We start from the raw sequence: 502,501 nt of genomic DNA on the forward strand, positions 1-502,501 counted from the left end.
ATTATTTTTTAAATAATAAATTGACAAATACACATCAAGTTCATTACTTAAAAGTTATTCACCCTGTATTATGAACTATTCGAAAAAAGGTACACTAGAATCTGGAAAAGAGCTGTGTCAGAAGAATAATAAATTCAACCATTACTTTATAGTCGCACTATATATATATATATATATATATATATATATATATATATATATATATATATATATATATATATATATATATGTATGTATAATGAAGGATGCCATCTTTATTTTTACTTTTGTGTAATAATATTTCTTTTCAACATTGAAATATTAGTAGAATTTTAAACTTTTCAAAAATTCTAAGCAATTAAAAATTTTTGTACAAAAACAGAAACATTTTCACACTTCTTATGCATGAAAATTTTATTTTTCTATTAATTACATCAAGGTTAAATTCCAGTCTATTCATTTCAAAAAGCAGCTCACATTCAGAATATGGAATTTCAATCCAAACAAGTAGTCGCTATGCCTAGTTGCAAAAAACTCTACATTCCTAAAAGGTACCGAATACAGTACAAAAACAGTTTTTTTTTTTATATTTTTATCAATTTTTAAAACTATCCTCTCATTCTCATTTTGTAAGCGCGTCGGCGTTGTATCCTTAGCAACAGGAAATCGGAGGGGATTGTATTCCAGCACGGACCTTTTGATAAAATAATTTTAGTTTGCGACGAAATTACCGGGAGAAAGTGTTTGTATTTTATGTAGCGACATCGTGTATTTGTTTCGTAAACTAGAACTATCACTCTAACAGAGCACAACGAACGCAATTAATTTGGCGGAAAGCTGACAAAAACTAGAATAGTTGGCTTTGAGCTTTATTGGCAGGAGTTAAATTGTGAATATTGTGTATTAACTGAAAAGTTTAGTGTATATTACGTTATCATAATTTTATCCATTAAGTGACTCGACTAAAAAGACCTGTGTGCTGCCAGAAGATACTCATTAACTTGGTATGTACTTATAACTTTTAAAATTAGTTTTTTATGAATTTCAGAAACGCCAATAAGCTTTTGTGAGGTTAGGTGATACTTATTCACAGGTTTTACAAATTAATTATGTATTTTCATTATCAATTGTTACTGATATAAACTTATTAAGCCATATAATTTGATGTGTGACATCACAATATATTTATTATTCTTTTGGTTAATTTATATAATGAAGCCAAAATTTTTGGATACATCCTTAATGGCAGACTTTTTATATAAAATAATATGAAAACAACAGTACTTAGATGCGTGTTGATGGTTTCTTTTGGTTCAAATTGGTATACGTATCTCATATTTACAAGTATTTTCACTTGGTAAGCTTCTAGGTAACATGGATAACAAGGTGGTGAATACAATCTTATGTGAAATTGTATTATTTAGTAGTGTAATTAATCTCTCCCAAATAAATTTAAATTATACATTTTTAATTGTGGTGAAGTATTAAGTCATTGTTATTTTTGACAAGTCATATATTTAAATAAGTCAAACTTCAAAAAGCACGAAATACTCAAATACATATACAAGGTGATTTAGAAATTTACATACATATATACATCAGGATAATTTCAATTTCATATGAATAGAAAGTAGTTTATACAAAGTTCCGGAAATAAAATTAGATTACTCATTCAATGAAAGGAACATTTTGCAAATTACCTATAAAATATTAATTTCTCTGTTAATTGAATGGGAAGTATTTTATGAAGTTAACCATTATGTAATTTGTGGGTAGTATTATTCATTTGCAGATGTCTTAATAAGGTTTTCAATGAACATCTCCAAAAGTTTGCATTTCACTTATACAGTGTACAGAAAAAGTTAATTTTGCAAATTGTGCATGGTGCAGAATCATATATATCAAAATTTTATTCATAAAAAATCGAAATACTAAAATTTTCAATAATGTTTTCATAATTTTGTTTATTTTTATGGCGTATTTCAGATAAAAATGAGGCTTAAGTTTGAAAACTAGAATTTAAATACGATTAATAATTTTGGGTGAACGTTTGGGTGGGGTCCACCCTATACATGGTCATAAAAAGTTAAGAAATTGATATTTTTTAGATTAGCTAGGTTTTTTTCAACGCTTTCTTTTATGTTTTGCGTGATTAAGGTTGGTAGTGGAGGTGGGCGTAGTGTTGCATTTTTTGTAAGAGCAGAGAACAGGGAAGTGATCATTGAATCTGGATTCTTGGATTGTTCTCCACGTACACTCCAGAGCTAAAGAAGGTGAGGTCATTGTAATATCCGGACAGCTTTTTTATAGATGTTTGGAGTCGGAATGCGAGTTGGTCAGCCATCATTAAGAATTGTGGGTCGTTCTTACAAATGAATTTGGAGGCAAAGCGAATTGGTGATCAAAAAGCTTGCAGCGGATCGAGACCGTAGCTATAGTGTCGATCATTACTGAAACAACTAAAGCTTTTCATTAGGGTAGGCTTTCCTAAAGCTAGCCAGACTTTATTTAGAAGTACATTATTAACATATCTTATAAAAGGACTTCTTTGTTAACGCTAAAACTACGAATATTCCATTGAATAAAGTTGTATTTGAAGAAGTTCATTAATTCTCGTAAATTAAAACAGTCGATAGTTTTGGGAGCTAGATATAAGTATGTGATTATCAGACGTGAACTGAGTAATAGAAGATGTAAAATCCATATTATTATCTTCTGTAAGTGAAGTTTTTCGAGTATGTATTATTTTTTGGTACTGGAGATTGACATCGATCGTTGACTCAGGGAGAAATTAGGGCCGCATTATGAGCGTCTTTATCAAATCCAGTTATTTTTTGTAATACCGTAAGACGTTGGAAGTGCTTGCGTTGGAAGAAGATGGAAAGTGAAGGATGATCTATGTGGAGTTTTTGTGTTTGGTTTTGAAGGGGGAAAGAGTTGGAACGCTTCGTAGTATGTGGACAGTCTAGAAGATTTGTACATAGTTCAGGATGAAGAGTTCCACATGTGATACATCTTTTAGTGCTACGGCAGGAATTCGCAGAATTTTTGCAATGAATGACTGGACTTGTATATTTTTCAACTGTAACTAGAACGGATTAAATTTCAAAATCCCTGGGACGTGGACGTCCCTCAAATGTAATAAGAACTGTAGTTGACGAGACATATTCGAAGGAGTCATCAGGTTTTACGCTACTGACTTTTTTTTATTTAGGAGATGTCATTTTTGTATAATGTACTCTGATGTGATGGAACCGCCCATGTTTTCAACAATTCCTAAAGGCTTGGTTTATCATTAAGATATTATTGGCATCCAGAGAGGTTTCGATGTTAATTCCGATTTTATTTTTACCCTTCTTTTGTATATTTTTGATATTCTGAATGTTCAGTTAAGTGTGTCTTGGAGTATTGCAGTCTGCGAACTTTAGAGGCTTCGATCCTATGTTCCAGTATTAGGATTTCGGAAGTTTTTCAGGATCGTTTTGGAAGCATTCCTTGGAGGATGTTGTCATGTTCCAATATTATGAAATCTTTTTCTTTTAAAGGAGAGAGCTGATGTAAGGAATTTATAAGTTTGGTGAGGGAGGGAGGAAGTTGAGGATATCTTTCGGAAAACACTTGCCTATAAAAGATCAATTTTCACTATGAACACTACATGTTTTGACAAATAAACACTTCACTTATAACTCATTACACCGATAAGAATGAAGCTAAATAACTTATTACAATTTCTAAATTTGAATAATTCGGAGAAGTTCCGACTGACAATCGCTCTCGAATTCACGATTCAAGTCTCTTCACGGAACTGATAATATATTCCACAGTTTATTTTATGCCGCGTCTTTTCATACACTTTCATATAACTTGTTCTAATTTTTTATAATATTTTTCTTCAACTAACTTTGAACAAACTTTATGACAGCTGTCTTCATCTGCAATTCTGAACAAATTCTGAAATTAGATGTCACTAAAGTTAGCATAACAATATGAGCAGACAGATAAAACAATAAGCGGAACATGCATGTTTTTGGCTGTTCTGCTAACTTTAGAAAACAGTATAGCAGTGTAATGTGCAAAATAAAAAGATTATTGAAATAGAATTTTTCCATAATCCAATACTAATTAAATGTTCTGGTGTGGCCTCTTTACGGTCGGTATAATTAAATGCCTGCCACACAAGTCTATAATTCTTCACCAATGATAGTGTTCTGCTGAAAAAACTGGAGAAAAGTCATTTGTTTTCGTGACGTTTCCGAAAAATTCATTTTTTCAGCAATATTTAATTAGCATTAGTCCAGCACTTAATTATACAGGCCCTAACGAGACCATACGAGTCTATAATTATTCACTATTCTTCTTTTTCCTCTTCCGTGTATTAGACGTAGTCGCCTGTTTTATCCTTGCCTCCTATCCTGCTTTCAGGGTTGTCGCTCCACCTTTTTCTGGTCGGCCGGTACTACTTCGGCCCAATGGGGATTTAACGCGCGCTATCTTGACCACTCTGTTGTTATCCATACGACTTAGGTGCTCGTTCCATTCTTTCTTTCTTGATAGAACCCATTTTGCACAATCTTCTGATATTCTCACTACTTTCCCTGTCCAGTAGGGTTTTTCCGGCTATCCTGCGTAGTACTTTCATCTCTGCTATTTCCATCATTCTTTTGGTTTTCGCCGTTTCTGGATGTGTCTCTGCAGTGTAGGTCATTATGGGTTTTACCGTGACCTTGTATAATCTCGATTTGGCTTGTATTCCGATATGTTTATTTTGCCATATAGTTTCGTTCAAACATGCTGCTATTCTTAAGGCTTTAGTTGTTTGCTCTCTTACTTCGTTTTCTATGTGTTCAAATCCTGAAATCTCGATTCCTAGGCATTTGAATTCCATTACTTGGTGAATTATCTGGTCGTCTATGACTAGCTTACATCTTATCGGAGTTTTGGATGTGGTTATACACTTTGTATTGGACGTAGATAATATCTTATTGAAAGATTTAGCTGTGCAGTTAAACACATGTAAAAGCCTTTGAAGATCATCCTCATTTTTTGCGACTAGAACAGCATCATCAGCGTAACATAATATTGTGATATTTCGATCCCCATCTTGTAGCCCCTTAGATTTCTTACTTTTTTGATTATTTCGTTCATAATTATATTGAAAAGCAAGAAGCTTAAGGTGATTCCCTGGCGAATCCCTTTGTGTACTGCTATTTGCTTCGTTAGCACTTCGTTCACTTTGGCTTGGATTTTGTTGTCCATGTTTATATTTCCAATGGTTTTTATCAAGGGATTTGTTTATCATATAGTGAATATACTACGTCTTTTAGTTGTACTCAATCGAAAGCTTTTTGTAGATCTATAAAGCACATAAATGCTGGTCAGTTGTACTTAATCGATTTTCTGTGATCTGCCTGCTGACGAAGATCGCATATGTGCACGACTTTCCCGATCTAAATCCCTGTTGCTTATCTGTTAACGTGATAAGACTGTTTATTTTATTTGTGATGACTTTTGTTGTAAGTTCTACCCAGCAAATTGATTCCTCTATAGTTAGATAGTATTTTTTATTTTCTTTTATGAACATGAGAATCATAGTACTCGTTCTCTAATCGTCTGGGATTTTTTGATGTGACATGATCTTGTTAATGAAAGTTGTTCGTTGCTTGGCTAGGCTTTCTCCCCCGTATTTGAGTAATTCGTTAATTATGCCATCTTGACCTTGGCTTTTTCAGTTTTTGAGCTGTTTTATAGCCGATTGCACCTCTGTCAACTCAAACTGTATATCATCTATTTTCATCTTCATTTTCGTACAGTTCTTGGGGGTACTTGACCCATGTTTCCTTTTGTATTTGGTTTGTCTCAAAGAGCTTATTGACTTCTTTTCTTTACCCCTTTATCATTCGATATATCTGTTTCTGGAGGCCATAAAAATCATTATTCATCTGTTTGGAAAATTGTTCCCAATATTTGTTCTCTTATCGATGTCTCTTACTAATGTTGTTATTTCATTACGTACTCTTCTGTATTTCAGGTAGGCTCCTTTCTTTTCTTGACATTTACAAGGATGTATTGATATCTAGTTAGCCTAGACCAGTCCCTTGCATAAACAAAATATTGCGTTACTATAGCAACGAACAATAACTTATTAGAAGTGTCAGTGTAAAGTTTGACGTCAAAATAGTAAACTAGAGTTACGCGTTAAATTAAAAGAAAAAAGATGTCCACCGAAATTGTGGAAATCCAAAAATTCGAGTATCGAGCCATCATCATGTATCTGTATTTGAAACGGTAAAGGGGTAAGCAGATTTACGAAGATATGCTTAATACCCTTGGTGATCAATGTCCTTTTCCATTGAAGATGATGACCGATCAGGAAGGCCAGATTCTATGTGAGTCCTCGAAAATATCGATGTAGTTCCTGACATGATTTTATCAGACCGTCGAATTGGGCTAAAACGGATATCCGAAGCACTGAATATTTCATACGAACGCGTTCATCATATAGTTCACGTCAATTTGGATTGCTGCAAAATGGATCCCCAAATGTTTGAATGTCGACCAAAACTGTGCAAGGGTAGAAGCATCGCGTTCGATCTGTGCTCGATTTGAAAACGATGTAGAGTTCTTAAACCGAATTGTTACTAAGGATGAGACTTGAGTACATTTCTACGATCCAGAAAGAAAGCAACAAGCGATGGAATGGCGACACTCTGGTTCTCTAAGACCTAAGAAGTTTCGTGTCCAAAAATCTGCTGGAAAAGTTCTTGCTTCAGTTTTTTGGGATTGCCATGGAGTAATCATGATTGATTTTTTGGATAAGGGTAGAACAATATCTGGAGATTCCTATTCGACATTACTGACCACTTTTCGGGAAAAAATTGAAAAGAAAAGACGCGAAAGGCTATCCAAAGTTGTTTTGTTTTTGCAGGACAATGCCCCCGCACACAAATTTCATGTTACCATAAAAAATTCGTGATTTAGGATTTGAATTACTAGAACATCCCCCTTATTCACCAGATTTGGTTCCGTCCGACTATAATCTCTTTCCTCAACTGAAAAAAGTTTTTTTTCCAACGAGGAGATAATAAATGCTGTCGAGGTCTGGTTTGCAGAGCAAGAAGAAACATTTTTTTTGAAAGATCTAGAGAAGTTGCAGGTTCGCTGTAATAAATCGATCCAGTTAAGAGGAGAATATGTTGAGTAATAAAATATTTTGACATTGAAATTTTGTTTGGTCCTATAGTAGGCTAAGAATTTTTCAATATATCCTCGTAGCTCTCACTTCCTTACAGAACCATGGTGTTTTAGTTCTTTTCTTATTTGTGTAGTTTACTGTCCTGGATCCAAGTGCCTTTTATTTGATGTTTGTTTCTATCTTTTTCCAACTGGTGTTCACGATTTCCTCTGGCTCGATTGGGTTAATGTTGTTTTTATCTTTTAGGGTTCCCCTAAGTTTCCCGTAGGAGTTCAATATTAGTTTTTTCTACTTTTTTTTCTATTTTCCTTTCTTTAAGTTTGTTTATTTTCATTCTTATGTTTCCCAGTAACAGACTGAGTCATTGTTTTCATGAAGTCTCCTCAAAATTCATTTTTTTCGCAGCATTTAATTAGCATTAGTCGATCACATAATTATATATGCCCCTTAATGATGCCACACGAATCTATAATTCTTCACCAATGATAGTGTTCTGCAAAGAAATCTGAGTAAGTAAGCAAAACAGCCAATTTTTCAAAATTTCACACAGCGGAAAATTTCGTAATGTGGCACTTAAGTAGCATTTAAATAGCACTTAATTTTCCTCTTATTGTTTTTTCTGTCGGCCCATTTTGCTCTAATAACTTCAGTGACATTGAAATTAGTACTTATCGCAAGTATGGAGTGTAAAAACCTTGGTCACTCCATATCGCAACTGAACGAAATTAATAACATTAATTGTAACTGATGAAGAGATTATGTACGGTTAGTAAAACGAACGCAACTCTGAACTAGTTTTGACTCCAATAATTGAATATACTTCTAGTACCTATTTCATTTAAATGTTGAGTTTGAACAATAATTTTTGAATAAATAAAGTTAACTTTACCAGATAGGAGCAAATGAGGCAGTAAGATTTTTTTACTCACAAAATTATCGACATTGTTATAAACAATTTATGGTATGGCAATTTATTTAAAAGACAAGCTTGGTGTCCATAATATGACCATAAAAAATTCAATAAAAGTGTCTCGAACAATAACAATTTTATGAATACACCGGTATACAGAAATTTCAACGAATTAATTTGAGTTTACAATACATGTTGTTCCAAAGGAAATTTCAACTCCCAGAAACTCCATAACTATTCAAAATTTAAGCAAATACGTCAAATTTCATTGGAAGAGGAAAGAATTCCATTTTTTGGTATGCATTAAAGTTTATCATTTTTTTACATTTCCATTTTCTGGGGGATGTCAAGTTTTCGTTGGAACGCCCTATATATCCCGTTTCATTGGATCATGTACTTGCAAATTCATATTCAATCACTTTCTGATATTAGAGAGCACATTATCAATTTATCCTGCGAAGTGAGGTACATTTTAATTGAATGGATGATAATAGTTTTTGAGTTAATAAATGTATTTCAACTCATTAAAGTATAGAGTACTTTTATGTCAATATCTCAGTGTTTGGATAATTGTATAATAATTATGTGTTTGATCTAAATTCTCCGAAATTATTCCAGCTGAAGAACAAATACAAGAGCTCACATTAAGGTTTTGTTAAATTTCGCCCGCATTCATACTCAACTCAAGTTGTATGTCAATTATTAATTTCTAGTTTTCGAAAGCGCCCGCTTCTCAGTACTCGAGAATTAAGTTTTTTTCGAGTGCGGCAAACTTGCAGTGGCGTCCATTTCAATATGTGTCATTTTAATCTTTCATGATCGTATACTGAAAGACATCGAACACAAATTGATTGGATGATTGGAAATTATTCAATTAAATAGATTCAGTTGCAAATATCATTGCCAAATCAACAGTACAATACTAAATTATCCGAGGTAATTGCACAATTGCATCAAATTTAGCTTAGTTCGACGAAGTAGAACTTTGTTTGTGAAAATATGAAAACAAACGATTGCAATTTGGGAAAAAATCACGTTGGTGGAAAAAATTATCTACTCATATTGATGCACGATTGTCATTTATTTGAATACTTCCCAAATTGAGAGAGAGCTCGAATCAAGTTGATACTTTACTGATTAAAAAATACTAACAGAATGAAATTAAAAGTGAAAACAACAGGGTACTTGGATTTTTTTATTTTATTTATTTTTTTGGTTATTTTATAAGTTCTAGATGTGAAATAATGTTGGAAAGTACAATATTGACTTGAAAGTGAAAAAATAATATCCAAATATTTAATTGAAAATCGCAAAAATTTCAAATTTTCAACTACATAAGAAAACGATTCTCTTTGGTTTTCAGTTGTGACGTTATAGGTTTAACAAAAACTTGCAGTTGTCTCCTTGATGATCACGAGGTTATCGTTGCCGGCAACATAGCGTGTGCTGTTATATTACAGTTCTTATTAATTGGTTACGTTTAAAGAAAACATTTTTCAATATATACGGAAAAAGTGAATAAACCTTCTATAGGTTAAGTTCTCACATTGTTACATAATCACGTTAAAAATTAAAAGCATAATAAATTTAGTTACTATAAAATATGAAGATAATCTTGAATCTTACTTACATTAAAATAATCCAGGCAACAAAAATAATTACATCCCGCAGGTTTGTCAAAACGAACAACACTTTCAAACTCAAAACTTTCAAAGTGTTGGTCATTTTGACGATCCGGAGAGTTGTAATTATTTTTGTTGCCTGGGTTATTTTAATATTTTATAGTAACTAAATTTATTATGCTTTTAATTTTTAATGTGATTATGTAATAATGTAAGAACTTAATCTATAAAATATTTATCCACTTTATTCTTATGTATAGAAAAATGTTTTCCTTTATACGTAAATAATAAATAAAAACTATATTATAACAGCACATGCTACATTGCCAGTAACGATAACCTCGTGATCATCAAGCAGAAAACTGCCTAATGTTTTTATTGAGCCTATGACGTCACATCTGAAAACCGATAAAATTTTTGCGATTTCCAATTCCTAAATATTTAAATTATTTTTTCAATTTTAATTAAAAATTCTATTTTCTGACATCATTTCATATCAAGAACTTATGAAATAAACAAAAAAAATAAATAATTGTTAAAAAATGCAACTACCGGTGCGATTTTGCTAAAATTGCACTCTCTTTACAAGAACTCGATTCCAATCTTTTGAAATTTATCGCTGCTTAACAAAAGTTTAATTTCTAATATAATATGCCTCGAAAATTTTCCAACAAACCTTCTTTTAAGTGAGCTGTCTTTTATGTGGCAAATATGAAAAAAAGTTATTGAGAAAAGTTCCATCTAAGCCCATATATCAAATTTCGAAATTAGTTGTCCACAATAATTTAAAATTTTCATCATTAGAAAACATTCATACTTTGCTTATTACAATAGCATTAACACTAGTTCGTGGTAATTGAATCGAAGGACGTTGGAAACCTCGCTTTAAATGTTAGACTACACGAATCTCTCTCCTGTATATGCGCATTTTTCAATACGTATTCAACGTGATCTTCTGTTTCGATTTCCTAGTGAAATTTTGGGATCTTCATACATTTAATTCCTAGCAACTAAAGGACCTGCATCAAATTCCATCATAAGTTTTTGTATCTTTCATCTTATAATAAATGCCTCCTGTTGTAAGAAATCTATTGATTAAACGCTACGAAGTACTTAAGTATTTGGATATATTTTACTGAACAGAGCAATCACCAGATTTATTGATCCCCAATACCAAATCACCTAACTTTTTCTCTGATGTTAATATTGTGTTCAAAATCAATCTAAGTCTTATAAAATAGTAAATGAGAGCTTCTTTTTAACAGATTAATAATTTTATGGATACAACTTTGTGTTTCGATGGCAGTCTTTGCTTCAAATATTAGTTTTTGATTTGTAAAACTTATATCAATAACTTTTACAAATACTTCGTTTATCAAAACAAAACTTATTTTGGAAATTAGTCTTTAAACAAGCAGTGCTGGGCTCTAAAAATGTAAATTTTTTACAATAGTCGTTTCACCCATCCTGGCACACAGTATACAATGCGGTCCATATTTATTGAATGAATTCAATTTTAGCGTTATGTACTATGTGAAAAAAACCTGAAACAGCTCGATTTTTATTCTTAAATTGACAATTTACAGTATGAAAATATTATCCCACTCCAGCACTCCCTTGAAATTATAAGCATCCCCTCGAAAAATTTACATAAGAAAGGGGGTCGTGTGGCACCTTGTTGGAATGTCATATATTCAGCAATACAAAGTTTTTCAATTTTGTGTATCATAACTAAGAAAATTAATTTTTCAGATGTAAAATTTTAATAATGTTTCTTTGAAAACTTTACGTAGAATGAAGATAATAATGTCGCAAAATATTTAGAATGCATTTTTCAATGTGATTTAAAATTAAATTAAATGTTCAAAATGGACACCATTCATTCACTCCTTTACAATAACCGAGGCGATTTTGGAATTCTCGTACAGTTTGTATGACCTCAGTGGTTATTTTGTTAATTTCTTCCGTTATCCCAACTTCTAAATCAGCAATATTGTCTGGACTATTGAGCCTCGCGCTCGCTTCTATATCTACCATGCATGCTTGTCAAACAAGGGGTTGGAACTATTAAAAATGACTGGTTAATGAAGAAATATGATCTAATTATTACCCAACTATTATATATAAAAATCAGCTTTTATACTATAACTTAAGTAGAATTATAATTTAATAATCATTACGGGTGTCTGGAAAGGGGTTGTCACTATGTTAAGTGTCTGGCAATGAATAATGTGATCTTTAATAATATTATGAAGGCAATACCGAGAAATCACACTTATTGATGAATTTATATCAGTATTTTACAAACCTTTAGTACAATTCACCTGCCAAAATCACGGTAACCCATACGTTCGTTGGAATCATGCGCTAACAAATTTTTGGCATTTATAAAATAACAAAGGTCTGGGGTTCACGGATTATTGCTGTATAAGTCGAATAAGAAGTCCTAAAGACCATTTTTGATATTTCCTGGATAAACAGTATCTTCTGTGTTTGGGTGATGAACTATATCTGTCCCGAGCATCAAACGTTCCAACTTGCACGTTTACTTAGGTTAAACCATTTGCTCCGCCCTTGATTCATGTATAAATCAATACAATTATTATATAATCACGCTAGAAACTGAAAGTGAACCTACTGAACCATGTTTATGATGGAGATCTGAAATCGAGCCAGTCGCAACGTACGTTAAGTAAATATTTTCAAAAAAGTTGATCCGAACGCAAATTCACAAGGATTTGGTGGATGCATTAAGGGAAACTGTAGTATCACATGATGTAGTGAAAAGATAGTAGATACACAGTAGTGTAGAGACGAACATACAGGTGGAGTTCCAGCACACGAAAATGTTCTTGTTTTTGACTATCCGGTATATTGGGAGAAGCCCTGTCAAAACATCTTGAATGCAAATATTAAGAAGAAAAATTACCATATCTTTCAAGTTACCATCTGAATCCACTGAAAAAAATTTATTATTAAGAAGCAAGATCCGTCTCATATAATCCCTCTTTTAGAAACCACCCTCTCTTCTACGTTGAGTGTATTTGCGAACGTAATTATCTACCCAATTATCTCGAAAAGTAAATTCATTATAATATTTTGTCAGAGTAAATTACGAAGTTTCGAATCAATTATAAAAAGACAAGAAGATTAAGTTTCTGTTTGTTTAACTTGATAAAATAAATTTCATCGCTAGTTAATGGAAAAAAGGGGGATTACTTAAAACAAAAGCTTTGGCATCGAGTGTTTTTTGTGACACGCAGAAAATGGAAAAAAAATAACGCAGTGTCATAGAAACAAGAAATTAATATATTGTATACAAAAAGATGTTCATTACAAAAATCTTGAAACATATTTAGAATTTTTGCACTAGCATTACAACTATTTCGGCTTCATTTCTTCGTTTGTCGTAAAAAGCTGTCCATCAAATAACAATATACACACAATTTCTATCTCCAAGAGTATATTACACCTAGAATGAGAAAATAAAACTTAGATTATCAGCAACCAATTAGCCAGTTAGATACTGGTAGAGTTTTTGGCCTTCAGATAGCTGGAATTTCTTTTCAATAAATTTCTAGGATAATATGGATCTGTTGTGAGATGTTATCTTATATAACAACAAGAAAGCAACACAGAAAGAACAGAAGACCTGAGAATATTAGATTTGAGAGAAACAGTTTATTATCGACAATAATTTCAAAATAATACACTTTAACAAATTTCTTTTTCATATTGTCAAGGAAGGTCGGAACTGTGTCTCAGAAAACTTGAAAAAATTTGTTTACATTATACAAGCGCATGTTTATATTTTGTCGGCGAGTACGATAAGTTAAAACTTGCAAGTACCTACTGACTTGTTTATTATTCTTTAACTGAGGATTACTTCTTCGGTGTTCATGATTGTAGTTTAATCCCAGTTAACCCTGTGAGACGCAAGAACGTGCTGTGATTTATACTTTGTGCACCAAGACATCTTGGTATGCATCCTCTAGGAGATTTGGAAATAGAAAACGTTCAGGGCGGCCTTGAAAAACCACAATCGCTGAAGATAAACGTATTGTATTAATAAGTAAACGTGATTGATGACTTCCGGGCCCAGAGGTAGCAGTTCAGATCCATGAATGTAGCGATTGAGAGGAGTGGGCCTTTTTGACAGGTTGGCAGTGAACAAACATCTTTTAAGACGTTAAAATAAAATTAAGAGGTTGCGGTAGGTTCATATTGTCTCTATTTCTTGTGTATCATGCACACTCTAGGATGGGTAAATTTTTTTAACCGGTAGTATATGTGCCTGAGTTAAGAAATGAAACCCAGAGGAAAGCCCTCAACTGTGGTCTAAGTGGTGGTGGTGGTCTAAGTAGATGAAAATGTTGCCGTTAACAGAGGTGTAGTGTTGAAAGTTTATTTTGATTTTTTGTTATTGATATCTGGCAGCTGTAGAGCTGCGGATAAAAAACATGAGATCAGCTGAATATATGTATGGAAACGACTGAGGAGAAAATTGAGTAGGTAGAACAGATCTGGATAAAAGAAGCTTATGATCTCACACATACGAAAACCAAATGTATATTTTCAAAATATTGTATGTTTTTCGTATTTATTTACACTCTTTCTATTCGTTTGGTGAACTAATAAACACTGTCTCTTAGGTTCTTAATTTATTTACATACTATACAGTACACCTAACTCATAATAATGTATTTATAAATATCAATTAAATAATTTCTACAATTACTTTTACTAATTCGTTTTTTTCACTACGACTATTTATTTAAAACTAACTAACTGCGTTTACACAAATCATTTATATACCTAAATAAAATTCTACAAAGTTCTGGAACAAAAAGAAATAAATAAAAAGACATTCCTAGAAATTATTTAGAAGAAATACTGTACCTAAATAAACCGCCTGCACGAAGAGAAAAAATTATATACAAATAAACATCAAACGAGTTCCGCCATTTATAGAAAAAATTTAAAATTTCATAGTAGCTGGACAGGGCCGGCCTAGAGAACCATTTTGCGAATTTGTTCGTAACAATATAACCACAAAGAAATCGGTTCTATTCTATCCATTATTTTCACGAAATCACGAGTGCAATTCACAAATTTCTCTTTAAATAATTTTTTATAGAAAATCTAGAAAAGAATATAAGTTAGAAAGATATTAGAGAAAAACTCACCAGCGAGTATAAAAAATAATATCACATCAAATTTAATTAAATATACTGTGATTTCTTCCTGGGGGGCCTTCTTAAGGACCGCGTTTTTATATCAAGACAATGCACCCTTTCCGACCTCCGAACTGCAATGGAGGAAGAATTTGAAATTCTCCGTTTCTCCGTTGAGAAACGTTGCCGTAAATGCATTGATCAAGATGGGTATCAATTTGAATCTCTTCTTTAATTTCGTTTAATGGAGTCATTTTGACACTACTTTTTTCTTTTAAATCATATTTATCACCTGACTTATGCCGACCTCTGTATAATAAAATGTATCTACGCAGCAAGTTGCAACTTTCCGTAAAGCTTGTTGACACTTTTCAATGTATGCATGAATACATGTGCAAATGCTTCTTGCAAATTACAAAATCCCTTAATAGAAACCAACAATGCCCTTCGATTTGTCTGAATTCCGGTTAGCATTTCATACACACGGTTGTATAATTAATCCTTTTGCTTAATGTAGGAATAACTCTTTTTAGTCGAGAGAAAATCCGACGAATTCTCGAATAAAAGGGTAATTAAAAGTTCGTAAGCCCAACGGCGGTAACGCAATCAGTTGTTTTTCCTTTTTTTATTGTGTGACAAAAAAAATCTCTCCGAAAGAGATTAATGTGTATTCTATTCCCATTTGAATGAAAACCGTCTACCCTATGTATACCATTTATCTATATATTTATCCATTTCATAATTAAACAGAAATTGATTATACGAGGGCTCTTTGCTTTTTGACGGGGGGGAGGCGGCTTTATAATAAAAAAGTTATACATATTACTGTGAAAAATAATCAACTTTTAAATATAATATGGTTTTTAACTTCGTACACTCAGTCCTAGGAGTTCCTCATTTCCACAAACCATACAAAAAATAATCTGTTGGAAGTTCCACAAAATACGAGTTTGTCTCTGACATCACCTCTTTGTTTGACTGGAAACGCTTTCCACCAAGCCAATGGTATAAGTGAGGGAACAATATATGATTATTCTTCATCAAATGCTATCGAAGTTTGTCAATAATTGTTAGTAGAGTAAAATAATATTTTGTTACTAAAATTTCATCTACCGTGAAATATCGATTGACAAATCCCCGTGAATTCACTATATTCAAAGATATCCTAATAATCGTTCGAAGTTTTAACCCGAGTAAGCGAAACTATTAACAACGTCTGACAAGTGACCCTTCTGTGAAACCGTCCCTGTATACGATCGAAACTATATCCATTTCACAGTATGTTCACGGAATGTTCTCGATATATTCAGGTGCTTTCAATTTTTCCACAAAAGAATCTAAAGCCAAAAGTTACAACAAATGAAAATGACGCAAACAATATAAAACTTCCAGTCAAATTGAAGTGAAAGTTTTATTCATCAAACAATAGTTTTTGTGACGTATCAATTATTTTTTATTTTTAATCTGGCAATAGGTACATACTGGTGTAATATACATACATACCACATCTACATTACCTCGGGCAAAGTAGTTTTACATTATTGTTCACCGATACATTTTTAAATTATTCATTATATCAATCACAGGATATGATATTTTTTGGTCTACGTATTATAGAAATATTTTGGAAATCACAAAGTAAGCCTGCTCAATATATTTTTAACCAAGCCTGTCTGGAGGTTAGGTTAGGTTAGGTGCCAGAAATAGAATTTCGACACTTAGATATGGCAAAATTTCTCAAAGGCTTGGACGTCAATAAAGCTACTGGCCTCGATTCACATTGAAGAAATGCGCATTTGAACTAACAAGTCCGCTATGCATCTATCATATAAATACCAATTGGAAAGTTGCTTCGATTCAATCCACATCAAAAGAGGGAAAAAGACGGTTCCCAACAACTACCTAGATAAATATGGGAAATCGAGAGCAACCACACTGGGCATATTGAAGACTTTGGCATGACAACCTTCTGAATAAATTAAGATCGTACGGTTTGTGGTCCTGACATATCGATTAGCTTGGTAGCTATCTCAAAGACCGATCCATCCAGATCACTATCGATAGATACACCTCAAAAAAGTTTGAAGTCAACGCTGGTGTTGCCCAGGGATGCATTTTGTCGCCTATTCTCTTCTGAAAATTAACGATCTACTTAATAAAATTGCATATACGATCTATAGCTTCGCCGACGATAGCACACTGGTATCGCCATTCAACTGATCCGCCCCAATAAACTCGACTAACATCCAAATCCAAAGCTACAGATCACCACCATCTATACCGATCTTGAATACATTCTGCAATATGATTGAGTTTAATGCAGCAAATAAGGCTATCACTGCAGATCATGGTTTGGTCTTGTCTGGACATAAAATATCAGCATCACCGCAAATTTTCTTGTTGGCTGATGAAGTTGGGAGCAATATTTCCTGGCATACTCACGTGGCCTAATTAGCGCTAAGGCAGCTTCATAGAAACTTTGATTCCTCTTAAAGACCAAAAAGCTATAATCCGCAATAGCTTCGGACAGGCAGACGGTGCTCATGAATACCGAGCTCACCAGCAGACGTCCAGATCCTCAGAATATATCGAGACTCCTTTCTTTGGAAAAGTGCAAACCTGTGGAATCAATTACCAAGGCAGGACTTCTTCGAACATTACAACCTATAGAAGTTCGGAACATAGGCAACTCTTCAACTAGTCGAATGTGATTGGGGATAAAAGACTCCAACTTTACCGGAAAGTACTGGGTTGCTCTGGCAGTTCTCCTTGTCTACCCATACTTTATTTACAGTATGGCCTGTGGTAATCTCATTTGAATAAAAAATCTTATAGTTCATATTTATTTCGTTCCTAAATTCAAGCAGATATTTAGATCTTCAAACTAGAATGACAATTGTTCTATTCTTGCAGATATCCATAGTTTTTACCAAAAATTTAATTTCTTCATCAACAAGTCCTTTGGTTGTTGTTTGAATAGGATTTTGTTCAATGTTGGTGTGTTGTTCATAAAAACGTTTTAAGATCCTCCTTACTTACTAGAAGCTTTTGCAACAAATTGTACACATTTGGTTTTATTATCTCTTGGATGATGATTTTTGCAAGTAAATTCAAGAAAAATGATTCATTTATCTTTATGGGAGGGGATTCACAATTCGCCATTTCAACAGGTAACTCTCTTTTTTCATATTGAAAACATAATATGCAAAACTTCAAAATGTAACTGGATTTAACTTTAGAAACCAGTAGGTACACGCTAGTGAATTAAATATGCTTTTTGACTGAGTAATTTCAATATTACCCCATCTATAGTCTTCCTTGTAACTCCTCGCCGTTAATTTAAAAATTAACTAATAAAAAATGTTCTGCTCCAAATATCCCTTTAATATTTCTTTTAGTACTCCACTCACTTTACATATTCAGTATATATCTCTAATAAACATGTGCTAATTAAAGATAACAGTTATCGATTCTTGTTCTTGTTAACCGTATACCGTCATCAATCAGCAGTGACAAAAAAAAAACGAAATCAAGCCTTCCAACCTTCAACATTTTTATCGGATTTCCTTTTTTTTACTGTTGGTTAACCAATTTGTATTTGTTTTTGTAGCATCAAACAGTCCCCGTTGCATGTAAAGTGAAATACACACATGGGTGTTTGGAGGTTTCCATCGGAATTTTTGGAACGGAGAAATACAAAGAGCCCTTTGTTACACGATCACGCCCGTACAAGTATGTACGAATAGAAGGAGGATTGAGTTCGATGTCGAGAAACATATATGTGGGATTAAACCGATCAAGTTGGAGGACCTTAACTTAAAAAGGAATCCTTAGATATTTGAACCCTACGTATTTAAAAATCAACGGGAGCCTATAAAAATATTTCAAAAAAATATACTATTCTGTTGAGGTTATAGGGAGAAATAGAATATTGTAACTGAAGATTTTGTTACCCATATATACGATAATTGTCTGAAAAGTTGCCGTGATTTTTCTATTTCTACTTTTCAACATTCATTGTCTCCTTCTGTACACTTACTGATTACACTGTTCACACTAACACTCACAATTTCACTGTCTTATGTGCGTTTCGATAACCAAGCTACCATCTTCAGAGGCTGGAACTTAAACCTAACTATAAACTTCACCTACCTACTTATACTAAATTTTCCCACCAATGAACTTCCTCCTGCGAAAAATAATTCCAGTGGGAAAAATCTCTTCCGCGGAAAATTTCATTTCGTCCCTTAACTACCAAACTTTAAAGTGGGCTGTGTAACCTGTGTAAACTATTTTTTCATTTTACAATTTCAATGATTCCAAAAGCATTTTACATTATTTTACACATTCATTTCATGATTATAACTGGCAACTTTCTCAGCAATATCCAATTTAAGGTCCGTCTGTATTTTGATTGAGCTTTGTGCTCTATAAACCGGCCTTTAAAGGGTCTATTAGACTGCCCAAAATACTTTCTATCACAATCATTACAGCTTACTCCATAGATACCATTTTTTACGAAATTTGGTGTTTTATCCTTGGGGTTATCCTTTCGCGATTATAACCGTTGATCTGAGTTGTTGCAACAAGTTTGTTGTAGAATTTTGATTCCAAAAAAATTATTTTTTAGGAATTTTAAGAAAAAGGATTATATAATTGAACTAGTATCTCATTGCCACAACATTTTCGAGAAATCTCTATTACATGAGTTATTCTATCTTTTTCCTAGAATTTTTCGACTGCTTTTGGTTTTTCTAGGTTTATTCTACTTTTTCCAGAGCGGCATAAGGCTGAGAATAAAACTTTTAAGGAGAATTGAAAAACAAATCTAATTTTCGAGCTGTAGCAGCGCTTTTTCAAATTATTACAATTTTAGCGGTTGGTCTATGTTTGATCTTAATGCTCCGGAATGTTAAAAATTAAATAAGATCCTATTTTTAAGCTACAATCGCATTTTTTTGAAAAGATATTTTGGAAAAATGTAGAACAACCGCTGTGATGTATCGAAAATGTGGTAATAGCCTAACTTTCAATAAATTTCTGAAAAATAGATTGCGAGCTTTTGTAAAAGAGAGTAGGGAATCCTCAATAAATCTAGGAAAAAGCTAGAACAACTCAAAACACCCAATTTAATAAAGATTTCTCGAAATTGGGGTGGTAGTGACATGACATATTAGATGAATAATGTAATCAATTTTCTTGAAATTTTTGAATTATTTTTTTTTCAAGAACAATTGAGAACAAATTTGTAACAATTCAGAACATTGGTTATAATCCAGAAATATCAAAAGTGTGATGCAGGCTTAAAAATTATTTGTCGCGTGAAAAATAATTTTTGAAAGCTATATTTTGGAGCAGGATAGAGCAAACATAGAACAAAACAGAATAACGGTCAGAATCACGTTACCTTGAAAATGCGATACCAGCTTAAAAATCGATTTATTTTTCAATTTGCTCTAAGTTTCATTCTCACCGTATGCCGTTGTGGAAAAAGGAGCGCCAACCTTTAACTTGGAACAACATTTAATATGTTTCATACCGCATTACTCATTTTTATTTTTATTTTTAAAAAAATATTCTCAGTGACTTACTTATACCATTGTCAAACAGAAACTAAACGTCAAAAATTGCTGAAATTTCAGTGCCAATCTCTCAACGCATCCTTAGATATATCTCTCAACTTTTAGGTTTTGAATAAAGACCAATATGTATATATGGATTTAGCTGAAGCGTTTTTGAAAATATTCTCCATTAAGACAAATATACTTTTGCATAAGTTCGAAGCAATTATCGAAGCATTTTTTCCATTCCGATTGAGGTACCTCCAAAACCTGTGATTGGAACCCACTTCTTCGGGTGTAGAAAAACGTTGACTTATTTTTGATATGCGGGAATAAGAAGGAATCGTTGGGTGCCAAACGGGGACTGAACGATGTATGATCTATCAATTCAATGTTTTGACTGATCAAAAACGTTTTCATTTGCATTGATGTACGGATCTCGCATTGTCGTGGTGGAGGATGATTCGTCTTCTGCAACTTGTTTCCCCTGGTTTTCCGAACACTTTTGGCGTACAAATGATGGTGTACTATCCAGAATTGATCGTTGCGCTAATGAAACAGTGGCGACATTTCCAGTTATTCTGAAAAAACACTTGACCATTTTGCTTCGAAGTCGTATGTCCATGTCACGATCTTATAGACGTCTTTGAAGTACCACGATTGAATTTTTTCAGAATTTCTTTGCACCAATCGACGCGAAATTTTTTGAACGATTGTCAAATTATGCGTTAACCAACGCGAACAAATATTTTTGACAGCCAAATGCTCATGCAATATTGAATGTATGCGAGTGGACCTAATGCCCAAGTGTATCTCGATCTAAAGCCAATTTTGAATGACTTTTACGAAATTCATTCTCTAGGAAAGTCCGACCACATATATAAAGGCTTTAATGTTCAAATACTTCTGTGAATAACCTTTTTCCATTGTGGATATGGAGAAAAATTTTTCACGTGGAAAAACTTGAATATGGAAATTTGGAAAAGAACAATTGAGTAAACCGGAAAAAGTTATGTGAATGTTATGCATTGAAGGTTTCATAGTTATATGGAAGGTGGATTCCGCAGTTACTTATTGCTGGTCAATAGATCGCTCGTATTAAAAATTCGAACAAAATAATTTTTTCTTTGGATATGTCACAGAACATGAAACTTGGGTGTATCATTATACCTTAGAAACTTAGATACAGTCGAAACAATGAACTTCGTCTGGGAAATGTACTCCAATGAAAGTAAAAATCGTGTATTTTGGCCAATAATGACATAATGGTATGACAAAGATGTATTTGTTTAGAATAAGGGGTCAATGTTTTGCTAATTTACTATCATGAACTAACATTGAGAACATTAAAAAAAAACGAACACGAAATAATCGGATCGTGTTACGTGTAACTTGAATACTATAACTTTATCTGTGGAACTGAATTATGCAAATTTATTGTTTTTGGTTTTGTTGCTTATATATTTGTTGATGTACTAACTGATTAGGGTGGTGTAGAGCTGTATATTTTATTTACTGTATCTGCTTGTCTTGTCGGTGCAGTTATATAGAGCATCTATTAATTCCGACGAACAACCCTGCAGATTAATTACGGTAAAAATATTGAAATGTCTTTCCTCGTTGTTCTGAATTTATTTTGTAATGTTAATGTTCATTCTTTGTGAGGTATATTTTCCATTTTAAAATTTAGAGAGCAACATTCCTTGTGATAATATCGGTGGAATGTAGGTGTCCTTATTATGGTACAAAAATTATTATCCGTAATAGTGAATTATTTGAAATTTTTTCTTACATTTGGTACACTTACCAAAAAATGAACCTGTAATTTGCATCGAGTGTTATTCTGTTGCCTAACAAGCGTGCATAATTTCCATTGTTAAGATAACCTAAAATAAATTATGTAGTTGACTAGATTATAAAAACGGCTGAATTCTTGTGAGATCGATATCGAAAGCCTCCATCATAACATTATCAAGCTTCTCTCTTTAATTATATATTCGTCTGACTGACGTTTAAGAAACGCATGTTGTTTCAATTAGTTCTCTATATTGGTACCATTATTTATGTTGAGTGAGTGTTTTATGTGTCGATGAGGAGGCAAATAATCATGCATGAACTTGTCTAACTTTGTACATTGAACACTTCTTCAAAAGTACCTTTGTTCCGTTAGGAATTACGTCAGGTAATAGATTACGCCATCATGCTTCCTTTTTGTCCAGTCCTTTACGCTCTTGATTAACCTGTGGGTCTATCCAGCTGCTCTCTCATCTTTGTTGCAATTGTCGATTTCTGCGGCGATAAAATCTCGTTATTTCGTTTGGTGGAATGGATGAAGCCGATACGGTGCAGTAAGTGCTGCGGCACCCCGCCGTTGCTCATACTCAACCTTATGTCTATATTTTTCAAATCACATTGATTCTCTCCAGATTTTAGCCCTATATGGCTTTGATAGTATGCATCATGTGGCCTTTTCCGACCTCTCCTCCTGACGTGTTCTCAAAACTTCTAACGTCACCCCTAAGTAACTTATTTCAAGTGCTGTCATGACAATTAGACCTCAGAAATTCTCTGGGGTGATTCGACCAATAATTTTGGTGTTTAAATGCACTGCCTCATGTATGTCTGCTGTTGAATCCGTCCCTCACAGCTTCTTCAACACAATATCCTGTCCCCAGGGATCATTGTTCACTCACTCCATCACTTCCTACCTATTGCTTGAGATGGCGTTCCTTAGAGGTCTCCTGAAAGTCTTATACTGCTCTAGCTTAGCTTCAAAGTCTAGGGAGGGGCTTCATAGGGGTACGTTAGGCGAATCTTCTTATTCTAAAGCTACTTTTACGAAATTCGAAAATTTTTTCGTTCCACCAGTAATCATGGAGCAGAAAATCCTTAGAGGCGATGCTTTATATTTAGTTCGACAAAAAGTACATATTTTGTTAACGATCCCTTACTGCTCTTACTGATATTCCAAACTAAGAATGTTTTTTGTATAATATGGAAGTCGAGGTAATTGGAGAAATTGCGACTTAATGGTGTGGGTGGTAATGATCAATATAGGAGACAAACTCAAATTTATTGGTCATACATTAAAAAATATAAAATATAATAACGAAAATAGTTTGAAAATCCTATCAAATGTAACAAATGTTTTATCTGATGTTAAAAAACTTAATCCTATGTCAATCTCTAAAGAAGTAAGTAAGAAGTTAGTTCAAAGTCTCCGCTATTGTTGGGCCAATTTAATTACAATCGAAGTTCCATTAAAATAACGTGGCTTTTCGTTGTAAATGACCCATAAACCGAAAGACTCTTAAATATCCAGGATATACGTACAAGGTTAGATGGCGTAAGACGTGTTGCGGCCTAGCACTTGCGGTAAAGGGGATGCCGTTCCCTTAGGACTTGTGGAAAAGCGAACATACCATAAGTCAGAGGATTCGTCGTAGCACATCGCGAGGAAATAAAACCGAGTCGAATGATACGTACATCTGCCGCAGATGCCGCGATTCTACGGCTAACGTTGAACGAAACTAATTATATGCCGCCCTGGGGACATTATCGACCAGTTGCTGTTCATCAACGGAAGTCCCGTTGTGCAATTTTTTTATAAGGACGATATACATCAGGAGAATAACTTCTGAAATATATTTGTTTGGAATTTTTAAAAAGAATATGATTTTGCATGTATGGGACAGATAAAATTGCTTGTATTTGGTGCCCTAGAGCGACTGTTGCTAGAAAGAATGCGAAAATCAGCAGTCAAGAGAGTAGGTCTTGAAATTTTGCTTGCTTTAGTTGGTATTGCTACAAAGGTCTAGTTATACAGTCATGAGGAACTCTTTATACTCTATATGTAGAGTCTCTCAGGGATACCATGTAACTACTAAAAAGTGACAACTCCTCTTCTTTATTAATTTAGAGGGTGATTTGTGGAATTGGCGAAATTGGCTAAATTTCAATTGGCTATAGTGTATACACAGCTCAATTGATTTTTCAAATTTTTTTAAGATGCAGTACAATACTATAAAGTATTCGACTGGTATTTTTTTAAACACAATAAGTGATTTTCTAACTAAATAAATACCCAATGAAAACGACATGTGAGACCAATTGTCGCATTTTTATAGAATTTTGAGTGAACGATCAAACCTTATGAAAAATAAAACAACCATAGTGACGTTTAAAATATTAGGGTGTCAACTTTAACAAACTCTATATATTTCGAGTATTTAAACTGAAATGAGTACCTACAACAAAATCTAATAAGAATGTACGAGGCCATTTTATTTTAATTCTCCGATAGGCTATAAATAAAAGACAAGATCATATAAAAAAAAATTTTATTACCAGAAAATTGGTACACTTAACCAATCCGTCAACTTGTTGAACCAGGTCATCTGGAACGACAGATCTGACTCCTTGGCCCCCTTCATCATAGACATTAAGGCCATCTTTAAACTTTAGACACCATTCACGCATAACACCATCACTCATGAAGTTTTCCCCATACACACGATTCATTCTCCGATGGATTCCTGCAGCACTATGGCCTTTAGTCTGTGGAAAACGAATCACACTTCGCAATTCACACTTGGCGGGAGCATCAATATTGGCAAACATGTTTATGTGACTGTAGCACAACGCTGACTGACGCCTGAATGTCAGCAATGGCGTAGTATATAGTATGAGAGCTTCGCAGTCGCGCATTTTCTTCTGCCCGCGTAACTTCAGCACGGAGCGATCGGAGGTTGAAATAAAAACGGCCCTCGTATAATCTCTAAGGACAGAGTCAATTGTTTTTCAATTTTGAATATTCAGGCAAAACTCGAATTGAGGTATTTTTTCAATAAATAATAAATTAAGTTGATTGAAAAGTTAAACTTCAAGTATGTGTTAATGTGTGTTGATTATCAATAATTGTCAATTTTATGTCAGATAATACGAGTTTGACATGTTTAATGGTGAGCGTACTCATACTCGTTGTACGAGTGCTGTTTGAGTTGTTTACAGCCTACTTGAAACATTCATCTTGGTCTAAAAATGTAAATAAAACGTGAAAATTTTCAAGCTATGATTTTCTTTGACTTTCGACGTGAATTAATCAACAGCAGTGACATTTATCTTGGTCGAAAAATAACAACAATGTCGATCAATTCGCTTCGGCTTTTGGTGGTGAAGCACCGTGTTTCACTGGTTTTTCGAATTTAATCGTGATCGTATTTGGCCACAGCATGAGATTCGTGAAGGGTCGTCCAAAGTGATGTGCCAGAAAACATCGATGCTGTGCGTAAACTGAGGTATACTTGATTGTTAGCTCTTCTCATATACAGTCAATATTGCATGATCATTTGGCTGTTAAAAAGATTTGTTCGCATTTGATACCGCATAATTTAACAATCGATCAATAAAAGCTCGTTTCGAGTGCGGTACTTCAAAAGACGTCTATAAGATCATGACAGGTGACAAATCATAGATCTATAAATATGTACCCAAAAAAAAACAACAATCATCTGTTTGAGTCTTTCAAGTCAAATACAACAAAAGTTGTTCGCACATGAAGCGCTTGTTTTTCTCGGTATAACTAGGGAACCAATCTTAGAAAATGGATAATTATCCACCATCGAGCTCTCGCACCTCAGTTCAAACAAAAACGTGTTTGAACACTCAAAACATCGAATTTCTGTCATGTTTATTTGGCACTCAGTAATTTCTTTGTAATCCCGCAGATCAAAAATTAATTGTGAGATCAACGTTTTTCTACATCCAAAGAAGCGATTTATGCGGTCAAATCACATGTTTTGGAGGTACCTCGATCGGAATGGAAAAAATGCTCCGACAATTGGTTCAAACGCATACAAAAGTGTGTTGATCTTAATGGAGAATATTTTGGAAAACAATAAAGCCATATCCAATTATAAATATTCGTTTTCATTCGTTTATCTCAAAACTTGGTAGCAACCCTCGGAGGGCAGTCAAGTAAAGTAAAATATCGGTTAATCGTGAGGTTAGGTGCATTGTATCTATCATAAAATTGTTGATGAGTAATGTTCAATTAGCATAATGACGTAACATCTAGATTGGTTCAAGCTTTGATTTTTCTTTCAACAAATGAAGATAATCGATTTATGTTCATCAGATCTGTCAATTTGAATGCAAACACTTTCATTATAGCTTATTTTGAAGTTTTTTTCACAAACTTTTATCCCCTATTCACATTTTTAATTCGAATTTACAAAATTAAAAAATATGTAGTCATTATTTTTTAGTTGTAATTCTACACACACTTTGAAGATCTTAACTTGGAAATAAACGTACACGTACATACCAACTCCTATCTCCAAACATAAAATTGAAAGATCATAATTTGAATTTTGAACAAATTCTCTATTTAAACCATTTACGTGCGGTCGTAAAAGTTACCTATTGTTAAAATTTTATGATAGCAACTTAAGTATTTCGGCCATTAGGATGATTAATCAGTTATTCCATCAATACATATAAATTTATATATTTAGAACTATTGCTCAAATAATGAACGTACGGTGTTAAATTATCGTTGTCCAGTCCAGCATCAGTTACTGAAGGATCTAAATCATTGATATTTGACGAATGGAAACATTTGGAAAGTGACTGTTGATTTGAAACTGTCATTATAGTTGCTATTTATTCTAACATGGATAACATCTATTTACTAGAAATCTAAATTTTCTTTTTCCTCTCTTAGATTGTAACTTCATATATTGTAGTTCGAGCAAATGCTCCATTTTAATGTGATAGGGTAGCGCGCCGAGTAGTTAATTTGTGGGCTCCCATTGATACCGCACCTGCAGGTTTTTACATCGACAAAGTATTGAATGTAATTCGTTTGTTGTGAATTGATAGTTGTCATTAATTCGGCTTTAATAGCATTATCGCCGTATCCGATCGTTGTTCACAGATTGCTGCATTTCTGCTTTTCTATTGTTCAAAAGGGAAATAAGTGCGAGTTTGATAGGACTTGATACCTCAAACTGAATCTAACTGTCTATCTAACTAGTCTTTAGCTCTTTAGACTGATCTTGCTACTCTTGAAATCACTTCCTATATGAATTACTTATTGATTCTTCATATACAAGGATGTTTCCAAAAGTACCTGGCCTAACAAAGAAAATACAAAAAATTTTGGAAAAAAATATATTTATTTTTCAATGTAATCCCCTTTTAGCTCCATACACTTTTCCCAGAGATGCTCAATAAGTTCGATACAATTTTTATAATAATAATCGCCAAAATAATAGTCATTATCTGCTGACATCACCTCTTCATTGTTGACAAATCTTTCACCACCGAGCCAGTTTTTTAAGCCTGGGAACAGAAAATAATCCGAGGCAGCTAAGTCTGACGGAATAAGTTGCATACGGCAGCAATGCAAACTTCAATTCATTAATTTTGGCCATTGCAATAACGGATGTGTATGTTGGGATCTATTGTCTTTATAAACAACACTTTCTTTTTAGCCAAATGCGCTAATTTTTGCTTAATTTTGTTTTTGGAGTTCTTTGGAGCCGATCTCCCTTTTCAGTCCATTGTTTTAATTTTTCTTTTATTTCGAGTGTGAAGTGATGGACTCACTTTTCATCGACGGTTATGCATAGGTGCAAAAATTCGGCTCTATTTCTGTAAAACATTGCCAAATACTCGATGGAAATATCTTCACGACGCTGTTTTTATTCCATTGTGAGCAAACGCGGCACCCATCTTGGGCACAGCTTTCTCATGTTCAAATTTTCATTTAATATGTGATACACCTCACTTTTTAAAATGCTTACTATATATGCTAGCTCGCGCACTTTCAGTTGATGATCATCCACTACTGGTTTGTGCATTTTCTCCAACATTTATCACCTCTTTTAAACTCTGCTACCCATTATTTTATTGTTGATAATGAAGGAGCAGTCTCACCCAGAGTAGAATCTAGTTCAGCTTTAATATTGATTGGGCTGAAACCTTTCGAATAAAAGTATTGTATCACATAACTATGAGCATTTTTATCCATGTTCACAAATTCACTAACAACGTTCACTATTATTGGCTGTCAAACAAATACAAACCAACGTGGCGTGTTCAAATACGAAATATTTTCTTTATAGATTGTGTACTTTCTAATATAGTGGTATTTTTCAAGAAAATACCGCCATCTCTACATCGGGCTAGATACTTCTTGAACCATCCTTGTATTCCAAGTATTTTCAATATAATCTGTCGTGTGTATCATTTTGTATTCAACCAAAGCCATTTTTCATATTCGTGGCTTTTATTCCATTTTTCATGTACTACATGAGTTTTTTGAGCAATAATAATTTGACATCTGAACAAATATGTTTTCATTCATATTCATATTCTATCTATTCAGTTGAATTTCATTGAAAATTGGAATGAACCTGGTGCTTTTTCTTAACATTTTTTTTTCAATTTCAATGTCATTTATTAAATGACTTTAATGAAGAACGATTTATCGTGACTAAACATTTCCTTCTTTGAAAATTTCATCTTGATTTAGTATCTCTCGTTTACACTTTTATGTAGGTATTTCAAGAGAAATCAAAAGATTTCAACAACTGTGAGTACACAATGACATATCAAATTCGGAGGATTGAGATTAAGAGATTGAACTATTTTCCTGAAACTCGCAAAGATCTTTTGGCAGCTTTCTCACGTTCTCCATATTAAACGACAGTCGAATGATTTTTCTTAAACGGAATCGATTTATTCAAAACCATGCCTCGAGTAAAGCTGTTTCAGTTTTCAGTCGGTTGGTAATGTTTCATATTAAGTTTGAAATTTAACGAAATGGAAATAGCATATATTATATAGAAAATATCATTAGTGAAATCTACAGAACGAAATAATAAAACTACTACATGCTATGGATGGAAACTCATTTTATTTATTAATGATTTAATGATTCTTCCCATATTTCTATTAAAATTTAGTTTTGACATTGAATGATAGTAATATCTATGTATTTTTGTTCTTTTTCAAAAATCTTTTAACAATTTACTTCCACTTGCTTTAATTTATTTTCCGGTTTTCTAAATCACTTTTTCTGAAGTAATTCGTTTGTTTTCAGCTAACATAAATAATTTTCAATATTTTTTCTCTTTCTTGTTATGTGCATGCGAAGAACATTGTTATGTGTATGTATATTACAGTTAAGTGTCTCACAACTGAGCAAAAAAGTGTGTCGTTAAACATTGTTTTCGTTTGTACGAAATGATAAATAAGGAGGACCAAGTGTGAGTTTGTGACGAAAAAATTATCTGTGAAAAGGTTATGTTAGGTGTATTGTGTTAACAGAAAAGGAGTTCTGGTAGATCAGTAATTGAGAACAATGAGAGCCATGGACGTGTCGTGAATTAGATTTTGCAATTGGAGTTTTTGGATAGAACAATCAATGATAACAGCATGACGAGGCTACCAGCGATACTCCTCGACAATCGGCAATTGACTTATGGAGGTAGTATCATTTCCCAAGTCTCCAATTTCAATTATCCATCAAATTCACCTTATCTTACACCACCAAATATCTACCACCTAGTGTGTATGGTGAAGGAGAAAGACTACAGGCTTCTGCAGAACTACTGTATTCTCTAATTTGACATAAAATTTGCGACACCGTTACGAACAGTGTATACAGTATATTTTGAAGATGTTTCTTATTATAACAGGGTCCATGTGTCCTTGTCTACTGAATCATCCACCTTTCAGCCTTAAGATACCATTCAAATCTATGGTGGCGTCATATAGACTATATTTCCTCAAGGCATTGCAGGTTGGAGCAAATGGCAATGCGGGAATTTGGACACAGCCTATAGTTATTGATGGACAGCGCCCAAATGGCACATGAGGTCGTTAATAATAAGGAGTTGGAGGTCTATACTACTGACAGAGAAAAGTAAACGAGGAACTTTAAGTCTGCAATACTAAGTAAAGGATTGCTTCAGGATGAACGTTTTGGCCGGACTAGGTTTCTGCGTATGACATCCTATTGACGTTAAAACTTCAAGCCAAGGTGCCGGATCAGCTTTCACAAGAAAATGCGATTTTGAAATTAGTCACGACAGATCTATTATTAGGAATATATTCATAACGGTTGTCGAATGTGAAGGTATGAGGGTTGCTACTTAAATTTTGATATATGGCAACGCTTATGTCATTATATTAAAAAAGACTTGGTGACGAATCATGGATCTATGCATATGAGCCCGAAACTAAACAACAATCAACTGTATGGGTATTACAAGACGAACAAAAGTTGTTCGCGCACGAAGCACACTAAGCAAATAGTCGCCTGTTTTTTCGTAAAAACTGGACATATCGTCACCGTTCTATTAGAGCAACGTTTAAAGGTCCATTCTGAATGGTATACCATCATTAGTTGGACGGAAGTGTTCGGAAAAATCATGGAAACCAGAAAACAATAAAAACATTGAATTGATGTATCATCCACCTAAGCGTTTCATGTGATTTTTATTAATTAGAGATTTTTATCAGAAGAATAAGCAGCGTCGAACGATATTCGTTCGAAAATATGAAATATGTTTCAGCCAAAGGGTGAAAAATCGCTAAAACGGGGAGAACTGGTCATGAAAGTGAAAAATAAATTTAAATAAGAGAAAGAAGAAAATAAAAATGTTGATGAACTTCGATACGATGTCAGATTTATGTTTTTAAATGATTGGGCACGCCGTAACATGAATTTTGCAATTTACCGCACGTCTATAGCACTCATTAAAATTAGAATTTTTTTACTCCGCCCCCATAGTTTGCCGACGTCATCAGCACCAAGTTTCGCTCGTCAAGATACAGCAGCATCAACACCACGTTTTGTTTGACCATCCTATCGCTTCGAGCCGTATTAGTCATATTTTTTGTTAGGATGTCGAAGCCTGGATCGGCAAAGGTTCGTTATAAATATTGTATTGTACCAACACAACTATAACTGCACCAAATAAAGTATTTTTAAGTATCCCTAAGGGAAAATAACTTGGGAACCATAAGAGGAACACTGTTTCATGAAAAGGGACTCTATCTTTATCAGCAAATCAACTCTTTGTCGTCAAAATAGCGACAAATCACTCTAGCATTTTCTGAAATAGGCCACTCTCCTACACAATCGGCGCTGATGACGTAGTACCTATATGGAACGGATCTCGGGCGGTATAAAATATATTCAGACTCCTAAACTTTGTAAGTTTATAAATACCAATACAATATGAACTTGAAATAAACACCATTATTAAGAATTCTAAATCAAATGAGAATCAATCTTATTTCAACGGTCCGTAGAGTTGCGGGTTTCAATTCCGATTCAGAACTTTCCGAGTTACTACTTAACTCGTTCACTAAATTGACTGAAAGTTGACAAAACCTTATTATATAATTTCTTGGCATTATGTCCTGAACGTTCAATTTCCTACAAAAAACAATGACAGAATCAAATAATTAACGGAGCAGACAAATGATGATTATATTATAAATTTTTCAGGGATAATAATTTTAGATTTAAGAGATACAATATATCATTTATTAATTCAGCTGAAATGAATTATCAAAATGCCGACTTTCGGTTTCTTGATATACTGGTATATTACGTATAACTTTCGGAATAATTCTATTAAATTCAGTCTCAGAACTTGTCATATTTTGCGGTTTATCCACGTAAAACTTTGATTTCTAATAGAAAAAAATCAGAGGCTTAAGATCTGGACATCTTAGGGAACACTTTATTGATTCCCGTCTACTACAGAAAATACCTAATATCAAACTTATCGACCGTTATTAACTCCTAATTCGAATGGGGAGAAGACAGAAGAATTTTAGTATAAAAATTGTTTACTAGATATTGACCAACTCGGTGAATGGAGATGTCAAGCCTTGCAAAATATTTGGGTTTGATATCAAGAAGGTAAAAATAACCATTCTTTCTTATCGTTTCTGTAAGCTGTAAGCAATTTAATCAAATTTGGAGGAGATACACTGTCCACCAATATTTTCTGATAAAGACTTAAAGAAAAGTGGAAACGTCAAATTTTATCTTTAAATATAAAGCCGATCCTGCTTAAATGTATGGAAATTCTAAAATTTGGCGAAGGCGGACGCGGTGCCTTTGACTTACGTTTTATTAACCGCGGAATCAGTTTGTTTTTATGTCCGTTTTTATAGCAAGCGGTATATTTGTTTTGTTTTTTATTTTTCTAGAATTCTTGAGGATTTCATTTGGATATATTTGCAGGTTCGTTCAGAGCAGTTCAGTTTATACTAAATACTCGTAATGAACAGACCGAAATAGAAAGTAATCGAAGAATTTAAATAAATAATTAGTGAGTTAAGTGATAGTGATAAGTGAATTATCATAATTTATTGTAGTGTATAGTGTTTAAATAATTTAAGAACGTAAGAGACAGTGTCTCAATTCACCCCACGATTATCAATGTGTAAATAAGGAAAAACATTACAATATTATAACTGAATATACATCGTTTAGAAATTCTTTAATAATATAGTATTTGTTCCAGTACGAAGATTCATTATACAAATTTGTAACAAAATCCACTTAATACAAAATTCAATTTTGTTTCTAGCGGTAACGTTATATCTTCATAATACCTGGTCTCATTTCGATTTTGAATCCTCGTTCGGAATAAGTTTGTTAAGGTGATAATTGGAAAACCGGATTAGTCGGTTAATTTATATAATCCACCACAGTCAGGTACTAGGAAGGCTATTTGATCAGCTTTACTCTTTCGACGAAAAGTAATTTGGTTAAGTTAGGAAATTTGATAATTGGCAAGTTTTGGGAGTAAGCCTCATTCATTAATAGATGACATGCATGCTCGAGTTACAGTTAGTGGAATGTTGAAAAATCGATGCTTCGCAAAAGACGACATGTACAGGGCTGCTACATATGGGCATATCTCACTAAAGGAAAATGATATAAACAAGATTTTATCAAATGTCGCATAGTTGCCGTTCTTTAGAGTAAAAACAGAAGTACACGGTGGTCCTGGAAATCTTAGTGACTGCACTTTATTCCTCTCTATAATGGTTGACGACCGGTTTTGTAGTATAAAATAAAACAATTTTTTTACAAAGAATAGTTTTAATCAATTGTATATTTTCCATTTTGCTCAATGACCTTATGCCTGTGTGTGAAATGGCGTTACATGTTACATATAGAGGCAGTACTTACAGTAAAGCTCGCGCGTTCTGGTCTACCCTTAAACTTAAACTTAAATATTTTATGCTCTTCCATATTATTAAACGAGCCTGCGATACTGGATAGACCACGACCCACAGTTGATACACTTAAGCGGCTCATTCATAATAATTGTAAGACCCACGGTCAGTTTGTTGCACCGTGCAGCAAATTGAAACCTGTCGTAGACAATGAAGCCAATGAATTTACAGTCTTGGGATACTTCAGAGCGAAATTTCATTAACCGATGCGGAAAGAGATTTGGGAATATCAGAGATAAGTATTCACAGGATTCTTAAAAAACACAAGTTCCATCTGTGTTCAATCCCGTTGGTACATTTAGAGCCAGGTGACAACCAAAGAAGAATTGCTTTTTGTGGATTTATATTAATTAAAACTCAGGAAGACGAAAACTTTTTACAAAACTTAATTTGGACAGATGAGTGTAAAATTCAGAAGAATGGAATATTTAACCGGCGTAACTCCCATTATTGGAGTGATACTAATCCTCACATGTTGCGTGAAAGACAGTTTCAAGGGTACTGGAATTTCAATGTTTTTACTGCGATAAAAAATGTAAGTATGCTGGTGGTACATACGAAAATTTGAATGGTAATCTTACTATTTAAATTTGAGGATGAATTTTACTTCAAAGTTTTGTTTATTTCATGTTAGAGATATCTGGAAATATTAGAAACTTATTGACACCCACTAAATCTGAATTGAAATCAGCATTGGTTTCAGCACGACGGAGCCCCACCAGACGGTAGTGCGATTGTAAATAACTTTTTACAAACAAATTCGAAACGCCACTCAGCACGGGTTTTTAAGAAGAATCCATAAAAGTTGGGGGTATCCATTTCGAACATTTACTAAATATTTTTTAATTGACTAGAGTATTTTAATTTTTAATACGTTAACTTTTGTTACTCGTTGTTCGCCATCGGCAGGTAACAATTGAAAACCATGAAAATTTCCGTTTTTTCAAGTTTCTACAAAAACCGTTAAATTGAGATATATGAATTTACTAAAGAAGTCCCCTTAATTTAAAACGAAAAATGGGAGTTGCCACTTGAAAAAATTAAGTTTTCGAGGTTTTTAGATAGCGAAATTCGGCACCATTTTCTGAACACCCTATAAAAATTTTTGTCAAGGTTTTCACAGATTTTGAAAGCTGTAAGAGTTATTTGTCCAAATCCCAAAAATATAAGACCTGACTCACTTAAACTTGGAAATATAAGTTTTTAAGTGGAGGGCGGCATGTGTCCAAAATTTTCGCAAATGTGAAATAATTAAAAAATGGTGGACTTTGGCATGCAATGCCTTAAATAAAGTTGAATTGAAATTTTGCGTAGATTCCAAAATTTTAATAAAAACCATTCCGTTAAACATAAGGAAGTTTGGGTCCACTTCTGGTATAACCGGTAGTTTCAGAAAACTGAAATTAATTTAGCTGAAAAGAGCATTTCGAAAAACCCATGCAAGCTAATTTTCGGAACACTAGTCGCAGTAGGTACTTGACCATATGCACATCGATTCAGCTCTTCGTGAAGGACCCTGAACATGCCAAGGAAACCGTTTGCCATAAGCCATTTAAAAGAAAAATATCATAAATTGTAATTATTTATTGAAAATATATTTGATTATACATTTGTTGGAAAAGTACTGTTTATTGATGAAGCTGATTTCACACGAGACGATTTTATTAATTCCGATAACTTAGATTTATGGGCATCGATTTTGTGTTAATGTGTGGGCAGGATTGGTGGATAATAATTTAGTAGGTCCATAATTTTTTGATAAGAACAGTGATACTTGGAATTTCTCCAAAATGATTTCCAACTCATGTTAAGTGATATTCCTCTGAATATTCGCAGACATGTGGTGCATGCCTGAGGGAGCCCCTTCCCACTTCCTAAATGATGTACTTTCGCATGGCCACCACTATTCCCTGATTTAAATAAAATGGCTTAATTTTTTGAGGATATCTTGAAAACTCAGGTATATACAACACCAGTACATACAACGAACGAAATAATCGATAGAATAAACTTCCATTGTGATGCTATAAGGTAGAATCTTGGAATAAAGTTCAAAAAAATATCCTCCGTAGACTCCGAAACTGTGTAGAAGTGCAAGTTGCCCACTTCGAACATTTATTATACTATTTTTGTTATCATACGATAACCAACTAAATTTTTCTATATTTCCATATTAATACGATGTTAAACAATCTCTTTATGGCGAACCATTTCCTTGGCATGTGTATCGATCTAAACGATAATTTTTATCGAGTTGAATAAAGAGTACATTTTGATAAAAATTCGATTAAAAAATTCATTTTTGCTATCATTAGATTGTACAGATTGTTCCTGTAAAAGTTTCGGAGTGTCATGAACCGCCCTGGACTTCAGATAGAGTGTAGAATTATTCCTTAAAATACACTACATGGATTTATGTAATAATCTAGTACAAATTCATAATATAATTTATAATTTAGAAAATATAAATTCTGGTTTCGCATCTTTAGAGGCATTTAACAAAATTTTTTGCCACATCATTATTTTCGCGTCATCTACTCACTCCCGAATTTTTGGCATCAAGTCCTGGAACACCCTGTATTTAATATAGATTATAAAATGTATATAGATTAGTAAAAATTCACCTCGATATGTTTTGTTTGCCTGATCACAATTTGACACTAAAAACGTTTGCACACACTTTTTAAAAATTAAAATCTGTATGTGAATAAATCTAAAACACTTCTGTACGACTGAACAATTGCAACAATGAAGTAAGAAGTTGTTGTAAGTAGACAGTCTGTTCTGTGATTTGCTGGACACTATAGCCCCTAGTGTTACCTAAGTATTAGTTGTGATGATGTACCCAGGAAAAGCGCTACTTTTCATTTTATCTTATCTTATCTTATCCTGGGTAGGCCCAAATGAAACAAATCGTATGCAGTCATTTTATTGCTCCTCGCCACCCTATCTATTTCCGTGAAAACATTTTATCTATTCAATAAGTAGTGCATAGATTCTTTTGAAAAATATTTATTAATGTTTTTGATAATTTCATCAAAGCGATTATGTGATTCGATCATCTACTGCTACTAAGTTAGTTTTGTGGAATTATTATTGTCCAAGTTAGCATAATCTAAAAATTAGTGATGCTGATTCCACAATTTAGCGGCGTACTTCTACGACGTTGTAATATCGGCTGAATCGTATGATGTTGGTCTTTATAGAACAGAACGCTAATAGTAAGTTGGTTCATATCAGTGATTTAATAATTTCGTTTGTTTTTGTTCTAGATTTGATGAGAAACACCCATTAGAACTTAGAAAGTTATACGTTCCATCCAGGAAGTAGGAAGATTTACAGTTCTTATAAGTATGTAGCTATTAAAGTAATATTGATAATCCTCTCCTTGTTTATTGTTAATATAATTCATAGGCAACAATAAAATAGGCCTACGATATAATGTTGGAAATTAAATGAATGATTTTCAATATTTTTAATATGATGATATTAAAAAAGCGTCAAAAAGTCTTTATCAAAATATGATATTGACACTGACAATTTGGGTATTTATATTGATCAATAAATCACTTCGTCATAAATATCAAAATAAGAATAAAATCAAAATAGAAAATGTTCTAATAAGTAAAAATTGATTTTTCCTTATATCTTAAATATGCAGCAGTACTTAATCAATCAAATTATTTGTAGTTTTATTAGAATTTACAATATAAAGCTATAAATTTTACTTAAATTATTTAGGTCTTTATTATTTATAGCTTTTTCGTTTTTATAAATGGAAACCATTTCTGAAAATCCTTTTTTTCGTGTATTAGATTCCGTTTCAAGAATTTTTGAATCTTTATAATTTAATTTATGTTTTTTTGACATTTCATGGTTCGTTAACGCAGTTTTATTTTTTTATCGTATTGATGCCGTCTATTTTCTAAATATTGAGAGGTTTGCCCTATGTAGACAGCGTCACAATTAGTACAAGGCACTTGATGTATAATATTACTTCTTCTGTTTTTTGGTGTTTTAGATTTCAATTTAGTGAAATATTTGGATAACAACAACGTACTTCAAATATGAAAATGAAATATACCAACAAATTGATGGTGGTGCTATGTGTTATAGCACAATTTCAAGTGTTATAGCACAATTAGTGATGGAAGATCTCGAGTAAACTGTCCTTAAAAAACTTGATATAGATATTCTATGTTTTTCCGATATGTAGATGATTGCATTACTGCCGTACGAAAGAATCAAATTGAAAACATAAAGAAAAATTTCAATTCTTATCATAAAATACTTGTGATGTCACATTATATAAAATTAAAAACATAAATACAGAATGGTATACGAAACCAACTTGGTCATAAAGATATTTGATCTTCAATTCATGTCATCCTATGTCACAAAAATATCAGTGACAATAAGTTTGGCCGATAGATCTATCCAACTATCAGATCCTGAATTTAGATGCTTAGCTATTCAAAACTCAAAAACTGCATTTAGAGAAAATAATTATCCGGAAAAAATGATAAATAACATATTCAAGAAAAGGATAAACAGATACTACAATCAATTTAAAAACAAAACAGGAACGAAACATCAAAATATAAAACATTTTTTCTTACCATATGAACAAGGACTATCAAATTATTTTAATAAATATATAAATAAATAAAATATAAATATATAAATAAAAAATTCAATTATAGAGATTCAAAAATTCTGGGAACGGAATCTAATACACGAAAAAGAGAATTTTCAGAAATGGTTTATATTCATAAAAACGAAAAGGCATAAACGATAAAGACCGAAATAATTTAAATAAAATTTATAGTTCTATTTTGATTGATTAAATAAATACTGCTGCATATTTAAGATATAAGGAAAAATTAATTTTTTCTTATTAGAACATTTTCAATTTTGATTTTATTCTTATTTTTATATTTATGATGAAGGTGATCTATTGATCAAATTGTCAGTGTCAATATCATATTTTGATAAAGACTTAAAGAAAAGTCGAAACGACAAATTTTATCTTTCTTCCAAAAATTTTTAAAAAAACTAATTTTAAAGCAGAAGAGACCTAAAATCAAGAATATTCAGAAACATAAGTATATCAAAAGGTCTAAGAAATAAGAAATTAAAGAAATTTCTTCTTGGAGAATTCCAAAATGATTGTAGTTCATCATGACTGATTTAGACTGTTCGAGGAAGTTCTAGAAATTTATAAAAAATGAGTTTATTCATTATAAGCGAAATGTAAAGATAAAGTAAAGTTAATTAGTTCATTCTAGTAGAAATACTCCATATACACCACATGTTTAGTGGCCGAATAAGTCTCTCAATATTGAAAATAGAAATCTTGTATCTATGTGGTAGAAGTTTGTTATGAAATCCACAAAATTTGAAAATAAAAATTTCGATAGAGAAAATCTGGGGGCTGTGTTGAAATCTGTAGCCAAAAATTCACGAAAGTTGAAAAATTGTTTTTTGGCTTCTGTAATATTTAAATGAATAAAGATATAGACGGAAATAGTTAACCTTTACTTTAGCTTAAATTGCCTGTATTGTAGATTCCAATAACAAAATATGTCTGTTAAATTATTTGTTATAGTGAATAACTCGGATCTAGAATGAATATAATTAATATAAGCAACTATGGGAACAATACTCATTTTCTGTAGCATCAAACTTTCCACTATAGAAAACTTCGAATCCCAATAATACGTTTGAATTATTCTAATACGGATTTATTACGTACATGAATATTGCTGAAAGTTTGTTTGAATATTTCAAGAGGATTCAACGTACTTGATGCGATAAATTTCGAAATATATTGAGAACAAAAAGTTAGTTTCTGAAAGGGAAATGGATAAGTATAAAAATTGAAACTCCGGCTTTGCAGGTTTTTTACTGTTTACTCATAATTCGCTGCATACAGTTATCCCATCACAAAGAGTGTTTATATCTCGCTCATATCTCAATCCTTCCTTTGTTGTGAATGTGTTTGACTTTAAGTTTTTGCTTATAACACAATTATTAAGATTGCTTTTGTATATTGTTTCTACTACTTTTATTAGCTTTTCTCCGCCGTAACCTTTCCCAAACTTTTGCTCTTGGAACTCTATCGAACGCCTTTCCCATATCGATAAATGAGAAATACACACTCCTTTTCGCTGTGAAAGCTTTGTTTATTTTTTTTGTTGTAAAAATGTTGTATACTTCGGCCTATTCTAAAACCACAAACCCACTTTCTTCACTATTGTTGGTTCGAGGATGCATGTTAACATCTTTTCTTTTATCTTTTTGCATACTTTCATCACTATACGCGGGTTGATGTGAATATGTCAAATTCCGCATCATACGAGTGTTATTTGAGTTGTTCACAGATTCTTGATCATTCATCTTGGCATGGAATTAATCGTGAAAATTTTTGTGCGATGATTTTCTATGACTTTCGACGTGGATTAAATCAATAGTAGCCACCATGTTTCGCTGGATTTCCGAATTCAATCTTGGTCGCACTTAGCTACAGGATGAATTTCTTTAAGGTTGTCCGAAATCGGCTGTTGTGACTGAAAATATCGATGCTGTGCGTAAACTGATATTGCAAGATCGTCATGTGAAGATCTGTGAGATTGAGGCATTAGTTCCACTCGCATACATTCAATATTGCATAAACATTACGTTGTCGAAATTATTGGTTGTCGATTGGTGCATAGAAATGCTGAAGAAATTGAATCGCGGTGCTTCAAAAGACGTCTTTAAGATTATGACAGGTGACGAATCATGGATTTATGCATATAAATCCCAAACTAAATAACAATAGACTGTATGGGTTTTTCAAGACGAGTCAAATCCAACACGAAGCACTTCGAAGCAAATGGTCGTCGGCTTTTACGAAATAACTGGATATGTCGCCACAGGTCCATTAGAGCAAGATAGATCGGTCAATTCTAAATGGTTTTAGGGTTTCGAAAAAATCAGCGAAAAGTAGAAGAGGAATCATTCTCCACCACGATAATGCGAACTCTCACACATCAGTTGAACAAAAACAATTAAAACATCGAATTGATGGGTCATTCGCCGTTCAGTCCTTGTTTGGCACCCAAAGTTGTCTTCTCATTTCCGCAAATCAAAAATAAATTGCGAGGTCAACGTTTTTCTACACATTTAAAATTATTTTTACTTCCCAAGCTTTGTTATATATTTGAAATAGTGCCTGTACTTCTTGTTCACAAATCTTTTTCAACATTTCAGATGTTATTTTATCCTCGCTGGCTTTTTTCCGTTCTTTAAAGAATGAATTGCTTCTTACTGTTTTTTTTTGTTACCTCCTCATTTTCCTCGTGGTCTTTTTTGCAGTTATCTCTTTGTCCTATAGTTTCCTCCTGCTTTATTATATCTTCTCACCGTTTCATTATACTCTTTTCTTCTGTAATCATGTCTCCATTTTCGTTCTTGGTTGCCATCGTGTGAGTTATTCTATTTACTCGTAAATTTTTCAGCACTCTTTCTCCAAGCATTTTGTTTCGATACATTCACCAGATTTTTCACTTTCCTCTTACAGCCTTTTTAATTATGATTAGCTTTCTATACACCACACGTTCTTCTTGGAGCTGTTAGAATTGTGTTCCTAAAAGATAATCACAGTTCTTCCAGCTCCCTATTACTACCATTCTTCTCGATTTATATCAATTCTTTTTCTACCATGTCGGTAGATTCTCTAGCTACATTTTCATTTTTGAGTCTGTATGATGAGAAAATGAACAAAAAATACAGCGTTCAAGTGGTCAAAAGTATTTACTACAGAATCCACGCAAGCTGCAAACCATATTGAAAGAACTCTTGTATAGTTCACCCCAATTGTTGATGTAATGCTACGAATGCGTTCTTTCAGATCATTCAAATACACAGATTTTGTTTGATAAACGAAATCTCTGAGATCTGGTTAGCAAGGTTGATGCCCCTCAACTATATCTACCTTGTCCTGTTGTCATTGTTTGCTTCTATATCTACCTTGTCCTGTTGTCATTGTTTGCTTTTGTATTAAAAAAATGCTTTCCATTAGTTGAGGTACGTTTCTTAAGTCGACAAACCCTTATAAAAGTACGTTCCAATCAAATAATCAAAAGATCGTCGAATAATTAACACCGCACATTTGTATTTACAACTGTTTGAAGACAAGTTGTACGAATTTATGGAATTGGAACTGACCAACAGTGCATAATGTTTGGAGATGGAAACATTACTTTTGATTTAACAGCAAGTGATTATCGGCAATCGGCAGCGCTTTTGCTTATTGTTAATTAAATGATTAAAAAAAAAGTGAGTGGTTGCTAACACAGGGCTTTTCATACGTCATTAGGCATTTATAGAAATAATGCATTAAAATTTATAAAATCATAGAACTGTACATTCTATTCAAATTGTTCAGTTTTTTGTGATTGGGAGCTTTCTAGTTCCTATGTAAGTGAATCATTTTTGAAATGTTTTTTTCTTGTATTTAATTCGGTTTTTAGGCCTTAGTATGCAACAAACAACAATTTGAGGATCATGTATTACGGTTCTGGGACTCAAACTGTTGTTTGTTTCATATTAAGGCCCCCAATAGCTGAGTACCCATGATGATTCAACTTTGAATTTTACACAGCAATAACATTTTTTCTGAGTTTGCCATTGAAAACTGTCATTAATTGATAGTTATAACGTTGTGTGAATAATAATTACATTTCTGAAAACCTTATTATTTGTTAAATTAGATATTGTTAAATAAATTCCGGTAGGCCAAGACCAACAAGAACCATTTCATACAAAAAATATGATTTTACATTTACTTAATCAAATTCCAACAGTTAGCGTAAGGAATGTGGCAAGACAGACAAATACATCTTCTTCAACTACTTGAAGGATACTTAAGATCAACAGCTACATCCTTATCATTACAGACAACTCCTAGAGCTCTTGCCAGATGATCTACCGGTTAGAGTGGATTTTTTACTGAGCAACCCCCAAATATTTTTTAGTTTTATATCTATCCTAGAGACAAGATCACCTTTTTTGAAACACCATGTATGGGAGTGTTAATAGATTTAACCCATTTACAATCGTAGATTCTGCAGAAAAATTGAGCATTTGGTTCGCAATTATTGCGATAGCTCGGTACTTGTATTCTTACGAAATAAGTGGCTTCCGCTACTGTGTGTACTTTTCTTTTATTACTCTTAACGAGGTTCCTTGCTGCTGTACTGATGAGATCCATAGATTATGAATATCTGTAATTGCCAACCATTAGTTAGGGGATTAAATTCGATATTTGTCGCGCTGTATGGTCAAGAAAGTAGTTGTTTGTATTTTTAAATATATGAGGTGTAATTCTAAACATTCAATATGTTCAATAGAATGAACTAAGAAGAAGATATGGCGTGAAAAATAAACAGACAATCATAATTCAAAACAATAAACTAAGCAGTGATGTAGTGGATTTGAATTGGAAGAACAGCTTCTGATGTTTATTTATGTTCGAAGAAGAAATTTTGGAAACACACCTTTTGATAAACCGAGATTTCTGTTGTTTTGTGCTATCTACATATTCAGATATGCGATCAAGTTTTCCTAAATATTCAATCCATGATACTACATAATTATTGAACGATGAAAATCCATCAAGTTAAACACACAAGTAAAATTATTTCATCTTGTAACAGTCTCCAAGCAATATCAAATTCTCCATTGCTTAGGTAGTTTGTTTGTTGAGGCCAATCGTTTCTCTGATTTGGAAGGTTATCATAGGAAATTCGTTCGAGAGGATTATCTCTTCTTCGCGATCCGATAAAAAGTTGAAAGGACTTTTATATAAAACAAAGATTGTTCGATTGAAATGAGGAAGAAACTGGTAGTGGTGGACGAAGATTCTCAAAGTGACGAAAATGACGTAAGAGATGGAGTCACATAATTTTTATAAATTTCTGGAGGTTGTTTTTGGTATTTAGATCGCTGGTTGGTTTGTTTTTGCAGTTTTTCTCAACACATGTTCAGTTATCAAGACTACGAGAGCAACCATGGAGGAATGGGGAATTCGATTTTCAGAAAATACTAATAATTCCGAAATATAGGGATATTATTGTCAGGGCAGTTATAAAAGGAAATACTCGTAAGAATGGAGAGAAATGGATAATATATATTTATTCCATTTTTTTTGAAGTTTCGCCCAAATAAACTTCGTATTTAAGCGAAGTATCTCATTTAGAACTAACTCTCAGGGGTACCAATATATTGTTACTTCTGAGCAAAAACCAAAAAAGATAAATGATGTTTGTATTTTATTATAAAGAAACCTGTTAAGGAAAAGCTGATTCTGAAGTTGATGAGAATAAAATATTTACTTATAATTTACGCTGCCCCATCACAAATATTTTAACGTTATTTTTCATCGCCACGTATTTGTTGAGAGTGTATCAAGATTTTGATTGTTACCTGGCTAGAAAGGAGGAATTTGAAAATCAATTTTTATTTTTATCATCGTTTTTAACTGTTATTATTTTGTATTCAGGTTAGTTATCGAAAATTCTCTATTGAAATCATGCCACATGAAGTTTTCAACCAGGATTCATCCAAAAAACAGGAATGTTCGACCCAACAAGAAGTTGATCTGTTCAAATTAGATACGGAAGATGGCGAAATTCGGGACAACGGTGATGGTAGGGATCATGGGATATTTTATTAATAACATAAAAAAAATCAATGAATTGTTTGTTATAGATTTGAAATTATGTATCGATGGAAATGTCGGTAATACTGAGCAAACAATAAAATTAGATGAGAATAAAACTGAAGAATCTAAATCTGAACAAACTGATATCAAAAAAGTTATTGCAAATAAAAATTTTAAATCCAACGGAATTTGGGTATCCAACATAACTCGTAGCATAAAGGCAGCTGATCTAAAAAATCTCTTCAATAATTTAGGAAAAGTAGTATCCGCAAAGATTTTAACTAATGGCAAAAGCTTATACGGCTTTGTATTGATGGAGAATTCAGAAGTAGCATCGAAATGCGCATCAGAGTTCAACAACACCGTTTTTCACGATATCAAATTAACTGTTTCTAAAAACAGACCTGATATTATAGCAAAAACCCCAGATTCCGGTAAGAAGAAAACTGATAGATCAAAAAGATCGAAAGTTGAACAATCAATTGAGAACAAAAAAAATGAGAAGGTTAGAAACAAAGCCGATAATAGAAAAGATAATATGCATAAAGATCGAAAAGCAAAAAAATCATCAGAAAAATCACCACCAGCAAGCGAAATCAATTATGAAAAAAAAGTTATTATGCTTCGATCGAAAATAGATTCTTTATATCAATTGAACTGTAAGTTGGAAAGAAAATTAGACAATATGCAACGTCTCTACAATGCCGAATCCAAAAAATATAGCAAACTAAAAACAGAAATGAAAAAAATTCAAGATCAGAATCGTGAAGAACGCAGACGTTTGAATTTGGACAGAGAAAATTTCGAAAAGATGAAAAAAATCGAACAATCCAGATTGGACCTCGATAGAATGACATTGAATAAAGAGTTATCAGACACAAAGAAATTAAAAGATAACCTCAAGTACAAACTAGATGAAATCAGATTCGAAAGAGCTTCAAAACGAACTAGATCTCCGAGTCCAAGACGTCGAAGTCCTATAGGATTAAGAAATGTCGATACATACAAAGAAAAGAAATTCAAACGCGGCGATAATTACAACAGAGACAGAACTCCTTCTCCTCCGAATCTTAGTTCCGAGATATCGAAGAGATCTGGAAATGTGAGTAGTGCGTCAAGTCGTCAAACATATTATTCTGATGGAACGAAAGCTCCTGCTGCAGTTTATCCATTCCGACAAGCCAACGTGTACGGGCAAAACCATTGGGTAGGAGCACATCCGAAGGATCAAAGACGTAATAACGTCATACAAGGTAACAATTTCCATAATTCGAGATACAATGGTCCTTCAGCAGCTCATCCATCATCCTCGGTAGTCGTACCTCCTAGAGCTGGCAATATTTATTATCAGCATTGGTAGTTAGTTTTCGTTTTTTGTAATTTTCATTCAAATCTTCAAGTTACTATTTAAAATTATTTTAGTTTACTTAGAAATTATGGATTTAATTTAATTTGTCTTAATATTAAATTGTTATTCTATAGTTGATGAATTATTTCACTTCCCAAAATTTTTCACTATAATATTGCTTCAAGACTATAGAAGATTTTTTAAACATGATGAAAATGAAAGGAGTTAAATATTAGAAAAAATTCTTTTGAACGAGGGAAATTTCATACAGGAGTGCCTTTTCAATGCGAAATTTATTTTATTATGAACTATTTCATTTTTTATTATAAGATCCTTTTAATGTGTCGAAAGTTACGGATAATACATTGTCTTGGTTATCATCTCTTCATTTGTCTAAAGCCATTTTTTGACAATAGACAGTCGCATGGTCGGGATGGAATATAACTCTTTAAACCAATTATTGGGACAATCTACAGAGTCTATGACAGGCAAATATTCTTTTGGGAAACTATAACCAGAGTAGTTCTGCTGAATGTAAGAACAATCTACGAATACTAACAGGAGTGTTATCGGGGCACTGTCGCTTCAATAAACACCTGAAGACGCTAGACCTAGCAGATAATGCGGCGTGCAGATTTTGTTGCACAGAGGTCAAAACCTCTATCCACATTCTCTCGAAGTGTGAAACACTAAGGAACTCCAGAGCACTATACCTGAGAGGGCTTGCAATAGAAGACGAATAACTATGGCAATTAAACCCATCCCACATTCTAGACTTTCTAAAATAAATGGGATTGAATAATCAGCTGTAAACACGGGGTTCCCCAGTATCGCAGTAAGAAAGGGGAACACATTAGATCCTTTGGGTCGCAGAGTATACGAGACCTCAAATTCATACATACAACATAACTCTTCACCCAAAGAATTTGTACGTCCAATTTCTTGGGAGTACGTTCAACGAATAAGTCCGTCGTATCCATTATTTTTGTTTTCTTGGATATAACTTGGATTAAGTTTGGAGTCTCTAAATATCTGTTTAACCTTTTGACTGTGCAAGGCGTTTTGAGATTGATTCTAGTGGTTGTGTATCTATTCGTGTAGATCAGTTAATAATCATTTTTTAAATTGAAGATTCACAGATTATGTTTTATTCTTCAATAAAAATAGTCACAAATGTGAAGAAAATTTATGCTCTTAACACCTTACATAAAATCCATAATGTTTGTTAGAAAGAAAAACCTTATAGTCTGGTCAATATAGAAATTTAAAATAACAGAAATTCCTGGAAAGCCATTATAAAGTTTTAAAATCCCCATCGATCGTATGTGTGCTATAAGTGTTATTCGGAGTCAAAGGTCAAAATTTGAGGTTTTTTGGATTTTCTTGTTTTCTGTTTTGTTAAAAAAAACCTCAAACTAAAATTTAAGATATTAACATTCTCTACAAAAATGGTCTCTATGCTTTTTTTTCTAAGAGTTACCATTCCTTAAATGTCGCAAGATTTGCTATGCTATGATATGTACAGATTTCCACGCCACGTGAGGTAGTGTACTCAGTGCGCTTTTTTACCGTGGTTTTCCCTGTAGACCTTCTCCACTATCATAACAATTTTAGGATAATTTGACGGAACAATACACGTCAAGTTCTAGATATTTCCTTATTATTGATATTCATATTGCTATTGGGTTAACTATTGTTTTGATTTCTTTAGATATTTTAATCAGATTCATAATCTTGAAAGTCTACTTCAACAGTCATGTCATCTTCGATTTCTTGATGTTCATAAATTGTCCAAATGGTGCTGAGTCATTGGTCTCTTCATTAAAATCACAGGAATCTTCCTCTATTGTACTTAACTGGACATTTGAGCAAGACTGTCCTTGGCAATTGGTACAGGCTGAAGAACACAGCAACTTTTTTACAACCACATTTAGCACTACAACTTTTTTTGCAATTGCACTTGTACTTGTTATTTGTTTCGCGTTTTTTTACAAAAGTGAAGTATCGGTATTTATCAATGCAAGTAATTTTTTTGGAGCTCCATAAAACGCAAGAAGAAAGCGAATTCCTTTGGTAATTATTGCTTGAGGTGTGGAATCCATTTCTGTAAGTACTTTAGCGCAGTCAGTGAAATCTTTTTTTTTTTTTTTTCGAATAATCAAAATACTCACGTTTGCTCCCTCTGTTAATTGCTGACGAAGGTCGCAGCCGGTTATCTCATGTAAAAATAAATTAGTTTTGCCATTTGGGATAAGCAGTTAGACTTTTTGAAGAATATTTTTCTGTTTGTTATTGAGCCCTTTCAGGTTTCAGAAAATAAATAATTTCATCCATTGGAGTCCTTGCAGAAGAAGTACTAAGAAATCAACATCTTCATCAACTACAATTGTTGTTTGTTGCATAAAATTTTTCTATTGCTGTTTTGAGACACAAATAGGTATTTATATTTGTCTTTAAGTGACTGATACGTATATACGTAGACTTATATGTGCATATCATGTATAATGTGACACTTAGAATCGCGATATCTCAGGAATGGTAACTCTATGATCACTATTTTTATGTCTAAATTGACCGGACTATCAAAGCTAGGTACAACACATAAAGAAACATTACGGAGTTCAAATATGTAACAAGATTCCTCATGCTTGTACTTTTTTATGGATACAATACGTTTTGTCGGGTTCGGTTTTGGTACTGTAGACGGGAATGTTGGAAAAAGTTTATCTGTTAAGCGTAGTAGTGAATTGGCACTTTCTGAACGTCTATTAGATTGACTGCGTTTTTGGTGTGTATGGTATGCGTGAAGTAATTGCTTTGTCAAATTTATTTGATTTCTCTTACTTATTGGTTTAGATTTAAGGAAGACTTTGTTCTTGGAATGCTATGTTTCAAGTGTTTACATTTATTTTTTTTTAAGAGAAGAGTAAAGCTTTTTGAATGCTGTTTTCTCCTTAAAATGGCAGCTGCTGGAAAACAGGTTCTCAAATCGCGAAAGGTAAACGGCTGACATCACTGCCCTGATCTGTTGATCTGAAATACAAATTCAAAGCATATTATCAATCTGTTACCCTTTAGTCATAAAATGAGGGATGAGTTTTTCGATAAGTGAAAATTTCGGAAAATGGCAGCAATTTAAAAAAATGGAAACTTTCCGTTTTTTTTCGCATAAAAAGATAAATAATAATCTAAAAATATAGCTATCGAAGACATATTTGCTCTCCAAATATCAGGACGATATGTTAATTACAGCGATCCCGAGAATGTCAACCATCACAAAACATATTTTCGAGGAAGGCGCGTTTAAAGATTTGTAATGTATTTACACAAATATGTTTATAATTATCCATAGTCCCTTCTCTTCTAGATCCATGGCAATTAACAAAGATTCCTCATCTTTTTTGAAGATAATCACTACTAATTCCGAGAATAAAGATGTTTGGACGCAAACATCCAAATCATATTATTAAGTGATTCATCACTGTTTTGAATATAAGCAACCAAACATCCTTCGAGCAAATCGTCCGACGACAAGTTTTTGTAAATTGTCTCGATAGCCTTCAGAACAGTGTCAATAAGAAGAGCATTCCGTTTATATAAAGACAAAGTATCCAACGCTTCAGCTTAACTTCACGTACATCAGCTGTTTTCTCCTGGTTGGCACTCCTGAAACTGTGGTTTTCTATCGCGTCCTTCATGGCTTGCACAGAATGTGAATTTCGGCGGATAGCAAGGTCATAATATTTAGTGAGTTCTCCGATCGTTTTATCTGTGAGATTGCCTGCTCCTTTTCTTTCGAGTCCTCTGGTTCATATTTTTGATACCTCTCAACCTCGTCCCCATTCTTTTTTCGACGTAACCAACGCATCCTTTTTTTTGACAGTAACGTTTTTATAGGGATTGGCTTCAAGCATTCCCTTGAATGGTTGACTGTCACCTAATGAGACTAGTTACGCCAATGAGAGATGAAAATCTCCTTTTTTTCCACGTGCCATCTCCTGAAACGATTAAGTGATCTTCCTGTAGTCCTCAAGAAACGTTATATTTCTTCTCTTCTGCTACAACTCTCTTCAGAACCATGTCGTTAATCGATATCATCGCGATTCGTATATTTTCTACACATGCATAATATATTTTGATCATCCCATAGCAAATGTCCATCATGCCACAAAATCTGCTCAAACCGTTTATTCCGAAGACTAATAAATGCAAAACAAACACGATTCGGCGATTTATTTCATAAGCTTTACCGATAAGTGAATACAAGCAACACTTTTTCCCCCATCTCGCATTTTAAATTCAGTTTGAAACCGATGCCTCATCGGTCATGCATGAAGCAAGCGAATCATCCGTCGCAATCTTTATACAAAACTTATCGAATAAAAAGTTAAAACTAATACGAAGCTCAAAAAGCAGTACTCGGAATCGACACTTAGATCATAATTTACCAATTTGCTACTTTGTAAAATTATCTGCGCTGATGTCTTTATAAATAACTTTCTCTTGAAATTCTCAGCGATTGGGGGGTTACGGATGCGATCTTTTGCGCCCATACTGTGCTTTATCAAATTTATATGAAATTTCCTTACTGGTTGTTAGTTTGAATTAAACTGATTATGGAATATAGAAGCATTCTTCTTCTTAATAAAAAAGTGACAAAAGGTTTTTTTTATACCATTTCACTGTTAGCATCATATCACTCTTGTCAATGGAGTCCATGTGTTTATTGTAATCTAAATGAAGAGTGGAGTGTATTTTTACCGGAATTTCGATCAACTTCATTAGAAGGCGTCATTTCATAAGTGTGCATTGTAGATAACATCCCAATATCTCTCTTCAATCTATTTGATTGCCAAGACTTGCTTTACTTTCAATGTCACCTGATTTTAATTTCTTGTCCATAAGTGGCATATTCTTGCGACTTGCTTTTCTGTGCCACAAATTTGTAGTGCCATAATTTACAATTTTCGTCACCGTGTGAATAATTAAATCTGAAATGTAACTCGTTTTGTAGTTAGACATAACGAGAAGTTATATAACAAAAATTACGCTTGATGATATGTGTTATTATTATTTGAATAACAGAAGATTATAATCAATATATATATTTATATGGAATTTTCTCTAAATTCTCATTCCAAATGGTCAACAATAATTCTGATTTTACCTAAAAATCCACAGAAATTGTCAGTAGAATGAATTAGCCGCTAAGGCAGCAAATATCTGTCTCTTGACATTATTGGTACAAAGGTTGGGGTTAATCGAAACTACTCTTGGTACCAATAATAATTCAATTTCAATTATTTTTACACCCGAGACATTAGAAGATTGGTATTGAGATAACAATACATTTCTTTGAGTTCCTTATCCTTCCAATGCTTGAGACAAGATTGAAGTTTAGTTGGATTTCGCGAGTTAACAAATTTGAAATATTTTGTCACTTTGTCTTCTAAAAAAATTTTTTGCAGCACTATCATTCAGTAGAACCGGCCTTGTAGGGCCAGAATGTCTATCGTTGAAATCATGAATTTTCGGAATCAAATATTTTGCGTCTTTCCATTTATACTTATTCCTTATTACTCGTTCAAAGTCATAACCTGTTTTATTAGATTCACAGGTTTACTTATTAACATCACTGTTTTCCTCTGATGAATAAAATATTATTCCTCTTCGCTATCAGTCTGCATTGATATTTCCTTCAACTCCACATCAGCAGGATTTCTTTTTGCATCCACCTTCGATTAAAGATTTAAAAATATATATAATTATATTAATAATGCTTTAAGTGAACAACTTGCCATAAATTGTAGACAATTAATGTAAATATTTACTTATAACTAGTATTCCGATACCTACTTCACAGAATATTAGAGACAACTATTTGTGTACGTCTCACTAAGTCAATTTTGGTTGGATATACGTCTATAGCAGTTAAAGGGTTAATATGAACGAGATTTTAATCAGCATCGTGGCACCCAATTTTCAAATCGATTTTATTATTATTATTAATATATGAATATTGAAGCTGTCAGATTTATATAAAGTGTTGATAGATGACATAAGAGTCATAGCAATATAATCACAATAACGTAAGTATTATTAACCTCTGAAAAATCCCTCTTTCGGCAAACTATCCTCGAACGTTGTATTACTGTGACATTATCAACGAATCTACGTACAGAAATCCAGAGACTGGCTTTGCTTGGTAGTTAAAAATTCTTAATATTAACAAGAACAATCTATAATATGTACTACCGTTTTCGATAGAATGGATCGTTCAGGAGAAATTTGAATTTTTAGAATGTATTATGGAGAGTCTTTTTCATATTCTATGGAAATAGGCATTTTCAATATTAATGTCTAAATATCCATGATTTTTAATACAATTTGGATTGAGAAAAAAACCATAGCGAGCAAAAAATTGAGGTCACCTTAAAATTATCATGTTCTTTGAAATTTCACGTTTTCAGATAGTATTTGCATACTGTACATCATTGCATGTGCTTTTGTAAGCTGAATGTGATACTCTATATTAGAATATCACATTTTTTTCTTGGATTTTATGATTTATTCTGAAAAAGCAACAAATTAACATTTTGGACGAAATTCAACATTTTGTTGTTAGGGAAGATATGGAACGAACAAAATAAAATAAGTTGATACTAATAACGTGTATTCTCTTCTCTTGTATTGATGTCTGCTTGAAGTCGGCGCGACATACTTTGAATTAAGTTGCGGATCACATTCTGGTCGATGTTATCCCATTCCTGCAACAGGAATCTTCTTAGCTCCTGGACAGTTCTTGGTGCTGGTGTGTGTCTGCGGATCAGTCGTCCCAACTCGTCCCAGACATGTTCTATGAGATTCATGTCTGGGCTGCGGGCTGGCCAGTCAAACTACCTAATTTCTACTTCATCCAGATACTCCCTGACAATTCTAGCTATATGTGGTCTCGCATAATCTACATTCTCATTCCCATAGTCACCATAAAAGGCATAACATGGTCTTCTAGCACCTCCGTAATGTACCTGTGAGAGGTTGGGGAGCCATTTTTTATGAAGACCAACTCTGTACGAGCTTGTGCAGTGATTCCCGCCCAAACCATATCTGACCCACCGCCAAATGGAAGACGTGAGGCAAAAACGCATCTCATCTGAGAACAATACCCAGCTCCAGTCATCATCATTCCAACGAACGTGATCTCTGACAAATGTCAATCTTGCAGTCCGATGCTGGTGTTGCAACGGGGGACCTGTAGCCATTCTTCTGCATGACCGTCCAGCAGCATGAAGTCTTCTTCTAAGGGTCCATTCACTAACTTTGATATTTCTCACTTCTTCCAACTGATTTCGCAGTGAAACCGCAGTAGCTGTCCTATTCCGCAAACTTGTGGACACAAAAACACGGTCATCTCCTTTAGTGGTAACTCTTTTTCGCCCAAATCCTGGTCTTCTAGTGATCAAGCCAGTCTCCAGAAAGCGCAGTTTCACGTTACCCCCCACCATCTAGTAACAGCGCAACAATTATTGCCACAACAATCGGATCTAAAGGCATTATGGGCTTGTTAAATCACTAAACTTTGCAATCGTTGGGTTTTACACAAAGAATCAATAGTAAACTGGAAAACAGACAAGGAAAATGTGAATGTTCAATTAGCGCAAAGACACATTTTTCATCAAAGTCGTACTCTAATACATCGAATGACAGCTGTCAAGTCTCGTAAAAATTTTGCTTCAACGCCTACTAATCCTTATCAATATTGACGCTAAAATTATTCGCAAGAAGTGACCTCAATTTTTTATTTGCCAGTGTATATACCTAACTTAAAATGCTATATTAAAGTTTCTGACCAACTTGCTCTTTTATACAGTTTCTGAATTCATAGAGGATATTTTTCACATTCATATTGAATACATGTTGAAGGATTTTGGATAAGTAGTGTCAATTATTGACTATCTTTTGACTGTACACACACTGAATGTACTACGATCTAAAAGTTCAACTTCAACCAATGAATATTAATATTTCATTAAAACTTAATAATAAGATGTATATCATTGGAATTATAATAATTATCGTAACAGCATCCGTTTTCAAATTACGAAGCATACCAACAAAGAAAAATAAATTAAAATGCTAGTTTTATCTGGAAAAGGAACTCAAAAATGATTTCGAGAAAGATTTGAAAAAGCTATGAAGAACACCTCTTATAACGAAATAAACAACTAAATAAACTTTCTATGAATGCTTGACGAGTATTTGTAACAAGTCTGTTTTACCAAACTTAACAAATTTCCTTCAATTACACTAGACACGTAAACAATTTTTAATTTTTCCTCATAGATAATACTATGTGATTCGTAATTCTTGTAGAAAAAATAAATAAGAACGATGGAAAAAAAATTGAGTCACGTCAAATTTTTGTCTCATATAAATTTGTTTTGAAAAATCTCAAGTATTTATGAAACTCCAGTTTTATTATCAACATGTTTTCTTAAACCATTTCACATGTCTCTTATATTCGTATTTCGGAGTGCCTCTAATCAAAGACCAGTGGTCTGTAAAGAATTGTTGGTTCCCATTTTTCTTGGTAGTGCTTTTCAATTTTGTCGAATCTTGATGAAAGCGCTCGTCACTTAAACTTCCCATAATTTCCGGAAAAACTTAGGTGAGAATGTAAAAAATGTATTTTCAAGGACATATTCCATCCCAATTTATAATGTGCATTGAGCATTTTTTTACGAGGAGATCTATAGATACTCAAAAAATTTTCGGTAACTTAGATAAACGCCATCCAAGCTCCTCATTATTTTCATTTAATGTGGTAATGAGTGCCGGATCTCTAATTAATTTTTGGTCGGGCTCAACAAATACATCTTCCCTTATTTTCACATCACTCAAAGAAGCAAATTTGTTTTCAAAATTTGAATCCAGTTCTATCTTGGCCCATGGCTTTCGGAAAATTTCTTATTAACCCTAATTTGATGTGTTCTATAATGCCATATGTTCCTTTCAAATGATCTCCGTAACCTTAGGGTAGTGATGGAAATTGATTTTCGTCATGGAGCAGTGCAATATTTAGATTTGAGGAATCAATGAAGAATCTCTATTCCTCTGACCTATGTTCACAGCCCAGTTTCAACATCAAGCTATCTCTTTAAAAAACAAAAAACATATAACGAATTGTGACGTTTGCGGTACCCAATAACTCCCGCCTTAACTAGATTCCACTGTTTCAGTCCTCTTAACAGTTCAGATTTTTATTTGGGCAAATCCAAATTTATTATGAGATCATTTATTAAGCTACAATTTGTTGATAAAATTCGGTACTTTAGGACGGACAGGAGCTGTAAATTCTGTTTCAATTGCTTCGTTTTTAGAACAGCTTGAACATCATTCAATACCATAATCTGGAACCAATTGAGGTATTGGTTTTGTTGCAGAAGACATACCTGTGTATTTTACTGTATACTTCGATCTCCTCGAAAAGTCTTTGATATTGGTAAAGCAAAAATAATAGTCGCTTATGTGATGGGTAGATTTATGCCATAACCTTACCAAAAGGCATTGCTAAATATTTTCTATTAAACCAACCGGTCAAATTTCTGTGATATATTAGATCTGTGGCACCAAATACGTATCCTGGTTGCGACTATCCAGGTTGAAATATGCATTTTTTTGGCTTTTAGGTGTATATTCACCGCAAGTATAAAAAAATAAGTTGGTAGAATTAGCACATTTGCCTAAAGTTTTACTTTGAGCGCCAGCCAGTTAAACAATATTTTTATTATATTTAATAGAATCTTCAATTACAATTAAAATATTGATGTGGAATCGACTTGTGTAGAAGAAGCAATTCTTGAAGTATTGTTACTATGTAAGCAAACAACGATTTTTGAAAATAAGTCAAAACAAGTCGGATACCATGTAAATAAATCGGAGATTTTGACGAAGGAAAATGTAGAAAGATTTATAAAAGAGGACACGAAATATTTCTGTTCTACTTAGTTCACGATATGTTTGTTATTTCTTATTAAATAAATCTGTTCTTTCAATCTCAATGGTAATAGGGATTGCGAAAGCCTATAGAAAGGCTGAACTGACGTTCCTACGGAAAGGAGATGTATTTGATGGAGGCATCTTTTTTGAAATTTCTAGAAAGCAACACATACGTTATTCGTGAATTTGTAGTCACTTTTGGAAATATTGCTAGTGTCAATCTTGTTGACCTTCTCAAAAAGTATAGAAATATCTGACCTCCTGCTGTAAAGCACGACAGATTCCTTTTTCCCATCAATCTAAACCCTTTACAAGTGTCATATGCAAAAAATCCTTTCGTCTCTTTAAAAAAAGTAATTAATTATTCTGGTTATTACTCCAGCAACCAGTAACTGAGTGGGAAACTCCAATTTTTTCACTCCAAACGTTATATTGGATTAGAGATAACATTTATTTCAGTTGCTGGTTTTTCTTATAATTTGTTCATCTATTATCTGACTTTATCTATTTGTTCTGATAAGTTTTCTCACGTGTTCTTTTTTTGATTATTTCCATTTCTCTCCTTTTCACATAACTAACTCTCACTTATTTTTTTTTTATCTAATTTCGCTATAAAATGTGAGACTTTAAGACACTCATTGACATTGACATATATCAGTTATGTAAAAACTTCACGTAACTATTTTAAAGAATAATTTATTAAATTTTGTAAATTCTGACAATTAACTCAATATTTCAATCCAATAGTACTTCTTGTCTAGTCTACCAGGAGAGATGCAGACGAGCGTATAAAACAATGTCCTGTGAATCTTTTAGCATTATATAGATCCAGGTACTGAGCAATCTTTGCTGGTGATTTTCCCATGGTATTTATGCCCACAGGTTGTATGCCACATTTTTCATTATATCACACAAAAAATGTATCGTGTTCACAGCCGGAGCAGTGACTACAAATAACGCGAATAACGTGTGTGTTGCCTTCTAGAAATGTAATTTTAAAAAAGGTACCTTCATCAAATACGAATGTCTGATTTTCTATCTGAAGACATTTCATGTAATTACTTACGTAATATGTTATGAAAAGAGCGATATTGTTCAACTCCTGTAATTTGCAAAACTGGCAGGTACTGGTTTCGGCACTTGTTGAAAAATATCGCTCTTTCCATAACTAGTTACGTAAATAACGTAAATTATACAGAGTGTTCCTGGACTTGATGCAAAAAACTCGGGAGTAGATGACATGAAAATAATAATAAAAAACAAAACCCTGTATATTTACTCTTGACTACTTGTACTATATAACTTTATTAGATTTTCTCAATAACAAATTATCCATAAACTTATTATCAAATGTTATTAAAGATCTTTTGGTTGCTTCTTTATATTATCAGAAGTTTCTCTTCAGGTACCTTTTGTAGCATTTGCTGCATATATTTATCGTTGTTCATTTTAACTCAACATATTTACAGGATTTCCTCAAATTTCAAAATACGTTACTGCACCTAGATCATAAATCTGCGGTTTATATAACTTTTTTTTTTGATATTTATAATGTTAAAAGGTGCAAAGCGTAAAGAGGCGTGTAATCGAGGAGATGATTTTAAATTTCATTCCGTTCAATCATATTCTTGCAAGTTATTCACAATTAGATTAGGATCTTCGATATTTGAGATCGCACTTTCATAAACTGATAGAATTTTAAGATTTAAGATGACCGATTTCTTCTTGCAAATAATATGATTACGATAAATTTAAATGGAAATTTATTCTCTAAATTGGAAAAATATGTACTGCATGTGAAGTATCAAACATCCGGACATATTCCGCCTCGTGTCAGTAGCATGGTAGCAGTGGTTCGAGCTTTCATACTTTCTCTAGCCGCTTACGAAGTTCGATCGGTGGAAGTTTTGGAATACCCAAAGGCCCCTTTCACACTAAACGAATCCGAATCAATCTGGATCACTCCGAATCAAGTTGAATCTGATTCGTAATCTCGACTCTTTCACACCAGCTGAATCAACCTGAATCTATAAAAATCCTTTCATCTGATCCTCATCATCATGAGTACAATATAATTCTTACCTGGAATGTTTAATTCTTCGCTAATTTTCCTCCACACAGAAGATATGAGATTTCTGTTGCTGTGATTTTTATCACTGGCGTCATAAATCGCACTATTTTCTTTAACTTTTAAAATTAATAACTCCACGCCCATCTCGTATGGTTGTTGATTCAAGACTGACCGGACGAGGAATCTGACAGGTTGAATCAAGTGCGACCTCGAATCAAACCTGATTGAACCAGATTCGTCCGGTCTGAAGGCGGGAAAAGAGTTCCTTTACATTTAAACAGAGCGCTCGAAGCCGAATCTTGGTCAATCAGATTCAACTTGATTCGGAGTGATTCTGAATGATTCGGATTCGTTTGGTGTGAAAGGGTCCAAAGCGTTGCAAGAAGCACTGTTTTCTTTTTAAACTAAAACATCGTTACACACCCTTTATAATTTTTATTTGGGAAGAATGCGCCTTTAAAAATACAAATCGACATGTCCAAGAGTTTTTATTGACACGTACGCATTCATTTATTTAATGAATTTATTCCATTTGGCTGTTCCACACTGTATGTTTGTTTGGTAATTTTCTTGAATGTTAATTGTGTTTAGTGCGTATCTATTCAAGATAAAATGGAAAATAACTCGAAAAAAACGACTTGCATTCATGTATTGCCCAACATATGAAATAATTTTAAGTAAAATTAGTTGAATTCGTACAACTTTTCCATGAAAAATTCTTTGTATCATTTTGAGGTGAAATAATCTTGGTATCTACTAGGATAACATTGTAATGAAAAAGCCGGTACGTATTATACCTATAACCGAGATTGATACAAAAGCTAGTAATCAAAATGAATTGTTTCTAGTGTAATCGGCTATCATATTTTCCATTAATGTGTCCGTAACGTATTAACGGAGAATGGATGGAAAATATATGACCATTATCAATGATTGATGCTGTGTATTGTTGGCACGAAAATCACCAATTTTCAATCGTGGCAGCTACGAAAAAGAGAGTGGGTCGATGTAATCTGCCTTATAAGAAAATGCGAAATCCATCTCTACTTAAAGAAATGAATTGCAAAAAAAGTTTATCGTTATGGATTCTCTGAAAAATGAGGAAAGTTGAAACGAAGTGTGGGTTTTGATTGTTTTTCGAAATGATTTTAATCAATCACTTCTGAAATATTCTCATATTCCTTTATTGTTTCTTTATGTAAAATTTTCTATTTTATTCATAAAAATTGTATCTTTCAAAAACAAATTAATCATTACAATACTTTTTAAATGTTTCTTGAGAAACAAATTATCTCTAACCTTAAAAAAGGCATTTCTTTCGGTAATCAATTCCTCAGTGCAACAAAAAATTTATCTAACGTGCATTTATTGAGATCTGTTAAAAAGTCACTAAGGGGGTTATGTTTATCATGCCATGTTATGATACGTTTGTTAATTGTTAATTGAACATTATTTTTACTTGGAAAAAAAATTAAACATAGGAAGTTATGTGCTTCGTTCCATTGAATGATTCTCTGCTTATGAAAATGGCCATATGAACACAGACGATACTGAACGTCTGTGACAATCATTTACTGTTAATAGTGTTGCCAGTTCGCCAAATCTAATAGCCGGATAGACCAGACAGTTTCGCCGGACATTTGGGTAGAAAGGCCGGACACCCTACATTAGTGAGTATTTTGTCTCATTATTAATACGGTACGACACGTAAAATCAAGATTTTTGTATTATTATCTTGTTAAATTATAGTGAAACAAAAACGAATGCCAAATCAGTATTTGGTAGGTATTTTGACATTTTTGAATTCTTCTTAAATACTAATAAATGGCCCAAATACTACTTTTTTAACTGAAAAAAAATAATAATCAGAAACCTCTTCACTTTAAGTTAAACAATAAAATAACAAAAACTTCTTCTGTTTGAGTTGAGCTCAGTTGCTTTCAAAATGTTTTTGTAACATGTCAAATGTTAAAATTTTAATTCTACGACCAACATTTTGGCAACAGTGTCAACATGTAAGTAATCTGTTACGTTCTTTCGTCCAATGCTGACTTATCAAGGAAAAAGTAGTGAGATAGCTAATTGAGTAAATAGGGGGTGTCCCGCAAAGAATCAATACTGAAATCTATACCCTGAGGAGTTATAGGGTTTCAAAGTAGGACCCAAAACTTCGAAAAACTAATTTCTTTGCATGAGATTGAGTAATGATAAGGAGAAGGCGATAAAACGATTCTGAGAGATTACTCTAAAATTTCACAGAACTTTTCTATCCGTCAATTGGTGTAAAAAAAATATTTTCATAACATATATAATTCTATTCTAAAACTTAGTCGTGCCATTTTAGTTGATTCGAAAATTTAAGAAAAATATTATTTATACTTAGTGTTGGGTATGAATTTTATTTCAGATTCAACAAATTAATAGATACATTTCAAAAGAACAATTTATTCGAAATACAGATTAAGAATATTGTAAAAACAACATGAACATTGATAATTCAAAGAAATTGATGAATTAAATCACCAAATAAAAGATGTGTTAGGCTAAACTGCAAGCATAAAAGAAATATCGTCCTATTTAAGCAGAATCGAACTGAAATGTAAATAGACAAATTAATTTCTTTTAGATATCAATGAAATAGGGAAAATATCTGACAAAAAACTCGACCGGCATTTTTTTATTAATGTATAATATATTTAATATTCAATTATCTAATATGATATTAGAATAAGTCACACTATCGAAATAATTTATTAAAATAAAACCTAAAACGCCAAAAAAATATAGTATATATTTAAAAGTAATATTATATGAGGTTTAATATGATAATTAACATTTTTACATTGGACAAACATCTCAATATTTAAAAAATAGATTCAGAAGTCATCAATACCATGAAAAAATGAAGATATGATAAAGAATGAGGAAAACAGACATTTTACTATTCATAGATCCTTGGAACAAAGTCAATGACAAGATTTTTTAGCGTCCATCAATGATAAGAACGAAATTTGAACAAAATTTATTATTCTGTTTTATAAATTCCTATGTAACTATGAATTTTTATAAATTCCTAGGTAACTGTGATTAATTTGAATTGTGAGTTCCTTTTTGTTTTGTGACGTGGCAACGAAAAAAAAATTCCATGGTTGAAACAGATTTTATTTGCATCTATAGAGTGACCTAATGATAAGTTTTTAATATGCGGTTATATCTTGATAAAGACCTAAATTAGGTCGAAACTTCTAGAATATTCTATATGAAAACATACATTATTTATTGAGAGAGACCTAAAATCAACATCATCTATCCACGAAGACATAAAAAAAGTTTAGGTTAATTAGACATTGAATCATGACCGCGGACTCCAAAATAATGGTGGAAATATATACCTAGTCATAAATACCAACTAATGAAAAATGAAATAACGAATGACGTGACGATTTCCTGAGTTCAAACTGATTTTTAACTTAGGAAATTATTAGATTTTATTGAGGCCGACTTTACTTGCTTTTACTTTGAATAAAGTCGACTTCAAAAATAGAGTTATCGGGAAATCGTTGCATTCGACACATAGATGGTATTAATAACGTAAAACTCAACTAGCTATCGATAAAAAAACCATTAAACCGATTTTAATGAAAGTAATGCCTTCCTTTATCAAAAGACGACACTAACTTTATTAAAAGCACTTTATTAATGGTGCCTTCTGAGCGTGCGTACCTTTCAGATATGTCATTTCAAATTTCAAATAGAATGAATAGATTCAAATGAATCTATTCATTCTATTTGAAATTTTCTGGTCCAATTTTTCGTGAAGTATAGGTGAGATACGCTCCTCTTGCTTCTTGTATAAACGCCACTAGTTACAACCAGAGGCGTTAGATAAGGGTAAGTGAAAATAGTGTAGAATTAAGGAAAGATCAACTAGTTTCTTGTCCCGTTATACTTATTGTTTATTTAGCTAATAATTAATTTATGCATTACTTTCATAACATTTCAATTTTTTGATCCTTGATTAGCATCATGCCACCATCAAATGTTTTCTCTGAGGTTTTTTCCATTCATTTTATATGATTTTTCATTATTTTGATAATATATTCTTATGATATAAATGAGGGCGTGCTGGGAAAATCGTTTGGATACGTCAGTTTGTATTTTTAAATGCGCATTAAAAAATTATGTCATGTGACATAATTTGACAGGTGTCATGTGACAGTGGATAATACCAACTATCTTATTTAAAATAGAACCCCTTGTATATTATTTATTTTTTGGATTCTCCAGAAAACTCAAGAGGTTGCATATAAAATAAGAACGTTGGTATTGCTCTCATGATACACCCTGTATAATTTTTTTCAAAAAATAGGCGAATATAAAAGTACAAATTGATATTTTCCTCTTACGACCTTATTTATTTTTAACGAATTTATTCCATTTGGCTGTTCCATACCGTATATGTTATCTATTACAATTTTATATGTACGCATATGAACTCTAAATGCATTTTGGATTCCTTTTGCGTTCTATACGAAAATCCCGACTATCTAGATGATTGAGGAGATCTGTCGGAATCACAAGACAAAAGACTATCGGCTAATAGCTTTGACCTCGACGGAAAGTTATCGGAAAACCATTAGGTGCACGGAGAAAATCGTGGAAAATGGGTTAAGTGCAGTTTCTTATTACCCTTTCACAACGTTCTGATCCTCTTTGTTGGCTTTACTCGCTTTGGTTGTTGTGGTTTGTATAGGAACGCTTTTAAGAGAATATGCTGTGTCTCACATAATCTTAAGGAAGTGTATCGGCCTTATTTGAATTTCGAAAAACTTTCCAAATAAATGAGTGTACCAGTAAATTGAAAGAACGATTTACAATTTTTATCAATTTCACCAGCGAGCGTATCGATCTATTTGGACTGAATACAAAAAGAATTGATAGTTACGAGGCCACTTTATTATGAAAGCAATAGTAATATGAAACTTATTCTGTCAAAAGTATCAAAATAACACATAGTGTTCTAGTTCGGAATGCAGCAGCTATTTTTAAGGAATTTTAACCCGACTGAGTTTAATACTGTATGTTGAAGTCACACACCAAATGACGAAACCGACTGTCAGTCAGTCTCTTAGCAGTTTTCCCCTACTAGATAGGCAATTGTTGGTGTTGTTGATCATATTTCTATATACATATGTTCTATATATGTATGAAGTCATGTGTACAAATTTTAGGTGGGATAAGTTAATTTGAAATTCATATTTTTAAACAAGTTAATGCACTCAACTGATGCATGACGTCTGTGGCACGAATGCCGGTTATTTGATAACAATTCCAACTGGGATAAGATAACCTTATAAAACTTTGTGTCTACAGTGCACCGTATTAAATTCAATCGGGATAAAATTCCTTGAAAAAAAAGCCGCTGCCTCCCGTACCATTATTTTAATACTTTTGTAACCTTATATGTATATTCATTAAAATTTCATGCCTTTGGTTTTATCCACAATTTGTTGAATTCAATGTCTTAGAACTATCTTTCCGGTTTTCCTCAAAATGACGATTAATAAGAAAAGTTAAAAGAAACTTTGCATTCACCTTGATGCTAAACTAGTGCTTTTTCCCCGAGTCTGGTGGCTTATATGGTTGAAATACCTGTTACGCCTTAGAATCGACAAGTCTATTATCCGAACAGAAGCAAATAAAAGAAACACAACTTTTCTTTTCCAAATAGTTACGCGTATTCTACTGACAGCGCCAGTTAAAACTTATGAGAATAGAGTTTGGCTTTTAAAAATATTTTTAATATCGAAATATTATATCAAGTACAAATTCTAGACCAAAGTAAAGACAAGACTAAATTCACAATGAATTTTAAAGAATATATAATATTACAAAAATATAAATATAACACTAAATTTCTGGGTACGTGTTTCGTTTTACTGTAACCTTCATGTAAAGGTGGCCCCGTAACTAGCTGAGTAAATGTGATTATAGTTAGTGGTTTACCTAGCACATAGCGTCAATAAAGTAATAAAGCCTGATTATCAATGTACCATAGCCGATGGTATAGTGGTCAACTTGATACTACTAAGCAAGTTGCTATTTGCTAGTAATAGTTATTGTTTTAGAAGCATGAGGTTTTAAAAGATATATGTTGCACACTTTTAGATCAGTGACATCAATGTCTTGTCAGTCGTTTTATTCTTATGTTAAAAATTATTTTGTCTCGTTTATTGTAAATAACGCATTTTGACAATTTTTAAGGACGTAAGTACAAGACGGAGCTTCCAGTGCGCGTAGAGAGTAAGTATTCAGCCAGACTCGGATGGAATTTACCCGAACATCAACGCTTGATAATCACTTACTAGATATTAAAATGTTTACATGTTGTCATTATGTGATTGATCAGAGTAAAATAGGTTTTTTTATAATATTCCATTCCAAATCGCTATCTTATAAAGTGAAGACAAGTTGTTGGGATTATGGATTTGGTAACGTATTTATGGAAAAAACTAAATTCGTTATCAATTGGAAGATTATTTCATTTTTACAAGTTTAGGGGTATGTCCTTACAATGTTAAAGATCGGAGAGAACTAACTACCTACTACCTAAACTTAATATATTATGGTTTTTATTATCGATTTTATATTTAAACTTATACCTGGTTGTGTGACGTGTAGCTCGGAAAACTTTTTTCCTTATTTTAGGAAATACCGAAATATATTCTTTAACAAGTTAAAAATGTATTTAACAGATATTTTAAAAAGGAGAATCTAACCTAACCAAAGTATTGTAAATGTGAGTTGTACTTTTGTAATCTGTCGCTGATGCCGTACATTATGCGATAATGAAGTTTTGTGAGACCTTCATTAGCTTCCTGTTACATATTAGCAATTATTTCTCGATTTTGACTGTCAATAACCCGTCGAGAATTTGCTTATAAACATATACTTATTATTATTTCTGCAGAACTGATGTCAAGTTACTAGCTGATTCAACACTTGATCTAACTTTACTGTGTAAGATGCCGTTCTAGTAGGATTGCGGAAGGTTTTTTAGAAAATTCATTGGCAGATAGAGAGGTTAATGGCTCTTGCATAGATAGCGGTATTTACTGTTGAACCTGTGGCACATGATGATGTCCACAGCCAAATTATTTCAGAAATGTCTGTTGAAGATGAATGTCAAACAGAATTATAGGAACCTCTAGAATACCACAATATAATGAAATTTACTTGTTATATCACATTACGTGAACAATATATTTCAAGAAATACTTATCCGCAACCTTCTCCATTTGATTCTATCATTTGCTTCCTGTTTAGCCTGTCTGCAGTTTGGTCCTCTCTTTTCCAGGTTATTTGCTATTTCTGCATTCAATTTTCTTCTGGGTCTACCTGTTTCGTTCCTTTAGTTGGTTTCCTGTATCAATTAATTCATGTCTAATTGTTTCATTATTTATTTTGCCTAGTTTCTTCATCACTTCTGTTTGTCTCAGTACTTTTCGCGTAATATTTTCTGCTTTAATTTGTCGGTTAGTAACCATAGATCAGCATTGGCAGTAGTATAATTTATAGATTCTCGTTTTTGTACGTTTTGCAATAATTTTTTTGTTAAAAAATACTCTGAAGAGATCTACATATGTGGATATTGCCTTATTCGCCCTTCGTCGATTCTTCCATGAGGTTTTACTATTCTCCCTAGGTACTTTAGTTTGTTAACAGTTCTTGTATTTGCACAATTGTTTTATTTTGTTTATTTGATACTTTCATTATATCTGTCTGTCTTGTATGTTTATCTGTCGTATTTCTTCATTCCATTACTCCACTCCACTCTGTTTTGTAGACCCATACGAGGGTTGCTAATTAACTTTTGAGGTAGACAAATAGAAACAAATATTTATTATTGAATATGATTTTATTGGTCTCCAAAATATTTTCCATACATTAAGTTCCAAACAAGTACTGTATGGCGGATGATGCATCAAATTGATGTATTGACCGTTCAAAAACATTTTTGTTCGGATTTATGTGTGAGAACTTGTATTGTCGTGGTGGAGAAGGATTTGTCTTCTGTGACTCGTTCACCTGATTTTTTTTTTCGAATAAATGCTGGTTTACCAGTAGCACTCGTATGACAACACATTCTGAATGAGTTCACGTCAAATTTAACATATTTACATCAGTGTAACAATATAACAGAAAGGTACTTTTTGTTTAACTCGATAAGATTTATGGTTCGGGAATTATGTAAATTTTTAGATCGTTGTACATGCCAAGGAAACCGTTCGTCATAAAGAGACATTCTAAAAAAAATTTTCATAAATTGTAATTAACATTAAAAATACTTACAGGAGGTATTAAAGTACAATCAAACATTTCTAATTGAACTGCATACTGTCGAACATCGTGTTACTTACATAAGGAAGAAATTGAAATGTAGAAAAATTTAGTTGGTAAGCCTATAACTCATCACATAAAAACAAAAAAAAAACTATAATGAATGTTCGAAGTGAGCACCTCTACACACTTCCGGAGTCTACGGAGGATATTTCTTTGTACTTGGAAGAGCATTCCAAAATTCTGCCTTGAAGCGTCACATTAGAAGTTTATTCTATTGATAATTTTGTTCATTGGGTTTACCATTGTTGCATATGTGTACCACGCTTTCAAGATATCCCCAAAAAAATGTATCCATTGTATTATATTCAGGGAAACGTGGTGGCCATACATGGACCTCCCCGACCAATCCACTTATTAGGAAAAATGTTATTAAGATGATTTAGGATTTGGGGAGGGACACCGTGCATCACCCACATCTTTCTGCGAATGTTTACAGGAATATCACATAACATGTGTGGAAATCATTTTGGAGAAATTTCAAGTATCGCTAACCATCCGGGTTGTTGCAGTTTTTATTTGAATATTCATTTGACAGTAGCCTACTAGATGAAAAATAATCATTAATCTCTTTTTCCTTGTGCCTGTAATATGATCTTCGATAGTATGTAGTACAAATATTTATTTATTTATTCATCAGTTCTCCAAGAAATGTTTGATTGTGTTTTAATACCCTGTTCAATAAATAATTACAATTTATGATAATTTTTTCCAGATTGTCTCTTTATAGGGAACGGTTTCCTTGGCATGTACAACGATCTAAAAATTTACATATCTGCTAAACCATCAATTTTATCATGTTAAAAAATTCTTCAGATGGTAGTTTAGAATTATATAGACATACATGATGATCCATTAAAAATTCATAATGTATAATTTGGAAAATATGCTTAAATATAAGTTCTGATTAAGACTCAGAAACGAGGGATCGTATGAGAAAATTTTTTTAACTTACAGCATAATTTTTACGGCATCTATTCACTACCGAATTGTTTGCATCAAGGACCACCCTGTATATATCGAACAAGTGTGTGCCATTTCAATTTTTTACATACGGCACATATGAAGAGGTTTTCTGAGTTAAGCTCTGAATATGTAGTTAGATTGTACTGGTCGATGAGATGTTTTTATCAAATGCATATTGTTGTAAGAGAAATTTATATGAGAGGTGATAAGTTCTAAGGTAGTATCTTTGAAAGTTTTAATTGTTTCGATTAAGTGTAGTTGATTTTGTGTAATCCCACCGATCGACACTCTTTCATTATTCATTTAATTGAACACCACATTTTATTCTGTTTAACAAAAATTCCCTTGTTGCCTTGTAGAATTCACCGACTTAAATATTTTTGTTTTTTCCGTAGAATCGACAAATCATATATTAAATGATCCTTTCTATTTTTCCTCTCGTTAATAATGTTTGTTTTTGCCGATGTAACTTCAAAAAAAATTATGATAATTTAGAAACTTTTCTTCTTATTCATGTCTCTAGAGCCACATTCGACATATTTATGCCTCTAAATCAACATAAAACTCCGCCGGTTCTAAGAGAAAAACAATATTTCCTTTCGGTTCACTAATGAAATTTGAGTTGGTTCTCAAGAAGCATGTAGATTGTAGACGCAGAAGCGTGTTTGTTGGAATTTCAAAATCTGCCCATTGCTGTTCTGAATTAATATCACAGCAAACATTTGTTCAAAAGCGATTGGTAAAAAAATTTATCAACATAAATTACTAAAACAGACACCATGTTTGAAAAAGACCTCAAATAATTTCTTGGTTGGCTGATTATTTTGTTTGTTTTTAAATCAATATAAATTCTGATTCAGAATTATCGCACTGTTATAAATTTTGTGATTATACGAGGATGGTCCCAGAAGTACCTGGCACAACAAAGAAAACAAAAAATTTTGGAAAAAATATATGTATTTTTAAAAGTAATGTCCCTTTAGGTCCATACAATTTTTCCAGCGATATTCAATAAGTTAGATATCCTTTTTATAATAAGAATCGACAAACTACTCAAAATAGCCAACATAATCTCAACTTTGGAAGTTCTTCTACCACCGAGCCATTTTTCCAAGTCTGGAAACAAAAAATAATCCGAGAGGGCTGTCAAATAGGCTGCACGAGGTAGCAATTCAGACCCTTCATTCATTAATTTTGACATAACGGATGTGTGAGCTGGTGCATTGTCTTGATGAAATAAAACTCTCTTATTAGCTAAATGCAACTGTTTTCGATTGATTTCTTCGCTCAAACGTTACAATAAGTGTTTTTCCTTTTTCAAGATAGTTAATGAAAATTATCTCACGCGCATCCCAAAAAAACCAACGCCACGACCTTGCCTCCCGTTGATGTTTTTGTTTCATTTTTAATATACGCTGCACCCAGCTTTCTCATGTTCAAATTTTCAGTTAATATGCGATGTACCGCACTTTTTGAAATGCCTACTATATCTGTTAGCTCGCGCACTTTCAGTCGACGATCGACCAGTTCCGTTTTTGGATTTCCCTCAATATTTCTGGAGTCGTCACCTCATTTGGTCGACCACTGTGAGGCTGGTCTTCGCAGATCGTACGACCTCGTTTAAAATCAGTTACCCAATAGTTTACTGTTGACAATGAAGGAGCAGTCTCACCCAGAGTAGGATCCAGTCTAGCTTTTATATTGGTTGGAATAAGGCTTTCGAAATAAAAGTATTGTATGACATAATGAAGACCAATTTTTTCCATGTTTACAAATTCACCGAAAATGTTCGAAATCGGTGGCTGTCAAGCAAACACTAAACAACGTGGCGTTTTCAAACTTGAAACACATGCAATTATCGTCATCTCTATGTCAGGCTCCTTGTATCTTTCTTTTTGCAGTCTTCAGATTCATTTAGAGTTAGTACAATACTTTCTCTTGCTTCAACCCTTGTAGTATAAAATTTGCAAGGATATCATTTTTTGCGTCGATTGTCTAATGAGTCCCGTATGAAGATGAACCTCTTCAAACCATTTATTTATCGCCCAATGATCACCGGATGCCAAATCTAAAGCATAAGACGGATACTGATCTAATTCTAAGTAATTACTGTAATTACGCCTTCATTATCCCAAAATACAAGTAGTACGACCTCCCCTGATGAAGGGACTCATGACTCATTTTTACAAGAAAATTTCCTTCGTCTTGTTTAAAAGACAATAGCAAATGTCTTTTAGAATTTATTTGAACTCATCTGTTAATATCGTGGTAACCATCATTCAGAAAACTTTTTCATGTTCACTTATATCATGTACCTCAGGGTATTATGGATTATTTGTTTGATAGTGAGTCACAACATCTTATTGCACGATATCATGTACAGGTATATTAGTATTTACACAACTATCTACAACATTTAAACTCACGATACAATACGACAGATTCCCCTAATGTAGTCACTAAATTTTTGTGATTTTAAACGCAAGTATTTAATCACCACTCGTTACTAGACCTCATCTATTTTGATACTGAAACGGGACTCTCTCGAAATCTGGATTCTATTGTAAGCACGCTTCAATAAGTTCTCGACTCGATGTCGAAGAATTCATTTTAATTTGTATCTAGAAATCAAATTTACGAGGTATATGTCTGCAAATGTCGCTTTGAAGTAAACTCCAAAAAAAAAAGAAGAAAGAAAAACCCACTAAACGTGATAAGGTCATAATTTGTAAAACTGTCCGCTAGTCTTCACATTAAGGAGTAACGGAGCATACGACATAAACGTAAAAAATTCATACAGATGGGCAAAAACGTTAAAATGCAGTGATTGAGCTGTAATATACATTCAACTGGAATAATTTCTGTAACTTAATAAAAAAGTTGCCTAACAGGTGTCCTCAATATATCAAATTCTATGTTCTGCGGAAAAAGAGGTTTGCTCATTTCTCTAATTAATAGTGGGGCCACAGTCTCTCCCAAATGTTCATAATTGAAAAATATTTCAGTTATTTCTTTTCTTACACTAAAAATCGAGGAAGTTTTCCAATACAACTTTAATGCAGCGCATGCTCGAAATTCCCTCCAGCTTAATAATAGAAGTAACCTAATTGATACTAAAAAATGTTTTTTTATTGAAAAATAAGCAGATTAAAGGTAAGTTTATGGACTGTATACCAAAAGTATCTTATGACAATATTTAGTGGAAGTATATTTTACTGCTAAATAGGTACACAACATAAGTAATCGTAAAAGGTAATTCAATTCATGTAAGAGAAATGGGAGAAATTAGTTCATCAAAAAATATAACTACCAAATTGATATTCTACAAAGTATTGCAATTATACCAACATTGAATCCATGATGGGAAGCATTCCTGAAAGGTTCCCTCCAGAATGGCTTCCAAGGCTGATGTGTTTAACAAACAGAGCTTTAGAGAGCAAAAACTAGCGAACTAAATTCTACTTGGGGTACAACGATTACGACTAAAAAAGTAATGAACAGGATAACGCATATATAAACTCTTTTAAAATAATTTGGATGATACTGGCAACTTTGGTTTTTCACACAAAACACGTATCATTCAGGCGCAAGGGGACAAGAATTGTATGTAGTTTACCACTAGTCTTGGTTCCAGCTTCGTCGCAATGTCGGGCATTCATAAAGCCGTAATATGTACCACTTTTTAATATGTTCAAGAACCTATCTTTCCCTGAAATTGTAGAAAGAGTCACACAAATCAATGGAAATTTATTGCCATCTTTGTCAAGATTATGAACATGCCTATGTACAATCCATGTACTGGAAAATGGTAAACAAACTGAAATCCTTTCCTGAGAATGTGTTAATAACTTATTTTGGTGTGCTCTGTACCAAATTAAAATCCAGAACTCCGTGGTCCACACATTCTGAGCTCCGTGAAACGCTACTAGCAAAACATGTTGTCAACATTGCTACTTATTGCAAATTGAGAGCTTTGTTCAGGAAAGAATCAGTTAATTACATCGCAAAAAAATTCAACGTCCTAACCAGGGACAACATTGACATATTTCTATATAATGAATTCTATTTGTTAACAAAGTTTTGTAAACATGACTTCCAACTGAAATTTATATTTTTAGACTGCTTTTATGTTTGCAATTTCTGGATGTATACGGAAAGGTGAACTTTGAACTATCAAAGACGTTAAATCAGTATTAATTGTCTTTATGTGTCTTTAACTAAAACTAAATAACTTCGATAATTTGTTATTACCAACAATTCTTATATGATTTGTGAAAAATATACAATCTAAGGCCTACTTGAATGACTAACAAAGATAAAAAATTCAACTATCAAAAAGGAAAATGCACAAAACGATTTGAAGGCATAGATAAATTTGGGAGATTGGTCCAAGACATCTCTAACTTTTTCTTGCTACCTAGCCCAGAAACTTGCACAGGATCCTCGTACAGAAGAATATCAGCAACAATTCTCGCCAAAAAAACTGGTGATCTTCCGGCTCTAAAACGCCATGGTGGCTCTGAAGCGCTATGGTGGATGGCAATCCAGAGTATATGCTTGCACACCAGAAATGAATTGTCAGTCTGATACGTATAAAATTCAAAATTTTGTATCGAGTAATACAAAATGGTTAACAACCGTCTGCAAGCAGCACCAATTTATTTTTCAAACTGTGCTATTCGGCTTTAGATTGAAGCTAGAATTTTTTGTCTACCAGGATAATGAATTAATTACACCTTGAAGCGTTTCAACGCATATTTCAGGAAAATGGTTGGTTTATAAAAATTGCAGAGGAAAATAATGTAAAAAAGGCACCATCAAAAAAGAAAAATTGGGAAAGACGATCCTGGCCATCAGTACATAATTTCACTCTGTCTTTGTAGGGATAACTCCTACGGTGAATCGATTTTCCTTTTAACATATTTTTTAAAAATATGAGTGTTTCATATAGTACCTCCTTCACGAAAAATCAGATAATTCCACTTCAAGTCACGTTTTAGTTCAGAGTTTAAAAAAAAATAGTCCACATGTTGGATTGAAAAATAAATTGATCTCCAAAAACGATACTGTGTAATGGAGAGTAAGTATTCTCAAAATGAATAACTACGTGATCTTTAATGCTTCAATTCAGTAGAATTACCCAGAAATCTCCTATTTTTTACACGAAATCCAAGTTTATATCGTTGGGAAAGCGTCCACAGTCTATTTTGAATGCTGGCGTTGTTTTGCATTTCAATCAAGCAGTAGTCATGCAGCATTGTACCAGTAAAAACGTGCAGGACATTTTGAGATAGATTTCACGGCGAATTTCTAACGCTGTACTCGTTATAGACATATAAACTGAAATAATTCAATCTCGGGAGGCATTTCTAACATTGATGTACGTTTAATATTTGAAATACGTTCTCTTAATAAGAGACACCGTGCTAGGGGAGTCTATTGGGAGATAAACTCATGCTTCAAAGCTTTTTGTTCATTGTTTAGAAAAAATTAGGCTTATGGATAGTCAGAAGATTCACGTTTTAAAATTACTTTGCAATATACGAGGGTTGATCCCTTTACTCCAATCCTGACCGATTTTAAAATTGGAACAATTGTTAATCATGTCACATTGTAACATATGACGTAAACGCACACAGATTGCAATAATCACAATAACTCAGGCAGGCTTCGAATTATCGGAAAATAAAAATATTACCTTTGCTATTTTGTTATGGTGAGTCAAAGACGTAATAAATGGATCAGTCCTGTACATATAAAGAAATTAATTTCTTAAATAAATCAAATTGCTCTCAGCTGAGAGTTGCTGTAACATCGTTTTCAGTGATTGCTTGTCGTAGCTATATAATTTATAGCTACTTATAAGCTTTTATTAATATTTTGTGATGAAGTATGTTAGTATAATAAAAAGAAACTCTTATTTCAGACACACTGAATTCTATTTTTGCATTTACTATCAAAAGAAAAGTAAATCGTTTATAAAAGGACATTTAAGTGATATATAAGGAATTGGAATGTCTAAATTGAAGTTTTCAAGTTAAGCTAACAGAAGACAGCAATTGTAATTTCATAGCCTTAACCTCGATTCGAATTGAAGAAGATAAAATGTTTTTGATACCGAAGTGTCAGTCCAGTCCACATCTCTTTATAAAGAAATGTGCACTCCAAATAATTTTACAAGAGTGAAAAATACTTTGGATGAGCAAAAATGTTTGGATTATCTCGAGAAAAGATATGAAAAGAACGTATTTTGGCGATATCATCTTTCAATATGAGTATCCGGAGAAAGGATAAGTGAAAAGTACCGATATACGTGTTTGATAGAAAATTTTCAGGTGCTAAAATCAGTAGAAGTATAATACTAAACCCACTATTTACACTACCACTATACCTATACTCACAATTATACTATCTGACGCTAGTTTCAATAGCCAAGTTACCGTCTTCAGAGACAAAAGGTGAACTTAGTCTCTGAAGACAATAACTCAAAAATCACTAATACAACAAAAAATATGATGTAAGTTATAAACAACTCAAGAACAAAATTAATAGAAAAAAAATTAAAACTTTAAAAAACACGAAACAATTTATCAAATCAATTAAGATAATCTGTGACCTCCTTAATTGAACAATACATTGATCAGAGTTCCCTTCTCGCCTTTACATAATGGATATAGAGCATATTTCGTTATATTCATCGTCTTGAATTGCTTTGCCGTATACCAGTTGCTAGTATTCAAACCAATGATTAGCCTTCATCGATTTCTCTTCAGTTGGATGAGTTTGTTCACCAGTACCTTGGTAGACCCTATGAAAAAAAATCTGTGAGTCGCATACCGATGGTTTGAAGCCGCTTGTTCATGAAGCGGTGTCCAACTCTTCTGTTTACTAGACTTCTTGTGAAACCATCGATTACGCTAATTGAGGCACCGGTAACATACTCGTTCATAATTTTTTTTAACACTCAAGCATCCCGGAATCCCATACAAAGTTGGCATTGTTATTCGTCGACACTGCTTGGAGTGACTCGAGACCTGTCATATGGATGTATTTGTTTCTGTGTTTTTGGTTGATTATGTATCCTGCTTGACAGAATGTTGCCAGGGAGCCGAGCCTTTGAGTTTCCACCATTCCAACCCGTCACTACGAAAAGCTGCCCCCAAGTTGTATCTGTGTACCAAATGGGCTATTTTAGACTTAGGACTTTAAGAGAGACATCTTCGCGGTGCCTTTAAATTTGTTTCTGAAGTTGTAGCAGTTGGAACGATGACGATGACGTTTTTGCTGATCTCCAGAGTCCTTGTGATTGCATCCTCATCGCAGTTTTAACCGTTAGCTTTTCTGCACAAACATTCAGGGGCCTCTCGTTCAGGATGGCCCTCATTGATAATGTGAGGGTGAAGAATTTTTAGTAGTCTAAAAGTTCACGAACTAGCTATTCGTAATTTGTATCCATATTCATGTCCAAAAATCTCTGATGATTTCTGAGTTGTTACGTGGCAAGCTGCTTTGTAAAATTAATATCGCCCAAGAACTTTCTAGTTTGTGGTCCAATAAAAATACCGTTACTTAACTGGGAAAATAATGGTCTCATGTATTTAAAGCATTCATCCTCTTTATTTATAGCAACGTTTTTCATTTGTCCAATTCTAATGTGAAGAGAGAAAAGGACTTTTTTTGTCTATTCGGCTAAATTTGTCTCACGCAGTGTTCATTCATTGCACGACTCTTCCACAATCACGAAAAAAAGTAATATCCCGGAGTATCAAAAAAATTTTATTACTATTATTTTATTTGTAACAAGGCGCACATTTCCATAGTTTTCTTTCATTTTTTCTGAATCAGCGAGTGCTATATATAGTTTTAAATTTGCACAGCTTTTAACCTTTCTTTTGATGAATCTATGGACAGGCGCCATTCACAAAAAGATATCGAGTTCCTACATTAAACCATCAGCTTCATTACAGGCCCATAATTAGCCATATAGTAAAATGTGAACAAGTTCAACTCCTTAAGACGGATATTCGATCTTAAGCATGTCTTTTTCGAAATATACTTCAGCATTCGTCATACATAAATAGCAATAATCAAAATTGTTGGTGGGTTCTCGTCATGCAATTCAAATTGTATCGTCCACTGAACTTACAGCTTACAAAGAACACATGGGTCTACTGTTTCTCTTTTTTTCCCAATAACAACTCCAAACTATATGGAATCGGCCTTTTTTTAGAACATTCTCTGACTTGTGACTTTATCATAAATTCTTCATATGACTTCTCATTATTGTCGTTAAATAAATGTCCACCATTCTCTCTAAAACTCAAATGTAAACTGGGTCTAGGACCCTTGAAAATCGGGAAAAAGACGGGAAGTTCGCAGAGTCGGAAAAAACTAGGAATTTTCCAATAAACCAGGAATTTTCTCTGTAATTTTGAGTGCACCCACCAGGCATAGCAAGTTGATGTTGCCGTTGACTGATCTCGAAAATCGCATCATCCAATCGAAATAACCTGTTGAACCTCTCTGTTAACTGCACTCTTACGGGCTATGATTGCCTAACTGAAGAGCATTCGTTCAAAAACACTTCAGACGAGGAATGTTCTTATCCATTACTTGTTGCTCCGAGTTTTCTCCGACATTCCGCTTAGTACGATGGCTAGAAAACATAAACCGGGAAAATGTGAAAACCAACAATGATAAACTGCTAGAAAGACGGGAGTTTGATTTTCAATTTTTACTAGACACCATGATAAATAACCTACTCTATATTCTGCGCATAATTATGGGCTAATTTAATAACTCATCATATAATTTCCTACCTGCGACCAAAAAAGGATCTGAAGAACATATTGAAAAGTACGTTTTTATATTTTACCATTCTTTGGAAGGTATTAGCATTGTGGAAATATTTGTTATCAACATTGTGTAGGCAAGTGTTTATATTTTTTAAACAAAACGTAACAGAAATTAAATTCTTCTAACAAATTAGTAAATAACTCTAATCCTCAAAATAAATATAACGTTTATTTGTATTATCTGCAATTTTGAAATTATCAAAATCTGTATGTAAGATATTGAAATTTACTTGTTTCATGTGAATGTTAAATTGAAATAAAACTTCGAATAGTATCTATCCAAAGGGAATGTTCTATTTTAGGATGTGCTGAAACTATTGAGGATTACAACAAAAAGTATTTCGTTACTGTCCACCCGAGGAAGCTTTCGCAAGATTACACACTCAACTGAATTGAATTACGGAAAATGAACTTACTTTCCGCTTTTTTTATAGGAAGAATGACATCTTTTCCGTAACAATGGCATCAATTATTTTAAATTGAGAGTAATTGCGTTCATATCAAAAAAATTGTGGTAAAAAGAATTCCCCTCCTCGATCCAGAAACATTAGACCCATATTTTGTTTGCCGAATCAAAGATTTTTGCTTAGTCAGCACCCCAAATTTCCCTTTTTTTGTAACTTCACTCTCTGCCTTCTATATAATAAAATAAAGTTTGCACGTATACAGAGTAGAGTGTAGGGGAGCATAACAAGTAAGCAAGAGGGTAGAGGGAAGGCTTCAACTTTTAATAACCAGTTAATGCAACTTTTGCATTACAACAAGTAATTTCAAATGTGAATTGTTTTATATAAATCATTTCGGGAGAATTAGGCATATATTAGACGGAATGCACTTGTATCACCAAATAGTCGAAATTAAAAACATAATTTGTTTATACAGGGCGATTGATTAGTGTGATAAAGCTCAGTCCCTACTTTATCCTTTGAGATATTAATTTGAAAATTTGAGGAATAATAGCGATCATTAGTCTTTACGTTTTAATTATTCACAATCTTATAGGGTGTCCCTATTGCTGTGCCGTATCAAAATAAACCTATACTTTATTGCATATTTGGAATCAGCTTGACTTTCCCATTACAATAATATATATGGTTGTGACGTGCTCTACGGAGTATATAAGATTTTCTCTAACAGTAGTAACAAGTTCAATATCCAGTACAATGTAAAAGAAATTCAAAAATTAGGATCTGTTGCGGCCAAAGCGTTCTGGAAAATTATTTATTTCGTTAATATTCATTAAATATGACACAGAGTGAATCAAAATATTGATACTTTAGGATTCTCGGTTTTTTCGAATGAATCACCCTGTTTTATATGTGAGTATCAAAAAGTACTACCAGTATCCTTTTTTATCAAGCTTTCCTTAAACCTAACATTATTACCTCTTGAAATATTTTCATTTTTCTGTGCAAAACAAGATTATGTACCCATATGATTGGCTATGATCTATTTGTCAAAAACTGACATTTTGTCATTGCTGTTAGTTACTGTATAAGTTGAACTTCAAATACAAAAAAAAACGAATATATTACAGATAAATAACAGGAGAGAAACAATAAAAAACTATCCTATTTACTTGAGTATAGGTACATGTCTTGATAATCGAATAATTGGTAATTGGTTTACTCGGAAATCTAAATGAATCTCAGCATTCAAATATCCTAAAAAAATATGGCTCTACCACATATTCACCAACAATTCCTCCCCACGCATTCATCGACCATCTAGTTTGACTGTGTGTCACTATGGATTACTTAATGAATAATAGTAAAAGTTATACCTGTTGACATACGTGACATACGTGGCTTCATCTCCAAATGAAACGTCTCGAAAAAGTCTCTCTGTTTATTAACTCTTCTTAAAGCCCACCAATTAAATGCTTGCCTTTTTTCAAAGTCAACTTTGGTTAATTCCTGCTGCAGGACTCTTTGAACATTAATTTCCGTTTCTTTGTTGTGCGATTGAACCGTTCCATTAATCTCTCCAAGGTTGCTGCCTTTCAAAAAATTTATAGTAAACTCTTGCTGATCGTCATCCGTTTTAATTGAATTCTCCCAATATACAGATCATATCAGTCATTCAAAATACCAAAAAATGTACCGAATCTCTAAATCTCTAACCAACATTGTCATGTCATTGTCAAATATCAGTTTTTGTCAAATAAATCATAGACAAGTCACTTAATTGTTAAATGATTAGGTTGTTTTGCACATAAAACTCAAAATATCTCATAAACATTTTTAGGTATGAGGAATGATTAATAAAAAAGAAATATGTTGGTAGTAATTTTCTGCTAAGGCTATAAGATTGTGAATAATTTTTAAATATTAAGACTAATATCACTCAAATTTTCAAATTGATATCTCAAAGGACAAAAGAGGCGCTGAACTTTATCACACTAATCAATCACCCCGTATAATTCTCAGTTACTTTATCAATAGATAATCAATAGATATTTATAATAGATTATCTACAAATTATGTGGGTGGTGTTATATCCAGAACCAATATAGTTTAGAGACATTTTTGAGTGATGATTGAATCACGACCTAGTTTTAGAGGGACTGTTTTTGAGGACTTAACTAAAAGCCATTCGTGAGGATTATGGTGATACCAGGTGTAAGAAAAGATGTATCTTTTCATTATTTAGTTAGGGCTATAATTTCTCTCAGTAGTTGTCTGTTAGTCGACAATCATCGATGTAACATTGGCAGATTTTAACTGACAGAATGACTCGAACATCTCGTATGCCCACCCTTATGTTCTCATCCCCATCGCTTAATGAGTTACTTTATGAATGCTTCAAATGAGAATAATAAATTTCTCTCGACTTAATAAAAAAGAGTCTATATTCATCTGATCTAATAGCTTCGAAAGTTGACGACTTAGAACGTACGGCATTAGTTCCCCACGCACACGTATGCTAGGACTCACTACATTTTTAAGGTGTCTGGCAACTCACTTCCGAGATTAATTGTAGAGATTCCTAGCAAGTTACTCGCTCATCGTTGGTCGCTTTCTTGCGTCGCAATAGAAACCTCAAATAATTCAATTGTGAAAACTAAAATCATTAAGTGAATAACTAATATTGGCTTTGTTCGTGGGTCTGATTCCGAATCAGTTTAAGAACCGATCGCATGTGCATTTTCAAAATTGTCGTTCGCGGGGGAAGTTATCAGAGCCGCGAACAAGCTATTATCAGATATCTGTTCGTTATTATCGTTTCTAAGGGGCAGCTTTCTATTAAATTATGGATATCACCGATATCGATTCAAGTGGTGTAGAATTATTATTAGAATGTACGCCGGCAAATCAAATCTAATGATTTCAATTAAGTTTTGGTTTATTCCTCTCTATACGAATATCTTCTGTTGGCCATTTTATTTATAATATCGAGGCTTTTTCAAGATTGATGAAACACATCTATATTCCTGTATTCTCGTATTGCTTTTTTTTCGGTTTATCTCCGTATGAATATCGCATCTTGTGTCCATCTATTGATTCGGAATCCAAACCTTTCTTCTAGTGTTGTTTCTATTTTTTCCGTTAATCTCTTTTCTATCCTTCTGAAAATATTTTCGCCAAGTTACTAAGGAAGGTAAACGTTATGTAGTTGTTACATTCTTGGTTGTCTGCTTATTTAATTATAGGTGATATAATTCCTATTTGCCAGTTTTTGGGAACTGTTCTGTTTTTCATTATAATATTCATTAGATGTCGTAAATACCTAATAGGTACTGTTTTTATCATTTTATCATTTGTGTCCTGACGCCTTGCATTTATTCTAATGTTAATAGTAACAAATTGAAGTTAGTAGTTTGCTCTTTTCGCGTTATTTCATATACAGTAAAAGCTCCTTATTCGCTCTTCCTTCATTCGCGTTTTCACTATTCGTGGATTGAAAAAATGCGACCCAATTCCTATATTCGCGGCTAAAAACTTCTTTCTTTGCGGATCTAATAAGTACGTACATAATGATAGAAGGATTCCAATAGGTATCCAACCCAATATCCTTTGTAAATACCCTCAAATGGACTAATAAAAAAAGTACAATAGATCTTATTACAACTTTACCTAAATGATATTGCCAAGGACTTTGACATAGGCCGCCTTCGCCGTGATCTGTGTTTTTAAGAATGTAAACAAACAGATTGGAAGCAGCTTCTCTACTCAATGAACGAAGTATATTTTTAAATGCTGCTGTTCCGTTCTATGATAAAAGCCGCATTGCGAGTTTTATTGTTTTATCTTTACATTCGTTAAAAAAATTGTGTACGAGTAACACGTTCCTACCGCCCTTTCTCTAATTTATAAAGTCAACTAATAAAAATGAGAAATGATTGTTCGTAATCTAAAAATAGAAAAAATGGATGTGGCGTCATTATGGATCGAATACCGCATCCAAAAAGGGTGCCCTGAGGGGTCCAATGGTCCGGGAATAGGCAAAACGTCTTTGGGCTCATTTTAAATATCCTGATGGTAGTTGTAGTGGTCAATGTACAAATGGAGGATTTCAAGCATCGGAAGGCTGGTTCAATAAATGTAAGGTGAGACAATAATTGCATAAGATTAAAATCGTTGGAGAAGCAGCATCTGCAGATAATTGCTGGAGCAGAACGATATCTTTGACTACGAACAGAGCCGAAATTACGAATGGAATAGCACGAGATGAGCTCGAACAAATCTAATCAAGTGATATTCAGGAATTGCTTGATTAGCAAGAAAATTTGACAGGATTCAACAAGCACTGGAAACGGACATTTGATTTAAAAAATTCATTGCATAAGCTTTAAGATAAGTAATCAAAATGTTCAAAAACTTCAATTAAACTGATTTTTTTATATATTTGATTCTTTTATTTCCTTCCCTAGGAACGCATCCCTTATACGAGTAATCCCATTTAAATTACCATTCCGTACTCACTCAGATTATTTTATAACATTTGAAATAACAATACTTATTATGTGACTTGATCCGGGCTTCTTTTTGTAAACGATATTTCAAATTTGGTTAGTTGATGGAACATTTTCAAAATTACTAGTCAATTGATGTTGATTTAAAATCTGTTAAGGACAAATCTTCATAATGAATTTCTTGTAACAAAGTTAATAACTCAAACTAAATATGCTCCTTAACTAGGTATAATTGTAAATGAATAAAAATTTGAAAACATTAAATCAAATTGAATACCTGGTGTCCAGAGTAGCCGCCATATAGGGTAACGGTACGAAAATATGATATGAATGAATAAATAAGTTTGGAACATACGAGGATGTATTGATATCTAGTTAGCCTAGACCAGTTCCATGTATAAAAAAAATATTGCGTTACCATTGGAACGAACAATAACTTATTTGAAGTGTCAGTGTAAAGTTTGACGTCAAAAAAGTGAATCAGAGTTTCGCAATAAATTAAAAGAAGAATGATTATCATCAAGTACCTCTATTTAAAAGGGTTGCTTAATATGCTTAATACCCTTGGTGATCAATGTCCTTCGTATGCGACCGTGAAAAATTGGACTGCAAGTTTCAAAAGAGGTAAATTTTCCAGATGATTGGGAAGTCCATGACATGATTTTATCACACCGTCGAATTGGGCTAAAACGGATATCTGAAGCACTGAATATTTCATACGAACGCGTTCATCATATTATAGTTGACGTCAATTTGGAAATGAGAAAAATTGCTGCAAAATGGATCCCCAAATTATTGAATGTTGACGAAAAGCGTGCAATGGCAGAAGCATTGCGTTCGATCTGTAATCGATGTAGACTTCTTATACCGAATTGTCACTATGGATGAGACTTGGGTACATTTCTACGATCCAGAAACAAAACAACAATCGATGTTATAGCGACTCTCTGGTTCTCCAAGACCTAAGAAGTTTCTTGTCCAAAAATCTGCTGGAAAAGTTCTTGCTTCAGTTTGGGATTCCCATGGAGTAAACATGATTTAGTTTTTGAATAAGGGTAGAACAATAACTGGAGATTACTATTCTACATTACTGACCACTCTACGGGAAAAAATTGAAGAGAAAAGACGCGGAAAGTTATCCAAAGGAGTTTTGTTTTTGCAGGACAACGCCCCTGCACACAAATCCTATGCTGGTACGCAAAAAATTCGTGATTTAGGGTTTGTTCACTAGATTTTTCTCCGTCCGAATATCATCTCTTTCCTCAAATGAAAAAAAGTTTAAAAGGTCGTAAATTTTCTTCCAACGAGGAGGTAATAAAAGCTTTGGAGGTCTGGTTTGCAGAGCAAGAAGAAATATTTTTTTTGAAAGGTCTAGAAACGTAGTAGGTTCGCTGTAATAAATGTTTCCAGTTAAGAGGAGAATATGTTGAGTAATAAAATATTTTGACATTGAAATTTTGTTTGGTTCTATAGTAGGCTAAGAATTTTTCAACATATCCTCGAATATCCGTTTGACATATATGAAATATTAGAAGGAACAGTATAAAAATCACACAAGTGAATTAAACTGAAAACTAATTGTATTATTAAATGTTCAGCGAGGCACTAGTTAATCTATAATGTATGCTATAGTATATTTAGGTACAAATAGTGACAATAATGTAAGGAAACGTACTTGCAAAACTTAAAATGAACATAAATGTGTTAATAAACAATAGTGAAGTACAATCTAAGGACACACATGTGTATTCACTCATCTATATACCAAATTACTAAGAAATTAAGATAAAACTATGGACAGCTAATAGGTTGGCAGCCCTTTCGACAAGCCCATCCCTATTTATTTTGGTTGTATAATTTCATAAGTTCATTCTTGGTAATAAGAATTTTTTGCATATGTTCGTTGGTTCCTCAAAGTCCTACCGTTAAGAAACATAATGAAATTATTTCAATCAAATACAAATTGCGGGGCAAAACAAAATCTTCAATATAGACTGGAAGTAGTAAAATTTTTATCTGTCTCCCAAACATTATAAAAAAACTAATTTTATAACAGAAAATCTTGGGGATGGAAATTAAAAGAACATCATTCAGTCCCCGTAAAACTGATACAATTCCCTGGCCCATCGAGCATCTTGAATATAATATTTTTCCAAAGTAACTTCAGACGAATGAAATGGTGGACGACGAAAATAAAGAAACAGAATAACAGTGCAGCATAAAAACAATTGAATTAGTTTTTTATTATTTTCTTGTGAAAAACAAATGAAAATGGAAATGAACTGTTACTCGGGGTTAACTCTTTATGTGATAATGTTCATTTTCAGCGACCTTCAAAACCTCAGGACATATAAATTCAGCCAATTTCATAACAAGTTTCCACCGGACCTCAGTAGATGACCTAAATGTTGTTCACCCTGGGCATCAGTACCTTGAATATCCTCCAAGTAGTAAAATTGAACTTTTTTAGGTAATATTTTCAAATTTTGCATTTTTTAAGAATTCGAAATGCAATTTCTGTGAAAAAAATTTCCTAAGGCTCTCCCGAATCAAATGTATTTTGATCCGTCTTTCTGATCAGAAATTCTCAAGTTTTGTTCTGTAGTTCCTGGACTAATACCACATACTACAAATAATGTTTAACAAGCGGTAATGTAGGTTATAATTCACGTACATAGTTGAAGTAGTGGATCGCTAACTGCCATGACGTTTTAGTGCTGATATCCACTCACAGCATCTACTAGTAAAGTTGCCGTCGAGTGACGAAAACAATGCCCTGTTAATTCTGAAAATGTAACGTTGTCCATGATCTACTAAATCTGTGATTTGCAAAGGCTACACTTCTGTTGCATTGCGAGATCTACTTCTTTTGTCGCCAGATGATTATTATATTAAAGAGGTTTTGTCTTCTTATCCACATATTTCTTCACATCAACTACATTAGTAGAAAGGAGCGATGCTTGATATTTGCTGTAAGTTCGCTAAAATATGCCAAAAGTATATTTTCTGTAAACGGTGACGTAATGTGCTACACCAATATTGAAAATTGTTGTATAAACGTTTATATTTGTTTTTGAAACCGTCGGGAAAAAATGTCTGAATGATAAGGTCTTATTTCCGGAGGTGTATATATTAATTTATTTTCATTATATGAGTACATCTTTTTGAGAAAAAAATTACAATAACCAGCCATTAACATGAAACGTATTTATGCTGAATATTCACAACTAATAATACTTCGTTTTTATATAAATATGTATAACAACCTAAATATGACAATTTGAATTTTCCACACGTTAAAATTAATATTTTTAGCAGAAATAACTACTTTTGAGGCTTGATATTGAATGTTTTACATTTGAGTCTTGATGTATATATGTTTAGTACTAGTCTTACTTTAAGGGTAATTTAATCTATTTAATTGACGTATTGAAAGTTTGAAAGCTCATTTTTATATCGTTTTATTTTGTCGGTAAATTCGTACCATTAAAATTCAAATACCTCACAAATATTCAAATATGGAAAAATTCAATTACATCATTTTACTTCATTATTTTCTCCTTAAGATCATAATCTATGGAATCTTTTTTGATTGGACTCAATTAATATCACTACTTAGAACACATTGCGCTAAATGCACATTCTTGTATTATTAATGATGTAATCCCTCTTTGAACGTCGATGCTTTGAAATGAAACAACCTCGAGGAGCTGATGTGCATTCAACGATTCCTACGCCATTCTCCATTCCGGGAGCATCCGACTGTCGTTATTATAATTTAATAGATCGCTTTCCGATTGCGAAATCTAGTGGAATACCCTGAATTGAAAAACCTATTTGTAAGACTCGTAGGTAAAGGAATCAACAACGAACGTAAAAAACGAATTGAATTGCAGAAAAAGCAGGGAGGGACAAATCATGGCGGAAAATTGCCAACTTTCGCTTGATTACTTTCCCCCGTTTTATTCATTTCGTGAAATACCTTCGGAATTCGCATGAAACTTTCAGATTCATTGAAGTCAAAATTACCCTGTAAGATGTTCTTAATGAACGGAATGAAATCGACAAATGAAAAAAATTTTATTTGTAGCGATATCTTAGTTCGAGGAGGAATAAAGATACTAAATATTGTAATCAGTAGAAACTTTAATACGCCATCATCATTGAATTTTTCGAATTATATATACACGATGAATAACAGTTTAGTGGCATAATTTGGTAGAATAAAACGTCCAATTTTAGTAGCAATGGCGCTAAACACTATGCAACATCGAGTGTTTGATGTTATGAATATATTTCAAATCATTTTTTTTTTCTATAAACTCATTTCGTGCGACAGGATCAGTTACAAGAAATACATCGTCGTGTATGGCGTGAACTCCGCAATATGTTGACAAATCGTCAGTCCTCAAACACGACTAGGCGACGTAGCCTTGGAGACAGTACGTCAAAGGCTACAGCTCATCCTATGTCAGTCGAAATTCCATTCTCACGAGATTTGACAATTTAGAAACTTGACGAACGTGATTTCAATCAAAGAAATTTTTTTGAAAGAACGCTTGATAACGTCTTCAACGCCGAAAACGTGGCCAAAAGTTTTTATTTAGGGACGTTTAAGTCATGTAATAGTTGTAGTTGTATGTCTAGAGTCTGAAAATACCTTTACAGAAGGTCGAAGATCTTTTCCTGGACCGGTATTTAATTTATTTGTGAGCTTTTGACGCCATGCACCTGGAGTGAAATACGTGAGAAAAAGTTTCTTTGACGGCGCAGTGCGAACCACCAAATGCAGAAATTTTAACTGTGTGAAATAGATTGTTCTCTCGAAAGTGAGTGCAAATAGGACAATCGGTACAAAATTTATAAATGAATAAGTTAAATTCCCGACGAGTCCCGCAGCTATTTTTTTTTTCAAAGTTTATTTGTTAATATATTATGGAGATCATAAATATATTAAAATTAGCTGCGAATACCTGCGAATTCGGGTTTTGTACTACTTTTGTACGACAAGTTATAAATTCGCCATTTCGAAAAACTGTTGACGGATTCGTAATCAGCTACATCGAAAACCCTCGTATACCGAATGTTGATAAGAATATAATGATTTTTCACCACATTTCGGGCTGCCATTTTCAAGAAGCCATTTAGTTTTTTAAAAAACTGTTGTATTCCTTCTAAACACCGGATAAAAAATCTCAATACTCAATAAATTATCTCGATTTCTTCTACTTATGGCCACGTGTTTGACATTTGGAACCGCTGTGCGTTTGGAATAAAATTGCTGTTCTGATGATAAGTCATGGAATTTACTTCTATTTGATTAGATCTGATAAACTGATTTGGACAGCTAACAACCTACGAGAATTGCATCAAAAACCATTACACATCCTAGTTTAGTGCTAGATCATGAAAATTGGTATTGTTGGTTAAACTATCGCAGTTTCAAATGGAAATGCATATATATTTGTGAATTATACAGTTAGCGAATATTTTGATGATAACGTTTGCGGTCCTTCGTGTTCACAGTTATATTTGGTTGATTTCCAGTTGCCACAAAATTTTGTCCAACGTTTTAGTCACTAGTAGCTTTAATACTGTAGGATGATGATTTGTTGTGAACATGAAGAAAATGATGTTGATAGTTGAGATCTCTCTGAAGAAAACATTTGAGCTACTTCCATTTTTTATTTGATAAAATTGTCATTGTATCCCTCCGTAACAAATGAGGATGTCCAACCTTATTGTAACCAAGTTAGGAGTACTAGTCCTCCGAAAACAGTGACCTGTATAATTATCAGAATCGGGCAATTTCACATATAGAGCGATTAAACCTGGCATTTTTCCAATGGTATTTATGTGTTAAGGTAGTGGGTTTCAGATTACTATATTTTTTTACAATTTCACTCCATAAATCTTCTGTAATTGCAAATAACCTTGACATATTGTTTCCCGTTTTAAATATTATCATCATTATGCCGCTAAATCTATTGAATTATGTTGGTTTAGTCCCTTTGTTCTTTTTGTTATACTTTTTCGTTAGTCCTGACTTCGTTTCTCACTTTTCTGCATTCTTCTCTGTTCCTGAATTTTGCTTTCCAGTCTGCTATTTCTAGGATTCTGGTGTCTTCTTCAATTTGGTTTCACCAGGTATTTCTTGGTCTGTCTCTTGGCCATGATGTATCCCACCCAAGTTAGTCTTTGTATTTTTATAAACATTATTATTATTTTTATTATTATATTATTTTTTCCTCCCAGCTCTTCTTCTATTTCTTTATTTTTTTTAATCTTCTATCTCTATCTCTTGTAATATTTGTCCGGGTAGAGTTGTCAGTATTTTTCTTTCGATTATCTTCTTTTTTATTTATCACCGTTGTTTTAAGTATATATACCATAATAAGCTTTTATTCCAAGATCGTCTAAAGACATCTCTTCGTCAGCTCTTCTTTTCGAGAAGCACCAGCATAACCAATAATGAGAATGAAAGCGAAGTCTTGACTATTTCGGAATATCAACATTTTTATCTACACGCAACAAACCTCCAACTTCAAATATGTAGATGACAAGCTAGATGATTCTTTTGCTACACTCGGAATTTTTGTTTGCGTCGCGCCATAATCGAAATTTCTGATAGTCTTTTCTAAACGGTGCGCGACTTTTTTGGAAGCAAATTATTTAACGGCTACCACACAAAATGTTGCAAAATCAACGCATGACTATTAGACCAATAGTTTTACCCGACAAAACATAAAAAACATGTTCGCTCAGTGGACAACAACGAAAATCAACAGATGAACACCACCATACTCGAAAAGAAATTTTTATTTATTTGTCGTTTAAAGCAGCATAAACAAGACACAGAAAATGCAATATTAATAACAATGTATCAGTTATGGATCTACCAATAAGTTGTAGAGACCAAAATTCAGAAGAAAGAGTGGATATATCGAGATTCATTATTTGTGAAAAAAATTCAATATGCAATCTTTAACCAAGAGAAGTTAATCTAACCGTATTTTAACATGCTAACGGTGTAATTTTGATAGATTACTTCCATGAGTCATAAGTACAGATGCTTATTCTGCCAATTTAATCCCAAAAATATTGTGCTTTCTATTATGAGATCTGTCGCTACAAGCAAAAAAACTAATGGGAATATCAAAGAAATAGGTATTAAATACTTTGATTAAAAAAAAAAGACTTGGCTAAGCTGGATGGAATTAATTTAAAATATAGTAAATGAAAGTCGTCAATCACAAAATAACACACATTTTCTATATTTTTCAAATAATTAAAGTTGTTTTTTGTTGTCGATTCACTTTTATAACGATTAACAAAAACAGTTAGTCTGGTTGGAAATATTCAGATACAAAACCCCTTATTTATGTGTTATATGTAAGGGGGTAGTTCCATATAATGCAAAATGTATAGGTTTAAAACATTTACCTATGTATGATTCGCTCACAGAAATAATATTATTAAATTGATAAATTTCATAATTTTGCTAATCATATTTTGAATGATTTCTTATTCCACGGAGCAGGCAGGAAATTATATTCTTTGTAAACTGCACGCGGCCTTTAGAATGTGAAATTCAACGGATAAATTCAATAACCATATAAGTAATACATTTATAGACATGTCTTTGTTTCAAATATTACTTTTTGAATCAAAATAAACTTTATAACAAGTATACAGCATACATTAAACTTCACATTTTGATTCCAACGTAACGTCACTTTGTGCCAATTAAGTGTAAGTGACCCTGATAAAAGGTTATCTACCTGACTCACCAGTATCAGTTAGTCATCAAACGTAAACTGATACACATCTCCGTTGACAACGAACAAGAATTCTATCTGAAAATGAACCCAACAAGTGATAAAGCTTCTCCAGCGTTACACTATTGCCACAAGGCCAGGTCACTCTGCTGTTTCCATAGCTTAACGTCATTAGTCGAAGATGCGGTTCCGGAAGAAAAAATGTGCATACACCAGAGAGATGATCTATTCATTGCCAAGAGTTCAGAGAAACACGAGGAATGGCTGTACAGTCAGAAGAAGACTTCAGGTAGCTAACCTTGAGCTCAAAAGGCCAGTTACTAGCCGCATTTGCCAGAGAACACGTTAATGGGGTTTTCTTATCAGACGAAAGCAGTTCGTGCCTGCATGGTAGGGATAGAAGAGGATGAGCCTACAGAAGACCTGGAGAAAAATTCGCGTAATGTTTTTGTGGAGGTTCCTGGATGGTTTGGGCGGGCAATTCAGTGGAAGCAAAAATTGAATTGGTTCTTATTGAAACTGGCGGTTGGGCAGGGGGATTAACAGCGAATCAATACAAAGAAGAAATTTCAGTTTTTTTTTCCTATGTCAGTTTTATCAGCGAAAACTTCATCCTAATGTAGGATAATGCCCGTCCACATATTGCAGGTTCCGTACGGCAGTATTTACAGGATGTCTGAATTACCACCATAAATTGGCCAGCGCGTAGCCCGATATCCTATCGAGCATTTATGGTTTGAAATTAAGAGAAAGGTTTCGGCTAGGAATCCTGCTCCAGTCATGAAATTGGACCTCAAAACGGCGCTCACTGAAGAATGGGATAGCATCGAACAAGATAGGATGAAGAAACTTATTCGATCTATGAAAAACAGATTGGAAGCTGTTATTAGGGAGGACGGAACACTAAATATTGATTTCAAGTTGATTTCAAATAAATTATTTGAACGAGTTTAAGCTTGTATTAACCGTTTTTCATTGTTTAAAGTTCCTTTCCATTTCAAATTTTCTCTATACCAAAAAAGTAACTCACTAACAATATACACCCCTCATTATGAAGCTAAGTCTAATGGTTTTGAGATGCTTAAATCAGAAAAAGAATAGAATCCACAGATTTTTTGTTATATGTACATATCTGTATATATCTGACCACCTTTTGCTTGTACTTGTACTTTCACAAGTGTAGAAGTACTTACACTACGTACAGTTTGATTATCTCCAATAGTTTTCCTTTGACCTTAATATAATGTATTTTCATATTATCTTAGTTATCTTTTGACGCCAAATTAATAGTAACGAGGTAAAAAATTCAATAAAAATTCCAACAACTTTTATCTTATTTACAAATTTCCATCTCTCGGTTTTCACATAGACATAGATTATGTCTCGTTAGTATGAAATATTCAACTAGCTAACGGCGGTAATATATTAACGTTTCCTAAACCAAATAAATCTTTCTGGAAATGGAAGGAAGAACTTCGAATTACTAAACTAGTTGCCGACAATTCGCTGACAACGGACGCTCATTGTTATTAAGTGTTAACATCGCTAGTCATGCTACGATTCTGACTAATCGTTGAATTATAATCGCCCGGCTAGCCGGCAAAGTTAGCATTTTACTGAAAATTGTCATGAAAATGGATTGGATGGTTTACATTCACTATGCAGGTACCAGAGAGAATAACAAATCCAGAGAGAACACAATGGACGATCTGTTTTCGATAGATTCAAAAGTAGTAAGAATTGTCGATAAATATGTAAATCAAGCAGATATACAAACAAGCCCTTACATAATATTTTACTCATGTTTATACAGTATTATTATGCCAACATTATTCCAAAAATAGACTTGTTGTCGTTGCCAATTATTGACTGGGATGACAACACAGCGAAAATAACCACATATAATCCGTTTGACATACACACGCACACATACACATGTATATGAAGATCTCTTGTGCGATAGTGGCAAACCCATTGTTTACTGCTGATCCATGTATCCCGATTTGGGGATTCATTCAGAATTTGGGATAACTTTAATTTTCCTTAGTGTTTCACACTGAGAGAAGATGGATAGAGGTTTCCTCCTCTGTGCAACAAAATCTACACGCCGCATTATCTTCTAGATCTAACGTCATCAGGTGTTTGTTGAGGCGACAGTGCCCCATAGAACTCCTGTTAGTATTCGTAGATTATTCTTACTTAGATTGATACATTCAGCAGATCTTATCTGGTTATATTTTTCCAGAAGAGTCTCTGCCTGTCTCAGTTCCTACCTTATTTTCCAGTGCTCTTCCCAATGTTTTGTAGCTGATACCACAGAAGGGTTCAGGTCTCATGAAGGGCTTGTCTGCCCCCGCTTTGGCGAGCTTATCAGCTATTTCATTTCCTTGGCTTCTGTGTGTTCCGGAATAAATTGTCTGATAATTTTATTTTTCTTGTTTAGCTCGTTTAATTTTTGTAGGTAATCCCAAACGAGTTTGGATTTTATGAATAGTGATGTCATAGGGGCGCGAAACGTAAATTTGTAAACAGTTTTTACTTATAGCTCATAAGTGATAATATATAGAATAGCAAGAGGCTCAAGAAAGGAAGAGGAATGTCGAATCAGATATTTACCCTCAATATACTGAGCTACGGAAAAAACCTCAGTACCTTTACAAAATAATGAACATATTAAGTTACTGATGGAGAGACATAATATAAGACAATGGTTTTACAAGAAATAAAACAATTGTGAAGAACGTTGATCCATATCTATATGGACGAAACCTACATCCATTTTTCTGACACTCATCGAAAATTTGATAAAGGAACGTTCCAAAAATATTTTATATTCAGATGAATTGCTAAGAGTTGATTCATATAACGTCTTTCAGATATTTGAGTCAAGGTTTGAGACATGAAATTGGTAAAATTTCTCTTTGAACGGCTTGAGTACTACATTTACATTGTCGGGTGTCGTAGATTTGAAAGTGTTTTGACAATTTTTCAACTTTCGAATAGCAAATTCGATACCAACATGATCTAAAGGGTGAGAAAGATTTTTCCTACGACCTATAGTATCTTAAAGTCATTTTACATAGATCATTATTGCTAAGATAGCTAATATTTTCATTGTCAAGCGGAAACTAGAATGAAAAGAGAAATTCCTGTGTGAAAATGATCGTTCTTTGTAAAAATCATAAATGGTTTTTGTGTTGCTTATTCGTTAGTGAAAAACGTGTGACAAATATTTGATATATTGATATATTGATATTTCAACCGACAGAGCAAAAACATTTCGTGACAACTCTTTAAATACCACAAATATTGGAAGCAATACTGAAGATATTGATATCAGTAATTTCATTCCTTGTTACAAAAATTCTAAAACTTGACATAGTAATGACTAACAACCTGTCATTACATACACTATCACAATTAATATCTATATTATTATAAATACATAGTACATTTATGAAATGAATTACTCAATTAGAGATTGGCTTATTACGCTAATAATATAATATGCAATAATTGGTTCTTTTATTAAATTGTCGTAGACAAAACATTGTGTTGTACTCGTGTGAATAGCTCTTTCCAACACGTGCATAACAAATAACTTTTCTTAAATGGGAAACAACTATAGATGTAGCAATGGATTAAAATATTATCAATTTTGATATGGATAACATTTCCAATAATGAGGGAGTGGAACTAGTGAATTCGATGGTAGTAACTCTTACAAATCGAATGTGCATAACATGCAGCTTAAGATTGAGCCCCAACGAGTAAACAGTTCCAAGAACCCCTTAAATATTTAGCGAAGTTTCGCAAGAAAATTCCTGGGTAGAATTCTTTTGACAAAAAACATTTCAGTAACTACATTTTCAATTATGTAATTTGATTTAACGAGAAGGATTTAATACTTTCCTTATGTTGAAGCATTCTTAGTTACAAATGTCGTTTAATATTTCAAACTTTTGAAATTTTAAGTGTGTGTAAGCTAACTTAATGAAAGACAAAAAATTCACATACTGAACTTATGTGTTTTTTATTTTGAATAATTTATTAGTTATTGATTATTTGATTTGGAAACTCAAATTTTCATTTTATATGTCACAAAAATCGGCTCAAATGTAACATCAAAAATAAATATCCCTTTCCTATCAGTCATATTAATACGTTCGAATCATTTCATTATCCGAGTTGATTGAAGTGCCGCAAATTCGAAGAGCTACACAGATAAAGGCGTTGGTGCATATATGAATTTAATTTACTGTCATTCTCTACATATTTCCTATGATTAGTTTAATCTATCCTCGACATACGGTATCAACAAGCCATAAGCTTAATGAAATAGAGGGATGGGATGGGGTGATAATAAGATAGTAGTAAATTATTATTATCTATTAAGTCCAAAGTGATGAGTTAAATAATAAAATTCCTGATCAAGAAATTAGAATAAGGACGTATTTTGGTTGTAATGGCATTTCTTTATGAAAATTATATAAGATGTTGTGGTAGGTCAGTACTTTGTGAACTGTATGAATATTTGAAAATATTTTGTATAAAAAGAACAATAACTCTACAAATGAAAATATATGAAAATGAAGAAATGATTCGTGCTTCAAGTACGTCACATTGTAGAAAGATTGTTCACAAGTTGGAGCCAATACGCTACCGCCAAAGATGCCACCGTTGGTGCTCGTAACTATCAATTGGCGTAAATTGGGGCTTCAATATCAAAATCACTATTCTATAAAGAAATGGCTGCTAATAAAATAATAAAAATAAATACAAACAACTTCCATAAAAGCTATAACAGCTGATACGATGTGCTCTAGACTTTTGCTAAAGGATACAAAAGTTCTGCAAAGTCTTGTTTGTTTAGGTGCCCGATCATTCAGACAACAAGGTTAACGACGAGGCTGACTCTCTCTTTTCTCTCTCCAAATTTGTATAAAAAAATTCACCAATTGGTCAAAAATAGTTGGCTATCTGAGGATGGATAGAGACACCAGACATCTAGACATCACGAAACAATCGGAATGCCGCTAGTGCATGGATGAGGAAGAAACTGCAGAAGTTCAAACACTTGGACAAGCATCATAGTTTGACTTGTGACGTCAAAATATTCAGTCCAAAATGCTTGTTCGGCAGCTGAAAGCACATAGTTTTGGAAGTTCCCAGCGGGGCACGATGTCTTGAGAAATATCTGTATATTATATACACTACCAGTCAAAAAATGTTGCCTACTCCATAATCCATTCATTAAATTTTAAAATAATAAACTTTATCAAGTTTATTTTTCATTTTGTTAACCAAAAATAACAGTGTCCGTTATTGTTTATTTTATACAAGTACAAATTTATATTTTGTCGATGAGTGCGACAAATTAAAACTTGCAAATACCGGTTGATATGTTTATCATTCTTTATTTTTTCGATGTTTATGATTGTAGTTTTGTTCACGCCGAAATAAGAATATCTCGACGTAATGTTAACTACAACGTGAAAAAATAGGCCTTCACCAGTACTTTTGATAATACAAAACGTTCAGAGCGGCCTCGGAAAACCACAACTGCATGATGAGTGGGGGAGGGGTAGTTATGGAATGATGAGTCAAAGATTGGCGCCTTTGTGTCTAAGAGTAGAGTGTTTGTGCGCAGGTCAAAGGAAGAACGGATGTTAAATGCATGTGTAATTCCGACTATAAAATACGGCGAAGATTCGGTGATGGTTAAGGGATGTTTTGGAGAAATGGTGACTGCAGATCTGGTAGGAATTGAAAAGATTCTGTAATAAAAAAGCTACGAGGATGGTCCCAGAAGTATTCGGCCTGACCTGGAGATGGCGGTAGTTGCTTGAAAAATACCACTATATTAGAAAGTACACAATCTATACAGAACATGTTCCAAGTTTGTTTAATATTTGTTTTACAGCCATCAATAGTAAACGTTTTCAGTGAATTTGTAAACATGGATAAAGATGATCATAGCTACGTGATACAATACTTTTATTTGAAAGGTTTTCGCCTAACCAATATAAAAGCTGAACTAAATTCTACTCTGGGTGAGACTGCTCCTTCGTTATCAACAGTAAAATATTGGGTAGCAGAGTTTAAACGAGGTTATACGACCTGCGAAGACCAACCTCACGGTGGTCGACCAAATGAGGTGACGACTTCATAAATGTTGAAGAAAACCCACAAAACGATACTGGATAATCGTCGACTGAAGCTAGCAGACATAGTAGACATTTAAGAAAGTGCATATTAATTGATCACTTTGACATGAGAAAGCTATTACACAAGATGAGTACCGCGTTTACTTACAATGGAACAAAAATACGAGTGGTGTCGTGAAAATGTTTCCATCGAGTGTTTGGTAAAGTTTCACAGAAATAAAGCCGAATTATTGGGTCGTCCTATAACCATAGATGAACGTGTGTCCATCACTTCATATCCGAAACAAAAGAACAATAAAAACAATGGACTGAAAACGGCGAACAGTTCCATCTGCAGGAAAGGTCACGGTGTCGTTGTTTTTTAATGCACGTGGGATAATTTTCATTGACTATGTTCATAAAATAAAAACTATTAACGGCGAGTATTAAGCGAACTTATTGCAAAGTTAAGCAAAAAAATCAAGCAAAAACGGCCGCATTTGGATAAAGTGTTGTTTCATCAAGACAATGCATCAGGTCACACATCCGTTACCGCAATGACCAAAATTGATGAATTAAAGTTTGAATTGCTACCTGATGCACCCTATTTGCCAGATTTGGATACCTCGAATTATTTTCTGTTTCCAAACTTGGCTCGGTATGTCATAAATTTTGTGATGTCGGTAGTTAATAGTTATTATAAGGAGCTTGACTATCCAACTTATTGAACATCGCAGCTAAAAGTTAATCTGAAATAATAAAAGCAAAAGGGGTTACATAGGTGAATTAAAAACTCAAATGTGTAACAGTTACATACTTTAGGTTTTTTATTACTATACTCTTATCTGTAAATGTTCCTTAAAAATATAAATATCAAAATCGATAGTATTTTTTTTATTACTTATGTAGCATGTAAACTTTAGGGTGGGTAAAAACCTTTGACTGGTATTGTACGTAATGAGAAATTAATTAAAAATAAAGAAGATCTATACAATTTGAGAAAAATCCTTATTCTACTTTATCAATTTCTTGTATGTTTCTATGGATTTTTTTGATAATTGCTTTTTATATTACAAAATTTGAATAAAGCTTCGAAAAATTTCGTATGATAAATTCATATTTGGATTGATAAATTCTTTTATATGAGTTGTTCAAGTCAGCTAATAGTTTGATAAAAAACGAAATAATCGTTATGTTAAAAACCTTATCTCTAATAGAAACATTTTGTGACGTTTTCCACACATCGACACCCTGAAAGTAATTTTTTTCCGTGAACAGTCTACAAAAAGAATGATTTGAAAAATTTTGAACGTCAAGAACGTTTTCTAGCAGAGTTTCAAGTTCATTTCCAGTTATTTATTTCGGCCAAAACAATTTGTGTTGTTGATAATGAACCAAGATACTTTTTTCTTTATTTAAAAAATTTATTGCTTGTTCGACATACATAATTCATTAAAATTTGCTTTTTTGGATAATAAAATTAAAATTCATCCAATTATTTGGTTTTCACGTGATTTCTGAAGCACACGGGGTTCACAATATTAGATTAATAATTTTATAAAGACAAAAGTTAGGCCAGAGCGTTGAAATTATTTTCTTGAAAAGTCGTAATATTTATGAGAATACACCAACATTTATCAAAGAAAATTAATTACAGGTATAACATCATTTTCAAGTGGTTCATTCCGAAATGAATTTAATTTCATTCGTTTTCTGAAATGCCTTTTGTCAGTATAGGACATAAAATATATTTTCTAATAAAATCCCACAAGAAAATTTGATGAAGAAATAAGCATTGAAACGGGTCGTTTTTTTCGGAAATTGAGTGAAGGAAATTAGGTACAGACGATAAACATTAAATTGTGCAGGAAATTTATCCAAAAATTAAAAGGTGTAACGTTACATAAATTCTAATTCAAATTTTCTAATTGATCGGAAAGTTAAGCAGAGAGGAAGATGAAAAAATTCTACTCAAAATATTTTGATAAAAGCTTGAAATTAATCGAAACGTCAATTGTTATCTCTCTTTCAAAAATTAATAAAAAAACTAATTTTGAAAGAGGAGAAACCTAAAATCAAGAACATTTAGAAACACACATGTCAAAAGGTCTAAGAAATGCATTTTTCCTTGCATTTTACATCTTAAATATGTAGCAGTAATCAATTAATAAAACTACAAATAATTTAATTGATTACTGCTACATATTTAAGATGTAAAATGCAAGGAAAAATTCATTTTTCTTATTTTGATATTCATGATGTAAGTAATCTATTGATTAATATAAATATACAAATTGTCAGTGTAAATATCATATTTTGAAAAAGACTGAAATAAGTCGAAACATCATCTTTCTTTAAAAAAACTATTGAAAAAAATTAATTTTAAAACAGAAGAGTCGGCAGTTATTGCAGACACTATTACTGAAATATCTCTCACAATTCATTCAGTTATATCTGCTCACCAGGGTTTCTCCAACTAAATTTGGGCGGATTGGCACAGAAACCTTTTGACGGACTAGTAAAACTCGGGGCACTTAATCTGCTCCGTATCTCCGCTATAGACTGCGTGGTTAACGGCTGTTAGCCTTCGGTCTGCTACCGCTGTTTCAGTTCTACTAATCCGCTGGATCTGCGTGGTTTCCGGTCGGGACTTCTACTTAAACGATATTCCTTGGTTGGCTTCTTGCTTTGTTGAGGTCGGCGGAACGACTTCTTGACAAAAAAAAACAACAAAACGACTTTTATCGCTGTAAGCGCTTCTTTTTCTCTAGCGGCGTGAAAGGTGAAGTTGCTTTGGCTACGGTTTCCTGAGTTTCGAAGCGCGGGACTGAATAAAACTCTTGCAAATATTAATTTCGGGGCCGAGCTATATTTTACATTAAAACCGGGCTATTTTTCTGATTATACTCGAAATGGAATTACATTTTTACGTTGAAAAATAACGGATAAATAAATTTACATTAAAAATCGGTAATGTCATTGCTTTTACGTCTTAGAAAAATAGTAACTTTGTTACAACTTCTAGCAATAATATCCAGTAACGTCCGCTACCACTCGTGCGGATAAGATAGACATTAATGTAACTTACATTAGATAAGATAGCGTGTGGGAAACGTTTTATACTACCACATTGGTAATAATCCTAAATGTCATCATCTTCCTCGACAGTGAAAATATTTAATGTGTTTACCCAAGCGAGTCACGGCGTAAGTGCTGAAACTTACTGAGAAATGACAAATTTGAAAAGTTTGTTGTTGTTGCAATCCATAACTCACACATTCCCAATTCGTTTAGATTGAAATATATCTCTCTATCTACGCGTGTTAAAAATTGCTCTACCCAATTTATTTGGAAATAAAATTAATGAATACTACTAATATTAGCCTTTTGTATATTGTATAAACATGTTTTTATATGCTCACATTAATTTATATATTATTTATTCAACTACTAATAACTCACTATAATGAATTGGAAAAGACTCTTTCAATTATTAACGAACCGAATATTAAGATTTTTCTGTACTTCTGTACAAGCCGATGAAAGAAAATACTCCATTATAGTTTTTCAGGGAAGAACTGGAATATTTTTGACGTTGTTAAATTAATACCTAATTAATGTGAATTCCGTGTTATACTCTATTTGGAAAGAGCGTAGAGTAATAAATGCTCATTATAAATGCAATACCCTGAAATTTTTATTACGGTACTTTACATCCAAAATTTGGAATATTTAAATATTCCAATGATAAATAAGTAACTGGACAGAGATATATTTTTCCCATAATTGACCGTACTAAAATGTAAGCGGTTACCTAGTTAATCCGAATGGCCATCCTTTTCTTTCCACAATTGAAGGATATCTTTATTTCTCTTTCTCTATTTAATACTTTCACACCAACTTCTGAATCTCCCCAAAAGTAAGAAGACCCTTACCATCATAGCCGTTGCAGTGGGTTTTTCGTAATTAATTGAATATTATTACTTTTTAATATATACAGTTATTTTTATTCAATTATTTACAAATTCGAGTATATACATATTAGTATGAAAAATAAAAATACAAAATATACCAAACTACACATTACTATAATATATACACTATATACATACTATATTATATACAACAGTCTACAAATATTTCCTGTAAAATATTTAAAGTATGTACATATTTGCAATATATATACATGTATTTTATTCCTAAGAACTAGTGGGTGAATTGTTTAAATTTTATATAACCTATTTTAAATTAAATTGTTTTTCCCAAAAAAAATTTAGTTCATCTAGAACCTGCCAAAGCTTATTTTTGCTGATTGGTGGTCATCCGTCTTCCAAAAAGGACGCCAAAATTTTATCGATGGTAGGAATTTTCTTTTAAAAGTAAAATGCGGATTGCATATTTGTAATCTTCATCGATGTAAACCTTTGGCCATCCTAACCGAGACTTTGGACCACTTAAACATCCACTGATATTTTAATGCACCATATACATTTAAGGCCATGGCTTTCTCGTTAACAGATTGCATGCGTCTTCACTTTATGTATTGGAGTATAGTTTTCAAAGGTCGACATATTGAATATTCACTGAAGTTTTGTAAACGTTTCTGTGACAAACACTGCGCTAGAAATGCAGGTGTGTATTGGAAATTTTCTTTTATAGGACTTTTTGTTATAAACTGAAACTTGTCAATAACCATTTAAGTATACCTCATATTTTAATATTACATTACCCTCTTGCAAAATAAACCTAATTATCATTTTTCCCAGAAAACATTTTACTAATCGTTTTCAAATTAACCTGTCTGGTATAGGTATATACTATAAAGGGCGTGAAATATTTGCCTGTCGACATCATTCCTCTCTTAAAATACCCCAAAGGAATTGTTTTGGCCGATAAGTAAACATAGTTGGAAATTTGAACTTGATGCAATAAATTTCTTAGAAAATAAATGTTGGATTCATTTGCTAAGGTTCAATAAAATAAAATAATAAATTGTTCTTAAATGTGACTACGGCTATCGCAGCCAGGAGAGGGATTGTTTTTCACTCTACACTCTTTCCAAATGTTAGAAGGGTTAATTCAAATAGTGAAGATGAATTATTAAGTGCATCTCCAGAAATGAGACATGTTATCATGTAAAATTTTTTGCCCAAAAAGTGCAAAAACAAATATTGTTAAGATTGGTGTAGCAGTAAGAACATCGTCGTTTACAAAAATGACCAGGTAAAAACGGCCGTCTGCCATATCTGCCATAGGAACGGATTACATTACAGCTTCAAGGTAAGAAATTATAACAAAAACAACTCCGAAAAACATGTGCCGGGCAACTATCATGTTGTGAGAACATGTCACGACTGGCTAGGTAATTGTCCTCTAAAAGAAGTGGTAATACGTCTCTAAAGTCTAAATACCTTTCTCCTTTAACTGCTTCATTAAAATAATGGCCCAATTATTTGTCCTCCTAGAACCCCACACCACAGATTTACAGACCAACGACCCTGATGTTGGATTTCCGACATCCAACGGGGATTCGTTTCGGACCAGTAGTGCATAAAAAGGCGATTTACTCTACCATTACTGTGAAACGTAGCCTCATTTGTCCATAAAATTCGTGAAAGTAATTCAGGATCATGGTCGTGAATAATAGCCATAATAGCCAGTTGCCATAATTCAGCCTCATATCAAAATCTCGAACATTCAGACTCTGGTGTTGATCATGACACATTACCTAGTTATCATACCACTAAACTAACCTAGTTATCATTTGAACAGCTGTAGTGATGCGTTTTATTAAAATTGACATAAAATACTTTACAACTTTACATTCAGATAATGCACGTCACGTAGTGGCAATAATGATATTATTATGAGAACAGTTTAATTTTCTACAGGTAGGACAATATAAGAACTTTCCATCAAGAATAAATTTCCCATTTCCTCCAACCTTAAGATATCTTAAGATATCCTTGACTGACCTACGTAAACTGCTTAACTGCACAACTAACTAAATATCATGGAATAATAAACGCTCAAAAAACTAACTAAGGTCAAAAGTTCTTGATGATAATGTTTTAAATTTCCTACGAACATTGAATGCGACGTTAGGAAGCTCTAAATCTTGTTTTGGGTTAGAATACGGAATCAACTGATAAGTGGTCTACCCGAAATCTACTTAGCTTCCGAAAAATCCTGAATATTCGCCATTCTTATTCGCGGATATTCAAATATATTTTCATATCCGCATTTGCATTCGCATTCGCAAAATTTCTGCGAATATAAACATCATAATAAAAAACAATTTGAAGAAAATAGTAGGTTAATAAATTTCTTATGTTTTAAATGCAGGGAAAAGTTACTTAATAAAACTCTTGAAAAAAACAAAAATACTTCTCTCCTGAAAAATAACAACCATTAGTAATCATTTTTAAGCATATTTTTAAGCCATAGACTATTGAACAAAAACTGAACATTCGAAAATGCCATTTTTTACATCACTCTCCAACCATTGAGTTTTAAAATTTCAATAAATGTTGATTTATATTAATACTTCTTCTCCTTGGTTTCTGGGTGTACACATCCATTATAACCATGCACCTCCTACTATTTTGTGCTTCTATACAAAATACTGAACATCAATTGTAGATAAATCTGGTACGATATCCCATTTTTTCCATCATCCGATGTCTTAAGACGAGTACATTTACAATGCCATATAGTACCGCAAATTCCTTGCATGTGGCCGTTTGCTACGCTCATTTATTTCATTTTTTTTATCTGAATATCATTCTAAGAACCTTGGCTTGCTACTAGAAGTTTTCTTATTTCCTATTGTTCAAGGTCCAAACCATAGCGTCACTTATAACATTTTTCCGACTACTAGCTATGTCTTTGTCGTTTGAAAATCTAATATATTCAATTTCATATTAGATTCAAAATATTCTAATATAATAATAATTTAATTTTGTTGCTAAATCTTGATTTTAGGTCCCTTATAATCGAAAATCAACTTTTACAACAAGTAAAAAATTGATGCTCCGACCGCGGTCTTTAACAAAGTATGACTTCATATTGACAACTTATATAACATATAACATTTTCTTTTAGAGACTCGAGACCAAAAAAATTTCTGGAGAACTCAGGTCCAACGGTAAAAAAGGGCTTTTCTATGAAATGGTACCCACATCATTATCAAAGAGTATATCAATACTTATATGTTTACTTGTCCTGCAATAGGTCTCGCAACAATGCATACATCTGCTGCGGTTGTCAAGTGTTGACCCACAAGTAGTTTAGTGCCGGCGAATGAGGCCTCCCTGCTCAATTTTCTGTAAAACTCTTTCGGCGCTAGATGCGTATAAACTGTTCACGCAAGATCTTCAAAAATTATGCGAGCTTAGCCGACCAATCAGAATGTCCACCGGACGGTCTTTCGCTTTTTTCCCAGATGTTGAACTTCCTTCGTAAGTGCACCATTTGCTTTTTGTCCAGTTTATTACTCCCACCATGGTTCAGTGACTAAAGAAAAATCTAGCAGCTTCTCAACAACCTCTAAAGCAAGGAAAGTTGAAATTAATGATGAAGGAGGATGGCCAAATAAAGAGCTACGCCGGATCTATTATGCGAAAACTCTGCAAGTAGGTACTCGATTAGTTATAGTGCCCTTAGGAAGTGAAATATCTAAGACTCGTAAGTGCAACAAAAGCTATTTACAAACGGGCTTTATCAATACAAAGGAGGGTAAAACTCGGGGAATATTTCCGAACAGTTCGATGGTTCCAGTTAAATTGCGTTGTCATTTTGAGGTTGAAGTCAAGAATTTTGAAAATACTGTGTGGTAATGCACTCTCTCGTTTATATGAATTACGTTTAGTTAAGTCCTAGCTTTATTGTTAGACTGTAATACCAAAATAGCAGAGATTATTAATGTCGAAAACTGGCAATGTATACTTGCTTATTTGGCAGTTATTTTCTCCAAATTGAACTAAATAAATACTGCAAAGAAGAACTATAACAATGTTTACTGCAAACGACAAATTCGAGCGTTCGAGAGGAAAATTTTTGGGCCGAGAATTTGGAGGAGGGGAAGGTCGAGAGTTTACCTTCTAAACGATTTTTTGAAAGACAAGACATTGGAGCTTAGGAACAATTTGTTCCTTGTAATCAAAGAACACCTTCGAACTTAATGTCATCATTTGGAGCATTGTTTCTGAACAGTTTTCAATTGAAGCTGAATTTTACTAGTTACTGCGCGATTAACTGGATTTTTGCCTGAAAAAGGAGTCCGCCACTTAAAATGTAGGGAAGCCCTGCAGTATACTATTTTGAGGATATGTAAACATCGACTTACCTGATTTTTTATCCTTATTATTGCCTCTGATTTGATTTGACTCATTTCCTCATCTGTCTCTTTTCAGTGTCTTGACTTTTATTGGATTCATGTTTCCTATTTCTTTATTCCATATATTCAATAGCTTATGAATCTTATTTATGGTACTTGCTATAAATACTACATCATCTGTAAATAGTAGTGAACTTGTTATGATTTCCACGGAATTTTATTAGTATGCAAAATCCAAAATCGTAAAAAGCCACTTATTTGCAATTAATATTCCAATAAAACATATTCTAAATATTTAAGATTTTATTCACAAATGGAAAATCTGTAATTTGACAGACAAAATATGTTCAACTTACACAACGTTTGTGATAAAATACGCTGGCCAAACTGTCCTCGTTATGTACATTCATGAATATTAGATTAATGCAGTGTATAGAGAATAGATAATCATGCAAACTTTCCACTATCCATGGCTCATGTTGTTGCAGTTTCATTAAATTATCACTGCGGAAATTAAATGCACATTAAATGTTGCTGTTCGAAAGCCAACTTACACGGTGAAACGTCCGACAGAGAAGACGAATGGGAAATTTTATTTCTTGATAATTTGGAATAGTAAAGAATGCTGCAATTATTCCGAAAAGTAATGTCTGTATCAAAAAAACTGCAGTGATAATTTTCATGTAAAACTGTCATGCTTGAAATCAGAATATTAAAAAAAGCAGCTAACAGTAACGAAAATGAAACAAAGTGGGAATTGCATCTCCCACCCTTAGATATAGAAGAGGATCTCACTAAGTCAGGGTAGTCGTAAAGACGAGAGTCTGTAACCAGTCTTAGTTCGATCGTTAGAAATATATATCAATAAACAAAATATATACTAAATACAGTCCTTATCATTTTAACAAATCGGTCCGTCGAATACAAGCAAAACCATTTGTAAGGATAAGAGAATATTGAAATAAAGAGGTTGAACTCAACTATCAAGTTAAAACTTTTCATTGATCCAAAGTCCCAGGACTAGACATCCGCCTGGCTTCCCGAGGGTAATAAAGAATGTTCTGTCTACATCTTATAGATACATGCATGTTGTATGTTAGGTAGATATTTTAACATAAAAAAAGGTGCTAAAACGGACTTGTTAGAACTTCACATATCGTACCTCCTCGTAAGAATCGCGCTAGTTATTTATATACGCTTCATTTTTTTCCTATAACCCTTTTGATTCTAATTATATGGTGCAAAATATTAAGATAACTGAGGTGAGAATGTGACAGTGCACATTGGGATCAAAGACCGCTGAAAAATGAAGCCACCTAGTACACGGATGGACCCAAGAAGAATGGCTTGGCTCAGGATTCTGCAATGACAACAAACAATAAGCGGTGGAAACACGGTACCGTCTCCCAAGTCGAAGTATTTGTTGTGATGATGAAAACACAGTAATTTCAATCTGCTCAGACAGCAAATGAGATGCTATTGAAACTGAACGTTTGAAATGGTGTATCCTAGGTTTATGCTGTAGTAGAACAACCTTAGTGTTGTCAAAAGTTTCTACGAAGATAGATGGAAACATCTGACATAAGACAGTGAGATCTTCTGTCAATCATACTAACCAATTGCTTTATTTGAATAGGTGCGAAATTCGACTGGTCAGTGGAAGAGCAAACCATGGAAGAGAATGTACTGTTGGCTGTTATTGTTTCGACGTATTTACAGAAAAAGCGAAGGAAAAGAAGATATAGTATTCATCCAGTTAACGGAAAGAGACTTTCACGTCGACAGATTCACATATTATTAGGCCTTCTAAGAAATCACGAAAAGAGGTTTTTATGTTAAAGAAGGTTAATATAATACTGCTTACTTCGATCCATAAGTTTCCCTTGATGTCTCTGTTAGAATACTCCTTTAACTTCACATTCCAAAACGGCGGCCTTGTTTGAATTTCATCTATAAATACCTTAGTATTCAGGATCAAACATTTTTTTACTCTTAACATCTCGCGAACTCGCCTGTTAACAGACTGAGTAAAACGTGGTCAATACGATGCTCTTGAAATGTCGAGTGTCGTTTTGGATCGCTAACATGACCATCGACATAGAAACTGTGGAGAGCGTTTTTGTCACAGCGTCCCAAAAACGCTCATAAAAGCGTTTTCAAAGGCAGTCGCGGTCGCTGGTTGCGAACATGTCCATTTACATAACAATTAATGCAATTATCATTGCGACCTGGGCATGGCCGTAGACTTATATATAACACGGATGATCCTTACCGTCGCTGGTGAACAAAGAGATATAAATTGCATAATACGTCATCGGTGAATATTCAGTACAAACACACTCGAAGTTGAAAGAGACAAGCCTTACAGTGCGCCCAATAAGAGTGCTTCAGCCACTGGCTCAACCATGAACTATGTCAATTTATTTAAAAAATTGCGTGAGGCAATAAAAAAAGTTGGAGAAAGTTGCACAAAGGTGTTCTGTTGCAACAACCAAAGTATCCCAGAGATGCTTCGAATTTGCTGGGAACTTGCTATATGCTCCAGATTAAATACCCAGCGATTACCTACTGTTTTCAAACCAAAATACTCACGTACTAGTCGATTTTTTTCACATAATCAAGTCATATGTTCATGATAAATGAAAAAAATGGTTGAGGAAAATGTCTTAGTTTTAATATAGGCTATATTGAAAAATGAAAATTATATATTTCAAGTTTTTATTTTGAGTGGGTCTGAAGCAGTTCTTCTTTATTAGGACTAAACCAGTAGAGGAGTACATTTATTATTTCTAGGGTGCTAGTTTTTGTAACAAAGATAGTAAAGATGTAGCACAATAAACAAAGTTCGGTAACTTAAACAAAGCTATATACACAAAAATGTATCCAACGAAAGATTAAACTACGTCGTACGAGCTGAATCTCTGGAACGGCGTCGGTTGAGGTCTGATCGCTAATCGACATAAATAATTCCTCCTCGATTCATAACGTCTCACCTGACTTCATGTAAGTATGTAACAATGTGAAGATAGAAGGCAGTTATATTGGTTTTTCCCAAAACGTGTATGAAGTATATCGGGAAGCATTAATTTAAATAGGACATTGAGAAGTTTGCAGGGATCGGATTATCGGTTTATTTAGGAAGATTGTTGGGAGAAATGTGTACCTGTATTAAGTATTTCTAACTGCAAAGTCACATGGTGTGGTCGCCACAATTTTTAGCTAAGATACAGAGTATTTGGCGCATGGACCGTCAGTATTTTTTGAAGTGTTGGGAAATTCGTATACTAGTTTTCTCCGATAGATAGACACTGAACTAGAAATTTTGTCACAAATAAATGTTTTTTTATGTCATGAAGCATATCATTGAAAAGTATAAGAACTTGAGAACTTTTTTTAAATTGAACTGATTTCAAAACAGCTTCAAGTTTTTTTATATGAATTTAGAAGTTGTCACTTTTCATAATATTTAGATAGATTTACGACTTTGTAAACTCAGCTCAGTTTAGCTTGTTTTTAATATGAACAGTATCAAGTCATTATTTATTTAGCATAAGAATATATGGTTCACTAAAAGCATGAGCTATTCCGTTATATAACGATGATTTGAAAGCACTATTTTGCTCATTCCCAACAAAAACTAAAAAAATATTTCTACATCATATTTAAAACGTAAAGTCTATCTGTGTAAATTCATGCATGAGCTACTCAACTTACCAAAAAATCGGTTCATGCACCATACACCCTATATAGCATTTATAAATTAGTTTGAGAAACCCAGTATATAATACTTAAGTTTGTTATAATGCTTGGATCCATTATTTTTTGTCCCAAAAATTATTATTATCAATGTGTACTTTTCTGAGTCGAAAAATACAAAAAACATGTCGGCTATTCTACATTAAAAAGCAGATTCAATTTAATTATTGACAGCTTTGCAACGGAAGTTTTGATTAATAGCGGTTTCCCTAATGATACTGGATAAGCCCACAACAACTGCATAATAACTGTTATCATTAATTACAGCGGTATCAAAATCGCCGTAAAGAGTTTGAAATGACAACAAAACGCAATCATTTATAATTTCATAGGAGCCACTTTTTATATTCATAATCGGAATGTCTCGAAATTTCAATCAATTCATTTCATTTGATGATGGGGCAATAGTCTATAAATTTTTTCCTAAAGTGTATCTCTCATCATAAAGCGGAGGAATTGATATAATGAAGTTGAGCGCTCAGTTATTCAGCTGTTATGTCCGGTCTCTATGGAAGACAATTCATTGGTTGTCGTACAAATCATGGAGACCTAATTCGTGTGCTTATAGAACAAACCTATATACATTTATCCCCTTCATGTGTTCTCTCGCGCTTCTTCATATGATATCCTCTCGAATACCATGGATAGGAACGCAGTTAAACGAGTTTTCTCCTTTGCATCTTCGATATTGAGCATGTTGTGTGATACACATCGTTTTTAGGTGATGAACACACTATTTACTGCACCAACACTCGTACCTATACAGTCTGATGCGCATTTCAATAACCAAGTTATCGTCTTCAGAAACGGAAGCTAATCTGTTCACCTGAATATGGAATACGATCACTTTGTTATAGTAACACGCTTCAGATTGTAATCGGGAGTGTAAGTGCAGTGGTAGCAGTGAACAGTGTGTTATGAATATCAAAAATGGTGTCTGAAAATCCAACTTAACGTATACGAGTCGCCAGATGTCTAATGAAAGCGTCAACAGACAATTTTCGAATTACCTGATCCTTTCTCTCAGTACCTTGGATAGCCCTTTAAAGAGGGTTCTCAACCATTTGTCAAAAAGCTGTCTCCAACTGTTCGATCAGACTTTTGATGAAATGATTGGATACGGAAATTGGGAAGACAGGTTGCGTCCACGTTGCAACATTTTTTGCAAACCCTCCGCCCTTTCATTTCCCTTGACATCCGGATATACAGATACCTACATAAGCTTGACATAGTTATTCATTAGCAATTTCCATTTTTATACCATCCAAGCGGTAATATTGACCGCTATGAGTAACTCAGTTTGTTAGCTATAGCAGCAGGTATATTTGTGTTTTATAAATTGCATATATGTCTGCTTGAAAGATTATAGCTAAGGGGCCGAGCCTTAGAGCCATTCACTCTAGTTTCATCTCCACACAAAGCTACTCTTGCTTCGAGTTGTGTTTTGTACCTCGTGTACAAAACAGCCACTTTTTGGTTTGGGAAAGTCCCTGACCTTTAATATTGCTGTACACCTATACCGTGCTGCACTCCAGATTACTTGAGCCTAATCACAGTTTTGAAGTTTCTGCATAAAGATTCGGGGGCTTCACGTTTAGGATGACACCCATTGGTAGTGTTTTATCATTCTCGTGATACCATGTAACGCTAGTTGGCAGACCTTATTGAGTAATTTAACATTGACTTCGTAGCAAATAAAGAAAATCCGCAGAAAATAAACAGCGAACTGAGCTGTGTAAAGCTAAGATCTCTCATTTTGGACCACAGTAGATGAAACACGTTTGCTTAGATAATCTAGAACCCAACCTAATCTAACTCATTTCTTCGCTATTATAACTATTATAATATATCTAATAATAATATTTTAGACAAGTTGATGATTTTTTTTGTTGATATAATAGTAAGGTAAGTTATTGTTCAATGACATAAAATGGCCAAAAAAGTATCAGAGGGGCACAGAACACCAAAACTGAAACGTAAAATTAATAAAGGACATTTAATTCAAATTTAATTTCACTTTAAACAAATTAATCGTATTTCGAACAAAAAGTATTGAACATACTTTTGGAAATTGGTTTTTTGTCAATCATTCATTGGATTATTCTATCCTCTCAAAAATGTATGAGTTTCATTCATACAAACAATAAAACGCTTTTCGTTTCTATAAAACTGTATTCGTCTTAACAATTGTATTCATCAATGTTTAATGGATTGCCGTTCTATTAAGATTCGACGATTATTTTTGATTTTACGCCAACGAAACACTAACTTATGGATATCTTTCATTAGCGTCTCTTTATTGCCCTGATAGCCGCCATATTTTTTATGGGTTGACTTTATAGCTGATATGCACTTCATTGTAACATAACATTAGGATTATTATTTGGTCACATAAAGGTGGTTTTGTTTTCTTGGACACATGTTAATCAAATTGCTTTCAAATATTACCATTCATTCTTAAAGTATATAGTTGAAACATATAATAATAAACCAAACTATATCGGATGAATTGATAAATATTTATTCATACAAACTACTCATAGAATGATCAGAAACACCACTCAATACGTCGTGTGACTGACACACAGATGGCGCTGCCATTGTCAAGTCCATAGAACGTTTATGAAGTACCAATTTTCAAAAGACTATAGGTAAGATTTCATGACATTAGTCAGAAAAAAGTGACAGCGATTTAAGTTAAGTTGTTATTTTCAAAACAATGGATTCAAAACAATTTCATCATTGCTTCTTGATGAAAAAAAAATGTACAAGCTCAGCAATGGCTTCAAAAGTGTTATCCGAATTCAGCTCCATCGAAAAGAACCATTGGATATCGGTTTGTTGAATTTAAACGTGAACGTACAGACACCGATGATGGTGAACGTTCTGGTCGTCCAATTGAGCTGGTTACTCCAGATAGTCCACAAATTGGTTATATCTAATCGTAAATTGGTGTTGCGTAAGATAGCTGAGGCAGTAAAGATATCAGAGGGCAGTGTGTTTACAATTATGCATGAACATTTGACCACGAGAAAGTTTTTTTCAAAGTGGGTACTCATAGTCGACCAAAAACAAACAAGGTGTTAATGATTCAGAGCAGTGTTTGCCCATGTTTACACGTAATGAATCAGATTTTTTGCGTCGATATGTGACAATGGATCATAGATCTATCACTTCACTCAGGAATCGAAAAGATTATAATCCGAGTGGACTGCAGCCGGTGAACCAGTCAGCTGGGAAGCTTATGACTTCAGTATTTTGAGATATGCATGGAATATGGTTCATCAACTATCTCCAAAAAGGAGAGACCATCAATAGCGAATACTATATGGATTTGTTGGATCGTTTGAGTGCAAAATCAAAGAAAAACGACCTCATATGTCCAAGGAAAAACCACTGGTTCACAAGTTGAGGGCAACGATGGTTAAAATGAACCAATTACACTTCGAATTGCTTCCTCATCCACCCTATAGTCCAGATTTGCCCCCAGTGACTACTGGCTATTTGCTGAAAAAAATTCTCGCAGGTAAGAAATTCAGCTTAAATGAAGAAGCAATTGCTGAAGCAGAAAACAATTCCTTCTACAAACACGGCATCGAGAAGATAGAGTAGCATTGAAATGATTGTATTGCCCTTGAAGAAGATTACATTGATGACTAAAATCAATTTTTGGCAAAAAAATGTTTTTTTGTTAGTTAGTCAGACGATTTATGTTACCTTTAATTTGTGTAGCTTTCCATTATAATTTTCAACTTTTCATAAAATCATCTTACATCTTCCAATACTAAAATATGACGCCACTGAATTCCATTCCAAATTCTACTTCAGAACCGTATTTTTTGTGTGTTAATTTTAGTCTGTGATTTACTAAAATTAATGCACTTCCCTTTTCTAACATATCATTATGAAAAGCAAAATGCACTGGAGTTTACGACTGAAAACAATTGCCATTATCCCGGAAAAACAACATAATGTTCTTTTCAAGTGCAGTATACTAGACTATGTAGCACGAGTTCCGCTAAAAGAGAGGGATTCAAGTGGGTTCCCAACAAAATAATAAAAAGAAAATAAAAAGTCAACCGTGGCTCTATCAACACGCTAACGTTGAAATAAAATTGCTCGAAGCTCTTTCATTAAATTGACCTACATGCATTTCGTTCTCAAATGAGTACGAGGATTGATTTTTATTTAATTTCTGGGCGGCTATAAATAAGAAACGTATCAAAGTAACAATTATTTTCTTATCAATTTTCACAGTCATAGCTACTAGTATTTTCTTAAAAGCAACTATAAAGACATTTATATACCTACGACACACCAGCTATTCTATACCATCCGTTAGGTTTTTATAGCGTCTTCAAGCTCTCCGTATAATATGATTTCACCGGGTGCTAGATCCGGACTTTAAGGTGAATAATCAAGTCTTCTTACTTGAACTTGGCACAACTATGTGTGCAATTATTATAAATCATAACTAATATGAGTTTATGCCTATCTATTTGTCTTGTATCTCTTTTCAGATGTGTCGTAGATACTCAGAGTCAATTGCCTGTTTTACTGTTTTCTCAGTTTCAAATCAACAAGAATTACACCTTTTTCGTCCAAAAAACTATACCTATTCTGTTTTTCTTGACCAAACTTTGTGCGATTTTGTTTTTTCCTTGGGAATATGCTGGAGTTTATCGTACAGAACCTAACTGTAATCCATATTAACAATACTTTGTTTTCCTCCTTTACGAATGTGAGAGTTGTTCTACACTCTATGATAACTTCAAATTACTGATATTTAGATATCTTGAAAATTGCATGATATGATGAATCATTGTTCCATTGTTAAACTATTACTCTACAAGTGATTGGAAGAAACCGTAACATTATAATAATCACAATATTCGGAATATACATTTTGTATGCTCGCACAAACAACAATTCATATTTTGAAAGAACAAGAAAATATGTCAGTTAATCAATACTGCTACAAAAAAATAAAGAATAAAAAATCCCAAAAGTCTTATATAGATTGGCATAAATGATGAGGCACACTACCGTTTTTAAGATACGCGCACGAGAGAACTGCCAAGATAGCATGGGTCGAAGAATTCAGGGCAGAATAAATCCTGGCAGCAGGGAGAAATAATAACAAAGGTCACTTTCAGATGGTATCGTCTACTGTATGGTTGGATCAAGCGAACTGGCTGGAGCAGAATTATATAAACACAAATGGGGTGAAGGACACATTTTATCCAACGAAGATACATTTCTGTTATGCACACCGAAACACCCGCTATACACACTGTGGCTCAGCTTGTTGCACAAGATGATAAATACAATAGTGTGGACATTAGCATACAGTACAGCGGCATTATTGGACCTGAAAAGCATGACCACCGAAACAAAGCTGATTCTTAAATTCTACTAATTCTAGAACTGCTCAGGATTCCTAGACTTAAAGAAATCAGAGGACATGAGATTTTTGAGCTACCCAACAGCTTTTACATATCAAGGAACATTTTAAATTTTGGAAGATGAAACAAACAAAGAGGCATAGCTACAGTGATATCGCTTCAGACAAGTCAAAACTTCATATGTGTGAAAAATCTCTCAGATTAGGTGGCACAAATACTGTTGCTAAGTAGAAGGAAAGCAAAGGCTATGGTAAGGCTACTCTCAGAGTACGCTGATGTTGATTTTCAGAATTGGACTAGAAAATATCACAACTGTTATCTTGGAGACGTTGTGTATTGGTTCACATTCACACGCCGGGAAATTTGCTCGCGGCTCCAACAGCGGTATGAATAGGAAGGAAGGAGGCTCTTTTTCCGTAATATTAACCACAGATGAAGCTTGGATGCACCACTATATTACGGAAAGTAATCGCGCGTCTATGGAGTGGAGGAAAAAATATAAAGTTAGAGCAAAGGTTAATCTGTCATCGAATAAGGTGTTGTATACCGTGTTTTGGAACATGAGAGGAGTAATTGCAGTTAATTTTCTTACTAAACAACGAACTGAATGTGAAGCATTATAGTAATATCCTAAAAAATACGGTGAACCTGACTAGAGATCAAAACGATGCGATATTCCAGTCCGTTGTGCGATATTGCTGCAAGACAATAGACAACAGACCGCATACTGCTTACGATGGAAACTTTGAACGGATTGGGTTGGAAAACACTTGAACACTATCCCCGATTTATCGCATGCTACTATTATTTGGTTTATTGACATAGGCACAGACTACGATTCGAAGACACCGAGAGGTTTTTATGAAAAAGGCATCCGAAAACTTAAGGATAGGTGACAAAAGTGTGTAGAGTGTGACGGAGACAAACTAGAAAAACTAAAAAAAATTCAGTTCTATAACTTGATAAGAAAATAATAAGATCCGGCTGCTGTATTAGTGCGATCATCGGCTTTTCGCTAAAATCCATATTTTTGTGCATATTCATAATCAGGAGAGTTTATATTTACCATTAGTCTATCTCTTCGCTGCCAGGTGTAAACAGGTATGATTTCGATACATTCATACGTTCATAACGTACATTATTTAATTATATATCAAAGTAAAGATAATTGTTTTCTATTTATTATCATATATGATTACCTAATTAAATCCGGCTGCAAACAAAGGTTGCTGGCTATGATGATGAATATTTAACGTAGAGTGAAAGAGAATTAGCGCGTAATATCATTTGTCATACGAAGCAGCGATTGCCCACTGTTTGACGCTTTTAAGCTGTGTTCACCATCTAACGTAAAAAGCAAAGTACTCCACTTTGGTAATGCATCAATCAAAAAGTGCTCGCTAATGTTATTGTTTCGTCTTAAAAAAAAATAAAAATCATGACTAACTAATGTACTTTTTTGGAAAAAATTTGAACCGTTTTTTTAAATTAATGAATTCAAAATTTAATGTTTTTGTTTTTGTAATTTCGAGTATATATTACTCCCTAGTGGTTAAAGACACTTGCATTGGACGCATGCGTAATGGATTAAAAAGCGTCGCACTGCTGGCAATCACTAACCTCGTCTGACAAATGAGACGATGCGCCAACTCTCTGTCACTTTACCTTAACTATTCATCGTCAACAGTCAGCAACCATTATTTGCGGACGGATTTAATTAGGCAACCATATATGATAAATGGAAAAAAATTAGCTTTAATTTTATATATAATTGATAAAAGAACAATATGAACGTATAAATGTATTGAAATCATACCTGTTTACACCTGGCTGCGAAGAGGTGCGGCCAGGTGCCCAACGGCAACCGTAATTTTCTAGAACCCTTATATAAATTGCCGTGATGTAGACGAGATTTTATTTTGTGCTCGGAATTTTTCCCAAATATAGAATAAAAATAATTTAATGAAAAATACTAGTGGACAAATTTTGATATATATACTACTAATTATAAATATTGATGGCTTATTATTTGACAGTACTAGAGTTAATCTTGTAAAACTCCTGACATGACAATTAACGTCTAACAAAACCCGAGGGAGATAACTAAAAATAATCAATGACAAAAACAGTAATGCGATAATTCTCAATGGAAATCTTGTTTTAGAGTGCTTTTTAAATTTGCAAAAGTTCCCTTGAGCAAAAACCGCAGAATTTAGAAAATTCTCTTGTCATTTACACCGAAAGAATAAAGTTGACGCTTTATTTATAAAAGACGAGAAAAGTGATTCTCCCCGTTTTCTATTCACTCAATACTAACAAGGCGTGATAATTTTATCCCAGGAATATCATCCCCATTAGCATGAAGTGTTTTGTTTCTAGCTCCAATTCGAAAACATTATTCACAAATATAGCTCTGGAGATGACGAGGTATAAGCCGCTGTTTTGTATCCGACCAGAGACGTTACTTACAAATATTTCATAAAGGTGTGCCTACTTATTGTGGCTCTGAATGTAAACAAACCATCAAATTTATCTCCATCATCAACCATTATCTCTGAAATGATGAAATGATCTCTATTTTGAGTACATTGTTATCACTTGATTATGTACCAAAGAGACATTAATTGAATTCCATTCATGAAGTTCTGCTCCAGAAGTTCTGTTTTTTTGAATATTGACAGTGCCAAGTTGAGATTTATTATTTGTATAATGTAAGTACGCTAGTCAGATTATCTTGTTTTTCACATAGTTGTGATTTGAGTTATTTAATTGACACAGTCAGATTGGATTTCCAAAATGGTCGCGTATCGAACGTAGCAATTTTGTTCCAAAGATTGATTGGAAATCGAACCCAGTGTCGCCATTCGTGAGTGTGTGGATTAGTTACCTAAGAATCGAGAATCTCATCCATGGAGAACCACTACGACTTTTCACAACGTTTAGCATTTGAAGTTCATTTGAAGTTGCTACAAACAATGCTCAGCCTGACAAGGAATTACTTCACTTTGTCATTCGATGTCTATCGATTCTTTCGGTGATTCAAATATAAATGATGATATAAATATTAAAAAACATAAATATTTAATTCAAATATAATTGAAATAATATAGCAGATTTTAAACCAGATTATTTGAACGGTAAACCTATTGAACTCAATAGATACTTATCTGTAGGCGAATCACTAATTAAGAATTTTTATCATAGAGAACCAAATCATTTCCGAAACTTAGTTTTTATAAATTTCCTAATTTTTAAATGTGGTAATGCTAAACTAGATGTGAATATTGTAATAATTTGTAAATGTAAATATTGTAGTTGTAAATATTTGTATATCAAAGACACGAGGCCTGCTTAAATCGTGATATTGTTATGATGAGAAAAGAAAATAACGAACGACCTCAATATTTCTATGAGAGTATTTTACAAATTTTTAATTTAATTTGCAGTTACGTTGAGTTACATGAAACAACACATCATGATAAATTGTTAAAAAAGGATAATAATTCAGCTTTGAAAACCTTCTTGTCAAGTCTCAGATAGCTGCTTGGAACAACAGTACGCTGTATGAAGCCTGACTCTCTAAACCAAGCCTTACAATATGTTTTAGATGAAGATAATATTCAATATTTTCAAAACCAAATAATAACTTCAACAATAGGAATAATTTTAATTATCGAGGCAATTTTAATAATAGAAATACTTTATTCAATCAAGGTCATGATGTACAAACTACAAACAATAATAATTTTCCAAATAATAATTCCTTTCAAGCCCAAAACTATTTCCCGATGAAACCCGTAAATATTCAACCAAAGCCACCAAGGAACCAAAATTTTATAATCAACTCCCAATCTTTTAATCAAAATAGAAATGTCAACGTTTTTAAACTCAATCAAATACCCAAATTTACGGAATCCAACGCCAATGTCCGTTTCAACACGTAATAAATTTCAAAAAGGTATCAAGAACTGTATAAATTTTACAAATTATATTAACCGAAATCAACATCAAAGAAATTTCATATCCAAATAATTGTTCAATGCAGATTTTTATCCCTATAATACACATTTAGATAATTCTAAAAATGATCTAATTGATTATAACGTTGGGGAAATAATTTTTCAAGGCTAGCATTGTAAGAAATCATAGAACCAAAAATAATATCTTTCAATAATGTATATGGAAGTGAATTGTCCTATATATATCTTCCTAAATACAAATTGAAATTTTTAATAGATTCCGGGTCTTCAAATTCCTTCGTTGACCTAAATGTAGCACGTAAGTTATTTTCTAAGCATATTAAAAACGACCCATTTATCGTATCAACTGTTCTTCAAAAATCTGCTCATAGATATGGTACTTTAATACCTATTTCGAAAATATGTATATTTCGAACATATTTAAGTTATCAGAACCTTTCTTTTTGTTCAAATTTAATGGTACGAGAATGTATTGATATCTAGTTAGCCTAGACCAGTTCCAAGCATAAACAAAATATTGCGTTACCATAGCAACGAACAATAACTTATTAGAAGTGTCAGTGTAAAGTTTGACGTCAAAAAAGTGAACCAGAGTTACGCAATAAAATAAAAGAAGAAAAATGTCCACCGAAATTGTGAAAATCGAAAAATTGGAGTATCGAGGCATCATCAAATACCTGTATTTACAAGGGTTAAGAGGTAAGCAGATTTATGAAAATATGCTTAATACTCTTGGTGATCAATGTCCTTCGTATACGACAAAATTGGACTACAAGCTTCAAAAGAGGTAAATTTTCCATTGAAGATGATGACCGATCGGAAAGGCCAGTTTCTGTGTCAGTTCCCGAAAATATCTATGCAGTTCATGACATGATTTTATTAGACCGTCGAATTGGGCTAAAACGGATATCTGAAGCACTGAATATTTCATACGAACGCGTTCATCATATAGTTCACGTCAATTTGGACGTGAGAAAAATTGCTGCAAAATGGATCCCCAAATGTTTGAATGTGGACCAAAAGCGTGCAAGGGTAGAAGCATCACGTTCGATCTGTGCTCGATTTGAAAACGATGTAGACTTGAACCGAATCGTTACTATGAATGAGACTTGGGTACATTTCTATGATCCAGAAACAAAGCAACAATCGATGGAATGGCGACATTCTGGTTCTCCAATACCTAAGAAGTTTCGTGTCCAAAAATCTGGTGGAAAAGTTCTTGAGCATGAACAGTGCAGATTTTCTATTTTTTAAACTATACAAAAAATATTTCCGCAAAATAAGCGTTTGTCTCTGCCATTATTTCTTTATTCTGATATCGTTTTCCACCAAGCCATTTTATTGAGTATGGGAACAGAAAGTAATGGAAAGCCGTATTGCCTTGTGAAAACAAATATTTTTTTCTTCAGCAATGGAAATGACATTTGGCATTAAAATGTGTCAGAAATTTAACCATCTTGGGCAGTTATTGTTTTCTTTCTGCTCATAATCTTTGAATATTACACGATTGGAATCCCAAAACACTATGGCTATGGTTTTATTAGCTGAATTGGGTAGTTATTGCTTCTTTTGTAGTACATTCCCTAGTTGCATACCATTCTCCCGACTATATTTCTGTTTTCAGGTATAATAATGTACATACATGTGTTTCATTCCCTGCGATATATCGATTGGATCACGTTTGGAGATATCCAAACAGTCGTTTGAATTTTAAATACGTGTAGTGTAGCTTTTTCATATATAATCTTTTATAAAAAATAATGCATATCCGTTCGGTTAAAATGTTTACTTTGTTATCCATCTTCCGAAGTAAGTGGAGTATACCACAATAAAAAACTGGCGTCCGAGGTAATCCTATACCTGAGCAATGGCGTCAAACCGTCACGTAACGACGAAAGAGAGTTCGAATGTATTGATTATTGTCAATTTTCGATCTTCAACGTCCAATTCCATTTTAAGGTGGTATGTTGTCCTTCCCCTGTTTCAGATATGCCGATATGTAACTGAAACAAAAACATTTTCTTTATACTCTGTAAGTATTTTGAGATTTTATTTATCTCTTTCATAAATTCCAGAAAGCAATATCCATCAAAATATCAGACTACAGATATATCGAAAAATGTTTTTGAAAAGCGTATATCTCTATTTTTATTATCGCTCATACGTAGTTCTGCAGAAGAACGAACTCTTTTCAAGCTAAAAGATATTTACACCGAACCGAGCAACTAGAACGGAAAGATTGTGAGTTGTGAAGGATATTCCGGTTTATCGTTCACCTGCTCATTTTATTTTGAAATAAAGAAAGCGCCGAAGAATTATTGGTCGTGTTTTCCGCGTGCTTCCTGCCATTCTTTGAAACGTGTAGTGCTGTTTGGTCCAGATAACAATTTTTACGATCTCTAAAATTTCTGTATACACTTGAAAATTCGAAGGAAAATATGTAAGGGAGCATTTTACGATGTATTTTATATTTTGTGAGTAATTTTTGTTAGATGTATATTTTATTACAAAGGTCTTGTAGTAGTTATTAATCAATAAAACGAGCTGAAATTTTCGCACGATATTACAAAGAATGCTGAAATTATTTAATTCAATTTTTATAGTCAATAATTTATACAATTTGTATGAGAATTGAAGTAGTTTTATTTCGAAATAATTTTCAGGCACTTATTACTTTCATAGACTATCAGAAGGCATTTCAGTCAGTTTCAGGGGCACTATCCAATAAAATCCACCTAAATTAAAAGTTATTTTTACTGTAATTTACAAAAAATCATTAATCAGACAGAAAATTTTATCTGTTTGAAAGTTATAGAGGAAAACAAATTTTTCAAAATGAAATTTTCAATATTAATGTCCCGAGTGCATGTCAAATTGTCGATAATTTAATTTTCTCGAGTGCGCGAATGTGCACGAGAGGAAATTATGAGACAATTTGACATGCACGAGAGGGCATTTTGGCAGACTATTTCCTGAGAAAAATTTAATTTAAAATAAACAATAATTGTTCCTTTTCTTAAAATATAAAATTAAAACCAAATGATGTTTATTAATCCTAGACGAAAATTTGGCACTAGTGTAAATTATCGATAATTTGCACTAGTGCAGTATTATCGCTGAAATTTGATCGTTGCTAGGTAAACATAAAATATTACAGCTTTTTGGTTGGCTTAAATTTTTCGAAGGAAATAGTCTATACAAATGTGGAAAAATAGTGTCGTGAATATTCTATATCCACTTTATTGTTGTCTACTTTTTGTTTCACGAGATTCACACAATGTCAACTACAAAGTGAATGAAAATCACTAAAGCTTCATATAATGGCCGAAATTCTTTATCTAAGCAGTTTGAACATTATCGCTAACACCAATATAAAAACTTAATCGAATCGTCCTAGAAGGACCAATGTTTACGTTTCGCAAAAAAATATGCTATTATTCTAATCAATTTCATTTGAATGTAAAATATTTAATAAAAAAATTCGTCAAAATAGCTTTATTTAATTTTTTGTTTCCAAGTATTTTTGTATTTATAAACAAAATTAGTATTAAAGATTTAATTTTTTATCTACACTACTACTAATTTTTCAAATTTTAATGGTTTTCACATTCTTCTCTCCGTTGTTTCTTGGTGAATTCGGAATCTCACGTCAAAATTTTAATTTTGATATACCTAAACATTTAAATCCTTCTTCAAACTTCAAATACTTATTTCAAATAGATATAAGTTTTTCATTTGCATTTTATAAATTGATGAATCATTCAATCTTTAACCACAATAATCAATTGAAGTAAGTACGTGAAAAAATTTTTTTTTCACAAATACGAGTATATAATTCTCAAACTTCATATTCAACCTATCACATTTGACCCTCAATTGATGTTATATATGAAGAACTGAATTTATTGAGATACCTTCCCTTTCCACTAAAATAAATTAATCTTCCTTTAATTACGGAAAAAAATACTTCACAAGAAACAATAATACCCTCGACTGGTGAATCATATAGTATCCTTCAAGCTTTCAAATTTATCTCTTCACGACATTTATCAAAATGTCATTATTCTTGATTTAACAGTCTCTCTCATCTGGCTTCCATCGCACACTGGAATCGCTGGAAACATATCTGCAGATCGTCATGCCAAAAAAACCGCAAAGAATTTTCCTGAAATTCCAGTTCACCTTGCCAATGATATGAAGACTAACTTCAAAAACCTCATTCAAGAATCTTGGCGCGATTTATGGACCAAGAGTAATACAGAATTACTTAGCACCCATCTACTTCTCACCTGCCCATAAACTTTCTAAGTAGGAGAGAAACTGTGACAATAAGAAGACTCCGCATCAACTACACAAAACTTACTCACGGCTATTTGATGTCGTCAGAAAGTCCCCCTGTCTGCCATAGTTGTCAGATTCCTATGTCTGTTGAGCACATCTTCTATAGAAGAAGAGAATACTCTACTGCTTACCAGTAGTTTGATATAAAAACCATCCTCAAGGAGACACTTCACTGCCCGACGGAAATGAGGAAAATCGTGGAGTTTCTTAAAGCCACCAAGCTGTATGAGAATATACGACTATAATTAATTTATGTATTGTAATAGATTTTGTAACAGTCTTCTATTTAACTTATGTATCATATGATTGCTTTCGTGTGCTAATGACCAGCGCTATCGAGGCACGTTTAACCAAAAATTAAAAAAAAAAATCAAATATTCTTGAGTCGTTATTAAATGTAAATCTAATTTCTCGTAAACAACAATCAGTTTCAAAAATTATGGAGCTGGCTAATGTGAAGAAAATTTCTTATGCACAAATTGATGTACATATATATAATTTTCAATACCTGGCCACAGACATTCCTTATAAAAAGTTGCTCTTCAGATAAGTATCTTCGTTATACAAAAAAAGTTGAGGAAGAATCAATTTCCAGTTGCGATTCTAAGTAAAACGAAGATGTCATTTGCATGAGATTCAGTATGGTCATTTTGTGTATGGAAATATGAAATAAGGTCAAAAAAGAAAGGAAAAATAGTTAAAATTCAGTGAAAATAATAAAAAAAATGCTAAGCTAGATGAGAAAGGAAAAGAGTATTTAGGGTACAAATTAGAATAGAAATGGCAAGGTGGGTCTTCTTTGAGTTGAGATAAAAAGTTTTTTCATTGCTTTCAATATGAAACACCTAAAAAAAAAGAAAACTGTCACGTAGATATCAGACAATTTTTTTGAGCACTTTAGGTCTTTCTGCTGTTCAACAATGGTTAAAACAAATCGTGAATGATGGAAGAAAAAAAAAGAAAATGTAGAAATGACCGCGTTGAACAGTTTAAAGTACAAAGTCGAGTTTTGGATGAAGAATTGCAAGTATTACCTGATCAACCTTTTTTCTAAGTAAGATCTGAATAACATTTATGAAATAGTTCTTTGAACTGAATGGAAATACGTCTACTGAATGATTTTTGCGTTTATATTTCAAAAATAGGGTCGGTGTGAAATCTCTATTCAGTATAAATAGGGTAATTATCTAAAAAAAAAAAGAAGATACTCAATAGATAACCACTGATTTATGACAAATTTGAAATAAACTTATCATATCAAAACCTAACCATTTATAATATTCAAAACTATAAAGCTTGTTACTGGTTCACAGAAATTGATGAAAATTTTTAAATGCTTCCAACTTTGTATCCTGAGTGCTAGATTATATATAACATAAACCTCCGTACCACTTAATCTCACTCACTCACTAATCATAATATATAGTGATGGTTCAATTTCTACAATCGCACTTCTTATTTTCTCAACGATCCATGATAAAGATTAAAGCAAGATTTAAATTTGCCGCTATTTATGCAGTAGAGTGTTGACAACCCTAAAAAACAATCTGCAGCTAACAATTTAGGATTAGTAGAAATGGAGCTTCACACGATAGAACAACGTGTCCTTATCATTGAACAATAATGGAAGCTTGGGGACCGCTGTACGAAAATGTCATCCAAAATATGGTCGGTACAGTGTTTTAACTTCGTCAATTGAGAAAATATTGAAGATAAAATTTCAGGAGACAGGATCCATTCAAAATGCCAAACATACTAGTCGTCCAAAAACCATTCGTTCAAATATCAATATCGGAGCAGTTCGTGGGAGTGTCGATGATAATCAAGGAACCTCAATTCGGCGTATACTCACTGAAGTTCTGCGTGTTAACACATCTGATCTAATTACCACGCACAGCGAAGAGAGTTTGTTGAGTGACCGAAATGTGGTTTCAACAAGACGGTGCCATATGCTATACAGCCCATGAAACTCTTTAATTAGTGCATGAGATATTTCCAGGTTGTGTACTCTCTCGTTTAGGTGATTAGAATTGGCCCTCTAGATCGTGTAATTTACCACCATTAGGTTTCTATTTATGGGGTTACTAAAAACCACATCTACGTCAACAAGCCCACAACGATACGTGTATTAAAGGAGGAGATTTAGTGTTACATCAACGAAATTCAGTCACATTTGAGCAGAATGTTCTTTATGATTCAATGATATAATTACTGTAAAAAGACCAAAAACTGTGTTTTCTATTTGATTCAAATCTTGTATTCATTTTGGGTCACCCATTATATCCATTATACAAAAATATCTAGAAAAGGGGCAGTCTCAAATAGTTGTGAATTCAGTTCACAGCTGCTTGGAAAAGAATCTATGAAAATTCCAAAATTCACTTACCTAGTGATTATTTGAAAGCAACAGGAGAAGCGCGAACATCCAAAACTTCACAAAGCTATAAACTTTTTGATACACTTCTGTAAGACTGCGGAAAAAACTTCAGATCCATCAGTGACGAATATTTTTACGATGAAGTATTGAAATATCAATTTACTATTTAAACTAGATTTTAACGAGGACTGGGAATCGCTTTCTCTTAGAGAAAGAGTTATATATCCAATTTTGTTATAACTTCAAGTTCACACTCCACAATTTCCAACTAAAAAAGAATGTTTATGTTTGCAAAAATCAAAAAGTGTTATTCCACAAGACTTCTTAGTATGTTGAAATTCTTTGTATATTTTTAGTGAATAAAAAAAATATATTGCAGATATTTTTGGTTTATTTTTTAAAAAGATTTTTGTATTAGTATTAAAATTTTATTTTTAATTTTACAATAAATTTGACAGTAAAGGGTCTAAAAGTTTCAATCAAATATCGTAATATGTATTACTTAAAATCAATATTCAAAAACTCACCGATTTTCCAAAGTCCGTTCAGAATCCTGCGTTATTATTATATAAAAAATATGAATCGCTTTTGTCTTCTGAAACAACAGTCTGTGAAAAACTAGAATACCAACAGCAGTATGCCGATCAACTCGCTTCGACTTTTGGTGATGAAGCACTAACTCTAGTCATCGTGCCTCGGTGGTTTTCTGAATTCAATCGTGGTCGCACTTCGCTACAAGATGAATTTCGTGAGGGTCATCCAAAATTGGCTGTTCCACTCGAAAATATCGATGCTGTGCGTAAATTGATATTGCAAGATCATCATATGACATACCGTGAGATTGAGGCATACATATTTGGCTGTTAAAAAGATCTGTTCGCTTTGGATACCGCATATTTCACAACCGCTCAAAAAAAAGTTGAAAGATATTAGTGGCGTATATAAAGACAGGAACACCACAACGCCAAACAAGGAAAGTTACAGAAGCAAAGAGTTATTGGAAAAGAAGAAATGGAGACCCAAGAAAACTTGGCTAAAACAAGTTGCACAGGAAGAATGTAGACAAAGGAAATCAATATAGTAGATGAATGGGGTACCAAACAAACGAAAAGAGTTCTAGAGAAGAAGTAAAAGGAATTTTTTATTTTAGATGATAATCTCGGCGTTCGCGTCTATCATTGTAAAAATGCGTTTTCCGGCCTGCAAAACTTCTTGCGCTATCACACTGCTCATTGTTGAGATCCCAAAAAACTAATAAAAAAGTTTCGCGCGCGCACGTTATGAGGTTTTTCAGATGAGTTTTCCGGTAATTCCGATCACTTCTTACGAGAGTTTTCCGGCCTGCAAAATTTCTTGCACTATTACACCGCTCTTATTTGAGGTTTAAACCGCACGTTACAAAAGGTTTCACGCGCGCCCGTTATGAGGCTTTTCAGTCAATTTTTTCGTTCGGGAAAACCGGCTGGCATTTTCATATCCGACCTGTGTTGACTTGACGTTTGATGATGTACTAAGTTGGGGCCGCCACTACACAAGTTAAAATGGCGCGCACCTTATCGACCCTGTTTTTTGTAGCAAAAATATTGACAAATAGTCGATATCCATGATTATATAAGCATTGAGTATTATAAAGAAATACTAATATTGATATCGCATAATTGCAAAATACGTCTTGTTCCTGAAGACATCTTATAATTCTCTAAGCAACTATCCATACATTGGAGAAAATTATACTTGCACTTTACGAAGACAACTAGAGACACCAAACTGTTGATCAAAAAATCAAGTTCTAGAATTGTAGTTGAAAACTACTCTTTTAATATTGTAACACACTGTTTATCCTCCCACTTCACCTACACTCACAATTACTCTGTTTGATGCGCGTTTCGATCACCAAGTAGTCGTTCTGAGACACTGGATGTAGACTGTAAACAAGTTTGATATATGAAGAAATTCAATCGGTAAAATTGTAATTGTAATGTTCTTTTTATTTAATTAAACAGTTTTAGTCACAAAACGGGTGGTATTAATTTATACATATATGTTAATAACGTTATTTTGTTATATATTATTATATATATGTAGAACTGCGAACAAAATAAAAGGAGGAAGGAGAACTAAACAAGAATCTGTTCTATTCTATTCGTTGTGTTCCCCAAATGAATAGAAAATACGAATTTATATGAAAAGTTTCTTACAAAATTTGTTTAAAACAAAAGGAATCCTTAAACATTTGTGTGAGCACAATAAAAAAAGGAACAAAAACTCACCAGCCAATATAAAGAACAAAATCACCACAAATTTACTAAAATTTACTTTGATGGATGTAGTTTACATAGGTAGAGGAAGAAATCGAATCAATTTCGAGGTTTTATTGAATTTTTCGAATAAAGTGGAAGGTAGATAACAAATTAATTTCTTCAAAAACTCGAATTTTAGAATAAATACATTCGGAGTTACTACTTTGCCACAATACTTGAACAAAGAAATATTCCAAATGTTGAAGTAAAACGTAATAAGCCAAATGGCATGTTACACACTATGATATAAAATTGTACATTAAATCCCTTGCTGCTAGAGATTTATTTTATATCGTATCATCACATCTAGAATCTCCGTTTCTGGTAATTACTAATTTACTGCATACAAACGAAAATATCATCTTAGAAATTGTCTCTAAAAATAATGTAAATATATCACAAATCATAATGTAAATACAAATAGCCAAGCGGGTAAACCAATATATTGGAACAGAAACAGAGTGCTTCATGGTCTATATGCAACACTCACAATTACACTGTCTGCTACTGACAATAACTTGGTTATCTAATCGCGCGTCAGACATTGTAATTATGTGTTGGTGGTAGTGTGTTTCGGTCTAAATATCACTAATAGTTCTAGAAATTCTAACTTAGTACCTACACAGGTTGAGTGCTTAGTTGTTGCTTCAATTGTGCTAGGCTGATATGTTGAATCAATAGATATGTCAACTTACCCAGCTATGAACGAATTTGTTGTCTGATCATTAACTTATCTACAGATACCTAGTTTAGTATATTTTAGACTTAACGGGATTATACTTTGCAGTTACACACATTTCTGGGAAAATTCATGTGTGTTAACGAACTAAAAATAGTTTTCTTCGCTGTTTAAGTACGATTTCATATCATTGCTTTAATTTTATAGCAAAAGTTGATTACATATAAATAATATTTCATCTTATTCTGTTGGAATGAAAACAATTTTGAGTTGAATCCTAAACCTCTGCCTCCGCGACGTCTATGTAGAAAGCGATTTGAGCCTACCTTTAACTTCATAAATTTATTCATGAGCATTCATCTCTTTGAGATACCATCTCATTGTTTAACACTTCTAAGTAAATAGAGGTTATTATCGCCTTATATAAATTTACAAATAACTGCAAATTAATTCACAAATTGAGTTATTCCTCATATTTACATAACATTTGGAATAAATACAAAATGTAAGAAAGAAAACAAATACCAATATCACCTTTTAATTTGTATCTGTTTTATCTCATTTAAATTTGGAGAGATAGCTGTTAAGATATTTGTTTTATAAATATGATGTGTTCGAAATAATGAAAAAAAGCTGTTTATATTATATGCTCATAGCGCCATAGGGTCTCATAAATATTCCAAAAACAATCTGTGCCTTCTTTTGAAGTCTGTTTTATGTAAACTTGGGGTGTTTTTGAAATATCATTGATGATTGTGGAAAGTGATTTCGATTCGCCAAAGGATACTTTATAACTCAAGGTATACCAATCAAAAAGTGTAGTTACACAATTTATTCTATAATGCGTGCTCCAAGTGAGAACCAAACCTATTAGATAGGCAACCAACCTCATGTGCTTTTACATTTATACCTTCTTGAAACAATCTATACGTCTCACCTACTAATAATTAATTTCAGGGTTTTCTCTCTATATAGCCGTATGTTTGCTCTTTCTCAGCTCAATACATGCGTTTCGTTACTCCAAACAATACAGTGATTTAGTTAAGTACTTTCAAGTCCTTTACGCCAGCTTGGAATCATTGAATTTCCTCAAGATATCAGTAGTTGTCCAAACAATATGCGGAAGCGAAACGCTATCCTTAACTATAAATCTTCTTTTATAATCATTTTTTCCGCAGTGCATAACCATCTTCAACAAATCCTGTAAAGTTTATTTTCTTTTTGCTCCCAGTTACTTAATTTTGTAAATTTCCGTTCACAGTTTCTTTCATTGCCTCTACTTTTTTTCTTGTTCATTTCTATCACTTTATTTTACGATTCGGCTTTACTAGATACATGTATTTTAAAGAGCTGTCTTTTGGCCTAATCCACATCGGCGTTTTCATTCTTTGTTCTTGTTATGTACCCTATCAGCCTAGAGACTGAATCTTCCATGTAGTGCCTTATAAATTGTCTTTTCTAAGTCTAGTACTAAACCCACAAGTATGCCAACCTGTTATAATGAAAGTTTACAGATTCCTTTGTCAACCCAATCAATTTTAGATACCTATTGAGTTGGAAATGTTCAAGGTTCTTTTTTCCCTGACAAGATATATCATCTCTAACGGATTTGTAAGTCGTATCCTGGATATAAAAGATGAACATTGGATGTTGTTGAGCTGATCTTTGTTTCTGGTCCTTCTACTGTAGATGTTAGTGTACAGCGCTTATATCCGTGTTAAGACCTCGTATATTACAGATGCCTACCTTGAAAATATTTTTGTCTGATCGACCGGAGATTCGAATAGGTGGCAATTATAACTCAATAACCTTTTGGTGTAGAAGATGCCATCACGTCACCTGGATCCGATGCGGTGGTATCTCACCGGGAAAGGCGATTGGGCCACATCTATCACTCCTAATATAATTGAAGTAAATGCATTGAAATACCTATCTTATATATAATCATCTCTATATAATCATTATTCCTATATAAGTTCAATCGAAATTTTTGAATACATGGCACTATTAGGGTATTATAACTTTTTTCCTGCATTTTCAAAAAAAATACTAACTTGAAGCACAATATCTAGAAATAGTTCTATCTCTCAAAAACGGAGTGCGTCGCGACACACTGTATTACAATCATTCACAAACCCATCAGTTTGAAATTCGCCATTAGAATTCCTCTGTGGACAGGGCGGTCCACCAACGGGTAAATAAGTAATATTGATCAAATTTTTGGCAGATGTTGCTATCAGAGGTTAACATAAGAATTTGCGCCGCACTCAGCAGTATTTGGTGGTCATTTAATGAGAAATTTATAATAAAATAAAATGTTAAAGTATTTTTAGTTTGCATGTATTTCAGGAATGGGACAATTCAATCGGAAGTCGATATTGAAATGAAAGCGTTAAATTTAATTTATATTTTGATTCCGTATATAAATTTCCAACTTCAGTTTTTCAATTTTCATTTATCGTATTTTTTTGAGATTTCACTGAATTCTATTTTATATAACATGGAGAAGATTTTGGTTTAACAGGCTTACATATTGGAGGTGGAGGTAAACAGGTAGGTAAAGGACATGGAGGGCGTGCAGGGCATGCACCTAATAATTGTAGTAGCTCAGACATATCCTTCACAAGCAATTGTCTTTCTTCTTGCAATTTCTTTTTGATATCTTTCATTTTACGTTTCGTTTTCCTTATTTTACGTGTTAAAATTTGTTGGTATTCCTCTTCTTGATTCAGGAATTTAGCTAAGCAGCTATTTTCATCTAACGAATTCATTTCTATTTATGGATTTCTATTACTTATATATTCAGTGATAAATGGTGTAATTGTGATGCATTTTTGATGATACAATTTACGTTTCAACTAAACATCGCGCTGGAATTTTGAAAATGATGTGAATGTCAATTTTATTCTGTCAAAATTGATATTTTTGAAAGTTGTTGAAGACTAGAAGTGAGTAAGATAAGCTAGTTAGACTGACAGTGTTCACTACGGCAAGAAGTATATGATATACCACATGATATGAGAGACCACTATCTTACAACTTGAGATCAACCATTTTTTTAACATTTTCATGTGTGGTAGTGGTTATGAAAGCCTCATCTGCATCTTCTTCTGTACATAACTGTCTGCCAGTTTCTCACTATGTCATGTGTAGTGTATATACTAAATCTTTCTCAATTTGCACTGGAATCAACTTGTCCATCGCTCAAGAATTTAATCACTGCGTGTTATTTGAGTATTATTTTTATAGAGTTAATATTAGAGATAGAGAGAGAGGGATATGGGAGTGCTGATAGAGAGAGAAAGAATATCATTATACCACTTTCTATTTTTGTTTATGGAACGCCATGACATCGAAGTATCGACTGTTGGAAATGGCAAATTCGGAGTTTTAATTTCAAAAGCTTTTCTGAAAATAACAAAAACAAGAACAACATAATTAGTATACTTAGGAATGTCGCAGAGTTTGTATTTTGCAAATGAGGTTGAAGGGTTGAAGAATTTATGTATTACTTGTATTTTTCTCTGTATGGATTCTTCTATGTATCCTACTGCTACGTTGGAAGAACGCCACCTTCTTGCCTTTTTAGAGGGAGTAAATCAGCACCGCTTTCCACCAACATGGTTGTCGCAGAACACTTTAGCCCATGGCTGGTATTTTCTTCGAGATTTTTTAGTTTCAGGTATTTTGCAACAAGCTTCAAATGTACATTCTTCATTGGTAATGATAATGAATTTTCTTGACATACGTTTTTTTCCATCTGGCAAAAACTCAAACGAATGAAATCTCTACGATTTACGCCAAAGATTTCAAACACCAAAATCACTTTTGCCAGAAAATATTGTTCACGTTAGAATATGATCACTTGTTCTACCGTTAGTACCCTGGACTTTTTTGGTATACAGCCAACAGTCAGACGCTTTAAAAAAGCAATAGTTTTTTTGGATATTTTGTGTCGCCAGAAATTTCTTTATAGCTAAACAACTTATGAGCAATGAGAACCAACTTCATAACATGGAAGATTTCATATTCTTGGTTGTTTTAACAAAATAAACTAGAAGAATATCATCACCTACAATTACTTACAGCAGTAATTGACAGAAATGGATTTTTCCGTGCTTGTATGACTTCCCGTCGAAGACGAAGCCGATAATTTAACCCGCGCACACAGAAAAATCCTTTTTTCAAGAATGCTTATGAAATATACTTTCCTATATTCCAACTCTGAAGCCCTTTTACAAAACCGTCTATATACTCAGTTTGTTGTTTTCTTTCCAGTTTTTCAAGCTTTTTCTATTGAAAACTCTAGTTTTATTCGCTACAATTAAAGAACAAAAGGCTATGAATAGAAACCTAATTTCTCAAGTCTTGATATCCTAAAAAGGCCACTTTTCCCTCCTGGTAACACGCCAAAGATAAGAGCTCGATAAAGACTGTAACTAATGAGAGACCTCTATATTCGAAGTATGGGCGAGAATGCTGAGACCATCATCAGATTTTTTTGCGAGAGAATCTTTTTTATTTGTGAAACGATAATTAGAAAAAATATCATCATTATGAACAGTGTGGTCCAACAAGAAACGCAAGTTAATTATTAGGGACAGCTCGTATCGAATTTTTATACTTTTGTGCTAATAATAATAATGTGTGTACTGAATAAATTATTAAATAAATTTATTGAAAAATAATAAACTCTGATTTATTTGTAATAAAGAACAGAGACGTATCGTTGGAAAGCACCCCTCTACTGAGTTCCAAATTGTTAAGTAGAGTTTTGATGTAGTGCTGCAGCGAACTTCCATATTGGCAGCTGTATAACTGCAGAAAAAAAAATAAAATGTGTGAAGAAAAGGGATCACAGCTGGAAATTACTATAGAAGGAACCAGTAAGTAGAACAGATTTGTATTAACGGGAGTCCATGCTCGAAAAATGAATTCATATTTTTTAAAAGATAACCATATAGAAATCTGTTCTATTCGTTCTGGTCCCCAAAATAAATAAAAAATACGAATTTATACGGAAATTAGCATACAAAATATGCTTAAAATGACAGGAAAATATGAAAGATAATTGATCTTTTGTGAGCACTACATATAAAAAACAAAGTTTAATAGATATTTGTAAAACCTAGAAGCGAATGTAAAGAATAGTATCACCACAAATTTACTTTGATTTTAACCCAAAGGAGGCATTGTAAAATGTAGATAGAGAACGTTTTAGATGTTAGAAATAAAATAGAAGTGAATACTGAGCCACAATAAGTGAACAAATGAATAATCAAAATATTTTTAAAAAAAAGTTTCGGTCCGAATGGTATGTTACAAAAGTTACTTGAAAATTCAAATAGTGAGATTGTTGAAGTATACTAAAATGATTGCAGGAAACAGATTTGCAAAAAGGGCCATTGAAAAAAGAAACAGAGGCGAAGAAAGAACAGGTATACAAAATAAAAATAGTTGGAAGATATTAGAGAGGTAGAGCGAATTGGAGAGTGATTGTTCAGAATCGCAACACTTGGAGATGAATTGTGACATCAGTTGACAACCGATGGGAAAAGAAAAATAATTCATATGCCTTAAAGACTTACTATAAATAAATTTCTTTATAGTTTCTTTGCTTCTCCCCACTATAGCTCAAGATCTTTCTGTTTCTATAAATTTTTCATTGGCTGATCTCGTATAATGTATATTCTCATCATATGTTTATCAATTCATCTTTACTTCGATTATTACTACAATCTTTTGTGTTTTCTGCCATTGAAATAATGTTTTAACATAATTGTTTCCATTAATTCTCTATGTTTAGTTCTTCATTTTTAATTCAATATCCGAGACAAAAGAAGAGGAAGACAGGAGAAAATGGTTGGAAGCAGCGTTGTAATATATTAGAGAAATTCAGCGAATTGGAGTGCGAATGTTCAGAATCACAAACTATGGAGATGAATTTAACAGTTGAAAAGCGATGAAAAAATAAAAGTAATGGGCATTTAAGACCTGTATTACTTTAAATAAAGTTCTTACTAGTTTCTTCGCTCCTCTCTATTCCACTATAGCTCAAGATTTCTGCTATTTCTGTTTCTATAAATATTGCTTTGGCTTATTTCTTATTTTGTATGTTCTCTTCTTTTTTATCAATCCTTGATTTACTTCGATTATTACTGCAGTCTATTGTGTTTTCTGCCATTGGATGTTGGAATGTAATTCTTTCCATTAATTCTCTAAGTTTAGCTCTTCATTTTTTTCCAATCCCGGGATTGTTTCCTTCTTTTAATAACTGTATGTTTAACTGTTTCATTTTTAGCGCTTGCCGAATGTCAGATCACTGTTCTGAATGATCCTACCTATGTCTGTCTTCCTCAAAATATTTTTGTTCTCATGTATTTCTTTAGCTTTGTATATTTTCTATTCCTCTTGCTATTTTAGCTTGTTTTTTACTGGCGTCTCCTTATAAATCTTCAGAAATATTTAAATTATTTAACAAGGTATATTATTGCCCAGAATTGTTAATTGTTTTGCTTCTTCTGGTGTATATCCCATATATTCTAGCTCTATTCTGGAAGATTGGTTTCCAACCATCTTGATAGTATTTGTAACTCCCTTATTGCTGTGGCCACCAAAGTCCAGTCATTTGATCGTTAGACATTGGTGATTATTTCGAATATAGCTTCCAATATTCCACAGTCTCGTATTATCTCCTCCTACACTAAACTGAAAAGTACTGTGGATATAAGATTTCGTTATTAGGGTGAAATTAGACATTTACTCTTGTCGATCTCAAACTTGCTTCTGTATAAAAGACATTAATACAAACAAATCTTTTTTCACTTCTAATATCTCTTTTATTTGTTTCTCAGATGTTATTTTCCCACAGGAATTGCGAACGATTAAGGGCAAGCAAGAAGAGAAATGATGGTCGATTGTATAAATACTATGTATTTTTTGTAAGAGATGGAAAATTAGGTAACAGCGTATTTTGAACTGAATATTTAAAACTCCAATGTGATATTTATGGTGTATCAAGAATAAATGAAATGAGTAGAATCTGATCACAACACTAGTTCTATGAACTTCTTTTTTATATGATCACGAAAAGACCTCAACTCATGCACGTGAAAGTCTAGAGAACTAAGGTGTAGAATAAATCTGAATGCTTTAAAATATGAATAAAAAATTTGTATAGAATAAAAAAAAATTTTTTGGCGTAAATCTTGATAGAATTGGAATTAAAGAATAATTTAAATTATAAATGACAAATTTATAAGTATATTGTGACTATATAAGTAGAGAAATGTAAAGGAGAGCTCTAGTAATTAGCTGAAAATCTTAAAAATCCGTCTTGAGTCCTACACTCCTTGAATTAGCCAAAAATGATATGTTCTTCAAGTAATCCTCTATTCAGATCTCTGCATATACAGTGAAAATAATCAAACCCCAATTCAAAAATCTATAAATTCAGCAATGTATAAAGATCTCACATATCTTCCGGTTTGATACGGACAAACATTTGTAGAACCTGGGCTCACTTCAATTGGAAAATAATGAAAAAAATTCCTGCTACAGGTGTACGAATCCCCATTCGTACTAAGCAATTCATAAGTTAGCAAGTCAAACTGATCAAAAACTCTTAATTATATTCACACAATTTTTATTGAAACTTTGGGATCCAGTCCTGCTGAAAGCATCTATAGTAAATTTATTGAACCCTATTGCTGAAAAAACTGTGCAAAAATTTTAGCATTACCTGATAATCCACTTTATACTCTAATAAAGTTAAAACAGTTATTCTGGCTCCAACTAGTTCTGCCAATCCTATCACTATTCATAACCAATCTATCTGAAACTGTCATCGTTCCTATCTCATCTTATTCTATGCTAAGTTAGATAAAACAACAATAAATTCAATACATCTCTAAATATATTCCCTAAGCAGCTTTGAACATGTATGGAATAAATTCAATTTTAGCGTTATTATGTACTATGTGAAAAAAACCCTAAACAGGTCGATTTTTATTCTTTAATCACAGTATGAAAATATTACCCCTCTCCAGCATCCCCTCTGAATTATAAGCACCTCTTTTAAATAAGGGGGATGTGTGGTACATTGTTGGAAAGGGATTTAGTCCTCTGTTCAGCAATATAAAGGTTCCTAAATTTGGTGCTATCATAAGTAATGAAATTAATTTTTAAGATGTAAAATTTTCATAAAGTCTTCACAAAACTTGACATAGAATGAAGATTATAATGTCGTATAATGTTTAGAATGTATTTTTTACTGTACTTGAATTGAATTGAATATTCGAAATTACCACCATTCATTTCTTGACAATGACCGAGGCGATTTTGGAATTCTCGTACAACATTTTGTATGACTTCAGGGATTATTTTGTTAATTTCTTTCGTTATCCTAAGTTTCAAATCAGCAATATTGTTTGGTCTATTAGAATATACTTTAAAAATAATCAGGTATTTTCGTATCTGTTCTGCTAAACAAGAGGAAAAAATCTTTTACGCAAAAGAAGGTATGTAAAATTTTTAATAATAAATACCCTGGTCAACATGTTTCGCAGTCTACAGTTAGCAAACCTGATTAAAACTTTCTTGAAACTAGACATGTAAAAAATATTGAAAATAAAAGAATTCAATTTATTGATGAAAAAAAGTTTGATATACTTCTAGAGATTGAGGAAAATCCGTATAAGACAACTCGAGAGCTAGTCGCCTACAATGATGCAAGTAAATCTTCTATTTTGGGAGTTTTGCATCAATACCACCCTTACAAAGTTCAGTTGGTTCAGGAGTTAAATGAAGATTATCCTGATAGAACGCAAGAATTCTGTGCATTGATGATGGACAGAATGAACGCAGAATCGCAGTTCATAAACAAAATAGTTTTTCTGATGAAGCGACGTTTCATTTAAACGTAACAGTTAACAAACAGAACTGTAGATATTGGAGCAAAGAAAATTCTCACTGGATGAGTGAGGCTCACACTTAAAATCCTAAAAAAGTTGACCTTATTTTTTTGAGGGCATAGTTAATGTTGTGGATTATCTAGATTTTTTTATTAACTTCTCAGTACCTACATTACAAAGACTTTTTCTTGATGTTAATCATCCAAATAAGATAGATCGATCTATTTACTACTAACGAGACGGAACTCCACCGCAAATTGCACGTGGAACTATCGAATGGCCGGCTAGATCCCCCGATTTGACTCCTCTCCATTCTAAAGTATATTTTAATAGACCAGACAATATTGCGCGAAGTTTAAAAATTAAATTGCTCAGTTATGATTTCACCAAATTTAAAAATAAAATTTAATATTGCTGAACAAAAGACTGAAATCCCTTTCTAACAAGGTGCCACACGACCCACTTCCTTACTTAAAATTTTCGAGGGGGTGCTGGAGGAGGATAATATTTTCATACAGTAAATTGTCAATTTAAGAATAAAAATCGAGCTGTTTCATGTTTTTGTCGCATAGTATATAATAACGCTAAAATTGAATTTATTGTATACATATGGACTAGCATTGTATATTGAAACAACGATTTCTTAATGTTATTAATTCAACTGACTATAATAAAATTTTTTATATTGATACACCCTATTCTGAGGCCGGCATAGGCTCCATCAATTAATGAAATAAATTCGTGTACGCTAGCGTCTACACAGGAGAATAGTATTCAATTCTCTAAGCTCTAAACTCTCTATCGCCTGACTATAAATAATGACCTATTTATACAGACTCTTTTACGTTAATAAACTCCACATTCAAAACAAATATAACCCGTACATCCTATTATTAAGAATATTCATTACTTTATGTTCCGTCTTGCAAGCTCTGGTGTAACCATTACTCTAATCTAGGTACTTACACTGGAATACGTGGGAATGAACTTGGGGTCATACTGAAAAAAAGCCTCCACAGGGACCAGATACCTAGGAAAATACGTTCCATACGGGACCGATCATTGAAAAAATTGCGACACTACCATCCAAAAAATTCAACGGTTCATAGGATCAAGACTTTCTATGAGTCGTAGAGATACAGTTGTTGGAACACAGTTTAGGTATCAAGCTTGATTGACTGTCTCACGGATGTTAAATGACCGTTTCTGACTCCCCCAAATGTCATCATTGCAAAATACCAGTCACATACCAACCAGTTGTTGACAATACTTTAATAAACGCCATAATTACTAGCAAGGAAATTCGTTTCCAAGAAATTTCAAACATTCCGGAACAGTTACTACGCCTAATCCATTATTTCAAAAATAATAATCTAGGTAATGGAATATAACTTCTGAATATAATCTTAACAGTTAATTTTATGTGTCGTGGTTAAATTGTAAGTTAATAATTGTATCATAACTGAACTACGAGTGAATTATCTCAGTAATCAAGACACATCAATTCAAATATAAAAATTAATAGCATCATCTTCTTATTTTCCTTTAGTGCCATGTATTAGTGAAATTTCAAAGTTGGTTTTGAAAGCTTTATAAGACTTTTATACATATAAAATTTAAATAATACACGCGACATTATTCAATATTCCATCATTTCATTTAATCAAGAAGGTCAAGTATGCGTCAATCCAACTTAATAGGATGAGAAAAGTAAGTTCAATAAAGTGTGATAAAAAAAAATCACTAGAAATGATACTGAATGTAATACAATTACAGTTAGAAAAAAAAAGGAATAAAATGTCGTAATACCAAGTAATTAAATAATAGTTTTTTGTAAAATTGGGGGCTAAATCTTTTAAAATATGAAATAGCGCCACAGGCATTGAATTTTCACTGAAATGTTCCCGTTTTCATCAGTAAAAACTAATTGTGTGATTCTCTTTTGTAAGAGTATAGTTGTAGGTACATTTTGCAAATAATTAAAGATTTCTCTTTATCCAAGATATTTTTTTACTTTATATATTGTGGAAATTATACCAGTGAAATCCGGTTTCACAAAGAACAGATAATCAGTACTGATTATCAGGCGCAACGGATCGTCGGCAGCAGTTTTGTTTCCACATTATCGTGTATGGTCAGTCGTTAACATGTTCTTGACGAGACCACAGCATGGCGCTGCGGTTACTGTGTGCGTAATAAAGCGATTACTCATAGAGTGACGAAAACTGGAACCGAAGTCCAGAAATATTTGGGTTTAGAAAAGTCAATAAAAACTGATTTGAGAAAACATCCACGCATAGTCCTCGTGTATTTTCGAATGTACGTGGCTTATGTTTAACTATTTTGTATTTCTGTACCATATCGAAATTTCTCATCCGTCATTTTTAATTTTGGAAAGGTTCGGAGCTTCATGCGATTCTTTGGATGTGAAGCTGCGACTCTTTAGTTTCATATGGAAATGTTGTTGATTTTTGCAAAAAAAAATATTTGAAAATCGTTTTGAAAGTATTAACGAGAATTAGGCATCGATTCTATCTCTCAGCAACTTTTTTGGCCTCCTCTACGGTGACGCACACTAAGGATGATTGTTTTATGCGTGCAACTGAAAATTTGTTTCATGATTTCAAAAATAAAACAGAAATCTAATAAAGTTCAAAGATTTGTCATTATCCGCTAAAACAGTAAAACATGGAATATCTAAAATGTGTTCAAATGTAACATATTTACTGGTGGAAGATATTCTACTTTCTTCTGCTTTATCATTTGCTATCGATGAGTTGTTACATAAAAGATACGACACAAGTTGCTGTTATTGTCAGATATATGTCTTCACAAGGTACAAAAGAAGAAATACCGCGCCTTGGACAAACTAGAAGGGAAGATATAGCAATTGCCGTGAAAAAATGCCTTGCAGACAATGGGATCAATTTAAATAAAATCTTTCCAATGGCAATTCATGGAGCGAGAAATATTACAAGAAAAAAAGAAAGGGCGATTCTTCAGGGCAAAATAAACCACGAAATTTAAAAGTATCTCTTCATAATACACCAAGAATCGCTTTGCGGACAAAATAGCTGAGGTTATGAATTTGGTAATTGGAATTGTTGATATTATTTTGTCAAAACCAACACCATCGCCAAACAAATAGTTGCAAAAATTTCACTTTATGGTAGATATCACAGAGAAATTAAATGGACTAAATCTAAAATTGCAAGGAAAGGGGAACCCAGCCCATGTTTTGGTAGAAGAATTCGTTTGTTTTGAAGAAAAAATTCCTTTGGTAGAAGATATTCATATCAGTAAATTACTTCACTTCCAATTTTTAAAGTTATATCGCCGTTGACACGAATTTCTTCAGTATACTTAAAAATTAAAGATTTATTTGCTGACAGATTTGAGCAATTCAAAATGAACAAAACTACACTAGCATTCATAGTAAATCCTCTCAATACAAATAGTAACGAATTCTGTATTGAGACGTTTGTAATTGAAACTAGATATTTAGATATGCAATTGATCGATTTAAGAAGTGAAGAAAAAGTGAAAAGGTCGAGAAATGTATGTACGTAACGCAACAAAAGTAGGCAGCTTTGATAATATGCAGTGAATTAAGGATCTTATATTCAAGGCATTGAATAGTGTTCCAGATTGCTACAGTGACGTAAAGTTGGCATTTGGAATGAACTATCTTCGGATCGATATATTCGTGCATATAATTAAAAGTAATGTAAGAAGCCAACTAACAATTTAAAATTTAGAGTCACGTTTGAAACTTGAAACAAGTTATGAGCCAAATTTATCCAAACTTCTCAAAACCATGCGAAGCCAACGCTTCCTTTGAATTTGTTTGTTCAAGTATATGTTATTGTTTTTTTTTTTATTTTAAGTACAAGTTACATTGTTTACATTGTAAAGCTTGAATTTTCTACTAAAAAACCATGGAAAACCATCGCCTCTATTAGATTTGTTTGTCCAATTATTTTATGTTCAAGTACAAGGGTTGTGAGTAAATGTTCAGTTGTTATATTTCTTTACTTGACTGATAGGTAATTATCTAATGATTCCATATAAATATGTACGTATACTATCCAATCTGTTGTGAAAAACACTACAAATTTATGAATAAATAAATATCTTTTCCTATTAATAAAAGATTAGTTTTTCACTTATGCGAGTATTATCTATTATATTGGCAACAAAAAAATTTGTGTTTGTAATAACTATGTTCATAGAATTTCAGAGTCAAAAAAAAATATTGTTATATCTTCCTATAAAGTCACAATTCATTACACACCATAGAAGATATTGGTTTTAATCTCAGATCATTAATAAAAATATGACATGACCAACCAACTCTTTTTTTCATCGTATATATTTTTCTGTAGCGGAAAAATTCCGCTTTTTGACCAATAAATTTCATCCTTTATGACGCTACGTAGGTACAATAGAATCGAGTATTTATGTTTGATGGGACATTATTTTTTTCCAGAGCGGTCTTTTTGTTTATGGACTTTTCCGTACACTAATAACGTGGATATTTACCGGGTTATGAAACACATAAATAACGTTCCGTGTGCCTCATTTTTCAGGTAAACGTGTCCTAAAAGAAATACCCAACATTCCATAAAACGAATTCGATTTTATCTGTGAACATAAAACGTGAATCAACAAACTATAATGAATTTTTTGCTTTCAATATATTTTGTTGAAATTAAAATTATTTTCAACTTTCTGTCAGAGTTCCTAAGGTTCTAGTCAGCGTTGTTATAGAAAGGATCAGATTTTTATAAGCTCGTTATCAATATAATTTCGTTAATATAGGATCATCTGAAAATTATTTTCCAATTATTAATCAATTTTTCAATAAAATTCTACTTTAATGAACATCAATTCTATTCAAGTACGAATATGCTATTATTCTTATAATAGACAGGTCGATTTTTATTCTTAAACTGACAATTTGCAGTATGAAAATATTATCCACCTCCAGCATCCCCCCTCTGAATTATAAGCATCCCTTCTAAAATTTTAAATAAGAAAGGGAGTCGAGTGGCACCTTGTTGGAAAGAAATTTCAGTCCTCTGTTCAGCAATAAAAAGTTTTTTAAATTTGGTGCAATAATAACTGAGAAAATTAATTTTTAAGGTGTAAAATTATAATATTGTCTCTATCACAAAACTTTATGTAGAATGAAGACAATATACTTTAGATTTCAAATAACCCCATAAGAGTAATGGAGATGAGTCAAATCAGGGTATCTAGCCGGCCATTCGATGGTTCCGCGTCTTCGAATCCACTTATTGGGAAAAACCTCGTACACATAATTCCTTACTGTACGGTGGAGCTTCGTCTTGTTGGTAGTGAATAGATGGATCTATCTTATTTGGATGATTAACATCAGGAAAAAGTTTTTGCAATGTAGGCATTAAAAAGTTAATAAAAAAAATCTAGATAAATCTCACCGTTAACTGGCCCCTTAAAAAAAATAAGGGCCAATAATTCTGTTAATACCAGCCCAAATGTTCACTTTTTTAGAATATTCAGTGTTCGGGCTTTTACTGTGCATATGTCAACAAATCAACACTGTAATTTGCAAATAATTTCGTTCTCGTCAAAATAGTGACTCTAGCCAGTAGAATTTTGTAAAACAGGCCGGTCGTTCTCCTACGCAATCGGCGCTGATGACGTACTATCTATTTGGAACGGTTCTGCGGTATAAAATATATACAGACTTTATAAGTTTGTTAATACTAATCATATAGATTTTAAATAACAACCATTATTTTAATAAAATTAAGTTGTATTTATTTTTGTTGAAGTCGAATTTGAAAGAATAGGATAGACAGAAGTCTAAGCCAAATGTTTTGACCAAAGATTTTTATTCAAGATTGGAATAATATTTGTCATTGGGTGCAAAAAAATGATGAAATAAGAAATCCAAGAATATTTATTCCATTAATTTATAACAATGTTTCCAACTTAAACTTAAAGAAAATTTTTAATGAGCGATAGCAATTTATAAAAATGGCTCGAAATACCGAAAATAGACTTAAAACCATAAGTATTCTGGAGTAATTTTCTTCTTAATTAGTTTTATTTATCGATTTATCAATGCGGATGAAGTTGGAATATCTGGGACTGTTGGTGACATTCATACTAAACATACTATTTACGTTACCGCTACACCAACATTCATAATTACACTGTTTTGTTTTGATAACCAAGTTATCAGCTTCAGAGACGGAAGTTCACCTTTAGTCTTTGAATTAACTGTAAAGGAAGGACTTGCTTATTCACAAACATATGAATGCAAAATGCTTAAACACTAATAAACAGTTTTAATGCTAAATGAAAGTTATGCCAAACGACATAAATAACTTTTGCAGTGAAATATATAGAGAGGGAATTGCAGAACACAGTTCTCCATATTTGTCAATATGAATAAGATTTCAAGGACAAGCTCGTTGGTTTTTGTTCTCAAAAACATTGAAAAATTGTAGTTCACTGAATCCGGAAAGGTGTGCTCCTAAGTACAAAGATCAACTATTTCCTTAATATTACTTTCAACAAATAATGTATTCATGAAAGTGATACATTTTCTAGTTGACAAGTCTTTTATTGAAAAAAGTATAGCAATATTTTTATTACGTTTTTCTTTGTAACATCTATCATTTTTATGTAGTTGTCGTCGTATATCCATAATCTGGAAAAAATTTTGAATATATAAGTTTTGTTTTTGCCATTGGTGAACATAACCAAAGAAAGGCATAAAAACGCCGTAAAGAATATATTGCTTCAATATTTCAGTCTCTTATAAGTCACCAAGAGCAACAAACTGAAAACCCCCACAAGTTTATATGAGGAAAACTGTATCCATAAAACGTTTTATTCAAATTCATAGGTAAGGCAATATAAAATTATATGTTAAAATATGCTCTTTTCGCATTCAACTCCAAAGACTTGGAATCATGGAATCGAGAGTTATGGCTTTAAAATGAAACTCTTGAGATATAAATCATCATTCACTTAACGCCTTTTTATACCAGCTATCAGATTTGCAAGAGGACACTGATGGAATAACGGGTTTCCCTTCAGTGGAATTTTTCAAATTACATTCCGTTCTATCTCCTTATCTTCCATAAATCTTCCGTAAGCTTTATATTTGACACTATTAAATATCTGAAACTAAAAATTCCAGCTTTTTTATTTGTAAACAAATTATAATCTGTTCGTATAAGTGGGCAGAATCTCTCGAAAAACTCATAGTTATAATATTCTCACCATTTGAAAATACTGTGTGTTTGCGAGTTTCGAACCAAACCAATCGGAATATGTTATTTCACGAATATTTATTAGTTGGGTTTTTAATGCATCAAATCACTAGTGTCGTTTGTAAAGGTCTATCCAGGAATTGACTGGAACTTAACAATTATGCGAGTCAGTATCAGAAACAAACATAAAAGAACAAGAATTCTGATTATAAATTTCTTTATGGTGTAAATCGTATGTCTGTCATAGCTACAACAACTCAAAGTCGTCCGTGAAATAAGTCACTTTATTTGAAATACGTTAAAGCTTGTTCACATTGTTTCCAAGTTCTAAAAATTCCAACCAATTACTTGAGATTATTTACTTTGAAATAGGTCAGTGACAGACAGGGGCAAGTAGCAATAAGCATTTTTTTATTGCTAGTATTGGTTCTTGGGAATCAGCAAACTGATGTAAAAGTCTCTCATTAGACTACAGTGAAAATATTCATCTTAATATTTTCATCCCTTGTGTGTATGACATACCTCAAATCAATATGAATTAAGAGACAACATTTAATAGGAGTTTCAACATATCAGTAAATTGTGCATAGTCAATGTTTTTTTGTATTCTGAAAATGAACTATCAGATTTAATAATTGAGCAAAGTACAACAAAAACTTTTGTAGCTCAGGTGTTTCTTTGGTTTAAGGTCTTTCCTGAAAGATAGAAAGGTATACTACGCAGCGGAAAACCTACAACTTCAAAAATCGTTTCAAATGTCGCTGGAATCCGATAACTTTTCCGTTCGGAACGTCAGTTGGTGATCGGGGAACAGTTGATTTCGAGTCACTACTGTTCACCAGGTTTATACTAATGAATTGGACTTGAAAAATTTCTGCACAATGTCATTAAACCAATAAAATCATCTTTATGGCTCCTCAAATACCTCATCACATAACTTGAGTCCTCATGACTTTTATCTTCCCTCAAAAAAAAACTCATCTAAAACGACAGCATTTTGTGATATTAGAAAGTATTCAAACTTTGTATCCGACCAACCGAAACTATTCCAGTGGAAGAATCATAACCAATGTTCCGTGGCTTCATAAGGAAATTACTGTGAAGGAGAAAACACTCAATTTATTGTAAATCTAACAAAATGAAAATAGTTTGAAAAAATAGTTTCATTTCTCAATTTCCACACTTGGTACAACTAGAATTCGATGCCCACCATGGAACTATAATTTCACCAGAAAAAAAATTTTGCCTCATGGACCTGAAATAATTTTATATAATTAATGATTTGGATGGTTATATGACAAGTAGGCACCTTTTTTGTATAATAATGAAAAGATTTCTAAAAAGTTCCATCCCTCCAAACTCTGTGGTAATTGTACCGATGGTGTTTTGATCGACAGTTAAGCTTTTTACTAAGCCATAGCTTCTTTGTGGGCGCTATAATAGCTAGTGTTATTGTTGATGTGTCTATTCCACAAAAGTCTACCATCCGGGGTGGATACCAAATATTTAACTCCCTGTTTTTAATCCCTATACAATTATATTTTTCCTACTGCCGATTTATCAGGGTTTATCAACCAAATTATCAAGCATTTATAGTGTGTCAAACTTACCAAGTTACTTACAATTCAACTTTAAAAGAAAATAAAACATCTCAAATTGAGAACTTCGTAGCTGCAAAACTTGAATAAACTTATAATGGAAAGACCTACGGATTTTGTAATACCGACGGAGCTGTTAACAAACATTCGTTAAAATATCTTAAGATGCTTGAAGATCTTTCCCACACTGTAATGGTGGCAAGTACTTTAATTAAACTAGTTGTATCCGAGTTGAAAGTGTAATAATAATTACGAATTTAAGGAGATGTTTGTGAAGACATTATATTCATGATTACTATAGTTTCCATTATAACGCCATTGCTCTTATTTTATCTTTCTTCGTATTTAATTTGGCCATTCCAATAATGACGAGGATTTATTATCTCACACTCATTCTGACAATTACGCATACGTACGAAATATTTACGTTGTATTAGTATAGATTATTCAGAGACTTTGATAATAATAAAGGGTTCGCACATTTCATCACTAATTGACATTCGATATTCTTTTGGCTCCTCTAAAAGTATTTTCGGAACTTTTCTCATTGCGAAATCTTCAGATAGAATTCGTTGAAATCATTGTGACGCAATTTTTGTTATCACTGTCATCAGTTGTAATAACTATTTTAAAACTTCGTTATCATCAGTGTTACAATTTGTAACCACGGTAATAATTCTTGGATTTGACCCTATATAGCAATCAAACCCTTTCTTCCTGTATAGGTTGGCAGCTGCTGTGACCAGTGCTAGAATGGTACAAGTGAAAGATAATAATCTGTTACCCCATAAGTAAAAAGTGGGCCGTTGGACCGAGCGAAAAGGGAAATCGTTAGGGGATTTCTACGCTCTTAACGAAAAAGTTGTGGGTCGCCAAGGCTTACAAACGCCTTGACGCGATCTCTATGGTTCCTTGACGAAGTTTTTTACTTCGCCCTCACTTACCTCACCCTTGGTAACTGGGCTGTTTTTCCTTGAACGAAAAGTGCGCCTATGCTGGAGGGAAACAACAGATCTAATGATAACAATTATATTGCAACGATAAAAATTAAATAAAAAACAAATGAGGCTAATTGGAAGATACAAAAAAAGAAACAAAATTTACAAAGTTATATATATCTGGGCCGAGTCTAACTGTTGAAATCTTCCTTTGGGTACAAAATTCGTACCTCCCTGTATAATGTTATAACAACTCAAAATAAATTTCTTCGAAGCAACCTTGACCTAAGTCGATTTTTACCTTGAAAGTGAAAAACTCGCATGTACAGATAATAATTTTTCTATATTTCAAACTTATTATTCGATTAATCTACTAAACATTTGAACAACGAAACAATTATATTCAAACACTACCTAAGATGTCCCGCTTGTGTACATTTAATTTTGAATTCTTTCTTTAAATTATTCACTCAATATCTTACAAAAGAATATAGGTATAAATAAACGGTTACTACTTCTCGTAAACATTCAATCTTTAATTCTTTCTTTGAATTAATTACTCAGTAAACGCGACAGAATATGCGAGGATCAATCAATATTTCATAAATACGCACGGCACTTATACCAAATTAAGAGATGAAAAATAACGTTTACTCCCCGTATAAAATTCGGTAAGCATCTAACAAACCGTCAGTCCACGCGGACTCATCTTCTTCACTGTTTACTAATGAAAACATTTAATCGTAAACATAAATGTATTTCTATTGGCCGAAGCTGTATGTACACAATTTCTTTGAAATATTCCTGCTTGACAGCTTGTGATAAGCATTGGCGTTCATAAATTTCTTCAAATAAATAAAAATATGGCGTTCTTTAGACCACGGGCGCATGAAGACAATAACAGTGTAGCACAGTGTAGTGAGAATAAAACAGGTATGAATTTGATAATAAAGATTTAGATATACAAACACATCAAGTTATTTTAAATTCTCCATTTATCGAGTAGTCACGAAAGGGGTTGCAGTGGATCGTTCACAGAACCGAACATGCGAAGAAAATTATACCAGTTCAGAAACATTGCGTCAAGTTTTGTTAGAATGTGGTTTTAAACACAAAAAAAATTAATGAACGGATGGCAATAACCGAATCGTCAAGGTTCGTTCGATGGCGACATGATTATTTGCGTCAGATAAAAGTCTACCGAAGTACTAATACATACATAATTTATCTAGATGAAAAATGGTTTCACAGTCACGATGAGCTAAATTTCCAATAGTAAAATTTGCGGTTTAAATGGGTCAGGTCAGGTCAGGTAAGGTTCTACCTAACATTCCACCACAATCAATAATCGTTAAGGACAACACATTCTACCACTCGCGGCAACTCCTCAAGATACCAAATAGTAGTTTTAACAAAGCTCAAATTTTAGCATTTATGTCTGAAAAGAATATCCTTTTTCCTGTCCGCGATCGTGAAAAAGGCCCAACAAACAAATAATTGCTTACTGGGCGAACGTAAAATAGTATTACGAAAATGTAATCAGTCTACAGAACTGAGTAAAGAGGTTGTTGAACTCGTAAAGAAATTTCTAGCATCAGACAGCCAATAGATTTGGAAAAACTGTATTGAACATGTTATCAAAGAAGAAGATGAGTATGTGGTATCATCCTCTTTACAACCCATCATAATTCAATCAAATGATGACTCTAATTCAGACGATTCTGACTATTATTATTATTTATAAGGATACTTTGGAACTGAAATGTTTTTTTTTCTTTGTTTTATTTGCAACGAATTTATTTTCGTTTATTGTTTTTGCTTTGAAATTCTGTTTTCCAAAAAAAAGAGCTCAGTTCACGTCTGGTACCTTGTTTAAACCAAACTCCCTTACAAGCAGGTACATTTTATTGCTTATTTTCTAAGTTCTAAGTAGGACTACATTCAATTGCATCTGTCTAAATAACGGCGTATGATGCCGTCCAATTTAAAATGATTCGATTGCCTTTCAACGAATACTTTCCCGCCAAAGATACATACATGGGTGATTCCGTTCTAACTGTGATATTCAATGTCCTGTATTGTTTTTTTGTACTAGTCATTAATTAATAATCAATTAATAAAAATTTTGTGTTAATTGAATAATTCTTAAGATATTTAAACATTATTTTTATACAATATAACTTGCCACTTAAAGAAAACTTATACTACATCACTTGAATGTCAGTACCGTGTCATGTCCATTCCTAGAATTTACCGATAAATTATTAATTTTTTTTGTCGTAACAAATGATTTAAACTAATTACCTTATAAATTCTAATGTTTATGATCAAACTGAGGAAAATTGATGCACTTGTTGTTTAATATCTTAAGTTACCATACATCACTTGAATGTCAGTACCGTGTCATGTCCATTCCTAGAATTTACCGATAAATTATTAATTTTTTTTGTCGTAACAAATGATTTAAACTAATTACCTTATAAATTCTAATGTTTATGATCAAACTGAGGAAAATTGATGCACTTGTTGTTTAATATCTTAAGTTACCCTGTCAGTACCGTGGATAAATGAGTCAGTACCGTGGAACTCAAAATCCGACATTTGTGTCTTGCTCGTGATACTTTGAAGTTGTAGTAAATTCCTCTTAGAGTTTTATTTTTACAGTAAAATAGATGAATAATATGCATAAAAAAGTTAGAAAAGTTAAATTTTAAAATCTTGAAATTTTGAATACAAAAAATCACAGTTAGAACGGAATCACCCACATATTTTTAAAAGTAATTTATAAAAATAATAAATTTATAAAATGAGGTATCTTCGCCTATAGTAGATGAAACAAAATTGTCGGCAAGGGTTTTTATATAAGTTTTCATTATCTGCAATTGATATTGATTAGGCTATGATTCTTAAGGTGTACCCGTTCATAAACACGGACATATTTAGTGATATAACTCTGTATGAAAATTAATCTGTCAAAATAAAATCTTGTGCATTCGCCTGTCCAATGAAACTATATCAGCCTAACTAAAAAAATTTCAAATTCAACTTACATGAAATTCCTCCTGTACGCTATTGAACTACTCTCGTATTCGCCCAAAAAACTCATTGTTACATCACCACGAAAACTGACCTCTTCTGGGATCATTTGCAGTCGCGAAAAACTGACTCTCTTGCAGTCGCGGAACCAACCTTTTTTTTCGAAACTTACATTTTATAGAAGAACTTTTTGCTGAATGAGATAACCGTGCCATTTGATTTCTAGGGCAACGTGAAATACATACTTATCGTCAGTTGTTTAATAACAATCCTTACTTTGTTGATATATTTCTCCATATTATGTCTAATATTTGTGGCGAGATGTCGTGTATCGAATACTAGCTCAACGAACGATTGGGTTCGGAACCTCGTTATTAGTCTTTTAGCGAGCGAGAACACAATTGAACAGAGATCCAGGAGATTAACTAATTTAATGGTAAGCTTAGGACACCATACCGAATATTCAGTTTAAGTTTAATAATATTAGTACTATTAAGAATAAAAAATTACAACTAATGAGAAGTAACAAATCTTGGACAAATACCAATTAAGACAAAGCTGTAGGAAATAATTCAAGAAAATTGGGAATGATTCCGGAAAAGGATAAACAAATACGATAACCAATTAAGAAATAAACCGAATCTAAACATTAAAATGTGTAACATCTTTCTCTGCGATATGTACAAGGACTTTGCCAACAATTCTTGTAGTTTACAAAATGTACCTTTAGCCGCGTATTTTGTGGTTGATAATATTAACTTGAGAATTGCTTTTGTCAAATGTTATATAAGCAGAAAATATGTATTTAAAGATAGAAGAGGTAGAAAAAGTATATGAGAGTTTATGAAAAACATCAATTTTGAGTAGGTATTTTGGAATAATCTTGGATAAAAATGAGGAGGAAACAATTTTCTCTTCATATTTCTTATTTCATTTGTTGTTAACAATCCTCTGTTGATTTTTTAGGCAATTTTCTCACTTTCTACTCTATAAATGTGGTATTTGGCCATAAATCAATATATTACAATAATCCTACCTTCTTCTTTAGCGTTATTATATATAATAAAAAATTTCTTATGCTCATTATGATTAAAACATTTAAAAGAGTTATGAGTCCAGCCGTACACACTGACATCGTAAAAACACTGAACAAACAAATGGCGCTGCCATTGTCAAATCCATATGACGTTTATGGAGTACCACCTTTCAAAAGACTGTGTAAAATTCGATTAGTCAGAAAAAAGTGACAGCTATTTAAGTGAAGCTACTTTGGTTATTTACAAAATAGTGGATTCAACACAATTTCGTGTGATAATTTATCATTACTTCTTATTGCTTCCATCTAAAAGAACCATTTGTTATTGGTTTGCTGAATTTAAACGTGGACGTACAGACATCGATGATTGTGAACGTTCTGGTCGTCCAATTGAGGTGTTTATTCCAGAAAGTTCACAATTTAGTTGATGATTCAGAGCAGTGCTGGATCATGTTTACACGTAATAAATCATATTGAATGAAACATGGATCCATCATTTCACTCCGGAATCAAAACCTTTATCATCTGAGTGGACTGCAGCCAAAGCGTCCGAAGGCACTACAGTCAGCTGGGAAGGATATGGCATCAGTATTTTGGGATGCGCATGGAATATTGGAGAGACAATCAATAGCGAATACTATATAGAGTTGTTGGATTGTTTCAATGTAAAAATCAAGGGAAAACGGCCTCATAAATCGAAGAAAAAATCACTGTTTCACCAAGCAATGTACCGATTCACAAGTCGGTAGCAACGATGGTTAAATTGAATGAATTACACTTCATTACAGGCCTCAGATAATTATTAAAAGAAATTAGTAATTCCATTTGACAGTTGTAAAGCTTTCCGAATTTCGTCTACTGTTGGCGCTTCTACTTCTTGGTTAAAAATTTGAATATCATTATACCGTAATTCAAAGTATGTTCTCTTTTCCGTCAGCATTTGTTCGTAATGATCCTTAGATCGAGGATATATTGAAAACTTCTTAGCCTACTGTAGAACCAAACAAAATTTTAATGTCAAAATATTTTATTACTCAACGTATTCTCCTCTTAATTGGAAACATTTATTACAGCGAACCTGCAACGTCCCTAGACCTTTCAAAAAAAATGTTACTTCAACCTCTCCAAAGCAGACCTCCATAACTTTTATTATCTCCTCGTTGGAAGAAAATTTACGAGCTCTTAAACTTTTTTTCAGTTGAGGTGAGAGGTGATAGTCGGACGGAGCCAAATCTGATGAATAAGGAGGGTGTTCTAGTAATTCAAACCATAAATCACGAATTTTTTGCATGGCCACATGAGATTTGTGTGCAGGCGTTGTCCTGCAAAAACCAAACTCCTTTGGATAGCTTTCCGCGTCTTTTCTCTTCAATTTTTTCCCGTAGAGTGGTCAGTAATGTAGAATAGTAATCTCCAGTTATTGTTCTACCCTTATCCAAAAACTAAATCATGTTTACTCCATGGCAATCCCAAACTGAAGCAAGAACTTTTCCAGCAGATTTTTGGACAAGAAACTTCTTAGGTCTTGGAGAACCAGAGTGTCGCCATGCAGCAATTTTTCTCATGTCCAAATTGACGTGAACTGTATTATGAACGCGTTCGTATGAAATATTCAGTGCTTCCGATATCCGCTTTAGCCCAATTCGACGGTCTGATAAAATCATGTCATGAACTGCATCCATATTTTCGAGGACTGACACAGAAACTGGCCCTCCCGATCGGTCATCATCTTCAATGGTAAATTTACCTCTTTTGAAGCTTGCAGTCCAATTTTTCACGGTCGCGTACGAAGAACATTGATCACCAAGGGTATTAAGCATATATTCGTAAATCTGCTTACCTCTTAACCCTTTTAAATACAGGTACTTGATAATGGCTCGATACTCCAATTTTTCGATTTCCACAATTTCGGTGGACATCTCTTTTCTTTTAATTTATTGCGTACCTCCGTTTTACTTTTTTGACGTAAAACTTCTAATAAGTTATTGTTCGTTGCTGGTCTAGGCTAATTAGATATCAGTACATCCTCGTAAATGTAAAAACAAAAATAAAACTTCACCGCTAATATAAATAATAATATCACCACAAACTTTATTACACGGAAGTGAATACTGCACTACAAAAATTGATTAACGATACGAGAAAAATATTTGACTGAAAGTACCTATTCACAAGTTTTTCAAAAACCCAAAACTTAGTGTTTGAAAAAAGAAGACTGGTAGAGTAGCAGTTAAGAGGTTGGAGAGAAAAATTTTTACTGGCACAAATACGTCAAACGTTAAATTAATTCAGGTGGTTCAGCTCTTTTTTTTCTGTATTATTCTATGTTCGATGAACAGTTCTACTAATCATCCTCTCATTATATCTTCACAAGTCAATATTTAAATTTCATACATATTTTCCTCTATTATAGTTTGTGCATTCGCAAACAAACAACTTTAGAATCGTCGGCTTAATTCTGATTTATTGTATTAACCACTCTATTCATAAACTCCGCTTCAACTTCAAAAACTTCACTGGGTCGAATGTTTGGTATTGTTCCGTCAGATTTATAGGTTAAGATTTCTTAGCATAATCCTGTTAAAGGAGAAATTTATTAATATATTAAAGCGAATTTTATGTAAATAAACAGGGATGTTGTGGGTTCTCGCATATATTAATTTGCTTCTTAACTCAAGCGTACAGAATATGAAAACGTTTCCTGCGAACTGTAATTTTTTACCCAGAGCGAAGCAGAAAATAACGCTCGAATTTATCTTAGGGGTTGATTATAATTTAAACTGTCAAAAAAATATCTAAATTCTCATTTTGTGTGAAATATAAATTGAATTTACTTCACGATTACTAATGTATTTTACAAAAAAGTTAAAATATGAAATGCATCAATCACTTGTAAATATACCTGTTACTTCAACGAATTCTTCTCATTTCTGTTATTTGAGTTGGTAGTTCAAGATTTAACATTGTACTGGCTTCAGTCTTCTCTTTTGGTACATTGATTTAAATATTGAGACTCGTTTTGAAAATTTGGTCTTTAAATGCCATAATAATTATTTCCTTTATTCTTAATATGTGTATTTCGTTAGGGACTACACACAAAAATATGCATGTTTCGCGGCGAGAAAAGTTTTAATTTTTTTCTCCAAAAATTCGAGAAATTAAATTCAACTCCAATCACTATTTATAATATAAATATCAACACCATAAACTTGATATAGCCGATAATCTCAAAAAGCAAACATATTTTCTAAATAGAAAACACACCCGTAATTCTTGTAAAGATGTTGGAGTATATCTAAAAGGCACCAAAAATAGTCAATAATCTTCAAATAGTAGTGCCCAATATCAATGAACCAAGCTGTGATTAGAGAAGCTTATTGAATGAAGCAGAGTTACCAAGTATATGTGGCTTTGATAGGGGTGAATAGCTGGAGACCAGCCAAATATAGAGAAATACAGGATAGAATTGGAAGGAAAATGCTATAAAACAACTTCCACGAAAATTCTACAAGTTGTAGTCGACAAATTACCAATATATTTGATAATAAAGGAAAGAACTGTCAATTGTAACGTAGGGAAGAAGACAAATCTCTCAAAACATATGTAAAAACAAGTGGAGCAGATAACCAAGTCACACAATGGGCTAAACATGACTATATATGAATAATCATCGAAATATAAAATACTTTCTTGCTGAATAAGGTACCTGGGTCGAATACGGACACCTTGAGGTTTGACTCTTATTTTTATAAGTTTGAAAAAATTTAAACACGTCAAATTTATGTCATTCTATAATCTATTTAATTAGCTTTAATATTACATTAAAATATTCAGCATACACCTTTTAATTATTTATTCTTTAAGTTTTTTCAAAAAGGGGGAAATTGGACGTATTTTCAATGGGGGCTGTAAATAGGCCCATAGGTGTGGCCATTTTTACAGTACGAATAATTCAAATACACAAAATACCAACACTGTATTTAAATAAAAGAATTCATTACTAGCTTCGACAATTGAATAGTCTAAGTGGCATTTTGCGCCATCGAATACAAGAATGTAAGTTTGAATCCAATCTACTTTGTTCCCCGTGCAGCCAAGACTTGTAGTGCATTGTGTAACTGCCTAACTGGCATCCTTCCTCGACAATATTAAAAATATTGTGCCTTTCGTTTACTGATATTTTTATAACGCGTCAGAAACCCTCTTAGCCAATCGCGACCGATCATCACTTCTTTGCATTCAACGTTTAAATTATTTTGATCGCAGAATTTCTTGACGCATATACGTAATACTTTTTGTGTCCTTTCCTGTTCAACGTTTAGTAAAGGCTTTCTACCCAATTCTTTGTTCTCCTTTAAATATCGTTTCAAAGTTCGAAGTGTTATTTTATGTTTGGCGGCCTTATATACTTTCATCACTCCTCTCTTAACTGCTAGTATAGCAAGGTTCATACCATCTTCCGTCCAATTTCCCCAAATCCCCTTGCACTTATATCGTCCCATGACCTAAAACAAAAATAAACAGATATTGCTTAAGTATCACTTACGAAATTTATTGATAGGCCAGTAAAAAAAATATTCTTGTGGATTTTGAAGTGTGGGTAGAAATCAAAACTATTTAATGTACAATATTTAATAACTTCAAATATAAATAGAGATAGACGGGTAAAGAAACTTTTTATAAAAAGGATACAACTTGTTTTTCAAGTCAATAAATGATTTTCAAATTTTCATACTGAAAAGAACAAGAAAGTAACAAAAAATAGATGTCTGAGAAGAACCATTTTTTTTTGTATAGGGCGTCCCTTTATTCTCTTCTTCCCTCCTTTCTAATTGTTCGTTCACTCTAAAACAGTGCAAATCACACTACCATTCTTCATAAACCCAGCTCCGCAGAGGAGTTATCCTTATATCAGGGTCAAACTTAATAAATTCCATCCCCATGAAAAATTATCTCAGCCTAACCAAAAACACCAACATACCTATATTACCCTCCTGTCCAACATAGCGGTTAATAAAAAGTGGAAAATAAATTGAAAGTGGAAAAAAAATTCAAAAATGTACCAAAAAGAATGAAATGAACATTTGTCGTAAAATTTCTTTAGACAATTTATATGATGCAAAAGTTTTGCGAGTTTAACCTCTGTTGATAAATAAGTAGATTGAATAACTTGATATAATTTTCTTATTTTCCAAACAAAGTGAATATGAGTATCTAGGAAGGTTGTCTGAAAAGTTTTCGACTTCTATAAACTCAGTTAAGTGATGTTCTAAACTCTTTAACCCTCCCAAATAATAATAGCAGTCTTCCTCCTAGTTATTTACGATAAGTCCTCGTTTGATGAAGATCCTTTCCCTAAAAGTGGAACTTTAAGGCTAGGAAATAGGAAACAGTCGTTAGGGACTAGATCTAGTGAATACGTTGGGTGGTCAATCAATTCAAAATACAATTCGTGAACTTTAACCATGGCGATCACCGAAGTGTGAAAAAGTGTTTTGTCCTCCATCGCCATCACTTTTCCGGTCCGTCTTTGCCATTTTAGCTTCACCCTTTGCGTCACAGTTATAAATCGACGCAAAATAACCGATTTATTTTGACAAAAACCGCGTCAATTAGATTTGTGAAATGTTCATTCGAATACGTTTTTGGTCTAAAGTATATCAACATTATTCTTCAGACAGTAAATGGCAAATTGGTTATTTTGTTATACCCATAGCCTTGTCTGACGTTCGTTCAGTAGGTACCATTTGCTGAATTGTTTTGATACTATCGCAAAAGTTGTTGCATTTTTTATCGTTCCGAGTGCTCGTGCTTCGTGAATGATATTTCAAAATCTCCTTTTTTATTTCACAACGACCCATTTACATGATGCATTGTGCATTGTGTTACAACATTATAATTTAAATGAAAAGTTTTTATTTCTAAATTTTTCACATTAAATCTATTTATAACAGATTTTGGTATCAAGTCAAGTTTATCTAATTCTAATTATGTTGCGGATAACCGCTAATGTACCTCCAGATTTTATGAAATGTCAGAATAAGACAATCTTCTCATCCAATTTTTCTGCGTGATGCTACATAACCCTCTATCTGTTTGGGGATTACTCTTTAACCCGCCTTACTCCGGTTTATTTCGGATAAAAACGGCGAACAAATCTGCTCAACGAATTAGGTTAATGCATCACGTCTGCTATAAAATATTTCCAGTGACCTAAAAAGTTCTGAATGAAAAAATCATCATCTCTCTTTCGACTATCACGAAACCAGTGTTTCGTTACATCTCGTGATTATATACTAGAAGAATTGGAAAAAGTCACATATTTTCTCTTTCTTTTGGTAATAAAACGCAAAGTCCTTCGGGCGTATCGGATACGATTGAGTAAAAAAAAATTTACGTCAAACTCTACAGAATTTTTACGCGTGGAGCAAACCGAAATAATCTAGCCTAGTCTAACTATAAATTTCACTCGTTATAAAACACTGCTGTAGAATTTATTCGTACAATATACATGCATTCAGATAAAGATAAAATACCAGCAATAATATAAAACACTAATTCCAAATACTAGAACTTATACGAGAGTTATAATTTATGTATCAAGAGATGGCAATTTTAATTTTGCGTGGTAAAATATGTGATTCTCATTTTAAAGTTATATTTTACAGTATACGAGAGACTTGAGGTTTGAGATAGACGAATAAAAACAAATATTTATAATTTATAATGACTTTATTGTTTTTAAAAATATTCTCCATTAAGAATAATACACTTTTGAATGACTTTGAACCAATTGTCGAGGTATTTCTTCCATTCCGATTGAGGTACCAAAAACGCAATTTATTTTTTATCTGCGAGACTAAAAATAATTCATTGAGTGCACCAAACAAGGTCGGTTGACTCATTAATTTGATATTTTGACTGTTCAAAAAAACATTTTGTCATTGTCGTCGTGGAGAATGATTCGTCTTCTGCGATTGGTTTCCCTGATTTTGTCGAGCACTTCTGACAATCAAATGCTAGTGTACCTCAGAATTGGCCGTTCTACGTTGCTCTAATGGAACTGTGGCGACATGTCCAGTTCTTCCAAAAAAACAGGCGACATTTGCTTCGAAGTGCTTCGTGCGCGAATAACTTTTGTTGGATTTGGCTTGTACTGAAAGACCCATACAGTCGATTGTTGTTTAGTTTCGGATTCATATGCATAAATCGATTATTCGTCGCCTGTCACGATCTTATGTACGTCTTTTCAAGCACTGTGATTGAATTTTTTCAGCACTTCTTGCACAAATCGACAAGAGTTTTTTTGAGCAATTGCTAAATTATTCGGTATCAACGCGAACAAATCTTTATGACAACGAAATGTGCAATATTGAATTAATGTGGGTGAAACTAATGCCAAAGTATGCCTCAATCAAAAATCGAAGCGAGGTGATCGACACACTGCTGATGGTATAAAGTCGAATCGAAAGTCATAGCATGAAAATATTCGCGATTGTTTCAAATATCTGTAAACAACTCAAATAGTACTTGTATGAGAACAGATTCTGAGTACGTGTACCATTAAAAATGTCAAATGATGGCAATTTCAGATTGACGTATCCACATCAGTGTTATCATATCTCAAAACTTAAGTAGGAACCCTCATAATTACTACAAAAGGGAGACTAATAGTAATGTCGAAATGTAGAAATTTTCAACAACTTTTGAAACACAAGACAAGTTACTCTAATAATTACTATCATTAATAATTACTTTCTCGAGAGAAACATGGCCCAGAAACAAGATACGGAGCGGTGAAATTATATATGCAAGAATGATAGACTCTACGAACCAAGAACAGTAGAAATAAAAAGAGAAACCAAGATAATCCTGGACTGTGGAAGTAAAGTCAAGAAAGCGTTGAATAGAATGATTCTTAAGTCTTAAGGTAAATATCGTCGTAAAAGTTTTCCCTTCCATGGAATGATTTAAAAGTGGATATCTGCTTTTAAAAGAGATCGTATGGCTGAACTTCCGGGACCGTCATTTACTATAGCTATTCCAAGAATGATTAATAATATCTGATCCCTTATATTCAGCAATTTCGAATGGAAGTACTTTAGAGAGACATTTCCAACCTGATTACATTGCTCAATGCTGATCAAGAGCTAACTTGCTTTAAAAATTCAAAAGAATTTTTGGATTTCTACAAACTAAATCCAAGTAAACGGTTTCGTCAATATGTTGAAATTAAGGAGATTATGTCGAAAGAAAAATTTTTTTATTCTATTAAGTCGAATTATGTCGAAATTTGTTTTTTCTATTAATTCGTCTCGTACATAAAAATTTAATGTCGTTAATATATTACAAATTTACAAATTATTTATTGCGATAATATTTCAATGTACTAAATTTGATCAAAATGTATAATTCCATTTTGTAAATTTCAATGTTAATATAATTGATCATATCTTCTTTTTCATATACTTCAAACAAAATGCACTTCATTTTCGTGTAGTGAGTAATTTTTAACAGCGATTCACGATCAAACTGAAAGGGATTATGTCGAGCTACAGGCGGTGATTAAATTCTTGCGCTTAAAAGAGTTTACCTCAACGCAAAATCGTTGAGATTTGGTAGATACATTTATGTAATCTGCAGTATCATATGACATAGTGTATTGAAAGTATTGAAAAAGTGTATGTTTTAGTTGATAGTTGTATATACAATGTGTCTCCGTCTCCGAAGAGAAAAAACATTGTCGATTCCAACTTTTATTAGTCCTGCCTGACAAAAAATTAACGTCTTACTCAAGTTTTTAAAAATGAAGGAAATTTCCAAATATTTTACATAGTGCTCTCTTAGCCTAACATTAAAAGAAAGGTCGTAAATAGTGATCATTTTTTAATATATTCTCCCTTTATTTCAACATACTCTGACTAATACTTCTATGCCACTATAAAAATATGATGCATTTTTAGAAACTAAATGTTCGTATACCGCCTGTTAAATTTCATCGTGGTTGCAAACAAAAATTAGTCAGACGGGGTCAGGTCAGAGCTATATGATGGGTGTTCAATCTCTCTGAAGTAACATTTGTGTACAGTAGCCTTGGAAAGCGAAGTAGTAAGGACTGGAGCGTTGTCACGAAGCAAGCAATTGCTTTAGTAAATCAGAGTAATATCAGTCACCTTTGCTTTTTTTGGCACGGGAAATGACAAATACAAGTCACCGTAAACAGTCTCCTTTCTTTATTTGATTTGTGTTAATCCTTCTTCAGTCAAAAATTTTATAATAGCGTGAAAATCAATTTGAGACATTTTTCAAAACAACTTGACTTAGTGATCGTTTGAGTTATAATATCGTCTGCTAAAATAACGATTGTGAAAAATCGCGTTTTTCAAGTTCGATGGTTTCCCGTAGTACTAAAAAAGGGCTACCTGCCTACCAACAGTTTACACAGTTAAACAAATGAAAAAATTTCCCAAACGTTATATTCTCAACTAGCGACAATGCCAGTTTCGTTTAAATTTCGTATAGGAACACATAATATCATTTCCAGCTGTGGAATCACATTACTGTAGGAAATACAGATACTAAGATGCAGATCTAAATATTACATCTATGTATAATTTATATAAGGATAAGTGTCATGCTGAAAATAATATGAAACCTTGTTGTATGGAAACATATCGTAAGGTTTTTAGAACTTTCAAATTAACATTTCATCGACCTAAAAAAGACTTTTGTAAGACATGTGAAATATTCGGTGAAAGTAGCCAGAGTCTCTCATAATGCTCATTTGCATCGTAAGGAATGCGCCAGAATACGTAGGGATGAAGACAAAGCAGCAGCAACTGAGGATTTTAAAGCTTTTTCCTCTAACTTTGACTACCAGTCTGTTTTGTCCACGCCTAAAGGACCAGCTGGGCCGTTTTTTTACGTGCGCAAGCTTGCTATTTATAATTTGACTAGATATATTTTGGGGAACGCAGAAGTCAATTGTTACACCTGGGACGAAACTGAGGGAAAGAGGGGTAGTATTGAAATTTCCATATTCATTTTTGACCACCCTGAAGTAACCAAAGCTCGCATGATGTCTGACAGTTACGGAAGGAAAAAAAAAAAATTTTAACTTTTCGTCTGTATGCGTTACAAGTACACCTTCATTTAGAAACTATTGATCATGTTTATTTTGAGTCAGGCCATTCGCAAATGGAGTGTGACTCGGTCCCTTCTAAGATTGAAGTTAAAGCAAAAAATATACCAGTACACATACCCTCTGACTAGAACCAATTGATCAGATTCGCGCGTACAAAACCCAAACCTTTCAAATTTTAATCCTTATGAAGACAAATTTGTTCCAGAAACCACGGAGAAAAAGGAAAACTCGAAAAGTTTCAATTCTAGTGTTTAATAACGGAAATCTGAACCGAATAAAATTTTTGTCAAACGTAATTTTGATGACATTGATTTCGATGTTTTGATCCGAAAACGGAAACGAGGGAAAAAATTCATTACTCCCAATGATAGCCCTCCAGAACTTTTTATACCATACGATGGTCAGATTTGTATATCAAAGGTGAAAAACAGATTTAAGGCAACTATGCAATCAAAGGGATAGTTCTCAAGGCATCCAAGTCTTTCTATGAGCAGCTTCCGAGTTCCAAATCAGTCCGCGATTCTCTGGCAGAACCCGATAATACCGAAATTGAACAGTAAATTTATTTTTTGTGTATTATGTGTTTTCGATGAATTGTTTGTAAAATGTAACTAATTTACTTAACTTTATTGCCTTATCTTGTGTTCAATAAAAGTTTTTCTTAGTAAAAAACGTTTTTTTATCTTGTTATCCATTATTATTAATTTTTATAGCAATTTTGTATCCTAGATGAATGTAAAGTATCGAAAATGAATACCATGAAACTTCATTGCAAGCTATCGAATATTTTCTATAATTTCATATTCGATACTTTATCTTCAATTCAGTGACTTTCGACCAAAAATGTCCATTTTGGTAAAGTAGCGAATATTTTTAAACAATTATTATTGATAACTTTACAAATAATTAAAATTAAAATGATACCTTCGAACGATAGTTTTACACTTAAAGATATCATTGTATTAAAATTTAAAAATTGGAAATAACCAAATGCGTCAGATGGGAAAACATTATATTCAATGTTTTGGCTCCCCTGAAAAGTGCTAATTTTTACATTCGTAATTTTAGCATGGTGCCGACGATATATGGATCAAAGGGATCGAAGCAGCAAATTAAAAATTTGTGTGAAACTTGTTGGGACATGTCATTAACGCATGGAGTAGAATTTTTGTGACAAAGAACTCATGGAACGCACTATGTATTTGGCGAATATGTAAAAAAGTTATCAGGAAAGGTTGTTGAGGATAAACATTTATATCCATATACCAAATTTCAAAATTTTTTCAATTTTTTATAATAAAACCTTCGCACTTATTACTACTGGTCCTACAAAAATTAGTGATAATCAATTAAAAGGCCCCACTAATCCTCTCTCTATATCTAAGTATTTTTCAAAACGTTTCCGGGGTTGTTCAAAAGCTGTCTTTACTTGTTTTATAGTAATTGATCGCACTGCTTGACTGTTTTTTAATATTTCACTATCATTCGGAATTTGTTCTTACATTTAGTTTACCCTTCGCTATACTGCTTTCTTGCTTTAATCAACTAAGTGGAATTATCATTTCTCCGATATTGATTGAACACCATTTGTGGTAAAATTACTTTCGTCAGAAAAAAATAATAATTTATGAGGATTCCTGCATTCTAAAGTTACCTCCTTTAAAGACAAACAGAACTACAATTCGCCTTGCTTCTTTCTAAAGTGTGACAAATATTTACTCAGTAGTGATAAATTCTGTTTGCATAAGAAGTTCTAGAACACAAACGTGAAAAATGTGTTAACTGTACTGAAAAATAAAAATCATATCTTCACCAATTTTTCATTATGAGTATATCGAAGGTAGAGCAAAAATATAAGCTGCTATGTTAATACGAACTCGAAATTATATTAACCTCAAGAACCCGTCGAGAAACGTATACATCTTATTCTAATTTTTCACTTTACACGATCATAATCTGAATAATAAATTAACTTGCTATCTAATATTGTTATATACCTATAACTAGAATTAGATATTTGGCTACCGGTTCCGATTTCGGTTATGAATAAGAGGAATCTCGATTCAATGTAATCACAATAGTTGATATTCCGAGCATATAAGAGTAGTTTTTAGATCAGGAAAATAAATTTGCCGTATTGTGTGTGTTAAATTTTCTCTTGTACAAAAATTATTCAAATGCTTCATCACACGTCATTGAAGAGAAGTTTTTTAACGAAAATTTCTCTCGCCCAAAATCTAAAAAATTCAATCGTTATGAATTTAGTCCCGATTCGGAGTAGGGGTTTCCACTAAATTACTGTCGTAATCTCCCAACCTAAATTTCGACTAAACAAATGATGTTTTAAATAAAGATGTATATAAAACCTCGCGTAACTTTATAAATGTACAAAAAATTTTTCCAGAAAAACGCCTCCCAGTTCTACAAACTGGGGCGGGAAAATCAACAGATTAAGGTTATATACATGCTTCTGTTAAATTCAATTTTTGAGGGTTATGTGTGCCCCAAGCGTACCTTACATCACGCCTCACAATCCTGAAATCAATTCAACCTACCCTTAGGATGTGCTTTATAATTTTATTCATAACTCTATAACGTTCCTGAAACGACAGGTTCGTATTTTAAGTTAATATACAGGGTTTATCGAGTTAATTCGACATATATGTTCACTGTACTACTATACAATGTTCTCGTTAATACAAGGATATTTCGAATGACTCAATGACTGATGGAAGTACACAGCCAAAGTCTTCAATATACTTCCGTATTATATCCCTCAATTTGATTCCATTGTTTAAAATAGTGCTAGAAATTCTCTTCTGTTAGCTGGGCGAAAATATCAGCCGCTTCTGCTTTAACCTTTTCTGCAGCAAATTTTGTGCTCTTCGCCGTTGACTCAACAGTGTGAAATAGAGAAAAAGTCTCGTGAAAATATAGGTGACTTATCCAATACTATGGTGCTGTACTTTATGAGGAATACCATCACAAAAGAGTTATTGGTAAATGATCTTGAACTTAGTCTTGGACAAGTCAGATATTCGTCTAGTCACGTGCTACCGCAGGCTCCTAGAATCTGAGTCGCTTAACGCCCATTTTTCCAATGTTTTCGTCAATTTTTTCTTTGAACATTCCACATTTAAGTTAATGAGCTATCAGGATCCGTCGTGCACTTCTGCTTTTTGATAGGCCCGTCGTAACCTAGTTAAAACTACCCAAGGCCGATGTCCTTGGAAAATCTGATCATCACATCAGCTTGAACTTTAGTACGTCCCTGGAATAACTATAAAGATTGCTCATGTGTTTGTACTTCGCACGTAAGAGTGTCATAAATGACCGATTAAAATACCAGTCACCAGTCGAATATGGCGCATGTTTAAGAGAAGCAGTTGATTGGTAAGACTGGCAAAAGACCTATGTATTTGTTTGTGTTTATCTTATTTGAAGATGTGAAAGCTGAATTTGTGCTATATCAAAATTGGTTTTGGGCCCATAATAGAGTGTTCCTCAATGATGAAAAATCCGCTTATTTCACATGGGCCTACTCCGGACAAACTTACCCGTCCTATGTGTGAGTGTGTGTGCGTAGTGCGTGTGTGCTCCTCTAAAACTATGTACACAAAAAAGAAACTGTATAAATTCACATTAGCATCAAGGTCATTTTAATCACAATAATCACAATTTCAATCACAATCACAATTTTTCCTTATAGTTTTACTTATTTTGGAGGAAAACATTGTCCGAGAACTTCCCTAAGTCATATAAAGATCTGTAGATATACTGGCACAATAATTCTCAAGACACATATAAGTACACAGCAGCCACTGTTGTTTTATGTTTTCTATAGAACTATGGTATTTGAAATAATTCTTCATTTCAATAAGTTCCAGTTTGTGAATGTAATATGTGGGATTCTTCGTCAAGTAAAGAATAAAATAAAACATTATTGGGATGCAATAAGATATTTCAAATGATCCCACTAATGGTAATTTGACGAGAACACACCCGATAAGTCGCGAAAAAAGGCTTTTTGTTTTATTATACGAGCTGGTCTGGAGCGAAGGAGTAAGCTCAAGATGTGCGAACAACTATGTTGAAGGGAATACGTTGGTGAAGAAAAAGCCCTACCTATCTTCGAAATGCTTGGTTGGACATAGAGCAAACTCAACCATTTGTCTCTATCTGACTTTCAAACGAAATCATTCAGAAAAGGTAAAACATAGATATTATATGCTAGCTACTTTTTCTTTTTATAAATTTTCGAAAAGCAGGAAAATGGTACAAAAATGGACCACGACCACGACGTAAGCAGAAAAGTCAAGCTTCAAGAATACAAAAACATATGGACGAATTATAGTTATATTATAGACAATCATCGAACGTTAGAAGTTTCCCAGACAAAACACCATTTTTACGTCTTTAAAAAATAAATGTACTTTCACAAGGTATCCCAAAAGAGAGTTCACTATTGCTAATTGCCTGACGCAGGGGCGAGGGAGGTATTTGATTCGGTAGCCTGGCTTTTGGTAATTTAGTCGCGTTTCTCAGGAGAGTTGTGTGTGTCTGAGCTTTACCAAAACGATGATTCCGGACGTCGAATGTCTTTTAGAACAGTCGAAAACTTAGACTGCGTTACTTGGTCTGTTCTTGACAAGCCTGACATGTCTATTCGGAAGCGTGCTTTAAGATTTGGGGCTGCACACTTACAAAATTCAGTTGGTGCAAGGATTGAAACCTCAGGATACAGTTCTGTAGATTGATTTCATAAACCAGATGATTGAGCGCTTTTCAACATCTTATTTTCGAATGAGGCTCATTTTCATTTTAATAAATACGTCAAAACACAAAATTGCTGCTACTGCAGTTCCAAAACACAAACATCAGAAACCGGGTGTGACCGTATGGACTGCGATGTCAGCCCGAGAAATTATAGCCTCTACTTTTTTGAAAATGAAAGGGTACATACAGTTACAGTGGTTCAGAGCGTTTTGTGCAGATGTTAGACGACTTCTTTGTGTCTGAACTACAAAACTTCAATGATTATAACCAAAGAACATGGTTCCAGCAAGACAGAGTAACTTTACACACGTCCAATAGATCTCTACCACGAGCTCATGAAATTGTTCACGACAAATTAATCTCCAGAAGAGGTGACTTAAGTTGGCCTCCATGCAGTCTCGATTCAACACCCATGGATTTTTTATTATTGGTTATGTTGAATCTAAAGTTTACGCTGACAAATCGATTTCTGTCGCACAATTAAAAGAAAATATCTGTCACGAAATGGCAACAATCACGGAGAATATCGGCCGAGTCGCCATAGGTAATTCTAGTGTTCGGTTTACGGTTTACATTTGCACATTTGCACATTTCACGTTATTTTAAAGAAATGAATTCCTAAGCAATAAGTATTATAATATGTGATGAATTTTCTTCAAATTCATTACTTTTCTTAAAATTGTTTTTTTAAATGAGAACTTTCTTTTGAGTAATTGTTATTCCTTCTATGCTATTTAAAAGTTATTTACTAAAACAAAACGAACCGTGAAGCTTTTCCCTAAGCAAAAATCTTGCCAAGGGAAATCGAGTGGGTCAGTTAGATTCCAATTCATTAAGTAATTGACTCTGATTTGTTCATCAACGTCAACTTTGAAGGGTATGTATGTAGGAACAGAAAATTGTTGAAGCGAAACACGTCAGATTTTCAATGCCTTAGGGACGAAATCGGGGGCTAAATTCATGTTTTCACGTTCTTCCCTTCCTTTCCTTTCTCATAGAAACGCTGGTTTAAATGAGAAACTGTCTAATGTGGCGTTCCGCATCCTTCGAAGTTCATGCTACGGAAGTTTATATGACACGTTCATAGAGAAATTGTAAAATGTTTACTGAGCATAGGTAATCAGTTTCGGTGATAGTTCGAGCGGCTAGTAAACGGATATACTAAAATTGATATTAAAACTGCTCAACTCGAACTCAAATATAATTAAAAGGAAAAATGTAATTCATTATTCAAAATACAGGGTCATCAGAAAAGCTATCCTGGAATCGAAGTATAATAAAAAGATTTATAAATGGTGGAATATTTATATTCGTTCATCAAAAGATGCCCTTTTTGTTAAACTATTTTAAAATCATATAGTAGGGATACAAAAAAGAGTTCAATAGCATCAAATCAAGATTTCTCATTGGCACAAAACAGAATTTGCTGCAATCCAACAATCAGAAAATGTACTTGCCTTTCTGATCCAGTGTAATGCATTCACGATATCATCTTAATATCTAAACGCACCATGTTATTAGTCTAAGATCCCAATATAAAACGGGGTACGTCGAGTTACGAGTGTAACAGATTATCTTCGATTTTGAATATTTAACGAATTTATATTTTTCGCAGAATGCCGAAAACTGCTTCCAAACCTATTTAATTGTGCTTAGAGGCATTAGAGCTCCAATTACTTAAATTATTTCTAAGCTTGAAGCTTTTTAGAAGCAATTGATAGTGATTTTAAGACGTTTTTTGACTTTTTGAATGATTTTAAAAAGCGAATCCAACGAAAAAACGTAATTCAACCAAGCATATAACCGCTTATCGTTGCGCTGTGATCAATTAATAATTTATAATGACAAATTTTAGTATGAATTTAATCATATAAATTACTCAAGAGTACCAAAATGACAGGATGATATTCTACTTCAACGTAGGAAGTCGGACGCAAAAATATTGAAACATTTCATTGAAAAACTAGCGATTACTCCCTAAATTTTAATTGTAATAATTTTATCATTTCAAATCAATGAATTAATATATTTGAGTACCTCTAAGGGACATAAAATGCGACAAACTAATCTTTCATATTACTTAAATGAAGTTACTGCTTTTGCTTTGGTAAAGGTATTGGAAAGGTATTGCAAGAAACATAGCGTCATTTAATTTCAGTCCGGCGGTTATTTCTAGTTCCTGTTAATTATGATAAACTGCATAATTTTTCTGTGTTTTAATGATTTTGACGCAGTGAAATCTAGATTAAGGCTCTATAACTTAATTGCGTTTACATGATTGAGGAAAAAGTATTCTTACACGTATTGAATAAATAAGTCTCTCCCTATCATAAACATAAGAATGTTATTTTGTTGTATCCTCGTCCCCCTCATTAATTAGTAACAATTTTATTGTTAAAAAAATAGAGCCGACATGATTTTACTATATGAGCAAAATAAATATATAAGACTTAATAACTGATTGTAATAAATAAATAAATATCAATTACAAATTATTCTAATGAGTAAAATATGTAAGTATGTGTGTGATATGTGTATACAAAATGAATTATTGAGAAATTTTTTGAACGATGATACTGAACTTTATAACCTTAGAGCGGTGGACAATTAATATTAAATTGGACGCCACTAGCTTTTCAACGAACGACGTTAAAAGTTAATAAAAAAGGCGGAAAAGCTGGAAACACCTTATTAATTAAATTAAGAATAAAAATTAAACAAACTCAAAATATCTCCGAACACGATTATCCAAAACGAATAAAAGCAGTTATAAATTTGAAACATATATTAAATATAAGACTGGGACTTATCTGAGGAAACCTGGGATGGATGCAGTTCTCAACCCAGATGTTTCTTGTGGTGTATCGGTTGAGTTGAAAGTCCAACCTGGTAGATATAGAATTGCGGGAAAAAAATGAGGAAGGAAACACAGATGGAAATTACTGAAGAAGTAATGAGTAGAAAGAACAGATTTGAATAAAAGGAATCTGTCTATTCTATTCGTTCTGTTATAAAATCACCACAAATACACTAAAATTCATAGGTGTAGTGTAGATAGGTAGAGGAAGAATTCGAACACATTCCGAGGTTTTATTGAATTTCTAGAATGAAGTGGGAGGTCGATAACAAATTAATTTCTTCAAAAACTCAAATTTTAGAATAAACACATTCGAAGTGACTACTTTGCCACAATACTTGAACAAAGTAATATCAAAATGTTTGAAGAAAAACGTAACAAGCCGAATGACAAGTTACAACTTAAAAGCAGTTCTATCTTGCTGGAAAATTAAATATATATATTTGTTTCCTTTCTATTTATTCAACGAAAAGAATACATACATTCTTGCCATGTAAAGATAAACAGTGTTGAAGGTTCATATTCTCTTTGGTGCTTAGGGAGAAGTATAGCTTTTAACCTCATGAGTAAATTAAAAACTAGAAAACCTCCATATAACTTTTCAAAATAACGCAATAAAGAAGACTGCCAACTGTTAAGTAAAAGCGGTGAATCAAGCAGAAACTTAAAAATCTACATAAATAGCCAAGTAGCTTTAAAAACAATATCATCAAAACAAACTCCAAAGCATAGAGGCTTATAAGAATTGGCACAAGGATAGTGGAGGCTGAAGAAACTATTAAAGTTATACTACTAAATTGATGCTATGAGCACAGGAATCAACAAACAGAAGTGATTGCACGATATCCATAGTGATTAAGTCATATATCAAAAGTCAGAAAAAAATCTTCACGAAACACTCAATCTAGATAATTGAAGTGATAACTACAAATTGTACTGTTGCCACAAGACTTCAGAAATGGGGAGTGACAACTGAAACTATTGCAATAATTGTAACGAAGGAGACGATCATACATCTGTTCTGTTGGTACTTTGCCTTGACGGAAAAACGACATCAAATTTTGGAAAACGACGTAATATTTAAAAAAAAATAGTAGAATGAGAAATAGAAAAAAAGCATTATTATGGTTTGAAAATAATAATGAAATAATAAAAGAAAAAGATGGGGGGTTGTTAGGTAATTAACCAAGCTTCCAAATTGCAGAAAATAAAGAGTAATACAATAGTTCTCAAGCATTCTAGTGAATCACGACTAATTTTAATTAAAATACATCTAGAAATCAGGCATGCTGAGAATTTATCATTGCACAGTCTAATAACGATTATGAATTATTTAACTCAAGTATTTCAATATCAAAACAGAACATAGAACCCGAAATAAAAAACTACAGTTTAGTAATAATAATATGAAATATGTTCACATTCTTTTTTCATGTCCTTGCTAAATCAACCTCTATTATTTACAAATTGGGGGAGTTTAGGTTAAAATTGGCGTAGTGCTTAACCTTTAAATACGGCCAGTCCCGCACGAATCCTAAGAGAACGTCCAGAAGGGCAATTCTATTGGGGAATTAAGATAAGTAGTCTACTGAATGCGGATCCACGTCCTTCAGTTCTTTTTCTAAGCATAGGAAACGTGGAATTTAGAATCAAAGAGAATTTAATTTGTAAACATTGATTCATTGAAAGACTACTTTTAGTTGCTTTTACTTATATACCTTAAACATTCAATTTACTGTTACGAGTAAAAATATGTGAAGGAAAAATGGGAGAGTAAGAAGTTATAAGAATTTATAATACATCAAAAATGCCGATATATCGTCTTTTGGTTGATTGTATTTCCGTATATAAAATTTATAGTGATTGAAGAGTTTTTCTAGTCAGACTTTATGAAAACAATAATTTATCTGGTTCTGAAATAATTGTCAAGATTATTAAATCATTAATAATTGTAGGACTAGACGATATTAATTTATGTATTGATTTTATCGGCTGCCGTGGTAAAATATGGAAGAGCAGGTTCGGCACAAGAAATAGAATTATTCAATACATTATTAATCCAGATTTCTGTTAAATTAGTGCAACAATACATAATAATTGATCCTGTGCTACTGTATAAATAATTATCAGTAATTCAAACGATTTAAATTCGTTCTAATAGCATTTCTATTGTTTTCAGATACCCAAATAAATCACTGTCCCAAGAAAATGCTGACAGTTTTTCGCCTGAAAATGTCCCAGAAGTCATTAGTAGCGTCCATCAGGAGAATTACCTCACAAATTCTACTCGCAATTTACATGGAGAATCACTTCCTATAAGACCTCAGGTAATTTCCAGTAATATCCCGTTTTGGGCGTTTCCCATTATACATAAATTTTCCAATGTACCGTTCATGTTAATTGGAAAGATGGAAACTTAATGGAATGCACTGAGAGAATTTCTAAATAGTTTTATTGGCATTGAACGGATTCATTCACTTTGTTCTAGTATCAATAAGTATTTATAAATTGTTCTATAATTAAGAGTATTTCTTATATTATTTATCAACAGTTATTTACTAACTTCAAGAGCCCTACACCATGAAAAAAAAAGTTATACAATCATTAATAAGCAGATCATAATACAGCAGAAGTCAAAATCCGCTGACAGAATAGTATTGGCAGGGTCCGTGACAAAAACATGTTCGGTTAAATGAAGATGGTCCCAGAAGTACCTGGCCCAACAAACAAGACACAAAAATTTTGGAAAAAAATATATTTGTTTTTCAAAGCAATGTCCTCATAACACCATACACTTTTCCCAGCGATGTTCTATAAGTTCAATACCATTTTTATAATAAGAATCGTCAAGCTTCTCAAAATAGTCATTAACTGCCGATATCACCTTTGATCTGCAAGACAATCTTTGACCACCGAGCCACTTTTCCAAGTCTGGAAGCAGAAAATAATCCGAGGGGGCTAAACATGGCGAATAGGGTGCATAAAGTAGCAACCGTCTTTGCTTAATTTCTTTGCTCAAGCGTTGCAGTAAGTTTTCATAATACTCGCCATTGATAGTTTTTCCTTGTTCTAGATAGTTAATGGAAATAATCCCACGCGCATGCCAAAAAACCGACGCCATCACCTTGACCGCAAATGGAGCCGGTTCTCCCTTTTCAGTCCATTGTTCTTTTGTTCCTGGTGTAAAGTAATGGACTACGTTTCATCCATGGTTACATAAATTCGGTTCTATTTCTGTGAAACATTGCCAAACACTCTATCTTCACGACGCTGCTTTTGATCCATTGTGAGCAAACGCGGCGCCCTTCTTGCGCACAGCTTTCTTATGTCCAAATTTGATTTCACGGAGGATTCGTTAGGTTGTTGATTCCATATTTTACGTTGCGATGGCTTGGTCTCCAGTATCTTCCTCCTCCATCCACCATGGATCGCTCGTGATGTCTATACTGTTCAATTGAAGTTGTTGTTGATTGTAAGAGAGGCAAAAGGTTCATCTATGTGTGCCTAAGCTTGTCTCCTACCAGATGCTATCATCTATCTCCCTAAAGCCCATTTTGCAGGCAGATTTCTTAGAGAGTACTTTTGGCTACACCTAAAGCTGGATTTTTTCGCCGTTTCATAACCATGAATGGAACATGGGATCATTACTTCACATCCGAAACAAAATAATAGACTGAAAAGGGATTACCGGATCATTACGTCGTTTTTTTTGGATGCGCGTGGAAAATTTTCATTGACTATCTTGAAAAAAGAGAAGCTATCAACGGCGAAAATTATACGAGCTTATTACAACATTTGACCTAAGAAATCCAACAAAAACGGCTGCTTTTGGCTAAGAAGAAAGTGTTGCTCCATCAAGATAATGCACCAGCTCACACATCCGACCAAAATTAATGAATAAATGTTTTAATTGCTACCTCTTGTTACCTACCCTTACTCTATTGTTGCACCATATTCGCCAAATTTAGCTCTCCCGCATTATTTTCTGTTCCCAGGTTCGACAAAAAGGCTTCTGGGTCAAAGATTCTCCAACAATAATTAAATAATTTCGGCAATTAATAGCTAATTTGAGAAGCTTGACTTTTCTAATTAAAAAAGGTATCGAATTTATTGAACATCGCTGCGAAAATTGTATGGAGCTAAAAGGACATTACGTTGAAATGTATTTTTTGAGTTTTCTCTGTTGGGCCAGGTATTTCTGGGATCAACAAGTGAAGTTAGAAATAGTAATTCCATCAAAATATTTTTTAGGATGATTTTCTTTCACTATGTGGGGATTACTACCCTAGAATTGCATTCTGAATTGTCACATGCACTTTAGGGAACATATTCAGGCTTAGATGCGTGGAAATCACTCAAATCACTTAGAGTTTTACTCGCCTCAGCGGCATATCTAATATACTATAAGTTATTTTAGTCAAGTGAATCACGAAGACATTCATGAGATGAGATCATAGTTCGATCAAATTCCTATACTAGAGAAGAAATTCATATATTATCCAAAATTGAAGTCGTGAGCTTATGCTGCATCAAACTCTTTATTTTTAAATTACCGGAAAGGTTAATGCGCCATACAAAAAGCGTAAATAAGTTCGCTAGTATGGAAAAACAAATGGTATGTTCCTAAAACTTCTGATCCTGAGCTCTCAGTTTACATCCCAGCTGTGAAAAAAACTAAGAGGATGGATATCAACCGCAGTTACTCAAGGTTACATCGACGGCAACATAAACAACAAATTACAACAAGGAAAGAAAATTGGGTAAAAAAGTGATTAACAAATATAACTTAGAGTGCTTAGGCAAAATATTTATCTATATATTGAAAAAAAATATTGTCAAATTTGAGCTCTTTTAATATCAATTTTAAGTACTTACAATTTATATAGTTCTACCATTTAGAATGCATGTAAAACCTTTTTTTCAAATTTCCAATACTTTTTGTGGGGAATTCTATGCTCTTTGGTTCACCAATAGGAGAAAATGTTTTTTTCAAAAACTGTGCTTTAACGACTCCTATTGGTGAATCAGTGCAAGTTTCACAAAAAAACTAAAGCGATTTCGAAGAGAAAAAATAGCCCACAAGGTCCATCAAACTGATTTGCATTATTGTAAAAAGTGAGCTAGAAATTTGGAAAAAGAAATTTTTTACATGTATTTTAAATGGTAAAAATCCATATTCTAATTATAAATATTTAAAATTAATATTAAGAGGTCAAACTTTGTGGGAAGCTTTTTTTTCTAAATGAAGATTAATACTTTGCTTGAGCAAATTTTTTTTTCAGAAATGAACATCCCTCTAAAGTACCATACAAAGTAGTACAAGTACTACACATAACATTTGAAGAACATCCACCTAGAACTTTCAACAACTGTTGTAATATCAATATTAATTATAATTTGTTCGCAAAGATTAATAATATATTGTGTTTTATCTGTAGTATAGTATTCTATTTAGGAGTAATAGCTATTACTCGTTCACTATAATATTTTTATATTTGATGTCGTTATATCTATCATTTATAATATTAATTTTACCATATTTTTTTTCGTTAAGTTTGATGTCTCAACTTTGACAATTAAATTGGTGGATCGTCCGATCCCGTAACGTAAATTATAATACTCATAATAGCACAAATCGTAATTGAATAACAGTTTGATTGAACAAGAAGTTAGTAGAAGGAGTTACACCTACTTTGAATCCCAAATAGAATTTCTCTAACATTTATAGTATTAATTCAGACATTCATCTAAATGGAAACATGTATATTCCTTACCTTTGTAAACTCGCGAAATTCAGATCTTCTATTCCTCCCCTTCTTCCATAAACTAGAAAGTTTCTACAATACGTTGAGCGGTGGTGATGTCGTTAACATCCGAATTAACAAAATCACTTAATGTAATCTAAGAGCTCCGAATTCCACTGGCGGGTAACGGAGCCTTTGATTGTTTTGCTGTCGGACGACTGGAGGTTCCCACAGTGATTTGAAGAAAATATTTTAACAAATTCATAGCGAAGAAAATCGGAAATTATATTTTTCTGTAACAACGAGAGGGAGCAATGCTCGAGCAGGAACTGACAGCTAAAATTCAGGGACGAGGGGGGCAGAGCTCATGTACGAAATGAAAGTTGTAACTCAAGATAGTGCTTCTGAATACACCGATAACAAAGCTACCAACTAAAACCTTAATCTCATCTACTATTTGGGAATGACTGGCTACTCCTGGTTTAGTCTTACTTCGGAGTGGTCTCTTTTTTGTCCTGGTCCTATTCATGCTTTGATTGGTTTCTCTGTTGTAAAGCTTTGACAGGCTTCTCTGTTGTGTATTATTTCGACACATTTTCTTTGGAGTTTTCCAATCTCTTTCCCATTCTCTGTTCCATGTCTTTGAGCTCGAGCAATACAAAGGTGCTTACAGCACCATATATCCTTACTTTCTATCATTTTTCGAATGACTGTCTCAAGGGTAAGTCCCCTCCCAACGTTACTTATATTCGTCATCTCTTGACTTTCCGACCTGTCTCAGAAAGGTATTGCGTCAAAATGTTCCCTTTCTATCCAGTTTTTCGCTCTTCTGATTAGCATCTGAGTCCATTGTCTTCGCTAATCTACTATTCTGCACGCTTAGGAGTATTTTTTCTTCGCCTCCTCTTTTCTTTGTTGCAATACTCGTTCTGCGTCGTTCTTTCTTCTATCAGATGATCTATTGGGACAGTGCTGTTGATTACTTTAATGGCTGGGACCGATACGGAAGAGAAACTGTATAGGAGTGTTGTATTCAGCATAAGTTAACAAATTGTTGCTTGAACATGAAATTATTGTAGTGGAGTTATTCCAAATATTATTGATATTATTAATTCAAATTATATTAATTGTAAAATAATGGGTTATGCTAGAGTAACGAAGAAAATTCATAGAACGTCAAAAAGTTGATTTAATTCCACATCTTTTAATCAAAAAATAAAACTACTATAACGTCATCAAAAAATTTTTCTTTTCAAATGGAAGACAAAACTTTTTCATATGATTTTTGCGTTTTAAAAAAATCATTTAAGTAGGGATAACATCAAAAAAGCCAGAAAATTGATTAGAATAACCAAAACTATTTTATAGAAAATTTTCAAACTGTGTCCTTTTCACTATCTGACATAGACAAGGCGATAATAGATCAGCTTTCCAAAGTTTTCGATCGTCTGCGGAGTTCTACGAGTCATTATACATTGTCTTGTCGTCAATGTCCTAACAGAAAAAAATCAAGGGGGGTAAGTTCAGGTGATCTTAACCACGTCTTCCAATCCACCTTCCGTGGTTATTCAGAAAATTTCGAAAATTAAGACAAAAATGTGGTTGTGAACCATCTTGTTGGAATCTAATACTGAGATTCAAGCTTTCGGGATCTAGAAATTCTACAATGAGACCATACGAAGATATTTCAAATATCGCTCTGCTCTAAACTCATGTAAAAGTAATAAGAGTCAATGATCAATCTTCTCCTGGCGGTTCTTACCCAAACATTCATTTTATGAGGGCGCTGGATGTGTTTTTTCTAAATCCAATGGAGAATTTCAAAAGCACAGTGGTGACAATTGTGTCGATTCACTTCAAAAAAACGTGACCTCATCTGAAAATACTACATTACAAAACTTTACGAAGATTTCACAAAATTCGAAACTTCTGTTCAGATCGTCTGCTAAGAGTTTATTGAACTTTGTATGGGTGCAGTTTTTCTATTTAAAAAAACTGAATTACAAACGACTGATTAACATTTTGTTTGAAGAAATTCCTGTTGTAGTTGCATGAGGGTTGTGTTTTAATGACAATAGAATATCTAACTTTGCATCTTCTGGTCGTCCAAATTTGGGAGCATTCTCCACACTTCTCGTTTCAATAAATTTTCAATAATTCTGCTTACTGTGCTTATAGCAATTGAAAGTCTTTCAAAATATTTGACAGTCCGTCGTCGTAGCTTACTGATCGGAATTTCTATTCTTTCTCTTCAGGTTAAAGGAGCTATAATAATAAAATTGATATGACGCTAATATTAAAACAAACAGTTGTATAAAATAATTTAAAAAATTGATAAAAACAGATGTTCTTACTAGATAACTCATAGGCTTCAACAATAAATTCAAAATAGCTATACTTGGTGAGGAATGCTGGAAGGCGATTGCACCCGTTCAGGCGGAAAGAACTTGGTAGACGGAGTATAAATATAAATACTTTGGGACCAAATTAGTGGCTATCCGAAACGGCCTTACTGGAAACTTCAACGGTATAAGTCATGACTTATATTACTGCTTGTTAAATATATCTACCATTATCCTTATCTATTATAAAAATTATAGAAACCATTAAATTTTTGAGTTCAGTTGCGATCTGAGAGTAATTCATTGTTTTAAAACTTATAAAATTTCAGCCACTAAATTTTTCAATTTAATTCATGACTTGTGCTTAGAGTTTGATATTTATTACAAATATGAACTAGCTGGAACTTAAACAGAATTCCACAACACCGACTTTCATCGTAACGTTTAATACGTACAACGTTTCAACTATCTAAAAGATAATACTTTAAGCAACATCCAAGTTGTTGAAGCTATTTAGATTACCGCTTAAACGTTGTAAAGCACAACTGTTCCACTTTCGAAGTAAAGTCATAAAATTAAATTTTAGATTGACCCATACTTGTACCATATAAAGTTTGACCGATCAATAGATATTTTGTACTTGTGTTGTTAATACGAATGCTTTATTTAAATTTTGGTATTATTTAGAGTGACGCCACATGAAAATGAATTTTTCAACATTTTTTCATTCAATATCTTAGTTAAATAAATTGAATTCACTTAAAGTAAAATTAATCCCAAACATATAATACATGTTATGAGGTTTATTCCAATATAATGGACGACTTGATCACGCAAGATATTAAATCGTGTTCCAACAGAATCAAGTTATTAAGTTCAAATAATGAATGAAAATTTTTACGTTCCATTGCCAATTTCGCGAATTTTTTGAAATATTCTACGTCGAAGTTATTGCTCATTTTCGGCTTCCCAACCGTCAACTGACATTTTTCTGCTCGATCACCCAAAATTCTTCAATATGGCGAACCTGGGGAACATTTGTGGGATTATCTTTTTGTGCACAAATGGTATGTCGTGAGGCACTAACCAATCTCTGGTTATTGTGGCGTAGTAACAAGAAACTAGATCCGGCTAAAATATTATTTCGTCATTGCAATGACCAACCAATTTTGGAAGACATTAAGGGAAATGCCTGCTTCGGATTTGGCACATCAGACCAAAACTTTATCTTAAAAGTTCTTTTTGAATTTATATTTCACGTCATTGGGACAATTTTCTAAATCATGTGTGTAAAATCGATTATAGCTTTTAATATCTGAATGTGATAAGGTGATTAATTTACATCATCCATGATCACAACCTTGTTCTCTTTGAATTAACATCTTCTTAATGCACGGCAGCATATCGGAATTCTGCGCAACTTATTTTCAGTATATGTTGGACATTTCTTTTCTTTTCCAATATTTAAATCCCTTCTATTATTTTGATAAAACGCAACAGTTCGAAACGTCTAATTTTTATCTTTCTTTAGTGGGCCAAAATCAAGACAATTTAGAAACATAAACTTTTCCGGGTATCTAATTTGTGTGCTATAACTAAGTAAAAAATTGACAGAAATTGAAATCACATACGAAAATTGAAAATTGAAACATAACAAATACTGTAACAATTAGTTATTTTTCTTCAATATCTTATTTCTTAGACCTTTTGATATGTTTAAGTATCCAAATCGTCTTGATTTTAGGTATCTTATAATTTAAAATTGAAATTAATTATTAAAAATATATTTTGATAAAGATCGCAACAACTCGAAACATCAAGTTTTTATCTGTAAAAAATTATAAAAAATTCTAATTTTATATCAGAAGAAACGTAGAATCAAAACGATTTAGAAACATAAAAATTAAAAGTTATTTGGAATTAAAATAAGTCAACGCATTTTTTCCTCAAACTTCTGTTACATATTGTTACGAACTCGTCCCTGAAATGAAGCCGGCCCTATCCAGTAATGAAGGAATTCCAAAATTTAGCGAACTCGCGGCATGTTTGAAATACTTTTTATAAACAGCGGAATTCGTTTGAGGTTTGTGTTCATATAACAGGCGGATTGTTGATATTGCTTCTTTTCAATTAATTTCTAGGAAGGTATTTTTATTTATTTGTTTTTGTTTGTTTACTTGCTAAAATTCTTGAAATATCGTTTCTTTTATATATATCGAGCATGTTTAGAGAAAATAGTTAATTTATAATCAAAGTTCATAATGAACGGAAAGACATAGAAAAGTAACCGATGAATTTAAATAAATTATATAAATTAGTTAAGTATTAGTGGTAAGTTAATTATTACAATCAGTTAAGTCTAGTTTAAGTGTTTAAATAAATTAAGTACGTTAAATACAGTGTGTATAAATTTATCCCATCGTTGAAAAACAGTTTAAATAAATTAGAAAATAAAAAAAAACATTACAATACGTTAGTTATTCCCGGCAGATTAAAATATTAAAATAGATTTAAAATCGAATGGTTTGCGTTATCGCTAATTATTATCTGGAGAATAACGTTAACCGAAGTATAACTAGGAGTGGAGAAAACTGCCTCGAATTAATATTAGTCATAGGTGGGTTACCTGAGGGTAACTCACTCCAAACTGTGGAAAATCTAAATAAATCCGTATTTTTGTTTCAAATAAGCAATCAAATGTACTTGATATGACCAAGTCTATAAAAAATCAATTTCAAAGTATTATATTTGATTCTAGTACGACCAAATCCGTTAAAAATGAAATTTCATATGCTTGTTTCAGTTCGGCTTGAACATGGTATGACCGAATCCATAAGAAATCAACTTCAAAGTACTTGGTTAAGTTATATTTGAATGTAGTATGCCTATTGAATAACTCAATCGAACTTATAGTTTCCGATATACCATCATGACCTCCACAACTGTAAAAAGCAGAAGATATTTAACTTTCACATTTTTAAAGAATCAAAGCTCAATATTTGGTTAGGTCTTATAAGTTCTGTTTTATCTTTTATTTATTTATATATTTATTTTTAACCGTCAATTTTAAAATGTTGGGAACATTTAATTCTGTATTATTTGATCTGTTTCTCAAAATCTAATATCAATCATTTCGTATTATTTGCTCAACTCGTGACATTTCTAATTAACCATCGCCAAACTGATATCATTCTTTGTCGTGTTACTTCACTCTCATAGCTGAGTCGGTAATCGGTATACTCTCGAATGAAAAATGAAAGGTTATCGTTACGTCTTTGAAAATTAAACGTTTGCAAACTTTGAACTGCATAAATTACATAGATCACAAGAGATTTTCGAATTAACTGGATTTTCTACTTCTCAGTTTTTGTTTTTCAAGCGTCCTTGATAGTAATAAGCTGAATAGAATTTTAAGTGATGATCGTCTCCAAATAGAAAAATAATTGGAAAGTTTTCGCTACTTCATAGATAAAGGCGACACTAGATTTAGTGAAACCTGCAGATTGTGTGTCTGGAATGAAATTATTCTTATTCAACCAGTAATTGAAAACAACAAAGGTGAAACGCTGGAATTGAACTTGGAACATATCTGTAGTTAGCGAAATGAATTTTTTCCTCCATCTGCTGCAACCCTATCTGACTTTTTCAAATCTATAGGTTCATTGTTCGAAAAGTTAGTCAAAAATGATATCGCCATTACCTTTACCATTACCATTAAATGAGCTAAGGCGTACCTTGCTTCCAATTTGACCTATTCATTTATTGTGTCCCCTTAATATGTACCAGTCAGGAAGAAACGACTTTACAAAATGTCTGAGAACTAGGTGGCTTACCTTTTCTGACCTTAAGGAGCTTGAATGTAATTACATATTCAGCCTCGCACTGACAAAAGAGGTATTCGCCTGTTTTCTTCAGTTCCTTACAGAAACGACAAGAGTTGTCGAGAATTCCTCCGATGTTTATCAGATGGTTATTTTCAGACAGTGTCTGCTGGCCGGTAACTCTTCATAACTCATCTTTACTCACTGAATAGGCTTTTTGGGACTAGTTGGTACAATAAGAAAGAAATCTCCTCGATTGTTTCAGACCTGAGGTCTTACTCCATGCTAATTATTTTTGGAAAAGTCCTTCGACTAACTAGGTGTGTTGATTACGAATGTATATATATATATATATATATATATATATATATATAGGGTCTTTAAAAAAAAGCGGCGCGTGTCCTGAAAGAAAAAGACTTCCTGCACTTTTACGAAGAATGGAAGATTCCCATGGAGCATGGAGCATATAGGAATAGAAGAGGGGTTTTGAAGGTGATAATTTGATATCACCATTCTTGTTATTAAATAGCCACACCTCGTATTACAAAGTGTTTTCATATCTGAAACTCATAAAAAAAGGCCAAGTGCGATATATTCAGAGAAGTAGTTAAACGCTCTTTGAAATAAGGTAACAGTGAATCCCCCTTCCCATTTAAGATTTTAGGGGTGTGCTCGCCCTCGAGGTTTGATGTAATTTAGTTGAAAACCAGCCTACAAACCGTCCCTCTTAAAAATAATTGCGACGTGGCTTTGTATTTATTTGAATTTTCTATAGGGGGTGAAATATAGAGAGTGGTAAATTTTCAAATTAAAGGATTGTTAATGTGGATAAACGGTAATGGAAAATAAATAATCATCAATTAATCTTTTATTTCCATCAAGATGGTATAGTAAAAATCATGTACTAAAAGCAGCCATTTAACTTTGTTTAGTTTTGTCTTTCTGAAGTGGATGTGTGCTAAAATAAAAGTGCTTCTTAACGGAAATATCTCATGGACTGAAGTAAACCTTGTTTTTCGCAATGCTTTCTTTTGTAATCGATCTATGTAACAAACACTTGTGTGGTGTTTGGCACACCAGCATTTTCTCTGAAACCCTCAAAGTGAATAGACACTTAAACGAGGAAAATAGCCATTTTATAATGAAACACGAGTCCGAGTGACTTTATTTTTGTGAATATATTGACAACTACAACTAAACATACAAACGAAGAAATTGAAATGAAATTAATAGCTAATTTACGACTAAATTATAGAATGAAATTATTATTTCGGAGGTGATATATGTTATAAAATACTTAATCATCTTATTTAAATTTTGTAAGTAACCGATGGTATTGTGGTCATGTTATAGTTAGTTTTTTTATAATTTATATTCAATAGAAAGACTTGCAATTCTCCATTCAATTCCATTTAAGTGTAGAAAACTTGTTCCGCTTAGAATAATAGGAACCAAAACAACGGAGTATATTTTAAATAGATCATTAATAGATAGCAGTGAAGAAGGGACTTCAATCCCGTAGTGATTAGCGATACTGGGCTTGATCTTGCGGCCTTGGTCTTGGTCTTGCAGAAAAAACATGACTAATACCGGGACAATCATTTTGCGGTACAAAACTTACCAAGACCGATTATGTAAGTCTCTTTAATTTGCTCAAATATTGTTATTAATTTTAGGGTATAAATATACAAGAAAAGTTTCCTTCAACCGCTTACCAAAAATGTATACATGAAGCATTATTCTGGCATGGGTTTTTCACATAGTATATACTCGAAAAGAATATTTGGGATTTTGTAAACTATAAGAGAGAACAAATTGTTAAATGAAAAACGTTGTAATAATTTTATTTTTATAATAAATTTATAACTCATAATAATGAATTTCGTAGTTAGCTTTTATTTTATCATTTCTAAAAAAAATATTTGGAAAAACTATTGGTTTTAAATAATTTTCAAATAGTTCAACAGTCGTCCTTGACTTGTCTTACGCAGCAAAACATTGTAATTTGGTTGCTGTTTTTCTATTAACAACAGTACTTGAAAGGGTTTTGTTTTTTGACTTAGGCTCCCGTTTCAAATTATACACCGGGTGTTTCGAAAGAAGGTGATCCTGTCTCTAGAATAGATAGAAAACCGAAAAATATTTGGAATTTGCTCAGTAAAAAAATTTCGTATCGCTATCCGTATTCAACATAAAGGGCTTTGAAGAAAAAAAATATGCTACACGTTTTTACGATTTTGCCGCAACTACTGGCAACATTGTATTGAAATTTTATACGAATATGTTTTAGAAGCTGATATATCCAATGAATCTGTCTTACTCTCATAGAGGGCGCTAGATACACGATTCGTTCCAAGTAGTACTGAAAATAACTTTTTCAATACTTGATTTATTAATCAAAATTTCAAGTGAGCATAAACATCATTCAATTTACTCCAAAAAGTTACTTTTGATAAAACTCGATACTGTGTACCGTTTTTGGAAAATATTGAGATTTGAAAATTATGAAGTAATAAGCGATGCTGGTATAATTGATAAAATTATTAATTATTATTATTAATTAGTAAGCAGTATGTGAATTGAAAATTTTTTACCTCTTGCACTCTGGTATCTTCCATGCAACTCGTTTTAAGAGTCTGTCTTCGTCCATTCGTGCTAAATGACCTAGCCATTGTAACCTTCTTGTCTTTATAAACGCTCTGATTGGCGACTTATTGAAAAGTGTGTAAATTTCATTGTTTGATCTTCTCTCACATCTTAACTCTGTCTGCTTTCCTCCCAAATTTTTTTTTAGTATTTGTCTCTCCCAGATTTCTAATTTCTGTTTAGTTTTATTCGTCATTATTTAAGTCTCACAGGCGTATTTCAAAGTGGATCTCAAAATTTGGCTCAAATTATAAAACTGAGTATTCTCAAGGTAGCATTCTCCTCTTTTCAGAACCATAAAAATTAATACGATTCCATAAGTTGGCCTGAAAAATAATCCCACAAACACTGGTCACTGTTAATACAATTTCTTCATTCTATAAAAAAACTCCTAGAATTATCCTATGCACGACAGTTTATTTGCTACTACGCGGATTGTGAATACTTCATATTTCTAGAAGCTTCTCATATTTATCACTCGTAAAACTATTGAATCAATTAAAAACTATATCTAAAATTTCCTTGACAAATTACCTAAACGTGCAAAGCTTGCAAGAGTTTTAGTGTAAGACCAAGAAAAAGACCAAAACTAACTTGGTGTGGTTTTTGTTTTGTATTCACTCATTGCAAGAAGCCCATAATACTCCATATTGAATCCATTTTTCACACAGGTATCTGGTATCTACGAAATTCATATAAGTAAATAAATTATTTCTCTATTTTATAAGAAGCTAAAAATATTCCCATATATACATTAAAACCGTAGAAACTAAATCATAATTGAAATAATATCCACCCAGCAAAAACTTTTTTTCTGATTGGTTCTCTAAAATATTTTTCATCAAATTTTTTTAATGTAATCAGCAAAAATTAGAATATGGAATAATTGAATTAATAAACTGCTTTATTGTATACATCGTATTTAGCTGTGCCCCAAAAACAGGATCAAGTCTTAAAACTTTTCTTAATAAACCTTTGAAAATATCTGTGAATATTTTCTTATTTTGACGCATATTATTACATGTATGGGGGGGATTGAATCCATGTAAATTTTTCTATAAACTAAACTAGTAACTAGCGGCTTCGCTCGCATCGAATCCATTAAATAAGTATCAGAAATCATTAAAATAGAAAAGAACGAACTCTGTAGCTATATTAGAACCTGAGATATAGATCTTTGAATGTAGAAAAATTGCCAAAAACCTATAAAAATCCATAACTCCACATTGAATGTCCGCGCCTAGCTCCTCTCCAACTCGACCGATTTAAGTGTTCAAAAACTCAAAAGAAAGAAGGTGTTTCAGCGAGTGTTCTTAACCAAAACGAAGTCTCTATCTTGAATAGAACCTGAGATATTGAGGATAGAACGAGTGTATGTGTGAGAGAGAGAAATCAATTAATTGATAATTTATATCAAAACAAATGCTGTTCCAAATTTGCAAAGTTGTAACTCAATATCCTTAACAGCTTGTATTCTATAGTAAGTTTCTGACCCGTGACTCTATTTTGTTTTATTATTGGTAAACTATTAGTAATTATGAGAGAGGGAGAAGCTTTACATCATGTAAGTGTTACTATAAGCAGGTGTGCCAAATTAACTAACAAAATTACCGCGCTGCAGGGATTAGAACTTTAACAACGCAAATTGAGGGAATAAAGTTCAGTAACTGTACGTTAAATAAATGTTCCCTGTACTCCGGATTAAAATAGAGAGAAATATTGAGTTTAATATTGTAAACTGTAAATTTACAAGACATCTGCGTTTAATAAGCCGAATGATCATTCTAAAATGAAGTAGCTGTTCTGTAGTTAACTGAAATACGTTATAAGTTTTATATTTAGAACCATATATCACTCAACATCAGCGTACAAGGATTACAACAGTTTTGTTTATATCTTCAGAATTCTTCAGAATTTCTCAGTTAAGTAATTTTATAAGGTTTGCTTAACAATCAGGCTAGGAAGATCCAGCTAAAATGAGTTATTTAGAGCGTTGTTTAATTTCTACAAATAAAAGTTCTGTAAGTAAATTTTTGTTTCGAAAAATATCATTATTAAATAATCACTTATTTTCTGAGGTCTTGAAGTGCAGATAAAAAATCTCTTTCTAAGTATTTATGAACTCAAATGACAAATCTTGGAATACATAAACTTTTGTATATGAGACTACACATTTAATAATTTTGGGTAGTGAATAAAAAAAATTTTCACCACACTCTGCTTAACTTACTCTGTTAATTTTCCTATTCGTATTCAAATTTGCATCAAATTTTAACAGACCTCTTGACTAGAAATCATGCATTTTTTCTCACTCTTGATGGTAATAAATGATTCAATAAAAAATATTGAAATTTTTATTCACATCGCATACGTTGATTCACTAAATTTGAATATGGAACAGAATGATTTAGAATTTCTAAATCATACTTGTAAATTTCACAAATAGATGGTGCTACAGGATAAAAAAGATCAATAATGTTGACAGAATATTATCAATAAAATGATCTTTATTTACAGAATGAGAACTATAGATAAATTTAATTATTTTTATAGTTATGGATCGATTTGTATTCTTCTTGAGTGTCAATTTTTGTATATATCAGCTCTACAGGCCTATCTGGCCCCTTGGTTTCGAAATCTTCCACTCTGTCTTCCCGATTTTTTTTTTCAGTTTTCTTTCCTCTTTTTTTCATCCCCTCAATCCCACTGATCTTGAATCTGTTCACTTACTCCAACTACTTTTTCTTCGGTCTTTTTCTTTTTTTTTCCACCTTCTCCACCATCTAGTACTCTTTCTGTCAGAAGATAGATGGGTATCTTCTGTCATTCTACCTCTAGGTGCCAACCATCTCGCTCTTTGTGCTTTTGTTATATAGGTTATACTTGGTTGCTTGAGTCTGCCAATTCTCTGTTTGTTTTTCTTTTGTATACTCTATCTTCACATGCGGAGGTAACTTATGGTCTTATTATTGTTTGGTATATTCTTATTTTAGTAATTCGTGATATATCTTTTGGTTTCAACATTTTTCATACTATTTCTGCTGTTTTGCTGTTTCTTGCTATTCTTTTTACTATTTCCATCCTTCCGTTTCCTTTATTTGTCATACCGACTCCCAAATATTCGATTTGTTTCTTCATTGTCTCTTCTTACCAGGTATTTTGTTTTTTCTTCATCGATCACTAGAAATATTCTCTCCCAATAGTAGACAATAGACAATCTTGCCAGAGTACTATGACGTCGGCAAATGCCAGTTATTGATGTTCATTTCTATAAATTGAAATTTGTGTTTTTATACCACTTTCTCTTTCCATTAGTCTCCTCAATTTATCTGATGTATTCCAACTTTTCCACTTTTTTCTCTGAATGGGGCCATATTTGTAGGTATCTAAAAATTGAAAAAATTCAAAAACTGAATTGCAAATTGTCTAATTCTAATAAAAGTCATAGCCTATTTCTTGATTTTTTTCTAACTTCTGAACAACACTGTTGAAAATATCTTCTTGGTTATTGGAATTTTCCTTGAAATTGACAAAGTTTTATGGAAAATTACAACAATGAAAAACGTTTTGAAAGCAAATTATCCATGGTATCAAAATATAATTTTTTCTATCAACTGGGATAGTTCGATCGCTTTTTTCGAAATTTTTGGCCCAACTTTGAAGCCTTATAACTCTTCAGGGATGCAACACGGCTCTGTGTCGGCTCTTATGGGAAACACCTTGTTCATCGATAACTAATAAGCAGTAATAATGACTGTATTTTGATTCTGGTCCTTGTTGCCCATTTTAACATGCTCTTTCCATCTTAAATCTAACTTCCGATGTCTAAAGTCATACCTCAATATTTCGTACCCTGTCTACAAGTAAAATTTTAGTCATTTGGTTGCAATTTGGGTACTTTTCATTGAATACGTGAGCTATCTTATTATTAGGCTTAATCACTCGCTATATTCGTGTCAGTCCAATATCCATTCTTGGTATTGCTATTCCAACTTTCAGCAGTCTTCTCGCAAAGCAGGCTATGCGGAGATTAATACCTGGTATGGAAAAAGATAAGGCACACATAGATAGGCCTTTGCTTCTCTTGTCAAACAATTGCTCCACTTAAACAGTTGCAAAACTGCTAGCAGGCCTTTTAGCTAAACACGGTCATCTAAGACTTCATCTCCACACTATGGGAATCACAGAAGATCCGGAACGCCGCGTGTGAAGAGATTCAAGCCACAGTTTTCCTAACGCAATGGTCTCTGGTAGCCTTTTGAACTAAATAACACCACCAATGACGTCGTTGAATCTGTAAAATTCTTAGGGCTTGTTGTAGACAAGTCTTTGAAATGGGAGTTACATATCGCCAATTTTTCTAGAAAATTGATTTCTGTCTGTCTTGAGCAAAAATCAGTTTCAATGGAAATGAACTTATCAACCTCTATAACAATTTATTATTCCCCTTTTGAGTAACATCTCCGATATGTCCTTCCCTTTTGGGTAACTTGTTGTCCGATTCATTTTGAGCGATCTTTAAACTACAAAAAGAGCTATTAGATACTCGTACTTACTCAAAATATTGACCCTTATTTATATTTGAATACGTTTGCTTAAGCACACTTCTCCTATTTTAGAAAGGCCATTGCACAGCTATCTTCCTAGGAACGCGGAGCACGATATTTTTCTATCTACTCCAAGTTCAGAGTTAGCTAAAGGCTCAATACTGTAGAATGTAAAAAATGCACAATAATTTGCCAATTGAAATCAAATCTATTACATGTTTTCCCGCATTTCGCTAGAATTTGAAGGAATATTTACTGGAAAGTCGCTGTGAACAACATGTATTGTAAAACTGATTATACATATTGGTTTTATATTAATATTGATTGTTAATATAAATTATTATACGGATTGCCGTATAATAATTATGAGGTTTATTCACATAATTGAATTTGTTTTGTTGTGACAATGTACGTTTTAAAATGTTTCCAAACGCTTGTCTACAAATTGTAACACTATCATTGTATTGTATTGTAACACATCACCATAACCTCTTATCATATATCGCAGTATCTACAATGAATTTATTAAAATCAACTGATGGTAGAAAATTATAATACTATCAAAATAAAAATTTTCAATAATTTGGCCTGAGTTATTCGAAAAAAAAACAATTTCAAACCTAATAGATATCAAAATATTACGTTACCTAATAAACACTCTTTATTTCCTTTTAGTTGGCAATTGAGTTGATACACTGGCCATCATAAACTGTTCTATAACATCTGCATTACTAATTGCCAGTAATTGTTAGGTCTGGTACCACTCAGTTTTTGTTGGCAATCTTTTTACTTCTGGTGCTTAACATGACAGCGAGTAAGTTATTTTTAAAATGCCGAAACGTTAAAAACCATATCGATAAAACAAAACACGTTATTTATTGAAATGACCGAAAATCAAGAACATATAACTCTTTTTTAAAAAAATTTATTGCAATTTCTCTAACAAGAATTTTAGTGTTACGGTCCTGAATTCATATATTCCCAATGCTCTAAACCATTTAGTCACTGGTTACTTTAGATAGAGGATAACGACTTTATGTCGATTGTGAAAGATCCCTTTTATCCCCATATGCAGGGGGAGAAAAAAGGAAATTTCCTATTTAAAGGATTATTTTGTTTTCCTTTCCAATTTCGTTTCTACACGATCAAGCGTATACTCAAAACGCTCACTTTGATGGAGAATTAGGATGAATTGGGAACGATTATATTGAGAAAATAAGGAATTAACTTTGTCATTATATAAAACCATTTTATGTGCACAGTACTGAATTCATTTGCAAAATTCACAAACATCTAATCCAGAGATGTATTATACATGAATATAACAAAAAAAATTGATAAACAAAATAGCAATGTCGCAGTCTTGCTTGTCTACGTTAGATATCTTTTTACGAATATTTTTCAAGAAGTTGTACTATTTGCAAAACCTTTGAAAACCTACACAACTAGAGAAGCGATTTTAGATATGATCAATGGGTTTTTGAAAAGAATGGAATAAGCGTGTCTTATTGTGTGAGTGTGAGTACAGATAGTGTAAAATAGATGACAAGAAAATTTTCTAGTTTTGTGGCACGGGTGAAGAAGATCAACGAGAAAATTCAATGGACTCAATGTTATACTCATAGATAAGCTTATAAAAGCGCGTACTACAAATTGTCAACTATTCCGTACGCTTTGTAAGGATTTTGGAAGTTCACACGTTTTTTTACTACTTCACACAGAAGTTAGATGGCTTTTCCGTGCAAAAGTTTTAATGCGTTTGTTTGAATTGAAGTCTAAAGTTTCTTATTGATCATCCGTTTTACTTGTCTTCTTGTATATCCAATGTTTTTTGGCTGTAAAAGCTTGCTGACATTTTTTGTGAACTGAATGAATTAAATATGTCTTCACAAGGCGAGAGTGTCACCATTTTCAGTGTACATGATAGAATTGGACTATGTTGAAAAAGATCAATTTTTGGCTTCAATTCCAGCAAATGTGTCGATGTTTCCATTCTGCCAGAACTTTTATATGAGAAAATTCAATTAAACTTGACAAAAATATTAGAGGAAGTATATGTGAACATCTGAAATATCTTCGATTAACTTTCGATTACTATGTTCCCAACAGATGTAATTTATCCATCTCAAACAACTGTTTACGTAATCCATTTCAAGTAAATGTAAGTTCAGAAACCTCTCTATATATACTGGAAAAAAAAAACTCATAGAGTTATCTTGTGACAGTTCTCTAGAAGCAATTTTTAAAGATCAATCTTGGAATAACTTCTGGCTCAGTATACAAAATGAATATCATGTTCTGACAAAAAAGCCATTGAAGTTCTATTACTATTCTGCACAACATATCTATGCGAGAAGGGATTTTCAACATATACTTATCTGAAAGATAAACCCAGAATCTGATCTAAGACTTAAATGTCAGATATTGAGTTTAACTTTGAATTGCTTTGTTCTATCATAAGCCGCAAATAATTTTTCCTAATGTAAAACAGAAGAACCAGTTTCACGATTAATATAAACAATTATTCTGCAATATGAAAAATATATATTCAATCAAATTTTATTCCTTCTTTTTATCTGTCATTAACGACTACATAGTGGGTTCCTGAAATTTTTTAGAACCTTTAGGAATATAATTTCTTGCCTATTCCGTGAAATAAAAAACTATTTAAAAAATGATTAGCAGAATTATGAAATTATTCTATTTAATAATATTTATTTCTTGGAGCGAATAATATTCTTCTTCTTCTTCTTTTCTACTCCATTTTAGGCTGTTCATTTTTCGCAGTATGCTTATTGCCTCAATTGATGGTAAGATTATCACTCCATCTTTTTCGTGGCCTTCCCATACTTCTTCTCCCCAGTGGGGAGTTGTCTCGTGCTATCCTACTATTCTTTCCTCGCTCATTCTACTTATGTGTTCGTCCCATTCGCGCTTTCTGCTCAGTACCCATTCGTTAATATTTTCCACCCTGTATTTTTGCCTTATGTCGTCGCTGCGTTCCCTGTCTAGGAGCGTTTTTCCAGTAATTTTTCGTAGTACTTTCATTTCGCTTGTTTTCAGGAGCCTTTTTGTTTTTGCTGATCAGGCCGAGTTTCTGATGTGTACGTCATTATGGGTCTGATTTCAGTTTTGTAGGTTCTTGACTTGGCCATAATAATATATAAGTGAATAAACAATGTTTTAAACCTAGACACATTATATGGAACTATCCTCTTTGAAATGAATGCAACAAACACGCGCTAAAATAAATAACACATAAATAAAGGGTATCTGAATATTTCCAACCAGAATGAAAACGTTTTTGGTAATAATTCTACGAATGAATCGACAAAAACATAAAATAAGTATAATTATTGGGAAAAAAAAGAATTTTTTTGTTATTTACGACATGGATTTACTATATTTTGAGTTAATTTTATTCTCTCGACCACAGGGTCCTATCCACTGCTTCGTCTTTTTTTTTTTGGAAACCAAAGTATTTAATACCCGTTTCTTTGGTATTTCTATTAGTATTTTTGCATATAGCTCTACGGCATTATGATCTCATAATAAAAAGTACAAAATAATAATAGTTAGTTCAACTCTATAATAGCTGCTAAACATAAGAAATAATTAAGAATACATTAGAACCCAGTAAATACGTACAACTCCAATCTAATCTTAATGGCCAAGAAAACATTGATTCTAGCGTGGCGTGTCAAATTTGAGCCGACAAGTGTATCTGTATCTTGCTAAATTGCTGCTCTTTCTCACAAGTTTGTTTAAGAATTAATTGATTTTTATATTTTGATATCTTGCTCACGAACCATTAAACTATTGAAGCTATTTTAAATATATATAATTTAAATCACAAAATATCGTTATGAAATTTGTTGTTGAGCACAATCTTCATATATTTAATTTAGTTCATAATATTTAACAGCCAACAAAAATTTAAATGGTGCCAATGCTATTAATATACTTAATTTTTTTTTCATCGATTTCATTATTCATTAGAAACATCACTTTAAAATTAGTAACGCTGTATTGAGTTTGTTTCTTATATTACCATCTATTGGAAAAAGTTTGATTTCAAAATTCTTCAACAATCTGTATCATATATTTCACGCGATATTATTAAATATTTCACCAATATTCATATTAAATCATGTATTTTGTCAAAGATATCGAGAAAATATGCGATATTTCATGATATGTTAATTGAATGTTGGGGAAAATCAATACAAATACAAATTACCTAGAAATAATATACAATAAAATGATATAATTAATTATAAATTATGTATAAATTGCCGAAAAATTTTTCATACTGGATAATAAATAACATTTTAATGTGATACATGGCTGTATTATGGGTTGCCTGACCAGAAGGATAGGATATTATTTTTCAAACACCGCTTGGAGAAAAGTAGGATGTGTGTCAATGATCAGAAGCGAGAGTGACGTACAATGATCGTTAAGTCACTTCATTTCAATTTAATATAATAATTGACATTAAATTCAAGTGAATTCTTACCTTACTTAAGACAACAGATCTTTATTTTTGCATATACTTACATCTTATTTGATTCCGTTCAATATTTTTTGATTAGATACATGTGTGTGTTTTTTAATGTATTTATGACTTTCCAATTTATTTTCAAAATATAGAGCTTTAAACACTATCTCGTTTTAATAATGCGACGTATACAAAAATTGTATCAAACGGTTCTGAACTTGCATTTATTATTATTTTTTTTGGCTGCATCTGTAAGGTGCATTTAATACTGAATATATAAGAAAAGTGATATTTTTAAAAAACTAAACCAAACAGTTGTACCCCCCAGGGTGTAAGTACATGGGAGGAATTGAGAAAAAACATAAACAACAAGGATTAATATATTCCAGTCCCTAAGATTAATGAACATTATATTTGTTAATAATAGGATCTAATACATAAATAATAATGTATTTGTTTTCTTATTTATTTGTACGATTTCTGTTTGTGGAGTTAATTAATAAACAGTGTCTTAATTTATTTAAATACTATACACTACACTTAACTAACTAATAATAATTCACTTATCACTATCAATTAAATAAATTAAATAATCTATTCAAATTCTTAGATTACTTTGCTAATTCGTTCTGTTCACTACGACTATTTATTATAAACTGAAACTAAATTGCGCTAAATTGAACGGCTTATATATCCAAACGAATTTCTTGAAAATTCTAGAAAAATGAAGAAACAAAACAAATAAACAGATACTCCTTCCTAGAAATTATCTAAAAGAAACCATGTAAATCAACCGCTTGCTATAAAAACGTATATTAAAAAACAAACATCAAACGGATTCCGTGGTTTATAAAGAGTAAGTCAAATGCAAGCTTTCGCCGAATTTTAGAATTTCAATACATCTAGACAGGAACGGCTCTAGGGCGGAGACACGTTCGTAATTTGGATAGACTTCTGTAGGCTACCCGCTTTAGAATCATAATAGAAACGGTTAGTTAAGCCTTCTTAAGGTCGAAGAATCCATTTATCGAGGTCCGAAATGTCGATAATTACTCCGGTTTTACAAATAATTGGATTGCCTCCGGTTGCGCGCTTTGAACTGGATTTTAAATTAAATAGTAGGTTTTACTTTAGGGAGACTATTTTTAAGAGATGGAGCTTGATTGAAGAGAGGAATATGACAAACAGCAAAAAAAGTCTAAAATAATTTCACCTCACTTTATTTGCTTCAAAATCAATACATGCAGATCCCATCGTATGACTCAGAAATTGCTTCTACTCAGGCCAACTTCACCCACTGTCCAGAATAGACTTGGTATACCCTGTTTCTCGCAAACGAGGCTCTAGCAAACCGAATATAGGCGGTATAACCCTACATCAATGATAGAGGAAATACTATAATGATGCAAACATGTCACCCTATCCAAGCTAGCCTGGTTGGTAGGAATAACTATGTCTCATATATATCCTAGAAATTCATGGGCATCAGACTTCGATGGCCTGATGATTTCCGAATAAGGTAGCAGCCGGATCTGTCAGGGTGAGAAGAATCCCCTGGTTAAACCAGGCTACCATGGACTGCTACTAAAGATTCCTATTTTGAATACCCGAACACCCTCAACTCCAGTGAAGCTATAATAATTGGAAAATAATTTTCTCATATCAAATGGAATATTTTGAACATAAGAGAGCATAATAGAAAAGTAAATGAACGAATCACAATTCACTCAAATGTTTTCTGATGCACAGAAAATACGTTCCAAAAATTACACAGTTCAAGCAGAAAGTCTAACTGCATAGATAGTGGAATAGAAGATTTTCAAGAAGACGTTCACTTTGTTCAATACATGCTCATTACTTATTAAAAATTTGGAATTTAAAAGTAAACTGGGTCATAGAGAGGATACCGCTGAGATATTCATGGGATACCAAGGGTATTGAATAAGAAACGAGAGAATGGGTTTGTTGTTCTGTTTGTCTCTAGCTAATTTTAGAAAAAAGAAAGTTTAATAATATTATTCTTTCTGAGAAAAGAACTTCTACTACAAATGGTGTACCATCTTTACAAAACTGTTGGAGCAAAGGCAATCCCCATTACATAATTAAAACAATAAAGCAAAAAAGTGAATGTTTGTTGTGCTATGTCATACGAGCTAGGAATTATCAGACATTCCTTTATTGAAGAAACATTAAATCAGTTAACTTAGAAATTCTGCAAATCCGTTGACGAACTTAAATATTAAACAGAATCATTTCTTTCAACATTACGGCTCTTTCTATACAAACGATTACTAACTGGTTAACTAATCAATTTGGTGAAAAATGGTTTGGGAAAATGAATGTGACATAGTGGCCTTAATATACCCAGACCTTGAAATAATAGATTTCTTTGTATGAGGAAAAATAAGACAAATAGTTCAATAAGAATATAGTCCAAATGAAAGTGACATTAAAAAAATAATATTTTTCTCATATTTGCTACAATAGATGAAAGAAGATAAATAGGATTTCTGATAAATTTACAGAGGTATACTTGATTTTCCCAAACTCAAATTAATCTTTTGTAGTAGAACTAAACTTCAAAAAATTAAAATTAGAATCAAGAATTTTTTCTCTTTTATCTGGGTACACATTTTACTATGTATGTAGAATTTTCCACAAGCTTGAAAAATATTTTCTGTACTATTCAAAACAATTTCATTGTATTCAGTGAACATTTGGTCTATCCTGAAATTCTAAAAAATACAAAAATAGTATTATACAGAATTCCAACAATAAAACAATAAATATTACAGTGTATTTAATTAAAAAGCGAACACATTTTCATCGACTGACGTGACGCGTTATTAATTATAAATTTAAAATTTATTTTTCATTAAATTTTGACGTGGTTGAATGACTTTGTGAACGCTATTAATTAAATATGTTATAGAGTGAAATTTGGATCAAGCAGACATATTCAGGAGCTGCTCATTTTAATTAAAATGGTTTTCAATACAGTGTCGTAACCTGCGACATTCAACAGATAACGCACACCAACAATTTTAAGAAAGTTCATTATATACATATTCTGACTCTACTAATTGGAAACATGACGTACTCTCTCTATCAAATGAATATCTATATTGAGTGTGAAGTAATCAAAATTTCACTCAAGCACTATTTTTACCACACTTTATTTAACTTATTCAGTTTGTTCGTCTGTTAGATGGAATTTTATAATCAAATGTTCATTCACTTTTAGTCAACCTATTGACTTGAAATTTCGCTCATTTTCTTGCTTTTCATGACACCACATGAGCCGATAATAAGTAGGTGAAATATACGAATGAATTACTTAAAATCTTATAATTTGCATTTTTGTTAATATACAGGTTACTCCGGGACTTGATGTAAAGAATTCGGGAGTGAGTAGATTGCGTGAAAAAAATGCCGTGAGATAAAAACATTTTGTCATACGACCCCTCGTTTCTGAGTTATAGGCATTTAAAGTTGCGAAATCAAAACTTACATTTTCTAAATTATACATTCGAACATTATATATTTTTTATGGATGATTACGTATGGCAATGTACTGTGTTTTTCGGAGTAAATAATTCTACACTACTATCTGAAAGACAAGGGTTTGCACTTGCTCAATGGTTAACAATCTGTAACTACTACAGGGACAACTTGTACAATCTAAAGATAGAGAAAATGAATCTTTCAATTGATTTTTCAACAAAAAGGTACTCTTTGTTCAACTCCATAAAATCTATGGTTTAGGAGATATGTAGATTTATAGATCGATGTACATTCCAAAGAGAGATTCTGAAGGAAATTATCATAAATTGTGATTATTTATTGAAAATACAGGTTGATCGCAGCTTACGGAAAACAGGAGATCAACAACGAACTATACCAGCTTCAGCTGATCCCACAACTAGCGTACGCAAAATATCACTACAATTCAACGCACCAACGACAACTATTCATAGAATTCTCCAAGACAAACTTCTTTGCCCCTTTCACATACCTTTTTATTCGATGTTTATGGCGAATGGTTTCATGGCATGTACAACGATCTAAAAATATACACATCTCCTAAACCAAAATACCTTTTTGTTGAAAAATCTATTGAATATTTCAGTAGAAGTTACGAATTGTTAACCATTGGGCATGAGCTGCCCTTGGCTTTCATATGGTGGTGTAGAATTATTTATTCCGTCGAAACACACTACATGGACATAGTACGTAATCTCCCATTAAAAATTCATAATGTTCGAATGTATAATTTAGAAAATATATTTGAATATAAGTTCTGATTTCGCAGCTTTAAAGGCCCATAACTCCGAAACGAGAGGTCGTATGAGAAAATTTGGTAATTATCTATATTAGGTTACACACACCCCTCCGATTTCGTTAAAATTTTAGTATGTTATAGAGAAAATTATGCTGAAAAATTTGATATATATATGTAGGACGCGGAAATCAATTCTATCTCTCAATGCCGTTTATAGTAAGGCTTGACCATAGCGGCAATCTGTGCTTTGTAGCAAACGACTGATTCTGAAGAAGGAATACTTTCAGATTCAAATACAGTTAAATATTATATTGTTACAAAAGCAGAGCAACTTCTCTGCACACCCTATAAATACAAGGTACATGTTTGGAGAATTTTATCATCTTAAACATAATAAACAATTGAGGGAACACTCTGCAAAATTTATGGAATATATGATGATGGAAATAGAATCCTTGGAAGACATACGTAAATCACAAATGAAGTCGTGTGACTAACTAAGAAAAACACATTTTTTTGCAAAAAATCGATTTTATTCATCAATATAATCTTCAGGAGCAATAAAATCATTGAAACGCTTCTCTGACTTCTCGATAACGTACTTGTAGAAGGATTTGAATTTCGCCTCAAAATAGGCTTCAGTTTCAGCAACTGCTTCTTCATTTGACCTGAAGATCAGTAGACACTGGGGCCAGATCTGGACTATACGGTGAATGAGGAAGCAATTTGAAATTAATTCATTCAATTGAACCATCTATGCCATCGACTTGTGAATCGATGCATTGTCTTGGTGAAACAGGTTTTTTTTCGACATAGATCAAAATAGTAAAGCCATAACCTTCCCAGCTGACTGTTGTGCCTTTGTATGCTTCGGACGTGGTTCACCGGCTGTAGTCCACTCAGATGATGATCGTTTTTATTCTGGAGTGAAGTGATGGATCCATGTTCCATCTATTGTCACATATCGACACAAAAATCTGATTTATTATACACTACAACACTGCTCTGGATCATCAACACGTTGTTGTTTTTGATTGGCTGTGAGTAAACGCTTCGCCCACTTTGTGAAAAGCTTTCTCATGGTCAAATATTCATGCATAATTGTAAATACACTGCCTTCTGATATTTTTACGGCCTCAGCTATATGAACCAATTTCAATTTACGATTAGATATAACGAATTTCTGGACTTTTTTATGTTTTTTGGAGTAACCACCTCAATTGGACGACCAGAGCGCTTTCCATTATCGGTGTCTGTACCACCACGTTTAAATTTTTTCGCTATTAAAACGCTATTATCGTTTATCGCAGCTCTAACATAAACACAGCTTAAAACATGTACCTGCCCATACTAGTAGTTGCATAACTTTTATATAAAGATAATTTTGAATAATATTGCCGAAAATTCCTCGAGGATAAACTTACTTCTGCAAGTTCTTATTATCCCACACTTGATAAAGAACAAATTTCTCTTCATGTTTAACATGCATGATGACCTTTTTTACAGTAAAAAAGCATCACTAGCATATTAAAACGTTAGTAACAGAAATGACTAATAAGATTGTAACCTTGAATGCTACCTGTGAAAACATGCGACAAATTGGCCTAATCGGATTTGTGCTTCTCGATAATGTGCCATTAACATTTACTCTGAAAATAGGAAATTGATTTTTAGATGATTTATTACTATGTATACGGGATTTTGAGAAATTCGAGCATAATTGAATTACCGTTTTTCGTAACCTTCAAGATTAATCGTTAAAAACAATGATGTCTCACTTTTTAACGTTGCTCTAAATTTAAAATCGGAGCTATTCTCTTTCTTCTTCTTCCTTAATAAATTTTTCGAATTTATATCAGAATTCTAATTATTTCGTTTTTGTTTCAGAAATGATCTAATTAATCAAACCTGATGATTAAATGGCAACTTTCAGTCAAACCCCGGAAAAAGGCCGTCCGCCTGATTCCCCAACATCGGCTACGGGTTTAAAACTATTAAACAGGAAATCGAGCTCGAAGTCTACATGGCACAGTAACCCGAACGACAAACATTCACCGTATCTTTGTTCGAACTCGAATCCATTGCCTAGAAACTTCGACGGCAACGAGTTCTTTGAAGTAGAAACGAAATTGACAGAGGATCTCAACAAAAATGTACAGGTCGCCGTCAAAAAGATGGAAAAAACTAGCTTAAAACAAAGTTTACCTAAATTACTTTGTTTGACTAAGTCGCCCGTTCGTTTCAATAAAAGGTAATCGAAGAGATAATTATATAGGAGAATTATTATCACTGATGTCAGAGCTTTGAAAAAATGTAGTAGAAAACACTTTAGAAGTGTGATATCAATTTTTTCACCAATTATTTTATTCGTATATTTCGATTTACTACAGAACGCGGCTGAATCCTATGAAATTGTTGGCCCATGTCAAAAAATAGAAGGCTTTTAGGTGCGCAAATCAAAAAAGGTTTTGAAAAATTAAAAAAAATGTTAACCAGGTTAACTAAAAATAATTTTGTGCCTTTTGTTTCACATAGGAATTAAGTGCTTGTAAAGTGCAACAGATTTTTCTCAGAAAGTATTCCATATTCAACTTTTAACAATTTCTTAACAGACTTTTACTTGGATGACATCACTAGAAGTGGTGGATCTTGATGAGTCGGGTGCTTGTTCCAATGTCAATGATCGTAATTAAAATCATTCCATATTTATTTTGTTCCTTAACTCATAGTATAGGTTAGGTTAGGTTAGGTTAGGTTAGGTTCCACTCCTGGGAGCTGTAAGACCTTGAACTTGGTGGAGTGGCTCAGTAACTTCCTCTCTTCTCGTCTTGACGGACTGGTGGAGAGGAGTGAAGCTAAGAAACAGCTCAAAAATCCAAAGGATTAAGTGTTGTACGCTGATGCAATGATTTGTTGTCCTCCCGGCGTACGACACTCCCAAGGATTGAGGAGGGTGGTTTAGTGGGTGAGAGTCCCACACAAACTCACAGCATTTGCACCCGCCCGTTGTGAGGAAGGCATTAGCTTCCACCCCACCTCTAGGCAAAAAAAAGGTTAGGTTAGGTTAGGTTAGTTTAGTTATCTAGCTTTTGATATTTAATCGAGCATCATCTAATGGTCTAAGCAATAATTCATTCTAACAGGATCAATTGCTCATTAAGTGTTAGAGATTCCTGTCAAGAATAATTTTACATTCAACTTGTAGCCATAAAAGATGACACTGGAACATGTTTCAAAGTCAAATCTTATTTAAAATCGATTTTATATTGGAATAAGCAACCGTCTCATCAAGATCCACCAATTATAGAAAGGTCATCGAAACAAAAGTCATTTAAGAAATTTTCGAAGTTAAAAGTTGAATATAAACTTCTTCTCGCATTTAATGAGCACTTAAAGCTAACCTAACCGAGCCTAAATTATGAGTTGAGGAAAAATCAAGATCCACCACTTCTTGAGAGGTCATCGAAGTAAAAGTCATTCAAGGAAGTTTTGATGGTTAAATGTTGAATATGGAATACTTTTTGAGAAAAATCTGTTGCACTCAATAAGCACTTAATTCTTATGTAAAGCAAAAGGCACAAAATTATTTTTAGTTAATTTTTTTGACTTGACAGTCAATTTTATAAGGGTATGAAACAGATTAATTATTCTGCCACTAATTCATTTTAGATAAAAAAGTGTCGGTAATGAATTCAGCAGTGACATTCTCAAGTGTCTAATGCTTATACAGGGAGAATCAGAAGTACCTAATATAATTTATTCAGAGAATAGTTGTATAATAAAATTATTGAATAATTAATTAATTAGTACATAATACTTCTCCTCTAATATCTACTGATATTACTCCAATTTCGTTCTAAATTTTTTGAGTCTTACGCACTTTTCTGTTATATCTATTGTTGTGAATACCAGTTTTGGTCCCCACTTCTAGAATTGCATTTCCAAAGAGCTTCAGAGTTTGAATATGTTCTTTCATATGGATCAAATTACTAAATTGTTCTAAACATGATTTATTATTCAAATTTGAACTTGTTTTCAATATAAAAGCTCTTATAATAGATTAATGAACTATTTATAATTTAATAAAACGATGGTGTGATTGTAGAGGTCACTATGCTAGTTTGCTGTAGTTATAAAAATAATTTCTCTCATGCTAACAGTTTCTGCTCGACTCTTTCAATATAGGTTAATAGAATAAACCCGATATACACATTTTAATTATAATAATTAACAAAATTGTTTCGCATATTCCACCAATAACTGCTTCATACAAATGAAATATTGAAACAAAAATGAGACATTATATTGACAGAGGAACGTCCCGCAAAGTTGGTGTTGATATCCTAAAATCTCCATTTAATGAGTGAAGATAATGTGTCAATTTAAATTCTGCTTCTGAGAATGCTTTTTTGAAGAAACATTGGTATCTACTTTTCTGAAGTAATAAGGCGACTCAGGATCTACTCTGCTAAAGGAACACGGAGATACTGTGGTCTCCAGAGCGCGATTTGGGAAAAGAGAGAATTTTTCAATTCTCCAGGTTCCATTTCCTCCAGGTTTTTGATGTTATCTATACATTATTTATTAATGCATCTAAATGTTCTTGATTTTAGTTCTCTTCATGATGAAGGTGATCTATAGATCAATAAAAATAAGTAAATTGTCAGTGTCAATATCATATTTTGATAAAGACTTCCTTCGTTCTTTTAAAAACTAAAAAAAAAACTTATTTTGAAACAGAAGAGACCTAAAATCAAGATCATTTAGAAGCATTTATATATCAAAAGGGCTAAGAAATAAGAAATTGAAGAAATTTTTATTATTTATTATACATATATTATCTATAATAGCCATATCATTTTTAATATTTAAAAAAGTGTTTTAATTCTTGGGGGATTTGTATTAAGCGATCGTTGTATAAAAGTGAGATAAATAAGGTTACATATGAAAAATCAATCTTCAAGGTAGGTACCGCGTTTGCTTGATGCTAATTAAGAGTTACTGGTACTACTACTTCTTATCCTCTTTTCTTTTTGCTTTAAAACTTCTGAATGAATTTCACTTAATGTCCTAAAGATTTTTTCTCTACTTTTATAATAATTATTTCAAAAACTTTTTTCTTAATTTTTTAAATGCGCTTACTTCTATCTTTTAGTACCTTGAAATTCTAAGTTTTCCATAAGTTTCTTAACTTATTATTTCATCTTATATTTAGAGTTTTATTTTTACTCACTTCTAGTTTCTTCTAACACTTTTGGATTAACCTCAATATTTTTCAAAAACTGTCATAATTTTTCTTTTTATAATTTGTAGATTCAAATTCCAATTACTTTTTAATGTCTTCTAATATTTGTGGATGAACTAAAATGTTTCACAAAAGTTTTTTGTAGTGGACAAACGTTAAATAACGACAAGAATCACTAAGGGCTCTTCCACTAAACTATTGACTGCGCCAATTAAGGGATACTGCCCCTAAAGTCATTTTTTAACAAGATACTTTATTGAAACAGTTGTACAACACTAATTGGATTACAGTGTGAAATATTGATTATAAATCGAACTTATATACGAAAATAAATGCCACCAAACTAAACTCAAAACACACACAATTCTGCGAAATCATCAGTTCAATGAAATAATCAAGTTTGTTCTATTTTGACTCAGCAACTTATATTTGTTATGGTAGCTTAAAGTTCGATACCTTGTACTTGCCTTAGAAAACACAGATTTGATAATGTTTCAATTTTCATATGTCATTTGAACTTTAACTTAGTTGTGGCGTACAAGTTAGACGGGAGACGTATATACAGTTCAGTTGAACAGTGAAACTGACATTGTGAATATATTTAGAGAGTAGAAAATTGTACTTTCGATCGTTTATAAAACAATAAGTGAATGTAAACAAGAAATACCATGCTTAAACCTTTCAAAAAGTGGGCGGCATAAAGCTTTGACTAATTTTCAGTCAAATAGATTAGTGGAATGTGCAAAAGACAAATTAGGAACATTGAGATGAAGGTTGGCTCGCCGATTTCAGGTTTGTCACATGATCATCAGTCGAGAACCAAAGAGAAAGGGAGTTAAACATCAGAAAAGGAAGGAATGTACAAAATATACCGAAAATGAGTTAACAGAGAACAGAGTTGTGATCATGGATGGCGAAAAATATTTCACCTGATCACATTCAGAAATTGAAGGCAATGAGGGATTTTATAAGGATGACATGATGAAATTTAAGATATAGTTTGGGTCTGATGTTCCATATCCGAAGGCATTACACATCAACCCAATGATGAAATAATATTTTGGCCGGATCCAGTCCCTTGTCATCACGCTAGAATAAGAGGAGATTGGTTAGAGGCTTACGACATACCATTTGTACTGAAAGAAGATTCCCTCAAATGTTCCCCAGGCACAGGAGAAGTTTTGAGCAGAAAAGTGTACGGTAATTGACAATGACACCGTCCCGCAGATGATGCAGCGCGTTAAGCATAAAATTAGGAGCCATTGAAGAAAATGGCCCTTCAAGTATAATTCTAATTGTGTTTATTTTTAACTATATGCCATGAGAAAAAATGATGATTAAATGAATTGTCAATATTATTTCTTTGTTTCAAAATTGCACAAGTTTTTTCCGAAAACGTTTGTTACATACATTATTTAGACATATTTAAACCCAACATAACCTAACCCAAGTGAATGTTTCTGTCAATCTGTTACAGTAGATGAGTCTTAGGTACACCATTCTACCCAAAAAAACAGCAGTTCTGAGAAAGCAAAAATTGTTTATCCGTCAAAAAGTTCATGGTCATTGCGATTTCTAAGGTGTAATCTTAATGATTATTTAGAAAAAACTGAAACGATAATTGTCCAATATTATGTTGATTTGCTAACATATTTTGATGCCGGATGGAAAAAAACGACTAAACTTATAGAAGGAAAAAGTTTTGATGATGACAATGCGCCTCCCTATTGTTCCTCTATCGTTGTAGAAAACTTAGCCAAATTACGTCACGATTTATTGGCTAATTAGCCATAGTCACCTGATATGCCTCCTCCTGCTGGCTATCAAATATTAAAAGGTGGAAAACTATTTCAGAAAAATGAAGAAGTGACACAAACGTAGATATTTAAAAAAAATATTTTTGGAATAGATTTGTAATCAATCTTGCTGGACTTTATGTGTAGATTTGAATTTTTTTTAATATTTCATTGAAAAGTCACTTTCGGTCAAACAGCCCTCGTATGTGGTTTAATTGTTGACTTAGGTATCATTGAGGTTATTAATTTTTTCGTTTATTTACGTATTTTGGATCATTTGGGTAAATTAGTATTTTTTTTTGCAGAGAGACGACCAACATAAATGCAATGAAAACATTGAACGTAAAAACTTTGAGTACGGACAACTACGAATACGACGAGTATATGAAAAAAAGTGCCTCTGGTTATCTGAATAATTCAAATTCGGTGAACGACCAATGTGATAATTCAACAAATACGTCGTCTCAGTTCTGCGATAACAGTAGAATAGAAAATTCGAAGAAAAGTAGAAATAGTTTTCATCAAAACGTTGAAGAAGCTTTAAATTCTCTATTGTGGCAGCCCTATGAATACCAGGGAACTACGAGAAATTCTCCGTCAATTTCTCCGTTTAGGTGAGTTAACCAAATAAGTATTAAAGAACTGGTATTTTTAAAAACAAAAAATAGCTTCTAATTACATAAGCATTTTAAGTAACATTTTATTTTGTGGATGAAAAGGTTGCGAAAAAAACGAAGATATTCAATCTATTTTACTAACAAAATAAAATTTACTCTTAACACAAATATATCACACAAAGTTTTTTGTATAACTTTCGTATTATGATATTGAAGATAAAAGTTATACTATGTTTGTAAATCACTTCAATTGCCAATTAACAGTATTTTTTACAGTTCGCGCATTTTTTAAAAAATTCCTGCTAGTGCTCAATATTAATTTCACATAATTAGGAATAGTAATGAATCGTGTATTCCTGTTGATATTAAAAGGCCTTAAAAGAACTTCATTAGAATTATTACCGAAAAAATCGACTCAGCAGTATGATTATTGAATATTTCAATTTTTTCAAATAGTGTAGAATGAAAAAGTTTTAAGGAAAATTCGCTGAACTCTTTTGTGGTATATGTAGGAGAGACGTCAAAAGTATGGATCTCGTTTTCTTTAAAGGTTGTCTCATAAATAATAACGGTTCAAATTTCATTTTATTTTTTCTCTAAATTATCATATAAAAAAAGCCTCAGTATTCGAAGTTATCTATAGCTCTTACCAAACGTTCAGCGAGCTGTTTGCTACTTTGGTAGAACCATTGTTTCAGCTTGGATGCCAAAAATTGTCCCACAACTTTTGAATTTCAATTTTTCGCACGCAAGAATTTTGCTAAGAATGCAACCACTCCTGAAATTACTTTAGTTATGACATGTAACTTCTAGATCGTACTCCTCTTCTTAATTTTGATTTTTATCCGGTGGTTTGGAATAAGAATTACCCGTCATGGTGATAGAAGTCCACCAAACTGGTCACTTAAGTTGCGAGATATAAATATTAGCTCGTAGGGATTTATGGGTTTTATATTGGTTTACAATTTTTGCTGTATGGGTGACACTTCTGAGATAGGATTACGTTTGTGTGGTTGAGGATATAATTGAGTGCCTTTAGCTGTTACTGGTAATTTGTTTGTGAACTTTTAAGTGGGGAAGGGAAAGACTTTACCCTCCGTTTCTTTTGCATAGACAACTCGAAATAAAAGTAGAAATTTATTGGATATAGTTTGGGTCTTATTATAGACAACCCTCTATACAAGTAAGGACATAGCTCGAACGAAATGTTTATTGTTGGTGGTGGAAATGACAGTTCTCCATCTGAGAAAGTTGCAAAGGACAGTAAAACGTGATCTTTTCCGTCTTAGTAGTGGAAGAAAAATATCAATTTTAAGAAGTAGTTGAAACTGGGCATTGTGGCATCGCTCGTAGGAGTTTTTTTCTTATAAAGGGAGTAGACCAGAAACACATATATAAATTTCCCAAGTTTTGATTTTTTTTGTATAGGGATCCCAATATATCCTAATTTATTAATTTTTTTGTGGGAATTTATTATATTCCGTTCGCAAATTTTACATCTATTTTAAGATCTATTTTTTCTACCATGATTTACAGAGATGTGGAGATGGCGTCTTAGATGACAGAATCCGGTTAAAAGTCTGGTCACTAGTTGGATTTCGTGCCTATTTGGAGCAGTTTTTTGGTTTAATACGCACAAGGTCCATCTATGTGTGCCTTCGCTTGTGTATTGCCAGATATCTCTGTCGATCCCACCTTGCAAGTGGGCCGTTAAGAGAGGCGATAGCAACACTCTTGTGAGTGAGTTCTCCGACCCCAGTCTGATGAGTGAGTTCACCTCGTCATTGCTTTTGTTGTCCGGGTGACCGACCACCCAAACGAGCTGGATCTTGCAGCTATCACTTACAGATTTTGTAGGACTTTCTTGCACACCAGCACTAACCTAGAGCACACCTTTTCGGCCGTTATAGCTTGTATGGAAGCGTGTCCGTGTTCCATCACAGAATACCTCGAGTAAGACGGCAAAATGTTCCCCAACCGAAAAAGATACGCTTATTTTGGGGTGTCCTCCGCAGATGTCTGCTCCGGCCAAGTCATTCCTCCTGAAGCCGTTTATGTACCAGGTACCTTGGCCGCTACTGTCTCGATAACTACGTTGTTTAATTTCGCCAACTCGGCGGATTGAAAGCATTGCCCTTATCCATCTTAAGAAACAGAGTTTGTATTATTTAAGTAAGTGTTGTCGAATGCCCCTTCAATGTCAAAGAATGCCGCCGTTCCGACTTTTCCACAGCTTAATGAGCTCTCCATTTTATTCACCAGAGCCAAGTCCGTGGATTTGCCAGATGGTAGGCATATTGTTGAGCATGTAATGGTCTTACGACCAACATATTTTCCTTCAAATACCGATCCTGCAATATCTCTATTATTTTCAGTAGAAAACTGGCGAGGCTGATTGCTCGATACGCTTTGGGAACGGTGTAGTCGTTCCTTCCTGTTTTTGGAAGTTTCCAATACACGAATTTCATGTTTAACACACTACTCCGTACTATTTATTATGAAAACGTATTGCGTCCTCAATAAACAAAAAGAGAATGATTAGAAGCAAGTAAAGCGATTGTACTACTCTTCATAGAATTAGTAACATGTTTAAATTGAGGAATAGGAAGTTTCACATATGAAAACCGACATTACTTATGAAACGTCCTCTGTAGTATTTTTGAGTGGGCAGCGAATTTTATGTTCACATAAATATGTGGTCCCCGGGTCAAAACAAAATATAGGGTCGAATAATAATTGTCTATTGTTTAAATTTTGTAAATCCACAACGTAACACATTGGTGGTTCTCCAACATATCCGGCACAGAACGTTGTTACTTTTTTTGTTTTATTCTGACCCGCCTTTCTTCCATCTCTTTGTGATATTATAACAGTTGGAACAAAAACGCCTCATTATACATCTCCGACATTACAAGTCAATTGCTCCACAAGATATTTTTTAAAATCAATTATGGATATCTTTGTATATATTAGCTGCTGCTGAGTATGTTGTACTCAGATAATGACATCACTGCTTAGTAAATAAAAGGAACGCGTAATAAAATTCACTATTATCATTGCTGGTCCAACTGTCTGTTACTTGCACCGAAAAAAACGACATAACTAAAATAATATTATTTAAAAGATTATTTACATCAATGACTGTTTGCAATCATACTTGCTTATTTTGATGACAAAATATGACAAGGTGACGTCCTCAACCTCACTTTAAATCTGAGTTCACAAAACTCACTAAAGCACACGGTCTAAAGCTTGTACAGATTGCTGGTAAATCTCAGCTAGGTCTCACTTATGAGACTGGAAAGGAATGTGATTGAACTGAATATGATGCCATAAGTGAGACTAATCTGAGTTTTGATGTAAAGGAAAGCAGCTGCTATGTTCATTTACTACTAAGTGGTAATTCAAAAACTAGTTTTTTTCACCACATTAGATATTCACCTATGCTAAGATTTGTTGCACTGTTTTATTTGATCAGAAATATCAACTTCTTTACCTTTATTATAATCTAAAATAATTTTAAGTTCTAGCTTAGTTGTTTCTCTATATCTACTTCTTGTTGCTCTGTTGAATGTCTTATGCACGTTTGCAATTTGAGATTTTGAAATTAAAATTACTCTACCCTTATTCAGTAGGTCACCTGCATTTTTTCCATCATACCCTTTTAAGTTCTAGGTGTAGCCCATACTACTACGTATTTTTGTATTTTGAACACTTTGATTTCGTATTCATGTTTTAGTTCATTGTACTGTTTCATAATAAGTCATCCTCTAAAGGAAAACACTGTTTCATCCATGCAAGTTAAATGTTGTATACGAACATATCGAATTCAGTTTGTATTTTTATATAATCTGCTTCCTTCGGAACATTCTTCGTTGTTGAAGAAATGAACTATTGTTAAAATGAACTCAAATCGATTTCGGGACATTTTCAATTTACCAAATCTAACTTCGTACGTAGATTGTAGTAGTTAGTAGTCCCTAACAGACTGCAACTGTAGATACCAATCTCATCCATAGTATCAGTCCACAAAATGTCTTCATTTCAGCTCCACTTACCGGATTCCATTCGTGTAGGCGTCATTGCGGAGCGATATCACTATCCATAAGTTGCTGAGGTCATAAAGATTCGTCTGGTTAACGTTACCAATCATGGTTTAAATGCAATCATCAACAATACTATTATGAATATAAATAGTTCTACGGTTTCTTAGTAACCCAGCAACATTTGGATCAATAACTCCACTACCTTCAAATTGTATTAGCTTAAGTTCATTACCTACATTTAGTATAAATTGGACGTGTCAGGGAAATCAGGAAAAATCCTCACTTCTGAAGAAGCTTAAAAGTTTAGACGCCAGATGGAAAACACTCGTTGGTATAAAAGATGCTACTATTTTTGATTCATTGATTTTACAAATTTCAAATACTAAAATGAAAATGAGTATTTTTCGTATTTCTAGAAAACGATCCAAGTATTTCAAGAGTGACTGAGAAGCAAACAAGTCGCGGGGAAGGGAGCGCGTTTTTTAAATTTTCAGTTGCCATCATGACGTACTGGAAACACTATTGGCGAAATTCATTACGACCGTCCAAGGACAGCAAGATCGCCTGGAATCATTCAGTCAGTAGCAGATTATGTAAGCGAGAGCCTTGACTCAACTGGGATTATCGAGAGCGAGAATTCATCCCATACTGCGATTTGATTTACACCTAAAAACCTATAAAATTCAGATTGTGCAAGCTCGACATGAAAATGATTACGTTATAAGATTGAATTTTGTGAATGCAATGTTAGAGAGATTTAACAATTTCAACAATATGTTCTTCAGCGAACAGCCACATTTTCATAACTTTTCAGCTGCATTGCATGAATTGTTCCCAGAAAAGGTAATTTCACGAAGAATTGATATTGAATAGCACTGACTTGCCCCACCTGATTTTTTCTTGTGGCGTTATCTTAAGAGCGTGGTCTACGAGAATAATCCACGAAAGTTGACAAGATTCAAGAAACAATATTGAAGAAAAGATAAGGAGTATTCCTCGAAAATTTCTTCAAAAAGTTTTTGAAAATGTACGCAAACGGTTTGAAGAGTACCTTCAATGTGAGGGCCGTCATTTAAACAATGTTGTATTTAAAAAGTAAAATGTTGTTTCTTATCTTTTCATTTATAATATATAAATACATATAAAAATAAGTATAATGTATTTTTTTTCAACTAAAGTAGTGAAGTAGTTATGAGACACCCTCCTATATATTGACTATTGTAATAAATAAGATGAATTACGTCCTATTTTTATGAATACACTGCAATACGTCCTTTTTTCCTGGAATACTCAAATTATAAATGTACTGTGAATCCAGTTGGTATAAGTACGTCAGGAAAAATGCCCTTCTGGAAACTTTCAGTAACTTTTTCCATTTCTATTGTTTTTATGCTTATTATTGAACCTAAAAATCTGTACATATTTCCAATTTTCTATAAAGTTTGTTAATATACCGTTTAGAATATATTTCTTATCAAGCATAGCCATATTTTTCCTTCTTAGAATTTCTAGATTTTTATCATAATTGTCATGATTTCCCTATAGTTTTCTTTTCAAGGTTCCTTTATTTATTTTATTATTTCTACATCATATCATATCACATACAATATTGCCATTATTTCTAGTATTCTAAAGCGAACTATTGACTTATTGATAAAAAGCTGAAAATTTTGATTCCTCGATGTCTCAAAATCAAAGTTTTCACTAAAATGGTGTCGTGGATTATATTTATATTATTCATAAATAAATTTATCACAGAATTTTGTCGTTAGAACCATAAACTTACTATCTAATACTCATTAAATTATTCCACTATGATTTTATTCATTTTCTAACAACTTACTGAATAATTTAAAATAACCCCGTATAACACATCAATACGCATGTTGTGATTAATGAAAAACATGAATAATTTAAATTTAATAATAAAAAAATTTCTCTTTCAGCTCTTATAGTAGTCCATCTTCATCTTACAACGACCTTGAAGAGCTTACAAAGAATGATGGTACTTCAGAGCCATGCAGTTTTAGAGACCTACATCTACAATCGTCGACTTCGGATTCAGAAATGGTTATTAACCTGCGAGAACCCATCGTGACGCACCAATCACAACGTGCATTTACGTCACATGACCCTCGTACAATTCGTTCAACAACTCGACTAAGCGATGTATTCAGTTTAACGGAGATTGCGAGTCAGCGTGTTTCACGAGTCGACGTCTACGGCGATAGTGATGTAAACTTTTGTGATATGCAAGTTAGTGTTCCGTTAAATTCGTCCTGTGCGCCAGAAACCGACGTTTCACCGGTTCCAATTTGTGACAATGGGGTGAACAATAGTGTTACCACGCAAACTATTTTTCAAAATATTAACGAAACAAATTTAAGTACGGCTAATGTCGTTGGATTACCGAATCACGCGAGATATTCCTCAGTGCCTGTTAGTACTATACAGACCAGAGCTACCAATAGTAGCACTCTAGTACCGAAACACTCAAGGAATATATCGGAACCATCTAATCAATTTTTCAAATGTCAAAACAACGTCTTCGGTTCTCAGACCACAAGTTCGAATATTTATAGACACACTACACAAATTGATCATCCGAACGTACAGCAAATTAATACTTTCAGAAGTACTTCAGTACCCAAAAATGTGCCAGTCATACCGAGACATGAAAGTACAACGGTTACTACTACCACGACGGTACCCAGTACTTTTATAAATAATTCTAGATTTAGTCAAAAAATAAATACGCAAGTGTCAAACGATGTCAGTAACGTCAATGTAAATTTTTATAGAGCAGTACCTGTTAATGTCATTTCTTCGGTACCTACTATTCATTGCTTAAATACTTTAAGTAATGTACAAGGGAATGAAGTATCGAATGTTCAAGTACTTCCACTAGGAAATCCCCCAAGTTTAGTATCTACAAATAGCTCTCTTGTGGTCGGTACTACCCAAGTTATTTTACATAATACTCAAGCTAGTATCGGCAATTTCGATAGATCGAATCTTTCTGGTGTGCAGAATAGTTCTACTTCAACTAACACTGGTACTAATACTAATGCAGTATATAATTTCTATCCTCAAACATCGACAAATCAAGTGATTATTCAAAATAAACCTTCACATTGTACTACCGTTCCTTTTGTTAATAATCAACCCATTTTAAGAACCAATGTTCATGTTGAATCAAATGTTCAAGCTTCTCCCGTAAGGCAGCAGGGAAACGAAAATAGATCCACCACTAGAACATTTACGAGTACTGAAGCACAAACTGATGAAATATCAATACTTCCTCCTACCAACGAACAACCTACAACAAGCAGGGAAAACAGACGAAGAGAACGACGTGAAAGAAGACACCAGAGGAGATTAAACAATAGATACTCAGTGGATAGTAGTACTCAAATTAATAACCAAAATGATAGGCTTCCGGATTTACTTAACAGTCATCTACCACCCCCTTATTCACCTGTTACTGGTAGCTCTGGTCCTAATATTGGCTCGGTCAGTCCAATGTCGCCTCTAATGGCAAATTCTGGAATATTACCGCATCCCCATGGCACAGTTCTACCCACTGTGGTACCTAGTAATATAGTGTCTCCTAGTGGATTTGTATTTCAAGGTCCTCCACCTGTTGGACAAGTGCCTCTTGTCCAAGGACCAGCACCTGTGGCGGTGCCACCTCCGACTGGTTTCAGATTCCCATTTCCTGCTACTGGATTTAGAAGGTAAGATTTTTAATCATTCATTTCCGGGTAACTATCGGAAAAGCCTAAGAAGCAGCAGCTGTTTGAATTACAAGCTCATTACACAAGTATTTATAATAGTATGTGATAATAACAGTGTTGTTATATTCATTAAATTCATTTTCAGGGGAAATGTGATTATCTTTCATCTGTATATATAAGAAGTGGGGTATTTGTTATTAAATTAATCAAGAATTTCGAATTTATTTAAAATTATTACATTAAAAATTCACATCTGTCGTAAAATAGGTTTCTAGATATTGATTTTTAAAGTGGGACTTCACCGGAAGAGATAAAAAATAGTTCTTTCTTTTTTTCTTCAGGATAGTACTATAAATTTACTCCTTTTTAATATTCTTTTTGGTTTCTTTCTGATTTCATTGTTGACGATAGTCCAGATGTTTTCTCGGCCCTGGATCCTTGGCTGTCAGTTGCCTCAACTGGATGTTGTAGTGGAACATCTGCTTTCTTTAGCAGTTTTCTTCATAATTTCTTCTATTTTCTCTTGATCCAACTCTCAGTATAGATTTTTTCACAATCTAAAAAAGTGACAAGCCTCCAGTTGATATATAAAATGCAATAGTATAGACTTTACCCTTACATTTGTACCTGACCCTAACAGGGTCGGATTATGTATGGTCCCAACGTCACTCATTATCCGTGTCAGTTCATTCCGAGACATGTAGTCCGGGAGGCAGCGTAGCAAATCACACAATCATTTCAGGTCGATTAAGTCATGTTAAAGTTGAATGTTTATTATAAGTCATACAGTGTTTTGAAAGTCAGTAAACTCCAGAAGAGTGGGTAGGCTTGATACAAAATTGTGGAATGATTTTCAGCTTAATATTACATTTGATTGCCTGTGCCGGATATTGAATCGCTACTCCCCTGCTCACCACCTTAGCACCTTCAAATAACTGACTGACATTTTTTTTTATGAATTAATTGGTAAAACGAGTCATCTGTATTAATTTCACACGACCTGAAATGAATCGAAGGTAATTTTTTCTTAAATCAGGTGTATAACGACAGCGTATATATAATCTCTTCTATGCTGATGATTATTTCGAAAATTTTTTATACCATCTAAACAATGACTCAGTAAATTATTGAGCGACAAGAAAAAGTTTTTGAACTTTTTATCTCACCCACCCACCTTAGATACGCCTGCTGAATTCTATTCCATTATCAAACTTATATAAACTATCAATAAAATCTAAAATTGATCGCAGTGAAATCATCATGAAAAATGCAACGTTATCTCCCGGACTAATGAAACAGTGTGTGTTATAAAGTTCGATAATGTCTTTTAAATGTCTACCAAATGGTCCAAATGTCTACCCTTTGAGGCAAAAATGATAGTGAAAATACTTTTCATTGAAAGAGGCTTCAGCTTTATCGAGCACCCCTGAAAGTACAGTTCGAAAACTTGTGAATAATTTGATAACTCCTACAAAAACCAAATGAAAAAAGATTTCTTTGAAGAAGACTTAAGTCGCCGCAATCTTCATGGAACGTATGCATAACAAAAAGTGCTGTGATTATCGTCTTCACGGAGATTGTTCCAAGAAATTGATGGTGAAATTAGTTATTCCCCTACAATATTTTGTACTAAAAGAATTGACAAAACAGCAAGTAATAATGAAGTCACAGCGCTTGCAAAAACTCAAAATAGAATAACTCGAAAAAATAAATACAGCTAGATGGGAAAACCGAATGATAATCTACTTAGATGAGACTTGGTACGACATTCATGATACCACCAGTAAAGGATGGATTTTTGGCTCAAAAAATTTTACACGGTAGCTCCGTATAATGAAGGTATATTACATGTGGGGTCATAGAAGAATGGATACCAAAATGTCAGTTTTTAGCAGCCAAAAATATTTCGATTTCCAGACTCAACCATCGCTGCGATACAACCGCGGTAGCTTGCGAATTTTGGTTTCAAAATAAATTAACTCCGAATGTACCACTGAATAGCTGTATTGCTCAAAAAAATTAAGATACCAGGCTCCAGTAATAAAAAAATAGTAATCTTCCACGAAAATTATAATTTTCAACAATTGTTGGAAATTGTGTAAAGTTCTAGAGGAATACGTTTCTGATATAATTACAAAGGAGGCAGGACACGAAGTAATTCGTGTTATTGTATTTTTAATCCGGTGGAGTTGATATGACATAAATTAGTCTAATGTACATGATCACAACAATACACCTTCTTCAAACAGTGGTGTGATCGAGTTGATAAAGAAGGAAGTTAAAAATGTAAAACTGGAGATACTGTATTCAACAGGTGAAAAAAATTGAGTTGGATGTTTATAAATATAAATTGCTTAGAACTCGTAAGAAACTTATTATTGATTTGCACTATAATAGTAATAACGAAATTGAACTAGATAATATCTTGTAATAAATAAAATGTAACATATGTATTTATCTATCAATATAGGGAGTATCATTTGTTAGATTTAAGATTAAATTCAACAGTCCCATCATATTGAAATTTTAAACCCAACAATGTGCACCAAATATACCCTGTATTAAAATCAAATTAATTTAATAGAATTCAAATTGCTCTTTAAACTATGATGACAATGCGAAGTATTATAATATAATAGTGCGACTCTGCACAATGCCCTCCCAATAAATTGCCATAAATTTACGACTTTTGAGTCTTACTGAATTTTACTATACATCTGTTCATATGTAATGTGTTAATTATTCTAAAAATAAAGATATTTTACAAGCTTCGTATTATTACGTCCATTATTTATTTAATTGAATCATCCACAAATGATTCCACAGCTCCATTGACAGAATATTTTCAAAGTATTACTTTGAAAACAGATCTATTAATTTTACGTTTTTTAATAATAATCTTTCCCAGTAATTTTATAACAAACAATAATATTTTCATTAAAATCAAGTCTGTATTTTTCCCATGCTCTAATTGTTTGGGATTCTATTCATTTTGAGTAGATTTCTTCGAACATTTTTCTATGATTCTGCCATCCTAAGCCAACACTAATCATTGAAATATTCGTCCTCTCACTTTCACATAGATTTCCAAAAAAAAACTATTCTAAAATGTGAATTGACTTCGATTTCACTTCAAACTATTTACGAGGTGACTGTGAATTATTTAATTTAGAAGTAACTGAAGAGGTTACTTAAAATTAGAGTCAATCTCCATCTTTCACAACACACATTGCAAAGAAAATCTCACCATTCGACATATTAGATCAAAAAGATGCAGTATTAGTACTTGTTGTTTTGAAAATTAACAATTGTAACAACAAAGAGTTTCAAAACAATAAAAATGTATAAATGTCGTTTATATGTGGTAAACATGTATAGAATTTCCTTGTAGGTAACATTCAAATTTTATTGATTTTAAACAAACCTGATGCTACTTTACAAACATTTTCCAACAAACCAAAAATAAAAGCGTTTCTATTATTGTTTAACCATGAATTATTTCTTCGGTGATTATGATTGTAGTTTAGTCCTAGTTATAGACGAAGACATCTTTTTGTGAAGTATACGTAGAAGACTTGTTATCGTTCTCGCAAATTCAGATTTGTGACTTTCAAAAAGGGTAAACCAAGGAACTATTGTTCGAAACTCGTGCGTTAGGTAATGGTAGTTCAGGCAAAAGTAACCGTACCATTCCAGCCGAATTAAAAATACCGACGTACCTTGGACTGCAACGTGAAAAAATATGCATCCACCAGAAGCTTTGGCGATAGAAAATGTTCAGGACGGCCTCGAAAAACCACAACCGCTGACGATAAACGTATTGTATTGATCAGTAAATGTGATCGACGACTCACGGGCCCAGAGATAGCAGCTTAGATCAATGAATCAAGGGATCTGCCTTTGAGTAATTCTAAAATGAAAAGGAGATTGATAAAAGCTGATCTTTTTGGAAGAGTGGCAGTGCAGTAACCTCTTTTAAGACGTTAAAATGAAATTGAGAAGTTGCAGTGTGCTAAAGAAAATAAATAAAACGTAAACTGCTGATTTTGAAGAAAAAAGCATGACAACGATCCAAGCATTTTTCGAGTTGTGCATTTGTGTATTTGAACGAATGGACCAAATAGACGACGATTATTTGTCGAAATAGTGACACAGAATGCTAAAATTATACACCGAAACAATAAAAAAAGGAGGTTACATTGATGAATCAAAAATTTATATATGTAACAATTACATCTGTTCCTCAAAATATTAATATCAAAATAGATCATATTGTTTTATTTGTGGTGTATCACACAAAATATAGGGTTGGCAAAAACTTTTTACCGGTAGTGTATAAACGCTATTGCAGTAGTTATAATTTTATTGTTGACTCTATGGATTGCTCGAAACTTTTTAACTAACACATCAAGGGAAATTTGAATATGGGGTCATTACTTTAGGGTGACTCACTCTATATGTTTCATTTAAAAAACAAAAAATAGTTTATGTTTAAAAATTGGTTGTGTAGGAATTCCCATATATTTATTTAACTTATAACAAATTTATGGTACTTTGTATAAACAGGAAAAAGAGAATTATTTGATTTAGTACATTTTCGTTTTGTTTGTTGTAATATATAGAAAAATTTTGTATAACATTAGGATGTAATAATAAGTGTATAAAATAGAAATATTTAGTTCCATATAAAAATTATGGAATTTATGAGTCATGAAAAACTGTCCACTGGTATTTTTACTTATAATAATAACATGCATATACTTAATACTTAATATATTGTTGTATAAAAAACAAGGCAATATAAATATTATTCGAAAAAAATGATAAAATAACCGGAAATCTGTTAAGGAAATAAAAATATCTAATATTCATTGATATAAATACATAATAAATTGCCTTTGAATTGACCATCACTTTTTTTTGTTTTCTTAAGAACATGCGGTTCCACCAAGAGAGCCGATGGATATGTTAGTCTCCCGTAGCCTACCCACTAAACCGCTATATTCTGTCATCTCCGTCCAACTAGATACTATTGCGATATTACTTCTGGTTGGTGGGTCTGCTGTGTATGATTTTCCATATGTTACGCTTCTATTATGATATCGTCATACCAGGCAGCCGTCTACATTCTTTTGCCTAAGAATTCTCTCTATATAGTTAGCAATGAGTTGCCAACATTCTACTTTGTGTAGCATCACCTAGACGATATTATTAGAATTTATGCTGCCGACAGTCTCCTCTACCTCCTCTCTTTAATCTCTCCAGTGGTTACACGCGAAGAACGTGTGTTCGGCATGTAGAAGTTCACCTCTCCAAACTCCTTTTCGGTCCACAGTCTAAGGTCTTTTAGTAGTTGTCGCGTCCATTCAGCTGATTTCTCTCTTGTCCATCGTTGTTGCTACATCCGTATTGTTCTACTGCGTGAGATGGTTGCCGCATCCCGTCTGGTTAGATCAGAGCTGCTTCTGTATATCCTCTTACGCTCGAAACCAGGAGGTCTACGGGAATTATACCCGCCACCACTAGGACAGCTTGTGCAGAGACAGTCCGGTAGGAGCTGGCGGTTCTTAGTGCACTTTGTCTCTGCACCATCACCGTCATGTACTGTCATCAATTTACAGAATTTTTTAATTCTCAGGGCGTCTGACCAGACCTCCGCCCCATATAGAAGAATTGATTGAGTTGTCGCCATCAGCAGCCTCCGTTTCTCCAGCCGTGGTCTGTTAATATTTGCCATTAAGCAGCTTAAAAGTGACCATCACACCGAGAAATTCATTTATTAAAGAACTTTTCAAACGCATTTTCAGAAATCGATTCAAGGACTCACTATTTTTTTTTCTATTTTATAACTTCTACCGACTTAAAGCGAACACTTAACATTTGTAATTTGAGTTCTGGGAATATTAAAAAATTGCTAGATCTATATCATGGAAATAATAATACTGTCTCTCTACCTTTTCAGTAGTATGATACTACTTTATAAGGATGATGTTATTAAAATGAGGTTATTAGAAATCAAATTAATTTAAATGAAATTTTAACCAAAATATTTGATTCATATATGCTTACAAGTTGATTCTTGGCAAAATTAAGTGCAGGTTTCTTATAAATTTTGATACAAATATAGTTTCTTATGTGATTATGCTAAAAATGACAGTTATGTGCTCAAAAGTCATCAAGATGAAAAATTTATTATCTTGAACCCGTCATCATATTTCAAAAACGTTTCAAATATTTGTTTCAACAAATTGACTCTAAAAATTTAATCGACTATACTATTTCTCAATCCTACTTGAACCATATAGTCCAGTTATTTTAGGTATTTTAAACCCCAATCTGCAGAACAATTCTTAATGAGTTGAATTTTTGTATACACCTTTACTAAGGTGCTGTAATGAAGATGTAGAAAATCGACATCAATATCGTACCGGCAAAAAAAGTTATAAAGGTCAATAGTTTACGAAAATCAGTTTTTCACAAATATCTCGCGATCTATTGCTCGGAGGTCAATAGAGGTTATTATAAAAATTGTTCTTAGTAAAATTATCTACGACAAATTTCTTTCGCATTTTTATGTAAAATCAACCGTTTTGGATATAGAGCCCTGAGGAAACAACTACAATGCACTTACATACGGTATTGTATACCATATACCAAGGCATAAACTGTATTTTTTTTATATATACTTATCTTAATTTACTTATCTTATAGAGGTTTAGGAACTTAATGAAATCTACTATAACTTATCCAAATGACCTTTTCTGGTAGATGTTGCGATACCCGTCCTTTTATACCTGCTATTGCTTCAGTGCAAATTATTTCTTGAATGTTAAACACGTTCTCATAATGAATGATACATGCACACAAACAATTGATCAACCTATATCCTTTTTTTTATAGAAACAGGAAAAACAATGTTGAAACAAAAATATACTTGACCGATAGCCTCAACAAGTATCCACATTGTAAGAAAAATATTCTATTTCTACATGCCATGACCGGGTGTTATACTTTTTGGCAGAGTAAAATTGTTATGAAGATGTTTGAGAAAAGACCCGGTTTAAACAATTTTGCAGAAATATTGCAACAAGAAAGCTGCTCTCAGGATATCATTGTCAATGCTGATATACAGTGCTACAAATTCAGAACAATCGATAGATAAATATAAATACTATAGCTTTCCTAAACAAACAAGACAAAGTACAGCTGTGAAATTTCAATCATTCGCCTACTTCTTCAGCAGCTCATTTATAGAGTATATTATCAAATACAACCCTGGTTAGGAAAAGAAATTAATCCAGAACAATGAGGTTGGGAGGGGAATAATACACTACAGCCAAGAACGACTTTATTACCACCAGTACACGATTATCTGCTGAACACTATCTTTTGTAATTGTACAAAAGGTTGTGGCGACATTGCCGTGGCCAGTCATGCTTAAACGCAGGTTCAACAAATTACGGAAATGTCGAAGATGTAGATCTTAATTTAGAAATGAATCAACTCTACCTTTTGTCAGCAACTATTACTGATAGAGAAATTGAAGATATCGAATTCCAATTCCAATAAAAATTATTGATTCTTGAATAATGATACCTTTTATTGAATATCATGGGAAACTACGGGGGAAACTATGTAAAAAACGCGGCATGCATTCTACCTCGTAGGCGATGAGGAAACGAGTACATCGTCATGATATAGTCATTTTTTGTTAATATAAATTATTATCAACAGTCGTTTTAATGTAAAAAATATGTTACCAAAATCAATCTTTGCTGCATTTCCACATATTTGTGTTTGCATGGGGAATTGTTGTGGCATTTTGAATTGCATTGAACTTTATGTTTGACGCAGTTAGGTTAGGTTAGTTATATCAACTATTGACTATATGGATATAGAAGATATATAAAAATGTTGTCATTAAACAATTATTCGAATAATGAGTGTTGTACTACTTTGTTACTAAATGATTATTAATAAGTAGCATTATATTACGTGAGCTGACGTCTTCTAAATCTAAAATAATTTCATTTGGGTTCTGGCGATATCAGAACAGCCACAACACATTCTGGCAAACGCATAAGCGCACAGAACGCGTTGTGGCTGGCCACTGGACGTTTTTGGTCTTTGAGCGTAATATATACAAAAATTCGGCTCACTAATAGTGGACTAATATTATAATTTAGGACTGTGGAAATAATAATGATTGTATAAAACGTATGTATTTTCAAAATACCACTGAAAACGTTTTCTACTTTTTTCAACTGTTTATATCTTAAATTGATTTTAGAACCTGTTGTTGTGTACAACTTGTTTGTTGTTTGCTCACTAATATTAGTATTTTGAAACAAACAAATTATTATTTGGAAAATGGATGTACCAGGGTGTTCCAGAACTACTGAAGTTTGAAAAAAATTCATTCATTATTCGTGGATTACTCATTGAAATGATTTAGCTGAGTTGTGTTCTAGATATACTGGTATTTGTGGACCAAATAGATATCTAATTTCGAAAAAGAAATATGCCGTAGAAAAAATTTATAATTAAAAGTAAGAATTTTGAGAAACAGCATAAATCATGGTAGACATTTCATTCAAAAATGGTATTTGCCTTACGTGCCTATTATAAATAAAAAAACAATGTGGAAAATTTTGAAAAGTTCATTTTTAATTATGGTAAGGTGAATGGAGGTTAAAGGCCATATGATATCCAAAAGTTTGGTAAGACGCGAACATTAAAAGTTCTCTTCAAACTTCTATGAAAGGTTGGTGAACATTCATCCCAGTAAAAATGTGCTAAATAACGTGCAGAATGATTCGATTTGTGGCCTTCTGGGATTTGATTCGAAAAATATTAACTGCATTAGAAAAATAATTTGGAAACATTTTGTCACTCTTTTTTCGATTATAGAGATGGAATTTGCACCTTTATCGTCTTCAGACACCTTACCTCGAGGTAAACTTCAGTCTATGAAGATGATAACTTGGTTATCGAAACGTGCATCAAACAATGTAGTTGAGAGTGTTTGTGTAGCGGTAGCGTAAAGATTGTGGTCAGAGTGAATACAACTAACGGTTCCATAAATTCCTACTTCGACTTAGATAATAGATATAGATAAAAGTTAACAATTAAGCGAAGTTGAATAAAAGCTCGCATAAAATACTAATATACGAGGGCGGTTTCAATTTTAAAATACGCTGATTAGGTATATTGTCAGATTCTGACATGTGACAGATAGATTAGTTTTAATATTAATACAAAGAAAACTGTTTTCGTGGTTGTGTAAATTTCGAGTGTTACATAATTGAACATTATTTTGCACATTTGAAAATTAAACGAAGAAATCGTGTTTAAAAAGCTATTTCTAAGGTGGGCGTTGCGATTGTTCAATACTAATCAACATTTGGCTTGAATTAAATATTATGAGAAATGTTTGGATATTTTTAAACGTGAATTTTTTTTCACAGTAGATATGGAAACATAGTAAAATATTTTTTTTTCCATTGAAAATGAAGTCTATTAGTTGTAGATAACTTCATTTAATCACTACTGAATACGAGTAAAAGGAAATTACAAAACGATAAAAAAGTTTTTCTTTATGTTGAAAACAGTGCTGCCAACACCATCCACAGAAGTCTGTGGTCTGATAACTATAGTTACAGCAACTGGAAAATAGAATTCAAAATGAAACCTGGGATTAATTTGAACAAAGCAAGATTTTCTGACATACAAAAATCATTGTGTTTATCATATGGCTTGACAAATAAACATTTATCACTTGAGCTACCTGTTATTGTTAGGTTCTTAAATTTCAATTGATTACTCTATAAAACAAGTTGAGCAATTCTAAATTTAAAAGGAATTTATATTAATAATTTTATTTAATTTTTGTACAGCATTTAATACTAATAAAATAGGATTTTGTATTTCTATTGTTAATTGTAATTTCCAAAGATTTACCATTTTATTCGTAGCGCCTCAAAAATTAACAGAAAAATATCAGTTTTTGTGATAAATAATAGCCAAGAAAAAGGTTATTACACCTTTAATTAAGAAGTGCTATCGTGCATAGTTCAACCTGGATAATCGCAACCAGGATAAATATCGGGGCCACATATCTGCTATATCTCAAGTCACAGAAATTTGACCGGGTGAAGGTCAATATTCAGCTATACCTTTTAGTTAACCAGAGAAATGGCACGAAACTACAAATCACATAAGCGACTGTTATTTTTGCTTCACCAATATCAAAAGTTTTTCGAATAAATCGAAGTTCGTGTGCCGTCTCCATTTTATCTTGTTAAAGAAAGTTCAAGCAGTTCTAAAAACGAAAAAATTGAAACAGGATTTGCTCAAAGAAAAAGCTGGAGTCTCAAGTTCAAAACTGAAACAGTGAAATCTGCTTAAGACGGGAGTTAAAGTTACCGTGTACCATAAACTTCACACTTCACATGTTGCTTTTTTTTCGAAAGAGAATGACTTAGTGTACTGTGATGAATATTGGGTTATGAATATAGGTCAGAGGAATGGAGAGTTTCCTCAAGTCAAGTCTAAAGGCTGTACTGTTTCATAACGGAAATAAATTTCCATCACCACCTTTAGCTTACGGAGCTCTTTCAAAAGAAACATACGACATTATAAAATTAGTGTTAGAAACGATAGAATACTCCAATGGTTAATTTGTGCAGACTTGAAAGTTGTTGCCTTGTTTTACTTTTTATACAAATGGAACAACCAAGAGAGAAATGAACATAATGTACGAGCAATATGACCGCCAAGAATCGTTTCAAAAAAATGTGAAAAATGAACTTTCAGTTAACCCCGAAAAATTTTGTACAAGCCATGGACAAGTTGGAAATGGTTTCAAATTTTTAAAACAAAATTTCCTTCTTCCTTCCTGGTTCTATTCAATTCAAAGAACCGGTATTCATTGGCACATTAAATGGAAAAGAAAGAGAAGCTTGGATGGCGTTTGTCAAAGTTATTGGAAACTTTTTGGGTAACTACAGATCTTCTTTATATCCTAACCTCATCAAAAAAATACTCAATGCATATTATAAAGTGAGATGTAATGTGTTCTTGAAAATACACTTTTCACATTTCTATGTCAATTTTTTTTTCCGGAAAATATGGACGCTTAAAGCAACGAGCATGGAGAGCGCTTTCATCAAGACATCGCCGTAATTGAAAAGCACCAAAGAAAATGGGAACCAACAACGCTTGCAGACTACTGATGGTCTTTAATTAGAGACATTCCGGACATGTTTTTTGGTTCTGATATTTAATCTGGAGTTTCATAAATACTTGATATTTTTCAAAACAATAAATTTAGTTCTCACAAAAATGTGACGTGACTCAAAATTTCTTTTCACCTTTTTTCTATAAGAATTACGAATGACATGATTTTGCCTAGTGTTATCATGAACTATTTGTAAAAATAATTGTTTAATAAATATTTTTGAATTCCTTGTTTGCATAATCAATTGAAGAGTGATGGATAGTTGCAATTATTGAAATATTTACATTTACAATTTAATGTATCGGTTTTATCTCATTCTATACTATTCACATTTAAATCAAATGATACGGTATATAGGCCATTTTTAAAATATAAATATTTAAATTAGTACCAGGTGTTTAATGATCTCCAGTGCTACCGTTGACAGAATATAATGTCAATAAAACTAAACAAACAAAAATATGTGGCCTTATTTATATTAGTTTTGCTTCCTCACTCATTGAGACAGGAAATAAATGTAGTATTAAAACTAAATTGGTGTTATTAAACTTACACAATATCTGTTATCACCGCTAAAATTGTTTCTATAAATATTTTTAAATGGTAATGTATTTTATAAGCTATTTTTCAAACACAAAATATTTTGTTTTTGTAGAGCAATGACCATTGGAAAAAATATTACTCTGTGTGGAAATATTGATTTACTTGCATTCACAATCTATTTCTGAAATAAAAATACCAATTAAAAGTGTTAATAAGCAAATATACACAAGAAAAACTTATTGTATTCTATGCTTATTCAGTCATCCATTTAGGATACTGTGTTTTTTTCAACCTGTTTTTTCTATACATTCCTTTTCCCGAGAAGTACTTCCATTTTCTCGAAAGTTTTCCTTTCATTTCGACGTATTTCCTCTACATGCTCAATTAGAGATATAAAATTCTGGGTAATAATCTTTAGGAGAATATTCGAGAAGATTCTCACAAGCTTTATTTATAATACTAATATCCCTTTGAATATTTTATGTATTCATTACTGACTAAAAAATAAAATACAGGGCGTTTTTAAATTCTGAAACATAGTTCGGGAGGTTATTGCTCTTACCAAGATGGATCTTTTCTATAACAAAATTTCCTTAGCACACCCCTTTTAGATAACACCCTTAAAAGGTTTTAACTAAAATTGAATTTTCTATTTTTTTTTCTAAAATTTCAGTAATTAGTTACCCCTACTATAGTTCATATCAAAAATTATAACTTAAAATCCTTTTTTTATTTAAAAATATTTTTTATTGTTAAATTTTTCTCCAAATCCAAACGCTGCAGATAAAAAAAATAAACACCATAATTTACAATTTTTTCAATCAATAAATTGATTGGAGAAGATGTAAAATATAATACGATTCATAATAAATATTGGAAATGTAACAAGAATATTAAAAAAATACCCGCGGTTAGTCCTTTGCAAGTGTACGATAATTACAGAATTTCAAGTTCGCAGCTTTAACGAAATTCTTTAAAAAAACTCAATTTTAGTCACCAGCTTTTGATGGTAATATCTCGAAAAGGGGTGGGATGAGGAAATCTTGTTATGGGATAGACCCATTTCAATTTCACATGAGCAATCACCTCTTGAATTTTGTCGCATTAATTTAGAAACCCTGTATATGTTGAGAATAAAAGGAATTTTTTAAAAAACAGAATAATAAAATGAGGACTAAACATTTTCTAAACCATTTCATCAGATTGTTTGAAAAAATATATTATAACATATAGGGTGAGTTATATGAAACTTAACATACTTCTACTAGGGGGATATCACGTGGCTATTAAAAAGTGTCTCCTCTCTTCTTCTCTATTAATTTACAGGGTGATTTGTGATATTGATCATAAATTTGAATTGGCTATAGCTCATTTAATTTTTATAAATTTTTCCATGATGTTTGACACTAGTATCAAGCATTAAACCGGTATTAGTTAAATTACAGGACCGGCTTTGGATCATCATATCATATTATAAAAAAAGGGATTTTCAAACTATATAAACAACCTATGAAAATGACATATGCGAAAAAGTTGTCGAATTTTTATCCAACTTTTAGTAAACGATCAAATGTTATCAACCATAAAACAACCATGATGATGTATCAAATAATGAGGTGTTAATTTAAACAATTGTTATAAACTTCGAGTATTTTAACTAAAATATTAAACTGTATCGAATTACAATAACGGCAAATACCAAACAACAAAAAACAGTATCTAATAACAATAACGAACAATAATTTCAAAACAATAACTAAAATTATGTAGTTAAGTCGTATAAATAAGAATAATAATTGCAACGAAATCAAAATCATTCAAAGTAGATTCTCGAAGTAGAACCCTGCAGCCTCAACACATTTTTGTTGCCGAATTATTAATTGCCGTATTGATTTACAGATACTCTTGATATCGTTCCTAATAGTATTACAAAAAAAGTATAATTCTATGAATTAATTGTTGTCATTTATCAATATTCTCTATCGTACCCACGTGTTGTCTAAACATTATTTAAATGCTGTCTTACTCCCAATAAAAAGTGAGGGGATGCCCCATCAAGCTGAAAACACATCCCTCGGATTACTTCTCCAATCTCCCATGATAATCTCTAGCTGCAGTTCTATTACTACCATTACAGTACCCATAAACAAAAATTATGTTGGCATATTCTGTGGTCGAAAGCTCATGTGGCATTTTGAACGAAAGTAACAAAAGCCTCAATTGCCTTAAAACAGATATAATTATACCTCTGCTTAAATGAGGAGATAAAAATGAAGCGACGACTTTTCGTCCAACCGCAACCCTTCCCACGTTATCTAAGATCATGGAAAGGTTGGTCAAAAATAGGCTTCTATCATTTCTGTTTAATATAAAATATTTACTACTAATCACTTTGGGTTTTTAACTAACAAATGCACAAATGATGTTGTAGTTTCCCACCTAAATAATGTCCACTCCAGCCTAAACAGCCATCACTCCATTGCAACAACTTTTTGTAATCAGTGAGGCTCTCGATTGTGCTAATAATATTTTAACAAATTGCCGTACTACGGTTTCAGGGGAACACATCTCGTATGGTTTAGGTCATACCTATTTTTTTTTCTTTTGTTAACAAACGACATTGTCTATCTAGACATCAGTGGTGACATATGTCTTTTTGCAGACGATACTAGTTTCTCTTGGAACAACCCTTACCTCACGGCACCTCATAGGACTAATCTAGTGACCTAATCACCCTTAAATTGTAAAATTCTTAGGACTTATTGTGGACAATTCCTTGAAATGGGAATTACATATTGCCACCTTATCTAAAAAACTAAGTTCCTCCTGTTTTAAGCTGAGATCAGTTCTCAGAGAACTGAACTTATATACCTCTTAACAGTTTATTAAGCTCTTATTGAGTCGCATCTCTGATATGCTTTTCCCTTCTGAGGTACGTGTGGTGCGACTCAATTTGAGCGAATCTCCTAACTACAAAAGACTTTTTTAGAAGATTAGAACTTCTGACTCTTCTTTCCTTATTCATCTTTGAATCCGTTTGTCTAATTCGTAAGCACCCTTCTCCAATTTCAGATAGATCGTTGCACGGCTATCCACTTAGAAACGCCGAGCACGACCTTTACTTACCTACTCCACGTTCAGAATTAGTTGAGTGCTCAATATTTTACAATGCAAAAAAATGTACAATCACTTGCCTATTAAAATCAAATCGATATAATCTTTTCCCGCATTTCGCAATAATTTCAGGGTATATTTACTGAAAGTGCCTTCTACTCTGTAAACGACTAATTATTACGTATCACTATTACCTATAATTTTGTTATTGGTTGTGGTTTTCTTCTGTATATTGAAATTTAATTTTATTTATGTCTTTATTTAGTTTTTTTTATCGTTTTGCAGAATTTACAATCTTTTGTGTACAAATTGTAACAACCCCATTGCAATTTTTCTCTAAAAATTCAAAATTGAAAACATTTGATTCTGTCCTTGGGAATAATACAAAGTGACAATAAAGATGTCGTTGAATTTATGTTGTAGATAACCTTTTCAGTTAAAATACTTTACGTTTTTATTGGTTATTTATCTAGTTGGAAAATCAATTATGGCATCAAAAAAATATTATATAAGGTGTAATATTCAATGCGAATTCCTAAATGGAGTTTTCCAAAGCCGATCCTGAAATTTCAGTTCAGTTTAGTTATTACCAGTGGAATGCTTGATAGTAGTGTTTTGCATTATGAAAAAATTTAAAAAGCCAAATTAGCTGTGTAAACACCATAGACAATTAAAATTCATAGTCATTATCACAAATGACCCTGTAAATTAATAATAATAATAATAATATTTTTTAGTAGCCTCATGATGTCCTCCCTGAGGGGCTCTATATATGGTAAATGTATGTAAAGTTCCTCATGACTCACCCTGTATAACTAGTTGGAAGCCAAACCGTTTGAGTTTAGAAGTTTTTTTTAAATGCTTCTTCAGAATTTATTGAAAATACTTAAATAAGAAACTTAACATAAAACTATTCAACAATCATTGCACCGCTTTAACGTTTGGCTTTAGAATATATAATTTAACTCTGTTAAATTAACTTAACTATTTCTTATGGGCAATTTAGCTAAGGATCGTCAGGTGGTTATCGGCATCATCAAAATAAATGTGGATCTATCTTTCTCCAAGCCTACAAAGCTTGTTTGTTCTCGTGTAGGTATATGAATACCTCTGAAACACTAATGAGCTATTCTTGCTTGTAAATTGTTAGCTCGAAACTCAAACTGTGAAAAATATAGAATGAAAGATCGTTTACATACAATTAAATCATTTGTTATAGAATATTTTTATGGCGTTCTATTCATAGCATTTATTAAAATGAAACGATTCGGAATTGTTTGCAGCGATCATATGAAGGTGAAAAAAACTAGAAGGAAATTGAATATGCTTAAAGTTGAATCACGATATTGATATAATTATTTTCTATTCATCTATATAAATGGTTATTATGAAGTCAAATTATATTTTAATACGACTACATAGATTAATATATAATAACAACGCTCACTAAAAACCACAGTTGATGTACGTGGGCCGTTTGACGAAAAAGTGCATGTACGAATTTTTTTTTCCAACTCAATTTCTTTATTTATAACTCTTTTAAAACTATCCAGTTTCGCCAACATGTTCATTTATTTGGAATCACTTCCCACCAAGATATTTTTTTTAAGTTTAAGAACAAAAAGTAATCGGAGGGATTCAGATCATATGAACAGTAAAAGCAGATGAATGAGCAGACGCATTGTTGTTTACTTTTTCCACTCGTTCCTAAAATACAGTGGTCATGATCTTATTGGCCGAATAAAGGAAACTTGCTTGTTTGGAAGCATTTTCCTCGGATCAACATCATTTTATATCCAAATTTCATCTACTGTAATATATCCGTGGAAAAATTCAGTTTGAAATTATCCATTCTTTTTATCAGCATTAAGTAATTGCGTCACCACACTCAGATAATTTTTTCATATGTAATCTTTCATGCAAAATATTGCATACCCGTTAGGTTTAATCAACGATAGATAAATACATGGTTAAGGATTTTATTAACAATATCTAAAGTAGTTACAGTGAATGACGAAAATAGACGTTCACCATCATCCCTGTTTTTTAAAGAAAGAATCATTCAATTCGATGGACGAGCACATTCAGGATGATATTTGCGTAATTTATATATTTACACAACTAATAAAACAGTTGTCTTTATATGAGTAATAAGAAAACTAATGAGATTAGTTGAGTCATGTAAAATTTTCACAAGGGAAAACACAAGCGCTAGTATTGTCAATCTAAAAAAGTCCCTCTTTCCTCAAACTTCCCTCGTTATTATTGATTTAACTAGCTGACCCGGCAGATTTCGTACTGCCTCAATCGATAAATAAAAGACCTAAACTTTTGTATAAAATAAACTCAAAATAAACAAAAAGAATCCTTTTTTTATTGAAATAAAAAATGCTCGGTATGAATGCAGTTTTATTATTATTTTCGATTAATTACACATGATGTTGCTTACTTACAAAACTGAGTTTTCCTCAAATACTGGCTGTTTATAAGGTTTCAATTTAATATTGTCAGACACACACAGTTATGATACAGTCTGTTAATCAATTTAAAGCTCTCTGATAAACTATATTTTTTTATACCGATAATTCCAACGGATTTACCATTCGATTTTAAACGTTCACAATTTCCGGTACGCCTGGCTTTTGCGACGACTATAAATAAATCGCAAGGCCTGTCGTTGGATGTTTGCGGAATCAACTTGGACAATTATACGTCGCGTGTTCGCGCGTCGAAAAACAAAACAAAAAATATAGTTTATCAAAAACCTCTAAATTGATTAACAGACTGTAGTATCATAACTGTGTGTGTGTCTATCAATATCAAATTGGAACCTTATAAACAGCCAGTATTTCAGGATAACTCTGTTATGTAGGTAAGCAACATCATGTGTAATTAATCGAAAATAATAATAAAACTTCATTAATACCAAGCATTTTTTTAATTTGTTTTAATAAAAAAACTTTGTTTCAAGTTTATTTTACACAAAGGTCTTTTATTTATCGATTGAGGCAGTACGAAGTAAAGAAAGCTGCATCTACTTTCAGTCTAATGATTTTCTAATTTTGAAGATATAATAATGAATTATCTTTGTGTGAACTTGATCCATTGTAAATAATACGTTATTTATACTTTCACTACCACATAGAAACTATCATCAACTAGTTCTCATCACATTTTATTGTTTCAATATAATTTCATATGTCTGGAATCGTATTTACTTCTTGAAAACATGGTTAAGATATTAAGATTACCATTAAAGACCATCTTTTCTGTAGGTTTTCTCCTTAAATGCTAGTTTTCTATCGGAAATGCTTTTTAACGATCATTTCATTCAGAACAATTATATGAAACAGAAAATACGAAATTAGTTGAAGTTGGAAAACGCAATGATGAAAACGAATATTTAAAAATGAAGAAAGGGCTCTAAATGAAGTGTTAGTTAACGAAATCAGGGGAATGAACATTGAAAAAGCCTGTGAAGTGAGGAAAAAAAAACAAATTTGCTGGAATGCTTGGACGAAAAAGGACGATAAGAAAGTCCACAAGGGAATATAAAAGAACTTTGCAAATAGGTATAAAAACACTGTAACAGTATTAGGGAATGTGAATGAGAGAATAGGAAATGAAATGGGAAATTTTCAAGAAGTAACAAGTGAAGAAAATGGTACGAGATATTTGTGAAATTATGGATTCTATATTTATAAATTTGTGTAATTGATATTATTACGAGGGTTGCTACTTAAGCTTTGAGATATGACAACACTGATGTTGAACGTACTCATAACGTGTTGTCATACGAGTGCTGTTTGATTTGTTTACATTTAATTTAATCGCGGTGCTTCAAAAGACGTATACAAGATCGTGACAGGTGACGAATCATGGATCTATGTACATGAATCCGAAACTAAACAACAATCGACTGTATGGGTCTTTCAAGTCGAGCCAAATACAACAAAAGTTGGTTCCCCACGAAGCACTTCGAAGCAAATGGTCGACTGTTTTACCGAAATAAATGGATATGTCGCCACCGTTGCATTAAAGCAACGTAGAACGGTCAATTTTGAATGGTACACCACCATTTGTTTGCCAGAAGTGTTCGAGGGAAATCACTAGCAGAAGACGAATCATCTCCACGACATGCGAGATCTCACACATCTTTTCAAACAAAAACATCAAATTGATGGCTCATCCAGTCCTTGTTTGGCACCCAATGATTTCTTCTTATTCCCGCAGATCAAAAATAAGTCAACGTTTTTCTACACCTGAAGAAGTGGATTCCAATCACAGGTTTTGGAGGTCCCTTCAACAATAAATTCAAACGCATGAAAAAGTATATTTATCTAATAGACAATATTTTGGAAAACATATCCAATTATTAATGTTTGTCTATCTAAAAACTTATGTAGCAATCCTCGTATGTACCTTGTTTAATTGTAAGAAGAGGAATAAAAATGTAACAAAGAAAATCATATAATTTTCTATATTGACTCTATTGATGGAGAGATAAAATCAAAGAAACACGATCTCATTCTGGGAGTTGTTCTTGTCTTTCCTCGTCCGTGAAACACTCACCAATTATAGTATAGATTATCGAAAAAAATGACAATCCCTTCTAAACTTATAGTATCATTCAAAAAATTACATTTTAATGAAATAAAATATTATATTATTCATATATTATTGGATATTACTTTATTGTTGTAACTATTCGGTGTGGGACAGCCAAATATGGAATAAATTCGTTAATAAATAAATGGGGGCGTTGGAAAAAACGCGTGGACACATCCATTTTAATTATTAAAAACACAATTTTTTCCAAAAATGTGATAGTGGTCAATCCCAAATTTCTCATTTTAAATGCAACTCCTGTAGCGAATTTGTGGAATAATAGTTATTTATTATACAAGGAAACATTTTAACGCAGCGGAGGGAAACCAAAATCCGATGTGAAATTTGAATTATAGCGACAATTAGACCTGTGTTGCTAAGGGAACTTTTAAAGTAATCAAATAGCTATCAATTTAATCTTGTGATTTGATTTAAAAATGTTAAGTTATTTTTAATACTATAAAGTAAAAAATGGCTGATTTTGATTTTTTTTGACTCCAGCCGAATTAGTAGAAATACTCAAAGTAGTGTCACAAAAATTATTGACATGAATGAAAACATGATTTGGAAGATGAAAAAAACATGCAGGTATTTTTCGGAGACGGTGTTATTGGCTTATTTTTCGAAATTGACATAACAAAAGCCATCAACAGTATGGTCGGATTATTCAATGATTAAAAATATGTTACGATCCAATAATAATGTAGACATTTCAAAATATTCCAAACTAATTACATTTCTGAAACAAAATAGGAAATGGTACCAGCCCAATATAGCTGCGATTTTTACGAGTACTCAAATTAGTGATTTCTAAAATAAAGGTCAAGGTTGTGGTTGTGGTTGTATTTCGGAATGCAGGAGCTTGTCGAATTTGTGAAATTAGCCAGGTAACATTAGATTAGTGATTCTCAAAGTGGTCCAGGTGCACCCCCAGGGGTCTGCGGGAAACTGTGATTTTTTGACGAGTTGGTAATATGGTGTAAATGTATCAACTAAAACTAATATTTTGAAAGTGTTAACGAGGACAAAAGTTTGGGAACTTCTACATTAGATGATATTGAACATTCGAGAACGTTATTAATTGTGAAACTTGAGGGAACAAAGAATGATGTAAACAGGAAATTCATAGTTACTAAAAATATGTCAAATTTTACCGAATGTGCCAACCCTTCGTCCAGCAACAGCTCCCTCCCGTTTTATGCAAATCACAATGGAGAATGTTTTATAAGATTCTCTAATTTTTTTAAACTTGCTAACTACTATACAGATAATTAATTTCGAAGATCGTCTGCATCACTTGTAGTTGAATCTGATGGAGACTTGATGACAATAAAGAAACATGTCGGTTTGAAATCCTCAAGTCCGAAGGGTATGTTGATGAATCGGTAGCACACATGACAGCAATAGCTAATAGCTAAGTGTTTAGAACGTGTGGTAATGCTGAAGTTACAATGGATTTACGTCCAAGCACATCAACGAGAGTTATGATGGCAGGAAGAAATATAATTTCAACACATGAACACACGTGAACAACACAAGATTCTACTGTTGTACCGAATAGATGCAATACACATTTATTAATTGTACTTTTGATATAAAGGAAATGTAACTTTATTGTATAATAAAATATTCTAAAATTAAATATCTACCTTTGCTTATGTCTTCATACAATATCCAGGATAATAGTTATTTATATACCAAGGCACTAAAGTTATACTTTGTGTCACAAGGCTTGTGATTAGTTGAACGCCTCGGCAACTGACCAGTCGAATGAAAAAAGAGACTTTAGTGTCGTGATATAATTTAAATTTTTTTTTCGAAATTGTTCAGATTCAAAAATACTTGCGATAATATTTGGAATTAAGGCGAGCAGAATAGGTTATGAGTGTCGCGTTTAGTTACATATTTTTTGAAAATCAGCATGTATTTATATATTTCTTTTCATTTATTTATATTAATGGTCAGAGAACAATTTGAATTTTCATTAATGTTAAAAGGCTGACGTGTAATCAACTAATGAAACGGATGACATTTCATTAACTTCAATACCTAGGCACTAAAAAGCGATTACACTGCTGCACTCTTTCGACCAATCAGAATTAATGTTTCACTTTATTGCTGATTTCGGAAAAAATAATTCTCTTATTTTGTATGTTGATTATTGTAATAAATCTGAAAACACTTGAGATAAGTCTAGGACATTGTACATGAATTATATCTATAATTTTCTGAAGAATCAAAATAATGCATAATATACTTAAAGTTTCATTTAAAATAAGGAACTTGGTATTGATTACGATCACATGACACACTCTGTATAATCCGTTTCCGAAACAATACAACACGCCTTCATTTATTTATTAACGAATTTATTCTATTTAACTGTTCCACACTGTATAGGAAAATGAACATCCAACGAATAAGTTATTTTACTGTAGAAAATATTTTATTTTCAACTTTACACAGTTAGTTCAGCAAGCTTATTTTCAATTGTATCAAGTGCTTTCTTTAACAATGGAAACAGAAAGTAATCTGAGAAGGACAGGTCAGGTAAATATAGAGGCTGAGGGGCTACATCTTCTCTAGCGGTTCGGATAAACGTGATGGAACAAACGCGGCAAATTAGCATAATATTGATCAGCTATCGTTTTTCTTTTTATTAAGTAATCTATAAAAACTAACTATAAATAAATGTATACGTATGTTCAGTATATTTTTAAACCCACCCAGTATGCGGAAATGTTTTAGTTGAAACTTTTAACTAGAACGAACGAAACACGATTAAAATAAATGCGGGTTAGCTGCCGGTTTCCATGCTTCTAGACACCCTAGGCCTGCAAAGCATAAATCACACCCTCTTTCTTTGGTGTCAAGCGCACACAGATGCATTTTTTCAAAATGCGGCATTATGTTTTAGGCCAGTTTTTACAAGAAATCGAATAATAACTTTTTGTTGAAAGATTTATTGTGAAATATAGCCTTTATTTGAGCCTATACTGACTCTAAATGTATGTAATATATTATTAGAAAACGGGATACGGTAGTATCAATGAATCCAATTTACGTAACAAATAAACTTTCCTTTAATCAAAAATGCAGTAATCGAACTTTGTTTTGAAAATTATGAATTAAAGATTCTGATTCATGGGAATGATTTGGTTTTAAAGCTAATTTTTGTTTACTTCCCCCTATGTTAGCAGTAGGTAAATATGAGTAAACGTATTTCATCAGTTTCCTAGTCTAAGAATATACACTACCCGTCAAAAGCTCATTAAATTTAAAAAATACACTTTAACAAATTTCTCTTTTATATTAACAATTGAAGGTCGAAACGGTGACTTACAAAACAAAAATAATAGTATCCGTTATTTGTTTACTTTATACGAAGGAATTTTTATAATTTTTCGATGAATGCAACAAGTTAAAACTTGCAAGTACCGGCTGATTTGTTTAGTATTCTTTAACTGTCAATTATTCCTTCGGAGTTTATGTTTGTAGTTTAGTCCCAGTTAGTCCTGCGATACGGAAAACGTGCTGTGATTTATACTTTTTGGTCCAAGAAATGTTTTACTGAAGTATACTTATACGATTTGTTTTCGTTTTTCAGTCTTGTAAACTTGAAAATAGGTAGAACCAAAAATCTATAGGTATAAACTCATGAATTAATATCAAGTCTTCATAATATAAGTAAAAGTAACCGTATAACTGCTGCCGAAAATACCTCAATATACCGTGGACTACATCGTGAAAAAATATGCATCCATCAGCAGCTTTGGCGATAAAAAACGTTTGTAGAGGTCTCGAAAAACCACAATCACTGACGATAAACGTATTGTATTGATCAGTAAATGTGATACAGACTCACGAACCCAGAGTTAGTAGCTCAGATCAATGAATCTAGGAATCTGCCCTGCCTTTAAGTACTTCTACAATTTAAATCACATCGAGATGGCCTTTTCGGAAGGGTGGCAGTGAAGAAAGTTATTTCGACGTTAAAATAAAATTAAGAGGGTGCTAAAGAACCAAACCAAAATTTGATTATTGAATGGAATCCTACAAAACAATTTGAGTGCTACAGTTTAAGCTTGACATAGGTAAAAATGAAATGATTTATTATATGCCGAATACAATAATCTCGTATATATTTTCTAACAGATTCACTCAATTTTTCATTATTTTATGAATTGCTCGTAAACATTTAACTAGGAAAAATCTTTTTAATGGAATTTATAGTTCTAATAAAACATAACGATAAAACAATAATATGGCGACTATAACGAGTTACGGTTATGGTTCACAGTGGTACCGGTGATTACTATAATTAATCAAAACATAATTAAAATGGTTCGGTTATACAAGGATACACAAATATTTTTCAGCATAATCTTTAACTATTTTAACAGTTTCTTGAAATTTCTTTCCAGCAAGGAATTTTTCTCACCTTCTCTTTGTTTTTTATTAGGCAAATCAGCATAATATCGCGTTACCCTTTTTTAACTAATCTATTAAGATTACCTACAGTTTGGGAACCCAAAAACATTTTAGCCATCAACTTATCAGGCGAAAGAAAAACTGTCTGATTCCTCGGGAGCACGTTTTTTGTGTCGAAGTCCATTGTTTCTGGGGTGTAATGGTTAGGTTAAGTTAGAAACACATCAGTAAAAGTAGCAATCAGTTTTTTAGAGTTTTTTGTTTCTTCTTAATGCTCGGTACCTCATTCGAAATGAAAAAAATGTTTCGACAATACACAAATGTGTATGTGTATGTATTTTGTCTATCCCGAAACTTAAGTAGCAACCCTCCTACATTATTTTTTTTGTTTAAAACTATAATTAAAATACATTGTGATTCTTTGAAATGCGTTGTTCTTGTTTATAATTCTCCTTCCTAGCCTTCATGTATCAATCACAAATTTTGCAAGGTGTTAGAATTAAAACGAGTAATCTCAACAGCATCTTCAAATTATTGTACGTTGAGGTTTCAAATGCAAACATAGTTGAGTACCTTTCTAGTATAATGAGTCAAGTGATGTAATTTCAACATTTTATTATTCAGAAAGACAAGTAATTCTTGAAACCATAAGTAATATAATATTAATAAAATGACATAATTTTTTCAACATTTTGATGAAAACTATGGATTTTATTTTACAACTCACTATGAAAATAACAAATACATATACAAGATATGTCATTGAAAAACAAACATCAGGAAAATAGGAAGCTTTCAATCATTAAAAAATGTATAACTCATTTTGAATGAATGAAATGTAAGCCAATCTTTTTTAATGGATCGACATATAGATTAAACAAATTACTTGGATTACGTTTCATGATACATTCGTTCGAATTTTTATTGTGAGTTATTGATAAATATTAAGTAATTGCTGCACCCATCTGACAATTTTTTTCTTATATAATCTTCCACGCAAAATATTGCATCCCCCTCCGGTTAAAATATTCACTTCATTAGCTATCTCACATACTTTTTTTAACTATCACTTAATATAAAGCCATTTCTGGAATACTGGTTGGCAAACGTAGAAAGACACCTGAAATACGCAGAAGATAAACAGAGAGTTCAGCTGTGTAGAGGATAACAAGTCACTATGGGAAAGTTTAGTCCATGAAACAAATTAGGAATTTTCGCCAAAGTCAGATTTCGTTGCTATTCTGAATTTCAATAACAATTGTTTACTTTTTAAAATATGATTATAATTTTTTGGTGATATACTTATAAGGTAAATTATTGAAATCGGCAAAAAAGTATCAGTAGAACATAGACCCAAAACCAAAACTAACGTAAGAATAAAAATCGTTTATAATATTTTTTTATTTAATTTTAATTTTCTTTCAAGCCGCTGTAAAAAGTAAAGTTATTGTATTAAAAAATTAATATTTTCTGGCACAAATTAAAGTGTAGTTTTGTACAATAAAAAAAGTTATTTGATTACAAAAAAGTGAAGCCATAAGAAATTATTTCTTCTCAAAATATATTACTTAAAATGAAGAAAATGAACAAATTGGGGGAAAATAGGAGGAAGAGAATGGAAAAAGTTTCAAACTCAGAAGTATTATTATACAAAAGGGTGATTGAATGGGATTAGAAGTAAACCGTAAATGAAATTGTTTGAAATAATTAATAATTACCTGTCTATTTCAAAATATTCAAAACTTGGATTCATTAACAGAACCCACAAGGGATAAAACCAAACTTCAGTGAAACCTTATGTTTGTCAAATTTCCTCCTTCAATGTGAATAGTTTGTTTTAATCGGAAAGTCATTCAATGATCGATAAATCTGAATATTCACCATTTTCACTGCTATCGTTGGCCTAATGTTCAGGACTTTGACCTGATTTTATTTTTCATCTTACTTACTTAACGACATTTGGTTTGGAAAAATCACTTTTGAACAATATACAAACTAAAATATTTTTTCCGAAACTATACCACCAATACGAAATGCACGAATACAAATTTAAAATGCATTTACAAGATACTGGAGCTGGTTTGTCCACGCGCATCAAAAGCTCAGGTACCTGTGATAATTACCAAGTTATATCACAGTGATGAAGTAGGAAGAAACAGAGACTATTTTGGAATAAACATGTGATAAAATCGAGAACGAAGAGGATTGTGATGAAACTGATAATCTCATTGCGGATTATATGGATGAAATTCCGGACTGTGACTTCGATTGGTTTCACAGACAATTAATTCGCTCTATCAACGGTTGATACATAAATTGTAGGTGACTATTTTTATCGTAAAAATCTGCTTTTAGGCGCCATTTTTTCAATATAGCGGTGCGAGCGGCAGAAAAACGAAGTGGTAAAGTTGAAATTCGGAAAGAGCACCTCAAAATATATGAAATTAACAATTTTCACAACTTTAAGGTAACCAAATGACTGTATTAAATGAATGGAACAATTTTTGATTCCATTGAAACTGAAAAATGAAGATGCAATCGTTCTGATGGAAGAACTCTCTTTCAGTCTTTGGAAGGATAACACTGAGCGAGTAATTATCACTTTGGTAATCTATTGAAATGTTTTTCTAAGATTTAACGTAATTTACAGGGCAAATTCTAATTTATTATTCATATTTTTTCAATACATATAATATTATCAATTTATTCGAATTTGAAGTAGAGGTAAATAGTTTAAATGTAATATTTTAATGTTATTATTATTCTTGTATGTTTACTGTCGTTATTTCATCTTCTCATTATTATAATACGTCATATCCTGTATTCACAGAAGCAGATGAAAGTAAAGGGGAAGCAAAAACGTGCATCTGCATTGGCTTTAACAGGCCTACATACATAACGGTGTATAGAATTTTTTCCATTCGTTGCCTGGTTGGACTAAATCGAAAAAGATACACGTGGAGAAGTGACCGACCGACCCTTCCAGCGACGTAGATGGCAGAATATTCATTGTAAAAATTTAGAATTCCGAAAAGGGTACCATAAATACAAGCCTCATTAAATTTTATTTTTAATTTATTCTGAATGGCTGGTTACAAAAATGCTAATACAGATACGGAATGAGAAAATGTCATAAAACTGCCAAAGGTTGAATAAACAAAATAAATGACAAATATTAATAATGTTAAACAAACAAAAATTTGAGGTGGCGTCGACATCCGCATTTTGGAAAGTGGTGTTACTGTCGAAGACCCTTCAACGTCAATTGTTCGTTAGCGTTCGTGAATTTGCCTGACACTGGATGACGTTAGAGACAAACTGACACCACTTGGTTCAGACGAGGCAATTTTAGAAATTCCAGGGTGACGTATTATTGCCCTGTAAAAACGAAACTTCATATTGGGATACATAACAGGTTAATTACATAAGGTAACTTCAGATCTAGCGAAAGAGTTGAAATATATGTCAGTCAATCACATAGGCAATCATATATTACTCCAAGATTCGGTATTTGAAATAATCAAAATACTAACACATTATTTCAATTAATTTATTACGACCGACCATGTTTCGTAAAAGCGAACAAAAGCCTCGTATATTTTTACAAACAAATCACTGCTAATGTAACATCTTGTTTAGAACGGTTTAATGCTTTTTGTGTCCTACTTTTTCTATCCAAATAAAAATTAGAAGTTGCGTGTTGCATTTGAACAAATGTCTTGTATGTTGACATCACGTATATTTGTTACATTATGTTAACGATTTAAAAAAAAGGCATTAAGGTTATACGATATGTAAACCATTTTTGGTATGCGAGAGAATCGTAATAAGAATTTTTAATTGTTACATAATGGTGTTATAATTAATATAAATATAAAGTTACGTACTTAAATTAGCCGGTTTCTCCCGATAAAGGATCAATATTATCAGTTCTCTGGTATGGTGCAAGGAACATCCACAGTTTGTATTGCATTTAACTAGCTTTAAAGAAATACAATATTATCGGGGTACTATCTGCAATCATTGCCTTGGACGTAATTCTACCACCTTTAGATATTTACAGCCAGATTCAGACCTTGATCAACTATTACATTAGACCAAACAGCTCTGGCGAAGAAGAACTATATGATACTTTCATTGAATTTCGAAAAGTTACAGAACACTAGAAGAATCATTAGAAAAAAAGTATAGAAAGAATGAGTAAATCAATTACTGGAACAACCTATAGAGACTGAGCAGGCAAAGACTCTTCTGGGAAAATATAACCAGAGAAGATCCGCTGAATGTATCAGCTTTAGTAAGAAAGATCTACGAATACTAACTGGAGACCATTCAGGGTACTGTCGTCTCAATGGACATTGAAGACGCTGGACTTAGCAGATCATGCAGCGTGCAGATTCTATTGCGCAGTGGACTCTCTATCCACATTCTCTCGAAGTGAGACACTACGGAAAACTACAACTGGTGGCGTATTAAATAGAAGACGAAGATCTCTTGCATCTCTACAGTCATTCCACATTCTGAACATTCTAGGTGAATAAGGACAAACAGATCAGCTGTGAACACTGAACCTCGCGGTCGCGGTTTATATGATACCACAATATATACACACATACTCTGCCACTTGAAAGTTTCAGGCCACATTAAAACAACATAATTATCTACCAATTTTAATAAAATAAATAAAAGAGATGTACAACTACATATTCAAAAACCTGTGATTATTTTTAAATATATTCTCCTTTTATATCCAAATACTTTCCAAAATGTACGTATAATGATTTAAATGCCACTATAAAAATTTATGCATCTTTTGATCCAAAATATTTAATTCCATGGTCGCTGTTAAATACTTTACCCCTTAACACGGGCTTCATGTTTGCTAACAAAAAATAGTCGGACTGGGCTGGACCATTACTATTTGGTGGGTGTTCAGTCTCTGTGAAGCCACATTAGTGTACAGTAGCCTTAGACAGCAAAGCATTGTGGACTGGAACATTCTCATGAAGCAAGCACAAAACTCGGCTGATTCTGCCACGCCTTTTGTCGATAATTTTTTGACGCAACTGTCTTAGTAAGTCAGAGTAATATACTGCGTTAACGGTTATATTTGATTCCTTGAATTCAAACAAAAGAATACCCTCGCAGTCCCAAAATATTGTGTCCATCACTTTTTTGGTGCTCTTCGTCACCTTTGTTTTTTGGCGAGGGCGCTCTTTTTTAATACCTCTCAATGTAATCTCTTTTAAATGTTGAATCATAGTCAAAGACATAAATTTCATCAATAGTTACAATTGATCGGATTACACTTTCTTGGTCCTTACGGCAAAGCTCGCTCAAAACATTCTACTCGACACTGTTTTTACTTTGCGTTAAGAAGTCGATGCACTCATTTTGCACTAATTTCAATCGTATTTAAATGCTCAGGTAGGATCCTTAGAACACTGTCGTTGGAAACGCCGGTCTGTGCTGTAATTTCTTTCGTTTTAAGGCGCCAGTTGCTTGAAACAATTTGGCAATGATGGCAGTCACCGTAAACTGCCTTTATTCTGTTTTTTATTTGTATTGGTGTTTATACTTCTTTAGTCAAAAATTTCATAACATCGCGAAACTCAAGCTGAGATATGTTTCAAAACAACTTTACTGAGTGATCTTTCGATCCCTACTATAATAAAGTAGTTCGAAGCAACACTATGAAGCTTTGTGTAAAGATTGTTGGGTCTTATCACTGACACGTGCATAAAGATGTTTGTGAACGCACTCTATTTACTGAATGCGTGCATCGAGCGAATATTTTTAGATATAAAAACGGTATCATCAACATTGAATCGAATGAGTTTATGAATTTAGGATGATTTGCGAAAATGGCCCAAAAAAATTTACGAAAAATTATCGATATTTTTAAAATTTGTATCTATTTCCGGATCGAGGGTACTATTTTTCTATTTAACTATTTCCTTGTTAAACAAGTTAATTAAAAAAAGATCATTTTGAAGTAGAAAAACAGCACTTGAACTACTTAATATGTGTCACAATTTCTTTAAATGGACAATTTTTTCGTTTACCATCTCACAGTCATCTTGGCGCCAAGCGTATAAACGTATAAATATATTTTGTATATTTTTAGTACAGCCACATGGAAGATAGATACTAAGTGAAAGTTAATAACATGTTTATTAAGCAGATACAACAAAACTTCAGGTTAAATTAAACTTTCACAATTTTTTTTATATTATAATATGGCGTGAAGAAACCATGTCAACTAATAGACAATGTTCAAGTAAAATAGTAACACTGAAGAATTACAATACTGCGGTTTTGGAATTTCTAATAAAAACTATGGGGAATTTAACATAACGGTCCAACTGGTGTCGATTTTTGAAACGTTTGACATTTTAAAGTTCAAAAAGCAATAGAATTAGTTCATACCAGTTGTAATTCTGAAGTGCTTGCTGAAAATATTTTGACTAATACATGTAATACATCACGAATAAGCGGTTCTTGTAGTTCACGTCATTATAGTTGTGACCCAAGATGATTTATGTGCTCTTAGAGCCATTATTTTCAACGAGGAATTGAATAAACAATTTCATTTCAGAATAATCTAGGATTAAGAAAATTTATAGTAGACGAAGGGCTTGGATAAACTTTATTAAAATGGAAAAACTTGTAACTAGATATATAGAAGCGGGTTTCCTCCTTTTCAACAACTTATGGTATCTATCTGTTCTATCATGGTTTTTTATGAAATCTTTTTATAATTGTTTATCAAATCCGATCGCTAATTTGCTAACAAAAACCTCAAATAATTATTTATTTTTTCTTATATTGGAGTATTTAATAATGATAATGTTTAGAGAAGAAGTCATCGGAAAATAATCAAAAGTGGGACATGCTTAAAACAAAACAATGAAAAAGTTTAGCTTTGAGAACAGATGAACCTCAAAACTAAGTTGTAGGAGTGAATAGGATCGAAATACATCATTAGAAATAAACAGAAATGCCATCATATGTTATAGAAATGGCTATAAAACAGCAGACAGAACTGTAATAGGAGCATGAAGGTTCCAAACTAACCTGGAAGCTTGGAAAGGAATTATCGCAAATTGAAGATTATCATCATGTTGCTATTAAGGCATTGAGCTCCAATTTCATAAGATCAAGGGTGGTTTGTTAATTCTTTGAAAAATTGAATGTCTTGGGATAAAAAGTTACCATACAATTGATTTTATGACACACCGTAGAGAAGGGCAATGAAAATAATGTAATGGAGGAGAAACCAATTGTACGACCGGAACCCCTCTGTAGAATACACTACAGAATAATAGAGAAAATAATAGAAATATAGGTACAGACGAAAAAATCAGGAACTGGAAAAATATATAGGGATTGCGACGGGTAAACATTAAGGGCCTATAACCAAAGATCTATTAAATGTATCAACTTATGTAAGAATAATTCACGAGCATTTACAAAAGTGTTGTCAGGGCATTGCCGCCTCAGTGGACACCTGAGGCGGCATATTCCTTTATCCACATTTTCGATAAGTATGAGAGACAACGGAACTCTAGAGCAATACTTCTGGAAACGTATGAAATAGGAAATTACTATCTTTGGCAGCAATAGCCATCTCATAACTTGAACTGAAATGTGAGGATTAATAGATCATCTGTAAACACTGAGCATTCTCAGCAAAAAAAAGGGGACACAATAGTTCTTGCTTTGGATCGCAGTTTATATGGCACCGTAAACTAACATAACTACCTAAATATGAAACACTACATAAAAAATATATAAAAAGAGTAATTAATCGAAAATAAGTAGTAAAAATTCGAAATAACTTTCGTCACTTTGGCGCTAGCATTTCGATTCACAATTCAGATACAACTTGTATGTATTCTGAGCGTTTCATATAAAATATGCCTAAATTTCTAAAAAAAATTAATATTGCGTAGTTGCCGAATCTTCCTTTTTATATATTATTTGTATAGTATTTTCATTATAATTCATATTAAAGCTCAAAGTATATACCGTAGAACTGGATATGAAACTCTGCTGTCTTCCCCAAATCTAGTTACCTAAAAAGGGAGCGTCCGTTAAAGTAAAGACGCCACGTTGTTTAGAATTTGTTTGATAGCCATTAATAGTGAACATTTGCAGTGAATTTGTAAATATGGTCATCGTTATGTGATACAATACTTTTATTTGAAAGGCGTTAGTCCAACCAATATAAAAGATGAACTAGATTCTACTCTGGGCGAGACTGCTCCTTCGTTATCAACAGTAAAATATTGGGTAGCAGAGTTTAGACCTGCGAAGACCAGCATCGCAGTTATCGACCAAATAAGGTCACGACTCTAGAAATGTTGAAGAACATCTACAAAACGGTACTGGATGCTCGTCGACTGGATGTTCGCGAGTTAGCTGACATATTAAACATTTCAGAAAGTGCGGTATATCGCATATTAACTGAAAATTTGGACATGAGAAAGCTATGCGCAAGATGAGTGCCTCGTTTGCTCACAATAGAACAAAAACGGAGTCCTGAAGGTGTTTCCATCGAGTGTTTGGCAGTGTTTCATAGAAATAAAGCCGTTTCATAACCATTGATGAAAAGTGGGTTCATTATTTCACACCCGAAACAAAAGAACAATAAAATAAATGGTCTGAAAAGAAAGAAACGGTTCCATCTACAGGCAAGGTCAAGGTGTCGGTTTTTTGGGATGCGCGGGGATAATTTAAAATATGGGCTCTACGAAAAGTTAATCAACAGGAAGACTTTTTCGACTATGATCTATTTGAATATGAGGCCATGTTAAAAAAATGGTTGTGTTAACAGGCAAAACTTTCACTATTATTCATCAACCAATCCATATCACATAGTGACACATAGTTGAACTGGATGGTCGTTGAATATGTGGAAAGGTATTTTTGGTGAATATGTAGTAGAACCATATTTTATGACAAACATTCAAATGCTAGTATGAAATAAAGTGTGATTAATTTTGAAAAACCGAGAAAATAAAGTATTAAGTAGAATTTTGATTCATCCTGTATTAGTTTCTCTTACATTGTACAGGGTATTGAAGAATTTTTATAGAGAATTGGTTATAACTTCTCAAATACACCGTAGAACGTATAACAACGTAAGTAATTTAATGTTGGTGATGATTACTTTGACTATTGTAAATGAAGGATCAAAATTAATTTCGATATTTTCTATTGTCAACTTTTCCTAATGTTGGTTTTCTTATTTTTCAGGTGAGCAATCAGTTTATAGTATAACAATATAAAGTAAGTTTTTATAGTTGATAATATTCCATTTTTTTTTTATAAAATTACGAATATTCAGACAGGAAGGATCATTGTAGTTCCATGATGATCATTAATGCAAAAAAATAATAGTGGAGCTCTAATAATAATTTGTGTAAACAGTCAATATGTGGAACACTATGTACGTTGATTCTAGGAGAGCAGGTCAGGTGAAAACGGTATTTACCATCTAGCAGATTGGATTATAATCGTAGTTTGAGAAATAAGTTGTCGATGTATCAGTATGCAGAAGTATATATGCGCTAGATACATGTACCGGGTGGGTAACTAAAACCCGCTTGCAATTATGCAATACAAGATGCAATATTTCTGATCAATAAAATGCGCAGATGAAATTCAGCTAATTCTTTCATACAAGATCTCGCACTTGCAACATTATCGATTTGGTGCCGTTTTTATTGCGTGCAATTCTTCTAGTTACTTTTTGCATAACAACCAACCTGTTCATCGGGCTGAAACCTCAATGTTCATTTTTTGCTTATTCATTTCACTTAGTTTTGTTATTTTCATATTTAAACCGGTAACAACATATTAAAACAAATTTGACGTTAAGAATTTGGTTAGTGTACTTATGAAATATTTGTTAGGCCATGATGCAGTGTAAGAGATGCAACGACGTGCAATGTTAATCTATGAATTATTTTGACCTTTGAAAAAATTATATGCAATTTTTGCACGTTGTCTTGCACCATGTCCAGCTGCCTTGAGAACGGCCGAAGAAAATGCTAAAATTACATTGTTTCAACAAACCCGTAGTTGGGAGCGAGGTCTCCTACTTCCAGATAATGAGATTTTCCTATTTCATTTTTGGTTATGCTATTGTGCTTTGTCCCTTTGGGCGGCTCTGTACTTTAATCGGTTCAAGGTTCTCCAGTATCACAGCAAGAAAGGGGGACACATAGATCCTTTGGGTCGCAATGTATACATACATACATACCTTTATCGGGCTTTAATCATTTTTATTATTGGCAAATATTAATTGATTCTTATATATTCCTTTTTATCCCCTACACGGCTTTTGATGCTTTTAACTTATTTTTATTAAAAATCCATTTTAATGTATAAACATAATTTGCACCTTGAAAACGCCACTCAAACTTTACTGAGGATTTGGTAAAAAATGCGTTCACAATCACGGAATAGAGCATCATATAGTGCCTAATTGAATAAATGTAAACGAAAGTCACTCTTAGGCCGAATACTTAGGGATCAACTCAAAAGAATCTCATTTCTGACGAAAATCTCTAACCAGTTTGCAATGAGTAACAACCTTTGTAATAGAATGGGACAACTGGTTCCAACCAGTCGACAACGCGTTAGCAACCGGCTTAAAGAAACTTGACCTGTTGATTCGCAAGCAACTTGATTTCAAGCTGATCACGACAACGCTATTTTTTGTCTTTAACATGTTATTAATGCGTTCTAATAAAATTACTGTCTTTGCTATTTTTTTATGTAAAAAGCAAGCACAAGAGAGTAGACCCTTTTACACTCGACTGATTCGAGCGGTGCCTGTCGATATTGACCTTGAGCTTCTGTAGATTGTAGTGTTCCTTGGTAGCTGATTCCATAGAATTGTAATCCTCCAAAGAAAGGAGTCTCGATAAATTGACGTTCTAGGCGTCTGGTGCTCATGAGCCACGTCTGTCTATCGAGTAGGTCTTGCAAATACTGCTAAAGGTGGGGTTAAGTTGGACAGCTCAGAAGTGCATCTGCTGTGGTAGTACCGGTAAAACAGGTCAGGTCAGCGACTTTTCTTCTATGCTCCAAGCTGTCCAAGTTTCTGGTCAACTCTGGATCGCCTATAAATCGAATTGCTTTCTTCTGTATTGGTCGAGCATCCTGAGAGTATGATTGGAGGCGAGGAATATTCCAAAGATGGACAAATAGGATAGTTTCTAGATTTGCAAGAGGAGTTTGGAGTGGATTTTCTGGTTTGTCGTAAGGTAATTCTTTTATATAGTTAAACTTGAAAACCGGATGTAGATTAGCTCCAGCCACTTTGTTCAAATTAGACAATATATATGTTGTTCTAATACAAGTATTTATTATTCATTTGAAAAAAAGTCCGGAGAGCTCAAAATTGCTGAAAATTTTAATTACCTCAAGTTGTCATAAAATAAAATGAACTGTTCACTTTTGAGTCAGTCACAATTGAGTGCGGTGTGTGCAGAAATATGTCACTAATCAGTTGACAATCAGTTAGTGACTTCAGTCACTTTTAAGTTCAGTTTATTCTCAGTTGATCCATGTGTATTGGACTTTAAACTTCAACGACAATTTTCAGTCACCAGTTATTTGATTTTAAGTTAGAACGACACAAATCTTCCACCATGTTGTGAACAGAATAAATGACAGATGACTGTGAAACTTCCTATAAGGATGTTATTTAATCGACAATTCCTCTCACTTAGCTTTGTAAATTATCTGTCCCGTTACTTTCGTGACTATCAAATTCATCGTTTATTTTTGGAAAAATTTGAAAAAAGTTACGTGTATTCTATATACACAAAAATATAACGGTTATATCGACATCTGTTATGTCGCAAACAAACATTATTTGGATTTTATTCAGGTCGATAATTTGTAATTTAGTTTCGTGTGCAGAAAACTGTTATGTCCATAGGTAATTGCACTTTTGTTTGCAATTTAAAAAGTTAGGTACCATCTAGTTGCGACAACGCGAATATTTTTTTTATGTTAACCCAGTTGCAGCGTCGGTGATAAATTGAAACTATATGTGACCGTTTTATTGCTTTTTTGGTAATAAATATTAGAGTTTCCATTAAATTTGGCCTAACCAAGAGAATAAAAATTATACGAACATTTAATGTCTATTATAGATCAGCTGGAAAATAATCAAGCAGATTCGGACGAATCTTTATCAAGTTTAAAATACTAAAATATACCAAAAATGTGTTTGTCAAGTTAGCGGGCCAACTTATAGAGAAATAAATTCTGACAAGCTCAACAACTGCCGTTTTTTGTCATGTAATTACAATAATTTGCTGTTAATTACAAGAATTTACCGTTAATTACAAGAATTTGCCGTCTAAATGCAAGAATTTGCCGTCTAATTACAAGAATTTGCCATTAATTACAAGAATTTGCCGCTAATTACTTTTAAAAATAAAGATGTGGACCGCCAACTTGAGCATTAAGATAGCTGGCCATCCCCTAGAATATGGCTACCTTTTTTAGAATAACTAGAACTAATTACATAGATAATTGCCGCTGGGTTTGCCGTTCAAGAAAATATCATTGCTGACATCGGGACATATCGGCATCCGGAGCAAAACGAGAAAAAACTATTTCTACGAAGAATTTTTCAATGGTAAATTGTTTTTTCTCGATTTGCCCCGGATGTCGATGCGCTCCGATGTCGGCCATGTTATTTTCTTGATCGGCAAATTAAAGGGCAATTACCTACGCTATTAGTTTCAGCTATTGTAAAAAGGGGAGCAATATTCGAGGGGGTGGCCGACTATCTTGATACTCAAAGTAACGGGTCAACCCATTTTTTTAAATAATTAACGGCAAAGGCAATTTTTCAGCTAGTGAAAAATTATTTCTAGATTATTTACGAATAGTTGATCGAAAATAACAGGGTTAGGAAAACAGGGCTGTTTCCTAAAGTTCACGTCGTTGGGTCTTGATTTGCAATCATTTGATATTTGTGGGAAAATCTCATAGATAACTCGATCAACGAAGTTCAGAGCTCTTGATGTTTATTATTTGAAAACTCGCCTGTCGCGGAATAGATCCCGCCAAGCAGAGAATATGTAGACCCGTGCCTAAGACATTTCCCAGGCCAGCCAATAATATTTTCGTAAATGGCAAGAAGAGCGGCAATCATTCGATTATTGATAATGCATGGCCGCACGAAGAAAAGCAGCACGGCAGAAAGTAGCATGCCACGCTGATAAGCATGCCCAATGCCTTCAAAACAACCCTAATATCTCTCCCCCTTTTTTCCCCAAATACCATCGTGTCGCGATATCGAGGTTCGTATTTTATTGAATGGCAATTGAAGCGGCAATATCCATGATTTCAGTTTAAATATCATTAAAAAAGGAAGCAATTTTCCAGGGATTGACCAGCTGACTTAACTATGAATGTAGCGAGCCACCCCCTGGAATATGAATTCCCTATAAAACAAACTCTACAAGTATAATAAATCACGAGGATAATTAATGTCTTGATTTATTTTTTATGCGATCATGTACTTAATATCTTCTTTCCGTCGCTTGATTTCTGTTCTACTCTACTTCTTTTCACCACTTTAATCTTCTTATTTTATTTCCTGGACCCCATTCATAAAAGCTACCGTGCCTTCACATGCTCTTCACAGAATCAATCTAATTCATTTTTTTATTTATCATATTATACCTTTCACTTGAGGTTTATCCTTAATCATATAAATCATACGTTGCCTGTATTAATTTTCATAAATCTTGATTGATCCTAATTCTTATTATTTTTCCTTGTTATCTTATCATTGTTTTGTGAATATTCATTTTGGTCTTCTTATTTATTATTGTGCTTCTCAACATCTTATTTACATGATATGGTCTATTAGTTACTAATATTTTTCCTTTTAATCCACTTTTCTCAATAATGTTTGTCATTATCCCAGAAATTTGGAGCTTGGGACTTCTTCAAATTCTAACCTCACATTCAATTACTTGCCATGCTTCATAATTTTTGTTTTATTTTCATTTATTATCAACCCATTTTAACAGTTTCTCCAACATACTTTCCATTATTTTTCTTCTTTTTGTAATCGGAACTATTTTATCTACGTATGCTATTATTCGACTCCAACTGTTTACAAAACTTTCTTCCCTTATATTTCTCAATACGTGCTCTAGCGATAGATTTAATAGCGTTGCAGATAGTGGCTCACTCCTTTTATTAATTGGAAATTCTTCAGTTTTCCTTCCGCTGATCATTACATTTGCTTCTGACTCTTTTATAGTCATCGCGATCAGTGTCAATTTCGTTTCTATCCTTTGGTCTTTCAAAGCTTTCAACATCTTTTGTTATCGATTAAGTTAAAAGATTGTTGTAAATCTACAAACAACATGTCAATATCGATGTGGTTTTATGTGTTTTCTAACTATCCGTTGTGTAATTTATTGCTTTTATTATGGATTCACCTTGCGTTAAGCCACATTGATATTTTCCTACAATATGTTGTGCTTTAATTGTAAAGCGTATTTCTATTATAGTTGACATTATTTTAAAAGCTACATTGAGAAACGTAATTTCTTTGTAGTTTTGGCATGGGTTTTGATCTCTTTTGTATGTATTATAACGATTGGTTCATTTTCCTTTTCTTCTAGCGATTGAATCTTCTAGACTCCGATTCTCCAGTATTGCTAAAATTCATTCTATTTTGTTGAATTCACAATGGTAAGGGGACAAACATACCTTGAGTTATGTAATTGCAGCATTGCTTTCGACATTTCTAATTTCATTTTTATAAGTCTTCTTTATCCGTCGTTTAACTTCGCATGTTCACGTTCCTTTTTCTGATGTGACCCCTACTTGAAATATTTTTCTATAATGCAAAAAACAAGCTTTATCAAATAATGTGAAGAATAAAATAAACTGTTTGATATGCTTTTACATTTTTTTCAAAAACGAACATCGTACTTCTGTGCATTATTTTGTCATATGCCATATCATATAATTTTACTTTGAGACGAATATAAGAATGTTGGAAAATCAATTTTTAATGTTATTTTAAATACAAAAACGTTCAAATGCTTCAACTTATATCTGCAAAAACTGCTCATTTTCAATCATAAAATACTGTAGTCAGAAGATGAATCCTTCAAAAGATAATAAAAAAAGCTTTTAAGTAATTTATTTATTTCAAACATCCTTTGAAGTCTTATTTCATCATTCCAAACGCTAACATTTACGTATCCCTATAAATCAAGATCCCCGATTATTAAAAGCGATCAAACATTGTTTCAATAATATTTGCATATCAAAAGTAATTTGGCCTCAATAACAAGTGATTCGGATTAAATACCTACATTTTACTACTCGCCTGTTCAAAATGCACTAGTTCGTTAATATATAATCTTTAAATTGGTGTGTGCAAAACAAAAAACAGGTTTGAAATAAACAGGGCTCAAGATTCACTTGTACTTACCAGTGATGTTGCCACGTCTATAGAAAAATAATTGTTTTTAACCCAATAATATGAACGTGTAGATACAGATTGAATCTAATTAGAAGGAATATCTGTATAATCAATAATTCTTTTATTGAAAACATAAATATGACTTCCTTATCATGCCTGTGGCGGAAGTGGATGGGGTTTTATATAACTTGCAACCATTCATTGCGGAAATAAAAAAGTGATTCTATAGTTGTAATTGGTGAAAAAAAGTAATTAAAATCGCATAAATGGCAGAGTTTGAACCGATACTAGATTGAGCCCAACCTAACCTATCCTAGCCTAATCTAACCTATCTTTAACCTAACCTTACCAAACCTAATTTGACCAAACCTAATCTTACCTAACCTAACCTAAATAATATTAGTTCCTTTTTAAATTTTAGATTCGAACCCAGAACTTCAGGTTACGCAATGTAAAGCCCCTTTATCAATTTGGCTATGTATGTGTTAAATGATATTTCATGATTAAAAGTTCATAGTAATTTTAATTTTTAGATATTTTTGGAATTTTTTTAAAAAAATCATTGTATTTACGTGTTTGATAAACCCTGAACCCAAAGAAGTTTTTTTTACACGACAGTGGATGGATAAGTACTTAAGCGACAAAATAAAAACGAAGATTTTAGATGCCTATTTCTCTTTTAGCTAGACACCTTTTTCTCAAGTTCTGTGAAACAGACACCGTGGCGATAATCACCTCATTTTACTCAAAGTTGTGACTTTTAAGATTAGAAACACGGGGCTAAATCTGTAGAATACGGTGGATGGGGCACCAATATGGCAAATGCAAAAGCACATGTATGAGCCGTTCGATAACTACATAAAATTACTATATATACAAATATACCAACTAACAATAAACACAGAAATATATACAAAACGTAAAAAATTGCGCATGCTGAATCGTTAGGAACAGCATAGCTCCGGTAAGGTTTATTCATTGTGTCGTCAAGTATATTTGTTGGTTATTACTAAAACGTGCTACCAGGTATATCGTAGAGGAGAACTTGCTATTAGAACATTAAGAAGGTTGTTATAAAAGAAAGGTGACTTAAAATTCCCAAAAGAAGGTAATTTGGAGTACTCGTCGAACTAATTTTTCGTCATTGGAGGAGAACAATTACCATATACAGCATCCAAATGCAATGTGCGGCTTCTCTTCCAAAAACAAGAATTAAATCACCGATCGATACTGATATTTTTTAATTTTTCCAATATCCACAGATTTTCCCGCTTACTCGGTCCACGGTAGTAACAAAACTACGAGTTCGAGAAGTCCGGAATTTCGACACTACTGAAATTTTTGTTTGGTATAAATTTCATTCCCCGAATCACAAAATTTGATGACACGTTTCTCGAAATTTCGCTTCTCCATTATTGTGACGAGCTTACACATGTATAAAACACATAGCTAAGAGAGAATTAATTATCGCAAGTAGTTGATGTATGTATAGAGTGCTAGATGCTACAATTTTCATCTATCCATGTTTACCTCAAGCTCGCAAAAAATTGGTCTTATCATTGAATATTGTCGTAAATAAAAGTTTCTGCAATAGTAGTAGATGAATGTAGTGATACAACAGAACTCCTCCCTCCAACAAATGTGGTTTCTTTTCTTATATTCACCCTACGAGTTTTTGTAAACTCAAGTTTCATCTACTATAACGTATCGACAGACAAACTGCTTTGATATATATCCATTTCATGTATCAAATCACAGTTTTATCAACTAATTCTGGAGTAGTTACAGTAAATGACGTTCGCGGATGATGCAGCACTTTCACAGCACTGTAAAATTTTTACATTTTGGTATCAAAACCTGACGAAAGTAATCTTCTGAAACATCATCTTCTGTCATTCCATATTGCTTTATTTAGAAGCAGATTATTGTTTAGTAACCAATAGATTTTTGGTAGTAACGTATTTTTTACATGTCCGTCCGTCTTTCTATCTGTGTGTAGCAGCATTTTTGGATTACTGTAGATGTGCCGAAACGAAAGAAATGTTAGGAATTATTAGAAAAAAAATTAATTGAATCAACCAAAATGTGATCCCATTAGCCAAATGACCTCAAATCACATGAATTGACGTGAATCAACATCAATAGACATCATAAGACATCGATTAACATGAAATGACAAAAGACGACAATTGGTTTCAATGAGTTTGAAGTTATTTTTCATTTCATAAAAAAATTATTTGGAGTATAGTCATTTTTAAATAGATGAAATTATTTAATTTGTCTTGTTTTATTTTTCACGGAAACTTCGTTTTGTAAATTAAATTTTTTCTTAATATCTACTGATTGCTAACGGTAGATAATGCGCTATAGTCTGTCGCGCCGAGATTGCGACGACTTTTTTACTTATTTATGATTAAAAATCTCAAAAAAAAACTAGGGAGGAAATTTGTTTGCTCGGTAGATAATCTAATTCTTCAGTGAAAATTATAGAAATTCTCAAACCCATTTCAGTTTTTGAATCCAATAACTAAACTTACATTTATTTACATGTTTAGTCGCCAAATAAATATATATTAGCAAAATTGGAGCCGACTATCCAGATCATCGTTGTTTAATTTGTGATCTAATCTTACCTTTTAAGGGTAAAATTTATGGGATCTCACAATCCGATGAACATTAAATGCTAATACACCAGATGCTCGAGATACTTACCTAATGGATTGTCAGTTGACCGTCCCAATTCAATTATAAGATGCAGCACTGGACGTTTAGTTTTATGTTGATAAATGAAACTCGTCATTCCACTTTTATTCAATTTTTGAAACCATAAATTTTCCTAATCGCATAATATGTGAAATGTCCATTGCTCTTTATGTTTTTTGTAGTAAATTACGGTCAAAAATACAGTTAGCTTACAAAACAAATATATATTATTATTTTAAACAATAAAACTTGATAGGAACGCAATATAGTCATTATTACTTTGAAAATATCTTGGTAGAATAAATATCAAAACCTCCTATCAGCTCGATGAACACGTGCTTTCGTTGTTCTTTCAAATATTGGACTTTCTCACGATCGGCAACACTGTAGTGTGGTTAGATTCATTCAAAATAGTTTCGTGAGTCACAGTCGTAATGCATACATAGTAGATGTGGATGTACTGGAGGAACTGGTTTTATGGTTTACTCTATACTTGTTCGTATATATATCGGCAATCTTTTATTTCGATTCTGAATAGCCGTTGAATTTCAGGTTTATATGAATTATATCACGGCAGCAATCAGCGAAATCCTCTTTTATATGCGGAAATGAAAATATTCAATTGTTCTTTTTTACGTTTGTGAAAACTTTATCTTTTTACCAAATTTTATTATTCGCCACTTTTTTCTAGTATTCAATTTTAATTAATTGAATTGTAGCTTCGCATATTTTCTCGCTCTTGATGACAATACGTGATTCAATAAGAAATTATGGAATTTTTTGTAATTTCATTAATTAACATAATTTTTATAGCATTATAGAATTTTAAATTCTAACTTTCAAATATCACTAATAGATGGCGCTACGAGAAACAAAGATTTATAAGTTTACCATAAGGTAATAATACAAATTTCAAAGTGATATTTACTAAGAAAATATCGCTCAACGATTTATAACAAGAAATCGTTGAAGATCGAGTTATTTGGTCGTCGACATTGTACAATTTTGCATTTTTGTCATTTTAGTATTTTCAATAACACTTGACCCAAATCAATAAATAAAAAAACTAAGGAGAATCCTGGGAAATTGTGCTACACACGAATGGTATTCCTAAATGCATACATATTTTTTTATAATGAACATTTTTGCAAAATTGTGATCCAGAAGGTTTTCCGCATTTCATACTTTCATTTTCATTCTTTTTATTTTTTTGGCACATTTATAATAAAAATGTTTAAAAATCAAAATTTCAACATTTTTTTGGTTCATTGGTTTTGGTTGAAAAAAATAAAAATCATTACTAATCGTATTATTACTAAGAAACAAGTTTTCATACACTAATTGAGTTATAGTGAAGATCATGTAATGTCACCAAGAAAGCATGAAGCATGAGGAAAGAGAATCCTATCCTAACATAACTAAAAAAAATTAATAATTTTTGAAAAATGTTTACATTATGATATTCAATTGTTTTTTTAAACCAATGAAAAATACGACATTCTTCAAAAAAAGTACAGTTTTCGAAAACAAATCGGTAACTCTGTGGTTTTTGGATTTTTAATTGGCATCATTTTGTTTAAAGAAAAGAGTACAAGCAAAATCATAGAGTTGCACAGTAGTAAAGAGCAGTACTTGTCAATGCAGTACCGTTAGCATTTTGTAAAAGTACAGTCGCTTATTGCAACCTTTACCGTCACTTTAGGAGAGTGCAGTGTTATCCTAAAGGTTTTCGGAAGACAATTTTGCTTAATCTGAATGAAAATGCGCCTCAATGCCGAATATTTCTAAACTATCTTATCCGATGAAGTAGCTAATACTCAATTTTCAAGATCTCTGGTATAAAAATCTGTAATCAGCATGTCGTTTTCGATAAATTCAAGGCCGCTGCACTTTCTTGGACCGACGAGAATTAAACGTTAGAGGCACTAATACGCTATATATTTTCATAATTTTTCGCAGTGCTGAGCTGATCCTATAGGCTTCGTATCCATAGAGGTACATACATTCCTAATTAAGCTTGTCTAAGTTACCTTATATATGTCGTGGAGGTAATAATAGGCTCGATATACACCTCGAAAAAATGATTATTAACGTAAAATCATGAAACGCTAAATCGTTCGATTGTAACTGATTTTCAAGTCCCTGCTTCGATTTTCTATGTAAACAAACGGTCTCATTCCCACTACTTTCCATAATATTTGTTAAATAAATATGGAAATATTAAATAATTGTATGAGATGGCCAACTACCTAGTCGGGGATGGTTACAGCAGAAAATATACATTTCTGTTATTCCATTATTGTCTATTGGATTTGGAAATTCAGAACGCATAAGAAGTTGAGGCAGGTCATCAACAAATGACAATGAATTTGTCAAAAGAAAAGGTGCGCCCTACGATCTTCTATATACCCAAGGTCGGTTTAAATGAACAACAACGTCTTTAACGGTTGGTGATGAAAGTCCTCACATGATGTATTTAACATCTGTATGAAAAATAATAGTATTGAAAAAATAATTGAAAAATTGCTGTGCATTACAAAACACCGTGATATTTTATTTAAATTGAATATGGGGAGAAAAGTAAATATAGAAAAATGTCTATAAATACCTGTATATAAAAGAATTTGCTTAGAATCCTCAAGGATGACCAGTGAAATGTAAACAAATGTGAAACATGACAACTTTAATAATGAAAATTGCTAAAATAATTGAATATTAAGATGATTATCTAAAATAAAATTGATAATAATCAGATGTCAATCAAATCAGAATTATTTACAACTTCCAATTCTTATTTTTTTCATAATTTTTAGGCACCTATTGATGTAGTTATTCAAACTTATGACATAATTCTACAGGCACGTAGATTTATTATTATGTTAATTTTTCATCCAAATCAACAATAATTTTTAAAATTACAGATCTACCGCTACCGTTTTGTTACATTTATTTTCTGTTCTTGTGTTTACAATTGTAGCGGAAGATGTGAACATGCTTTTTCTAAAACCCAAAGAGTGCAAAAGTCCAATCGTTAATTTCCTTATTCAGTTATATTAATCTTAAGGTAAAACATATACTACAGATACAACATACAGATGGTACAGTACATGATATGGTTAAACACTAATTACTCCCTTTTTTAGCGTCACTGCATTTATCCATTAATTCCTCTTATCCAATTTCCACCCCGTTACTGTTTGCGCTCAACAACGCAACAACTATTATGAACCATTTGTTTCCACGTGTTTATTTATATTAATAGCACGATTTGATGATAATTTGACCACATCGAGTACTGTGATCGATTCAGTAGTCCTCAGTTTATATTTCGCTCCCTGCCGATAGCGAATTCAAAAAATGTTCTTCGTATGATCGAAGAAGATCCAACGTACAATACATCGTGGGATTGAAGCAACTCTTTGTGTTAGATCCGCAACAGTAAATTCATTTTTAAATGATTATCTAATATTGGTGGACATCAAATTCTTATAATAGTAACAGATGTTTGCGTATACCATTTTGTGATCTTCTAACTGCCATAAGAGCCGTGTGTGGATTAGTATTAAGGAAATCAGTCGACCTTGAAGATCAACGTACAGTTAAGGCAAAATGGTACACCACAACATGTTTACGTACAGTCATTGAGCCAGATTATATTTGCAGATATATGTTGCACAACAGACATTTGAATTTTCCACATAACATTCCTTGAATGAGCACCCAATTCGCATGATTTCACCATGTGTGATTTCTGTTTGTTCCTTAAGTTGAATGAACGATTACGTGATCGACGTTTCAAGTCTTAGTATGAGATGGGTGAAGCTAATCATATGTTTTTGAGAGCATTAAAAAACTTGACTGGCTTTTACAAAAGTACATTGATATAGGTGGTGGTTACTTTAAGCATAATTAAAATCATTTTCCTAAAAATAGGGTTACCCTCGTATTAAAAAATATAATAAAAACCGAAAATGTGAATGTCCTATACCTCCTTTTTCATAAGACATTCAATAACTTTCCAGTCTCTAATTTCAAAAATACCATATAACATACCATAACAGTTTCAAAGTACAATAAACAATAACCATTAAACTAATCTCACTCTTTTCATCAGGGCGGCGGATGTGTATGCGTCTTCTAACCAATTAATCAACATTAAAGTTGAGCAGGTATTTGGGTGCGTCTATGGGCATGCATGCGGCTATTAAATGTATAAAAAGAAGGGTGGATAGAAAGAACTGTAGTTTAAACAAGAAGCTCTAACAGTAGAATCACTAGAAAATTAATCGCTTCGTTCGGTTGTGTTGCATAAAAGCACTTAAATATAATTGATAAACCCTTTTTTAGTAGCTACACTTTTAACTGAAATAATGTTTGCTTAAAAATAATTTCTTGGATACAAAATCGTTTTGAATTAAGTCAAGTACTTGAGACTAATATTAATATTTGTAAGTAAACATCTTGAAGAAAAATAGAAAGAAGTTTGTCTATTATCAATTTATTTATAAGTTATACATCTGCTACTGAGCTATGCATAGTATCTTTCATGAAAAATATAATAATTCAGTATTAAAAATATATGCTACTTTTTCTATAACTTTTCATAGAAACCAGACCTAAAATCCTGAAAATATCGGAATAATTTCAACGTTTTCTAATTAAGTTAATACCCAATGATTCTAAATATTCTACTAGAACAGTATAATGCAGATAGCGTGGAGAATGATTATGTCAAATTTCAGAAGACTAGGACGAGTGTTGCCGATCTAAAGAAACAAGACATTTTTGTCCCATGATTATTTTTATTTTTCTACATATTCTCCTTTTGAGTTTATACAATTTTTCCAGCGATGCTGTAAGCTTTTAAACCCTTCCAAATAGTGGTAGACACCTTTCTCCACAACATAGATGTTTACGTATGCAATAACATTCTTGTTTGAAGAAAATATCTCACTTGCAATTGCAACTTTGAGGTTATAATACAAAAAAAAGTGGCCGGGGACCGGATCTCACGAATACGAAGATCAACAGATTCGAAATAGTGTTTGTTGTTCACGATAATCTCGTTTGCGAGAGACTCGTCTCGCTTTCGAGGAAGTGGAAGTGATTGTTTGTATGTTATGATTGATTTTCATTTTTTTTTCTAGTTATATTGTTGGATTACTATGTTTTTGTTCGTTAAAAGAAAAAATTTATCTGTGTACTTTAATTAGATAGGAAAAATATAAAAGAGATCTCTGCTTGATATGAGACGAGACTTACCACAACGAGATTTCATTTCGTCTCGAAGGTAACACTAATTCGAAATGATAAATGGAAAAGCACTTTTTTCTTCAAATGCGGTAGATTTTTCAAAATTTCTTCCTTCAACTTATCAAACGTACAACTGTACTGTTATTGTTATACTTTTTTGAAGATGTTGATTGAGCTCAATCCCATAACTATCCCAAAAAAGCCATCCTTTTCCGGTCGATGAAATTTACTTTGCCTTTTTCGATTCATCCACTGTCTAGACTATCTTCACGTTTCCAGGTCTAATCTATATTTATATACAAAAAATTCCACCAATTTTGCTTAAATCGCGTTAATAAGACCTGGGAAATGTTCATTCGTATGCGTTTTTGATCCAGAGCAATCAAACGCGACATCCAACGCGCGAATAGCTTACGCATTCCTTATTCGTCACTCAGTATGTAGCAAATGCTTTCTTTTAATTCCTTTTTGTTCAATAGGCTGATCTACTTCTCTAACCTTAATGCGATGATTGTCCATTACAATTTGGTGAACTTTTTCAATAACATCGCTTGTTGTCGCAGTATTTGTTCCTTCAAAATAATATATCATAATTATTAAAAACAATTTTTGCAACTAATAAACAATAAAATAATAAAAAATCGTTTTGTCCAAACTATTTAAAAGTGTAAATTATGATTTTTAAGAGCAAAATTATCTCTTAACTAATTATTTAAACAATCGCAATATCAAAAGTTGATTCTAAACAATTAAAATTGAGTAAAATATTTTTTAAATCATAATTTCCTCTGGATAACAAAATAGCAAAAAAAATTTCCAAAATATGGAATTTCTCTATTTGTTTAAAACAATTTTATAAACAAATTACTCAAAAAATTCATAACTTGTTTATTATGGCGATTATTTAATGTGAAAATAGGTATGGCTAAATATTAATTGAAAGACGAATTTTTATCAACATTTTTTAGATTTGTAATTTTGGAATAGGTATGAGAAATCATAATTAACTGTCTCCACGAAGTTTAAAATTTATAGGCCACTTATTTATACCTTTCATCCCAATATTTATGGCTACGAAGATTAAAAGAAAATTTGTTAGTTAACAATTGAATAACTATTTGAAAAATAGTGATTAAACTTTTATTACGAGGCTCGATTCTTTCACGTATCAAGAAGATATAAGAATTTTTTCAAATTTTTAAAATGATATTTTATTATATGAAAAAATTATTTTTTTTTATGAATTCTCTTTAGTAGACGCACGGAGCCCTATTTTGAACTTAAAATTAAACTTAATACATAGTGGAGATAGAGCTCCGGGAGTTAGGACTGTTTTATCTAAAATTTCCTCCACTTTAACAAGCTTTTTTCAAAAGTGCTTAGATATCAATATTTTCCAAGCTATTAACGGAAGACTAAATACAATTTTTTCATCTTATTTTGTTAATAACAATTGCAATTTTTTACCTAAATCTTTCAAAACATTTTTCTATCGGTGATTCTGAATGGAATGAGCTATCGCTCATATCTTTATGACTTTTATCCCTATTTTTCACGTTTTTGAACTTGTTGTCGAAAACTTTCAAGTTAACCCTCGTAATATTCGACTTGTGATAATACAAACTTCATCTGCGTGATTTATAACATCACCACTCTTTAAATAATGTACTTTTACAGACGTTTGAGAGTACCTTCAATAAATAACGTGATTTTATTCAAATAAAAACTATAAATATCAATTTTAATATAGTTTCTCTACTAATTTATCACCTACCAGATGTTACTGTTGTATAGGAAAACTTCAGCACAAAATACGTATATTATGTAACTTAAAATACTTGTAAAGAATATTTCTCCTTCTTGAGTTACAGAGTGTTATATTATAAAAATCAAACTCATGTAATTCATTGTTTTAAAATCTTACTATAGTTTTTGTTTCAATTTATCGAACAGTTCACACATGATACTTTGAAAAATGTTTTTTATCACCAGAGGAGTAGGTACTTCCTTTTTTCCTTTTATGTCCGATTAAGACTATCGCAAGGCGCCTTCTAGAGCATCTCGACACAAGTCATGATGAGCGGAAGTGACAGGAGGGCCAAGATGCGAGGCGAGTGAAGGCGAGAGGAGGCGAAAGCACTGTCCACACACTCGCATTCCTGTAGCCTCGTGAAAAGTGTGGCATTAGAATCTATCGAAATAATAATATCAACATGTTTTCTTGTTCGTAGTTAGATTTCACTAATGTTGTCAACCTCTGAAGTAATTCTTGTGAGAAACCATCCTCGTAGTAAACCCAAAAATACCGACAGCTCTAACTTTATTTTCCATATTCTCAGAGTCACTTTAGAAGTGTAATTGCGAAAAAAACGAAATGTTTAAAGTATTTTTTTGCTTTCGGAAAAGCTCCGATTCAAATCAACTAGATCGTTGATGTAGAAGCAAATTGAAGAAGTATTTACAATACCAATAATTACTGGAGCTATTTGAAAAGGGGCCAGAGGAAAGTGTATAGTTTTGTAAACTGTAAACATACAGGGAATAGATTTTTATACCAGCAATCACTCACGGTAACTAGTATATCTCGAACCCTTATATTATATATATATACAAACAATGACAAGTTTGAACCTATTGCTTGTCAATCTGCTACTATAGCCGATTTTTGCGTTAACATTTTATCCATGAAAAAGCTTTACTAGAAATGATGATGATTCAAGGCGTTGTTTGGATATATTTGAGCAGAATAATCCGTGAGAATGAATGTTAGATAGATTAATTGCTGTACTCTCAAATCAAATAAATCATAAGCAAAGTAAGAAGTAGCTTATAGAAGCCACGAAGCCACCCAAAGCGTACAGAAACCCAAACATCGAATTAAAAGGTTATGACATTCGTACTTTGAGCCTATACCTCAAATTTAACAAATTGCTTGACCACTCAGCGTATCCTCCTGATCTGATTACTACCTGTTCGTAGATCTCCAAAAAAATTGTTTAGGAAAGGAGGTTTGGTTCCATTTAAGAAACGATCATCAAATCCATTTTAAAGGCAAAGCAAAATCGTTCTACAAAAAGCTATTGAAACGTTGGATTACGTGCATCACTCTTTAAGTACAAAGGTGTTTTTACTGATTATGCCCTGATGTACTAAAATTATATAAAATATATACTCCATTCATAATTACTCATTCTTCTTGTGTTTATTTAAGGCTATCCAGGAAGTTTTAATTTAATGAATATAGAAAATCAAGTAATTGCGTGTACATACCCACGTCATTATATAATTTTCTTCAATTTAGGAAAAGTCCTTAATTAAAATGTAGAATTTAATTATGGAGTAATACACGCGGGACTAGTAATTAATAGAAAATTATTTTAAAAAGTAGCATCGACATCGACTTATAGACACTTTCTTAAATTGTACCGGGTGTCTGATTACATTACGCTATATTTGTCTGTCTGTCTATGGACATTATGATTATAAGATTCACAACTGTTTAAAAAAGTATTTCCTTAACCCGCTTTCCAATAACTAACTAGGGATTCTCCATTGATCATACTACTTTCACTTCACCATCTCTAGCAATTACACACCCGCGTTTCGATAATCTAGTTATCTTCTTCAGAAACCGAAGATGATAACTTGGTTATAAAAATGCGTGACAGACTTTGTTTAGTGGAATTAAAATATGGTGACATTTCAATTAATCCAAGTAAAGCACATGGCTAGCAATTCTGAAATCATAACGGAAAGCATTTTTGGAAAGCTTATCTGTTCTATCCGTTAGATTTTTTTAGATTACATTTTCAGTAAGACTCATAAACCATTTTGCTAATTCCGCAGACAATATGGACAAAAATACGTATAAAAGCAACTCGTGGATCGGTGTTATGTAACCATAAAAAGGAAAGCTGTTGATCTATTGTTCATGTCTCATTCTTTAATCATCGTTTTCAAAGACTTTTTAAATAGTTAGGCGTCTAGTTAAACTGACAAATATTTCAACGTATTGCACATTTTCATCTGTTTTTGAAATCGAACAATGTGTCGGTCGTTCTTCGTTTTGAATCTACAAATATCCATTAATAAATCACTCTTGCCATTACTAAACAGTTCTCAAAGTTACTGTATCAATATCATAATATCATAGACAGTTTTTAACATTGAAATGAGCATTAAGTTGACTCAATCAATTGGAATGGCAGGCCACTATTTATAGATGTTTTATATCAAAATTCATTCACTGTATTTTTCACCCCTATAAAATTATCTGACCCACGTAAAAGACTAAAAATTTATCGTAAATAAGGTGCTTTTTGGTGCTATTTAGGTGCGCAAATAAAATATAAGTGCATTTATAGTATTTTATTCAAAAAAAAGTCTGCCCAGTTTTTAAAGTATTGCCATCCGTATTTAAATGAAATTAATTTTCTTCAATTTCTTATTTCTTAGACCTTTGGATATTTTTATGCTTCTAAATGATTTAGGTCTCTTCTGATTTAAAATTAGTATCTTTTATGAAATTTTTTAATTGTTTAAAAAATTATAAAAGAAACTTAAATAAGAAGAGATCTAAAATCAAGAGCATTTAGAAGCATAAAAATAATTTGGTTCCTTTTGTTTCACATAAGAATTAACCGCTTTCCATATGCAACAAATTTTTTTCAAAAAGTATTCCATATTAAACATTTAACCATCAAAATGTTCTTGAATAACTTTTGTTCCAATATCAAATCGATTTTGAATAAGATTTGATCTTGAAGCATGCACACATCAAGATCCACTTCTAGTAAGGTCATTGAAGAATTTTTGATGGTAAAAAGTTGATTGTGAAACTTTTCTCTCTCGCACTTAAATTCCGTTTGATTGGATTGTTGCTGAGACCATTAGACGAGAGATGGTCAATGAAATATCAAAAGCTGAGTGACTAACCTAACGTAACCTACTCTGACCAAATTATGAGAACAAAATAAAAATGGAATCGTTTCAAAATACGATCATTGATATTGGAAAAAGCACGAGTCTCATCACTTCTAGTGAGGTCATCATTTTTTGATTGTTAAATGTTGAATATAGAATACTTTTTGAGTAAAATCTGTTGCAATTAATAAGCCTTTACTTCTTGTGTGAGATAAAAAGCACAAAATAATCTTGGTAGCAGCACTTCAGGGTGCAATTCGCGTTTGTTGAAATACAACACTTTGAATAGGTCAAGAATAACTTTCATCTTTTTATAATATTTTTCTGCTTGTTAAGTTCCCGTTTTGACCGTAGTTTCTTTAAATTCTGTATCATCTTTTCTTCTCATGTTCAGAGCCCAATCCTTTAAACTCAACGCCTATTCTTCCGCCGTTCAATTTTTATTTAATTGATATTTTCTACCATTGCAAAAGTCCATAAATGCTTTCCATGCAAATTTTTTACTTCAAACGGTATTTTTTAATACGTTTGATTCTATAATGTCATTATCATTATCACTTTAACCGACTACTCTGCCATACTTCTTATTTCTGACCTCAACATGATGATTTTAGCACACAACTAGTATGGAGAAGTATATACTTACAGTTTTCTAATTTATTTCTCAATTGTAATTGATTTCTTTGGATTTTTACTGGAGCACAAAATTTTCAATAAAATAAATACTCTTTCCCGCGGCTTATTCATCGTAGTTTTGTCGTATTATCTATAAATAAAATTTAATAGGGTAGTTTCATTGTTTGAGAAAAAATTAGTTTTGGATAGTTTATATACAACGTTTAATAATAATTCTCTTTTTAATTCTTCGATCAATATTTATAGAGAAAAAAAATATTGAAAATTAAAAAATTTGTAGGTAGTTTAAACATTTCAGTAAGGTCGCCATGTGGCGTGACGTCATAGGTATAAAATAAACACTGAACGTATGATACAAAGTAAATACTACACTTATTCTCTCGGTTAAACTTAAATAAGCGTTATTATTAAACTTTGATTAAGCCGAAAAATGGTATATAAAACGTGTTTTGTGCCAGGATGTAAAAATACCAAGACTAAAACACCCGATAAAGTTTTTTATGATACCAAGAAATTTGTATATACAACAAAAATGGTTTGAGTGTTGGTAGTTTTGACGATCCTGCGAGAAGTATTTATTTTTATTGCCAGGATTATTTTAATGTGAGTAAAATTCTAGTTTATTTTGATATTTTATAGTAATTAAGTTTATTATGCTTCTAATTTGTAACGTACTATGTAATAATGTAAGAACTTAACCTATAAAAGATTTATTCATTTTATTCTTATATATAGAAAAATGTTTTATTTAAACGTGAATAATAAATAAAAACTGTATTATAACATCACACAACATCCTATGTCGTTGCCGGTAACGATAAACTCGTGATAATCAAGCAGACAACTCCTCAATGGTTTTATTAAGCCTATGACATCACAACTGAAAACCAATGAGAATAATTTTCTTATGTAGTTGAAAATTTTTGCGATTTTGATTTAAATATTTAGATATTATTTTTTCACATATAATCAAATATTTTACTCTCTGACATTATTTCATATCAAGAACTCATAAAATAAACAAAAAAAATAAATACTTTTTCGAAAATGCAAGTATCCTATTGCTATTGCTATAGATCGTCATATATATCGTCTAATATTCGTTTATTGGGAAAATTAATGGATTTCATATAAACATTTATTAACGTTCTACATTTATACATCAAATACAGATAAATCAATTTTTCCACATCATCCAAATTCAATTAAAACCGCATTCTATTCAGCTACTCTACTAATAATAGTTATAATATCTATTATTATAATAAAATTTAAATATAAAAGCCCTTAGTTCACCCACATTTGCATGTATTATAAGAGGAAATGACATGTCAATAAATAATTTTGATAGAATTGACATCAAAGAATATCTCATTATGAACACGTTTTGAATTTAATTAAAATAATTTAATGTGTCATGTGATTGATATTATTTGTGTTTGTTCATTACAAGGTTTCCTTCTATAAATGATTTCGTTTTATGTAATCAATTTCGTTAAATGAATATTCAAGTTCGTTAACACACATTCGATTACAAACTCGCAATATAAGGAGAAAACGTAATGCTGCCTTGTTTCGATAAGGACGTAAGACTATTTTGGTTGCGTGTCAATAAAAAGTTTGACCTTTGATGACCAGAAATGCGACGAGTACTGAAATTATTCTGTTTCCTAATGGGAGAAAGTGACGATATTCATTTGCAATTACAGGACTTATTAAACACAGACAAAACGTTGTAATGCAAGAATAAAAATTTTGAACTTATCAATGCTATATACTATGTCCCGCTCTGATAGATGAGTTTTTGTTTTTTTCCGGTGAAATTCCGTCGTTGTTTCACGAGTTTTCTTTGCAGCCAGCTATACGTCGTAAAGAGAGTTCATAGTTGTACTTTTTAACGTCATTAGGCAATTTTGTAAATCCTTGTGAAGTTATATATTCTTTTACAAAATAAACTAAACTTTTGCGAAAAAATGTCAGTAAAGGAGACATATAATGATATCATAATACATATTTCACGATTCTGAACCGAAGCTCCAAAATTTATTCAAATTTTATTCAACTATTGGAAAGGTCACTTAATAAGGAAACTATTAACAAAAAATTGTGTTGTAGGTATTTTTAATAACGTCGCAAAAATTTAATTAAGTTTACGTTTGAGCGCTGACGCACATCGTTCGTTTTGGTATCGAATTTTTGCAAATTTCAATTAACTATTACAAAGTACATTAAATAAGGAACATATTAACAAAAAATTATGATGTAATTATTTGTATTTAAATTTAATTATTACCTAATTCACATATATGTGTACACTACGTTACGTCTTTGATATTTGCATATATGTAGAGAAATACAAGAAACGTATTTTATTTTTTCGTTTTATTCACAACAGTATAGGCATTTTTTTGATACAGCATCCGTGCTCAAATGAATGATGTATTTCAAGTATTTCCGTTAGTCATTCGTACTAAAATCCATATCTACAATAATATTTTTAATAATAATTTGAGCGTAATATACTATATCTATATACACTCCACAATTCCAGGCATATTTGTGAATGGGATAATTAAAATGTATTAATTCTGCCGTTTGTTGAACAGGTGCTATTATCCTTTCAAAGTAATATTTTTACTTTTTACAGCAATTGACCAAAGGGTATAAAAAAATTAACTACATTCTCTTCCATATTTATATAAAGCAACATCCAATGAAAACAAATTAGAATTGGGAATAATTCCGTTTCCAGGATTTCATGTCTCAGTATGGAAAAATTTTGGGGCTTCGATATTAAAACGGACGATGCGCATCAGTACTTAAACGTAAACTTCATGAATTTTTGTTGACATTATAAGAAATACTTACATGATAATTTTCTGTTAATAGCTTCCTTATTAACTGTCCTTTGTAATAGTTACAGTAAATTTAAAAAAAATTTGGGGCTTCGATATTAAAACGGACGATGCGCATCAGTACTTAAACGTAAACTTCATGAATTTTTGTTGACATTATAAGAAATACTTACATGATAATTTTCTGTTAATAGCTTCCTTATTAAGTGTCCTTTGTAATAGTTACAGTAAATTTAAAAAAAATTTGGGGCTTCGATATTAAAACGGACGATGCGCATCAGTACTTAAACGTAAACTTCATGAATTTTTCTTGACATTATAAGAAATACTTACATGATAATTTTCTGTTAATAGCTTCCTTATTAAGTGTCCTTTGTAATAGTTACAGTAAATTTAAAAAAAATTTGGGGCTTCGATATTAAAACGGACGATGCGCATCAGTACTTAAACGTAAACTTCATGAATTTTTCTTGACATTATAAGAAATACTTACATGATAATTTTCTGTTAATAGCTTCCTTATTAAGTGTCCTTTGTAATAGTTACAGTAAATTTAAAAAAAATTTGGGGCTTCGATATTAAAACGGACGATGCGCATCAGTACTTAAACGTAAACTTCATGAATTTTTGTTGACATTATAAGAAATACTTACATGATAATTTTCTGTTAATAGCTTCCTTATTAAGTGTCCTTTGTAATAGTTACAGTAAATTTAAAAAAAATTTGGGGCTTCGATATTAAAACGGACGATGCGCATCAGTACTTAAACGTAAACTTCATGAATTTTTGTTGACATTATAAGAAATACTTACATGATAATTTTCTGTTAATAGCTTCCTTATTAAGTGTCCTTTGTAATAGTTACAGTAAATTTAAAAAAAATTTGGGGCTTCGATATTAAAACGGACGATGCGCATCAGTACTTAAACGTAAACTTCATGAATTTTTGTTGACATTATAAGAAATACTTACATGATAATTTTCTGTTAATAGCTTCCTTATTAAGTGTCCTTTGTAATAGTTACAGTAAATTTAAAAAAAATTTGGGGCTTCGATATTAAAACGGACGATGCGCATCAGTACTTAAACGTAAACTTCATGAATTTTTCTTGACATTATAAGAAATACTTACATGATAATTTTCTGTTAATAGCTTCCTTATTAAGTGTCCTTTGTAATAGTTACAGTAAATTTAAAAAAAATTTGGGGCTTCGATATTAAAACGGACGATGCGCATCAGTACTTAAACGTAAACTTCATGAATTTTTGTTGACATTATAAGAAATACTTACATGATAATTTTCTGTTAATAGCTTCCTTATTAAGTGTCCTTTGTAATAGTTACAGTAAATTTAAAAAAAATTTGGGGCTTCGATATTAAAACGGACGATGCGCATCAGTACTTAAACGTAAACTTCATGAATTTTTCTTGACATTATAAGAAATACTTACATGATAATTTTCTGTTAATAGCTTCCTTATTAAGTGTCCTTTGTAATAGTTACAGTAAATTTAAAAAAAATTTGGGGCTTCGATATTAAAACGGACGATGCGCATCAGTACTTAAACGTAAACTTCATGAATTTTTGTTGACATTATAAGAAATACTTACATGATAATTTTCTGTTAATAGCTTCCTTATTAAGTGTCCTTAATAGTAATAGTGAATTTAAAAAAAATTTTGGCGCTTCGATATTAAAACGGACGATGCGCATCAGTACTTAAACGTAAACTTCATGAATTTTTCTTGACATTATAAGAAATACTTACATGATAATTTTCTGTTAATAGCTTCCTTATTAAGTGTCCTTTGTAATAGTTACAGTAAATTTAAAAAAAATTTGGGGCTTCGATATTAAAACGGACGATGCGCATCAGTACTTAAACGTAAACTTCATGAATTTTTGTTGACATTATAAGAAATACTTACATGATAATTTTCTGTTAATAGCTTCCTTATTAAGTGTCCTTAATAGTAATAGTGAATTTAAAAAAAATTTTGGCGCTTCGATATTAAAACGGACGATGCGCATCAGTACTTAAACGTAAACTTCATGAATTTTTGTTGACATTATAAGAAATACTTACATGATAATTTTCTGTTAATAGCTTCCTTATTAAGTGTCCTTAATAGTAATAGTGAATTTAAAAAAAATTTTGGCGCTTCGATATTAAAACGGACGATGCGCATCAGTACTTAAACGTAAACTTCATGAATTTTTGTTGACATTATAAGAAATACTTACATGATAATTTTCTGTTAATAGCTTCCTTATTAAGTGTCCTTAATAGTAATAGTGAATTTAAAAAAAATTTTGGCGCTTCGATATTAAAACGGACGATGCGCATCAGTACTTAAACGTAAACTTCATGAATTTTTGTTGACATTATAAGAAATACTTACATGATAATTTTCTGTTAATAGCTTCCTTATTAAGTGTCCTTTGTAATAGTTACAGTAAATTTAAAAAAAATTTGGGGCTTCGATATTAAAACGGACGATGCGCATCAGTACTTAAACGTAAACTTCATGAATTTTTCTTGACATTATAAGAAATACTTACATGATAATTTTCTGTTAATAGCTTCCTTATTAAGTGTCCTTTGTAATAGTTACAGTAAATTTAAAAAAAATTTGGGGCTTCGATATTAAAACGGACGACGCGCATCAGTACTTAAACGTAAACTTCATGAATTTTTGTTGACATTATAAGAAATACTTACATGATAATTTTCTGTTAATAGCTTCCTTATTAAGTGTCCTTTGTAATAGTTACAGTAAATTTAAAAAAAATTTGGGGCTTCGATATTAAAACGGACGATGCGCATCAGTACTTAAACGTAAACTTCATGAATTTTTCTTGACATTATAAGAAATACTTACATGATAATTTTCTGTTAATAGCTTCCTTATTAAGTGTCCTTTGTAATAGTTACAGTAAATTTAAAAAAAATTTGGGGCTTCGATATTAAAACGGACGATGCGCATCAGTACTTAAACGTAAACTTCATGAATTTTTGTTGACATTATAAGAAATACTTACATGATAATTTTCTGTTAATAGCTTCCTTATTAAGTGTCCTTAATAGTAATAGTGAATTTAAAAAAAATTTTGGCGCTTCGATATTAAAACGGACGATGCGCATCAGTACTTAAACGTAAACTTCATGAATTTTTCTTGACATTATAAGAAATACTTACATGATAATTTTCTGTTAATAGCTTCCTTATTAAGTGTCCTTTGTAATAGTTACAGTAAATTTAAAAAAAATTTGGGGCTTCGATATTAAAACGGACGATGCGCATCAGTACTTAAACGTAAACTTCATGAATTTTTGTTGACATTATAAGAAATACTTACATGATAATTTTCTGTTAATAGCTTCCTTATTAAGTGTCCTTAATAGTAATAGTGAATTTAAAAAAAATTTTGGCGCTTCGATATTAAAACGGACGATGCGCATCAGTACTTAAACGTAAACTTCATGAATTTTTGTTGACATTATAAGAAATACTTACATGATAATTTTCTGTTAATAGCTTCCTTATTAAGTGTCCTTAATAGTAATAGTGAATTTAAAAAAAATTTTGGCGCTTCGATATTAAAACGGACGATGCGCATCAGTACTTAAACGTAAACTTCATGAATTTTTGTTGACATTATAAGAAATACTTACATGATAATTTTCTGTTAATAGCTTCCTTATTAAGTGTCCTTAATAGTAATAGTGAATTTAAAAAAAATTTTGGCGCTTCGATATTAAAACGGACGATGCGCATCAGTACTTAAACGTAAACTTCATGAATTTTTGTTGACATTATAAGAAATACTTACATGATAATTTTCTGTTAATAGCTTCCTTATTAAGTGTCCTTTGTAATAGTTACAGTAAATTTAAAAAAAATTTGGGGCTTCGATATTAAAACGGACGATGCGCATCAGTACTTAAACGTAAACTTCATGAATTTTTGTTGACATTATAAGAAATACTTACATGATAATTTTCTGTTAATAGCTTCCTTATTAAGTGTCCTTAATAGTAATAGTGAATTTAAAAAAAATTTTGGCGCTTCGATATTAAAACGGACGATGCGCATCAGTACTTAAACGTAAACTTCATGAATTTTTGTTGACATTATAAGAAATACTTACATGATAATTTTCTGTTAATAGCTTCCTTATTAAGTGTCCTTAATAGTAATAGTGAATTTAAAAAAAATTTTGGCGCTTCGATATTAAAACGGACGATGCGCATCAGTACTTAAACGTAAACTTCATGAATTTTTGTTGACATTATAAGAAATACTTACATGATAATTTTCTGTTAATAGCTTCCTTATTAAGTGTCCTTTGTAATAGTTACAGTAAATTTAAAAAAAATTTGGGGCTTCGATATTAAAACGGACGATGCGCATCAGTACTTAAACGTAAACTTCATGAATTTTTGTTGACATTATAAGAAATACTTACATGATAATTTTCTGTTAATAGCTTCCTTATTAAGTGTCCTTAATAGTAATAGTGAATTTAAAAAAAATTTTGGCGCTTCGATATTAAAACGGACGATGCGCATCAGTACTTAAACGTAAACTTCATGAATTTTTGTTGACATTATAAGAAATACTTACATGATAATTTTCTGTTAATAGCTTCCTTATTAAGTGTCCTTAATAGTAATAGTGAATTTAAAAAAAATTTTGGCGCTTCGATATTAAAACGGACGATGCGCATCAGTACTTAAACGTAAACTTCATGAATTTTTGTTGACATTATAAGAAATACTTACATGATAATTTTCTGTTAATAGCTTCCTTATTAAGTGTCCTTTGTAATAGTTACAGTAAATTTAAAAAAAATTTGGGGCTTCGATATTAAAACGGACGATGCGCATCAGTACTTAAACGTAAACTTCATGAATTTTTGTTGACATTATAAGAAATACTTACATGATAATTTTCTGTTAATAGCTTCCTTATTAAGTGTCCTTAATAGTAATAGTGAATTTAAAAAAAATTTTGGCGCTTCGATATTAAAACGGACGATGCGCATCAGTACTTAAACGTAAACTTCATGAATTTTTGTTGACATTATAAGAAATACTTACATGATAATTTTCTGTTAATAGCTTCCTTATTAAGTGTCCTTAATAGTAATAGTGAATTTAAAAAAAATTTTGGCGCTTCGATATTAAAACGGACGATGCGCATCAGTACTTAAACGTAAACTTCGAATTGTATCGTTAGGTCCAGTCAATCTTCAAGGGCATTAGTTGGGGTCGTACGCATGAAGATACGCGAAGCGCTAAATTCTGCTGAAACTGTTTGAAAACGGTTCTTCCACCACGTGCAGGCATAGGTATCGCATGGTTACGCTGCTCCACGCACCATTTCTATAGATAAGTACAAAAAATACTTTGAACAATGGGGCAAATTATCAATATCTGGAAGGGGATAACGTTGGGGCATCATTTTTGGAAACCAAAATATATATCGCTAATGCTGAAAGCTTTAATATCTTTCAATTGACCAAATTTACGTGGGTAGATCACCTCAAGACTTACGTAGAGAAAAATTTGTTTACTATTTGATCGAACCAAGTTTTCTTTTCAGAAGAAGTTTTATTATAAAATGTCTCTTGCAAAGAATATGAATAGTGCATTTTTTGTCGTGTTACTAGAATGGGCGAAGAAAAAAAGATTTTTTTCAAATCTTGCCGTAGAAAACTTGCAATAACTAAAAACAAATTTTTAAAATCTTTTGTTGAATTAAAATATGTCCGTATTCTTTGTTTTTGATATTTAATTTAAAAGTTATTGATTTTTCATTCCAACTAGTCATTTCCCAACTAATATCAACAAATTATTTTTATTTGATGACCATCGATACTAGAAATGTTTGTTGACCTATTTTATGTTGGCAATTAGTCAGAATATGCAAACAACACGATTAAATGTTGAGAGTTTGTTTATATTGCTATGAAGAGAAAACAAATAAATTTTGCCTTACAGACATAGACATAAATAACGATTTGATTTGCAAAATGTTGATAATACAATTCGTTCATTTTGCATATTCTTGTTGAAATTGTGAGTAAAATTATCGATATCGTTACATGAAATGAGAAAAAAAATTATATACACTAATAAATACAGACAATCTGAATAAATGATTTTTTTGAGAGCTAGTACTGGTTCCACATCTTTCGAAGCATTGACAAATTGTGATCTATCTAAATTATGCACTTTTTATGTTAATCTGATTATCAGTACGTTTTATCAGCACTGCAAAGTTGAAAGAATTTGACAAATTTATCTAAAACAGACGAAGATCACACAAGAATGTGAAATATGGTTAATCGTAACCTAAATCATTTTAGATATTAAGAAATAATAGACATTTCCTCAATTTTTCACATCTCACACTCTTTTATATGTTTTTCTTAATAAATCGTCTTGATTTTAGATGTGCTATGTTATGTGGTGCAATTTTGAAACAATGAAATATTGTCAACAATCCATTCATTCAGCACTTTTTCCTAACATATAATTAACAAGAACCATTATTCAAATTATACTTGAAGGGCCATTTTTTTGTGCTTAAATTTTGCTTAAAGAATTGCATTATATGCTGAACGATGTGTTTGTCAATTTCGCAAATTTATTGAAATATTCTACATCGAAGATGTTACTTATTTTTGGCTTCCAATTCATTCATTTTTCTACTCAATATTATCAAAAACTCTTCAATAGGGCGAACCTGAGGAACAATCCTGGTTAATCTGGCATGGTGAAGAGAGGCTAGATTACGCCAAAATATTGTCATTAGGATGATGTGTATTAACATAATCAATCGTTTTTGGTAGACATCTCCCTGTATAAATATGTGCATCCATCGCTTCACCTCTCAAATACTCGACAAAGACGTGAAATGCCTCATTCGGATACACCAGATCGAAATTTCAAATATCACGCCATTGGGATCATATTCCATATCATCAGTGTAAAATTAGTCATTGCCTTTAATTTCTGTATTTGATAAAGTGAAATTCTCTATAAAATGATGTCTTCTTAATGCACGGCAGCATATCGGAATTCTGCGCAACTGATCTTTAGTATATCCTGGACATTTCTTCTGGTATTTTTAATTTACCTTCTCTTCACTTCTAGACCGATGGAAGGGACTTTTTGGAAGGTTTAAACATAGTATTCCTTATTGTTTTATACATGGTCGAAAGTGCAATATTCTGCTCTCTAAGTATATTCACAATGTCAGTTTTTGACAACCGTCCAACTAAACTGTATGAAGATGGTCCCAGAAGTACCTGTCATGATCAAATAGGCGGTGAACGTTTTCAGTGAGTTTGTAGTAATGGAAAAAAATTGTAATACAATATTTTTATTTGAAAGGCATTAGCGCAACTAATATAAAAGCTGAACTAGATTCTACTCTGGGTGAGACTGCTCGTAGGTCCATCATTACACATTGACTATATTTAAAAAGGAAACACTATTAACGGCGAGTATTATGCGAATTTATTGCTGCATTTGAGCGAAGATATCAAGCAAAACCGGCCGCATTTGGCTAAGAAGAAAGTGTTATTTCATCAAGATAATACACCAGATCACACATTTGTTATTGCAATGGCCAAAATTAATGAATTAAAGTTTGAATTGCAACCTCATGCACCCTATCCGGCAGATTTAGCCTGGATAATTTTCTGTTACCAAACTTGAAAAAATAGCTCGGTGATCAAAGATTATCCAACATTGAAGTAATGATGTCGGCAGTTAATGGCCATTTTGAGCAGTTTGACGATTCTTATTATAAAAAGGATAACGAATTATTGAGCTAAAAAGAGATTACGTTGAAAAATTAATATATTTAGAAGAGTAGACGTCACTGAGTACAACGACGCGATAATCGGTTAGGGGGGCTATTACTTATGGTAGCCGATCACTAGTGTGTCTATTCAAAGCAATATGAGAATATCTTGTTATGTAGATGATATTCTACAAACCACTTCACTCCATCGTCTAACTTTTGTCAAATTATTGTTTTGCTGTGAGATGAAGAGGGGAATATCTAATTTACACTACCACATACTTTGGCTGGTGTTAATTCAAGTTAAACTTGCCAGGAACGAGATATTACAAGTAAACATCGACTTTTGTTGATACCTAAACGTATTCAGAAATGTATCCAGCTTCGAATTCACCTAACACATTAATTATTATTGTTTCTAAGTATAATTTTGTTCAAAAAAGTTAGTTAATAATTTTCAATCAATAAAATTATTGAATAAAAGAAAAATTTCCGATTTCGAAACTATAACTTCGGTTCGGCATGGACGCCTAAGACCTTTGAAGTTGCTAGTATATCATTGTAAATATTTAATATTTAAATATTTAAGTGGTTATGCATATTTGTCTTCACAATGTTTTTCAAGGTTAAAGATAAAATAAAATACACGAAAGTAGTAAACCGATATTAAGAAAAAGTTGATAAATATTAATTCTGAAACCATCACACTTCATATCTGATTAGGTAATTGATTTTATGATATTTAACGTTTTCCAAATATTACTTCTGGTAAATATATTATTGACTTGTAGATTGTAGATTGTTTGGGGAGTAACCTCAGGCTCTAGACCCCATGTCTTTCCAACAAGCTTGCGACAAGACCAAATAGCTGCAGTGGCTTTTGAGATTTCCTTGTCTATATAATTATTCCAAGTATCTGTTTAATTAATATTATTCCTTTTTTAGAACTATTTAGTAAGAATGTGTAAACTTTTTGGAGGAAAGAGAATATTATGAACAAGCTATCTATGAATGTGTAGGAGTCCAAGAAAAATACTTGTCTATATGATTTAGTAAAATTTCTCGATTTTTAAAAATTTATTTATTTTGTATTTTTGATATTTTTTAGTAATGTAACTTAAAAGATTCACTGCGCGGCGATGCATTTAAATTCTGATACGACCGAGCCGAGTCGATTAAGTGTATGTCGTACTTTAGTACTTATCGAACTGCTCTCGTATTTAGTATCGTCACAAAGTACGCGTAGAGGTGATCAAATTATTTTTAGGTAGAAATAATAATAAACATGTTTGTTAAAAACGAAATTGTACTCTTATTAGCAAACAATATTATACGAATCTCTTTTTATTTAATTCTTGTAAGATCCTCAGCCATTTCATCCTCTCACTCAATTATTTCCAATTTTAGAATATCCAGACTAATTTTTCATTACTAGTACTAACTTTTCTCGTGGTGAAAAATCCCATTGTGATGTGAGCGTTTGTGAGTGAAAAATGAAATAACTTTCAGTGTTTTTTGTATAATCGGCTTATTTTGAAATAAATAGGCAAAATTAGAGAGAAATTAAACTTCAAAATGCATTTTAATATTCAAACAATCACAAGGTTGTTGGGAATGGTAAACGTTGCCTACGCTATGGTTGCTAACAAATGCTTGTTTACAAATAAAAAAGACACTCTCATTTAATAAATTGCTATCTTCTCCAATTTTTATTTTTGGTACGTTACTGCTTAATATATTTGTCGATGAAATAAATAATAAAAGTGTTGATTTGGTTGTTCCTGTGGATATTAAAGAGTCTGCAAAAAGAGCAACTTTGGAACACCTACCTAAAAAATCAGTTCATTACTACGATATTGCGCATTCCAATTTCCTGACTTGTGTATGTTGAAAAATGGAATTTTAGTGAACCTGTTTTCTTAGCATACTTACAAGAAAAATCGAAAATAAGGAGCTCATCAATTTTGTCGAAAAAATTTTTAAATTTAAGCGCCTTTGTTAAAAATGGAACATTTTTCATTATACCCAAATATCAAAAATTCTCATACATGGATAAGTTGAGTATTTTCTAAACGATACCCCATATGAGAAATGAAGATATCGAAATAACAAATAAATTATTGGTCGTTCTTTTTGTTTTATTGTGAAGTTTATTGACTATTTCCGTAAGTACATGGCACTGCGTCCTTTTTTTATCAAACATCGTCGTTTTTTCCTTAAATACATGTATAAAAAATACTCAGACAATCCAGTTGGTATGAATACATTTGGGAAAATACCCTCTATTACTGCCAAATTTTTAAAACTGCCCGAACAAAGCACTAGACAGGTCCCTGTTTTAGTAGATTATCTGCTTATGTGCTAGCAGAACAATAACAGATTTTAGAAAGTAATCATCCTCATCAATTCATCATTCCTAGATATTGATAATAAAAATTTGCAAATTCCTAAAATTATCATAATTTTATCTGATTCCATGAATATTTTTAACACTGTTGACGGACATGAAAAGTATAACTTTTAATGGTAGTTGTACAACAAACTTTTTCTCTATCCAAAATCGTCTGACGGATATAGTATTTATCTGAATTCAATATTTAATAAAAAAAATTAGATTTCATAATGATGAAAAGCAATTTAATGGGTGTTATAAACCAGATTGTGACAAAAGAGTAAAATACGTACCAGAAATTAGAAATCATGTAAATCCTTCTTTTAATTGACTACCCACCGAGAGTACCTTGAACTTTTCATTCTATTTTTGTTGCTGGTTCAATAGATTGGAAAGTGAATGTATAGAACATAGAACCTGATCATACCGCATTCTATTGCATTATTATAACTGGTGAATTAAAGTCGGCGGTACCACGCTAAATCTTATATTATACAGTGGGTCTCGAAAAATATTCCTTATAGTTTTGATTGATAGAACTGAAGATCGCAATTGGTATTAGCCAGTGCACAATGAAAAAGTTATCAAGCAAGACAGAAACTTTGAAAAGGGTAGAGAACATCGTTCCATACAGACAATGAATGCAAAACGTGAAAGAAAATAGATATTTATTTAGAATTGCTCAAAATGGGTTTATGCAAAAAAACAGTTCATACCCTTAGACGCCTACACCTAATGGTTGGTGAGGACTTGGAAATCGTCAGTTTCTACAAAAGAACTAACAGCACGTTACTTAGGGAGCGATTTAACGTTAGAGAGTTAAGGACTATATTTTACGAGGAATAAAAAGTACTGTGAGGAAAATCGACTCATTATATACATGGAAAAAATAACGTACATACTTACATTCTTCTTACTCCAATGAATATTTTGGTCTGATAACAGACAGTGTCGAAAGGATAGCATTTAGTAATAGTTCATGCAGGATGGAACATGTTCGTATCTGTTTCGGTATTCGGTAGAACAACGTTATTCTTGAACGTATTTTCGTGTAAGAATGGACTCCATTCTTAAGGGATTTTTGGTAAGTCTCTGTTGTGGTTGGTGCCCGTGAATAACAGTTTCATTTTGACAGCTGACTGGACGATGCATTATTAGGTCATGTGTGAGGTTATGTCAATTTTAAGATATTATTTACAATAAATTTTAATAAGTTAAGAAATTTCTTGAAAAGATCTAACCTTAAAATGAATGGATGGATTAATATATTGAAATTATTATATATCACTATCTAAAGAGGTAAATTATTTAAGGCGGTAGAGTCCAGGTTCCGCAATTCTGGTGGTGTAAATTGAAGTGTTTCATCCGACATTCCGCTTACAGGATGATTTTTTTTTCCTGACTGCTTGAGTCTTTTTGAATCCAAATAATGTTTCCTAGTCATCTGTCAAATATGAATCAGTGCTACCAACCGACCACCTACGTTACGGTGAATATTTAATATTTCTATGAATAAAAAGTGTGCATATAAACTAAATCAGAGAATATGCTATGAAGAAAACGTAACAGAAGGCTACCCCAGTATTCTTTCTTACCTTTTGTTACTTGTATTTGAATATACTATTCTCATTTTTAATCAAGTAACAAATCTGGTGATTTTCATGATGACATTAACAGAAAATTGTTTCCAAATTTGGAACTCTTGTTGGGATGAAAAGCCTTCTGTTACTTGTTGTATTTTAATGTACTATTCTAATTTTAAGTCAAAAAGCAAGTCTGGTGATTTTTGTCGTTACTTTAACTTTTCGATATTACAAAAACTGGTATACAAAATTCACTACCAACACTACCACCTATCAAAATATGAAAAAACATAAAAAATCTTCGACAATACGTTCCTTAATATTTCATTTTCATATGATATGCTAAAGGTAGATCTATAAAAATTTAAATTCTGAGACATAGCATGTGCATAACATGTTGCAACTCATTGTAACTGATATGCTGATTCAGCCTCAATCTAAAAAGTCAAACAAATCGTTTTTCTTCCAAGGAAGGAACAGGTTTTTTCCTAAAAATTTTAGTATTATTTTGGTGAGGAACATTTTAGCTTTTCATAATCTTAGCTAGAAATGTCAACTAATCTTTCATCCTTCTACATTTTATAAAATTTAGTTATAAAAATATAATAGTATAGATTGAAAACTGAACATATTCATTTATTTTATTCTTAGTATTTTGTATTGAAAATATTGCACTTGATCTCACATTCAAAATGGATTATAATGTAGATAAAAAAATAAGAAAGGATAAGAAACACGTATCAGAGAATCAGATATTCTGAGAGAGAATTGGCGAGAATAGAGACAGCTTTAGCAGTTTTCTAGATCCTTCAAAAAGCACCTGCCCAAAGAGAACGTTAAAATAGAAAAAAATTAGCTAAGTGAAGCATTACCCTAACGAAGACAAGAGGATAGTCATACACTTACCACATGTGGCTGAATATTACAAAAACTGTTCATATTGATGTCCCCAAATAATCTAGTGATAATTGACATAAATATAAATTGATGGTGGATTATTTACAATGAGTAACCCGGTACATTAACTTTATTTCTATTTTTATTCGGTATATCTTGGTAAAAACATATAACATATTTGATAGTGAACATATTACTGGAAGCACTGGTTTTAATAAAGGAATTTTAACTTTTTTTTACTTTCCTTTTATCTCATTGCCTGTTCACTTTTTTTTTAATTGAAAAAGTATTCGATGAAACGAAAGTCTTGTAAAACCGATTCAATTTTAAAAATCAAAGGAGTGGAAGTAACTAAGCGGAACGGAATCGATGATGGCTTGGGATAAAGCTACTCATACACTACAAATCGTATGATTATTCGTATTACGCTGTCGCTGTTATTTAAAAACTAGTATGAAAGTTGAGAGCGATTATAAGTTATATCTTATTTGTTTTTCATTTTCATTTACGCAAAAAAAGTCTTAGAAATTTTAATTCTTGTATATAGTGTGTCCTGTAAAATCTTTATACAAATGGACAACTTTTTAGTGATATATCGTTGATATATCTGCATGATCTAAATTTCAAAATGTAATTATCAGACATCAGATACATGGAGATTTGTGCTTTGACTTCCAAAGTCACCAGAAATTATAGAACTCGCCAACGGGGTAGGAATTGTGCAGATCCTGAAATTCCTCCCGTTTTGCCTATATTTATATGGTTAACACCAATCAAGCCAGAAATTTCAGTAGTGTAGCAAAGGACAAGTATTTAAAATATTATGAGTGGATAAAAAACTGATGGAATGTAAACTGGACACTACATAAAACATATGAAGCAATAGGTAAACGCCTTCTAATATGTATATGCAGTGTAATACATATAGTTCCCGTTTTATGGGAATTTGTTTCATTTCCTCATTTTCATCATTTAATCTCATTTCATCATCAAGCCGTTTGTCAAATTATTTTCTTTCATACTGATAGTGTTATGATGAGTTATGCAATGTTCACGTTCAAATTTGGTATGTTAGGCATTATCAATCAATCAGTGTTCTTCGTTTTTTGAATTTTGTGTATAGTTTTTGAAGGTGTCATGTCTCGATAATATTGGGTAAGGTATTTCTTTGTTTACTTGAAATTAATAATTCTATCTATGGTTAGAATTTAATCAAATATCAAGCACTTGTTTAGAAAGGGACTGTCATTGTGGTCAAGTTTTGGTGTATTTTCGTATGTTTTTAACAAAATTCTTTGATTTTTCCATTATTTTTAATAAAAATTTTGCATCATATACTCAATAATCAGTAATAAATTTACAAAATATTCAATGTTCACTTACTTATTTATCCTTAACCTCTTCTATCATAGGTGTAGAGATAATATGTTTTCAGTTTAGTGTTCAGTTTGGTTCCCTTTTTTGTTCAGGTTAATTGCTATTTCCTTATTAAATTCCCTTCTTGGTCTCTCTCTTTTCTTTTTGCTTATTTTGGTTTCCCATATGAACTGTTTTGGTCTCCTTTATACCGACTATGTGTTCAAATCATCTCAACTGTTCAATTTTTGCACTACACTCACTACGTACAATACATGTTGTCTTATTGTTTGCTATTTTTTGCAGATCAGATAATTTATTTTTCGTTGGAAACTAACCTGTACAGTGTACAATCTTTGTTCACCACATCAATTCTTCTATGTGGTTTTACAATTGTTCCTAGATATTTGAACATGTTAACGCTCTTGTTGTTCTTTTTTTGTATTTGCATAGTTATCTCTTTTGGTATGGTTGATTTTTCCATTATTCCTGTCTTTTGTAAGTTTATGTGCAGTTTATATCGTTTTATTCCATTACTTCACTTCCCTATTCTGTTTTGTAGCTCTTCCTTTGGGTTCTCTTAACTTAGTTCGCTTATATAAATTGTTCTCAGTATATTTTATCCTATGTTTGTTATCTTCCTTTTTTTCTTTGCTAACATATTTAGCATCTTGCACAATTAATGGAATCGGCTTAACGCGCCTCTTTTTCTTACTCCTCTTTCAGTTACAAAACTACTTGCCATCTTTCCTCCAACTCGTACCACAGTTTATTATATACATTATTGACTATGTCTATCAATTGTTTGTTAACTTTTCTATTTCTCATCATGTCTCATATTTCTTTGTGTTTACTGTGTTCACCAGTATGTTAGTTTGTTTGTTTGTAACTTTTCTTTGGACTTTTGACTTATTTAATAAAAATTTAGTTCGACAGAGGATTCGAACCTCCGATCTCAGTGTTGGAAATCAAGTACTTCGACAACCTTACCAACTACACCGATTTGTCTCGATACAAGTTTCGACGAGATGTATATGCCATTATACGATGGTGGTATCAATTAAATAAATATAGTTTAAAAAACCAAAAAACATGCTTTCATAGCATATGAAAATTGAAAAATGGACAACAAGTAAATGTAAAACAAGAAAAAAATCTATAAAACACGCTTTTAAAGCTAAAAGTTGAAACATTTTCTTTAATGAACTTAAAAAAATAATGAATGATAAATACTAGTATTGTGAGAGAGACACTAGGGTCTCGGTAATCCGGAGAGGCAAAAACAAGACCCTTTCTATATTATCTAGGCATTCGGATTATAGTATACTACATTTAATGGTACTGAAACACATGTTTAATCTTAGTTTCTTTAATTAATTTTTACATTGAAGCATATAGACAAAAATATACATGTGTAAAATTACAACCATGTAAGAAAAACAGTAAGTTGATATTAGTTAGAAAACATTTATTAATTCTTCATAAAAAATCTGAAATACTCTTTTGTTTATAATTTTCGCACATCATTTCAAAGCCCTGCCTCTAAGTCGACGGAGAAACATAACTTCGTAGCTATCAAATTTGTTATCTTCGGCCCATTTCAAAGCAATATTTAAAGCTCCTACTGTCTCTGATTTACCAACTTTTTTGGAGGCGAGAACTTCAACGCTATTGTCCTGATCTTACTCATCGTCCACACACAATCTCCTCATCAATTAACACTTCCTATCTTTGTAACTCGCTTTCAGCACCACTACCAGCCCATTCTTGAGCTTCTGCCTCACTTATTTGAAGATCATTGTGTCCCCTCAACCTATTAAAAAAATGGACTAAAGGCACATCATCTTCTGGTTCGTCATTATGAGTGAGAAAGCCAGGGTACAAATTCTTGCATGATTTGTTAATTAGCGATGCCTTAACATTGGCCCAGAATTAGCCAAAAGAAAAACGATGTCTAACCAAAAGTGATTTAACTTTACATGTATAACCTTCTGATCCATTGCTTGTATAGACGCCGTGATATTAGGTGGCAGGAACATTGCAAGATACAAGTTCATCTGGTGATGGATGGACAATTATCCAACAATAACAGTACATGTGGAAGCAAATTAACAGACAAAAGTTGGAACGAATTTTGTTTTAATTCACTGAAGAAACAAGTCTTTCGTAACCCAAGCATGTTTTTGTGCACGATAAACAATAGAAAGATGTGTTAATTTAAATACTTAAATAATTGGAAACTATTCCAACTATTTTTCACCGGCCATTTTTAAACGTCTTATTCCGTGGTGTATAAAAAATTCAAGCTTTCTCACAAATCATATGACCACTTACAGGAACATGCAATCGCTTTTGTCACAAAAACCACGTAAACAAAGCATTTTCTAAAATAGGATTTTCCGATTTCTTCAGTGTTTCATCTGTCAGGCTAACAAACTTTAAGATTTTGTCTTTGTTTTTCTTTATGTCGCCTACAGTTGACCTGCCTATACGAAGCTTCCGAGCAATGACAGAGTAGCTATCACCTGGGTCTAGCATTTCTATAATCGGCAATTTGTCTTCTGATGTTAATGTTGAATGTTTACTTGGCGGCGCCACTATACGTACAATACGAAAGGCACTCCGCACCAACATCCGCCTTTCCCGCGATTACAGCGATCACCGAATAAGCATGAGTCCGAATTACCGAGGCCCTACTGTAATAATATATATTTAATTTTTCACTTTGATGTGCTTTAAGTGTGTGTTTTTTTATTTAGTTTTTTAAACTATATTTATTTTTTTCTGTTATTTGCATCGAATAGTCAATATCTGGTCTTGCGTTGACCTGTTGGATCTAATTACTAATTAATCTGAAAGTAATTGATGAAAGAATGACCTGTTAGATCTAATTACCAATTAATTTGAATGTAGTACAAAGTTACGATATCCATTTATATAATTTGTGCGATCGTTATAACTATTTTTATGAATAGTTGTTATTATCACCATTTTCTACCTCTCTGGAGTTATCATATTTAACGGTATAAACTGTATTAATGTTTTTCATCGGGGCTTTTCTACCTTATAAAAAGATGTCTGGTATAGATGTTCCTACGATCGTTTTTACAAACATTTGAAAGCGTTTTACTTACTCTTTAGCATAAATTAAAATGGGCAAATGGACTTTCATTTCGAGCCATGCAGAGATTGTATATAACTTTTTTCTCAAATTGTTAATGACAAATATATCTTCTTTTATTCACATTTTATTCACATTTCTGGGATAAACTGTCGGCAATGTGTACTTTAGGAGTAGAAGAAAGAAATACATAACATGCAATTCATGATGTTATTGCAAAAACGAAGTTGTTATAAAAATAAAGGTGAAATTAAGTACTAGAAGTTAAATTGGTTCTTAGTTTTTTCTCTCCTGTTTTGATTCAGGTTTTTCGTATTTTTTAAATGAACCTTACTGATTGCTACCTTGATGTGAAACGCATATACTTGAAATAAGTAATAGTCGTTTCCTGACTACATTTAAAAAGTTAACATTTCTCACTTGCCTCGTTCTTAACAATTTGCAAAAGGAGTATATTAATAGTGGATTCGGTAAGGGGTTTTTATTTTGAAATAATATATCATTAATTCAAAGAATCTGCGAATAAACTATGTAATTTATAAAAATATATGAAATAATTACGAGGTGAACCGTATTTTTTAATCGGCAATGTTTATGCTGAATAAATGATATTGATTACATCAACATTTTAATTAGTTCAGGACGGTGACAACGCAAAAAATAAAGATGAAAAAACAACAGATATTGTTGGAAATACATACATACAATGTACAAGAAATTATTACTAACAAACATGTTACTTCTCACTTTTTGAAGCTTCTTTACAGGGTGTTACGAGAGTGAGTAGATAACATGAAAATAACTGTGATATGAACAAAATTTCTAATACGACCCCTCGTTTTTGAGTTATAGGCGTTAAAAATTACGAAATCAGTACTTATATTGAGTATATTTTCTAAACTATACATTCGAATATTATGAATTTTTAATGGATGAATACATATGCCCATGTAGTGTTTTTGACGGAATGAACAATTCTTTACTGCTATTTGAAGGCTAGGAACTGCTCATGCCCAATGATTAACAATCCGTAACTTTTACAGGGACAACATGTACAATCTAAAGATAGCAGAAATGAATTTTTCAATCGATTTTTAACCAAAAGGACTCTTTGTTTAACTCGATAAAATTTATGGTTTAGGAGATATGTAGATTTTTAGATCGTTGTACATGCCAAAGAAACCGTTCGCCTTTAAGGGACATTCTTGAAGGAATTTAAAATCGTAATTATTTATTGAAAATACTTACTGGAGGTTCTAAAACCCAATCAAATATTTCAAATTGAACTGCACGGTTGAAAAATTTGAAATTTAGAAAAATGAAGTTGGGTTAGCCTAAAACTTATCAAATAAAATAAAACTGTAATGAATGTTCGAAGTGGGCACCTACACACACTTCCAGAGTCTACGGAGAGTATTTCTTTGAACTTGGACTAGCATTCCAATATTCTGCCTTATACCGTAACAAAGGAAGTTCATTCTAACGATGATTAGTAATATGATATTCGATAGTATGTAGTACAAATGTTTATTTATTTATTTATTAGTTTTCCAAGAAATGTTTGATTGTGTTTTAATACCTTCGGAAAGTACTTTCAACAAATAATTACAATTAATGATAATTTTCTTCAGAATGTCTCTTAATGGCGAACGGTTTCTTTGGCGATCTAAAAATCTAAATATCTCCTAAACCATAAATTTTATCGAGTTAAGATTGTACAGGTTGTCTTTGTAAGAGTTACGGCTTCTTAACCATTGGGCATGAGAATACATAATATTCGAATGTGAAGAAAATATACTTGAATATAAGTTCTGATTTCGCAAAATTAAAGGCTTATAACTGAATCACCCTATATTGACTCGAAATCAAAAACAAAAATTGTCGGTATTTGAAGAAAACAACAAATTTTTTTATTGAAATATCTTTCAGTTGGGAAATAATAGTTTAATTATTTATTTAATTATTTCCTCGACCTCTAGGGATAATTTTTGAAAAAATATAGATTTTATGTGTCTTGAAATTTCTAATACTAGAGCCTATTGGCGGATTAGGTTAGGTTTGGTTTTAGGTTTTAGGATTAGTGACTTTTCAGAGGTTTATACTACTAAGGGGATTACTTTCTGTCATGTTTCTGATGTCATCTATCAAAATTTTACATAAATCAATACCTATACATATAAACATATACACACTTATACACAAACATATAAACTCGTTATTAGAAAATAAAGAATCTAGAGTGTATATTGAAAACAGTTTTTACGCGAAAATAAAGGAATCGAGGAAAAGGTTCGTAAATATTTCCCTATATCATGGGATGAAGGATCGAAACCGTCATGTATCTACTTTAAAAATGGTTGATAAAATTCGTGCCCTTATACTTAGTTATAGCCGAAAAAAGTAGGTGAGGTAACTAAAGAAGTAATTATTTCAACCAAATAGGTATGCATTAAAGGTTACATATGAAAAAGCTTTCTGTAGGATGGGACTGCGATGCTGATTAAAAGCTTAGTCACATTAAAAATTAACATTAACAGATTAACGAATCTTTGGATTTCTTCAAACACAATCAAAGTCTGTATGTCACACTAGATGCAACTTTGGTACACAATTATACCACAGAAAGGGAAGTACAGTCGATCCAACTAATTTCAAAGTGCTCCCAAGAAAGCAAAAATCAATTTTCGTCTAATTAGGTTATGGATTATTTAGAAAAAGGGAAAACGTCTTTTTGATGCCGTATTCGTTCGCTATTGCTAAGTCACATTTAGAAAAACTGAGTACAAGAGAGTAAACCCTATTAGTAGCTTGAACTGTAGGTGAGGGGGCGACCAGAAATTAGGGAGGGGGTCAAATTAAATCTTTACAAATCTCACTTGGGGGAGAGGGGGGGTTAACAAAAACCATGTAAAATTGTGTGAAAGTAAAGTTTGGAGTGGCGACAACGGTTTGGAGTGGCTCAATCAGAGCGGAGTTGAAGGAGCAGATGATTTCATTGAAAATTATTTGGATATGTTGGTTCCAGTAGTCACTCTTGAGACTGTGCACGAGTCTCCATGGACTGAAATAGAATAATCTTTTATTATTTTACGTTGAAGTATTTATTATTTAATTTCATCACAGTGATTTTAAACTAAGACAATATTCTCAAATTACAATTCTATACTAGTCTTTGCTAGTCTTTAATAAAAGTGATAATAAAAAATCTCACGTGAGATTGGGGGAGGGGGAAGGTAGTGTGGGTGTTCATGAATCACGTCTGCATGTCGAGTAGGTTTTTCAAAAACTGCTCTAGGTGGGATTAAGTTGGGTAGCTCGAAAGAGCATCGCCTAGGTAGAATCGGAGAAACAGGTCAGGTCAGCGACCTTCTTTCTATGCTCTAAGCTGTTCAAGTTTCTGGTCAACTCTGGATCGCCTATAAGTCGAATTACTCTCTTCTGTATTAAGTCGAGCATCCTTTGAATTATGATATTATGCCTCATCCGCAATATTCACTTGATCTGGCAATTTTATGTTCCCAAATTCAAAAATTGCTTGGTAGAGAGCAGTTTCGGACACATGAAGATGGACCAAGTGTGTCGAGTTATTTTTTTTTCATTGAAAACGCCCTTACATTGAAGAAATAGCCACGCCACTGTTCACTTAAAAAATTAGAAAGGAATTGTTTGACGATACAATATTATCCTTTAGATGCACACACCTACTCGCAGATTCTGATATTCTGCATTCGCCATTTACTATTTAGTAATAGCAAATTAGTAAGGTTGGCCGCACACGATATGAAATTTTATTGAAAGAATCTTATGTACACATCAACATTATCTTAAATGAATAAACTTTTGTTCTACTACAATAATGCGCTACATTAACTACACTGATAAAATTCAATAATTTATACCATAGAAAGTAATATTATAAATCATATTTTTGTTTGAAATATGGTTCTAGTTATAGAGCTCAAGAAATAGTTGTTTTTTCTTTAGGAATTTATTGAAATTTGTGTTTAAGCTAGATTCTTCAAATAAGTACAAAGACAAAAATACGCTCGTTACTATTGTTGATACTCAATAAACGATTTTTTCATGTTTCCTTTATATTTTACTGCTAAAATTATGTTCTCCTTTCGTTATGGATCAGATCAATATTTCTTCTTCTTCTCTTACGGAAAGCTTTGCAACACTAGGTATGAGAGAGAGAATGCTTTATTCTAAAAAAATTGTTAACAATTTGTAGACAATATCTTGTAAAAAACTAAGAAACAAACATACAAATAACTAAATAAAGACACTATTAAAATAAAATCTGAAGTATACACAAAAAAACTGCAATGAATAACAAACAAATAACAAAGAATAACAATGAAAAACAAAAATTTTTATATGTAATAAACATTACATGTACGAGGATATATAAAAAAATTCTTAGCCTACTGCAGAACCAAATAAAATTTCAATGTCAAAATATTTTATTACTCAACATATTCTCCTCTTAATTAGATACATTTATAACAGCGACGTCTCTAGACTTGTTTCTTCTTGCTCTACAAACCAGACCTCCACAGCTTTTATTACCTCCTCCTTGGAAGAAAGTTTACGACCTTTTATACCTTTTTTTCAGTTGAGGAAAGAGATGATAGTCGGACGAAGCCAAATTTGGTGAATAAGGGGGATGTTCTAGTAATTCAAATCCTAAATCACAGATAATAAAACTCACTCCTACTTACAATCCTAAAATAAGTAATAATTTATATTAAAAGTCAGTATCAACATTGAACCAGTGCATAGAATAAAAGTCGTTTGTAGAGTAGAAGGTACTTTACAGTAAAAATGCATGTTACAGATTTGATTTCAAGTGGCAAATGATTGTGCATTATTTTTGCATTGTAAAGTATTTAGCCCTTTACTCATTCTGAACGTGGAGTAGGTAGATAAAGGTCGTACTCCGCGTTCCTGAGTGGATAAAACTCACTGCAAAACAGACATGAATTAATTTTTTAGATAAAACAGCAAGATGCAACTACCATTTCTAAGAATTTTCTACAAGAAGCCCTTAGAATTTCACAACAACGTCAATGGTGGTGCTATTTAATACAAAAGGCTGCAAGTATTCTTATATGATAAAACTTTAGTTTTAGAAACGTTGAGACATAGAAGAGTAGAATCGAACCATGGTTTAAAGGGATTAGGTCACTAGATATGATCCCATAGAGTGTTGTGAGTTCAGGGTTGCTACAAGAGAAAATAGTATTCTCTGCAAAATGATATATTTATGTCTAGGTTATTTATATGTGATGAAGTAATGTACAAAATTCTTTTCTCTCTCTTATTCTTGCTGTAAAAATACTTTCCATGTTATTCTGGACCTTCATCTTATTCGTTTTTTGTCCAACTTTGTTTTCCAAATCGTCTTTCCTGTTTTCATTTCATTTCGTCATTTTTCAATGACCAAAGTTATTGTGTTCGATGCTCGGAATAATATTTATTGAAATTCCGTATTACTTTACTTTTCATTTTATCAATTTTAGATGATATTTGGCTGTTTACGTCATAACTCAGAGTTTTACACATTTCTGTTTTCATTTATTTGCATAATTTTCTGTTAATACATAACTATAAATAATTCATAAAGAAAATACAACACCTACAATATAAACATTGAAAATCAAAGAATTTTCATCAAAATTTCGTTGTGTCCCGAGATACAGTCAATATATAGAAGTTTCTTCAAGTCTATTGGATATTTTCCATTTTTTCATCAAAATTAGTAATGTAGTAGCCGCCCGCTACGAAAAGAGTACGAAAGGTGCATGGAAATTTTCTTTTTGCAATTAGCAGATAAAGAATATACCCTGTGTGTACAGAGATCAATGAATTCTACTTAATCTCGATCCAGACGGCTTTCGCCTGGTCTAGTATGTTATATGGTGTAAACGCTTTCTTGATGTTTACTGTCTGTGTTTACTTTCAGGACTATTCTGATATTTTGTGGTATGGACGTGCCTTTTGAACGTCCTGATCGTTAATTATCTTTGGCGTTTGCTCAGCCACGTATAAAATCCTCTTACCATTCAGTAATGATTGGTTTTCCTGGAGAAAAGTAACTATACAACGGCGCTTTGTTTATAAACAATGCTTAATAAACACCCAGAATTGTTTTTTTCCATTTTAAAAGAATCTCAGTTGTTTTAAAAAATCCCGTAATGGGTAAATACAAAAATGTGATTTATAATAACCTATGTACGGCAGACAAGGTACTCATTGCTTCAAAGATTGCTTATGCGTATTTAATATTGTTTTTTGTTATTGGTACCTTCATTCCAAAGTTTGTCTTAAAATGTGTGCTGTTGTATAAATTAATTTAGTGATAAAAGACATTTATTATCTTGTTTGTTGAAGTTGAAGTTTTCCAGTGAACCTTTCAATAATTGATACTATTTCAACTCAACATTCCACATTCTACTGATTTCTATACTGAGGTATATGCATTTTAGGAATTTCTCAGCTTTTTATTGATTGAGGTGGTCTTCCATTTATTCTCTATTACTAGGTACTTATAGTCCTGTGTGTACGTATTGTTATTTCTTTGTTGGCCTTTACTGTTAAATTTATGTATGTATGATATTGTAAAGATATACAGGGTGCTTCTAAATTCATTCGTCAAAATTCAGGAGGTGATTGCTCGTATGAAGTTAAGGTGACTCTTTCCCATAACAGAATTTCCTCAGCTCACCCCTTTCAATAATATCACACTTGAAAGTTGGTAACAAAATTGAGTTTTTATTTTTTTTTCTATAATTTCCGAAACGCTAGAAAATTGAAATTCTGGAATTTTCGCGCACTCGTAAACGACCAACCACGGGTATTTTTTGCAATATTCCTGTTACATTACACGGGAAGGAAATTAGCAACCCTTTATTTAATTCCAAAATTTTGGAATGGAATGCTGAAAATGCAACATGAATATTGAAAAAACCCGTGGTTAGTCCGTTGCGAGTGCACGAAAATTACAGAAATGCAAGAAAAATTAATAAAAACTCAATTTTAGTCACTACCTTTTAAGGATGATATCTCGGAAAGCATTGAGCTGAGGAAATTTTGTTGTAGGAAAGACCCATCTCAATTTCATTCGAGCAATCACCTCCCGAATTGTATCGCATGAACCTGTATTTGTTACACAATTACCAGTGAATAAAAATGCATACTTTTATGTATTCATTTGTGTTTGTCTCCTGATCTGTCCATTTACTAGGCATGGAAATGTAATAGTTTTCGCCTTTAGCTCTTTCTGTTTGGCCTAGAAATTGGTGATGTACCTCTTTTTTATACCATTCCTCATTATCGTTACGATTATTTTTATTTAGATTGGTTTGTTGGTATCTCGCCTTAGTTCTTGCTTTATGGACTCTTAGGTTGGTCTTCTAGTATTTAAGTGTCTCAAGTGATGGTTTTGGTAGTGCTAACTGCGCTAAAATATGCCAAAACTACAATTTTTATAAACGATCTCTTAATGTTCTTAAAGGGATCGTATAAATCTTTGTATATAACTTTATATTTGTTTTTGTATAATACCGGGCAATACATTCTGTATGGTAACATCGGTTACTTATTTTATTTCTAAAGGTTCACATAATAATTCATTATCCTTTCTTAATTCATCTTTTTTAGCATAAAATTTCAATGATTGGGTATTAACATGATTTGAAAACAGAGAGCCACCTTGATATTCGATTCGTAAATAATTCCGATTTATTATAGCGATGCTATTAATTGTTGAAACGCATTTGAATTATTAATATATAAATTAATAGGAGTACAAAGAATATTTTTCACTGTAAAGTTACTTCTTTATTGGAAAGTCGCTCTTCCGTCAAACCGCTCTTGTATTTCCATGCATGTTGATCAAGTCCTCATGGACTATCGCATTCTTGGAATGTATACGGGTAGTAAACATTAATTTTCGTTCTGTTACCTCGCATAATATCCGTTCGTGTTAAATTTCTGATTCACTTTATAAAAACAGCTTCTGCAATTGATAATGAAAGCACTATAAATTTTTTTCCAATTATATTCGTCACCGTTGAATTTCAATATTATCGCTAAATATGGCCCCACCTATGGCGCCTCTGCAAACAACTTTTTGGTCTATTTTCCAAGAACTGTCACCGTGTTTCTCATCCATCCTTAAAATAACACAAAGTGAAAGGGATATTTAAAGTTAAATGAATTATTAGTACGGTCAAAGAAACGTCGGAACTTGATTAGATAGGCAGTTTCGTTTTCAGAAAACGAGTTTAACAAACATTAATATTATCCATTAGGAGAATAATCACTGTTGACTTTTGCAGATACCTCTTTTGAGTTCGACTGTTTGTAATTAACGATCTTCATGGAAAGTAGACTTCAATCGAAAAAAAAAATATCATTTTAGAGAACGCCAGTAGTATTTGAAAGTGCTTTGGAATCACGTTGATACGTATATACAATCCATGCAAATAATCGTCGTCTGTTTGATTCCACTCGATTTTCAGAATATTTTTCAAAGAGTGAAACGGAAGTATGATACTACTTTCTGACTTTCCTGTACAATTTGTCCTACAGTAACTCAATCAGCCAAATCATTACTTTTAGTATATTCTTCCTTTCCAATTCTTTCGAATACTCTTTGCACAACTTCGATGAATGCTTGGGATCCTTATAAGTTGGAAGATTAATTTTCTTCAGAACAGACGCTGACCAGAACATACTACATTCTCCTTCATATCTTTTTATAGCCTCTTCAAAATCCTCCCAATTTTCAATTTATTTTTTTAACATCCGTTTAACATCTCACACAAACACTAAAACCTAAAAGCCTCAATATGACTATGATTTTATTTTTACATATTATAAAAGGGTTCTTCACTGCTACTCTTTCAATAAAACCAACTTCTCTCAATCTCCTTTTCATTGTAGAAGTTCTCAGAGGCAGATCCTTGGAATCGTTAATCTGACCTACTATCTTTGGACCCGTGAGTCGTCGATCATGTTTACTAATCCTACATATTTTTTCACGTTGTAGTCCATGGTTTGTTGAGCTGTTTTTGATTGGGCGGTAATGGTACAGTTACTTTTGTTTGTAGACTAGCGATTAACGCACGTTTGTTAACCGTTAGTTCCTTGATGTTACCCATATTTAAAGCTACAAGCCTTCACAAAAAGATGTCTTGGTCCAAACAGCATAAATCACAGCACGTTATTGCGTCTCACAGGACTATCTGGGACTAAACCACAATCATAAACACCGAAAAAATAATTCACAGTTGAAGAATAATAATCCAATCGGATGGTACGTGTTCGTATAAATAAATAACATACACTTTTATTTTTGATATGTAAGACAACGTTTCGACCTTCGCTTGACAATATGAAAAAAATTTGTTAAAGTATGTTATTTTGAAATTTAATGAATGGATTATGGGGCGAGCAAAAATTTACCCATGTGAAGTTATCCACGGATTTTCGCCACGAATATTTTTTTACAAAATAAACTGAACTTTTTCGAACAAATGTTAATAGAGGAGATATATAATGACATTATCATAGGCTACATAATTTTACTACCAAAAATTGAAGATTAAGTGGATAAAAAGATGTTTAAACATGATTTTTTCTGCATATTTCACGATCCTGGACCGAAGACCAAAAAAAAATTTAACTATTACAAAATTGTGATGTAAGTATTTTTTGACGTTTTAAAAAATACATCACAACATCACAATTTTTTATTAATTGTTTTTTAATAAAGTGAATTTTGTAATAGTGAAATTATGTAGGCAGAAATCCATGGATAACTTCACATGGGTAAAAACTTTTGACCGATAGTGTTCATACCATCAAGGACTTTTTTCCTTCTTACAAAGTTTTTTCTCAGATTTTTATGAATTTAATTAGATACTTCTAGCATAAAATTATGGATAACTTTCCTTTGTTTCTGTAATATCATAAGCATTGTTATTATATCGAGAACTTGAGAAATGATGTGCTCCCGCCTTTTAATAAATGAAGATATTAATTTTATTAATCGGTTTATTGTTCCCTTTTTTTTTAAATCGATGGCTATTTGCCTATATGATATAAAAAAAAATCGGTTTTAATACATAATCAAATGCTCGATGTTTGCTTCACAGTTTATTTGTGTTTTTACATTTTTTATTTGTATACAAAGTTCAAATTTAAAAGATTTTCTTTTCGCTATGAGAACGATATTGTGTTTTTAAAGGAAATCGTGTCTAATAACCATATAGTTAAGTCTCATAATTGAGAGGTAATCCAAAACAATTTGGATGCTCTTTTATTTTAATATTTTTAAGTTACAATAGTCAACTGTTGCCTATTGTCACAAAATAGTTAGACTTGCCTATTAGAAAAAAGGATATTTTGGTTAGGTTAGGTGTTTTACATATATATAGATTTATAGGGTGCATTTTAATGATATCTCAATTTTATTAGTGTCATTTTGTGTATGCTCACCTTTGATATATCAAGTGAAAAAAAATAAACATTAATTTTCACCACTTTATAAAAAAGAAAAAATTTTAGGTTAGAAATACCTACTACGTGTCGAATGCGACTCTATATAACTCTATTTTAGTAAAAAGTAAAAGCATGTGAAGTCGGCTTTAATAAAATTGCCATTATTCCGATAATTATTTAAAGATAATAGCTAGGAAGTCGTTAACTTTCTATTGATGTAATTTATCCTTTATGCCTTAAGTGTTTCCAGTTACGTTTTGAAGATATTTCTGACCATAAAGTCATTAGCAAACGTCAAATTATTCGCAGATAAATGCCCAAATTACGAACATATAATAATAGAAATTGCAGCCATTACTTAGAATGAAATAATATCACGATATTGTATTTTCCTTGTAGTCAATAAAACAAGTACTATATAATTTTTCTAAATAACGCAATAAACAAGAAAATTATATTATTTGCTGGCCTCTACTTCATAATAATCTTTTTCTCGATTTAGCATTAACCACAACTAGTTATTAGCGATGTAAACTACTACAATAAATCGGGATTAAATATCATTAATGATATAGTAATTAGTTAATATTTCGATTTTTATTAAGTTACAAAAAAGTGTTGAATGAAAGGGTTTTGTAGATAATTCAGGCTAAATATATAAATCAATTAGAAGCACCGTCATTCACAGTTCACCTCGTGAATAAATTTTTTGCTTTTCATTTATTAAATTACCAAAAAAAACTACATTCAATAGTGCTAAATATAATGAATTATTCCAGTATTTCACTATGTTTACCAAACAGTAAAAAACTAACGAGGATGATCCCAGAAATACCGGGCCTAACAAAGAAAACATAAAAAATTTGGAAAAAAATATATTTATTCCTCCACGTAATCTCCTTTTAAAACTATCCACTTTTCCCAGAGATGTTCAATGTGTTCGATATTCTTTTTATAATAATAATCGTCAAGCTCCTTAAAATAGCATTAAACTGTCGACTTCACATTTTCATTGCTGGCAAATCTTTGACCACAGAGCCATTTTTTCAAGTTTGGAAATAGAAAATAATGAAATCATTCCAAGCGCATCCCAAAAAACCGATGCCACGACCTTGCTTTCTTTGGAGCCGGTTCTCCTTTTTCAGTCCATTGTTTTGATTGTTTTTTTGTTTCGAGTGTGAAATGATGGCTTCAAGTTTCATCCATGGTTCTGAACGGCGCAAAAATTCGGCTTTATGTCTGTGAAACATTGTCATACACTCGGTGGAAACATCTTCATGTTCCATAGTGAGCAAACGCGGCACCCATTTTGAGCACAGCTTTATTATGTTGAAATTTTCAGTTAATATGCGATGTACCGCTCTTTTTGAAATGCCTACTATGTCTGCTAGCTCGCGCACTTTCAGTCGACGATCATCCATTACCGCATTGTGGATGTTCTCCAACATTACTAGAGTGGTCCACCTCATTTGGTAAACCACTGCGATGCTGCCCTTCGCAGGTCGTACGGCCTCGTTTAAACTTTGCTACCCAATATTTTACTGTTCTTAACGAAGTAGCAGTCTAACCCAGAGTAGAATCGTAGCTCCCAAAGAACATAGCATCTCCAAACTTGAAACATATGCAGTATAGATTGTGTACTTTCTAATACAGAGGTATTTTTCAAGTAACTATCGCCATCTCTAAGTCAGGCCAGGTGCTTCTGGGATCATCCTCGTATAAGAGGTTCCGGTAATCCCGAAAGAACTTAGAACTAGCTGATATTTCTATCATGTGTATCTAAGTCTCTGACATATTACCAAAATCGCAGGAAAAAATAAGTTCAAGTAAACAATCGCCTCTACATTGTAATTAAAAATGAAAAATCCTTGTACGCTTATTTTGAAGAAAACCCTTTTACATCCATTTGAAAAAATGTATTAAACATGATAATATAAAGTGACGCTACTTCAAGAATTATCCGAAGATGCGAAATCGAATTTTGAAAAGGTGAATACGGACCCTCATTTTACAGATAAAATAGCCATTTCTGATGAAGCCACGTTCATATTAAATGTTTTAGTTAATTTCCACAGATATTGAAATGATAATACTCCTAGATAGCTGGAGGAATAAAGTTAAAGTTTGGGTAGGTATTATCACTGTTATTGGTCCTGTACAATAAATAAAATTGGAATTATGCGCTCTTGATAGTTGTATTTGCAATTAAAAAATTGTTAAAAAATTTGTAGCATTTACATCAATAAAATCATAATCGTCTATGAGGGTTATCTGAGAAGTTTCCTACCTATCAAATAAACAAAACTCTGTTTCCAAATAAGTTTTATTTTTCAACATAGCTTATATACTTAGTCAAGTGATGCTCTAACTTTTTTTAATTCTCTTAAATAATAGTTGTCGTGAAACTTTAAGGTTCGGAAACAGGACAAAGTCGCCGAGGGCCATATCTAGTCAATACGGTGGGTGATTAACCATGCCAAATGCAAATTGTGAATTTTAGCGATGGCAATCACCGAGTCAGAGAAGATGCGTTGTTCTTTTGAAAAAGACCTTTCTTTTTCTTCTAATGTGGTCGCTATTTTGAAACTTCTCTTTTCACACTATCAAATAATGATATGTTTATTGTTTTACCTTTTTGATGATAGCATAAAAACACAATCCCATTAATTTCCCAAAAACCGGTCACCCACACTTTTCCGGCTGATGAAACCGTCTGCCTTCTTCAGAGCAAATTTGCACCATGCAATCCACACTCAAATATGTAGTGCTGAATCCAGTTAGAATCGATTTTTTCTGAAACCGCGGTTTTAGTCCAAACTGAGCAAACGCACCCAACGCGCGTTTAGTTTGTGCATACATAATTCTTCACTTAGTATATAGCAAATGCGCTCTTTTGATATGTCTTTCGATATGTCGATAGCTTCTTCGATCTCTCTAACCTTAATCTGACGCTCGTACAATACCATTTGATTAACTACTTCGATAATATAGCTGTTTGTCACTCTTAACGCAAATATAATCGTTGCTATGATTTTCTATGCTCAACGCTTTCATTCCCACTCCATTGCAAAATGTAAGGTTTTTTATTATGCGGACTATTTCTAATGGTGGGGTGAATTTATACACACTGTCTCTCACTTACTTAATTTATTTACTTACTTACACCAGAGTACTCACTATTAACTACTCAATACTTATATAATTTATTTAAATTCACCAGTTATTATTAACTATACCGTTCACTATGATATTCAATTATATACTGACTATTTAGCTCATAAACAAGCTAGTATTTATACCAAAAAAAAGGTTTTTAGAAAGTAAAAAAACAAATAAATAATTAAAAAGGACTTCCTAGAAATTGGTTCTAAAAAAAAACAAATCATCGCTCTGATAAAAACATGTAAACACAAGGGTACATATCAAACAATGCCGCATTCGCCCAACTTAGGCTTATCCATCATAACCGAACGGGACCGGCTTCACGGTCCATGCCTTGGACTAGATCGTAATAATATATTTGACAAATAAATTAGGAAACTATAAGTACATAGTTATCCGTACTTTAGGTAAGCTAAAATCATCATGTTGAGGTCAGAAATAAGAAGTATGGCAGAGTAGTTTGCTAAACTGGTCCAAAATACTATTGAGATTGTTGAAGTAGTGAGTGATTGAATTAAAGACAACGACAGATACCATAGGCTGTTTTCACTGTCACGTTGCCATGGATACATATTAATTTATTTCGATTTTCAATATGTCAAAATTGTAATACTGATGAAATATTAATTACATTATAGAATCAAACGCAACAATACCTTTTGAAGTAAAAAATTTGTATGGAAAGCATTTATGGACTTTTGCAATGATATAAATTAACAATTACATGGAAATTGAACGGCGGAAGAATTGGCGTTGATTTTAAAGGATTGGGCTGTGAACATGAGCAAAAAAGATGGTACAGAAATTAAAGAAATTACGGCCAAACCCATGTGGAACAGCTTAACAATTAAGCTGTTACAAGAAACATATTATGAAAATGATAAATTTTTGGAATGAAAATAGCAAATTTTATTATATAGCTGCGGTAGAATTAGCTTTGCGAGGTGTGGAAGCTGCTGCTGCAAAACTTGCTAAAGTGGCTTAAGAATGTGTACTGAAAGCATATTTTTAATAGAAAACAAGGATAGCAACGTTTGTCTTGTCAGATTATTTAAAAAAATTATGTCAAAAATGGGCCTAAATATTTCTAAAAATAAATCGTCACTGGTAATCCGAAAATGATCACTAGTGTGATAATTGGAAGAAATACGATTCAAAGTTGGACAACATCGTCTGCCGAAGCGATTGACTCGAATAGTAATAAATCGACCGCAGTTAGTGGATTGGCCAAAAGTGGTGTATAAGAGCAAAAGCTTATAAAAATTACGGTTCACAACAATACCAACTCAATTAAACCCTACGGCGTCGGTCTGTTTCCAAGCAACAAGCTTTCGAAATCTATTATAAAAATTTTTCCAACAATTTCAACAATGTCTTTGGGTTATTACTACTGAAAAATAAATGAAAACAGTAACGGGAATATCAGTTTCTTATCGGATTTATAAGAAGCGTTATTTTCTTGATGTACTATGAACCAGAAATTTAATATTTGAGGTATAAAATAAAATTTCTCCAACATAGACCATTATAATAATTTGAGAGGGTAGGAAGAAATACTATTAATTATACCATTATCTCCCAGACAATGGAGGAAAATGAAACTAGAAATCACAAAACAATTTTTAAAAGTAATATAAACATTTGAGTCTAATTTTCATAAGAGATGGTAATTCAAATAATATAAGAAGAATTGATTTTCATAATTTCATGATCTCGTGTATAAAATTTATTGCTTGGATCAATTTCCGCATAATTTAAATTTTTTTTTTTGGTTCATTCGAATTTTTTTGTTAATTTTAGTATAAGAATATGATTATGAACCTCTAACTTGAGAAAAATGTTAATTACAACCCTAATATGAATCCCGGGTATCCTTTTTTATATTTTTGCTTATATATATATATTGGTATTCAAAGAAAAATTATCAAATCCTTCTAGATACTCCTTATATGAGTATATTATTGTCGATTTATACATTGTGTTTAAAAAAAAGACTCTGTCTCTTCAAGATAGGTAGGAAACTGAACAATAAATAGGGGTTGGCTTGGTAGAAAATTTTCGTGACGCAATCCGTATGCAGGGCATCGAAGAAAAAAGTATATGCACATTTTTTTACGATTTTACCGAAACTACTTGTAAGGGAATTCAATACGATTATGCTGATACGTCCCATGAATTTATGTTTAATTACTCAAGATCCAACCCTTGGAGGAATATGAAAAGACCAACGAATACGTACTTGGAGGATACTTGAAGAACAGCAGCTACATCCTCACTTGCACTTGCCAGAAAATCTACTGATTAGATTCAAACATTACAAGAAAAGACAGCTCTCAACAATAATTTTTACGGATAAGCTCACCTTTACCAACACTCATTTAAAGTTTGGGCAGCAATTTTAGGTAACATATTAATAGGATAACACATTCTGGAAATTTAAATGGAATGGAATTTTTTAAACAATTGGGGATAGTAGCAGTAGCTCCACTCCATTTTAATAGAAGATGTCCAGTTGTTGAGTGACCGAATCGATGTAGAGGTGCAGAAGCTATGATTCCTTGATTACCTCGGTCACGGAAATTTAAATCTTTGAACTACACAGTTTGAACTTGTCTTAAGGAAAAAAAATTATCATAATTCAACTTCACTTCAATTGCCTTATAGCTGATCTCCATCGTTGAGAAAATAATAGGATTCTCTAAAACAAAGGAGAAATTTATTTGTGCAAACGGAGGACAATTCCTATACTTGCTTTAAATAAATTTTATTTTATATTCTCAGTCGTTATTGTCGTTGAAACAAAAGAAATTTAACCGATTCAGTATTTCCTCCTCTGGTAGTGATAAGAGCTAGCAATCTACGAGACATGCTTCAGATCAGATTTTAGATCATATATTTTATAAGGATAATTACCATCAAACTTCTGTATTTTGATAAAATTTCCACTAGTAGAAAAAGTATTGTATGCAATTCGTGTGTAATAGCTTTTTTCGACAATAATCGAAAAAACTACTTCACACACTTTTTACATAAATAACTATTTTTTCAAATGAAAACCTCAGTATATTTTTACGAGTCCAGATTACGCATATTTTTTTAAGTTTTTGATGTTAGGTTTTTTAGGTCATATTTAAGAGTTTTGGACTCGTTTATATGTTATAATCATGTGTGAATATATTTTTCTTTTCATGTAAACTAGTACAAATGAGACTTACACTGACGATTTTATTCCAAACTCCACCATGACAAACCATTATACCTGAAAATGCATACCTAAATTATACCACATATTCTTGCATCAATTCATAGTAATTGACATTATTAATATTTACTTTTTCAATAATACGACTGGCCTACAATACCAAAACAAGAACATCTAACCGATCTCACGCTGTAATATTAGAATGTAGTCTCTTAACGTCTCCGTCTTTTTCTAATGCGTTCTAAGTGACGGCATTATCTTTGTTGTCTATTATTGTACCCTTAGGCTATGTTGACCTGACCACATTCGAGAATGAAGTTAAAGAAACTCGAGAAGAATTAACAAGCGAAAAATTTTATGTCTGTAGTTTTATAACTGCCCACTATAACCTGTTATTATCGGGGAAATGTGAATAAATACTGAAGCACTAATTTCTTGCTTGTCTGTCCTATTTATACAAAAATATTTATGTGGGTTATAGAAAACAGTCCGCCCTGATATTTCACATTATTCGTTATAGTTTAATAAAATGGAACGTCGAATTTTAGGGTTTCATCTCTCAAAAGATAAAAACGGTATCTTTATAGCATCACTTAGTTGTCCGACCGTCCGTTCTTCTGACATTCAAGACCCTTTATCTCGGCAACGCGTATAGGTATCAACTTGAAATTATAACCATATACTCTGAAACTATGAAAAATTAAAACTCGCATGTTAACGAAAAAATATATTGACTTTTTATGCCGTAAAAAAATTATTATTTCTACATTATCAAGGAAATCAAAATTTACGACTACCCACTTCCTTTGCTTTCTTCTCCTCGTTCGGCAAAAAATAGTCGACAACTCACTTATCGTTTCCAATGAACATGAGTCTTCTTGACTTATTGTAAATGAAGCTTTTTTAGAAGTTCTTCATAAAAAGTCCTTTGACTTAATCCTTTATGGTGATGCCTCCAAAACTGACTTCGTTGTCACAAACTTATTATTCTTTCCGCTCACCTTCGATGTGTAGGTATTGTTTACATTGGCAAACAATAAGCCATTCTTCATCTATCACACTGGAATCACTGGAAACGAATCTATTTGTGGATAGTTAAGGTTGATTATGAAATCAAGATTTCCTTCAAAAACCTCATCCAGGAATGTTGGCGTGATATATGGAGCTAGAGTACAGCAGCACTAAACAACATATCTACCAACTTCTTACCTTCCCCTGAATTTTCAAGTAGGAGAGAAGTTGTGGCAATTAGAAGACTATGTATTAACCTAACCAAACCAGAGAATCACGTTCCTGTATCCGTCAAGCACCTTCTTATCGATTACGAACAATACGTTACCGCATATAATCAGATCAATCTGAAATCAACTGTCCCACAGGAATCAAGAAAGTATGAAGCAACTATGCGTAATACTCTCCTGTGACTGTTTCACCTTTGATGAATACAATTCCATTACTATCCCGATAAACCGTCTATGAAACAGTCCTCAATTTTTCAGAGCAATTTTTGCCTTTGTAATTCACTCTCTTTACTGTTTTTTTTTTCATACCTGAAGTGTAGTGGTGAATCGAAGTTTCATCTACAGCTAAGAATCGACGCATAAAATCCGACTCATTTTGCTTGAATGGCGTTAATAAGACCTAGTCAAAAAAATCTTCACATCGACTCATGTATACGAATTCAAACAGAAACTAAAAGTACATAATAACGAAAATTTCAACGAGACCACGCCAATATTTTTCCTTATGTGGATAAGTGCTGACATGTTCGGGTTGGTATGGGAAACTTTTCGGACAACCCTTTCGGATAACAGTATAGACTTTGATCCCTGTAGATCCTAGTTTGTTATTAGTTGCAAGTTAATTTGGCGACGGTTTTACATTTTTCAATTCTTAGTAATTTGTACTGAAGAGAAAAATTTGAAAACCTCATATTTTTATCAAATCACAGAGATAACAGGGTTTTTATGCAAAAAAGCAGTTTAAATTTTAAATAACTGAGTTGACCGTGTCATATGAAATATTGTATAAAAGCGTATCATTGGCACAAGCTCAATAGGTTTTTGATTATTTTCCATTTTTCAGTTACGTAAATAGGAATTTGCGTCAATAAACCTGAGGGTCTGTAATTGTGTCATTCATTATTCCTGCCAAGACATCGATTTTCTGATGGTATTGAATATGACCTACAGTCACCAAGAAAGGATTGTGCTTACTCAGGTATTTTGAAATTTTGACGATTGGCAAACCATTTAGGAAAAGTATAGCCTCATCAAAAAACATAAATGCTACAAAATGTCACTTTCTTAACTGTTTTTTCGTTTCTGGAGTGTAGGGATGAATCCAGTTAAGAATCGATGCATAAAATCCGACTCATTCTCCTTAAATCTCATCAATAAGGCCTGGCCCATCTTCAGGTAGGTATCGGAAACTTTTCAGACAACCTTCGTATATGACATAAACTTTAATCCCTGTAGATCCTTCTTTGTTATTACTTACAAGTTAATGGTTCTGTTCAGTGTTTTTTATTTATATATAGTAGTGTTGACAGAATATATACTTCCACTTACAGATATATATCCTGAAATGAAAAGAATTATTTTTTTCCATGAGGCGATGAAACCATATTTATAACTTCTATTCATTCATAAGTAAAAAACGTGCCTGTTATTCGAATCTTATTAAGTGGTTGGTTTTGTTAAATATCAGGAGATATTCTCATAACATCCTTTTCCTGTTAATTTAGCAGCTCATAAAATATCTAAGCACGTCATGTCGGCTTAATAAGTCCATTTTTTACCGCATTCGCTCAAGAACTTTTTTAGGTTCTTCTCTCTACTAAAAGCGTAATTTTCTTAACAAATTCGTTCTTGTAAAATTTAGAAAAGATGGGTATGTTTTATTCATCGTTGCTGAATACAAGATGCAATATTGAAATATTATTGACAGTTTATAAAACATTTTACACACACAAAATTATGCATTCTTGGTACCTTCAAGCCTTCCTCCAACGAAAATCGACTGCTATTACAACCTTTGGATATATGAAACAACTTTTTTTAAAAGCATTTTTGGCATAACGGTTTATACGATGATTTTCTTTATCTCAAAAACCTTTAAGAAATAACACACTTTATTTATCAATCTTACATCTAACAAGATAAAACTGCTAGATTTATGTTTTGATAACTTTCAAACCCCAGAATTTGTTTTTAACAGGTAGTTAACACTTTCACTTCAATTTCGGTCTTCATATTAATATAATTTGGTCAAATCGGTTAATGAAAATTTTTTCCTAACAATGAAATGAAATTAATACCAAAATGAGACTGTAGCAATAATATTGAAACTACAAATTTTGAATGTATGGTAATAATTTGATAATAATACACATATTTAATAATCCAATAAAATCGAATTTATTCCATTTGTTTTAATTTAAATCGCGATTATACTGTTAAATAAAATATTATTAATAATAATGCGGATGTAAATCCTTTTCAACGTTCAGTTGTCTGACATAAAGCAGAAGTGGCTCTTTTCTCATTCTATTCTTTAGGCGTTTAGCTGGAAAAGTCATGAATTATTAAATGTAAAGAGAAATCATAGTAGCAATCCCTGCTAAGGTGACAAATGACGAACGTCTCTAGAGAGATTCTCTGCGCTCATCCATCCCATTCGCTTCAACCGAATCATCTAATTTATCTTTGGGGGCTCTAGACATGGCCATTCACAAATTGTATGAATTTTACAAGGGTTTGGGGAAAGAAAATGGCTTTTCCGTACCTTACGTTCCGTTTTAATATTATATTTGTGATTGTCAAAAAAAATAATCATAAAAAAGTTTTCTTAACTACTATAGTTGTCTTTTATATGTATATTTTTCAAAGATGCTTTTTTATATTCGCTGTACAATCATGGATGACTTGAGAAGAATTTTATTCCAGGAAAGAGAGAGAATACAAGCTTTTATTATTATCAAAAGCGTTGTTTTTTCATTATAAAAAAATGGAAGTTGGTTGTAAGAGAAATATTTCAAATTGAATAAAAATTTTGAAAAACACCAGATATGTTTTCTTTCCAAATAATTAGATTGACAGAACCTTGTCGAGTTACAGATAAAAGTAAGAAATACTGTCCCTATTACAGCACGCAGTAATTTCAGATCATTATGTATATGTATATATAGATTTGGGGTCTCATATACACTGCGACCCAAAGGATCTATTATGTCTCACCTTAATCTCACTCCTTTTAAAAAGTCTAGATTGTGGGATGGCTTTAATTGCCAGAGATCTTCGTCTCATATTTCAAGCGCTCCCAGGTATAGTGCTCTGGAGTTCCTTAGTGTTTCACACTTCGAGAGAATGTGGATAGAGGTTTCGTCCTCTGTGCAACAAATTCTGCACACCACATTATCTGCTATGTCTTAAGGTATTTGTTGAGGCGACAGTGCCCCGAAAGAACTCTTATATTTGTATAGATTTACTTTGGTTATAGTTTACCAAAAAAGTCTTTGCCCCTGTCTCAGCCCCTGTAGGTTGTCCCGATAATTAGTTTTGCTCTTATCTACCTTCTTTTCCAGTGCTTTTCCATTGTTCTGTAGCTGATACCACAGAAGGGTTCGGATCCCATGAAGAGCTTGTCTACCCACGTTGTAGCGAGCTCATCAGCTATTCCATTTCCCTTAATTTCAGATCGTTGAAGCGGTTTCTAGTGTTTAATACAAAGCTTCTTCGCAGTTAAACTCCTTCAATTTTATTCATTCACAGAGTCGGTTACCTTAAAATACTCCCCAATGATACGATACGAAGTCAGTTGAGGTGACGAACATTTAACACTCGATTTGCAAAATTTCGTTGAGGATTGTAATATCATACAAAGAATGGTTCCTTCGGTACATTTCACTCTTTAGAGACCTTAAGGTAGTGTTTTTCAATCTGTCCTATTTGAGGCTCATAATTAATTATCCCCATACCACCTCAAGTGAGCACCATTTGACAAATCATCTGAAAGGATAGAACATTCCAAAGGGGTTAAAACGCGCAATGTGTAATAGTTGTTAATTACCACAGTCTAAAAACCATAGAAATAACAGAAAAGGGCAGAATATCTCAATGTACCATGGAAAGGATTGAACTCGACATCGAAATCACTTAGGACCAGACAAAACAAAGAGATAAAGTTCATACTGAGGAACATTTTGGTGACCTTGACAAACAAAGAGAAGCATAAGAAGACCCAGAAAGAAATAAAGAGAGAATATAATCGCGGTAGTTCAAAAATAAGAAACAAATCATAAGAACAGTTGGAGACATAAGAGCGTGAATAAAACTGGAAAATGTTTATGGTCGATACAGAATATCATGAGGCAAAAGATGAAGGGAATTCTCAATATAAAAATATACCCGCCAACCACCCAGTTATTACTGTGATAACTGTTTATCATTAGTGGCAACCTTTGTTCAAGAAACCATAGCGGTTACAAAAAATATATGAGAAAATTTGGCGACCTCGCCATGTGCACTGACTGACATTTGAAAATACATAATATAGGTACACTTTCATTCATGACCTTTTTTCCTTCGACCATTTTCCCGAACAACTACCTCGATAAAAAAATAATCCCTCTACCCCTGATTCACCAATACCCAGTTTATTTTGGGAATTTCAAGTCACCTTTTTTTATAACTTTGTCAATGTCCTAATAGCATGCAATTGATTTAATCCTCTCCGATATATCTGGTAGCACGCTTTTGTAAAAACCAGCAACTCTTTCTCGGGGCAGCAAAATGAACAGATCTCGACGGAGCTACGCTGCTACTAGAGATACGCCACGCGTTTTTGTTTTATATATATTTTTGTGTATATTGTTTTGATGGTATTTATGTATATATCGTAAATTTATGTAGTTATCGAACTATGATTATTGTCCTACCTATTCGCAATCCTCGACCCTAACACTAGCGCCCATACAATTAAGAGTACTTCAAAGTATGACTATGCTGTCTGAACACCAAAAACCGTAAAACCAGACAAAATATAGTGAAATGGTCATATGAGATAACATTTTGATGACTACGACAAACAAAAAAGAGTCTAGGGAGCCGACCCTAGCGAGTGTACAGCGCGTTTGGCTCACGCAGGCTACCATAACAATGGGCAAGCGGTGGCCGCATCTTGTTTCAACAGTCAAGCAATATTCTTCATGTATTTCTCGAAATGAAATTACTTAGCTACTAAATGGTTATTTAAAAATCAACATACCCTAGTCCTATTTTCCATCAGAATATAGTTTCAAAAAATCTAGAATGTAGTGCGAAAAGAGAAGATCCATTATCATATACTCTTTACACACATCCTGATTTGTTAGAAAAATTCGTGACAGAGGTGGCAATAATTACAATTTTTATTGCTTTTAGCAGTGATAGTGGCGTCGGCTTTTGATGAATCATCATCGATACTTGCTAGAGATTTAGGTATTGATACTAAATTTTTAATCTCGAAGGCCAGTTTTTGTCAGCTTTTTATTTTGCATTTTTTGATCATGCAATTTCCTCGGCAAATGGAAGATTTACCTCATTACCTGATTACTATTCAATATTTGCTGTTTGTACGAGTTTCGTGACATTTCTAATGATAATCTTATAAAATCCTGAAGGAAACATAGGTACAGGAAAAAGAAAGTGTGGTAAAAGATAAAAAACGGTATACAACTTTTCAATGGAATAAGATTAAAGATTTTTTTGCCTGGTGCAAAACAGCCAACTAAACTATAGGATATTATAGTAAAAAAAATATCTAATTCCCTGTTTTCCAAATTTAGCTCTGGCATTAAACATTTTTTCAACCTCACCTGTCTCTGCGGCTTCAGGTAGTAGTACATGAGAAATAATATGATAAAAGTAAGGCTAAAGTTATTTTCTAGTTATAATATTAATAATAATTTATTAGCTATAGAAAGTCTTTATTGAAGGACTGATTTATATACATTTTTTTTGTATTGTATTTTCTAAGTGAATATTTTTATTCAAAAAAGTTATATTTTTTAGTGTATTCACTAATATAACTTGGCTGTCTGAAAAATGGAATTTTTGATTTCCAAATTTTGTTTTGCATTCTTATCAATGTTTTACGAGGATTGTCCCAGAACTACCTGGTCTGACCAGGTAGTTGCTTGAAAAATACCACTGTATTAGAAAGTAAACAATCTATACAGAATATGTTTCAAGTTTGAAGACGCCACGATGATTAGTATTTGTTTGGCAGCCATCAATAGTAAACGTTTTCATTGAACTTGTAAACTTGGAAAAAATTGGTCATCGTTATGTGATACAATACTTTTATTTGAAAGGACTTAGTCCAATCAATATAAAAGCTCAATTAGATTCTACTCTGAGTGAGACTGCTCCTTCGCTATCAATAGTACAATATTAGGTAGCATAGTTTAAATGAAATCGTATGACCTGCGAAGGCCAGCAAATGTTGAAGAAAATCCACAAAGCGGTACTGGAGCGCGAGCTAGTAGACCTGGTAGGCATTTCAAAAAGTACGATATATCGCATATTAACCGAAATTTGGACACGAGAAAGCTGTGCGCAAGATGAGTACTGCGTTTGCTCACAATGGAACAAAATAGATGTTTTCATCGAGTGTTTGCCAATATTACACAGACATAAAGCCGAATTTTTGCGGCGTTTCATAACCATCGTTGAAACGTGGGTCCATCCATCCACACCCGAAACAAAAGAACAATCAAAACAATAGACTGATAAGAAAGATACGCCTCCAAAGAAGACAAAAACCGTTTCATCTGCAGGCAAGGTTATAGCATCATTTGAGCGGAGACAAAGACCGTTCCATCTACAGGGAGGGTCATGGCGCCCGTTTTTTGTGAAGCGCGTGAATAATTTCCATTTATTATCTTGAAGAAGGAAAAATTAACAACGGCGAGTATTATGCGAACTTATGGCAACGTTTGAAAGAAGAAATTACGGAAAAACGGTCGCATTTGGCTAAGAAGAAAGTGTTTTTACATCAAGACAATGCACCAGCTCATACATCCGTTATTGCAATAGCCAAAATTAATCAATCGCTGTTTCATGCACCATATTCGCCAAATTTAGCTCCCTCGGATTATTTGCTGTTCCCAGAATTGAAAAATAGCTCGGTGGTCAAAAATTTTCCAATAATGAAGAGGTGATGTCGACAGTTAATGACTATTTTGAGGAGCTTGACGATTCTCGACGAAAATCACGAATTGACAATAAAGTTGAATCTACCATAGAAAACTAGGAAAGTGGTCCAATATATCAGTCGATATAACTAAAATTTAGTTGATTGTTAAACCAAAAGTAAAAATTTCAGCAATAAAAATGATATTAAACTTAACGGAGCTCAATCTATACATGCTTGTATTCAAGTCATATTGCATCACATGTTGGCTTACCTCATGTCATGAAAAACGTACCACCGTAAAAACAATATCAATAAATGATCTAAATGCTACTGATATTAATGTTGAATATAGTAGGTAATAATACATTTGTTTTAAAATTGTGTTTTGTTTATGCATTCAACAATTTTTTGTACCTTTATCAATTCTCAAATTGTGTTATTGCCAGAAACCGTCTCTTTATGGGATGAGTACATTCGTTTCCAAGCAACAAATCGTATAATAGGATGAATCATATAAAGACCGATATACGGAACAAAAAAAATGTTAAGCTTCAATACATCACAAAGAAATATATCACGTGCATATACCTTATTCGCTTTCAGATTATGTTTGGGGTCGCTATCTTTCCTTTCAAGTTCAAATTTTTGGGGTGGTACGAAATACCCCGTCCTTCGCCAGGTAAAAGGAAAAAATCGTTAATATGTGCGTGGGTCGTCTGTTGACTCGTTTTAACAAAGGATTTTGCTTCAATGGCAATAGTGCTGAGGTATCAAAACTGTTAAACTGTCTGGTTTATTTATTTATGGATTTATATACAGGGCGAGTCTCTAGTGAGCAAATGACATGGCATTTTAAAAATTCCCCATTCCAATCTCTGCCAAATAAAACAAATGAATAGATATCAGTAAAAAAATCAATAGCGACAAACTGATCACAATCTTTCATAATACTACATCCAATTAAAATGCCAGGTATAACAGGTTCCTAATGCGAATTTTAATTTCCTTTGTACTTTGCTCGATGTTTTTCATAAGCTCCATAAAAAAGAAAGTGTTGACAGAGAATAATTTGACAGCAAAAGTCGTAGAAAAAGTGAAACAAGCTTATTTTCTGCATATCAAATCATAATTAGCTTTACATTCACATTAGGCTTTTATCGAAAAAATATTGGTTAATGACGAACAAAGGAAAATATCAAGAATCAAGAAACTCGATATTAAAGTCATTGGGAAGCAGCAATTATCATTGATTTCTACTGATTTCTAAAAAAAATATTATGCTTCACAAAAGAAGAAAGTGACATCATTCCATCGTATTTAATTAATGTTTAATCTTCTACTTTGCTTAAATTATGTATATCATCTCAATTATAAGAATAAAAAAAATGAGTTTGAATTGCTTCTCAGCTTGAATATCAATGCTATTCTACAGTGAGAAATTAAAGACAATTTATCGAACAAAAATAGTAAACCGAAATATATTAACGCATAGTGCACGTGATCAGGGTTGAAAACGTCAAAGCCGAACATTTAACAGGACTGCACTTACGAAATAATTTGTGGTTTCTACAAATATATAAATTATGAATAAGCACGCACAATTATTATTACAAAAATATATAATGTAAACGTCATCAACAGTCTTGTCATCAATTTCTTGCATTCAATTTTTATAAATTCTCGACTTTCACTGCTTCATTGCTTTTTGCCACGCGTTAAAGTAGACTTCTCAAAACATTTTCAACGAATCCGTAGCCGTAATCGATAACAGTTGTTGACAGTGTAACATGCCATTCGACTTGTTACGTTTTTTTTTTTCAAACATTCTGAATTTTTCCATTGTCCACGTACTGTGGCACAGTAGTCACTTTTAGTAGATTTATTTATTCTAACATTCGAGTTTTTGTAGAAATTAATTTGTTATCGACCTCCCACTTCATTGGAAGAATTGAATAAAACACTAGTTTCGTTGCTAAATCATCCTCTATCTATCCTTTATATTCACTATATATAATAATTAAAACTTCTTGAGCTCCTAGGTTGATTTTTATTTTATTTTATCTTGACGTACCGCTTCTGATTATAAGCATTATCAAAAGACTTATAATTGAAAATGATTAAAAATAATGAAGAAATGTTATATAAATTCGATGAAATGTGAAATAAAATTTTTGTTAAAATTATTTTTTCAAAATGTCGAGCTGTATGCGGTCTGAAGTTGTCTTGCAGAAATATCGCAATTCGGATTGGAATATATTGAAAAATTCTTAGCCTACTGAAGAACCAAACAAAATTTCAATGCAACATGCAGCGCACCTGCAACGTCTGTAGTTTTTTCTTACTTTGCAAACCAGACCTCCACAGCACTTATTACGTCCTCGTTGGAAGAAAATTTACGGCCTTTTAAACTTTTTTTCAGTTGAGGATACAGATGATAGTCGGACGGAGGCAAATCTGGTGTTCTAGTAGGTAATTCAAACCCTAAATCACGTATTTTTTGCATGGCAACATGAGATTTGTGTGTAGGGACGTTGTCCTGCAAAAACAAAACACCTTTGGATAGCTTTCCCCGTCTATTTTCTTCAATTTTTTCCCGTAGAGTGGTCAGTAATGTCGAATAGTAGTCTCCAGTTACTGTTCTACCCTTATCCAAAAATCATCAATCATGATTACTCCAAGGCAATCCCAACAAACTGAGGCAAGAACTCTTCCAGCAGATTTTTGGACACGAAACTTCTTAGGTCTTGGAGAAGCAGAGTGTCGTCATTCCATCAATTGTTGCTTTCTTTCAGGATCGTAGAAATGTACCCACGTCTCATCCATAGTAGCAATTCGATTTAAGAAGTCTACATCGTTTTCAAATCGAGCACAGATCGAACGTGATGCTTCTACCCTTGCACGCTTTTGGTCAACATTCAAACATTTGGGGATCCATTTTGCAGCAATTTTTCTCATGTCCAAATTGACGTGAACTATATGATGAACGCGTTCGTATGAAATATTCAGTGCTTCAGATATCCGTTTTAGGCCAATTCGACGGACTGATAAAATCATGTCATGAACAGCATCAATATATTCTGATACAGAAACTGGCCTTCCCGATCGGACATCATCTTTAATTGAAAATTTACCTCTTTTGAAGCTTGCAGCCCAATTTTTCACGGTCGCATACGAAGGACATTGATCACCAAGGGTATTAAACATATATTCGTAAATCTGCTTACCTCTTAAACCTTTTAAATACACGTCCTTTATTTTCCGAAATATAGCGGTGTACCCTAGTCTCGTCTGTGATGAATAAATTCTGCCCTTCCTTTTCATACAGCTGCAGGAGACGGGTGCAAACTTCCCAGCGTATGAATTTCTGCTCAAAATTCAGAAGCCTTGGCACCCATCTAGCTGGAATTTTGCGATTACCGACTCGTTCATGAATTATTTGCTCAATACTATATACGCTGATGCCTGATTCTCCTCCAAAAATGAGTTTTTCTATGACCCTGAAGCTTTCATCGGTAACACTTGTTCTGGGGTGCCGCACAAAATACTCTGGTAGATCCTTCTCGCTCTTGTAATAAAAAGCGAGGTTACGCGGTCCCGGCTGTTCTCTACCATCGCAGCAGACCAGTATAACATGTAGTGCATTCAAAAATTTCGATATATTTGAACCACCCTCGTATGCAACAATAGTACTGTATTAGAAGGAAGAAACTTTTGTGTTTAAATTTATCCTACCTATCAAAAAGTGTAACTTAATAAGAAAACATCACAATATTTTGAAGGTAATAAGGAGAATAAAATAAAAGATTTCTATAAATTAGTACAGTAGAACCCCGATTATCCGTGCCTCGATTATCCGTGTTCGCGAGTATCCGTGGTGCGAGGAGAATAGTAAAAAAAAAAAATCAGGGCGCCCGACTTTTGAGATGGAATACCCATTTCTTTCCTTGCTCAATACCACCCTTTGGAGTAATAAATTATTGAAGATTTGTTGGGTAAAAAATAAACACCTTGAATTTATTCGTATGTACGTAATTATTAAAAATATGCACCCATTCATTACAAGAAGTATCCGTATCGGAGGAGAGAAATTATGTAAAATAAAATATTAAACTTTAAATGTGTACATATGTAATTAAGGTTTCAGACGCCTGACCTATTATTGATTCTGAGAAGCGTTTATGCCTAAGTAGAAAGAGTTGCAAAGCCTGAATTGCTAATTCATTCCAGCAAATGGTTTGTGTTGATTATTATTGATTCTGAGAAGAGTTTATGACCAAGTAGAAAAATTCGCAAAGCCTGAATTGCTAATTCATTCCAGCAAATGGTTTTTGTTGATTTTCCCCCTACTCAAACCTCACTTTTGTTCACTTTCAGTGTTTCAGTAGCTTCTGATTAGTTTTCACCTACTGATCGGTTGGCTAGTTTCTTTGTTTATTGACTATGGCTTCAAAACGTAAGCGTGTCGTGCTTTCTTTGGAACAAAAAGTGTTCATTATTAACCGTGTCTTAGATCGCGGTGAGAGTGTAAGAAAAGTGGCGGGTGAGTTTGGTGTGGGAGAGCAGACAGTGCGTGATTTAATTAAACGAAAGGATGAAATTTTGCGGTTCATATCTTCAGCTGATTCCACATCTCTGCTAGCGTCAGGAAGAAAAACAATGAGGAAGTCAACATTATCTGACATGGAATCAGCTTTGTTTGAATGGTTTAAACAAAAACGTGCTGAAGGGATTCCTATCTCAGGACCGATGGTTTGTGAAAAAGCTAAGTGGTTTCACGAAAGGTTGAATATTGATGAACCATTTGGAGCTTCACAGGGTTGGTTATTTAGATTTAAAAACCGGCATGGGATTAGACAATTAGACATTCAAGGCGAAAGTCTAAGTGGCGATTTAACAGCTGCTACAGTTTTCAATGAGGAATTTGGTTCATTGATGTCAAAATTAAGCTCCTGGACATAAATCTAGTAAGGAAAGGCTCACTGTCATGAAATGTTCAAATGCATCGGGTACACACAAGCTAAAATTAACAGTGATTGGGAAAGCTAAAAAACCACGATCGTTCAAAGGAACAGACGTGAAAAGACTTCCGTGTAACTATTACAGCCATCCAAAAGCTTGGATGAATCAGGCTATTTTCAAAGAATGGGTTTTTCAAGATTTCGTGCCATCTGTGAAGAAATTTCAGGAAGAAAATGGACTTCCAAAGAAAGCTGTTCTCCTACTTGACAACGCTCCTAGTCACCCATCAGAATCTACCCTGAAAACCGAGGATGGGCTAATTTTTGTCACCTACCTTCCTCCTAACGTCACATCATTGATACAACCAATGGACCAGGGCATCATTTCTTCCTTAAAACGGAGGTATAAAAAGATTTTTCTCCGTTTCCTTCTCCAAGAAAATTGTGTCGATTCAATGAAGGACCTCCTCAAAATGTGGACAATAAAAGATGCCATTTTTGCTGTTTGTGATGCATGGGAAAACTTGCCATCGAGTACATTAAGACTTTGCTGGGCAAAAATTTTGGACCAAGAATATGGGGAAGAAGACAACATGGATGAGCACGATGATGTACAAACTTGCCTTGAACTGTCTAGATCTATTCCAGATTTCATCAATGTTGACCGAAACGATATTGTTGATTGGCTGCAAAAAGATGAAAATGAGGAGGGGTTTGAAATCCAAACCGATAGTGACATTGTAGCGCATTATCTTAGTAGTGATACACCATCTACTTCTCAACTGCCTGATTCGGAGGAGATTGATAGTGACACTGACAATTGTTTTGGTCCGACAAAAGAGAAAATTCAACCAACAAAAGCAATGGAAGCAATTGATATTCTTCTGAATTTTTGCGAGCAGGAAAATTTTGATTTAAACGACGTCATCAGTCTCAGAAAAATCAGGACCGAGGTGAGAAAAGTTATTGCCAACCGTAAAAAACAAAAACTGATAACATCTTATTTTCGACCTATGTAAATTCACTCCCCGATGTATTTTTCATTCTTTTTGATTTTTTAATTACTAAGAATGCATTCGATTTATGTTTTCTTTTGTATTTTGTACATAAATATAAACTGTTATAAACCCCGGATAATCGGGGTTCTACTGTATATGAAAGTATTGAAATAAATAATTTATTTTGTATTGATTTTACGTCTACTTTAATTGAAATTTCTTTCGAAAATTGATAAAATCTGGACGTTTCGATCTACTAAAGTGAAGACAACTCATCACAAAATATATATAAAAAGCTCTAAGAAATAAAAAGTTGAAAAAAATGAATGATTTATACAGGGTGTTATCTCTCTTTGAAAACAATATAGTCCAGGAGCTGTCAATCTAAATAATTTACCATCAATTTTATGAAAAGGAATTGAAAACGCGAAGTTTGCATGGATTTGCAAAGCCGGAAAAATTGTATTTCCACTTTTATTCTGGATTATATTCATTAACTATAATTCTATTTATCAAAAATGAGTTTGGAGTCAATGTTGATATTTCAGGCCGTTTCTGAGCCCGTATGAGGTGATTTTGTAGCTTGTAGTTTGATTTCAAGTGATGAGAATTGCTTGTCGTTAATGTGTAATACAGATGATTTAAAAAAATTACCATATATTCATTTTGAAGAAAATTATTTAAAAGACGTATAACTTAGTCTAAGTTTTTTTCCTATTAATTTAATTACATCCCAAAGAGACTATTGTACCTAAAATACTGAACAAAAAACAAGTTTTTTACCTGGCTCGAGAATATCCCACGATACGTCGACTATTAGTTCCACCCACATATATTTCGAGCAGACACCTATGATGAAATTACAAAAATTAAAGAGCAGGTGGTTAAGCTTTTTTCTCAGCTAAAAATAGCGCCTGTAGAATGAGAAAATTTGCGAGATATGTTTGGAAATACATACTTTAATTATACAGTAACGGATAATCTAATTTTCTACCGTTCCATTAAAAAACTGTATAATTTTGAAATAGTTTAGTTGATTTTTTCGATTTGAGGCGTATTATTATAAGAATGGTCGATCGATCATCGCCACGCAACTTGCATTCGTTCTCCATTTTAATATGCCTCGTTGCGGCATTCGCGGTTTCATGGGTAAACAACTTTCGGACAAACTGGCGATGCGATTAAGAAGAAATTTCAACGTCGTACGTACAATGACACTACAAAACATCAACGTTTTGAGGTTGAATTTCTTAAATATTCTGCTCTGGAAGTATATTGCTACTGTTATTTTTTTTTTACTCTTTCTGAATTGACATTTCTTCTGTAAAAATTTTATGGACTGCAACAGTTTCATCTCGCTTGTTTTTCACAGAGAATTTAGATTTCTTTCAAGAATTTGTAGCATACTTCCCCGGCTGGAGACCTCAGGAAGTGGCATTCGGCAGTTAAATATAAATATTATATAAATAAGTGGTACTTAGATGGGGTGAACAATTAATATTAAATTGGAAGTCACCATCTTTTTAACGAACTACTTTAAAAGTTAATTAAAAAAAGGTGGGAAAGCTCGAAACATCTTATGAATTGATGTAATAAAGCTAAATAAACTATTATCTCCAAATAGACCACCAGGGTAGAAGCCTTTAATAAATATAAAAAGTGAAAAAAATTAGAATAGAAAGATGAAACCCATTGGAAAAGGAGGAAAATGTAATAAAAATGAAAGAAAATAATTTATGGGTGATCTGAGATCGGGAAGGGGAACGATTGTGGTTTATCTCGATGTCCGGCAAAACTACAATTCGTATGAAAAAAAGTTAAACAGCTGATGTAGGTAATAAAAAGATCTACCGCTTTTGTATATACTTTTTTTACATAATCTCAAAATTTACATGAAAAACTCAAGCGGTTTTTAAATTTTTGTCTCTTAGAAAAACAATCTTTTTTACGAAATTTGGAGAGAACTCACCTTTTCATTTCAAATATTTGTTTTTCAACTTTATTTTGATTTAATATCGAAAAAGCACCCTAATTTTCAATCGAAAATTCAACCGTCGATATATGTTTTTTCAAAAAAAGAGAGAGATTTTTATTCTTTGTAATTTCCTCTTACTGATCGTGTAAAAAACATTACCATCACCATGGTGAGTTTTCTCAGAAAAGGCAAAAAACGAGAAAAAATCGCATCCAAAAATTTTTTTTAATCATGTACAATTTTTAGATATGGAAATTTTTATTGCTCATGTTTATCAATGTTACATGGAACATGTTTCGTGTAATTATAGTGTAAAATTTTAATAAATAACTATACAAAATAACTGTACAAATGAAAAAAAAATCGGATATGATATTGTTTCGTTTTTCTGCCTTTTCTGAGAAAACATACCATGGTGGTGGTAATATATTTTACACCATCAGAAAGTGAAGATTTCAACAAACATAAATCGTTCTTTTAAAAAACGCATATTTTCACATTAGTGTTTTTTCGATAAATCAAAATAATGTTGAAAAATAAATATTTCAAATTAATTAAATTGCAGTGTATTTGAGACATATAAAGGTGAGTTCTAAGCAAAAGTCGTGAAAACAAAAAAAAATGTTTTTTGTAAAAGATAAAAAGAAAAAACTAAAAACTGTGGTTATGTGAAAAAGGATTAAATAGATAAGTGGTAGATCTTTCTATTACCTACAACTTTGTTATTTAACTTTTTTACATAGGACTCGTAGTTTTGCCAGAAATGAGATAAAATTTTTTTTACCTTTAAAATCTCACCCCTTTCCTTTTCGATCTTATATCGCCCGTAAATTATTTTTCCTTTAATTTTTATAATATTCTTCCCCCTTTTTCAATAGGTTTCATCATATTATTATTTTATTTGGTTTCGAAAATTATCGATCCTGGTCTAGAACCGGATTCTGCAAATTAATATTTGTTGCAGAGAACAATAAAAAAGGTTTCAGCAAATATAAAAAAGTGATAAAATTTGCATTAAGTGCCTATCCATGAAAGCCCAACGAATAACAGCAGTTATAAATTAAAACCAACTCGATTTATATATTATGCTAGAGATAAGAACTTATCTATGGAAAGTCGGTATGGTTAAAGCCCCCACGAGTTCCAAGTTGTTGGTTGTTGGGAGTTGAAGTTGTATTGTAAACCGATTGAGTCTTTGGTGGGAGTCAAACTTCAACCTGGAACCTGTAGAACAGCGGAAATAAAACTTAAATAAGGACGGGAACAGGATGGAAATTATTAAGGAGGGAACGAGTAGGTAGAACAGGTTTGAATAAAGAGGAGCTTATGCTCTAAAAAACTGAATATATACATATTTTAAAAATATAATGTGGGGTGCAAATATTTCCCCTTAAAAAAACAGAGGAACTTTTTTATTTTATTTTTAAATTTCTATAGCTCAGTCGAATTTCATAGTATTGCTTCGACCATAGACGGGTTTCTTTCAGAATTGAATTTTTCTGTGTTTTATCGCATTTATCTCGTGAAGTGCTAGCAAAAATTTGAACAACAAACTCAGCACCAAGTGACTAAAATCAATATTTCCGGAGATATTTGATAACGATAAAGTTTTTGTAATTTCAAACATTTATTGAAAATGGAACGATAATAAAATATAAATAGTCATAAATATGTGAAATATAAAAATTTCATTAATAAGCAATTACATACGTACTTCTTCTTATTTTAGTTTTAGCTAAGATCTTATAAATTACAAAAATTACTAGCCTCTCAACTTATCTATAAGCTTAAAACCTTCTTCTCACAGTCGAAATTAACATATTTCCGACTAGCTATATTTTTTTACCGTTTCAAAAAAAATCTAAGTTTTAAGAGTGTAGTGATGGATTATAAATATGGAATACTTTATCAATAAATATCTCCGGAAATATTGATTTTAGCAACTTATTGTCACAGACCTTTTTTGTAGAAAATTGAATTTTCTACAAGTTTGTTGTTCATATTTTTCTGTTATTCACGAGGTAAGCCTCAAACCTGTTTGAGTTAAGCTTGGCTGCAACGGATACTATTGTAGTTCATTCAAGTCTGGAAAAAATCCGTCCATGGTCGAAGGGTTGCTAGAAATACCACGAAGCTATAGAAATTTAAACATTATGTTCGAGAATTATATTCTCAAACCAATGAATGATCATTCGATTTTAGAATCGATGATCTTTCAAAAATGATTAATAAATTTACGACTACCTGATCTCAAAAAAAAAATGTGAGGGGTTGTCAGTGCATTTTAAAAATGAAAAGTCAAATTAATTTCTCTTGATGAATTAACATAGTTCTTTTATTCAATTTACGTTTCAAGTGTTATTTACTGTATTTGGGCGCAGGACAAGTTTTGTATTTAACATTTTGTGTAGTGTAGTCATATTTTATTATAACTTTTTATCCTGAAAGTGTCTCAATTTATATCGACAGAAGTCAATAGGCACCAACTACTGTAGCTTTACGACCTAAAGTAGTTGCTGAATAAAAGATTATTTATAGTGGCGTATGTCTTTTAGCCTTATACTAAAATACCGTTTTGTGCTACCAAAAATCAGCAACTGCTACAGTCTAAGTGCTGTACAGTTAACAAGTACGTGCAGCGCTCCTCACGCTTAGATATAAATAGGCGTGTGGGTAAAGTGGTTGAAGAACACGGCCATTTTCCAACCACATTAAAAATCGTAGTTTCTGGGTTTTTTTAAGGGTAAATCTCTACAGCCCTTGGTGGAGGAGCTAATATTGATATTAAGGGCCCAAAATTTCAAGGAATTTTTTTTAGGGTACTTGCAACAAAATTTTCCGATGGACGAAATAATAGTTAAAAAAGGAGGCACATAATTTGTTGTATTCTATTCTTTCTTTTCCCCAAATAAATAGGAAATACGAATTTACACGATAATAAGTATATAAAATTTACTTTAAATTATTATATAAAGAGCAAAGTAAATAAGGTATTGGAAAAACTTACCAGCGAATATAAGAAATAGTATCTCTACATATTTACTTAATTTACTTGATTTCAAACTTCATTTAGATACAAGTCGATACATTCATTTCCTCAAAAACTTGAGATTTCAAACTTAACAAATTCATTTCCTCAAAAACTTGAAATCAGAAACGACGACGGTGTTATATAAGTTGGTCGGTGTTGATCCTGCATAACAAATTGAAATTTATTCATTACAAATAGGCTGTAGTGTAATAGTTTAACCTACATGATTTTGTTACTCGGAATTAGATTGAAGCAGTGTATTGACATCTGCTCACGGAATAACAATTACACCTGTATTATTTTTTCTTATAATAAATTCCCAAATAAAGAAGTTGTATCTGCTATCTGTTAATTATAGTAATTAAGTTTACATGAGAAGTTGAATAATTGATAAAGTACAAAATTATTCTATTTATGGAAGACTGAGTTATATAATTATATCATATAATAAGAGGACTTGCTGAAGAAAGCGCTAGAATATGTCGATTATATGTTTTGTTATCCTTTATTTAACATTGTATTTTTCATTTTATAATATATTATCTATATTAATATGATATAATACCATTTTCGTATTCTATATTCAACGCTCTGAATATTATAAAGAAAATGATTTTTACAAATTTATCAATAATAAACTATTGCCTACCGAAAGTATTCAAAAAATATGGTATAAGCGGAAATTTTAAGAAAATAATTTCATTATTGCCAAATATGTAATACTTCTATTTTATATATATTCATCCTTTGAATAAAACAAAACGATCATAGCTACAAATGCAACAGGCAAATCGAGACAGGTGGAGTTTACTAATGTGAGTTGTTGTTACTTCCCAAATATCAATTATAGCTAATAATAAATAAACGTTAACATTATATTCACATTTAAATTGATGTCATTGTCCATTAAAAAAGAGGGCCTCTACCTCCCCTTGTTGTACTGAGCAAGCTTGATGCATATTTCAAAGTAGGTTACATTTTTTTTAATAAAACAGGCCATTTCACCTTCTACCTTAAAGAATATTATTTATATTTTAACCTAATCATAGATCCTCCATTATAATTGTAAACTTTCTATTTCTATTTTCAATTTTCGAACCACATTTTCCTCTTCGGATGGGAGCATTTGTTAGAGGGCTGCTTTCGGAATAACCCTTTCTTGATGTCAGTGCTGAAACATCTCATTTTTAGCACATATTAGGAAAGAACTAGAAATTGCATGCTGCATAATATGGTTTTTATGAAAAAAGATAGATTCCAAAGACAAATGATTATTTATTAGAAAAAAACAGGTTACAGAGGCTTATCGCAATTTATTTTTTTGAAAAGACAGTTACTAAACGCAAATGAGAAATTGTTTTTGAGAAATCCGATTACTGAAAACAAACAACGGTTTTTTGGGAAAACAAATTCCAAAGACAACTGATGATTTAATAAAAAAAACAGTTTACAGAGACTCTTGACGGTTCCTTATTTGAAAAAAAAAGAAATGAATTGCTTTCGAGAAAGACAGTTAACAAAGACAAAGAAAGGTTTGATTTTGATAAAGACTGTTTCTAAAGACAATTGATGATTTATTAAAATAAAAAATTTCCAAAGTCTGTTGACAGTTACTTATTTGAACAAGACAGTTACCATAGACAAACAATCTTCTTTTTTTGACAAAATAAAGACAAAGATTTATTTTTGAAAAAGACAGTTACCAAAAGCAAATGCATTATTATTGAGAAAGACAGTTACCAAAGACAAAGAACGGTTTGTTTTTGGAAAAAAAAGTTTTCGAAGACAACTGATGATTTAATAAAAAACAGTTTACAGAGACTTATGATGGCTTCTTATTTGACAAAAACTGTTACCAAAAGTAAATGAATTGTTTTCGAGAAAGACAGTTACCAAAGACAAAGAACGGTTTGTTTTTGGAAAAAAAAGTTTTCGAAGACAACTGATGATTTAATAAAAAACAGTTTACAGAGACTTATGATGGCTTCTTATTTGACAAAAACTGTTACCAAAAGCAAATGAAATGTTTTCGAGAAAGACAGTTACTAAAGACAAAGAACGATTTGTTTTTGAAAAAACAGTTTTCGAAGACAACTGATGATTTAAAAAACAGTTTACAGAGACTTATGATGGCTTCTTATTTGACAAAAACTGTTACCAAAAGTAAATGAATTGTTTTCGAGAAAGACAGTTACCAAAGACAAAGAACGGTTTGTTTTTGGAAAAAAAAGTTTTCGAAGACAACTGATGATTTAATAAAAAACAGTTTACACAGACTTATGATGGCTTCTTATTTGACAAAAACTGTTACCAAAAGCAAATGAAATGTTTTCGAGAAAGACAGTTACTAAAGACAAAGAACGATTTGTTTTTGAAAAAACAGTTTTCGAAGACAACTGATGATTTAAAAAAACAGTTTACAGAGACTTATGATGGCTTCTTATTTGACAAAAACTGTTACCAAAAGTAAATGAATTGTTTTCGAGAAAGACAGTTACCAAAGACAAAGAACGGTTTGTTTTTGGAAAAAAAAGTTTTCGAAGACAACTGATGATTTAATAAAAAACAGTTTACAGAGACTTATGATGGCTTCTTATTTGACAAAAACAGTTACCAAAAGTAAATGAATTGTTTTCGAGAAAGACAGTTACCAAAGACAAAGAACGGTTTGTTTTTGGAAAAAAAAGTTTTCGAAGACAACTGATGATTTAATAAAAAACAGTTTACACAGACTTATGATGGCTTCTTATTTGACAAAAACTGTTACCAAAAGCAAATGAAATGTTTTCGAGAAAGACAGTTACCAAAGACAAAGAACGGTTTGTTTTTGGAAAAAAAAGTTTTCGAAGACAACTGATGATTTAATAAAAAACAGTTTACAGAGACTTATGATGGCTTCTTATTTGACAAAAACTGTTACCAAAAGCAAATGAAATGTTTTCGAGAAAGATAGTTACCAAAGACAAAGAACGGTTTGTTTTTGGAAAAAAAAGTTTTCGAAGACAACTGATGATTTAATAAAAAACAGTTTACAGAGACTTATGATGGCTTCTTATTTGACAAAAACAGTTACCAAAAGCAAATGAATTGTTTTCGAGAAAGACAGTTACCAAAGACAAAGAACGGTTTGTTTTTGGAAAAAAAAGTTTTCGAAGACAACTGATGATTTAATAAAAAACAGTTTACAGAGACTTATGACTGTTACTTATTTGAAAAAGACAGTTACCAAGAGCAAATGAAGAATTGTTTTCAAGAAATACAGATACCAAAGATTAACAACTGTTATTATTTTTGATAAAACAGTTACCAAAAAAAACGGTTTGTTTTTGTGAAAAGACAATTTGGTTGCTAAAAAGGCAAATGACGGATTGAATTTGAACAACACAGTTTCTAAAGACAAATAAAAGTTTTCTTTGAAAAAGACAGCTGCTAAAGACAAACAATCGCTTGGACTAAATATTTATTAAGGACAAATAATGTTTTTTTTTCACAAAAAGACATATTACTGAGACAAATGAAGGTTAATTTTGTGAAACAACAGTTTCCAAAGACAAATGACAGATTGATTCTAAATAAGAAAACTTGCAAAGACAAATAACAGTTTGTTTTCGAAAAAAATAGTTACTGAAGACAAAAAATGTTTGTTTTTAGACAAAACATTCAGTAAAGACTAACAAAATAGTTTTTTAAGGCAAATGAAGTTATTGATTGATGAAATTTCAATCATTTACATATTACGAACTTGATATGTATGCCTATTATTACAGAAACATAATAATTTTTACGAAAAACACCTGAAATTTCTATGTCAGTATATTTTTATCATCAACCTATGATGTCATAAGTTAGTGACAATAACAATTATGTAACATATATAGGATTAAAATAAAAAAAAAACCAATTTATGTGATTATGCATATTTATTACTGTTCTAAAAAAACAATATTACGTAAAGTTGTCCCATTTGGTACTTCTGTCACTGTATCTAAACAATTATTTAAATTTTTTTATTAGTTGTTTATAATTTCAAACTTAATTAGTGAATAAAGAAGAAAAATCTGTTAAAAATGTTACGTATTAAAACAATTCACTTCAATCTCCTATTTCGATTTTTGTCAACACAATCCTCATCACTCATCACACATTGCTCATCACCACTCCAAAAATCCTCACATTGCCACGACGTGAGAATCCGGCCATTGCATTTCTCATTTGCTATATGGCAATTGACACAGTCCTGTTGTAACCACATATCGTCTAGTTCTATATTTCTGGCTATAGAACCATTATCAACGCGCGATAGCCAACAACTCATTTTGTCAACAGTTACTCTCTGTGGATGTATCGACTTTTCAACAATCAGTTATGGATTCTCCTTTGATCAAATGCAGCTATTCTACACAACGCAATGCATCATACTAAAGACGAAGTCACCATCCACTTATGTCGGTGCAACTAACCATTATGCGTATTGACGACGATTTAAATTGTCAGTGGGCTCCAGCTCCTGAGTCAATGAACCTTGTAATTTGAGTCATTATTCAAAACTCGCATCAGGGATGTTCGTGAAATGTTTAATTGCTTAGTAAGAGAGTGAGTCAAGGTTGACGGCTCATCTGCCACACTATTGCGAACAGCAACGACGTTTAAAGCAGAACGAAATGGACGGGCATGCAGAGACGTTATCACATGGACACATTTGGTTGATATGCCAACCAAAAAATTCAAGCATTAAATGCATTTTGATTGCACTCTCACTTTCATAAAAGACTTTAACAATCTAAACGAGTTGTTCATTGTGTACATTTTCTAGGCTGAATTTGTTGAGTGCAAAATCTTAGGTGTGACGCACTATATATTTTATATTAAATAATAACATTTTAGTTGATTGAGATAATATCAGACAGTTACCAACTCGTCTTGTAGAGTATAATTTAATATCAGTGTCTTGTTTAAATAAGTATAATTATCCCCTCGTATTTTTTGTCAAATTACGTTTGCGTTAACGTCACTTTTAACATCAGTAAATAGCTGTAGGTATGTAAGTATACTTATGTTCAGACCATATTTCCAAACAATTTTTAACGTGAGGACGTGCCAGACAGTATTAAAATTAGCTTTAGTTTAAAAATAATCGGGAAGCTACAAAATAAAATGAGAGACACAACAAACAAACATCCTTGTTAAAATCTCGTTATTTCTTTTATCGTGGCAAATGAAAGATATAACGGCAAAGTTATGAGAAATATTTATTCTCGTCTAAATTTGATACAAGCACCCAAAAACTTATTGAAATTGAAAAGGGCGGTATAAATAGACGATAGGTCAATGATCTCTACATTTAGTATTAAATACATATATTATCGACATAGAATGGGAATAAGAATAAAAGCGATAGCATTATGATTTAGAAAGCTGCTTCTTAACCGGATCTTGCCTGCGAATTCTAGCATTGTTTTTGCCTTTTTGTTATACTTTTATTTGTGAAATAGAAAACGAGGCTGCTAACTTAAACTCACTGGAAATTCAAGTCGAGGAGCAGCTGAACTCGTCCACAGAGTACTTTACTAGCAAGCCACTAGATGAAGTACATCTTATAGATAGCCAACTTGAGTTCTTGTTTCAGCGCCATCTCTTGGTCCATGAGCACTACTAAGCGTACATGAAACAACAGTTTCCTTTCTGCTTTTGGCAACATACTTCAAATTCAAATTTTGAATTTAAATCTTTTGTCCAGTTATTTTTCGAAACAGTTGAATGGTGTTGTATCAACCAAAACATTCACGATCATTTTCATTCATTCACACCTTCACTTTAGTGTTAAAATAAACAAAACACAAGTGGAGTGAACAGGAAAATGAGGAATGTAAAATGTAATGATTATAAAAATAAACATAAGCGAGAAGTTGCACATTACAGATGAGATTCTGCCAAAATTCCGTGCCCAAACTTAATAATTCAAGATGTGAAAAATACAAAAACATTAGATCGACTAATTATCAGGAATTAAAAAAAATAAAGGATTCATAGGGCACTAGCATTAGGGCAGTCGACGTTTATACACCGAATATTAAGTAGTGCGATACATTACATGCAGTTATGCAGATGGTTGTGCCAACAATAAAAAGTATGCTGCGTCAAACACCCCAGAATCATCAACTGTACTCGCATGAGAAAAATTATGACAGTAAACTAGCATGTGTGAATACCAAATCACTTGCTAGTGATTCGCGCACATTTTACTCTGCCGAGTACACTGGCATATATTAGTCTCAGAGCTGGTTACAAAAAACAGGGTTGATAAGGTGCGCGCCATTTCAGTTTGTAAACTGGCGGCCCCAACTTAGTACATCACCAAACGCCACTTCTTAAGGTCAGCACAGGTCGGATATGAAAATGGCTGAAAACTCATATATGAAAAACCTCATAACGTGCGCGCGCGCGAAACTTTTTGTAATGTGCGGTTTAAGCCTCAAATAAGAACGGTGTAATAGCGCAAGAAGTTTTGCAGGCCGGAAAACCCTCGTAAGAAGTCATCAAACGGTGCCGGAAAACTCATCTGAAAAACCTCATAACGTGCGCGCGCGAAAATTATCTATTTTTGGTTTTTGGGGTCTCAACTAATTTGATCAAAATCAGTTGATAATTGGCACAGTAAATGAATTTAAAAAAAATTTGAAGCCAGTTTTTCATGATTATATTTCAGCGAGTTTTCATCGTATCCTGATGTTTTTTTTTTAGTTTCGGGTAGCTCAAACAGATATTTTGAATAGGGACATCAAAAGTAATTTTCCATTAAGCAAAAGTTTCGCGCGCGCACGTTATGAGGTTTTTCAGATGAGTTTTCCGGCACTTTCGATCACTTCTTACGAGAGTTTTCCGGCCTGCAAAACTTCTTGCGCTATTACACCGCTCTTATTTGAGGTTTAAACCCCACGTTACAAAGGGTTTCACACGCGCCCGTTATGGGGTTTTTCAGCCAATTTTTTCATTCGGGAAAACCGGCTAGCATTTTCATATCCGACCTGTGCTGACCTTAAGAAGTGGCGTTTGGTGATGTACTAAGTTGGGGCCGTCAGTTTGCAAGCTAAAATGGCGCGCACCTTATCGACCCTGTTTTTTGTAGCCAGCTCCCCGTCTAATGATGGAGCCTTTAATATAAATATTCAACTATATTTAAAAATTTGCACATCATCCAATTGACCTCGCATTGAACTCAAATAAATACGAGGGCGGATTCACGGAAGTGATACTTTCGCTACGGTGATTATATTTTACAAACATCTGACATATAAGAAAACTGTTTTCGCCTATGGTTAAATATAGGGAACAAAAAATTTTGTGTATTGATAATAGTTTTTAAAAAATATTTATGCACTGTTTTTTGTATAACTGCCCTATTTTGATAATAAAATAGGCGAATTTGGAATGACGTTAAACTTGCATTTTAATATTCGAAAATCACAAAACCGCATTAAAAATACACGAAAAAAATAACTTTTAACATTGTTTGCTGTCATTTAAAGCGTCCTTTTTAATAGCTGTTGTAAAAACAATTTTTACGTTGGAAAAAAATTGAAGAAACTGAATAAATGGATGTCTATTTTTAAAAATTGCTTATGTTGGGGAACATCCAGGATCTTCATTTACCACCAGAAATAGTTAACAATATCGGCGACTGATTGTGATTGTTTCACTAAAGCTTATGGACGCTTTAAGTGAACCGTTGTAAAGATTTCCTTAACAATGGAAATGAGACGAGTATCGAGCTGCCACTTAATATTTATCTTTGAAAGGTTATACGCAAATGAAAGAGGAGTTAGACACCTCGTAAAGAGACTCTGCACTTTTTCGACCGTAATATTTTGAGAAGCCTAATTCCAATCGGGCTGTATCAACTTTATTGACGACGAACGTTAAACACCCTCAAAATCGCGACCACCAGTGTGCTTTCGAAAAAATTCACAATATGGCACTGGGTGACCGTTTGATTAAAGTTGGAGAGATAGAAGAGGCTTTTGCCATATACTGATTGACTAATTATGCGTGTGTAAGCTATCCGTGCTTTAGGGTATCGGGTTTGCACACTTTGGAACAAAAGCGCACTCGATAAACTGTTCCTCACGTCCTATTGACAAGCTTTATGCAAAATGGTTATTTCCATCGATCCATAACTGTGAATGAATCCTGGATGCGCTACTACTTTTTTGTCAGTTAAGATAGTGGGTGGAAACTTCTCCGAAAGAGGCAATGACGGACTGCAATGAAGACCAAAATTCTTTCCCATCAGGACAACGCATCCTCTCACACTTCGGTGATAGCTGGTCTCCAGCGTCTTTCTTGTTTCCTTAAATTTACACTTCCGTGACATAGAGTTTTATCAAACGATGACGATATCACATACTTAAATGCTTATTTTGAGAAGAAAGGCGACTACTATCATTTGGAATTATTCAAAAGTTAGGCATCGCCAGAAAAAGTGTATGACCTGAAAGGATACTATGATTATTTCAACAAATGTTTTATTTCTTCATTAAGTCGGAAACTTTTCAGATGACTTTCGTAGATCGTGAAATATAAACACGAAAAATCGAAGTAGAAATATTACTATCTCGAGTGGTAAGTGCGTACTACAAAAGCTCCATGCTATTCCGGTGTTTAAAGTCTTAGTAGTATACGTACAAATTATCTAATTTAAATATTTAATGTATTTTACAAATCACAAAATTTTTGTATGTTCATTTGTATCTATTTAGTTTCAAAAAATTTCAATATATTCCATTATTGTTTCAGGTAAAATATAATACTGCAAGATATCGTAAGTAAACTTGAAATTATTATTTTTAAACACTCGATAGATTTAGAATTTGATCTAAATTTAGCCATACATAATTTATGGGTGATATTATTTCTTTTACTTGATGGGGGAAATTGTTTACATATTTTTATTGGTTATCCTACTAATAGGAAACAATTTGTCAAATAAGAAGATGAATGTAGTAACAAAAAAATAATAAAATGTGGAATTTTCTTATGGTACAGAACTGATTTTTTATTGACGATGAGGCAAGAAGTGTTCATGCACAAACAGATTGCTAAGCTTTGATTTTTTTACAACATCTTCGCCGGTTCGTTCTTATCCTATATTTCCTTTCACTATTTTTTACTATTCCCATTATTGTTTGTGTCATTGTTTCAACATTGTCTTCATTATAGATCCCTTTTGGTTATAAGTACTATATTATTATCAATAATTGTTGCCGATAGCGAGTCGCCTTGCATTCTTCCTTTGTTCATCACAAACTCATCAGATTCTCCTCTTTTCGTTCAAACTGGATACCCAGAAACTCCCAAATATTAAGAGGGTAATGTAGTGGTGCACCATTTTGTTAGAATCAAATACTGAGTTCCAAGTTTTCCCTAATATTTGGATCCGGAAATGCCGCCATTAGATCCGAAAACACTGCTATATGATTATGTTCCAAATACCGGTCAACTGCTAAATTCCCATGGAAGAAATAAGATCCAATAAATCTTCCCTTGACGATTCCAGCCCAAACATTAATTTTTTGGGGGCACTGGGTGTGTTTTGTTTGGTTCTAGTGGGGATTTTTCCAAGCCGAGTAGCGACAATTGTGCCGATTCACTTTACTACTCTCCTGAGAGTTCGTGAATAAGTTGGACTATGGGTGCAGGTTTTCTTTCTTTAAAACTGTACTACTAGCGACTGACTAACATTTTAATGTAAGGCATTTTCTGTTGTTGTTGTGTGAAGGTTGTCTTCTAATGTCAGCAAAATTTCTAATTTTACATCTTCGATATTTCCAAAATTTTACAACATTTCTGTTTACTGGGATTCTAGAATTTAGTTCAAAAATGCTTCGTTAAAAAATCTGTTTGCCTTGATAGGATAAATATATATTCTTTGAAATCATTTTTGCGTCTATATAGTTACGGAAAAAAATTTTACAGAACATATAATAATTCGAAGATAATTCAAATATTATTTCCGGAAAATTTTTCATCTTGATCGTCAGGAAATTTCCTCTTTAAAGGCCGCAATATTTAGCAAGCAAAAAAGAGACGAAAGGAAACCTGGTTTTATATTATTTCCTCTGGAAACATTCAGCCAGAAAATTGCATTTTTGCTAATGAACTTTCAAGCTCGGGAATATACCTCAAAACCAAGAAAGCTACTTTACTCGTAATTTAAAATAGAAATTGAAGTACATCGTTTTGGAATTTAGAAATTATATATGTTAACGAAATATGAAATGCAAAACGGTACAAATAAAATAATTTTACATAGAGGGTGTATAGAAACCGAAAGGTCAAAATAGTATTGAAATTTTAAATAATGTAGCGAGTAAAAAAATCTAAAAAGAAATTCATATGATGTCTACTGACATATGAAACACTTCATTGTTTAATCTAGTGTGGCCTAACCTTCAATTACCCAAGTGCCAATCAAGCTTTATTATAGAAACGTGAGAGCCAGCGGCATTCCAAAAACATTTATCAAAATTCATATCAAGAGAAGTTTGATTTTACTAGTTTAATATACCACTTCATTCAATTGACACTGCTTTCTTGATACAAGTGTATCAATGTCCCCTGCAAGTTCAATAATGGAAAGTTTCAAGCTCCATAGACGATAACACTGATATAAAGAATTTAAGCAGTTTAGGAAAAAGTTTTATCTATTATCACAATTCCAACTCTAGAAGAAACGATCTGCCTGAAGAAAACAAATTGCTACTCACTCAGGAAAGAAGGAGATGTCTTCGAGCGCACCTGCGACTCGAACGTGGTTGAGAACTTGTAGAAATGACAAGGGGTGGTGAAATATTTTTCTTAGCATCCATCCATGGATTTACCAGGGGGTAGATGCTTAGAGGGATGGGTTGGCCTTAATAGACTTTTGCTTTTTGTCATTATTGGTGTTGGTGACTGGTAAATATATCATGTTTCATCCTAAGTGTAAGTGATTTTTTTTCACATGATCATGTATAATCAATTGAATTTACTATCGCGAAACCGACACCAAGAGTTGCCTCAAACTTTTGATATGCTTCCAACAGTAACCGTAGAACAAGGCCTACCAGCACGTACTTCATCACCATGCGACATTCGTCCTATTATCATACTTGCTTGTGAACGACTTTCTTAAATAAATGAGCGTTTTAACCGTTGATAATTTTGTTGTCACTTAAGTCCTCTGGGCAAATTCATATTTCGATGGCAAATCCAATTTAATGCGTGATAACCGCGACTTTATTGCAATTAGAGTTGAGAATGGTAATACTTTAAAAAGTAGTTTTACCAGCTCTAGCTCGTGTTGTTTCGCTTATCTCAAAATATACAGAGTGGCCCTCGTATAAATATAAATATAGACATACACAAATAGAAACATGAATACAAATCGATGAAATCAAATTAAACGAGACTTGATTTGATCGGGATATTATATAATGATTTTTCATGTCGATGACATGTTCTTGTAATCTCTCAGTATATTCTTTAATGAATTTTGTTTTTAGGTTTCGTTTATAGAGTGGCTTGCTTGCTACATATCCTTCTTGATCCCTAGGTTTCTCTTCATTATCGCTAAATTGACACTTGATATGAGTATGGAAATGATAGAGCTGTCTAAAATAGAGATTAATTCTTTAGACGGACGAAGATCTAGTTTTTCTATTATTGGTCGTGAACATTTTTTTTTGGGAAACTTCCAAAGGGTGTATACGGATTTACAAAACGGAATCCCTTATTGTTCAAATTTATATAATATAAATTGTATTCTAACCTCCCTGGATTCCCTCGTAGATTATAACAATGTCGTCTACATATCCTATAACCACAATAATCTTATATAGACAAATCACTTATAGATTAAATAATAATGGAGGAAGACCCGGTCGGACCCATCTTCTTTTGGGATGAAACATGGGCACAACAGAGAATGGGAAGGAGGAGATTAGAGATGTTACAAGAATTGACGAAACAGAACAAAAATTTCTCAAAGGATTAATAGGACTAAATTAGAAGTATTGGGTAGTTCTCATTGAGCTTATGTTTTGAGTTGTAGTATCTACGAGATCATATCAATGCGGTTTTGCACGCGGTACATGCAGTAAAACAAATAATGGAAGAAGCATAAGAGCACCAAATATACTCGTATATTATATAGAGATGCTCTTCATCGATTTTCAATGGGCGTTGTACTCAATGAAAAGACAGCACTGAAAAAGCAAGGAATGACACAACTAACACTAACACTTAAAGGATTAGAATACGTGGATCAAGTTACGTGATCTTGATAGAACGAATTAGGCATACGTAAAATTCGCAGATGATCAAAAATTCTGTAAATGAGGTCTACCATCGTCTTGACCTTTGTCAAATAGTGAACAGGACAATTTCTGTAAGAAGTAGTGTTGTTCAATAGACTGTTCAGTTAATTTGAAAGTTATTACTAAAATTAAGTTTATTTTCTTCAACTTTTTAATACTAAAACCTTTTTATATATATTTTGTGATGGTTTGTCTTGATTTTAGGTCTACTTGAATTGAAAGTTCTTTTATCTGAATAAGGTCAAGATTTTATCTATTTTGAAAAGTAATTTCAATTGAAGAAGACCTAAAATTTAAGACAAATTATCTCAAAATTAACTTCCTTTATATTTTTATCAATATTTTCTGATGTGACTACTACTTAAATTATTTTTTCATTGGGTAAAAAATCAAGCTTCTTAAAATAATATAAGAAAACCTTCATATTTTGAAAAAATATCGATGACGTCAAAACTTTGATAAATTTAACGTTCTATTTTTTCGACTTATGTCCAAAGACCTGGAATAAAATGAACTGTTCAACGTGTTTTAATGTTTTCTAAAAAAATTAACATTGTACGTGTCTATGAATTTTGCTTATTACTTTATCATAACCCAATATGTATATACCAAACAAAACAATATTTTTTAGTATAATTTCACCATTAAAAACGAAATGGATTAAGACGTTTCTTTTGCTATCAAAATTCTACGAATGGTCGTCGACAAAATATAAAATTGGTTCAGAATGGCTCTAAAGGAATTAGCATTTCTGAGAGTTCTTACTCGATTTGATAATTTTGATTGAGAAAAGTGAGCTAACGTGATCATAACTAATACAAATACATAAATAATTATGTATTTTTATAGATATTTTCCTGTTGCAATGTATGCTGAGAAAGCATTTACTATTTTATATTATATATGCTACGACCAAAGACTGAAAACGCGTTGTGGACAACCACGTCACGCCGGGGCCCTTATAAAAAGCCACGACCGTTTAATATAAAACAAAATTCGATGTAGCTGTTTTGAAAGATTCGCTCGACGAATTATTATATGAATTAAAATTGAAATAAAATATCATAATCTAACCTAACCTAACATAAATTAGGCCGGCAGAATTTAATCGGATTATCGAAAATTAGGTTACATTAGGTTAAATGAGATTAGGTAGTGGCTAATATTTTATTTCAATACAATTTGGGTGGTGCGTTGTTGCTGTTTAAACAGCCACTGGACTTTTTCGATATTCGGTAACATTTATAATTTTTCGTAAATTTGTAATTTTTTTGTAATTTTCCTCATTTGAAACTTCTCCTTTCTCGATGATTGATTCTGTTCTATTTCATGATATGCTAATCATTGATAACTTCCAAATTGTAATAAACAACATCGCAAGTATCCCAAAGATCTTTGTATACGATGTGCACCTTTGTTTTTAGATGTACTAAAATATTTGTTCATATTTACTAAAATAAAATGCAAGGGTAGTTTCAAAATATCAAATTTTTTTGTCATAGTATATTAAGAAAATAATGTTTTGCATTAATTCAATAAGAAATCAATATTCCCCTTTATTTGGACATATAAACACAGGGGAAAAAGCTCCATGGATACTTCAACAATCTCAACAACAATCAATTTCTATATATATGTTATTAGTAGGTATTATAGACCTGTTTAGCAGATTATTCAGCCAACTATTTATTCAAATCTGCAATCGGTTTAATATGGCAAATTTTCCATAAAACTCAACTCATTGTTTTTGTAGATTGTTTTGGGGAGTAGTTTTAGCTTTACAGCCACTTCGCACTTATAGAAAATATTTTGTACAATCTCAACCTAATCTGAAAATAGTATACTAGTGTTGTCTGATGAAGTGGCTATTGGTATATACAAAAAACGCATTTTTCATATACTAATCGAAGAATTATGCATGTGTATGTCTACACGTACATATGTAGGTTTCGAGAAAACTTTTAGAATTTCATCTAGGTATCTCAAATTCCGAGATTCTTATCCAATTTGATTATTACATTTGTTGGTGAAATGAAAAGTTGTTTTTCAAAAGATTGAAGATTGTTTTATTCGTGGTGTACATTCGGAGGATTCTGATTTTTTTTTGTCAACACTTTAATCTTTCGATACAAAAGTTTGATGTGTTCTATTTGTATTTATTTTCATTAATCAAATATTTGATTTCTTTCAAGAATTGTATTTCATACAGTAATTGTGAAAATGTATTACCTTTAACGAAATTAGTGAATTTGAAGAGGCGAACAAAAACTTTGTCGTGATTAAATTCCATGAAGTGTTCGCAAATTACAAACCCATAAAAAATCCAATTTGGATCCCAGCTAGGAAACAAAGAGAAATGTCATTGAAAAGGGAAGTGGAATATAGTCTTTGATTAAAATCCGTTTTTCGAGTGGTTTCCGTTTCACGATTCTGATACTATAGTAATTTTTTATTGAATTGAAATTTCTTACTTCATCTTGTTATTTGAAATTGTTTTTAAAAAGAGTAACAAATTGATTTATCGATAGATTTAAAACAAATTGCTTTTCACCATGGGCTGAATAGAAGGAATGAAATGGATTAATAAACGTTTTCGTTAAGTTTGTTTGATAATACCAATTTTGATGTTACTTTAAAAAAATGAGTCTTTTAAAATTAGAAACTTTACACCCAACTGTGTGTATTAGTTGTTTTTTTTTTCATTTTCTTCATCCTTTTAGCATTAAGATAATTGGTGAAATGTAAATCATAGTTCTATAGAATGGGTCCTAATGGAGGAGAGCTTTTTACTTGTGGACAAAAAATTGAAAACAATGCCAATGAATTGTTTTGTGTTATGGGTACGTATCTTAGGATCTGGGACGATGATGGGGTAACGCAATAATCAAAGTACGTAAAATTCATATATACGATGAAGTTAAAGACATCCGTAAAACTTGACGATATAAAAAGTGGAAAACTAAAAAGCCACTTGCGGGTTGACCATTGATTCTGTGAACCCTTGGATCGGAAGCGTCCCGCTTAGGTTTATCTAAAGAAGTATGTGGATGGGATAGGGTGTCATAAATAGTGTGGAAAGCAGAGGGATGTGGATATACTGTGGTACAGACTTGTGCAATCTACAAGCGTTTAATAATCATAATTTGGATAATGATGATAATAATATTATTACTATGTTGTTAATTATAGTAAGAGTAACATCAAATATAAAAATTTATGTTTGTTTATTTTAAACATCAAAAAAATCATATTGAATTGAAACTAAATAAAGAAATGAAATAAAAATAATGAAGAAAAAGTTATGTAATGAATAAGTCTTGGTATTTAACCTTGGCCCCGTCCTGGCAATTAAGCTTGGCCCAGCCCTGGCATTTAAGCATTGTCCAAGCTTGGCCCATCATTATCATTCCAGAGTTTTACCAAGACTGGGCCAAGCTTGGGCCCTTGGAACTTTCCTCTGTGGGTTTTCAAGTGCACATTGCGCAGTCGCCACAATTTTATGTGAATTCTCCATAATAAGGGGGACATCAATTTAAGCATCAACTGTAGTGAACGTAGCAACTCTGATTTCAACGAAAAAAAAAAACCTTATAAAAATTTGTTTCATGTTTCTAAGTGTTAAAACAATAATGAATGCAAAATACTAGTATTAGTATCATTGTGAAAAAGCGTCGGGCGTTTGATCTACAGGAAAGATGGAAGAAAGCGACCCAGGTTTTTTTCACAATTTTCAACTTTTTAGTTTGATGTTTGTTAAAAGCTCTTTGTTTTCTTAAATTATATTCATTTTCCGCTTTTTAATTCGATTTATGGTCAAAAATAAATTTTTTCCTCAAGTTCTAATCATTAATATTGTGAATCTCCAACAGATGGATGCAAAATTCTTTTCGAACAACATAATCAAATTACTGGTGTTAAATTCTAGAGTAATACTGATGCAGGTAGTTTAGTAAATCTCCAATAGAGGGCAAACAATTGTAAAATCTGTTTCGATGTAAAGAGAAAATGTGCAGTGCTAATTTGTAAAAAATATGCCAAAAAAACATTGAACGGGATTTAAATCCACGACCGGCCAGTCCGGGGTTGACGCCTTAGCGCGCTCGGCTAACGAACGCAATTAAACTTGTTGTATATTCTAACAGTAATAAGCCACAAATGAGAGTTACAAACAAACTCACAAACCCATATACAGGTGAAGCTAATATAAGCGTGTTAAAATAGATATCGCCGAATTACTATAAGAGAAACTTTTATAGCAGTAGATCAACATACAGTTTGTCTTATTAACTTTTCTAAGTAGTTATTTATTTGAATTTGGTTTAATTGGCAAATTTCAATACCTTGGTTCAAATACTTTTGTGATATAAACTGAGCACAATCTCGTGAGTCACCGTGTATATAACCTTCTAAGGTATCTCACATGTAGAGTATTTGTAAATTTTTATTTACCTTGAAATTGTTGTGAAAATTTCATCAATTTAATCAAATTTAGGTTTGTTCTAGTTCCCTCCTAGAAAACTTGTGTGCCCTTAAGTGTTAATTTTTAGAACTTTATCGACTTTACTATGCTGTGTTGGGTAGTTCGTGAATCACAGTAAACCAATCATTAACTGAATAATTGTCTTTCGTTGTATCGTGATTATATTTTCCAAAACTTTTATGAATAGATTTCCCATCCATTTTCCAACACTTTCTATTGTTCAGGTTAGTTTTCATATCTGCGCCGTGTTTTTCTTAGCCCAAAGCTTTTATCAACTTTTATGAACCTGCTAATTATATCCAGTACAATTTATTTCACCGGAAACAGAGTTAATATTTTTAAAAACTGCATTTAAATTAACTCATTTTAATAAAAGTTTTTCCTCAACTTTCCGCATAACATTCATCACATTTTCACAAAATGACCTAAATAAAACGCCTGCCTTTTAGCTCAACACTCACTGCCTTTTCTTTTTGGAAATTATTCTGTCACATTTACGAATAATATTCATTTTAAAAGTTGATAAATTAATTTATTGCGGTAACTGTTTATGTAAACTGTCGGATTTTATTATAAAGTTACTAAAAAAGGGAAATTGGTCCCAGTAAACATACAAATTTCAATTATCATATACATGTCATACCGCATTATATGGAGCTTATTGCCATCATGGGATCAGCGATGTTTCGACTGAGTGGGAATTTTTATTATAAATTTTATAGAGCCAGTCATATCTTACATTCAGTTGGTTATTTTAACATTCATATTATAGAAGAAATAGGCTACTTCACTACGTCATCAGCTAAATTGGAATTTTTGGAACCGTTGGCGATATTCATACTGAAAACATTGTTTACACTACCACTACACCAACACTCACGATGACACGGTCTGACGCGCGTTTCGTCTTCAGAGACTGAAGGTAAAGTCTCTCCATCGAGTCATTTACATTAAAGTTGATTATAGTCTCAGTATTAAGTTCCTTTTAATGCAGTTTTTGCTTTTCGGATAGCTAAGCATCTAAATTCTGGATGTGATAGTTGGATTTATCTATCAACCAAACTTATAAATACGGATCTTTGTTGTTAGGATGACATGAATTAAATATCTTGAGGAAAAAGTATATATAAATGTTCAATTCTTTTTCTGTTATGTTGATGATTTCATTGCTGCTGTACCAAAAAAATGAAATATTATATATACTATCATAAAAAATTTCACAATTGAACATTACGATTATACAAAACTAACTTGGTTCTCAAGACATTTTAAAATCAATTTATGTCACAAAAAATGATTAGAAGTTTGGCTCATAGGTCCTGAATAAAAGAAACTTTCTATCCTGAAAAAATTATAAATAACATATTCTAGTGAAGGAAGAACATACATACTATAATAATTAAGGAACAAAGCAGAAACTAAACATCAAAACATAATAGTTATTATGTGAGTGATAAAATTGATGTTTTAATTTTTAAGTGAGAAAATAAAATCAGTTTTAACAAAAATTTCATACAATGCTTTTTTGTACAACCGCCCTATTTTGATAATAAAATAGACGGAATTGAAGTTTAAAATGGAAATGGAAACAAAATGCATTAATTATTCAAATAATCACAAGTTTGTTGTTAATGGCTAACATGAACAACGCTAGGGTTACTAAAAAATGTTTGTTTATCAATAAATTTAAATTGTGTTATTGTTAAATTTTTGTCTTTCCTATGTTTATTGAAGAGTCTGCAAAAAGAGCAACTTACAGTGTTAAAAATATTTTTAACACGCTTCCACGTAAACAATCACTTTAAACACTGTTGGCTGTCATTGAAAGTGTCACTTTTAATTGCAATTGCACAAACAATATTTTTTCTTATGATATGTGCAACTGCTTCCGACAACAATCGAATTATTTGAATAAATATATATTAGTAAATATATATTAGTAAATATATATTAGTATAAGTTATAAATGACATTATCGAAATATTTCACGAAACTAAAATCCAAAACACCCAACAACAAAAAAAGTAATATTACGTATCAATATGATTTGTCAAGGAAAAAATACTGCAATTACATATTATGTATGTAGAGAATTAATCATCTCTATCTAAATTTTCCCTTTTTTTCCACTTCTTAGTTATAGTTTTTCGTTTTCTCCCATCTCTATTCTTTTCACTTTAACTAAGTACCCAAGTAGTTTTTCATGTCAGCCGACAACATCACGACGAACCCATTGTAAGAGGGGTCATATAATATAATAATTAAATAAAAAGCGCCGGAGAGTTAGTTGCTTAAAAGACCTGAGTGATGGTTGTTTATGATATTCTGTGAATCCGAAAGACGTACGGTTATCGTACGTCGTTCAATTTGTTCTAAAATAAGCATTTAAAACCTATCGAATGGATCATATCAATAATATATAAATAAAGTTAATTGCAAGTGGATTACAATTAATTTCAATTAGGGTGGTAATGGCGAGGGTAACACATTTTTCAAAAACAAGAAACCTTTTTTTTTGTTATAAATCAGTCAACTCTTATGCAAAGGACTTTTGACAGTGCTCATTTTAAAGTTTTTTCTATGTGTTTTGAAAAAGACCTCTTGAGTTTTTAAGAAAAATTTCATCAATTTCAAGTTATTTCTGCTTAAAGGTTTTCAATTTCGGGGTTCCCTAAAAACAGCCATCCTTCAACGAGCATTAACTCAGTTATTATTGAATGTACAGAAGTCTTTAAAAAACTAATCTCTTTGTTTTGTTATCAGCTACATTTTTGTTCATAATGATTTTGCTAATAAAATGAAAACGTTTTAAGTTATTCATGAAAAACGGTAAAAAAATATGTGTTTTTTCAATGAAACATGGAGTTTTAATCGTTAATAACTCTAAAAGTACCAATTTTAGAAAAAAAACTTTGTAGAGTGAAAGTTGCTTAGAATTAGTCAATCTATCAGCCTACGATTATTTGGATGAAATAAATTTTCATCTCCAAGAAGGAGTGGCTTTTACAGCTAGGGCAAAAGCACCCTTCGGCACAGAGTAGATTTTGAAGAAGAGTATGAATAGTACCTTCATACAAATTTTCAAGAAAATCGACCTTTATTTCAAAATTTCACGGGAATTCGGCTGGTACCTGTCCTAAAAAGACGTAAAGACAACAGATCGCTTAAATCTCAGACTTAGACATGTAGATGAACCATTATTTTATTTCGTTACGTTTATATTTCCATTGTCATTTATTTTGTTTTAAACTTTATATCGTTATCGTTTTTGTTGTTATAAACATTATATCTAATCTACTGACTGTTCCATTCTAAATGACACCCTAGGCAATACGAACTAGATTAGAACGCCGCATAAATAATTCGGATCTCTGTGCTACTGGCGCTCGAATTTGAATGTCTTTATGTACTAAATATCAAAAATGCAACTGATTAATTTCGTTTATTGTTTGTTAGACTATAGGCTATCGGCTATGATGACGTAGTGAACACACTACCACTACACCAACACTCACAATTAGTCTGCCTGATGGCGTTTCGATAACCAAATTATCGTCTTCAGATACTGAAAGTAAACTGTTTTGGAGATCGACTACCCAAAATAGAAAAAAAAATCCAACAGTGCCAGACTCTCGTAAAGACGCTTCTGGAGAGCTGATTTTCGATATTAAGAGGATAAGGAATACAGAATCAAGTTGTAAAGTAATAAAGAATAGAAATGATAGACGGTGGCGGTCTTAATTGGTTTCGTCTGAAAGATATTGGACTTTCCATATTTTTAATCATATTTCAAACTTTTTCATATTCAATTATGATGATATTATTTTTCAATATCGCCGTTGTTATCTCTGGGGTATGAATATTTCCATAAAAACCTATATACCATACTTTTGGAAAATTCATGGTTTAATTTTGATAATTATTTCCCAACAATGTTATCTTTTTCAAGAGCTGAAATTCATTAAGTTTACTCAAATGAAAGTAAATTCATTCATTAAATTACTAAAATACAAATGACTTCTTCATCTAAACTATCGAAAAATTTTATAGCCTAGCCTTTCCTCAGTATATTTTACGAGGGTTACAAGCTAAGTTTTGAGATATGTTAACACTAATATGAATATTTGTCAAATCTGACATTGCCAGCATTAAGTTTGACATTTTTTATTGGTGAAGGAACTCATACGAGTGCTATTTGAATTGTTTACAGATACTTGAAAACTCATGGTCGATGCCAGAAAACATCGATGCTGTGCGTAAACTGATTTTGTAAGATGGTCATGTGACATACCGTGAGATTAAGGCGTACTTGTGCATTAGCTTCACTCGCATACATTAAATATTGCATGAACATTTGGTATTCAAAAAGAATTGTTTGCCATAGATGTCACATAATTTAAAAATTGTTTGTGTCTATTAGTGCAAAGAAATGCTGAAAAAATTCAAACGCGGTGCTTCAAAAGACGTCCATAAGATCGTGATACGTGACAAATCATGGATCTATGCATATGAACTCGAAACTAAATAACAATCAACTGTATGAGTCTTCAAACGAGCCAAATCCAACAAAAATTGTTCGAGCACAAGGTACTTCGAAGCAAATGGTTGCATGTTTTTTCGGAATTACTGGACATGTCAACACAGTTCTATTAGAGCAACGTCAATTGTGAATAATTTACACAAGCATTTACACATCAGTTCAAACCAAAACGTTTCTGAACATCGAATTGATGGGTCATCCGCCGAACAGTTCTTTTTTGGCTCCTAACGATTTCTTCTAATTCCCACAGATCAAAAATAAATTGCGAGGTCAACGTTTTTCTACACGCTTAAACAATTGGTTAGGTTAGGTATGGATCTTAATAGAGAATATTTTAAAAAACAATGAAGCTATATACAATTATAAATATTTGTTTTTATTTATTTATCTCAAAAATAAAGTATCAACCCTCGTATTTTATCTTAATTGTTTTTTTAGTAAAGTATTGAAATATATTACGGTATCCTGTATGAGGTTTTATGGTTCGATATTAATAACGATTTCCAGATTGCGCCATATGTTGCACGTCATGAAAAACGTGTTTTTCTCGCTCGAGGGAAATTTTGAATACCTTACGGGTACGCCTCTATTCGCGTATAATTATTAATAAACGACCGTCCAGGGATAGAGGCCGATGTATCCCACAAATTTCGGCGATCTGTTCACTATTCACGGGCCAAACTTGACCTGCATCATGTCATAATTTAGTGAAATGTCCCCCAAGAGACATATGTATCATTCGTCAGAGCAGGGATGTTATACGGTTGACAGCAGATATACCGCCTCCCTGAGGGGCCTGTTAACGCAACCCCGACAACTACAGAGGATCCTGATGAGCTCGAAAATATTCCATATAATGGCAATTTCCATAACAAAAAAATTTCACTAAACTTTAATTGGAAGTCAATAGAATTGTTGGCGACCGATTATATGCTGAGCGTAGCGGGGTTAGTGATGAAAAGTACGTGCTTATCAGCGGCTTAGTTTAAAGGGAGGTAATTTTAAGTGGAAATAATGATATAGATCATAAATGAGACTAAACTTAAATAACTATGGTTTTTGCCATATTTTTTATCTGTTAAAGAGATATTATTACCAAAGTTTGTGTCCACATTCACGACAGTTTTCAAATTCAAGTTTTAAATTTCATTAAAAACTATTAATTGTATTAAAGAGGAAATGAATACACGGAAGGAATTCAGAAAATCACTTCTGCATTTATCATTGATTCAAGTATCCAATTTAGCATTTCCCTCTTTAAAATTATCGGCTACCACATCTTCCGGTTTTTTCAACAAGTTAGTCCTTCGAGAAATCGCTTCAAGAAAAATTGATATAGAAATTTAGATTTAGGATGTGTTCATATCTTCCAGTGGACTCTCAAGTCGGGTTATTTTTAATTCAATGACAACACCACAAAAGGACATTAAAAAGCAGAAAAAACCGTAGGGGAAATGAAAAATAGCTAAAACTGGATACAAAAAGCAAAGAATAGGAGGTAACGTATGAAAATATATCAGTAGTTTTTATTTATTTGTGTTTGTAACCATAAAAGTTGAAAGTGAAGAGTATATCCATCTTATAGGAAGGTAATCTTCTTTTATTCATACCGATGTCCAGATTGCTACTAAAAATAGCAACCGCATTAGTGTAAACATCTGCATAGACAGAGCAGATTCGCAAATGGTATTGACAAGCATAACTACCGATAAAAGCTGAGTTTTGAATGTTAAAAGGTACTCTGGATCCATTGACATAGGGGACTCTTGAAAAAGCTATTGGTGATAAGATGGCCAAGTTTGGAGCTGCTTAACCGCTAACAGGGCCCACATCGCATATGTGGAGAAATACCTTAATCGGAAATAAAGAAACACATAAAGAGGCAAAATCAAAGAAGCATGACTCCACTCATATGGATATTTACAGGCCAAAACCCTCATAAAGAGTGACGGAAATAGCTAAGCAGAGGGAGAGCAAAAACTAATAGGTCTAATCACAGATACAACAACGACAAGGCTACTGACTCAGAGTGCTGGCTGTGTGGAGTAGAAAAGGTAACTACGATAGATATTTTCTGTAATTGACAAGCTTTTATTAAAACAATTAGAAAATTCCTGGGATTTGATCTGGTAGAAGATCCTTACTTCGAAGCTAGAGACTCCCAGATGATTCTAGAGATTTGGAGAATCTCCATGGGTTAGGACGAGGGGGACGAAAAAGACTGCAAAGAAGGTCTCCAGGCAATAAGTACCGATAATGTCTTCTCATTTCTATTATAAGTATTCATCTTAACGAATTGGTTGGAAATTCTTCCTTGGGTACCGATATTTGGCGTCCGTTAAAGTATGTATGAGGGGCACTTAGACGGCGCCGCGGCGTAAACAGATTTTTGAAAAAACGGAGTTTACAAATTCTGGGAAAAGTTAAATAATCGAAATTCATTCTTAAATTTCACCGTTACTTACTATACTCAAACAATATTTTGGTCATTATTATCAATTGCTGAAAACCAAAAAAAGGTTTCAGCATTATGTATTCACATATATACTAGCGAATCCGACGTTGTTCTGCATGATATTTTATGGGATTAGGATATTAAACAAGGTATAAAATGAAAGAAATAATATAATAATTTCAGTATTCTTTATTTTGAAAAATATTTTTGTAGTAACAATTTTTGGCCAATTTTATCTCAATGTGAGCTGTTGAACAATATATTTAGTCAATTTCTGAGAAGTATAAATGAATATACTTGACAGTTTTCCAACGCGAGAACACGTCGCATATAATTAGCTATATAAAAAGACGGTACAAAAAAATTAGAATGTCGTAATAACGAAACAAATTTCAATATAATACACTACAATTAAATTGTCGAAGAATAAACGAACTAAATTCAATATACACAAAACTTGAAATAGTAAAACAATGCCAATCTATTGACGTATACGTCGAATACAATAGTATTCAATATTAACTGGTAGTAGTATACATAAACAATCCAAAAATCGATCCACTGGTATGCACACAAAAATGCCTCGCTATCTACTTACCGTGCTGATTTAAGAATAAAAATTTTTCAAGCCCCCGCATACACAAAAATTCAGTCAAGTCGATCCAGCCGTTTAGTTGCAGTTTAGATAAATGACCTAGATACTGACTGCAGCGCCATCTACTTGGCTGAGTTGTGAATCTAAATCATCCTGAGCGATACCCAAACGCATACAATAAAAAAATTCATTCAAATCAATCCAGCCGTTCTCAGCCTGAGCTCAGTCACATACACACGTACAGTATATATATATATACACTTTGACTCAATAATAAGAAATGTGTAGTGATTTTGAATGATTATTAATGAGTAAAAAAATAAAATTAAAAACATTGCAATAAAACCAAATTTTCCGCCTCTGGATGTAATTGTTGTTAACATTCTCCTGGGCATGCTTTCAATTTGGTGCTAGATCACTTCTTGAGGTGTGTTCTCCCATTCCTCTAATGCCGCTCAAACTCATTCAAATTTTGAGGAGATGGATTTCGACGACGAATGCGGCGTTTAAAATGTCCTAGACATGATCGATGGGATTCATATCTGGACTTCTTGGTGGCCAGTCCAGGGTATGAATTCCTACTTCGTTTCAGAACATCTGCCGCAACGTGTGGTCTAGCATTATCATGCATTAAACGAACATCATCATCAATAAATGGCCCAAACGGAACGACGTGATTTTCAAGAATGTTAGCTATGTATCTTGCTGCAATAAGGGCGGGTCTAGGAAGAACCACTAATTTTGTGCGGGTATCAAAACAAATTCCTCCCCAAAACATGATAGACCCTTCTTGGAACGGCTCCCTGGCAATGATACAAAACTATATATATATATATATATATATATATATATATATATATATATATATATATATATTGGGCTGTTTACAGCTCTCATTAACTGTGTTCCAGAATTTGCGGTTTTTAACCGTTGATCCAGCAGTACTGTTTTTTCTACCTCGCTCTGGCAGCTACAGGCTGCAGGCTACAGAGCAACAAGTACAATAATAAATATCACCATATGTGTAGAGAAACCTTTTAGAACTCGATAATACTATTTCAAATTAAATGAACTGAGTAGAGGTAACGGCGATGAATGTTTATATTAACAAAGGATAAAAGAAATAATCAATAGAGGGAGCATTAAATTGCACCATACTGGGTTATGGGAGAAAAAATGGATATTCTCAAATACTATAATAAATATGTAGAGATAAAAAGATAAAACAAATAAAAAAACTAAAGCCAAAAATAAGAAAAATAATGAGAATGAATGATATATATAAACAGACATAATCCCTAGAAGAGTGTTAGAAACATACTATAAAGAGAAGAAAAGGTATGACGAATTTCCTTTAAATATTCGATAGCTTACCTTCAGTCTCTGAAGACGATAACTTGGTTATCGAAATGCGCGTCAGACAGTGTAATCGTGAGTGTTGTGTTGTAGTGTTAGTGTAAACAGTGTATGCAGTATTAATATCGCCAACGGTTCCAGAAATTCCAGCTTAATTCGATAGCTTAATTTCTTTCGACACGACAATTACCCTGCTCATTCTACACAAATGATTACTCTTTGGCTAAATAATATGTTCGGTGTAAGATGCTTTGAGAGAATGAGTGTGACGTGTTGACCATCTAGATCCTCAAACATTAAAATAATGGATTATTTTCTATAGGAAAATCTGAAACAAATTATTTTTTCGAGAACATATTCCAAGGATACTGAAAAATTAAAAAAAAAAACAGAATTACTCGCGCAGTTTCATCAATTGTTATAGAACAAGTAAAAGCAGCTGTTTGACAATTACGATAAAGTGTTGAGAAATGTGTAGGATGGAGCTTAACATTTAATCTGAGGATTTCAACTAACTTTCATTCAATTATTACTAATTAGTGTTGAGCCTTAGCATTAAGTCAAGTGTGATTTTTTTCTTATACAGTGAAGATGTAAAATGTAATACGATTCATAATAAATGCCTTAAATAACGACCTCTAGTTAAAATATATGAACGTAGACAATGAGTCATGGATTGCCGTACAATTTCATATATTTGAGGTGTATTCCTTATGGTGTCACACGCTATTTGAATACGATTCTTCAAATCGTTGATATCAACTATTTGTGTCGTGTAGACTAATGAGTTAAGGTAACGCCATAAATAGAACTCACAAGGATTCAACTATGGAAATCGCGGAGGCCAATGTTGGGGTTCTCCTCGACCAGTCCAACGGTTGGGATATGTTGTATCTAAATGTTGCCTAGAACTAGGACTAAATTGTATTGGAGCACCATATGAACCATATGTTTCCTTTGTTATTGAGTGCGATGTTTGGAAGTAGCTCAGGGATATAATTTTCTAGAAAACTGGTGTAGTAATTCCATTTAATGGCCGAAGCAGAAAATGTGGCCCAATCAAGCTATCCGATGAAATACCAATCCATACGTTCACTGAAAAAACATTTTGAAATGGTGCTCTATAATCTCATGGGAATTCTTGTCTACCTATACGTGATTATTGTAAAAATTTATGATACATACCCATGAAAAATGTGCGTTGTCCGTAAAAAATAAAAAAATCTAACTCATTGAGGAAAATCTCTAGGTAAAAGAGCTTGAACCCGTTAGATGTGGTAAGGATAAAACTGTTGCTCTTTCAAAACTCGTCACATAGATGAATGGCTGGTATTTAGGGTGTTGGCAATTTTTCCAGTGGCTATTTCCTGCTGTACATCAATTTCATTCAAAATTGCTTGTTCCACCATTACATTTCTAAATATACGGAAACGACCAGTGTTGATTGAATTTCCAGTTTCGGATAAGCGGTTGTGAATGCGTGCAAATGCGTAATAATGAGGCGTCATTCGTTGCGGATATTTTTCAGCATAAAGACGTCTAGCTTGTCGTGAATTACCATTTACTATACCATACACAAAATACATGTCGGCCATTTCAGCGTTTGTTTACATGTTACAATACACATATAAAACAAAAATAACAAACTTACAAGTAAACTTCGATTGGTAACTATCAGCAACAATGTTTAACATCAACCTAATACAATTTGAATAAACTTTGACTAAATGGGTGATTCCGTTCTAACTGTGATATTCAATGTCCTGTATTGTTTTTTTGTACTAGTCATTAATTAATAATCAATTAATAAAAATTTTGTGTTAATTGAATAATTCTTAAGATATTTAAACATTATTTTTATACAATATAACTTGCCACTTAAAGAAAACTTATACTACATCACTTGAATGTCAGTACCGTGTCATGTCCATTCCTAGAATTTACCGATAAATTATTAATTTTTTTTGTCGTAACAAATGATTTAAACTAATTACCTTATAAATTCTAATGTTTATGATCAAACTGAGGAAAATTGATGCACTTGTTGTTTAATATCTTAAGTTACCATGTCAGTACCGTGGATAAATGAGTCAGTACCGTGGAACTCAAAATCCGACATTTGTGTCTTGCTCGTGATACTTTGAAGTTGTAGTAAATTCCTCTTAGAGTTTTATTTTTACAGTAAAATAGATGAATAATATGCATAAAAAAGTTAGAAAAGTTAAATTTTAAAATCTTGAAATTTTGAATACAAAAAATCACAGTTAGAACGGAATCACCCAAATACTTTGTAATTAGAAACAAGGTAGAGATGGTCATTTCCAGTATTTATTTTGAATCGTATTAGATTTTACTTCTTTACTGTTTTCTACTCAGTTTATTAATAAAATAATAAATTATGATGTTTTTTTTCTCTGTAGCTATTAGTATTAGGAAAAAAATTGAGGATAAAAATATTTTTTAATAAAACAAGTTTATTCATTAATACAGGAATATTGAAAAAATAACTGTAGTTAGTCCCTTGCTAGTGCACGATAATTACAGAATTTAAAGTTTGCAGCCTCACTGAAATTTAAAAAAAAAAATAAATAAGAATTCAATTTTAGTCGTCATCTTTTAAGGATTACATCTCGGAAAGGGGTGAGCTGAAGAAATTTTGTTATGGGAAGGACCCATCTTGATTTCCTTCCAGCTTTCACCTCTTGAATTTTGTCGCATGAATTTAAATGAACACCCTGTTGCTTGTATTTGAAGAATCGATTTGTAAAAATGATAAGGACTGTATTTTGTTTATTGATGTATATTCTTGTCTTTACGACTACCCTGACTGAGGGTGAAATCCCCTCGTATATCTAACGATGAGAGATACAATCCCCATTTGTTACATATTAAAAGTAATTTATACACACCCTATATATCAAAAGTGCTGGCTGGCCAAACAGGAATCTATAGAATTGCCAACTTAAATTCAAAGCAGATCTCCTGTTTAAAAACAGTGTATTAAAATTAGTGAATTTGTGATGCAGTGCTGAACTATTAAAAAAGGTGGAATCGAGAATTTAAATCTTTTCAAAAGTTGTTTTACCTATCCGAGGATGATACATTGTAGTTTTGTGGTAGCTTGACCATCTGATATCTTGATAAATATATGATACTTTTTGAGCACAAAAATGAAGAAAATGAACTCAAAAAAAATCGAAACTGTTAGTTATGATTTGAAACAATCTTATTTTTATATATTTCATTTGGGTAACATTGCTCCGCATGTGAAACGTATGGAGTATAAATTTAGTGCCTTTTTTATCAAATCCTACATTTTACTACTGTATAGTTCGATCAAAAAACAACTTGAATTATACTGATTTGTAAATATCAAATTCAATATTTCCTCATGACATTGATTTGTAATTATAGTAAAAATTTTTATAAATGAATTCTATTTTACTATGGTTTGCCACTTGAAAAAAATAACATTATATTCATTGGAAACCTTTGGTTTGACCTTCCTTAACCACGAATACCAAAAATTAAGAGTTTTATGACCTTTAAAAATCATTTTTATAGATACCGCAAATTTTAAAACTAAACAAATTTGTTTCCTGTAAGACCTTCACGTTCTATTAGTTTTTATTGGTGTTATAAAAACAAGTACATTTTCAATGCTACTTGGTGGAAGTACCTACATAAACTTTTATTCGTTATTTTAGCTTAATTAATAATGGATTCGCTTTTTACAAAATTATGATTAACCGTGATTATTTTCATCGACAATTAATAAACAGAATATGCCAGGTTTCTCCAAAGTAATTAATTTGATGTTAATACGATAATCTCTTAACATTTAAAATAACATAAAAAAATCTCGCAACTCAATTCTTCTATATTAATAAGTAGTGGGATCCATGATCCGTCGATCAATTTATTCAGTCCATATTTAAAAATCCTTCGGTCCTAAGTTATTTCAATGGTGAACGTACTCCGAACGCGTTTTCATAGGAATGCTTACAAATAGTTGAAACATCTTGGTTGGAATTAAATCGCAAACACTTTAGTGCGATGATTTTCTATCTTTCCGAATTCAATCGTGGTCGCATTGACGCGTACTTGTGCATTAGCTCCACTAGCATACATTCAATATTGCATGAACATTTGGCAAAAAGGTTTGTTTGCCTTAGATACCACATAATTTGATAATTGAAAAACGATCGTGTCCATTTGTGCAAATTAATGCTGAAAAAATTCAATCGCGGTGCTTCAAAAGACGTCCATAAGATCGTGACAATTGACGAATCATGGATTTATGCATATGAACTCGAAATTAAACAACAATCAACTGTATTAGTCTTCAAGACGAGCCAAATCCAACAAAAATTGTTCGCTTACGAACCACTTAGAAGTAAATAATAATTGGATATGTCGCTACAGTTTCATTAGATCAACGTAGAACATTTTTGAACAGTAAAAACATCGAATTGATAAGTCTTCCGCCGTACAGTCCTTGTTTGGCATCGGATGATTTCTTGTTATAATAGGTTTCATCCTACTACCATCTTTTTATGTCAAAAATGCTTCTATGTGTATTGTAATCACAAATTGAGGTTTCCGCAATTTAATACTTTAAAAGTCGACATTGTAAATTTCAATAGTGCCACGAATGCTTGACCGGATGTGAATAGAGCAGAACCGATTTCCATCAATGCATTATTTAGTCTTTAACCCTAACTTGTGTGTAGTTATAGAAGAAGCTATACATAATATAGGAAACTGTTCATGATCTAGAAAACTGAATCAAAATTGCAAAACATTTTAACTTTTTTTGATTTATACAATGTATTCTAAATTTGAATTTCTATGTTTGATAGAAGTGCCTTAGAATTTTGATGATGGATCAGTCAGTCAGAACCTGAGTGACAAAATTATCAAACATTGACCAGCTATAATTTTTAAACTCCCTTGTTTATAAAATGACTACTTTGTTACAGAAAATTCAGGCTTCTATACGAAATTATGGGGGTGGGGGGGTAAGTCGAAAAAGGCCCGAAAAGACCGGGCCGTGCCACTTGTTTTTGATCGACTTAAAAGGGGTATTGCCGTGTCGTCAGATATACATGACTGATGTTAGTTAGTTAAAATGCCTTTTTTGTAATAAACGGGTTGTAAGTCCATGCTAAATATTATAAGTTGGTTTTTATATGTGAAAATTCGTATGTTCCAATGTTAACATGCTGTAACTTGACTAATCTCTTATTCTATGAAGAGTACAATTTTTTATAGATGACGCAGTACGTTATAAAAATAGATAGTATGAGATGCGATAAATATGAAATTTTAGTGTTGTTAAGACATTAATGGAAACGAAAGCTTAATACAGCCATGAATGAGGGAAGCAATAGAAAACCAACCTAGTACTGACACTCTTTGATTATCGGTTTCTTTGGACCTTCTAAGATACTATATATCGCTATTGAATACCCTGTTTACACCACCACTACACCAAACTAAATCACTTTACCTTCAGTCTCTGAAGACGATAACTTGGTTATCGAAACGCGCGTAACATAGTGTAATTGTGAGTGGTGGTGTATTTAGTATGAATATCGCCAACGCCAATGGCAATTTGATAAGATCTCTCAAAATTGTCGCATAGTGTCATATTAATTAATCGAGATTTAAACGAAACTTCGAGTAGAGAGGTAACTTCTAACTAACTAACATTTCTAGCGCATCCAACATTTAGTCCGGATCTTGTACCATCTTATCACTATTTATTCAGATCTATATCGAAATTCCATAGTGGAAAAAATTTTAATTTCAATGAGATATTGAAAATGCAGTGGGACAATTTTGTGCTTATAACCTCAAAGATTCGCTTTACCAAGTTGTCAAAGAGCTTGCAGAACGATGGGTTAAAACCATAAGAATTCAAGACTTCGATTCTGTAGGATTATTTAAATGAACAAAGTGAACATTGGAAACTGACATTATTTCTTGAGCACACTATAAATTTTCTACAGTTCTACGAATGAAAAAATGTTAACGTGCTGCCCTAAAACCTTGGGTAAGTGAAACTAAAAAACAGAACAACTGCTTCTTCATCTTAGCAACGTGTGTAGCCAAAATTATAGCTTTTGTTTCGACTAAGTTGGAGTTTCTGGAACCGTTGGTGATATACTGCATACGCTGTTTACTACTAACAACACGCGGTCCGACACAAGTTTCGATAACCAAGTTATCGTCTTCGTCTTCATTTTACGATAACTGTGGTAGTAGTAAACATTTTGTTTTAAGTACTTACGCGGTAGTTGTAAAGACGAGAGTAAGTAACTAATCTAAGTCGATTATTAGAACTCTCCTTGTAGTAAACAATATATATTAATCAAATATATGGACAATTTAACAAATCGATCCTTTGCTTACAAACAACAACATAAGACAACAGAAATACGCCATTTCAAAAATTCATGGTTGGGATGAGTGAATTAGTAATCTACCCCTTCGCATAGATCAATTGAAACTTCATATCAACCTTTTCACTTTGTTTTCAATGAAATAATTCACTGTATTTTTTCATTACACCTCGTGAAGAAATTCGACCATTAGAGTATGATTCAGTCGACTATGTTGTTTTGGCCTCATTCTATGAAAAGCTCTTCAACTTTCAACCTAGATACATATAGCGATTTCAGAGACGGGTGAGGATGCTTTAAAATTTTTGTTATTGTAAATTGACATGGAATTTATTTTTCAACAACGTTTTGCATCGGAATCCATGACGTTTTTGATTTTACTGCAACTTATATTCGCATAAATAAATAAGGAAAGCGAAGGAAAAAGATATTTTCGCAACTAGTTCGCAAAATGCTTGACGTTTCTTCTTGAAATACACGATAATAGATTGAAATTTATAGGAGAGGAAGCACAATTTGGTATGACATTAATTTATTTGGTAAAAATGCAAAAAAAGGTTGAGAAAATCAGTTGGTATTAACCACGGTATAGAAAAAAATATTATCAAGCAAGAAAACAATTTAAAAAAAATATATCATATAACAAAGCAGATATAAATATGATACAATAGCTTTTAGCGAAGAATGATTTAAACTTGTTATGTATAAGAAAAAACAATGCCTACTTTCAAAGGCGAATCACAAAATGTTGAGAAAAAATTAGGGCTTGGTAGTGGAAAAGACAACACGTAGTGTGATAGGTAAAATAAAACCTTATCGCAAACTACTAATAAAGCGTAATAATATTTCTGTGCTTAGGACATATGGTCGAAATGTACATACATTCCCCACGCAATTATCAAAAAGCTTGGTCTGATTACTCTAACGAAGGGATACGAAAAACCGTATCCAAGAGACAGCGATTGGTCAGAATTAGGTACTGCAAACGGAAAAAGCGAAATGAAACAGTGGTTACTTTCCACAAATATTTCATTTTCAAATAATATGTTGAGAGTAAAATTATATATTAAAAAGCCGAGGTTCAAGACTTATGAAGTTTAAAAAATTTAAAAGCAATACGGTAACAACACTTCGCCACAGATCGCCACCATATCGCCCCGTTCTTAATCCCATTGAACTTGTTTGAGAGTCTCTGAAACGATACTTTGCAAATAAAAATACTAAATTCAGATTGTAAGATGTTACAAATTTGCGAAAAGAGTTTTCCAATAATTAGAATGGCTAAGTCGCTGCAAACTTGCTCTGGAATTGCGAAAAATTTTTTATAAATTAGAACCAGCTATAGATATAGCAGGGTAAACTTGAATGTTTATTAATTTTCTATTGATGATGATTTAGTAAATTCTGAGAGTGAAAACATGATAGTGATTTATAAAATTAGAGCATAACACGCTGCAATCCCTTAAAATCGAAATTATTTAGCCCCAGTGTACAAGTTATATAGAACAGTTTAAAGGAACCCTTTCCAATGTAGCGATGGACAAAGTTTTCCCAAAAACATTTTCAGCTAGATACTAATATAAACTAATATTTCAAGTTTTCAAATTTCATAAAGCTTCAGTACATTACTATCTTCAATAAGATCAAAAAATTACTGTACGTATTTAACAGTCAAATTGAAATTAACAAGGTATATTTCGGGTACGAGTTACAAACAAAATTTTTTACTAATAAATTGGAAATGTGATGGTGAAACATCTGCTAAAGTTTGGTGCCTAAATTGTTCATTGTTTTTGGAGAACATCGCCTACATTTCTTGCATGTAGGGGTGTTCGAAAGGTACATGGTTTCAATAATAAAATTCAAATATCACATAAAATTTTGGACTGTAAAATTTAGATAGCAAATACTAATACCAAGTTAGTATTCCAACCCTCAAAATTAAAAAATCACGAGATGAAGTTGAATTACCTAGTTTAGGAATAAATATCTGGGGTGGGCTCCAACTAGTGACGATTTTTAATACGTTGTGATAAGGATGAGCCAACTAGGGACAAGAATATTTCAGGTGAACGAAAAGGTAGTCCGAGCACATAATACAACTCGTGACGGATTAATTCATTCGTCATCATCAGTAAATTCATTAAGAGTATTTTCTGGAATTAGTACCTATTCTACTTTGTAAAGGTGGAAAATCTCAAAATTAACATCTAGAATTTCTAAATTTTTGTAACATTAGGTAGGTACTAAGCAATATACAATAGAGAAATGAATTTTTAAAACTTGTGGAAGCCGTAATTTGTAAAATACCATATAATATGATAATGCACACTTGCAATCGGTTAGGTTAGGTTAGGTTAGTCATATAAAATATGAATTTGTGAAATAGGTCTCTTATAGATACAAAATGTAATTTGTTTGTATGGTTTTTTATGTGATTTCTTATGTGTTTAGAATGTAAAATATTCTTTACTGACATGCACTGTACATATACGTTTTATTTTTGTTTTTCATTTCATAAATAAAATCCCGGGCTGCATAATCATCCGTCAAGAGTTGTCTAATCTTCATGACAACCACGATCACGAGTTGGCACATTGTAACAGTTTAAAATCACGAGTTTGCGCACACCCAATATCGTTTTGTCGTCTGCCTTAATTAATGTTAAAATTATGATTAATTTTCTTGAAAAACTTGGAGATAATTATGAATATCCTCACTATATCTTCTGTTAGTATCAAGAGCTAAACTTTTGAACAGCTTAACCTAGTAGGTTTGGAACTGTTTTCATATCTTGTTTGCTATTTTCTTCACTTATTTGGACCCTAAAATGCTACAGAAACCGGACCTGGCGGAAACTTTATCGTCGAGATAGGTAGGAGTATTTTATTTGGAGAACGGCCAACGAAATTTATCAGCATTTGCGTTTCAGCGGTCAAAACTAGTGGCTATTGGGGCGTAAGAGACTTTAGGTAAATATTTGGAAACGACTTTTCATCATATTCCTTCTATGGAAATTCGAACTTTCCCGTCTAGTGAACATATTTCGACTAAATGTGGACGCTCATTCAAATTTATTGACAACCTGACTAACGAATTTGCCAGGGGTTTTAGTTAAGTACGCTCGAGGAGGCCGTTCGAAGCACTTTGCTTGGACTAACTGTTTTATTACGTTTATTATGTAAGCAATATATATATTTGAGAAGCCGAAAGCGGTTTTTTGTCCCGCAAATTTCACGTATATATATAAAAGTAAACTAATATTTGAAAAAATATCGATTTACGAAGGTTGTATGAACAGTTTCCGACCTCAACCTAAAGATATCAGCACTTTCCAATATAAATTGGAAATATATTTGCGTATATATGTGTCGTTGTGAAGATTTTTCTTATAATTGAAAAAATACAGTATCGAGCGATAATTAAATATTTGTTTTTGAAAAGCAAAACGTCTACGCGACTGAAAGAGGAGTTTGACACTATCTATCAGCAACGACCGAAAAATTTGGACTACTGAATTCAAGCGAGGCAGTAACAGCTTGACTGACGATGAGCGTTGCGAACGGTCATAAACTAAAATAACCAGCGATATCATTGAAAAAGTTCACCAAAAGGTATTAGAGGGATAGAAGAAGCATATACTGAATGAAAAATTATGCATGCATAAGATATACGTTCGTCGGGTGTTACGTTTGCTCATTTTGGACCAAAAGCACATTCGAATCAACGGGCAATTGTTTTGCGCCGATCCAAAATCCATGAATTGCACTTCGAATTGGTCAATCATCTACATTTTTACTGCTTGATAACCTAAAATTTTCATTTACAGGCGGGAAATTATCATCCTATGAGGACATTGTCGCTTACTTAAACATCTATTTTGAGAAGAAAGACAGTAAATATCATTTAGAAGGATTGCAAAGGTTTAAGTATCGCTGTGTAAAGATAAAGATTTGAAATGAGACTCGCACTGTCATTAAATATTACTCAAATGACGAGGAGTTAGACAATGCGTAAGGAAACTGCACCATCATTTTGGTAGTTGAATTCACCCGTGGCCGTATCAGCTTGACTGATACGTTGACTGGCGTTCGTGACGGCCAAAAACCGCGGCAACGACTGATGTATTTAAAAAAGTTTACCAAAAGGTATTGGAACAACGTCTGATTAAGGTTAGAGGTACAAAACAACCAAATTGCTATTGACTTACATACGTAAGCTATGCGTATTTGAAACGAATTTAATTCATTCAACTGACAAATTAATATCAAAGAATATTCAAAAATTCATGTTTATATAGTAAGGATTATCTATAGATAGAAAAGTAATAATTGATAGAATAAATATTTTCAAACTTCGTTATTATTTTGTAATAATCCACTAAGATAAAATATGAAAAACTCATTACTGCTACATACTTTATAATTATTTTTATGTAACGTTTCGTAATCCTTTTATGTTTTATATTCTCTCAAATATGTTTATTTGTCAACACTCTAGATTTTTTACAATTTCTAATAATAATTAAATAGAACAATAACAGTGTTGTCTTTGAGGTTATTTTAGCAGCAAATTAAGTTTTTATTTGAAAAACTCTATTCTTAAGGTCGTACAAATATTATGTGTGTGAACAAGTATTACCCAATAATGTATAAATAAGACGACTTTACTTCTCGAAAATATTTACAAACAAAAACTGACAAACCAGTATATTATATTTTAATGAGCTCCATTTTAATGTTTTTCACTTTTTAAAATAATACCTATGATAATGAAGATAGATTTTTTAAAGAACGAATATTAATATTACGGAGATACGATCATCGTGTGACCCAGTGGCACACTTTACTAATTTCTTTCAGTTCTTTATTTGCACTCGTATGATTTGATTATTTATGTTTCCATGTGGGTTTTAAAATATTTAATATCACTTCTAGCTATAAGGAAGAAAAAATACAATTTACATGTTTATACCAATAGTGATGATATCAATGTTCGAACACATATGTATGATAGTAAACAGGGTGTAGAAAAAAGATGGGTTATAAATATGTGCAATTTCCAATTCTTGTTGTCCTCTTTTGCCTTAAATCTTACGTAATAAGAAAAACTACAAATGACTTCCTTGCAATGCTCATTCGTTTCTCACATCTTGGTTATAATCCAAGTTACCAAACACACTGTTTACACTACCAGTACACCAACACTTACAATTTCACTGTCTGACGGGCGTTTCGATAACCAAGTTACCATCTTCAGAGACTGAAGGTAAAATAAAACCTATTAACTTAACTTACCTAGTTTATACTGAAATTTCCGACCAATGAATCCTCTTGGGAGTACCTCCTTGGCGGGAATCTTCTCATGTATTCCTTAACTACTAAACTATAGAGAGGTTTGTAAGGAATAGGCCCTTTGTCCCTATTTAAACTGTTCTTACATTCAACTATTAAAATGCTTTCAAATGCATTCTTCAATTTAGTATTGGATACATTTTTTAACAATTCTACTTTATTTTTATTTATTATATTTTGAATGAGCTATGTGCTCTTTAAACCGGATATTAATGGATCTCTTAGTCTGCCCGACATACTTTCCACCACAATCATTACAGCTAATTTCATATATACCACTCTTTTCCAAATTTGGTTAGGTAAAATCCACTCTGTTGAAAATTCCTTCCAATCCCTTTGTATAAACAGGATTGAGAGGTACCAGACCAAATTTTTCTTGTTTTTCATTTCGGTTTTGGTAATAGGTGGTTTCACAAAGAGATTTCTTGAACTTTGACCATTATTTAACCTTTTTACCATTCTCTTATCATAATCGTTGAGTACAGGTACATCCTCAATAAAACTCCTCTCCTCATCGTATCTTTCGATGTTAAGTGGAAAGTGAATAAAACGATATACCAGAAAATGTAGACTGACCCTCTCATATTGGATACAATGGAAAGAATCAGCCGGGATGTACCTGCACGTAGCGTAATGTTATTCCTAAATACATCAAATTCTAGCCTGTCTAAAAATGGTAACTATCAAATATTTTCCATTTCTTAAGTGAACCTTATAGATGGACATTTTGAACTGAGTTGCATCGAGGTACTCCGAAGTCTGCGGGATGGGCACGCAGGGACAAAGGGCCTATTCCTTACAGCCCACTAAATAGTTTTATAGCTAAAGAATAAATGTGAAGATTTCCACCAAGGAGGTTTTCCCGCTGAAATTATTTTTCGTTTATATAACATAAGTAAGTTGATAAGTTTCAGTTAACCTGAAGACGATTACTTGGTTATCGAAACGCGCGTCAGACACTCTAATTGCGAGTGTTGGTGTAGTGGTGGTGTGAACAGTGGGCTCAGTATGAATATGAGGGAGACGAGTGGAACAAGATGAATTGAGAAGTGGAACGAATGCAGATATTGAAAGAATTTATGGTCAGGCACAGATCTGCTGTATAGTAAGGGCAAAAATACTGTGTTGGTTGGGGCGTACATCCAGAATGGAAGAAACCAGGTGGGTGAAAAGAGCCTTAACAAGTGGAGAAGGTGTAAAAGGAGAAGAGGGCATCAACATAGAAAATGGCTAGATGCAGATAATATTAGTTAAGGATAGCGAAATGGTGCAATGCAGCCGTGAACAAAAGTAGTTGGAGAAAAGCATTAGAGAGACTTCAAGCCGAAGGCCTATAAGACCTGCTGTGCTGTATATACTTACGGCTTATTATGTTTAAAAAAAAAATGTAAAACAAAACATTCCACGTTTTTAGACATCAATTGACACTCATTTGTCAGTCAGTTTATTTTAATATTAAAATTATCTACTGTAACAGTGAAATCGTGTTTTTTAATCTACAATGTATTTATTTCTCGCTGTCAAAATTTCCTTAAATATAAATAAAGAAATCCAATATTTTCATTAATTCCTTATTACATAACGAAAATGTTGAGCAAACGATAACGGGTCCGTAATTTTTTTCGCAATTACTAACTTGTTGAAAGGATATACTTTAAAATGCTTCAGCAAACAATGCAAAATGCAGCACGTTTTCTAAAGTAGATATCAAATGTCAGACGGAGCAGGCAACATGTATATATATTTTTCAATCTGATCGATACCCAGTGGCGTTCCTATTTATATTTTCAAAAGAATAAAACATTTTAAATCCATTCATTATAAGTGCGATAGACCGTTGTGAGTACCGACTGTTCGAGCTTCTTCTACTGATATCTGTTCATCTAATCCCGATTCGTGTTGGATGGAGATTCTTAAAGTTTTTACAGCACCAAGCAGCCTTTGAAATATGCAATGAGCGCGAGGTAACATCTATTTAATATTTTTTTTTTCTACTTTTTCATTGCTACTATTCACGAGTGAGCTCGGGAAGATGAAGGAATATATCACCTGAAGATTGTACTTGTCCAATGCTGTGTTTTGACAAATGGTTCTAGTTTTATTTCTCACCTACTATGTCATTAAACTCAGACTATCCACTGCAGTGGATAATATGTCAACAGCGTCTTTATGTTTTGCAATGTACATGATACGGTGTATGTCTAATCATTTGCATATCATATGCATATAAACGACATTCAATTTTACTTTCCCATCTTCTCTTTTCGCTATATTAACAAGGGTAGATAATCCCATTTCTTCAAATGCCTACCATGTACAAACCTCTGATAGGTAGATCCCTTATAAGAGCGATATAGTTATTTCGATACCCTCAAAATTAGAAAAACATTTGGAAAGAACTATGAAAAGAGTGAACATCTCATTCTCACAATACAATATTTATTTGGTCGTGAACCTAACATACAAAATTTCCTATTCAATATGCATTTCAATGCTGCCTCATTCCTTGATAGAGATTGGAGATTGGAGAGATTGTATTCAGTTTAACGTGGTGGCTTATGAGATATGAGACTTGCAACCTAGCAGTCAATACAGCATCACTGGAAGCAAGTGAATTGGAGAAGCAATAGTTGATAATATGATGGACATTCAGTTAAGTTTGTAGTTGATCGAGTTGATAGGTTATACGTAGTCATTGTTTTTGGTCAACCGTATTTGAGGCATTAATTTTAAGAAGGTATTTTCAGGACGATAGTCGATGCAAGGTGAATAAGGTCTTTAACTGCAACAGTAAGAGGTAACAAAATGCAAAGCAAGGAAAAGCCCACACAAAATACCTCAGTGCAAATTAACAAAAACGAGCTAGTAAAATATTGAATGCATTCTAATTTGTTTTCTTTCGACAGACAGAGAATCGAATTTTTGTCTCAATACCAAACAGTAAACCAACACTTTCACAATAAGGCTCTTGGCACTTCGGAAATAAATAATTCGCGTCAGACTATCATGAACAATTTGATTTTACGTCCCGGCAATGCCACTTGTTACAGCAATTTCAATAAACAAATTTAAATGAACATTCCGGTGGTTCCTTAATTTTTTCACTGACCCAAATCTTCCCAACTTTTCCTTACTTCTTATTAGAAAAAAACGAACATTCACACGGTTGTATCCGACAAACTGGAGGCTACCCCAGTAATCGAGCTCAAACCCTATTTTGGAGATTAAGAGACACCATTTAATTGTAACTACAATCGAATAAAACTAATTTAAAATATCTCTCTAATCCCCACCTTCTAGTCCTAATCTTCATTATATCGGATTGCTTATTCACCCCCATTCCTTTTTGTTCCTTTGTTCCTCATCTTATAATTCGTACCTCCTTAGTTCTTCTAGCTTGTTCAAGTGACCATTATGGCGTAGTATGTAATTCTTCCTTCCATATTTGTCATATAATTTGGCTCTTTACCATTTTTTCTATAACATCTAATAACTCTAATTAAATAATGTTTTTTAGTTTTACTTTTCGATCTTTATTGGCTCTTCTATATCGTTCTTCGCGTCTTTAGTCTGTTTATCGTTATTATTTTTCTTATTCTGTCAATGTCAAAATCAGAAATTATTTGTTCACATAATTTTTTGCTTTCCCATAGTTTTACATTTGCTTAGATCTAAAAAAAATTACAAAATAACTCAGTTGGTATTATATCAATATGTGTTTTTAGAAATCATTTTTATATAGTTAATACTGATATAATTATTTATGTAATTACATTTTTTCAAATTTCTTATATATATTTTTGAAAATTGGTGATTACTGTCATATTGCCAAGTGACGCAAGTGCCTAAATTTAATGACCACGCATAGAAATGAGAGTTAGTTAAATGGATCATTGACAAGCGAAAATGGCTGAGTGCATTGTAATTACTGTTTTCGTTACCGCGACATAATTATACGAGGTGTATGCGAAAAGTAGTAAGAATTTTCATTGAGGGGAGGCCCTTCAAAGTCGTCTTTGAAGAATACCGGAAGTTGCCAATTGATGGTGCTTCCAAACGATGGCTATTCGGAAACTATATTCCGGGTTCAGGTAGATTACCTATCAGCTCATTGCGGATCCTAAACCAGAACGAGATTTAGATCACAGGTTCCGAACGTGGCATTCAATTTTTCGTAGAAATTTCAAATGTAACACACAATCTACAAGAACTAATGTGTCTTATCACTTTTTTGTGCGTTAATTCCCTCATGATATTTATTTAGTTGTATAACAGATTCGATATGTTTAATAATTGTTGCTAACGATGTGGGGACAAAAAATCCAATCGTTTTTGGACACCCTAAAGTAGGCGCTGACTGAAAATGTTCTTAATTGTTTGTTAGAAATTTAGTTTCAAGTATGGAAAATCTAGAAGAAAAGGAACGAACGGAATCATTCACGGTTAATCACTTTTTAAAAATGGAAACAGCCAGACAAATAATTAACGATATCTGTCGGCGTTGTGAGAGGTATTTCGAAGGAAAAAAGGCAGAATTAGGTAGAAAAGCAAAATGCCAAAAAAAAAGAGAAAAGTTTCGATCAAAGGAGCTCACGGAAAACTGTGAAAATTGGGCAGAAAATTGAAAATCGGTAAGAAATATGTAAACAAAATTCAAAAATTAAGAAAATCGTTCCTCAAATATTCTGAGATGCCACAAATGGAACAAAAATCCAAACCTAGAAGTCTCAGTGACTTTCGCCCTCTAAAGGTTTGGACCAGTCATATTTTATTTTCGAGGGGAGTTAAACGGCGAATAACAAGGCTAATAATTGTCAGAAAGGCAAGAAAGTAAATTCAGAAGTGTATTTCAAAAGGCACAAAAAATTCAGCTCGAAAGTGTTGCTATGGATTGGCGATATCTTCTCGTGGTCGTTCTTCAACATACATTTTTCCTCCTGGAAATTCTGTGACAGTCAAAATATATGAAAAAGTAAGTTATATCTAGAATAATGCAGTTAATAAAGAAAAAGCATCCCGAAGGAAATTTTGTGTTTTGGCCCAACTACTCATGTTGTGGGAGCTTTTGCAGAGTTGAATCGAGAAGTCTAGAAGTGATTCTAATGTGCATCAATGAGACAATTGAACGTTTTTGATTAAATTGGAATCGAAACGTATATTCTGACGATTGGAAAGCAACTACGCAAGAAGAGAATTTTGAGCAAATACCGGCAAACGCCACATTCAGTATTTCCAAATTTAAAAACAAAAATTAACTCGATCAGTTTCCTAACAACAATGATCGTAATCCGAATATTCCGATCGTGATCGGGTTAACCCAATAACAGTTTCGGAAAAGTACCACGATCGGTAACAGTATTTTCTTATGTTCCTCAGAGTTTCAACATGACGTTCTTTTTCGCCTTCGATTGTCCATTTTGGTACAAATATGTCTTATGTCCAAATATTATGTCAAAATTTGAGGAATAATGGAAGTTTAACTGATTTCTTTTCATTAAACGACGGTCTCATCTCACACATTAACCGTTTTCTTCAGTTTTTGAAGTTGAAGTTCTTACAAAGCGAGGTTCTCCAATAATGACTTTTCAAAATTTACATTTCCAAGTTCGACACAAAACTTGATTGCACACCTTTGCTCTAAATTTCAATATTCTAATATTGTAGCACAACTTCACTGATGGCACTGTCAGAATTAATGTATTAGCTGTGCGGAGCTGGAGGAAATGATAGAGATAAATAAAACATTCTAGCATCGGTCAACATGTTTCTGTATTGCCAGTAGTGGTGCCATTTATTTTTTTCATGTTCTCGTACAATATTTTTCCAATAAATAAATATCCATCAATTCATATACAGCAAAATGTATTTCCTTTACTTATATGCATTGAACTTCCAGATAGTGAGTACCTAGAGATTTCGGGTTATGGGAGGATTCGAAATCAAAAGAAATTTATCACTGTATGAACGAAATTATCTTTAACAAATAACAGTTAGTAGTTGTTCGACTATAGCATCTACCTATTTCTGGGTTGACCTATGCTTCTTTTTATGTCACGATGCTTGAAAATGTTATCCTGTAGATTATATATTCTCGTTTCATTCTCCTCTGTTTTCAGTTGCTTTTATTCTTAGTTCTCTTGCTACAACTACCATATATTATATCCTATACTTCTTTCTGTTTCTCGAGATCTCCAAAATGCTACTCGGTATGTCGAATCTATTTTTCTCTTATATATCGTATAATCCATCCATCTTTTCTTGAATTTTTAATACTTCTTATACAGTATATATATTTTTTGGTTTTCCGATGCTTCTTTTTGTCTCTCGAGGTCTCCATAATCTTACTCTATATGTCCATGTATTTTTGTCTTCTAGCTTCTTCCTTCTCGTATTTCTCTATTTTTAGTTGCAAGTTTTTTCGAGGTCTCTAAATTGTTAGTGACTTTGTATGACGTGCTCTACCCATTGCCGCCTATGTCTAGCAAATCTATCTCTAATATCGTTTACTCTATTTATGATTCTGCCACATTTCTGTCGTAGTTTGTTTCCAAACCATCATTCGTTATGAAAGTCATTTTCCATATTATATAATACATACTTCGTGTATCTTTATAAGTCTACTTTGAATAAGAAAACCAATAATTCATAATGCGTTTAATTTAAGTTTGAGATACGTTTATATATTGATGAGCCTCTGATTAATTCTATTCGTACGTATATGATGAATACAGATTCATGGAAATATCTCTCAAGTTTATTGAGTGTGCAATCAACAATTATCTCAACGGTATACCGCATATTTCGCCCAAACGTGAAGATTTTAAATATGAAACGTGACCAAAGTCGAACAAAAATGTATAAACTGTGGATTCCTGTTCAGATATGAGAATCAATAAGATAGAAACTCGTTGAGAATTTTTTAATTTGTTTAAGAATTGTTTAAAATTGAATTAATATCATTTTAGATGGTTGTCATACAGAAATTTGTTTCCTCTGCTGGGCTTGGGCTGGATTGGTTTGAATAGGGATGTTTTGCGTGAGTGGGGTCTCAAGAGTATCGGTATCTTATGAGGTTAGACGATAAATGGTTTGCTGAAATAATTGAGAGATATGCAAGTACCGCGGTGATTGTCTTATTCACTGTCGTCGACCATTTGGTTGATGAATAAATCCACCATGTTACCGGAAAAACGCAGACAATCTGCAATATCGACGACTAGAATAGTTTCCGAACTAGTCAGTAAGTAATTCAGGATCGCTATAATAAGTGTGCTTGATACGAACAGATTCATTATTTTATTTTACCGCGAAAGATTTGATAGGTAAAAGGTAAAAGTTTTTACTAGGTATATAATCAATTAACTATTAATATTATTCACTATTGTTAAAATTAGTCAGCCTTTCATCTTGGCCACTCAGCGACGTGCACTTATAACTCCTTGACTTCATTAGAGCGCCGTGTTATTAATTATTTCCCAAATAAAAACAAACCAATGAGTATCTCCCTCTCTCGCTGTTGCTGGCTAGCTCTTCATTCTTGGAAATAATTGAGAATCACTTGGAACAAGAACAGGATTATAGAAAGGATGAGGGGTATCTCTTATGAATGAACTAAGGAATTTTTACAATACAAAAAAAAATTAATAATTTTCTTGGCGCTTATTTTGATAGTGTGGCTAAGAATTTATTGGGAGACAACGTGTGAGAAAAGTTATCAGAACTACATTCAAATAAATTCGTCGTGAAATTCGATGCGTTGTTTCCTCACACTTGACATTACCGATAAATTTCCATTGATTCGAGACAATATAAACTGTATCCGAAACTCTACCTTTCTTTTGTGGGAATTTTTAATTGCCTAGCACATTTTAAATGTGAAGATAGAAAATACGGACACCGGCACCGTTGAAATGTTTCCTTTGTATTGGCTAGACGCCGACTGACCTGCCGAGCTCGCAGACATAATATAAGAGAGACCAAATTTAAATGAGTATATTCGTAATTATGAGAAAAAAAAGGTTCCCATACATGGAAATAAATCTACTTAAAAATTCAAAAATATACATTTTTAGAAAAGTAGTCCTATCCTTAGTTAAAAGAACAAAAAATACGCTAAAAGTGAAAAAATAACAAAGAATACTGCCGCTTTCGACGGCGTCGCATTATAAAAAAACTGAGTTGTATTATATTAAACATAATAGAATTTTTATATTGGTATTATGAGTAGGGTATTGAAGCTCTTAAGAAAAAATACTTTGCAACTTGAAAAACTATGTTTTTTACTCACAATTCACTAAATAAAGCAACTGTAGATTGGAACTACATCGCTTTAAATCGACCTCGCAAGCGCTCATCACTTATTGCACATTTGTTTCATATGTACGAGGGCTGCTACTCAAATTTTTACATATCGCAACACTGATGTGAATATATCAAATCTGACTGCCATCATAAAGTTTGACATTTTTAATGGTGAACGTACTAAGAACGTGTTGTCATACGATTTCTATTTGAGTTGTTAATAGATACTTGAAACAATCATCTTGGTCAAAAAATGGAATTGAATCGCGAACATTTTCGTAAGATGGCTTTCCATGACTTTCGACGTGATTTAAACAAACAGCAGTGTGCCAATAAACTCGCTTCGCCTTTTGGTGATGAAACACCATCTCAAGACACTGTGTATCGCTGGTTTTCCGAATTCAATCTTAGTCACACTTCGCTACAGGATGAATTTTGTGAAGGTCGTCCAAAATCGGCTATTGTGCTAAAAAACATCAAACCTATGCGTAATCTGATATTGCAAGATCGTCATGTGATATACCGTAAGAATGAGGCACACTTTGGCATTAGTTCCACTTGCATATATTTGATATTGCATGTATATTTGGATGTCAAAAAAAGCTCTTGTCGATTAGTAAAAAAATGTTGAATAATATTCAATCGCGGTGCTTCAAAAGACGTCTAGTAGATCGTAAAAGGCGACATGCATATGAACCCGAAACTAAACAATAATCGACTGTATGAGTCTTTCAAGACGAACAATTTCCAACAAAAATTTTTCGCGCACGGTACACTTCTAAGAAAATGGTCCCCTTTTTCTTCGAAATAACTGAACATGTCGCCACCGTTCTATTAGGGCAACGTAGAACGGTCAATGCTGAATGGTACAAGGAAACCAATCGCAGAAGTCAATGTGAGCAACACATGCACACAACGTTTTCTACACCTGAAGAATCGGTTGACGCTGTTCAAATCACATGTTTTGGAGGTACATCAATCGGAATGGATAATGCTTCGACAAAGGTTCAAACGTATTCAAAAGTTTATTGATCTTAATGGAAAGTATTTTGTTTTTATTTGTCTATCTCGAAACTTAGTAGCAACCCTGGTATAATTTATTTTTTATATTATAATTTATAAGCAAGACTTCCGAAATTCCGAAATTGGAATCGTCAAGATTACTTTTGAATATCCAATTTCTTTCTTTATTACATGTTAAACAGAATTTTTTCATACATCATTATCAAATTTTGATATAATTTGACTTTTGTTTTCAATTACTACCGCTCTTAAAATGAGCAATTATTTTTTCATAACTTTTAGGATCTTTTTCTGATAGGACGGTCTTAATAAGGTATGTCCATGAATCTTGCAAATTCTATCAATAATCAATTCGGTTTCCAAATTTTTACTGTAAAAAGAAACCTGTTTGTGGGAATCTTCTTAGAAATATTTATGTTCTTAATTTTTATAAATTTAAATATCTTTTTAAAAGTTGGTATAGGCATGGTTAAAAAAGGACATTTTTTTAAATTATTGAAAGAGTTCATTTGTTATATACGAATGAAACAAAAAATTATTTTTTCCTACTACCGTGTATAAAGTACATTTTCATGTGCGTAAAACTTCACTTTACGCTCTAATGCATATAGAAACATTTTTTAAGCAGTAGTGCGTGAAGAAAATTAGTTTTAAGGTCTCCTTAGCGCAATTGCTACAGAACAAGGTTCCAATGCGGAAGGTCCCAGGCTTAAGTCGCACTCATTCCGTTTTTTTCTAATACTTATGTGGTAATGATTATTTTTAGGTGGAATTTATGTATGACGAAGAAAAGAGTTGAAAAATTCAATAACTGCACTTTGTTTTGTTAATTTGTTCTAATCTTAAATAAAATGTTCAAAAAATATTAATAAATATATAATATTTTTTATAAGGAACCCATACAAGCGTTATAGTTTCTTCTAACATAAAATTAAACTTAATTTACGAACTAGTGCATAAAGAAACATACTTTATCACAAGTGCGTGAAAAAGATTACCCTTAAACTTCTGTATTTTGATAAAATTTTCGCTAGTAAAAAAAATATTGTATGCAATTCGTATGTAAAGGCGTTTTTTTGATAGTTATTCACATTCGTCGAAAAAAGACTACTTTGCACACTTGTTACATAAATAACTATTTTTTTTGTAAATAAATGTGTTTTATCGAAATAAAAAGAATCATATGATGATAAATAAAGAATAAAAAAATAATAAACAAAATTGTTTATCTTTTTAAAACTTTCATGACGTAATTTAGGTTTCTATATATATAAGAAAGGCTCCAATTGTCTAGTTCGTTGGAAAATTGAAATAAAAACATTACAACGGAAATTGATTCTCCAAAGTGTTTAAATTACACCATAATTGAGGTACTTGCTTTCGAGGTGGTGCCCGCATAGCGCCCGGAAGGCTATTTTCAGCGTTTGATTAAAATTATAAATAATGGGAGTACAGTTTTGAATATCGGAACTTTTTTTATTAAATTCCTCCTCTCTAAAGATATTTTTTTAAAAATTGGAAAATATCTATACTTACCTATCCTTACCTAAGCAAAAAATCACCATTTCTTAAGGTATTTAACTGTTTATAACTTTTGAAATTTGTTATGGGATAATTAACTTTTTACGCACATTGATATAGACATTATTTCGGATAAAATGAGCTAATTCACATAATTTTCCTTATAGTATGTCGAATTAACACCGATTTGAACTTGTAGACTCAGACTTATATAACATAATATGGTGGCAGAACTTTTCCTTCAACTTGTAGACTGGTGTAACAGAATACGTTGCTGTAGTTTTTCGAAAATGAACTTGTAATAAAATTTTACATTCTTTTCTTTTTTATTCACAATGATAATAAGTAGCTATTCTTTCAGTTCATAGGATCCTGCCAGCGCGAGATATACAAAACAAGTGATTCATGTCTTTTTCTTCTTGATTTTCATTATATACGAGGATATATGGAAAAATTCTTAGCCTACTATAGAACCAAACAAAATTTCAATGTCAAAATATTTATTGCTCAACATATTAATTGGATACATTTATTACAGCGAACCTGCAACGTCTCTAGACCTTTCAAAAGAAATGTTTCTGCTTGCTCTGCAAATCAGACCTCCACAGATTTTATTACCTTCTAGTTGGAAGAACATTTACGACATTTTAAACTTTTTTTTCAGTTGAGGAAAGAGATGATAGTCGGACAGAGCCATGGTGAATAATTACCAATTTTTTGCATGGCAACATGAGATTTGTGTGCAGGGATGTTGTACTGCAAAAACAAAACACCTTTGGATAGCTTCCCGCGTTTTCTCTTCAATTTTTTCCATTAGAGTGGTCAGTAATGTCGAATCTCTAGTTAATGTCTTACCCTTATCCAAAAATCAATCATGATCACTCCATGGCAATCCAAAATAACTGAAACAAGAACTTTTCCAGTAAATTTTTGGGCAAGAAACTTCTTAGGTCTTGGAGAATCAGAGTGTCGCCATTCCATCTATTGCTGCTTTGTTTCTGGATCCTAGAAATGTACCCGAGTCTCATCGATAGTAATAATTGGGTTTAAGAAGTCTACATCGTTTTCATGTCCAAATTGACGTGATTTATACGATGAACGCTTTCGTATGAAATATTCAGTGCTTCAGATATCAGTTTTAGTCCAATTCGACGGTGGACATATTTTTTCTTTTAATTTATTGCTTAAGTCTGTTAAGTTTACTTTTTTAACGTACAACTTTACACTGACACTTCTAATAAGTTATTGTTCGTTGCTATGGCAACGCAATATTTTGTTTATGCATGGAAGTAATTTTCAACCAGATGCTCGACATATTTCATCATTAAATCAAACTCTCTCATTTTCGTTTAGAACAGTAATTCCCAAACTGGTTTAGGTGGACTCCCAAGTAATCACCGCAGACTAGACAAGTGTCTATTCAATAAATAAACTTTAATGGTAGCTACAAAGCCCAACACCTCTATTAGTTTCTACGAGTATATTTTTTACATTAAAATCAAAATATTGAATGTAAATTACATACCCGCCATATTTTATGCGTCATAAATCGAAAAAGTAATTGACCAATATATTTTTTGCTACCCATTCCCATTTTTTTCTTATTATATCAAAAAAAATGTCCTATATTCGCTCTCATGAAAATGATATATTATTTATATCGCATACAGAAATAACAATATAAATTTCGCCTCTCTGATATGTTCGTTGACACTGATAAATATTCTCGTATGGGTACCAAATATTTTATATGCAAGCAAATGATACGTCATTTTCCGAATATTGACAAATATGACACGCAATCAGAATAACGAGCATTTCACACTAAATTTAACGGTACGGTAAATATGATAGAATCAACTTTCCCAAACAATAAAATGGCCTATTCACACTCGTAAATAAAAGCTTACCATGACGAACGAAAACTCACAGTGTAAGACACACAATCCCACTATGCTAAATTGAAACAACTATGTCTTCAATGGCTATGATGATTTCTTGTGTAATTTTCTTTTTATCCATACGAGCTAACTATTACATTAATTATTCACTAACACTTGCACGCTTAACTATTCGCTAATTTTCAATTTTTGTACCCAACTAATATCTAATTTATTTTAAAAACACCGCTTAGTTCATTTGTCACTTTCCCGTTGTATTGACTACGCCATCGAATTGTTGACTGACTCACTGCTGCTAGACTAGCTTTATATATCAAAACCACCTTCTAGAACCCTCAAATTCCTTGAATCTCGAGATGTCGTGAATAAATAAAAAGGCCTCCTCATAAATTGCCACAAAAGGGTAAAAACGCCAAAAAATATACCGCTGTCGCCAAACTTCGATAACATATTAGAACAGAACCGGCTTCGCGGCTTATATCTGTGGACGAGTTCCTAACACTTGTCTATAGAATCATCATCAATACATTTTAAACTTATCAGTATTATTCCAATAACCTAGACTCAAATTTATTATTAAAATCGTGGGGAAGGAAAAAAATCCCTTTCCAATTACAGGAGTTGAGTTAAAAGATGAAAAATATATTTAAAAAAATACTTATTACTTTAAGAAATAAAAAGGGTGGTAACTACAATACGAGATAATGATGACTTCTGTGAATTATTCTACAAGAGCATATTCATGGGTAGTACAGATAGTACACTGCTAGGATGTTTACTGTACCTTGAAATAATTCATTTCACCCAATTTTTTAGCTATTCGCAGATTTCAATCCGTTCTAATGTCAGTGTAGTGAGAACAAATGCCACAATAGATCCAAAATATGATTCAAAGTAAAATCACTACATACAAAACGTACAAATAAGTATCTAGAAAGTATAAATTAAAATATGTTCAAGCCATATATACTAAAAACTTGAACTAGATACTTGAGAAACGTTCAAATTCATTTTCGGAATATACTATATCCCACCCGCTCTAACTCCACAAGGGTAGCTGAACATATTATGCCTACATGTTTTGTCTGCTGTAGGGTCTCATCAGCGTGATGTTGACTAGATTCAATTATAAGAAAATGTATACTCAAAGTAAGTTAATGATTTGGTTATATAGAGATTATAAATATAAAAACAAATTATAATTTTTATTTATATACATTATAGGTAACTTCTGCATGATTATGTATCAAAATGAGTTCAATTATTATAAAATTATCGAATGAAGAGAATTAATATTGCTCAAAAATATTGTATAAATAATTTTGGTTATTAGAGATCGTCATTTTGTGTATCTTTTATATCCTTCAGGATACATTATTTTCTTTTCGTATCGTTGTCGCCTCAAGGTTATTTGTTATTAATTTTATGTTAAGTTTTGCAACTTCTTTATTGGTTGATTCTGACTAATCTAATTTTTTTCGATAAATAAATATCTGAGAATGATTCAGAAGAAGAATCGAAAGGGTTCCTGAATGCCATTATCAGGTAACAATTATTTTAAAACAACCCCTGCACAGGTTTGATTCTGTTATATCCAATTTTCTCGATTTTGAGAATATTCGGGTTCGAACATGTATTCTGTTTCTTCTACTGAATAATGTACTAAAGGGATAACAAAAATGGAGACGAAATCCGTAATTAATCTAATCCATATAATTGTAATTAGAAAATAAAATTTAATATAGAAGTAATTAAGTTTTTATGGTATTTTAATAACAAATTTTGTCAAGTGCCTTATTCCATCCCTGAGCTTTCTGTGTTCAACCGATTCCTGGGGCCGCTATTTTCAGCTCCATTCGGTTTTCTTATGTAAACATTGCTAATTTACCTGAACCAATAGTTAGATTTTATTGAGTAGGTTCAATTTGTGTTGTTTGTTTTTCTTGTCAAACTACGCCCCTTATTTTTTATTGTATTCTCGTGTCTGGGGTATTGTACTGAAAATAATCCTATGTGATTTAAGATAAAAACTATTTTTAAATCCCTTTTTGGAAATATGTCACTTTTATAACATCTGTATTTTATTGTTTTATTACTTTGTTTTTCGCGTATAGCAGCTAACCGCCACTTAAGCCGCTTGTCTTTTTCTCATTTACAATTTTTATCTTTTCATCCAAATTACCGACGGAATTTCCTTCTTTCGTTTTACTAAAATTCACCACAATTCTTCCAATTACCAATCAACAGAGTATTTTCGTAAATACTTCGCCCTGATTTCATTTTCATGAGATTTCAGATCGCAAAAACCAAAGGTATTAATGTTATCCATCCAAGTAAACATCAATGAGTATCTTCTGCGCATACCGCGACGCTAAGAACGAAAATTTTGGAAAGTCTAGTTACACAGGGTGAAACACATTAAAAAATCCGTGAAGATTTTTAATTCGTTGAGATTAGGATGCGCGGGACGAGGATGTTTCATTCCATAATACAACTTGTGACGGATTTATTGAAAATTTCACCTGGAATTTAGTATCTATTCCACTTTGTAAAGTTGGAAAATCGGTAATCAGTAATTTGTAAAATTCCATATATAACATAATAATGCACATTTGCAAATGGTTAAAATTCTACCCCCAATATTCCCACCAACCTTTGTCAAATTAAAATAATAAATTCGTTGCTTCCTTCTTCATTCTTCAAACAGATAACGTGATGTGGGTGTTTGTAACAAGTTAAAAATGGCATTAGTAGTAAATTTTATGCTGAGCCATAGTTAGGTTAGGTTAGGTGTTTAGAATGTAAAATATTTTCTACAGAAATACACTGTAAGTATATATTTTATCTTTGTTTCCATTTCACAATTAAAATCCCGAGCTGCATAATTTTCCGTTGTCTAATCTTCGAGTTTTATGGGGGGCAGAGGCTAATGGGATGATTGGGGGCAATTTTCCTCAGTACTTGCTTACTCCAATTATGACAGTTACTCTATACAGATTTTAGATTATAACATCGATAAAATCCATGGAAAAGTTGAAAAACTGTTTTATAGGTATTTTAATGTACCAAAGTATGAAAAATGAATTAGGACACCCAATAAAGTGTTTTTTCATGTTCCGAGACAAGCGAATACATGAATGCAATGGTGTAAAGAGATAAAGTATCTTCAAAATCATGTTTGCATTGTTGTGATGATTATTTTAATGCAAGGATTGCTATTTCTCAATGGCAACGCAACTTAATTAATAAAGGTAATAAAATTTTCATTCAAAGACCGTACGTAGGTTTCTTAAGGTATACCTTTCAACCAATTATAATGCGTTCGCTTATTTTGCACTCGTTAATGATTATTTTTTACAATTGAGAACAAATGAAATCGAGAAATAATTATTTTACGATAATATTGTGACTATAATGTCTCTGAGGAAAAATAATCGAATGAATTCATCATGCATATTCCTTATTGTTACAATTATATATTACAACTTTTGATTCACAAGAAATTTCATCTATTTCTGAAAATTTTAAATTCGGTTATACAACCGATGTAGAAGGATATGATGGATCCAAAAAATTCTGGGTTACGTCAATTTTGTAACTAAATAAACCTTAACGAAATACATACCAAACACTCTATTTATTATAAAAAATTACATACACATTTAAAGAGTATTTTTTGAGTTTATTGTGTACAGACGGACATACCCGACGTAGTAGAAGGATTTACAGAATTATCAAGTTTTTAGTTAATGTTTGAGATGAGATTAATTTATCTAAGAGGGAATATTGAAAATGGAGATAACTACTATAAACAACCTTTTGTAAACTTTTCGTTTCAAAAATAATGTCGTGAAAAAAAAAACAGTCGGAATCTCTTACCGGTTTTATTTATGTCACCTGTGAGAATGACAAACAGATCCGAAAGTACTTAATCTAATTGAACCTAGTGTCTGGTTACCGACAGTGAAAAACGGGCAAGTCATAAACTTGGAGTTTTATAGTTGGTTTGAGAACTGAAAGATTTTAAAACAAAAAAAAACTTATAAAAGACAACGGTTTAACATTTTAATACTTTCGTCACTGACAAACACAACGAAGATTTTGCGAAGAAAATACAAATAATATCTTTGTCGTTTATTTTGACTGTTTCAGTTTGTATATTTACATAGAAACTGTGTGGATTTTTAAAAATATGTTACTTTATAAATTATTGAGCTTATACAATGTGTTTCCAAAGTAAATCGACATATTCAATAGGTGATTACCTATTTAATTTTAAAAGGATACGTTTGTAGGAACATCTGTGATACATGTTAATGAGTTGGACGTTGAAATGTTGTAATGAAATTTGTCTGTAACATTTAAAAAAAATCACTCTCATTGTGGCAAACGTAACCAGACAATGGTAAAAAAGATTTGTTCTAAAAACCACTGTTTGTGGAAAATGCATTAAAAAATAGAAAATAAAATTTTTTGCCTCAATCTCAATAACTCTCAATTACTACTTTAAAAAGTATCCTGTGATTATATAGCTACAGAAATTTAAAGGCAAGCTGGTGATATTACTTTTTAATAATTACCTAAAAATCCGCTATTAGGTAAAGTTAAAATCCATTGTCATGAATACTAAAGTTCAATGTAATGAAGTTAAAAAATTATTTGAAGAGTTACTGGGCATAGTAATGCTATAAAGTGTGGGCTCTTGAAATGTTATCCTCTCGAATTCCCGATACAGAGTGTCCCGGGACGAATGAGAAGCGAGAGCGTATAGTATAAGCCAAAATAATATTAGTACTTCATATAAACTTTCCCATTACAGGTCGCCGTTTTAGAAAAATTTCTAATATTCCAATTTCAATTTCGTGCTTCATTCTGTTCATTCGATCTTCATAAATTATTCGTAATAGATATGAATTCAAAAATTTTGCAAGAATAACACACCCTATATGAAATTATCGAGAATGACTTCCTGACACTTTAAGCTAACGAGAATGTAGTCTTGTTTGAATTGGATAATATAAGCCGTTTAGCTCATATTTTTCAATTTATTTATGCACTAAAGGACTGTGGTCAATTTCTCACACAAGAACTTACAAATCTTGAACGCAAACATTGTCAATTATCAGATAGATGGCGAAGCATTTGGATAACTACGGCGGGATAAATCTGCTAGAAACAGCATTGAAACTTATCACCAAAAAATTAACTTGATTACAACACTAGGAGACCTGCAGCAAGGATACAAATCAGAGAGATACTGCATATATGCAGTATTCACCCTACGACAACCAATTGACAAATCCATAGAATATAGCAAACCAGCATTCCTGGTCGAATCCATAAAAATGGTGCGGCTAGGCAACGATTACAGAATAGGTGTTAGAGAAATCAAAATGCTGTGTTATGCCGATGATGCCCTAATATGTACCGAAAATGAAGAAGATATCATTAAATACCATTAATCTCATAGCAAAACAGTATAATACGACTATCTCGACTGAAAAAAACATGCAAAAAAGTCAATAGAACTATAGTTTATTTCAGAAAGATGTAGAGTAATAAAACCTCATTAGGTATTCAAAGGGAACACAGAGTGACCCAACGAAAATTTTAGCCACTTTCATAGTTTGGCATTGATTTCATTGTAAAATTCTTTTTATCAAGTGTAGGTAGTACCACCCGAGTTAGGGTCAATATATGGGCTTAACCTATTGTTATCCATTCACAAACACTGAAAATAGTGTGCCAAAAGCCTGCAATTAGGATACTCTTAAACAGGAAAGCCGAATCTGAAATAGGGTTTGAATTAGGCAGAGGCACTAAAAGAAGGTTAAACGGTACCTGTTAAACGCAAAACGTAACTGTATAATCTACTACCTAAGTAATCTCTACACATTATTTCGATATTGACACTTAAGTCCAGAAAACATACTTTTCCTAATTCTCTTACGCAATTACTTGAAATTTTAAAATATTACAAACAAACGAAATGGACGAAATTCTCCATTTTACTACTCTATACCTTTCTGAAATAGACTATAAATAAAATTCGAGTACTCTCAAATTGACATAACCAGTTATGGAGACATAGAAAACGAAGTGAGGGGTCAAGTATCCAGAGAAAATAAGATTGCGGAATGTCTTCAGAATGTAGTATGGCAACACAAACATCTATAATGACCTATACATCAAAAACAGTCAGAAACATTAAAAACAAAATAGCTCTTGGAGACCACAGAGATCGAAATTCTCAGTTAAATTTCGGGAAAAATACTGTCAGACCAAGAAAGAAGCGAAAACATCAGACGTAGATAACATAACGAATGTGTATCACAATAAAACCAACATAAAATCCGATTGATGGACGATAGACTGGTGAAAATCACAAAGGTTACAACTCCCATGGAACACGGAGTAGAATTCGACCACTAAAGAGGAGGAGTGACAACTTAGAACCAGGATGAGGAAAAATATAAAAGATGGAACAGGCGTTAGACCTATCATAGAAGAAAGAAGAAGTTTAATGGACTAAATACAAGTAATAGAACATTTAACTTGAACTACTCTTTAACGAACAAAAAAAACTAACTTTAATCTAACAAATTATCAATATGATCTCTTCTACTTCCAAGCACTTCCTGAATCTATGAAGGTTGTTTCTTTGTACTTGAATGAGCCAACCCATATTATGTCTATAGTATTGCAATGTAACACAATCCCTTTGATCAAATTTCGCATTGTTTGTACAGGTGCTTCCAAAAAAATCCATAGTATTGATGTCTCCTGATCGCGGTGAAAAGGACCTTTCTGAGCACTCCTATTTCTATTATGAAATCTTGTGTTCAAGTGTTGTTATACATCTAAATTAAAATGAGATCCATCATGCATGAACCATAAATTCATTCAAGTGGCACATCATCACAAGTTGCAGAACTCGTTTTGCAAAAAATACAAATATATCTACAGTCAAATGATTGCTAACTATTTCTACCCAAACATTTACTATAAATATTTGCCGGTTCCTTGTTTGGATAATGCCATATTAAGGATTCCCAGCATTCTATAAGTGCATATTATGAAAATTAATGACTTCACCTCTATCGAAACCGTAAAAAATACGAAAGCAATGAAGGTATCGTCGTCAGGATAGTCAGCTGCTGTCATACTATGATCTTTATGTAAGTGAAAAGGATATCACTGTTGTTTTTTTTTTATGCAAAATGCTAATTTAGTGTATTACGTTAACAAACATATCTCTCAAAACAAAGATTGAAATTTAATCTGTAATTATATTCTAAATTGTAATTTTCAAGAGAATAAATCCAATGACAAGGTTCTTTTATTGAAGCGGACAACTCACTCGAAATATAAATTAATGCTAGTAAAATCCAATTTAAGGCAATTTTCAGTTTATCGTCTCTTTGTTTACAGTTGCAGCTAAAACGTGCGCAGAATGAAACTTGAGTGATTAGGTGCAAAAGATCTCTGGGATTTTGTAAAAATATTGTGAACAATATATCGAACATTTTCCGTAAATTGTGATGTCTAGCAATTCATATTTTTTACTGTATTCCATTCGACACTTTAGAATGTATTTTTTTCACTAAACACGTTTACTACTTATATATCTGCAAGGTGATTTTTAATTGAAAAAATTCACTTTAACGGCGAAATTTCTCGTACTTTTCAGTAAATTTTTCCTGAGGTTATATAAATAGGAATGCTGTTTCTATATACTGTGTCCCCGGATAGGTGAATCGACTCTTGTGAAAGATAAAAAATTCTGGATTGAATTCAGAGACTGTAGACAGTTCACCTTAAGTCTCTGATAACTTGATTATTGAAACGCGCATCAGACAGTGTAATTGTGAGTGGTGGTGTGGTGGTGGTGTAAACAGTGTGTTCAGTATGAATATCACCAGCATTTCCAGGTATTTCAATTTAGATACTAGAAGTAACGAATTCCGTATTATAAAAACGTCTTGCAATTGCAGACATGAGCTCGTCACCATTCAAGAAGTGTTTTTCAGCTCACCCTAAACCGAACAAAGGCTGTGAAAAAAAGACAGCAATGTGAAGTAGTAGATAAATAATATTATCCCAGCGTTTGGGAAAACAAAGTCGCCGGAATACATCCGAAACTCGTGGGTTTTGTTCTAGATAGAACATTATCCAGCTTGACTATAATTTTCAATGAACTTCTAAACAAAAACAAAACAAACTTATCTAAAGCCCACATTTGTTTCTTGTATTGTGAATTCCTGTCCAGAATTAGCGTACTACTATAAATTTGCATCAATTTAAAGTCGGCACAATATAAATGGAAGTAATTAGACCATAAAACATTTAGTATTAATTGAAGTTCGAATATTTCTACAAAAAAATTATCTATCGGGTATAAAAACTTGAAAATTATGCAAATCTTTGCAAAGAGAATTTCGATATTACCAAAGAAATAAACTTGATAGTAGAACCTCCTCAAGCTCTTATAACTTCGTATATTTGTCGGGGTAAGTTTGTTGTAAGTTTTCCTAGGTAAATGCTCGCTCTTCCAAGTTTTTTGAAAAAGACACAAGATATAGACTTTTTAGATACTGGTAGATACTCATGGCTGCGCGGTGGCCACTCTGAGATCTGCGTGTTGATTTTATTCAAGTTTTCCATAATAACCTCTATAATGTAAGATCTTACATTATAGAGGTTATTTTATATTATATTTTATATTATATTATATTTATAGTCAAATCTTGCTCTTAATATACGAGGAGGGTTCCAGAATTACCTGGCCCAACAAAGTGAACACAAGAAGCGATGTTCAATAAGTTCGATACCCTTTTTATAATAAGAATCGTCAAGCTCCAAACAATAGTCATTAATTGCTGACATCACCTCTTCATTATTGGAAAATCTTTGACCACCGAGCCATTTATTCAAGTCTAGGAACAGAAAATAATCCAAGAGGGTTAATTAGCAATTCAAACATTAATTCATTTATTTTGGCCATTGCAATAACGGATGCATTGTTTTGATGAAACAAGACTTTCTTCTTAGCCAAAAGCGGTCGTTTTTGCTTGATTTCTTCGTTCAATCGTTGCAATAAGTTCGCTCTTTTTCTTTTTTCAAGGTAGTTAATGAAAATTATCTCAAGCGCATCCCAAAAAACCGACTTGGCTGCAAATAGAACGATCTCTGCCTTCTTTGGAACCGGTTTTCCCTTTATAGTCCATGGTGTTGATCGTTATTTTGTTTCGGGTGTGAAGTGATAGACCCACTTTTTATCCATGGTAATTAAAGTAATGAAACACTCGATGTAAACATCTTCACAACGCCTATTTTGGATCCATTTTGACCAAACACGGCACCCATCTTGCGCACAGGTTTCTTATGTCCAAATTTTCAGTTAATACACAATGTACCGCACTTTTTGAAATGCCTACTATATCTGTTAGCTCGCGCATTTGTCGACCACTGCGATGTTGGTCTTGTATAGATTGTATCCTTTCTGATACAGTGGTATTTTTCAAACAACTAACGCCATCTCTAGGACATGCCAGGTACTTCCGGGAGCATCCTCGTAAATTAACTCGTGAAAACTAATTTAAAATGGTTATAAAAAATTTTACATTTTTTTACATTTTACATTTCCAGTTGCTGATACGAAATTGAATAAAAGAAACAAATAACTAAATTCAATTAGGAGAAAAAAATTAGTAGTTTTAACTTTATTCTGTAGCGTGTTAAGAGTAGTTTAATATTTATTTTGTAGATGTACACAAAATTTACATTAAAATGCAAGAAATATGTTTTACAATGTTTCGTGAGTTTATTGTCGTCCCATATTGCATATAATCGATTAAGAGTACTCCCTTCCGATCCCAAAACACAGTCGCCATATTCTTTGCTGCCGACTGCGTTTGATGCAACTGACGATTTTGTTGTTTTGTTTAGGGGTATAAAGAAACACAAACGATTCATATCTTGTAACGATAGACTTCAACAACTTCTCCTTGTTGCCTACCCTCTCACATTGTTGGAGATTTTTGTGAGCGAAGTTAAGGCGTTACTCTTTGTAGTCACCGTCCGGGCACCTAACGAGCACCCAACGTATCTGTTGAAGTCATCTCAATTGTACCATGGGAAATTTTAATAATGTGTTCAACAAGTTTACGGACAGTGAACCCCCGATCTATGAGTAGCTCACTGTTGATCATCTGGAAAGCAAAAGCACTACAACATTTGCGGTTATAAGTGACCGATGAAACTTCCCGGGCGGTAACTTCCTTACGTAGAGAAACCAGACGTAATAAATCGCGGACGGGGAGGCTCGTGAATGAGAAAACCACTGCACACGGCACTGTTGTTGAACTTAGCTTAGCACATTTCCTCGAGTCTGTAGTTGATTAGGAACCCTACTTTTAGTACAACCCTCTACATATAAAGGGTGTGTCCTTGCTTAATGCTCATCAAAAGCTCGCATTCAAAAGTGGATATCTTCTAACCTTATTCAAGTGAATTTTATCAACAATATCTTACAGTGAACTAATGGTGGGTTCGGTATTACATTTCAGGAACAAAAATATAATCGACAGAATGGAAAGTGATATTTTTATTGAAAAAGTACTCTCCCCACAAACTGAATCCACATGCTACATAATATACGTTTGCCAGAATATATATTTAATTGTATTCTATTATTTTATGCCATTATTGTGTAAGCTAAATAATGCATGAAACATATTCCCTCAATATAATACGTTGATGTTCCTGGCAGATGTTATCTCCCACATAAATATTTCGAACTGTATCACAAACTTGCGACAAACATTTTTCTATACAGGTGGTAGGTACCTTACAGAACGGTCAAGGTCACGCACCTATATTGCCGTTGTCTCAGTACGTAGGTGCACACTACTCATACTGCAGTGGCGTACTTCAACGATAAAGTCATTTACGGTCTAATTTTCGAATACGTTCTACATTTTTACAATTTGATTGTCGAACTGATCATTTGACGTATGCGATCCAAACCGCAATAATGTAACAAAAAAAACTAACCAAAGGTTCGCGTCTATTCGTTTTGCATCTTGTTACAGCGTAGACCCGTATCGAATCTAATAGACTAAGAACCAGTGCCTGCCAGACATACGTTAAAGTATAAAAGCTGAAATTTTGGGTGTTCTCACTGGTGTAGGGTTTCTGATGTAATTAACTTGAGAAGGTTTTATAAACTAAGTTTTTTATCCAATATAAATATTGTAGGTATATCCTTGGATGTCAATATATTCCTTATTACAAGCTAACTTATACTTACGTATAAGTATAGTTAATATATACGAGGTATGAAAAAAAAAACATCTTTTTTAAAGTACCTTTCTGATACTTATACTAACGAACAAAAATCTATGATTGGAACAATTTTTGGGATTCACTTATCTGCTCTGGCGTGGTATGTGCAATATTGCGAATAGTGTGAAAACTTTTCCCTATTTTTTTTATTTTCGAGAAGAGCTGAAAGTTGCATGGTGATTAATCTAATAAGACGAATGTAGACAAATAGTCCATGTTTGAATGAACAAGTTTGTCTACTTCTGACTACTCTTCATCTATCTTCGAGAACTAAGAACGTCCCCCTTCTTCGTTTGGTGGAAACCGCGAATTAGAGGAACAAATCGCTTTATCACGATTTATTCACACCGTAGATTCTTGTTTGATCATGTCAATAAAACGTCCATACAATTAGGCATAGATTTATCGATAAAAAAATTATCTTTTATATATTTACCCCCAATAAAATGCACTTTAGTAGGCCTATAATACCTTTTTTCTTCTCCATATACAGTAAACAATGCATTTTAACACGGTTTCGGAGGACATGAGTAACAAATAGCAAAAAAGTATAGATCTCCCTTGACAACGAGTATGAAGTCAACTTAACATCATTATCATATAGAGCGAGCATCTGATTAACTTAAAAAGCACCTTAAATTCATCAATTATCGACTACAAACATAGACAATATTTTTAATTTTTTATTAATATTAAGTGATATGAATTTTAAGATTTATGAACATTATTTATATTTATGCTTGAAGTTTGTATGTTTGCTTGGAAATATTTATGATTTCCTCTATAAAACGGGTGGATGAAATATTCACACCACGAGGCTTGATGGAAACTTTAATGCAGTAGATTTTTCGTGAGCACTTTTTTTGAAACTGCTGTAACAGTCTTTGTTTGGCACCATTTCGTGAACTCTTGATACGTTGATAATACTTCTCAAATTTTTTTTGTAGTAACAACAGACAAGCGATATTTTTCGATTCTTTTGTTTGTTTATAAATGTCGAAAATTCCAATTTCTCTCATTTTTTTGATTATAAACTGTTACGTTGATAAAATAATAATGCTTATGATGCTGTAGAAACCGGTCAAAACGTTGTAATACAATCTAATTTTTATTTACGTAAGACTTTATTTGGTCTATTTACACAAATTTAGTCAATTCAAAAACATAAAAACGAGATATATTGAAAAAGTGATGCCTTTAAATGTAGGCAGCACATTACGCAATTCCTTTAAAAATAGGACACGTTTTCTTAAGTAGCATGCATGAATGGACGTAGAAAAAGCAGAGTACGTTACACGAGTTGTAACCCCATTACGCACTCGTGAAATTTATGCAATCGCCGCTGCGCTACGGCGCAAAATCGTTCTTGACCTGTGAATGTTACTTACATCCCTCATCCTGTGAATTCAATCCTCCATTTTCCAGTAAATTTTCAATAAAATGTTGTTTTGGAAAGTGGTGAGCATGAAACTTTCTCAAAAACGTTCGTTATCTGGTAACATAAGTTCTTTATCATTGTCAAAAGCAGTATCAGCTTAACTGACGACGAGCATTGCGAACGGTCATAAACTTCAGAAACAAGCGATATCATCGAAAAAATTGGACGACCGTTGAATTGCAATTGGAGGGATAGAAGAGGCATATACTGACTGAAGAATTATGCATGCATAAGTTATATGCGCGTTAGGTATCGGGCTCACTTTGGACCAAAAGCACATTCGAATTAAAATCTTCCACGCCTTATTGACACGCTTTAAGTAAAATGAGTCAAATGTTTTGGGTCGATTCACAATCCAAGAACTACACTTCTAATTGTTAGATCATCTACCGGATCTGATTCTCAACGATTTTTTCCTGCTTGATAACCTTAAATATTCATTTACATGCAAGAAATTTTCATCATATAAGGACGTTGTTGCTTAAGTAAACGTTTTAAAAAGAAAGACGATAACTATCATTTAAAAGAGTTGCAAAGGTTTGATTATCGCTGAATAAAGTGTCAGGACTTGAGATGAGACTTTGTTGATGGTTATAGAAAAAATATTAGGTCGTACGTACAGTGTATTTAATGGGTTCCTATAGAATGTGATATTCGCCCCATTACCATTACTTTTGTTCTTTCTACATTTATTTTTCGATTCCTACTTTGAAATGCCCCTTCACAGAAGAATATAAAGACGCATTCAGATATCTGTATAATCATATTCCCATAACTCACCGTGAATTTGTTTACCTGATCTTTTACCTCTTTCATCATTAATCCATCATAATTCCTCGTTTCCTTTTTTATACTTTCGATTAAACTTTGATTTACTCTAGTCTACTTTTCTCAAAAAATTTAAAGATAAAGTTTAAACAGTCTCTATTGTATATATCCATATCATCGAAAATGTTCACCAAATGGAACTGCTCGACCGCCGGATTAAGGTTAGAGAAATAGGGATATCGGCATAGGGAACGTCCATAAACCAGGAAACTCGGCCAAGGGGGGGAGGATAAATTCAAATACTATCCTGAGCCACGTGACGGGAAGGAGGAGGTGAGAGTAACGCTACGTTGTTTTTTTCAGATGTCAATGATTTTATTTGACACACAAATACTAATTTTTCAATAAGAATCATGAATACATTGTTCAAAAAATAATGAACTGTTAATAAATTTATTTATTTGAGAGTACATACATTTATTACCAGTTAAATAATATTTATTAGTAGCTAACAAATATATATTGATAGTTAATAGATTGGATTTTATGAATGATTTATCACCTTTTACTAAATATTCATTAAGTCCTATGATACATTAAAAATTGTTCATTAAGCGTTAAATATTTATGAATTTTTCTATCAATATTTTTATTAATTTAAAAATTAACAAAAATTAATTAACAGTAATATATTTATGTAATACAAAAAAACGTAAAATATTGTGAAACGAAACAGGTGGGAGAAAAAGACTACATTAGGTTACGTGCAGGGAGGAAGGGGTGCCAAAAGGACCATAATATGACCACGTGATTCATGGACGCTCCCATATCAGAACGCATTTGCTATATACTGACAAAGACGATTTCATCGACCGGAAAAGTGATGGCGACCGTTTTTTTGAGTTAGTGATGGGATTGTGCTCATCCACTATCTTTAAAAAAGTAAAACAATTCCTGGAGAGTATTATGCATCAGTGCTTGATAAGATTAAGGGAGAAATTGCAAAAAGCGATCGCATTTGATAAAAAGAAACGGCTTTTTCATCAGGACAACGCACCTTTTCACACTTTGGTGATGACCATAGCCAAACTTCACGAATTGCAATTCGAATTGGTTGACCACTCATCGTATTCATCATATATGGTCCCTAGCGACTTTTGTCTGTTCCTTAATCTCATTGTTTTACTTGGAGGAGAGAAATTTCTCATTAGACCAGGTTTTTATCGCATACGTAAATGCCTATTTTGTGGAGAAAAACGGCATCTATTATTAGGTCTTTATTAGGTCGAAAACTTTTCATATCATCCTCATATGTAACTCTCTCATTATGTCAATTGGATGGCTTAACCGTCATTGTGACTGTAATAAAATAAGTACGACTCAATACGCTCGAAAAACATATAAAAAGTAAAAAAAAAATAAAGAAAATTATACGCTCTTATTTATAGGAACTTGCCTTATTTCCGCAATAAATTGCTAACCTAATAGAATAGTTTTCAATGGATTTTCTTGTACAAGGATAGTCCCAGAAGTTCCTGGCTTGACCTAGAAATGGCGTTAGTTGCTTGAAAAATACCATTGTGTTAGAAAGTAAACAATCTATACAGCATATATTTCAAGTTTTAAGACGCCACGTTGCTTTGTATTTGTATGGCAACCATCAATAGTGAACGTTTTTAGTGAATTTGGAAACATGGAACAAATTGGTCATCGTTTCGTGATACAATACTTTTATTTGAAAAGCCTCAGCTCAACCAATATGAAAGCTGAACTAGATTCTACTATGGGTGAGACTGCGCCTTCGTTATCAACAATAAAATATTGGGCAGCAGAGTTTAAACGAGGCCGTACGACCTGCGAAGGCAGTCGTCTATCAAATGAGGTGACGACTCCACGAATGCTGAAGAAAATTTACAAAACGTTACTGGATGATCGTCGATTTAGCAGACATAGTAGGCATTTTAAAAAGTGCAGTACATCACATAATAACTGAAAATTTGGACATGAGAAAGCTGTGCGTAAGATGGGTGCCGCGTTTGCTCACAATGGAACAAAAACAGCGTCGTGAAGATGTTTACATGGAATGTTTCTCAGAAATAAAGCTGAATTAATGTGCAGTGTCATATCGTTGGATGAAACGTAGGTCCATCACTTCACACCCGAAACAAAAAAACAGTTAAAACAATGGATTTAAAGAAGGCAAAGACCGTACTATCTGTAGGGAGGGGTATGGCGTCGGTATTTTGGGATGCGTGTGGTATAAACAATCAAAAACGGCGGCATTTGGCTAAGAAGAAAGTGTTGTTTCATCAAGACAATGCACTGCAGTTGCCAAAATTAATAAATTAAAGATTGAAATGCTACCTCATGCACTCTATTCGCCAGATTCAGCCCCCTCGGATTATTATATCTTTCCAGGTTTGAAAAAATGGCTCGGCGGTCAAAGATTTTTCAACAATGAAGAGGTGATGTCGGCAGTTAATGCAATTTTGAGGAGCTTGACTATTCTTATTATAAAAAGTGTATCGAACTTATTGAACATCGCTGGGGAAACTGTATGATACTATGATGTTTTTCCCAAATTTTTGTGCATTGTTGGGCCAGATACTTCTGGGACCATCCTCGTAACTACTTTCTTGATTACTTTCATTTCTCTAACTACCCTCATGATTATGCGTTATTAAAACAAAAACACATATTTCAAAATATATTTTGAGAAGTAAAAAAGCCAATAACTAGATCATACATTAATGAAGTCACGTTTACAAATCAAATATAAATAGCACTCAACTTTTCTGTCCTCAACCGTGCGGAAATTCATTATATATATAAAGCATCGACCAGCAATTAACTTCGTTCATAGTGGAACTTACATGTTTCTTAATTACATAAATTCCGCGAATCTGCTGAAAATAACGTAATAAGTTGAGACCCTGTAATTATAACTAGACAAACGAATGCGGAACGTTTCTGTGGAAACGATGAAAACATCGTTTAAATAATTGAGTATTCATTTGTTCTACCCAGCGAAACAAAAGCATTCCATCGCCGGTCGTTATTTTCTCATCATCGCGAACAAGGAACTTTTTTTCAATAGTCATTGTTCGGTTAATGTTTAAATTTTCATCTTTTTTTTTATTTTCACCCGTTCTTTTGAATCTTTACTCAGGAATTTTCCCTGTTTTTTGCTTTTAATTACGATAAATCAATTAAAATGGAAATAGTTTAAAAGACTTATCACTCGATGAGTTCCTAGCCTATACATTTTCTCCTAATAATCCGGCTTTAAACATAAAATTATTAATATTTTTTCTCTTTAACTATTTGTCTTCACTTTTACAATAGACTCTATTCTTGGCAATCGCTTATTCAATATAATCAAATCTATTTCTCTGAAGCAATATTTCGAGATCTGTTAAGAACCATCAGTCATCACTGGGAAATACGCTTGGTGATCCACCAATTGAAAGCTGATTAATTCGATTTAACCAAATGTTTGATCGATTCATGGCAATCTTTTGATTTCTTATTCATTTAAACACATTTTTATCATTTTCTGCACTAACGCTATGCAAAAATCATGCGTTTCTTCTCAAAATATAGGTGACGTAGCCTTAACAGCTTATTTTTAAGTTTTTCTATATGAGAAACTTTCAGCGGTTGTTGTCCACATTTCTTGGTTATTTCGATTAAACAGGTATAAATACCGCTTCGAATTATCTATGCGTCGTTTGTTTTCCATTTTTTAAAAATTTTTTAGAACGATTATGAAATTCTGACTACCAGAGAGTTCTCCAAGAAAGAGAAGAATGAACCGGAAAGATACTTTTGATTCTTGTGTCCAGAAACATGCATGTCATATTAATTTGCTGATGCTAAAGGCATCTTTTTTCTCTTGAAGTTTTTCTGTTAAAGTCAGTGGTTCAATGAACGATAACAAAGTCATTAAAATTGTAGTTAGCATTATCAGCATTTTGCATAAATTGTTTATTAACTGGCTTGTCTTTACAACTGCCAACGTTGTGGATACAACAGGCGATGCCTCCTAAATCTGTTCAATATCACCGTCGCGAGTGGCACTTATGTCTACATCTAAAAACAATATAAAACAGATGCAGGTTACGTTGCCTGTCGCGTAATTAGTAAAAGCGTAACAGCGGCCTTAATGTTGTCATTGAACATCTATTCTATTCACCTTATTTGGTCATGTGTCATTTCTGGTTATTCTTTAATCTAAAGAAATATTTACGTGGCCGAAATCTCACGACGCAGAATTAAGTAGACGAAGCAATTCTACATTTTTGTAAGAGTGTTCCCAAAGACGCTTTTCAAATTGTGCGAACTTGATTTGCAAAAGTGTATTGATGTATAATGTGATCAATTAGACCATGAATAGGCTCATTTTTCTAGAAAGACTTGTAGATATAGTATGTTTTCACATAACCAAAACTTTTCTTATATTTGTTTCTTCGTAATCGCGTGTTGTATTAAAATAATTTTATTGATATAATTCAATAATTAGACAATTTCATAGCTTACCATTCCTACAATTTCAATTTAGTTGAAATTAATCAGTTTGAGAACAATTAATTGTGACTAATCATTTAATTGATTCTGAAACCGTCGCTTGTGGCAGTACAACTAGTCAGACACGTTTAAAATGAACTAAACGTCTTGAGAAACTGATTTCCATAATTCTCAAATGGATTCGTTTGTTTTTGTAAGCTTATAGAGTATTCTAAGGTTCGACGAAACTCAGATAAACGCAAGTAATTCACTTGAATTACAATATTCTGGACAGGAATGGAGTTAGTCACAACTCTATTCCTGCTTGTTTGACGGAACAATGATTTTTCAGTGACTTAGTAACTTTACTACATGAAAAAAGTATTCTAACATTATTTCTTCTCCAACAACGGCAATAGTTTTCTCCATATAAGTGTGAACACTAATCCATGTATCAGATATTTTTGAAATTTTGGCAGATGATTAAAAAATATGGTGGAAACTATCAAATATAATTATGGAAGCGGAAGTGTTGTCTGAAAAGTTAATCTTCCGCCAAACTGTCCGCGTGTAAAGTCTAAGCAAAATGTGTCGAATTTTTTGCATCGATTTAAAACTCTTGAAACAAAAAAACAGTCATTTTAAGGAAAAGAAAGTACTTTTAGGTAATCGCTTTACTAAACTGCACTTCCAATTGGTTCATCATCTACCATATTCACCATATCTGGCACTGAGCGACTTTTTTTAACGTTGAAATTTCATGATAAGAGGACATCGCATACATAAACGCCTATTTTGAGAAGTAAGACGGCAACTATCATTTAGAAGGGTTAAAAAATTAAGAAAATCACTGAAAAAAAATGCAAATACTCTAAATGAGGCTATGTTGAAAAATAATTATGGAAAAAAGTCTTGTTTCATTGTTAGGCAATTGTTGTATATTCAAAAAAAAATCATTTTATCTTATCAAAACCTGATGAAAGCTTCCCTCACTGTTTTCTATCAAGTCGATTCGCCTGAAAATGCCAACAGTGTATTCTTCTTCTTCTCTATAGAATATTGATGTTCGCCCCGTTACCATTACTTTTGTTCTCTCTACATTTACTTTTAGATTTCTACTTTAAAAAGCTTTCTTCCAGAAGTCTAGATTTTTTTGATGTTGTTCCTTTTTGGCATATATAAATAAGTCATCAGAAGAGGCGCATTCAAGTATCTAATAACCTTATTTCTATAACTCACAGTGAGTTTTTCCATCTGATGTTTTACCTATTTTATAATATTATCTATTATTACATTGAACAGTGTGGAACTAGAAATTTCGCATGCTTTAAACCCTTTTTTGTTGTAAATACATGATGTAGTAGATTTTCGGGTTCTACTTAACTCCTCGTTTTTCATATTTATTCATATTTACTCTCGATTAAACTCTGGTGTACTTTTGTCTACTTTAGATTTGCTTGTTTTCCAGATTATGGACACTGTTGAACGCTTTCTCTATATCAAAAAATGGAACAGTTTTTTCAACTGTATTTTATTTAGTAATTCTCTTTATTTTTATGTGTTTTCAACTTTTCCCCGGTTCAGTACATTAATTCAAGCATCAATTCCTAGTTGAGTAAATTTCTACAATTTCAATTTGATTATCTTATGTAACTATTATCAAGAGTAAAGTTGTCCGCCTTTTTCAATTGATCCTGACACTGAAATTTCCACTTAATAACTTTTATTCTTTTCGTGTTATTTATAATGTAGTCTCCCTGAGAATGGGAAGAACACTTCCCGAAAGCTTGAAATAGTTCTCATTTCCAAATTGCTGCAAACCGTACATGTGGGCATGTATGCATCATACATGGTATGATTCTAAGTTTTGTTCTTCTGTTATTTGCTCTTGTCATCTTCTCATCCATTACGATATTAAATAAAAGTGGACTCAAAACTGCTTCGTTCAATGAAAAAGTTTTTCTGCATATGACATAATATTTTTTTGAACATAGGCTCATTATTGCTTGGATGTTTTTGTGGCATATTTTTGTTCTGCAACCCTTCTCTAACTATTTCATTTGTTATTTGGTTGAAAAAGTTTTTTAGATTTTTGTGATGCTAGGTACACCTTGACATTTATATTAAATGTTTTCTCTAAAACTTGTTTCAGTGTCAAGTTGTGATAATGTATGCTTTTCTCATTCATATACTTTTGACATTGAAACGTTCAGAGACGGAATTAACAAGGAAAACCAGTCCTCAGTAAATGACCAAAATAATGTTCCTCAATACAAAGCTGTAGAAGTAATTGAGACGAAAACACCATACGAAAAATAACAGAAATGTCATCAAATCGTATACAGGCCTAGAACCAAACACCATGAAAGTTTGGGCAACATACCAAGCATTTTTCAAGCAGAAATATATGCAATGGAAATATGTGTTCAGTTCAATCTATAATTATCGCAGAAGATCATCATCCTGTCCGATAGCCACTAGAGCTCTAGGCTCCCTTGTCATAAAATCCAAACTCGTTTAAGATTGCCTGGAGAAGCTAAACCAGTTAGGCAAAAAATATAAAGCTACTCTGCAATGGATTTCAGGACACACTGGAGTAGAGGGAAACGGAATATCAGACTAACCTTTCATAGGACCGGAACCCTTTCGTTGTGTCATCTACAAAACAAATGAGAAAGCATTGGTAAAGACGGTAGATAGGAGTAAAACCAGTTACTGGGACAATATACAGGGGTTGAGACAGGCAAAGACACTCTACTGAATCTACGAACCTAGGGAAGAGCAACCTAAAAATACAAACTGACGCCTGAAGACGTTAGACTTAGCTCTCGAAGTGTGAAACACACACCGAAACTCCAGAGCATTACCCTGGGAGCGTATGGAATAGAAGACGAAGATCTCTGGTAGCTAAAACTATCCCACATTCTGAATTTTCTAAGAGAAGTGGGATTAATAGATCAGCTCTTAATACTGAGGATCCCTAGTATTACAACGAGAAAGGGGCACACAATAGATCCTTCGGATCGCAGTGTACATGGTGCCCTAATATACACACATATAGTAGTTGAGCTAATATTCTGCCCATATTTCTTGCACCATCTTGACCAGCAATCTCTCCTAATTCTATCTCATCTTCTTTTATCTCATTTATTCCCATAGCTTATGCTTCTTTCACTCTTCATGGATCTGGTGATTAAGCTTCGGAAGTAGGGCTTCCATCTGTCTATCATTATTCTATCTTTATTTATTTATCGCTAGTCTTCTTTCCTTTAGCTTCCATTATTAAAAATTCAACTACTATTTTGTTGTAATTTCTGTTCATTTTGGATTTTTTTTGTAGGTATTGTTTCTATTTTTCTTTCTCAATTTCATTTTCCGTGTGTTCACTGTTCCACCATTCCGTATGTTTCCAGGTTTTATATATTTTTCCTATACCACATACTTTTTTGTATTATCTTTTGTATTTTCATGAAATTCCATTAAATTTCTTTCCTATTTCATGCATAGATTTCCAACGACGTGGTTATCTGGACCCGGTGCTGTACAAAGGTCCGAATTAAATTATTGTAAACGAATTAGTCGGCAGAAGGGTTAATTTATATATTATACGAGGCGCTTCGCTAATCAATTCTAATTTGCAAACTAATTTTCTAATAATTCGGTGTGCTAAATTTCACAGTATTTGTTTCACTTTGCCAATAAATTTCCATTATTAGCCTCGGATTATTGAATCTGGATAAGTCGTAGTTTAAATTACGAGAGTTTACATTAAAACGCGAAGATACGTACGAATATGCATGAGGATTTTATTGGGAATTAGGTGTTAGTCAACGACTTGAATATCGTATTTTAGTTTTGGAATATGTAGCATTAAAATAAATCCACGATTGTTGAAATTTGAAAAGGACTTTGATTTGAACATTAGAAAAATGTACTGCTGGATTTCCAAAGTGGTTATTACCATCTCCAGGAAAAGTAGTAAAAGAATATCGATTACTAAGAACGTGGATTAACTAATATTACATTTAGTACAAGCCATAGGCATCGCGTTAAACAGCCAAATCAGTATTTTGACTGAATTCTTAGGTTACAGAAAGATATTTGCAAAATGGGTGCTGCATTCGGTAACAATGGAATAAAAACACATATGTAAATTTCTCTTTAGAGCATTTTTGAAAGGAGAAAAATAGTCTGCTTAGTTTTATAACTGAATATGTGACATAGATCTACCACTATAATTCTGCACCTGGATAATAGTCTTATTATTGGTTTAACTCGGTACTTCATCTCCAAAGTAGTTGTTGTTCAGAGATCGCACAAGTGGGTGTAAGTTTTGCTAAAAGAAGTTTGTTATTGGTAAAGCAATAAACCCAGAGTATTATTGTATCATTTGACCTGGATAACACAAGAAAAATCTCTGTTTTTTCGTGTATTTTTTTTGTGCTATTAGGCTGTAGTCGATAATAACTACTGCTACTGGACGTTTCGCAATCCTGCAGTTGGCATCTTCATAAAATGCTTGATGCTTCGAGGTAGCGAAACGACAAGAAGTTATAGTTATTTTTGACAATGATTTAGTGGTTCATTCAATAATATACGACATTCAAGCACCTAGTACACAACTCAAAAAACTATTGAGACAATCAGCAAGGATTGTTCGCTAAACTTCTTTTTTTAAACTGAGGACGGCATTTTTTTTAGAATGGACAGCATTAAGTTTTACTTGGGATATAGGAATCCTTGAAGACCGGAAAAAAAGGAACACAAGTTCGTATATTTCGTAATATTATTATTAAATGTATTCATGAGTTCCCATTGCTTCTAAAACAAAAGTTTTTGTATCTTCTTTTTGGTAGACGTAGTGGGGCTGTTCTATCCATGAATAAGCCCTATAAAAGGTGATCAAGAAACAAGAAGCTATACTAATTGAAATAAAAATAGTTTCCACATCCACATTCAACAAACTAGCTATATTACGTAAGCTGATTAATCTTAGAGTATTTTATGATAGTAAAAGACACAGTAGAAGGTAGCAGATGGTGCTAGGTAAAATGGAGCTTTTGTTAATATGGACATTTTCTTCTGGTATTTCTTATTTGGACCGAATACAATAGCATGGCTATTGTAACTTTGTTGTTTCTTGTCCGTCCTCCAATCCTCTATTATCGTATATTTTGCATTGAAGAATTAACTACACCAAGCCATACCGATTGTTATTCCTTGTTATATGACCCAAATATTCCAATTTTTTTGATATTATCAAAATCTCACATGATTTAGTGTTAGAACCACTTCGAAATTGGTAACCCTGTCCATCCTTGATATTCTTAATATCCCCTTATACAAGAGTCAGAAAATTTTGAGAGATTCTCACAAAAAGTTTCATTTTTTTGATGCTTGATTTCTGTTTGATATTCGGATGCATCTTTGTGAAGATATTTCTGAAAATGGATGCAATTGTATATCGAGCTGTTATTAAATATTTGATTTTGATAGGCAAATGAAAGGGGAGTTGGAAACTGCGTATGGAGACTCTGGACCATCATTTATTACTGTAAAAGTTTTGGTAATCGAATTCAAACGTAATCGTATCAACAACCTGCGATATCTTCGAAAAAGATCAACGACTTACGGTTAGATAGGTAAAATAGAATAGAATATTTCTGCGCGTTGGGTGCCGCATTCGCTCATTTTGGACTAAAAGCGCATTCGAATCAACATTCCCCATGTCTTATTGATTCGGTTTGATCAAAATGAGTCGAATTTAGTGCGTCTTATTTGTAAATGAAATATGGATCCAACATCACGGTCCAGAATAAAAAAAAAACAGACAAGAGAGCAGATTGCAAATGTGGAACCTGCTCCGAAAAAGGCAAAGACGGTTTAATACGCCCGACCGTTTTTTGGGACCGTTCTAGGATTATATTCATCGGTTATTTCCTAACCTTGAAGTTTCACTCGAAGGAAGTTATCGCATACGTAAACGCCTATTTTGAGGAGAAAGGCGGCAACTATCATTTAGAAGGGTTACAAAGAGCTGAATAGAAAAGGACAAATCACAGTTAATAACGTACAAATAGATCAATTAACTTTGCGTGTAGATACAAGCAAGAATAGCCAAAGCGAGATCACGTTTCATTGAACTAAAAAAATACCTTTGCAGCCATGATCTCAACTTTGATCTATGTTTGAGGATGATACGATCATATGTCTTCCCTCTGCTCTTATACGATCACTGAAAATCTGCTCAAACGTTTGGAAGCGTTTGAGATGTGAGTTAACTGCCGTTCGTCAATAGAGTTACAAATTCTGAGGTTCATGAGCTCAAAAAATACTTAGCAAAAATAAAGCAGTGATAGTCAATATGAGGGCCAAATGACATTACTATAAAATTATATTTTCTAATTTTTTTAAATAATTCTATTTTTGATCAAACATGTTGAAATACTTACAAAATTATACTAGTATATCTAAAACCTATTCAAAAATTATATCTAACAACGTCCAAATATTTGTCGAAATCACTGTTATAAACTACTTTTACGTGTGTAACTCGCACTTTATTTAACGGCAATCCTTTTACGGAATAAGTCTGATATTGAAGAGGACGTTTACTTCTTCTTTATGGTACGTTAAAGAAACGAAAGTGGGACAGACACTTAAAGATGAAAGATCAACTTTGTAAATTTATGCATGCAGTTGGTGCATGGTTGCTCCATTGACCTACGACCTGTTTACCTTTCTGTTTCTATCGATTTACGTACCTGCTAGTTGTTTCTCGGTATTGATGTTACTTTATCTGTTCGAATAAGCGAGTATTCGAGAAAGTTGGAAATTTTTTTGTGAAGTTTCTCAAACAAGAAATACTCAGATTCTAAAGTTTTTGTTTTAACGAAACTTCAAGTCTAATAAGATGAAATCTTCGTTGATATAGTACATCTAAAGTCAATGTAAAGATTTATGGAAAGCAAGGTTGCCATATACATTTCCTTAACATGCCAATTATATAATTATTATATTGTTTATTTAGTGAGCTGTTAGCTCTTGAAAAAATTGCAAATAAATAATTCTAAACTACTATCTGGAGGCCAGGGGCGGTTCGTGCCCAATGGTTAAGAATCCGTAACGTGAAAGGATCACTACATCGTCTGCGTATGCCATTAGTTGCGTTGTTCTTGTTTTTAGTGTCCCTGTTCTATTCAAACCGATTTCACGTACTATCCATTCTAATACTATATTAAACAGCGTAGTGTATAAAGGATTTCCCTGTTTTAGTCCTGTATTGGTCTGGAAACATTTAGATATTCTTTGATTTGGCTTTACCTTCGTTTTTGTATGCTCGAGTGTCATTTTCGTAAGCTTTTTTGGAATACTAACATCGTTCATAACGCTGTACAAAAAGTTTCTATTCACATTACCGTAAGCTTTTTGGAAATCTATGAAGGCTGAGTAAATTGGCAGATCGTATTCATACCCGTTTCTTTGCGTTTGCCTCAGAGTGAAAATGTGGTCTATGACTGATCTTCCATATCATAATTAAATGCAACATTTGAAAACTTGGAAAGTGAGCCGACTAGGTGCCGATTCAGTTATATAAAATTTGTGTAATTATAGTGTAGTAACCATTGTTTCATAGAGCAAAGTGCAATTAATTAAATTAAAAAAAAAACAGTTTGTACGGATTGTTCGTCCCCGTACCCGTATTTTGACATAAATATTTTTCTTATTTGCTTTGGTGAAGTGATCAAAAACAATGATAGGCTATATTAACAAGTTTAAGTCATACTCTTATACGAGGATATATTGAAAAATTCTTAGCCCACTATAGAACCAAACAAAATTTCAATGTCAAAATATTTTATTACTCAAAATATTCTCCTCTTAATTGGATACATTTATTACAGCGAACCTGCAACGTCTCTAGACCTTTTAAAAAAAATTTTTCTTATTGCTCTTCAAACCAGACCTCCACAGCTTTTATTACCTTCTCGCTGAAAGAAAATTTACGACCTTTTAAACTTTTTTTCAGTTGAGGAAAGAGATGATAGTCGGACGGAGCCAAATCTGGTGAATAACATAAATCACGAATTTTTTGCATGGCAACATGAGATTTGTGTGCAGGAGCGTTGTCCTGCAGAAACAAAACACCTTTGGATAGCTTTCCGCGTCTTTTCTCTTCAATTTTTCCCGTAGAGTGGTCAGTAATGTCGAATAGTGATCTCCAGTTATTGTTCTACCCTTATCCAAAAAATCAATCATGATTACTCCATGGAAATTTCGAAAAACTGAAGCAAGAACTTTTCCAGCAGATTTTTGGACACGAAACTTCTTAGGTCTTGGAGAGCCAGAGTGTCGCCATTCTATCGATTGTTACTTTGCCCTTGCACGCTTTTGGTCAACATTCAAACATTTGGGGATCCATTTTGCGGCAATTTTTCTCATGTCCAAATTGACGTGAACTATATGATGAACACGTTCGTATAAAATATTCAGTGCTTCAGATATCCGTTTTAGACCAATTCGACGGTCTGATAAAATTATGTCATGAACTGCATCGATATTTTTGGGGACTGACACAGAAACTGAACTTCTCAATCGGTCATCATCCTCAATGGAAAATTTACATCTTTTGAAGCTTGCAGTCCAATTTTTCACGGTTGCATACGAAGAACATTGATCACCAAGGGTATTAAGCATATAATCGTAAATCTGCTTATTTCTTAACCCTTTTAAATACAGGTAACTCTGTTTTACTTCTTTGAAATCAAACTTTACACTGATACTTCTAATAAGTTATTGTTCGTTGCTATGGTGACGCAATATTTTGTTTATGCATGGAACTGATCTAGGCTAACTAGATATCAATACATCCTCGTATATTATACTAAATCGTAATTGAAAGAATACCAAAATATTTTGAAATAATAATAACTCTTGAACGCTATTTTTTATTTATTCTTCTTTTCAAAAACAGCATATTACAAATTATACACTGACTTCCCTTGTACAACTTATGTATTTTAAGAATGATTTTGCCGCGGAAGATATATTGTTAGAACCCCGAAAATGAAAAGATAATAAACGAATTTCCACTTGGTTGGAAAGCTTAAAATGAGTTATTAATATCTAGAACCGAAAATCTCATTTTCGGCGATGTGAACTCAAGTATGATGAAAGAAAACAAGAAAGAGTAGTTTCTACTCTATAAATTTATCAAAGCGTAAAGCTATGACAACTAAGGTTTTTTCCTCATTTTTCTTTTGAATCGAGTGTAATAACTTGAGATCTTTTGAACTTCAAACAGAAATACAAATATGGTAAATAGAGTCCAAACAGATATTTAGTTATACTTAGTTCATTTTGATGATAATTATATTTTTTCGAATTGATTTCAAATGTATCAAAAGTTGACTATTTCTCTCAAACGTCACTTTTTTTATTATAAAAATCTGGTTTTTATTTTTAATTTTAAAGTTTATATGTAGATATTTATTGATGGCTGAATTACCAATTAACCTTCTATATTGTGGTGTTTTTCTGGCAATCGCTTTATTGTTGTTTCCCTACTTACTGAGATTGCCTATTTTTCCATATATGGGTGTTCCAGGACTTGATGCAAAAATTTCGGAAGTTAATAGATGACGTGAAAATAATGCTGTGATTACAGTTATAGGCATTTAAAGTTGCGAAATCAGAGCTTATATTTAAGTATATTTTCTAAATTATACATTCGAACATCATAAATTTGTGACGAAATAATTAAATCTACACTACTATCTGAAGAGGCGGCTCATGCCCAATGGTTAACAATCCTTAACTTTTACAGGGACAACCTGTATAATCTAAAGATAGAAAAAATGAATTTTTCAATAGATTTATAAATTTTATAAAATTTATAGCTAAGTATATATGTAGATTTTTAGATCGTTGTATATGCCAAGAAAACCGTTCGTCATAAAGAGACATTCTGAAGAAAATTATCATAAAATGAATTATTTATTGAAAATACGTATAGTAGGGATTAACATACAACCAAACATTTCTAATCGAACGGCGTACTGTCAACATCGTGTTATTTACATGAGGAAAAAATTGGAATGTAGAAAAATTCGATCTCCTCACTGAATAGCAAAACATTCAATCTTATTTCAAGTCAGATAGGTACTTATTGAAAAAAAATCTTATGATACGGATATGTAAACTATAATATACAAGACTTTTGGCCTGTATAAAACAATTTCCATTGTTCTCTAGAGCTTATAAGTATAAAAGACCAATAAAAGCACGGCTTTGGTAATCGATGAAAATTCGAGAAAATATATGGATTATTCTGTAATAATATTTAAAAAGACCGTATGAAATTTTGGATTAGAAATAGGGTTTTATTACTCTCTCGTCAATAAGAATAGCATATAACACTGTATTTAAAGACAATTTCTCTAATAGTGTAGTATTGTCAGTTCATTACAAGAGATGAATATTGTTATGAATACAACTTTTGCTCTTTGTTACAAATACTAGTCTTTGTGAAGTGCACATAAAAATTATAGTTGATTTTGGTACGAGAATCTAAATATTGATTATAATCAATTTATCTGAATAACTTTTTGTTATTTGCCACATAAGAGGCATTTTACTGAAGAGAAAAATAGGTTTTTTGAAAATTTCCAAGTACTCAATTTTTAAAAAGTGCAATTATGTTAGAAAATAGTCCTCAACTATGCAGAGCTAGATTCTAAAAAATAAATTATTCAAATAGATACGTTTTTTATCTTTCGACATTTGAAAATGATGTAGTTTTTGAACCCGAAGTTTAGGCAAACCAAGATTGGTGGCTTTATGGAAATCATTCAACTTACACCCCAATAAGTATAACTGTAATCTAAATATAGATCATGTTATTAGTCAAGTGTTCGTAATGAGATTTATCCGACCAATATAATTGCAATTATCATAGTCAATAGTCAAAATAATTTGTAACGGAAATCACTTCACAGACCGATTATTTTCTCTACCTTGAATAGATTGTTTTTTCTGTAATTTAATTGTAATTCTGATTAAAAGTATTTCATCCATCCGCAGACACTTTATTGTTTTAAACATTAATCCGTATTTTCATATCTTATAAAAAAACTTTCACAATATTCTTATTTCGATCGGTACTATTATATAAAATCTAGTTTTACTTTTAATTTTATTAATTTTCAAGCAACTTTTCTTAAGACTTGACTTTGACGTTTTTTTAAATCAGTTCCAACTTGTCTCCTCTCCTACTTTTATACCGAATCAGAAATTTGTTTTCAGCATCAAACAACCACGGTATGTCTTCTCTTGGAACGTCAACAATACAGTTGATCACTTCTTTAAATGCTGATTGACTCCAGTTGCATCTTCACCTATCAGTCAGCAGCCACACACCAAGTCCACTGTAACACTAATTAACAAGACGTTAACAGGTATTTTACCTCAAGACCTCTCCAGTTACGTCTGCTTTGAGCTTCTTTGCGACAAATCTCATTTTACCTCCGAACGGGACCTTCTCGAGTGTCTGACCTGAATACCTCTGCAGCAGCATCTTGAACCCAACCATCAAGTGAATTTCCTCATCTCACTACCGAATAGAACAGAATAGAAGTGTTTGAAGTGAAAACTTTTCTAGGTATATCTTCTCTGAGATTGCTTGCTTCCAAACACCAATCCTACTGGAATCTCATTTTACCTTCGGAAGTGACCTTCGCAGATGACTCACTTGAGTACCTCTACAATCGCATCTGTAGACCAAGTTCACTTTCCTCATCTCACTACAGAATAGAAGGCGTCCAATCTCTCCAGTTGCACTTTTATGATATTTGCCCGTCCTCGAAGAGAAACATAATTACAATGGTCTCCACTGGCCCTCATAAAACCGCCAATTCACTAGACTTAATCGACGCCGTCAATGTTTATAATGGGCCATTTTTTTCTACTTTCTGCTTTTTCTGGATATGTCATTGCCCTTTACCCATCCATTTGACATTGTCGCTTTCTTTACCATTTTCATCGACATATCTTATCGGAACTTCATGGCGCTCAACCAAAACGCTACATTACTGGATCTATTTGAAGTAGCAACTTCAAATCTCATATAGGATCATCCCACACTTTGACACCAGTTCTTATCAATGCGGCAATTTTCTTATCTTATCGGTTGCAGCGCTCGTTCAGCTATCTTCAGAGCTGAGTTATCAACATTTTAATAAATTTCCTGATATAAATCTTCACTTCTTACAAAAAACTTGTTACTCCGAACTAATTTGTAACACACCGTCCATCAATTATTTATTCCTACTACAATTAATTATTCAACTTCTCTCTTATCTTTTATAGCCAATTCGGGGTCCTAAAATATTCCTAGAAGTTCTTCGGAATAGTTTGAGTATATTCGATGGCTGCGTAATCACATAGGCGAAGGCTAACTTAGAGAGAAAAGAGAATAACCTATGTAGCCTTGTTAGAGTATTAAAAATGGTAATTCAAACCGTTTATTCTGAATATATAAAATTCTTACCTGGGCGTTCATTTCTTCATTCGTGTCAAATGTAACGACAGTTTATAAGAGTTATTAGAAAAATAGGAAAAATGTATCATATATACTTTTCTTACCCCCTGTATTATCTATTCATTATATTATTCTATAATCTATATCATAACGGTTGCTAATTGGCAAAACTGTGAAAGTCGAGCAGGGATTATTGAAAATTATTACTTGTCACACCGTTACGCTTTGATAAGTATGAAACCGTATTTTTTTATTATTATATTCAGTCTTTATGATGTCTTTTTTTATTTGTTCGTATTCGAGATGTGTGCCACAAACTTTGCTGCGAACTTTATAAATTTTTCATTTTCATAAAACAAAGTTTCTCTATTACCAATCATTGATAGTGCTCTTATAAATACTGCCAATATACAGGGTGTTTCTATATTCGAACGCTCTACCACAGAGACATATCAATAAATGATTCATTTCGATATAAGAATACGAATCCTTACGGGGTCTAGTTGCTGAGATATAGGGTGCTAAAAATTTTAAATTAAAATAAAAAATTTGCTTAAAGGCAAATTTCTACGCCGGTCATTTTAGCTCCATAAAAGGTTATTAGTTTTGTAATTAAAAATAATCAGGCAATTTAAAACAAACTTAAAAATGAATTCGCTCCAGTGGCGTAAAAATAGGGGGATAAAAGTGACAACTAACCCTGACAGCGCGCAACAATTTTTCCAAAGTTTATTTATGTCAAAATATTACTTTGTTAAGGAGCATATTGGTCACCAAATTTAAAAAAAAAATTAAAGTTGTTCTTGATTTATGGCAAATTTTGATTTAAAATTTTGAACACCCTATATCTCAGCAACTAGGTCCCGTGAGGGTTCGTATTCCTTTCAAAATGAATTGAGATCTCTCTGTGGTTGAGCGTTGTCGGTCGAATATAGAAACACCCTGTATGACACGCTGAGAGGTAATAATTACATATTTACATCCCCTCATTATGACTAATGTTAACGGTTTTTCACTCACATTTTTTGAACTAAATGATTTTAATGAAGGTTTAACAGAATTTAGAGCTAATGAACTCAATATTATAATAACAGAAATCTTTCCAAGAAAAAGAATTATAATTTCTACAGCTATATACTTTTTTGTGCGAAATTGAATCTCGGATTTATGAGGTATTGAAAAACTCTCCGGCGAAAATAAATCGACTACAAGTGAAGTGAAAGCTGGACTTTCATAAATTTGAATGAAATGAGGTTTCAGTGAATTTGTAAAGTTTAGTTAGTTTTATAATGACTTCACACGTATCTAAACAAAAAGTGTATACAACATTTCAGCTCAATTGGTAGAAGATATATGCTTCGAAATTTAATTGCCAGACCCGAACACACCGTCTTAAAGTTTTTGCCCTCCCTATAGTTTGCGTGATACACAACAAATAAAAACAATACGATCGATTTTGATATTTATATTTTAAAGAACATACGTAGACAAAAATATAGTAATAATAAAACTACAGTCTCAAAAGAGATTCCTTCTATGCCACCTTCCAAACAAGCCAGTTTTCACTTTCACTGTAGAGGTACTCAAAGATAGATCAATAGATTCATTGATCTGAGCTGCTATCCCTGAGCCTGTGAATCTTCGATTACGTTTCCTTCAGTGGTTGTGTGTTTTTGAGGACGTCCTGAACGTTTTCTATTGGCAAAGCTCCTGCTGGAAAAGTGTATTATTTCAAATTTAATGAATAGATTATGGGGTGGGTAGAAACTTTTGACCAATAGTGTACATCGCAAGTGGACTAAAAGCTTCTAAAAATCAGTTTGTTTCCAAAGCAAATCTTAATATTATAAACATAATATAATACCAATAGAAGGTAAAATTATGTACAAATACCTAGATGTGAAATAATTTATTTGCAATTAAATATCTATGGATTTTATTATACAAGTTTTCAAAATATATTTTATTTCTTCTTCTTTCTTCCATAATCGTTCCTGTTCTTTCTTCGATATCTTTCCTCATCCTGGCTCTAGGTTGTCACTCAATCTCTTTTGTGATTGACCTCTACTCCATTTTCCATGCATAATTGTTAATGTTAATGGTTATGTTGAAACATACATAATGACGTAATTCGTCCAGCAAATAAGCGAAGACTCGTCCTTAAAGGGTTAAAGCCGCATGTACTTGTCATTTTCACCGTAATTGAAATTATGTTGATGCCATTTTCCTCCAAAAAAATTCAAAATTCGGTAGTTTACTTCTGTTGTTGCTGCGTAAATTTAATCTATTTATAATATAAAATAGAGGATTTAATAAGTAAAAAAACAATCGCGATAATTGTTGCGAAAAGTTTCTAAATATACTTTCCACTATTTGGCAAACAAATGATTTCTATTGAAATGCGAACCACCTTGATAATTGTAAAGCATAAAAAATTATTCCGGTTCGACTTGAGTAACAATTTTAGAGTATCATACTTTCACTGTTCATATTAAAATTGCTATAATTATACTAATCTATCATAAATAATTCATTATCTCACTTAATGTCAAGAAAATCACTTTTTTGTGTGAAAAAAACACATTTTAAAACATTTTTCCCGCAAAAAAATGAAAAAGTACAAAAATTATCAATTCTCGATTATATTCTAGTCTGAAAAATTATATAAAACGCGGCTCTAATTAATTCGTACGAGTTAAGGGGTTAATTGATTAGTTATTTCTTACTTAAGAATCGTTTTACAACATTTTCAATACCTATCTTCCGTCTTGAATCTTCTTCTGATCCAACTCCCGGTAAATTTTGTTAATCCTGATGAACTAAGAGGTGTTCCTTTTTTTTCATATGCTGATGTTCTGCTGAACTTGAAGCTTTTCACGATAACTCTTGGTAGATTAACCTCACGTTGTTAATGCGTACATTATGATGGGGATGAAGGTGGCTTTGATAAGTTTGAGCTTAATCTTTAGTTCCACCTTGGATCGTATTCCGATTTATTCGACCTCGTCTTGACCATTAGGTAGATGATGTGGTATTAACATCCAGAAGGACCCATAACTATTCATCATTGGTGTTACGATATATACCTCGATATAAATTTTTGTTGATAAATCTTATTGTTTTTAGGTCTCTTTCGATTGAAAATTGACAATATGCATAATTACAAAATTCATTGATTTGATAATCTACAACATAAATATCGAAATAAAAATCTGTTTTAACCACACTAATTAATTTTTTAGTTATTATACTCAAAAATACGTAGCAATCCGTATTCAAATTATTCACAATTGCATTGATATTTATAGAATTAAAAATTTTACTCAAATTGTAGATCTTTTTTATCATTGATAACTTTCTCGTTGCTATGTACTTGACTCAGCGTCAAGAATTTTTGAATTTTTATAATTCAATGAACGTTTTTATAAAATTTTATAGTTTGTTAATTTCAGCTCTATTACTGGGATGTCTGCTTTATGGAAAAAGTGTCACAATCACTATCAAGCTGTTTGCACAGGACAGACAACTCAGTTTTTGGAAAATAGCTTAAAAAGTCATCAGTACAATAAAAACAACTGCAATAACAAACCATGAAAAAGAAATGAACAATTTGCGTCAAATTTATAAATCTATTTCATTTATATATATTTATAAATTTTAATATAACTATGAACAATTTAATAGGGGGATACTACTTGTTTTTGAGATAAGCCAACTGAGAGTAAAATGTTTAAAATTTTTAATGTGGTTTAAACAAATTTTCATTTCACATTCATATTTTAGGTGATAAAAACCGAACAGGTCGAAACGTCAATATTTTTTACAGATTTAAAAATTCATTTTCAATTAAATCAGTCCTAAAATCAGGACAATGTACCGATAAATTATAATGTTTTAATTTTCAGTGGTTAAATTAAATTTATTTTTGTCGAATATCAGAGATAACATTTATTTATAGAAATATGTTTCGGCAGAATTTCAACCGTCATCAAAATATTTATAACATTTATACATAATTATTTCGATAGGGTTGTCGAATTATTTTATATGGAAATTTATGTTAAATCTTGTTATGTTATTTATCATTATTTTTCTCTATATTCTTACTTTTCTTGTAATTATCTGATTTGTTTTAATTAATAATATGTACTTTCATTGCAGAGGGCGATTTTCGGAAGATCCACCTAAAGGATGTTGTGGATTTCTTTCATGGAAACCGGGTTCGCTGAGGTGGTTCATCGCACTTATAGCTTTAGTTGCTGTCTGCTGCGTTTTGGTTGGTACGGCATTGGGGGCCATGAGACCATCTGGTCGAGATCACCTCACCGTATCTTTACTCATGATAGGTAAGTGAAAAAGTTTATCAAGTCCTAGAATAAGGTAGTAATCGGATGAGATCGAGTGCCACAGTGTTAACAATTTTTTGTTTTCATCTCTCATTGTATTAGCTTTCAAATTTCCGTACTTGATCCCAATATATAAAAGGACATGTCCTTACTGACTGATTCATCATCGCACAGCGGAAACCACTGAAATCACGGATTTGGACAGTATGTTCATTTTCTAACGTTACTTTTCAGTAAGAAGGGTTGTTGGATTTTCCACCCATCAGAGGTTTGAATAGAGGATGAGAATTCGTTCGAAAGTCCGGAAATTTTGGAGTCTTCTAATTTTGTGTATGCACAAGATATTAAAAAGTAATGAACATATATGTAGGGATTTTTGCTGTGTTCACCTTCAAGGGCGAAGAGGGGATAAGGTTGTTTATAAAAAGTTTTTCAATATCAATTTACAAATCATCAAACAATTTATTAATTGGGCTTATGATTGGCTTAAATATTCACAAATATCTATGTACTAACTTAACATCCAATTTATTCGGATACATCGTTTAGTTCACTTGTTACTGTCCCTGATATAGGAATTGCTCCTCTGCAGAGCTGGGGTTGTGGTGGTTGCTTAACTTTTCGCGGAGATTTTGACTAGAAGAAAGCGAGAGGGAACTTGCAATCAAAACGGCTCTTTTTTTGATGTTTTGAAAAAATTTTGTGTTTTTATGTTTATTCTTTTTATTTTTTGTTTATTTCAAATTTAAAAGGGGGCAGGCGGGTACAGCTGCGGCTGCGTTACTCCTTATCATCGGCCATTTGGCTGGAGAAACGGTTCACCGGGTTGCAGGGAAACCGCAGAAAACCTGCAACACCGAGAGTTACGGATGCTAGACCCTCGTTTTATATATCATTATCACCTTCAGAAACCTTCGAATCTTTGAAACCTCTATATTGCCGCAAACAAACCAAATGGCATTCTTAGAAATTGTCACAGAAAACAAGGTAAACAGACAAAAAAAGTCCCGACTCACCCGCCAAACTAAATCTTCGATAACATATTAGGACAGGCCCGGCTTCACGGTGGGCGAGTTTGTAATTATACAAAAGTGCGCGAGGGAGCGGGTACCATTTAGTTTATGGATATTAGTATAAAATGTAATTCAGAATAAACCTGTTATTTTTTCTTCTCCGGAAAAAACTGTTGGCACACGTAGGAGGACCGATAAAAATCCGACGAATTATTTTATGAGGAAAAAAGTAAAAAAAATGAATCGATAATCCTTCAAAGTACTACCGTTAACAAAAATATATCACTAAACAGAACACGTGAAATCTGAGGCGTCTGCAATCAGAGTTTCACATGCCTATATGTATTGGAATGATTAGAGACTTTTGTGTGAGATTGTGTGAGTTTTTCTAAATCTAATATTTTAAAAAATAACTAGAATTTGTATGGTATTATATCTGGTGAGTAAGCTAGACGTGAACACACAGAAAGGCTTGTAGTGGCCAAAAATTCGTCAATCAAGAACGACCCTTGGCGTTATCATGATACAGGAAGCAGTTTTTAGTTTTTAAGGTCTTTTTTTTCGCTTATTTTTGCAAATGTTCCCCCAATCACTTGTTTAAAGAAACGAGCATATCCACTTTTTGTACATTTACATTTGGTTCTTCAAGTTTACTGCATCATCACCATAGATAAATTTTAATATTTCCCGGAACTTCTTCAGAGTTTAAATAAACTTCCAATGCGTCGTTCCAGTTGTATATTTTAAAATAGATAGTGCAAACACGATATAACTAAACCAACTGTAGTAACAGATTGTCAAACCGGTTCGTGTTCGAACATATCACAGCTTTTCAAACCACATGAGAATATGAGTGTTTTTGATAAAACCTCGTACATATTTCTGTTTTTTTCCCGCCTCTTATTGCATGAATTACGAATACAAATTATCTTGACTGCCCAGTTCTCTTGAAAAATTACATATTTTGAGTGACATTAAAGGGAAGAAAATGAAAATATAAAATAAATGATCTTGAAATAAAATTATTATGAAAGAGGCAATATTTTTTTCATACTTTTTCCTTTCTATTGATCAAAGGAATGAAATCTATTTGTTGTTAAATTAGTATAAAAATAAATTCTAAGATCCGGTTAGGAAGCCCGGCTATCTTCTTCCAGCCACCGAGGAGATTTCAACACTTCATGATAAATATTAAAAAGTCAAAATATTGTTACTAAAATTTTCCCACATGACTAAAACTCTTGTATATGTGATGACCCATTCTGAATACAAAAATATTTCGGACTTCTCTTTACCCATTTTCTATCTTAATTGCTTAGTCTCAAAGGTAAAGAGATCTTTTAAAGAGATAATTGTAACATACAGTTTGCATACGAGCACTGAATCTTAATGTTTATCTTGATGTCAAATCTTATGTAGACTTTCGGCATCAAACCGTACCCGACTATTTCAGTTGGTGAAATTTTGGCAATAAAAACAAATTGGAAGTATTAAGATAAAATTATTGTTCTTGGGTTTTGTTTTTTGGTTTTATATGCGTGTAGATATAAAACAGGGACGTAGTTCACACGAACATAATATATTCCTTTATACCTGGAAGTGTTATAGTAAAAATTTCCATTATACGATTACAATAACGATATTGGGCAAATGATAAACGAAGGAGAACAATATAGTCGCAGTTCTACTGTACGATAACACCTTTTTTAATTTAAACACTCAACCCAGTTCCAATTGAATACAAGCATTCTGTAAGCCACGCCAAACTACACAAAAAACTTGTTTTATTCAAGCACTGCAGAGGAAACAACAGGGCAGGATCCACCAAAAATTACCTTTGAAAGATTTTATGTAATTTTCGTTTATATTCACGAGACAAAGTAATGAGTAGAATTTCGTAAAAATTATCTATGATTTTGCCCACACTTTATGGTATTACTGTTGTTCCTCAACTATTTTTTCACACATCACAACCATTTGAACTTTATCATATTGAACGTTAGTATCCATGATAACTTAACTCAATAGCGAACTTTTTAGTTAATTATTAGACAGTAACATTTTTTTTTCGGATACTTTTCTACACATTTCTGTCCCTAGATGTTTTATTCGCGCGTTCACGAATCATTTAGCTATCGAAGCTAATTTTATATTTGAAATTTCATTTGGCCGAAAGATCATATAAATAATTTATGACAAAAAAATCCTTATGATTTTTATAGAATGAAACAATGAAAAATAGATTTTAGGTCCTAATCAATAGTTATAGTGTCGATGATGGTAGTGTTGCAGCACTTTTTGAGTTCGTCATTTTTTGGGATATGAGAAGTTGGTTAGGAGCTGTGTATATATTTCTGTGGCATTAGTATAAAATAGAATATTACCTAACAAGAGTTGTAAGTAAAACATTACGCATGAATTAAAAAATTTTATGCATACGCGCAGCGGCAAGTGCATAAATTTTATGTTTACGTAATGGGCTTACAACTCGTACTATATATTTTCTACGTCCAATCATTTTTTTTTCATTAAATAAAAAACATGGCAATTATTTAAACTTAATTAATAACAATTGAACAATTATTGTAAATGGATTGTGCCTTATTATTTAATGATGATGAACGGTTATTTATAATTGTAGTACTGTTCGTTACATCAGAAAACGAATATTGATAATTGGTAATTGACTTCAATATTCGTAATGCGTTGTCATTTTTATTTTTAAGAGATTGATACACATAGCCTTCCGCTACTGTAGAAGATTACCAGCCATCAATTCGTTTTAATGATAGCATATCACCTCCTGCATCAACTAACATAGTGGCTGATGATCTCCTGAAACAATGGCCGGTATATTGCTTTGGTTCCGGCAGCTCAAGATATTCAGCAATTTTACGTGGTGTATTACCGATTGTATTTACCCCCATAACCTGTTGTTATGCATTTCCCATTTCTGTAATTAAAAAATAGGAATAGGAAGTTCCATTTCAACAGGACGCAAATTCATGTATTTTTGATATGTGATATAAAACGTTTTTGGTACTACAAATGAACGTCTCGTTTTAGTTTTAGAATCTGGAATATCAATTATCAAGGATTTTCCCAGGTCCTGAATGTGTTGCATTTTTATATTTCTAAGTTCTTGTTTACGGCAAGCCCCGCTTAATCCAATAATGAGGATAATTATACAACATCTAATTTTTTACATTTGACAACAAATGTTTATCGTATGGGGCATCTTTCAGAAACTTTAATTTTTTTTATACCCTCTCGGATATACTTATATAATTCTCAGCATGATAGTATGCTCCTATTTCCGTTTACTACTCAAGTAACAGTTTTCAGAAATTATGGTTAGAGGTAAGTCAACACGAAATAACTTGAAAGACCGAATTACATATATGTAAAATTCAATTTTCTATCGCTAAGATTTGTCAAAATCTTCAAGCAAAAAAAATGAAATGGGGCTTCAGGTGGTAATACAGGTCAGAAGCCTTTTATTCACTTCGTCGGTTTTATAATATAATACGTGGGTTGTTACTTAAGTTTTGAGATATGGCAATAATGATGTGAATATGTCAAATCTGACATTGCCAATAATCAAGTTTGACATTTTTAATGGTGAATATACTCAGAACGTACTAAGCTGGAATACACTGTTTACACCACTACACTGTCTAACGCACGTTTGGATAAGTTCGTCTTCAGAGACAAAGGTAAACAGTGTATTCAGTGTTGTTAAACGAGTGCTATTTAAGTTATTTACACATACTTGAAACATTCATCTTGGTCAAAAAATTGAATTAAATCGCGAACTTTTTCATGTGTTGATTTTCTATGGTTTTTGACGTGGATTAAAACAACAGTAGTGTGCCGATCAACTCGCTACGACTTTTGGTAATAAGTCATCATGTCGAGCGTCGCTGGTTTCCCGAACTCAATCGTCGTCGCACTTCGCTACAGGATGAATTTCGTGATGGATGTCCTAAACTGGCTGTTGCACTCGAAAACATCGATGCTGTGCGTAAATTGATAGCGCAAGATCATCATGTGACATACCGTGAGATTTTGGCATACTTGGGCATTAGTTCCTCTAGCATACATTAAATATTACATGAACATTTGGCTATAAAACATATTTGCTCGCATTGCATACCACATTATTTCACAATCACCCAAAAAAAAGCTAATGTCGATTGGTGCTAAGAAATGCTGAAAAAATCATGGATTTATGTATATGATCCCGAAACTATACAACAATCGACTGTATGGGTCTTTCCAAACGAGCCAAATCCTACAAAAGTTGTTCGCGTGCGAAGCACTTCGAAGCAAATGGTCGCCTGTTTTTTTTGGAATAACTAAACATGTCGCCACCGTTTCATCAGTGCATTGAGAACGGTCAATTCTAAACGGTATTCTAGCATTTGTTTGCCAGAAGTGTTCGAATAAATCAGGAAAACCAATCGCAGTAGACGAATCTTTCTCCACCACGACAATGCGTGCTCTCACACATCGGTTCAAACAAAAACGTTTTTCAACAGTCAAACGTTTTTCTACACCTGAAGAAGCGGTTGATGCGTTCATATCATATTTTGGAGGTATCTAAATCGGAAGGAAAAAAATGCTTCGACAATTGTTTCAAACGCGTGAAAAAGTGTATCCATCTTAATGGGGGATATTTTGGAATAACATAAAACCATATCCAATCATGAATACCTTGAAGTGCTCAATTTTTGTTTTGAAACTGTTCCATGAACTTTTTCCAGCGACTCGGATTGACTATAAAACAGTGCATGATAAGAAGAGACGGGAAAGATTACCAAGGTTGTCGGCCGAAATTTTATTAAAAGTTTAAAACCTCGAATAAATAAAACACCTGGTGTGGTGTAACATGTCTGGTCCTATATGTTCCATCCTCCATTAACTAACCTAATTTATTAGATGTAAGCAAAAAATTGATATAAATAAGAGATTTTGGCGCCACTGGACGTGATATAGTGGCGTTATATTTTAAGAGAGAGAACAGGTGACCCCGGGGGGCACAACTTAATTATCACATTATTAAAGTGGTGGATTGCAGAGATGTGGTCTCCATGACAACAGGTACGAATTTAGTCAACAACGCTTATCAGGGGAATGATAATGGTGCATGATATTCCCGCGAAATTAGTCGGGATTTTCCGCGGGAAATTAAACTTGTATTCGCTCTTCCCGGCTTCACCCTTTAAACTAATTAGGGAAATATGGATGAATTTGAAAGGGTAGGGTCGTTGACAGGATAGAGCCGTAATACGCTTGGGATTAATTGCTTTTTAGGTTATTCGAAATGCCAGTACTGAGAGTATTGAGGAAATTGATAAATTTTTTCAATCCCATTTTTATAGTGTCCATTTTTCTCTTGCTAGATTGAACGGATATGCCGATCGTCACTGAATCGGAAAACATTATGTTCGATATAAAATCAACCAATTGGAAGTTGTTTCGCAAGAATTCCGAGTTATTAAATTCCAATGGCCAAACTTCTAATTAGTAATTTTGTATTTGTCGGCTGAAGAAATTGCTATATTAATATACTTATCAGCTACATACATATGAAACTCGATACTTCAATATAATCAAAATTGTTTTGTAATACAGGTGCATTACCTTCTGGCATACTGAATGAAGGGACAAATGTTCCTAGCAGGAAAAGCAAAATTCTGGCAGGAAACACATTTCAATAAACAATATCAAGTAGACGATTGAGCTTCAAGCCCTGAAAATCACCTAACAAATACGGCATTTTTCCTGCATTGCTTCGAAGTAATGAAGCTTTTTGAAGCCAGCCTGATTCTAGGCTACATACCCGCAATATAGTGAGAGGCAAGAGTAGTGTTTATACCAAAAACATACAGAAGACAGGAAGATCAACCAAAATCTTATCGATCGATCAATCTCACCTTCTTATTCTTTAGAAACTATGAAGTAAACCGTAAAACAAAACCTCAGAATCCTGGCTCTCGCAAGAAAATCACTTCACACTGAACAATTTGCTTATAAGAAAGGCAAGTCCACTAGAAGTACCTAGTTAATGACAACACTTGACATCAATCCACCAAAAGGACATTAGAAGATGGGAAGTGGAAATTCCTATTCTACAATGGGTGATGCTTTAACATCGTATAGTAACGTCAGAAATAAACGGAAACACTTCCATTGTTACTGAAGTGAAAGGTTATCCACAAAGCGGAATCATTGGTAGAGGACAAAATCCTCTTAGCAGCGCTATATTCACAGTTTTATGCTATGCGGATGATTTAGTAGTGGTAGTAAGGGACAAGCATGATTTTCAACAGATTGTTTCAATCTATCTCAATTAAGCTGATGAACGCTTCAATGATCAGCAAACCCATGACCTTTTTATCATTAATTCCAATTCAAATACTTTGAGAAGTGTGTTAAATTGACAGGGTTATGTGCAAGTAACGTTTCCAAAATCGGGGCAATTGCTTGAAAAATGCCACTGTATTATGAAGTACACAATCTATACAGCATATGTTTTAAATTTGAAGGCTCCACGCTCTTCAGTTTTTGTTTGCCAGCCATCAATAGTGAGCGTTTTCAGTGAATTTGTAAACATGAAAAAAATTGGTCATTTTTATGTGATACAATACTTTTATTTAAAAGGCATTACCCCAACCAATATAAAAGCTAAACTAGATTATACTTTGGGTGAGACTGGTCCTTCGTTATCAACAGTAAAATATTGGGTAACACAGTTTAATGTTGAAGAAAATCCATAAAGCGGTACTGTATGCTCGTTGACTGAAAATGCGTGAGTTAGCAGATTTAGTAGGCATTTCAAATGGTGCAGTATATCGCATATTAACTGAAAATTTGGACATGAGAGAGCTGTGCGCATGATGGGTGCCACGTTTGTTCACAATGGAACTAAAACAGCGTCGTGAAGAAGTGTCACAGAAATAAAGCCGAATTTCTGCGCTGTTTCATAACCATGGATGAAAACTGGGTCAGTTACTTCATACCCGTAACAATAAAACAATCAAAACAATAAACTCAAAGAGGAGAACTGGCTCCAAAGAACACAAAGCCCGTTCCATCTGCAGACCAGGCCACGGTGTCGGTTTTTTTGGATGCGCGTGGGATAATTTTCATTGACTATCTTGAAAAAGGAAAATTATCAACGGCGAATATTATGCGAACATTTGAGCGAAGAAATAAAGGAAAAACGGTCGAATTTGGCTAAGAGGAAAATGTTGTTTCATCAAGACTATGCACTAACTCACACATCTGTTATTGCAATGACCAAACTCATTGAATTAAAGTTTAAATTTCTACATCATGCACACTAATCGCCAGATTTAGCCTCTTCGGATCATTTTCTGTTTCCAGACTTGAAAAAATGGTTGATGGTCAAAGATTTTTCAACAATGATGAGGTGATGTCTGCAGTTAATGGCTATTTTTAGGAACTTGACGATTTTTATTATAAAAAGGGTATCGAACTTATTAAACATCGCTGGAAAAAGTATATAGAATTAAAAGAAGATTACGATGAAAAATAAATATATTTTTTCCATAAGTTTTGGCTTTTTTTTGTTGGGCCAAGTACTTCTGGGACCATCCTCGAATATGGTTGATGAAGGAGCGATTTGTATCCTTATTTATAGAATTTTCTCATGTCTGCACCTATGCATTATTGTGGTATACAATAAAGTTTTTCTTTGCAAAATGCGAACATTTTTTGCATTCTTAAATTAAGCCAGTAAGATGGCATAATATTCGCCATTTATTGTTTCACTCTTACCAAGTTAATAAATGTGGATTATACAGGTTTATAAAAAAACGTTTCTTAGTTTATAAATACCACCATTTATTTCTTTGGCACCGATTCATCCGTGTTTGGTTTCTGGCATGTTCAAGTGGATTCTCGCTTCATTCTAGGTTATCAAACGGTGCACAAATCGTCCTTTACACTTAAACAATATCAAACGATTATGTTTGTGGTTCATTGTGAGCAAACTAGCGACACCCATTTTACTTTGTCAAGTGACCTTTTCAAATAGAAATCATTTAGGCCTAAATACATAGTATTTATCACAGGGTTAGCCTTGATTTGACTGATGGATTTTCCACAAAATATACGCAGAAGCGGTGTTGTCCTTTCAGTTAAAAGTTGAGGAATGACAAAAAGTTAACTGCTATCCACCGATTTTCGACACCATCAAGTTAAAACAGAATGTAGACTTGATGTAAACAATTTTTCAATTATTCCATATTGACTCGTCGTCAAATTATTAGTATTATATGTCAATCCCGCTATATTATAGATGAAGTGCAGAAATTTAGAAAGATCCATATAAAAAGGAATAGAAAAAAGCCGATACAGTATTTCAACTGTTTCAAGGTAAGAAAAGGTAGAATAAATTATAAAGTAAGACATAAAAACGTCAGTCAATATTGAAAAAGGATTTTTAAGGGTAAATCTCCCCGGAAATGAATGACGTTTACATTTTGAGGTCACTTTAAAATATGCAAAGCGTTATGCGTGAACCAATAAATATGAGATGGATCCAGATTTCTTTTGTTGATAAGGAAATTAGTTCTTACAAATTTGATAAATATTTATCAGTCAATTAATAAAATAGAATCAATAACATGGAAAATATAGAGATGTTTGTAAAAAAGTTGGTGTTTTCCAATTTTGAAAATTAAAAATGGCAGCCACGTAAACTGACTTGTGATACACAACAAATAAAAACAATAGGATCTATTTAGAAATTAATATTTTGAAAAACATATATAGTTAAGAATATAGTAATAATAATACTACAGTCTGGAATCGTTACAGATTTAAATTTTCAATTCATCGATGTAACCCACTTCTCTTATTGCACAATTTTGTAATTCTCTGTAACAATTTCAACAAAAATCGTCGTCTATTTAGTTCCATTCCTTTTTCACAGTATACCAAATATGTAAAGGAGAAGTAGGACAATGCTTTATGACTTCCCTGTCCAATTTTTTCCACAGCAACTCTATCTTGTTAAGGTCAGGCGACTGTGAAGGCTAAATCATTATTCTCAGTATATTCTTTCTTTCCAATTCTTTCAAATACTTATTGCACAACTTCGAGAAAACTTGGGATCTTAATCATGCTGTAAGATAAATTTTATGACGCTGGGCAGAACGTACTACGTTTCCCTTTGATATTTTTTCAAAGCCTTTCTTCAAAATCCTTTCAACTTTTATCAAATTTCCAATCGCTCTTCCTCAAAAACTCTTTTCTTAGACCTAAAGCTTCAAACTTTGACTAATCATTCCATAAAACTCTCTCCCGCTTTAATACGTTCTATTTTTTTTGTTCTTTAGCCCACTGCAACGTCTTAATTTCGTTTTGACACTTTAAAAGGGATTTCTCCACTGCCGCCCTTTCAAAAAGGCCAATCTTCTTTTCACCGTAGAAGTACTAAAAAACAGATCCCTAGATTAATTGAGTCGATCTGCTATATTGAGCAGATGACGTGAAAATAATTTCTTATACGATCCTTCGTTTCTGAGTTATAGACCTTTAAAGTAGCGAAATCAGAACTCAAGTATATTTTCTAAATTATACATTCGAACATCATTAATATTTAATAGATGATTACGTATGTCCATGTAGTGTGTTTGTCGGAATAAATAATTCTAAACTACTATAAGAAGGCCAGGAATGGCTCATGGCCAATTGTTTACTATCCGTAACTTTTACAGACTTTTACAGGAACAAAAAATACAATATAAAGATTGCAAAAATAAATTTTTCAATCGATTTTTAACCAAAAGGTACTCTTTGCTTAACTCGATGAAATTCATTGTTTAGCAGATATGTAGATTTTTAGATTGTTGTACTTGCCAAGGAAACAGTTCGCCATGATGAGACATATTAAAACATAATGAAACATTTTTAAGTGAACTGCATTCTGTCGAACATCGTGTTACTTACATAAGGAAAAAATTGAAATGTAGAAAAATTTAGCTAGTTAGCCTACAACTAAAAAAAAACACTTCTACATACTCCCGGAGTTCTATCGTTCATTTCGTTCCTTGTGTTTACCGGTATTGCATATACCAAGATTTTAAGATATACAAAAAAAAGAATCCATTGTATTTAATTCAGGGGAACGTGGTGGCTAAGCAAATTGACCTCCCCGGCCAATCCACCTATGATTCCAGTGTTAATTTTCGTCTCTGAGAGCTTTGGAAAAAAATTTTTCAAATATTTGAAATCTTTATGCTCATGATTAACAGCCTTTACAAATTATTCAATAAGACCCAATTTAATATGCAATAGTAGCATAATTATAGTTTTGAGATCGACAATTGCTTCCCGTTTAACATTGTATTTTCCTACTTCGTGCTCAGTACGTGCAAACTAATGTTTTAGTCGATAGTGAGCGGCATCATTTCTACTATCCCACAGACATAGATAACAAGAGTGTTTAGTACAACCACCTTGCATTTCTGTCAAAAAACACACCATCTTGAAATCACCAATAACTTCCCACTTTTATTCTATTTATTTAATTGCAGTTAATAGCATTTTAATATTGTCGTAACTCTCTTTGAGTTGTACGAAATGTGCTAAAGGAATCGATGGAAATTTATTCCCATTGTGTACTAAAATAGCTCTCAGACTTTCAGTTGAACTATCAATAAAAAGACGCCATTCAGATATATGACATGGAATATCGATGTACAGAATTTTCTTCTGTATGTGGTATTGGAGAAGATGTGGATGGTAGGATAAGTTATATTCTTCGAATTTTTAGTAGATACACAATACATAAATAACAATCAGTGTAATGATCACTGGGTTCCCTCCAAATTATCGGCACTGCAAACTTCATTGCTGTTTTCTCACCTCGGTACCATCCCACAATAAAACGTAACGTAACATAAACCTAGTTCATGTAATTATATAATGTTATACAATAATTATATTAAATTATAATATAAAACTATATTAAAAAAGAGAAAATGAACTCATTGTCAAGATTGTATATGCAAAAGTTACATGATACAGGTGGAGCCCATTTTTTGTATTGATTTTTGACAGGTACATTTAAGTAAGCTTGACATGCCTCACAAATCTTTGAATTTGTACTTAAATCATACTTTTTCTCTCTCACTTTGATAAATTGGCTGCAAATATAACCAAACGAATCAGCATCTCGTTTACAACCTCTTGTAGCCATTTTGCACAGATTGATACAGTGAAAAATGATATGAAAGACGTTATGTCTCTGTAATATTCAATCACCAAATGTCGTACACAACGAGCGATGCAAGAAACACTGCTTATTTATCTTTCTACACCAATAGCGCCTCGAAAACCAACATTGATTGGGCGCAAAAATCAAACATTGTCAAATCACCGTAAGTTCGTGAGAAGCAAATATTTTTAAATTCTAATCCCATTTATTTTTATGTATATTCTTATATAATCAGAATATATTAAGTAAAATCCATGCGCAAAAAATTGTGTGGATATGATTCGTATTCTTATAAACTTTTGTTCTTAACTTGATTCTCACGCATAGATCTTATCGTCTATGATTAAAAATGACCCTGGAAAGAAGCTAGTTCTTAATAACAGTTATTTCTTTATCTGCATCACTTTCATTACGATAATATGGAGAATAATCTATTAAAAACGAAACTCAGTATAAGTCTTATTTATATTAATAGATGCGCCTATGAAATTATAAGAATCTCTATTGCCTAGAAAAGCGAGTGCACTTCCTTTTGGTTTAGATAGGAGAGAGAAATTCAGATCAAAAATAACCCAACCCGTTATAACAACATCAATACTTAGATTATCTGTCTTGGATTTATTCAGGACCGGCTCATTTTACTGCATATATTTTTATTTTAATAGATAAAAAAGTCAAACGCGAAACCATCTTATTTAAAAAATACAAGCGGTATTTAAGCAAATTAAGCAAAAGAGTTGCCTTGTTCAGTAGTTTCAACAACGCACTTGCTGGTGTGATATATATTTCAAAAGGTCTCTACACCATAGTGATTGATCCATAACATATCTATTGGTACTAATCTTAGAAGAAAATTTTCGTTGACTTATCTATACTGTGTTAATAAAACGACTGCAAATCTCTTTTTGTGTTTTTTTGTGAGTATCTGTTAATATTCCTGGTACTAATATTACAAACAAGTTTGTTTTTCATTTCGATTTCGGCAGTAGCTTCACACAATCCATTTTGATACTGAATATGTCGAATTCGAGTTTCTACTTTAGGCGTGATGATAAATAATTGTTTCCATTTATAATTGGGCCAATTGTTACATGCTAATGTAGGTCTAAACGTTTCAATAAAAAAAATCATTAGACTTGATGCCATGTATATCATTATACAAGGATGATCACAGAGGATCCTGGCCTGACCTAGAGATGGCAGTAGTTTTAGAAAATACACAATCTATACAGTATATGTTTTAAGTTTGAAGACTCCATGTTGTTTAGTATTTGTTTGGCAGCCATCAATAGTGAAGGTTATCAGTGAACTTGCGAAGACCAGCTTCGCAGTGTCGACCAAATGAAGTGAAGACTCCAAAAATGTTGAAGAAAATCCACAAAGCGGTACTGGATAATCGTCAACTGAAAGTGCGCGAGCTTGTGCAAGATGGGTGCTGCGTTTGCTCACATGAAACAAAAACAGCGTCTTGAAGATGATTCTATCGAGTGATTGGCAATGTTTTACAGAAATAAAGCCGAATTTTTGCAACGTTTCATAACCATGGGTGGCAGGAAGGGAGAACTTGCACCAAAGAAGGCAAAGATCGTTCCATCTGCAGACAAGGCGTCGGTATTTTGTATGCGCGTGGTGTAACTTTCATTGACTATCTTGAAAAAGGAAAAACTACCAACGACGAGTATTATACGAACTTATTGCAGCGTTTGAGCAATGAAATCAAGAAAAAACGGTCGCATTTCTTCTTTCTAAAGTTGTTTTATAACGACCATCTCACACATCCGTTATTGCAATGACCAAAATTTATGAATTAAAGTTTTAATTCCTATCTAATGCAGCCTATTCGCGATATTTAGCCCCCACGGATTAGTTTCTGTTTCCAAACTTGAAAAAATGTCTCGACGGTCAAAGATTTTCCAACAATGAAAAGGTGATATCGGCAGTTGATGGCTATTTTGAGGAGCTTGATGATTCTTATTATAATAAAGGGTATCGAAGGGTATATGAACATCGCTGAGAAAAGAGTATGGAGCTACGTTGAAAAATAAACATATTTTTTTCCAAAATTATCTTGTTTTCTTTGTTTATGCTTCTGGGACCATGCTCAAAAGTACTTTATTAAAATAAATTCGATTTTTCAATGTGAATACCATACTTTGGCTTTGAAGTTGAAACATTTACCATACAAAGGAAGTTAAACTAACAAGGAAGACTTTATATCAGTTAATAAGTTATAAGATATGGAAAACGGTATATAAGATTAATTATAGAGCGGTCTCAAATGAAGATTGATATTTTTTAATATACCTACTATGAATGTGAAATTATAAAAACCGTCTCTGTCTACGGGAGCGCAAGCTGCAACATCTGCACGCAGTTGTCGATCTGTGATTTTTTTTTAATCTGTTGCTCGTTGTTCACAACAAGAAGCAACGACGGCGGTATTAAGAGCACAATGAGCGGAGATCGTTGCCGTTGATTGAATCGAATAAATTGAAGTTACTTAGTGTAGTAGAACACTACAGATGTATACAAAGAAATATCTGAGAGAATCAGTGTCGCGTGAAAATAGTTTTTATAATTCAAACCAACTTCATACAACTTATATACAATTTATATTTTATATATTTTTTTTAATTTTATTGCGATACGTAGACAGAAAGATAGATACAGAAATATTAATAAAATCTCTTCAAATTGTATTGAGTTAAACTGCATTAAAAGATGCATTGAGCAGGCAATCATTTATTTTATCTAATTCCGCTATAAAATGTGACACTTTAAGTCACTCCTTGACATTATGAATCGTCACATTTTTCATACCTTCATATATCAGTTATGAAAAGTCGTTATGTAAAAACTGTACGTAACTGTTTAAGTTTCAAAGAATAATTTATTAATTACTGTAAAAACTAACAATTATTTCATTATTTAAATTGACAATTAACTCATTATTTCAATTAAATCAAATTTCAAGATTTATAATTTACGGAAAACAATATTGAAGACACAGTTATTCAAAGTAAGTCCATTTTCTGGGTGAATATTTTCTTGAACTTATTGTCTAATGTTAATTTCATTTGAAGTTGTGAAATCTACATGTATGCCAGGGGCTTTGCCCAGATTGTTATCTGAAATTCTTCTCTCATTTTCTAATGAACTCTCAATATAGCCCCCGGCTACACTTTCCATCCTCTGTGTTGCTGTATTTTCCGAATTTTCGCTCCTGTGTGCCAGGAGAGACGCTGACGAGCGTCTGAAACAATTTCCTGTGTATCCTTTAAAATTAGGTAGACCCAGATACTGAGCAATTTTTGCTGATAATTTGCCAATGGTATTCATGCTCACGGGTTTATACGCTACATTTTCCATTATAATATTGTACAAAAAATATGTCGTGCTTTACAGCAGTAGGTCTAATATTTCTATATTTTTTAAGAGGTCAACATGGTTGACACTAGCAATATTTCGAACAGTGACCACAAATTCACGCATAAAGTGTGTTTTGATTTCTGAAATTGTAATTTTAAAAAAGGTGCCTTCATCAAATACGTATCCTTCTCGTAGAAACGTCAATTCAGCCATCCTACAGGCTTTCACAATCCCTATTATCTTTGCGATCTATGGAACAAATTTATTGAATACTAAATTAGAAACATATCGTAAATTAAGTGGTACTTTTGCAAATAGAAATATTTCGTCTTCAGCCTGTTTTATAAATCTTTCTACATTTTGCTTCGACAGAATTTTTTTGCATGGTATCCTGAAGACCATCTCTTCAACAAAGCCAAAAGCATAGTGTACTTCTTCATATCGACATTTTTGCGCACGGTGAGCTCAAATCTCAACATTGAATATGTAGTCAACAAAACCAACGCCTTTAGTGTTCTACAATTTTCAAAATAAGCAAGTAGTGCCGTTTCGTTGTACTTTATATTTTTCAAATCGCACCATTTTTCAAATTTATTGATATTTTTGGTAATTTCACGTTTCCGAAGTCTCAGAATCTAACTATATGAATCAGCAGTTCTTCTTGATTATAAAAACGTATTCATCTCAAAGAAAAAGATTTTTTCCGCCTATTAAGATAACCCAATGAAAGCCAACCTAACCTAACCTCCGATTACTTCGTAAATCCAGCAGAGTAAGCCAAACGTTAACCAATCCACACACTGGTAACTTAATTTTTGAAAACTCTAAACTAACGTGTTTTATCATGATACTAAATCGGGCAGCATTGTTGGTTAAATCAGCAATTAGAGTTTCACATGCTGGTACTCGTTTTTGCCAGTATTTTTATGTGATTTACTTTTCCTCTCCTGACTCAAGGTAGAAAATATGGATGAAAGGATAGCAAGGTTAGAATCTATAAGACTTGTATCAGGCCGATCATGACATACGGAATAGAAACCAGAGAGGAAACCAACAAAACGAAAAGCATGCTTCGGGTAGCCGAAATGAAAACGCTCAGGACTATAGTGGGAAAACAAGAGTAGATCGAATGAAGAACACTGACATCAGGGAACAATGTGGAGTGCAAGACATGGTAAGATGGGGGAGTCAAAGAAAAAGATATTGGTACGCCCACGTGAGAAGAATGGAAGAGAGTAGATTGCCATGCATCGTACTTGAAGGGAAACCAATAGGGAAAAGAGAACCCGGACGACCACCTAAGAGACGGATGGACAGCTGGAGGTCCACCAACCAGGAATTAATACAGAAGAACCTGTAAAACAAACCGATCATGAGATCTTAAAAATGAATAAGAAGAAGAAGAACTTTTCCTGTTGTATGGATGGGAAGAATACAACGCACAATATGTTTATATAATGCCAAAGCGAATGAAAATTTGCGAGCAGAACGCTCAGGAGACTGTAAGATCGTCATACACATCAATTTTCTGTGGAGTTCAACGATTCTTTGAGTCCCGATTCTCTTCCTCACTACACTATCATCACAAGCACGCATTTCTCCGTTCCCAATCGCTTGTATTGACGGTCAGGAACCTCATCGGGATGGGTACTCGAATAACGAGATTAGGTCAGAAGAATTTAACAATATATATCACAACTGATGACGGTACTAACAGAAAATTACATGCACTCGAACTATTTTCATAGTGGGTATTCTTTTTTGAGTAGCTGTATAGGATTAAATGATTTTTCCTATTATACCTTTCTTAAATTGATTACTCCACCTTTTGGAGCTTGAAGATTTTTTTTGTTTCCCTTGGCGATTAAAAGGTAGTAGCCAATAACAGGTTTTTATAGTGATATATACTTTTCATAGTAGTAGTACCAACTCCACAAACTTTAGGTACTTTCCCGTCTAGATTGCTTAGAGCAGGGTTCCTAACATTTTTCAACAATAATTACTTGGTATAAAACATGTTCCAATAGTATAAAAAACCACCACTATTCAAAACTTCATGGTACGGGACGTTGGTAACCACTGATTTATAAGACTTTCCACAATGGTAAATTGTCAAAATCAAGATATTTTTTGGCACTTTATTTTGTATTTAAGAAAAATCAATCCAGACATTCAACATTTCGTTATTTCCAAGCAAGCGTTTGTTTCTCATTAAATCATTCTGCTGGATTTCATTGTAAATAAAATTTTTGGCAATATATTTTTCGTAGTGTATTTTTTCTGAGCAAACAATTTTTGTTTTATAACAAAGGCCTATGTTACGATACAAGCGCCTCCGTAAGCACCACCATTTTTAGTAGTGCTGTTGAGTTATTTATAGCTCCACTTGTTCCTTGTTGTTAATCATAATTCTGTTTTGAAGCCGTATTGCACAGAATATTAAACAAGCAGACTCAACTCAGATTCTAAATAAATACATGGTCACTTTATTATCCGCCGATTATATAGTATCCCCGAATTGTATTTGTCACATTCCCTTGCGACCCGTCCCGCGACCCAGTGTAGAGAATCCCTGTCTTGAAGGAATTGTTAAAGATTGTCAAAACTAATAAACGATATTTCTTTTTCCATATTCGTTTGTGAACTAATGTGATCATCCAACTAAATTACTTACCTTGTATTCAAAAACGTCGTTTATAGCTTGGTATTAATAATAATTTGATTATACCATAACTTGAGTTTGTATAGTCGTCTATCTTCACCGTACACTCCTACAAATCATCTAGGAACATTTTAGTAGAAGACGCGATGCGTCTGTATGCGTTATATACTTCAGTAAATAAACATAATCAGAGCAAAAGAGCTCCATGCATAAAAGAATTTCTTCGTAATATTTTGAGTGTAAACTATACGTGTTAATAAGATTTATTATTGAAATATTGTGAGCTCAATAACGATTGATTTCGACTGAGGATTTTTCTGAACAAAAGTTGGTTAAATTTTTTCAAATAGAAATAAGTTTCTGTTCATTTTATTGTAATGTTTTTCTCATTTATTAGTATTTGTACCCAAAAAGACTTTCTCAATAATTCCAGAAAGAAAACAAACAAATAACTAAAAAGGCCTTTCTAGAAACTGGTTCTTAAAAACAATATAAACAAATCGCCGCTATGATAACATCAAATGAATTCTGCGAATCGGCGTATTCGTCAGATTTTAGATTCAATATTAATAACTGAACAGGATCGGCTTCGGGGTCCATGTCGTGGACGAGTAACATTATAAACATTAACAGTTTTGAAATGCGGTTTGCTGCAATCGACAGTTATGGTTTAATAGGAAATATGATGAAAAATTTTAGAATTTTCTTGACATATTTTTATAGTTTTCCCGATGCCTTCCAAAAACAACAATTTTTGAAGGAAAAAATTTAATACCGTCATTAGAAGCCAAGACAACGAAAGTCTAAGTCCGATAAATACTGACAGAATACTATAAAAATTTTGAATTCGTGATTGATTCGTTGGAGTATTGTTATTTTTGAATTTAATTCTCATTTAGTGGTCAGTTTTGTCAAAAATTGCTTTTTCAAAGTTTAGCTTGATAAAAATTTAATTTGGATTTGACTATCTAAATTGGTTTAATTTCACCAATAATTTGAGTTATTAGAAATTGACTGTTTATAGTTCAGTTTCATTAGAAAATCAATATTGTGCTCGAAAATTGGCATTTTTTGAATTTAGCTCATTTAAAATTTGACTTCTCTAACTTTGGATTTGGATAGAAATCGATTTAATTCAGCTAAGTTTTCTGAGCTCAATCCGGCCAAAAATGTTTCTCTATTTAATTTAGTCAAAAGTTACCCTTTGTAAGTTCAATTACCAAATAGGTTCACTATTACCAGTTAAGTAAGTTAAATGATTTGAAAATAACTTTTGATAATTCGTTTTGCTTATACAATATGTTTCGTGAATTCAGTTGAATTTTTAAAAAATTAAGTTTTCTCAATTCAGCTCATGCAAAGTTTGGTTTTCGTAACTTTTATTTGGATAGAAATTGTTTTAATTTCGCCAATAATAAATCATTTTAAAATATATTTTTATACTTCATTTTGATATTAAAATCGTTTTTGTAAGGCGTAAAATGGTTTTTTCAATATTAATGTGGCTAAAAATTGCTTTTTCTGAATTTAATTTGTCTTTTATGATTAAATTTAAATTTCTGGAACCGTTGGTGATATTCATACTTTCAGTCTCTGAAGAAAATAACTTGGTTATCGAAACACGCCTCAGTGAAATTGTGAGTGTTGGTGAAAACAGTGTATTTAGAAAGCTTTTTATTAGTTTAATTTTTCCAAAAATTATCTATTTTCGCTTTTATTAGTAAAGCTTATTCAAAATTCGACTTATCTAATTTTGATTTGGATAGAAATTCCTCTATTTAATAATATATTATTTGAAAATGACTTTTGTGGGTTTGAGTCTGTCCAAAAACGACTTTTCAGTTTGCTTTTTCTAAATTTAATTAGGTCACAAATTTCATTTCCAAATTTTAGCTTATTCAAAATTTGACATTCTTAAGTTTAATTTGGATATGAAATCATTTAATTTATTCAATAATGATTAAAATTATTGTAAATTTTCATATTTCATTTTGATCATAAAATGGCTATTCTAATTTCAAAGTAGCCACAAAATTAATATTTGAGTGTTGAATTTGGTTAACATTGATTTTTCTTAATTTTTAAAAACAAAAATAAGTTTGATGCGTCAGGTCTCTATCAATGTAACCATTAATATCTTTATCCAACATTTTGCGATCAAATAGAATCTTAAAAGAAGTTTAAATATAAATTTATATCTTAAATAAATTATCAAACATACAGAAAGCAATTCAAATTAGCTTCGAATTTACTTCCCTCTTTTTCCTTATCTCAAAAACGGCATGTCTGAAAAAAGTTTTAAAAGTTTGTTTATTCTTCGATTATTTGGATATCTCAAGTATCTTCGCTGCTCTTCACGATCGTTGACAGATTGATTTAGTTTGAAAAGTTTTAACAGGAAGTTTAAGTAGAATATTTTAAAAAGTTTGATTTGCCCAAATTCAGTAGCGGTTTACTAGAATCAACATTTGAATAAGTGTTTATGAATTTTCCGTTCATAATTGTCGAAGCTTGAGGCTATAATCAGCACGAATGTATAAAATTGTTTAGCGCAGTGTAGGATAAAATAAGATTTTTATATCCTTTAAATATCACATTTCATTCTAAACTTCAAATGTCTTGAATTTTTCCACATTTTAATTAATTGAATAATGTCACCCGTGCAAGTGAAGAGGACTCTGAATTACAACAAAAGTATATTTTACTTTAATCCTGGGCTAAGAACAAGAGAAGTTATTCATATTAGAAGAACGTGGTATCATTATGATTTTAAAAGGTCTATTATTACTAAGATTGTCAGTCCCATTTGCCTGGGTAATCCCTTTTGCTCTAGATCGCTCTCACCCTAACCTATGAAGACTCGCAATGTGTTGACAATTGCCGATTGGTATCAAATTTCTTTCCTCTATTTCACAGAACCGACTTAAGGTTTGGCCTGGGGCTTGGGTAATCGTACGATTGGAGCCATTTCTTTTTGTTTTATCTTTTTCTACAGCAAATCTGGACCCTGTCGGCGGTTGAGTGGTGTCAAGTTTTATCTAATTCGTGAGCAATTTCATTATCTCTAAGTTCCATATGTTCAGGGAATTCAGAGCTAGTTTTGTTTCTTTAAAAAGGGTTTCAATAAGGCATTGAAACAGAATGATACCTATCTCATTTTTACCAGCCATCCCATTTCAGATTCCAGAATCAGCTTTGATTCGATGGTCATGCGATGCCAGTGTTTGTACAGATGTCTACAAAATCATTTTAATGTCTTCATAAAAAAACAAAGAATGAAAGAATTTTATTTGTTCTAAATAAACAAACGTGGTATCATTTTGTTTCAATGCCTTATTGAAACCTTTTTTAAAGAAACAAAACTAGCAGCTTATTGCTCCATTCTGTTTAAACCATATTTTTACTATGTTGAAATGGAAAAATTACGTAGCCTTTCCATATATCCTTGAAAATTGCACTAACCTCTTTAAAGAAATAAAGTCTAACAATACCAATTTTCGAGACCCCACACCAAAGCATAACTTTAAGACTGTGGCGAATTGCAAAGACATCAAACATTCTCTCACAAAAATCATGTAAGGATGCGTTGTAGTGCTCAAAGTGATATCGCAAAGGTCGGGGTACGTCGCTTAGTCAAACGGTGAGGTCTTCATAGAACTAAGGTTCTGACATTGTTAAAACATTGTAGAGTTCGCGACGTACGAAGATGATTAGTCGATTCATTTTTTGTAACTGATCCCGTTATTGTTCAAAGCGATGTTGCACAGTCCACTGCGAAATTGCTACAGACACTGATTGCTTTATCCTACAGAATGGCTTTACTGGCAGCTTCTCTTTAGCGCTATTGAAATCCGTGTATTCTTTTTGCTCCACATGTACTTCTTATACCAAGAAATCTTAAATTTTTGTAAACCTTTTCTTGTTATATATCTCCTAATTCTACTTTGAAATTTATCATCACAATTTTTATAACTTTTTTATGGTTTTTGGTGTAACCAGCTCTTTTAATCAGTGCTTGTACGGTATACTAGGGGATGTTATTGAAGAAGAGCCACAATATTACCTCTCAAGCCAAGGCTTTAACTCCACCGTACAATAATATCTTTAAAAAAAATTGATATTTAGGCATACCATTAAATGATACTATTTTCGTTTATGTAAGGTGGTTATTATCAAGACTTGAAATTTCATGTCTCTAAATAAATATTTCTAAAATAAAATAAAATCAATATATAAAGTAATTCACAACAACGCATTCAATTAATATCACGTGGCAACATTGTTTGGGTTGATTCGAATATTTAACTTTCTCCTGAGCTCTTCTTAAGTCACAGAGCTCCAGCTCTCATACCATCTTTTAGGTGTTTTTTGCTCATTTTGCAATATGTTTGCTGGTATTCTTTCGACATACTTCATACGTTCTTTAACCTATCGCACCACACCTGCATAGTAGACGCTGTCCATGATAATATTGAATAGTGTAGGGCTAAAGATTTATTCCTGTCATATCTCGGTCATCTATACTTCTTTGGATAGTTCTATTCTGGTTTAAATACTTGTTATATTTCCGCTGTTCAGTTCTGTACTAATATTATGATATTCATTATCTATCTGGTCCACAATCGTACTTTATCAAAAGCTTTTGTAAGGTCAACAGAAGATATAAACATGGATTTGTTGAACTCTATTGATTTTTCTATTATTTGACGTATTACAAATATTGCTTCCTGTTCTGAATCTCTACGGTTATTTCGAGACTGGAATCATCTTCGTTTTATTGTTATGATTTTAGTGAAAAGTTTTAACTCTGAGCTTAACAAAGTTGTTTCTAAAATTATCCTCCCTTTATATATGTAGATACGGTTATGGTTAGCTTCCACTATGACACCGGATATTATAATCTTTTAAAATAATTGACGAGTTCCTTCGTTAGTTATTCTCTTACATACTTGATTAACTTAATGTTTATATTATCAATTCCAGGTTCTTTTCGATTTTTCAATTTTGTTATTATTTACTTCTAAGAGAGAGAGAGAGAGAGAGCGAGAGAAAATGCCTTATTGGCAAAAAATTGCTTATAATTTGTAGACAAAAGCTGATAAAGATCTGAAAAACAAAAACACGAATAAAATAAAACTTATATCTATAAGTATATACACGAAATCAAAATAATATCGTTTGAAATGTGAAATATGAAAGAATAAGAGGAAACGTTTGGCGCCAATCGTGACGAATTATCGTACACGTTATAAAATTTAAAAAACAACAAATTTAATGAGGATAGTTGTAATATCTATACTGTTTCTACAATTTTTATTTGCCCTGTATTCTAAAAAATACCTAATATCCATTAACAGATTAACGATACTTGAATTATTAGACGAAGAATACTGTTTCTCTCCGTGGGTTTTATAATAGTATGTAAATTAAATTTTGCTTAACTATTCTAAATAGTGTATTGTTTCGAGGACAATGATCTAGATCAAATATCAAGAAAAAATTATTATAAATTGTCGTTATTCTGAATCTGTCATTTGTTGAAAGATACAATCAAATTGTGACAAATGTACTAATCATTGATTATCATAAAAATTGATTTGTACTAAGTAACGACACTTTATATTGTAATGTTAGATTCTAAAGGGAACTATAGCCTATCTAGGTTCTGTTTGATGACAATACTCAAATACGAAATTTCAATAATCGACTAATGACAAACAATTTTTTTCCTGGAATAGTCGAAACTTGATTGTCGCACTTACTGCACGTGAAAGTTCTTGACGCCCTTTTCGTATATCATTTTCTTCGGTGAATATTTTATGTGTCGTGTCATATTTGCTTGTTTAAGTGATGGATACCAATAATACAGGTAAGCCTTTATTAAATTAATATGAAATTGTATTAAATATATTGTCAATAAATGACTTAATGAGCCGTCAATAATACCCTTTTTTAGAAATGTTTTTTCTTCATTTTTCAATTTCAATCGAAAAAAAACTTCACTTACGCACCTTTCCGAGTTACAGTTTTGATTTCATTATATAGTATACAGTCTTATAAAGAAAACTGCTTAAAATCAGCCGCTAGTTTTTGCTAGTTTTAAAAATAAACGAGTTTGAAATTTTTTGACAAAAATAGGAAAAAATCGGATTTTATGTTTTTGTGTTAATATTATTTTTTTATTATTATAGGTTAACCTGGCTGCTCGGGGGTGAAAATGTTGACGCGTAAACACCTCTACGAATTGTTTGTGGTGAGGATAAAAGTAAAATGTTGTGGCAAAATCCAACTCCATCTTCACCTAGATAGTTCCATGAGAAAGACCAAAAAAACCGCTTCAAAATTATTTTTGCCTGAGACAATGCAGCTATTAATTCCTGCTGAGCCAAACCTCTACGAATTGTTTGTGGTAAGGATAAAAGTAAAATGTTGTGGCAAAATCCAACTCCATCTTCACCTAGATAGTTCCATGAGAAAGACCAAAAAAACCGCTTCAAAATTATTTTTGCCTGAGACAATGCAGCTATTAATTCCTGCTGAGCCAAACCTCTACGAATTGTTTGTGGTAAAGATAAAAGTAAAATGTTGTGGCAAAATCCAACTCCATCTTCACCTAGATAGTTCCATGAGAAAGACCAAAAAAACCGCTTCAAAATTATTTTTGCCTGAGACAATGCAGCTATTAATTCCTGCTGAGCCAAACCTCTACGAATTGTTTGTGGTAAGGATAAAAGTAAAATGTTGTGGCAAAATCCAACTCCATCTTCACCTAGATAGTTCCATGAGAAAGACCAAAAAAACCGCTTCAAAATTATTTTTGCCTGAGACAATGCAGCTATTAATTCCTGCTGAGCCAAACCTCTACGAATTGTTTGTGGTAAGGATAAAAGTAAAATGTTGTGGCAAAATCCAACTCCATCTTCACCTAGATAGTTCCATGAGAAAGACCAAAAAAACCGCTTCAAAATTATTTTTGCCTGAGACAATGCAGCTATTAATTCCTGCTGAGCCAAACCTCTACGAATTGTTTGTGGTAAGGATAAAAGTAAAATGTTGTGGCAAAATCCAACTCCATCTTCACCTAGATAGTTCCATGAGAAAGACCAAAAAAACCGCTTCAAAATTATTTTTGCCTGAGACAATGCAGCTATTAATTCCTGCTGAGCCAAACCTCTACGAATTGTTTGTGGTAAGGATAAAAGTAAAATGTTGTGGCAAAATCCAACTCCATCTTCACCTAGATAGTTCCATGAGAAAGACCAAAAAAACCGCTTCAAAATTATTTTTGCCTGAGACAATGCAGCTATTAATTCCTGCTGAGCCAAACCTCTACGAATTGTTTGTGGTAAGGATAAAAGTAAAATGTTGTGGCAAAATCCAACTCCATCTTCACCTAGATAGTTCCATGAGAAAGACCAAAAAAACCGCTTCAAAATTATTTTTGCCTGAGACAATGCAGCTATTAATTCCTGCTGAGCCAAACCTCTACGAATTGTTTGTGGTGAGGATAAAAGTAAAATGTTGTGGCAAAATCCAACTCCATCTTCACCTAGATAGTTCCATGAGAAAGACCAAAAAAACCGCTTCAAAATTATTTTTGCCTGAGACAATGCAGCTATTAATTCCTGCTGAGCCAAACCGACCAATGGAAATTGATGAAAGCGGCGAAAATTTAAATGTAGATGAATAAGTCTCCAATGTATGATTGATTATTTTTAGTGATTATCTATTTAGCTTATGTAACTATAATATTGTATAACGAATGTAAAGATCCTTTTAATAATATAATATATTTACTTACTTATTAGAACAAAATAAACTTTGTTTTATTTAATAATACATACCTGAAAGTATTACTATTACAGCTGTCCCTCCTTGGGGGAAGCCGTGAGTATGTCATATGTATTTTCAATATAATATTAAAAAACACTTTGAAATCAACTACGATCTCGAATAAAATATTTTTTGATAAAAAATCACAAGTAGGTGCGCCTAACCACCGTGCACCAACAAATAATTTCGATAAGTTATTCCAAACACAGAATTCTTTTTATGTAACTATTTTGTAATATAAATATCACATAAAATAATTTTGGCCGCCTAAATCCTGAAAAACGATCTATGTGCGACGATCTAAAAGTGATGAATGTTTATGTTTACAGATTCTTCTTGACAATTCAATCGAATATGTTTCCCACTACACGTACTGGATCTTTTTATGCTTGGGTTACTATTGACACAGTATGTTTCGATCACTACTCATACTTCAGGATTTTTTCATTTACTTTTCGTATTAACTCACAACCTTTTTTTTTCGCCTTTTTTAGTTTTTTGAGCGATCGTCACTTTTTTATAATTGTTTTGTTTACGATTTCTGTTCTTTTATCATACTCTGAGAATGATCTCGTACTTTCTACTTTTTTTAAAATTACAAGGTTACAAATTTGACAATATAAGATTCAATATTAATTTATAAATTAAATATGTTTGCGTTATTTTTGAGGATTAATGTTGATTAGTGTGCTCAGAATTACATATTAGTATTAAAATACAAGTCGTTTACAGCGTCAAAAACCACTTTCATGTAAATATGCCTTCAAATTCTTGCGAAATGCGGTAAAAGATTTGATTTCAATTGGCAAATCATTATGCATTTTTTTCGCATTATGCAGTATTGAGCTCTTAACTAATTCTGAATGTGGAATAGTTAAATAAAGATCGGGCACCAAGTTCCTAAGTGGTTAGCTGTGCGGTGTCTTTTCTAAAATAGTACCGATTCAGCGACGTCAATGGTGGTGTTATTTAATACAAAAGGCTGCAACGTATTTTATATGATGAAACTTAAACTCTTAGAAATGTTGAGATAGAAGATTAGAATCGCACCATGATTTACAGGTGATTATGTCCCTAGATATGGTCCTATGAAGTGCCGAATTTCTCCAAGAGAAATTAGTATCGTCCGCAAAGAGACACATTTTAACGATGATGTCTTGATAGGCGATGTCGTTTATAAGCCGAAGAAACAAAATAGGGCCTAGTACTGAGCCTTGGGGCACTCCACATTCTATTGGCTTGCACGAAAACATCGTTCTATCAACCCTTATAAGCTGCTTCTGTTGCTATGGTATGACCTAAACCATGCGAGAGGTATTCTTCCTCTAAAACCGTTGTACTGCAAATATTATGATTTACATAATCGAAAGCCTAAGAAAAATCAAAAAAAGTTGTTACAGTGGAGTAATGGTTGTTTAGGCTGAAACAAATTATATTTAGATGGGAGAATATAGCATAATTTGTGCATTTGTCACTTAAAAATTCAAATTGATGAGTAGGAAGTATTTTATATTTACACAGAAATGATAAAAGCCTTTTATTAGTATTAGTACATAGTACTAGCGCACTCATTATTATTATTATTCTATTCACAAATCTCATTTTGTATCACTTAAAACTTTGTATAGTTTAAAAACAGGGTACAGTGAATTTATTGCTACCCGCATGTGGAGCAACGATAGTAACATCACATTGGGGAAAGAAGACCAAACTTATGATAATTATAACGATGGGTGCGAACCAATCAAATATGTTATCTGTCTCGCAGGCAGAGTTTCCTTTCAGCAATTTTTGCAAGACTAGCCAAGTTTTAAAGTAACATAATATCAATACCTAAAAATTGTGTCAAAAAATAATAAAATTGTTTAATAGAAGCTCAAGTTTTATTTTGTTTGAAAGATGAATTAGTTATTTTGGAAAGTGTATATAATTGAGCAAAAATATGATGAAATTCTCTATAAACATTCGAAAATCTGTCGCTTCTTCTTGCTTCTGTTGGGTTGCAAATTTACCATATTTTCATTATGCGGAAGAATAGGTGGACACAGGTGAACATGTCTAGTAAAAGCAACTCTTGTTGAGTGTATTTATATTGCATTGCCACTACATATTAGCTTTGGATAAGATATTAATAACATTTTTAACAAACTCATTCTTAAAATAACTTCACTGCAATCCACTGTACGTGTAGGAAATAAATTCTCAGAAAAAGGATACTATTTAAACGACGGTAATCTCACCCTCTATTTATTAGTTGTTTTTTTAACTGTTTAATATACAGTCAAACAGTCAACAATTGCCAATTGCATGTAAAAAAGATTTAAGAAAATTCCTTCTATTATATGCAAGCGTAATAAACCCACATCTTTGTTAGAGACAGACAGTATAAGTCACACCATAGATGTAAATGCTATATTTAACTTCAACCGTAAGATCTATCATACCCTCTATCGATATCCAAACCTCGCGTACCAGTCCTAAGTTCTATTAAACTCCAGTATATGTGCTGGCTTCAAGGATGTCATCTCCTCGCTGTTACCACCCTTCTTGTCTGAAGGATTCCTTACGTATACTTACGCAACTAGGAAGGTTGTCTTAAAAGGTTCCGATATAACAAAGAAATAAGATATTTATTTTTCAACATAGTATCCTCTAATGGCTATACACTTAGTGTATATCCTTTAACCCTTTCAAATAATATCTGTCGTCTCCTCAACATAGGCGTTTATGTATGCCATAACGTTTTCCTCTGATAAAAATCTCTCTTCATCGGGGATCAGATCTGGTGAATATTTTGGGTTGTAAACCAATACCTCGTGCAATTCGGAATTTTTGCCATGGCCATCACCGAGTGTCAAATGGTGCGTTGCCCTTCTAGAAAAGCACTTTTTTTATCATTAAATGCAGTTGCTTTCTCGCAACTTCTCTTTTTACCTTCTGGTCGATGAAACCGTCTTCACATTATATTATATATTGTATTATAAATCCACGCGAAAAATCCAAATCATTTAGCTTAAACTTCGTCAATAAGACCTGGGAAACATTGCTTCGAATGCGGCTTTGGTCCAAAATAAGTCGAGGGAACTTTTCAAACAAACCTCGAAGGTCAACTGGGATTTCTTTCCTATGTCCACGGATCATACATAATATAAACTCCTTCCCGAAGTAACGGTCTCCTATGAGGAGGAATGAAGAGTTGTATCTGGATTTTACTGAAAACCAAATAAATTTTGGATATAGCGATATTGAAGGAACTTTTCAGTGATTGATTCTAGTAAGATACTATTAGAGCCCCAAATACTCCAACACCAGCATTTCATACTTCTGTTTGGATAGTGTATTTACTTTCTTGGTCTTTTTTCCTAGCATCATGGTAAAGATCATTTTGATACTTGTGGGGAAGTACTTATTGCGCATCATACTTATTTTCTGTCCATTTCTTCATTATTTTTATACCATGCTGAACATATTTTCAACTTTAATATTGTTTTTTAGGTGTTGGAATAGTACTCGTTACCGTTAGCGGAGTAGCATGGCGATTAACATCGCACGATTCCTCGACTTGTCGATCGATGCTTGGATTAGGCAGTACGGAATCGGTTGAAGTTTGTCCACGACGTTTCGTTCCGAGACTTCCACCCGCTTATGGCCGTCCTCATCATCCGTACGCAGCAATGATGTATCCAGAATTTCAATACAGACCTCCACCGCCTAGTTATCAAGCTTCGATGCAAGAATACAGGTTGAGATTGTTACTGCTGGAAAGAGGCAATACCCCACAGATACACAACGGGATACAAAACGCTATTTCGCCTCCTCCGACTTATAGAAGTCAGTCAGGAAGTTTATTAAGGTCAGTGTGTATAATGTTCATAAACTCGTTCATTAACTATTTTGCTTACTACCTCCATGGTACTTATCATACATAAGAGAAAGTATCAGCCTATCCTTCTCATTGTTATTTCTTTCTGATGAATAGGTAGTGAGAATTTGAAAACTTATGCCTAACATACTTCATGACTAATAGTTTTTATTTTTGTCCCTTTTTCATAACGTAAAATATCGATAGAAAATTAAAAGCTTATATAAGGGCTCAAAATGAGGTCAGTTAGCCTTCAGGTTTTGATATCTACCATACGGATAGACCAAAGAAGGCGTCCTGGTGGTAGCAGGAGTCTTCAACCGAAAATTGGGCGAAGAACTCATCCAGCTCCTAGGAAGGTACGCTCCTATTATGCAGACCGAGCTAGTGGTCTTCTCGCCATGGCCGAGCTTAATAAATACATAAGTATACACAGTCAGTACAGCCACTTAAATGGCTCTGCAAAGCATGATCATCGAATGAAGCTGATTTTGTAATGAACAATAAGATATAGTACGCGAAAGAAAATTGTAGAATTTTATTCAGTAGAAGAGCCTCTCTTTCAAGCCAATGGTGCCCGGAGGATTCTCAAATTATTAAGAGCTGTCAGGGGTTGGGATGAGTATGACTAAAGAGATTACCTAGGCAACTAAGACCGACAAGGCCACCTCCCAGTCTTAGTTTTAGTATTATTATTTATAAAGTCAAAAGATATTCGTATGCCCAAATACCACTCTTATATGAAACTTAACGTACAAAGGCGGCTGTTATAAAGAAATGTATACAAAAATTACGCATGTCAAACATCTTAGTTTCATTCTACTTTATGTCAGTATCTTTTAGACTATCCAATTTGGACTACCCTTCTCTGTACGTTGAGTCTAGAATAATATTAGTACATTGTAATTTGTACCGGAAATATATAGGACGGTGAATGATAATTGACTATAATTTTGTATACTAATTAATACAAAAACTTTCATTTTGTCTTGTTATAGGGCACCAGTTTCTAATAGACGTGATGCTCAATCAGAATACAGTTGTCCGCCTTCCTACCGATCCCAGAGCACCAGACCTGGTACTATACAGTCAAATTCAGTACTACATAGTAGAGAGCAGTCATTGTCGTTATCTGAATCAAACCATGGTGGATCAATGGTTAATGTAGTCAATATACTTAGTAAGTTGAAATATGATGTTAAGATGTAAAAAATGTCACACTTTGATTATACTGATTTTTTGTTGTAGAATTTTCTAGTTGCATTAATTCGCATTATTTTCAAGAAATTGTCTAGTCTTTCTTTGAATATTCAGAGTTTGCTCCGCTTTTTTGCTTTTATTACCGCAGGTAACATTGGTCGCATTCAGCGGAAGAAACTGTTGTACAACCCTGCGGAATCGTTCGGTCACACATTCGCTACAAACTCAACACGTTCTCGAGCGAACGCCATGTTACGGAGCGTTCTTAATTTGTGTTAGGTAACGGTAGTGGAGCTAAAACGAGAGGAAAGTGAGAACAAGACAAGAAGTTTGTTAAATCAACTGTGTTCGGTGATCAAAGATTAAGTTGTAGCCTACTTAGAAGAAAAATGCTTGAATTCAGTCAAGAGGTTGAGAAAAATGAATTTTGTATCTCCATGATTTGTTCGCATAATTTAGTTTAAAAATAGTCAAAAACTAACAATTAACATAAACCAAAACCGGCTTGCTAGCGAAAGTTCAACACGTTCCCTTCCACTACCGCTCCCTGCCGGCAGAGGTATCAGTAGAGTATCATCTAGCTCATATTTTTTAAACCTTGCAAGAATTTATGTTTATTCTACTTCTATACTTTATTCTCATTATTTTCCAAAATGATGTGAAATCACAGACCAAATAACGCAAGACATAAAAACAAAATACTTCATTGATAAAATGCATCTAAAGGCGATCCAACATTGTTTATGAACAAGTAATGAGTGCAAAAATGAGAGGGTTATCCTTGTCAGCTTAGAATTGCTTTCCGGCAACGTTGCAAAATACGTACCTTCTTATGTCGCCACTGGATATCGACCAATTTTACCATTAATAAAACATTTTGTAGTTATTTTATGAAATATTTCGTTTTTTTTTAATATTTCGATTGAGCTAAGGAAAAAAATCTTATGTCGAAAAGGACTAGTTGAATAAATTTGAAAACTTGGTTAATTATAATCTTTAATATCTATTTTATCCCAAAAAAACCAAATTCTAAAGAAAAAGCAATATTTACATTGCGTATTTTGTATTTAAAAAAACAATTTAGATTTCCCTTAAAACTCTGAACAGTGTTATAGCGTCTTGAATGACGTCTCGGCATGCAAAACAAAACTGTTTAAATCTGTGTCAAATGTTTTCTAAAAATGAATTCTTCGTTTGACAAGTACTGTATAGTGCCTCAGTGTAAGAGCACAACAATAAAAACTCCAGACAAATTATTTATATATGTTACAAACAATCAACCCAAACGGGAAAAGTGGTTAACACTGCTAGTAGAAGTGACGCTCAATAAATAGAGGTATCTATTTTTGTGAAGTAGTACACACGATAGGTAATGTAAATGTAAAATAAAACTATTTTGTCCAAGAATATCAACATACTTGGTATTAAAAACGTAAAACAATACGGAGTAACCACTACAAAGTTTTGCTTGAGGTAACGTAACACTTTCTGATTGATTTTCGCAGTTACGTAACTTTTTTTATCGAATATATTTTCTAAAAATATTGATAATCATTAATTTTTATGAGGAACAAGCTGTTTTTTCACGTCCCATCATTTATAATTAGAAACTAAACCAAAAAATTCGTTATTAGTGGACACAAGCCTATTGTATTGTGTAATTTAAAAAGGAAAGTCAAAGTATTAAAGTAACGAGATTTATTTAAAAAAATCACAAGGATAATTGCTTGATTAAAAATCATACATATTATTTTTTCTGGGTAACAAAAATATCCAAGAAACTACTACTGATAATAAATGCCATTATATGGTATACGGGCGGATAAAAAACAGCAGACGGAACTGGAATAGGATTTTTCGGGCCCAGAATCAAACACTGAAAGCATGGACAGCGCACAAAACATTTTTTAAGCAGAAATCTATGCAATTGAAAAATGTGTTTAGTTCAAACTAGAGAGGAACCATTGCAAACATAATATCATCATCCTATCCGATCTAAATCAACTATTGGGACAACCTACAGGGGCTGATATAGGCAAATATCATCTGGGACACCATAACCAAAGTAGATCTGCTTTATGTATTAATCTAAGTAATAACAATCTACGACTACCAATAGTAGTTCTATGGGGGCACTATCGCCTCAACAAACACCTGAAGATGCTAGACCAAGCAGATAATGTGGCGTGCAGATTTTGTCTGACAGAGGTCGAAACCTCTATCCAAATTCTCTCGTGTGAAACACTAAGAAGCGCTTGAAATAGAAGACGAAGTTCTCTGGCAATTAAAGGCATCCCACAATCTAGATTTTTAAAAGGAGTGGTATTAATAGATCGGCTGTAAACACTGGGTTCTCCAGTATTGCAGCAAGAAAGGGGGACACAATAGATCCTTTGGGTCGCAGTGTATAAGAAACCCCAAATCTATATAAACATACATATATTTTAGTATTATTTCATTCTTACCTGCTCTCAAATAGTGTCAAAAAATTAGAAAATCTCTTTTTTGTACTATTGGTGCTAGAAAACTTAAAAATTCTATCTCAAATAATGTCATGTAAATAGTTACTATTGCGGTAACTTTGTCAGTAACTAACTTTTTCGAGTTATCATCCGGAAAATGAAAAACGAAGTTAGATTTAATTTCAAACGCTTATTACTCGACAGTTTTTTTACTTATGACACTATTTGAGCGAGTATATATTCTCAAAAGTACTATTCGATTTTATTTACACTTAAAAAATACTGTTGGTTCGTCAAATAATTTCTTTTAGATTCAAATACCTGATTCATTATAATTTTTATTAGGTAGTACTGAAGAGGACATAGCTTTGGACAACATAACCTTGGATTCCTTAAAAATGGAACCTGAGAATGATTTGAATCCAGTGAAAATGTTGCTGAAAGGCAGTTCTGGTGATCTAGAAGGAAGCAAAGATGGGAATCTTGTCACTATAGTTCAAACCAGTGATCAGAGTCCGGTGATAGTGACTGTAAGTGGTAGTTCCCAAATAGACAGTAATAATTCTGTTCAGATAACAGAAATACCTTCGGGAATGGAAATTTTAGCACATTTATAGTGTTCTTCATGTGTATATAAATAAGAGTCAAATTGAAATTTGAATTTTTGAAAAATAGTTATATTGTTACAGAATTAAGATATTTTGAAAAAAAAATAATATTTGGAAAAGTATCGAAAATTATTTTACTGAAATTTGGTAAGAATCTTATATAGATTCGATCATTTCCACTTTTCATGTAACTACAAATTCAAGAATTGAAAAACAGTTTTTAACATCAATTTCTATTATATAGAGTACCAAATTTCAGCAAATATATAGAAAACTTATAAACATACCATATTTTTTAAGAAATCGTCTTGTTTTGATTGAGTTTGAAATTCAGTAATTTAACTAATCGGTATAGTTCCTGAGATATATTGTTTATTTTCGACATTTAAAATTTCATGATTATTATCATTGGTACTCTGCCTTTTAATTATAATCACTTTGGATCCAAACAAAAATTTCTTATGCATTACTAGTAAAGAGACATATTGAAGATATTTCAACTCGAAAATCTTGTAAAAAGGCTGTTGAACAGTATAACTAGAACATATTCGCTTTATATGACGATTTCTTACTTCTTTGCTTGATTAATACAACTAGTATTAAAGCTCTAGCAGACTACAGACTCGTATCGGCCAATTTTGTTTTACGACAAACTTAATAGTCGGTAAACTATCCTGAGTCTGCCCTTTGTTATTCCTTATAATGCCTAATATAATTAAATCAGCTTTTCCGCCAATTCAACAGACATAAACCTTTTGTCCATGGTTATATTTCTGTTGGTACCATGAACAGTTGCTGTTAAATGTTTCACATAGTAATTAGCTAAAGGCAGCCCTCCATGATAAGGCTTCTTTCCTACATATGGCTCGGCATTTTTCATATATTTTGTCACAAGTCATTACAAGCATCGGGCCTTACTTAAACGGTTTGTTAGGAATATACATTCTGGATGCACATCGACACAATTGTTCATCAATTGTAACATAGGATATTGGTGTGTATGAAGTTTTGAAAGTAGATATCAAAATACCCCAAATTTCTCTAGCTGGCACAAATGGATCGTTTTGTAATCTTTCTGTGCGAGTAAGTTTGTTGTCAAACCGTATGTAAACTAAGAGAAAACGAAAACGAGAGCTACTCATTGTCACCCTGTACAAACTTCCCGAAAGATTGCGGTCAAATAACCTATTTGTTTTTCATAGCAGCTGTAAAAATCAATAAACCCAAAAGAGCCAAAATTTCTTCTTTAGATGTTTCTGAAGTCAGTGAATTTTTTGTTTTGTTTTTGGCTGCTTTACGCGATATTTGTAAATTCAATTATCTTTTCAACTATCCCATCATTTATAAGATGCAAAAAAATTTCTTTAAGATGTAAAAGATTCTAGGCTGCACCCTTTGGCACTAGGATAAAATGAATTATATTTCTTTTAGTTTTGCCAGGTTGTATTATCATAGATTTCTTGACAAGGCGAGACAGTGGAATATTATTCTCTTCATCTCCGTTCGATCTACAGTTGCATTATTTCAATCAATCACTTCATCTTCATCTTGAATAAAATCATTCACGTCCAAGATTTGATCCGATATTATTGACTTCTAAATCATTACTATCCTCAGAATCATTTATTGAATCATCATCATCCCTACCATTCATTATTTTTTCGTTTTGAAATGTAAACGAAACACTCACCTTTTACTAAACCAACTAAAAAAAATAGTGTTACCTTAACACCAGACCGTCATAATATTTACAAGGAATAGTCAATAACCTTAAATTGTGGAACTCACTAAACAATTTAACAATAGCAACATATAGTTTCCCGGACGCAAAGAAGCTACTTAAACCATCAAAATGCTGCTATAAATAAGTCACCGGGGAGAGGTAAAATTATGCGCGCTTTCGTAATAAATTACGATGGTCTGGTACTATAGGGTTAAGCACAATTTTATATCTCATGGAGCCCAAACATTTATCTGATGTTTGAGGGGCAAGGGGAAAACGCAACTATACTCGACGCACCGATCTTCAAAACGTGGGTTTGAAGCATTGCGTATCCATGTGCTCGATTGGGTACTCAAATTTTGTAATTGGAAAGCGACTATTAGCGTGGAATGGTCGGATGGAACCGGCGCTTTTTTATCATGGCTTCGCTGCTTATTGAAAGGTGCATTTCTAATTTGATAGAGGAGGTAGAAAAACGACCCGCACTTGATAAAAAAAACTTAAAAGAGTACTCTGATGTGGATCAGAAGAAAAAACTATGGGAGGAAGTTTGTGAAGCAGTTTTTCCTGATTGGAATCAACTTAGTGCCTTGGACAAAACAAAACAAAGTACACATCAATGTATATTTTTCTTTATTTATGTAGACGACAAGTACTGCCTCACGTCATTCATATTATGACTTCCTTGGTTGTTTTCATTTATCGTCAACCTCTTCATAGGACAATTGTAGAGAGTATCTGTTAATTTCACTCCATCTTTTATTCGTACATAATTGTGCAGGACACAGCAACCTTACCGAAAGTACATTCAACCATGCGTCGAGGTCTTGTATGTCTATAGTTAAAAATTCGCTTGGTGTAGTTTACATATTGGTGTGGTTACAAATTTGAAATCTGCATTAGTCCAAGCCATTAGAACCCAAGAGAAGAACTTTTTGTAGTTAAAATATGATGATCCAGAATATATATGCTTGCCATCTATCGCACCAATAATATTTGGAAAATTTCTAGGATTCTAGAATTCGTCTGCAATTTTTATCCAGTCATCTTCTTGTTTGGTTGCCATATACAAGGGTTGAAGTATGTTCCATATTTGTTGCATCATACCAATGATAATATTTCTAGATAACTTCATAACGACAGTCTCTCTCGTCAAAAGTCGATTACCAACTATCCAACAGGTCGAAAGCAGTTGGTCAACTGTTGTTTGGTTTGCGCACTGAACACCGACCCGACTATTTAGTTGTCTCCGTGTGCACGCAAATCGACCAAATATCTGTGGTCTGCGGGGGCTCTTACTGTATACAGAAAAAGACTTCTTGATTTTGAGATAACAAAATGTGATTTGTTCTGCAAGTGATTTTATTTAAGAAAATATAAACGAGTACAAAAGTTGAGTTCAAATGAAAAAAGGATAAATTTTTCCTGCAACCAACTTAGGAATAAAACTAATAAAATTGTAGATAACAAATTTATTCATATTTTGATGGCTAAAATAGGTTTTAAACCTTATAATATCCTGGACAAAATTAACGCACCACTTTAATTAATCTAAATATTTACAATATAAACACAAAATAAAACTAAGTTATATTGAAACAATAATGAACATCTACAAATTAGTCTATTATGACCTTAACATAACCTCAATTCGCCTTATTTTTTCCATAAGAGTTTGTTTTTGCTGGAAATGCATAAATAATCTATCATTTCTCCAAATTGAAAAAAAAAATCAGTAAAAGAGAATAAATGTATATGGGTCAACCCTAATACCGCGTAGGCCCCCCTCTACTTCTCATCACTGCATTCATGCGTCGCAGTATGCTTGACATCAAACGTTCAACAAAAGCTTGCGATATATTCTCTCATTCTTCAATAGCGTTCGCTATGAGTTCGTTGTGATTAGAAACAGGGGGAGTATGACTTCAAATCCTCTTTTTGAGATAGTCCCATAGATGTTCTATAGGATTCATATCCGGACTGTTAGGTAGCCACTCTAATAAAGAAATATTGACACCATGTATGTAGCCAATAACCTGTCTAACACGTGGGAACGAGCGTTATCTAGCATTAATAAAAAAATAGGTCCAACAAACGGAGCAAAAGGCATTACATGTTCGACAATAATGTTGTCTAACTAATATTGGGCATTCATAGACCTCATACATATAGGGACCAATTCTGTATGAGCATTGAAGAAAATTCCTTATCAAAACATTTTAGAGCCACCACTAAAAGGTACTTTAGGAGAGATATTACAGCTTTCTCCTTGCCTTCACCAGACACGCTCACGTCCATCTGGAGCTTTGAGACTAACTTTAGTTTCATCGGAGAAGAGAACCTGTTTCCAATCATTGATGGAATTCTGATGTATTCTTGCAAAATTTAATCTCTAATGTTCCTGTTCTCTAGTAAGCAAGGGTTTTTTGGCAGGTCTTTTGTTGCTTTACTCTGCTTCATTTAAACGTCTTCTAACCGTTCAAGACCATATATTGATATTTCAAACATCTGGTGAATCATTTTTTATCAGATTGCTGGTGACTCTCCTATTTCTAAGAGCACGTTGTCTCTAAAAACAATCATCAATTTGATTGGATCAAAGTTTTCGCCCTTGTCCTGGTCTTCTATGGTACGAACCCTTTCCATTATGTTGCCTCACTATGCGACTGATGCTGGAATGATGTCTTCCTAACAAATCAGCATTCAGGAGAGTTGATGCTTGCACTGCCACCTCATCGTCAAATTTCTCTGGCGGTTCATTTTTACTCCAAAATGAACTTCCAAAAGTGCATGTAATATAAACAATTACAATCAACAGCTTGCTTCAAACACAAACTTTGCTTCAATCAGTACATTTTAAGAATGTTAACACAGTTCAAGTCTAAAGCGAAGTTTAATAGGAATTACTGTCAAACAAGATACATGGCCTATTTGTCGTTCAATAAGTTATCAATAAAGAATATCCAGAAAAATATGAGTGGTGAGTTAATTTTGTCTAGAAGTTTATTTGGTAACAGTTTCGGTTTTTCACCAAAAGACGATTAAGTAAGTTGAATAGTGTATTTCAATTTAACTTGAGGCTTACACACTTTTCATAAATGAAAGTGTCGAAACAAAGCTGCTCACACCAAAGGCATCCAACTAAAATAGACGTATCAATTCACTCTTAAATCCAAAAAGGAACGATCTGTTATGAAACTCATGTTTTCGATTCACAACAATGTCATATTATAATTGATTTGATGTCTTTGTTTTTCATTTAAACTAATCAGTTACCAATAATGGCCAAAAAATCGATAATTATAATTTTGAACTCAAATGTCCTTACTTGGCAATAACAATGCCAAAATGCATTGACTGTTTTTCTATCCCACTTCGTATATTTTTATTTCCACTATTTTTGGCGATCAAAAATGACACTTGTTACCTAGTTGGATGAGTGCTATCAAGGAAAAGGTATTTGAGAAGTAAATGATTGTGGGAAGGTTGCAGAAGAAATATGTCTTTGGTTTTTTCTGTATACAAATATATGTTTATTTATTTTGAAAGTTGTTAAATATCTAGGCTAGCATATGTTGTAAAAATAGCTAGAAATGATTTGATTCTTATCATTGAAAGTCTACAGGCTTGGTCCAAATCTTCTGTTTTAAAATAAAAATTTGATTTCTTTTTAATTGTGATTATAAACTATTTCTTTTGCTATTTTTTCTTTTTAATAAATTTTAGTTCTTTTATATATCTCAAACAAAATAAATTGAATTGACAACAAAAATATTTCGTAAAATTGTGCAAAAATTTCAAGGAAAAAACTTTCTAAATAATGGTGACATTTCAACTATTTTCTCATTTTTCAAATTAAACTAATTTCACTTTTCTGTTACTGACCCAATCTGAAACAAAAAATAATGATTAAGGGAACGAGGATTTTGTATTTAGATTGTTTTCAATCCCATTTCTCAAGGCAATTTCCAAATCAAATTTTCATGAACATGACACACACTACTAATTTTCAATATTTCATTACATTGCAATTATTAATGACTTCTATATGCATTAGATTATACTTGTGAAAGGAAATTTATCAGAATCAATACAAATAATATTTGCTCCAATTTAGTGAGGTCATTCCATGATTTCTTTTCTGACTTATCACCATCAGTGAAGATGACAAGAATGTATAATTTCAAATTTTAAATGTTGGATATGGCAATTATTAATTGATGATAATACAATTGAATACAAAATTTTCTACTGAAATACATATATATATATATATATATATATATATATATATATATATATATATATATATATGATGTTTCAATTTTTGAATTTTTGACTTTGGCCATGGGAGCTTTCGTTTCTTCATACAATGTTTGGAAAATGCACAAATTTTCTTTTTTGTTTTTAAGTACTACTGGAATTGACAATATACCTACTCCTATTGAAGAAAAAAAGTACTAAAGCAACAAAGAATATTGTAAGTCGACTTTTAATTTTGTTTGTGTTTATGAAGAATCATGGCTTATATAATGAAAAACAAACAAATATATACAGAGTAAACCATCGAAAACAGTCCATCAATATTTGAAAACAATCATTTTCTATATAGTATGTCTAAATTCTACAGATACTAGATGTGATTTTATGTCCATCTAACCTAATTCTTTAGTATGTCTTTATAAACAAAATATTTGCATCAGTTTTGCAACTCCTTGTATAATGCGTTATAGCTTCATACAATGAGAGGAGGTCATATATGAAAATAGGAATCCCAGAACCAGTATAAATTTAAATAACTATATAGATATCTAGAACTGGAAGCAACCAAATTATCTCACTATATATAGAAAAAATTTGTTTAACAATTACATCTGAAGAGATGTTGAAACAAATTTAATATCAACAAGAACCTTCCAAGCTTTGTTATCCAAACTCAAATAAAAAATAAATATAGAAACAGACTACTAATAATGTTATGTCAAATATGGTTGCCTTTCCAAGTAAAATTAAAAATCTTTTTATTTGAACATGGAATAACCATTCAATACCAAACACTCTATTTACTACCACTACACCAATAGTCTATATTGTACGGTCTGGTTTTTCAAGCCAGTTATAAACCAACAACCTATAGAAGGCTCAAACGATCAGACAGACCAACTGTGTTATTGTAGTGATGGGAAACAGTACGATTAATAAGAATATTACCAACAGTTACTGTTTTCAATAGTTCACTCTGTAGATTCAATACCACTCTGTTTACTACCACTACAGCAACAGTCATTATTGTACGGTCTGATCTTTCAAGCCGATATAGACGAGATATAAACCAACGACCTATAGAATACTCCAACGATCAGACAGACCAACTGTGTTATGGTAGTGGTGGGAAACAGTAGTTTAATAAGAATATTACCAATGGTTAACTGGTTTCAATAGTTCACTCTGTAGATTTAAATGTGACCTAAGTATTTTTCAACAAATATATTTTGTTTTTATCATTTTTGTGTATTGTTACTACTATTACAAAATATAAAACATACTAATGTGTTTTAAAAATACTATAGTTTTGTTTTTAGTAATTAATATACTGTTATATTCTGTATATTTGCGATATTATGTGCCTATAATGTAGATATATCATAAATAGTCTCTGTATATTATATTTTAAAGTGTATAAAGTTTTTTAAGTACTGAATTATTGTTTTTCTCGTCCGCATTCATACACAAGAATACCTTCTTAGAAATTTTGACTCATACGTAAAGAAAAATCTTTGATTTATTTATCCATAAAAAATACAAAGACTAACTAAAACATAAGAGAGCAGGTTTCTATTGAATAACTTATTTTTTTACTGTGATATATTATTTATTTAGGTATTTTCACCTATACCGAGATCATAATGACAAAATTCATGTCCCTACAACCTACCTGTATTAAAATGCCTATTCTCTATATGTAAATTGTACTTCAACTTGTCCTAATTTCTTCTACTATTTGTTGTTTAGTCTTTGGCGGTGGTTGGTCTGTTATAATATTAAGAATACCATCGAATCCACTGTCAACAGTATACTTTACATCTAAAATATTTCTTCTTGTCAACGTTGATTGGACTTCTTTTTGTTCTAGAGCCATTTTCAAAGCTTCTTCTTTTGATAAATTTTCCAAATCTCGTCTAGTTATTTTAATACTTGCATTTTCATGTCCGTTCACCTAAAATGAAAATGTTATCTTAAGAAATTACGGATCAGGAATATTAAAAAAAAATGATGCACTTCATAGCTCCTATCAGTAATCATTGTATCTATCATTATGTTCATCGATAATTTCATTATCTTCTGTTAAAATGTATATTATTATTAGTAATAGTCATAATATACGTATATGATAATACTCAAAATGTGAAACAAACATCTCTGAAACTCAGTTTGGTTTTCGTAGCGCACCATGTACAAGGGAAGCGATCTTTAACCCTCTTAAACTTATTGAGGTTCTTAAGAAACACTGGCAGTTTGAGCTGCTAGCTCGTCTCGCTACCGAGATCTCGCAGTTGGTTACCATAACTTAATACTGCATAATAAGAGTTATTAAGTTAAAAGACCAGGGAGTATTCCCAAAAAAAGGATCCTACCATCTGAAACCAACAACTAATCAACAAAATATGGCACCAGCCTCGAATCGCTAGCTCTCTACGTTACCGAGATCTTTCATTTGGCTACCCAAGTTAATATTACAGTATGGGATTACTAAAGTACTCATTTTTAGCCTACAGGTTTTTATCCAGAGATGTAGAAATATGAACAAAGACGTACACCTATGCTTTATCGATTTTTCCAAGGCTTTTGACAACATCAAACCAATATCCAAGAATCTGTGGTATCGAGAATCGACTCATCCCTAGTTTTTATCTATAAATATGAAGATGTATTGTAATAAGAAGAAGTTGAAGTCAAAGTATAGTAAAAATATTTAGTAATGAATCTGATATAGAGCTCGCACCTTGTAATTTTTCACTTTCAAAAGAATTTGTGTTTTTAAAAAATATAATTTTAAAAACCCGCGTCGTGGAAACTTGTTACTTTCAAACATTTATTGCGATCAGAACATTAGTGAGAAAAAGTGATAAGAAATCAAGAACATTCATGGGGACAGCGTTTGAGACTAATCTTGAAAATTTTTCGACAAATTCTATCTGGTAGAACTACACTTGACTTACATCCTTGCCAGCAGCGAAGAAAGAAATTGATCTTCATATTGTGCATGTCAATACCTATGTCAGATTCCTCTGGTTCCAATCCCAGTGACCTTTTGGCAGATAATTTAACACTTTTGATTTTAAATTTAACACAATAACACAATATTTTGATGGAAACTCAAGTGATATATGATTTTATTAAAGTTGCCCTAATTACGTTTTTGTTTTTTAAAAATTTATTTTTAAAATAAGGTGCGAGCTCTATATCAGATTCACTACTAAAGATTTTTAATTTACTTTGACTTCTTAGAATACGCCTTCATATTTACAGATAAAAACTTCGCTAATAATAGCCAACGTTCGCAACTGACAAGGCAATGAAAGAAGAAGAATAGTCATAATAAATTACCTGACACAATAGATCTAACTTATAGTCCATGTCAGTTTGTGGCCAACTTTGTTCTAAAACGGTTTTATTCCAAAATATTTCCTCAGAATCATTTAACCGGTTAGGTGCTGCAATAAATCCGCTCCATAATTCAGAAGCGAAGCAAGGAGCCATCGGTGCCAACATGATAATCTGCGCTGCTAATGCTCTCTCGAATTGTTTACTATGAGCTATAACTGATGCTGGTACTTTCTAAAACAAAAGCAAATGGACAAATTGTCAGATTAATTTTCAAGAAGATACATATGTAGAAAGCATTTTGTGGAAAGGTAATAAATTTTTCTATTCTCTCTTTTGGAAGTTTTACTTTATCATTTACATATTTGAAAGTGACATACATAGTGACAAACATATTTTCGTTTGAAAAAAAATGAAGTAATTTCCTGTTATAGCGTTTATACACCTAGGAATTAAAATGGTAAAACTTCAGGTCTGAGGGTAATTAATATATTATTCACAAGTGTATAATGAAAGTTATTATTAACGAGGTGAAGTTTACTATCACGAGCGATAGGGAAACTACTTTGACTCATAAGTTGTTTAAAAAAACATTATTTTAAGAAACAGATATAAGATATGTACTTTTCAAGTACATGGTGAGTCTCGGGTTCAAATCTGGTCTTCACTTTTTTAATTTTTTTTATGTGTATAAAATTTTAAAAGCCAATAATATAATATAGACTAATTAATGAAGCGTCTGACAGTAGTGATTAATGGGTATTATTATCAAGGTTGAGCATTATACAACTATCGTGGATAAACCCTATTTCATGCACTTTAGAATGACATTTGACAGTACTCTAATAGACTGGTTGTAGACTCTCTTAAATGTCAAAACAAAACCAACACCAATTTTATCTTAACTTTTTTTCCCAAGTATGTTGGTTATTAGCGATGGATTTGGTAATATAATCACAACTTGATAATTAAAGACGAATTTAACAGATACTTATAGATATTATACACGTCGTAATTTTTTCCGAGTAGAATTTTTATGTCTCATGTACAATCTAAAAGTATATGTCTTACAGTAAGTTCTCGGTTAAAATTTGCACACATAGGTTTGTTACTTATACATAGTAAATATTCGTACGCAATTTTAGTATGACCTATTCTTAGTCTAGTTACTATGACCTGTTTTGGGCGATTACTACATATTCGCTGCCACTGTTCAACACTTTCCTTTATTTGTTTTAGTTTTTGAAATGATCTTTGCCCCTCATATTGCCACTGAAGATTAATTTTCATTTTAATATATGCTTTCACGTTACTATATACCGCACTATTCATTATATGTACATACTGCAAACTGTAGCGTCGTTTGCGTGTTTGTCAACATCTTCATTTCCTTGTATTCCTTGATGAAAGGGCACCCACAAAAACTATGACATCTAAGTTGTTTGTTTTTTAGTACTAGGGCCGTTTTTTTCAACCTCCGATCGCTCCGTGCATACGCTATGCGGGCATGCGCTGTAGGCGACTGCGAAGCTCTCGCACTACACATTCCGCCGTTGTTGACATTCAAGCGTCAGTCGGCGTTGTGTTACAGCCACGTAAACATGTCCGCCATTATTGTTGCTTCCGCAGTAGGGTGAATTGCGAAGTGTGATTAATTTTCTACAGGCTGAAGGCCATAGTTCTGTTGGAGAATGAGTCGTGTGTATGGGGAAAACTTCATGAGGGATGGTGTTGTGCATGAATGGTGCATGATGAAGGGGGCCGAGGACCCAAATCTGTCGTTTCAGATAACTTGGTTCAACAAGTTGACAGAATGGTTAAAGAAAACCGCAAATTCACCATTGCTGCTTTATCTACGGAATTTCCAGAAGTTTCAAGATCTGTTTTGTACTCTATTGTTACTGAACGATTAGGCTACATTGTCAGCAACTTTCTTTGAAGAGGGTATTGAAAAGCTTGTTCATAGATATGACAAATGTCTCAATCTCTTCGGTGATTATGTCGAAAAGTAACCGTAAGTGTACCAATCTTTTGGTAATAAAATGATTGTTTTGTATGAACTTGTCTTTTATTTATAGCCTATCTGATGTTGAAAAAAAAACGGCCAAGGTAGATGCAATTGTTTCTTGATTTGTAGTTCAAGAGGATTGTTGGTATAGATATTTTTTAAGGAGCTCAAGGCATTTAAGGAGTCTGTTATAATTTGAGTTTTTTCTTCAAGTAAAAAAAATACTAGAATAAACTTACCCTAAGACTGTTGGTTAATCCTTGTTGCTTAGAAATAGCCACACTGATCTGTTGAGTAATCAAATAATTATATGACACACTTTTCACAAAAAAATTTCTTGCATCAAACATGTAATCATCGTGAGTTGTCATTTGATTTTCTGATAGTAATGGCGGTACATTATTTCTATGCTTCAAAAATTCTCCTATTGTTAACCAAAGTCTTTTCTGCCAGTTTAATATTCCAGGAAAAGCTATAAATCATAAAATTATTGTCAATACCTAAACTATAATAATTCTATAAGCTAGTTTGTTGATTTGGAAGATGTTTCGGATCCTCGTTAACATCCAGATACAATTTGAAACCATGAGAACAGCATATAGGCTGAATATCCTCATCGAAATTATCAGTTGGAGCAGCGGGTCATGCAAAAATCTTCACGCGAATGTCTAATCATTTTGATGAGCAGTAACCAAATGGCTCCTGCAACTGCTAATAATAAGTCTTGGAGTCATATAATACTGACAGAAAACAAACCACGAGACTATAAGCCCGAATTACTCAATAATTGAGCTACCTGGTAAATGGGTGGCTTCAAAATGAATTGCTTGGTCGGAGTGGTTTCTGCTGAGGGCATCCCAATATAAGTGTGAATTTTTTTCACTTGAGGAATGTGCTACCGTCTTTGGAGCCGAAGTATTTGCTATTATGGGAAGTGGACGTGCGAATTAATCAACGCCATAAAAACACAGTAATATCAATTTGCTCAGACAGCAGAACTGTCATAAAAGCCATAACACCTAAAACAGTGTGCTGCTCTATATTTTCTGTGGTGTGCAAAAAAGTCCTACATGAACTGCTAAGTGATAGCTGCAAGGTTCAGCTCGGTAAAGTACCTGGTTACGTGGGCAAATATGGGTCTGATTTTCTCATTGGATCAGCATAACCAGAAATGGATTTAGAGCATCTCTTAAGACAAAGTCTGCAGAGGTGGATGGAAACACCTGGCATGAGACAAGCTAAGACACACATAGATAGGCCTTTTGCCTTGCCAATCAACTGCTCCACTTAAACAGGCGCGAAATTTAATTGTCATTACAAGTGATCCGGAACGCTGCTGATGCATAGAGGAGGAAGAAAATGCAGACTACATCAACTATGAGTGTCCAGTACTAACAAGTACGAAGTTCAAACACTTGAGCAAACCTAACAGTTTGCCTAGTGATGATAAAAAGTAAAGCAAGGGTAAAGTAAGGTGCCTGATAAGCTTTTCAAAGGTAATTTCAAGGGCTTATTAGAAGAATTCCTGACTATCCACTAATCCAACTATGAGACTTTTCAAAAGAGTGGGGGCTCCTCATCATTTTTCAACAAATAAAACAGTATCAATCACTAAATGCATAACTAATATGATAATTACATAATAATAGTAACTGAGAATAATTAGTATATAAATAAAACAAATGTTCTTACTTACTATTATGGTTCCAGTTTCGATGACTTGTAGGTGCTACATTAGCTAAAATAAGTAATCTTGTGGTATCAGTACCGTATTCTGTAAACATATCTTCAGGATCAACGCCATTATATTTCGATTTGCTCATTTTTTCCCAGCTAATCACAACGGGCTCATTCGTATTTTTAGTAACAGCTTTGTTTTTCTTTTCATCTTGAAAAAAAAAATGTCTAGAATTACTTCCTAATAAAATAGACAAAGAGTAATATATTACTACTAAAATGAATAAAAGTTGAAAGCAATTAAATTGGTACAATTTCTTTATTTTTCAAATAAAAAAATTGGCTCCTACAGTATTGGAGACATCTTTACAGAACATAGGAATATCAATGTAAAATCTTTAACTGACTACCAGTGTTTTAAATTGATTCGTTTTGTAATTTTTATATCTTCTAATCAATTACTGATTAATTTAACAAAAATAAAACAGCTTAAATTTAGAAAATCATATTTTTATCAGGTTTAAAAGAAAAATGAAAATAATGTAACTAAAATCAATATTTAGTTAAGCCACCTTCAGTCACTATTGAAGCTTTCATTCGGCGCGGCATGCGCAGATTATACTGTCTCCTGCATTTGAAGATGGTGATTCCACACATGGAGATTGGTGATCACCTCTTCAGCCACTTTCCTTTGCATTAGCTCCCACACATTTTTAATTGGGTTCATATCAGGATTATTACATGGCCAATTCAACATAGAGATATTTTCTTTTACCAAAAAAGCTTTAACCGAGCAGTGTGATAGGGAGCTCCATCTTGCATAAAAGTGAATATTTCCCCATTGGGAAACCATTCTCTGAGCCGTGAAATCAACCAATTTTGTAACACTTCTTTGTACTGATCTTGCCTCATTATTTCTCTTATGATGTGAAGACGTCCAGTGCTTTTGCCGCTGATGACTGACCAAATCATCACTTTGTTGCGATGTTAACCATTGGGACAGCACAGTCAGGATGATACTTTTCTCCATGATGACGCACATACAGAGCTAAATGTCACTGAAGCAGACCTGTCACAAATAGAAAAATAAATAAATGTCCATCTTTCTTTGCTTTATTTAATTGAAAATGATAATGATGTATCAATTTTTTAATAAATTACAATATCTTACCGATATTTAGTTCAAATCTTTGTCAATGCCATTGTATGGTCCACTTTAGGCGCTTTGTTTTCATTGCATCTGTAACCTTGGACATCCTATATTCGAACAGTGTGCTCAAAAGAATTTATACTAGCTTCCCGAGAGACACGATAGATAGAACATTAGAGGGAGAGCACGGAATAAGGTGGAGTGATAGAGATGACTGGGTCATCTCACGTTACAGAAGACAACAGAACTGTTAGGCTATGGGAAAGCCTCGATCCGAAGGGTCGTAGCTGTGATTACCGGTCACTGCACAGTAGGCTCTAGACTCAGGAAAATGGGTATCAGAACCGACACCTAATGTGTCACTGCACAGTATTGGCGTCGAAACGACTGCAATGCATGGGGAGTGAAACATTGGAATGTCTGGAAGAAGCAGCAGAGCATTGTAAACTAGAAAAGCTTGGGAAGGGGACAAGGACCCGGCAATGGAAGAGATAGGGAAGTGGAATGAAATGGTGCTGACTGAAAAGTCAGCAAGGGCATCACAATGGGCCTAGTGCATCCGAGTGGATCTCGGCTGAAGAGTGGAGATCACCCTGTTAACCTAACCTAACCTTCCTAGAGTTGTGATTTTATCACCTTTGTGGTAGCGAATCTATTTTCTAGACAAATTGGAGTGAAAATTGATTTTCTACCGCATCTTTTATTTATTTTCGGGCTTATTTCTTCCTCAGACTCAATTTTCTTGTTATGCGTCGTACACTAGTTTCATAAGCTTTTAATCTTAGTTTGTAAATGTTTTCGCAATGACAAACGCCTTCACAGCTTTTTTACTGGGCGATAGATCGCGTATTCTACCCATAATGAAAATAGTCCAATTATTGTTTAGAAAACACTGCATTCAAAATAAATTAATAACTGGGTAGTATAGCACTTCCAAACAAACAATCACAGTCCATAAAGCCACAGAAACACTTCCGTACGATTCCGATACAGGTTTGTACTTGTTTACGTTCATGTATCACTTCATTAACACAGTATTGCCATATTTTAATATAGGTGGAACACAAAACCCCCCAAAAATATCTTCCAGGTATAGGCTCTGTAAAGCCAAAATGACTCCCCAAACAATCTACAATTAATTCATCATAATTTATGATATATATGTATTCATTTATTAGTTACTTTTATTTGATTTCTAAATCTCCGATTACTGAGTATTTGGTACATATGCTTTAGGTTTCTATAATAGTCATATTCCATCTTGTTATGAAGGATTTTTGTTCTGCTCAACTCTTGTTATGTTTTATATTTTCAAATTTGGACACTGACATATATGCTTAGAGCAGTGAAAAATCACAAAACAATGTAGGAATATACAAATTGTATTTACCTATAATTTTAACTTCTGATTCTGGAACATACTTCCCGCTTCCTTTGACTCTGTAACTTTTTCCCATTACCATACCTTGTACTAGTAATCTTTTAAATGGTTCCCGTTCTGGTACTAAATTTAAACTGTGTAAAAAATGCATAATAAATCTTGCATAATACATATGTAACACAGCATGTTCCTTTCCACCAATATATAGATCAACTGGGCTTATTTTGTTAACTTTTTCTTTAGAAAACATTTCTTTTTCATTTTTAGGATCAGCAAATCTTAAAAAATACCAAGCACTATCTACAAATGTGTCCATAGTGTCTGTCTCACGTTGAGCTACCCCTCCACATTTAGGACAAGTAGTATTGAGCCAATGGGATAACTCTGCTAGATGGGAGCCTAACTTTTGGGAATCTTTGGTTACACTTGGTAGTATTACCGGTAGCTGTCTTCTGGGTACTGATTGTGTGCCACATTTTTTGCAGTGGATCATAGGTATTGGTGTACCCCAGTATCTGAAATTTTTTAAAATTGATGATAAAAATAAACATACTCAATATAAAATGATTTCAAATTTTTTAGAAATTTTTAGTTTAGGATTTAGGATTTATTTGTTATATTGTATGTTTTACCTTTGTCTAGAGATTAACCAATCTCTTAATTTTGCACTTGTCCAATATCCACCAGCTTTCAACTTTTTAGCTTGTTCAATGATTTTTCCTCTTTCTTGAATAGCTTCTGTATCTTTTAATATTTCTATATTATTATATGACAGATTGTGTTTTTTGGAAAAATCCGTTGACTCTTTGCAGACGCCTGGGATTCCTAAAAATTATATCTCAAATTAGCTGGACAGCAATAACTATGAGATTAAGTTGATTTTTATTAAGCAGAAGAAAAATACAGTAATTTATTCTTTATCGAAGAAAAAGCTCAATATTATGGTAGTAAATAAAGTCACAAAATTCTTTGGTCTAGTAGTTCCAAAAATTGGTTTTCAAAAACGTAGCTTAGAAGGAATAATAACGCAAAAAAATAAAAGGGAATCATAAACAATTATGAAGGATTTAAACTGGTATATCTGTCATTGTCTAGATTTAATTCATCATATATCTTCATAATTCATAGTAGATACTGAGAAAAATAGCAGGGGTGAAGAGATTCAATAAAATAACAATTTAGATGATTTGGAGACATAGTGAGAATTAATGAGGGCAAAACCATTAAGGTGATACAAGAACTGAAACAAACAAAAAGAAGAGAAGAGGCAGACCCAGAAGGAAATGGAATGGAGGAATAGCAAAAAAACCTGAAAAAAGAGGACTGAACTAGAAACGGGCAAAGAGGGAAGCAACAGATATAATTAAATGGAGAAGAAATATCACTTCTACACCTATGGTAGAAGAGGTTGCTGATAAGAAAGTAATAAAGTTCATAGTAGAATAATGGGCGGCCAAGGAGCATTGAGCTCAGTAGCCTTCTGATAGGTCCATTGTGCCCCACTTGACATTATTTGAGAATTTGATCAGGCTTGAGCCTTTTGATGTCATTAGGCAAGGTGTCAGGCTGGCCCAAGTGTTTGAACTGTCCTAGTGTTAATGCTGGGCACAGATGATATGGTTTGCAGTTTAATTCTCCTCCATGCACCAGCAGCACTCTGGGGTCAAAGGTGATGCCCATAGTGTGGAGATGGCATATTAAATGACCATATCCATGTAAAAGTCCAGTCATTAGTCAAATTTCACGTCAATTTAATTGAAGCAGTTGTTTGGTAAGAAATGCAGAAAACCCATCTATATGTGTGTTAACTTGTCTTATGCCAGGTGTCATACCATTCCTGCCCAGGCTGCATGGATGTAAGCCATCGAAAGATGTGAAAGCAATGCCAAGAATGAGTTATGGGCTTATTCTGTCTGGTGAGTGAGTCTTCTTTGTAGTTGCCCGAATGACTGTGTACCCAAACGAGCTGGATATTGTAGCTATTGCTCACAACATCTTGTAGGACTCTCTTACACTTCAGTACTAGCCTGGAGCACACCATTTCAGTCCTTATGGCTTTTATAACAGCTCTGCTGCCTGAGCAGATTGAGATTACTGTCATATTGAACACACAATTTGCATTAGCACTACACAAACACTCTGAAGAGGATAACTTTGTTATCAAAACATGAGTCAGACAGTGTAATTTTGAGTGTTGGTGTAGTGGTACACAGTGTGTTCAGTATGAATATCACCTATGATTCCAGAAATTCCAACTTAGTTGAGATTAGTACACATTTCTAAGAAAAACCTTTTTATATTTGGTTACAAGAAATCTTACTACAAAAATAATTCTTTTGAAATGTGGTTGGTTCATGTTTCATATTATTTGATTATTATTTATACTCACCTAAATATGAATCTGTAAAAGGCAGGAACTCAATTTCATTGGTAACAAACACGGGAATTCTTTCCAAAGTAAACGGATTTATTAAACGAGTCTTTAACTCCACACTCATCTGTTCACTATTTAATGTAATATTTTCTTTCCTAGCTAAGATATTGTCACTGGTCACAGCCACAAACTTAACATTTTTTACATATTCAGGTAAAGATGTCCAAAATGTTAAGACATCCTTGTCATTTCCTTCTATTTTAAAATCAAAATTAATACCATTACATTCACCTATCCAATGTTTTTGTAATTTTATTATGTCCCTCCAGTCTTGTAAAATAGGATCACTTAAACCTTCTAAAAGGCTCTTGGCAAAAACAGTTGTTCTTATATACCATTGTTTCAAAATTTTCTTTTCTACTTTGGCACCAGAACGCCAAGAATTGCCATTTTCATCTACCTGTTCATCAGCTAACACAGTTTGATCAATTGGATCCCAGTTAACTAATGCTTCTTTTTGATACACCAAGCTACAATAATTTAATAATACAAAGAAATGAAAACAAAAAAATTAATCTGGTTAACTGTTTAAATAATACTCACCCTTCATCAAATAATTTTAAAAATAATTCCTGGGTCCATTTATAATATTGAGGATCGCAAGTCTTGAATTCTCTATCCCAATCAAAACTACAATTTAACTTTTCAAGTTGCTTCTGCATGTATTCAATATTTTGTCGTGTCCAAGCATCTGGAGCTATATTACGGTCTATAGCTGCATTCTCTGCTGGTAAACCAAATGCATCCCAACCAATAGGATGAAGTACCTAAATAATGTATATGTAATGACCTAAAGCTTTTTGATAATGTAAATGACTTACATTTTTACCATTCATTCTTTGGTACCTTGCTATAGTATCACTAATTGTATAAACTCGTACATGTCCCATATGCAACGCACCTGAGGGATATGGAAACATTGGCAATACATAATATTTTTCTTTATTTATACTATTTTCATCAAATAAGTTTGATTTTAATTTTTCCTTCCAGTGTTGCTCTATTTTATGTTTTATCTCGGGAGAAATTTCTTCTTCCTAAAAATAAACTATATAAAAATTGAAGATACCAAGTTTCAGTAGTATTTAATAAATGTACCCATAAATTGAGTCCTGAAAAATGACGAAAGGACCCTACAAACATTGTTTTTATTTTTAGATGAAAATAATACTTGTTTAAAACAATCATTTCAATTAATTTTTTCAGCAATTAGTTTTATTTACACTCTTCGGTAAAAATTTAACCTCAAATTAGTTCAACCTGAAGTCGGTAATTATGTTTTGACGGCTTTTACGATGTGGGGTGCATTCCACTAAACGTTCACACGAGAATGTCACTCATGACGTCATGACTAACATTCACGACGACTCTTGTCAAGAGGTGGGTCGAAGTGAGCGTTGAAAGAATTAGCGGAATTTTCAAAATTTAAGGAACACAGATTGCAACCATGAGAATCTAATTAATCATTTGATGCAGTATGGGATATTATAAGTAAGTTTGAAATATTCTTATGATGCACCCCCAAATATTTTATTATCGCCGCAGAAGAAATCTTGATTTTACTTTAATGTAAAACAGTTGAGCGCCCCACTAAAAAATTCAATAACTTACAAATTACAACATAAGCTATTAAGGCTTTCTCTTTATTTTTTCTATTTTGTCATTCGTTAATATTTATCTCAAATCTCAAAACGACTAATAAGCCATTCCACTTGAGATTAGCTATAACGTACTGGACTACGCGGAACGGTAAAGCTTGAGGTCGTGAATGTGATTGTCGAGAGTGCTTAGTGGAATGTTTGGGTTTTGAAGCTCAATCAAACATTTACTATAACCTTCAAATATTTATAAGTATATATTATTTTCGTTCAATTTACGTTTAATAAAATGAAATCCGATAATGATGATTACCAAACGCCGAGTAAAATACGAAAAATAGAGGGTACGATTTTTTAATAAGTATATTTTAATGATCAACTAATATTGGATTTTTCAGATTCCAACTCTATTATTAAACAAGAAACTATTAACAAATCTGGGAATACTGGTGAATATTTAGTATAACAAAGTGATATTGTGTAATTAAATTTATAATTTTAGGCTCTACTACAAGACTATGTCCTTATCTTGATACAATTAATAGACAGTATTTAGATTTCGACTTTGAAAAATTGTGTTCAGTATCTCTGACGAGAATAAATGTCTATGCATGCTTGGTGTGTGGAAAATATTTTCAAGGAAGGGGTACTAATACTCACGCATACACTCATTCAGTAGCAGAAGGACATCATGTTTTTTTGAATTTACAGACTCTGAAATTTTATTGTTTACCTGATAACTATGAAATTATAGGTGATTATTTTTTTCTATAAAATTTAAATGTACATATACTATTCACTAGTTATGTTAATTTTGTTCACAGATTCCTCTTTGGATGATATAAAATATGTTCTAAATCCAACATTCACAGAAAATCACATAAGCAATTTAGAAAATACTACTAAATTATCAAGGGCTATAGATGGTTCACTTTATGTTCCAGGGATAGTTGGTTTGAACAATATCAAAGCTAATGACTATTGTAATGTTGTTCTACAGGTAAGTTCTCCATTCACACTCTTATGTTTGATTTTGAAAGTTTTTACAATGTTATATGGTTTAGGTATAAGATAATTATCTAAAATGTCTCAATTGAATCATCAAATAGATTTAGTTTGAATCCAAATATACTTCACTGCAAAATTAATTGATATTATTTAACATTGATAAATTAGCGACTATAAATAAAAAATATTTCTTAAGTTTTTTTCACATAGAACATAATAACGCTAAAATTGAATTAATTCCATACATATCTCGTCATTCCTGTTTCTTGACGTGTGTGTACATTGTATACTTTGTAATTTGTATTTAGTACAATATTAGACTAGTAAGGACGATTTATTATTGTTATTATTATTATTAATTTCTGGAATTTTTCTACACAGTCTATATTATGCTTTAACTTGAATATATTTAGAGCTCGATAAATTTATATTATTATGAGAATTTTATTTCTAATATTCTTTAGGCTCTATCTCATGTAACACCTTTAAGAAACTATTTTTTAAGAGAAGAAAATTATAGTAAAGTGAAAAGACCTCCAGGTGATTCAGCATATCTATTAGTTACTAGGTTTGGAGAACTCATGAGAAAATTATGGAATCCTAGAAACTTTAAGGCGCATGTATCACCACATGAAATGTTACAGGCAGTTGTTCTGTGGAGTAAAAAGCAATTTCAATTCACCCAGCAAGGTATGCAGGATTAGTTGTACTATAATTATCAACCATTTTAATCTTTCGAGTAAGGTTATGTGATACTTACAAAGTATCAATACTTTAATATCGAAATAAACCATTATAAAATATTATATTTACAAAAGTAATTTGTTATTACCAAATACAATAAAAACATCGTTTTCGGATTATCAAAAAAGGTGTGTATATGCATGCACAGACTCAAGAAAAATCTACTATCTTTCATTATCAACACCTAGGCTATGAAAAATAAACACACATAAGGCATTAATTTTAACACAAAAAATCTTTTATTTTAAGCATTGAATTTTTTTTTCTGTTTTTGGCTTCTTCTTGAAGGGATTTAAGACCCAAAATGTTGTTGAAATCAAGTTCTCCCTCTTCGTACCAGCGTATTACTACATTTGTAGCCGATATAGTTTCGGTATTACTAACAAAATGTTTAGCGTTCTGAAGCTCCTCTAATGTTAAAATATTAAAAAAAGCCAATGAGCTGAAACACTTTTCAAAACAAAATAAACGCAAATGTTTGATATTGGAAATACATAACAGAAATTAACGGTATAACAAACTAACAGCCGTCGATATGTCGCCTATTTTCGTTCCATTCCTTTAAATAAGTTAAAGTATCATTTGTTATATCTACAACTAGAATAAAGAAACATACATAAAAACCAAAAAAAATATTGTTTTATACACAAAAGGCTGAAATGTTTTGGATATATTTTAAAATTTCTTGTTGTGTTGCCAATAAAACCTATCCGGCTAAACAGTCCTTAACTGGGCATCAATAGGAAAAGCAAACCTAAAATAAGTAAATCTGTAACATAATTAACTAACAATTTTCTTTTATATATATAATAAAGAAATATAGGTCAGTAAATATTTACATCCTTACAGTTTGGTTGCCTGACTAAAATTTGACACTAAACACTTTTACACGCCCATTTCAGGTATCAAAATAACTCTTTGTACATGAATAGAACGAAAATGCATCTGCATAACATGTGCAACAATGATATTAACATATTTATATTTTTCCTTTACTTCTCCCTTCATTTAGTTACTGCTCTTTCACATCCAGTGTACTGAATCTCAGTGGTTCATTCTGGAAATGTTCATAAGCATTCGAATTTCTAGTTAAGTAAGAAAATAAAAATTGGGACACACGACAGACCTAAAATGTAATTTTTATATAAAATTTATTATGACTGTATTAAATTAGTATTATTTTCATTATGTTTAATTATTAGGTGATCCGATAGACTTCCTATCCTGGTTTCTCAATGCCTTACATAAAGCTCTTAATGGCACAAAGAAGAAAGACAGCTCGATAATATATAAATCTTTTTTGGGTAATATGAAAATATACACCAGAAAAATACCTTCATTAGATTTGAATGAAAAGGAAAAGAAAAGTCTCTTAGCCACTCCAGATTATCAAGAAGTTGAAACAGAATCACCATTCTTATATTTAACTTGCGATTTACCTCCACCACCATTATTTATAGATGAATTTAGAGAAAATATAATCCCACAGGTAACAGAAACATAAATATTAAATAGAGAAATCATTCAGTCATATTGGACCAGATTGATTCAACAAAATGAGAGAATTGTTTATGAATGAGTGAAAACAGACCTATTCTTTATTTAAGAAGCTGGTTGTTTATATACAATTATTTTCAGGTTAATTTATATCAACTATTAACAAAATTCAATGGACAAACAGAAAAAGAGTATAAAACGTATAAAGAAAATTTCATGAAACGCTTTGAAATTACCAGATTACCACCTTATCTTATATTGTATATTAAGAGATTTACCAAAAACACTTTTTATGTAGAGAAAAATCCAACAATTGTGAATTTTCCAGTGAGGTGAGTAATATTGTTTATTATTATAACTTATCTCTACTTAATACTATTTATATTAGGTTGGCAACTAAGTACTTTCGCTTTTTACTGCTAGAAAGCTTCGATCATTTTTTGAATAACTTTGCGTTTGCATGATTTTTATTAAAGCTTGATATTTGGGTTCCTTACGAATTGAACACAAAGAATCAATATTTACGATATTTAAAAAGAATCATCATTGGTGATGAAAAATGGGTCCTTTACAGTAACATGGTTTGAAAAAGATCATGGAGCAAACTTGATGAACCAGCACAAACCACATCGAAAGCTGAAAAAAAAGGTGTTAGGTTTTTTGAGCTACTTCCAAGGAACCAAATTATCAATTTTAGTGTTTACTGTCTACAATTAATGAAACTGTATTAAGCAATCAAAGAGAAACGACCAGAATTGTCAAATTGGAAAGGTTTAGTGTTCCACCATGATAATGCAAGGTCTCACACATCTTTGACAACTCCTGGGAAACTAATGGAGCTTGGTTGGGAAGTGATGCCACATCCCCAATGTCGCCCTGATCTGGCACCATCCGATTACTATTTATTTCGAAGTTTGTAGTATTCTTTGAATGGTCAAACTTTCACAAATGATGATAACCTTCAATCACATCTGGTTCAGTTTTTTTCTGATAAGAACTAGACATTTTATGAGCCCAGAATCTTGAAGTTGAAAGAAATATGGCAAAAGGCCATTGATCAATTGAAAAATAAAATAAAAACTTTTTTTTCATTTGTTTATGACTGCCAGATGAATTTAAACATAAGTTGTATGATTGGAATTGAAAATTATCACATTTAACTATTTTTCTTCTGAAAAAACTCTCAGTGGTTACAACCGTCAATTACTCATCGTGTCATTACATATATATGCCTTAATAAACTTCTTACTAATACTTCTCGACCTCAATTCCCAAAAAAATGTATGGATATCCTTAATAGGGGCTTTATATACCAATCTTAGACAGTTTGAATTTGAAGCAAAAATATAGTACACTGTCATTGAAACCTCGGACTTGCTACTGCCCTCCAGTAATTGGTAAATGATATTCCAAATTATATACAAACTTGATGAATATATTGACTATTAACAGTAATGACTTTATTCTGATGGGACATTTTCCTCTTATTTTTTTATCCATTCATTTTTTTTTTCACATAACAGAGAGTGATTTATTCCTTTTACATAAGTATTTTTGTACAGACTTTCTTAATAGGTTTGTATCCTTCTTCTCATTTCCAGTTATGACACACAATCACGGTGGCTTTATTTCGATGGGACATATTGTTTATTCACACATTTTCAAGAAAAATCTTATTTAATGAAAAACTGACAAAATATTTTTGTGTTCGAATAACATAATTTGAAATATTTATCTTATTTATTCAAAATTGTTCTGTTGAATGAATCAATGTATGCAAATCTGAATTATATAATATACTTTAGATTTTAGGATCGAAGGATCTAGTCGGCCATTCGAGCGTCCCACGTCTTCCAATCCACCTATTGGGAAAAACCTCGTTTAAATAATTTCTAACTGTACGTGCAAAATGCGGTGGAGCTCCGTCTTGTTGGTAGTAAACCTCACCATTAACTGTGCCCTCAAAGAAATAAGGGCCAATAATTTTATTGTTATTACCAGCCCAAAAGTTCACTTTTTTAGGATATTGTGTGTGACCCTCACACATCTAGTGAGGATTTTCTCTGTTCCAATATCTACAGTTCTGTTTGTTAACCGTTCTGTTTAAATGAAACTTCGCTTTTCCTCAATCTATAGAAGTACATCTAACTCTTTTTCATCAGTAAATTGAACATTTCTACCTGTTTTTTCAATATTATTGTCGGTTATTGTCATGAAGTAGATGATGGTCATTTTGAACATTTAATTAACTATAAAGTACATTGAAAAATACATTATAAATATTATGCGACATTATTATCTTCATTCTCTGTCAAGTTTTGTGATAGACATTATTAAAATTAATTTTCTCAGTTATGATTGCACCAAATTTAAGCAAAGTTTATATTGCTGAACAGAGGACTAAAATCAGTGTCCAACAAGGTGCTACATGACGGGGGGGTGTGCTTCTAATTCAAAGGGGGTGTTGGAGGGGGATAATACTTTCATACTTTAAATTGTCAATTTAAGAATAAAAATCGACCCATTTCAGTTTTTTCAGTTTTTCAGTTCACATATGATTTTTTTTTCTAGGAACGTTGATTTCTCCGAGTTTTTGACACCAGAAATAAAAGCAAAACACAAACATACTATTTATGATCTGATTGCAAATATTGTACATGACGGAGAACCTAATAAGGGTACTTACAGAGTACACATTTTACAGAAATCAACTGGTCAATGGTATGAAATGCAAGATTTGCACGTCACAGATATTTTGCCGCAAATGATTACTTTAACTGAAGCTTATATTCAAATATATGAGTTGAGGACGCAATGAAAATAAAATTTATTTTAATTTATGTCAAGAATGTTTTTTCTTTGGTGGGTCTTCAAAGTTTATCCTATATTGTTATTTTTTCCTTTACTTTGGTTCTTTTCATATTTTTTAGAGGTTTATAGTATATACGGAAATCAAATGAGAATTATATAATAAAACAGAAATTTTTCAGATTATATATTTATTTGGATTGTTTTCTATGTTCTTTTACTTAAACTTATTGTCACAGAATCTAGGAGGAGGGCCAAGAGTAGTAGATAAATATGGCAGAGGTGCATTTTCCCAATATCCAGGAAACCTGTCACCACTCGACATATTACATTGCATGCTTATTGGAGACCCGTTGTAAACTTCATCTAGAAGCTGTATCCTCATCCTGTTCCATTTGATTGCTTTGTAGTTATCAGAAATTCCATTTTCTGGTAAGGTATATTGGTTTTCCCATCTAAAATTGATCAAACTAGTTTTGAATCACATTCTACCGTTTGTAATGAGATATGCAAGAAAAAGAGGCGAAAATATTCCCTGTAATGTTTTATTTTTGAATCACTTACTCGTTCATGTATCTAAAGAATGTATGCAAAGCTTGATCACTAATGGAGCTTTTGCATACTTCTAGTTCACTAGCTGGAAAATAATGAATATAATTCACGCACATTTCGTCACTTATGCTAAATCCTCCAAGCGTTATGTTTTCTCTATCTTCCGTATTATAATCGCATTTGGTGATTAACGTGTGTCCCTAAAATCAATAATCAATTTTCAAACATTAAAAACCAAGTGGGAAAAAATCATAAAGAGAAGATATATTATGAAGTAAGTTGAAATTTTTGGAACCTTCTTCTTTTTCTTGGTAGCATTCAAGTCTGTTTCAAGGGTTTTTTATCACAAGACGATCAATGACTGTATGAATAGCAGGCACAGAACATATCCTAAGAAGGAATGCAAACTTAGTTGTTATTCAGTGGAAACAACATGGCGGATTTTCGATGTCAGTGCCCTCGATGGTAGGTGGTAGAACTAATTTATTTTCGCCTTTCATTTAAATTTACAAAAAGGAAAATCTACTGTATTCTATATTATTCATTTCCACATAGTTCCGATTTTGCAGTTTCCTAAATTCTCGATTAAAAAACACCTTAGAACCGAGACACGTTTATTTACAAACTAATATTTACATACCTTTTTAACTGAACCAAGGATTACAATATAACTTCTAAAATAAGAACTAACAAAATACAGATTTTTCCGACAAACAAATTGAAAAGTGTAATATGTAAATAAATACTAACCAGAAATAACATAGTAAAATAATATCATTGAGCATTGAATTTTACAAAATTTTTCCCATTTAGATCACACATCAGGAAGGCGTTTGGCAAATCGAAAAAAATGTTTATTTATATTTCCTTCCATATATTTACTATTAAAGGCTTGAAATTTACATCTATACTTGACTGTGTCACCTACCTTCAAATCCATCCTGAAATATTCAATATTAATGTCCCGAGTGCATGTCAAATTGTCGATAATTTAATTTTGAGAAATTATGAGACAATTTGACATGCACGAGAGGGCATTTTGGCAGACTATTTCCTGAGAAAAATTTAATTTAAAATAAACAATAATTGTTCCTTTTCTTAAAATATAAAATTAAAACCAAATGATGTTTATTAATCCTAGACGAAAATTTGGCACTAGTGCAAATTATCGATAATTTGCACTAGTGCAGTATTATCGCTGAAATTTTGAAATTACAGCTTTTTGGTTGGCTTAAATTTTTCGAAGGAAATAGTCAATGGAAAATTACATAGAAAGATACTGTTAATCCTTTGTCGTTTAGGGCTATCCTCCCTACCTGACTATAAAACAAATTCTGATTAATATAAAATTGCAGCCTGACTATGCTGAGAAATATATATTCTCCATTCAAACCGATTACAACAAGAAATAATTATAAATTATATTTCTAATAATATTACCTACCTACCGAAATTTGAAGGAAATGTGGCAGGAATTCAAAGATTGATGACGAATGACATAATTACATTGACAGTAATGACACATTTTTATTACACTAGCGATTGGCAGGTGGCAGAACGAAATTTGTATTGCCGAAATTTACATATTTTTGGTATGTTCTGTGATAGCAGGTATGATCGAATGTTAAAAATTGAATAAGATGTGACATTCTTTCATACTTTCTTATGGAGTATCTTTTAATGTACACCCGTCTTCAAAGTAGGCTGCCAAAACAGTTAAAAGTTAGGTAACAATTTTTTTTAACTACAAAGTTCAAGCTTTCATTTCATGCTAAAATCAAGCTTTAACTAATAAGCTAAGCAACTAAACATAAATTTAAAAAATCAAAAAATGGTCTAGTCAAGTGACTGGCATACGTAAAGCAGATTATCCAGCGCCTATTGTAGGGGCTGAAAACCGGCGCCGGCTTTTCTGCTGGTGCATGCACAAACGACCCTGATTGCCTGCCAGTGACAAAGCCGATTTTATGGGGGCAGGGTGTCTTGTTCATCCTCAGATTAAGAGTTTGTGATACTAGAAAATGTGTTGTTACGAATACAAAGAGTCGGGCACAGAATTTATCAAGTGAATCAAGACCGAGCAGTTTATGGAGAAGCAAAATTAGTAACGCTTTTGACAATACAATAGGGAGTCTTCTAAAACTTGCAGCGATAAAAATTTCCCTATCCATCATTATTTAACAATCATGTGACCACACCCAGCGCCGACAACAAGCGACCAAGAATTGAAAATTCATTCCCGTAAATTCGTCAGTGCCGGTTCACGGTTGTTGCAAGTTCCGACAAGTTTTGTCTTTGGCCATAATCATTGACGGGTTACCTAAATTAGCGGCACTTTTCTTCGCCGGTTGCAAGCAAGCAGGCTGCTTTTTTATGTGCGCGCTCTATATCATTATTTTCTTCTATTTGAATACTACCTTTTCCAATAATAAATGTCCTTAAACCGATCAGGTGTCATTTGCAGCGGTCGGCTCTCGGACTAATAGTATAGTGTCAAAATAATTAGGTTTTGTATAAAATCCGTACAAAAATACGATAAAGAACAAAACAGGCTTTGGACTATTTTAAATTTAATGAAATAAATCATCAATATTTTTACTTCTCAATACGTATAATTCTGTTGCTTCCTTTTGTAACGAGAATTATCATACTTACCGGTAAGATTTGTACGGGTGACTTGAGAATTCTTATTTCTTGAAAATGAGTACTAAAATGGTTATCTCTGTTCAATTCTGGCAACTCTCTTCCATATGCATCAAAATGTCTTGTGACAACTCGAATTCCTGTTAAGTGAGTATGAAGTTGTGATCCAAAAACTGTTATCCCGCTGACAGGCAAACTCTATAAAGATATACATACATATTTTATATATTTTCTTATGCCATCTAGAAACTTTGAATCAATATAAGAGGGTACTTCGCAAACCTAAAACAGTTTTTTCTGTCACAACTTTTTTTCTTGATTTTTATTTCGATGAATTAGTAAGACTTCAATAGGAAAACCTCAAAACACCAACTCTAGCTTGTAATTAACTTATCAAAACAATACAAATGTCTGGATGTGTAGATGACATATCGTAATGCGTTTCGAACAGCCACAACGCGTTGTGGATCTTTCAGAACATCCACAACTCGACGTGGACAACCACGTGGACGTTATACAAGAGCCACAACGCGTTCTGAGCGTTTCATATTTGCCAGAATCCGGTGTAGCTGTTTTTGGAGAGGGGCGCATATATGAATTAAAATTTAAATAAAATATTAGCCACTAATTTTGGATAATCCGATTAAGGTCAGCAGGCGTACGTTAGGTTAGGTAGTGAGTAATATATTTTTTCAATTTTAATTCTTGTAGCGACGTGGTTGTCGACGTCGCGTTGCGGATGTTCTGAAAGATCCACAACGCGTCGTGTCTGTTCAAAACGTCCAGTGGCCGTTTTTGATCTTGGGTCGTAACATACATAGAAATGAAAGCCCTACAAGGGTGTCTTTTAAGCGTAGAGGATGTAAGTGATTTCCTTACGTTCCGTCTTATTTTTTACCTTCGTTTTTTATTCCTGAACTCTCTTTTTTTACGTCTTCCATTACTTCTATATACAATTTTTCTTTGATTTGGTTTGTTCTTATTCTTTCCTGTTCTATGTCCATATTTCTTATCCACTCTACCCTTTTGGACCATGCATTTTTGCTTAGTACCGTTTCTGTAAACTAAGTCTATAGTATAGATCTAGTTTTGTGTTTTTGGAGTTGTTATTAAATTCAAAATTTTTAGTTGTTTATTTCCTTTCATTAGCCTTTGTTTTAAATTTTTTCCTTCGTCATTATTGTCTTTGATAACCATACCAAGATATACATATCTTTCAACTTGTTCTATATGTATTACTCTTTATCTTTAAGATCTCTGGAGAATTCTTCATGGTCCCTTTGTTTTTTAATGACATTTTCATAAATTTAGCTCTGTCTTCATCGATTCTTAGATTCACTATCTCTGTTAGTTCTATAAAAGTTTCATTTTTTCAATGACAGTAGTACTTTTGCTTTCGTTTTTAGTTTTTATGTTCTCTTCATACTGGTTCATCATTACCTACTCTAGTATAATCTTCGATACATAGTGGATGTCCGCGTTACAATCCTGAGTTGATATCGAAAATTTCTGATATCTTTTGGTTTATTGTGTGTGAGGTTAAGCTGTAAGGGTAATTGTCGAGAAGAGTTTCAGATAAATAGTTGGAGTTTCCAAATAAACATTTTGGATTGGGATGGAAGCAATCTGATTAAGTTCAGCAAAGACCCAGGCTGTTGTTTTTACAAAGGGTGTAACTTATCCTATCTGGACAAAATATTACAATCACCGCTAATTCGCTTGTTGAATGTTGAGGTTAGGAACAATATGTCCTATATTTCAAAAAACTATATACATCTTCTAATCCTTTATAATCCCTAGATTCGTCCATCTTTGAAGTATTGCTCGTACATTTAGAGCTTGGCTTCCAAGCCTGAGTGTAATCGACTCAATACAAAATAGAGCGATATATAGGCGATCCAGAGTGGATCAGAAACTTAGAGCATAGAACGAAGGTCGCTGACCTGAGTTGGTTTTACCGATACTACCCATAATCCCACCTAGATCAGTATTTGCTCGACCTATTCGACATGCAGACGTGGCACATGAACACCGAGTTCGCAGGCAGATGAACAGAGCATCTATTTATCGAAACTCTTTTCTTTGGAGAAGGTGAGATCAGCTACCAAGGCACTTCCCGAACACTAAAACCTACAGAAGTTCAAAATGAATATCCACAGACATCACTACGGGATAGGCACCACTCGAACTACTCGAGTGTGATACGGTTTGCCCTCTGGTGATCGCTTTTTTACATAAAAAAGAGTTGAACCTATACACGGCAAAAACTAGAAAGAAAATGTTGAAAAAAAAACAGTGGTGAAGATGCGAGGAGGCTGTATTATTTAACTAGAGATGGGTAGTGAAGTAAGGAATTACTAGAGAGAAAAGGTGAGGAAAAACAAGGCTCAAAATAGGTATAGTTTAACAAAAAGAACATGGGTCATATTTAAGCTTTTGTTAACGTTAAATAATGGGTTCCAAAGGTATTTCTGTGTATTACGCTCATCTAGCAAATTTTTCAACTCAACATAACTTCAAAGTGACGTTACCATATTTTTTTCGACAATAACCATATATCTATGATTCCCTGATCATAAAATAAAACTTAGCTGAGAATATTATATTGGAAGAGTATCAAACATATATATTCCTACAAAAAATATTTCCAAAAAACGTACCATAGCTGTACATGAACTGATACAGTAACCAGTTAGAGAAAATGAATCTTGTCCTGGAGGGATTGCCATTTTGTCAGTGTATTCCAGGCCTAGTTCAATAACTCCAGCATCCATTTCTTTTAGTTTTGAAGATATGTGAAATCGAATCCCAGAACTGTCTATTATACCTGAAATATTATACTGTTAAGTTGACCGATAGTTGAAGGATTAAAAGTGAATTACCCCAACCTACAACAAAATTTATGAAGATATTAAAATAGTTTAGCAATTTTACACGCTGATTTCAAAAATGCAATTTGTTTTTTCTATCACATCTTGTTAACACACAAATAAATAGACCTTCCTGGAAATTATTCAAAAGAAACAATGTAAATAAACCGCTTGCTATAAAAAATTGTTAAAAATTCCATTGTAGCTGGACAGAGCTGGCCTACGGACCCATTTCGCGAACTTGTTCGTAACAATATCTTGACCTTCCGATAACTGTGAGAATAGTGTCGTAGCTTTGTTTATTACATCATTCCCTTAGCAATGCGACCTTGCCACATAGGCCAGATCTACCGATTCAATCTCATCTTCACCTAACATTTTGATCGATGAACTAGCTAAATCTAAGAGTGAATCCAATTAATCGAAGGGTGAATTTACTCCAAGAAGTTGCAATGAATCATATCTGTTTACCCAAGCAGATTTAAATGATTTAGTTGGATATTTAAACCTATTTAAAGAGAAAGTTCTAAGCTTAAAACTGAAATATTTTGAAATAATATACGAAACGTCTGAGTGGAAACTTTTAATGGACTCCTCTCAAAGAATACGCCTCCATTCCAGTTGCCCATTCTGTTTACTTGAAACATTAAAATGCGGGAATCTTATTGGACAGCATTGAGCACCAATGGCTTGTGTGTGGCGATTTCAAAATGATATGCCTTCTGCTAGGTCACCAACTGGGTTATATGGAATATGCCGTTTTTATGTGAATGGGACAGTAGAGCTTGTGACAAACACCGCAAACAAAAATCGTAGCATAACCGACAAAATTTTGTACCTGGTATGAAAAACATTCTGCATGTTTATTGACCCTAAGAAGATTTATTTTTCAGGAAAATTTCCCCGCAATACCTCAAAAAATAAAGACTGGAATTTTCGTGGGTCTACAAATCCGAATTTTGATGGAAGACGCAAATTTTTAATCAGAAAAAAAACTATCTTTGATGATCTTTGAAAAAGTTTTGCGCGGTTTTCTGGCCAACAATTAAGCTCCCGACTAGGAACAATGTTACACCATTTTAAAAATCTTGGATGCAACATGAGCGAGAAAGTGCACTTCCTCATTCCCTCCTTAACTATTTCCCTGAAAACCTAGGGGATTACAGTGAAGAGCAAGGTGAACGTTTCCACCAAGACATAAATGAAATAGAAAAACGTACTAAGGTAGATGGAATAAAATATGATGGCTGACTACTGCTGGAATCTTAAGAGGGATTGCCAAGATATATGCAGGAAATAAAAAAAAAGTTCGAAAGCTAAAATTAGTCAAGAGAATCAGAGATGCCATTTGAAGTAAGATAGTGCAAATGCTGCAGTGGGTAGTTCATTACCTAAAAAATCAAGAAGATACGTCCTCGTGCGATTTGAAAAATATAAATAACATCAACTTGCTTATTTCAAAAATTTTAAAACATTAAAGGCGTCGTCTTTGTGGACTACATATTCAATGTTGAGATCTGAACACACCGAGCGCAAAAATGTCGATATCAAGAAATATAGTGCTTTTGGCTTTGCTGAAGAGACGGTCAGCAGGATATCATGCAAAAAAATGTAGAATGATTTATAAAAGAGGCTAAAGACGAAATATTTCTATTTGCAAGAGTACGACTTAGATTCCGAAATGTTTATAATTTATTATTAAATAAATCAGTTCCTGAGGTCGCAATGATAATAGGCATTGCAGGAGTCTGCAGGAAGGCTGAACTGATGACGTATTTGATGAAGGCACCATTTTAAAAATTACAATTCCAAGAAGCAAAATATTGCTGCTGTCAATCTTGTTGACCTCAAAAAGTATAGAAATATTAGACCTCCTGCTGTAAAGCACGACAGATTTTTTGTGCGATATTAAAATGGTAAATGTGGCATACAACCCGTTGGAATAAATAGGCTATGTTGAGAGTTGATTAGAAAATAAGAGAAAATTTTCAGAAAACATTCTGGGCCACCCCCTGGCATACATGTAGATGTCACAGCTTCAAATGAAACTAACATTAGACAAGAAGTTTCAGAGAAAATGGACTTTAAATAACTGTGTCTTCAGTAATGTTGTTTTCAATAAATTATAAATCTGGAAATATGATTTAATTAAAATAATGAGTTAATTGTCAGTTTGAATAATGAGATAATTGTCAGTTTTTACAGTAATTAATAAATTATTCTTCAAAATAGTTGCGTAAAGTTTTTACATAACTACTTTTCATATCTGATATATGAAGGTAGGAAAAATGTAACTATTCATAATGTCAAGGAGTAACTTAAAGTGTCACATTTGATAGCGGAATTAGATAATAGTTACTTAGGTTATAATTTCGGGAAGTAATTTAGTACGTTACGATATAGATGTTTATGGACGAGGCGACGAAGGAACCGAGTCAAAAATATCTATTCGAGTACCGTAATAATAACTTCACGGACGTATATCGTATACTGTTTTCGGTTTTAAATAAAAAGCAAAATTATATTAAAATATCAAATGTCATATTTGACAATTTTACTGAAAAATAGTTCCTTTGATTATTCTCTTATTGTGTAATAAAATAAAAATTAACAGAAGCTGGTGCTCGTTTTGGCAAATTATCGCTTGTTGGACAATACCGCTCTTTTCATAACTAGTTACGTAAATAACTATTATCTATCTGATTTTACATACTTCAAAAGGCCCCCATGTTTTTTTTTAAATTAAAAATTCCTCCTTTGTAAACTATTCATTTCCATTCATACAACTCTGTACACGTGAACTAATAATGGAAACAAAGTTTTTGTTGTGTGAAAAAACGCATTTTTTTTCATATTATACATATCATAGTCGAGTGAAATTAGATTTTGAAATTGTACAAAATATAGACGTGATAGAGAAAATCGGAAAGAAGATGTACGAGGATATCTTGAAAAATTCTTAGTTTACTATAGAACCAAACAAAATTTCAATGTCAAAATATTTCATTACTCAACGTATTCTCCTCTTAATTGGATACATTTATTACAGCGAACCTGCAACGTCTCTAGAGATTTCAAAAAAAATTTTCTTCTTGCTCTGCAAACCGGACCTTCACAGCTTTTATTACCTCCTCCTTGGAAGAAAGTTTAAGACCTTGTGAATAAGGGGGGTTTTTAGTAATTTAAGCCATAAATCACGAATTTTTTGCATGGCAAAATGAGATTTGTATGCAGGGGCGTTGTCCTGCAAAAACAAAACACCTTTGGATAGCTTTCCGCGTCTTTTCCTTTTAATTTTTTCCCGTAGAGTGGTCGTAATCTCCAGTTATTGTTCTACCCTTATCCAAAGAATCAATCATGATTACTCCATGGCAATCCCAAAAAACTGAAGCAAGAACTTTTCCAGCTGATTTTTGCACACGAAATTTCTCAGGTCTTGGAGACCCAGAGTGTCGCCATTCCATCGATTGTTGCTTTATTTCTGGATCGTAAAAATGTACCCAAGTCTACATCGTTTTCAAATCGAGCACAGATCGAACGCGATGCTTCTAGCCTTGCACGCTTTTGGTCAACATTCAAACATTTGGGGATCCATTTTGCAGCAATTTTTCTCACGTCCAAATTGACATATTTTTTCTTTTAATTTATTGCTTCACTCTCGTTTACTTTTTTGACGTCGAACTTTACACTGACACTTCTAATAAGTTATTATTCGTTGCTATTGTAACGCAAAATTTTGTTTATGCATGGAACTGGTCTAGGCTAACTAGATATCAATACATCCTCGTAAGTTGGGTGAACGACATAATTCGTGTCACTAAATACATTCATCTAAAAAATGTGGTTTATTTCTATAACAGAAATATGATGACCAATTCAAGAAATATATTTGCAACACAATATTGGAAGCAATTAAATTATTAAATTTTTTTCACCTGGAGAACGTTAGTTCAAATCTATTAAGAAAATAAAAGATGTAATATTTAGTATTTATAGAAGGGAGTATATTACAGTAGGAGGTGATTTGTTTGAATTTAAATGCTTTGTTCTTTAGTAATTCATATTTGTAAAAGACGGGTGTAAATTTTGAGATTCACTTCATCTCTACAAGATAAAGGTTTTATGAATTTAGAACTAGATTTTGAATGGTGAGGATGTTGTTTTCGAACTATACGTATCTCCTTTATTTAGCGAAAGGGAAATCTTTTGTTGCTTGTACTCGTACATATTTCCAATAAAACTGCGATTCTCCTATTTTGAAACGTACCTGCTCTTAAATCCGGATTGTTGTAATGTACCTCCAACATAATATAAGGATTGAAGTTTTCTCCTCCAATAGGTAAACTTGCTTCCTAAAAAAATACATATTCTTTTAAATTCGCTAAAATTGGAAATGAAGCAATAGATTATGAATTCGTTTTACTTTTTTTTGGAATTCCTTTTTAGCTGGTCTTATCACATCTATAAGTTTGTTTAAATTGGTAATATGAAATATATAATATTTTTTAATTAATTTGATTGTTTCGCTGAACTAAACAATTTACATCTTTTCGACCTCTTTATAGTGTGTATATTTGAAATTAGATATTTCTAATGTAATGGCGAATTTGTGTAAATTTCAAATTTTCTTTGGTTTGGTTAAAAGAACAATACATAACTTATGAACAACGGCATTGCACCTATTAGCACAAAATAGTACTTTTGTCAAACCATAATACATTTAATCTTGTTTGTTTTTCTTGCCTTGCTATATAAAGTATTAATGAATATTTTGTGCACGGGTTCCAATGCCACTGCACAAAGTTTGCGCTTTTTGGAATCCGCAATACGCTTCTTTTTGGCTTACAATGAGAATGACTATTGCATATCTTGTGCCCTGGTTTTAATTCCAATTCTTCAGCACAAAGTTTTTACTTTTTGGAACCCGTAATCGCTTCTTCTTGGCTTACAATGATAATGTTTGAAGCATATCTTGGGTACTGGCTTTTATGCCATTGCATCTCGTCAGCACATAATATATATGTTTTTGGAAATCCGTAATACTCTTCTTTATCATCACGGCATCAAACCGTGGACTGGTTTGATGCCGTTGCATCTCTTCAGCACAAAGTTTGTGTTATTTTGAAACGTAATACGCTTCTTTTTGTTACAATGAATTGACTGATGTAAATCTTGTGCACATCTTCAACACAAAGCTTTTTGGAATCCGTAATAAGTTTCTTCTTGATTGGTTCTCTCTGTATTCAAACAAAATGTCTGATGTATATCTTGTGCACTGGCTTTAGCATCATTGCACATCTTGAACATAAAGTGTGTGTTTTTTTGAATCCGTAATGCGTTTCTTTTTAGTTGTCTCTCTCGGTTTAAAATGAGAATGACTGATGCTCAACATCGCATTAGTATATATCTATTGAATATGATTTTAATTCAGTTTGTGCCGAATTTGCCACATTAATAAAATGTAGGTACCAAGTCAATTGTAGCTAGACCAATAGAAATTTTATCCTTCAAGATTCAAGAAGTAATTTTACGTAAAGTTTTGATATCATCAAAATATTATTAAAACGTTTTCTAGTTCGAATGATCTTCAGGGACATCTTCGGCTATAAAATTTATAATGGTTTTTCTTAGATGTTTCAACGTTTCTTTCAGAATGGAACTGAATATTTTCTTTGGTTGATATTGATACAATATTTTGCGTAATATCAATTAAAATGTTGTTGAATATCTCTAATAGTCACTAAAGCGGTTATAAGAAATTATTTTGCACAAAGGAAAGGTGTAACAAATCTTTAATAAATAAGTACCTTGGGATATTTAAATGGTGGTGCACCCATAGCCCAAGCTGCTAAAACCCTTTTACAAACTTGTGTTTTTGGTGGTCTATTTTTTCCAAAGCAATCTCCGTTGTATAATGGAATTTCTTCATCGGCTCCTGTTTGACAGTGAAAAACTTCCATGTGATGTACAAGTCCTTCACTGGCTTCTTGAATATTAGCTGCATACTGAGTGGAAAAAATATAAAACAATTAATAATCATGAAACTGTATAGCAACAAAAAACTAGAAAACTTAAAGTATGTTTGGGTATGCGGTATTTTTTAATTATTCGATTAGTAATATTTGAAAACATCAGTTTGGAATTGAGGCAAATTTTTGAAAAGTTACTATATACAATTCAATACATGCACAGAAAATTGTTTAAATCGGTCTTCTGCCACAATTATGGATAATGCTGAGATAGATTTAATTGCTTTAAGGAGGTGTGGTTTAAGGCAATCCTAGATATTTTCTGAATTCGTTTCACTTGCTAGATGTATGTATGTCATACAATTTTTTCCCATTTCAATTATTTAGCATGGCTAATAAAAATGATATCCATTTGACACGGAAATTATTTGAATAAGTGATTTGAGGATTGTTTAATTTTATATAAACATAAAATAAATTTTGAGCCAAAAAACTTACTTGGTAAATATGATGCTTTTTCTTAAATTCTTCTGGTAGTTTGATAATTCGACACCAATATGTAGTTTCTTCAGCAGGAACTTCCACTTTATCATTTAGAAAATCGAATATCTTCACATGAGATGGCAAATAATAGTTCACTTTAGTATTTTTCAGAAGATTTACTCTTACCATTCCATGATTATCAGGAGTAGAACTGATATTTATACCTTCTGGCTTATATAGATTATGATTCCCTCTCGACCACACAATATGGGTTGTGCCTTCCTAAAAAGTTCAACGAGTTCTAGAAACATTTGAAAAATGTAAAATGCAGTACCAATCTTAGATATTAATAATACTTTTATCCATTTTTGCGCTTAATGTGCAATATGTAATATCGATTGGCACTCGATTCAACAATCTCAGAAAGTAAAAATTCGGAGTTTCATCCGCCAAAAGGCAATGCTTTGAGACCCATCTTCAAACTGTGGTAATAGGTCATATGCTCAATCACAGATATGGCACAAGAAGGTCTAGTTTAATTAAACTTCTTCAATATCACAGATATAGCTCAGCACGAATCAAATTTCCATATATTTTCCCTTGAAGTATTTTATTTCAAACAATAAAATCAAAATTCCAATTCCACCCATACAAGGATATATTGAAAAATTCTTAGCCTACTATAGAACCAAACAAAATTTCAATGTCAAAATATTTTATTACTCAACATATTCTCCTCTTAATTGGATACATTTATTACAGCGAACCTGCAACGTCTCTAGACCTTTCATAAAAAAATGTTTCTTCTTGCTCTGCAAACCAGACCTCCACAGCTTTTATTACCTCCTCCTTGGAAGAAAGTTTACGACCTATTAAACTTTTTTTCAGTTGAGGATAGAGATGATAGTCGGACGGAGCCAAATCTGGTGAATAAGGGGGGTGTTCTAGTAATTCAAACCCTAAATCACGAATGTTTTGCATGGTAACATGAGATTTGTGTGCAGGTGAGTTGTCCTGCTAAAACAAAACACCTTTGGATAACTTTGCACGTCTTTTCTCTTTAATTTTTTCCCATAGAGTGATCAGTAATGTCGAATAGTAATCTCCAGTTATTGTTCTACCCTTATCCAAAGAATCAATCATGATTACTCCATGGTAATCCCAAAAAACTGAAGCAATAACTTTTCCAGCAGATTTTTGAACACGAAATTTCTCAGGTCTTGGAGAACCATTGTCGCCACTGAGTGTCGCCATTCCATCGATTGTTGCTTTGTTTCTTCATCGTAAAAATGTACCCAAGTCTCATCCATAGTAACAATTCGGTCTAAGAAGTCTATATCTACATCCTCTTAGTTATAATTTTATAATGTTTCGAATTTTTTAAAAAATATAAAGAAATACGTGTGTTGGTAAAGCCCGAGGAGAAATTATCACCCTGTTCTAGGACAGCACAAGCACTGATGATGCTCAACGATCAGGGCATCCAAAAGAGATGGTAACCACAGAAAATAGACAGAATAGTTTTGGAAAAGTGATAAGAAACTGAGAGGTAAAATTAAGAGAAAGTAGACATCATATACAAAGACATATGGAATTCTACATATGATTTTACTTGAGCTTGTTAGAATGATGAAAATGATGGTGGTTCGATGATAATTCAGTACGTTAGTTTGAACTATTTATGTAAAATATAAAGGATTTTTGGTTAATATGTGACTATGGTTGAAACCCTGATACATTTTTGTATGAAAACGGCAATCTGAATGGACTGGATCCGACCAAATGATTCAAAATAACCAAAAACGCAACAATCGGTTGGTAACGTTGTGGTTTCTATATTTTGGATTGAATATGTCATATTTTGTTCATCAACTCTTTGGAAAAAGACAATAACCAATAATTATTACTGTACTCTATTAGACTAATAAAAGAAGTAAAGAAATAGTCCCATATGAATAAGAAATGAAAACTTTCATTAAAACAATGCATTTTGTTACACGTTAACAAAAGTGATGATAGCAAATCAATCTCGAAGAAAAAATGAAACGTAACAGCCCAGTTGCCATAGTATATATAACGTAATGGGGCGCTAAGTCTGAAAGACTTTCTCATTTCTACTTATAACACATTTTGAGTGAAAAAAACTGCAAACCTAAAATTAATGGACTTTAATGTAATAGAAAACTGAAGAGTTTTTAAATAACGAATGTTTGAACGTAGACACCGTTAAAATATACAATAAAAAAATTGTACAGTCTTCTAAAAAATTTATAAAACAGCAAAAGTTCATAACCTAATCAAAAGTTTCAAAGTTGAACTTAACATTACTTTATTAAGTGATTATCCTGAACATTTGATGTGCCTTCTTCCTCTTACTGCTGCAGGTATATTTATCGCAAGAAAACGGCATTGTAAAAGTTCAATCAATGATAGAGAGAGAGAAATGCTTTATTGTCCAAAAATATGTACAATTTGTAGACAAAAGCTAGTAAAAACTGAAAAACAAACATAAAAATAACTGAATAATGATAAAACAAATAAAATAAAATTTCTGGGTAACAAAACTATAGGTAATAGTAATACTTATAAATTCTTAACACAATTAGACCAATATGCAACATATCCGGAATTAATTATTATTATTAGAATAGAAGTCGTTTACAGAGTAGAAGGCACTTCCCAATAAATTATTGCAGATTGCGTGATTAGATGATATCGATTTGAATTCAATTGGCAAGTGATTGTGCATTTTTTTTGCATTGTAAAATATTGAGCCCTTAACCAATTCTGAACGTGTAATAGGTAGGTAGAACGTTGCACAGATATCCACTTGGAACCCAGAGCACGACCTTTCTGAAATTGGAGAAGCGGGCTTACAAATTAGGCAAACGAATTCAAAGATGAATAAGGAAGGAGGAGTCAGAATTTTTAATCTTTCAAAGAAGTCCCCACAGTGAGACCTGCTGTTTAGTATGAGCAAATATCTAACAGTGCTCTTTTGTAATTTGAAGAGTCGCACCACACGTGCCCCAAAAAGGAAGGGCATATCGGAAATGCGACTCAATGAGGGAATAATAGACTGGTAAGGAGGCAGATAAGTTCAGTTCTTTGGAGACTGATCTCAGAGCAAAATAGGAGGAACTTAATTTTCTAGATAAGGCAGCAATATGTAACTCCCATTTCATGGAATTGTCCACAACAACTCCAAATAATTTTACGAAGGGTTAATACCTCAATAATGTAGTCTTGTTGGTCACATGTGTCGAATCTTCTTTCAAACGCGAATTTTGTAATATTACTATTTCTCTTGATTTTGAAATTGTTACAGTCTTCTTGTTTGTCATTATGAGTCACTCCATTTTTATCAACATATACATCCTGTAACATAACATCATTTAAATATACATATGAAATTAAGAATTTTATTTTATTATACAAAACATTTTCTAAAGGTGAAATAACTACCCCTATAAGTACAACGACAATAAAATGTGAGTAATAAATGGGAAACACTTTCCAAATTAAGTTATAGTCTATTTTTATTGAGTAAGAGAGTAATAAAATTTTGAAGTATCTGTAATTCATAGGCGTGTAACTTCTTATTCACTTTAGTAGACAGTTAAAATATTTTCTCAAGTTATATCTACAGTTGATATTGATAGTAAAGACATCAGAATCATACAAAAGTTGTATGCAGATCAAACAGCGGAACTGAGAACTAGCGGCTCTCTAATTACGGAATACCTTCAGATACTTAGGGGAGTCTGCCATGGATGCATACTCTCGCCCATGCTATTTAACATATATGTAGAACGAATTTTTCAGCTGGCAGCGAAGCTCAATTACTGGAAATAACATAAAGAGCGTCAATAAATTTAAACACCTTGGGAGTATGTTAAATAAAAAATGGGATTGCGACGAGGAAGTTGAAACTCGGATAGCAATTGCAAAATCAGCTTTTACAAAGTTTAATAAGTTCCTAATCCACCGATAAGTCCTCCTTAACCTTAGATTGAGGGTGATAAAATGTTATTTATGGTCAATCTTTTTGTATGGTGTGGAGACATGGTTCCTGAAAGTGAGATTCTTAAACAGAATAGAAGCAATGGAAATGTGGCTGTTGCGCGGATCCCATGGACCGAGCACATGAGGAATACTGTACTGAGGTGAGCGGGTGTGGAAAGAGAACTGATCTTATTTGGGGCACATTCTGCGAGGACCGATATATTCAACTCTCAAGTTCATTCTGGAAAGATAGACGGAAGGAGAGAACTAGGGCGTAAACAACATTCCTGGCTACGGAATATAGATAGAATAGAATAGAGACTGGTGTGGCATTCAGGGTGCGGCAACAATTTTTCGTCGTGCAGAAAAAGGATGCCTTCAGATAATAGATTAGAAGTTTTGGACAAGAGAACAGCTACACGCTGCAAAGTATATTGTACTTGTGCAAATTAAGTTTAAATAAGTATATCGGGTGCACGCTTATGACTTCCAACAGCTGTATGTAAAAAAGTGTAATTTTTTCTTAGATGCTTTATTTTATACAAGGTATGAAGATTATTGTGTCATACTGGTTATATAAGTATGAAGGTTTAAACTTTGATTTTTAAATAACCTTCCGTTCATAAAGAAATATTTTAAAAGTTACTAGTATAAGAAGAATCCAAATCAGATTGTCCCTTGGGCACTTGAAGTTCCATTAACGTATTAAATAACTCACTTTTATTTTATATTGTGGCTTTAAACGAACAAAATATCCATTTTTATAATTAATTGTAGCTTTTGTATATGATTTAGTATTTAAAGCAGCTTGTACACGGATACTAGGTTCTTAATAGTTTGACATGCATCGAGAACGCTTTGCTTAATCAATAGTTTATCCAAAGTAATTTACTGTTATTTAACTCACTATTTGAAGCACATTTAACTTCTTTTAATTCTTTAAATCGTAGATTTCCCAACACCAAAGGTCCTACTAACTATTTCCACTGTGTCATCAACACTTTTACCTTAATGTTTGTCTGTAAATTATTTAAAACAATTAAATATTAATATTTATTCATTTACTGTTGATGGACCGTTTTTTCGAAGCTTATACGGCCCATCCAAATTTTCCGTAATCACACCAGAAATCACAATAGATTGCAGATTGCAAGTTGCAACGAAACGAAACTGTTAAGAATACATAACGTGTATTTTCTTATTATATGGAAAAACTTTATTGACAAATAGGTACCAATAAAATCCCGGAAACTTTATTAGCTTGGATAAATTTATGAAAATTTTAGGAAATATTTAGATTATTCTGTAATAATATCTAAAATGATGGATTAGTAAGTAGGTTTAAAACTCTCTCCTATATAAAAATAGACTGTAATTGAGGGCGACCTTATAATATTATAACTTTGTAATTTGGCATCAAATTAAAGTTAAAAACTTAAAAAGTGAAAAACTGGGAAAGTATCTGTTCTTCATTTGAAAAAGTAGCTCCTCCTCTTTTTTATTTTTTCCAAACTGTTTTACCTTTAGGTGGGATATTCCTTTTAAGTCCCGCCATAATAAACAGATATCTGAAGGAAAAAGATTTCCTCTGTCTGAAAATCCAATAGCGAACCAACCATAATCAGAAGGTATGTGAATTTCAAAAATTACAGTTTCGGAATTGTAGTCCAAAGACCAGTAAAGTTTGATCGAATTGTCACCTCTTAAACTTACATGGTAAATTCCATTCCCGTTACCTAAAATATTTTAAACATGTGAAATAAACCTGAAAAAGGTTGATTTTTAAGCTTAAATTGACAATTTACAGTATGAAAATATTATCCCACTTCAGCACCCCCTCTGAATTATAAGCACCCCCTCGAAAATTTTTAATAAGAAATTGAGTCTTGTGGCACCTTGTTGGAAAGGGATTTTAGTACGCTGTTGAGCAATAAAAAGTTTTTTGAATTTGGTGCTATTATAACTGAGAATATTAATTTTTAAATGTACTTTACAATTAAACAACTATTAAATGAACAATAACCGAGGCGATTTTGGAATTCTAGTTCAACCTTTTGTCTGACATTAGGGGTTCTTCTGTTATCCTAACTTTTGAATCAGCAATATTGTCTGGTTTATCAAAATATACTTTAGATTTTAAATAAAATCATAAGAAGTAATCGAGAGCAGTCAAATCGAAGGATCTAGTCGGCCATTCGATCGTACTACGTTTTCCAATCCACTTATTGGTGGTGGTGATTTATAACTGTACGTGCAAAACGCGGTGGAGATGTCTTGTTGGTAGTAGTTAGATCGATCTATCTTATTTGTATGTTTCACATCAGGAAAAAGTCTTTATAATGTAGGCACTAAGAAGTTAATAAAAAATCTACATATACCTCACCATTAACTGTACCTTCAAAAAAATAAGGGCCAAAAATTTTATTGTAATTGATACCAGCCGAAACGTTAGCCTTTTTAGGATAATGAGTGTGAGCCTCACATCACATCCAGTGAAGATTTTATCTGCTCCAATATCTACAGTTCTGTTTGTTAACCGTTCCGTTTAAATCAATCGTTGCTTCATCAGAAACAACTGTTTCGTTTATGAAATGCGCGTTCATTCTGTCTATCATCAATTCAAAATTCAAAATGTATTTACCTATGCTTTTAACGCTTATCGTGGAAGAATTAGTTTCAACTTTCATTTCAAATTATGAAAGAATAGGCCTTTCAAGCCACATAATTTGAAAAATAAATTTGTCCTTATAAATTTTGATATATGCTTGAAAGCTATCTACGAAGATATATTGAAAAATTCTTAGCCTACTATAGAACCAAACAAAATTTCAATGTCAAAATATTTTATTACTCAACATATTCTCCTCTTAATTGGATCCATTTATTGCAGCGAACCTGCAACGTCTCTAGACCTTTCAAAAAAAATGTTTCTGCTTGCTCTGCAAACCAGACCTCCACAGCTTTTATTACACCATTGGATAGCTTTCCGCGTCTTTTCTCTTTAATTCTTTCCCGTAGAGTGGTCAGTAATGTCGAATAGTAATCTCCAGTTATTGTTCTATCCTTATCCAAAAAATCAATCATGATTACTCCATGGCAATCCCAAAAAACTGGAGCATGAACTTTTCCAGCAGATTTTTGGACACGAAACTTCTTAGGTCTTGGAGAATCAGAGTGTCGCCATTCCATCGATTGTTGCTTTGTTTCTGGATCGTAGATATGTACCCAATTCGATTTAAGAAGTCTACATCGTTTTCAAATCGAGCACAGATCGAACGCGATGCTTCTAGCCTTGCACGCTTTTGGTTAACATTCAAATATTTGGGAATGCATTTTGCAGCAATTTTTCTCATGTCCAAATTGACGTGAACTATATGATGAACGCGTTCGTATGAAATATTCAGTGCTTCATATATCCGATTTAGCCCTATTCGACGGTCTCATAAAATCATGTCATGAACTGGATCGATATTTTCGGGGAATGACACAGAAACTGGCCCCCTCGATCGGTCATTATCTTCTATGGAAAATTGACCTCTTTTGAAGGTAGCATTCCAATTCTTCACGGTCGCATACGAAGTACATTGATCACCAAGGGTATTAATCATATCTTCATAAATCTGCTTGCCTCTTAACGCTTTTAAATACAGGTACTTTACACTAAAACTTTTAATAAGTTATTGTTCGTTGCTATGGTAACGCCATATTTTGTTTATGCAAGGGACTGGTCTAGGCTAACTAGATATCAATACATCCTCGTATATTTAAAATGAATCTGATGAAACTTTCCCTTACAAATTAAAGGTCTCCACCGATTTCGATTCAAATTTTTTATTTATATTTTTCATAACAAGTTGTGTATGACAAAGCAACAACCTACATTAGAGTTTAAAGAATTACGATATGGTGTAATAGAAAATATTAATTTGTTTGCGGAACCAACGTCTAATAACTATAATAATGTTTTATTGTCACCTGTTCCTCCTACATATGAATACTGATATTCAAAGTTATATGTGTACCTAGAATGTAATATTTTAATGAAAAAGTCATATACTAGCTGGTACTGTTCGATTCTGCTTGTCTGTATACGATTTTAATGCTGCAATCAATAAAATTTGAACTTTTAACAGCATGCTAACGGAAATCACTCATAAACATTTAATAGTATATTATTCACAAGTGTATAACGAAGGTTATTATTCACGAGGTGAGGTTTACTGCCACGAGTGAATAAGAAATCATTTTGCGAACATGACAGCACTGCTTGTAGGTCGTGTACTGCTACGACGGTTGAATCTGTGGTTTCCTTGTCTGTCGTATGTTGTTTCGTGTTTTGGTATACGAGGATATATTGAAAAATTCTTAGCCTTCTATAGAACCAAACAAAATTTCATTGTCAAAATATTTTTTTACTCAAAATATTCTTCTCTTAATTGGATACATTGATTACAGCGAACCTGCAACGTCTCTAGACTTTTCAAAAAAATGTTTCTTCTTGCTCTACAAACCAGACCTTCACAGCTTTTATAACCTCCCCGTTGGAAGAAAATTTACGACGTTTTAAACGTTTCATTGGTAAAAGTGCAGCGGCAAACATGGATTGCAAAATAACATAAACACCTACTTCATCCCAAAGTCTAAAGAAGAATCAACTTGTATTTCATAAAACCCTCTAAGTAAATTGTTGATTTCAGTAAAGTCAGATAAATAATACCAATAATACTCGTGTCTATTGTTATCAAATAATCTAAATATATTTTAATTTAATTATTAATTTTTTACTAACTAACTTTTGAAATTAGAACAGTGATCTACAGGGTGTTTACATATTATTAGGAAGTTTTAATAAGGCTAGAGCATCACCAAACTTAACTTAAAAGGAGACTATGTTAAAAATTAAAATGATTATAGAACAAACTGATGACATTTCGATTAGTCAGAAAAATGTGACAGCCATTTAAGTGAAGCTACTTTTGTTATTTTCAGAACAATGTGTATCAATTTATAATTGCTCCTTGATGAAAAAAATGTACAAGCTCAGAAGTGGCTCCATCGAAAAGAACCATTTGTTATTGGTTTGCTGAATTTAAGCGTGGTCGTACAGACACCGATGATGGTGAACGTTTTAGCCGTCTAATTGAGGTGGTTACTCAAAAAAACTTAAAAAAAGTCCACAAATTGATTACATCTAATCGTAAACGATCACCATATGAGTGAACTTCAGCTGGTGAACCACGTCCGAAGCGTCCAAAGGCTCATCAGTCAGCTTGGAAGGTTATGGCTTCAGTATTTTGGGATGCGCATGGAATATTGTCGATCGACAATCTCCAATGAATAGAGAATACTATATAGAGTTGTTGGATCGTTTAAATGCAAAGATCAATGAAAAACGGCCTCATATGTCGAGGAAAAAACCACTGTTTCAAGTCAAATTGAACGAATTACACTCCCTCATCCACCGTATACTCCAGATCTGGTTCCCAGTAACTACGAACTATTTGCTGATCTCATCGGTAGGAAATTCAGCTCAAATGAAGAAGTAATTGCTGAAATTGTATTGCTCTTGAAGGAGATTACATTGATGAAAAAAATAGATTTTTGGCAAAAAATGCGTTCTTCTTAGTCACATGATTAATTGAGTGATGTGGTATCGTTACATTAGAAATTATTAGTTTACATCTAATTTGAAGATATAACAAAAAGTGTTGAATTATTAAAATTTTGAGGCGTATTGAGTACAAACTAAAATACCTTTACATTAGAAATTTGTAGCTAATTCGAAAATGTAATAAAAAATTAATGAATTCAAACTTTGAGATGTATTTATCAAATCAATTTACGGAAAAAATTATATTTGTGGTTAGCAAAGACAATGTTTTTTATCAACCTGTAATATACCAATAAAATATATAGAATACTCACCGTTTTTTATATAAGAAACAAAAACTACACATATAATGAACGTTTTCCCACAATTTTTCCACATTTGCTATACGTTTAATGCTTCTGATGACTATCTCGAATATTTTGAATTTTCCTTAAATATAGGAAGGACGCGCAAACGCAATACTCATAATATAATAGAATTTGACGATCGAAATTAACTATCGGGTGAATTTTGTTAATTAAAGATATTCTATGAAAAATAAAAATGAAATAAAATTTTAGTATAATGAGAAATATTAAAATCTGTTAATTATAAGTACTACAAGAATATGAAAATTAGTTTACACACAATTATATAAACGGAAACACAGAGATTACAGAAGATTTGAATAATTAATCATTGAAGGACATTACTTTAATCTGAAAAAAATTATATTCATTTTAGATCTAGCTCAATAGTATTTTAGAATAATCCAAATGTGATCATAAAACTAGACCAGGACTTATATATTGCAATTGTAACTTTATGCCCATGTCATTTTGATTGCAAGTAGTTACAACTAAGGGAAAAATTTAGTTCCTTTTGATTATAGTACATTCAAATGTCAATAAGATAAAAACTTCTTTATAAAAAGAACTTTCTACGGATGCTATAAAATGTTTCCCATTTCCTATTGCTTCCACACGTTCAAATCGGAGAATTTCTCACGCACTGTAATTATGAGAATTCCAGTCAACCACGAATTATTACATGTCGAATTGTTACGGCACATTTTCCATGTTGACCAGGCCACGAGAATGATTAGCATACAATATTTACTTGCCATGAAAACATTTTCCATAACAACACAACCAAACAACCAAAAGATTGTACAATTTATTATAACTTTCTAAATGGGAATAGTTTTATTGATGTTTTTTTTTTTAATAATAAAACACTTTGTTTAATATTGATTATAATGGAATACGAAGATTTACATTTGGAAAATATACTTCAAGTAATTGTTCAGAAAGCAGCCAATATTTGTAATTATTCGCTTACCAAACACATCAAAACCAAAATATGAAATCGATCATAGTAACTTCATAGATTAGAGAATACAATCCAAGAGGAATTTTGTTTTTTTGGAAAATACTCTGTTGATTTATATTAAGAAAATTATAACTTGTACTCTTTATTAAGGATAATCATAATTATCAAAAACTGTGTTGATATATCAAAATAACGCGTATGATTTTTAACGAATTCGGAAAAATATGTTCACCCGATAAAAAATATTTGCTGTACATTTATGTCCAAAAAAATCTTGTGGAAGATTGTATTTTTGATTTTAGTTTTAGGCTGCCTCTGTTATTGCCCTTAGAGAGGCATATCATTGTCAAAAAATTGAACAAAAAACGTATGTGAAGCTTCGACCATGCACGGACGGAACACGCTTTTTAAAAAATACTAACCAGAACAACAGCAACAGCCTGTAATGATGAATAAATTTGGCACCATGACAAAAGATATAACCAAATTTGTAATTACTGAATCAGGAATTATACAAGGTCTCCAGAAGTACCTGGCTTGACCTAGAGATGGCGGTAGTTGCTCAAAAAATACCACTGTATTAGAAGGTACACAATCTATACATACAGCATATGTTGCAAGTTTGAAGACACCACGTTATTTAGTATTTGTTTGGCAGCCATCAATAGTGAATGGGAAAAATTAGTCATCGTTATGCGATACAATACTTTCATCGCAGTGGTCTACCAAAGAAGGTGACGACTCCAAAAATGTGGTTGAAAATCTACATAGCGGTACTAAAAAGCTGTGCGCAAGATGGGTGTCATGTTTGCTCTCTATGGAACAAAAACAGCTCTGTGAGTGTTTGGCAATGATTCACAGAAATATTGCACCGTTTCATCATGGAAGAAACGTGGGTCCATCACCTCACAACCGAAACAAAAGGACAACCAAAGCAATGGACTGAAAAGGGAGAACCGGCTCCAAAGCAGACAAAGACCGTTTCATTTACAGGCAAGTTCATGGCGTTTTTTAGGTTGGGCGTGGGACAGTTTTCATTGACTTTCTTGAAAAAGAAAAAACTTATTGCAACGTTTGAGAGAAGAAATCAAGCAAAAACGGCCAAAAAGATGATGTCGTTTCATCAAGACAATGCACCAGCTCACACTTTCGTTATTTCAATGGACAGAATCAACGAATTGCTACCACATGCACTCTGTTTTCCAGATTTAGCCCCCTCGGATTATTTTTTGTTGACTTTGAAGAAATTACTCGGCGGCCAAAGATTTTCCAACAATGAAGAGGTAATGTCGGCAGTTAATGACTATTGTTAGGAACTTGACGATTCTTATCATAAAAAGGGTAATGAACTTATTTAACATCGCTTGGAAAAGTTTATGGGACTTAAAGAGATTACGTAAAAAAATATATTTTTTTTCCAAAATTTTTGTGTTTTCTTTGTTGGACCAGATACCTCTGGGATCATCCTTGTATAAATTACAGGCCACTGCTTCCCAAAGTAATCTGCAACTATTCTAGTTAATGCAAGTGCACATCTTTTAACGTTAAAACGCCATGAGGGTAGGAAAAAAACAAAAGTGGGCGTAATTTTCTGACTTCTGCCACGTTTATATAACGATAGTGTATATCAATCCACATATTCTTGAAAACGGTCTTTTTGGGAAAGCTTAAAAACAGATATTTGAAACAAGGAGCCTTTTACGAATCTTCATACATATTCTATAGGGTATTTTGGTTGCCAACAAAATTTTGATAATTAAATTGATGATATACTATCGTTTACACTTATATTTATTTTGGAAAATCTAATTTTCCCAGGAAAGTGTCAATGGAAACACAAGGATTTTTCCAGAAATCGTAAGTACTATTTCACTACTCCAAAAGGTATGAATCAAAAAATCACAGACAATCACTGTACTAATTACTCCCGGTCTATCACTACTTCACTTTCACCAGCGAGAAAGCAAAGCAAGAGGTGTAATTTTTCAAGCAAATCTTAAGGGGTTTGTTTGATTGCTTCGGATAATTGTCTAGAAGAAGACTTACCGAATATGAACAAATAATTGTTTTATACTCACGATTCGTATTGATTCGCTCTAGTATAGTCAACAATAATAGTAATAATGTATAATATGTATCACTCGGTATATATTACTACTTATAATGTCAATTTAGGTATGCCTTAAGGTATCTTCCAAACTATAATTACCCGTTAATCGATTCTTAACCAATCTAATTAAAATGTGTTTAATTATTTACCGGTTGCTATAAATTGATTTTTTATTTGCATAAGCTATTGATATTAATTTTTAAAATAAACATAAAAATTAGAGCTAATTCTTTCAACGTTCAGTTTGTATACAGATAATCATTGTTTATTTATAAATCTGAGGCATTTCATAAAAATTAAAACATTGTTTTTTGGAAAACATATTTTCATAATACAACAACGTGTTTTTCAACGATTAAATGTTTGAAATGTGGAAACTAAGAGTTGCGATTCTTCTAATTAGTTTTATTTCAATAAACTTATAATAGTCTACAACTTTAAATCGGATGATTAGCTCCTTGATGATTAAAAAAACTATTCCCGGACACGATTATCCAAATTAATATTTATTACCGTAAACAAAAAAAAGTTTCAGCAGCAAGTAATTTATTAAAAAAATAATTATTTCGCATCAACTGCGTATCTAAAAAGCCACCGAATTAAAGTAGTTATAATTTAAGAACAGTTCAAATTTCTATATATTGAAGATAAGACTGGGCCTTACGAGGATGGTCCTAGAAGTACTTGGTCCAACGTAATCTCTTTTTAGATGAAAGCATCTTCACGGCTGTGTTTTTGTTCCATTGTGAGCAAACGCGGCACCTATCTTGCGCACAGCTTTGTAATGTCCAAATGATCAGTTATTATGCGATGTACCGCACTTTTTGAAATACCTGCTAAGTCTGCAAGCTTGCGCACTCTCAGTCAACGATTATCCAGTACCCGTTTGTGGATTTTCTTCAACACTTATGGAGTCGTCATCTTATTTGTTCGATCATTGCGATGCTGGTCTTCGTAGGTCATTCGACCTCATTTGAACTCTTGTTGATAACGAAGGAGCAGTTTCATCCAAAGAAGAATCTAGTTCAGCTTTCATATTGGTTGGGCTATCGCCTTCCAAATAAAACTATTGTATCACATAAAGATGACCAATCTCTTCTATGTCGACAAATTCACTGAAAATGTTCGATATTGATGGCTGCCAAACAAATTGTAAACAACGTGGCGTCTCTAAACTTGAAACGCATGCTATATAGATTGTGTGCTGTCTAATACAGTGGTGTTTTTCCAGAAACTACTGCAATCTCTAGGTCAGGTCAGGTACTTCTGGAACCATCCTCTTATCTATAGAAAACCGGGATAACTGTTTTTAACTGATTTCCCAGTAGTTGACTTTGTGGTGTACTGGATGGGTTCATGATGTGATTGAACTCCATCCTGGCAGCAGTAGAACTGCAAAAAAAATAGAATGAGGAAAGAAACGGGAACACAGATGGAAATTACTAAAGAAGAAACGAGTAGGTTGAACAGATTTGAATGAAAAGGAGCTTATACTTCAACACATAGAAAAGCTGAGTTCATAATTTTTAAAATATAACTATAACCTATCCTAACCTAACCTAACAATAAATTTGTTCTATTCGCTCCGTTCCCCAAATAAAAAGAAAATACGAATTTACACGAAAATTCTTATACAAAACTTAAAATGGAAGGAAATTATTGAGATATAAAAAGCAACGTTAAAAAGAGAAAGAGAAAATCTCATCAGCGAATGTAAAGAATAATATGACCACAAATTTTACTAAATTTACTTTGACTTTAAGACTAGAGTCTAGAGTCTTCGAATGAAGTGGTAGATTGATTAATTTCTGCAAAAACTCGAATGTTTGAATAAATAAATCAGAAGTGACTACTGTGCCACAATACGTGAACAATGGTATATTTATAATGTACGAAATTTCGACAAAAAATGTCCTGAAAGAAGAAATACTGAAAAAAGCATGATTACCAGATCTGTACTCCGCGCCATTTTTACTTTGCGCACACTCCTCGAAAGGTAGTATGTCAATTAAAAATCTTTTTGAACTGAATTGAGAAATCTAAAAAAAATATGGAGGAGTCTAAACAGACAATTTCTTTCCTTTGGCATTTCATTGAAGTCAATTTTTCAAAACTAAATTATTGTTAATTAACAAAATGTTTCCAAACTTTTATCGTCGTTTTAAACTGAAACAATATTTTAATAATTATCGTAAATTGTTATCGTTTCGTGAAATCCTTCTTATATACATTCAGAACTAGATTGAGTCATAATTAAGTTTTAAACATGTAAATACTTTGTTCATAATAATTTCAAATCCACAATATATTTCGTGATAAATTTCGAGCAAAGATGATATGATATAACAGATTTGCGGTTTGATAATCTCGATACTAAAGGTACTCGCAAGTAAGAAGATTCCGCAGCTGCAATTTCATTAAATTTGAATAATTGCTAAAATTTATATGGACTATTGGGGTAGTCAGAGACAATAGACGAATTACTAGTTGGTTTAGAGGTGAACATAGATTCAAAATGCACATACCAAAGAAGTCATGGAAACATGACATTATGAAACATATTTACTTGTTTTAGTTATTTTTCTAGTACCCGTCAATATTATTCTCTCAGATGCCATTTTTCCAAATACAGGCATAACTGTATGTAATTGGGTTGTTTACCTGTGATTTGTTTATTTATTTGAAAGTAAGCGATAGCTGCTAATGTTATTAAGTTGTCGAGATGAATAATTTTTAAATGATGTTATACTAAGTACAGAAAAAAAAATATGAAACCAACAGTCATGTGTTGTCATAAAAGCTTTACAGGAGTCGGCATTATCAATAATCATGAGCATAAAACGCAATTTTCAGAAATCCAGGAGGGCAAAAATCGTTACGATTTTTTATATTTTGATTATGTTTTCAATATCTATTAAGCTAAGTTTTTTAAGGTATTTGTTATTAAGAAATGTTCATTACTATGTACTACTGACATAGTATAATTAAACACAGTAGTGTTTATATGATATTTTATTTGACTCAAAAAATAGTATTATTATTATTTTTATACACTTTCCACTCAATAGCACAAAAACTATTATGAATTATTTTTCATTCGCTTTTTACGTGCTTACATTAAGAGCATTATTTGACGATACTTTGACCACATCGAGCGCTGTGATTGATTTAGTTGTGCCTTCTTCATACTTCACTCATTACCAATAAATGTTTATATTTGAACATAAAAAACTTGGAAACAGAATAATTACTACGAAATCATGTCGTACTGTTCATTAAATCGTTTTAAGTGAGAATATAATAAAAATTGTATTTATTTTTATGAAAAGTGAGGAAACACTACAAAATTTATTTTTTATTTAACCTGGTAGATGTTAGAAAATTATGTTAGGAATTTATGACCTGGAATTTCGTTCCTTGTGAGGATTCCAGCGACGGTATTGCCTCCTAAAAATGAATAGAACTCGAATCGTGATATTCAGTTAAATTACATTCCTCTACGTTCTGAGAAAACTTCATTTTCATTGTCTCTCCAGATGTCTTTAATGATCTTCTAACCTCATTGACTATTCTATAGTGTCAAAAATATTACTCATATTGATAAAAATTTATAAAATTTTATGATATAACAATATAAAATCTGATTGGAAAGCACTACTTACTTTTTCTATTCTTTCATATATAAAATACGATAATGTATAAAGAAATACAAGAACAGTAGAAAAGTTACAACTCATCATATAATAAATAAAAAGTTTACACCACCACTACACCAACACTCATAATTACACTATTTCACGCGTTTCGATAACCAAGTTATCGTCAACATAGACTGTTCACTCTGTTTACTCCTTACCTTCAGTCTCTGAAGACGGTAACTTGGTTCTCGAAACGCGCGTCAGACAGTGTAATTATGAGTGTTGGTGTAGTGGTGGTGTAAACAGTGTGTTCAGTATGAATATTGTCTTCAGAGGTAAACTAAAACTTATAAGAATATCACCAATAGTACCAGAAATTGCAATTTAAAATTGTTGTTTTTCTTTCTTTCTTCTCGAACTTGTTTAAAAATATCCTGAAAATGCGCCAAAAAAAGCATCACATGAACTTGCAATCAGTATTCATAGACTATGATCTTGAGTCAGATATTACATATCTAAGGTTGACCTCCGACCAGAAACTGATATGAATAATAATCAGGTATTTCATTTATGGTTTATCTATTTCCTTGTATTCCCCTCGATAAAAATTTACAAGCCGGAATGTTATAATTATTTTAATAAAAATATGGTTAGTAGGAAGAGAAATATTGTAATTTTATCCCAAAATTACCAGGTGCAATTTTTTTTCCAATATCATTCATTGTCGAGGTGAATCTGTTAAAAGAGTGGGCCGAAAAGTCGCACCCGCGCCTTCTTATTTTATAAATACAAACATTTGCATAAACATATATCGTAACATAAGATCCATAATATTTTTTAGTTATGTTAAAATGGAGTATGAAACGGTCGGAAATCCAAGAAATTAAATTTCTTCTTTTAGGGTGTCATTTATAAGGCGACCCACATCTATTGTTTCCTCTTCTCTTGCCGTGGTATTGAACATTGGCACAGTGCATATATTAATCCTTCTGATTTTAAAAAGATCTGATAGGCCTCTAACTATTAAACATTTTATATTTCATATGTCCACAAGTTTAAGGCCCTGTAGTGTCTAACACTTTGAGAGAATGTGGATAGAGGTTTTGCCTCCAAGGAGTATACACAATGCATATTTTACTGGAATATTTTCAGCTGTGCACTAAAGCGACAATATTCATAAATTAATCAACTTTAGGTTTATAGATTCATCATATCTTCGTTGGTTATAGGCTTCCAAAATTATCTATGCCTATTTTAACTATTGTATATTTTCCCAGAAACTAATTTTTTTTCTATCTACTACCTTACTTAGTATTTTCTCTATTGTTTGCAAGCCAATTCAACAGAACGGCTTAGGTCCTAAGAAGGGTTTATCCACCACTTTTTTTAGTTAGCCATTTGATTTCCCTTCACTCCAGTGAGTCTTGGAGCCCATTATGTGTTTTGCCTAGATCATTTGATTTAACTTGGCATTTACAAACCAACTTAGATCTTAGGACATTTGAGTTCAGACCTCTAATAACTGCTTGACTATCGGATAAAAAGATGATCTCCTGTCTGCGGTAATTTCTTTATAAATTGAGCTAGACACATTTTTCGTTACCAAATATTTCTATCTTTCGACACGCAATAGAAATACTAGACTAACGATGGGAAAATTGTGTTAACCTTAGTCCTTGAGAAAATCCGACAAAAAACAATAACTGCTTCTATTTTCTGTTAATCTGCACGAAATATAGGAACAATTGAATCACAAACTACCTCTCCACATTCTATATTTTCTCCCAACTGCATTTCGTGTACTTGTTTTTGATTACATGAATAAAGTGCTTCCACTCGATTATGCTTTTCTCATAATGTCATCATATACTTGGTCAGAGTACGAGGATGGTCTCAGAAGTATCTGGCCCACCAAAGAAAATCTGGAAAATCTTTGACCAACGATTCAATTTTTCGAGTCTGGGGGGCTAAATCAATTCAAACTTTCTGAATTATGACCATTGCAATAACGGATGTGTGAGATGGTGCATTGTGTTGATGGAACAACACTTTCTTCGTATCCAAATGAAAAGTTTTTGCTTGATATCTTCACTCAAACGTTGCAATAAGTTCGTACAATACTCGCCACTGATAGTTTTACCTTTTTCAAAATAGTCAATGAAAATTCAAACATGCGTATCCCAAATAAACGACGCCATGACCTTGCCTGCAGATGAAACGGTCTTTGCTTTCTTTGGAGCTGGTTCTCTCTTTTCAGTTCATTGTTTTGATTGTTCTTTTGTTTCGGGCGTGAAGTGGTGGCTCCCGTTTAATACATGGTTATAAAACGGAGCAAAAATTCGGCTTTATTTCTGTGAAACATTGCCGAACACTCGATGAAATCATTTTCACGACGCTGTTTTTGTTCCATTGTGAGCAAACGCGGCACTCATCTTGTGCGCAGTGACAATAAAAAACCTCACATTTGTTTAAAGCTAACCCCTAATCAAAATTTGAAATATGACCACTATTTCTATCCTTCATTAAAAAAATTTTAGATAAAGTCTCAATTAAATTTTTTTCATCATAAAGTTTCTTGTGACTATTGTAAAATTTGTTGCTATAGAGTACTTGATCAAAATGAAAATCAAACGATTATAATTAAAAACTGTACTGTTCAAGATCATTTATTTTCAATTGACCTTCTGTAAACTTATCACACAAACATGAGTCCAATCACTAAGTTGGAATTTTTGGAACCGTTGGTGATATTCATACTGAATACTGTATACACTAACACTACAACAACACTCACAATTACACTGTCTGACACGTGTTTCGATAACAAAGTAACTGCTTCAGAGACTGATGTTGTAAACAGTATGTTTAGTATAAGTACAATCAATAATTCTTAGTGCATTTGGAAATTCAGGTATGGCCTCGTTTTCATGTTTAGTTTGCTGATTGGTTTAAAATTACAAAAAAGAAGAGGAAATAGAAAACTTAGAAGATCGAATATGTAACTGGCACAGAAGAGGCCGAGGAGAAAGAGTGAAATTGAGTTAATTACGAGAATTCAAAAAATTATCGAATTCTTGGCGCTGCATGATTTAATTGGAAATAATTCTAATTACCTCAACGTATAAAAACAAGCAAAACAGACCAATCGAAGTACTAATCACAAAGCTTCACCATAATGTCACATAAGAACCCATCATCATGAACAATAAAGGATACAAAAGATTGGGTGAAATCTTAAAACTGAAATACAAAACAAAACAGTCACTAAACATGTTAATGTTAAAGTAATGATGAAAATATTAGAAAAATACAAAGATATTACTGGTATTCTAATATGAAATTAGCAATAGAGCCACTGAAATTGTGAAAATTGGTATAGTAATGCAAAAGATACCAATCATATGGACATATTCGTGGCTACTGCGGAATAGTACTTAGATGCGTTTATATGCACTGTAAAACACTTAAAAGTCTTATGTTACAATTCAAGAAACGTAAAAATAAAGTGCAGTGCGGTGGAGTACTTTCATCGTTGCAAAAGAGATGCAAAAAATAATAACCAAAACAAAAAAACAGTAATAAGATTCCGAAGTAACCACAAAGGAAATGAATTTTATAAGAATATAAAACACATCCTGATAAGTTAGTGTGGTTATAATAACAGACAGACCCATTATCAGGAGATATTACACAAGTCTAGAACATATCTACAGGATATGTCAGTAAGGTTTAAAACGAAAAATTATTTGTTAGTTGTCCGCCCAGGCATATAAATATGAGGCTATAGATATAGTAGGGTTAACTTTAATGCTAAGCACATTATCTGGGGCTCAAACAACAAAAGGAAAAGAGCTCTTGCAACTAAGTAACATACTGATCTACTTATCCGAATAAAATTTCCGACTTGATCGACTTCTTGGTAACAACTAATATATTAGTGAATTATCTTCCAGTAGTAAGGGCACGGGATATGAACTCAGATCATTTTCCCATTCGACTATCGATCGATGACTCTATTATAGAAAGGGAGAATAAATCTATCTCAATAAGACTCCAAAACAAAATAAGAGAACTAATAAGCAAAAGGTGCAAACTGAGAAGCATCAAACTAAAGCTTCAGAAGACTAGAATAATGCTACTCAACAATTGAAAAGGGATTTATAGGATTTCAAGAGTAATACTATAAGAGAATACATAAACGAATTGACAAACTACAAGTCTACGGAATAGTCACTATCAAAGGAATCGTCAAAGTAAAATGTAAAACAAATGGACTATAAAGAATAAGAAATACCTTTACAGACAACGAAGGAAAAGAACTGCAAAGGAAATATCCACAATGAATTGTGTCGAAACCAAGAATATCATCAAACTTCATTTACTCGTAGACCATTGTCACTACCAATGATATATAATTGAAGATAGAAAATTAATATCTTCACATCAGTTTGAATTCAGCCAAAGCCACTTTATCATAAACTAAGCCCATAGGTGAACCCATCTCATAGGAAATTCACTAGATTAAGATATCTGAGGTATTTGACAAAGTTTGGCATGAAGAACTTGAATACAAACTAAACAAACTCTTTCCTAAACAGTATGGAAAACTACCAGAGCCATATCAAAACAAACTCTGTATAAGATATAAGAACATTTATCACTTGCTCGGATGGAAATACACACAGTTAATATAAAATAAATTACTTATAAATAAACAAATTATGAAACTGGTTTAGGCCAGACACCTTTTAACTATGGAGATGTGTCAGCCAAAGATTTCAAAATGAAGTTCTGAAGAACATCGTTGATACATGTTGGTATTGGTTAAGAATACAATTCAAGGAACTTCTACTAAGTAAGATTCTTCGTTTCAAGACATTCATAGTAATTTAGAATCAAATAAAATTGTTCATCGGCCGCAGAGATAATTGATAAAACGTTGGTGGATCCTTTAAAGTTTTCTTATAAAAATTTTGATTACGTTAAGCCTGTGTTTCAGGTATGTTATTGCTATTAACACTCTTTACAATTTAACATCCTAATGTCTAGCTTATTTTTGACAGGTGTTCAACTACTCTATCCCTTGCATAAAATCTTTATACAGTCAGGAGTTGATTAAATGCACAACCTTGAAAGTTAGCATCGTCATATTCCTGGTAAAGGTTTGCTGTACAACTAAAAACTTTTTGCCTTCTTGTAGCGCCGAAAATTTTAATAAATTCATTATCATCTTCGAGTCCATCAAACATAGAGTGCAAATCTTTACTTATCTTACCAAAAACAAAAATTTACTCAAGGCAATATGGTGAAAACGTGAACAATTTGAAAAGCTAGGCTAGAAAACTCAGATTTAACAAAAGTTTAAGTTTCTCCAGACCATTCAAACCGAAGTTGATCGATAAACACTATCTATAAAACGTGAGAAAATCGTTATCAGTGACGTTTAAGCTTCAAAATTCCATTCTAAAATTACCCGAACTTGAGGATCGTGCCTCAGACAATATTATTGTGAGTGTTGGTGCAGTAGTAATAGTAAATAGTGTTTTCAGATTCAATTATTGTTGCTCCAAGTATACCTCGTTTCTCCAATAATCTTGTAATCTTACACTGATTTTTTATTCTATTAATGAATATTAGAAAGAAAATTGGATCCTAATCTGAACCTTCAGGAACGACAGATTTATTTAGATTGAATGAAAAAATGTTTAGAAGTAAGATTTAAATTTTTAATTTCAGAAGAAACTATCATTTAAGTTACGGAATACCACGAAAATAATATCCTATAAATAAACTATCCCATGATGAACAACAAATTTGAAATTCATCGTCTAGGATTGAAATTGAAATTTCTTACTTCTTAGACCTTTTAAATATGTTCATGTTTTTTAATATATATATATATATATATATATATATATATATATATATATATAATATATATATATATATATATATAAATATATATATATATATATATATATATATATATATATATATATATATATATATATATATATAGTTTTTTTTTTGCTCTCAGTATGTACATGAGTAGAGACCAACTTGTGACGTCATCTGATTACACCTACTCATCCAGGACATGTATCCTTTAAAGGAAGTCGCCTACTTCGGTTTTGTTACAGCGAAATGTGATTGTACAATATAAACTTTTTCTAATCTAACGTATCATACTTACCAAATCAATATATTCTATAATATATTGATAAATTGCACAAGTCAACAACATAATTTTTTGTGTGCTCTTAAAGTTTCATAGTAAATTTATACTTATAATATTGACCTTTAATGCTGGTGAATTATTTTTTTCAATCAACTCTGGTTCTAGATATATACCGTTATTTGGAAACAAATTAAGAAAAACGCATAAACTTTAGGAATAGAATAATGTTTTTTCACTAATGGCTTTTGAACAAAACATGATGGACTTTTGAAAAGTTAGAAAAATGGTTCATCATTGTATAGAATTATATATATATAATTACCAGTTATTTGCTATTTTAGGTATTAAACGAAATTTCACTATTAGGTATGCTGGGCAATAGTAACTTTTCCTTTGTCAAACGGAAAACATCAATTTAATGATGACCAGCGATTTCGTTTTGAGTTTAAATGGTCAAAACTTGTAGATATTCTCGTTGGTCCGCCACGCCAAACATGTCGATAGTTCAGTTGTTGAATTAGTAATGACCATCAGTCTGATTTTCATCGTAGTAAAAGCCTATACTCTATAGTAATCAATCGCCCTACCATCTTTTGAAGAAAGCCGTGAAGCAATATATTAAGAGCAAGAAAGCCATTTCATACAAAATAATTTACTTATCAAAACGACAATTTTACTGCAAGTGGCTAGTTCAAAACAAGGTAGAAAAGGTCATTGACAGCAAAATATCACCGTAGCAGCTTTCATTGACAAAGAGGGCGCTTTTGACAACATCTCACATCAATCCATCAATAAGACGTACAAGAAAGGGAGATTTGTATCCCTATTTCCAAAAACTCCGAGGCATTGCTACATCGTATAGTAATAGCAGAAATAAACCTCCTCTATCACTACAGTGAACGACTGTCCTCAAAGCGAAGACCTATCGCGGTTATTGGTTGTGGACAAAATTTTTACTATACACAGCAGCGTCAGCAGCACTGGATTATAAGTCCTAGGCCTGGTAGTCGTAAAGAACAACATTTAATCGAGCTCGGAAAAACAATAATATTCCTATTTACAAGGAGGAACCGATACTTTCCAAAAAGTAAAGGATCTAGGAGCCATTCTGGATTCAACACTTCCTTGGAACAATGATCTAGACAAATCAATCTCAATATCCACCACGGCTATTCCTATTCGTCACAAACTACTAGGCTTGACAGGGGTACTTGAGGCAAGGATGGTAGACTAGGTATACCAAACAGTCATCACACCAATGTATCGCGTGTTAGGTATTCGAAAACTGCAGCAACAACTGCACAAAAAACTGAATGAAGTTTCAAAGATCGATTTGCTAAGGTGTTACAGAGGTAAGAGAGTCTCACGTATTAGCCTCTAGAATTCATAAAATGCAACTCTCTGCTATGCATATGGCTAGAAACTAGTGGAAGAAACTAGATTCGGCATTTTTAGACCAAAGCCAAGCTCTCTATACCACAGGGAAAATAAGTTACAATTTATCACTTGGAGTTGCAGTAAACATATGTGCTCAGGATACAAACCTCTTTCGAAAGCACATTCTCTTCGATAGCGAGCGGCTTTGTGGCCTTAAGGCTAATGACTGTACGTCTAAGCTAGCGTGGGAGTGGGATAAACTCTAAAAATACTAGTTAGCAGAAACAAAGTAATCCTAATATCGTGATCAGACACCAGGGTATACCAGGCGATGAGGAAGCAGACAGCTTTTCACAAACAAGTACTTGTACAAAATATCTTCTAGGTATAGGGGAAAGGTAGCTGAAAAGCAATAACAACTACCATTGAAGTCTTCTTTATAATGCAATAATTAGCTCATAGAGATCTCAGAGAACATTTCTCTCGTAGTTTTTTCGTTAAAAATATCTTGTCCTGTTCTCAATTTTTAATTTCAACGTTTCAATACTTATCTCCCTAACGTAATGTCGTAGGTGAAAATAGAATAACAGCAAATCATATTAAATTAAAAAAAATATATTAAAGTGTGTATGCACCATGGGTGCATAGGTAACTTTTCATAAAATAACTGCTATTGTATAGCAATAGCTCCATGTCTTTGATTTGTGCTATAGAACAGGAGTAGTACAATCATTAGAATTGCTTCTTTTTATCAATCCCGACTACAACAAAACCCGATGTTTACGTTTTTATTAGTTATGAAAAGTAGTACGTTCAAAAATAATATGCCAGTAGTGAAAAATACTATATGACGAAAAAATAATTGAGTGGAAAATAGAGGGGAAATATCTGGAACTCACATTAGACAATAAACTTCTCTGGAATAAACATGAAAAGAGATAATTATCAAAGCCACAAAAGCCCTGATGGTGTGCAGAAACTTTGCAGGGAGGAATTGGGGTTGTAGCCCCAAGATCCCACAGTGGATGTACTTGGCAATTGTGACACCAATCATCACATATGGGGCAGTGGTTTGGGGTAATAGAACTAGTCTGAATACCATGAAGAACAATATTTCATTTGTACAAAGACTGGCTGCTTGTCTGCAACTGGGGTCATGATATCTTACCGAACAGCTGCACTAGAAATGATTCTAAATCTCCCACCTCTCCACATAGTATTGGAAAGCGTCACTTAGAATGGAATCATCAAAGAAAACTCGTTCCTAAATAATGATCAACCCAAGGACATTCCTCAGTACCTTGCATTGAAAAAGTTTAGCTTTAAGAAAAACTTCACCTCAATAATAAATTGTAAAAGCAAGTAGGATCAGAACACCATACAAGAAATGAACAGAAATGCCATTAAAAAGTATACGGATGGATCATAAAAATGTAGACGGAACTGAAATAGGAAGGTACGTAACCAGAATCAAACATTCTGAAAGCCTGTGCAGCGCACCAAGTATTTCTACTCAATTCAATCTACAGGAGATCATCGTCCTGTCCGATAGTCAAGCAGCCATATCACTCTAAGCTCCAATATAATAAAATCCAAACTTTTTCGGGCACACCCTACACCATGAAGGGAAATGAAATAGCTGATAAGTTTGCTAAAGCGGAGGCAGACAAGCCCTTC

The 502,501-nt window shown here is 32.6% G+C and overlaps 6 protein-coding genes across 8 annotated transcripts; 3 read left to right on the forward strand and 3 right to left on the reverse strand.

The window, feature by feature from the left end:
• Positions 1-628: 628 nt before the first annotated feature.
• Positions 629-438,911, forward strand: LOC130893394 (rho GTPase-activating protein gacF-like). The gene is made up of 10 exons (XM_057799454.1): positions 629-983; positions 36,989-37,067; positions 168,826-168,973; positions 196,417-196,780; positions 201,876-202,184; positions 208,180-209,970; positions 403,997-404,181; positions 433,808-434,165; positions 435,173-435,354; positions 438,182-438,911. Exons 4-10 carry the CDS (start codon positions 196,449-196,451, stop codon positions 438,451-438,453), a joined length of 3,429 nt encoding a protein of 1,142 aa, XP_057655437.1. The 5' UTR covers positions 629-983; positions 36,989-37,067; positions 168,826-168,973; positions 196,417-196,448; the 3' UTR covers positions 438,454-438,911.
• Positions 4,487-5,278, reverse strand: LOC130893037 (uncharacterized). Its single transcript, XM_057798803.1, has one exon. The coding sequence runs from the start codon at positions 5,276-5,278 to the stop codon at positions 4,487-4,489; it is 792 nt and encodes a 263-aa protein (XP_057654786.1).
• On the forward strand, positions 43,591-45,784 carry LOC130893038 (SAFB-like transcription modulator). The gene is made up of 3 exons (XM_057798804.1): positions 43,591-43,644; positions 44,263-44,410; positions 44,472-45,784. Exons 1-3 carry the CDS (start codon positions 43,591-43,593, stop codon positions 45,782-45,784), a joined length of 1,515 nt encoding a protein of 504 aa, XP_057654787.1.
• On the reverse strand, positions 401,366-457,758 carry LOC130893395 (probable leucine--tRNA ligase, mitochondrial). Of its 2 annotated transcripts, none has more exons than XM_057799455.1 (11): positions 457,521-457,758; positions 457,244-457,459; positions 456,966-457,189; positions 456,378-456,892; positions 454,621-454,813; positions 453,998-454,503; positions 451,477-451,668; positions 450,020-450,252; positions 447,776-448,006; positions 446,103-446,384; positions 401,366-401,548 (listed from the first exon to the last, which is right to left on the reverse strand). In XM_057799455.1, exons 1-10 carry the CDS (start codon positions 457,608-457,610, stop codon positions 446,142-446,144), a joined length of 2,643 nt encoding a protein of 880 aa, XP_057655438.1. In that variant the 5' UTR covers positions 457,611-457,758; the 3' UTR covers positions 401,366-401,548; positions 446,103-446,141. The 2 variants fall into 2 exon arrangements, with proteins under 2 accessions (XP_057655438.1, XP_057655439.1); XM_057799456.1 differs by lacking the exon at positions 401,366-401,548 and adding an exon at positions 441,512-444,057 and having other exon boundaries at positions 457,521-457,757.
• Positions 457,759-457,794: 36 nt separating this feature from the next.
• On the forward strand, positions 457,795-464,118 carry LOC130893398 (U4/U6.U5 tri-snRNP-associated protein 2). The gene is made up of 8 exons (XM_057799459.1): positions 457,795-458,364; positions 458,419-458,469; positions 458,523-458,774; positions 458,845-459,020; positions 459,493-459,718; positions 460,975-461,261; positions 461,411-461,601; positions 463,841-464,118. The coding sequence occupies exons 1-8, from the start codon at positions 458,310-458,312 to the stop codon at positions 464,085-464,087; spliced, it is 1,485 nt and encodes a 494-aa protein (XP_057655442.1). The 5' UTR covers positions 457,795-458,309; the 3' UTR covers positions 464,088-464,118.
• A 53-nt stretch (positions 464,119-464,171) lies between these two features.
• Positions 464,172-486,620, reverse strand: LOC130893396 (tyramine beta-hydroxylase). 2 transcript variants are annotated; one of them, XM_057799458.1, is made up of 11 exons: positions 486,525-486,604; positions 482,121-482,335; positions 479,826-479,972; positions 476,781-476,876; positions 476,610-476,720; positions 475,950-476,147; positions 474,410-474,494; positions 469,933-470,099; positions 467,285-467,470; positions 464,642-464,829; positions 464,172-464,532 (listed from the first exon to the last, which is right to left on the reverse strand). In XM_057799458.1, the coding sequence occupies exons 1-11, from the start codon at positions 486,586-486,588 to the stop codon at positions 464,295-464,297; spliced, it is 1,695 nt and encodes a 564-aa protein (XP_057655441.1). In that variant the 5' UTR covers positions 486,589-486,604; the 3' UTR covers positions 464,172-464,294. The 2 variants fall into 2 exon arrangements, with proteins under 2 accessions (XP_057655441.1, XP_057655440.1); XM_057799457.1 differs by having other exon boundaries at positions 476,610-476,876; positions 486,525-486,620.
• Positions 486,621-502,501: the final 15,881 nt, after the last annotated feature.

The sequence above is a fragment of the Diorhabda carinulata genome, chromosome 4, assembly GCF_026250575.1.
Source record: "Diorhabda carinulata isolate Delta chromosome 4, icDioCari1.1, whole genome shotgun sequence".
Classification (NCBI taxonomy): Eukaryota; Metazoa; Arthropoda; class Insecta; order Coleoptera; family Chrysomelidae; genus Diorhabda; species Diorhabda carinulata.

Excerpts from the sequence above, each read along its gene's own strand:
- LOC130893037 (XM_057798803.1), bottom strand. The coding sequence starts at position 5,278 with ATGATAAACAAATCCCTTGATAAAAACCATTGGAAATATAAACATGGA.
- LOC130893038 (XM_057798804.1), top strand. The coding sequence starts at position 43,591 with ATGAGGAAGAAACTGGTAGTGGTGGACGAAGATTCTCAAAGTGACGAA. Across the intron at positions 43,645-44,262 it reads CTCAAAGTGACGAAAATGAC|GTTAGTTATCGAAAATTCTC; the intron begins GTAAGAGATGGA and ends TTTTGTATTCAG. Across the intron at positions 44,411-44,471 it reads AATTCGGGACAACGGTGATG|ATTTGAAATTATGTATCGAT; the intron begins GTAGGGATCATG and ends TGTTTGTTATAG.
- LOC130893394 (XM_057799454.1), top strand. The coding sequence starts at position 196,449 with ATGGCAACTTTCAGTCAAACCCCGGAAAAAGGCCGTCCGCCTGATTCC. Across the intron at positions 202,185-208,179 it reads CCGTCAATTTCTCCGTTTAG|CTCTTATAGTAGTCCATCTT; the intron begins GTGAGTTAACCA and ends TTTCTCTTTCAG. Across the intron at positions 434,166-435,172 it reads CAGTCAGGAAGTTTATTAAG|GGCACCAGTTTCTAATAGAC; the intron begins GTCAGTGTGTAT and ends GTCTTGTTATAG.
- LOC130893395 (XM_057799455.1), bottom strand. The coding sequence starts at position 457,610 with ATGATTGTTTTAAACAAGTATTATTTTCATCTAAAAATAAAAACAATG. Across the intron at positions 457,190-457,243 it reads AAAGAATGAATGGTAAAAAT|GTACTTCATCCTATTGGTTG; the intron begins GTAAGTCATTTA and ends TACATTATTTAG. Across the intron at positions 454,504-454,620 it reads TGGTTAATCTCTAGACAAAG|ATACTGGGGTACACCAATAC; the intron begins GTAAAACATACA and ends AAAAAATTTCAG.
- LOC130893398 (XM_057799459.1), top strand. The coding sequence starts at position 458,310 with ATGAAATCCGATAATGATGATTACCAAACGCCGAGTAAAATACGAAAA. Across the intron at positions 458,470-458,522 it reads TAACAAATCTGGGAATACTG|GCTCTACTACAAGACTATGT; the intron begins GTGAATATTTAG and ends TTATAATTTTAG. Across the intron at positions 461,602-463,840 it reads ATTGTGAATTTTCCAGTGAG|GAACGTTGATTTCTCCGAGT; the intron begins GTGAGTAATATT and ends TTTTTTTTCTAG.
- LOC130893396 (XM_057799457.1), bottom strand. The coding sequence starts at position 486,588 with ATGTGGAAAAATTGTGGGAAAACGTTCATTATATGTGTAGTTTTTGTT. Across the intron at positions 474,495-475,949 it reads CACCATTTAAATATCCCAAG|GAAGCAAGTTTACCTATTGG; the intron begins GTACTTATTTAT and ends GTATTTTTTTAG. Across the intron at positions 470,100-474,409 it reads CAATCCGGATTTAAGAGCAG|GTATAATAGACAGTTCTGGG; the intron begins GTACGTTTCAAA and ends ATAATATTTCAG.